Source organism: Chrysoperla carnea, chromosome 3, assembly GCF_905475395.1.
Source record: "Chrysoperla carnea chromosome 3, inChrCarn1.1, whole genome shotgun sequence".
Lineage (NCBI taxonomy): Eukaryota > Metazoa > Arthropoda > Insecta > Neuroptera > Chrysopidae > Chrysoperla > Chrysoperla carnea.
In genome coordinates, this window is record NC_058339.1 from 85603043 (window position 1) to 86034143 (window position 431101).

The 431101-nt window shown below is 28.8% G+C and overlaps 4 protein-coding genes and 2 non-coding genes across 15 annotated transcripts in view; 3 read left to right on the forward strand and 3 right to left on the reverse strand.

Annotated features, from left to right (window-relative positions):
- The window catches only part of LOC123296559 (lanC-like protein 2), a 2642-nt gene extending 2242 nt beyond the window's left edge, over positions 1 to 400 (reverse strand). Inside the window, exon 1 of the mRNA XM_044878084.1 lies at positions 22 to 400. Within this exon, the coding sequence (XP_044734019.1) occupies positions 22 to 123 (102 nt within the window). The 5' untranslated portion in view covers positions 124 to 400. The remainder of the gene's footprint in view (positions 1 to 21) is intronic.
- On the forward strand, positions 386 to 5984 carry LOC123296558 (late secretory pathway protein AVL9 homolog). Its single transcript, XM_044878083.1, has 7 exons — positions 386 to 558; positions 653 to 850; positions 2422 to 2647; positions 3280 to 3469; positions 3921 to 4882; positions 5153 to 5324; positions 5383 to 5984. Exons 1-7 carry the CDS (start codon positions 490 to 492, stop codon positions 5858 to 5860), a joined length of 2295 nt encoding a protein of 764 aa, XP_044734018.1. The 5' UTR covers positions 386 to 489; the 3' UTR covers positions 5861 to 5984.
- Positions 5985 to 12885: 6901 nt separating this feature from the next.
- On the forward strand, positions 12886 to 284485 carry LOC123297011 (serine/threonine-protein kinase tousled-like 2). Of its 10 annotated transcripts, none has more exons than XM_044878764.1 (13): positions 12886 to 13255; positions 23780 to 23843; positions 145782 to 145867; positions 267890 to 267980; positions 277317 to 277588; positions 277660 to 277785; positions 278341 to 278681; positions 278756 to 278978; positions 279044 to 279339; positions 279991 to 280138; positions 280211 to 280461; positions 281019 to 281238; positions 281441 to 284485. In XM_044878764.1, the coding sequence occupies exons 2-13, from the start codon at positions 23813 to 23815 to the stop codon at positions 281666 to 281668; spliced, it is 2313 nt and encodes a 770-aa protein (XP_044734699.1). In that variant the 5' UTR covers positions 12886 to 13255; positions 23780 to 23812; the 3' UTR covers positions 281669 to 284485. The 10 variants fall into 10 exon arrangements, with proteins under 10 accessions (XP_044734699.1, XP_044734701.1, XP_044734698.1 ...); XM_044878766.1 differs by lacking the exon at positions 12886 to 13255 and adding an exon at positions 13973 to 14042; XM_044878763.1 differs by lacking the exon at positions 12886 to 13255 and adding an exon at positions 110877 to 110937 and having other exon boundaries at positions 23788 to 23843.
- Trnaq-uug lies at positions 63696 to 63767 on the reverse strand. The gene has a single exon. It is a non-coding gene; the product is annotated as a tRNA-Gln (tRNA).
- Trnaq-uug lies at positions 63948 to 64019 on the forward strand. The gene has a single exon. It is a non-coding gene; the product is annotated as a tRNA-Gln (tRNA).
- Positions 284486 to 289327: 4842 nt separating the features above from the next.
- On the reverse strand, positions 289328 to 292240 carry LOC123295502. The gene is made up of 2 exons (XM_044876875.1): positions 291939 to 292240; positions 289328 to 291234 (listed from the first exon to the last, which is right to left on the reverse strand). The coding sequence occupies exons 1-2, from the start codon at positions 292072 to 292074 to the stop codon at positions 290372 to 290374; spliced, it is 999 nt and encodes a 332-aa protein (XP_044732810.1). The 5' UTR covers positions 292075 to 292240; the 3' UTR covers positions 289328 to 290371.
- Between the last annotated feature and the right edge of the window lie 138861 nt (positions 292241 to 431101).

A 431101-nucleotide genomic window follows, 5' to 3' on the forward strand; every position in this document is an offset into this window, starting at 1 on the left:
TAATACAATTTATTTCTTTACCTTTTTGTTCATCAATAGACTATCACCAATTTCTACATAATCTTCAAATGTATTCTCAAATGAGACTTGATTCATCTTGGCTGTCGAATATGACCTTTTCATTTGCCGGTGAAAATAAATCACACACTTAGTTCTCTTTGTTGAAATATTTATTCCTCTACTAGTTGTATCAATAAAAAATGTTTAAAATTGCACCACAATTTTATTTTACACATAAAATACGACCATTTTAATGAAAACATACCATTGTGTTACTTTGTTTATCAATAATTCAACGACACTACAGAAATTCTACCAACAGAATGGATTAAAACTCCGATTGTTGAACGTCAAAAGATACCTGATTGAACAATGCATTTGAACTACGGTCATTTCAGTTCAATTACAAATGGCGGTAAGTGAACTGTCAAATAATGCAAATAATTTCATAAATCTATTTATGACATGTTAAAAGTGTAAATATTTACGATGAGTGAGTCAGAAAATCCGATTTTACATGTGATCGTTGTGGGATTTCATCACAAAAAAGGATGTCAGGTATTTAAAGACAATTTTAATTTATATGTTGGCAAAATTTCTATCGATAATGATTTTTCGATGTATAATATTTTGAAAAATTTATAATTTTTAGGTCGAATACTCATATCCACCATTGGTACCGGAATCACCTAATGAATGTCCACCAGGATGGAAATATTTACCTACATTAGCCTTACCTGATGGTTCACACAATTTTGAAAATGACACGGCTTATTTTCACCTTTCAAGTTTAACTGATCCAAGAAAAACTGTTTTTGGTATATCTTGTTATCGGCAAATTCCCGTGGAGGTAATTATTTAATTATTTTGTGTTTACTGTCACAATATTGTTAGATATAATTATGTACAGTGACTTGATAACAAACTAATTATGTCGTGGCATTTAATTAATAAGTGCGGTTACCTTTTCATGATGTTTCCCATATTTGAATAACGCTATTTTTTCATTTAGCACAATATTTCGCTAATATTATTTGCAATCAATTGAAATGGAATTTCAATGTCAACAATTCACATGCGTGAATTTGGTTAATTGCAATCGATTGTGTTTCTAGAAATAATTGTATGTTTTCTAATTTCTATAAATACATTTGCATAATTATCAAAAACTATTATTTAAACGTGCCAATAAATCAGGAAATGACAAAATATTACATCATAATACAAAAATAGATTTAAGTAAACTGATAAATATATCGAATAACTTTCACGAAGGATTTGTAATTTCGTAAAAAATCTGTTCACTGTATAGGCTTTTTTAGGCATTAATAAGTTACAAAATTTTGAGTAAACAAGTTTTCTACTTAACGAAAACATGGAGATTAATGCTATGATTTTGGGGAATTCCAAATAATAATCATTATACATATATACGTATTTTACTAAATTCAACTTACGTAATCTTTCTTTTTTTTTTTTAAATTTGAGTTAACGTGTACAAATGCACTATAAATAGTTCCTAGGGAAACAATATTTTGTACAAGTTATTGATAACTCTTGAGTTGCAACTCCCTAACTGGCGATAATAAATCGTAATAATTAAAATTAGAAGAGGACCCGAATTCAGTAGCTACAATTTCGGCTACCAGATGACAATAGTTGTACAAACCATTTTTTAAGGTCAATAAAAATATTCAAACTCAAATCAGATAAATCTCGCCAACTGGCGATAAAAGTTTGTACTTTTAAACAAGAAGTGGACCGCTTTCTTAGTAGTTCCAATTTAGACCACCTGATTACTTGCTATTTATTAATAGACCCTTACATATTCGACAAATCGCGTATTTGATCAATCAGCGGAAGGGTATGGCATTTTTTTCGACTTATCGAAGATTTCGACTTAACGAGGTTCGAGTTATCGAGATTCACTGTAATAACATGCCATGAAAGTTTATGGCTCACCGTTTAACTTTTTAAAACCTCAAGTTTTTTTCAAATATAAATTAACATTTACGCGGACCTCAAACAAAGTTTAAATTAAAATTATCAATATCGAATTCACAGAAAGCTTGTTCGCGTTAGGAACCTTTTAAGATTAAAAACTAGGAGTTATTATTATCAATATTAATAATTATATAGTTTAACTTTTAAATCTACAAATTTCCTACAACTTTTACTTTGCAATTTTCCAAAATTAATATTTATGAAGTTATAACACGTTCAATGTTGCAATACCGAGTGTTCAAAGTCATTTTAGACCATTTTGGCCTAAAATACACGATTGCGAAAACATAAGGCGAAATTGTTTTCTACAAAATGGAGGCAAAAAATTTAAATCCCGATATGTTCATAAAGTTTTATTTACGATTTATTCATACCTGAAGAATTCTTAAACCTAAATTATAATTTTTAATATTTTAGAAATTAAAAATAAAAACTGATGATATTACTCGAAGTACTGTACAAAAGGCAGTATGCGTTTTAAGTACATTATCATTATACGGACATATTCAAGTCAAAATGTCTTTAATCACACATGCATACTTTGAAGAAGGTGATTTTAGTAAGGTTACACTACTTGAGGACACCTATCACCATCTAAACTCTTGTCTATCTCAAACTCAAATACCTTCACAAATCTTTGTTGGTAAGTTTCTTGAAATTTGTTGATTTTCGATTCCTTAGAACTTATAATAAATGTGAAAGTAGAATAGTTTATTTCAACAGCAGCAATTTTTAAATCTTGTCATGCGGTCGCAAGTTACAATTTCTGGCATATTTAGTCAAAAATATAATAAATAATTAAAATAATAAATTAAAACATTGTAAATGTACTCTCACATGTAAGGTTATAGAAATAATACTTAGAATGTTTTAACTTCAAGACTATACTTAGAAATGACGACTATAGGTATATCAACTGCCTAATAGAAAATACATTGAGTTTATAATGATTTACCCTCAACGGTAATTTTATTAGAATAGAAATTCTAAGCACTTCTGAAAAGAAAAAAAGTTGTCCACAAAGAAGATAGAGGAAGGTATTTTCGACCAATTTCTGTGTTAGGACCAAATATGGCTATTGCAATTTGATTGCGTTACGATATAAATAAGGCCTATAAAATTCAGTTTGAATATACCGACCATGGACATTTGAATAAAAAACGAAACATTGCAAAAGGGAATCGAAGTTTCTAATACTAGATTTCTTTTTTTTTCACATGGGTTATAAGTTCTGAGGTTTTTTAATGTGAATACTAACAAAATTTACTACTTTAGGTTTGTCAGCTAGAGATTTAATATTACAATGGCGTCACAAAGCCGTACTACTTTTTAAGTTACTTTTATTGGAAAAACGTCTTATATTTTACAAATCTCCAGTGCAACCGTTATGCTCAACTATTTTGACATTACTCTCATTACATCCTGGCATGATCGAACGTGGACTTGATCAATCTGCATGTGTTAAGTAAGCTTTTGTTTAATATTTCGCTAAATTTTAAATATCTTAAGTCATTTTTCTGTAAATCTAACTATTAATATTACGAAACAAAAATGGCAGAGAAACGTCAGACAAAAAGTTTCATTGCTTAATTTTCATATAGATGATATCGCTTAAAGCTAAGCAAAACTTGACTGCTCTTTTCAACATTATTTTTACGAAGTCAGTAATAGATTTGAAAATGTTTGGAACATAAGAAATTCCAGAAAACTCAAGGATTTTAGTTTGAAGCATGTTCTTCTGTCGATATCTCAAAATATACACTCAGCTCCAAATTTTCTAGATAATTTTGCTTTTCTTTATTAAATGGTAAGCCAAATAGTCAGTAGAATTTGAAAATTTCCTTAGCCAATCTCTAGACTGTTTAGTTTACTGTTTATAATGTAAAATAAAAATGTTATTTCTTATCAATAAACAGGCCATCTAGACCTATGTCACCGATACCTGATTTCGAAGAATCAGCAGATGAAGACGGACCTAATAAGACTAATCCACAAAATGAAATTCAAAACACGAATCCACAAAATGAAGTTAAAAAGATTAACTCACAAACAGAACTAGAAAAAACAAATTCAAAATCTGAGATTGGTGATATCAATACAAAAGCTGAAATTACAAAAGCAAATTCAAAAACTGAAATTGATAATTCGAATATAAAAACCGAAGTGGATAATGTTTCAATTACTGAACAAAAAGTTGAATCCATTTCTCAAAATGTTACCGCACCTGTTAATTTAAACCAAAATAAAATGCATTTACCTTCAACGACAAGTAAATCGAATAAAGAGGCTTCTTCTTTAGCCGAAAATATGTTGCCAAATAACACTACAGACGCAGAAAAAACCGATGCGGAAAAAATGTTTGTTGAAGGGTCTGGTATTTTAGGAGTACGGGATGAAAGACCCACTTTACCTCGTGATACAAGCATAGATACACTTGTTGATGTTACCGCACAAAATACAATGACTTCGATTGCACACATAAATGCCGAAGAGTGTGGAGCACCTTTAGAAATATTTACGCATGGTTACTTATGTTTTCCTTACCTTTCCTTGCCATATATGGATCTATTAAGTGATTGTAATGTTCGAGGCTATGTAGTGGGGGCAACAAATGTTTTATTCAAACAAAAACGGCAGTTATCGGATGTTTTAATTGAAGTAGATGGTACTCGTATTGAATCATTGGATCCCGAACTTAGACGACAATTACATTTAACTACGGAGGATTTAAGATTTGCCGATTTTGTCGTAAAACATGTTTCTGAAGAAAGGCATGATGTCTTTTTGGATGGAGTCGGTTGGGAAGGTGGGGATGAATGGATTCGTTCACAGTTTAGAGTTTATTTGTTATGTTTGCTGCGGACATCACTTTTACAAGGTAATTTAACACAAAATGGATTTAGAACAAATTTTTATACTTCTTGAAAACAGATGTAATTTCGTTTTCTCTCTCACAACCTCCCAATTTTATTGGATCGAATGACCATGAAAATAGGACCAATTAAATACAACTAGCAAATGACCTTTTTTTATCTTAATCGAACATACAGTTTTTGTAAAGATTTATTTTCTCTATTTTCAAATTTTAAGTTTTGAAATCAATAACCCCCAAAAATAATCAAGAAATTAAAATAAATTTTAATTTTAGATAATTCGAGAGAAATTGAGCATTTTAATTCGAGCTTTATATCTGCATGGAAAGATACGCATAATTATAAAACCTGGATAAGTGGAGAACATTCAAACATTTTAGAATTAAACCCGGGACATCCATTTGCTGGACAACTTTCAGTCGCTGATATGAAACTTCGATTGGCTCAGTAAGTTTCCGAATTTAAATAAACACATTTTGGAATTTAATATAAAATTCGTTTACAGTACGATGCAGAATACTGAGAGCGGACGAAAGATAAATCAGGCAATGGTCTCAACTGGTCGAGCAGTTGCCACAACAGGTCGAGCAGTTGGTGGCGCTTTTACACAGGCAAAAGGAGCACTATCAAATTGGTGGAGTAATTTAACTACAGTAAGTCCTGAAAACGATCAAATGGTTGACAATGAACAAAATATGGAGAACGAAAATAATTTACCTGAACTAGGAGAAGATGTTGTTTACAATGAAAATCAACAAAATGTTTTACAGGATGAACAAATTGATATGAAACAAGGTATTGAAACAATTGCACAAAATCAAAGAATAATTGAATCTTCAGATATTACAAAAAAATCTGAAAATTTTGAGGTAACACAAAAAAATGAAGTAAATGTTCAAAATAATTTAGATGATAAAAATAGCAGGGTTCATGACGAATTAAAGGATAATGTATATAAACCAGGTGAAATAAATACTGTTTAGTTCGAAAATATCACAAATTTGTAACTATCCATATTTTACTTGGTTTAATATGTATTTATAGGGTAGTTGACTCAAACTCAAACTGTTCCTAAATTTTTTTATCAGTATTTTTAAAAACAGGAAAACAAAAGATGTAATAAATAAAATAGATTAAGTTTGTTAAACAAAAATTGTTTTTGCATTTTTATATTTGAATTTTTCTTCTGTCTCTAACTGTTACACTTTAATTCAAGGTATAAAAACTGCCATTTTAAGGTATTTTCAAATTATATCGGCTGATCGATTTTAAAAAGAAAAATGAAACTGAACGTGTAGCATAAAATGCACTGCTTAACGCATATTTTATCAAAAATATTTCTATGGAATTGAGGAAAGTATGTGTTGACCTTCAGAACAACCGTGACTATATTGAGATAATTCGAAGTAAAAAAAATCGAAATCGTGCATTTTATTTTCACCATGTTTATGAAGAGACATGTTAAATTTCTTTACGACTTACTTAACGATTTTTTCAAAAACGCCATGGGGATTAATTCTCAAAAAAATTCAGCTGATTTCTGAGGATTTATTTTACCAATATTGTGTATTTCGTGAGGTTCTTAGCAACCTAATATTGGTTTGGAAATACCTTAAAATGAATACATTCTTTGTATCTATTAATAAATCCATATAGTCTATTTAAAAATTCCAGGAAATTTAAGAAAGTGAAGTGGAATTCTTGTTCTTATAACAAAGCCAACCGAAGGTATTTCGATTTTTACCTATTCTTGAAAATAGGAAATTCAAAGATGCCACAAAATATGTGCCATTTCAAGAAACAATCTAAGTCCATTTTCGGTTAAATCGAAAGTGTAAAAAACTATTTTAAAGTGCCACCAAAAGATACATATACTCCTAAACAAATGAACATTTTTTTGTCAAGGTAAATTAATTATTGAGTATTCCTTTTTTTGTTTGATAATTCTATATCGAAATTTCAGAAGTTCGAATATCTCAGAAGTGGCGCAAGATTTTTGTTGTCTAAATAAATTTATCTACACTTTTAAGGTATGGATAAAATACTCATTCGCTCGAGATCCACACTAACTGCTTTCAAGGCAAAGACATTGAAAGCAGTCATTATTGTATGTGTTAAAGTCAACTACCCTATTTGAAAATTATTTTTAATTCAGTAATTATTTTATTCTATAATAAATATTAACACTAGTGTTTCATAGATTCTTAAAAAATTTTCTCAAATAATTAGTTGAAAACTCGAACTGATTAGTTTTATTATTCACAAAAATAATTACTGCTTTAAAAATATTTTTTTATTTGGCTGTAAAAATAATATTAATTTTAAAAAAATCATTTTTTATTTAGCATTAGTAGAGACACAAAATGAATGTTTTTCTTAATTAGCAGAGCACATCTTATCAAAAATATTACACGAAATACCCCTAAAACGTAAAAGTAGTGTTTACGTTTTTAAGATATAATCCTCAAGTGCGTTTCGAAAGTTTCGTATTTCCAAGAAAACGAACGAGGTATAAAATTCAGTTTGCTCAATAATTCATGATATGTTGGAGTCTTCCACACCAACTTTTCACCGGATATCTCTTTGGTTTTTTAGGGTTGTCCTGACATGAATTTAGTTTTATAATGATGTTACTATTAAGTCTTTGGCCGAGGTATTGCTTTACAAAAACAACGCCAATTGTGTCCAATGAAATTTCGCAGTAAAATTTATTCAATTTTGAATAAATTTACAACGATTAATTTTCCATCGTTATTATACAAAAATATTGCTCCATTTGTTCTGTCCAATTGTCACGCTCTGAGTTTATTTTATTTTTTGTTGAACAATCTTACAATTTGCCGAGAGAATCACTACAATCTTTGAAAATTGAAAATCTGAAGGTTCTCCGTGAAATTCTGCATTTTTATTCAACATTAAATTTTTTTCGATTCGAAGTAACAAGAATTTTTTTTCAAACTTCCGTCGAGTTTATAAACAAACTTTCTTCGCTTAGATTTCGTGTCAGAACAACTTTATTTTTTTTTTCCTCGAAATGCACTTTACATTTAAAATCACCTATTGAGTCTTAGCCTAAAAAATATTTAAAAATAGTTTTTTTTTTCGCCTCTTTTGATAATGATTTGGAATTGCGTGTGTATTAGTCAATGTTAATGTTGTTATCAGTGCCGGATTAACCATGTCGGGGCCCATAAGCCATGCAATTCTCAATACCCCTTGCCATCCGTTTGAAGATCATCAGCTCTTTTCAAGTTGATGAAGAGACGTGAGTAAAATACCTATCCAGAGGATCCAAATTTTCCAATTAATTTTGTTCTCTATGAAACATTTTAAATATATTTTGTGCGCGCGCAGGGCCTCTAGCTGATGCAGGGAACTTAGACAGTTGTCTACTTTGTCTAGTGGGTAATTCGGCCCTACTTGTTATCACGAATTTTTACCTTAACAAAAGAAATAGCGAAAAAAAAATTTAGTACCGAATATATAACGAATTAGTATTTAAAGAAATAGAAAAACTATTTTGATGACATTTGTATACTTTAATAAAAATGATAATGTAAGATACCTTGTACTATAGAATTAGTTAATTTTCTTTTAAACTTTTTTTTTTTAAAAAAAAAGCAAATTATATTTTTTATTAATTATTATTGAAATTTTAAATTAAAATTTATATTAATATATTTATTTTATATTTATGTTAAGTTGAAACTCAAAATAAATTCACTCAAAATTTTATGTTTTTTAAATGTTACTTTATGCTTTAACAATTTAGTTCCCATATCACCAAAGTTTATAAAAAGTACTTAAAGATCGATATCTAGTCCGAAAAAGGGTTATACGACTTCGATTTATGTGTCACTTTAAAATTGTTTAGTTTCCTTCAAATGATAATTATAAATATTATAAATAAACGTGATAAAATTATCGAATTACGCTAAAATTTATCCTGTGGCACATTAGTCAGAATGAGTATTTTCGGAATAGATTTTCTGATTTCTTTTCATTGACTTTCTGGAAATTTGTGTTATATTTTTGTTGTATTTCGCAAATTTATGCAAATTTGTTATACGATTAAAAATGAAGTTGTATTTCGAATCTTCAAGCTTTCAATTAAATTCTAAAAGGAAGAAATTTTTATACAAGTTCAGTCAAAATTGTAATAGCAGTTTTTGCTTTTGTATCAGTTTTATTGGAGGAGAAATCACGCTTTTCAGCGATTTTCTTTCCAGTGAAACTTTCTAATTCTAAACGCTCTAATCTCAGGAATAAACAGACTGTTATTATAAATACGAATAATAATTTGCTGATATTACATATGTCCGCTGAAAATATTTCGAATTCATTAATTAATATTTTTTCGAGATTTAATTCCCTTCGGAAATTTTTCTACAATATTTTCAAACGTTAATATGATTGTGACTGATGCGATAGTTCAGATTTTGATCAATTTATTTTTGCATAAGTTGAGTTTTTATGACCTAAAACCTGTATTTTTAACTCGCGGCGCAAAAATAGGGCTGATATAAGTTTAACTGCTATGTGTGTTTGTCTATCTGTGGCATCGTAGCCCCTAAACGGATGAACCGATTTTGATTGTTATGCTTTTGTTTGAAACATAATTTGAACGAAAGTGATCTAAGCCGTTCGGTTCAGTTTGAAGAGAGCAAGCATCAAGGAAAAAACAGCATTTATTGGATTTTTTCACTTGTATACTAATGTTCCTTCTAGAATTTAATATAAATTTCAAAATCTAAGAATTATGGTACTAAGATAAAATTTATTTACTAATATGAATTATATAAACATCTTCAAGATTTCAAAAAATGTAAGGAGAAACTAATCTTCAAAATTGTGCCAATTGTGTGGTTTAATTGAAATTCGTGTCCCTTAAATTTTGAAATATTTTAATTCTGTTTCATTACAAAATACTGAAAAAAACTTTTCCAAGTTGAAGAGTTTATTGTAATATATCAAGAGTTCAAACACTTAAGTGCATGAAAAGTAAATCGAACTTTTGGTTATTAAGCTATCCTTATATTTAAAGAAGTCCGATGGTTTCAAGAAGATTTTCATATACAAAATATCATTGGACAGATTATTTTGAACAGCGAATTTTTTAAGTGGTGTCCGGTAGTGGATTGAAACTTGAAGGTATTTCCGAAGTATCTGAGCTATTTTTATGTATATTAAAAGGTTGCCATCTCAAACTTTCCGGAAGTTGGGAGATAGTGAAATTAATCTAATACTGTTATAATACTGATACTATTAATAATTAACAATATCAGTATTCTGATATTATTTATGTTTTATATACTTAGTTTTTCCATAATTAAAGTTTTAAATATGCTTCAAGTGCTCAGAATTGTCAAATTTGCGCAAATAAGAAACAAGTAATAAAAAAATATCTTATTTTACTGAACTCTGGAGAATTTATGTTGATATCGGGGAGACGGGAAAGACTACAAAATTTCAAGAATCATCCGATCAAATATGGAGAGGAACCCGATGGTCATTCTCCCAAAGCTATAAGGAAAAATAATTCTAAGGAATTTAGGAAAATATGTGTCGAATTTCAGAACAACCGTCAATATATTGAGAGAGTTCGAAGTAAAAACAATCAGAGCCGTCCTTTTTATTTCACCACGTTTATGGATATGCATGTTAATTTTCTCCAACTTACGTAACGATTTTCTCAAAAATGGTGATAAATTTTCAAAAAAAAATCAGCTGATTTCTGGAAATTTATTATTTTACTAATATTATGAATTTCGTGAAGTTCTTGACAATCTAATAATAGTTTGGAAGAACAAAAATAACACCTCAAAATTAAGTCGAAACCTATATTATTTACATTTACTGTTTAAAATAATGCGACCAATGATATTTTAAAGACATAATGTAATTGAAATTCTTAAAAAGAAAGCATGGCTTCGTGCATCTCATCGATTTATTCGACATCAAAAACCGAGACACGACGAAAAGTTGGAAAACTTGGCTCTTGGTATATCTTTGTGCATTATAAAAATATCATTGACTTGGAAGTTTAGCTGATAAGATGTGAAAAAGTACTTATTGTGTTTCGATCACACTAAATTTTTAATAATTTCCTACACATTCCTTTTCGCTGCCTTAAACTAACGTTGATTGATTATGTGTGTGTTTTTTTAAGTGTTAGTACTGATTTATTTTCCTTGTCGCAGGTTCGACAAGAAATCACTCTTAATTTTTTTATTTATTTTATTTAAGTATACAGTACACTACAAATTAAGTCATGCAATTTTCTTAGTGTTTTTCTTGTTTTTTTTTTCTAGAATTAGGGCAGCAGAGAAAATTTTTTTATAAACATTTTTTTGTGATAAGTATTATTATTTATTGTAAAAATAGAAAATATTTCTTGAAAATTGGTTTTATCTTTATTCACTACCTGGACCAAAAGCTGGAAGTTCGCCCAACTTTGAAGAATTCCTCATGTGACAAATTGCATCCCATGCTTTATAATTTCGTTATCTAGGGGCACCAGGTCATCATTTGGGGGCCATTAAATAGTTAAACAACTATTAAATCCTTACCTTATCAAAAGTTTGAGGATAATTTCTCACTAAAATTACATCGATAACATCAAATTTACGTAATGATTAAACATTTGGTGGAGCCGCTGATATTTATAATTTATTTTAAATGTATTACAATTGATTACAAAACCTTGTAATATTTTTAATCCTCGACGACAAAATAGGGAAGCATTCGGCAGCACGAATTATATCCTGATTGTGTAGAAATCTGGAAATGTGGACGACTAGGGAAAAGTAAAAGATCTAAATTCCTACTATGGCAATTTTAAAACCAATCATGTCCCTGCGCTGCCATAATCAATATAAATTATAAATGTGAAAGTAGTTTGTTTGTTTGTCACGCAAAAACTACTGAATGGATTTGAATGAAACTTTACAATAATATAGCTTGTACATGAGACTATCACAGGAGCTACAATTTATAAAGACAGCAGTTACCCGCTCGCTCCACAGGAAGATTTCGAAAATTGCTAAATGGGTTTTAATGAAACTTTGCAATAATACAGCTCATACATCAGAATAAAACAGGTTATAATTAATAAAGATACTGTTAGTTAACCGCCGGCTTCACCAGAAAATTTCTATTTTAAAAGCAAGAACTAAATAGTTTTGATTCATAATAAAAATTATTTCGATTGTTATGGAAGGGAGATAAGTGAGAACCCAGGGAGGTGGAGACTAATGCGGTGCTCTTTAATTTTGAAATAAAAATTACTTAGCGAAGCGGGCGGTTATAATACTAGTAAAAATATAATTTTTAACAATCGGATCAAAAAATTTTACGAGTTTTTTTAAATTGCATATATAATTTTCTGGGTTAACCAAATTTAGCATAAATTTATTTATACTCTTCATTGTTATACTATTCATTGTTTAAATTACATTTCTCAAATTTGGATATTAATTACAATAAATCAATAAAATGATTCTATTAAAAAAAAATTTGATTATTAATTAAAATTTAATGATTGGATAATTATTCAAAATTAGTTCGAGTAAATTGATACAAATATTTACTACACTAAACTTGAATGAAATGAGATAGCGCAACACAATACAAATTATGTCTATTAACCTCCAAAATTACTTTAAAAAAGTACCGCATTGAATACAAAATTATCCTAAATAAAAATTTTTACATAATCATAAATTTACGGTTGGAAAATTTGAAAATAAATCACAAGAAAGCTCGAAAAAAAGCTCATGTACATATTGTATATAAAATACATGTGTAGTAAAAAAAAAGTTGAAATGTTGTCTATAAATATTATCTATATATCATTTAAAATGAGATAACTGCGCGCCCATTCACCGACCTCTGTTTATTGTATGTGGTGTCAACCCTGCCTGCACTGACATCGGTCTCGTCACCTATGCAAAACAAATTGTACATTCATGTACATCTGAGTGATTCTTAAAAAAAATACACCAAATGATATGGCGAGTTTTAATTATAATTTTAAGTTCTAGTGCGTTCATCAATCGTTAAAACCGCTCAATTATCTTCAACTTATTCATACCATGAAGTAATCTGTTTTTGTTTATGTTATAATTATTTTATGACATGATTAATTAACAACAAAAAAAAAAAAAAACTAAGCATGAAACAAATTAATAAATCGGAAACTGGCGGGCGGTCGCCATCTTCCGAATAGAAACTAATCTTGTGTGTTTTAACACAAGATTACTTGAAAAATATCTACCCTAATCAGTTTGACATTCAATAAACAATTAAATTGTGTGATTATTTTGATGTGATAAAAGTTTGATTTTGTGTTTACAACATTTTTGTGATGTTTGGCAAAGGTAAGGTTATACGCATGTCTCATGTTGATTTCGATACATCTTTCAACTTGTAAATCTTGAAGAGCCATTATGACAACCTCCTTAATATCTAATTCATACAAAAGTTAAAAATTAAATAGATTTTTCATAAAGATTGCGTTATTCATAAATAGGGTGTAACATTTCAAATCGAATTTACAAAGTGATAACGAAGAACACCATGTGCTTTTCATAAAAGAAAACCATCGTGTTTTTCCGTGAACAAATTTTCCCCAAAATAGGGGGATGCAATTTTTTTTTTTGAAAATTTTCGAAAATTTTTTATGAAACAAAAATAATTTTGATTTATCAATGTTGCTACTTGAAATCAGGTGTGTTTCAACTTGGGATGTGTGAAATGTGGAAATTGAATTAGACAGCTGATTGGATAATAAGTAAACTGTCTTGAACTAAACCGATTTATTTATTATTTTATTTTATTTATTTTCAAATTAAAAAGATGGCTGATTAATGTGACCTTACAATATTCGCATATAAAGTGCATATGTAAAAATGATTCGTGAATGTGATTATTATATATAGAATATTTATTATAATTCTGGACTCGGATTCTCGAAGTAAATATTTTTGTTTAAAAAAAAAACTTTGCGCTCAAGTGATTATGACCAAAAAGTTTAAAGTGATTTAAGTTTAAAAAAGTATAAAAAAAAGTAAGACGTTTGTATAAAAAATTATTTAAAAAAAATGTTATTATTTTATACTCCAATTTGGTAATAATTGTGAAGAATTATGTAGGCATGTTTGATAGGTATGTGATAAGAAAACTGCTTTGATAAAATTAATAAACATGGCTGGCGATTGTAGGTTTTAAATTGTTATTTAAAACTTTTTGATATATTTACATACGTTTCTATTTTTTTAATCGAATTTATAAATAAGAAAGATATTTAAAAAAAAGAATCATTTTTATAGGTTATGAATGAAAATCTTTTTTTTGTAAATAAACATTTAAAAATCTTGTTGAAATTTGTTGTCTTTAGAATTTTGGTCAAATTTTTTGGAAATTTAAATTTTTCAAGTTCGACATTTTAAAGGGTCATAAGAGGAATAAGATCAAATGTTAGCGCAAGGCTAAAAGATGCTTCATGTAATGTTTTTTGAACACAGGTATTATAAACTTCCCTATATTTTGTTATATGTATTGGGGTTTTTGTAATATGTGAGAATAGCTCTTGTTGAAGTGTTTAACTCCGTGCGGTATTATGTCAGTTTTTGTATGTGCATTCCAGACACTTTTTTTGTATCGTATTCCTGGTTGGTATGTCGTTATTCTCAACGATATAGCCAGGATGTTATTTGCAGAAGTAAAAACATGAAACTATTGATGAAGTTGTAAAACTTTAAACTGAATAAGGAAACGTTTGTGGTTTATGGAGCTAAGAATTCATGTACGTGAACTGGATTTTTGTAATTGTTCTTTGCTATTTGAAATTTATTGGGGTGGCTCTGTTTTGAAATGATTGGGATAGACATAAAATATCCGGAAAAAAGTATCGATAGTGGAAAAGCTCGAAAACAGCACAGATTTTAATGAAATTTTTTGTAACGTTTTATAGGACCCTAAGGAACATTCAGTCAACTTAACCTAGCGATAAAGAGGCAAAAGGCCCCAGTGGGGGGGGGGCATAAACAGGACAAAAACCTGTATGCGACTAACAAATTTTTTTGGATTTATTTTTTGGCTTAAAATTATCATCTAGTAGGTATTTTTGGTCGCTGAATACGAATTCGATGTCAGATTACACTGATTATGTCATGTATTTCGAAAATCGTGCCATTTTTTCCAAGAATTTAACTTTTTGGCACAAAAATCGGAAACTAAATATTTACCGTCTAATCTGTGTTGTAGGGGGTATTTATGGTCGCTGATAACGAATCCGATGTTAGATTATACAGGGAGCGCTTTCTATTATGTTGGTATGTAAAAATTGAAGAACTTTGAAATTTGTCAGCCGGCTGAGTTGGTTATACATGTTTTTGATACTAAAATTTAGTAAAATTTTAACTATTGATCGCTTCACATCGAAACAATGTGCCGAAATTGTGACGCTGTATATTGAAAATAATATTTTACTTGTGTTAATTCAACGTATAAATCGTAGCAATATCATGGCCAACAGACCTTTAGGCTTTCTTAGAACACTATTCGTCGTTTAGTATCTAATTTGTTTGATCGCGGGATAGTGACAGATCGTCTACATTCCGTTCATTGACAATCAAAACGTTCCAATGAATTGGTTGAATCGGTCAGATAGAGCGTAGCCCAGGACCCAAAAGTATCGTATCGTCATCCAAAATTCGCTTGAATGGTTGATATTAAACCTGATTTTTGGAAGCAAATTTTTATGATCGGCGAGGCCCATTTCACACTTTCTTCGTCCCTCCGTCTGTGGACACGATAACTCAAAAACGAAAAAAGATATCTAGCTGAAAGTTTTACAGCGTACTCAGGACGTAAAAAGTGACGTCAAGTTCGAAAATGAGCATCATAGGTCAATTGGGTCTTGGGTCCGTAGCACCCATCTTGTAAACCGTTGGAGATAGAACAAAAGTTTAAATGTAAAAAATGTTCCTTATCAAAAATTAAACAACTCTTGTTTGAAACATTTTTTCGTAAACATCACTGTTTACCCGTGAGTGCGCCAATTAGGCAGAAATTTTATAATATGTACTATACTTGATTATCAGTTATGTATGTGTCACATGTTTGTATGTGTAATGTGATAAAGAAATCAACACTGACTATGCATGGTATTTCAACAATTAACTCAGTCAATTGTTTGTTTTCACTTGTTTTAATTAAATTAGCAACTTCGATCTAGTTAATATTATCTTATGGAACATTGTTAGTTTAGATTACCAGTAATTTTGTAGCTCCAAAAACTAGATAATAATCAAAATTATATAAAATGTTTGCGGAAAAACAGGTTGTACCGCATTTTTCTTCCATTTTGATTAATTATTTTACACGTATAATTTAGATCAATTTGTACGGTACTGTTCAATAAAAAGAAGTCAAACTTTATTAAAATGATTCCTATTTTCAAGCTTTGTCTATGAGTCTGGTTAGCAAATCGTCTCTATATGTCACAGTCATTAGTGCAACTGTCAAAATAAATTTTGTTGATGACTTAATATCGAATTTACCACATTATCCATAAAAATGTAAAGCAAGACTAAAAATTTGAAAGTTAAATTGAAATTGATTAAAATCGAAGAAGATACTAGCATTCAAATATTGTTGCCCGTTTCTTTCTTGCAAAATAAAGTTTTATATGTAACCTCTATGGCGATACTCAACAATGACGTAATTTTTAAGGTATCTTCCTCTTTGTTTAGTTAAAAGTTTTAACCTGAAATGATAAAAAAATTTGGTCATCATCCCAATTAACCCAATTGAGTTGGTTTTGATAGACTACGGGTCGATGTATGTGTGATTGACTTATATCTGAAGCCAGTTAGGGTCTCAATAAATGACTTAATTTATATTGTGAGGGTAGTATTGATTCCTTAAGGCAGCTGTCTTGCTGCAATATTGTCATATGAATGGTAAGAGTATATAAGTTTGTGGTGAAATGTGGTATAATTTTTCTCTAATACTGTACCATACAACTGCTTCTCATACAACATACTGTGTACAATGATTTGTTTAAAATTTTGCTATTAAAGTTGTTTCTGTTACAATCGCAATATACTAACTATAGTTGTTTCTGTTAAGTAAATAATTTTTCTCTGCTGCTTTGGTTATATGATTGAGCTTTTTTTAAGCAAAATAATGATTGAGCTTTTTTTAAGCGCTATTTTCTAGAACTCTTAGCTCTCGAAAAAGACTAGATAACTTTGAAATATCTACAATTTTTTAACTCGTTTTACACAAATGCTTAAAATAAATAAATGTTAAACTATGGCTAAACTTTTGGTGAAATATTATTTTAGAAAAAAATAAAGTATGCCAGTAATGAAGTGGCCATAGACATAGAAAATGGTATAAGTCCTCAATTTAGCCTGTTAATTCAAGTTTTATAAAAAAATGTTATCTACACCAGGGTGCCGTGATACTTACGCGCGCAGGGCCTCCCAAAGTTAAAGATGGTTTCTGCTAGCCTAAAATTTAATAGGGGATCGGAAAAATTTTTTTTTTATCACTTAAGAATTCTCATTTCATGGATAGAAAAGTGAAGTTGGTGTTCAACAATCTTTACTAGTATGCAAGATATGAACGTTTAAAATTCCTAATTAAACAAAGAGGAAGATACTCACAGGAAGATAGTGACGTCATACGTGGGTACCGCCATAGAGGTTACATGTAAAACTTTGTTTTGCTAAAAGGTGATGGACAACCTTTGAATGCAATCTTTGATTGCTTATAACAGTTGCCATATGCTTGATACCATAGCTTTTCATGGTATCAAGTCTAGTTTTACACTTTATGGGTGAGCGTTGAAGTTACTGCAAAAGTTAGAGAAAAGTAGGTTCATAAACTTTTGAATTGTAGTGTACATTAAAAACTATAAAGAATGATAATAATAATTTCATACAAAAAGAATTACGTATTGTTTAAAAAATCTAATTACATTTAAATGAATCTAAAATGTCTATGTATGAATAGTACACAAACTCTTCATCCATTTTGATTGTAACTTCCTAGTAGTTTTCCATGGCAAATTAATCATCAAACTATATGGCTTTTACTATACTCTCATATTAAATGTATTATCTATCCATCTACTACCCACCTGACTGATACAAAATGTCCCAAAAATTGTATGCACACTTTTTTATGCCTGTAACACTTATGATACGGAAAATTGGATGATGAAAATTGGAATTATGCTACGGAGATAGTTGGGCAGCGTGATCTAGGCACAGGCTGACGTGCTAACACTGACCAATCAATTTGAGTTTTCAAACATGAATTTAAATTTTTTTCAAACACAAAATTTAATAAATATTATCTTAGATTTTTTTAAACAAATATCAAGTATACTTCAGTAAATATGAAAAATGATGTTGGCAAAATGACTGCCTTTAAACCTTCTGCAGCTGTTTATTCGTTCGAGGTAGTTTTCTAATACTTTCGCAAATTTTGAGGGATTTTGGCTCTAACTTGGCGAATGTTCGAATGTTAGCTGATTGTAGATTTGTTTATATAGACGTGAGTCTGAAGAAATATCCAAACGCATGCTACGCAGATACACACGCCTTACCATGCCCCTGAAACTACCAGCGGCTGATATTCTACCAGCCAAAGTAGTAAAAGGAAATAAAGGTCGAGTTCGCCTAATCAAACACCTGGGTCTCTTCTATACACTTCGAGAAACAAGTACGTACCAAGTTCCCACCAAATGGAAAATTAAAAAAAAGTTGAATTTCACCGGTTTATGCAAGGTCAAAAGACTCCAGACCTTTCTTAAAGGTCAAGCCCGCCTGTCACGATCGAGCTAGAGATCCAATCACTTGGGTCTCTTCTGTATACTTCGAAGAATAAATAAATATCAAGAAAACCAGAAGAAAAAAAATGGGAATTTTTTTCTTCTTAAAAGGTAGAAAAGTCGAATTTTACCGGTTTATTCAAGGGCAAGAGGCGTTAGATCTTTCTTATAGGTCGAGCCCGTCTGTCAAATCACCTTGGTCTCTTCTGTGCACTTCGAAAAACAAGTACTACACACCAAGAAAACCAGAAGAAATAAATTCCCATTAACTTGAAAGGCAGAAAAGTCGAATTTCACCGGTTTATTCAAGGGCAAGAGGCGTTAGAACTTTCTTATAGGTCAAGTTCGTCTGTCCAATCATCTGTTACTTCGAGAAACAAGTAAATATCAAGAAAATCAAATGAAAAAAATTCACATCAACTCGACAGGTTAAAAAGTTCTTGGCACCTTCAATCAGTTGATGACACTACAGACCTTTTTTTATGATCGAGCCTGCTTCTCGAATTACCCAGGCTTCTTCTGTCTATTTCGGAAAACAAGTACACAAGAAGAAAACTAGAAGAAAAAAATTTGATCTATGCTACTTCGGTTGGTAGCTTCAGGGGCATCTCCTTACCCTATCTCCAATGCTTAAAGTTTCCTTTTTTGCACAATGTGATCTTCCGAAATGATTCTTCAAAACATTCTAAACAGTTCCTTCTTTCTCAAATTTATCCTAGTGAGTCGCGTTGATTTTTTTTTGAACATTCTGTAATTTTAACGTTATAATAAATAAAAATAGTCCTATATTCATAAATGGTGTGATAATTTGTTAAATGTGTTCAGCTCATTTTTTATTTTACATCGCTCTTTTTAACCTACCTAATAAAAAAAATATTATCGAAAATGGTAGTAAAAAAAATAATTTGACCGACATTGTCTAGAATTCGAACGAATTAATTGATTTTATTTTCTAAATTGTTTTTTTATTACTGAAAATGTAAAATTTTTTATTTTTAATATACGTTAAAAGTTTTTATGGTTTTAGTTTTGGAATATTATGGTTTAGTTTTATTTTAGGATTCCGCTTATTTTTTACTTTTGGTTCTTGTCGGAGATCATAATTTTGCAACTTGATTTTGTAGAAAATATATTGAACAAATATCTTCTAAGATATCGCTTGAAATCGATTCATGAAAGCGAACCTTATGTTGTACTATATTTCGGAAACCATTCGCCCAATTGTAAAGTTTTTGAGCCGCGATAGGGAATTCCGAAATAAAAATTTTGTTTTGATTTTTCCAATTTTCACTAAAGAGGCATCCTTAAGAAAATTGTAACAAAATCGGGGAAAAATTTGTTGTTCTCAATTTCGCCAAAACTTGGTAAATAATTTAATATTGACCCAAAAAAATACAAAAATCTGGTTCATTTAATGAGTGGATTCGTAGTTTCTGATATATCGCCCAAAAACTTATACGAGGTGCAATATCACGAATAGATGATATCTTAAAAGTTATTTGCTAGGCAACTTTAAATAACCCTGTGAAAATTTCGGTTTTTTTCTGATTTTGGTGATTTTAACCATAAATAGGTAGTTTTTGAAGTAACTTTTCAAGATGTTTTTAAAGTAAACTAAATATGAGACAATACAATATGAGACTAGAATCGTCTCTGTAAACCCAATTGTTTCCGAGATAAATCCTTTCAAAGTTTATCATTTTTTCTTACTTCGCAATTTTTTGCAATATTATGTCGTTTTGAATGAATTTTGACCTTGAACAACACTAGCAGACGACGTCGGAGGTAAGTGGAACAACTTTCCACTAGAATAGTTTGAAATACTACTGAAATATTGCAAACTGACGTCAGCTGAAATTTTCTCGCGTTTTTTTATTTTTGACAAAGTGGCGTTCGTCGCTCGAGGTCACAAACTTGGATTATTCATTGGGACAACATCATAAACAAGTCTGCAAAAAATCAAAGCTACCGGATTTGACGCAGACTGTTATGTATAAAGTTACTGTAATACTGAACCTTTAATCTACAGTTCTGATAACCACTTAATAATGTTTTTGTTTATAGCTACTAAACGTTAAAAGTTTTGCAAAAAAAAAAAATTGATTTAACCTTTCATGTATTCAAGATGTGATCTCATCGACGTAAGTGCCATATTAAGGTATTCATGGCCAAAAATTTATTTTCATAACCAAACAAATATTTTATTCAAAAATAAATTTTATATTAAAAAATTAATTCTTTAAATGGCCTGCTGTTTATGTTTGTTACGTTGAAATGTATATTGCTTGCTAAATTTCTTGTTAATCATGAATCAGCGTCTATTTTGGTCTGATTGTCATTTTCTTTTCACTTATTTGTTGATTTTGGAAAAATATTCAGGTTCATTGTAGGTATAATGATTATGGTAAGATGTAAACATTGATATTTGGCCCTTTGGTCTTTTTCATTTTTGAAACAAATTTAAAATAAAAATAAAATTTGGTTATGCTTTGATATTAAATGAAGGATTTGTATAATTCTGGAGAAAATTTTGAGATGTAACGCGGTAAAGAAAATCCTTGAAAAATTAAGGAGATTGCGAACCAGTTAAAATTGTCGAAATATAAACTGCTCTATTAGGCACTTTTTCGTATTTTTGGATCGTATTTTCTTTGTACAAAGAGCATTAGGTATACTTAAATCAGTTATCATATTTTGTACATATTTTGTATGTGATATTTTTTGATTTTTCTAGAAGAAATCTTTCGGAAAAGTTTTACTCTAATATAATTAATGAAATGATTCCATGAAATTGTATTAATATGCTGTGTGTATTGAACTACAAGAGCACGAAAATTGAAACCTCCTTTTCCAAAATTTTTGCTAGATTCTTTTATCCAGTTTTAGCCTGACTAGAAAGTAGGGTCTTAATTTTTACAGGACATTAGATGATGCTTGTAAATCAAGGGGTTATGAAGCCGACGAATTTGCTAGAAATAGCACAAGGCTGTTGGGCACAGGCACCACTAGGCATCCAGGAGAACCCTTTGCGAATTGCAAGCTTTTCTTGATTGAAAAAACCTTAAAAATGTCTCATCTTCTCTGGTACCATCGAGTTTTTGCCATGAGAAGATTGACACTTTTGGATAATTCTTTCTTTGACGACGTCTCCTACTTGAACCCCTTTGACTTTGTTCTTAAACCTCTACAAATGGTTCATGGAGTGCTGGGGGTAGTGCAACCTACTGTTTAGGTATCACAACGGAATCTATGATATAAGCGTTTTGTTACCTAAGGAGTGTTTAAAAATCAATAAAATTGCATAAAAAGTATGTCTCATCTGATTATTAGATGGGTGAAGATCGACCTTATACCGTCTCTTAGACCATTATAATACACAAACCTTAAAAATTTGTTCCAAAAAATCTAAAATCAAAACTTGTTTCCCAAAAAAAAAAAAGTGTTAAAATAAAGAAGTAGGTAAAATAAACAAATAAAGTAATTGATGATTATTTAACTAAATCAATATAACCAATAATAATAATAATAATAATAAAACAATGTTTAAATAATATTATCTTTCATATAAAGTAAAATATTATGATAAAACAAAAAAACTTTGAACGGATTGGTATGATATGCTATGATGGTGTAACGAACGTTAGATAAATGATTATGTATATACTTGTATGTATGTAGGTATAAATGTATGTAAAAAGTTTTCCATTAAGATTGTCTGAGCTCCAATTAAAGAGATGGCTTTGAGTTTTTTTTTTCATAGAGTATATCAATACAATTTGTCGCCCTATTAGCTCAGTTGTTAAGGCGTAACCAATTCCATCCGCGGTATGCTTAGGGGGTAGCGGGTTCGATTCCCGCCGTTACAACAAAATTAATTTAATTAATAGTTGTGATGGACTGGTGTAATACATGGTATATACATGAAGGAGGTGCACTCAGCCTCTGATGTTGTGGAGCTGATAAATGAAATTAGCGGAAATGTGGTAAAACACATATATGTAATCACAATGGGCTCTATAGCCTAAGTGTGTCCTAATGTTCAGAGCTGATTCAAAGAACATTCAAGGGTAAGGTAGATAAAGAATCACAGAAACCCGTTTTTATACCATGCATATATGTAATATGCAAGATATACTAAGTTTAGTCCCAAGTTTGTAACGCTTAAAAATATTGATGCTATGAACAAACTTTTGGTATAGGTGTTTATAAAATCACCTAATTAGTCCATTTTCGGTTGTCTGTCCGTCTGTCTGCCAACACGATAACTCAAAAACGAAAAAATATATCAAGCTGAAATTCTTACAGCGTATTCAGGGCGTAAAAAGTGAGGAAAGTCGAGTTTGTAAATGAGTAACATAGGTCAATTGGGTCTTTACCTATCTTGTAAACCGTTAGAGATAGAACAAAAGTTTAAATGTAAAAAATCTTCCTTATCAAAAAGTAAACAACTTTTGTTTGAAACATTTTTTCGTAAACATTACTGTTTACCCGTGAGGGCGCAAATTAGGCGTAAATTGAATAGTATGTATTATATGGGGATATCAGTTATATATGTGTGACATGTATGCATGTGTAATGTGATAGAGTAATCAACACTGTCTTTGCATGGTATTTCATCAATTAACTCAGTCAATTGTTTGTTTTCACTTGTCTTATCTTATATTGTGAAATACTTTCTTAATCAGCACCTTTTTTTTGAACAGCCGTTTTAGCACAAATTTCAACACCCTATAGCTAGAAAAGAAAAAATTTTCTACACTCTGTATTTAGAAAAGAATGCTTTCTCGGCAATAAATGTGCTGAAAAATTATTTTAATATTATCTATATTTGATGGAATGCTGTTATTTTAAGTAGAACCATTCTGTCTCTTAATGGAAAACCTTTTATATACTTACACGTATATATGAGAATACACTTGTATGTATGTATGTATGTATTGTATGTATAGTGTTATGTTTGTGATTTGATCTTTCGTTATTGAGATAGGTCAATAACAACGAACATTCTCTGTAGTTTCTATGTTATAAATGTTTGTGTTATTTCTTTGCGCAGGTTTCGAATGGGGCGTTGCGTGGAGCCACGGGGATGACTGAGAACCGATGTTATTCTGGAGGCGGTAAGATATTCATACTATTATTATTATATTATAACATTCTACTTTTATTTATTATATTGTCAGGGTTTTTATATAAAAAAAGGGAATCTTAAAAAATGTCGTTTCAATTTTTATTCAAACATAATATTATTTGCTCTATTTGTTTGTTATCCACAAAAATTTCTATTTTATATAAAGGATTTTTATATTGAAATTTTTTACTTGGTTAAGGTATTTGATTCGTAAACTGTTTTTCTTTTAAAATTGATGAAATTGATATGAGGGATGGCTTTAAGATGGAGAACAGACAATAATTTGATATTGGCGCCCACTATCTCCAGCGTCATGAAGATTAAAAAATAATAAAAAATATTTTTATAGCCTTTTTTCATATGATTTTTGTTGTTGTAATTTTAAAAGATACAAGAAAAAAATCAAAAATTTGAATTGAGGCCGGTGAAGTGGGAGTTACAAAAAAAATAAACGGTGCTCCTGATTGACACGATTCCAGCCTTTGTAGTGGTTTGAAACAAACAAATTTTACTAAAGATGTTGCTTTCGTCTGAACCTAAGCCAAAACAATTGAAAAAATGAAAAAAACAATTCTTAAAATAGCGTCGACATTAAACAAAAATTTTTTCACTCCTGTTTGTTATCGAATTATTACCTTATCGAGTTTATTTTTAAAATAAGTACCCAAAATTGAAATTTTGTAAAATCCATGGTACAGTCGAAAGATAAAAAATATTTCCACCAAATTTCAAAGGAATCGGTCGAATAGAACTTGAGATATGTCAATCACCTCGAAAAATGTAGTTTCAAGAAAAACACGTTTTAAGAGACAATTCCTACAGAGTAACTCGGATAATAATATTACTCACTTTGGATTAATCGGCGATCCCAGATCCATACATTGAGTCTTCTTCTACTTATATGCAATGTCTTGCAAAGTTATTTCTGCTATTTCAGCAGAAGCTCGCAGCTCAGAGCAATTAATTCGAACTTCGCTACCAGAAAATCCACTGTGTCTCCACAGAATAATTCGAATTTTGGAAAATCCGTTTAAGGACATATTTTTAAAAGTCTAACCTTTAATTTTTAAAAAACACCAAAAAATTGATTTATTCAAATTTCTAGACCAGAATACTGCTTTAATTCTTAAGGCCGACATTTTTTTCTGTGTAATCTTTACTAAAGCCTTGCACGACATACTTTTGTCTCTCCGAAAGAATCTATTAGCTCATTAAAATTTCGTTTCAAAGGTAGTCAACTTTATTCATAGTATTTTGAATATTTTCGTGCTAGATCAACTCTATTTATCTGCATATCCTTGGATCCAACATGAGATATTTTAATAAATCAACTTTGGATGTGTTCAAAAATTAACTGGGTGTTAATTTTTCCAACACATTCATTATATTATGACCTCCTGGTAAGCGTTCTGGTTTGTAACCCCCCACCCTATTAAATCCGAGGCTGTAAAAGTGGTTATTTAACACTAAAAAACTACATATGTAAAGTTGCTACCCCGAAAGACTCTGGAAATCGTGTAGTTTCTCCTAATTCCTGATATCAATATAAATCCTCCATCGTTCAGTAAATAAACAGATTTTCTGATTATTTGTTTCATATTCATTTAAATCTAACAGTTCTGAGAATCTTTTAATTTAAATTATTTGAAGAAAAATTATTAAAATGTTTGATTTTGAAAAAAACTCCCGGCTTCTCGGAATTTTCAGGAAGATAAATAGAAGTAACCATTTTGAAATTTAAGTAGTGTTATGTCAAAGAAAGTAAACACTATTGATATCATTGCCTGAAATGAAGAATAATTCATTTGACCACAATTCGAAACCACGGTACTCTGATCAGTGCTCTGCCCTCTTACCTTTAAAAATTTTCCGCATTTACAAGGATTTAAAAAAAATTAATATTTTGTATGTCAAAAAACATAGACTTATAAAATATAATATGTCCAAATAAATGAAGATTAAACACACTTAAATAAGTGTTAATGGTACGTGCGTCGGTCGTTCGTACCATTTTATTATTTGATATTTGTGTTACAAAAGTTATTTTGATTGCCTTCACGTTCACTTCAACATAATATAGAAAAACATTTTATTGAGATGACTTTAATGTTCTATTTTTGTAACATCTCAATCTGTTTTAAAAGTGTATCTGTATCTGTATGGGAGCATAATAAATATAGTCATTGCTGAAACATTATTTGTACAAAACATGCGGAAAACTATTTACAAAAGAAAAAAATTTAAGGATGTGGTGTCGTCGACTGTCATGGATTTTATTTGTTTGTCTATATTTTTATACTTTGTATGTATGAAATATACATAGTATATTAAGTTTAGTCCCAAGTTTGTAACGCTTAAAAATAATGATGCTATAAAAAAAATTTTGTAATAGGTGTTCACTAAATCACCTAATTAGTCCATTTCCGGTTTTCCGTCCGTCCGTCCGTCTGTGGACACGATAACTTAAAAACGAAAAAAGATATCGAGCTGAAATTTTTACAGCGTACTCAGGACGTAAAAAGTGAGATCAAGTTCGTAAATGAGCATCATAGGTCAATTGGGTCTTGGGTCCGTAGGATCCATCTTGTAAACCGTTATAGATAAAACAAAAGTTTAAATGTAAAAAATGTTCCTTATCAAAAACTAAACAACTTTTGCTTGAAACATTTTTTCGTAAACATCACTGTTTACCCGTGAGGGCGCCAATTAGGCCGAAATTTTATAGTATGTACCATACTTGAATATCATTTATGTATGTGTCACATGTATGTATGTGTTATGTGATAAAGAAATGAACACTGACTATGCATGGTATTTCAACAATTAACTCAGCCAATTGTTTGTTTTCACTTGTTTATTTATTATTATTTATTACATATGGTAAAAATTATTTATCGATATTGATGTATCATAAACCAATAAACAAATGTAATTCAATCCAAATTGTAATTGGAAAGAATCAGCCATATCAAAGTTTTTACATAATCAGATTTTTAAATTATTTTAATTCATTTTATTTTAACAAATATTGATGTATTGGCGCGCGAGTGTAACTTGAGAATGATTGTAATCTATAAAAAACATTTTAAATCATTTTTCAGTGTTTTTTAACCGATTATTACTATTGGATGTCTCCTTATTTCAAAAATATATATTACATTGGCTTTGTGGTGTATCTTGTTTGTAAGTCCTAGATGAAAAATTTTAATTCTGACTGATTTTTGTATTCCCGCATTTACTCTGTGAGTTGACGATTTCCGTAAAAATGGTTTAGATGAAAAATGTTAGTTATTTTATGAGGTTCAACTTTCTAATTTAAAGTGTATTTCTATCTCCTTCCGCTTAGAACCCCGAAGAACTAGGTCCAATCTGATGTCAGGTCATGATGTCCTCCCATCAACCTCTGCAACTCTTAAGTTATTTTTTTACTGTTTAACTACAACACGAGATTTTTAGGTGTATAGATTAAAATGGCCCACCCAGTATAATCAAAAGTACCTGGATGACGAAGCTTTGCTCGGTATTTTTTGAACCGTTTAAAATGTCACCATGCAAATGTCAATTTGGATGTCCCGGTAATGACTTTATTTTGTTAACTACGATATACACCCATAGATGTCAGGAAGAGTCATATTTTGCAGTGTATGTTTGAGTTTTTCCTGAAAACACAGATGAATTTAGAGAATTTCGAAAAAGACTAAGCGATCTACACTAATGGCTCATTAAATTCCAGAAATATCTTTAATTTACAATGTTAGATAATTTGATTTTTTTTTTATTAAAACTATAATTTTTCTCAACAATTTAACTGAATATATTTACAGTTAAAACAAACAAATACTAAATAGAGATTATTCTATGAAATAATTAATAGTCATATTACAAATTATAATTATATTTAATAAAACAACTAATAGCAAAATATATGCCGGAAGCAATTAATAAATAACAATTTATTGTTCTATCATCAAACTTCAAAACTAATAATTAGACAAATACATGTTTATTCAAAACGATTTTCATTTTCATGCAAAAACAATTTGATGTTGGTTGATTTGATCCCTTATAAAACTTTCACCGTAGGATATCATTTTATAATCAACAGATTAAAATCTTTTTTAATTCAGATTCAAATGACTTTATTAATAATAAATTTATTTACATTAAGGTGCTTGGTACAATGCCAAAGTTTAAAATTGACTTTTTGAATACGTTATCTTTTGTGTTTAATATATAGGGTGTTTTTTAGAGGTTCTTATCTTTGAACCCGCAACACTCTTGTTTGATAACCCATTGGGACAGCAGACACTTGTTTTCTGTTTAATTTGGGTTGCCATTTCATAATTAATATGCCATCTAACCCAATTAGAATGTTTCCTTTTGGAGATATGTAAAGTCTCTTGTCTACGCCGATAAACCAGAGACACGGTTAGTTCGATAACTCAAAAACGAAAAGCGATATCAAGATGAAGTTATAAGTTAAACGAGCAGCATAGGTTAAATGTGTCTTGGGTCAGTTAGACTCATCTTGTAAACCGTTAGAGATAGAACAAAAATTTAAATATAAAAAATGTTCCTTACAAAAAAATTAACAACTTTTGTTTGAAATATTTTTTCGTAAACATTACTTTTTACCACTAAGGACGTAAATTGGGACAAAAATATGTTGTCCTATTCTCTCTAAAACTATAAAAGATAGGGAGTTGACAATTTGTAGGTAGCTTGAAATAGAAAAAAAATTCTATAAAATATTTTCAAAAATTTTGGATATTTTCGAAAACCTAATAAAAGGCCGCCATAATTGTGTTGGTCTCTTCTAATTTATAAAAAAATAATGCAAGCACCAACATTCAACACTTTCTATAAATGGCATTTCAACAATTAACTCAGTCAATTGTTTGTTTTCACTTGTCTAATGTTCTGGTTTTCTCAATAACTCATGACAAATTTTATAAAATAATTATTGTTTATATTAAGTTTTGCACGATGTAGGAGTGATAATGCATTATTAACATATTTCTGTGATTGCCCAACTCGTGCAACGCACTCTGTGCAATTTTCTCATACGTACGTTAATAATGCTCTTGGCCCACTTGCATTGTAAATAACTACTAAAAAATTTTTGTGATATTTTGAATTTTGTGGATAGGATCGTCTGTATATCTTTTAGACGATCAACCTTAACGTAGATATTATGATAAATGCATTTGATTAAGATGGATGATGGTGTGCTTAAAAATATCGTTGGAGGATTAAATTTGGCATCCATGTTTATGTTTGTGTATTGTGGATGTCGTTTAGGATGTTGCTCGATGTTCGGTTGAATCATTATATTATTGTATTTCTGCTGTAGATATAATACTATACTATACTATACTATACTCTATACTACACAGTAAATTGTTGTGTTATCTGACAAGCTTGCTTTCTTTCTAAGGCTGTGTTTGTATGTTTGTATGTATGTATTATATAGGTATGTTTTGTGTATGTATATGTGTGGTATATATTGCTTATGAAATTATATTATAAATACTACTTTAGTATGTATGTACCACCCGATTATTCTAAAGGTTTAAATACACAGATGTGAAATTCTATTTTAATTTTTAAGGTAGTATACTCGCGAAAAATCAATGTTAAAAATATAATAGATATCATTTTGGTAGATGTTTTCTCATGCCTGAAAAACCACATTTTTCGTCGATGAACATGAAGAGATTTACGATTTTATAGAAATGGATAAATATAATTGTAGAGTTCATTTTTTATACATCAAAGTATTGTTATAAATGCCAGAATAATTGACGTAATTCAGTTCTAATTCTCACGTTTACTTCAAACCATCTTGATTTTTCTACCACAGTGTTTAATTCACACTCAAACTGCACCGCTAGTGCTGTGACAGACTTTTTAATAAATTTATAAATATGAAACCTATTTGGCTGAAAATGGCGACATTGTCTTACGTCTTCCTTGAACAACTAATAAACATAAAATTTTGTTGGTCATCACAAATTTTAGAATTTAAATCGAATATTTTTATTTATTTATTTTTTAAAATAAAAATAATACTTTTTATTGGCTCTATAAGTATCATCGGAAAATCGAAACCAGTCAAGTACCCTATTTATTACAATTTTTTGTTATCAATACTGTACTTTATACTTTCATTCTTTCTCTTTTTATCTCCTGTCGTCGATGCTTGGTCGATACTGAAACTATTTATCCGATTTGGTAAAATCTAGGTTTAATAATACACTAAATATCTCTGAAGAAATCCATACAATCGTTAATTGAAATTCATTCAAATTTGAATTTAAGAAGAACATAATGTTAACTTGTTTTTAAAGCTCGAAGGCGTGAGTTTTGAGCTTTATACGTAACGTCTGCTCATTTTGAGATATTATCTATTTTATATTGTTTGCAAATCGATATTTAAAATTATTCTGAGACTAGCTTGATACCCGCGCTTCGCTTGGCTTAAACGTAAATACCACTGCGTTATAGCCTACATCTTGCTTTCGCTCATCCCCCTTTCATAACACTCGAAATAGGGGTAGATATTGTTTTGCAATTTAAAAATGTGTACAGAATTCAATTTTTTAAAATGTTATATAGCCTTGATTCATTGAGTGTATCAGAACAGGTGATCATGAATTGTATCTCGTCCACAATTTTACAGAAATCTTTAATTTATGGTTCAAAATGCTGCTTATAGATGGCGTAGTGAAATAACAGACTAAATTTAAATTTGTCTATAAATTATAGCTTATGTGATAGTCTGATGTATGAGCTATATTCTTGTCCAGTTTCATTCAAATCCATTCGGTAATTTTTGCGTGAAAGCGTAACAAACAAAGGAACATAGAATAGAAATAGGAATGTAAAAATGAAGGAAAATATTAAAAAATGGATATATGAGTAAAAAATATTAATTAGCTTCTAAAAAGAGTTGAAAAAGTGAAATAAACAGCAAAAAAGGTGAAAAAAATATATAAGGCATCACAATAGGTCTCTAGCCTCCGAGAAAATACCGGCACTGACGACTCGACCATTTAACCTACTTATTATTTATAATATCCATACTTGGGTAAAAATGAAGGTTCTTAAGTATGTGTTAAGGAATATAGAGGTCCAACAGCCAGAGACAATGCATGTTTTAAAATACGGTCTCAGAAATTTAGGGACGAAAACTGACTTGTGAATGTTTCTATTAATCTCTAAAAAATTTTTTTACTATAAAAGCGACGGGACTTAGTTATACTTTTTAAGTTGTCTCGTTAATTTAGCTCGCCTATATAAGCGTTTTGAAACCTCCTTGACGTGCGTTACCCATTTTATTTATTCAGTATCTCATTGATAATGTTTATTGTTTTACGTTAATTTGGAACATACATATACTAGACTATAGAAATTAAAAGAATTAATCTGTATCGTAAAACCATAAAAAAAGAATCCTAAAACAATTAAAGGTATTCGTAAAATGAATAATAAATGAAAATAAAAATTTATGTAAGAGCATTACATGTACTATTAATAACATAACACATTTATGGTAGTATTATAGAGTTGACCGTGACCTCGGTTCATGTACACATAGTATAGTATAGTTAGTACACAATGTGCACCGAGTCCGTGTAGTGTGCACGGTATATAGTGTATGCTTGTCTTAATGATGATGATAAATACACCGTGCCGTGATCGTTGTTTTTGTTGTTGGATTCCCTACACCAGCAGTCAGTCAGAGTCACATGTGTATAAGTATTAACTATTAACTGAAATCAAGTAATCGTTGTTGAAGACTGGCGCTGTGTACATAGTTAACAACTTGACATGCGTAAACTATCCAAATCGGAAGTATAATATGTACAACGGATGCATTTCATTGGCCACATATGTGACTCAAAGGCATTCTGGGTAATTGTGTTGTATATTTTAAAGTTCGAGGCGCCAAGGTCACAGCCGGCCATTTATTTTTATGTATATGTACATATCTCATATATACTTACACTTAACGTTCCTATGTATTTGTTTGTATCTTTTTTTAAAATCTTTTTTCAGAATGCACAATTTAAATATGTTTTTTTTTTTTATTGTTTCTTTTAAATAGCGATTATTCCTCATCATTTTGTAATATGGCGTGTCTCGTTTGTTTGTATGTGTGTTTTGGTATAAATATTTCATTACATAATAAATACTTTAACGATAATTACTTTTTATTGTATTTGTTAATTAGTTAATCAATTTTTAAATATCATCATTTTTAATTTAATTATTATTTAGTTGTTTTTAATTATAGATATTAAAGTTTGAATTATTTTACACATTTTATTTTATAAATTCCTTTGGACTTGTGGGAGTATATTATTATTTTTGTTGTTCGAGATGATAAGACGAATACAGTCGAACTTATTGTGTATCTTTCGTTAAATTTCGTTATTAAGATATTCTTCATTTATAAGCTTCTGCTATTTTGTGTTTTGCAATAATTTTCATTTATGCTTCCATAATGGAAATAACACAAAATAGCAATTTTATTTTTCTGGTTAAAAAGATCGTAAAACCAAAATTTCTTTTTTCATATTCCAGGTGTTTCGGGAAGATATCAAATTTATTTATACTCTTAAAAATCTGTGAAATACTCTTCTTCAAATGAAGAAAAGTATTAGTTCACAACACAGACCGAGAAACATTTCGAATTCCTCTTTTCAATTATTTGATGAAGTTCGAAAAATACGTCGTGGGAAAAAATTCGATACATAAATAAATATAAGATTTAAATAATTTTTTTTTTTTTTTTTTTTTGAAATTCGAAAAGAAAATTTTCAAGATTTACGTGAAATTAAAGACTATTTATTCTTCTTTAGTATTTTGCCTGTTAATTGAGTGAATTTTACGAAAATTTTCTGTCCTATTCGACCAAAGAATTTATTTCAATTTTAACAAAATTGTAATGAAAGCTAATTTAGGAGTAGAAATTGTTTATTTTTCTGTCTGAAATGCAATAGCTCCAAAACTAATCTTGCGATTTTTTCAATTTGAATGTTGGTTTAATCTTGATAATGTCAGTCAAGTCTGATTAAGGTTACTAGTTTAAAAATCTAGCTTTTTCCTATTTGTGTTAAAACTTTCAAAGTGCTTGTAAGAGTCACTTCCATATTTCGTAAATTTTCAAAATTTTGATCATTCGACGTAAAACAGTTTTTGGTAGTTTTACATCGATGAGTTTAAACAAATTCAGTATAAAGGTTTATTGAAGCGTGTTTCATGTGCCTATTTGTCATGGAACATCTTGTAAATTAATTAATATTATTAATTTCATAGACGAATAAACATCGTAAAATCAGTTATTTAAAAATAAATATAAAAAATAATAATTTTCATTTGCATTCTCAATAAATATAGAATAGTTTAGTATGATAAACAAAACATAAAATTCAATGATGTGAAACATATAAATGGCGTACTTGTGAGTTGAGCTCTTCTAGCCTAGCTGACGATCATCATTGCGGTGGCGTGTGTTTGTTTTATAAAATGATACGGCCATGATGTATACCGCTTGTTCACTGAAAACTGTGTTTTGTTGGTATATTTCATGGTTTTTCCTTCCATAAATTTTCCTATGAGTACAAAAAGATCACAAAGGGGAAAATTGAAATATATACATTGAGACAAGAAAATTTTTACTTTTCTTATAAAATTAAAAGATATTTTTGACCCAAGATAACAATTTTTTCTGTGTATTTACTTGCTTTGACATGAAAAATAATATTTATGGAGACAATTATAACTTCTGATTTTATAAAAAAAGATAAATTAAAAAAAAAAAAACCCACACTTAATTCAAGTATTTTTGGTATATTAAAAATCATTAATTTTACGACTAGTTATTATTTTTTTTTTCTTCATTTGAGTGTTGAACTGAGGAATCCGTACATAGCTTTCTCCTGATTTTGTTTTTCGCTACTGTTCGAATTTAGCGAATAGTTCTAAAGGCGTATATTTTTAGAATTATTTGTCTGCAAAAATACTGCAAATTTTTGCCGGGTGTTGATATGATCTTCAATTGTTTGGAATTTTGATAAAACTAACAATTTAATTGTTTCAAATAATTCTGAAATACACAAAATTTGAGGAGTTCGCTCATTCCTTATAAAATCAATAAAATAGACAATCAATGGTCTTGACTATGTTGTCCGGTTTTTGAAAGACTTCTGCCTAGAAATCATTATATGGTCTCCGAAAACATTCCGTGAGTGAGTTTTTATGTTATTAATCATTAAAAATTGAAATTTTAACAGGTGTGAACAGCAAATATTTAATGAAAGCATACATTTTCGATAATGTTGCACCCCCCCCCCCACCTTCCATAAATTAAAAAGTTAAAAACTTATACTTTTATTATGTTTTTCACTGGTACTGTGTGACTACTACTTTCAACCACAATACATAGAATGAATACACATATATAGTAAGGATGAATACACACATATACATATACCCCTCTATTAAAAATAATATTCGAAATGATATGCATCAAGATCGACTCGAGAGATTGATGATTTTGTCGTTTTGATTTTTGGGTGCTTGCTCTTCTAGGAAAACCCTAGAGTCATTTTATGGAGGCATGCTTTGCTAAATTTATATCAACTTAGCAAACCACTCAAAAAAAACAAAAAAAATTGATTTTGGAAATAATTCCTTCGCAACTAATTAGCGACTAATTGGCGGCAAAATTTTATTCTATTTCCATTCCTCTACGAAAATCCTAAAATCATTCTATGGAGACGTGACAGGTGCTTAGTCAAGTTGATACACATGTAATATTAAATGTCGAAATGTAATATTAAATTTAATATTTTAGGGAAACTAAATGGTGAATTATTTTTCTTTTTTTCGAACTATAATATTCTTCCAAATATTAGTTTTTTGTTAAAACGGTAATCCTGCTTCACTAAAATTAAAAAAAATTACCATGTTCGCATGCTTCTCCCATGCTAGGTGTGTTAAATATGTGTACTATCCGATCAAACTTAAAATAATACTTTTTAATTAGTTTAGTTTATAAAAAATTATTATAGGTTAAAAAAATTATTTTAACCTATATTTTTTTTAAAATATTTACATAGCTTCCCCATACCTTTAAAGTGCATAGGAAGCAATAAATTAAACAAATCTGTACCACTTTTTTACATAAAAATTGTACAATATTTGACAGGACCAATTAAATTGTGTGTTTATTACATGGTTATTCTATACTCTGTAATTACATTTGGTTTTTTTTTTCATTTTCCTATTTACATACATAAATATTATGTATTGTTGTTTGTTGTGTGTGGTTGGCATTAATTTTGTGAAATCAATATAGGAATAAAAAAAAAAAAACTATACAAAATATAATAACTAGACTAACTAGTGATAGTAAACTATACTAAGTACGCTCGAATTCAATATATTCGTAACAGCATTCGCATTCCGGCTGTTGAAATCGAATCAATTTCAACACCAATCTATTTATGGAAAACGTCCTAAGCTAAGCGCAAGAAAATTTTCTCTCAGTGTGGGATTTGCAGATGCACACCCATATTTCTACCGTAAATAATCGTAATTTATCACCGTAAAATCATGTAAAAAGCAGATACTTTGCCAGTACAGTAGTGTCTCGATAATCAGAAATGTCCAGTAACTCAAACATTATTCGTCTGCCCTTTCCACCCTGCTCCCTACGCCTGCGATAGAACAATGACATTAAAGTAATCTTTCTACACATATAAAATCACCGTAATTCAAACAAATCCAGTAATTCGAACAACCCTAGTATTTATTGAGTCCCGATTATCGAGCGAGAATGTACTCCCCCCAATTTCAACATCCTCTGTATCTGTAAAAGGACGTTCTCCCTACCATAACTGCATTGAGAAATTTGCATTATTTTAACGTATAAAGGGAAAATATTATCAAAATAACGTAAAAATAATGAAAATTTATCAATACGTTTGTATCCGGAAAAACGTTTCTGGATACAGAGTGTTGAAATTTATAAAAGAAATGGATATTATTGTAAATATTGCCAAAAAAGCTGTTTAGAAAAAATTGAAATTTGGTACTCAAAGTATTGTGCAACGTTTTGAATTTTTAACCCTCGAATTAAAAAATGGGTGTTATAAGTTTGACGGCTAAGTGTGTGTATCTGCCTGTGGCATCGTAAAGCTTAAATTGATCTACCGAAATTTTTTTGTTTTTTGCTACGTTTGAAAGGAAATTTAATGAAGAGTCGTTTTAGCTACGTTTCAAGGGTGATTTTAGGGCTCCGTAACCGAAAAATTTGTCGGGTTTTTTTTTTTTAAATTTTGTAAATTTTACTTGTCAATAAAGTTACTGGAGTTTAGGATTTTTTTTTCGAAATGGGGTAATTGTAAACGAAGGTCTTTATCGTCTATTTTCGTAATAAGCCTTAAATTATGAATATTAATATTCATAAATTTAGCTCAAAATCATAAATATTCTCTTTCTACACTCCGAATCTATAAAAGGTGGCTTTCCAGACTATAAATCAACCATTTAATAAAATCATGTAGCTATAACTTGGACGACTCTGTATTTAACGATTTGTATAGAACTCCAGTATATATATATTCTTAAGCCTCCCGTTCTCCCCACTATCAAATCTATTGCTAGCGGAGGTAGTAAAGCCACGGCTAAAAAAATAAGCTGTAATAAGTACTTTTAAACATTTCAACTGGCTCGATTTTTTTGCATTTAAATGTCTAATATTTTTATTTTAATCATACCATTTGTTTATATATTGATTTTCCATTTTTTAAAATTATTGTGTTCAATTATATGAATATGATACCTAAAGGTGGGGTTTTTATTACTGAACATCAATATTTAATTAAAAATAAATTTTATATAAGTTTATTATTGTTATAAAACTGGCCAACATGTGCTTTTATTCATATATTTAGTATTAGTTAAGAAAAAAGTTTTAAACGTAAATAATATTACATAAAGTCTTTTTCTGTATCCATAGAAATGAATCTAAAAAGCTTTGAATCGGATTTTAATTGGGATACTTATTATATTTGAAAGGTATTAAAGTTTTGTGTTTATATTTCTTTATATCGATACCAATTTTGATTATTAAATAAGTTAATATCACCATCTTTTGTATTTCTAGTTTATGCATAGTTTAGCCGAAAAAAAAGGGTTATATTATTGAACGAAAATAATAATTTCTTCGTCGAAGTCAATAATTTCTTGGTTGCTTCGAAATGACAATAGTTTCTTTTCTGTAAGTATTGAAGAGTTAAGATATACAAGAAATGGTGGATTTGGTGTAAAAGTACTTGGGACTAGTAAATGAAATAACCCAAACTAACTAATTTTTATTACTTCATTACAATAACGAAGTTTTTGTTTCGAGGAAATCTACAATAACCAAATTTTTGTTTCAAGGAAATGAAATTTGATAAACAAAGTTTAAACAGTCTCATGTATTTTCTTCAGTTTGAGATCGTTGTCTGAAAGTTATAAAAAGTTTTTTTGTTATAAAAATGTCAATAGCCATGCCAAGTAAACGCGTTTATTTCAATCCAGTAATTTTTGTTGACAGTGTATGGTGTTTGTCATCTAACACCTTGAAAATGTCCGCTGAAAGAGATACTCCTGGCTATAAGAGTTTTCGTAGAGGAAAATTTTGTAAAATGTGACCTTGAAAAGAGTCTCTCAAATTCAGTGGAAAAAAATTGCAAAAATGTTCCCTTGCCCAAGGTTTTTAAAGTTTGAGTGTGTGAAAGTCTGATAATTGTATTCAATTATATATTTTCTGAAATGCATTTTCTATGTCCATAATAAATTTTCCGTATATTTAATTTTAACTAATTTAACCTACCGTTATTTACAAAAATAACCAGACACAATTATTCAAATCCATTAAAAAAATTTGTATATATCGTGTCAGCTTTACTTTGGACTTGTTAATTTTTTTTTATTTCATGTAAATTTAAATATTTTGAAGGTTAAATTAATCATTTGAAAAAATCAACTCTTAAAATTTTTTGTAGGTTGCAAATTTGTGTTTTTTTTTTATATTATTTTATTTTGTTAAACATAATTAATTCTTTCAACGACTTAAAAATAAATGGATTGACATAATAGAAGTCAACACACACCATAGAGTAGAGTATGCGATGTGTATAAATATTATGATGACGTATTAGTCTAGAAGCTGAGAGTTTGAAATACGGAGATATCGGTATGAAATACAAAGGCGCATACTTAGCTGCCCCCCCCCGCTGGAATTTCCCCGCTAGTAGGGGAACTGGTCAAATCTCTGCACTTGATAACACTGTACTCTGAGATGTTCTTTTCCCCTTGTTTCTTCAAAGTAGAGGCCTTTACTGAGCTACCAAGTGCTCACCTCCTGATCCTGTGAATAGATGATATCATTGATTTTTCAATTAACAATATCTCGAAAATTACGCGTCAGATCTAAAATTGGTAAGAAGCTTTTCCGTTCGTCTTGATGATGTTTATTTCGTAGGATATATATATTTTGCAGGGTCAATGAAAGAACACCCTATATATTAGCTTGGTTTTATTTTATGTTATTAATAACAAATTTGAAAAATTCTCGCCGAAATACTTGAAGCACAAGGCTCTGAAACTAGAATTACAGGTCAAAGTCATAGACACATGCAAATATCCTGTATTGCCCTTGATAACTTTAAAGTATTTTTATGTTGCTAGCTTGTTTTATTTCAATTAAATGCAATAATGACAAATTTTTAAGTCGCATTTCCTCCGAAAGCTAACGATTATTGAAAAAAAAGTTTCCAATAGAAAATGTTAGTTTTTTTATGAGGATCAACTTTCTAAATTAAAGTGTTATTCTATCTCTTACTTTTTAGGATCTAAATTGACTATTAAAGCAACCCGAAGAACTAAGCCCAATCTGATATCAGAATAAAATATACTCTATCAAACTCCGCAACTTTTTTTAAAATTATTTTTTTTATAAAAACGGTTGACTACAAAACGAGCTACTAGCCATAATGGGCTAAAACGACTCTCTGTATATAACAGTGGTTGTACCGTTGATAATCGTACAATCAGTTTTTTCTACCATCAACTTGGAAAGTTATTTTTTCGTTGGTGTTTGGCCTTCAGCTTCTGGTCTAATGGGGAGAAGTAGTATACTATGTGTATAAATATTATGACGATATAATACGCGCATGGTGAATAGCTATGTATTGTAGTATATAGGTGGGTTTTACATACACACTACTAGAATTCATTCACTACTCCTAGCTAGCTAGACATCGACAACCGATTGTATACATGGTATGTATGTGTGCGTTACTCGCAAATCTAACATATTTTTATGTGCCGCGAGCGATTAAACCAGACCACAAACGCACACTGTTGTGATTTCCTAATCAGACAATACACATAATATTATAAGAATATTCACTACTAAGTATAATCTCTTGCCATTTATTTTTTGAAAAATATTTTATAACTTTTTTTAAATATTCAAGTGTTGGTACTTCTGTCTTTGTGTACTGTCGACAAATTGTTTTAATCTGTTTTGTTTAATCTATGATATTCATTAAATAATAATCGTCTTATAATACACTTGATTTTTTTTTTGATGGGTTATTGTAAATAAGATTATAAGTCTTGTGTTTGTTGAGGGTTCAGTAACTGAAAAGCTGGTGCATAAAGGACTATAGTCGATTAAATCTTTGGTTGTCTTGTAATCTCGAATACATTCTCTTTGTTGCGTCATTTGTGCTCAAAAAGATTTACAGACCTTGCGATTAGTAACGCCTAAATGGGTGAACCAACTTTTTTGAAAGGTAATTTAATGAAAAGGCTCTTAGATATGTTTCAAGTCCGAGTTTTAGGGTTTCGCACTCGAAAAATTTGTCTGTGGTTTTTTAAATTTTGTAAATTTCACTTGTTAATTGAAATTTATTTCCGAATGTGTAGTTTTGTTTTTGCTAACAATGAATGGTTTGCTGTTTTAGGTCATGCTCTTTATAAATTTTGAAAATTGTATAATATAAAACTCTAAACAGTATTTTTGTAAAGCGGATATTTTTTAATAGAATTAGGTATCAAATTGAAGAAATTCGACAGATATTTGGTGGGTAGTGTTTATATGTACCTGATCTCTCATACATTCTGTGATCGACACTCTTGACTACAATTTTGTTGTATTTAAAATAAAAAAACTAAATATACACCTCTCTATTTGTTATGTAGCAGTCAGTAAATGTGTAAATATAAACTGAATATGGTATATGGTATATAGATGAAGGTAACTAGAAATATTTATAGTTCTGCATTATCGACTTTTATTTTAATGTACATTAAAAAAAAAAAAAAAGCAAAAAAGAAGAATGAAGAGAACGAGAACCATACAAATCTATAATATGTGTTTGTTTGTTGCTTCCGTATAAATAAATTTGATGGCAGCACTGTTGTTGCACAATTTTTTCATCTCTGAATCTTACCACTAAAATTCAAATCGAATTTAGTTGAGTGGAATGAGTTATCTTAAGTTTACAATCGAATTGAATAGGTATATACCGCATTTCTTTCATAATGATTCTTTGACAGACAATCTTCTATCGCTAAAATTTAAAAAATATTGATGCTTGTAGATATTTTTTTTAATGTAGAAAATCTTCCTGCTCAGAATCATAGGAATTTTGTTTTTCATTAAAAATATAACTATAAGTGATACACACATAAGTGATAACTAGCGAAAAACTGACATCCTAGCTGAAAAGAATGACCTAAAATTAGTGGGTTTCAAAAAAAATTCCAATATGATCGAATCAAAATTGCCTGTGTTATTTAAAAAAATCGAATTTTTGAACTTGATGACGTCATCAAAATTCAAAATATTTAATTTTGCTCTATTACATCGAAATTTAATCCAATTTTGATAAACAAAGTATGTAATCCTACTAAATTTGGGCCATACTTTTCAAATTTGTGGTCAAAATTAACCTAGCACTAATAGGTTTCAAGAATGTGGAGGTCTGGTCTCGAAATTAGGCACATAAGTGATAACTAGCGAAAAACTGACATCACAGCTGAAAAGAATGACCTAAAATTAGTAGGTTTCAAAAAAAGTTCCAATAAGATCGGATCAAAATTGCCTGTGTTATTTAAAAAAATCGAATTTTTGAACTTGATGACGTCATCAAAATTCAAAATATTTAATTTTGCTCTATTACATCAAAATTTTATCCAATTTTGATAAACAAAGTATGTAATCCTACTAAATTTGGGCCATACTTTTCAAATTTTTGGTCAAAATTAACCTAGCACTAATAGGTTTCAAGAATGTGGAGGTCTGGTTTCGGAATTAAGCACATAAGTGATAACTAGCGAAAAACTGACATCACAGCTGAAAAGAATGACCCAAAATTAGTGGGTTTAAAAAAAAAATCCAATAAGATCGGATCAAAATTGCCTGTGTTATTTAAAAAAAGCGAATTTTTTTTTTTTTTAAATATATTTATTATACTGTATTTTCAACAGATAATGTTATTTATACAGTAAACTAAAAGCGAATTTATATACCGAAATTATATATTTTTTAACTGTTGGGTTGGGTTGGGTTTATGACGTCATCAAAATCCAAAAAAATTAATTTTCCTCTATTACATCGAAATTTTATCCAATTTTTATTAAAATTTTTTATCAAAATTATTGAAACATAATTTAGACGAATATTTTGGTACTTATAACATGTTTATTTTCCGTCTTAATTCCACTGAGGCTACATGAGGCTAGATATTTGTGGTCAAGTGTTACTTGAATTGTAAAAATTTTTCCTAAAAAATAAAAATTATTGCAATACGAATAAAGTTAGTATAGTATAAATCGCTATACAAGACAGCAGCGCAGTTATGTGAGCCCCTTATGCGATTAAAAATGTGTAGATTTAAATTTATAATACGTTCGTAATCAAAGATATTGTAATAGTATTTTATTTTTTTGTAAGGATTTATATTCCTTAAATATTTGACTTCTCAGTTGAATTGATAATAATGAGTACATTGTAATTTAAATTATATTGGTTTCATTTTAAAAGAGATGAATTTTTTTTTTTTGTTAAATGTAATTTACAGCTTAATTTTTTTTATGTACTTCATCTAGATACCACTTGTATTTCAAATCCCAAACCGAATCACACTATGAGTGATACTCTTTCGGCATTTGATCTTTTTGAATCAGGTGCCGGCTATCCTACTTTTGTTTTCTATGGTTTTCCAATAGGTTTGCACGAGGTTATTACCGGGATAGTTCCTAACAAAGTCAGCCATAGCTGCATTACATTCCATTCTTTTTCCCTATCCCTTTTAATGACCTGTTCGTTACAATATTGTATTGTTTAAAAAGAATGAATAAATTGAATTGAATTGAAAACAAGTAAAAAAAAAAATCGGTATATTATTATTAAATTGATGTGGTTTACTTGACAGTAATAATTCCTTTCTCTAATTTGTCCTACAAAAAACAACTGCACATATTTTTGAAAATATTATTTATGTTAGAAGTGAAAACAATTATTTTTATATGGTTATTTATATTTATTTATTATGAAATATTATGATAAATGTGCATTTTTTACAACAAATTATCGGATTTAACTAATACACATGTATTATTAATTGAATTTATGACTTAAAAACTGTCATTTTAATAAAAATGTATGTATCTGCAGGAGTTAATAGTTCGTTAACATGGAAAATGATTATCAATGTAATTATTTTTAAAGATTGCTTAAAAATTCTCGATGGGAAGAACTTTGCTAAAAATATAGTTTTTATAATAATTCGATAAAATATCAGATATTATTTTTAATTTTTAAAGAACATATCTTCTGCTTTTACTTGGAATTTTTACAACAATTTGATAGTACATAAAAAGAAAGAAATTTCCTTTTTATCTGAATATCACTTGACAAAGAAAACCTACATGATATGAAAACGTGGAAATTATTTTGAAATTTTAGGAAAATATAGGGAATAATAAGTATTCAAGAGTTCTGTTAAAAATAGTTTTATTTCTTTACACATAACTAGCTGTTTCTCGCAATAATAATTCGCTTTGGCTTCGCCCGCGATAATAATTCATTTCAACTAATTTACTAAATAATTCATTTAGTTAATCATTGATTCATTTGAAGAATCATTGATTCAATTAGAGAATGTACCTTGGTCTCACTTATCCCCTCTATACACACCACTCGTACTAGAGGACACAGATCCAGAAGCTTAACTCTTCGGGTGGCCAACGTTTTTCGGGAGGAGGGATTATGGGGTTTTCAGTGAACATTTTAAAGTTTTCGGGGAGTTATAATTTAGATATACAATGCGTTTAGTTTACATCTAGGCATAGACGTCTTTCACGAGTACGACAGAGTACATACGTTATGTATAAGCTATAATACTGTGAATAACTTAAGAAATGATTCTTTCACCATGCAAACAAACTTTCATTTCCTATTTCATTCCTTCAAGTTTTATTTTCGTGACAAAAATACTTTACGTTCTCTTCTTTCTAATTGAAAATCAACAAAATTGGTTTAGCGGTCTATGCGTTAAAACGTAACAGACAAACAGACAGAGTTACTTTCACATTTATAATATTAGTTAGGATTAAGTGAATAAAGAAGGTCATGATCATTGAACGTTTCCCGTGACCTAGAAAATCGTTTAAATATTGAAAATCTACTGAATTTAGAAAAAAACGTTTCTAATAAAAACGTTATTTGTATTTAAAAAGAGATTTGTTTTTTGTTAGTTTAGATTAAATAATTAAAAATGAATACCGAATCATTATTAGAATAAAATTTCAAAAACCACATCTCGATATCTTAAGTAATTTTAGAACGATTTATGATTTTTTTTATATGGATATAAAAAGTATAAAAATAAGAAGTTTTAATTTATAATAGATCTACCTGAAATAAACCACAGAACAAACGATTAACTTAATTAAAATCACTGTTGTAATACATATTTATTGAATAATATGGCTTAGTTCACAGTGAGATTAAAATATCGTATGATATTTTATTGATAATAAGTAACGCAAAACGTAAATACATAAAAAATAATTGTAATAATATAATTATTGAACAATTCTAATTAAGGTAAAATAATAATATGTTCATACTCTTGTGCACTGGCACTGTACTAGTATGGGAGAGTGTTGCACCTTGAATCATAATTAATTTATATATTTTTTGTTCTAGAGGTTAGGTGCTCAAGCAGATAGATTAAGGACGGTGGCTTGATACCATTTTGTCAAAAAGTTTTGTTTTATATTTGCGTTAAGAGTATATGAGCTTTTAGTGAAATAATGTATAATGTTTGTCTAATACTATACCACACGATTGCGTCACACACAATACTCAGTGTGTGTTAAGCTATTTACAATAATTTTACTATAGTTGTTTCTGTTAGAACCACAATGCTCTACTACAATTGTTTCTGTTCAACAAAAAATTTATTTAGCTTTCCGTTTTTATATATCAACATAATGTAAAAAATGGTCAGTAATTTCTTTCTTTTTTTTTAAACTCAGAATTCATATAAGTTTAGCTCAAATTAGAGACGGTCAATTAACTTCAATGATGGTAATTAGTTTTAATATAATGTCCCTAATAAGTATACAAACATTTATAATTTTCTGACACTGAAAAAACAAAGAGCTATATTGGGTTTGGGCAAAATCAGGACAGATTAATGTGTAGTTTACAAGGGCCCTAAAATTGAAAACTTTAAAACGGTGAGAGCTTCAGTCAATCAATAAGAAAAAATGTTTATTTTAGAAAGACAAAAACTTTTATTTGAAAGTTTTATTCATAAAATCAAATCAATTTTATGCAATATTTGACAGAATCGTTTTTTTTTATTCCTTTCGCATGCAGTATGTTAACATCCATCTTATAATATTCAGGCGAAGATAGTTTTCATCATGAAATTTTAGATTTAGTTTTTGTGTTCGACTGGTAGTCGACTGTTACTTTATGTCTACAACTATCCGTTATTTTCTAATTTGTGATTAAATAAATAAACCTTAAAACTTTACTTGAAATCAAAAGCAAATGGACAAAAGTTCTGTTGATTGCTTTGTTCTTGGAATTAAATTTTGTTTTCATATAGACTACAATGCCTTTCTAGAAATTCAAAGATGATTCAAGGTACATTTTCGTCAAGGCACACCATCTTATCCTACGTGATGTATGCATGTGTGTAATTGAACGTAATCAGATATCAACTTTCGCGTACATATTTAATACTTATAAATATTAGTTACTTATTACCCATATTCATAACATTATTATGTTTGTATTGAAGTGTGTTACATATATTTATATATTTATGGTGACATGCCACGTTCAAATCTAATGAGGTCATATTCAAAACATTATTGCCAACTGTTTAGTTTTAAAGATATATTTATTTAACACTAACTTACACTAATGAAGCACCTGTATATTGTTTTCTTGTATTGTTTCTTGAAAGTATATTTTTAGTAGTAGCGAAGAAATTATTATTATACATAGGTACTTCTTGTATAAAGTAAGTGGAAAAAAATGTATCTAATTTGTAGTCCAGGAAATGTATGAAATACGAAACAAAACGTAGATAATCCATGATAGCGAGAAAATTTCTAAAAAAAATAGTGTTTTATGCATTTTTTCAGTTTGCGCAGAAAATAACCTAAAAAATCGGAAACTCCCAAAAATCGCTTTTTGCATTTATAAAAAAAACAAAAACACATTTCTAGTTTTCTTTTGAAGTCAGTTTTCTTTTTGTTAAAAGTTTTATTTTTTATTTTTAGTGAATCTAAAGTACACAAACTAATTTGTCACTTAAAAAATAATCATTGAAAACGGTTGGCGTGATATTGAGTTATCCGTCTTCTTGTCGTGCAAACTTAATGCAAATTTAAGGTTTTTATGGTCTAATGGATGTCGTTGTCAGAACTGGAACAAAATGAAATGGGACCACACAGGAAGCCCCAGCTTTCAAATAGATAAAGAATCATCCAAATCGGTTCACCCAGTCGAAAGCTGTGAGGTTACACACTTAAAAAACATACAGTCGAATTGATAACATCCTCCTTTTTTGTTTGTAGTCGGTTAAAAAGAAGAGATAATGTAATTAATTGAACCACTCTCTACGTCCCCGAAGTTCGTGTAGGGTAAGAATGCATCGTATACCTTATCGATAGTAAGAATGTCTTAGAGATAGAGTCTCAAAGACTTAACAAATTAGATAAAATTAACGGTATTCCAAGAAATCAACTCGAAACGAAAATTGTTATTCTCACTTGTTTAAAATAAATTCAATCGGAATTTTGCTTGTGAATACGATACTAACTACTAATTTTTATTAAAATAAACGTGAAAATAAGTCATTGCACTTAGAAGCTGATATTATTAATGATTAATATTCATTATAATTGACATTTAAAATCATAAAAATTTTATTTTATAATAATTTTATAATATTAATATATGTGTAGCCTAAAACAATTTCATTTTAAATTTACAGAGAAAAAAATATTTTTTTCTTAATATTTTTGTATCGATTTTAAAAAGAAAGAATAAAATAAGTAGTTTTACTTTGGTATTTAAAATATGATTATTGAAATTATTGATTTTTTTTTGTTCATGTATAAATAGACCATTATTAAAATTGGTTAGAAATAGTTATGTAACAGTACAGAAAGTCTTTTGGTTAAGAGGGTACGATGCACAAAAAGAACCTATTGTAAAAAAGGTAAAAATGTTAATGGCACGTTTCTTACGCATTGCGTGACTGAACCAGATAAATATTCGACTTGAAAATGATGCGTAAAGTTTTGAATCGAAAGAATAGAAGCAAATTTGCACATTTTATTTAGTTTAGATATTAATACAAACTGTGTCACGTGGCTTTGTGGTAAATTAAATTTACTAGAAAAACGATATTTACAAAATGTGTTATATTTTTCTGACATCACAGCTGAAAAGAATGACCCAAAATTAGTGGGTTTCAAAAAAAATTTGAATAAGATCGGATCAAATTTGCCGGTGTTATCAAAAAATCGAATTTTTGAACTTTATGACGTCATCAGAATCCAAAAAATTTAATTTTACTCTATCACATCCAAATTTTATCCAATTTCGATAAACCAAGTATGTAATCCTACTAAATTTGGGTCGTATTTTTCAAATTTGTGATCAAAATTAACCTAGCTCTAATAGGTTTCAAGAATGTGGAGTCTTGGTCCCAGAATCAAGCACATAAATGTTAGCTAGGGAAAAACTGACATTACAGCTGAAAAGAAGGACCCAAAATTAGTGGGTTTCAAAAAAAATTCCAATAAGATCGGATCAAATTTGCCGGTGTTATCAAAAAAATCGAATTTTTGAACTTTATGACGTCATGAGAATCCAAAAAATTTGATTTTGCTCTATCACATCCAAATTTTATCCAATTTCGATAAACCAAGTATGTAATCCTACTAAATTTGGGTCGTATTTTTCAAATTTGTGATCAAAATTAACCTTGCTCTAATAGGTTTCAAGAATGTGGAGTCTTGGTCCCGGAATCAAGCACATAAATGTTAGCTAGGGAAAAACTGACATTACAGCTGAAAAGAAGGACCCAAAATTAGTGGGTTTCAAAAAAAATTCCAATAAGATCGGATCAAATTTGCCGGTGTTATCAAAAAAATCGAATTTTTGAACTTTATGACGTCATCAGAATCCAAAAAATTTGATTTTGCTCTATCACATCCAAATTTTATCCAATTTCGATAAACCAAGTATGTAATCCTACTAAATTTGGGTCGTATTTTTCAAATTTGTGATCAAAATTAACCTAGCTCTAATAGGTTTCAAGAATGTGGAGTCTTGGTCCCGGAATCAAGCACATAAATGTTAGCTAGGGAAAAACTGACATTACAGCTGAAAAGAAGGACCCAAAATTAGTGGGTTTCAAAAAAAATTCCAATAAGATCGGATCAAATTTGCCGGTGTTATCAAAAAAATCGAATTTTTGAACTTTATGACGTCATCAGAATCCAAAAAATTTGATTTTGCTCTATCACATCCAAATTTTATCCAATTTCGATAAACCAAGTATGTAATCCTACTAAATTTAGGTCGTATTTTTCAAATTTGTGATCAAAATTAACCTAGCTCTAATAGGTTTCAAGAATGTGGAGTCCTGGTCCCGGAATCAAGCACATAAATGTTAGCTAGGGAAAAACTGACATTACAGCTGAAAAGAAGGACCCAAAATTAGTGGGTTTCAAAAAAAATTCCAATAAGATCGGATCAAATTTGCCGGTGTTATCAAAAAAATCGAATTTTTGAACTTTATGACGTCATCAGAATCCAAAAAATTTGATTTTGCTCTATCACATCCAAATTTTATCCAATTTCGATAAACCAAGTATGTAATCCTACTAAATTTGGGTCGTATTTTTCAAATTTGTGATCAAAATTAACCTAGCTCTAATAGGTTTCAAGAATGTGGAGTCCTGGTCCCGGAATCAAGCACATAAATGTTAGCTAGGGAAAAACTGACATTACAGCTGAAAAGAAGGACCCAAAATTAGTGGGTTTCAAAAAAAATTCCAATAAGATCGGATCAAATTTGCCGGTGTTATCAAAAAAATCGAATTTTTGAACTTTATGACGTCATCAGAATCCAAAAAATTTGATTTTGCTCTATCACATCCAAATTTTATCCAATTTCGATAAACCAAGTATGTAATCCTACTAAATTTAGGTCGTATTTTTCAAATTTGTGATCAAAATTAACCTAGCTCTAATAGGTTTCAAGAATGTGGAGTCCTGGTCCCGGAATCAAGCACATAAATGTTAGCTAGGGAAAAACTGACATTACAGCTGAAAAGAAGGACCCAAAATTAGTGGGTTTCAAAAAAAATTCCAATAAGATCGGATCAAATTTGCCGGTGTTATCAAAAAAATCGAATTTTTGAACTTTATGACGTCATCAGAATCCAAAAAATTTGATTTTGCTCTATCACATCCAAATTTTATCCAATTTCGATAAACCAAGTATGTAATCCTACTAAATTTAGGTCGTATTTTTCAAATTTGTGATCAAAATTAACCTAGCTCTAATAGGTTTCAAGAATGTGGAGTCCTGGTCCCGGAATCAAGCACATAAATGTTAGCTAGGGAAAAACTGACATTACAGCTGAAAAGAAGGACCCAAAATTAGTGGGTTTCAAAAAAAATTCCAATAAGATCGGATCAAATTTGCCGGTGTTATCAAAAAAATCGAATTTTTGAACTTTATGACGTCATCAGAATCCAAAAAATTTGATTTTGCTCTATCACATCCAAATTTTATCCAATTTCGATAAACCAAGTATGTAATCCTACTAAATTTGGGTCGTATTTTTCAAATTTGTGATCAAAATTAACCTAGCTCTAATAGGTTTCAAGAATGTGGAGTCTTGGTCCCAGAATCAAGCACATAAATGTTAGCTAGGGAAAAACTGACATTACAGCTGAAAAGAATGACCCAAAATTAGTGGGTTTCAAAAAAAATTCCAATAAGATCGGATCAAATTTGCCGGTGTTATCAAAAAAATCGAATTTTTGAACTTTATGACGTCATCAGAATCCAAAAAATTTGATTTTGCTCTATCACATCCAAATTTTATCCAATTTCGATAAACCAAGTATGTAATCCTACTAAATTTGGGTCGTATTTTTCAAATTTGTGATCAAAATTAACCTAGCTCTAATAGGTTTCAAGAATGTGGAGTCCTGGTCCCGGAATCAAGCACATAAATGTTAGCTAGGGAAAAACTGACATTACAGCTGAAAAGAAGGACCCAAAATTAGTGGGTTTCAAAAAAAATTCCAATAAGATCGGATCAAATTTGCCGGTGTTATCAAAAAAATCGAATTTTTGAACTTTATGACGTCATCAGAATCCAAAAAATTTGATTTTGCTCTATCACATCCAAATTTTATCCAATTTCGATAAACCAAGTATGTAATCCTACTAAATTTGGGTCGTATTTTTCAAATTTGTGATCAAAATTAACCTAGCTCTAATAGGTTTCAAGAATGTGGAGTCCTGGTCCCGGAATCAAGCACATAAATGTTAGCTAGGGAAAAACTGACATTACAGCTGAAAAGAAGGACCCAAAATTAGTGGGTTTCAAAAAAAATTCCAATAAGATCGGATCAAATTTGCCGGTGTTATCAAAAAAATCGAATTTTTGAACTTTATGACGTCATCAGAATCCAAAAAATTTGATTTTGCTCTATCACATCCAAATTTTATCCAATTTCGATAAACCAAGTATGTAATCCTACTAAATTTAGGTCGTATTTTTCAAATTTGTGATCAAAATTAACCTAGCTCTAATAGGTTTCAAGAATGTGGAGTCCTGGTCCCGGAATCAAGCACATAAATGTTAGCTAGGGAAAAACTGACATTACAGCTGAAAAGAAGGACCCAAAATTAGTGGGTTTCAAAAAAAATTCCAATAAGATCGGATCAAATTTGCCGGTGTTATCAAAAAAATCGAATTTTTGAACTTTATGACGTCATCAGAATCCAAAAAATTTGATTTTGCTCTATCACATCCAAATTTTATCCAATTTCGATAAACCAAGTATGTAATCCTACTAAATTTAGGTCGTATTTTTCAAATTTGTGATCAAAATTAACCTAGCTCTAATAGGTTTCAAGAATGTGGAGTCCTGGTCCCGGAATCAAGCACATAAATGTTAGCTAGGGAAAAACTGACATTACAGCTGAAAAGAAGGACCCAAAATTAGTGGGTTTCAAAAAAAATTCCAATAAGATCGGATCAAATTTGCCGGTGTTATCAAAAAAATCGAATTTTTGAACTTTATGACGTCATCAGAATCCAAAAAATTTGATTTTGCTCTATCACATCCAAATTTTATCCAATTTCGATAAACCAAGTATGTAATCCTACTAAATTTGGGTCGTATTTTTCAAATTTGTGATCAAAATTAACCTAGCTCTAATAGGTTTCAAGAATGTGGAGTCTTGGTCCCAGAATCAAGCACATAAATGTTAGCTAGGGAAAAACTGACATTACAGCTGAAAAGAATGACCCAAAATTAGTGGGTTTCAAAAAAAATTCCAATAAGATCGGATCAAATTTGCCGGTGTTATCAAAAAAATCGAATTTTTGAACTTTATGACGTCATCAGAATCCAAAAAATTTGATTTTGCTCTATCACATCCAAATTTTATCCAATTTCGATAAACCAAGTATGTAATCCTACTAAATTTGGGTCGTATTTTTCAAATTTGTGATCAAAATTAACCTAGCTCTAATAGGTTTCAAGAATGTGGAGTCCTGGTCCCGGAATCAAGCACATAAATGTTAGCTAGGGAAAAACTGACATTACAGCTGAAAAGAAGGACCCAAAATTAGTGGGTTTCAAAAAAAATTCCAATAAGATCGGATCAAATTTGCCGGTGTTATCAAAAAAATCGAATTTTTGAACTTTATGACGTCATCAGAATCCAAAAAATTTGATTTTGCTCTATCACATCCAAATTTTATCCAATTTCGATAAACCAAGTATGTAATCCTACTAAATTTAGGTCGTATTTTTCAAATTTGTGATCAAAATTAACCTAGCTCTAATAGGTTTCAAGAATGTGGAGTCCTGGTCCCGGAATCAAGCACATAAATGTTAGCTAGGGAAAAACTGACATTACAGCTGAAAAGAAGGACCCAAAATTAGTGGGTTTCAAAAAAAATTCCAATAAGATCGGATCAAATTTGCCGGTGTTATCAAAAAAATCGAATTTTTGAACTTTATGACGTCATCAGAATCCAAAAAATTTGATTTTGCTCTATCACATCCAAATTTTATCCAATTTCGATAAACCAAGTATGTAATCCTACTAAATTTAGGTCGTATTTTTCAAATTTGTGATCAAAATTAACCTAGCTCTAATAGGTTTCAAGAATGTGGAGTCCTGGTCCCGGAATCAAGCACATAAATGTTAGCTAGGGAAAAACTGACATTACAGCTGAAAAGAAGGACCCAAAATTAGTGGGTTTCAAAAAAAATTCCAATAAGATCGGATCAAATTTGCCGGTGTTATCAAAAAAATCGAATTTTTGAACTTTATGACGTCATCAGAATCCAAAAAATTTGATTTTGCTCTATCACATCCAAATTTTATCCAATTTCGATAAACCAAGTATGTAATCCTACTAAATTTGGGTCGTATTTTTCAAATTTGTGATCAAAATTAACCTAGCTCTAATAGGTTTCAAGAATGTGGAGTCCTGGTCCCGGAATCAAGCACATAAATGTTAGCTAGGGAAAAACTGACATTACAGCTGAAAAGAAGGACCCAAAATTAGTGGGTTTCAAAAAAAATTCCAATAAGATCGGATCAAATTTGCCGGTGTTATCAAAAAAATCGAATTTTTGAACTTTATGACGTCATCAGAATCCAAAAAATTTGATTTTGCTCTATCACATCCAAATTTTATCCAATTTCGATAAACCAAGTATGTAATCCTACTAAATTTAGGTCGTATTTTTCAAATTTGTGATCAAAATTAACCTAGCTCTAATAGGTTTCAAGAATGTGGAGTCCTGGTCCCGGAATCAAGCACATAAATGTTAGCTAGGGAAAAACTGACATTACAGCTGAAAAGAAGGACCCAAAATTAGTGGGTTTCAAAAAAAATTCCAATAAGATCGGATCAAATTTGCCGGTGTTATCAAAAAAATCGAATTTTTGAACTTTATGACGTCATCAGAATCCAAAAAATTTGATTTTGCTCTATCACATCCAAATTTTATCCAATTTCGATAAACCAAGTATGTAATCCTACTAAATTTAGGTCGTATTTTTCAAATTTGTGATCAAAATTAACCTAGCTCTAATAGGTTTCAAGAATGTGGAGTCCTGGTCCCGGAATCAAGCACATAAATGTTAGCTAGGGAAAAACTGACATTACAGCTGAAAAGAAGGACCCAAAATTAGTGGGTTTCAAAAAAAATTCCAATAAGATCGGATCAAATTTGCCGGTGTTATCAAAAAAATCGAATTTTTGAACTTTATGACGTCATCAGAATCCAAAAAATTTGATTTTGCTCTATCACATCCAAATTTTATCCAATTTCGATAAACCAAGTATGTAATCCTACTAAATTTGGGTCGTATTTTTCAAATTTGTGATCAAAATTAACCTAGCTCTAATAGGTTTCAAGAATGTGGAGTCTTGGTCCCAGAATCAAGCACATAAATGTTAGCTAGGGAAAAACTGACATTACAGCTGAAAAGAATGACCCAAAATTAGTGGGTTTCAAAAAAAATTCCAATAAGATCGGATCAAATTTGCCGGTGTTATCAAATAGATCGAATTTTTGAACTTTATGACGTCATCAGTCAATTGGGGAGGATTGATAATCTTACCTGAACAGGTTTTTGTCAAATAACTATATCTCTTCCGTTGACGGGCCCTTAAAAAGCTTTATACTCTATAAGATTGGCACTATTTGACTCAAAATTGCAAAAAAGAACTGTTGAGAATTATTTATACTTTTTGAAGGTTTTATTGTTTATTTCGGTTCATAAGTTTACAATGTAATGTAAGTAATGTAATAAGAAATACTTTTAAATATGGTTTCTCTGTCAAAAGGTATTTTAACCGTATGAAGTATTCAATTAATTTTATAGAAAATGTCAAATGTTATACATAAAATTGAAAGAAATTTGTCAAAACTTATATAAATGTCGAGTAAAGAATTTGCGGTAAACACTCTGTATAATAAATATGTTACACTTAACTTCGTTTCCGTTCAAGGAAAGTAAATAAAATTTATGGAAACGCGATATGTTTATGCTATTTATATTATTTTCTGCATTTCCTATAATTGATTTTCCAATGTTTTTTATTTTTTAATTTATGTTAAAATTGTGAAAATTTATATTTAGGTTTTTTTTGTGAAATTAAAAGCTTAATTGAAATTGGTATCAGAAAAGAAAATGGTTTAGGCTTGCCTGCAAAAAAAGCGTTTTTGGAAAAAATTTACTATACCATGTATATATGAAATATACATAATATATTAAGTTTAGTCCAAAGTTTGTAACGCTTAAAAATAATGAAGCTAGGAAAAAAATTTTGTCATAGGTGTTCATAAAATCACCTAATTAGTCCATTTCCGGTTGTCCGTCCGTCCGTCCCTCTGTGGACACGATAACTCAAAAACGAAAAAGATATCGAGCTGAAATTTTTACAGCGTACTCGGGACGTAAAAAGTGAGGTCAAGTTCGTAAATGAGCATCATAGGTCAATTGGGTCTTGGGTCCGTAGGACTCATCTTGTAAACCTTTAGAGATAGAACAAAAGTTTAAATGTAAAAAATGTTCCTTATCAAAAATTAAACAACTTTTGTTTGAAACATTTTTTCGTAAACATCACTGTTTACCCGTGAGGGAGCCAATTATGCGGAAATTTTATAATATGTACACATGTCAAAAAAACGCTCGTTTTAAAACATTCTATGTGTTACTATTATAACATAACATATGATTAGTACACCTGTACACTTAGAATGTTTTAACTGTGGCGATTTGTATGGAATCAAGTATACTATACTTGATTATCAGTTATGTATGTGTCACATGTATGTATGTGTAATGTGATAAAGAAATCAACACTGACTATGCATGGTATTTCAACAATTAACTCAGTCAATTGTTTGTTTTCACTTGTTAAAATTAATTTTATTAAAGAGGTGATGTATTATATTTAAAGTTTAGGTTAGACACTATGAAAGTAAATAATTTTATACTCTGTTTCAATACAATCTTCTATATATATATAGGAGACTTTCTATAGATCTATATAGATAGTCACTCATCACGATATCTCTGGAACTATAAGACCTAGAGACTTGAAGTTTGGCAGGAATATTCCTTTTGCCAAGTAGAGGTCAGCTAAGAACGGATTTTACGAAATTCCACCCACAAGGGGGGTTGCGGGGGTGTTCATGAATAAAAAATTCATATTTTTAAATTATGACTTTTAATATGTAGTTCAAAACTTGGTCAGAATGTTTTAAATTACATTTAGAAATTTTTTTAACCTTCGGAGGGTAGAAAGGTGTAGCGAGAAAGTGGGAAGGAAATATAGAATATTTACAAATATACCTAAGTGGGGTATCAAATAAAAGAGCATGACGTGTACATTACAAAACTGTTATCCAACGCAAGGAAATGTGGAGGGAGGGGTGCAAGTGGGGATGTTGCCTTTACGCCACGCAAAGCGGGCGGGTAACAGCTAGTAGTTCATATTGAAGTGTTTTAAAATGTTTTTATCATCTGTGAAATTGAATGTAAAATTTGCCCGCAGTTTACTTGTGTAAATCTTTATAAATGTTATTCGATGTAATAATTTTATGAAACTAGAACAAATAATTTTCAACTGTAAGTTTTAAGATTTAATTATAAATAGAAGAGATAATAGTCCTTAGTCCAGTAATAATTTGTTTTGAAAATAGTAACAAGTAAAAAGCATCTGTGTTTGCCTTTTATGGAATGTAATTTCTTGTTGTATTATATCTATATAACAAATATGTATGTATGTATGTTTTGTATATCCTTGACTTGGTAATAACACTGAGAACAGGCGAAGTAATCGTAGCAAGCAAGCGAGCACATCGGAATTCCTGATGATAAAAGAGTTTTGGTTGGTCGGTAATATGGTGGTGGAGTAGGACAACAGGATAAAAAGGACTGTTGATGTAGTAGGTGGGCTAGAATAATAAAGTGAGACATACCGAGAGTATCACACGGGTTGGTAGGGGGAGAGAGGATAACGGGTGGTGAAATGGAGGTGAAAAAAAGTAGTAGTTTGAGAATGATGATGGTATGATTGTATGCCGCTGTTTCCGACATTCAGCTCATGAAAATCAATGTTTATGTATATATACAGGACGTTACGGATATGATGAACTAATGATTTAATCACAATGTTTAAAAATAATTTTCTGAAAATTTGTTGTGTACTATTCTAGGATGTAGCATGTAAAAAAAGCCATAAACTCTATTTTCTGCCGCGTAGTAAATAAGCTCGTGAGTCGATGTGGAGCATTTTTTCTCATAGGATATATATATGTGGCAGATTCGCCATTTTAGAGGGGGTGTAGAAATTTGGGGGGGGGGGTGAGCCCTAACCGTCTGGAAGCAACGGTAAGTCGAAGCATCCTTTTTTTATAATCCAGGAAAAATTAAGGCCTCTCAAAACTTTGGCGGTTTCGGATGGGAGTGGGGTTGCTGTAAACTCAGAAAATGTGGCTCCTAACAGGATAAACTGAGGTGCTATTTTTTTGTTACAACATGTACATTATGGAAAAATAGAATACTGCTGTAAAACAAAGTACCTAATTTAAAATTTAAAAAATTTCTGCCGCTTGCCAAATAACTTTCATAACGATCGCACAAACTTTACAACAACAGTGGCAGACATTGGCCCCTACACCCTCTCCCCCCAAAACCTAGGGATATAAGTGAAAACAAATTTTGATAAAAATTTGATATGTTCGACATTAACGATTATTGCACGATTTATGTTAAATATTTGATTAAAAATGTTTAGAATCTCATCTTTTCGACGGTTATAAACTATTTTTGTCTGTTGACTTTTTTTGCCTCAACGTTTTGAGACTAAAATTTTGTTATTAAGTTAAAAGTTATTAGTGTACTTGCAACTCTTAGCCTTTATGCGGCTTCATTTCTTAAATTACGGGACGTGCAAAATTATTTTTTTGTGCTGCATTAACATGGATGGCAACCAAATTTTTGGCAGACACTCTTTAACATCCGATCTCAGTGGTGCATTCTTCAGACATAAGATGGAATTTTTGTCATGCTTTCTGAGTGACAAAAACCTGGTTTATCGACGTGTTAAGAATTTTACATTGTGGGTAGTGGTTCGATTCACTATTCTTAGAACATCCTATACATGTATATGTATATTATATGTATGTGTGTGCTAACACACTTCTCTCCCTATTATTGATTTGTACACTCCACTTCATCTGTGACCAGAGACGAGTATACGAGGTTGAAATTATTTTGCTATGTTACTAGCTCTCAGTTCGAGGTTTTCGCAAGCGATTTCGTATATATCGTGTATAATAATAACTATATATATGTGTTATGTTCCCTTAGTTTTGATCTGTTGTATATATGCACAAATCATCTATATCTGTTCACTGTTCGATGATATCACATGTATTGAGTATTGCCTATATCATCGAACGTACATACAATCATTTTCAAGCTCTCATATTATTATCCTTCCAAACGTGTATCCCATATTCAAATCAAGAAAAATATATATATATATATATATATTTTTTTTTTCTTTTTTTTTTGTGTACCACCTATATTACACGATTTTTGTCGAAGTATAATTCGATATTTTTCAACATTCCTAGAATGTGTAGGTACTCTGACAAAACCTATATTTAAACTTCGTCGTGTAAAATTATCTAAATGTTAGAGCCTAGGTAACTGTACAATGTATTTCGAGAAATTATGAATAAAAACAAGCGAAAAAAACAATTGACTGAATTATCTGTTGAAATATATCCTATAAAGGCTGTCTTGTTTAACTTCACATTTGCAAAAAAGTCTGAAAGTAATTCGAAAAAATTCTCAATAATTTCGTGTTTATAAGTATAGAGTTTCATTTGTAAAAATGAAATTGACCACCATTTAAAATACCATTTATCCAGCTAAAAATGAACAAGCATTTGGAATTGATCGAGGCTTTCAAATGATCAACCTTTTGTTTGAAAATGAACATACGTTGCTCAATTTCAACTCGATATTATTCACTTTTCAGTTATCTTACTCACGGACGGACTAACAGATGGACAAATGAATATGAACTAATTAGGTGATTTTATAAACTCCTGTACCAAAAATTTGACTTACCTAGAAAAATTGTGAAATTAAAAATTTGAACACCCTCAAATTAACATTCTACGTATAATTCAAGTCATTGGTGTAGTTGAAAATTTTCTACATCTTTAATCAGGCCTGCAAACAAGTTGGGAAATCTAAGCTACAAAATAAAGCACGATTTATTTTGAAACGTTTTTGTTTTTATTGTATTAAAATATCTCATAAAAAAGAATCTTTTCTTAAAGAGGCAATGTACGAATCATCGATTTTCGAGTTAAGAGTAAATTTAAATCACGAAAATAATGAATAATTCTCTATTAAAATAAATGCACTTGTTTTTCAACAAGTATGTTCTACTTATTTTTTATGAGACTTTCAGTTAAATCAATTCTGTGGACTTGACAAGACGGAAACTATTATATCCTTTATTATATTGTACGCTTAGGATAAACATTAAAGGATAGAAAATGACTGTTCGCAGGTGGGTCTACTGTCCACCCTACCAACATTTTGATTTAATAACTAAAGATAATTAATCAACAATTAATAACAAATCAATTGTTGTTCCTAGCTTTCAGCTCAAACAATGATTGACTGCAGTTCAATGAGTAAGTTGATGTTTAATAGTCAATTAATTTTTGTAACTTGATAACTATTAGTGGGTAAATCTGAAAAATAAAGTCGAGGATACACAGAGTAGATAGGATACACTGAAAGGCAATTGACTATTAACATGAATCATTTTTACTGTTTGTTAAAAGTTTGGTCCTTGCTTTGGTTAAAGTTAGGTTCGAATTTTAATTATGTCATTAAAAATTTCATCTATTCAAATGTATAACTTTTTATGAGTGATCTTAATTTAATGTATTCCATAAAATTAAGGATAATTGAAGTTATATTTTTTATCATGGAAATTAATTTTTAGGTTTCCGTCGTTATATCAAAATGAAAATGTATCTTCTACCCTGAATCATTCAGTGCTAATAATAATCTCTATCTAAGCAAGTAATCTGCGATCTACCAAAAAATCCCGTACGGATATTTTCTTCACTGAGAGAATGTCAATTTTTTCATTAATTAATTAACTTTCAAAAAACCTTTTGAAAGTTTTGCTTTGAAACGTCTTTAATAAGATCAATTTATAAAACTTGATATTAAGTAAACTTTTTATTCCGTAATAGAATATTTCCCAACGGATTCAAATTTTCATCCTTGAATTTTTGTAATTTTGGTAACACGTGTATTATTTAAATTTTTTAATATTATTTTCGTTACAGAAAATCATTTTACTTACCCCGAAAATCGAAAATGTAAATTATATTGAGTAAGGTGTTGCGAATAATCGATTTTTCAAATGGGAATCGCTATTTTTTTATTGTGGATTTGGAAAGACCAGAATATTTTACGTTCAAATATGACTTTCGCCATGATCTTCGAGGTCATAACAAGGTCAACGATCTTTTTTCTTAAGAAACTCTAAGGCAAGAGGGACCATAATTCTCCTTTGCGTCTACTTTTTATGACCGTGGGACTTCTCTCTATAAATTAAGCACTCCCATACATTGTTAACCAGTCTTTTTATTAAGAAACAAGAGAAAACAAACAATTGACTGAGTTAATTGTCGAAATACCATGTATGGACAGTGTTGATTACTCTGTCTGATACTATAACTGATATAACCATAACATACATACTATACAATTTTGTGCTCTCACGGGTAAACAGAAATGTTTACGAAAAAATGTTGTTTAATATTTTATAAGGAACATTTTTTAAATTTAAATTTTTGTTCCATCTCTAACGGTTTACAAGATAGGTCCTACGCAGCAAAGAACCAAATGACCTTATGACTTATGATTAGAAAAATTCGAAAAAATCGTAAAAAATTATTTGTTTCGGAATTTGATGAAAATCAGTTAAGAAGGTAATTATGACCCAAGAAATTCAAAAATCGAGTTTATTTGGCGATTGGCCGAGTAATTTTCGAAAAAAACGATATTTCGGATCAATTTCCGATATTATCTCGAGAATTATTCGGCCAATCGTTAAATCCCTCAACCCCTTAGAAAAATTCGAAAAAATCGTATAAAATTATTTGTTTCGGAATTTGATGAAACTCAGTTTATAAGGTAATTTTGACCCAAGAAATTCAAAAATCGAGTTTATTTGGCGATTGGCCGAGAAATTTTCGAAAAAAACGACATTTTGGATCGATTTCCGGTATTATCTCGAGAATTATTCGGCCAATCGTTAAATGAAACCGATTTTTGTATTTTTTGGGTCAAAATTAAATTATATACAGAGTTTTATCGAAATTGGAGACGATAAATTTGTATCGATTTTTTGCAATTTTTTCAAGGGGTACCCCTTAGAAAAATTCGAAAAAATCGTATAAAATTATTTGTTTCGGAATTTGATGAAACTCAGTTTATAAGGTAATTTTGACCCAAGAAATTCAAAAATCGAGTTTATTTGGCGATTGGCCGAGAAATTTTCGAAAAAAACGACATTTTGGATCGATTTCCGGTATTATCTCGAGAATTATTCGGCCAATCGTTAAATGAAACCGATTTTTGTATTTTTTGGGTCAAAATTAAATTATATACAGAGTTTTATCGAAATTGGAGACGATAAATTTGTATCGATTTTTTGCAATTTTTTCAAGGGGTACCCCTTAGAAAAATTCGAAAAAATCGTATAAAATTATATGTTTCGGAATTTGATGAAACTCAGTTTACAAGGTAATTTTGACCCAAGAAATTCAAAAATCGAGTTTATTTGGCGATTGGCCGAGAAATTTTCGAAAAAAACGACATTTTGGATCGATTTCCGGTATTATCTCGAGAATTATTCGGCCAATCGTTAAATGAAACCGATTTTTGTATTTTTTGGGTCAAAATTACCTTATATACAGAGTTTTATCGAAATTGGAGACGATAAATTTGTATCGATTTTTTGCAATTTTTTCAAGGGGTACCCCTTAGAAAAATTCGAAAAAATCGTATAAAATTATATGTTTCGGAATTTGATGAAACTCAGTTTACAAGGTAATTTTGACCCAAGAAATTCAAAAATCGAGTTTATTTGGCGATTGGCCGAGTAATTTTCGAAAAAAACGATATTTCGGATCGATTTCTGGTATTATCTCGAGAATTATTCGGCCAATCGTTAAATGAAACCGATTTTTCGATTTTTTGCAATTTTTTCAAGGGGTACTACCCCTTAGAAAAATTCGAAAAAATCGTAAAAAATTATTTGGCCGAGTAATTTTCGAAAAAAACGATATTTTGGATCGATTTCCGATCGATTTACCTATACCAAAATTTTTTTCGTAGCGTCAATATTTTTAAGCGTTACAAACTTGGGACTAAACTTAATATATATATGTATATTTCATATATACATGGTATAAAAGTACTCAACGGATGCTCAATATACAGAAAAAGTGTTTGAATGTCAGATGAACATACTACTTAAATAATTATTATACAATAACTTGATACCCGCCCGCTTTGCCGGATTTAAAATTAAAGACTGGTAAAAACTACCGCTATCATTTGTACAGAAATCTTTAAATTAAGGTTCAAAATGATGCTCTAGATGATACAGTGAAATGTCAGATTAATTTTTTTTTTTTAAATTTTCTTTTAAATATATCCTTATAAATTGTTCCTTGTGTATTGCTCATGTCAAATCCGTTCAGTAGTTTTTGCCTGAAAGCGGCAAAAACAAACAAACATACAACTTTTCTTTCACATTTATAATATATGGGGATTTACTCAGGAAGCTACTAGTCTCACAACTAAGAATCGTTCGCACCAGGACTTCTTTAAGTCTTGGTATATTTTTTCTTGAATAAATAATATGATACATATCTGTATCCGTGTACTACAGCTACGGTAGGTAAGGTTATTCGAGGTTATAGAATCAGTTTCAGTTGTAATTACGGACGTCACCCATAATAATATTCCTAGTTGTTTTGCTTGCTATTCATAGTAAATGGTAATGATTGTTATAATATACACATATACACCTATAGCCTACCCAGGAGTTACTATACCAAATAGTACACAGTATGAAAAAGGGGTGTACAGGCACAGAAGTGGGAGAGAAAATGAGCGCTTTTGTGGCAGTACCTAATTATTGATTAAACCGACGTCCTGATGTCTTCGTGATAACACAACGACCATGAATATAACGAGAACCACCATTGCAGAACGCAGTAGTTACGCCAACAACTCTTCAAGTTCGTTTTGTTACTATAAACCTCCCAATGTATGTAGAGTATGTATGGGTGTACAATTTATATATATATTTATATATATTATGTTTAATCATTTAGGGGTGGTAAATATTTACTTTTATCCTGTTAGATCCTGTTGTCAACAAATAATCATAATATTATTATATTATATTAAATAAATTCAATTGAGTGAAATGATTTTCATTTTAGCTGCGTAATTGTAGTTTGACGTGTATTTTATTTTATTTTATAAATATATGTTTGTATCTGTGGCAACTAAATTTAGGTAATTGTAGTTAAATTGGGGTTGAAAAATCTTTTAGACAATCATTAAAACCCGTTGAAAATCAATGTTAGCTACTTGATCTAAATTGTAAACACAGGTAGTAAATAATATGGAATTTATTTAAGACATTTCGATACCAAAACGAAAAAGTTAGCAAACAAATTGAAATTTTGTATGTCAATCAATTAGTAGTTAATACGCCTTCTGTATATTGTTTCTCTGTACGTTTAAGGATAAATCAAATATCAAAAATTTTCATGGTGAATATATGAAGAAGTCATAATGAATGTTGGTTCTTAAGTCAATAAGTGCTTTTAAAAATGTTATCACTTACATTAAAACCTTTTATCGATATTCCTCAAATTTGAAGCTTTAAAATCATACCAATATTATGAACTGTGCCCAAAAAACTTTCTTAGGTAAAAACACTGACTTTGATAATAATTTCTCATAAACCATTCAGAGAATCGATATTAATTTTTCACAAAAAACGTAGAAAAGTATGATTAATTAACAAATAAAATTTCTAAATCATTTTCAGAAATCATCGCAAGTTATTGTGGAAATCGAAGAAAATTGACAAAGTTTAGAAACTGTATATTTCTTATTTTTGCTCGGTTTATGAAATCCAAAGTTTTTAGTGTCTATTATTTTGAATATACACTACTACATACTCCCATAACGAGGAGACCAATAGATCTTAAGATACCGCTGAGAATATCTCCAAAATTCCAAAATATTAGCCTTCATATATTTCAAAATCAGTTCGAATACCGAGTTTTGTCAAATTCTGAATTCATAATTTGTTGATGATTACTTCAATTTTTTTTGAAGAACTTTTAAGACAATTGCAAAATAATAAATTTTAACACGTAAAATTAAAATTCGCTTTCGTTGGTTTCTGTGATATTGTTTGAAATTCCATCCAAAGAACGATTTTTCGGATCGATTTCAGGTAATTTTTTAAGAAATTTTTTGTGTAATAGTCAAGTGAACTACTCCAATTTTCGTTACTTTAGTACCACACTATTCACAAAACGTTTTTTTAATAAAAAAAAGGTTGTAATCGTAACAATAACAATTTTTAATTAGAATAAAATCACTGATATATGGATCATTTTGGAAAAATTAACACTTTACAATGATGACGTCATTATAACGTTTAACGTTAAACTGTAGTATGTCTTCAATGTATGTGTACTTCTAAAACAATTAAGAAAAAGTATAGTGGAAAACACTTTATCATCTTGAAATTAAATAGCCAGGAAAACCAATTTTAAAATTTACCTTAAAAATTTAGGTTCTACCGAGATTTGAACTCGGATCGCTGGATTCAAAGTCCAGAGTGCTAACCATTACACCATAGAACCGTTGAGTAGAAACTTCATAAACTGCTTGTAATTTAATTTAGTAAATTGTTTACAAACTTAAAATTTTGATAAAGAATAAATGCTTAATTGCAAAATTTCTTTTTTAATTAAAGCATACAAACAGAATATGAACATCAAATACATGTCAAGTCTTACAAGAAGTGTAATATTTTGAACATCGGTTCTATGGTGTAATGGTTAGCACTCTGGACTTTGAATCCAGCGATCCGAGTTCAAATCTCGGTAGAACCTTAGTAGTATTTTTTTTATAAAATTGTTTAAACTGATTTACTACTGATAGACTTTTAATAAATTAAGATAAAATTTATACTACTTTCAAGTGAAATTTTTTTTTTTTTTTTTTTTTTTTTAAGAAGTATAAGAATTCAGTAGTACTTTATAGGAAAACCAAATTTTTTGTGCACTTGAAATTCTGTATACAATCGTTTATCACAAGATCAAGTTTTCATATTCAGGGCTATACAAAAAATTCTAATTTTATTAAAGTTAACTTAGGCAGCAAATTTCAAGAAAAACGATTAGGGTGATTTACTTTCAAGCTTTTTCACTAATATCACACACGCTAATTTTTTTATGCCACCCACATATATGAAAATAGTCTTTACAAATCTCGCTTCGTTGAAAACTGTAGAGATTAAAATAAGATATAATTTAAATTTTCGACGAACTATCGAAAGGTACGTTTTACTTTTTTTAAGCCTAAAATCATTCACTTTCACATATTTCCATTTGGTTCGAAGAAATTATTTTGTAATCAAAAATTTCACTCATTTGGGGGGGGGGGCTTTAATAACCAGGCTTTTATTCCAACCATTCTGTCACCTACAACTATATCTGTTTTTTTTTTTTTTTTTTTTTTTTTTTTTTTTTTTTTTTTTGTAAGGTTTTATTAAGTCATTCAGTAAGTACAGAAATATCCTGGAAATTCATTGATATGTTAGCCACATCAAAACTTACAAACATAAAAAATGACGGATATCGGTTTCATAAGAGGATCCTTCATAAATTTGCCCGTTTTATGTTTGTTATAGAAAAAAGTAATTTTTATGTTCACAGAAGTTTATATTATTTAACATCCGTCATTTTATACCCTGTGAATATTAAATATATATCGAGGTATACTAATTTAAGTCCCAAGTATGTTTCGAGTAGAAATATTGATGATACGAACAAAATTTTTTTATAGGTGTTAAATATAATTTTATAAAATCACCTAATTTGCTTTAATTTCCGTCCTTAAGTTATCACGATAACTCAACAACAAAAGGAGATATCAAGCAAATTTGTATAGCGTGCTCATGACGTAAAGAGTGAGTGTGTTTGAATTCGTAAATTAAAACATAAGTCAATCATTACATAAGTCTTGACTACGCAAGATCCATCTTGTAAACCGTACGGGATAGAACAAAAGTTTAATGTAAAACATTTTCGTTATTAAAAAAAAACTTTTGTTTGAAACATTTTTTCGTAAACATGTTTCTTTATCATTGAATGTGCAAATTAGGCTAGAACATTACGAGTAAGTTTTCTCCAAAAACAAGGTAGAAGATTGATAACTTCTAGATAGCTTCGAACAATTAGTATTTTGATTATAGTCTCATACCATCTATTACAATAATAATACCAACCCTGCCGGATAGTATAAATGGGTGCAAATAGAAATTGTTTAGAAATTGCTAAAAGGCGGCCAGAATGTTTTTATTTGACATAAATGTTTTTTGTTTTTATATTCATCTCATTTTTAAAACAAATCAAGTTTTCAAGTTTAGTATTCGTCACTGTCTATGCAGAGTATTTCAATAATTATTTCATTCAATTGTTTATTTTCACTTGTAAATAATCGTGTGACCTTGACCTTAAGTTTTAAATTCAAAAACAATAAACTTCATGAAGATAATATTAATTAAATAGAAATGAAAATGAATTAAAATAATAATAAAGAAGAATTATGAAGAAATAATAATTATTTTTTTTGAATCAGTTGATTAATTAAAATAGATTTTTATTTGATTATAATGATACAAATTAAAAGGGAATGAAGTAATAGGAGAGTAACACCTACCAGAAGAACGGCAACGGCAACGGCACTCGGCAGTCAACAATAATTCCTTATTTATATAAAGTTAGTAGTGAACATATTATATACCTTATTATAACAGGTAGACTGGGTATGGGCACCCCTGGTATCGTCGGGACTATATCGTGTTACAATAAGCGAGCCGACGTAGAGAGCTATGTATGTATTTGTGTAGTCATGCTCACTTGAGCTGCGTTACGGCGCGCCGTCACCCTCACAGACGTCGACAACACAACAACACACAAACAACTACCACAAAACTATCTCACTTTATTTAATATATGGATATTGTGTGTATTTCCTTCTTTTTTTTTCGTATCTCGTGCTAGTAGAGTAGATTGTACTTGTCGAGGATGTTTTCAATATAGGTCGCCAACTTTTTGGCATCTCTGAGGGCAATCGGGATTACATTGCATTGATCAAATTTGTTATGTTGAAAATATGTTTTATATATAACTTTGTTTTTCTTTTTAATTAAGTTTATTTGGGGTATAAGTAAAAGTTTTTTTTTCTGTCATTTTGTTTTTTATATTGTTTTTATTGAAATATTATTTTCTTTTACGAACTACTTTAGTGTTTTTTTTTTTAATTACTCAGGATATATCTGGCGTAATTTATTTATTATGAGTTGGTATTTAAGATTGTGTTTTATTGTTAATGAAGTATTTTCGTATACTTACGGTTTACGAAGTATATAAACATATATCGTCTCTAATCTCGTAGTTTTTGTACCCGTGTTTCATAATTGTACAGGGAGTCTCGAAAAAAATGCATTGATGGTTTTTTTTTCTTTTCTGTCAAGAATATAATCAAATATGATGAAATTCGCTTCATTAATCATATGTAAATATACTGTGCCAAGTTAAGTTGGAATAGCCTTTGTGGTATTGTGGTAATTTATAGAACTTTCTATTGTTTGCATTTTAAGATGCAAATCCTTCAATGCCGTGTTAGAAGATATATTTTATAAAAATGTTAGATTTCGTATGAGTAATGTAGAAAATAAACTTGAATTCATAATTTTTAATTGGAAATAGGACGATCTCTAACCATTCTATACTAGTATTACATTTTTTGATACAATGAATGCCATTAGTACCAGCTTAAATTTATTTTTAGCCTTCGATTAAAGAATTCTAAATCTTACTTATATATCCATTTCTTCACAGATTCGAAAGCTTCTAATTTTTCCTCAATTATATTTGATTGTCTAGAAACCTTTTCTGGTTCTCCGATTATTTAGTATGCTTTAAGTCTTCAGCAAATATTCCGATGGCATTGAATCTTTTCACGTCGGTTTTCTAATACGGACAGAAGGAACATTTTTCTGGTTCACTTGACGATTTACGAGTTTTATTCCTCGTAAAAATGTATCTGCGGATGTCCCGCCTATGAATTTGACTCATATAACAACCAATTAAAATAGGAAAAAATATTTTCCATATAATTTAGCTCCGTAGAATCATTCATGACTTGAAAATTTGACGAATTGTTTGAAAGTAATGAGGGCCGATACGATTAATAACGATTTTAATTTGATATCAAATTCAGAGGTTGTGAGAAGATTATTTCAAAGGTTTTTTACGTAAAGTTCTGTATCGATCAGAAAAGATTAAAATGAAAACTAAAATGAAGCAATCTTAACAGAAACGTAATTTAGTACCACAACAAAATAACTTAATTGGAATAAAATTTTGTAGCAACAAAGCTTTCTAAGAATTAATTTAAGCTTTTATACGATTAATAATATATTTTACAGGGAGTTTCATTTTAGTTTTGTGATTTTGTGTCTGGAATTCAAAGATTTAGGCGGTTTTTTACGTAAAGTTCTATATCGATCAGAAAATATTTAAATGAAGCAATCTCAACAGAAAGAGAATTTAGTACCACAAAATGTGCAATACTTATCTGAATGCTTTTTAGAATTGAAATATAATTTCATAGCAACAAAGCTTTCTATAAAACTAATTTAAGCTTTTAGTTTTAAGTTATAATATTATGGCGGATATAACAATCTTATCGAATGAATTACGGAAAAAAACAGTTTTTATTTTTTATAATAAAAAGTATGAAATAAAATAAAACTTGACTAAAATAATAGTTGCTGGTTAAATTGAGACAAAATGAAATCAATACAATTCCAGTTGTTGGCGTTGTTTAGTATGGCAAACAAACCAGCAGATGGGTCTCTTTAGTAGCAGGAGGTGGATGGGAAAATATACGACATTAACGGGTATGAGTTACACTGTGTAGTTACAGAAACTAAAGTGAACATAATATATACTACATAATATATATATTTACAAAATGTAACAGACTAATTTTTCCTAATTTTCAGGATTATTTAATTTTATTCCCGGAAAAGCTTCTTTGCCGTAAAATAACAATCTGGAAAATGGTTAATAATCAAGTACATACTCAGATTTTACATGAATCTTTCTCAACAGTAATTCATCTACGCGGTATGATAGTCTGTCCTTTCTCTTCGTTTGTAGGTCTATTGAACTGCTTCTTATGAGTAATAGATATGTGCTACAACATTTTTGTTTACATGCCCATTCTTTAAGGTCAAATTTGAAAATTGGAGTTTCGTGGCTGTACCTAGCCATGCCAAATTCTCCATCCAATAATCAGATATTTGGGATTTCGGCTTTATATTCACTTCTAGGGCTATTATTCTAAAAATTGGAATTATGAAATAATAAAAGCCTTATAAGCCTCAGGCCACTTGTTGCGCAAAGGTCTTTGATTTATTGACAAGTATGCAAGATATGAACGTTTAAAATTTGTAATTAAACAAAGAAGAAGAAGAAGAAGATTCCCTCTAGTGACGTAATTGATTGCTTATAACTTCTTCGTTTTTTAATCAATTTTAATTTCACTTTAAAATTTTGTCATGGTATCAAGTTTAGTTTTCCATTTTTATGAGTAATATGGCGGCATTGCTCTAACTTTCCCTTAAATACTTGCATAAGTATCTGTTAAAAATAACGTTTTCTCCCCTCGGGGCGTAATGTCAATTTCCGTCTCGCTGTTGCCTACAAAGTTGCTGGTTTGCGCCTCTGTCGTGCAGAAAAATAGTATTCACACCACGGAAGCAAGTAAAGAATGCCTCAATTGTCATGATTGTCATCCTCGGATTCTTTACTTTTGCTTCCTAGATATTTTTCCTTTTTTTTTTTTATTAAATAAAACAACTATATGTAATAAGCACTGTTTATGGGCTCTATAAATCTGTATCTCATCTATTAATCTAACATGGTTTCCAGAAATCAGGCAAACACTTTATTAGGAAGCGTTAATTCTGAAACATTGTGTACTATTATACACATATTATATAGAATCATATAGAAGGTTCTATATTTGAAATTGAGGTGCTAGATATAGAATTGTATGGATGTCATTTTTCGCTGTGAGCTTTGTGTATGCTCTAGGATCAAGCGGGCATACAACACACAGCATAATGGGTGTTTTGAGTGAGGTGGCTTCTATGTACGACGAGAGACAGTGACGAACACTGAACATTGCTCAACGGCATATTATGAGAGACCTCACACATAAAAGGAGTCGAACCCATTCCACTAACGGGGTGTGATCGTTAACCAACCTATTCCACCCAGTTACAAAACCCAACCATTCTCTATATACAACGTTAGCGGATCAATGACGACAGAATGCAGCTGAGTATGTGTGTGTATGTATAATGTGCAATTCACACAATTTTTTTTTCCATTTTACATAAATAATATGGAAACAACCATAACGTTGTTGGGAAATATTTAAAAAAATATATGCTATAATAAGAATACTATATTGTAGGGATGTTCGTTATGTTGGCTTATTCGTAATTGGGGTAGATTACTTTTATAGAAATACATTTATTCTTAAAAGGAAAACTCTAAAATTATGAAGTTAACTTTTTAATTTTTTAAAAGCAACCACACTAAAAAGTCCTAGTTGCAAGAAAATAGGTTCTTAACAAGGTAGCAAAGAAATAGTTACTTGATTCAAGAATATTTTTAAATATTTATTGTCTTGAATTTAGTATTGAAATTGTTGGCTCAAGAATTATTTATTTGTTTTAAAAACATCAACAACCAAGGAATAAATCCCTACTAGAAAACCTGTGAGGCATACAAAAAGATCAGTTCGGACATAACGAGGCTTTAAAAATGAGGCAATCCTAATGCAGACTTTATTTATGTTTATATGAGGAAAAACGAACCATGGCATGCCGCAAGGATTCCAAACTAGGGCGTCATTAGAAACTCATAGGATAACCCAACTTGGGCATATATTTGGAATTTCAGACTCGTGTCGGACGCTGATAACCAAAGACTTAGAGCAAAGTTGGGCTTGCCGAATTTGGCTGCTTGGAGTGCTCGAGGAACAGCCTCATTTAGGCGTATCTTTAAAATTTCTAATACGAGTCTTACATTGATAGCCAATACTTACTAAAAATTTTGAAAGTCGAAGTTTTTTACATTTTCATCTACAGAACGAAGGTGCAACATTTTGGAAATTCTATGCAATCGTTCAACAAATAGTAAATTCACATCATTTTAAAAATTCCAATTTTTCGTTTGATTTTAAAAAAAATTTTGTTAAAAAAAATTTTTTTGTTATCAGTTAGCAAATAATTTCAAAAATTCAGATTTTTATGTACACATTATCTGAATGTCCGATCAACCTTAATATATATTGTTTCAACAAAAAATTAGCTTGTTCAAAGGCTTTAAGTTTCATTTTTTTGTTCAAAGGGTAATCCATAATTCGTTGGTTACATGTAAATGAAAAAGAAGTCTAAAGGTACTTAAGTATTAAAATAAAAAATTTTATAATTCTGATTATAATCAGAATGAACTCAAAAAATATTCAAAATCTTATTTTTGAGTGAAAAATTACTTTAGAAATTTGAATTTTAAGTATGTTGTACGATTTTTTAGGGCTCTTGAAAAATTGCAGAAAATGAATGAGGAGACTTATTTTTGAAAATATTATATTTACCTAAAATTTTAGTTTCAAAATATTCAAAATTTAAATTTATATATTAAGTTCTAAATTCTTATAATTTTAATAGTAAAACTAAGTAAGCTGGGTCCCCTTGTTGAAAATCTATTCTTTGTTTCGAGTGAATTGTACTGTTCTGTGAAGGTCGAAAACTGATATAAACATTGACACTTTAATTAAAGATTCTTTAACTATCCTTTCTCTAATTACTTTATTATTTTGATGACTTTCTCTTATTACTTTATGATATTTTGAAACTAAATTTTTTTTCTTTTTGTTTCAGGTATGTATTTCTCAAGTAAATTCAACATTTTCGACTTTCTCTAACGATACGTAATCGTGTAAGTACAAATTTCGAAAACAGAACTACAATTAACACTGCTTTGGTAACTATCGAGTTTCTCAAATATGTTTCTTAACCTGCAAGTTTTCATTTATTTGAATACAATTAAAATAGTTAATCCAGCGTTTTTCAACCTTTTTGAACCAAATCAAGAAACGGGCTGTGTATTTGGCCAGGAAGACGCGATTAAGAGAGAGATGATTAAGAATTCATAATGTTCCCTAAAATGTGAAAAGTGGTTTAGATGAAGTACATTTTTTAAGCAAAACTCTCTGTTTAATGTTGCCGCTAGAAACGTAATTTTTTTTTTTTGGAATATTAACGTGACAGCCTTGAATAGATACGACGAATTTTGCCTGGCTTCTCGAAGTAAGCGAATACATTTTTTCTGATCTTAACGTTTTTTTTCATCAAACTTTCGACAAATTAGCTTCATCTCGCCATCCAATTATTGAAAATAACGTTCGGCGAGGATCAAATTTTCTATTACAATGCGTAAACTTTTGTGTAGTTGGTGATTTTTTACTTTATAAGACATCTTTTTACATCAAAGTCTGTCAGCATAAAAAAACAATACGAAAATTGTACTTAATTTTTCTTTTTTTTAAAGAGAAATCACCTCTGATTGTTATCAAAGTCTTACGTAAAAAAGTACAAAAGTTAAAAAAAAAATAATAATAAAATGTTTCGTAATCCCATAATACATATAAAAAAAGGGAAGGTAAAAAAAAGAATTAAATATGAAAGCAAAAACACAAGAAAAACGAACGCATGGAATGCGTATAAATACGTTCGTTGTGATAAAGTTACGTTGTCGTCTGGAGAGAACACGAGAAACATTTGAAATAGTCGATCGTCGCAAATCGAGTCACGATAATAAATATGTGTTGTTTAGTATAGTGGTTGTACTACTGTGACTGAGAGATGATCCAACACACAACCGATGCGATGTATATAGTAACCAAGCAAGGCAGCCAGCTGTAAGCGGCGCACTATTGTGGCGTTTCAACAGACAGCACAGGCACTCGTGACCCTGATTAAACTCGGCATGCCGTCCCCGATCGACCGCCGATCGACGCTCGACGTCACCACTACCACTAATTCTCTATGTATGTTATTATTCTGTTCGCTGTACATTCAACTACTCTGTTGCATTATCATTACAAACTGTACCACGTAATGAACGATATCGTGTGCCACATTCCTCTTCTGCCATACATAACGTAACGTATAACGTATACGAACGACTAACGTTATACGTACGCGTTCTTTTTTTTGTGTTTTTGTTAGTCTTAATACTTTAGAGTGAATTTTAAAACACATTTTACCGTCAATTACTTATTCATTTTATCACTCTCCGTTTTTTCTCTTCCTGATGTCTGTTTTTTTTTCTCACATTATTAATTGTCGATAATTTTATGGAATTTGATTTTTATGTTATGAATTTTTTATCAGTTTGTTTTCCTGACTTTTTTTTAAAGTAATTTTTATTGAAACGTATTTTGACGAGGGTTCACTTGACGCGATGTTTTCACGACATAAGAGCTGAATTAATTTTTAGGATAATTTGTTTCCAGAAATCAGACAAGAAGGTATTTGTCCTTGCAAGAATGCATTACTGTTATTTCTAAAAGAATACCATATAACTGGTGTACTTACACAAGATTCTTAAAAATATTTTTCTTGTTCTTTTCAAAGTCTATGCTTAGTACAATTTTTAATTGCTCGATATAAAAAAAAAAATAAACACCGAAGCGTGAATCGAACCCCTATTATTTCGAGGCAGTGAACTGCGTCTGATTCTTTGTGTTTTTAAAAAATTTAAGTATATTTCTTCAATATTTTCACGTCTTGTTGACTTTTTGTTTGTAAAGATTCCTACAGGATTTTTTTTTATTGAAGGAGGTAGCGACAAAATTTTAATTGACCTTTTGAAATAGCAAAATTGAAATTTTGATTATTTGGATACTTTCTAATAAAACCTGAATTTAAATAAAATTCATGTCAAAAGTTTTGGGAAATAACTTTCTTCAACATAAGATTTTTGAGGTCTAGGAATATAAAATTCCTGCTAACTTTCGGAAGTCTAAAGTTCTTGCTAAAATAACTTCTTGGTCCAACGGAAGTTGTCGGGTGATATTTTAATCGACGTTTAAAATGGCCGAAAAAGCTATGATTGCACTAAAAACCCCGGGATAAGGTTTATTACCCAATAGAATATATAATAAAATCTGGTAATATTGTACGATAAGTGATTCTCATTGATTTGATGCCCTTCCATCTAATAATATCCTGTAAGGTCAAGAATATATAAGGTAAAAATAAATCCTTTGTTATTTTCTAAATACATAGAAAGTAAACATGTCTTTGAATGTTTTCTATTGATCCAATAATAATTTCTAATCTAAAATTAGATTTCTAAGAAAACAAGATAAGTTCTCTTTTTTAAATCTTCTATGTTTTACGGAAAAATATTTTTATTTTTCGAGCCACGCTTTTTTATATTGAAATTTTTCCTAATCTAACAAATTCTTCGAAATTTAGTACAAATAAAATCATGTTTCTTAGAAGGTTATTTTAGAAAGTTTTTCTATACTATCTAAAAAAGCTTCTGCTACTATATATTAAAAAAATTTAGCATTACCATTAGATATTACATTTTTGAATACCAAAAATATTGATCATAACAATAAATTGCTGACTTGTTTTAGCAATGTTCTTAGTTTTTTTAATTCGTCATTTTTTAAATTTTATTAACGTGGTAGATATCTACCATAAAAATACGGGAAATTTTTGAAATATGTTACTAACTTTTAATTGATTTCAAGAAAAAGTGGAGATTTTTCCAACTGTTTTGATATGATATGAAAATTTATACTTCAAAATTATTAACAGGTTTAGAAAATTAAAACTTGAAAATTACTATAAAATAGGAATATGGTGAAGGCGCACTTTCATTGATTTTTTTGTTTGCTTGGAAGTTTTTGATTGCAATTTTTCGATAATAGATTTTATTCTTTTTTTTTTCAAAATCGATTCTATCTTTTTATACTTTGGAAATTTCAATGATTTTTTCAGAAACAAGTGAATTGACTTTGCAAATTTTTCACAGTTTATAATATTGCTTTCTTATAAATTTTCGGAAAAATGTATAGTTTCTGATAAATTCACAGTTTTCGAGATAAATACCCAATTGTAATTTTAAAGAAAAAACTATGTGAATTGAGTTTTGGTGGGGATAGTAGCTGAAGGGGGAATTTTGCAATCATGCGTTGTATTTAAAAAATGACTAATTTTCCAATTTCATAGCATTATATGCCTATCCATAAAATTATGTTGTTAAAGTAGTGTGTCGTTACTATGGTAAAACTCGCTGAAATAAAACTCATGCACGGAGTAAATATCCATTCTATTACACTTTGTGTATTCTTTTTGTATCCCTAGTATGTGCTTTTTTACACATTTTTTAGTGTGCTGTGTACAATTTTCAGTGTATTTATTTTACACTCAGTATATTACACAAAAGAAAAAATGTTTAAATAATTTTTGAAATATAAAAAGCATTCTTTCTCTAACATCATAATCGCTTATAAATATGATATAAAAATGTATTACCAACCCTGATCGACACATAAAATAATTCCAATGACCATGTCACATTCATTCCACATTTCATACACACAATGATATTGCAGGCAGCAGTGATTAACTTATATCATTGATTTCAATATTATCCACACACAGACAAACATTCAATATTTTTAATCATATTTCCCTCGAAGATATAGACTTATGCTCTATATCGCAGGGCAGCGGAGAGGAGAGGATGTTTTAAAGATTCCTAGAACACCAATTTTTAGGTTTTTGAATTTTTGAGCTGAATTCAGCTGAAATATGTATGATTGTATATAGGTGGATTAATGTTACTAAAACGGGGATTTATTTCAGCAAATATGAGGAAATTTCCAGAAGAAAAGAAGATTTTTTCGACATTTTTAATGTTGTGTACATCTGGACAGCCTCTCTAAATTGAGCTTGAGGGTTCAACATCGGTTTGTATGTTGAGTTCATGTCAATGATAAACCTTTTGGAAGTATTAACTTTTCAGCCCTTTGAGTGGTGATTTGTTCCTCAGTCTCTATATGTATGTTTGGTTCTCTCTGGCACTCTAGAGAGAACCCATTTTTATAATTCTACTGCCAATCGATTTGTCCTAATCTTGAAAATCTCACTGAAGATATGGCATTGAGGTATCATTGAATAGGTATCTGAAAATTCTAACTAAAAAGTATAATATAAAAATAATAATTAAAAAGAACCCGCCTTCGTTCAATTAAAACTTGAAAGAAAAAAACAAGTCCAGTAGTTTACATAGCGACTTTAACAAATTGGACCCATTATAATTGAGACGGGCTCAAATCTTCCCAATAATGAACCCCAACTTAAGTCTGTATGGTAACTACTGGACATGTTTTTTCTTTTAAGTTTTTATTTAACGCACTTGAGTTTTTTGATTTTTAATCCCCGAACTAGAAAAAGGGGTGTAATAAGTTTGATCGCTATATGTATGTGTCGACCTGTTTGTGGCATCGTAGCGATAGTTAATTTAATGGAAAGTGTTCTTAGCTATCTTTCAAGTGGGACTTAAGGATTCCGTAACCGAAAAAAAATAAAATATAGGCGATGATCTTCAAAATCGGTTCAGTTAGGAAAAAGCTTTAAGAATAAAGGTAATTTAATGCAAAATGTTCTTAGATATGTTTAAAATGCAAGTTTGGAGTTACGCACCCGAAAAATTTTTCGGTTTTTTTTTTTTTAAATATCACTTGTTTAAATTATTTTTTGTATTTACGTCGGTATTTATACCATATTTTTTCGCGATTTTATTTCAATACAAAACATTTTACAATAAGAAGCATTAAATGAGGGGGAAATATGACTTTATCGATAGAGCTTTTCTGCTTACCAATTTTTTTTCATTATATTATTAAATAAAATATATTGATAATGGCGTTATAATATATATATATATAAAGTGGGGTGCTTGTTGGTTTTGTGTTGTAAACGAGTACATGTTAAAGAGGTATGGGGTTTTATTTGATCGATTTTCAGGTGCATCTGCAGCTTCCTTTTGGAGTTGCGTCGACACATTCGTTCCCATGGCCTGTGTGTGTATTATATCAGTGTATGTATGAGTGTTTAGTATATTCTCTTGTATTCCTATATCTATCCCAACACATATACACTACACAAGCATCCACATATTACAGTTACTTATATACCAATTTCCATGTGCAACTCTATATTTTAGTTTATACACACATATATATAAATGTATAACAGAAGCTCAAACTGAGTTTAGTTATTGATTACTCTATACCTCATACCTTCTGGTATCAAAAACCCTCTCTCAAAACCCCATTACATCACATCTGATTCAATTCTATTTAGAGCCGCAGCACTCATTTTATCATTATCAGAGGTATCATCATCATTCTATTCTGGCAAATATTAGCTATGTGTGTGTGTGTGTGTGTGTGTGTATGTATCTGTGCCTCTACGATTCTGTATATGAGGTGTTGTTTAACATAAAGTGTAGAGAGGTGCCTACTATACCAACCTAGGTGTATCATCTAGTATTCTCAGTACACACTGAAAACTAGTATCACATCAATTCATTTATTATTTCACTAACGAAATATGTTGAGTGTGCTGGGATTTGGGGGAGTATAGATGGAGATACAATAATATTGTTACAAACTGCAATCTACATCGATAATGAAGGAACCAAAAAATTTCGTCAATATAACCGATATTCGTTATAAGCTATATAATGCTGGATACATTAAGTGGACCAAAAACCTCGATATATTATGGAATTCAAACTCTGATACAAAACTAAGGGAAATGTCAAAGATTTCCATGACAAAAGAGAAAAGTTAGGTTTTATTAACAGGATTCGTCAGGATTCGTGTTCAGCGACCCCAAAAACCCTTTAGTAACTATTTTCAGTCCATTTGGTATATTTGACGAGATAATAATTGTTTTCCAATTGTTTACAATAGTGCATCACAAAAAATGCATTTTTTAATGCACAAGCAATGAAAATTATCTCCACATAATTTGCAATATTCACAAAGTTTATAAATACCTTCTTGAACCGAATGCAAAAAACTGCATCTCGATCCATCTTACTTTAGAAATTTTCGCGGTTTTGATGCTTTTTGGGTTAATTTTCCTCGTCTATTAGTAAGAAATTCTCAATAAATGTATGAAATGGTTTGAGATTTTCGTTTCAATAGATGAGGATGGATTCTGTTAGAACTTGGGACTGTTAAAACTTTAGACGAAAATTAAGAGTAAAATTTTTCGATACCATAGTTTTTGAAATATTGATGCCTAAAGCTTTAGAGAAAATCACTTATAAAAAACATTATACACAAATGCCTTTTATTTCATCACTGTTAATGTATTTTATGGAAAAACGAGTACCACTTGCTATTATTTTCTTTATTTATATCTGCCAGATTTTTAACTAAGTATTGAATATTTGTTTTTCAAATTAATCTTTAGAAGATTGGCCTTGTTGCATAATATATAATGATAATATAGGATGATTTACATTCAAAAACTTGAACAGCTCAAATCTAATTCTTTAGCACCGTAAGGTGTATTAAAAAATTTACCACCTTAAAGAAAGGACATTTATTAAAATGTACACGATTTATAGATGATCCTTAGAAAACCTGATTTTTGGTCCTTCCCGAGGAACGACCTTAAGCCCCACTTCCTACAAAGCAATTGTAAAGTAACAATTACAAACTTGGTCACCATAAGTATGTACCCCAATGATGTGACGTCACAAAGTTTTTGGCCCATCTGTCCCTTACCCAATATCACTTTCTACTTATGGTGAGACATATTTTTACCAACTGAGTTGACTGGATCTGATGTTAATCTCAAAAAAATAATCAATTAATTTTGTTTCATTTCGATAACCTCACTGATCTTGCGACACGATGTACACCAATCGTATATTAGGGAACGTACTGTGGATAGATGATAGATACCTATTCAATCGACCGATTGGTTCATTGATGTATGATAGTTGTTCTATTTATTTATTTGTATTTAGTTTGTTTGTGCGCTGATAGACATGAAAATTGTACCAAAATGATGAATTTATATACAACTATGTAAATAGAATGATCGTTGCATAAACCTACAGGAGCCCATTTATCATTTCTAATTGTAGGCGGATAAAGAAATTTTTGAAGCACAAATATCCTAAACTAACCCGTCATATAATTATACCGTCACGGCAAAAGCTTGATGGTGTTTAAGCACAGCAGGAGAGCTTTGTCGTCGATGGACTTTAGGTCGGAGCGGAGAGGTCGTCAAAGAGAGGCTGGCTCAAGTAAGTCCATCTCCTCATGGCAAGAGCTGGAACCCCGTTTTTCTGAATGTCGAACAAAATGATTATTCCAATTTTATTCGAAAATTTTTCTGTCAGAACAGATAACAGAACTAATATAATAACTTGCGGGTGCTATCATACATTTTTCGAGCCCCTTGGAAAAGAGCGCCTTGTCGCGAGAAGTTTTTTATGTAAGAAGTTTTGAAAAGGACACCAGGAACACGTACAAGCCTCAATAGTAATGTAATCAGTAAGTAATTTTGCGTAAAACTCTTCCCAGACCAATTAGTATTAAACTTTCATTTATTTTTTTGTGTTTGCTTTTGAAACTCAATTGAAGACAAAAATAAACAGATTTGTTTCAATTATAGTGTACCCATATATATTTCTGTTTATCTTCTGACGCAGGTATTCATCTTCAATTGTACCATGCTTGAGTGGAATAATGACTTGCATTTGTCTAATACACTTGCGGTATTTTCATAGATTCATTTAAATTTAAGGTAGTTGGGATGCGTAAGTAAAATCTTAAGAAATCTTCTGAAGAAGTTATTAAAAGCTTAATGCACACGCTTTTAAAATTTGATGGCAATTTATCACGTCTAACATGAGAAAATTGCTAAACACTCACACTTCTATTCAGTGTCTTAGTATTGTCCATTGTTGTCACAAATAGTGCACGAATATAATAGCATTTTTTTATGGACTTGAGTATTACGATTGAACTACCTTAATATTTGTTTTCTTTCTTATGTTGATAAGTATCAATTTTAAGTTTTTGTTTGTTTTAGTACCTATGCTGCATTTATGCAACAAAAAATTATGTTTATATCACCGACAATAAAATACATTATCAATACCAGTTTATTATCGAAAATTAATACAGTATTTTTCTTATTAATATAACACTTCCCGACGTTTCTGCTAATAAAGTTGATTTTGAATTTTTCGACGACATGATCAAATAGTTTTCAGTTTACGGGTAACACTTTCGAAATATATCCGCAATTACAGTAAAAAATATGAAAAGTGAAAAGATTTATCATTTTATAGATGATACTATGATCGGACTTTTAAAACTGATTTCTATAATTGGTAAAATTACGAAGAAGATTTTTACCAAATAATCACTTCAAATCAAATTAAAAATTAACATGATTTGATTCCTTAATAAAACATAAGAGATAAAAACATGACAAATGAGACAATGAGAGACAAAAACTTTTATATTAAAACTCGCAAACTTATCACACTCGTCGTTCGGACGGAGAATGAATCATATGCGTTATTAGCTTTTTCAATAACTGACAAATTGATCGAAAAGTTAATTTATTTAAACTTAGATTTATAAAACTCTTAATTTGATAACCTTTACGTAAAATTATGTCTTCAATATAGCACCAACATTATAATGTGACCCCGTATTTTGTGGGAAGAGCTTGGAAATATAATATCATTTGTAAGCTTAATTAAAATTGTTCAATGTCTAATCTTCGAGAATGCGAAAGTAATTAATATATCTTTACAATTTTTCCAAAAAAATTATTTTGAAATATCAATTTCATCAAATTCCTTAAAACATTTAAGAATGAATTTCTTTGATGTATAGATATAAAACCTTGACTATTTTCTACAGTATGGGCCAGAAAGAACGCTTACAACACTAGACTTTCACAAAAACATAAGCATAATAGTAGAAGGGCTGTATCATACACAATCCTTCGTAGATATACACGGTGTCCAAAAATAAATTTTCTTCAAGGAAATTTTAAACTGCCAACTCTGTCCGTCAGCCCGTCTGTCTGGAAATACGATACGATTTTATGACGTGATCAGAGCGTAAAAATGACTTTGAATTCGTAAATTAGCAACATAGGTCAATTGGATCTTGGGTCTGTAAGACCCATCTTGTAAGCCGTTAGAAATAGAACAAAAGTTTAAATGTAAAAAATCCTTAAATTTTTAAAACTTCCTTATAAAAATATAAATAACTTTTGTTTTGTAAATTCAGATAAAATTTTGGTGTTCTATTTTCTCCAAAACTATAAAATTTAGGTAGTTGAAAATTTGCAGGTAGCTTCCTTCAACTAGTGTACTAGTGAAACATTCTCGAAAAACGAAAACAAAATTCTAGACAAAATTTAATCAACCGATAATTTTTGAAAACCAAATATTGTGTATTTTTTATTGTGTTGAAACTTTTCTAATTTATAAAAGAATAATGTAAGCACTAACATTCGATACTTTTTATACAGGCTATTTCAAAAAATAAATCAGTCAAATGTTTGCTTTCACTTGTTTGATAGTGAAGCGTTTAAGTCAACTTATCTTAAAAAATTTCAAAATTACATAAACAAATTACAATATTTATAAGATAAGTTTTAACTTTTTGGATAATAACTTGAATGTAAAATTTATAAATTATTTATTTACTTTATCCCGTATTAAAATTATTCGCTATGACAATTTCTTGGAATCCATTTACTGAAATAATTTTTTGCATAATAATTATGAATGAATTGCGATAGTATTAGAGATTGATATTCAAATAGTAAGTCTGAGATGATTGTCAGATTTCATGAAAAATTTGAATGAGAAAATGTCAACTAGTTATTGATAAGTTTTCAATTTATGAACGTTAAGTAATTGCTTTGTAGGTTTGAAAATTGGTAGGAAACAATTTTTATGTTGACTGATATAAGTAAGGGAGAATGTTGACAAACATTTTCAATAATTTCTGCGGAAAAGGGTTAATTTATGCTAGCAAGTAACACATAATTTACAAGAAAATAAACACTGAATCAAATGCTATAGCTTAATTTACTTGCTCAAATTTTGGAGACTAAATATTTTAACCTTTTCTTAAACCACGCACGAATAATAATTCGATTTACTATTTTTATTAAGCTCCCGACTAACAACCTCCCGCCTGTGTATCTATGTGTAACTCCTAAATGGATTAATCGATTTTGATTTTTGTTTTGGTAATTTGATGGAGAGTGTTTCTTAGTTATGTTTCAAGTGCGAGTCTAGGGTTCCGTAATCCAAAACAACTAGAAAAGAGATGTTATGACTTTCAGGCGGCTGAGTATATTTTCTTAAAACATAACTAAAAACACGCTCGATTAAATTACTTTACAAAAAATAAAAATCGGTTCATTCGCTTAAGAGTTACGATGTTAAAAACGAATTGATCTATCTGATTTTGTGTCCGGGATTTCTTTCAATTTTTAACTTAAGGTGCTTGTTTACATATAAATAAACCAAATATATGCTATGTAATCAAATAATGTGTTACTTTTAGCTTTACAATACCGCGCAACTACAAAAATATATAATATATTGTGTGCAAGTGCTGCTTATAAATTTGATAATATAGATATCTATCTTCAATCATCTCTACTCGAACTATAGTCTTCTCTATTCATCAAATGATGAACTCATAACTAAATTAAAATTTTGTTTTTATATCATCGACATATATTTTTATGGTATTATTATATAATACAAGATTGTCTAAATACATTCTAGATATATAATTATTATGAATGTTACTCTTTGCTAGTCTGCCACCAAATTAACAAAGAGTAACATTCATAATAAGAGTAATCACGACTAGCTAATTCTTACTGATGATGACTACTTGGTAGTCGAAATACGTATTTATAAAATACAAAAAACTGATCTAGGAAATTGAAATGGATAACCTATTAGATAATTCATCATTTTTTCAGCCAACTTTGTACGATAAATAATAAAAAGCTCGAATACCTTGGGGTTTTTTGTGATTTTTGGAAACTTTGTTAATCAAAAAATGTATTTATAAAGTTTTATTGAAAACCCTAGTATTATTCAATCCTTGCATATCTCCTTAAGTGTTATTAAATGGCCAATATATATTTGAGTTCAGTTTATTCAGAATGTCTTTTATGGATACCACCCTGTATCGTGTAGTAGTTGGTAGGTTGAACGGACGGGACGAACTTATTTATATATACCTATAGTGTGTAGTATATACAGTCATATAAATTTAATTTTGAGGTGGTGGATGAATGTAAGCGTAGGATGATTCTACAGGCAGATGGGCGGTTGGAATCGGGTAGTTATAGTCTTTTCTATGAACATATTACATTCTCTTCCATATAATATACATACATATACAGTTCAGATATATGTATTCTGTGTATACCATTTATACAACACATGCATTCAAGTACTTGCTAGAATTACGCTACTGTAAGTTTGACGCAGAGAGAATTGGGCGTGGCACTCGTTTTTTTTTAACAATTTGATAGAAAATTATTTTATTTGGCCCCAAAAATCGAAATCAAAAATTTAATGAAATATTAAAGTTTTGAGGTATCCATAAATATTTTGAGATATGTATTCATCGGTCTGAGATAAAAATCATGTTCCGAGAAGAATGGATCACAAAATAATTAGCAGCCAAATGTAATAGTCGGGTTTTAAAAATCATCAATCCATTTTTAATCCCTGAACCGAAAAGAGTAGTGTTAAGTTTGATCGCTATGTGTGTGTCTGTCTGTCTGTCAGTCTGTGGTATGGTATCTAAAGGTTAGATAATGGAGAGTGTTCTTAGCTATGTTTTAAGTGAGAGTTGAGGGTTCCGTACTCAAAACTTTTATCGGGAGCTTTTTAAATTTTATAAATTTCACTTGTTTTACTCTGTGGTAATAAGTTTTTAAAAATCAACATTTTTAATATCTGAACCAAAAAGAGGGATGTTAAGTTTTATCGCTCTGTCTGTCTGTGGCATCGTATCTCCTAAGTGAATAAATCGATTTTGATTTTTTTGGTTTTGTTTGGAAGGTAATTTAATGTAGAGTGTTCTTAGCTATGTTTTAAGTCAGACTTGAGGGTTTCGTACCCGAAACCTTTATCGGAGCCTTTTTATATTTTGTAAATTTCATTTGCTGTACTCTGTGATAATTAATTTTAAAAATCATCCAACCATTTTTAACCCCTGAACGAAAACAGAGGATATTATAATTTGACCGCTATGTATTTCTGTCTGTCTATCTGTCTGTGGCATCGTAACTCCTTTATTTGAAAGATAATTTAATGGAGAGTGTTCTTAGCTGTGTTTTAAATGTGAGTTCAGGGTTCCGTATCCGAAGCTTTGTCGAGGGCTTTTTTAATTTTATTTCACATTTCATATATCAGAGTATATTAAATTTGTAACGCTTAGAAATATTGATGCTGCAAACAAAATTTTGCTATAGTTGTTCATAAAATCACCTAATGAGGCTTTTTTGGTTTGCCGTCAGTCTGTCCCTGAACGAGCTAAATCAAAAAGAGTAATCGATCTGAAATTTTTATAACATGTTCAGGACTTAATATGATAAATATATTTCTTCCTCTAGATATGGAAAATACATCTTGAATTTCCACCATTTAATTTAATTTTTCCCATAATCAAGGGACGTATTTATCAGAAAATTGTTGATTCTATTTTTGAAAGTAATAAACCTTACGGTTTATTTTTTGTTTGATATCTTTTTAATAAAAAACCGAAATAATTTTTGTATATACAATTTTATCCCAAAACCCATATATCAGTGAAAAGAATACCTATGTGTGTAACTACGCGAGCTATTATAATAATAACATGATGGTTGTACCCTTACCGCGTGTCCTTGGCCCATTTTTTGTGATTTTTTGTCTTTGGCAGCATAAGTTGATATTATGAAAGTAAAAAATGACGCATTTTATATTAACTATTTTTCCATCATGATTTTATCTACTGTGTATCAAGTAAATTAAGAAACAATATTTTACGTCTTAAAAATGTAAGGGGTGTCGTCATAATACGAACACAGACGAATGTGTTCCTTTGTTTGAATATTCGTTGAAAATAATCGATTCATCCTTTTTAGTCTTCTTAGTTCCTTAATAAAACTATTTTATATAATTTGCTATTATTTTGAAGTCAAATTTATTTATTCAATCGTAAAATGATGATAATAATGTTTATTTTATAAAAATTATATTTTTTACCGATTCAAGCGAAATATTTATAAGAAATTAACATGTATTAAAACAGACATTCTCAAACTTATTTCGTCTACCGCCCACCTAGAGTATCAATTATTTATCAGTGCCCTCAAAGTGTTTTATATCAATCTTATTCTATTACATTTTTGCACCATGTATATAATAATAATAATAAGTATATTAAGTTTAGTCCCCAGTTTGTAACGCTTAAAAATATTGATACTATGAACAAAATTTTGGTATAGGTGTTCATAAAATCACTTAATTAGTCCATTTCCGGTTGTCTGCCTGTCTGTCTGTCGTCTGTCTGTCCGTCTGTCATTACGATTACTCAAAAACGAAAAGAGATATCAAGCTGAAATTTTTATAGTGTGCTTAGGACGTAAAAAGTGAGGACAAATTCGTAAATGAGCAATATAAGTCAATTGGGTCTTGGATCCGTAGGACCCATCTTGTAAACCGTTAGAGATAGGACAAAAGTTTAAATGTAAAAAATGTTCCTTATAAAAAAATAAACAGTACTTTTGTTTGAAAAATTTTTTTGTAAACATCACTGTTTACCCGTGAGAGCAAATTATGCGCAAATTGTATTATATGTATTATATAGAAATACCAGTTAAATGTGTGGCATGTATGTATGTATAATGTGACAAGGTAATCAACAGAATCTATACATGGTATTTCAACAGTTAATTCAGTCAATTGTTTGTTTTGACTTGTTTCTTTATAAATTAGCCTTACCGCTCACTTTGGATACCTTCGATACTTCGAATTTTATCGCTCACTTTCGATACTTTCAAATGTTCTGAAAATTAAAATAATTTATTCTTATTGGTCTAACAATCGGTGGCGGACGACCTTACGGAATTTTAACAAATCCTACATTTCCGTCATTTTCTTGTTCCTACTGTGGATAAAAGGTGGAAACTGTCAGTTTGATCAGGTGATTAATATAGTCAATCTAATAAGAGATCAAAAAGATCTCATTTTTTGGAGTCGTAACGATCAAACCGTTAGAATCAGAAATTTTTATTGAATTATTCATATATATATATATTGAGCATTGTTTAGGAAACACCTTTTCGAAAGTTCTTCTTTTATATAAAGATGGAAATTTGTGTATATATACTGTTCAAATCAAATAAAAAATTCATATTCAAATTGTTATTGTTTTAACTTTATCTACCATTTGATATAATCCTGCTCCTATATCTTGGAACAACCTGTGTAGGCTTTGAAGACCCTGTACAGATCCAGAAAAGTAGGAGGACGACAGTTATCTTTATATATACCTTTATATGAAAATATAAACATTGCGTAGAAATTTATAGACGTAATTGGAAAAAAAATTAGATATTTTATGAAAATTCATAAAAATGAGAACTTTTCTTACAAAAAAAAAAATGGTTCAAAAGAAAATACGAATGAAAATACAACGAAACAAAAATTTTATTACAAAATTACAAAACTTTATAGAAATGTTGATTACACTTTAAATATAAGGGGATTGGTATTATTTACTACATGGGTTATTTAGTGAAATGACTTGCACAGTATGCTGAGGATATATTTTCGGGTCAATAAAAGTGAATCTTGGTGGTGTTGCTCCGTTGCAGATATTATAGCTATTCACATGTCGGAGTTTTTACCTCCATATACGTGGTACTATAACAAAGACAAAACTTTCCACCCTAAAAATTTGATGAAAAGTTTTACACTGGTTTACGTTTGACGGTCATTTGATTCTTGCTGGCAGATACAGAGTAATCAAAAATCAGAAATAAAATACAAGTTTTTCGATTTAATCGATTTAAAAAATACCTAGATATTTAAAATTTTTACCTTCACTGATTTAAGAATATATAGAAAATCCAAAATGATGAAATATCACCATATTTCAAATTACTTGACAATTACATGAATTGTTCGTTCCTGATAAATCGATAAAAGTCTGCCCAAGGTAGGGCTCTCCAACTAGATTTTTGAAAGATAACAGAGAAAATATCTGACCAATCGTCAAGTGAACTCCATTTTTGTATTTTTTGGGTCAAAATTACTCTACGAACCGAGTTTTATCAAATTCCGAAGCAAAAAATTGTTTCTAAAATGTCGATAAAACTCAGATCGCAAGATAAATATGACCCTAAAAGTATAAAAATCGAATTCATTTTACGAATAGATGTACTTTCTGAGATCTCTTTCGAAGAGTCATTTCTCGGATCAATTTCCTGCGATGTCTTGCGAATTATTTATCCAAAGATAAAATAAAATTTCGTGATTTTTAGACCCTAATTACTCGAATAAAATCAAAAAATAAAAACGAAATTTTTGTTAAGATTTTTTGTAATTTTTAATATGATTTTATAAGCTTTATACATATGCTTGTATGTAATGGAAACTTTGAACTTGATTTTGACCCCCCTTTAAAACGTCGAATTATCTCGTTTGGCATACTTATCGAGGACTGATGACAAGACAATTATTTAATAAGTTTATTTGATTATCATGATCTGGATTTTCAGTATTAACGATTTCCATATCTGAAAATATATACATTTATTTGCGCTTCTACAATAAATAATAGTTTAAAAAAACTAAAATCACGCTTTTGTAACTAGCTGACCTAAAAGAGTGGGGTGCTTTTTAAGATATTTTACAATGACTTTAGTTTTACCAATGCGTGCCTTTAAAATATTTACAATAGTTGAAATTTAGCACCCCACGCTTTTTTACGACGAAATTTTTTTTTTTTATTTAAAGAAATTATTTTTTATCTTTTAGTTCGGCTTACAAAAGCGTGTTTTTTGTTTTTTTGAACTATTATTTATTTAAAATATACCAATTCTATCACATAGTGTCTGTATTGTTGGCAATACATGGAGGTTGCGTGGAGCTCACACCAGATTTTTTCCTAAGATATATTGCATTTCGTATAAAGAGATCGTTGCATTTAAACACACGCCCCTTAAAGTTTACTATTCTTGTTACGTTGGTTGTGTCATCAACCGTGTAGTCTTGAAATTATTATTGGGGTGCTAACATTTTACAAACAATGTTTCTTAAAAGAATATTAGATTGTTTTATGCTTTAACATCTCATTTTGATGCTTTTACGATACTATACACTTTATTGATTTTATTATCCTATCACTTTTCCTGTTTTCTTATTTGGACAGATTTTTCAGATTTGTTTTCAGGATATAATTTGCTAAAGCTTATTAACGTTATATACTTTGCTCAGGTTTATTATAAGAACAACGTCACGAAAAATTTGATTTCAAGACGGCTAGATTTTGGACATTTTTTTTTCTTGTTGTAATCATGTTTAGATTAAATATATTTCAAGAAATCTACTGAAATGGAAAGACCGATTTTCATTTTTGTTATTTTTTTTTCTTGTTGGAAAGTTAATTTGGTCGAGAGTATTCTTAGCTAGGCTTAAAGAAAATCTGCTCATCCCTTAGAATATTATCATCTCTTTTCTAGTTGTTATCGGATACGGAACCATAATCTCGCCTTTGAAATAGCTAAAAACACACTCGATCAAATTACCTTTCAAACAAACAAACAAACAAAAAAATCGATTCATCCGTGTGTAGGAGCTATGATGCCAGAGACAGAAACACAGATATACGCGTTAAGCTTATAACACCCGTCTTTTTAGTCGGGGGTTAAAAAAACAAAAAATAATAATTTTTACTGCCAATTTTAGAGGCGTCTTTCTTTGTACCATCAAAATGTGTATTTCATAAAACTATCACAGACTTGTTAAAAACTTTTCCAACGTAAATTGAATATCGTGACTCAGCAATTGAAAAAAAACTACAATGTAAGGAAATTATCCTAGTTAACAGAAGGGATGTGATGTATATACACGAACTAAAAACTCACCTGTAGATAGAAAAACACTCGAAAAAAGTTGTCTGTAAAGCTTATGAAGTTCGATTTAACCTACTTCCAAAAGCCATTGAACTTGTACATGATTTCAACACTCTTAAGTGTCGTTAAATTTAAACGACTTCTCGACAAAAGGTATTTTGTCTGAAAATCTTATGAAGTTTAAATTTCACCTACTTCGAAGAGCCATTCAACTTGTATGAATTCAACATAATTTTAGGGTCGTTTTAATAAACATAAAATTGTTTTTAAATTCACCGATTCATATTCTAATTTGATTAGGTTGGTTATACGACTTTAAAACGATACCCTATTTAACATCCAAATGATTTTGGATGTTTGGTTTTCACAAACATGTAAGATATGATCGTAATGCTATTTGTGCAACATAGAAATATCGAGTTTCGAGTATACTAGATTGTTACTACTTAATTTGAACTATATAGTTAAACATTATCCAAACATAACATATTCAACCAAATATAATATATATAATATGATTGAATCTCTTTGTCAGATGAATATTGGTTTGCCGCGAGTTAGACAAAGATTAGACGAACGACTCTAACATTTACAAATATATTTAGAATTCGCTATATATATAGATATGTTTGTATGTATGTATGTATGTATGTATGTATTATTAGGGGGGTTTTTGTATTGTAGTAGTGTAATAGTGTAGTAGTCACAGGGAGAGCATAGCAGATTTCCGCGAGTGAGTGAGTGGTGCATACATCTGCGTGGTACTGCAGCTTCCGCCCCTCGTCTCACCTCACTTCACCTCATCGACGACCATCATCATCCCTTGGTATACCTTATACCATGTGTTTATTTAAAATAAATTATCTTCCAATTGTTTTTTTTTTCAATAATGTACACGTATTCCTCAATTTTTAATCCCCGACTAACAAAGAGGGGTGTTTTTATTTTACGCGTTTGTGTGTCTGTCTGTAGCATTGTAGCTCTTAAACGAATACACCTCTTTTCTAGTTCTTCCACATAGAAGATTGGCGATGATCTTTAAATGAATGATCACATTTTCTTGAAACATAGTTAAGAACACTTTTGATCAAATTACCTCAAACAAGAAATCAATTCACCCGTTTTTCGAGAAATCAATTCAATGTCAATGAATCGACCAGACGTGTGGAAGTTGTTTATATTATAAACTTCTTGTATAAAATCAGATTAGAAGATTTATATAATATCAGACAGTCTAGATTATATATTTGCCTGAACTTGAGGAATTTCCATCGAGCTAATTGGTTATCAAAGCTTGATAATATTGTATTTAGTAAAACATTAGCAAATTTTAAAAATATCATAAAGTTTTAACTCGATTATATGCAAATTTTCGTTGCTATAAACTAGGTGGTCCAGCAAGATTTTTATGTTTTTCATGCTTTTTATCGGTGTGGTATTATTTGTTCATGATTTACGTGATTTTCAATGTCGTCTCCAAAACACACTGCTTTGACACTAATATTCAAACTATATGTAAATTTTTCAACCTCTAGATCAATTTAGATAGGCTTTCAATGTACGCAATATCTTCAAACGGCGAAACTCCATGATATTTCAATAAAAAAAAGGCAAGGAGTTGGTAGCTTAATATCCCCCAAAAGGTTCTCTCTGTATGTCAATTCAATTTAGGGTTGTACAATTACACAAAAACCCTATAAACTTAAAAAAACCGTTTTTCCCTGGAAATCCTTTCACAATCAATTGAAAGCAATTCCTGCTTTAGTTACGTCGATTCACAAAGTATACACCCCTACATACCGATTTCAGCTCATTAACACAATAGCGCTCCAATAAAGTTCTTTGACATTGGTAAAGAACATATAATAGTTTCTCCCGCACCCTTTACTCTTTCTCTTTGACCTTCGATGTGGTGCATTAGTTACTTTCAGAGAAAATTAGATTAAAAATTAGAATTTCAGATTTAGTCCGTGGTACAGCTCCTTCTGACGAGTCAACCATACCATGCTAACATCATATTTCAGCTATCGGTCTTAAAAAACGAAGCAGGGAATTTGTCGAACACTTGGTCCACTTGATAACATTAATAATTATTACACAATTTAGCAAAAGTGAACTATGAATGTATTGAAAAACAAAAGTACGGCTTGTTAGAAGTGATTGACAAGCTCATCGTTTTATAAGTGGTCATAGTATCCGACAAATTCCTTGCTGAGTTTTTTGCTGATCGATAGCTTAAATATGATATTGCCATGCTCATTTGAAAAAAGGGGAAGAGAGAAAGTTTGATAGTCTCGTCAAAAAGAAGACACTCACGAAGTTTCTAATATGTATTGATATTTAACAAAAACAAGGTGCTATCCCGCGGACTAATAGACAAGAAGTATAATCATTACCATATATTAGTACATGGGCGTTGGTTTGCTTCCCATCGGGATGTGTATTCTTATCAGTATGTATGTATAAGTGATTTATGATAATGATAAAAAAGATTTTCCCATTAGGAAATTCTAAAATGATCACAATGTATAAATATCGTATACATACTACATACTTTGCTGTCACTCTGATACCAAAGTATACACACATATACATTGATATACCACCTATTCTAACCAACACGAAACTACCCAAAACCATTCAACCACTCTGTTAGAGTAGTCGTTACTCAGATCTCAACAACTTACCTTCTATATATTATTATTCTACATATTATTCGTGTATACGTATATCGCATCGCGACTCTCAGTTACATCGAAACAATATTATCATCATCACGCTTTACTCTTCTTGTTGTTGACTCTACTTTACTATCGTATGTAACGATAAACGTAACGTAACGTAACGTACTGTTGTTATACGAACGAAACAACATCGCATTTCGAATCGTCTCTAGTCTCTAGTTGCATGCATGTTATGTGGCTGGAGTTTTGGAGTGTCACTTCGAATCATGTTATATAACATGTATCTGATTCCTTGTACTTGTATTACGTGTAGGGTACTTTGTTACAGGTAAAATTCAACACATGCATGACCCCGTGTTACATAGTGTGCACCAAGAGACTTCAGATAATGAGATCAAATTAATAATGCTGGCAACAGCAGCATTATTTGGACTAGTTATCTTTAAATCATTCCATAATGTGGCTGCCACAAAAACTTATAATAATACCAACGTGTAAATTTGTTTGTAGTGGTGAATTATTATTATTGTTATTCAACATATATTGGTGTCGAAAGTTTACGAACGTGTCCGATTATCCACGAACGATTTATTATTATTGTGATCAAACAAAATAATGTGTACAATATGGGTTTTGGTGAGTTTTATTTAAATGAAGTAATGATTTTTATTAAAATTTCTGTGATTTTTGAAATCTTTGCAAATTTGGATTTACAGTGAAAGTGAAATCATATGTTTTATAGAATGATTGTCATGTATGCATTGTTAAGTCGATTTGTCTTTGTTTTTTTTAGGAAGGGGGATGATTGAGGGTAGTAGGTGTTGATGCGCATTAATATGATATTATGTGATGGTCAATAAATAAACAAGGTCAAAAGTTGTCAACATTCATTTGTTTTAAATTTTTACTTCAAATCGATATTTGTTTATGAAATTGTTTTTTTTTTTGAATGGGAAAAGTTTGTTTTTATTGAAGAAGTTGGTTTTATTGAAGTATTTGGTTTACCAATTTCATTCATGTGAAGTGTGGTACATATCTTTTCTGCTAAGTCACACTCTAGTTTGTTCATATTTTATTCCTCAAACGCGAACTTACATGATAAATGTTACAAAATAATAACAGATGATAGATTCGAATGAACAAAGATTCGGCCAATTTATTTTTGTTTACGATATACGAATTTAAAATGAAAGTAATTTTACTTTTTATAATCGAATATTTTGGCTAAAATCTTTCTTATTTTGATCTACGATTATACCTTGAAAGCATTATGTCTCCTATGAGCTTCCTTTTTACAGTTTTGATGGTCATCTGATTTTCCCGCTACTTTGTTTTCTAAATCTTTATCTAATTTTTACAACAATGTACCTGACCTAAGGATATCACTATTTGAGTTTTAAAAGAACACAAATTGATGTTCGTTTAGATTTTAATGTACATATAATATTTAGCGTGAATGAATTAAAAGGAGTTATCAGACAAGCGTGTGATTAGACACAGCGTTGTAATACTGTTTAAAATATTTCATAAAAATTAAAACGAAATTTCAATAGATTATCTTAATATTATCTCTATGATTGATAAAATAAACCTTGAATTTTTATAGACATTAAAAAAAATGTTTTTCTAAGTAAAATTAATGAAAATTTGGTTAAAGTAAATGTGTGTTTACTTTTTCATTCTAATACTAATGTTCATTTTTCTCAAATGGTGGTAATTCTTTGTCATTTCTATTGATTTTTAGAGAATACTCATCCATGTTATCTCTGTGTGTATATTATGGGTGTATATGTAGTGTTTTTTACTTTGGTATTCTGCTGCTGTGAATGTTTTATTTGTGAAAAATTATTTCTTTTTTTTTTTGTCTACTATATCCATATTCTCGTTCTATAGCTCTTTCAAGCACTCAAGATAAAAATTCTATATTCGAAATCCTTTTTTTTCTAACTCTTTGTTTAATAATCTCCCGTTATATTATAAATGTGAAAGTAAGGTTGTTTGTTTGTATGTTACACTTACGCAAAAACTACAGAATGGATTTGAATGAAACTGTACAATAATATAGCTCATATATCAGAATAAACCATATATAAAATTAAAAAAAAAATTAAATTTAGTCAATGACATTTCACTACTGTATCTATGAACATCATTTTGAACCGTAAGTTAAAAATTTCTGTAAAAATGGTGTACGAGTTACAATTCATGGCCACCTGTTCTTATACACACAATGAACCAAACTATATAAGATATAGAAATCATGTATTTTACCAGTGTAAAACAATCCCTACCCCTATTTTGAGTGTTATGGAAGATGGATAAGTGCGAGCAAGATAAGTGGAGACTATATAACGCGGTTCTGAGGATTCACTTACATTTAGCGAAGTAGAAAATTTAGGATTGTGTAGAATTTTTTGCTATAAAAGCAATTGATCTCTAAGGAAAATAAATTGAACTTAAAAAAATAGATCTTGATCCGAATGATATTAGCATAAATGTCGAGATATTTTTATTAAATATATCATGCTAAAAAGTTCTATTTTTATGACAAATTGCTTTAAATGATCGTGAGACGATAACGATTTCGATAAATGCTACAAATTTTGATAATAAACCAGATTTCGAAAAAATGTGACGAAATTAATTAATCAAATTATTTGTTTTTCGGATTGTAAAATTGAAAATTAAATAATTGTATATTATAATTGATTAAGGATACAAATCGCATGGAAATGATCTACAGGTGTATAAACAATTCTATACTTCTGAATAAAAAGAAAATTTATGCTAGTATAAAATAGTCATTATCATACCTACAATTTTTGGTCTATTTCTTTTGTTCCAAATGACCTACATACAAAAATATTGAAATTCTCAAAAAATTTTATGGTCTAGATATTCAAGCAGACAAGGTTATTTCAAATTTATGACAAATTAAAAGCTTACAACAGAAAATTAAGTTTGATTTAATCTTTGCAGATGTTTTAAATTTAGGTTTTAATTAAGTTTTGTATATTATAAATATTTGTACATCACTGTAATGATAGACAACATTGATTGTGGCCTTCTTTGTCAGTTTACGCCCAGGTAGTCGCGCATCTAGGTAATACACATAAGTTCAGTTAGTATTGTTACATTATATTATTTCTCTTGCATATTTTATCAATTTTCAGGGCTGGAATGTATTTACTTTTTAAGTTTGTTTACATACAATCACTAGTTCGACTGAGAGTTATCTATTATATACCAAACTGAAAAAAATTTTTCCAAAGGTAATGGTAAAATTATCGTGAAAAAATTTGTCTCACTGATTTTAAAATTAGATTTGTAGTATAATATTGTCTAACAATAAGACGAATCTCTTTTGATCATGTGATCTCATTTGAGCGAGTAATTTACGTAATTGTGAAGAATTTTATTTTCGAAACTGTTTATTATTCAAATTTGACTATTAGTCCAGTAACTTTATACATTAGAGCTTGCATCCAATCTGATAGTTCTGAATTTTTACAGACTTGTTTACGGTGTTGGGCTAATGAATCATCCAAATTTGTAACTTAGAGTGCCGAACGCAACTTTGTCAAAAAATCGAAAAAATCGTGGAAATTTCGGTTAAAGAGCTAGTTTTTGGCAGTGCCTTTTCAGGCTGTTTTGACTAAATTTGCTACAATTTGAGATTAGAATTGTAGAATTGTCTTTGATGACTAAATAGTTTCCTAGAAAAACCCTTTCCAGTTTATCATTTTTCGAACTTTTTGCAATATTATGTATAAATTGCGAAAAAATAATCAACTTTCAAAGACTTTATCTCGAAAACTATTGGGTCTACAAAACCAATTATGATGTCATTGCAGCAAATTTAGTTTGCTTTAAAAAAATCCTGGAAAAGTACTATCAAAAACTAGTCCTAGAAAAGGAAAAGAAAGGAAAAATTGCTGTTATCGAAGTAATTTCGTTGAATTTAACGTTTAAAAAGTGACAAAAAGCAAGGTTATAAATGAGATTGAATTGATAATATAAATCGATACTTCTCAAAAATAATAGCGATAACTATACTTGAAAATTTTACCGGTTAATGATTATTTAAAATCAAACAGAATTTCACAAATTTTTCTTCAAAAAAAGGAGGAAGTTATCAATTTGACTGTATTTTTATTTTATTTTATTTTTTTTTTAAATTTTCATAATGTTTCCCTATGAACGCACATAGCAAAACAGGTTGGAAAATGAACGTCGTTAAAATGAATAAAATTAAACACCTTCATGGACTATTTTATGGATAAATACCATCTTTATTATTATCTAAGAAATTACTGAAACCAGTCAAACCTTGTTATTTTTAGTAAAAAAATATTCTGTAAGATACTCCTGTTATATAAGGATCTATATTTCTTCTCAATTCTGAACCGAGCAGTATAGATGTGCTAAATTTGGTCAGGTGGTGGAAAATTCTGTTTTCTTTTAAATAAAATCTCTGTGATGTTCTCAAAAATTTATAAAAATTAATATACTATCCAAAACAAGGATTTGGTGTAAAAATAACAAGAGTTGAAATGTGAAATAATTAAATTAACAACAATTTTAACCAAACAAAAAAAAACCCCAACTAACCTCTTAAAAAACCATGTTACAATATATCTAAATTAAAATATTTATAAAAACGGTAGAATAATCATGATAATGGTATAAAATTGGGTAAAAAATTGTTATAAAAACGTGTAGAGTGCGGTACTGCTCTTTTTATTACATAGCTCTGTAGTGTAGTAAGAGTATTATAATACACAACAAGTATTTGGTGAATAAGGGTAGTACATATATAGCTCTGTATGTATGGTATGGTCGCGTCGCGTACTACTACATATTACAACTACATCGAGAACATTGGTACATACCGCCGTCACTATCATCCCAGCATCACCTCTAGAACAACTTGTGTTCCCACATGACGGCTGACTACTAGAATATGGATGGACGGACGGGGATATACTAAATATTACACACATTGAATGTGGTGGTGCACATGCATAGCATCGCGGCTATATCATCCTCACCGGAGTTACTAACTCTGTGATCTCATAGTGTACAGACGGATGTTATTTATACATTATCTAGTTATGAATGTCATTTACATTCTTAACACTGTTTTGTTTTTTGCTTGTTTTTTTTTTGATATTTCTTTTGTTTTTTCATGTTTATATATTTTTTTGTTATCAAAAATTAGTAATCAATAATTAAATGTATTGTGTTTTTGCATATATAGGTCAAGTTTAAGTAATCGATACATTTAGAGATATGGGAATACTTTATCGTTTAAACTTTTGGTTTGACATGTTTTTGCAATTTTTAATTTTCATGCATTACTAAGATTCTTTTATCGAGATCTTCGCTCTCACACGAGACTTTCAATCGTTCCTGACATAATTCTACGTAAATTAGATTTGTAACCGTTCAGTGAGGATTATTCTTGTGTTAACAGTTCACTTCAGATAAGGCTCGATTAGTGTTGCATGCGTTCATCTTCAATTGTAAGGAATCAACAGTTTATGATTCAAGTGAACTTTTGGCAGTTTCGCTCTACTCTTCTAAGTTTATTTAAGGCTTTATTATTATCTAGAGAAAGTCTAACCTTGACATAAGACTCCGTTAAGTGTAAAAGATTCAAATTTCGACTGTTTCGTACTGTATTTCTTAAAATGGACAGGCCGTTGAAAACATGATTCATCAGCTATTTCTTGATAATTCAAACTTAATTTTTTTTTCCTTCGAATCCAATTTTTTGGTTTCTTCACTACTTTTCCATTCCTATAGATCATTTTGTGCTCAATTTGTCTCAAAAATTTAAATAAAACTGTTCTGACTAAAAATTGATAAAGCAATGTTTCTTAATAGTGTTTACAGATGATAGTCTTTATGTGTTTCCAAAATTAATTGAATTGGAATGCGTTCACAAATTAGAAATTGGGGAAACGATTTAATATGTGTACAAGCAGTTCAAAGGGGATTATATCTCTTCAATCATACAACTCTTTAATCACTTTTTATTCGACTCTTGTGAAAAATACGAATATTTCAATAAGAATTGTATTTGTAGATAATTTTACGTTCTTCAAATTCCTCAAATCACCAGCCCCGGCCGTGAAATTTACTCTTTTATCGAAAAATTTCATTTAATAAACATTAATATTAAATTTCGTTGCGTTACCCCAAAATGCAAAGTGATATCTTCAGACTTCGTGAAAATAGTGAAAAATTTTTTAGTTTTGAGATACTCACATTAGAACGTGAAAGATCGACATCATAGATAAATGTCGTTTCAAAATCATATTATTCTAATAATTTTATCGAATTGTTTATCGTACAAACTATAATAGTCTTGTTATTGTACATAGCCCAATGTAAATTGAAACATCTGGGGAAAAAATCATTTTGTCTGGTTCATAATTTTTTATCTTTTTAACAATATTTTGGGCTTCAATTCAAACGGTAGTAATAGAAATAATATCAGGCTTTTTATAAACTTTTGTTTCAATATGAAAAATTGTTATTTTCAAATAAATTGCTCCTAGTATATTATTTCAAAATTGTTTCGTTAAGGTTGATCAGATAGTACACTGCAATTTTATAGTACTAAAAATTTTAATCTCTAAATTAATTATTTAAATTTAGGTAGCATTTAACATATCTAGCAAAGGGATTTATGTTATTATTAAATTATTAAAAATAGCAAATATTCGCCTGTTGACTCTGGTCGTCTTGGCGGACGGAAATTTTCTTGAATTTTTTATCTTTTTAATTAAAATATTCACTAAATTCTTCCTTAGACTATTTTTTTAAATTTTAGCGTAATGTACGTGACTTAATTATTAAAAATAGAAGGCTTTTACTTTTTAATCTAGAGATGGATCAACATTATCGAAAATACATGCGTTTGATATAATTTTTTATAATAAATTACATGAAAATCTTTTGTCAGATTTTTATGTATTAATAATTAATAACATCAAAAAATTCAGTTTTTTATCTATACATTACCTTAATGTACGATCAACCTTAATTGTGTTTTTTGAAAAATTGGTAAACGAGAAATTACCAGTGTATATAAATATAAAAAAATCTATATTTTCTCCATTTTTTAGAACTGTTTATATGAAAATTAATTCACGTTATGGCAACAAATGGACTTTTGAAACATTCTGTATATTTCTCCAAGAATGAATAGTTAGAATCTTCTCCAATTCATATCCTCATTTCATATTACTTCTACTATTACCGAATCTGAACAAAACGCAAAGGACAAATTAAAATATGACGATGTGTACGTACATTCGTACATCCATGGCCATAATATTATGTGTAAATTGTTGGAAGTGTATCTGAGGTAATATTTGTTGTATATAGACTTATACGTATGTAATGCTACATAATATATTGCTTCTTGTTGCGTATTGATTTCCGTGGTCGCCAAGATCGGGGTCAAAAAGCATCATCATCATATACATAGTAGTTTGTATAGAATAGAAATCATATATAGTAAACTACTATATCTGTGTATAAACCCCTTCAAATCTAACCATTCCATAGCGCCCTTTAGTGTAAGTCGATAGACGACTTGGTGCTATCTTCCTTACTTCCATAATGTTACCAGTGAATGTGATGATTTTGAGATAGTATATTACAACTTGTGTTATTCAACCGAATCAACCACCATAAAACTATCTCTACCTCCCACCTTCCTTCACTTAAACCACCCACTTTATATGAATGTGTTGGTGTAGATATTCTACCTACTAGATGTATGTATTTACCACCACTAAGAAAATATATTTTCATAGATACAGAATGTCCTAACGAAAATGTCGTAATATATACAGATGTTTATATCATACCTGAAATCGACGTCCACATTTTTTAATGCTCGTTGTAATGCGAACGTTAAAAACGAACGCGCGTTGTAATGAGATATCGTCTTAAATCCCATACACAGCCTACCTTAAAGAAACAACTTACTGAGAAATTGAGGTGCAGTTCTACAGGCCTTGTGTGCAACTCTACAGTTCTATCTCCGATTTTTGCTTTGAAAAAAATGGTATTTTATTTCAACGTAATAGCACTATATCACCTTGTAGTTTTACACTTACCTACACTGATTGTCAGTAATGTATAAAATTTTCTGTTCTTTTAACAACAATTTTATCTCATTTTTCTTCTAAAAAAAACACTTTTTTCCATTTTAAATTTTATCAATGCCGGCAAGTTTTTTTCATTTCTGGAATACTCGAATTATAATAACACACAGATGTTTTTATAACACCTATGTGTAGACACTTCCTCAATTTTGTTGAGCATCCTGTAAAATGTGTGTAGGAGTTACGTATATTCCTGCTACATTCTTGTTAAGTCTTTTACCTAGAGCAGCGATATATCTAGCGATACAACAACATATACATACAAAACGTAGTAGATATACGAATAACATGATCGTGTGTATCTTAAATTATGGATTTCTCAACCCTGGAAATAAGTTTTGTTGTACATTGCTTTTAAACATAAGATGGTTTGGTTGTATGGTCGTAGGTATGAAATTGTATAAGCTAAAATAGAAATGTCTCTAAACATACGGGAAAGTGTAGTACCTCGACTCCAAATCTACATTAGGCTATTCATTATAATATTATAATTGAAATTGTCTCTGTTTATGCACGATAAGAATTTTTTGTGGATATCTCTGTCAGTATCGATGCGAATGCCATACTGTGTACTGTATTGAGGGAATAGTAACATTAACAATTGTTATAGCGGGCGAATCAATGTAGTATAGGCGTCAGGACCCTACTGATTGACGAGACCCACAATACTTCTGGTGGATAGCCTATTCAATTCTGTAATATTATTTATGCTAACATAGATATTAGTGTATGTTTCTATATCATACCAGCATTTTAATAAACGACATGCATTTCTTTACGTGTAGAACTGATATTTTTCTATACCATGTTTTTTTTTTCTCGAGAAATTAAATATTAAACAACTATCGATAATAACTGATCCATTGTACATGAAATGTGTTCCATGCATTAATGTATGTAATATTTCAGAGTTTATCTCGTCGATTGTACCTATAGTTAACTCTAGGGAACAGTATCGTTGAATGTAAGTGATTTAATCATCCAAAGGTCAGCACGTATCCACAACTCGGAGTGATTGAGATTTCTTTTTCCCAATTTATTCTTCGCTTAAATACAAGAATGGCACTATTTAGGTTGTCGCTGTCTTGCTCGTTATTTAGTTACAGAAGTGTAAGGGACTGCTCTAAGTGGCATTTGCCCATGCCTAGTCTAGGTACTAAATTTTACCCTACAATATAATAACGTATACACATACATAGATATTCAGATACACACAGATATTACAGATACTTGGATACAATATAAACATACCATCTACATATCCTTCGACTACGACTATAACCAAACAAAGACGCCATTTTTCTTTTATTGTGTGAATTTTCATATTTTTTTTTATATTTGTGATAAAAATACACAACATTTAATGTAGAAATGTTTGTCATAAATACATAATTTTGTGTAACCTCGAATTTACACAAAAGAATTTTTCTGGAATTTATCTTGATAAACTTATGCAAAAATTTTTTAACAAAATGTAACTGAGATATTTTCGTGTCCAAACTTAGTTTCGTTATGAATGAATGCTCCTTAAAAGTTAATTAAATCATGGTAGATATTTAGAATACTCAAACATTTCACTGCATACGTTAGGAAACGTTACACGTTGGAATTCACTTTAATTCTGCCCTATAAAAAAAATATATATTTTTTCCAAATACTTTTTGTTAGCGGTTTCAAATCTGTCTAAAAAATATCCTTTCTATGATACTAGAAAGCCCAATATGCTTTACAGTGATGAGCTATGTTGAAACTTATGTTAGTCCTAATTCAAGTTTGAAATCAGTTTTTATAGGCGTAACCATTTGTATTTCTTCTTTCCTCAAAATTTGTTTTAAATATCAGTTTGCTTCCCTACGTTCGGGATTGGGACACAAGGACAGAGACATTGCACGGAACTTGTTAAAAATGGCACAACACTATCGAATACAAGCATCAATTAGCATCTAGGAATTTCCATTGCGAACTGCAAGCTGAATGTGGAAATCCTAAGAAAGGCCAATCTTAAACGGTTGGAGCACAACGTACTTGTGGTATTGCAAGACAGATACAGCTCAATTGCACAAAAAATGCATCAAATTACATATAATATTAAAAAGTGCATTTTTTGTGCAATTAAGTATACATTCGTTGCAGAAATTATCGTAAATGAAGAAGAGGACTGTCCCACCACTTCGATCTAAAATCCATTGCCGTCAAAGCACTGTTGCTGTTCTTAAATAGCACCAAATGATTCATGAATAGTTGCCGCATATTCACCAACATTCATTTCGATAACACAACCGAATCTATGGTTTTAGTGTGTCTCACTTCAAGACAGGCACACTAACGTAATCTTATCTATCAGTTTGTGGATGACGGACATCATCAAAACGGAAGGTTGTTCTCGAAATATACAAAAATCTACGTATTTCATGACGCCTTTTAAGGTACAGATTTTTGGCTATTCATTTATGTTATTTCTCAAAAATTTACTCAAAAAAACAACTTACTTTTTAATAAAAATCGAATTAAATCTTTATGAAAATTATAAAATACTATTTAATATATCCTTCAAAGCAATGATGTTTTTTTTAAACTTTACTCAAAATTTATAAAAGCCATGTAATAATAAAATTGTAAACTTTCTATGTAGCATTTTTCTATTTTAGAAAATGCGCATTGCGTATCAAATGAAAACAACAAGAAATGATGCTAAAGAGTAGTGCAATAATACTTTTCCTTGCATATATTAAAGAAGGAACTCTAATAATTATGTTAAAATTAATTTGCATCATTATCTTTTTAATTATCAATTTAACTCGACGATCGAAGATAAAAATACATTTTGTTCATAATAAAGTACTTGCATTATTAACAACTCGTAACAATTTCATTTATAATAAAGTATCTCAGTATATTGTCAATACGTGAATTAATTTAACAATTCTTGAAATATACACAAATGAATATTTTTATACTTCTTAGGGCATACTCACATTATGCTAATTTTGTAAATTGGTCGTATTAACAATCATTATAAAAGTTATAGTGGATAAAATTTTCTACAAATTTTTTCCTGAAATTTTTTTTTGTATGTTGAATTGTTTTCGAAATAGAGGGCGCAGTTGCCCTCAGCTTAACGTACTTCAGTGCTGGGTCAATATCAGTGCGAGATATTCACAAAAAACTGATTTCCTAGACCTTTGACCTTGAATATCTAAGGACGCGCACGCGTGATCATATGTGACTTTTGAGATAACATTTGTACTATCAAAATAAAGGTTTGTACAAAAGTTCAGCTTATTACTTTAGATACCGAGGTGAAATCCTAAGATGATTGGAGTATTAATTGCTCATGCGTATAAAATAATTTTAAAAAAAATCTAAGGAGTTTTACCATTGTGTGAATAGCAAATATTGAATGAATGCATACATTTTCGAAAATGTTGATCCTCTTTCTATAGATTAAATAGTCAAGAACTTCTACTTATTCCTACTAATTATGCTAGATGCTATCTAAATTTCAATAATTAACTGACAGAATAAAATTTTTAACTTCTGTTTAAAACAAATTTAAGTGATCAACCTTAACACTTAATTTCATATTTCATGTGAGTTTAATTACGAGTGAACTACCTTAATAGATATTTTAATTAAAATTATTTAAATTGTATCGAAATTTCCTAGAAATTGGAATTGATTTAAATTTAAATTGTTTTATTATGAATCATTACTAAAATTAATAAACAATTGACGTCAATACGCACGTTCTGCTGTAGTCATTATTACTTTTCCTAAAATTCAATATTACGTACTTGGTGTCTAAATTTACTCGTAAGCATTCCGCTGGAATAGATTTTCTACGTTTTTCCTATATAGCTTTTCAAAGCTATTCTCATACCGCGCAAATAAACTTTTTAACAAAATTGTATGAAGACAACATTGTTAAACTACAAATAATAAGTTTAAAGAACTTAATACACTAGACAAAAGCCAGCCAGCCACAATATATCATCGTCATCTTTACCCCTTGAAGAACAAACGGATACAAACCATATGGAAAATGATTCTATGATATTTTATACATATTTTCATTTCCATTAATGGTATAGTTTTACTAGTTATAATTAAAAGTGCATTATTTTTTAAAAAATAGTAAAATACTTGAAACGAATAATAATAGAGTTCAGTGTACTGAAGTTAGCATAGCAATAGCCAAGTTGAGGCAAGCAGCATTGACTACTACTACGCTATCCTATACTACACATTTTATAGTACAGAAGTGCTTCTCTCTGACTGGTGTGTATTTAGGTACTATATGATAAAGCTATCTATCTATATGCATATTATAGTTAAGTTTTTGTATAATAATTTCACAGTACTATGTAGTGTTGCTGTTATACAAGATGTCCAAAAATTCTGATACTCCAATTAGATTTTAGTTAAAAAGATATTAAAAGATTCGAAAAGTTTTACCGCGACGATCTTGAACTTGATAGTAAAATTGATTTTTGTACCTTAAAAGTTTGAAAATCGATTTTTGTTTCAAAATTATCACTTTAAGTAAAATTCTTTTATTTTTAAAAGAATTATACTACGTGATGGATGATTTTGAAATATATTTCGAGGTGGATTTTCTTCATTTTTAAGGTTCCTGAGTCGATTTTCAGGACCTAAGGTACAATATTACCCCCGGTCTTGTATACATGGGTACCTTTTTTATATCAATATAAAGTATGCTCTGCTCCTCCTTGTGGAGGTATCCAAAATAAAAATTTTTGAATGTTAACGGATACACTCTGATAAAAAATCTAAACGGAACTGCCAACAGTTACAATCACAACACGAATCAACCAATCAGGCATTGATTCAAGCTTGGGGGAAGATTTTCGAGCTTTGGATGCAGCTTGGAACCCATGAGTGGCTCAGTCTTGAATTAACATGGAATGATATCAAACTTGGAATTTATTAGATATTGGTCCAAGCCGGCAACCTCGATCTTCGCCTAAGCCTGGCTGCAAGTAAACAAAAATCTAGCGGATAATTATAATGATGATTTTTGTGTTTAGTATGACGTAATGTCATATAATTTTACGAGAACCAATCAGTTTTAAGTCTTCTTGATGGGTCGGTCATTATTTCTGTTACCATAACAACAAAAAATAATGTATTAACAAAGAACTTGATTCATTATTCTTAATCAAGGCTTAAGGAAAGATTGGCAAACCAAGACTTAATTTATTAGCCAAGGCCAAATTTCCAATGCTGAGACAATCTTGCGTTTATTATCAAGCTTGACATTTTCCTACTTGAGTGGTATTTTCTCTGAAATTCACTATGGAGCGATTTATACTCGGGTTATTTTAGAAAGGCTTACATTGAAAATACAAAGTAGCTTTTAAAGCACACACTTTTAAAGCACAGTTTAATTTAACTGGTTCGAGCTTTAAATTATTATTTAAAGTATTTAGCTAAATTAATATATAGATAAATTAGAATCAATTAAATTGTACTACTAGGCTCGAAAACCCACTTTAAAAGTTCAAGTTGGCCTTTCTAAAATAATCCGGGTATAGCATACTGATTGGCATTGGTATATCAACTATAGTTACCTTACTCAAATATTCCGCGTCATCTATGTAAGGGATGAATGAACTAATTCTAGTTTGGGACACATTTTTCCCCAGAGCGTTGGCACAATTGCATAATTTAGTTCGTTCAAATTGAGAGATAAAAAAAATTCGCTAAAATGCCTAAGACATCGAACAATCTTATAGTAGCAAAAATGTAGCAATAATACATCCCATTAAGTAATATTAAAAAAAATTCAATACAATAGAAAAAATATATTTATAAAAAAAATATGATAAAATGGGAAAAAAAATTCATCTTTTAAATCACTCAATTTTTCCCGGATAAGAGATGCTTTCGCGTTAATTACTGTGTACAGAGCAACAATAGGCTCAGTTTCTATATAAGCAAAGTACCAAGCAGTAAAGAGGTTGTATACCGTTCATCTTCATATCGGGGATAGATACGTGGGTAGGCTACGTATGACATGGTTAGATGTTTGGGGGTGTTTTATTTGAAAAGAATAAGTGACAGTATTGATCATTCAACCCGAAGTAAAGGCACCAACTGGGATACAACACAACATACATACACAAATACGTATTACTATGATGGCGACGCAGAGAGTAGCCATCATATCTTGTATAATAGGAATCGTAGAAAGTTTAGTAATAATGTATGTGAATATAGTGTAGAGGAAAATTACATCGTTTGATCTCTTTCTAGCATACGAGAATTTGCTTGCAAAATTATATTTTTCAATAAGATAAAACATACCTTCTCTTGTTCATTTTTATTACAGGATAGTATTTCAAATCAGTTGAACTGTATTATAGCGAATTTTTAACACTATCATCGAAGTACTTATAATTCGGATTTTTATCGGATTCCGGATATACACTGAGGCAAAACAGTGTAAGGAGTTTAATGAGGCAACAAATTTTGTTTTTAGGATAAAGATCCCAGCTCTAATTTCATATAGTATGCGTTGGATAAATCATCCAAATTGACTGGACGCTTTGCCACCACTTCAATCGGCAGTCACTAACAACATTTCTATTATGTTTAGTATAATACATACGTCTTATCTCGAGCCCAAATGGGTTAACGTATTTTCAAACCATTCCTTAGACTCTAATTGTGAAGGAAACAAATTAAATACTTTTTTTATAACTTTAAGCTCTTCAATCTTGAAAAGGCTTTTCTTAGTTATTCAATAAAATTGAAATATAAGATTAATAAAATTTTTCATTTATTATATTAATTGTTAAAATACACTGTATAGAAGTGTAATGCCTTAGGAATTGCATTATTTTTAATAAATTAGAAGGATTTAAAATTCCGTAAATTTTCGAACGAATTTTTTAGAACAAATTATTTCGAAAATCTTTCACAAAACTACTAGTTGAAGCTATCAGCAAATTTTCAACTCCCTATATTTTATAATTTTTTAGAAAATTATATAGACACCAAGGTTTTGTTCTAATTTGCGCCTTCAAGGGTAAACCATGAAGTTTACGAAAAAATGTTTCGAACAAAAGTTGCTTATTTTTTTAAGGAATTTAAACTTTTGTTCTATCTACAGTTAAACTATTATTCTATCTCTAATGGTTTACAAGATGGGTTGCATGTTTCAGCTTGTTATCGGACAGACAGACAACCGGAAATGGACTTTGTGATTTTATGAACACATATACCCAAATTTTTTCCGTACCATCAATATTTCTAAGCGTTACAAACTTGGAACTTAAATTAGTATACCTTGATATATATATTTCATCAGATAAAAAAAGGAAATTTTTCCAGAAATAAGAAATTGATATTAACAATCAAAAAATACATCATTAATATGCTGGAAGTATACCTAGTATAAAACAAATAGATTATTTTCTATATGTTTCGAAAATAACGTCTTGAAACCTTAATTTATGACGAATTTTTTCATACAAAGAAAACGATTTTTGCCTGATTTGTTGAAAGAAGAAAAGATATTTATAAATTTGGAGCGGTGTGTATTTGGTATATGTATATAGATACATTGTCTTAGTATTGAACACGTTGTCAAAAATAGAATATTAAAGCTTGTTTTTATAGACTTGACTATAACGAGTGAAGTAACTTAAACGTTTCAAAATATAAATTTTCCATTAATAATAATACACATTTTTAAAGTGTGATAAAATTATGATTTTTTTTTTTTTGATCCGAAACATGAAAACATGAAAATACCCTCTTAATAAAAAGGTGTGGTATAACTAACAAACCCTTTAAATAATAAATATATCAGTAGTAAAAATCATATCACAGCAAGTTCATGTTTGTTATAATCTCTACAAAGTTAGACCCTACACCTCAATTGAAAATTCACACTTCTGAATTTCTCGGTATTTTCAATTGTGCAAGCGATTTTTGAGATTACACAGCCTAGTTAAACGAAGATTAAGTGGTGAAATCAAAAGTAACGGAACCTTATTTTTTTTTGAAAATAAAATACAGCCTATGTTATTAGCTAATAATTTTGCATTCTATAGGTGAAGGAATTTTTAATATCGGTTAAGTAGTGAACTTTAAAATGAAGATTTGTGTACATTTTCTTACTAACTCTGATTCCCTATTTCACCCTTTTAGGGGATACATTTCGAAAAATCCTTTCTTATATGACACTTACAGTATAAAATCAATATCCTCTTGAAATTTTAAACTTCTATATTTAGCGACTTAGGCTGGGCGTTGATAACCCAGTCGAGACATTAACTTTCCCAGCTCCAGATAATTTCCCCCTCTGAAATATTTCTGATTTTAAACAATATATAAAAAGAAACATTTTTTTAAAAAATCATCCAGATCGGAGCGGTTATTGAGGACTTGAGGACTAAGAATGGCTATTTTATGTATTCCGCTATGCGACTATAGAAGAAAACAAGTCTAGCGGAGTTTTGGTGTTGAGAGAAAATTTGTATAGTCACCTTACTCACAAAAGTAATATTAATTTTTCAATGGGAGTAGAAATTATCTAGTAAATGATAGAAATTAATTGTATATTATCCTCTGACTCTACTCATGCTTTTGGTAAGAAAGAAGATCTTTTATTAATTCAAGATGTTTGATAGATAGCAATTTCTGTGCTTGATTGAGAATGGTTAAAAAAATTGTACAAATAGAGTGCTGTTGAATCGAACTATATTACGTTCCAAAAACCCGGTCTGGTATCATCCTTAGTACATAATACTAAGTACTACTGAATTGTTGTCTTGCTGCCTGAACTGAACGTATTTTTTAGGATTCCGTACCCTAAGGTTAATATCATTAACGAAACTTTACTAAAAGTTAGCAATGCGTCTGTCAGCGGACTGAATCTCATAAACTGCAATAGTTAGACATCTGAAATTTTGAGAGTGTGCTATATTCCAAAATTTAAAAAATCAAACATATAATGCATACTTGTAGCGTGTGTTGCATAAGTAAACACATACAATAACATGCTATAGCGCCTCTTTGGTTTCTTACTTGTACGATGGTACGGAACCGTATATTTGCACTGGACTGGTTCTTTACTGTATATGTTCTTTTCTGTATATGTTCTTTTCTGGAAAAGTAGAGCATCGCTGGAATGCTTTAGAGTCATGTTTATAAATTTAATGCAGAAGTTATAGGATGTTTACGTTGATAAACACTAATGTAAAATTGTAACGGGCTGTAAAGCCAGCATGGACTTTTCAGAATTGAATAGGCCCGGCTGGGACTAACATCCCAGAGGTAAACCACCTTCAGTGGTCATCAAACAAACGTATAACACATAACAGGTTTTAAAAAGCTTATTTAATAATATCCAACTAAAAAAATAAAAAATAAAAAGAACACATAATACATTTAACTAAACAACAAACACTCTCAACTGATTACAGTACACTATAATATAACAAATGACTAATATAATAATATACATGAATTTTCTTAAATATATTTATTTATTACCTTTTTTTCTACAGTTAGTATTACATATCTGTGTGTATAGATGGCTCGCATCGCCTCGCGTTCTGTTTACATTTCGCTTGAATACATTATTTCATTGAATTTGTCCTCAAGATGTCAGTAAGAACAATAAAAAATATACATATCGTCGTTTTTTTTGTTATTTATAAAATGTTTCATTTGAATAAAAGTAAAATAATATAAATATTATTATAATTTATATCTACATTGGATTGTAGTGTTGGATTTGTCTACTCTGATTCAAGAGTTGAATCATTTGTGTTCATGAGAACAAGCCAGTTTGATTTATGTGATTTCTTTTGAAAAATTATCTCAATAACCCTTAAAGTAGAAGATAGATTCTATTACGAACCGGTGCTTAAATCGTACCAAGCAGTTTTCACATAATTAATTCACAAACTAAGTGATTAGCCGGTTAACTAGACAAAAAATTGTAGTTTTATATAGCGCTTAAATGTAAAAAATAAAGGCGTGAAAAAATAAGATTGGTTAGTTATACACTTTTTATTTAACTATCAAGAATACCACACTGATAGCCCAGTCTAATTAGGGATCCACCTCGGAATGAGAGATAATAAACTGAATTTTCGTATATAGCGTATTTTGATGTTTTAAATGTTGTCTCAAGGTCAAAGGTCATAAAATCAGTTTTTTGTGATTATCTCGGTTTCCATTGCTCCAATGATGTTAACATCTGCAATAATAGTTATAAATCATAAAATTTGCGGCAAATTTTATTTGAATCATTTTTTCATACACTTAACCGTTTTTTAGATAGAGGACGTAACTGAAGCTGACTCAGTACAAATTCTGAGGTATTTATAGATATACTAGGAAGATGAGCATTCTAAGTGGATGAAATTGCTTGAAAATTGCGGGAAAAAAAGAAAACTTCAAGTTTTCATTGCAACCCCTCTTTAAAAAACCTAGGTTTTACAATTTTTTTGGGGGGAAGGGCCAAAGTATTCTGTTAAGTTGGCTTTATTTTGGGTCGATTGGTGAACCTTTATCTTTCATGTACAGAACAGAAAAAGGAACGTAATTTTGAGGGTGTTTTTTCGACTTTGTGGGAGGTTTCAATGAAAAAATTAAGTTTAATAATTTTCCTCGCAGGTTTCAAGCAATTCTGCGTTGAATGTCGAAAACCGCATCTTTCTAGCATGTAGCACTCCTTAAAATTTGTATTGATTAGTCAGTGAGTTAGCTGTCTAGATCATTCAAAGCTTCAGTTATGGCGCACACCGCCCTCTATCTCAAAAACAGTTGAGCGCTTGAAAAAATATTTCAAATAAAATTTGTCGCAAATATTATGTTCTACAATTTTTACAACATATTTAACACCATTGGAGAAATAAAAAAAGAAATAATCACGAAAAGTGATGCTTTTTACGTTTGGCCTTGAATAACTTACGACATAGACGAAAAAATGAAGCTACTTACGAAAAATCAGCTTATCACTGATTCCAAGGTTGACCCCATTTTTATGCTAAAGACTGTATGTATCATTGTACCAAGTTTCCCAAAAGGCACCAATACATTTCTTTACTACTTTACTATTTTTTGTGCAATTTTTATCAAATAAACAATCAAATTATGTTAAATTGTGTATTATAAACTTTATTTTATTATCAACAAGAAATAATTTCTAGATTTTAGAAATCAATTATGAAATTAGAATAAATCTTTCTTAGAATACTTCATGGAATTAAAGAATCATGGATATCTCAATTCAACACCACACTTGACACATACTTTCATTCATTTGTCTATTCTGTTTGTACAATAAATGTTCTGTAATATTTTTGTTGACATACTCGGCGACGCTGACAGTTAACGGTGACGAAGAATATTTCTAAGTTACACTATTATTAGATTTTTGTTAATAAAAATAATATAATTATTAATTTCTGTTTGTTATTTTTTTGTGTTGTTTAGATTATGATACAAATTGTTGCGGGATCTCCCAATGATGAAGTGATTTATGATATTAAACAATGTAAGTCTGATTTTGATTATGAAACGTATCTCGAATACTTAGTGTTTAAATGTTTATTTATTTAATCTATAATATATCTGTTCTTTTTAGTTCGGTGTAATACACTAAGCCTAAGTAAACAATGATGGTCTTATTACAGTGTAATAAAGCTCTCTTTTTATACTTACACTTAGTTCGTACGCAGAGCTTAAAAGAACAGACTTGGTACTTAAATTAATGTCTTTTAAATATTATAAATACATGGCAGTCGAATTGAATGTTCTGTCTAAATTTGTTCACATACCTTCCTGTCAGCTTAGTTTATTAGTTTGAATTAAGTTGTGTCTAGTAATCGATAGAAAACTAGTAAAATCATTGCAATGTTATTGAAAAGTGACGAAATTGTGAAAATTGGCAAGGTTTGCTAATAATTATAATTCAAAATATTTCTGTTGAAACGCACAAAATTTTTCGTTCCAAAGCTCAAACCTTCGTTTCTTAAGCTCAAATTAAATTCATCAAATGATTCATAATCTTAAAACAAACCAAACTATGTTTCACTAACAGTATCAGTAATGAGCTCTGTCATTACTGGTTATTACTTAGTTTTATCATTTTTTTACGGTTATTATACAAATTATCGAAAGTTTCATCAATGTTCATTCAATTTATAAAACATTGATAAAATTATTAATAATAAACTGAGACATGATGTATAAATAAAACACAAGAAAATCATAAAAGATTTCGATAATCCAGACACCATTTAGTCAATTAATTATAGTGTTAGTAAGTTTACATTTATGAGGCTTTTTCAAAAACTGATGAATGTCAAAATATCCGATTGCACTTATATTGATTTATAAAAAATTTCCTTCGTTTACTAGTACTATCGAAATTTTCAAATAACAACTGTACTTTTTGGTTAAAAAATGAACAAAATCCGGATACGAAAGATTATAATTATTACGTTTTGAAGCAAAAGCTTAAACTGTTATTTGAAAACTGAAATAACATAGAAGCACTTTCCAAAAAGATGTCCCATCAGTCACTCGAAACGTTCTTACTCGGTACTTTTATAGTTTCCATTTACAGAGGGATTAAATTAAAATGAACCCACAACAGAATAGTAGAATGCTATTCGTAATGATAAAACGACGTTATACATAATGTTCGAAAATTCGAGACTGCCTCCGTCAGTCTTCAATTTTAGAAATTAATAACTACAAAAAGACCAAGACAAAATTTGTAAGATTTCTCTCGTACAATTTAATGGTGGCCTTCGATTTGACCTTAAACTTGAAGGTCATTTCTATTTTTTTTTTAAATGAGACTCTTAAATGATTTTGTTACGTCCGTGAAGTAAAAACTACTCATTTTGCGTGCGAAAAATAGTTCATTACCGCATCATTTCAACAAATCAAATTAACCCAATTTCTGTAAAAATCTAAACAATTTACATAGTCTCACTCTAATGCTCTTATCTTACATGTATCGTAAAAAAGAGGTAAATACATTTATCATAATCAGAGATTTTCACGTACGGGATTTTTCATTGAGGATAATGAATATGCTTAGAGCAATTTTTAAAACAAAATACCAAGGAATCAATAGAAAATTGCATTTAATAGACATTAAAATTTTCCAAAACATTAATTAGCGAGAGAGTTATTACCACCACTTATAGTCGGAGTGTTTCCAAATAAATATAATCGAATCATTCCTTGAATATCATTCATTTTCGCTCACCACAAATAAAACCGTTATTACCATGTCTATATCTTACCATCAGTGTAACCAGTATCCTCGCATGAATTTCATGTTCCAATGCATGTTTGTGTTTTAATACATTAATAATAAATCGTATCAGAAATATTCTTTATTTACAGATTCTTTTCAGGAATAAAATTTTATTAGTCCGTCTTTTACACTATCAGTTGTTGAAAATACAAATTGATTGCAAATTAAAGGTCAAACATTTGGACAGTTTTTTTGAGCCAATCTAATAAAATTCCAATCACAATTACGTAATTGAAAAAACATTTAAAATAAAAATTGCTTTCAATAGAATGTCCATTTTTAATACAAGATGTATCTTAAAAACGTGGAACCATTTTAAGAATAAAAGTCATTTAAATTAGAAAAAAATTGCATACAATTATTTTTTCGATTTAATATTAACTTTAAACAATAGAATATGGAAAAGTCAAAGCACATATGCAAATAAAATGCAAATGCTTTGTAAAATCCAAATTTTTAAAGAAAAAAAATGTTTCACCATTTTTCAACATTTTATATTTTGTGAAGAGCAAGGAGCACACAGTTCGGGGGAAGGAAACTAAAATTTTCCAACGATAGAATGATAAAACTCAATTATCTTGAAATGAATACTCCCATCCCTTCTTTATGAACGTGAGACCTCACTGCTGCCAAAGATATAGCGGTTTCGCATCACTGACACTATTTTGCAATATTTCTTCCTTTTTTTGAGGATTATTATTGATCCTTTTTTAAATTTTCTTGAGATAAAAATTATTCTTCCTGAATTAAACTCAATCAATGTTAATGTCTCTTTTTGATAAAATATGTCAGTTTTTCTGCACAATAAGTACACACCCCGTATATTCTTCATCCGAAACTATTTGGAACATTTCCATAAAGAAAAATCTATTTTTATACGTTTGAAATTATTGTTATTAAATACAAATTGTTGGTTACAATTTAACTTCAAATAGTTATAGTTGGTATCACGTGTAAAAGATACGACCATATTATTAATTCTTAAATACTGCCACAAAGGTAACATTAAACAAGACACAATACTTATGAAACGACTGTATTTGTATATTTTTTTAATCGACTATCCGTACAATTATTGTTATATTGAACTTCTCTTCTCTAAAAGACATACAACCATCTTCATACTCGCTGCTTGTGTTTTAAATATCGCGCTTTTTTTCACATACCAATAATGTGACGTCACACATATAGAAGTTGATCGGCTGTTGTTTTTTAATAGAGAATATATGTTCATATTATTATTATTATTATTAACTTTATCGATAGAAGGTGATTGCTTCCTCTTCGAAAAACGAAGAATTCCCCCGTATTAACTTCTTTCTAGAAACAATATTAAGTACTGTAACTGCGATAATTCAGTGTTTTCTTCAAGGTATCTTTCGTATCTATTTTGCAGCCCCGGATCTACGCTTTTTTTAGCGGGAGAGGAACTTGGTAATAGAGCCTGTTTCTTCATCGTGTTTCTTCATGTTTGAGATAGACGTTCCTGACTCATTGTGTTAAACGCAGATACCTTCTAATTGTTTTCAGTTTGTTGAAGCTTGGCTCACAGCTTGAAGATGTCGTTGGTAATGTGCAGTATATTCTTAAAGCTATACTTACTTTAGGAAAAGCTTCTCAATTAATATACTTGATTTGAATATGGCAAGTTCTTGGCAAAATACAACTGCAATTGTTTTTGTGTAAGGTTTGCTTTATTAATGTACTGGTCCTTGGATCCAACATGAGATACGTTCATAAACCAACTGGGCGTTTTAAAATCAGTTTTTCAAACATATTATGATTTCCGAGGCCGCGATTTACCCCTCTCCCGATGCTGCTTTTTTCAGTATTCTTGAATCTATTTCGACTACTTTTGTTATGACGTCTGTAGGTATAAGCATCACGTATACTCCTTCCTTTACACATCGATATGGTAAATTTGAGATATCTTGCATAATTCAGAAAATATTGGTAGCAAACAAGTTTAACGATTTAGGATCCTTTCGATAAAGGCTCCAAAGTTGAAACAAAACTGGTAGTGTCAGGATTTTTTCATATAACGCGAGATTCACTATATTATGTATAGACAATTCTCAATCCTTTTTCGATTCGGTCTTAAATTTAAGTAAACTATCTAATACATTTGCGATTTATCAAGCACTTTCAATTTTGTGTTAAAGGGTACTCAGGATTGACATAACAAATTTTGAATCGTTATATATTTGGAAGTTAACGTAAATGAGTATTTTGGGAATAGATTAGAAATGTTTTTTGGAGAGATTGTAACAAATTATGGGAGTGGCGTTCCGGTCCATTTTTCGGGCTAGAGGCCAAGTTAATCTTCAATAATCAATAATTTATGTTTGAATATAATATTAATTTTTTTTATCAGAAATTTATTGATCTGGTTCCTAAAAGCTTAAAATCCGCCACGATTTGTTATTATGGTTTTTGTACAAAGTTAAGTGTATGGATAAATAAATATGTTTGGATACAGAACTCTGGCGAGTGAGGAGGAGCGAGGGTGGTCAAACATATTATAAAGGTTCTTGTTTGTTGGTGTTCTTATTTTATTGTCGTATTCTTCTTTTATTCTGTTTGTATTCGTGCAACGGATCGTTAATAAGCTGCCAACTACAGTCATCACACAAAACATAGTGCGCTTCTCGTCTATATAATATCCACTTCTTAGAGTGTGTGCAGCTCTAAGAATGTCGAGGTATTTCTTTTTATTCCACCATAGCTCAAATAAATAAATTTTTACAGATCTGTATTTATTTTTGTTAAAAACGAGTTGAAAATAGATTTCAATCTGAAAACATATCGTTTTATCCTAAAAGAGGATAATCCACTTCCCGTGATATACACTACATAATGTCTCAATGTCTTTTTGAAGACGAGGAAGGAGGTTTAGAAACTGATTATTAGGGCATTCACTTTCATTTGATAATTCTATGGAAAATGGTTTAATGTCTTGCTTTGAATTAACGTTGCTTCAGCTAACAACTGATTTACTATTACTTCACTGGAATTTCCAAAAAATGTATCCAGCCCATATTATTTAGCTGTTGAATAACAAGTATAGTATGTATTATATGAGAATATCAGTTATATGTATTGGTGTGACATGTATTTATGTTTAATGTGACAGAGTAATTAACACTGCCTATACATGGTATTTCAACAATTGACTTAGTCAACTGTTTGTTTTCACTTGTTTTCTGTGTGTTATTTAATGAAAAATTGTTCAAAATATTTATGTTTATAGAAATTTTTGTAATACATTTGAATAAATGCGAGTTTAAAGTAGGTTGATTTTTCAACGGGTTAAATCTACTGACAAATAATTGAAACAAACCCCTTTAAAATAATTATGTAGTTAATCATTCAAGATGATTTCATTCCTATGTCATTTATGTTTTGTAAATGACTCACCTAAACACTTCTATTTACCACGGTTTGTTGTCCACTTTTTGGAATTTTTGTCGTTAATATTTAAATTTAAATATTGTGTATAGAAAAATGTATGCAACACGATATTATTATCAACAGAAATTATTGCACTACATCGGACTTGATTGTTTCACGCAGGATCAGTTTTTGTTTTAATCCTTATTAGGCAAACAATAATGCAGATCTTACAATACACATTTGCGACTTGCGAGTAAAATCGATCGTTTATTGGCTGATTATCAACAAATGTACAAGTTTTTACTTTTTTGTTTTTAATATATGCATAACAATTGTATTCAAAGTACATTTGATGATTGCGAAGTGTACACTCTTTTATCGCCATTAGATCCAGCAAATCTTATATTTTATGTAAGGTTCACTTGTTTGATATCTTGTATTTAAACTTAAAACTTGTGTGGTTTATCCGCTTAATATTTGTAAATGTGATAAAATGCGGTTTATTGAAAACCATTTACTAAATCCCAAAGTTTTATTTCATTTCTTTCTTATTTTATCATACACATTTTTACCTTAATGGAAAATAATTCGGTGTTATATTTTCAACAGGGATATTGTACATCTTCTCTGCTATTGATCGAACCTATACCAAAAATTTTTAACCATCCATTTAAATTAGTTTATTAATCCAATTAATCTACGAAGGCCAAATGTTTTTGAAATTTGACAAATTTGGTATCACAAAACAAAAAATACGTTGTTATAGAAGAAAACAAGCCAAGAAACATAGTGGTTTATGTTTACGGCTAATCAATAGCAAAGTTAACCAAAAGAAGTTGACGTCCAATGCAAAAAAAAATTAAATAGAAAAGTTATAGGTCTCAAAAAAACATATTGATTGGCATCTAGTAAGATCGATTTGAATACGTAGTTACCAAGAAAATTTGAAAAAAAAATAGGCGAAAATAGTCGTCTTTAAATTTGTTTATAATTTTTTTTTCTTTTTCGATTTTAAAGTTGCTTTTTGGTGAACCTATGAGTAGTAGGTTCAAAAACATTCAGATTTTTTTTAGCAAAAGTATCCTTTAAGTGATAAATATCAAGAATTTTGAAATTTTCGAAGCTAACTTGTCAATGTTCCTGAAATTTTCTTTACAGCTTTATGTCGTTGAAAACAACATATTTTGAACATGGTATATTATCTGATTAGATGGATCATATGATTAACCCGTTCAATTCGTGATCGCACTAATAATTATTTTTGTACAGAACAAAAAATATTTAAAAATAAAATTTTTTCGAAAAAAAAAAAACATCTTTCGAAAAAAATTTCCTCTTGGTCGAGGGATTTTAACAGAGCAGTTTCTCGGGGCTTAATATCTTCGCCTAGACTTTTTCTATCATGATACTTTGGCAGCAAGTGAAATTTTTTAATTTTTGCATGAAAAAATGCAGTACTTAGATGGTAGCTACACCACTGTCCGAGAAGTCGAGAGATAAACCAGGAAGGCGGAACTTCGGTATTTTTTGATGCCTCGTATACCTAGTTTTTTTCTTAATTAAAAATTTAAATAAATATCCTTCAAATAATTTAAATTAAAAACTTCTCAAAAGTGTCGAATTTAACTGAATATGAAACAAATAATTAAAACTTTATTTACTGAAATCTGGAAAATTTATGTTGATTGCGAAATTTCACAGAAACTACACAACTGGAGTCCCTCTATAAAATCAGGCGAGGTAACAATCAACCCTACATACTAAATATTAAGAAATCATATAAACCATATTAGTTTGCATCTTTAAACTAAAATATAATTTTTGCAATCAGTTATTTCTAATATTAGGACCGAGACACTATATTAAGCTTTATGAATGTTTCTACTAAAACATACTATGCGGTATCCAAATATTCAAGTCTATGGTTTTTTCATCTGTTAATATTACGTTATAATAAAATTTGTTATGTATTTCAAAAAAATATTTCAGTTACATGAATCTGGTCGAAAAATGATTCAACCTTGACAAAGTTACAGAATCGGTTAACAAAAGCAGTCACAAACAACCTATATTTTTGTCTGGATGGATGTGATAAGTTCAAAGAACTCTTCCACATACATATGAAGATCGCGCGGCGTATTTAAAAAGAAAAAGACTCCAAAATGGACAATGGTTTATTACTAAAATGCGATAATGCTTAGTAGCATTTATTAAAACTAACAATGGCATCAACAAATCAAGGTCAATGATTCTCACTCAACATAATATTAACATGTTGGATCGTTGGATCGGTGTGTTGCGGAGGTGAGGTCTAGTCAATTCAACTCAGTTCTGTCTACATTTATATGATGATGTCAGATTTGAACAGACGCATTTTTTCCTATGTAACCTGTTGCCTTCTTCTGAATCTCTGACCATAATAATATAAATATTAACACCCAGTTAAAGTAAATGATTATTAATTATACTATTTATATAATCTTCAACTTTAAGGTTCTAGAAGAATCATTCACTAATAATAGGTTACAATTTTATTAGATAACAACAAAATTTAAGACCTTGTACCAGTTTTTATAAAAATTGATTTTTTCATTAACATCACTCCTAATAAGCTGATTTTTACATTTTAAGGTATTCTACATATTTCAAATCCTTGAACAATTTTATTTTTAAATATTTTTTGCTCTGTACAAAAATAATTATTAGTGAGATCAAGAATTGAACGGGTTAATCATATGATCCATTAACCAGATTATGGACCATATTCAAAAGATGTAGTTTTCAACGACATAAAGCTGTAAAGAAAATTTCAAGAAAATTGGCAAGTCTCTGTTAGCTTCGAAAATTTCAAAATTCTTGATATTTATCACTTAAAGGATAGGAATTCGTACTATTTCAAAGACACATTTGGACATCTATAATTCTCGATTTTGCTCTAGACAGTAACTTAAAAACAAAACTTGATATATGTAAGCAAATTAAAGCTAATATAATAATGTAATTGTCCGTTTCGTTATTTACCGCACCAATACAACTTCTTTTTAGAGAATTTTATTTTTTCTCTTTCTATCGTGATCTCCCTCAAACTGATAGAAATACATTAAGAGTTGCATGTAGTAAAAGATTTCGAATAAGGATCTGATTACGGACTCGAAGAATGAAAGTTTTCCAATACGTTGTTTTTCCGACGAGTTTTCTAATATGTGTTATCTTCCGGCCATTATTCATTTATCATTTAGCAGCAACAGCAACAGTGCTTTGACGGATCGGAAAGGTCGTCAAAGAAAGGCTGGCTCAAATGAGTTTGTGATCTCATGACAATAGCTCCTCACTGTGGCAATTCCAGCACTCGTAGTCGACTGAATGTCGTAATGCATTCGTAGGTTCAGTCGTTCAGCGTGCCTACCGCCTAACCAGTGTCGTGTCCGTTTGACCCTGATCTGCGGAACACATACGATTGTACTACGACCATATCTGTCTTGTAGTGCCTCAAATGCGTTTCTTTCTTTATCTAAGGTTAGATATCCTCTTTTAGAAGCAGCTGGCAGTTCTCGGTTGCCTATTGATGCCTATATCAGCTTTACATTCATTTGCCCCGCTAGCTCATTTAAGTACGTTCGACATTACATTGCTTCCTTTGAGATCTTAATTCTACAACAATTTGAGAAATTTTCAGAAAGAAATTATAATCGTAAGAAATGAGATTTAACTAAGAAAATTGTTAATTAGACTCAACTAGCTATTTCTCGTATGTCCCGTATGTGCTTAATGTATATAAAATATGCCCGTCACGGTGTCACTTTAAAATTGTTTGTGAACACACAATCGGGTTTATAAAATAAAATCGTTTGTGTTTTGATATACAACTACGTTTTGAAAAGCATTCAAAATTGATTATAAATCCCCATTTTGAATATTTTAACACTAAAAAAATACAATAAGAGTTGTACACGATTCATATTATTTTGTTTAAACTATATTTTTTTTACAACAAAAAGTACGCATTTAAATATTTTTTTTATAATAGGTGATATTATTTTATTTATGCACATTAATACGAGAGTAATTGAAGGTCACACAACTAAGTACAATTTATAAATGCAAATTGATATTATGGAAAAGTACCGACTACCGAGTACAAAATTTAAAACAAAAATTTTTATATGAAATTTTTAGTATGTACAGGACGAATCAAAAAATAATGGCACAGTTATCATTTCCTTGGAGATTAATTTTGGTGATCGATTTCTCGATTTGGCGAAATTTGTGACTGAAATGTGAAAATTATAAAATTCCTTTTTCATTTTTAGGGCCCTTAATCCTACGTGAGCAAGCCCTATCCAATATGATTATGATTTCTTAGCCTCATGATACCTGCGTTTTAAACTTTCGGTTAGTAGAAATTTATAACAAGCGGAAGACACTGTTTTCGTTAAAAATCATGTCTTTATATCAACCCTTTTGACACTTCTTAATACTTATGGTCTATCATACAGATAGCAAGACGCATATATCGTGGTAGACGCTAAAGCAAAGGAAACTTGACTATTGACAGAGAAAGAAAGTTCCCGAGAAGGGAAACAAAGTAACAGGGAAAGAAAGTTCCACAAATTCATTTAATAGACTAAGGTTACTGATTCTAATTTTCACTTTTTCTATATTGTGCTAACATTCACATTACCTTAAGAATGGTTTCAAAGACTATAAATTTTCATTACTCGATTTCACAGAAAATAAATTATGTGATCAGTACATAATTCGTGGAACATTCTGTAATTGTTATAAGATAATAATATTAATACTGAACGATATGACGTCGATTTGTCAATCGACACATTTCGTTTCCATTCGACTTACATTATTTTTATAAAATGTACAAATAACAATAGTAGCATAGGCCGACACCATCTTTCTTTTTTTTTAAGTTTAAATGTTAATGCTAAAAATAAAAATTTTTATGTCATGATAATTTAGTCACGTCTTAATTAATTGATTTTAAGTCAATTATTGTCTAGATGATTTATTATTAATTATGTTTTGTATCTAAGAAGGAAGTTATGTCCATAAATTAGCAATTTGTAATTACTTAGAACAAACCTCAGCTACCAAATTGGCAATAAAGGTACAGCTTCGCCTTTTAAAAAATTTGCTTTTATATTTAACTATTAATTAACAACATAATAAAAAATATTTTTATTTCACGATCGGGCGGGCGTCTTAATAGATTACGGTCAATTACGGTCGCCCGCTACCGCAAAGTTCTGGGAAGACGGAATATAAACCAAAAAGTCGGGAGATTAAAGGCCGGGTTAAATTAATTTAATTATATCTATATTGAATTTGTCTGAAAATGAAACAAATAATTATCAAAATATCGGGAATCGGAATTAATTTGGTCTCTCCCGATCAAATTTGGAAAAGTAGTAACGATAAATCCGAGATTATAACTATTCAGGATAATCATTACTCTAAGAAAATCTTTTCACAAAAGTTGTTCTCAGGTTACTTTTAAATTGAACTTCAGAATCTTCGTTTTTCGAAAAATTGTTCCCCACAAATACTCCATATGACTTTAATCAAAGTTACCAAGTAGTACCCCCCTCTCCAAAACATAAAAATTTTATATACAAGTTTTCATTAGATAATACTTTACTTATAAGTTATTCCCATGTGTCGGTTAAACCTTCTGATATTTGTCGGTAGTGTTTTTATAGCCTTAATCTGACCTCTTATTGTAAAATAGGTTTATCTAAACAATTTTTAATTAAATATATTTTCAATAATTTTTGTTTACGTTGGAAGATTGAAACACGTGAAAATTGTGGGAGTTAACCATTGGCGTCTGGCCCATACTGGTTCGCGATATCCACAATACTTCTGGTGGATAGTTCTGTTTAATACTGTAATATTACTTATGTTAACATAGATACTGTAGTACCTGTCTCTATACCATACAAGCATTGCTATAAACGCCATGCATTTTTTTCCATGCATATGCTTATTATTTGTGTTTTAATTGATGCGTTGTAAATTTTCTAATGAAGATCAATCAGGTGATGTATGATTTGACCAATCAGTGTTAATCCGCTGATTATGGCATTTTTAAAAGAAGAAATGTCAAAGCGTGATTAACACTTATTGGTCACATAATATCAATTGAGCGATTCCAATTGATTAATACTACTTAGTTGAAAAGGCACTGATCAATACACGGAAAATATCCTAATCTGAAAAATACATCAAATGAAGTTCGTATTTTTAGTCTATAACAAATTGATGACGATTAACATAATTATCTGGAGCTCAAAACACAGGAGATTGAGTAATTATTATTTTAAGGATCATCGCCTATTTTTTAGTTGTTCCGGTTACGGAACCCCAAACTCTCACTTGAAACATAGCTAAGAACACTCCTCATTAAATTACCTTTCAAACGAAACAAAAAAAATCCAAATTGGTTTACCCGTTTATTCGCTACGATGCCCTTATAACACCTCTTTTTTGGTTCAGAGGTTAAAAATAAGAATTTTTAATGATTTAAAAAAATTAGTAAAAGGAGAAAAATTAGTAAAAGCAGATTGCATTGCTTGATACGCGAAAGAGGTACAAAAAAGGATTATACATCCTAGAAGATTCAAAAAAATTAGGAAGATCCTTGCTGCGAAGAAAGATGTAATGCATCATCTTTATCGAAATATAGTCGAAAACTGGAAGTATAGAGCAGTAAAGACCCTAGAACCAGGACCTTTTCATAGGTATATGTATAATCTTCCTTGAAAATTTAAATTTATTGCGGTTTCAATCCTTATTGGCCTCTTAAATGTTCTAAGATAATAATAATACACAACTATAAATGAAATAAAAATAAATTTTTCTGAAGTCAATTATCAAATAATAAATAACTTGTTTAATTTAGTTACCACCAGAGGCGTACCACTCATTATGTGTTGTAAAACTAAATCATACAAATTAATGTTTTATATAAATAAAATCGCGGGTAAATTTGTATTTGTAAGTAGATAAGAGGGCGTGGTAGAACATTATAGTTTTCATAGACTGTGTGTTGTTTTGTTTTGTGTGTTATGTTCGGTTGTTTCTTGTCGCGTCGCGTGAATCTCTACTGTTTTCTCTCCTATCTATTATACTTCTAGCTTGACTTCGATCGACAATGTGTAAAGAGACGAACGGATAGAATGACGGACATAAATAAAAAAAAAAAAGGTGGTACAGTGTGTGTATTCAACCATCATGCTCCATAGTGAGTCAAAATCTAGTAAGTATCTGAGCTGCGTTCAACGAAGTAAACTTTTATGTATTTAGTTTGTTGGTTTGTATAAGTAAGCGGCAGTCTGTGTTGAACATCGCGATCGTTTGATGGCGTGTGCTAGGCTGCTTACTTATTTCTCCTATGTATGTAAGTTTTATGTTTAGATGAGATGATACGTTTGAATTCGTCGGGAAAATTTTCACATTCAATTTTTATACCATGTATATATGAAATATACATAGTATATTAAGTTTAGTGCCAAGTTTGTAACGCTTAAAAATAATGATGCTAGGAAAAAAATTTTGTCATAGGTGTTCATAAAATCACCTAATTAGTCCATTTCCGGTTGTCCGTCCGTCTGTGGACACGATAACTCAAAAACGAAAAAAGATATCGAGCTGAAATTTTTACAGCGTACTCAGGACGTAAAAAGTGAGGTCAAGTTCGTAAATGAGCATCATAGGTCAATTGGGTCTTGGGTCCGTAGGACCCATCTTGTAAACCGTTAGAGATAGAACAAAAGTTAAAAAGAAAAAAAAGTTCCTTATCAAAAATTAAACAACTTTTGTTTGAAACATTTTTTCGTAAACATCACTGTTTACCCGTGAGGGCGCCAATTAGGCGGAAATTTTATAATATGTACTATACTTGATTATCAGTTATGTATGTGTCACAAGTTTGTATGTGTAATGTGATAAAGAAAGCAACACTGACTATGCATGGTATTTCAACAATTAACTCAGTCAATTGTTTGTTTTCACTTGTTACCTCTATATATAGTCGCAGAAACTAAACACTAAAAACGGTCAAAGGTGTAATCAAAATTGATTTATAAGAAATGAAAAATATGCAATTTGCATAAATATTAAACCGTAAATATATATTTAAATTAACCGTAAATATACTAAGTTCAAAATTCGGTTAATAATGATGAAAAGGATTTCAAACTTGTTACTCGAGAACTTTTGGAGTCGGTGAGCACGAATATCGCTTCAGAGTTGGTCTACGAGATACATGGTGCTCAGGGTAAACGATATTCCCATTGTCTTCGGGAGTTTTCGAGAAATTGGTTATATAATCGATCCAAACTCGTTACTCGGGGGTTTTTGAGGTCGCTGAACACGAATATCGCAACAAAATATTACGAGAGAGCCAGGCACCGCGGAGATCGCTTTTGTCGCGATATTCGCGAAAAAACCAAATGGGAAAATTTCCCAATGAATGCAAATTTATTGTCTTACCTAATTATTTCCTAAATTCATGTAACGAACGATAGCGTACCGACGACGTTTCACACATTTCTCTTAAAACCGACATTGTCGTCGATCTCAACATTTTACTATATACTACATCACAACCGAATGAATGACATTTATTTTATACATTTTGGTTAAAATTTTGTGAAACATGTGTGCGGTTTTGACTTTGTGGTTAAAGTTGTTTTAATTTAATATAATTACTTTTGAATGGTGGTTGATTATTTCTTTTTTTAAATATTGGTAGCAATTTACCGATCTATAATCATTTTAATCTCTTTGATGTGGTCTTTTCTATGGTTTCTACTAACCATATGATAATGGGCATTCAATCAGGTGTTTCATATTTCCATATTTTAAGAAAAAGGAAAAAATTTATTTGATTGCAATCCAATAGTCCTATAAATTGACATTTGCTTTAAATTGAAGTATAGTCATATTTTATTGGAAATAGGAAATCATCGGAAACACTACCTAAAATATAATTAAATCATTCTTTGCGAAAAGTGAATATTCTTTTTCTACCATTTCAATTTTGCTACATATTTGTTTGAACCTTAGTATTGATGACTAATGGTTCATTCCCGGGTTAGGTCAATTGTCATTAACGACTGATTCGAAAAGTTTGCCCAAAGAAACAAGAAACGAAAATTCCGCATCCATTTATATCGGAAACACAACCGGGAAGTCCATTGGCAGAAGCTTGAAATAAATTAACTTTTTGGCTGTGCTGCCTTCCCACTAGAACGACAGATATTCCTTACAAGTCATAGAGTCGGAAGAACAAATGAATCTGTTTTGGATTCTTATAACATCTTGGCTCACAATTCCCTTTGATTTTACCGAAAGTCTAGGAAATCTTCCTAGAAATAGTTTAACAATCTTGTTAAAAGTTTAAGCTACGTTTTCTTTGTCGAAATTCCTTCCTTCAGGAAATTTTTAGTTTCATATAAATCAATCCTTATCCACATTGGAACAATGATTTTCTACTGGTTCATTTTCTTAAATGTTTCTATTTCATCAGAAATCTATTATCATTGATTTTTTAATTATTCCTACTAATTATGAAAAAATGACAGTTTGGAAAATATTAAATCTTATTATACCTATTAAACTAGGTTTACGGAAACATCCGATTATAAACAGCGAACAACCCCGATTTCAATGATAAATATCCGTTATATATAAAAATTATTACCCGTAACTGTGTATATTCAGTTATATTTTTAACTTCCATTCAAGACATTTATTACCAAAAATAAACCACACAAAAATTTATAGCTTTCATAACCAACATCTTATAAATATGCATGAGAACTTGACTAAAATTTTTATGTAATTGAAGGATTTATGATGTAAAACATAGTTTTTTTCACGGAAATACATCAACAAGTAAATGAAAATTTGCATTTTGATGATAGATGATGCATTTATTATGGCATCATGTTATGAATAAAACAATTATTAAAAAAAATTAGGTCACGTTTGTCAATTATATTTATAGGATTTATAATGCATGCACTTGTAGAGTCGAGCTTTTATTTAACACGTTGATAAAGCAATCAACAGAAAACGTTTTTTGCAAGGTGATATAAATTATAACATAGTGGTAAACCAATGAAAATAATTGACTGAGTTAATTGTTGAAACACCATGCAAAGACTGTGATGATTACACTATCACATTACACATACATACATGTCACACATACATAACTAATATAACTAATATTTCCATATAATACATACTATACAATTTACGCCTAATTTGCGCCCTCACGGCTAAACAGTATGTTTACGAAAAAAAGTTTCAAACAAAAGTTGTTTATTTTTTAATAAGGAACATTTTTACGTTTAAACTTTTGTTCAATCTCTAACGGTTTTCAAGATGGATCCAAAACCCAATTGACCTATGTTGCTCATTTACGAACTCGACCTCACTTTTTACGTCCTGAGTATGCTGTAAAAATTTCAGCTTGATATCTTCTTTTGTTTTTGAGTTATCGGGTTGACAGACTGACGAACGGACGGACGACCGGAAATAGACTAATTAGGAACCTCCAAATTAAAACTGTATGGTGCGAATAATCGTTCACGTTTACAAGTGTATATTTCTCATGCAATCAAGTCATATCATTCGCGTTAAACAAGACGTAATTTAATAATCGTAAAAACGAAATCTAATAAAAATTTAATGATTCTTATCAAAATAAATTCTTTTATTTCAGTTGTTGAGAACGATGGTAGTAATGCAAAGCACCTTACTGCTTTAAAAAGGGTTGATGGACCTTAAATAATGAGCACTACAAACACAAAAATTGTTGATAATAATCTGACAAATTAAATGATAATAATAATGATAATGTTTATAATGTGCATCATTTATGTAATAAAAAAAACCTGTATTTGTGAAAGATATATACACTGTGTTCACTTTGGAAATGATAAAAAAATAAAAATGATAGAGTAGTGATGATGATCGGGTCGGGTCGCACCGTCCGCGTCCGTGCACCGTACACGAAGCAAAACACAACAACTAAACAATATGTTTACTTGAAATGACTACGTTTAAAATAAAATGACCCATAGTTTTTAGTTAGCTTTTATAAGCGATGATTTTTATATATTCAAGTATATGTATTTATAATAAATACTGGAAGTCACTCTCTAAGCGACAATAGTTCCGCCAACATAACAGCCAGTAGCTGTATGGGATTCACACACAAACTAAAAAAATCCTGGCGATTATTGAAATCTTGAAACTGAAAAGGAAAAGGTAAACTTAAACTGCGACCAATTTAATCAATTGTACCTCTATCGCTTTAAAGGTGCTACCAGAGGTGCTACAGATTTAATGAATTTTAGAATATTATTGGACGACATTTCATTTATTTGTCTTGAGTAGAGATCAGTCCATCCCAAGTGATGGTGTCGTTTCAGAAAGAAAATCTCACACAGAATGTGTATTCCACAGTTCTCCGTTTCATGACAAAGTATACAGAGACCGTTCTCTGAGATTGTGCTAGTAAGTTATAATAATTTTTCGCTAAAACTTTTTTCCCATGAAAATTTGTTTATAAGAGTTTTTGAATGATTTCGTCCATGAATGTTTGCCAAAGAGAAGTTAGACCGAATTATCTCCTTATCCATGTTGACTGACTTTGTTTTATCACTTCAGGTGAAGAATTCTCACTGCACGGACAGAAAAGTGAAGTTGTTTTTTCAATATGTTTAGAAGTACGCAAAATGTGAACGTTTCAAATTCCTAATAAAACAAAGCGAAGGATATAGGTTAGTGACGTCATTGTCCGATATCATCATAGCGATAAATACGAAACTTTGTTTTGCTAAAAGGAGACGGACAACAACTTCTTCGTTTTTTAATCAATTTTAATTTCCCTTTCAAATTTTGTCAAGGTATCAAGTCTAATTTTATATTTTTATGCGTAATGTGGCAAATTCGCCATCAGGCACTACCGTAGTTATCGATTTTGGAAAAACATAAAATTTCTCTTTACGATTCTAATACTCTACCGTCTAGACGTAAAATAGGTACGGCAAAGTTATATTAATATCCAAATTTTTATTAATATACAGCTCCAAAGCTCCAATGTTTTGTTTGATAAGTTTTTCCTCCTTATATCTTAAAAATCACTGAAATTGTATAAAGTATTATTGTATTGTATTGTATAAATTATTTCAGTTCCTCATTTTCTCTTTTAAGCCTTGAATGGGCCTGAAACAAATTCGTCGAATCACTTATCCTTATTTCAACCCTCTTCCCATTTGCAAACCTTATACTTATCATTTTCCAATTCTAGGTTTTTCCATAGAATTCTTGGCGTGGTCGACAAAACTCTGGCTGTTTCGGAGAAATGGAAAACGAATTGTTCGATATGATAGCTACAAATCTTGGAAAGTTTAGCCTGTTCCCGTCTAAAGCAAAAACAGGAAAATATTACAACTTGTCCTGAGATTTTCACGGTCTATAATGAGTTATAAGCATGTCAATTTAATGTTTGTTTATTTTTTGCGTTCGATTGGGATTTGAGGAAGGACAACCCGTATTTATTTATATATAATATATATAAATGTATGTATTTATTTATATAAAACAGTCAGTACATATAATGGTTATTTTACCTCTAGTAGTGCCCTTGTCGTTGTCAGTATATATAATGCCTCATACTATACTCCCTTTCCCTCCCACCGTTCCCATGTACATATACTCTCATAGCTCCTTTTATGTATTATTGTATGTATTTGTATATGAGTGTATGTATGTATTATACAAATACATATCATGGCGGACGAGGGCCGAGGACGATACAAATGTACTGACGAGTCTTACTGAATCGATTTCATCCCAGTAGGTTCTTGCCCGCGTTTTGCTAACTGGTTGGTTTTTTTAGATGACCAGAGCAAAGAATCACAGTTTAATGTGAATTATATTTATTATTATTATGTATTATTATATTCATTGTGCGCGATATAAAATCCAAAGTATTCGATTGATTTGAGTATCGATATAATCATCGCGAATCGTGTGATGAAGACCCGAAAATATTATACGAGAGTGTTATGTAAGTGTAACAGGTTCATAATATTTAAGTTTAGTTGTAAGAAAGAACAACATTTGATCTTATCTAAAACAATTCTCTATAGACTTCCATCTATTCACCCTAGCTTGAAAACCTTTTTTGACATATTTAATCCAATCGCTCTGCTCTCTGCTTGTAAAGCTTATAACAAATACAATATATGCTGTTCTTCTAAATCAATTCACCTGCAGCTCAGAATATGCCTTCATTCAGTCTCTTAATTGACGCCTTAGGATCTACAATTAGGGCCTAAATATATATGGATGAGAAATCTTCAATATTAAATATGCTTAAAATGTTAGATAATCCTCAGAATAACCAAGACTATAACATTGGCTCTTATAATCAACTAAGAGGTCTAATCAATATACCTGTAGTACCGATAAATATTTGGTTAAATTATTCATTTAAAGGATTAGAAAAAAGCGACAAATTACTCAGAAGTTGGGACTCGAACTCGGGTTCTCTAAATATCCAGTATTGAAAGTTACCAACTCCGCCACAAAACAGAAGTGTGTTAAGTGTGCGTTAACTTATTAAAGTGTATGGCCTCATATGTTAAGTAGTAAAATGTGTTGAGATGGAAAAAGCTATTAAAAGTGTCATTCATGAATGAGGGACTTTAGTCCACAAAAATTTGACAAAAATTTAAAAATTTGGTTTCATAATACAAATACATAAGATTGTATTAATATTGTATTCATGGCGATTATACGAATTAATCCGAATCAAGGTATAATCTTTATTTAGAAATATACCTACAGTTGGTATTGATCCATTTTTTACCCAAATGAAATTGGACAAAAAATGGATAACCTAGAAATATTTATACGCGATTGGTATAAGACAGAATTTAATGATTGTAAAACTAGAAACTAAAGAAGTTACTAGAAGTGTCCACGATCTACTTTATAATCAATATATTATTTCTTGAACATCTTGTCTTTCGAAGAATTTCTATTATCGTGGATATATTTCTCTCGAAAAGGTTTTACCGCTTTATTAGTAATTGGTAAATCTGGAATAATTTAACTATCCAATAAATATAATTCTTGTGAAGATTTTGGAAATACAGTGGAGTCTCGATAATGCCGCCCTTAATAACTGGAAAAAAGTTATTCTTAAGAGAACAGGTTTTCGTCAAAAAACCCATTCCGTTTGAGAGCTAGGATACCAAAGGCAGGCATTAAAATGAATAGCTAGTCGACTTTTTCTTTATTTCGTGAAAGGTTCCAATATTAAAAATTAAGAATTTGTACAAAAGATTAATACAAAACAATAAGGCGGAAAATATATCCGTTCATAATGGATTTACGAGAACCCATATCATGATATTAATATGAATTTCTAACAGTTTTGAATTTTCATTCACATAAAAACTTATCTTGAAAAAAAGCACTGATTTTGATCATTTAAAAACAAAAATCGTGCGTTACAAAAACAATTTTCACTATCATAACAACCATGTGTTAAACTAAACGTGAAATTTCATTTGCCATGCCATATTTTAAAACCTATTATTATTCACATGAAGAGAAATTGTGTTATATGAAAGTATAAAAGCAGCCGGGATCGATGCGGCGGCAGTTACACTTTACTTCCGCCATCGATGCCGGAGACGGTCATGACAAGTGACGTCATAACAATCTACCCTTGTGTGTTGCCGCCGGTTCTGTAGTCACCGTTGTGTGTTCATCAACTAACTGCTTGCTTAATGTTTTTAGATTTATATTCTTTCTATTCAATTATAATAGAATGAAAATTTTATTATTTGGTTTTTTTGTAATTGTGTTATCCCATTTATTGTTTATTGAATTTATTGGTTTATCACTGTCAAATTCGATTGAATGGATTTTATTTTCGTTGACGCCAATTTTTTTTAAGCATTTCCACGTTTCATAATATCGTTTGTTGTAAAATTTAAAGTTTGTTTTTGCAGCTTCTGAGTTATAACAGCACAACTTCATTAAATGGGAGATAACATTAAAATAATGACAATTTGTCAATATACGGGGAAAGGGTCCTTTTCTAGGTAAAGAATTTCTTATTGTAAATATTGCCAAAACGCCTGCTTAGAAAAATTGGCAATTTGACAGCTGAGGGTTAAGGATTCTTCATGATTAAAAATTTATGGTGAAAAATTACTATAACCAGCGCTAGATTTATGGGCGTGCCGTCATCCCGTTTCGAGGAAAAAATATCTAGAACCACTGACTTTATTGCAACTACAATAATCCTATTTTTATCGAAAAAAAGACTTTCCTGCTATGAGTGTATTGAAAAATTATAAAAACTGCCATAACTTTAACATTCTACCATTCAATAACTTTCTGGCGTTAAAAATTACACCATCTTGACTTTTAAAATAATTCTTAAATAACTTAAGGAAGTGAAAACAAACAATTGACTGAATTAGTTGTTGATATATCTTGTATAGAAAGTGTTGAGTGTCAGTGCTTGCAATGTCAGTTGAATGTCATTTCTTAAAAATTAGAAAAGTTTGAAAAACCAACACAATTTTCGCGGCTGGTAGTTGAAGCTACCTGTAAATTTTCAACTCCCTATTTTTTTTATAGTTTTGGAGAAAATGGACACCAAATGCTTTGATAAATATTTCATGTACAGGGTATAAAAAGATAAAACATTTTGAAAATCACTGACATAAAATACGTTCTTTTAGCATAGGTACTCGAATACAACAATTATTTGTGTGAATATTAAAATATTTATCCCCACCATTTTAAAATAAATATAAATTGAAGTATTAAAACATTATAAGACTTTTGTTTTACACAAATAATAATATCTAGGGTGAAATTCATCATTTACTTATACTTGCCCATGTACATGTACGTATAAATAATAAGGACGCCATATTTGAAATACAAAATATTGTGTAGCTAAGGTATAATAATAATAATAATAACTCCTTTTACTCAAATACTACTCAACTTTGTCGTAATAACATCTACAACAAGTATCTCTACATTACCACCATCATGTAACACCCATATACACATATGTGTCATTCTCCACGAGCTTTTCATCGCATTGCTGCAACACCAGAGCTCACACGCAAATAATCACTAAACAGAGCATGCAAGTATAGTAGAGATACCTTCAAATATGCAACCGAGTTAGTTAGTTCGTGTAAATAAGGTTGTGATATGCATGTGTACAGTTTTGTTCAATTAAACAGAAGTTAACTGTGTCAAAATGTGGGTCGAAAAAAATGTCATTCCCTTCAGTTGAATCCCTAAATACGTGGTATCTTGAATTATTTAGACTTATGTTATTTTTTAGACTGCGTAAGTCGTAGCTAGTAAAATATAATGATGTCGTAGTTAGTAAAATCCAATCGCGCTTTTCTACGTCGACATTTTAGTAATTAAATCCTCTGTATCACGAACTACTTGTTAAGTCAAAGTTCACTGTATTTGAAAGTTAAGTTTTTTATTCATATATGTAATAACATACAGCTTTAAATCGCAAAACCGGTGCATATCCGAGGAATTCGAAAATATTATGACAAAAAATAACGTAAATATGGTTAAGTATCATAGAAGCTTCCCCTTGAATTGAAAAATAAACCAGATTTAAGTGTGTATGGATTATTTAAAGTAATTAGATTAGAACCCAGAATCATAAAATTGAATATTTTTCAGAATATCTAAAAACGATTTGGAATAAAAACTGTTCGTACGAATTTTGTGCCGAAATTCAAAAACTACTTCCTCAATTAAGGTAGTACCAGCATGAAATCACTTTTCGACAGATTTGGCCGAATTTTTTTTCTCGGGTTTATAATAGCTTTATTTATGAATTCCTAAAATTTCATAATTTTTGACCGTTTAGATCGCGAGATATTTAAAGACAAAGTTCGCGATTTTGAGGGTCATGTCCCATTTAAATCATGTAAAATGTCCGGTCTCTCCAACTATTTTTTATGATATTATTATATATTGAAGAAAAAGTAGAAAAAAATGTTTATACAATACAATTCTAAAAAAAAAATTTAGAAATTAATTTTCACTTTCGAGATATTAATTTTGACGTAAATTGATCGAAATTGGGACGTTGGCATAATTATTTCCCATTTTAAACGGTCAAAATTTCTGAAACTTTGGGAATTAATAGTAAGCATTATTAAATTCTTAAATTTAATTTTTCGTTAAATTCTGTCGAAAAAAAAATTGTACCATTGCTTTAACATAGAAACTGCAAATACCATGCTGGAACATCGTTAAACAAAGATGTTTTTACATTTTTTAAGTATCCATCATTTCCGTAAACTTTGATCATGGCGAGTCGAATAAGATCATTCCTGAGCGTTTTTAGTGAATATTGACCTTTGATGAAATGGTACACGAATACCTCAATCATCACGAAGGAATAAAATCATCCCTATCACATCTGTCACGTAAATTTGATATGGGGCATATAAACCCGACATATATCATCAACCATTGATAGTCGAATTAAAAATTCCCTACTAGATTGTTCTGTTTTTGTTACAATGGAGCCCTAATGTCAAACATGTTCATGTCTCGTCTAGCGGATGTTGGATTATTTCCACTTTAAGATTATTCTAATTTTAAGATCACGACCAAAATGGGCAGAAATGAAATTTCGATCGAATTTGGCGACCATTTATGTATCACGTCTTTTGAAATTTTTTTTAGTTTCTGAAAACTGGTTTTTGTGTACAAAGTTTCAGATTTATACCCAAATGAATAGAACAGTATCAGTACTAATCGCATTGCTGGGGTATAACACGATTCTCGTAAAACTCTTCACATTTTTTTTGGAACATAAGTGTACAAAAATAGTCCAACAATTTCTATATCTTTAGCTCTATAAATGTTATATTACATTCAACCGTCTATTAACTAAATGCACCCCCTTTTATAATAAATACTGTGTTTACGTTATCACATGATGATGACGGCAATGAACGGACTACGGACTCCGTACTTGGTTGGACTGGACGTGGTTGTGGACGACGGCATCGACCATCGCATGTTAACCATCCATGTAGTGGGCCATTTAATTACTTATATTTTATATGTTTATTTGCATATTATTTCATAATTATTAACTAGTAAATCATTGTATAATTTTCTACCATGATATTATTGTTTGAGTGTATTCCATATCCACTACAATGAAGCGCCATTTTAAGCCAACTTTCAAATTATAATATGCTTTATAAATGCATGTTACTCAATTTTGAATGAAACTAGAAATTCATAGGTTTTCATTACAAATGTATTTTAGAATTCCAAGAATAAGTAATTATTTTTAACGGGTGTGTTTTAGAGATTCATAATTGTAAATTAAAGTAGAACAAATATTATAAGAATATAGCAGGGTAGCAACTTTTAGTAAAAGCCATAAATTAAAAAAAAATAAATACATATATTTCAAACTTTGATAATGAATTAAAAAACGAAAAGTAATAATAAAATTTGTCAACATCTGGCAATAATTTTCCATGTGGAGTTCTCAAAAAGCTATAAAAAAATTTCCACCATCATAAATTCTATTTACGGATCCTGTACTAGATTGGTCGAGTTTATAATTGAGGTTGATAACCAAGCGACCTGAAAAGCCTCAAAAAAAGAAGGTTTAATATTGTGGGAATGTCGAATAATATCATATCATCTTTTCTGAGTCTCTCAAATTCCACACTGATCTGATTATGGGTACATTTAGCATAAAAATTCTTCATAAAATCTTGATTATGCTCTATTTACGGCAGTTAATTAATGATATTTAAAAAGAGAATTTGGGAAAAATACAGTATTAGTGGATTTTTTGAAAAAGAATTGTAGACAATATTTTCTAGGTTTTTGTTTTTCTAGAAAACTTAATTATTTGTGAAAATCACTTCCTTTTATTCAAATTTTTTAGTGAAAAGAAAGTTTGCACAAGTCTGTGAAAATATCTGCAAATAATTACGAAAGCAGAATAAAATATTGATAATGAACCAAACACAATAAATTTTGAAACATGCGTGTTTACGTGTGGGAGTCATATTCATTTGCTGAGAGTGTGTAACTAATTTTAATTATTCGAACGTTATACAACGTAAACAATATATTTATTGTTGTTTAATTGCTAATCAATAAATAAATAGGCTAGTTTTTCCAGTATTATACCTATACTTTATGCCTATTTATTTTACATAGTTAAATTGATTTATGTTTTGATTAAAAATATAAAATAGTTAACCCATTTTGATTCATGTATTTTTTTAATTTAAAAAATTTTTCAACATTAATTTAATTTGTCAACAGAAAACTTTAATTTGGTTCAAATTTTAATCCGCTCTAATAAATGTGAAAAATATTGCAATTGAATTTTGAATTATTTTCTCATCCACCTTACATCAATCAAAATCACGAACAAAATTTCCCCTCAATTGTATGCGTTATTTTAAAGTAAAAATTATTTTAAAGGTAGGTAAATTGTAGAGCTGGTTCGGCAGTGCCGATACTGATTCGGAAGCCGAAGACACATTGTGATACACTTTAAATCGACCCATCACAACTATTAAATTATTTTTTTTGTGACGACGGGAATCGAACCTAAGTCACTAAACATATCCACAGTGCAGCCAAAATTTAAGTAATTCACTTCATAATTTAATTGTAGGGATTTTTGGGTTCGCTCGTTACAAATTTTATATCAAATTTACGGAAATTTACCACTGCAGCCCTTTTAATTTCTTAGAGGATCCGTGTAGCAAATTTAATGATGAAAAAGCCCTATCTAGAAACTTTTTTTTCGAATTTTTGACACATTTTTGGCTTTTGATCGCACTGTGCCGCGTACGGAATTGATTATGCTTCAACAACCGAAACCCACAAGGTTTGACTAGTAAAAGTAAAAATATTTCTAAAAATACACATTTTTTAACTTACGATTTTTCTTACTCGATTTTTGAATTTCTTGGGTCAAAATTACCTTATAAACTGAGTTTCATCAAATTCCGAAACAAATAATTTTTTACGATTTTTTCGAATTTTTCTAAGGGATACCCCTTGAAAAAATTGCAAAAAATCGATACAAATTTATCGTCTCCAATTTCGATAAATCTCTGTATATAAGGTAATTTTGACCCAAAAAATACAAAAATCGGTTTCATTTAACGATTGGGCGAATAATTCTCGAGATAATACCGGAAATCGATCCGAAATATCGTTTTTTTTCGAAAATTACACGGCCAATCGGCAAATAAACTCGATTTTTGAATTTCTTGGGTCAAAATTACCTTATGAACTGAGTTTCCTCAAATTTCGATACAAATAATTTTTTACGATTTTTTCGAATTTTTCTAAGGGGCACCCCTTGAAAAAATTGCAAAAAATCGATACAAATTTATCGTCTCCAATTTCGATAAAACTCTGTATATAAGGTAATTTTGACCCAAAAAATACAAAAATCGGTTTCATTTAACGATTGGGCGAATAATTCTCGAGATAATACCGGAAATCGATCCGAAATATCGTTTTTTTCGAAAATTACACGGCCAATCGGCAAATAAACTCGATTTTTGAATTTCTTGGTTCAAAATTACCTTATAAACTGAGTTTCATCAAATTCCGAAACAAATAATTTTTTACGATTTTTTCGAATTTTTCTAAGGGGTACCCCTTGAAAAAATTGCAAAAAATCGATACAAATTTATCGTCTCCAATTTCGATAAAACTCTGTATATAAGGTAATTTTGACCCAAAAAATACAAAAATCGGTTTCATTTAACGATTGGGCGAATAATTCTCGAGATAATACCGGAAATCGATCCGAAATATCGTTTTTTTCGAAAATTACACGGCCAATCGGCAAATAAACTCGATTTTTGAATTTCTTGGTTCAAAATTACCTTATAAACTGAGTTTCATCAAATTCCGAAACAAATAATTTTTTACGATTTTTTCGAATTTTTCTAAGGGGTACCCCTTGAAAAAATTGCAAAAAATCGATACAAATTTATCGTCTCCAATTTCGATAAAACTCTGTATATAAGGTAATTTTGACCCAAAAAATACAAAAATCGGTTTCATTTAACGATTGGGCGAATAATTCTCGAGATAATACCGGAAATCGATCCGAAATATCGTTTTTTTCGAAAATTACACGGCCAATCGGCAAATAAACTCGATTTTTGAATTTCTTGGGTCAAAATTACCTTATAAACTGAGTTTCATCAAATTCCGAAACAAATAATTTTTTACGATTTTTTCGAATTTTTTAAGGGGTCATAAGGTCATTTGGGTCTTTGCTGCGTAGGACCTATCTTGTAAACCGTTAGAGATAGAACAAAAATTTAAATGTAAAAAATGTTCCTTATAAAATATTAAACAACATTTTTTCTTAAACATCACTGTTTACCCGTGAGAGCACAAAATTGTATAGTATGTATGTTATGGTTACATCAGTTATAGTATCAGACAGAGTAATCAACACTGTCCATACATGGTATTTCGACAATTAACTCAGTCAATTGTTTGTTTTCTCTTGTTTAACTTATTATAATAAAAGTTTGAATTGTCGATGAAAAATAAATAAAACTTTTGATTTTTCAAAAAAAAGAAATATAATTCTTTTATAAGACTATTAGTTTGATCTTTTCGAAACAATATATTTAATAGTTCTACAAGTTGAACGTTGGAACGTTACAAATGAAGTACAAGTAACCCTTATGTACATTTTATGTCAATGATAAATTGTTTTAAGTTAAATACGACATTAATGATGATACTACGCATCAATGTCAACTTGTCTACAAGGCTGTAGCTCGATAGTTAGTTTTAGTAGGTACTGTATATAACATAATAAGCCCGAATAATATACCCTTCTATAAATCTTAGTTGTTCACAGTTTATATTAATATTGATATATTGTTTTGAAATTATTTTGAAAATCATTACAAATTGAAAATTATTTTGACATTTACAATGCACAGATTTTATTATCGTATTTAATTTGTACAAAATTGGTTGGAAAATCTTGTTGATAAAATAATAAAAAGCCATTTTATGTTACTTTTTGACAGGTTAAACAAATTTTTTAGCACTCGAATAACAGAAATTTTCCGATCTAAAATCCGTATAATATTAACGACAAAAGTCAAATGAGGCAACCACGTAACTATGAATGTCAAAAACTATTATAATAAACTGAAAAAACAAGATTAATCTGTTTTAAAAAGCACTTACATAATCAGAAAAAAAGAACGAGAGGTGTCGTGGGATACCTGGTAGGAACTATGTTCCTTTCGTACAAATAACATTATTAGTAATTAATTATAAATATTAATTTTGTGGTACGCTACCTTGTAGGCTTAATGTAATTAGTTTCTTTTAATATTTTTTTTATTTATTTTTCTCTGTCGATACTTATTGCATTTCTGTACTTTGGTAATTTTAGGTTTAATTTTATTTTTTGCACAATTCTGTTTGCATATCTGTGCATTGGAATTATTGGCAAGTCGAAGCGATTAAAAAAGTTTGAGTTTCGTAGGTAACCTATTTGTCGGATTTTGGGATCTGTTGCACTTTTTGTGGTTTTACCTCCTAATCAGCAAATAAATCATAACGCACGATAAGGAACATAGTTCCAATATACAACCAAACATTCTCCTACTTTCTGTGGAATTGTAGCGCATGTCAGGTACAGGCTGTTTACAGCTAGTATTTAATAAAATTTATGTTACTGCCTACAGTTTTACTAAATAATAAAACTGTTTATTTACTACAAATTTCCTGCTATTTAACTATACAAATATAAATCAAGTGCATATACTTGATTTATTAATTTCCATGCCACACAATGCTTTTAAATGCAAGTCATCATCGTAATTTAGTTATCTAGGTCTGTTTTATTACAAATAGTCCAATCATCATAGGGTTTCACCTCGGAATCTAACGGAATAATCTGAAAACTTGTGCAAACCTTTATTTTGAGAGTACAAATGTGTCTCAAAAGTCAGATCGCAAAAATAGGTTTTTTGAGAATTTCTCGTTTTCTTTTGCTTCAAAATCGTATTTACATTTTTTATTATAAAAGTTGTAAATGATAAAATTCTCTACAAATTTCGTTAGAAATTTTTTTATATACGTTGAACCGTTTGTGAAATAGAGGCCGTAGAAGATACTACATGTACCTTAGTGCAAGATCAATCGTAAATCCTAATCTTTTATACTTACGATCTTCTATATACCTTTAAAATTCTTTCATTGCTTGTATGACGTTTTCGGCCTAGTGAACTTTTCTTATTGGAAATGGCTTTAAAAAATTGCTGTAGCAAACGGTGTGGTACTACCAAAATATCGTTTCATTCTTCAGCTCTATTTCAAATTTGTAGAGAACTTTATCCTCTACAGCTCTTATAATAAATTTTTAAACCTGACTTTTGCTTCCTTTGACTTTGAATATCGAAAGACGCTGACACGTTACCTACCATATGTGACTTTTGAGACAACATTTATATTATCAAAATTAAGATTTGTACAAATATTCAGTTTATTTTATTAGATTCCGAGGTTGAATTCTTTTTTTTTTCTGGGCTAAGATTAGTGGATTATAGCAAATCAAAAATTAGCATTTTAATTTCTAAATAAACAGATATCTGTTTCTTTACGGAAAATTCACGTTTAACGATGCAATGTGCAATGTAAATTACTAATAAAATTACTAAGCTGTTCAAAGGTTAAAATCACACTCAATTCACATTTCTCAATTTATCTAGTAATTAATAACAGGAGTAATAATCATCCATACAAAAATGTTCATAATTTGGTGGATTCTTTTACCAAGTTCTTGGAGACCCAAGTCCTCAATGATTAGTCAAATCAAGAAATGCCTTCTGCTAAGAAAACCAATATCTCAGTTTATAGTGTACTGTTCGGGACCCACTTATATTTTGAGGGACCCACTTGCGGTACCCCTCTTATATTTTTTATTATTCGCATTTGGAGAGTGGTATAGATAACAAAATTCTGAGAAGATTTCTTAGTAATTTCGATGTATTAAATATTATTAGATATTTATTATTAATTTTGTATAATTAAACAGACAGCTTTGTTAAATATCGTTTTTAATGTTGAAATTCCTAGATTTTTACCTGATTAAAAGCTTTTCCCAATAATTTGCTTAAGCTTTTTCGTAGTATTACTCATACTCAAATTCTAAATTAATTAATTAGTATTTTATTATGTTTGATGCACTTTTGGCTATAAAAATGATATTATAACTATCATAAATTATCCAACTGTTATTTTAATGAACAATAAAATTATTTTTATACTTACCTATAAAAATAGTATGTTAATTTGTGATGTTTAGATCGTTCTTAAACTAAAACAAGTGAAATCAAACAATTGATTGAATTAATTGTTGAAATACCATGTATAGACAGTGTTGATTACGCAATCGTTTGTTTTTTACATCATGTAAGTAAAAAACGATAGTCACTCAGACATACATGTCACACACATATAACTGATATTCTTATATAACACGAACTATATAATTTATGCCTGATTTGCTACCTCACGAGTAAACAGTGATGTTTTCGAAAAAATATTTCAAACAAAAGTTGTTTAATTTTTTTAAAAGGAACATTTTTTATATTCAATCTTTTAACGGTTAACGAGATGGCCATATTAGCCTATGTTGCTCATTATTGTTGAACATGACGTCGCTTTTTACATCCTAAGCACGCTAAAAAAAAATTTCATCTTGATATCTCTTTTCGTTTATGAGTTATCGTGTTGACAGACAGACAGACAGGCAACCGGAAATGGACTGATTTTTAGGACACTTATAGCAAAACCTTGTTGGTACGATCAATATTTTATCAAGCGTTACAAACTTGGGACTAAACTTAGTATACTTTGATATATTTGATATATACATGGTATAAAAATAAACATTCGTTGCATTTTTTTACCTCTTATACTATAAATTAACCTTTTCCAAAGAAGATTCATATGCTTACGTATTGCTACTCAATTTTTCAGCTAGACAACAGGTTGCTTAGTTTACTTACTTATGCCCTTTTTTGGTATTTAAAGGTGTTTAAACAATTAATCTAGTTAATTGTTATAATTGTTTTTGGTTAAATATAATTATTAACTATTGGATTTTAAGAACGCAAAAGGGGAATTTTTACTAATATAATTCGTGGAAAAATTGATATCAATTGATAAAATATAATGATTACATGCGCTGTGTATAGAGGTTATATGAAGTTTTCAATATAAAAAAAAAGTATATTTAATTATGCAATAATTTAAATTAAATATTTATGAACAAATAATGGAAGAATTTATCATAATTTTACTGAATGAAAACTAATATAAAAATTTCACTTGTCTTGCTGTGTCAAATCTGTCGAATGTGTGTTATATCGAGGCACTCCACACATAACAACTTGTATAAATAAATAATACATTATTATAAAAATAGAATAATAAAAAAAATTTTCCATTCACTTAGCATTGTAGTTGTAAACACCATACAAAAAATTATTGCATACGTTTGACTAAATCAATTTGAATATTCTTTTAAAAATTGTTCCAAAAATTTTCTATTTAAATCAAAATTTTCTACTCATCAAATCACTGTGTGTGAAACCATAAAATAATTATTAAATTTTTATCACGACACCGTAGTTTTGAATGGAGTGACCTTGAATACATAGATGTGAATTAGTGAATCAAAATTTTATGAAAATGTGAAATAGCGTTCAAAGTGTGCGATTATGATGTTGCCAAGGCAATTTTCATCGACAGGTATATAACTTGTTTATTTTAAATTAAACTGTTTTATAATATTGGGTGGCCTAAAAAATCATCACTTTGTTTAAAATGGATGAACTTTCTCATTTCCTTAAAAATAACAAAGCGTGATGGGCATAGAAGCGAGTGCGATGTTTTTTCGTTCATTTTCTGCAATTGATTCAATAAATGTCCCGGTATATTCTATTCTACTTTTCAAATACCTTCATAGCATAAACTACAAAAGTTATTAGGAGTCACTTGTCGATTATCGCATTAAATTTTTCTAACAATTTGTTTTAAGGATCCCATTGTAGAACAGCATCGTGCTACTAGCATCCAATTTCTGGCATTTGCTCGGTTGCGATTGTATCGACATTCTGAAGTATTTTTAGATCATCCAAAGTTCTAAAAATCTACCAATTGCTGCATCTTCACAGCATGAACTGAGCGATTCCGATAAACTGTTGGCTTCGATTTTTTCACTAGAATGAGATTCAAAACACTTTGCTGGGCCCATCTTAAAGTTGCCATTCAAAAGAGTGCTTCTAAGAATATATCTTGTGACTTGAACTTCACCCCCTAGATTGTGATAAATCACTACAGATCTCTGGATTTGAAAATTTTGTTATGAGCTTTGATTCTCTTGGTGATTTGAAAAGCTTTGGTTCTCTTAGTGATTTGCTAAGCTCGCAACACATATATTATTTACGTAACCACAATTCTTCATTACTTTCCTATATGTAATTAGAATATATTTTATTTATAAGTCACAAGTAGTTTTAAAACAATTTTACAAAAGAGAAAAAAACGCTCGACAAATAAAATGTAAAAGATCGTGAAACGTCATAATGTTAATTAATAATCGTATACCTTGTATACTATTCAATTAACATTATTACGTCACAACGATGTTTTACGACCATTTTTTTTGTCGGCCGTTTTCGTTACTTTTTGAAAAGTTGTTTTAAAACTGCCTGTTACTTTAAAATTATCATGAAAAAATAAAAATAGTTTTGTCAAAAAAAAAATTTGGGTCCAAATGCCAATTCGATGCCGAATACATTTTAGAAGCTGTCTTGACCTGAATTTAAAAAAATAAAATCGCTTAAAGTTTTTTCAGTTTCCTACAGCTTGGTGTCTTTTGATTCAACCTGTATATTTATATTAATTGATAAACACAATGTTGCCATATGTATTTGTTTCCACGCACAAGAAGCTACTCAGTGTTGTCATATTTGTAAGTGTATAATGATTGTTTTTCCTTTTTTATTATAAAGAATGTGTACAGTGTTTTATTAATTTCACTTCCACGTTCACAGACTAAAATGTAACTAAACTCTATGTTGCCATATTTTTTTCGTGATTATGTGATTACGATGTTGTATGATTGTATTTTCAAAAAAAATAATTATGAACAATATTCTCTCGATTTAAAGGTCATTTGTATTTGTGTAATATTTTTATGTATTTTTTTTAAATATAAATTAAAATCAATTTTGAAGATCATGTTATGAATATAATCAACACGTTTCAGTCATTATTATAAATGATTTGTCACTTATATACTTAATTTGGCTAATTTAATTCAATTATTATCGATAATTGGTTTAGTATTTTTTAGTAAGTATTACAAATAACGTTTTGCATTCTTTTATCGTTATTTCAAAAATGTTAAGATGATATTTAATGTTTTAATCTTAATTCGCATCTAATTTGACATTGTTCATGCTAAAAATAAATGCCCTAAACTATTATAAATTCAATAGTGAGTTGAACCGAATTTAAGGAAATGTGGAAGATAGTTATATCTTAAGGATGGATGGAGGTTTATAAATTAATTGATCCCTTAGGGAAAATATGAAACTACACGTTCAGATCATCATTAAAAAATTTTCTATATGAAAATCTGTGTTAATCTCCCTGTGTTTTTTTTTTTTATAAAGAAACAAGTTGTTCTCTCTTTCTGTCTCTTTTTTTCTGAAATGTTAAACTACGATCAAATTCAAATTTCCCGTGGAATTCTTCAAAAACCGTTTTAAAAAAAAGTAAGGTAAACACTTCGTCACCATGTAGGATGAGTTCGAAATGTTATCAAGAATTGGGAATCGAAACAGTCTTTTTTGGCGGGTTTTTTTGAAAATTTTGGAAAAAAAGCCGGTTTTTTGGGATTAATTTTCACTGATAACATTAAATGGGAAAGTTGAAGATAATTCAAAAATACGTAAAAATACTCGACCCTATATCTTTATCCATTCTCTAGCTATAAAGAATTGAAGTTTCGAAATTGACAAATTTTCTTCTCGGAAATGGCGGGGGTGGGGGTATAAAAATAGTATGAAAAGATAATACTTTTTATTATATTTTTTTCGAATTTGTATTAATAATAGAAACGGATCTATACCTTTTTGTTTTTGAAAATTGATGGACCGCCGCTGACAATTAAGGAGGTTAAGGACCAAAATGAACTCCCCGGGTACTAAATATCTACAAAACTTAAGGCATTTTTCAAAAATTAACTAAAATTAGATTTTTAGTAAATAATTAATTTTTTTTTTTAATTTTTTTAAATAAAACTATTAAAATTATTTTTAAAAAATTGCACTGGAGAGTCCCCTACTCATTGGGGTTACTCCATACCTCCAAGGCTGTTTGAATAATTGTAGCAATTTTCTGCGTCTTGAATTCCAATGTTGCAATGGTTTGGCAAGTGAAATATATAAGTATTTGCATACAAAAAAGTATTTGTCGTCACTTTTTTTTTGTCGATATAAATATCTAAAAATAATATCGTATATATTTTGTGATTAATAAAATTCTATATTTTTGTTTTATCTCAACCTAATAAACATGCGTCATTAAAATGTTATTAGTCATACTGGATATTGTATTTCTGTGTTTATTGGTTGCTTGACAATACTTTTCAGTAGTACCAACAGTTTTTTTTTTTTTCTAGTTGATTGAATTATTATATTTATAGATAATAAAATTATAAAAATTACCGCCGAAATACGTAAAATTTCCAATTACTGTTAAATACTATTTTATAAATATTGGCGGAATTAATTCATTCGATTTGAATTTGTCAAAATGAGAATTTATAGCTTCCAACGGATTTCAAAATTATCATTCATTTTTTAAATTCAAAGTTAATTTGTTTGAAAGATATTTTGATAGAGAGTTTTCTTAGCTATAATTCAAAAACAAGTTTGGGGTTCCGTACCCGATAACAATTACAAAAGAGGTGACAACGAAGAATAAATTAAAATCGGTCCATCTGTTTAGGATTTCTTTAAATTTTTAATTTAATATTGTATTTAATTTGTAATTCCCATTCATCCTTCAGGATGGAAGTAGATATATTACTAGTCTATTAACATGAATTTTGATACAAATCAATATTGACAAATTTAAATTAATAGCTGAAATAATGTTGTTAATATCCGGAAATGACATACCTTATTATAATACTGAACACACCCTAATATTCCATACATCAAATTGTACAAATTATGAATTAGCAAAACATATATACAACATTCATTTCGACAGCCATATTTTACTACTTAAATTAATATAATAAATTAATATTCATTCATTTTGATTTATTTAAAATCAATCATTTATAAAAATAAATAAAAAGATTATGAAGGGCATCAATAAATTTAGAGTTAAGGTATTACATAAGATAAACATTGTTGTATATCAACAAAACTTTATTAGGACTATGAAAATGGTGACACACACCATATTTGTTACAGGCGCTGGCGTGAAGATGGAACATTTCCCGGCCGCGCTGGATCCACGAAAGCAGGAGCTGTTGGAAGCCAGATTTCTTGGTGCCAGGGTGAGTTATCCTTCATTCCTAGCACAATCACTAACTAACGGATCCAAATTTTGATTCTACTAACAATTTTGTCGATTTAATTTTTTAATGTAAAGTTACGACAAGACACGAAAGCGGTCGTCATACAACAAGGAAGGAAGGCAGATCAATATCCAAAATGTAGCATCCTCAAATGTATACAATCTATTTCATTTTGCGATATATTGCCTACCTTCGTTGTTGTGTAATGTCCGGCGAGACATCTTCGTGTCTGGCCGCATCTTTACATTTACTTACCTATTATAACTGAATCAAGAGACAAATTATTCAGATCTTTTTCTATGTATCCGAATTTAAATAGAAGGAATTAACCAACGAATAAAGAGCCGTTTTTGCCCTTTCCCCAAATAGTTAAGTAATGTTGGTACTCGTATATTACAAAAAATCCAGTTTCTGAATTTGGGGATCTAAAAGAATATTTTTCATTCGTATAATTTTTTATTCTATGCAAATTTTTCTGGAGAAAGAGGCAGCAGTTTCTTTTAACCCCTGTTTTGGAATTAAGCAATCAAAATGGTTTTGTTTACCTTTCTGAATAATATCTGTTAGTATTGAGCAGAATTTTTGAATTTTTCCTTCATCAAAAGTTCTTACATTGGAGGCAGTCACATATATTTTATATGGCCTCGAATCTAGACCAGCGTTTCTCAACCTTTTTTAAAATGTGGACTGAAAAATGCTTGGAAAAAATTTTATTGGCCGGTAATTTTTTTAACAAAAAATTTTTAGGATGTATTATGAAAAGATACTACATAAAATTAACAATAAATTTTTTTGAAATTCTTCTTTGTATGCTATCGATTTAATTTTTTAATTTTTATTTTAATCGATTTAATTTTATCAGCACCTGCGGCTCCAAATATCTCTGATTTTAGCAATGCGAAGTGCAACTGGATATGAGCATTTTAGTAGTGACTTATGAACAGCAAAATTTTATTCAAATGCTTTTGTCTGTAATTATATTCTTGTCTCAAAATATTCACTCGGTTTATTTATCGGAATGTTAGGCATTAATTAAATGTCTTAAAATTTTCGATGATATCTTGCTGTTGTTTCCCACAACATCGTGACAAATGACAAACAAATAATAGTTTTATTTCATAATACGGTAGTTGCCTGATGTCGAATTTGCCATATTACGGATAAAAATGTAAAGCTAGACTTGATACTATTATATAAGCATTCAAAGATTGTTGTCCATCTCCTTTAAGCAAAACAATTTTTTATATGTATCTCTATGGTGATTTCGGACAATGGCGTCACTAACCTATTCTTCCGCTTTGTAATTTTAAACGTTCATTTTTTGCATTCTTCTAAAGATTTTCAAAAACCAACTTCACTTTTCCGCCTGTGCAAATTCTTTTCTTGAAGTGGTAGAAAATTTTAGCCAAAAAGTCTATTGAATGAATTAAAATTTTATTATTAAATTATTATTTTTCAGACATGTGTTTTCCCCAGATACTGCTCAAGTAGACTTCAGTTAAGAGCATCCAACTGATTGCCATGGAGTAGAACACTTCGTTTTTGACACTGCAGTTTCTTGGGTGCTTGCTTATCTCTCATGAGTTGTCATAAATCGGCTTGAATAACAATTCTGGCTAGAACATTTTTTTCTATTGCCCACTTACTTACCAACGTAGATAATAATATATAAGAAGCCTACGCCTCGTGTTAACTAAAATCTTAAAATAAAAGTTCAATCCTTAAAGAATGAATGATCATCCACTGTTTAACATTAATTTTATGGCTCATCAAAAAAATCACAAATTGTGGATAATACATGAGATGATATTTAATGGTCTTTAGAGGTTACATATCAAGCCACAGCAAAAGTTAACGCACACCACACCAACCATGAACCATTTGGCATCTACAAATGGGCATTATCAACGATCAATAACATAAAAATAATATTTATATCTTTGTGTGTACATACAAACATACCACATTTTTTTTTATTTCGTTTGGTACATTCAATTAGTAGAATAGCAAAACAAGTTAACTGTCAACAGTTATAATCGGCGGGTACTACTATGTGTGTTTTGTAAAAATATTGTGTAAGTTATTCGTTTATTCGCAGTACGATATTTATTTGTGTAAGAAGGTATTATGTACAGAGAGGACTGCTCGCTAAATCTGAAAAAGATAATTAATATCCTAACAAAAGCTTTTTAATAAAAAATCTCTTTTCATCCGACCAGTGCTGCATTTACAAACTGTTGTTGCGCGTAGGCGGATTTTTGGTGGAGGCCCACTTAAGGGGATTTAAATCCTTATAAGTTTAAAAAGGGGGAAATTTGTAAGTTACCATCAAAGGGCCGCCTAGGCCATCTAGCTGCCTAGATGGTACCCACTGTATCTGATGAAAGGAGATGATTTATGTGTTTTAAATGTTATTGACTGACTTTATTTGTTCCACTGTGGATAAAAAATGTCTGAGCAATTCTGGTATCGTTAGACAGTCGGGAAGATATAGGACACTTCACAATTATCATTATGACGGCCGTCTTCCCAAGATTTTCCGAGGCCATAAAAATTGTCTAAGGTTTTCCTTATAATCCAAGAAATTCTTTTCACGGATATTCCAAGAATATATACTTTTATGTACATTGTTGATCGACTTTAGCTAAAAAATGAGCAAATAGTCAATATTTCCGATTCCCTCCCAAGATAACAAAGCAAAAAGAGTTAACTTCTCAGAAAAAACGAATAATTATTATAAAATGTGAAAAAAATTTTAACGATCAAACTTTTTAGATATCCATATCACTGAAGAGCTTTTGGAAAATCGCTCAGTTGAAAAAAACTTTAAAAATGTAAAAATCGTTTAATAAAAAAATTTAAATAACCCGATTTCAGGTAGTATTTGACTTGTTTTTTAAAAACCGTCAAGTAACTTTGCGAAAAGTACAAATTTGAATTTATTCAAAATAAAAAAGTTAATCAATTTTAAGCAAAAAAGTACTTTTGTGATTTTTTCTCTAGGCGCATTGTTTAGAAAAAAAATTCTTGAAAACTACAAATGCAATATTCGATTTTAAGAAAAATGTGTTATTTTTTCAATCTCTAAGGGAATACGCTTAGTTGACGCAGCTCCTTCGATACGAATTTTTTGTGTTTCCCAAAGAGTAAGCATAAGCGTACTACATTTTAGTGCAATAAATCGTGTATTTTTAGTTTTTTAAACATTAATTATTTTCGGCATTTCCTAAAAAATAAATTTCAAAAAAATGAGAAATATTTCTTATTTAAAAACAAGTATATTTCCTTCAATAATTCCAGTTTGACATTTAAAACTGTAATTTTATCCACTAGGAGGTCGTAAATTATAATGAACCATACATTCTCCGAATTTTGGCGTGAATTTTTCTTCAAAGAAATCATTCTTGAATCGTACAAATTTTTGTGGATTTGATTTTTTGAATAGTTGTGGTTAGTCCATTCTGTATAGTAATGCTCTGTTTATTGGAAGTGTAACTACTGGTTAGCCATCTCAAATAAGGTAAAATACCAGTTTTCTTGTAATCATGTTATCTTCTTTGCTATAGTTGTGTATATATTTTATTTACATGCATCTCTTCTCTTCATATAAAATATCTCTGCAGTGTCCATGTTGTCCGTGTTATGTCGTCCGTCCAACCGTCCAAGTATCTCTCTTCTGCGTTGTAATAGATTTATTTTTGTTTTGTGAGTATAGAGGACCAATTTCGCTTTTTATATTATTTAATCGAATTCATTTTGCTTTCTATATACAATTTATATATGAATTTTTATATCAAATAAAAGTTGCCATTTTGGAAAAAATGAATTTTTAAGCGCTTGCTTCTTGTTCCATTTTATTTATTATTTATTACCTGAGTTAAATATCTCATATTATACCATGTATATGAATATATATCAAGGTATACTAAGTTTAGTCCCAAGTTTGTAACGATAAAAAATATTCACGCTACGAACAGAATTTTGGTATAGTTGTTCATAAAATCACCTAATTAGTCCATTTTCAAAAATGAAAATAGATATCAAGCTGAAATTTTCATAGCGTGCTCGGGACATAAAAAGTGAGATGTAGGGCCCATTTTGTAAACCGTTAGAGGTAGAACAAAAGTTTAAATGTAATAAATGTTTCTTATAAAAAATTAAACAACTTTTGTTTGATACATTTTTTCGTAAACATCAGTGTTTACCTGTGAGAGCGCAAATTATATAGTATGTTTTAAATGAGAATACCAGTTAAGTGTGTGTGACATGTATGTATGTATATTTGCCTATCTTTACTTATATGACGTAAAAAAACAAACGATTGCATAATCAACATTGTCTTTACATGGTATTTGAACAGTAACTCAGTCAATTGTTTGTTTTCACTTGTTTTCAGTTAAATTTTTGTTAGTCAGCATTCCTTATATTTCGATTTGAAGTCATAGAGTTTCATAAGAAATCAGGGGTTTATCCACCATTCAAATTTGGTTGGGGTCAACGAGGCGTTATAGCCTACCATAGCTGGAAACAACTGCAAAGATAACCCCTGGTCTGAAGAATAAGATCTGCTTTATATCTGTTAAGTGAATTCCTGTTTTTGAATTTTCTAGTCATTAGGATTAGGATTAGAAAAAGTCAAAAATCTCGTTTATTTGTTATCTTAGAAAATATTCGCCCAATTGTCAAACCCGATTTCTTTTTGAGTCAAAGTTACTTTAAATACTGAGTTTTAACAAATTCGGAAACATAAAATTGTTCGCGAGTTTTCTTAGGACTCCCATTAAAAAAATTGCAAAATCGAATAAATTTTAAATTTCAATAAAATAGCCTCAAAAATAAAAAATTTGCATTCATTTGACGATTGGAAAAAGAATTTTCGAAATATCACCTGAAATCATATACAACAGCGATATTTTGGATAGATTTTAGACGATGTTTCAAAAAGTATTAATCTAATCGTTGAATGTATCAAATTTTGAGATATTTTTGAGACAAAATATCGAAAGTACATTTTACGCTGGAACATAGAAATACCTCGAATATTCCCGAAATTTATAATTTATTAATCATTTGAGTGATATTAGAATATCCAAGACAATCTAAAACAAATATTTACCACAGGTAATCAAGACAATATAAGGTAACGTCTTTGCTAATGTTGTGTATTTTAATTTAATATCAAGTCGCATAAAATATTTATAAATACATTACTCCATAGTGGTCTTATTTTTTTTATACACACAAATAAAAATAAATATCGATGTAATGTTATTGTCGATTCCACCCTGACTCCTCTGTTGAGTTTAGTATCGTGAAGTTCGCTTACTTTACTAGTAACTAGTGTTTTGTTATAAATATTTTATACCTCTGAGAGTGAACCGGAGCCGGTCACTAATATTATTACATAGTTAGTGTCGTGTGTTTGTTTCATTCAGATAGACTCACATAACTACACCATCATAGGTTATCATGCTACAAGCTACACCATTTATATTTTATTAATAATTAACAAAAAAATATATTAATTTTATTAAATGGATTTACCACCTTCGTGTTTCACTTTTCCCCCGTCAATAAAGTGATTGATGATGGCGCTATTTTAAATATTGTGGTTAAATCACATGTGAGTTAAACGTCAAATCAATGTGTGAAGTGTGAACTCTGTGAAGTGTTATGGTTGGAAGTAAAGGAATTATATTGGGAGTAATTGTGATAAATAATAATTTTTGTTATTGGTATGTTTGTATTTTTATTAATTTTTTTTTTGTTTAAATAAAAAGAAAGTCTTCTTATTAAGTTAGCAGCCAATAAGTGCCATAGAACTCTCACGCGGTTTTTATTATGAATCGTTTTTGATATTAGTCGTGAGCCACGATGTTGTAATTATATTTTGTTCTGTCTAAAATAATTATTATGTTTTTGTGTGTTAGAAATTTTTTGCCTACTTTTGTTTTGATATTTAAATTTCCTTTAACAAGTGAAAAATAATGATGTTGCTTGTCGATTTCAATCTCCGTGATAATTGGTTCTGTTGATTAATCAGATTGGTGACAAGGTCATTGGATGATTTAATATAATTGCATTGTTTTGTCTCTTTAATTCTAGGTAGATTAGAATTGATCAGAAAATTTCCTTCAAAATATTTTATGGTCTTTAGTTGTAAGCAAAAATGACATTTTAAAAATATTTTTGATAAATGTTTGGGAATTTTTATTGAGAAGTGGCAACAATTTGATTATAGATAAACCAATTTTCTAATTTGATGCTAAATTTTCTAATTAAGTGCAAACGGAGATAGCCGTTCAGCGTCACCAAAATCTTTGACTTATGCTAAAAAATATTGAAGATTTGTTTTTTGGTGAATTTTTACCAAGTTTTATCAAAAAACGGTAGTGATGAGCGAAGCCAAGACCATATTTACCTTGGTTATATGTCTTGATCTTGCATAAAAATATGTCTTGGTCTTGCAGAATCAAGGCTTGGTCTTGCAGAGTTCAGTCTTGTTTTGCAAAAATAATCTCAGCCTTGGTCTTGGTCAATCGAGTCTTGTTTTTGATCTTTAACTTTTTTAAGTTTCAATTGATTCTTTATATTAATAATCATTAAAAAATTAATCAATTATTTACATATATATCTTATATATACAGCCTGTGTTTGAAGCATCTTGGGATATAAATATGTCTGTAGTAAGACTGAATACAGAATACATTCGTTTAGTAATGCATCTAAAAGAGAGGTATTATTCATGTATTGTAACACTACAGATACGATAAACAGATACGATAGGACAAGCTGTTGCGTTGTATGCATGCAGAGAGTGGGAGATTTGTTGCATACTAACTTACTAGTTATCTGTAACTAAAAAACTCCCACCTCCAAGTGTCTTCCAAGTAATTCAATGCATGTATATAATACCTCTCTTTTAGATGCATTACTAAACGAATGTATTCTGTATTCAGTCTTACTACAGACATATTTATATCCCAAGATGCTTCAAACACACACTGTATAGGAGACTTTCTATAGATATAGATAGATAGTCACTCATCACGATATCTCTGGAACTATAAGACCTAGAGACTTGAAATTTGGCAGGAATATTTCTTTTGCCAAGTAGAGGTCAGCTAAGAACGGATTTTACGAAATTCCACCCACAAGAGGGGTTGCGGGGGTTTTCATGACTAAAAAATTCATATTTTTAAATTATGGCTTTTAATAGTTCAAAACTTGGTCAGAATGTTTTAAATTACATTTAGAAATTTTTTTTACCTTCGGAGAGTAGAAAGTTGTAGCGAGAAAGTGGGAAGGAAATATCGAATATTTACAAATATACCTAAGTGGGGTATCAAATAAAAGAGCATGACGTGTACATTACAAAACTGTTATCCAACGCAAGGAAATGTGGAGGGAGGGGTGCAAGTGGGGATGTTGCCCAGCAAAGCGGGTATATTTTACGCCACGCAAAGCGGGCGGGTAACAGCTAGTTATTAATATAAAATGGTGAGAACAGATAATTAAAGCCCGTCACTCAAATTGTTTTATAATGAAAGTTATTAGATTAGTTTTTTTTTTTTATTTCTCTGGTTTTACTTAAAATGCGAAAGTAAAGTTTACTCAGATATAAAAAAAGCATATTGAAAAATACTCTAGGGGGTTCATTAATTGTTTTCAACAATAAGCTTGGTTGAAGTATTGTTATGAGTTTTGGTCTTGCGCAAATAAGTCTTGATTTTGCAGAATTGAATCTTGGCTTTGATCTTAATTCATAAAGATATAGGATCGTTAAATTTGCAAGACCAAGGCCAAGACTGCAAGACTTTGACATATTTTGCCCAATTCTCATCAATTCTTTTTTGTTAAAAAAGCATCAATTTTTTATAAACCAGCAAAAATAGTACCAGGCAAAACTTGTTGGCGGTTTCGGAGTTAGTCTGTATTGTTTGTAGGTTTTGAAAAAAATGTTCAACTTCATAGGTCTTAGTTAAATGTTTAATAGCATATTGAGCTGAATTATATGTAAGATAACCATTACCTTCTTAATCTTAAACATAAAAAGGTTCTTTTGAAATTACACCTGGTTAAAGACTTCATCTGTCGTTTGTCAAAAAATTCTAAGAATCCTTTTTTTTTCGTCATTCATAAGCTGTAAATATTCGTTGATAATTTATATTAAACAATAATATATTCTTTTGGTAACATCTTGAAGGAGCTACTAAAATTAACAATTCGTCTGTTAATTTTTCAACTATTTAGACTAACGAATAGAATACCAAAACTATCAAGTGTTGTCTCATGATGAGATAACCTCATTACATAAGTAGATAAGACACTTTTGATGTTGTCAAAAGAATACGCTTTTAAATTATTGCTATCGAGTCACGGGGGACACCCTATGAATCAAGAATATAAGAATATTTTCGTTAATAGGGCGTTCTCTTTCACGAGACTAAAATCGAAAATGTATAAAGACAGAAATGCTTTTAAAAGTACAAACTTTTGTTGTACTAAAAAGTAAAAAATAATTGTTCTGTTTGGATTACCCACATATGACTGGGTATTTTTAAAAGCTTGAGGCGCTCAATTTGAATTGCAATAAAAGCTTGTATCTTAAAGTGTTTTTGCTAAAAATTGTTGTTGTTGGTATATTAATTTGAGTAATATGAACAAATTTGCAATTGATTTTGAATATACAATAAATCAAATTCATTTTATTAGAAATTTACAATACAAATTATAAATGTGTATAATGTATATGAATTTAAAAAACGCTTTAATTATATATGAATTTATTTATTATTTGCATCTGTATAAATATAAATTTAGTTTTACTTTATGTTTGAGTTTGATTGTATTATTTCGTAATATTTTGTTTTTTCTAGAATATGTATTTTCATGAATTCAATTAATAAGTCAGATTAGAAAGTTCAACATTTTTGGACTTACTTTATCTTGTGAAATATATCGTTGCTATAAATGCAATTTTTTTTTATTTATTATAAATAAATTGTAATTTTATTTCACTATTCGATGGGTAAAAGTATTTTCTTAAAACAAATGGTATTTACAAAATTTTAAATTTACAAAAAAAACCTTGATGTAGCGAGCAAGTAACTTGGAAAAAACTTATACAGACAAATGACAATCGCGTCAATCTTAAATTCGTTTTTGGTAGAGAGTTAATTTATAGTCCAACCAAAATTTTCATTTTAAATCGCTGTTTTTCTTTTATCTTTGCAGCTGTCACTGTTTGATGTGCGGGGCGGGGCGGTTGTACAATGCAAAGAAATATCGGAAAATCATTACAATTGAAGGCCCTTCTTGAATTGTGTAATTATGAATTTGTGGCATCGAAGGTCCTAAACAAATGATCCGATTTTGATAATTTTATCTCATTTTAAAGATAAGTTGATCGAGAGTGTATTCTTTTCTATGTTTCAAGAAAATCTGCTATGCAAGTTTTAAAATTTTGTAAATTTCACGTGTCATATTATATTAATCTCTTAATTCATATTTATCTCAGAAGATTTCTCATTCAGTAATGAGTTTTCCAATTGAAATGCACATTTAATTAATCGCATAATTAACAGCAGTTAATTTTGATAATTCTGTTTTCAGTATTAACGTTAATCACAATTTAATCTAATGGCGAATACACTTGTATTATTGACCCTGATATTATAAGAAAGCTTAAGTCAATTTTTTCAAGTAATCAACTAATTTTTTTGGAAAACAGAAATTTAGTCATTTTCTTCCAATTCTGTGTTTGTAAAAAACTAAATTCTTTTTAGTATTATGCGTTTGATACGAAACATGCGCTTTCTATATGTTAGCTACTGCTTACCCGATATTGTTTACGATTAATTTAGAAAAATGATCAGTAAATTGTTTCAAAAATGTCTCTTTCAATTATCTAATTATAATTAAATGATTCATTAGATTTTAAGAACAATTTCGAAAAGGTTTTACGAACGCCATACTGTGTACTGTATTGAGGGAATAGTAACACTAGCAATAGTTATGGCGGACGAGTCAGTATGGACGTCAGGCCCAATCTGGTTGTCTATACTCAAAATACTTCTGGTGAATAGCCCTATTTAATACTGTAATATTACTTATGCTAACATAGATACTATGGTATCTGATTTTGTACCATACCAGCATTGTAGTAAACGTCATGCATTTCTTACCGTGTAGTTCACACGTGAAATAGGACCATATTATATTTTGATGTCAGGGGTTCCAAAAATTTAACATCGTCTTTGGTCATTGAACCTTTTACTTACAAACCATGTTATGTTCTGTATACAGAGGTAAAACCGAGGTATAAATATTTGTGCGTATTTAAAAAAAAATATAATCGAATAGAATCTTTTCGCTCACAAGATTCAATTTATTAGTTTTGCAAATATGAAAACAACACTAAACTCTTTCTGTCTCTATCTCTTTCCATTTCAAAGTAGTATGGTCAGTGTTAAGCCAATCACAAGTGATTTTATGTACAGACAATATTATTTCAAATTGGAGGAGAACTGAGAACTCTCAATATAATAGCTTACATTTAAATATTATGGTAACTAACTAACGTATAATACTACACACATACATACATACATAAATACATACATGCACATACATACACTTAAACATGTAACGATTTATAAATATTTTATAATAATTGTGTAAAAACTGTACCTGTGTACACTGTGCTGCCTACCAAACAAACGAACTTTATAATCTTAAAAACGCATTGCCATCCCATTCACCACAACAAAAACAAACCGTCAAAGATTTAGCCCTTAGGAGTCGGATCAATAACCTGCAGCTTATTGTATTTGCAAAATTATATTTACTCCATTGCATTTAGGCACCCAAAGTTGTTCAGAACGAATCAATCTTCAATCTATAAGCAGTGTGATTTTTTCAACTTGACGTATGCGTAAAACTTGAAAAATAAGTTAAATCGAGGAAAATGCTTCAAACGAAAAATGTCAATTTCAAAGGCACACGGATATTAAATTCAATGTAAGTTTTCCGATTCAATTAAAACCTCACTCTAATTTATAACTGGCAAACATAAAGCGAACAATTTAAATTAGAAAGTTGTTCTTTATAAAAAGACAAACATAATTTGCTTTTGTTCAGAACGAATCAATCTTCAATCTATATGCAGAGTGATTTTTTTTAACTTGACGTATGCGTAAAACTAAGTTAAATCGAGGAAAATGCTTCAAACGAAAAATGTCAATTTCAAAGGCACACGGATATTAAATTCAATCTAAGTTTTCCGGTTCAATTAAAACCTCACTCTAATTTATAATTGGCAAACATAAGGCGAACAATTTAAATTAGAAAGTTGTTCTTTATAAAAAACATAATTTGCTTAAAATATTTGTTTGTAAACTAATTAGACAGTAATTAATATCAAAAATATTCTAAATGAAACTACATATCATAGCTTTTTGCGCGTTTCTGTATTCAATTTGGACAAAAATGGTCTTTATAGAAAAATAAACCACTTTTATTGGAAATTTTTTTTCGAAGAGTGTCTAGATTTCGCAGAAGACATGCGAAAAAACCATTTTTCAAACCGAAATCTTTAAAACTTGAAATATATAAGTAATGAAAAGCTTAATGCGCACGCTGTTAAAATTTAAACGCAATTTTTCTTCTCACGCCTTACATGAGAACTGCAATTAAAAATGATATTTTTAACACAATTATCATAGGAAAAGCGTGTGAAAATGGCAACTTTTTTTAAAATTTTTGCCAGGGAAGAAAAATTGCAGTTTATTGTATTTCGAATCATTAAAAAATATGCAAATTATTCACGTTTTACTTTCCACAAAAAATTAAATTAAATTTTAGAGTATTATTTTTAATGGAAGGGTGTATGTGTGTATTCATCCTACTATATATGTGCATATCTGACTTGTATTGTATTCATTAGTAGTAGTAATACTACAGAAAGCAGTAAAAAATTTGTTTATAACCTTTACTTGTGTATATCCGTACAGTATGGGTAAAAAGCCAATAATTTTTGACTGGAATGCTTGGATTGAAATGCCTTAAGTATACTCCATTTAATATGAAAAATGATGCCTGCCAAATATCCGCATATGGATCTTATGCAGCGGGTTTGTGATATAGACGTGACTCTTAAAAAACCGCCACAAAAAGAAATTCACTAGCGTATTCTTGACTGAACGCAAGTGGCGATGATATATACGCCTTATCCTTTCTCCAATTTTTACAGTTTCCAAGATCTTTTGCACAATGAAAGTTGAGGAACTACTACTATTAGTGGTTATTTATACAATATACTAACATAAACATCATAGGATTTTCTGAATTTCTAGGTAAAATAAAAGCTTTTGAGGTTAGTTGGAAATTTTTTTCACACTCGATTCCTCTCTTTCAGAAATCGAGTTTTACTTCAAAATATTCGACTAAATTTAATAAAAGTCACAATTTCATTACTCGGGATGAAGCCAATAATTTTCGATCAGAAAATTAATAAATTGTGTAATATCTTGTGAGGTATACACAATATATAAGTTGGTATTTACTATAATGTAGAATATAGACTACATAAGTAAGCATTTATAATAAAACAAATAAAACAAACACCTGGTTTGAGACTACTAGAGTAGAGAATATACAAAACTGACTTAAGTCGTGTTATAACCTGACTTTAACGAAAATACTATATACTCGCTTAACTGATACAACGCAGCAATCATCAACGTTGTATATGTATTTGCAAATCTTATTTGAACAGTAAAATCGTTAGTAAAATAAAACTTTATTTGAAATTTCATTGGAAGCTTCATTACAAGGAGTCGTAAGCGTTATTTTATTTCAATACTTATTGAAAACGCGGTATGTTCCGTATTTGGCATTACGAAAATAGCAATTTGGAGCGAAAAATTTTGATGGTGGAAACGCAGATAACATTTCAGAATATTAATAAATATTAGTTTAAAAATTTTAAAAACACGCTTTGGCAGCTAGCTGAACTTAAAAAAAGAAAATAATTGCTATAAGTTAAAAAAAAAAAGAAAAAAAAAAAAGAAAAAAAAAAGTGATTAAAGAAAAAATTATTTATGGCAAAAAGGCGTGGGATGCTTTTAAAGATATTTTATAATGACTTTACGTTTACCAATATCTGTCAAAAAAATATTTACAGTAATTGAAATCTAATACCTCACGCTTTTTTATGATAAGATAATTTTTTTGAATTACCCTGTAAATTTTTTTATAATTTTCAGCTAGTTACAAAAGTGTGGTTTTTTTGGACTATTTTAGTTTTTTTAAACTATTATTTATTAGGCTTGTTTTTATTATTATAAACACCGCATTTTAATGAATTTACGATTAAAGAATGTCATAAAGACAGACCTGTTTTAATGAGTTTGAATTATGTAAAAAAAATACGTTAAAAAGACACGATATTGATATCGGTTGTGATACGGCTGCAACGAAAAATAGCTAATTATCTAGTGTATAAAATTTACTTGAAAAATTCAAATTAACAACTACATTTTGAATTTGTCTAACTGCGCGAACCCTATCGTAAACATCACAATAATGTTTATGAAAAATCGTTTCAAACAAAAGTTTTTTACTTAAGAACATTTTTACATTTAAACTTTTGTTCTATATTTCTAACCGTTTTACATAAGCAAAATTCAAAATTTTGAGCATTTCTGAAAACAATGTTAATTTTTCAAGCATCTTATCTCAAGAACTATTAAAAATGTGGAGCTGTGGGTTGGCTTCAATTGTTTCTTTAATATACTTTCAAAGTGATATTAGCAACTAATGTCAAAAAACTCATAGTTTTTCAATTGAACTGCAAGAACTGAAAAAAGTCCGAAAATTTTGCAGTTTTACAAATATTACTCAAGTAGCACAATTTTTTTACTTGTAAAACGTAGTTTCACACCACCCTTAGAGGTCCAAATAACATACCAAAAAAAGCAGCTTTACATTGTAAGATTTTACTGGCGTTTAATATTTTGGAACCCACTCGATTATATTCATGATGAAGGCTAAAATTGTAGAGTACGCCACTGAACCTAATACAAATATTATATAAATAATCACTAGATGTCACTAAAACTGCAACACAATATTGAATGTCAATAACAAGGCGAACTAAATCGATGTCACATTTATTTAAACTCAGATAGCATCAATCAACATTACATGAATACTAAATAAGGGTGTTCGATATGCTCTGACTTAGTTTTACAAGGAGGGTGCCACATATTATTCAAATTCATTGCATAATATTAATAAAAAGTTTTAATATTGCAAATATGTCTTTTCTACTTATTTTTAATTTTTTTTAAATGTTATTCGAGAGTAGGTAGTAGTAAGAAGAGTTGTAAGTAGGATTGCCCTCTGAAGTGGACGCACTTGATTTTAATTCTATTTTCAATACTTTTATTTATGTACAATTATCTGTGTAAAGATTCTCTGACTCTTAATAAACAACTAACTCGTATGTCATTTTAAAAAATCATGTTGTTTTTATTAAGACTGTCTGAGTTGATATTTTGTTATTCTTACGTCTGGTAACAGAAACCATTCGTTTTCCCTAGTTTATTAAATTCTGTTTAAGATACTGAACTTTTTAAAAGTATTACCTCCGCTTTCGTACGTTCGTAGATATCCATGTCTGTTAACAGACGCCCCCACAGCACTTATGATTTAACAATAAAAATAATAATTGCAAAAAATGAAATCAAAGGTTTTGTTTCACTGTTTGAATTTTCTAGAGTAATAACAGTTCAAAAATTACGGAAATCCAGCTGATTAGACTGTAAAAAAACTATTTTCTATTGGAAAATGTGAGGTCGATGAGATAAGTGGCTCTTAGAATGAAATTTTGGAGGATAACTCAGAAAATAGTCCTCCAGTCATTCAATAAATCCGATTTTTGTATTTTTTGGGCAAACTTACCATATTTACCGAGTTCCGCCGAAATGGGAGGCAAAATTTTTTTCTCGATTATCAATTTATTCCAAAAAATCGCCAACAACGTAAGGTATCGTTAGAAATCGATTCGAGAAATAGCTCTTGAAAAAACGCACATTCAATCATTAAATGAACTTAATTTTTGTATTTTTTCGGTCAAATTTACTTTATATACTGAATTTTGTCGAAATGGGGGACGAAAATTTTTTCTCAATTTTTTTAAAGGTTCTAACAATCAAAAAAACAACCAATTTTTTTTATCCGAATTGGTTAAACTCGTTATACATGGTAATTTTGACCCAAAAAATTCAAAAAACGGTTTTATTCAACGATTGGTCAAATATTTCACAGAATAGCCCAAAATCTTCATTTAATTATATCTTTTAAATAAATTTTCAGCATAATACACTCATGAAATTGACAAATTTAGAAAATCTGTATAGAAGGAGCTAAATTCACAGAAATACATTTTATTTTTATGTACACTCTAAGTACAATATTTATGTTAAAAGTCTTTTTATACACATTCGTCGATTTGAAGTACTACTCCCATTTGCATTAATACTTTCAATTTGTTGAATCAATAAATGTGTAGTACATTTTATACATAATACGCCTTTTTTTTTATCCATTTTGTAAATTGTCTGGCTATGAAAACTGTGTTGATTTGCAAAAAGATAAATAAAAATAAGCTAAAAGGACATTTAAAACATAAAGCTCTGAGATTAAAATCGTGCTGTTAAAACTTTAAAGCTACAGCAAACTAAAAATCGATCCCTATTTTTATTGCTGATTTGAAAAGAGCAGAATATTATATGTCCAAATATAAGTTTGACCATGGCCTCCAAGGTCATTCCAATGTCAAAGATTTTATTTCATATTAAACTCTTAAGGCAAGAGGAACAATCGCGAGATCTTCAGAACTTTTCATACTTTTGGTACACTCTGTATAAGATTATTTACTTTTTTCTGCAAGAAAGCGTGTTTTTTTAGTTTTTTAAAATATAGTTTATTAATTCAGAATTAATAAAAAATGATTTAGAACAGTAAATCATAAATCCCCACCTTGATTGGAGTGTAGGTACTAACTGCCAGATAAAAATGTGATCTCATCTGATATGACATTATTTACCATATTTAGATCGCCTGCATCATTTATAAATTATTTGAACTGTTTATAATAAATTTGCAGGTGTGTACGGCACCCAAAGTTTCGGTTATAAATAAAAAGGCGTTGTTTTTTTTTTTCTACCATAAACAAAAATCAAAATTTTTGTATACCGTGTGTTAAAAGTTGTGTATTGCAAACAAAAAACTAAAAGGGGTGGTGATGATTATTCTGAAATCTATAATCATTTATAAGGTCCGGAAATATGTTTATAATAATATGTGGGGAATGTTCATGAAAGGGTAGTTTAACTCGTTTTGTGTATTTAGGTCATATAAAATCAGTAAGAAATTTGTCGAAATACATTATGGAATTAATTTGACGAATTGTTAATTTCTGGGTTATTTGATATACGCAATAAAAATCGCATAATCGACAAATAATTTTCTCCCCCGAATTGAATTGCATTATGTAGTACAGTACATAACTAAAATTTGTATTTGATGATTTGGTTTTTGTTTACTAGAAATTTTTTTGTTCAAGGTCCGATTATTATTGAAAATGGCTTTCTGTCAAATAAAAATATGGATTGTATAAGGTTATGAGTAGATCTACAGGATGCGCCATATTTGAAGTCGGTATGTAAACAATGAATAACTGGAAAAAAATCGATTTCTGTATATGTGGTATTTTTATCCAATTTGGTCCTTTGCAATTTATTTGGACTAGACTTTTTTATACAACATCAATCAAATGGTCACCTCTATTAGCCAAAACAAAATATACTCTTTTTCCTAAGCTTGGATCCAACGGCCACTTTTTGGGCATGTAATGGCGTTACATGGATCTTGTGTGGATTCTCCGTTCCCTAAATACGACAATTTTGATTATTTAAGCAGCCAGAGAGTTTGGAATGGGGGCTCTTAGGTTATCATAATTTGGTTTTATGTCAACCATGTGGGCGGCTGTTTGGTGATGATACGACACTTTTGGATTCTGGGCAACACTCTGTCTGACCCCTTTAACCAGATCTTTAAAACGTCTCGGTCGTTGATAAACAGAATGTTGACTCCCCACTGTCCCGTGCTCAACAAAATTTGACGCCAAACGACGAATAGTTTTATATCAGAAGGCACCGTCTGGCGTTACTATTTTGCCGCGTTGTTTCGTTGTAAAGCAATTCGTGGCCAAAAGTTTACTAAATTGACGTTTCAAAAACATGTCTAATCAACTCAATCGATTGGCAAAAGCCAAAGTCATTAAATGTTTGCATACCGACATAAAAAATGGCGTATCTTGTAATGTTTCTGTTGGCACAATCTTCTTAAAAAGTCCCAAAATATATAAACTCCTCAGACAAAAATTATGCCAGATTACTTCGGGAGTGTAGGATAATTTCTTGGCTCTATGATTTCCACATACCACCAAAATTTTTTAAAGTCTGCTCATCAAGGAGGAATAAAAGTTTCCGAAAAATTAATGGAAATTGATTTTTCGTAAGGATTATGCAAAGTCCTTTAATGTCCTAAATTAAAATAATCAACAAAACTTATAAAAAATGACCAAATTTAAACGAAACGTTTTAAATCGATTAATGCGAGTCCTTAATTCTTGAAATTTCACTTGAGAAAAGGATGCAAACACAAGTACGTGCTAAAGAAATTGTATAAAGGAGTTTTTAACCCAAAGTAGCATGACTTCATTTTATAAGTAAGAAAAGGATAAACATCTTATTATAATGGTCGATGAAAAATTAAAACTAAAAAAAAAAGGGTGTGGTGTCATTGATAAAAATTTCGTTACACTTGGATAAATTACTTAACGGAGGGATAGAGGACATACAATTACAATATTACGTTTCAACTGTGAAACATCTACGCCTCAATTAAATTCCATGCTGTGTGTTTATTTTTTTTATAGTATTCATTAGATTTAATAAGAAAGTACAACTAATTAAAATTATTTTTTGCTTTTTTTTATTTAAAAAAACAACGATGTATAACAATAAATTTATTGAACATAAAATGATTATCAGGACGCCATATTGGTTTTGTTTACACAAATATAATTTATCAACCATTTAAAAATAATTTACGTAATCATTATACATACTCACACACATACAAAAGAAAATTTTAAAAAAATACACAGACTGACAGACCGTTTGAACCTTTGTTTGGTTTGGTCAAGGGCATCTCATATTTATGACAAAGTAACACTGTTCATCTGAAAAATAAAGTATGTTTTAAAAAAAAAATCTAGTGTGAACGCCACATAACTTCTGTATACAGAATGAAATACCAGGTTAAGGGTTGCGTTGCCTTCATTCCAGCGAAAATCGCCATAAAGAGCTAGGCTATTTATTATTCTATGGCTCAGGGTTTTAATTGCATTCTCAAGATTCAATGCTAATGCTAATTGATTTGAGCTGTAAGCAGCTCTGTAGGGTTGAGCCAGTTTTTCTTTAACGACCTCTTCGATCTGAAGTTGACGTAAAAGCACTCTTGTTGTTCTAAACCATTTCCGAATGGTTTATGATTTTGTTAGCACAACGGACCTTTGGTCCAAGTATCTCTCATCCCATGACATCTGAATCATTTAGGGCTGCCTTCCATCTCTCCGCAAATATCTACTGGCTTATTATCCTTATTCCTTACTTAAATAATATTATACAAGCGAAAATATCTCTGTCTGTCTGTCTGCTTGTCTGTATGTTACGTAAACACGCCTAAACTACTGAACCGATTTGAATGAAATTTTTTTGTCTAGAACCTTAGAAAGGACTACTTTTTAATGCAAAAAAAGGGCTGTAAGGAGTTGAAATAGAGAATACAAGTTTAAGGGGTTGCTACTAAAAAGTGTTAATAACCAATTTAAATGAAATTTGGCACAGAGACAGTCTAGAGCCCGAGAAAGGACATAGGCTACTTTTTAATGCGAAAAAAGAGCTGTAAGGGATTGGAAAAGAGGATAAACGTTTGTATGAAAATCATTTTTATCAGAAAATCTGTCATTTTTAAAGCTGTTAAAAACAAGATTCAATTTAAATTTTGAAACTTGTGAGTTACGTCATCGTCTGAAATTGAAACGCTTGTCATATTCTTGAATTTAATATTTAGTAGTTTTAGGATACATGAACGGTCTATTATATATATTTAATGGTTGTGAGTCTTCGCCTTAGTCAATATATGGAGGAAACACAATAGTATTAAAATTAAATAAATAAAGGTAATTGATGATTCCCACGATTCACCCAACATCCAAACCAATAGCTTCAAAAAAATTATGAAAGGATTTCAAATGTAAAAATTTTGATGAAAATTTCTTAATCACATATCATTATAAATCTGTGTATACATAGAGGTAAACAATATTTATTTTTTTTAATAAAATTCAAATAAATTTTATATTAAAAAATTGTTAAAAAAAGAACGATGATTATGTAAAAGTATATTTTTGTTCTTTGTTTGACAAATGCCAAAACATTGCAAATTCACAATGGAAAATTACCACAGAACAGCACAGAATCTGCTTTACTACCGAGAACAGTTCAGTTTTCAGTTCAGAAGAGTATGGAGTGCTCTTGTGCTATTGATGTTGAGACATAGTTCAAAACAAAATGGCTATTTCTCATTTTATATGCTGTATATTTACTTTTATTGATCTCATCTGGTATTTCATTTTACTAGTTATTTTATACTTTGTGTCTTCAACCAGAGAATATACCACTCATATGTATTATATTGTGTATAAAACATACATACATACATACATGCTTACATACTTATTCATACATATCACACACATACATGTATAAATTTCAAATAGTAAATTGGCTTTAGTGAGCATGCGTTTCAAATATTCTATTTGTGTCAATTAATGGTAAGCAAAATTAATCAAAATTTGTAATAATAAGTTTTGTACATGAATAATAATTATCATTTATATTCAATGTATGTATAATATGTATATGTAGTTGGTTGGTGTATTCATCACTAATCAAAGCATTCATATTACAGCTACTGAGTTTAGGTTAGTTTATTATCATAATTAATAATCAGAGAAATACTTTATTGCTATTGTTAGAATAAAATAATTGTTTATTTTTTACTTTGAGAATAAAGTTACTTTCGTTACCTCCATAATGCAAAAAGGCTCGACGTATAATCGAATCTCGATTTGCGAGAAAATTAAATGAACTTGTAATGTCTGATAGATTCAACTTCTACAACTGAGTTGCAGATTTTGAAATGAAAAGGAGGAAACTGGAATATACATTCTGTATGAATACCAAAGTCTGTCTTTCTCAAACCGGACTATTACTTGAGATGTACTGATCTCCACTTAAGTGAAATAAATGAAGTATTGCCCAGAAATACTCTTAGTTTATTAAAGTGGTCGAACTACTGAATCAAAGGAGGTACAATCAAACTGGTCGAAGTAGAAAAGACTTATTCCTAACTAATCAAATGTTCAACTGAAATGATTATATTATGTTATTGTTTCTGTATCTTGATGACTCTGTAGATATGATTACCTCCGGTAATGAGCAAAATCACTCTTGGTTGCAAGAACTGCAAGAACAATATCGACGGTAGCAAGAACAAACCCAGCCTCGCAAGTAATCCCTAGACCAAAATTTTGGTCTTTCCTCTTCACTAAATTCTTCTCGGTGTACATCTCTTTAACCCTTTCTTGTAACTTTATTTTTACAAAATAACAAAAGTCACAAGAAAGTGCGAAAGAAAAGGTGCTTACTGGAAAAGTAAATATTTGAAGAAATAAATTAAATTTCAACATTCTGTCATAAATAATACCTAAGATACTTAAGAATTGTGATGTATCAATCCCTGGAAATTATGTTACGTTTGTTTGATAACTTGGACGTGTCAACTTTTTAAAAGAAGGTGTATTACCAGCGCAATTTATCGAAAGGTTGAAGTTGGATTAGTTTTCGAAAACATAGTTAAGCACATTATCAAATTCCGCGTCTTTATTATATGACACGGAATTAACAGTATTTTTGCTGTAAATAGCTAAAACTCTAAGAGACGAAATACGATCGATAATGTTATAAGCTTGCCTGAAGAAAACCGTTCATAGAAAAATTGATTAAAATTAATTTAATTAAAAACTGCCATGAACACTATTCGATAGAAAAGCTATGATTGATGTGTTTAAAAATGAATAAAATTTCATAAAAAATATGTCGCATCCGGTTATCAGATAGGTAAAGATCGTCCTTATATCGTCTCTTGTACCTACTATTTCGAATGATATCCTTTCTTGAATTCTTTCTTAAGTTTGTTCGGAAGCTAGGAATTTTTATCGTTTTGTTTCGTCTCAATGTCTTTTGCTTAGAAAGTAATAGAAATTATTTCTTGTTTTGCAATCTTGTAAGTACTGCTTGGTTATCTTGAAAGAAAAGTATTAAGTGAATGCAACAACCTATTGTGAAAATGAATGGGAAAAGTGCAAAATATAAATGGCTTCTTAATTTTAATTAGTTGTAGTCAAGCTTTAAATTTCACCCCACTTTCAAATTGAAGCACATACCACAAAAAATTGGCGTCTCAAAGTAGTTGAAATATTGAAATCTTTTCCACTTTATAAGGGAATTGTTTAATGAGTAATTCAAGATCGTTAAAAAGATCTCTTGCAGATTTAGACATTGTCACACTTGGATTTTGTCAAATTCTTAATAGAAACACAATTTATGAGTAAATTACCTTAAATGATGGAAGTATCTTTTTAGTTAATGTTACTTTAAAAAAACATCCAATTTCTTTCTTTTCCTAGAAATACAAGCAGAACATTTGAACATTATAACACAATTTTACTAGAAAATTTCATATAATTTCATACAACAATTGTATAAGAGGATGGATAATATGGCAGCATCGACCTACATAGATTGTTCTTGATACGGATGAAAATGAACACAAAATACGTTTAACAGTGATGTTGAGGCTTGAGGGATAGAGAAGAGATGTTATCCTACTGTTTATGTACATATCTGGTAACATGGACGAAAGCTGCCACAACACAACACAGGGAGTTTCTATGTATATTGCTGTTGCCTGCTCCTACCACCCCCTAAAATTGTATGTAAGACTATTTTTACCCCGCTCTTGTATGGCAGGTTGTGAACACAGCAACCCAACAAACTTATTCTTACCACACCCTTTAAAAATATTGCTTTTCAGAGAACTTTCTCAGAGTAAACACACTGAACTATGAAATTAATTGTCAGGTATTCAGTTGAGACAATTATTGTATTCGTGATTTGTTGATTAGCAGTATTTAATTCGATTAGATTGGGTATTCATGAAATTTTCGAATAGTGAATGTTTCGTCTACTGTTTATCGTGTTTGAAATTTTAGATACACATTTGAAACAGCTTCATTTACGAATAATTTTAACATCATTAACAATCGACAAAAAACACGCAAACACGAATGACGAAAAAGAAGTTAATGTACAAGTTTTCTGTGTCTACTTTCTTAGAATGTTTTAGGCTATCACTTCTGCAATCTTTTGTATATTACCTACCAAATCTTAGTTGTATCTTGAAGAAGTCGCATGATAAGCAAAAACAAAAAGGAAGATAAACAAATAGGTTAGTGACTTCATTTTCCGATATTATCATAGAAATACATATAAAATATTTTTTGCTAAAAGAGATTGGCAACAATCTTCGAATGCTTATAACTTCTTCGTTTTTTAATCAATATTAATTTCACTTTTAAATTTTGTCATGGTATCAAGTCATGGCAGATTATCCCGCAAATGTTTTCAAGTTACATTTATATTATTCTAAGAGGATTCGATGGAAATTTAAGTAACATAGTCAAGCTTATATGACAGGAAAGTCTGATTTCGGTTAACTTCATAATGTTTTAAGTAAGAGTTGATTGCAATAAATTCATTAAGATTTGTACAAGTGAAGACTTAAATTGTGCATTAGCTTAAATAGATCATTCGTTGTGCTTGAAGATAATTAGGGACCTGTCGACCAAAATAGATTATGAATTCTTTACCCATTACTGAAGGATTCATCATCTCCAATGAAGTAGATTCTTGAAAGTCTGCAACAAATCAAGTACAAGATGTTTGGAAAAGTGATTCCTACAAGATTTTGTACGGATTATACAAATGCAGAGCGTTCTGCGCGCTCCACTGTTTTCTTCCGTTTTAACGAGTCAGGTTCAGGTTTTTTATATTTTTAGCGGTTTTAACAGAAATTTTGGACCATTCATCTTTCGAGAAATTCAGACATAAATTTTAGGCAGATCTGCCTCCCCTTGGTGGAAGCCCGAAGTAACAGATTTATCTGCTGTACCTAAAAGAGCTTCAAACTAAACGCTTTCCTGAAATTGTCCTACTAGGTTTGAAATAACTAGACTCAACTTCTTGAAAAATGGAAAAGAATCTGAAACACAATCGGGATAAATTACAAAAAATAGGTTGTGAAAGTTGCATAAAACTGAGAAGCTTTACATGTGTACAAGTGAGGGTCAAGATTAGTCACTCAGCATGAATCATAAATATGACGTAATAATTCAACCCCTGTTAAATAAAACCCTTTGTAACCAAAGTGTATCATACAATTCTTTACTAATTAACAATAATTTCAATAAAATTTGGCACTATATAAAGCTCTACACCAAAGTTGATACAGATGAATGAGATGAGTTTATAATAAGCTTTGATTTAATCAAAAACTGTTTGTCATTTAAAGGTCAAGTATGGATACTCTTGTGAAGTGAAGAAGTGGAACCATAGAACAAACATCAGTTCAGTGGTTTTCTCATATAAATACTGTGTAGTCCGCAGGCCCACGCTCAAATAACTGATTGACAGCACCACCGTTGAGACTTTGTATATGTTTTCTCTAAAACCTTGCGGTCGTCAACGTCTTACCTAAAAAAATTGTATGTAGTGAGCCGTTCGTTTTCATGGGCCTCTCGACCTTCTTTTTAATAAGGTGGTAGTTAAGGCTGTACGAACCCAGGGAATTTTGGATAAAAGGCTTACTTTTTTTTATATTACTAAGTTGGACTAAGTCTAAATCAACTCTGAAAATTTAAGGGGGAATTGTCTGATTATTTAAATAAATAAATGACTTCAAAAGTAGGCATATTTAATATTGGTTTAAACAGTAGATAGATGAAATGTTTTTATAGATTTCTCCAAATCTAATCGGTGGAAATTAAAAAAAAACTAGTTAAATTACACTTAAAATCTTTATAAATTATTGAAATCAAAAAAAAAAATCCCATTGTGCCCGACTAATAAAGGATGTATGAGCACGGTAGTGGCTACACAAATTTGAAAAAATATATTTTTTCAATTTTGTTAATGAATTATGTTAACTTGACAATAAGTTAGAATTAGAGAAAAGTAATAATACAATTTTTCGGTATCTGGAATAAATTTCAAAATTTCAAAATATCGAAAATTGAAAATTTTGTTTAATTATTTAGCTTCCGATATTTCGAAAACCAAGGCAGATAAAGAAAAATTTTCTTCTTATTTTTTGTCTACATTCATGCAGTTATAACAAAATTCATCATCAAAGGTGAAAATAAGGTACAAATACTGACACTCAGAAAATTGCAAATTTTTAGGTGTCGGTCAACATTTCGTTTTCTTGAAGATTGGGCAATATCATTTTTCATTTGTTATTCGATTGACATTCTGTTAGAATAATTAAAACAGATCATTCAATTTGAAGCATGGAGGTGCAATAAAAAATTTTGCGAACCCCATAATAAGATCTACTCTTTACTGCGAGTTTTTTTTTTAATTCAAGACGTTTAACACATGATAAATCTCAATAGTAGTGATATGAGCATGATTCTTGGCGTAGGTTTGCGGACTAATAGGAAATACTACTAAAAGTAAGACTAAAATTATTATGGTTGACCCAATGAATATAAACTGTAGGGAATATTTCACACACTGCGGTGATAGCGGTGTACGTGGTGATTATGTTATGTTATGTTATTTGTGAGATGATGATGGTGGGCCAATCACAATACAGGAATCTTCCTGATATTTATTCGTATTACCTAATATGGTTTGTGTGTGTATTATATTCATTCCTATGCATCTATTCTGTATTCGCATTGTTAGTGTATCACAGATGTCGCGATTCGTCTCTTTTCTTCCACAAACAAAATTCTTTCAATATTCAAATATTTAGGCGCGTTTATTTGAAATCGAATATTTTGTAAATATGAAGCCTGTCAAATTTTGTTTGTAAACTGTATACCAGACATTAGTATACACCAATTGAGTAATTTGAGATATCTATTCTACGCTTAAATAAATGCCCGTAATGGTGGCTTTCGCTGGTGTCTTCAAAATACCTTATTTCAGATAGCGTTCAAGATCCCAGAAGTTTTCAGGGATGGGCTCGAATTTTACGGAGAAAAAACAATTACCAAAAATTTAATTAATTTTTCAGAATTGATTTAGACTTGGTTAAACTTCACGTAAAAAAAATCAAGCCTTTTACCCAAAATTGTCCTGGAGCTCGTACATCCTTAAAGATTACCTAAGGGATTTATAGATAAAATTTGTAAGAAATGATTTCAAAATATTTAAAATTAATTTTACTCGGATACTACTAATTTCAACTAATCTAACTAAAATATGACTTTGTCATATTCAAATCATATTTCGATTCTTGGGAAAATGGGCAAAAATTAATTTTCTGATCATTTTCAATATTCAGATAGAATTTACAAATTTTATGTCATATTCAAATCATATTTTGACTCTTTAAATTTTTGTACGGTAAAGTTAAATGTTGTTAATATTATTTATATTTATATATGAATAATTAATTATTGATATCAAATGGGGAAAAGATTGTTGTATAACCAGTTTTTGAAATGTTATCACAGCGGAAACTCCCTAATGTGACTGTCTACTGTTTGTTGTTTCTGATATCAAATGAACGTAAATGTTCATATGAAATTTCTGACAAAACAGGTGAACATTTTTTCTGTGATAATTTTATTTTGGATTATTTAAGTCTACTTGAGGTACAATTATATTGCGCTTAAAAATGTGAAGTTACTTCCGTTTCGATATTTGATTATTTTTATATATACCGCATTTTTCGATACATCCAAGCCTGAATATTTGAAGAAAATCAATTCTTGTTTGATATTCATTTTATTTCAAAAATGTCAAGCTTATCAAGATGGTGGAAGCGAAAACCGCATAAAACACGCCTTATTTTTGTAAAATAAGATGAAAATGGTCACCTTTAAGTAGTAGAATCCCAAGTCCATAAAATTATGTTTTTATATCCGTGAAGTATTTGTGGCAAAAGTGTACAATACTAAGACATTGTATCTGTACATAAGACAAATTATACACATACGGTTTCATGTTTATAATTTGTATTTTTGCTTCTTTCTCTCTTTTTGAGGAGGCAGGCAAGAATCATTTTCTTAGTACCTACCAAAAATTCTGCAACTTCCGGTTCTCACAGCTGCCATTATTCTGAATCTGTGAAAAAAATAGACCAAATCTGTTAACAAGTGCATTCATTCTAGAAATACCATAATACAGAATATTTATATTTCAATTTTATTGAATTCCTAAGAAAAGCCACGATTGAACTGCCTTAAACAAATTTAATGGAAAAACGAGTTCCGCTTACCATAATTTTTTGCATAAGAAAACATTTGTTTTGTTTGTAACTAATAGGTCACCCCTATTAGCTCAATTGGTCAAGGTGTAGCCAATTCCGTTCGCGGTATGCCTAGGGTAGCGGATTCGATTCCCGCCGTCACAACAAAAAATAATTTAATTAATAGTTATCATGGGCTAGTGTAGTGCGTGGTATATGCATGAAGGAGGTGCACTCAGCCTCTGAAAATAATTGAGGAGCTGATGAATGAAATTATCAGCGGAAAAGTTGGTAAAGCATATATGGTATCACAATGGGCTCTCTAGCCTAAGTGTGTCCTTTGTGCACAGGCAATATAACTAATAGATATTAGTTTTCCAAATTAGAAAATTACCTTTGTTGCATAATAAATCATCATCTATTTAAAAATAGTTCAAATACACAAACTTCAACTGCTCCCCCGTGAGGGTTTTTAAAAAAATTTAGCTGCTTATAAGGCCTTTCACAAGAATATGTAAATACAATTTAAAAATTTTCCTAAGTCAAGTAATTTGAAGAGACAATCGGATTATATAGAAAAGAGGAACGTTCGAGAATAAAGATTGTTTTTCTGACTTTTAAATAGTACACTATCAGACAGGTCTATAATTACAGTTATATCAAGGCTAGGAACATACAAATCAAGAATTTATTGACTAATTAATTAAAGTCGTGTCGGAAAAACCAACAAACTTCAGGTTACCTACAATATTCTAATTTAGCTTATTAAAGCTTTGAAGGTTGTTGCAAATAATGATAAGTTCACGACGAAGTGAGAAATACTCATTTTGAGACATTCTGTACAATAAAACAAATTAAAACTAAAGAGCGTTAAAAATGTACAACTATAAACAATATCTCCTCAGTATTAATAAAAATTTCAAAGCTTAACATATAAAATTTATATTTAAAAGAATAATTTATAAACTTGTCGTTAGTTCTATGTTATTACGGGATAAACAGTGCAGACAGAGGGGGTGTATAGGAGGTAATATTTTATAATTTGAAATGATTCAATATGAAAACATTCACAGTAAATAATTAATGATAAATCAATAAACAAATCATGATTGGTTGGATCAAGGATAGAATAATTTAATTCGTAAGTACTTTTATAATATTTAATTATAATAATTGTTAACAATATTATATTTGTTATTTGCATAATTTTGTCATATTAACATGTTATAATCGTATTAAATATCATTTGTTAATACTGTTCACATTTTAAAATAAAAAATTAACACTTCAATGTGATAAATCTTTATAACAATTCATTTGCATATCTAGTTTCTGTAATAAGTTTTTTACTTATCTACCATCTATTTATTTATAAAACATAAATACAAATTATATTCAGTATCAGAATTCGAAAATGAAAGTGAGAAAGGATTGAGATGAATATCATACCAGAAAAACAGCAAACTTCGTAATCTTTATTAACATGATTCAAGTACATGTCGGTGATTTCAAAATTGTGATTTTATTTAAATGAAAAACAACTTAAATTATTTTAATTTTTATCCGTTTCAACTGATTAATTTCGGAAACGGCAAGAGACGGTTCTCGAGTTCGAAGAGATTTTTTTCGTAAAGAATTAATATTTTTGTAGACATGGCACATTTTACTTTTTTCACTATCAGCTTTCTTTCTTTGGACTCGAAAATTTATTCAAAAAAAAAAAAAAATATATAACGGTACTAGAAATGTTCCTTGTTATTATTCTTTATTTCGAGAATTGGTTATCAGGTAGTTTATTTTTGGCTCCTTCGGTCGTAATCAGCAAATTTATATTGATGCACACGACAATTAAAATAATAAAAAACCAAGGAGTGTTTAATTTTCAAACAACTGAACAATTTGACTATGATTTTTTTCAAAATCATAAAATACAGTAACGTATTTTTAAAGTATTTTCTAGAATTCCGTTTTTCGAGAAGGCCACTGGTTAAAGCTACATACAAATTTTCAACTTTCTATCTTGTATAGTTTTGTAGAAAATAGACACCAAAATTTTGTCCTAATTTGTGTTTAAAACAAAAGTTGTTTATTTTTTTATAAGGAATATCTTTTACATTTATACTTTTGTTCTCTATCGGTTTACAACATGAGTCCTTATCATTTGATTGAATGTTAAAAAAATTCACCATTTTAAAATTGGAATACCTCGGTCAACTTTGAATCGAACTAGAAATTTTACTAGAAAATTTTTTTCTGTCGATGCACAGTTTTTTTTTTTTTTTGTAATTTGTAAAACACTAATCTATTTTTTTAACCTCCAAAAAAGGAGGTTAGCAAACTTCCCCCTCTCCGAGAAGTCGATTTTTGGGTTCGCTGTCGTTGTGACAAAATTAAAAATTATTAAATATTAGTGTTCTTTCAGAGAGAGTTCACAATTTAATTTTTAATTCATCATATACGGCGTGGTCTTAAGTTTACGATTGGTTAAAGCTTCGATACTACTATAGATACCAAACCTTTTATGCTGAAAATGGCGGCATTGTCTTAAATCTCCTTTGAATAACCTCACTAAATATAAGCAATTTTATTTATGTTATCAAAAATTTCAGTGTAAGGGACCTATATTACAATTATCGTTTTGATGGGTTATTTTATTTTAATCTTATTTGTTAATTTTTTGAAAAAAATATGTAAAATAATCAAACGTGAACACGTTTTATGGGCTCTATAAAAACCATTTAATGGGATGGTTTCCAGAAACCACTCATATTTCCTATTTAAAGAAATATCTTGAATATGATTGATTTTTTAATGAGTTTCATTTTCTCGAATTTATACATTATTGAACACAACTGCTTGGTACATAAATAATGTTAAACCGGGTATTCAAATAATGATTACTTCTTCTCTCATATTTAAACTAAGAGTGATTTTATTCTTAGTTATGACTGTCTTACAAACTATTGTTATACATTTTTCCTAGAATATGAAACAATTTTAACTAACATGATAAAACCCAGGCACTTGATGATAAAGTTATAAAGAGAGGAATATTGTAAGGAAGACTTAGTTACACACAGCTTGCAAATAAGAAGCACTCTTATTGATCATGAACCATACATACAAAACCCCGTTCATACCTTCAGCTCGCCCCCCTTCCCTCTCAACCTCCCTAACAAACACCAACCTCCTCTTCCCATCATCATCAAAGTTGATTGTAGTAGTATGTGTTTGAGATATGTATTTGTATAGCCCAACAAACATATCCTACTTCCGAGAGGAACGGTATCAGAGAGAGCTACACTAGCCTAACACTAACTCAAGATACTAGATATAGGTAGAATTTAGTATAGTATTCGTCAGTCACACCAATGTTAGGTCTAGGATCAAGTATGGTATTTGACAATCATTTCAGGAAAGTTAAAGATGTTGCCAAGATTGTGTTTAACAATTTTTTTTTCTAAAATTTTTATAGTCAAAAACTTTTTTTTCAGGAGACCTAGAAAATTAATAGGCTTCTTGACCTTGACATTATGAATAATACATATTATCGTACTGACTTTTGCAAAAACAAATTTGAGACATTAAATAAGTTACCATAGCAACTTGTTGTTAGTTTACATTTTGACAGTAATTTGGAGTGTGATAATGAATTCATTACGATACAAGTGCGTAATAAACTATTTTTCCCACGCATACTGAGCGAGAAAAGTAGTTCTTAGCTCACAGGCGTAGATAAAATAATTAAAATTACACTTTTTAAGGGCTCTATAAATACCATTTAATAATGTGAGTTGATTTTTTGAAATCTGTCAACTAACCATATCGTTCTGAATGGAAATTCATAATTTTTAAGCTTTTCAATTAATTAATCTCACAGTCTTAGATAAAATAATTAAAATTAAACTTTTTAAGGTCTCTATAAATGCTATCTAATAATATGAGTTGATGTTCAGACACCAGTCAACTAATCATACCGTTTTCAATGGAAATTGATAATTTTTAAGCTTTCCAATTAATTAAAAAAATTTTAGCTGTCTGAAAGAGTAGTCTTCGGTTAGAAAAATTTCCATAACGAAAAAAGTCGTTAGGTGCGATAAAGATCACAGTCTGTAATTTCCAGCCATTCTGACTTACGGTGACTATAGGTTCTAGACTGATATAGTGAATTCTCATACACAGACAAACACATACATTCATAAGTATTAGTATTATAATAATAATATTCCTGAATCCGTATTATTTTATATATGTTGGTTGCATTTTCATTTAACATTACTGTACAGAGTATCCATTCAAGTAAATTATTGATCAAGATAATTGGATCCATTGCATTGCAAAAAATTACATAGAAATTCTTCAGTTTTGTTTGACATACTTTACTTACATTTAATACGCAAATTAAATGTATTTATTCTTTTAAGGTAAAATTTTTCCAAATTTTTTAATTTTTAGAATAAAAAGAATTCAAAAGTCACGAAAATAAAGTTCAGCTATCAGATAAATTTTTTCTAAGAAATCGCCTTAAATCATTCCGAAAAATATCTCTTCGTTATCAGATTTTGGTCGATATTTCAGTAACTATTCATCTAACCATTAAATTAAAGCTATTTTTACATTTTTTGGGTCAAAATAACATCATATACTTTTAGCAAAATGGGAGACGAAAATTGTTCTTGATTTTTTGGTATTTCCATTTCCAATAAAGCGGTATTTCCAAAAAATCACAAACAATTTTTTGTTTACGAATTTCAAAAAACTCGGTATATTGAGTAATTTTTACTAAAAACAAAAAACAAGAATCCTGTTCGTTGGACACTTGGTCGGAATTCTATGGTATCGGTCGAAATATCGGAAAGTCATAGAAAATATTTTTTGGATAGAGAGGTAGGTAATTTTGGATATAGTTTTCGTGAAATCTTGACAAAACTATTCATTTTAGATGACAAATAAGTTTGTGTTTCGATTTTTTACTTTTGCCGGGTGATTAAATCTCAAAAGCTACGAAAATCTAGTTTATTGGATTATTAAACAAATATTTTGAAAAATTACCTGAAATCGAAAGGAGAAATCGCTCTTAGATATTTCAGAAACTAAGCACAAAATTACTGTATGTTTTTGGATTAATATTAAACTATGTGTTAAAGGAAGGGGCTCTGAAAAAATTGAAAAAGTCACATATACCTTGCTGTTTCGAAATTTGATACAACTTAATAGTATTTGTAATATTTTTTTAGCCAAAATTGGATCCATCTCGAAACAGAAGTGAACAAAAATTTTGACTTTTTTGGTATTTTTTAAGCGAATCGATAATTTCTGAAAAGTCAAGTATACCAGAGAAAAGCTGTATTTTGTTACTAACTGTTATCAGTCGAACTTATAGCTTTAAATTAAGTGGACTTCTGATTTTCGTAGTTTACAATTTGATTCTGTTCTCACAAATTCATAAATCATTTCAGATCAGTTCAAATAAAACCAATTATTGTGTACTCACATAATGTAAATGTGTATATATTTGTAAAATATATATGCATGTATGTGTATGTGTGATATCACAACGACTGGGCATGTCTCCTCCCGAGTAATACACATATAATATTTATTTGTGTATGTTTTGTTTGATATGATTGTAGGTATTCTAAACTAAACTTACTATGAAAATGTATTTAATGTTATGGAGTTACTAAAGCAGTGGTATATATTCAACTAACAAGCATTTTACCTTTAATAATAATAATGGCGACGTTTTTATATTGAACAACAACTTATTATTATAAGCAAGGAATCAACAACATTAGATCAGTGACATTATTCAATGTTTTGTATTATTAAGAGGTATTTTATTTATATAGGTACTGTATTTTGTATCATGTGATATGGATGTTTGATGATACACCAATAGCGCAGGCTTCTTTAGGTTGATCGGGACTGCACACATTACGAAAATATTTTCGGAAAATTTTAATTTCAATCTGTAAAGTATTATGTGATTAAATAATTTAAAAAAAAAAATAAATAATCGTCTTTTGACTCTGTCCGTCTTGGTGGACGAGAGTTTTTTATCCTTTTAATTAAGATTTTTACAAAATTTTTCGTCCTCTTCCTTTATGAATGGGCTCATACATGAAATTTAATAATACCCGAGAAATTTTTCGGTTACGGAACCCTAAACTAGCACTGGAAACGCATCTAAGAACACTCTCTATTAAATTACTTTTTTCCTTAGAGCCTTGTCCAAACTGAACCGATTTTGAGGATCATCGCCTATTTTTTTGTTGTCCCGTTTACGGAACCCTAAACTCGCACTTGAAACATAGCTAAGAACACTCCCCATTAAATTATCTTTCAAACGAAACAAAAAAATCCATATCGGTTCATCCGTTTAGGCGCTTCGATGCCACAGACAGACAGAAGGACACACATAGCGGTCAAACTTTTTTGGCTTTTTTGGCTCGGGTGTTAATGATATAAAAATAATATGATATTATGATATTAAAATGTATGGTATTCATGTTATAAAAAATATTCATGTATGAGTGGTACAAAGAAATAATTATTTTCTACTTTTTAGTACAATAAAAGCTTGTTTTAAAAAAAAAAAATTTATTTTAATTTTTTTACTATATCTATCCATGGTAATAATAAAGAAATTTACGCAAGATTTAAATTTGTGGGTAAATCCTTCTCTTTGGTATTTTATAATCTTCCCTGTGATGTCATGACACCGAATTTCTTATTGTAAATTCAGGATAATGAGAATGCATTTGTATCCCCTTCTAACTTACGATTTTTCTGATTAACGTTTTTATGGACTATCCAAAAATATACTTTTTAACAAATAGAATTTTTTTATATCTAACAAATTTCTAAGATTCTTTTGAAGGGGGTTATTATTTTAGATTTACGAAATTGTAAAAAATATTGTAAAGATAAAAATACATGAAAAATTCAAACTAATCGAATATACCATAAAAAAACTTTTTTCAAAAGTTTTGTTTAAATTTAAAGAATGATTTGTTCGAATTTTCTTAGTACTTTTTATTTTTAATAAAAATATTGAATCTTAATAGATTTTATTTTGATTTTTGAACTAAATGCATCCACTGGACCCAAAATCGTTAAATCTAGGCTGTGTACCATAAAATTTTGTAATATTTCCCCTTACTTTTAAAAAAAGAACAATTATTGATTTCTTATATTGTGTGTTTATCTGTTAAAATTATCTATTTTTATAACATGAAATGTTCAATGAAAATTTTCCATAGTGTATTAGTTTTAAGAATTTATTTAAATCTATACATAATAAAGTGATGTATGGTATTACAAATATATAAAAGCCTTCAATTTATGTTATATTTCCATGAAATTTGCATGACGACAAACTTGAAAATACAAATAAAATCAATTATACCTATTCTTATTTATCATATTTCATTTTCTTCAAATATCTTCAAAATAATCCATTAAATTATTTATCATATTTCATTTTCTTCAAATATCTATTCTTATTTATCATGAAATATACATATTATATTAAGTTTAGTCCCAAGTTTGTAACGCTTAAAAATATTGATGCTACGAACAAAATTTTGGTATAGGTGTTCATAGAATCATCTTATAATTAGTGCATTTTCGGTTGTCCGTCCGTCCGTCCGTCCATCTGCTAACACGATAACTGAAAAACGAAAAAAAGATATCAAGCTAAATTACGTAAAAAATGAGGTCGAGTTCGTAAATGAGGAATATAGGTCAATTGGGTTTTGGGTTCGTAGGACCCATTTTGTAAACCGTAGAGGAAGAACAAAAGTTCAAATGTAAAACATGTTCCTTACAAAAAAATAAACAACTTTTGTTGCCACATTTTTTTGTAAACATCACTGTTTACCCACGAGGGCGCTAATTAGGTGCAAATTTTATACCATGTATTAATATGGGAATATCAGTTATGTGTGTATGGCTATTTAAAAGTGGATATCTTTTTTTGATTTACGTGACGTCAAAAAACAAACGATTGCTTCATCAACACTGTCTATACATGGTATTTCAACAATTAACTCAGTCAATTGTTTGTTTCACTTGTTTTTATTAAAAACCTGCTAAATTTTACTTTAATGAAAACTGTGGGCACTAAAAGTTTTGTATAAAAAAGAGAGTACGACCATAGAACAAATAGAAGTTCTGATATATCATAGTAGTTAAAATTAACGGAAGCTCATCTCGTAAATGATAAGTCTATTCGAAAAACTTCTCAGAACTTTTCTGCTTGAAATATTTTTGTATATACCGATTTATTCAACTCATTATGGTTCCAATACGGTCATTATGCGATGCTCTATATATAGAGTATAAATCTGAGTTGTCTTCTCCAAGAAATTTTTTTGGACTTAATTTTTTTTCTTAAACAAAGAATTTTTACCCTTAAAATTCAAAAATATTGTTGGTTCAAGAAATTATTAATGTCTCTGTATTAACATTTGCTGCACCAAAAGGTATTTGGCAAAGCAAAAGATCTTTCGGCCGGCAAATAATCGTATTGTCCCTTTTCTTCGTTGCATTGCTTGCGGTAGTTGTTTATGATTCTTCAAAAACTAAGGTCTTAAGATTCTATTAGGTACAAATATTTAGTCCTTTTGCGAGCTTTGCAGCAAACAAATTCTTATCTATCTTACCATGTTGGAAAGTGGACGGTTCACTTTTAAGTCTTGAACTCATACAATTTTCTAATGTCTTGCAAATTTTTACGAAAATGTCTTTTAAAGATTAGCAGATTTTTTCTACAATTATTTAAAATTTACATGATCCTATTTCCAGTCATTTTGTATGATAACTTTATTTCTAGGGAAATTTTATTAATTCTAATTTAAATTAATTATTAAATATAATAATTTTTTAGTAGATGTAGAATATTTTAAACAATTTTGAAATTGTTTTTAGTTTTCAAGCAATGGGGAATTTTGATGGAAATTGTAATAAAATTCTTCTAAATAATAAATGAATATTTATTATTTAACTAAAAAATTAATTAGCTAATTTCAATCATGCATAGTAAATAATATTATATAGGATATTAAAACTATTATTCATCAATGATGATGATAAAGTTTTTTGCGCATGCTAATTGAACATCAACTAATATGCTCACACACACATACATAAAAATACATATACAAACATAAAATGCATTCTTTGGATGAATTGTTATAAAAACAAAAACAGTTTACTTTGGATATGACTACTATTTTACGTCGTTTTTACGTTGTTGTGTCCGTTGTTCTGTTCATGTTGTTATATTGTTATTGGGTTGCCTTCTTCTGTGCCATTTCATATCATTAGTAAGTCCTGTTGAATACAAATATTTTTAGTACAGTGCAATTAAGACAGCATACTTGTAATCTTAGAGAAATTTTTATAACAGATAACTTTGCGTATAGAATGATTACAGCGCCAATTTAATGGTAGCGGTCTAACTATTACCAACTGGCTTGCAGGTTTGTACGGCGACGCATTTGTTGATTTATTTTGTTATTATAAATTCTGTGTCAAAGTTTACTATAAAAAATGACGGTCATGGCATGTTGAAATTAAGACCCGTTTGTTGTTACGTAAATTGACAGCATCTACACAAATGCAAGTTATCTAGAATTACAGTTAGCGAGTTTAAACTTGTTTATCATCTTTCCATTTTTCGTTAAGTTGAAAAAAATGTATCGTTTCTATTGTGACTTTCTTTCTATGCTCTCTAAAAGCGAAATTGTGAAAAGTATAAAAAATCACTATTTTGCAGTGTCTATTCACTATTTGAAATAGTGGTATACTTCTCACTAGCAAATAGTGAATAGTCACTATTTTCACTATTTGAAACTTAAAAGAGTGGCTTTCAAAATTTTTATCGTTTTTTAATAGGATTTTCTTAATTATTTAATTACTTTTTAAAATACTTTAATAAGGGATAGTTGTATTTTTTTTTATTATTCTTAGTAGGAAATAAATCGGTCTTATGCAATTCTTACGTTACAAATTTCTTCTATTTCTTGACATATACTAGCTTGATATCACCCACTTCGAAGGCTTAAAGGACTACCGTATTATAGTATTAACCAGCCTTCATAACCTTCACCTCTCGTACTCTCACTTATCCCCCATCCATAATACTGGAAATAGGGATAGAGATTGTTTTACAGAGGTAAAATACATGAATAGCTTTTAATTTATATTTTAAAATGTAAAATGGTCATAATAAGTATATCAAAACAGATAGCCATAAATTGTGTGTCGTTCACCGTTTTACACAAATCCTTAAGTTTGCTTTAAGATGATTCTTATAGATGGCGCAGTGAAATGTCAAAGACAAATTTATTTTATTTTTTAAATATATTTTTATAAATTATAGCTCATATATTATTCTGATGTATTAGCTATATTATTAATTTTTTGGAATAATTTGCACACTGAGGTGACAAGTCCTTTCTCCCGATAAATCAAAATTCGGTCAACACAGCAATTTTTCCTCAAATGAAGCAAATTCTGCACAAATATTAATTACACTGTACTACTTGTTCGTATTTTAGAGTTTAGTTTTGTAGTTTGTCAGTGTTCATAGGTACAATATACACCTAAACCAATGGTGTATCCTTCGTTTCATTATATTATTCGACATACCAGTTGAGTTGAGTCGGCCCAAACAGCAAAGCACATATTATTCGATTTATCTCGCTCTTACTCGTTTTACCCATAGCACCATAATATTCTATAGTAAGTAGTATGTTGTATGTAGTGTGTATACTACATTGATTAAACTTGTTCTTGTATGTATGTGGGAATAAACACAACTAACTTAAATATTATTCTCTTATCAGACATGTATAGTTGGTTTTACTAATCAATGCGTATTATCTACATTGTCAGAAACTATTTCATTTTGGTGTTGTGAAAATGTGATTTGGTTTTTATTCACTGCGTTTAAATGGATTTACCTGGACTAAAGCGAAAATATTAAAATTGGATGATTTAATATAGGTATAAGAATCAGTATAACTCATTTCTCAAATTTTTGCCCGACTTTAGTCTGAAATCGTATTAAGATGAATTGTAATCTTAAATTTAAGTTTTTTTTGTAAACAATTGGGTAGGAAAGATTACGAATTCATCACATTACACAGCAATTTGTAAAACTAGACTTGATACTATAACAAAACTTGAAAATTATATTAAAATTGATTAAAAAACGAAGAAGTAAGATTTCTACTTTTTTATATGGCCTCTCTTTGACGATACGTAGAAATGGCGTCACTTCCCTCTCTTTGTTTCATTAGAAGTTTTAAACGTTAATATTTTGAGTATTTCTATTTTGCAATTTTTAAAATCAACTTTTCGGTACTTGCAATAAAGGAGCATCCATAAACCCTATGGTCCAGTCAAGAGGGCGGTGGGGGGGGGTTATTAATTCAAAAGTTAAGTCGAGCTTGTGAGAGTGGCAACAAAGTCAAGCTACGTAATTTTGTTAAATAATTATTATTTAAATTTGTTAACAGAAAAAAAAAAAATATGTTGTTGACTTTATAATAAAACTACATTCCGTCCGACGGAGGGGGTCATAATAAATGCTACGGTAGGAGAAGCGAAGGGTTCTAAAGAGTCTGGAATTTCCATCTATTTTAAGCATCCTTCGCTCACTAAGAATACTTCACCCGAAGTGATAAGAAATTTAAGTCAACATCAGTATTTTTTGCTTCTCTGATTTTTATTTTGGTTATTTAATGTTCAGAGTAATAAAAATGCATCTGTCTCTACCTTTATATTGATAATTGCTTCCATAAGTTGTTCCTGCTCTGATTGTTGTTTCAAAGAACTCATTTTCATTATGGCAAGTGCCTTACGTTCGAAATTATCCTCACTTAAACTAAACTTGCTGGAGTGTATCTAGCGGATCAAAATACAGATTTATTTCCTCCTACTTGTTTGATGAAAGTGTACGAAAAGACATACCCAAAGACACGTGAGAACAGTTTCAAGGACAGAATAAATCCTATTGTTTTGTGAAGTACTTTAGATTTTGTATCATATAATAAACAACTTGTTGACAATAAAAATTAGGTATTATATTTGTGTTCTATCAAGCTTTTATTCAAGGCCATCTGCTTTATTTAAAAATAAATATGCGATAATGTATTCTTATTTTTAAAAAGTGATTAATTTAAACTAATTTTCACTATTATTAATTTCTTCGAATCATTTGGCAAGAAAATAATGTATAACCATATAACCACTTGTTCAAAATTTATGGGTGATTTACAGTTGGTATCAAATATTTTATTGGAAAAACCTACATATGAATTTTCCTTGTCAAAAAAAAAAATTGTATTTATACAAAAATATGTAGATTGACATTGTTTCCGATCATGTATCTTTTTTTTTTATTGTAACTCAATACAACATTAAAATACCCTAAAACATGAAATTCATAGCCGCAGCATTTGTCATAAGGGTCTCTTGTGTTCAATAATTTTACAGAACTAAAACGTTTGCATTCGGTTTTCTAAACTTTTCTTACTGCTAATCCTTTTTAATTTGAAAAGTTCAATATTTAAATGCAATTATTTTTTAATTCAAAAATATTTACTTCTTGCAAGTAATAAAAGAAATTAGTGATTTATTTTCCATTTTAATAATTCAATTAATTTTTAAAGAAAATTAATCATTTCTTCATACATTTATTGGATAATAAAAAGACAAATTAATTTTAATGTTATGTTGGCATATTTAAAATTTCGCATAAAGAAATTCAATCTTATTTTAAAGTGGTGTAAACTGCAAACCACATTTTTGAAGAGTATTTAGTTATTGTTTGTTGAAAAGGCATTTATTATAAAAATAAACTTGGCAATAGTTAAAGTATGTATATATGTATATACTATGTGATATATATATATATATATATACATTATATACATTATATATAATATATATTACATATATATACACGTACAATGTTGCGCAATCATACAGAATCATGTATTTGTTGATGCTGATTTTTTTTCTTTATAATCTGACAACACTGTATTTTTAATACATATTATTATGGAGACGAAATATCTTTTTAGTCAATAAAAGAATTATACGGTTCAAGATAAAACACTCAAAATGTAGATAATTTGTGAACTATAAAAGTGAGAAATCATTAATTCTGCTGTTCCAGCGATATTGTGGAAAATGATGTTTTTTAAGAAATGGATCTAAAATGGAACGCGATCTGTTCGATCGGATAGATTACGCGATTACCTATCTGCTATACATATAAAAATCTTTGTCTTGATTGACTGATGGATCAACGCACAGCCTAAAGCGCTGATCTTAGAGACCTGAAATTTGAAGGGGGTGTTCTTTGTATGATGTAGGCATCCGATAACAAAGGCTTTTAAACTTTATGTATGTATTCGAAATTCAAGTTACCCAGTGGAGCGGGTGTATAACTGCTATCACACATAAAAAAGACGTTAAACCTAAGAAAATTAACGAACGTCATAGCCATAATATTTAATCTCAGCTATATAATCGAGCATAAAGATAAGAGGTTATTTTCTCCTTGAGTTGGGAAGGGGAAAACCATGTTTTTGACTCAGCAAGACAAATTACCACTGCATTTGCAAATTAATTTCAATTTGTAAATTTTCGAATAGAATCATATAAAAGTTAAAAATTCCTTTCTTGAATCAAAAATATTCAACCTAGTACAGTCCAAAATGGGTGGGATCTTAAATAAATATGTGTTTGCAGTAATTTAACGTCATGACTTATTTATAAACTGAAAGTAAAGCAATTATTTAGCTCCGATTAAAAATAAATAAATTTTCTTATCTATTCAATAAATTTAATATTCCATTTTAAGTACATTTTTCAAGACATTTTTATTCAAAGAGTAGGTGCTATCTGGTTTTGATTACGCGCAAATTGGCGAGCGTATTTTATTTTATATTTCTCCTGTCTTCCGGCTAGATAGAATTTTCTAATAAAATACTCGAATCTGTGTTGTTAGTTCACTTAAAACGTTTTTTTTTTTTAGATATGCATTTCATTGGCCGACCAAATTATCTGTCTTATCTGATGTTTCTAACCTTATGAAGTCTCGAGATAAATCTTCTTTTAAACGGAAAGATGTGTCCGTTACAACCTAAATAAAATCATTTAATACGTTAATTAATTGAAGGCCTATAACTCCTATCACTAGCAAAGGCGAACTATCATTCTTTAACAGAAACAATTCTTGCCAAATTCAGTGGTCCCCGGCTAATCCGGTGCGCCTTGTAATCTGAACTATTTTGTTTTTATTAAAAGATGGTAAATAGATTCATATTCTTGAATATAACATAGTATAATTGGATTTGTGATTTGTCGGGTTACAAGGTACTCTTTAGGTACTCTTTTCGGACTATAGAGGATTTTAGGCAGTACTCTATAATCCTACAAATACGATAGTCCGAGACTTCCTTGCAAAACGCTTGCCGAATTACCGGAGGTTTACTGTAGTTCAATTTCTTTACTGACTTATCCATTGAGGGAATTGTAATATTAGCAATAGTTATGGTCTACGAGTCAATGCAATATTGGCGTCAGAGTCATACTTCTGAGAAATAGCCCCATTCAATACTATAATATTACTTATGCCTGTCGTAGATACTCTAATATCTGTTTCTATACCATACCAGCATTGCATTAAACACCATGCATTTCTTACCGTGTTTTTTTATAATTTTTTGTCTAGGTCTGTTTTGTTTTCTTATAACCTGGGAGTTTCATTATTCTAGCAGAGAAACAAATTCTACGTCGTCCAAATGATAATTATTTTTTGTATACTTCATTGAGCCTTTTAGACAAATCGATAGAAATGAAAGAGAATATACTCAGCAACCTTTGTAAACTCATAATCGTCTAGATTTATCTATTAAAAATAATAATAAAAATATTCTGTCTGATAAAATTAAATTTTAAAATTTTTGTAAAAATTTTTCAAATAATAAAATAATTTTTGTATTTTTATTTTCAGGTGAGTGTTTGTGTCTTTATCTTTTCCACGTCAAATTCCACAAAAATGGTTGTTAGTCTACTCAATTTGAAATAATTCAGAGCGTAAGTTTCAACTTTTTTTTCCATTATTTATGTGTGTAATTAGGGTAAGGGTCTATTTTTAGACAATTTTTTTGTCGAACACAATTAGTCATATTGTCACTTCATCATCGTTGTCTGTCTACCAGGCGTTATTTATAAATTCATAATTGTTGCTACCTAATTTGAAATCATTTAAACTGAAAGTACCATTTCAATTTGAAAAGGTTGGATGACCTTCAAAATATCTTAAAAAATTTACAACATTTTGTCTTTTATAACATCAAATTTTTGGACATTAGAGAGAAAGGACTACATATATTTCGGTTATAGAGGCTGTTTCAATTTAGCTTTTATCTTCCTGTCCATATAGAAAATAATTCGATAGAAATTTTGCGTTGGTTATTGATTTCAGAGATTAGTCTTTATTATAGTACAGTATATGAGGATTACACATCTAAATTATTTCTTATATAACTCCGATTGAGCGAACTAAAACATAAAAAAACGAGCAACTTTCTTTTCATTATAACTCCGTTAATTTTCGTGGAAATGACTTGAAAATTTTTTTGCAATTATTTGATGTTAAATACACCAATAGTTGTTTCCGGTACAAAGGCTGTTATCTTCAACCAGCTGTATCTCAACAAATATTGTACACACCAAATAAAATAGTACACTCATTTTTTCCTTTTTTTATAAGTTAAATTTTCTGTATAAAGCTTTTTTATTATTTGAACGAAAAACGGCGAATTTCAATCAGTAATAACTCGGAAAATATTGACTTTACAAAATATGTTTTAATGATTCCCTAGAAAAGGGGTACCACCCCCTGCACCACTCGACACCATATAACTTTTGATCTAAAGGGTGATTTAAGCTAAATCCCAAATTTTCATCGAAATCGGTGCTATAGATCAAAATTTAGAGATTTTACCTTTTTTACTCCTATGCTGAAGTATTAACAAGAGGTGGAATCAATAAATATCTCTTAAAAATTCTCGTTTATCGCTTCCATTTTTTATTTGGAAAAACTCGAAAATGTGATGGTAATGTTTTACCATTAGTAATAATATAACTTCTAATATTCTGTGCTATTTAATAATTTATCTCACTAAATTGCACTATTACTAGATTTTGGCATTTTACATCGAATAACGTCTGTAGGTGAAAGATTTTAATCGTATATAATTTCTTCGGAAATTAAGCAGACATTATTTTTGCTTTGTGGAATTCTCCAAAACGTAAATATTTTCATATTTTCAATTTTGTTTTGAGGTTGAAACAATATATTTCTATCAGGATATTAAAAATCACAAATTATTAAGAGAATTACAAAAAGAAACTCGAATATAAATTATAAAAATAAAATGCAAAAACATTTTACAATACATACAAATTTGAAAATAAATATCTTCAAATATAAACTAAACAAACACATACATATTGAAGTTGATTAAATCTACCGCATATGTATTTCAAATTTCCGTATAATATTTGAAATATATTGATTATTATTATGTTGGCAATTGTGAGACGAGAACAAACTAAGTGGTCTACAATACAATATTTTAATAATAAAATATTATGTTCTACTTCATAAAATAAACTTGGATTCATATTTATTAATTCGTGTTTATGAGAACATGGGACTTTTTATTCAACTTTATAAAAACATCACCCTTAAAAACGGAGAGACGACGAGTCAGTAGTCGCTTCGTCATATTTTTAATACAAATTGTGAAGTAAGGGGGCGAGAACGACATATTTTTTTTACTTAAATAAAAAAAGTTCTGTTGTAATATGAAAGTGATTTTTTTTTAAAAAGATGGTACCTGAAAATAATAAATAAGACTTCGCCTGCGGGCGTTAATAATCTGGTTTTTGAAAAAGTAACTTATATGTGTGTGAGTGTGTTTGAAAATATTTTTGAATTGAAGAAGATTTTTAAACTTCAGGTACGATTTAAAATATTTATTTTGTTTGTTCACAATATATTCACTATTTAAAATGGTCGAAAATTTGAATAACTTCCGTTTCCACTAAAAAAACCATCCGTCATAATTCGAATGCATTTTCAACTTCAAAAAATCGGGGGGCGCTCTCAGTTCGAATCTAATTACGTTAAGCGTTTCACATTTAACTGTTAAAGATTGAAAATATCATATCGAAAATTCGTGTTGAAACATCACTATCTCTTTATGGCAGATTTTGAAAAATGTTCAAAGTCTTCTTTGTAAAGTTGATGCGAATTTTCATTTAATTAAAAAATATCCGAACAGATTTGTAGATATCGCCGAAGAAAGCATGCGTCGAAATTAGTTATACACAATTTTCGACTTTATTATCATTGAAAAGTTCAATTTTACGAAAACGGTAAAGCTTTCTAATTCAAAATCGGTAAAAAAATCTAACAAAAAATCACATAAATCTCTTGGTCTGATTCCAGCAAAAAATCTAAATCTAAATTCACTTAGAAATAGTAGTAGTGCCTATGCCAAACACAAATTATGAGCCGAAATGAGCAGTTAAAAAATCCTAAATCCAAACTATAAATTTTTTTTTTTAATCGTAAAAACACTAAAAAAATTGATTCACTTAAAGAAATAAATTCACTAAATTATAGCAAAAAACACAAAACAGTTAAAAAATAATAAAAATTAAACAAAAATTTTACGTAAATAAATACGTCAATTGTTGAATATATTTAGAGCGCAACAATGAAACACATCTATTCATGACAACATGTAATCCCATACTGAAAAACATATAGTATGTGAGCCACTGACCGAGGACCGCGTGTATAAAACGAGTATACACGGAAGACTGGCAACATTGTACGACTGCCAGCTGATATTTGTTGATAGGCGGGCGGTGTAACAAGGGGAACAATGTTGCCAAGCAAAGCAGTGCGATGTCCGCAGTGAATGGCATTGCAAGGTCTGCACTAGGCCGAGCAGGATCGTTGTGTCTCGCACTGATCCATGCACATACTAAACAGTTTTAAAAATATATAATATTTATATATTATAAATACTTCGAGACATTTTATAACGTATTTTCTACCTAAACAATTTTTATAATTTTTTTTTAAAAATCTTGTATTGTTTTTTTAAATTATTATTAAATAAATTTATTGTTAACTCGGTTTATTCCGTCTATTCTCGATTCAAAATAAGTTTTGTTAAATATTTTTCTTACTGTGATATCCATTTTTGTTTAAATTTATTTAATTTTACGCCATGTTTTTATTAAAGATTATGGTGTCAAAAAGTGTTCTGTATTTAAGTTCATCGTTAAGGATTATTATCAACCGTTACACAGTTTTTTAACAATGAGAGATCCTTAAAAACCGGGTGGTTTTATGCGCTTCCATTTGAATTGTGGTTGCGCTTAACCACGAAATTTTCTCTCTCAAGTGTGTGAAAAAGTGTAATTAGTGTGAATTTTTTTTTGTGTGAAGTGGTGAAGTTTTCTAAACAATTCAGAGATGTTTTTCATTGTAAAGGGGGATATGTCTGAAGGTATTTGTGTTCTTTCTTCAATGTGCAACCATTGTGCTGTCTTATTAACGTCATCTTGTAAATCGAATAAAAGTGCAGGAAACAAAAGCAAATTTTTCATCCTCCAGTGCTGTAAATCGCACCATGGATGGAATGTTACGGGCTATATTACTACAATATTCTTATTGGCATTTTCAGAAGGTAAAAATATTTTTCTATCTAGTTTTTCCATAGTTTTTTTTTTATTATTCGCACGGTTAATTATTTCATGAATTAAACAGTGAGTGTTTTATTATAATAAAGTTCAGTGTTTTTGATTCAGTTCAGTGGAATTTTATTCATTCAATTAAATGTGTAAACTAATAATAAAAATATTTTAACGTCTTTTTTTACAACTTAGAAATTTGTGGAGAAAAACCCATCGAAATAAAAAAAAATGTGATTTGAATAATTATTATGGGGAACTGTTTTTATTATTCAGTGACCTAATTTACATGGATTTAAATGAATTTGAATTTGTGTGTATGTGTGTGATACGCCATATTGGTTTTTAACTAAAGTGCTATGATATTGTTGATTTGATAAATGGTTCATTTACTTCGACGCCTGCCGTCGGATGTCGACAATACTGACAAGTTAGTTTTGTTAGGGGGTGGTGTTATCGACGACGTCGCGAGTAAATGATTATGAGAATATACGCATGCGTTTGTGTGTGTCAAGTTTTTTCAAACAAACGCACGTGGGTTATTTTGTGGTTTTTTAAATAATGTTGATTTATGAAATTTGTGTTTTTAGAGTGATTGATGTATATGATATGAATTTTATTATGTGAGCTTTTTAGAAAGTGTTTTAATCATTATTAAAGTTTATTTGAATTTTATCACAATTTTTAATTGTTTAATAAAATAAGCCTGTTTTTTAACCAAAATAATTTTGTTTTATTCATCAAATTCTTCTAAGTGCCGAAGAGATATTTGATAAAAACTTTGATTTTGATGAATTTTTATTTTTCCAATTTTTGAATGATCCATTCTATTATATAAAAAAGGTGGGTTGGAACAAATCTCGTACTTGTATAACAATGACATTTATCCTTATATGGGTATATCTTCAGAAGATCTTTCGTTTTTACGTTCATCTGTTTTATCAGTTATGTTAAAAAGAGTATATATGCTTAAAAATATCATATCCTCTATTTATTATCCAATTTTTTTTTTTTTTTGTTCAACTTTATTTTATTCCTTGTGGAGTTTTCAGTCGATATTTTACTCGATTTTTAGGATTCAGTTTTAATTTATTTTGTAAACGACCATTTACTTTTGATTACTTCTTACTGAAAGATATTCCTATTTTATAACAACTGCCTATTTTTGATTTTAAAATGAGCATTGTTTGATACATTTGCTCTACTCAGAATAATTTCAAGCGTGCAAAACAAGCTTTATCTCAATCCTAAAAGTCGACCATGAAAGTGATTTTTGTGGCATTTATCCAGTATTTATTCATTTATTGTATGTTTTCGATAACCTTTTTTTGTTATTAATATGAAAGCCAGAACATGTCACTTGTGTGAGATTGAAATGTTGAATCTATTTAAATTTTTTACATAATTTCTTAGGCCAGATAAATTTTCAAGATCATTTGAAGGTCAAGGTCAAATGACCTTGAAACTAGCATTTCAGATCCAGGTCATGGAAACTGGTGAATGCTCTCTATTACCCTTGACAACTTTCGGCTAAAGAATTTTCTTTCGATTAAATGCCATAATTTTTTAAGAGCATCTACTTTCTTATTTAAAGTCTATTAAAGCAACCCGGAGAACTAGGGCCAATATTATGTCAAAACATGATGCCCTCACCAAATTCTGCAACATTTGTTATAGTTATTTTATGATAAGTTAATTATAAAACATGCTATTAGCCATAATAGATTAAAATGATCGACCCTGTATATCCTGTATTCATTGGAGGCTTTCGATAACTTTTTCTTCTTATAAATATTAAAGGCTGAACCACTTGTGTGAGATCGAAATCTATATATACAAATTAATCATTATTTTGTATTTTGATTAGAATTAAACCATTCTCCAAGTCATGCTTCAATGTTTTTTAGTTGAGAACTTCATTTTTAATTTTTTTTTTTAATAAAATCATTTTAAACGTTATAAAAACAAATAAAGATAGTGATATTTTGCAAGCACCTTTTAATGAATTGTATAATATATAATATGTTGATTCTTTAATGGTATTGGCTGTTTTGTTTGTTTCATTCAATCACATCTTCTACAGCAATCTACTAGTTTGTGAAGTTATATTTTTATGCATTGAGCTAATTGCACCTCTAGTAATGAATGCTATTTAATAGTGTAATGACCTAAGAATTGCTTATATGTATGTGAAGTTAGCCGTATACAAAAACTAACTTACTGTTAATATATACAACACTTTTTAATCACAATTTTTTTTCAAACAAAATTTTTGTTTAATATTATTATTTCTAAGAGTTACACTTGTAAAATTCTTTGTGATATGTTTGGTGATAGTTATTTATGTAATATGGGATGCAGCTTGTAAGCTTATTTGTTTGTATTTGGTGAGAAAATTTTAATTTTTCTTTATTTTCATTGTTTTGGCCAAGGATATCAAATTTTATTAAGCTGTTAATTAAAACATTATCCTTAAACATTTGTAAACAATTGTTTGTTTTTGCTGTTTTAAAATTTGATAATGTGAAAACCTTTTTGACTATTTGGAGCTGATTAAGCAGCTCCAAATAGTCCAAAACATAGTGATATGACCCTTTAATACTTGTCAACCCTATAGATACCATAATGACCCTAATGGCCTTTCAGTTTAAGTTACATAAATGTAACCTAACTTAATCTCCTACCATAATTATCTTTTTTTGAAAAGATACGGTTAAATAGTTACTACTTTGTAATACAGTATGTGAGAAGTAAATTGATTGGCAGATAAGAATTTCAAAAATTTCAATTTTAGCTTCTATTTATAAACGTACAAACGATTTTAAAAGATTCAATTTGCAGATGTTGCAATTTTATTGCGTAATAAATTTTTAATTTAATTATTGTATTAATTCCAAGGAAATGCAACTTAAATTATATATTTACGACTCGTTACTGAAGCTTGTTGAAATAATAATACAAAAACTTTTTTACTTGATAAACTGATATGGTTTAATTATTTTTTGTATCATTTGCTAAATATCAAGAAAATACTAGCCATGTAATATTTGAGAGCCCTCCGCAAGAGATGAAAAAGAAAAGTGGGCAAATTGAAGAAAAATAGAGCATCGTAGACTCATTTTTGGCCAAAGAAATAGAATAGAATTTGCTACAAGCCTCGCGATGGTTTATTCCGGCACTTTTATAATTCGGGAATTTCGGAGAGAAAAACACCAGGGTATTGTTTAGGTCTAACATAAAGAAAATGAAGAAATTTGAAGCATTGTTTGAGTGTGATTGGATTCGGAGATAGAGAAATGAAATATATATATTTTTTAATTTTCTTTTATAGATGGACAAAAGCCGATTATTCATGTGTCTACAGTTAAAAAATCTAATTTTTATCAATTTCTCAAAATGTAGATAGTGCTTGTTCATTTTATATCTTCATAGTACGGTTTTTAGAAAAATCCGAGGCAACTTGTCAAAAAGTTTGTAGATCAAAATTTAATGTTCAGAAAATATTCAGAGAATCTTGTGAGATAACTTTGATTTGAGAAATATGCTGAGGATAATTTAAAACACCAACCCAATTTCAAAAACTAGCCAATAAAAGTTATTTTTAATCTCTAAACATGGTTGATATAATTCCTTGGAATAAATTGAATTATAAAAACAATTATTTAAAAAAATCTCTAGTTATTTCTATAAATAAATAATGGCTTCCTTATTATTCAAAACTATTCAACTATATTATATATTAAACAAATATTAAAACGTAAGCAACATCTAATATAAGACAACGCCACCTTTCCCTTCACCATGTTTGAAATATATATAAAATAAATGTATTCTGAAGTAAATAATAAAAATTACTAAAAATAGAAAAAAAAAGATATATAAATAAATTATAAATATAAAAGATGAAGATATTATAAAAGAAATAATTCATTTAGAAAAAAACAACAGACGAGAATTAATCATATAAAAATTGTTGTTTGAAAAGAATTAAAAATATTTGTATGAAACACTAAATGGCGGATTTGTGTATGTTTTTTAAAAAATAATTGTGATTAGGGTTTAAATAAAAATGGTTATAAAAAATTATTCAATATGTACACACTTTGACAGAACGTTTTTTTAATGTTGAAGGTATATTAACTTCTGCCTGTTCTTTATTTCTGTGAATATAATTATTTTTTTATCTCGATTTTGTATTACATACAAACTCTTTGCGGGTACGTTAAGGGATAATGTTTGTTTCTTTAACCCCGTTGGTATAACTGGGTAGATACGCTTTGTGATTATAGATAAATATGTTGGCTACAAAGCTTCTAAATATCTTTGAAAGTTTTATTTATTCGGAGACATATTATTATAAAATTAGATGAGAGATATGCCAAGGTTGGCCTCTGAATCATAAGTCGATTAGGAGAGCAAAAAATTCCAATGCTCTCGTTTAAACTATTTCCGATCCCAAGATAGATCCGCCATTAATTATCCAAGTTTCTCAGTTATTCGAAATGTCATTATGCTTAAAAATGTAAAACTCGACTTGATACCATGACAAATTTAAAATTGATAAAATAACGAAGAATTACACCATTCAAAGACTGTTGCCCTTCTCCTTTTAACAAAACAAAGTTTTATATGTATTAGGAATTTTAAACGTTCCTATTTTGCGTAATTCTCAAGATTTTGAAATACTAACTTTACTTTTCTGGTCGTGCAGTGATAATTCTTCTGAAGTGAATAAAAAATTTAGTCAACATGACTTTTATGGTAAATGCGTCGACATTTAGCTTAAGTTTCCAGAAATTACTGACTTGTAATTTGAAGATTTTATCGAATTTCTTTATTGCTTCACTCGATGATCTGCAACATTTTCCATTTTAATTATTTTTCCAGCAACAGTTTCAGAAAAATAAATACTTCTATTAAACACATAATTGTTTTGATAACTGTTTGGGCTAAGACTGAAAAAACAATATTTTATAACTGAAAATCGAGAAATCTCGTTGTAATTTAAAACTAATTCTCTTAAAAAATAATTTTAAATAGACCGTATTCAGTTAAAATGGTCGTGTAAACTCCACCTTCAAAATTTTCCAAATTCTGTTTAGTAAAATACATCGTATTTATTGTCACAAAAACTAATATCAAGTATATAATAGCAATAGAGAGGTATACATGCAGTCATACTTGTATAGTCAGTCATCAGTTACTACACATAAAACTATACACATGCTTATAATATAGTATAGTTGACTATACAGTATACAATACAGCCAGCGAGGCGGCCGGCATATATCCATGTAGTGGAAGTGGAACTGCGCGCAGAGATGACCCAGTAGTAGTAGAGCAAAGAAAGTGAGTGCTGTTGTGAGTTTGTATGCCGCACACTAATACCAATACCAATACCACCACCCGTCCACCAACCGTGCCGTGGTCGTCATCAATGTTGATGTTGAATGTGTATGTATGTCTATCTATATGTATATGTGGAATTCGCAACATTGTTTTTACACGCGAGTATTTTATTATATTTTTGTATATTTGTTACTCTGTCTAATCAATCTATCTTTATTTATTACATTAAATAATAATTAGACTAGCCAAAAACGGTGTATCACTTCTGAAAGCTATGCAATTTTTTTGTGTATTTCTCTACTAGTACATAAGTCAGCATCGATCTGCTGTAAGATACTCTCCTGCTTATCTTGGGAATTGATTAATTTTAGTTTTGTTTCTTCTTTCTTGGTTTACCCTTGAGTGTATTCCCTTGAGCTTTAGAATTTGTTTTAGCAACTCACGATCCTCAATTTTAATGTTTGTTTATAAGAGCTGCAATAACTATGAACTGTGAGAATTCGGGCTATTTGTTGTCTTTTTATTAGAGATAAAGGAGAAAAATAGTCATATGATGGACCGCCTGATTGTCTTTCAATTTACGAAGATCTTCTGATTATCGTGTGCAGTAGTTGGTTGCATGACCCTTTACAAGACCTATTTATTTTGGTGTAAAATATTTGTCGCAGAAACGAAGCAATGAATTTCAAAAAATCTGAACAGTAAGTCGGATTTGAATACGGTTTTTGGAATTCGATTCGCTTGAGGGCCATTAAATTTTGTGACCTAAATTGATTTATAAGAAATTAAAAATATGCAATTTGCATAAATAATATGCATTTTAAATTAATCATAAATATACTAAATTCACAATTCGGTTAATAGTAACGAAAATGATTCCAAACTTGTTACTCGGGAGTTTTTGGAATCGCTGAGCACGAATATTTGACAGAATCGGACAACAGGTACCTCGAAGATCAATTCTGTCGTGATATGCGTGCTCAACGATTCCAAAAACTCCCGAATAACAAGTTTGGAATCATTTTCATCACTAGTAACCGAATTGTGAATTTGTGAACGGTTAATTTAAAATGCAATTATAATGCATATTATTTATGCAAATTTTCTGACGCTGACGCTTCGTTTCTTCGACTATCTGCCATCTTGAATGATCAAATAAAGGCAAAAAACTTGGTCGGTATTTTTCAAAAGCTCATACACCAGTAGTCTCCTAGACTAGAATGTACTTGATCTGATCGACTAGTGAGTTCACCGCACACACTACACAACACAATACACATACTCACAGTCACATAACACGTTATGTTGTTTGATATGATGACTGAGTGTAAAGTACAATTGAGACTGACTGAGAATGTTTTAGCAGTGCTAACTGCTTACTTACTTACTTTTTTTTATTATTATTTTATTTTCATAATATTTAAATTTGGTGTGTGTGTACACTGTGTACTGATACTGACTCCGTTGTGTATGTATGTAATATGTAGTGTACTAAAGATAGCTAATATTTAATATTAGTATACTTGCTGATTGAAGTACACACATATAATACGTTATTATAGCATTCAATCACACAATCATTTATTATTATTATACCAGTGATTCTCAAACATTTTTAATTATTATTATTTTTTTTTTTAAATTTTTTTTAAATTTTATTTGTATGTTAATTATTTTTAATATATATTAGCAATTAGTTTGAAAAATATTAATTTGATTGTCATTTAAAATGTATTAAGATCATTTTATTTCAGCTTTTAAGGTTCTAGTAATTTAAATGATACGTTTTAAAACGTGACTAAATTCATCATTAAGGTTTAGGAAACTATTTCCTCTTATTTTAGTTAAATAATATTCTGTTCCGGATCTTAATGTTGAGGTTCCTCCAAGAAACTGAATCTAATCAATATAGATACATCACGCAGATGTTGCGTTGTGTTAAATTCAAAGCTAAAATTACATGATATTTTAAATTTTAAGTTGTGTAAGTTTCGATTTCAAAAAAACTTGTTTGTACGAGTGCCTTAGACTTTCAGGAACATTCAGCCGCACTTTCCTCTGCTTTCCTGTGAAAAATCAGAAAATGAGGGTAATTTCCCCACCTCCATAGCACTCCAAATAACAATAAAAGAAAAATTAAAAAAATTTTAAGTTTTATCTCTAAAATGTGGTTTTAAGGTGGTTTCAACCATGCTTTTTGACCTTGGACTTGTGAATAGGGATTTCGAAGTGAAACTTTTTGGAAATTATCACTATCCAAAACTCATTGTCTCTGTAACACAATGATTATGTCTGTAAACAATCTGTAGCAAGGAAAATTAACGTTCAAGTAAAGGTGTATTTCCGACTCTGTTGGTTATACCACTCCCCTATTCCATTTGTTTGAAAGCTATAAGTTTTTCATATGAACGACTGACAACTTCCCGTCCGATTTCACCACGTGATATGTTGGTACATTTTAAATTTCTTCTCAATGAAGTCAATAATAAATATAATAAAATATGTAAAATAAAAAATTATCTAGTTTAATTTAAAATAACTGTTTAAAATTTTTCCATAACAATTCTATTAGTTCATTAAATTGACACCTTGATTATAATCGGTTCGCCCCTCCCAACCTCTCTACAACAAATTGATTTGAACAGAAAAAATTGCGATCAATTTCAGAGTAGTATAATAGTAATAGTAAAATGGATGTTGGTGTACCTTCTGCCTACCAAATAAAATACATATAATTTCTACTTATATTTATATTGTTCATTTCACTTACATGTACATGTACACCATTATTAAATATGGAATGGAATGTTTCACTTAACAATATTATTATTTGTCGCCTATCTCAATCATTTATCTAAGTGATACTCCATTCTAAATATATCCATCTCACTTGTATTGTTTCGAGACATCCATGAGTGAGACAGCAATTACATATATATTAAAATAATATGAACGCATTATGATCCTCATCTAACACATAACCTCTAATATACCAGGTGTCAATTCAAGCAATACACTGTCTGTGAATCATACATGCTATTACAATAAGCCCTCAAATTTTGGAATTTGAAGATTTTATAGGAACCTAAACAAAACAAGGAATTCAAAAATTATAGTCTACAGAAGGTTAGAAAAACTTAAAAATTCAGTTCATTCGACTATATAATTAATTTCTTAGAAATTATCTGAAATCGATCCGAGAGATTGCTCTTTGGTTAAGATTTTGAACATTATGCACTATTTGAATCTCAATTTATGCACCCAATCAGCAAATAAATCGATTTTTGTATACCAAGTTTTATAAATTTTGGCATTTTTTATTGTTAATGTGTACAATCAAGCCTTCTTGAGAAAAATGCGCTAAAATTTATTTCACGAACTTTTAAAAAATCCTTTAAAAGGCACGGTTCCTGTGTGCTATGCCATAGGAGCCGTGACTTTTCGGGATAAAAATTAGCCTATATCATGTTTTGACCCTTAAAATATCCATAGTTATGCAAAAAATCATGCCGGTGGAATATACATTAGATACCGGAACCATACATTTTACCGGGATAAAAAGTAGCTTATATAATGTTCCAGACTATAATCTTTCTCTGTGCAAATTTCATCCAAATCCGGTATGTTTTGCGTGAAAGAGTAATAAACGTCCATTCATCTAAACTTTTACGATTATAGTATATATCAGATGTTCATTAAAACAGTAAAGGTAAACAAATTTCATTGACACCTGGTATAATACAATCGAGAGAAGAGACAACTCTGAAAAACACGAATCATAACACAACAAACGGACTGAAATACGAATAGCAGTCCGTCCATACACGAGAGAACACACTCAGGCCCCCACACACATATACATATACTCACTCACATGAGTAGCGTATACGACTTCGTTCATACATACATCTCATTACATTATTAGAGTGTATCCATACGGTATGTAAGTGGTAATAGTCGGAGAATACCATTCACTATAAACACAACACAACACAGGTCTCTTCTTTTTAACTATTATTATTGTTATATTTTGTGTTTGTTACGAGCTTACTAAACTAAACTGTGTTCTGTTCGTTCAGTTTTTAATTGAATCAAACCGTACGATTATTGTTACAAGTTTTTAAGTTCTTTTTATTAAAGGTGTATTTTTATTAAATATTTATTATTGATTCGTAATCAACAAGTGATTTCAGGTGTTTCTAAGGTGCTAATTAAAGTGTGTGTTATTTATTTTTAAAGTGTTTCTAAGGTTTTTCTTCATTCATGACGTTGGATTAAGTGTTTCAAGTGTATTTGGAAATTTCAACCAAAAAACTCATCCAAGAAATGATATATTTCGTTGAGTTGTTACAGTTGGTATTATCATCATACTCACGTTTTGAGTCCGGCGCATGTGACGACCATGGCTTGCCTCAAGGTTGTCGATGCGCCGATATGTTATGTTGAATCTGAATACCCTTACATATTATGTGATTTGATCAAGTCTAAGGTATAGTTTTTGTATTTATTTTTATTTTACTTTTTTTAATTTTGTTATTTCTTGTTAGTCTGTTAGGCACGAGATTGCCCAGAGCTGATCAAGCTGCTTATGTTGTTTTCTTGTTTTACACATAATATATCTGATGACTGATTTTATTATAAAAATATGCGAATGCACAAAACTGCAACTTAGAGGTGCATTTTCTATCTTTTTTTAATTATTTTTTACTTTTTTTTTTTTTTAATATGGTGGTCAACAACAATTGTTTACTATCCTTATTTATTATTATTTGTCTTTATTTGGTTGTTCTAGCCAATTTTTCTTATTTGAAATAAAAAAACAAGAATTTATTAAATTGTTTATATTTTATTATAAACTTTTTCTCCATTTTATATGTTTTAAAATTGAAATATTTGAAAATAATTTATCAATTTTTATCAGCGATTGTCATTACTTAATCGTTTGTTTTGATAAATTTTCAAATTTTTTTTTTTTGTTTTCAACTGGTTGATTAATTATTATCATAATATTTTTATGATAAATTTTTTGTTTATCTTCGATATTTTTCGAGTTAGGCGAATTTACACGAATGTTGATGCAGTGATTCGTTTTTATCAATCATATGTTATATTATTTTTTTTTGAAAGAAAATTTAATTGGTCATCAGTTTTATTCAAAATTTTAAAACGTGTTGCCAACTTATTAAAATCATTTTAACACAACATAAAATTTACAGATTAAAGTACTGACCCTGATTTTTAATCATTGTAAAATGTTTTTATTTATGGTTGTATTAATTAATAAATAATCAATTCCTTCAATTTTTAGACATCACAATGATTATTAACTTAAATTAAACGTTAAAATTTTCATGATTAGGGTCGCGATTAGGGAATTGTATGTAATTTACGAATTAGCAACTGTAATTGACTTTTTGATACCCATGAAGTGGAAACTTTAGGAAACCTTTTACCGAGTGGATACTTGCAATTACCAATTACTTGCTCCTTTAACTATAATCTACAAGAAGCTGGTGACAGAATTCGAATTCACAGTTAGTTCCAAGAATGTTGTCTTTGACACAATTTACTTGACTGGCTTAAATAAATACAATTTTTAGTCGATTTGCATTTTTGGTATACCTGTGATTTTCTTACAAATGACAGCACAACTGACTATCTTTATGAAGACTAAATAACTAGGATTTTTCTTACAAAACTCGCATTATTCGTTAATTTGATGGATCGTTGATTCAGGGTTGCTCAAAACGCATCAACGTTATTAACGAGAGCAAGCAATGATTTTTCAGTTTAATCCAACTCATTTGAAAAAATAAAAAAAATTAACAACTTTTATTCAAAAATATATTTCTGCATTCCCGTTCAAAACCGAAAACAATCTAGGAGGCAAACAAGTAAAAAAAAAACTATTTTTAGTCGTACAATCAATACATGAATATCAAACAGCATCTTAACATCCTGTAGGATTATAAAAATAATAAAAATTTGACCATATTTAGAAAAACAAATATGAAAAGAAAATAATAATTTTAACATAAATGGCGATCATAACACAAAATTATTCAAGTAAATATTATTATTCAAATTATTATTCACAATAACAAATATAATACATGAATAGAAAAAAAAAATTTATAACTCATCAAATATTCAACTATGTAAATTCAGTTTGAAATCTGACAGTATTATAATAAAAAAAGTGTATGTATGTATATACGAGTTTTTAATAAAAATATATATAATACACTTCTATATACATGAGTATAAAATATATGACAAACTGGCAACGTTGCATTTGAATCGATTATTCAGAGTTTCCTACACACATACTCATGTACAAACACACACACACACACACACACACACATACATACATATACATTAAATACATCGACTCTAATAATAACTCAACAAAACATTCACAATAATAAGAAGTAAGATAAAATGAAAAAGTTAAATAATAAATTAATCCAGTATAATTATCACTATAAATAAAAAAAGGGTTCGCAATGTTAGGGGTGTAGGAGAAGTTTTGATTTTGCACATATGTTGTAAAGTATCAACGCCTGCCTTGGCTAAATATTCGAATATTTAAATTATGCCACTATTAAAAAAAAATTTTTTTCTCTAGTAGTCCATCGAAATGAAAAAACATTTGCCACAAAACATCAGTTTTCCAATACGTTTTCAATAAACCTTGTTAAGTCTTTCATATCCGTTGTGTGTGTGCATAGTACAGTGCAACCTTAATATAACGAACCTCAATATAACGAATTCCTCGATTTAACAAATTTTTCGCAATCCCCTTGAATTGTCCATAAGAGTCAATATAAAATATACCTCTACATTACGAATATTTTTTGCGAACAGTCTCGATATAACGAATTTTCAACTACATAAAAAATTTAAACACCTCTAAATAACGAAATTCGTCAATTCAAAACCTTTATATAACGTATAAAGTCCCACCAATATATGACAGTTAGTATGCTCCATAGTATGTAATTCATGTCGCGAGAGGTTCCGACACTTTTTTCCTCTTTATAACGAATTTTAGACCAACTTAACCTCAATATAACAAACCTCAGTTTAACGAATTACTTGATATAACGAATATTTACTGGTTCCCTTCAGATTCGTTATATCGAGGTTGCACTGTATTTGCAATAAATCATTCGTTTTAAATATGACAATTTTTCAATTGTTTACATGTAATTAATATATAGTTAATATCAAATATAAATTATTGTCAAATAACAACGAATTAAACTTGTTGCCTTAAATATTATGAAAACAAGAGACGAAATAGCATAAATAATATTTGTATACCCTGTAAATATCAAATATACCAAGGTATACTAAATTTATTCCCAAGTTTGTAACGCTTAAAAATATTGTTACTACGAACAAAATTTTGGTATAAGTGTTCATACAATCCATTTCCGGTTGTACGTCGGAATATCTGTCCGTCTGTGGACACGATAACTAAACGAAAAGAGATATCAAGCTGACATTTTTATAGCTTAATCAGAACGTAAACAGTCAGTTCGTAAATGAGCAACATAGATAAAGGTCTTGGGTGTGTAGGGCTCATCTTGTAAACCGTTAGAGATAGAACAAAAGTTTAAATACAAAAAATGTTCCTTAAAGGAAATAAATAACTTTTGTCTGAAACACTTTTTCGAAAACATCACTGTTTACTAGTGAGGGAGCAAATTATGACAAAACTTAAGTGTTCATTTTCTCCAAAACTACAAATAATAGGCAATTGAAAATTTTGCAGATAGCTACTGGAAAAACGAAAAAAATTCTAATAAATATTTTCGAAAATTTTCGAAATCCAAATCAAATGGCATATTTACCTACTAACTTTTTTAATTTGTTCGAAAATAGTATTAAATTTTCAATGTAAACCAATTATACAATCTACAGATTATAATATCTACATTCACCCATAAAATTTTATTAGTAAAGTAGTGTGTCGTTACCACGGAAACTTTTAATAAAACTCATTTACGATGTGAGTCCTTCAAATAATACTTCAGGTTTTAAATAATAAATCGATAAAAAAATGATTTTCATTTCTAAAGAATTTTCCAAATTCTCTGTTTTATTAAAAATCAGCGTTTATAGATCATTCCTAAAAACGGTTTACCCGAAACCATGTCTTTTTTATACTTGATATTAATTAAATGCAATTTACTTATAAATGTCTTGTTTCACATAAATTAGATACATCTATATTAATTAACACTATATTTAAATTTCATCAAATTCTTTAACAAAGTGGGTTTACGATCAAACTATCTTAATAACTCAATTAACATCACCTTTTGCAAGGTATAAAAACCATAACTACCGGACTAAACATGTCTTAATTAAATATTATAACTATGTATTATTATTCAATTAATATTCATTTGAATTAAAATTAGTTGATTGGTAGAGTTCGCTTTTGTACACTATGTGTTCAGTGTTGTTACTTATGAGTTTGACCTCGATCAAGTAGATTGGATCGCTAGTGGATCGGTATTTGATCCTGAATTAAAATAATATATATTATATATTATTGATATAAACAATAAAAATAATTTAAAAGTATTTTTAATAATTTATAATATTGATAACATATTGAATGAAATTTTATTTTATCTAACAAAATAATATTTTTAATAATAACATTGTAATGTTTTTGAAATTATTATTATTAGTTTTTATGCAAATATTAATTTAAATTCATATTTTTATATTAATTGATTTGAAATTATTAGTTTGTATGTTTTTTACGTCTATATACAGACTAAAACATGTATCTTTAAGAACATAGAGATCTTAGAATACCTGAATTGGAAGTGTGTTTGTATATGGAAGGTATCTAAGTTCAAATCTCGCTGGAAACTTTTTATTTTTTAATCTTTCAATATTTTGTCGAATGAAAATCTTTTGAAGATTTAATTTTCTTTTATGTGATATTAATAATGTGATCTACCATATCTCAAAATCGATTTTTTCTGTGCCTGAATCTATTTATTATGCGTACAGAAGTTTCGGAGCGCTTATAAAAAATTTCTTTTAAAAATAATATGGCCAAATTTTTAAAATTATATTTAGTATTTTAACAGTAAAATATTGGAATTATTAATTTTTTTTTTAGCAAATTGATTTTATTTACTCGTGCATTCTATAAATTGTACATGCATTTAAGTGCTCATCAATTCTTAGTATTTAAAATATTAAATGTGTTCATTTTCGTTGAAATAGAAATAAATAAAAATTAATCAATCGTATGTCAAAAATTCCGTAGTTAAAAAACAACATAGGTGTGAAATTTTAAAAATTTTCTTTAATTTTTCTGACATTCGTTTATACTGAAAATAAAGCATTATGATTTTCTCAGATGATTGATGATGTAAAATTTTCGATAACCTCACCAATAGGCTTTTGGCCACTAAGAATACATCGATTGGATAAAAGTTTCTAATGATTATTAATCATGACATGTAGATAACAAAACACAAAAATAATTTTTTATAAAATATAAGGATTATTATTTTTAAATAAATGCTTTAAAATTATACATTCGGTCACGTGACAACAAACGCCAATCAGATGTATTTTGAAGTTACAACGTCACGCCATATGAAAGGCTTTATAAACTTGCAATTACTTGTAAACTTCCGATTGTATGTCACGGTTTGATGACATTCAAGTCGCCATGGCACTCTACACTGTTTTAGAAGTAAGGAATTGGTTTTGTAAAATGCAAAATACATAAGATAAATAGTTTTTTTTAAACCAATTTTTCAAATTTAGGACAAAAGCCTATCATTATTGAAACTTGATTTCTCTAAAACGAATCTTACGATTATGTTGCATTAAAGTTGGACCATTTTAGTTCTATTGAGGAACAGGTTTAAATTGACTTCGAACTGGGAGTGCATGCGAATATCTAAAATTACGATTACGGACCACTAAATGTAAATTTTTGTTTCACACTTAATCATCATTGTATTATTTTTAAATCGAAAATGTCTTACTCCCACGTATTTAGACATAACTATGTTAAAATAAATTCATTTAAATTTTTAATATTTAAAATAAAAAAATCTATTTTTAAAAATAATATATTATTTGATTTCACGTGAATCACAACAAGAGATTGAAGATGTAGAGGATGTAATAACAAACAGACTAACCAGAGGCGCAAGCTAATTAAATCTTTAGCCCTTGAATATAATTTTTATGTAGTGTATTCAAAGTGACACGTATTGTATTTCTTTTATTGAATTATTATGACGCAGTATTAAAAATGTTTTTAATCTGATATTGTGTGTGTTACTAGTACTCTCAAAAGAGTGATCGAGCAAGTAAGTGGGGACGTGCGGTATGAGGTAGGTTTCCACTTAGATACTGTATAAAAACTAAATTGTATTCAAAAATGTATTAAAAATATTTTTATGTTTAATAATTTTTGGTGTTTTGTTTTAAAATGGTAGGCGAACGTAGTAATATTTTTGTAATTATAAAATGGAGAACAGTCGCGATGTATTCTAAACAGTGCTCTATTTTTCTTGCGTCATGTATATATGTTTGATATTGACGTCAGAGATTTTTTTTTGTTATTGTATTAGTTTAATTCGAGTTATTTTGTATGTACATAACTTTTAATTCATTTGTTTTGTACGAAATTTTCCGAAAATTTACTCGATATTGATATTTTAGCATAATTTTTAATGTGAAGGACAAATTTTTATCTATATTAAATAATTTGTACAGTGTCAACCAAATGAAAAGAGGAAAAAAATTAATTGAAATTACAACATTGTTTTTATGGTTTTCTAATAATGGAAAAATTTCATTGTGTTTGGTGATTCTAATTGCAATTTCTTTTAAGTCATCTTTTTGAAAAATTTTGGGCTGTTAACACATTTATGAAATCACAGAAAAACCACTAAACCGAACATGTTAAAGTTTAAGTGTGTTCGTTCTAAGTTTCCTAAAAAATAAATTATTTTAAAATTTCATCGAGTCTATAAAAGTAGGATCTTATAATTTGTGACAACAGAGTACAATACTTAGACATTGTATCTATGCATATACTCAATATACACATAATTGCAAATTCAAGTTTTCTTGGTACCAAAAAGTTCGTTATAAATTAATGTTTTGTTTTTCCATTACCTACGTTGTTTTTGGAAAAAATGGTTAGAATCGTTTTCGAGATATTCAGAAAAGTATCTATTTTTTACTTTTTTACTCAGTATATCTCCAGCATTGTTAATATAGTATTTCACAAACGGAGAAAAAATTTCCATTAAATGCAAAATACTTTTATTATTAATCTTATATTTCAATTTTATTGACTTAGAAAACATATTTCAAGATTGAACTGCCTTAATATTTATTATTGGTTTACGCATATATTTTCAGAATAATTATCTTTTCAAAGCGAACTCTCATAACTATTAAAATTATGTGTGACTGCCCCAAAACATAAAATTTAATTGAGTCGTATACTCAGACAACGTGTATAGATGTTTGATATGTCGATGGAGAATTTTATTTTTAACTTTTGCCATAAAAATTTTAAGGTGCATAAATTATTTATTTTTAAATAAGTGTAAAATTTTTCTTCAATAATAAATGGTGATCCAAGTTCAGTTTTCCTATGTTTACAACTCTAAATTAAAATGCTATGAATAATGTCGCTTGTTTCAATCGTTAAACGATTTGAATCATTTAACTAACGCTGAACGACAATTCTATTTTTTACTTGAAGCTTATGATCAATTTAATCGTCTAAATGAGCAGCCAATAAACGCCATTGGATTTTTATTATAGGGCTTTCTTAACAAACGGGTTTATATCAACAAACTTCTATAACGTTGGAGCACCTTAAAGCAACATCGGAAGTATGACTTTTCGGTTGCGAAAAGTCATAGAAAATTACCTCGAACGATTAAACTGCTGTAGAAGGACTAGAATCGTTCATTTGGCAGACATCTTCTTTTATATTAAATGGAGCATACTTAAGGTAGTATGAGCGCCAAGGAAAGTTTAGATCTGTTGTTGAAATTATTTGTATCTTATTTTCAACTTTAATGATGAATTTTGTTATAACATCATGAATGTAGACGATAAATAAGAATACAATCTTTCGATATCTCTCTTGGTTTTCGAAATATCGAAATCTAAACCATTAAACAAAATTTTCAATTTTTGATATTTTGAAAATTAATCCAGATATTGAAAAATTATTGTATGCTTACTTTTGGTCTTATATTGGTCTTATATCAAGTTGTAACATAATTCACCATCAAAATTGAAAGTATATTTTTTTGTTAATTTGTGTCCCTACTTCCGTGCTTATAGATCCTTAAATAGTCGGACACAACAGATATGTTTGTTTTCAAGAACTTATTAAGGTTTTAACTTTAATTTTAAGTTTTTTATAATTTCCACCGACTAGTTTTGGAGAAATCTATGAAAACATATCATCTATCCACCGTTTTTCCATAAGACCAATGTTAAATATTCCTAAAATAAAATATAAGTCCAACTTCATAAAAAAAAACAAGCCGTTTATCCAAAACTGCCCTGGCGCTTGTACATCCTTAATACAAATTTAATGTAGATAATAATATATTTTGTGTTTTAAAAAAAGTTAAGAAGCTCAACTTGTATCACCCTTTGTTCGAAGTTTATTCACAGGCGAAGAATTGTAACCATCTGTTTGGGCCTAATATTTTGCTACATTTACCATAAAGCAAGTGATTTCGCGAGGAGTATTATAAGTAATTTTATGTACATTTAAAATAAATTCAATTGTAAATCCAATTATAATCGTTGATTTTAAAGATTAGAAATTACAAAATTCATTAATTTCATTTATAAGTTAATAATTTTATAATTATTATTAATTAAATTTTTGAATAGAATACAAAAAGCAAAAAAAAAAAAAATGACCTACTTAATTAAAATTTAATTTACTCATAAGAAATAAGAAAAAAAAACAATTTTAATTTATTTAATGTTTGCACAATCTCATATATTTTATTGAAGAGTTTAATCTTGGAGAAAAGAAGCACATCATAAACAGAAAAGTCTGCCTATCTTGATGTTGATTGGATCATTCTAATGCTTTTGTTCACAAAATAATCAGTTTATTTTGAAATACTTTCCATTATTTATCACTGTGTATATATAATTAACACTTACGTCCGATGACCTTCGTTTGAATGTCCATGTAAAAATTCTTTAAAAGTTAAACTTTTTTAATTTTTAACGAATCTCAAAGCAAATAGAATTTATTCGTTCACTTTTGAATAATGGTTAAACTAGTGTCCGGCCGAAACTGGAATTTCTACCAAACCGAATCTTCGATATCTGTCTCAGTTTCGGCTGAAATCAAAGCTAAAACTTTTTTAGACATGCTAAAAACTGACTGTTTACTGAAATATGACTTATTTTTTTACACTTCTATAAATATTAATTTCGTCTTGGAAAAAAATTAAAAAAACGATATATTATTCGACTACTAATTAACTTTACCATTCGTAATTAAAAAATCGAATATTGTAAGATAAAAAAATCAAAAATTTTCACCAAGCAGGTTGTTTTGACGATCTGCGTATATTTGTCAGGATCGTATATATTTAAACTAAAAAGCTGCTCGCTACTTGAAGGTATCTTAAGGTACTTTAAAGTATAGGATAACACCGGACTGGCCTGCAAAATCAGCAGGCATGAGCTCACTCAAAAATAGAAAAGTTAGCCGAACGACGCGCGATAATCCACGAACGCAGAGTTTCGGTGTGACCGAAAGTTGTGTTTAAAAATATGTTATATATTATAAAAATGATAAGTAAGTTTATTTCAAACTCTCTGTAAATATAAGTAACAATCTTCATGTAGTTGACTCAACCGCACATTGGCTAGACATGGCTGGTATGTATTCGTAGTAACCAAATCCTTTATTTAAAGCAAACGCAAAGAAATTTTCTTTTAATTCGTCTATTCGTTTTATTTACTCGAATATATATGCCAACTTAGTACAATTGTATTTATATAGATAAAAAGAATGACTTTAAACTCAATCTCTTTCATAGAAGCAATGATTTTGTTTATTTAACTTTAGTGATTTTGTATCAACGAATTCATATTTTAAATTCAATTCTATTATAAATACAATTGTTTGAAAGTATTTTTATTTTATTTCAATATGAAACAACAATTTAAGGATTGTTTTAACTAATATTTTATCTAATTAGATTATTTAAAATATCAATGATTTCAATAGTCCGATTGAATAATATTCAACGTGTTTCAACTAGTTAATAAAATAAAATTGGATTATTTTTATAAAAGAACTTGTAAAGTATACATTACTTACGTTTGGCTAAAAATAGTGATTAGATCACTTTTTATACACTGATTTACTTTAATGATGTGTATATTTGTTGCTAGTGTCATATTTATAAGAATAAAAATTACTTATCATCTGTGTAGGTATATTTATTACAATTAAATTGATTAAAAATCATTTAAAAAAATTTATATCATTTGTTATAATATTTATTTATTATATCGGATATATTTAATAAAAAAATTTATGCAAATAGGATTTATAAAAGGTGAATAACTAATGTATTACGAAAATGGAATATTTTATTTAAAAGTATAAAAAAATGTAATGAATTTAATGGAAAATATTGAAAAATCTACTTTATAATTATAATTATCTTCCAGGATAGAAAAAGTACTCGTGATTTTAATGTAGTTATTAAAAATTAAATTTTTGATGTTGGCTCAGTAAATAAGTTAATTTTTAATAGAGTGAAAGATTTTTAATTGGAAATCTGAACGCTTATTTATATAAGTACGAAATTGAAAGGACTAAAATCACATATGAATTACTTATTGAAACTGAAAATATAAATATTATTTTTAAATAATAATAATCTAGTTTAAATTCTACTCCTCAAACATATACGTCTATAACAGAGGCCACCCACATAATTATTTTTTAAGTAGTTAACCGATTAAAGCGCTTTAACTCGTTCGGCCACTTAGCCTCTAGTCTCGATCTAAAGAAGGTATCTAAAAGTCCTGATTTCATTTACCAGTTTTGCATCTTTCATCGATATTATTAACGGCATCAAGATCCAAGTTGCATAGAAATAAAAAACAATCGTAAATCTTTCTTTTTTTTTTTCGAAGTAAACGAGATTAACAGGTGCGAATGTCGTCCAAATTTTTTGGCCTATATTAAGAGAAAATCTAATATCTTTATGAAAAATTTGTGTCATGTTAGTAAGATAATTAACATTTGTTTAAAATGAGTTAAGGCTTTCTTTTTGAGGCTATTATTATTTTCGTTGAGTTAATCTGAAAAGTAAACTGTATGAAAATATGATAAAACCAATGATCAGCTTGCTTGTGTGTTGAAAATTTGTTGCGAATAAAATTCATACAAAATTGTATTGTGTTGAAATATTTCAGGAAATGAAAAAAAAGATACAGAGACACCAACAAAGCCCCTAACTATAAATAGAAACTTTTGTACATGAGAAATTCCACGGAGGTAATTGACAAAATAATTTTTTTTAAGATGTACACACGTTTAGTTTAATTTGATTCGTTGAGGTGGTATCCCTGAATGTTTCTATTTATAAAAATTTATGAAATTCTATACAAATTTTCCATTTTATTCATGTGAATTATCTATGTCGATTTATTTTTATAAATGATGATTTTTATTATTTCGAAATAACAACGTTGTGTTTTTTTTTGTGTTGCCACCTATTAATAATTTTCACTAATGACTAGTTACAATATTTTAATATTTTAACGTTAAGATTGTCTTAAAATAGTTATTGGATTCGTTGTGAGTTCAAAGTACTGCGACTCATTAGAATATTGAAAGGTTTTAGGTGTGTCATTCCAGGAAGTCGTTTTTACTGCTCCTTTTTATAATATCATCAGTTTATTAATAACTGCAAAATATGATGATTCTATTGACCATTATTAGTTCATAAAATTACCATAAAGAAATGACACAGAGATGAAATAATGGAAAAATTATTAGAAACAAACGCGACAAGTTTAAACCAGGAACTAATAAAGCGGAGGAATACATCAAACATATTTGATTGTTTAGCAATGTTTGATGGTATAACTAAACAATTTTTACTAATTTTTTGATAGTTCTTCAAATAAATTAATCAAACATTTCTTGAATGAAATTGATGAAACAATTGATTGTGTATACACTGACAGGTGTCAGATAACTGGGATTGCTCGCAGGTGTATGGAAGTGTGTGAAAAACGTGGAGGATATCGGATTACTAGACTTGTCGAACTACTTAATGCCAGGAGGAACGTATTGTCAAATAAATTTATCATGTACGTTTGTCAAATGCGTTTGGCAAATGTTTGGTGAATTTGTTTGCCAGTGTTTAATATTTGATAATGTATTAAAATATCTATATATTATAAATGTGAAAGCAAGGATGTTTGTTTGTTACCCTTTCACGCAAAAACTAGCGAATGGATTTGAATGAAACTTCAACAATATATCAGACCAGAAAAACAAATGAGCTATAATTAAAGGTATTTAAAAAAAAATTGAATAAAATAAATATATTCTGACATTTTACTGCTCCATCTATGATCATTTTTTTGAAGATTAATGATTTCTGTAAAAATTTAAAATAGTAAATGTAAAACATTTCATGGCCATCTTTTCTTAAAAACTCATTGAATCGGGAGAATCTACAATTCAATTGAAGATCATGTTCATACGACTTGCTTTTTTGTTTTATTTAAGGCAATAAAATGTTCGTTTTTTTTCAATGTGTGTTTTAGCAAAAAGTGCAAATTTAACACTGTACAAACCTGCGTTTAAATTATAGTTTTTTTTTCGTATGTAAATCCCAAGCTACCCACGAACAATTATTATAAACCGATCACTTTTAATTTCAAAATGGCGTTTAAAATTAAAAACAATAAGAAATTTATTGAACTGGTTAAACATTGCAAAATAATAATTAAAAAAATTTATTCAAATCAAAAGTACCTTATATTGTAATTATTTGTTTTTTTATATCCACACTTGATTTTTTTTTTAATCAATCAAATGTGTCGTAACTAAACCGAACACAATACATAAAAAAATTATAACAAATAATTACTAAATAAAATATTAATATTTTAAGTATTAGGTCATTTGGTTACAAATTGTAAAAATTATAAACTATTGTTGTCTAGTGTGTATAACTTATGTTTTGAAAATTTAAAACCGGTATTTAAAAAGTAGATTTGCTATTTTTTTTTAAATTTTAATATACCAGGTGGATCAGTATGTATTACCACCTTAAACGTTTAGAATCTTAATATTTCTATTCCGTTTAAGCATCTTCAATTAAACGGAAATTATCATTCTTTTGTGCGAGTTCTCATCGTGTCGTTAAATTTAAAATTACACTGGCTTTTCTCTGAAACTTCTAATTTGAAGGAGACGTTCATTGAAATTTAAGGTGGTTATAGTTACTGATCCACTTGGTATACTGTAAAAAAACTTGTAAAATCAACTAAAAATGTTGTTTTAAAAAATTATTTATTAACTCGATCAGAATCAATTATTTCAAATAAATCTCTACATACTTCCAATATACCAGTTGTCAGTGAATAAATTATGTTATTTTTTTTATCAGAAGTGACGGCGAATCAAAAACAGTTACTACTGTTTGATTAGCAGACTAAAAATTATGATGAACAAAAAATAAAATATTACGTCATTTGGGGCCCAAAAAATATGCTAACATCTTTTAAGTTGTGCTTAACGATATGGATAGAATCGGTTGTTATTTTTCTTGACATTCTTAAATCAATTCGGAAATGATAACAGAAAGGTAATGTGTTTACCAAATATAATATTGTTTTTTTTTTTTTCATTTCTTTGCGATCAACTTTTGTGTAAAATTTGTCTGTAGTCGATATATTTTTTGTTTTAAGTGCAATTGATGTTGACTAGGTCATGGTTGTTCAAAAATGAGTAATCATACGATATTTTAAGTCCATTTTCAGCGAATTCAATGAATGAGAGAGTATTTTTTTTGTCAGTCAATTTTTTCATTAGTAAAATAAAATCAAATGTATGTCTAATTAACATTTTGAACAGCTTTTCAGCACTAAATCATGCCAGGAATTATTTAATTATGAATTGATACATACATTCCAAATGCACCTGAGAAGATAAATTTAGACAGGTGTTGGCGTTTTATTAAAATATATCGTTTCTTTTAAATATTATTTACTGATATTTTAAACTTATTTCATAAATATTATAATTTTTTTATTATATGTTGGAAAATTAATTATTTTTTCAAATATAATATAAATAATTGTGTTTTTTTTAAAGTAATAAAATTAATGACATGAGACTGATATTGATTCTCGACGTAAAAATATATCTACAAATATAACAATAATATTGTCACCAAGGCCAGAGAATTGTGGCACCAAACAAGCAGCAGAAGCAAGGTTAAATTGAATATAATATTATAAATATAAGTATTATGAATTTTATATATGAAAATCATTTTTATTTTATTCTATACAACTAAATCAACTTTAACTTGGAATATGTATATTAATTACAGGGTGATTTAACCAAATGGTCTGAATACCGGTCAGTTATTATACATATACTGTCATTGAGAAATACCCTTCAAGAAATTCTTTTTTGACTCAATTATGCTTAGATCAAATAATTAATCAATCACAAATAATATTTATGAAAATTAAAATATTTTTTATCTTCAGCCTTGAAAACAATTCTCATTGGGCTCAAATCAAAGTTAATAATATTTTTATTATGAAATCAAATTTTTACATTTGTAAGTCCAAGTCCCTCATATAAGATACTTTTAACAGCTTTTGCTATCTCAACACATTAATACCATTTAAGATAAGAGGGTGGGACTGTACACTTGAATAGATTAACACGTATTTTCATTTGACGTAATTACGGCCTAGAACGGATATCTAAAGGATCCGGGTTCGAGTCCTGTCTTCTTTGGAATTTTTTCGTTTCTTTCCACATTGAAAGTAAATTCTTTTATAGCATGAAGTCAAAAATTTAACTGTATTCATAAGAAACCTCTTGAATTTGGTTTATATATCATTCCTGTGCTATTTTTCGTTTCCAAGATGTGTATACCAAGTAAACTTTATTTATATTTATTACTGTTTTTCTTTCTTAAGAGATGTATGATTTTGATGAATGACACTGTAAAATATAAAACATATTTAGTGAGTTAAATGTCATTTTAAACAAAGAGGGACTGATAATATATTAATTGAATTTATTTAGATACATTACATTCATACCCACTCTAAAATCAATAACTAACTTGATTTGTGTAAATGCGACATTTTCTTCTGTTGTATGTTTGGCTTGCTTGCTTGCTTGCTATGAATATTAGCATAAGATTTCTATATTTGTTGCAATAATAATATTAAAATAAAGCAGACATGTGTATTATTAAATTTGTGATACCAACTTATTATATTCACCATGTAAATTGAAATAAAATATTTTTGCCTAAAAGTGTAATTTTAAACACCTTTTAACTAACTATACCCTGCATATATGTAATATACCTAGAGTTCGGTTTACATCTAGACATAGACCTACCACGAGTATGACAGAATACATGCATTTAAAAAAGAGGTGTTATAGACATGTGTTCAAGGTTCGATACGTGTTGAGTTAGTCGTAAGACGCTTGGAGTTGTAAGACATACATTTGCAATTTCATATAACATCTATTATACCTCTTACTTAGATGCATTGCTTAACGCATGTACTCTGTCATACTCGTGGTACACCTGTGCCTAGATGTAAACAGAACGATTAGTATATCAAGGATACTTAGTTTAGTCCCAAGTTTGTAAATATTGATGCTATGAACAAAATTTGGTAAAGGTGGTCATAAAATCAAAGAATTCGTCCATTTCCGGTTGTCTGCCTGTCCGTCATGACGATAACTCAAAACCAAAAGATATTTCAAGCTAAAATTTTTGTAGCGTGTTCAGGACGTAAAAAGTGATGTTGAGTTCGTAAATGAGCTACATAAGCCAAGGTAATTCTCGAAAAAACGAAAAAAATTCTAGAAATATTTTTCGAAAACCAAATAGATTTCTGCCCATTATAAGAAAAACATAAGGCAAGACATTCAACACTTTCTATACAGGACATTTCAACAATTAATTCAATCTATTGTTTGTTTTTACTAGTTTTTCTCTAAAAACAATGCAATAGGCTATTTTATGTATGGAAAACATTATTGTCATAATTAATGATATCTGCATAGATTGACTATTGATTTAGGATTTTAGATTTTAAAATCTAAGAGCTGCAATCTGACAAAATATAATGGATTATTTATTAAGAAAATCCCGAACAAAATTTGGTATGTTTCAAGAAAATCTGCTCAGTCTTTTAAAGATTGTTTTCTAGTTGTGATCGAGTAGAGAATCCTTAACTCGAACTTGAATTATAGCTGGCACTCGATCAAATTACCTTTCAAATGAATAGAAATTGATTCATCCAGATACAACGATACATTAAATTTATAATACCACTGAGGTTAAAAATTAGCACAATTCGAAAGTTATTGATCTGTATAACTAAGGTCGCCATCTCCACGGTTTGTATATCATTGGGAGTGAACTGAACCCAACCACCAATGTGGAGAAAGGACTACTTTAATATATTAACCGGAATATATAATATTTACTATTATGAAAATATGTATATGTTATTTCGATGTTGTATGAGCTTGTTGTTATTAGACGACTTTACACACTGACTCACCCCCTCCCTCCGTTTCTATACACCCTTTCATTATTCTATTCATAGTAATTATTCGCCATGAAGGTTTCAATATATTTATTGATTTTGTTTTACGTAATTTTGACTGTATATGTTGCCTGTCTGTCTGTTCTCTGTGTTGGACCTTCTTCTTGGTGGGAATGTTTTAAGATTCTTCTCTATATTCCCTTATTTCTTACATTATTGAAATATTCAGTAGAATTATTTATTTTAGGTATAATATTACTAAACTCAGACATCTTTTGAATAAATATATTCAGCAAAAATCGTATAAAAATGTTAATCTTAATCGCATTTATCAATGATTAAAACTGATTTGAACTGAATAAATATAATACAGAAAACACTGGAAAACTGAAGGAAATCTAAGAAGGATCAAAAAATCTTGGAAATTTTCCAACTATGTAATAGATTTTTATGTTTTTTTAATTACCGACTTTTTATTTCTTTTAAGAATATATAAGAGAAGCAAGGTCTAGAATTTTCGAAAATCTAGTTCATTTGATTATTATCGATAGAATCTATGCAGGAAATTATTCATCGAAAAAAAATTTTGGATGGTATTTCAAATACTTTGCTTCCAAACAGCAAATAAACTTCGAAGCAATAAAATTTATAGTGATTTTTTCTCAGGGTAACTTCTTAAGTAATGTTGCACCAAAAAGTAAAAAAGTCGGGTTTATTTGATGATTTTGCCTAATTTTTGACATATCATCTAAATTCCATATTGGAAACAATATCTTGGATCGATCTTAGATAATTCCTCAGAAAAAGTTTGGCTTATTGTCAGATAAACCACATTTTCGTTGTTTTTTTTAGAAGGAGACAAATTTTTTTTTAGAATTTTTTCCAAATAACATGAAAAAACGGATGCAATATAATAAAGTAAGAATCACATTAATTTTTTTTTCTATATGGATCGAATTAAATTTTTACTTAAGACTCCATTAACGTAAAATTTTTTGGCATATGCATGATTTAGACAATTTTCTTGGTAACATAGTAATGAAAAAAGAAATCACCTTCCAAAAGTTACAATTTCCACTGTTGGTAGATAAACGCATAGGAGACATTAAGATCATTGCATTTTTATAAACGAATTTAACGGGTAAAAGTTGTTTGCTAACTGAATATATTTCATTTAACTTGTGTGGTGATGTATAGTGACTTGCATTTTTGTCTCAGACATATAACGATCCACTTATTTTGCATATTTTTTTTATATAAACACGTACAGACCATTCATGATACGACAAAAATTACTGCAAATAGTTTAATGACTGGTGCTAATTAATTAATCTTCGTTATTGATATTAATTAAAGGTTACAAAAAAAATCATTTATTCATGATACAAAGTCAATTCTTGAAAATATTCATGAATCAAGTTTATTTTTGCAAAATAAAATGCTTTGTTTGTTTTGGATGTGTAAAAATTTAAATATTGTTATTTTTGATGGATTTTGACGAGTAAAAAATTGAACCAAATTTTGACCTCTCACAATTATTATGTTCTGGCTTGCATATTATTTATAATAAGATCCTACTTATGCTTAATATATGACGTACGGTTTTTGCAATTATTTTTTTCTATATTTGAAAAAATATTTTCTCATTAATGTTCACATTGTTTTAAAAAAAAGTCTAACAGAATGACAGATGGGTGTAGGAAAATTTAGATTCTTCAACCTGATATAAAAAAAGGGGGTAACATGAAATATACGTTTATATATTGTATATTCGAAATCCTGCGTGTTAATTGAAAATTCTACCCATACAATGACGAGACCCGAATTTTTTCAATATACTATTTTGTTCCCACATATTAATACAAAGTTGAAAACCTGTTGTAGTAAGCAATAGCATAGAGCCAACATATTGGTTTATATACTGACATACAACACAAATCGTGGTAAATATGACATTTTGCTGGCCAGATTAATATTTTTCTGATTTAGTACCTTATTATCTTCGTTAATCAATAATTATAGTATTTAATTTTTTCCCACAACTTGATAAATTCCATATTTTGAAAATATGTTCTTCAAAACTATTTCCTCTATGCTAATAGAAGATTCCTGATAGAATCTCACCATCAATGAAAATTTCTAATAGTTCGGGGTAATTTCTTCGAGAATTATATCGTGCGAAAAAAAATTTTGTATCTGCGAAAAATCAATTTATTGTGTGGGGCTAATTTAATAATTTTCATTCGAAAGTAGCAGTTTCGATTCCCAACCAAGATACTTTTATTTCTTTGTATCTCGTTTTAATGTCATACGTGTTTATCACCTCCGTATAACAAACTTGTTTGATATTTTCATAACAATGGAATGAATATATGTTAGCCTACAAAAATAATTAAATAACTTTGGATATTTTTTAAGTTACAAAACTTATCATACTCTTTTTCGGAGTAAAAACAATGAACTTTCAGTCAGACTAGTGAAAAACACATAGAATCGAATACCTTGGTACATATCACGTACCAACGACTCGACGTATACATATATAAAAGCAATTGTATAAACCCAGGAACTTGATTTAGCTTGTGATGCAACTGAACTAACATCAGTAACGATTTTTCCACTATAGGGCGGTTCTATCACTATACTAATGTGTTGATATAGATTTTTCGTAATGCAGCCTGAAATAAGCAGTAAAGGCGGTCGTTTATGGGTTGATATTTTGTTTAGAGTATGAGTACAATACTCATATATTAAAGGGGGGGTTTATTTTACTAGAGTATAGTATTATATAGTATATTCAAAGCTTTTCTGTATAGTACGGTAGGCTATTGAACCTTGAGTCAAATGTACCTTAAATTTTCTCTACTCATTTGTATTAATATGATAGTATTTTATGAGAATGAAGGTAGGCTTAAGACTGATTATCAATGTGGTTTCGTTTTCAAATAAACTACAACTTCAAATTAGCAACGAGTAACATACACAATAAGAGTAAAAACGATCAGCTAATTCATACTGATGGTGACTCCTTGGTAGTCGAAATACGTATTTATATAATACAAAAAATTGATATAGGAAATTAAGGCGTAAATCGAAATTTATTTCGAAATATCCTCCTCATTTATTACCTTTAATAATATTTATTATATCTTAAGGACTAGTTTTTGATGGTATCTTTTTAAGTTTTTAAGTAGACTAAATTTCCAACAATGTGAGACTAAAATTTTCTCTGTAGACCCAATAGTTTCCGAGATAAAGCTTTTTAAAGTTCAACCACTAAAGGCATGTGTGAAGAGGAAAAGCTCTGTCAAAGATTATCTCTGGTGATGAGTGTGATCTTGCTCTTCGAAGACGTACAGAGCTCTTTGCGTTTTCTGAAAAATTGTTATGATCTTGTAACAAGGTTCACACTGTTTTTATCGATTGTTGTATCATATTTAATTTTAATTCTTAAAGAATAGCTTGTGTTGAGGAATGAAAGTAGCATACACCAAGAAAATATGAACTGGGATACTTTAATGCATGCCTGTAAACACTTGAATGTTAATTTGCAAATTTTGATTCTAGGTACTATACCTTCCCGTATATAGTAGCAAATAATATAATACTCGTGGAAAACTGCTGCTATGATGTGTATTTTCCATACAAATACGGGAGCTCTGTAGTGAAATCGATTGCAAAAAAGTTGGAATATTTAACTTTGACATTTATATTCTAATATAATAATAGTTATCGTAATCATTGGAAAATTTATTTTTCCCATCTTCGTGAATGTAATATTTTTCTTTCTTTATTACTTAAAAATTTTTTTATATTAAATTTTTCTGTTATACATCAAAGTTAACCTTTAATCTTGAATGTGAAGTCAGTATGTAGTCCGGGTGACTAATGGCAGTCATATGGTGTTCGATAGAAAATTGAAAAACTTCATCTTTATTATATGTCATCTACCATGAGGATTCGATAGATATAAACACGTAGAACACTAAAACAATTTTCTAACTCTTGAATCAAAGCATATAATGAAGAAAATGATTTTCTTGGGACATTGCATTATTTTCAGTTTGGTTTCTTTGATAAAATATCCCATGCAACGCGGTTACATAAGCTCCAACGAGATATAAAAATATACACTGACCAGAAAAATTTTTCGTTACAAAGTTTGAGATAATCAATGCAAATTTTAAAAAATTTTAATAATAATATTGTAAGAGGCAAACACATACGTAGCAAAATTTGGTTATTTTCCCACAAATTGATATATCCACGGGACAAATAGATTCCAATTTTATTTCTTATGTAAAAATTGTAACAACTTCCACAAAATTTTTGAGAACGTTTATATACAATCAGTGTTCGTTACATCTAGGCATATAAATATCACTAGTATGACAGAATACATACGTTAAGCAATGCATCTAAGTGAGAGGTGTTATATACATGTGTTGACCCCCACTCTCTGCAGCCATACAACAGAACAACTTTCGTATAGCTTAAAGGACATCGAAGCCACGGTAAATCACTTTTGCAATTTCATATAACACCTATAATACCTCTTACTTAGATGGATTGCTTTACGCATGTACTCTGTCATACTCGTGATATTTATATGCCCTAGATAACGAACACAATTTGTATATTTTTATTTATAGTCAAGTTTCAAGCAATTTAAATACAAGATATTATAAAAGAAAATATTTACAAAACGAAGTTATTATTTTCAAAAATATTATTTCAAGCAATTTTTTTAATGCTTTTAATTTAAATATTAAAATTTGCAATTTTTCAAAAAATAATTTTAGCAAATACTGCTAAAATTTATCATCGTTACTTAAATATTATATTATAAATGATTAATAATCAATATTAATTTTTAATGTTTTGTTTATAATTCTACACGAAAATTCAGAGACATAAATTACATAAAAATTATTTAATTACAATAATGGATAACTCGTTTTAAGAGAATTCATGATTGCTGGTTATATCATAATTTTTGTTATTTTAAATATTAATAATTATTTTAAATATTAACAAATAAAAATTTTGAAAATTGAAATATTTAGATGAAATGTTTTAAAATATATTAATATTATCAATTTTAATTTGAAAATTATGTACACAAATGAAATAAGAATTTACTTACAAATTAGTGATTCTTTCTATGCCATTACAGTTACATTTCGATTGATACAAAATAAAATTGGTTATATTTAATCACAAAAAGGGTCCTTGAAGCAATATAGAAATCTTTCCGCTTTAAAATTTAAACTGCTATGACGTTTTGAGTCATATCTCATTTAAAACTATTATCCAACGATCTTTAACGTCAAAAAAATATTTCGAATAAGGCAATGACCTCTTCACAGAAAACAACATTTTAATGGGTTTTTATTCCTTCGTTCGTAAATATAATCTATAAGAAAGAATTTATTTTTGTCCATTCCCTTTTTGCTCGTAATTTTATGTTGTTTCGCCTGTATACGAAATCAGCTACAGTTTTATTTATATAGGCTGATTTTTTAGTTCAACGTAAGTAAACAATCGAATTTAGTGCAAAATGTTTCAAAACTATATTTGATTTAAAAAATAGTCGATCCTTAAGGTGAGATTTTTAATTTGACCTTGTCCTTTAAGGTCTACCTGAGTTCATAACTGATAAGAGAATGCTTTAAATTAGAAAATTGTCCCTTGCGCTTTTTTATCATATTTTCCATCACGTATAGAAATAGTGAAAATTCAAATTAGTATAAAATTCTGTTTTGGAATGCAATTTGTGTTAATAGTAAATGAGGAAATCTGTAAATTACGAAAATGGCCCTCATTTAAAGTAGCCATGAACTTGCTTGGATTATTTTTTTGATGCAGCTTTTTTTCAGCTTATATGCTTATGTAAAGTTTCTGTTCTAAATTATTAGTCCCAATTGTCTCGACGAGTTATTCTGCATGTAATCCGATCTTAATCATAATCGCATTCTAACTGGAATGCGGTAAATTTATTAATTATGACATCACGAATGAAACAAGTTAAATAAAATTGTATAAAACGTAAAAAAAAGACAATCAATAATCAATTAATTTAAGAAATTGATTGATTATATTGACAATATTTATTCAGTTGAAAACAATATTATTATTATAAAGCTAAGTGAATAATTTCAGTTTGATTAACCGCAGATTTGTACATAATAATAATAATAATAATAATACAAGCAGCTATATAACAGCTATGGGCAGTAATAGTCAGTCGTCCAACATCATTCAACACGATCAAAGATAATTTAATCGGATACGTTCGGTTTAAGATTAGGGTTGTCTTCATCATACACATACATCGCGGACAAATGTAGAATCTACTATTTCACAAACTGTCTAGCCACTTTCTGAAATATTTATTTTAAGGATTACTTCAAAAATCATTGGTTACAAAAAGTGACAACCGGATCAGCGGATCTTGAACAAATAAAAAGAAACCATAGTAATTTTCCAAATACTGTTCAATTGTATGCACGAACTGTCTAGTAGCGCCTAAACGGATGAATCGATTTTGATTTTTTTGGTTTTGTGTGAAAGGTAGACGCAGCTTGGAAAAGGTTTTAAGGTTTAATACTATTTAATGGAGATTGTTCTTGTTTCAAATGCGATTTTAGGGTTCCTTATTCAAAAAATTTGTCTGTGGTTTTTTAAGTTTTGTAAATTTCACTTGTATTAATTTTAATGTTTTATTTAAAAATTATTTCTTCACGTTACCCGTATTGTGTGGTTCTATTTTCTTTAACAAAATAATTGATTGAAACGGAAATCGTAGGTCGTGGTTGCCTGCAACTCATATCAGTATGTGACAAACTAAATATTGCAACCTATTTCACGAAATATTGAGCCCGACGATAATATGTCTGATTCTATATTCGACTTTGATATACACACAGAACTGTATAAATGTACATATCTGACTCTGATCATGTCTGACACTTACCGTTTTTGTGTATACTGGATATAGTATAGTATGGAGCATGACGTCGACAATATTATATACCATATGAGAATTTTAGTATGATACCACGTATAAACATAGCAGTCAGCCACTTTACTATATAACCATACTATCTCTCATATCTTTTCTATGCTATAATGTTCGTTTATTATCGTCAACAACACTTCGGTACCGAAACCGTTTGTATGTTCGAATGAAAGTTATGTTGTATTCAAAAAAACAACATATCGAACTTCTTCTAATACTTTCGTGTGTTTTTATATATTTACCCACTTGAAACATTGTTGTATTTTTGTACACAAATATTTATTTATTTATATGGGTCAATTTTTTTAAATTGTTTGTAATCCCGATAACATTTTTTTTTAAAGGGGATACCTTTGAAAGTATGTGATTTACAATTGAATAAAAAATACGTTTGAAACTTTTTTTATGAATATCTTTTATTAACTTGCTTATTACGTTTGTACATAATCTTAGGAAGTCGTTTTTTTATCCGCTCCTGTTGTGACATTTCAAACGTTATACAATTTTGAGAATGAATAAAATTCATCGTAATATTGAGAGATTATAATTATACATTTAGAACTGCGAGACTATGTGTATGAGGTCGCTGTATGGCTAAGGTCTGTGGCTAGATTAGGTTAGGTTAGGTTATATTGGCTGTCCACGAAGGACACACTTAGGCTATAGATACCATATGTGTTTTAACACCTTTTCCGCTGATAATTTCACTTATCAGATCCTCAATTATTTTCAAAGGATGAATGCACCTCCTTCATGCGTATACCATGCACTAAACCAACCCATCACAAGTTTTAATTAAATTAATTTTTGTTGTGACGGCGGGAATCGAACCCGCTAACCAAGGAATACCGCGAACTTAATTGGTTACGCCTTAACCAACTGAGCTACTAGGGTTGACAAGGTTGTGGCTAAGACCATCGGCTATTTTTCTGAAGAATTTCTATAAATTCGCCCTTCAAACAAATTTCGGTAAAAAGGTGAAATAAGTAAATTTTTTTATCTTCGATTTTCTGCTATCAAAGAATTTGACATGTTTAAATTATTTTGATTGAAAAGTTAGCTAAGGAATCTGCAGAGATCATTTTGTTAACCATGATATAATTACAATTATTCTTAATGAGGCAATCACTCATCAATACATAGTATAAAACAAAGCCACTTTCCGCTGTCTGTCCCATGTATGCTTAGATCGTTAAAACTACGCAACGGATTTTGATGCGATTTTTTTAATAGACAGAGTGATTCAAGAGGAAGGTTTATACGTGTAATACATGCATAATATAAAAGTGAACCACTGATAATTTTAGAGGTTTATAATGTGATGTCGTAAATAAACACATTTTTGTATATAAAGACATTAGTATATATAGTATCAGCATTGTACTCGTGCGAAGCCGGAGCGAGTCGCTAGTAATTTATAAACACAAATTGCATGAAGATAAACTTCTAAAGAAAATACTGGCTTAAAAAAGCAGTAAATATGAACTTAATAATTGTATTGGAATATTTTACTATGTACTTTTTGACACACAATGTCCCAAGCATAGGGCACTGCAACGTTATTGTTTTTGAGAAAAAAAACTAACGGTGCTAGGGGTTTTTTATCGGAATGGGTGATGAAATACCCGTATTTCTTCCGCTGGTTTTTGTAATTTTTTATCATTAATCTCAAATCAAAAAGAATCCTTAGCTCGTATTGTCAAAATGTAATTTTTCGAATACAGACGTTTTGGCAATTTTCAAAATTATCGTTTTTTAAAAGGATGCTTTCTCGGCTGTAAGAATATGAAGAAATTGTCATTAGTTTTACGTTATCTTCTATTCGATGAAGTGCCAAGTAGGACGACTATATCCAGTTGGCTATAATTATTATGAAAGTCATTTAGAAAATTACATAAAATTAAGACATTTATACTGAATTAACACTAATTCTCCTAAGTATTTCAGGTGTTATAATTGAACAAAAATTTGGTGAAAACAAAAAAGGGTGTTGTCTGCGATGATGATTATATATTTTGAAACCATAGTTGTTGCCAACAAATATGTAGCTAGTTGACTGCGTCGAATGTTGGTATTATGTTTGTGGATGTAGTGATGGTCGTTTACTATTCTGCGTTGGGTGAGACTATACTAGTGGGCTCCCACATTCATGATTTTCGGATGGTATGAGGTCGATTCAAAGAGGAACAAGAATGCTATATAACTCCACTCACTACACAGAGGTGTTATATAGAACTGTGTGTGTATATACCAGAGATGTGGAATAATCAATATAACCATCCAATCTGGTGTTCCCATGACGGCATACACAGAGTATATATTTCTCATTCCTTTTTCAAGGGTGGCATACCTACCTACACTACTATTATATGAATGTTACTTTCCGCCCTCCGGTGGCAGTAGTGGTCTAACAAGCTCCGGCTGCTTATGCTGGCCTATTTAAAATCTGTACTCTTCCAATGATATTATAACAACTATACCGTACAAAAGTTGTATATTATATGGGAAGGATGTATACGTATGTATATATGCATATATTTACCAATTTTCTCGTTACAAAATAGATACCAGAGCTTAGCGTACAAACTTATGTGGAGAAAATATAAAGGGTACAAGGAAAGAACATACTAAGTCACCTTTTTTGTGTGTTTATTTTTTGTTATAAGGTAATTAAATGCTACGGCGAAATTTTTTTGCGCTAACAAGCATAATCACGAAGGAATCGGGTTTTAAAAGTTCTTATACAGTGCAAAAAAAGTGTAGATCAGATAGGCTAAAGATAGTTAAAAAGATGATGTTATATATTATTAAGGATGTATGAGCGTATATAATCGAATAATTTCAGCTAAACAAATACAAAAAATTAAAATAATCGGACAAGCCTCCCCTCTCTCTAAAATTTTCAGAATTTTTTAGACTTAGTCCAACTTCATATAAAAAAAATAATCAAGCCTATTATCCAAAATTGCCCTGGCGTTCGTACAAAACATATCAAAAGGCTTTTTTTGTGTAAAATTACGCAAAATGCAGTTTTTTAAGCTTTTGAATTCGACAGTCGACTTAAAAACGTCATAACTTTTTTTTCATGCGAATACGAAACTTGTATATTGTTCCATATTTTTTGCGGGTTAAAAAGGATTGCATAGGTATATATCAGTTTAATGACTTCTTGTTCTTTCACTGTACCCTTTATATTTTATATGTTCAATTTTGGTGAATATGTTTATTCTAGGTATGTGCATGTAGCTTTTAAATAGACATACAGCTCAGCTCTGTGGTATTCTTTAAATAATCAATATGTTTATTTTTTTTGTACACCTAAAATCTTATCTACCAAAAAAAAAGAAGATTCTTTATAACCACAAATTTATCATACCACAAGACTTGTTTATACAGAGAGAAGTGGAATATTCTAGCATTGATTAAATTTTTTCTTGTTACGTCTTTATCAAGTATTCATAACTTTATACAACTGTACATTTTGTGGAAAATTTCTAAAAAAATTACGTGTCAAAAATTCTAGCCCGTATTTCAGTATTATTATATCATAAAATTTAATGAATTTGCCTGTTGCACGTTTATTACAAGATGCCTGTAGCAAAAAAAAATACTAAAAGCGTGAATATCTATGTCAGAAAGTAGTCTAATCCTGGAAATGTAGAGGAACTTAAGAGTCGGACAGGGGAATGATATAATTATTTTCTAAATGCCCAAAATAGAAATATTTAATTGTTTATTCATTTCTCGCAATATCTTGATTTTTAATTCTGTAGTCTAGTCCATACTTAGACATTGTATGTATACATATACTTCAATAAACACACACAACTACAAATTTATCAACTAGAATTTTTGGGGTTATCTTTTCAACAAATCGAGAAAACATTTCATACCGATCTCTGCTATATGTTCTTCAATATTTGATCTCATTCAAATGGTCGCATAATCTTAAATAATCGAAAAACTAAATAAATAATTCTTGTTATTTTTTTCAGTCTGGCAACATTGGTGTTATTCGATTTCAGAATTCTAATCATTATTTATACAATAGAAAACCTTTTGCTACGAAAAAATACGAATTTATATTTTCTATTTTGTGAAAAAACTATTAATCTGATTGAATCAGTGTTAAATTTATGTTCTGAGGTCATGACCTGTTATCTGTCAAGTTTAGTTAACAAACTATATAGACTGTGAAAATTACTTTTAAAAGATTATTTTCTAAAAGTTCTGTATTTGTTTTCTTAAAAAATTTGTCATGGAATATTTTCGTGAAGGTTAAACAATAGATTTCTTATTGTAATAAAATGAGCAAGTGTAATTTATTTTTACACATTTCAATGGAAAAATTAATCAATTTATTTCAAATTTAAATTTAGGAACTAGAATTTTCCAAATATTTTAATTTTATGGTCTGAAACGAAACAAATGTGGCGTTTGTTACCCATTGTAATCCTGACTTTTATAAAAGTACATTTAAGATTATTTATCAGATTAAATTTCAGGGTAAAATTTAAATATCGTCATCGTTCAAAAATTTTTTGTCTCGTATTACTTTTTCCTTAAATTCGAAATATGCATCTGAGAATCGATCCCATAAAATCTAAAATTCTGTATTGATGTCTAAAATCTTAATCTTAGCTCAATTTTGAAACGTAATAGGTTTTCGGATTTCCTGAAGGATTGATTCGATTGTTACTCATTTTTAGAACAAGTTTTATCAACGAACATCTAAATTAACATTTGGTTTTTTGTACGAACTGCTATTCCAAATATGTGAAATATTAGCTAAATCATCGTTCCATTACTAAGAACACTTTCCGTTATAAACAATCGTCTGTGAAGAGGTACCATAAAATTTAAGTAAATATGTAACCTTAAACCTAAAGACCTCACTGCTTTTTAAATACATTCACTTCTGTTAAAGAACTGCATCACCATTATTTATCTTGCATGTTCGATGTGCGGTTATCGATTCTCTATCATCGAAGATCCGAAAATGTTAGAAATATAAGTTTTAGAAAAACAGTTTTAAGGAATACAATTTTTGCTAATAATTTTTTTAATTTTTTTCCTTGCTTGTCATTGTTTGCGATCATCTTCGGAACCATTTTTATTGGCGGTCTGAGAGAGATTTTGATTTTGAGATCTTTTAATTACATATACTTCGTGTTGTCCGGTTTCAAGCTCTTTTGCTGAGAATTTCGCACAATTGCGACATAAAAGCCAGAGTTTTCATACAGGCATATGCTGGAAATAATGCAAAAAATCAATTCAAACCATCACTTATTTGTTTAAGAAAGTATTGATTTCGTTGAAACTCACCGCATTTGGTTCAAATTTCTTGAATGTGAGAAACTTACGCAAAAATCTGAGCAGCAACTTTTTTTTTTTTTTAATTAACACAAAGTATATTGTTAATTTTTCAACGGGGTTTTCCTTCTTCCGTTCTAAGATAATAATTCTACTTAAATATAAAAAGAGTATCATAAACACTTTATTATGTGTTAACAAATCTTGAAGAAGTCACTTATGATTATAAATATTCTTCTCAATCATAAAATTTTTTTATTAATAAATAATTTTATTGTCAACATTTTATTATAATAAATAAATAAATCAATTAGTTTTTTTAAACATCTATATATTTTAATATTTATTGTTAAATAGAAAGTTTTTATAATTAATTTTTTATTTTATTTAAATATAAATAAGTTGACATTAACGCCTTTAATAACATTCATGTCAATTGTAATAACATCATATTAATACATTGTACTTTATTTAAACAGTTGTCTGCCAGAAATACTTGTAATGTCTTCTTATTTGTCAAGTGTTAGCTATGTAATGGGATAATTTGCCAAATAAATCGTTCTTAAAGATATATTTTTAATAATTCATTTTATTTGATAATTTGTTGCACATTCACAAAAATGTATCATAAATTTTCTTCAACTGTTTTTATGAACGAAACGAGACACGATAAATAATTATTTTTAGGGATATGCAAAAATTTATTAGCTATGAGCTTGGAAACGGTTATTGTTGTTTTGAGCAGAAGTTCTCAAACTCATTTAGACAACTCATTTCGAGAATCAATTATTTTTCTGCGACTCCAAAGTTGGTATAGATTTTAATTATAGGTTACTTTTTTTAATATTTCAAGAAAATTTCAAATTAGTCTTACCGCCCTCTTGTAGGCTTCTAGCGCCTATTAGGGGGCATAATCATCACGGAACCAAAAAAGGGATTTTTTAAGATTGATCGCCATGTGCGTGTGTCTGTTTGTCTGCCTGTTTGTGGCATCGTAGCCCCTAAACGAATGAGCCGATTTTTATTTTATTTTACGTTTGAATGGTAATTAATTTAATGGTGAGTTCTTAGCTGTATTTCAAGTGCGAGTTTAGGGTTCCGTACCCGAAAATGTGTTGGGGTTTTTTAAATATTGTAAATTTCACTTGTTCAAATTTCTACCCTTGATAAAGTGGGTTACGAACATGAACATTAGCCTTAGACCTAACAGGATTCATTGAGAAAACTAATGTTCATTAAGCTATAACAAAAATGGTCTCGTAAGGGTTTTCCATAAAATATTTTTAAAGTGATTTTGGTTTTTGAGGCTTTCTTTTTCTGGACTATTGTATAGGATGGTATTTTTAATAAAATATTATCTGCGCAATCTAATAATGTGCGTTGAAATTGTGGTTCGTGTGAACAGCTTTATACTTAACACAATATATTGCTTAAACGTGCGTCATTTTTAACGTAATTGTGACCGAAAGCTTAATAGTCATCATTAATCGCAATTAGAGAACCTCCAATGTGGTTTTGAATTCAATCACAGTGATAAAAGTGTTGAAATAGAAGTTCAATTCAACTCAGTAAGTAGAAACTAAATGAAGCATTAAGAATCAAATTATTATACATTGATCAAACGTGTAATAAGTGTTTATATATAAATAAATTGAAGGGGTTATTACCTTAACTGTACTTTAATACCTTTAGCTATGAGTTTTTTTATAACCTTTATAAATGAAATATACAGGATGGCTTTTTACATATGCTTGAAAATCGATAAATAAATTTAATTCAAATGTCAAAGGCATACATTTTATACCAGCATCAAATTCGATCTAAGTTTTCAAATTCAACTAAAACTCCACTCTGATACATAACTGACAAAAATAAAATGAACGCTAAAGTTAGAAAGTTGTTCTTTATAAATACACAAACATTTTTGGCTTGTAATATTTTTTTTTGTAAACCGAATAGTTAAGACAGTAATCGATATCAAAAATCTAGCTTTTTGTGCGTTTGTTCATTCAATTTGAACAAAATTGGTCTTTATATGAAAACAAAAACCACTTTTATTGGATTTATTATTTCGTGGAAACAATTATACGAAATAACAATTTTGGGTCAAACTTTTCAGTCCATTTTTGCTTAAACTGTACGATTTGCGGAAAAATCTTTCGAATAAAAAATGTTACTTTTTTTAACCTAACTATGAGCTTTTCATTGAGCTTGAATACCTTGGTAAAGTTTTATATTTGCGTAATATGTGCGCCTACACGTTCAACATTTTTCCCTTGAAGCAGTTAAGTTATTTTTCGATGTTCAAGCATATGTTAACTAAAAAAAGGAACTTGTGTATCAAGGATTATTGATTTTAAGTCCCAAGTTTGCATCTCTTAGAAGTATTGATGATACGAACAAAAGTCTGGTATAGGTGTTCATAAAATCACCTCATTAGTCCATTTACGTTCGTCTGTATTTGTCACTACAATAACTCAAAAACGCAAAACCCATTGTATTATTCCAATCTAGCTGAAATTTCTGTAGCGTGCTTAGGGCGGAGAGAGTGAGTTAAAGTTTGTAAATGAGCAATATAGGTCAATTTTGTCTTGGGTCCGTAAAACCCATCTTGTAACCAGTAAGAGATAGAACAAAAGTGTAAATGTTAAAAAAATATTTCGTATAAAGAAAAAAACAGCTTTTGTTGAATATGTGGACCATAAGGAACGTAATCACATGACCAGCTTGTTTTATTTTATATCAAATATTATAATTTTAAGCAATTTTCCTAAAATTTTTTATAAAATCCATTTCTCAAAAAAAGATTTTACACATCAACAAATTTTAAAAGATTTTTTTAAAAGTTCTACAAAAAAAACATATATTTTTTCCTGATAACAAACTAAAATGAATTATTTGTCATGCAATATTTAATTTCATAAATCGAGATTAAATAATTATTATATTAAATACCAATATTTAAAAAACATACATACACGTACTTTAATACATAAGTACCAACTTAACTGTTGATAATAAATTGATTACCAGCAATTACAATAATACCAACATGAAAAAATCAAACATTTTTTTGTTGTCGTACAGGGAGTCCTCCTCTCTTAGTTAAATTGTTTTTTGTTATATATTGCGGAATTTAAAAGCCATCGTCATTAATAAAATTACAATCGACCATTTATTTAATGCTAAGTATTTTTAGAAGCAGATAATAAAAGTTTATGAGTGCGACTCGAAGTCTATGTATTTCTCTGTATATAATAATAATTCCCCCCTCTGCCTCTTCGTCCCTTATATATTATATATATATATATGATTGTGTTGTATATACACTCTTCACCTCACCTCTAAACATTGTCTCGGTTCGATCACAGACAGGCATAATTGAAATGTGTGTTGCTTGTTTGAATAAATGCTGTACTCTGACGACTTGCTTTTTGCTAGAGCTGCTAGTCAACACAATTTTATTATTATTAATAATAATTTTTGTTTGATTACTGAAAAAAAAAAAAGATACACAATCAAGCCACTAATAGACTAGTATTTTAGCTTGTTTGTGCCTCGGATTTAAAATTCAGCAATTATTTATAAATATTTATTGTGTGATGGCCCTGAAAGGTAAGTTCACAAATCAACTTTATGTAAAAATTTCAATACAACAACAAATTATTCATTTTTATAAAATGTTTCCATTTTTAATTGGATGTGGGTACAGTTACAGTATGAAAGAAAGTTTATATAAAGATTGTATTTTTTTTTTTTTTTTTTTTTGCAAATTAATTAGATAAGGAGGCACATTCAAGGGAATTCATTCAAGTAAGATGCAAATTTTATTTAACAATAACTAATAGTGATCTTACTAGATTATTTAAATTTGACGCCCTCAACTAAGCTAAATTGAAATGCTGTTTAGGTGAATAGAAGTTGATTAAGGCTGGTAGAAACAACTTGAATCAAAGGCAACTTCGTATTTTTTATTATTAAAGACCAAGTTTTTTTTTTTCAAAATCTGAAAAAAATTCTAAATTTTCAATTTTTGTACTTTATAATAATCAAAACTGGATATTTTTTTTGAGTTTTTTGCATTTTTCTTTTGTAATATTTCGACTCTATCCGAAATTACAGAAGAAACCTACAAATCCGATGATTTGCCTGAACTGTAAGAGTTGTTACAAGAAAAATCTCTCAAAATGGAATCAGCCTAAAATTTACCAACCTTTTTTATGGCCATAAGTTACATCTTTTTCAAGAATTGCAACTTAATTCCTTCATTTTTCGAAATGTTATCAGAGAAAGTTAAAAATTTCATCTTACTTGGTTTTTCTTGAGATTTTGGGGTTATTGCTATGTTTAGGGTTCGAAAACAGGCAAGGTCGATGCAAAAATTCATAACAAATAATTGTTTTTTTTTATTCATCTCAATCCGATCAATATAAGCAGAGATATCCAAGGAAACTTCACCAAAAAAAAAACCAATGTAGAGATAATCGTTCCGTAACCGGAAAACTCCTTTTCTGTATTTTTAACAACAAAAGAAACCTATTTTAAAAAATTTTTCGAATTCATTATCAAAATCCGGTACTTTTATCCTACTATAAAGAGTAACTTTCAAGGTATTCTCTTTCTCTAAAGTAGGTATACACCTTTAAAGATCCGACCATGTAACAAGTAGACATATACCTAAAAAATTTTCTCTTATGATGGAGGTTAAATAAGAAATTTTCAGAAGTTAAACTCGATTTAGGAGAAACAGATATAATAATTATTCCAACAAAGTTTATTTTTCACCTATTTATAAAAAATTTATGAATATCCTATAACGAAATTTTGATCAACATTTTAAGTTACTGAAAAATTAAGTTAATTTAAAAGAATAACTTGTTTCAAGACATTAAATTAAAAATTTAGTAATCTATTTATATTTTTTTGAGTACCTAATTTTTATCGAATTATTTATTATTGTCTCTTCGAACGAGTGAGTGGATTTTTTTTATATACATGAGTTAGGTGAAACAATTGTGGAAATATAACTATTGTTAAATTATAACTCAACCGTAGACGCATTTTATAAATTTTGTTTTGAATAGTACCTACTTATTATGTTATTAGTTAATCTTTAAAAAATGTGTTATTCTAAAGAAAATATACCAAAATAATTTTTAAAATTCGGCAATTTCTTTTAAGATTTAACCAGATATGGTTTATGATCAAACCAATTTATGTCTTTTCGAAATGGATCAACAAATCTTGTGTTTTAAGTATCACAAATTAAATATTATAAAAAGACATTAAAGACATTAATTGTATTTTAAATATTATTTTATTATAAATTAATTTAAATAAATATACAACATGTGAACTCATTTTCATGTTGGAAAAATAAATAACTGTGACAAGTTTATGAGATTTCTACGAAAAATTTGTTTGGAATAGTTCATATTTTAATTCAATTATTTGTGTTAAGTTATTTATGCATCCAAAATTGATTAGCTCATGCACAAACAAATCCTTCACCCAATAATTATTCAAAATGTTTTGAAATTTGTTTTCTGTCAGATATGTTTAATCTGAACTAATTATTATGAGACTTATTATATTGGCCCCACACAATTTCTCTAATCAAACTGGATATTTCTATTGAAGTCTGAAAATAGAAAATTTCTGTACGTTGATACAGAAGGGAAAACAATAAATATTAATTTCAAAGTAATAACTGTTCCCTCAACATTTAATTCAGATTAATAAAGAATAAAGAACCTGGAAACCTACAATACACTTTTGAAGTGTAAAATCGTTTCACGATACTGAAATGAAGCAACATTGGACACTTGAAAGGCAGAAACGCTTGACAAAACTTTGTGCTGTTGCCTATTTATTATTGATAATAGTTTTTTATACCCATTATACATAGCTTCTGTATGTTTATGGCTACAAAGCTCGAAAAGTGGTCACTGGATTCACTTGAAATTTTGACAGGTCGTTGCATCTATACCCAAGAGTATTTATACATACTTTGCATACCGAAGTTCACACGGTATCGAATATTTTAAAATAACTGAAAAGAGGGATGAAAGTCATATAAAAATCACAAATGTGTTTCTAGATTATTTTTATTTACTCCCTTGATAATTAATATCAAACAAAGTCACAGAGAAGCGTGGCTGAGATTGGCTAGTTTTAAAAATTTTAATTATTCATGCTATAATTAAGTTAAAAATTCAAAAAAAAAACACAGTTATTCCAAAGTTTTCACTTGTCGGCAGTGCCCATGACTGCATATCTTCTTTTTTTTTTTTTTTTTTTAATATCTTACGTGTATATATCACATTCTTCTTTAGTGAGAGGTAATCAATTTCAAAATCACTCAATTTAATCTATGTAATTATCATATTATCGAATAATTAAAGAAATTAATATATTTTTTCAATTGTTTTAATTGAAGGAGGAAGAATAATTACATTTAACATGAACTTTCTTTTTACTGGTGGTATTTATTTCAAATACAGTTCAAAAGAGAAAAAAATATATACATTAATTTTTTTTATATGTATTACAAGTTTACAACTGATTTGTTTTATAAAAATTCTACTAACAAAATTATTTCTAATGAAAACCGTGAAATTATTTTTTTTACGTTGTAGATTTTTTTTTTTTTTTTGTCGTTCTCTCGAAATAATTAACTACTTTTATTTTATAAGATAATATATTTTAAATAAAAGACTACCCGTTATAAGAGTAAACAAACTCATTTGATTCAAACATTTCAGAATGTTAAAAATGATCACAGAATTTGATTGACTGGGAATTATTTTGTAAGGAAGGAAAATCATAAAATATATTCAAAATTATCCAACAGTAAATGTATTTTTATGTTTCTTAGGGTTTTACTTACCTTCACGGCTTCACTATTTATGATTTTTTCGATTTTACCAAAACCAGGTTTTTGGAATTTTATCTGCATTCTTAAACAAATGTCGAAATGTTCAAAATTTAATGTTTTTGTGATGTTTAGAGTAAAAACGACTCAAATGAAAAATCTAGTTTATTTGATGACTAGGTAAGTTATTCTCAAGCTACAGTCGAAATATCTCCAAAAGGTTTGTTTTATATAGGATTTCGAGTGATAACATAAAAAATACTCGTCTAATCGTTAAATTAACTCAATTTTCAGATTCGGAAGCTTATACAAGAGTGCATCGCACATAGAATATTTAACACAATTATTTATTTACGATGAAGAAAGTGTAATAAAGCTGTAAAAACACTAAAAAGATGATAAATTAATATTATGAAATATTACCGCAAATACGTTTAGATTTTTTTTAATTTTACAATTAATTTAAAATAAACTTTTAATATACACAAATCTATTATTTACTTTCTTTCCATATGCAAAAAGATATATTTCTGTAATCTAAAAAGAACTTATTACTATTGTTTAGTTATTTTATTATATTTGTTGTTTTATGTTGGTAGCAATTATGTTTTTTAGATATATATATTTTTAATATTCAGGAAATTAAGAAGTTAGTTTTGTATATTACGAAGCGATTTTTTTGAAAGTTAAGTATTTATTTATTTATTTTCCCTAAGCCATTTGAAATTCACGCTAATTTACGTGTTTTTGAACCTGACCTCCTCTTTGCCACCTGCGGTCTGCACCACCTTTTACATTTTGAAATACAATTTCCAGGCGCTCCCCTCGCCCGCAATAAATAATCCAAAATTTAATAAAACTAAGTTAAGTTAAATTTAAGTAAAATTTGCAATGAACTGCGAAAATCATGTTTGCTAGGATATTCGTCTGCTCCTTTGTCGGATTTCGTCACAACACCTCTGTTTTGCATGACGTATTTAATGAATAGCTCTTAGTCTCTAGGTCAATCATCGTAAGCGTTATTATTCTCCTGTTTTTTGTAAAGAAAAATGAAAATTTTAAACTATTTTCTCTTTTTGATTACCTCGCGTTTCTCCTTAACCAATCAAAATCGATCAACTGATGTTCCTTGACCAATCAGTGTTAATCTTTTCACTGTTATTCAATTCTGATTTTGAAGTTTCTAGAGGCAGAAAAATAGGTAAGGAAATGTAAAGATGCGCATTTATTGAGACCTTGTCACTCCATTTCTGTCATTGTGGCTATATCAATCAGCTAGGCAGCACTAATTAGTAAAAATATATACTAGTCGATTCTGGTTGGTTAACGAAAGTGTATTCAACAACGCAAATTTCGGCAATAATAACAATTGAAAATTGAGCTACTTATTTGAGGAGTGAATCGAATGAAGTCAAGAAGAAATCAGTGTTTTTTATTTCAATTTCACAATTCAAAAAATTTTTGTTTTTACCCGGTTAAAAAAAAAGTAATAATTATTATTAAGTGGAAAAAATAGTGAATCTCCGAGGTCATCAGAATTTAATTACCAATATAGAGATAAATCCATAATATTATACTTGTTGAAACACGTAATTGAAGCTATTATGAAAAACGATTATGAAACATTAAAAAAACACGACATGACATAAGATAAAAACAAGGTACACCTTTAAAAACATTTATTGTTTAAATAATACAAATAATGAAACTATAGTCAATAAATAAATAGTCGTCCGATTACCTCTGTCATGTTGTCGTATCGACAATAAATTAAACCATAATAATACGATTATTACCACAAATGACACATACGTGCGACGGATTTTTTTTGTAGCTAAGTGTTAAGTATTTATAAGTATTGGATGTAATTTGAATATCATGAAGTAATTTTGCATGATTTTGTGATGATATCATGTTTCATTTCTATATTAGGACTTAATTTATAACATTTATTTTAAATACTATCATTATTATTATTATTTCAATTCAAAAATTAATTATTATTTGATGATTTATCATATTATAGACGTGAAACTTGTTGAAAAGTTAATGATAGACGAAAAACCAATAATTATATACAACCCAAGTGTAAAAAATGATTGAAAAAAACTTAAAGATTTTCGTAGATATTTCATAATGAATTCATTTGTTGACTGGCAGTGATACAATTCTTACAAGTTTCAAACCCAAACAAAAATAATCGGAATCGGCACTTGATCCAATTGATCTGATATAAAACAAATTATTTTATTCTTTGAAAAAAAATAATTTTGTTTTGATTGAAAATAAAAACAAATTTAATGGAAATATTATTTTAAATTGTTTAAAATGTTGGAGAAAATTATTTCATGAATATATTAAGTTTTATTTTAAAAAAGAATCAGTTGATTGAGAGACAAAGATAATCCATGCACCCCCACCACATGAGCACAATTACTAATAAATATTTTGCAATTCTCATTACATTTTCAATCTATTTTTATACAAAATTCAAGGTTATATTCACATTTTAAAATAATATTCAATCAATATTATTTGTTACTATTCTGTTGATTTTTTAATTAAGGTACTTCGAGTACTAACACCTTGGGTAGAAAAAAAATGGAGTAATTCAGATTTTATATTGTACATGGATGTGGAATTATTAGTTCATAATAAGTATTCAATCCAATTCAATCTGATGTGTGCACTTTAACACTTAATAAGGACATCACTACCTTCACAAATTCTAAAAATAAATTAATTAAAAACAAGTGAAAACAAACAATTGACTGAGATAATTGTTCAAATACCATGTATAGTCAGTGTTGATTTCTTTATCACATTACACATACAAACATGTGACACATACATAACTGATAATCAAGTATAGTACATATTATAAAATTTCCGCCTAATTGGCGCCCTCACGGGTAAACAGTGATGTTTACGAAAAAATGTTTCAAACAAAAGTTGTTTAATTTTACATAAGGAACATTTTTTGCATTTAAACTTTTGTTCTATCTCTAACGGTTTACAAGATGGGTCCTTATCTTTGCCAAAATAAGTAAACCAGTTCTTCCATCATTGGTTTATCTTATATATTATTACTCTAGCAAGTTTTTTTCTGTTGCCCTACTCTTTCCTTATTCTTTTATCAAAGTCTCCATGATTTATCCCTCATTTTCAAGCTTATTAGGTTTGACGAACAATATACTCATAGTCTAAAAATATACCGTTTAGGAAAAAGGACGCGAGACAAATAATTTGAACGAAAAAATATAAATTTAAATAATAAGTTTAATAGGCAAACATGTTAGTTTTAACAGATGTTCTTCTAGTACTCTTGATATATAATTACTATTTATAATACATGTTCTCCTAACATTAATTTAAGAACTTTTGATTTTTTTCACCACTTGTCTACGAAATTTGTTTGTTGTTTTTAGCCACGGGTACAGGATATCCAAAACGGGTTACGGTAACTACGGGAGCATGGGTCGAGCTAGTGTTTAAATAATAAAAAATTACATAAGATAAATTCAGCAACAATCATAAAAAAGTTAAAAAAAAGCAATATATAATTCGAATAACCTTAATTTCAATTTGTTACTATTATTTTTTTAATTTATTGAATTTTTTGTATTTGAAACCTATACATGGCAATTATAAAAACGAGTTTCTTTTCATTTTTGGTGGCATACTTGAAAATTAAACAAATAAAAAATTCTTTATGATTTTGATCACCGATTTTATTTTACAAAACATAAAACAAATTTCATTTGCATATTCATGAAGTAAAAACAAGTTGTGTTTAATTAAATTATAAATTAATAAAAAAATACACTCAAGTTTGAATGAATTCGCGTACACATTTAATTCTCTAAATATTTAAATTAATGGGTATCGATTTATCAAAAGAGATGATTTGATTTATAATTTTTTAACAAATTTCTGTCTTTAAAGTGGTTTTAAATAATTTGAATTTATTTAAATTCAATCTATAAAGCTGACATGTCAATTAATCATTCATTTTTAAATTTTTTTCGATTTTATTTTTAATTTAATTTTTGTCCATAATTATAATACCTGAAAAAATACAATTTTTAGAAAGAGTAATTTATGTAACTGGAAGGTTTTAATTTTTCAAGTGTCTACAAAATTATTATGTTTTTATGCTATTAAGAAAACATGGTAATTTACAACCAATCTGGTTTATGAATTAAATATCTAATAAAAAAGACTACACTTTTAGTGGTCTACGCATATCATAGACCACTGCTGTTAGCCTATTTCTGAAATGTAAGCCTATTTCTGAATTCCATATTCTATATTTGCTTTGAAGAGACAACATTTTTAAAAAATAAACACACAAAAAACCAGAGGTATCGTGTTACGCACGGTAGGAACTATATTCGTTTCGTATCTTGGTATATTGTAAATGTAGCGCTTACTATTTTTTTTAGTTTTTCTGAAAATTTAAAGTATTAATTTTAGAAAAGATATTTTTCTGAAAATTTAAAGTATTAATTTTAGAAGTCAAATACTTGTTTGATTTAAAGAATTTAATTTTATAGCTACTTTTAGTTTAAACTGTTTGAAATAATTGTAGTATTAGTTTAAAAAAGACATACTTCTGATTTAGTAGTCAATCCAATATGTGAGTACAAACCGTTTGGTTTGATTAGGATATTAATTATGACATAACATAAAAATTGCATTGTACTAACTTTAAATTATCATTGTGTTCTTTAACTTCTGACAACTTTCACAACTCAATTTTTTTAAATGATAAAACATAAAAATTGGCAACTTGAATCGATTGAAAAAGTTTTAAGTTTCCTAGGTAACCTAGATGTCGATAGTAGTTTTTTTGATTTTAACTCCCATCCAGCAAACAAATATCGTGCGATAAAGAACATACTTCCAAAAACAATTTATAAATATGCAGCTGTGTGTTTATAATTTGTATATGTATACATGCGATGTATGTGATGTACACGACTGTTGTCACAAGTATTGTGTATATACCACCAAGTTTTTATTAACTTACTAAAATGGACAGTCTACCTTAAAGTCCCAATGTTTTTATACACAACCTGTATATAAATAAAACCTTTTATAAAAAATTGATTAAATATAAATTATAGTTGTAGTATAATATTTGCAAACACATATTACGTTTATAAATACATATTATACAAAAAATAATACAATATTCTAGAATTAGAGTGTACATATATACAAAAATTTTAGTACCACCACGTTCCATAGCTCTACTCTAAATTTAATATTAATACACAGTTCAGTTCAGTTTTGTCCTAGATCTTTCTCCTACACTTGTAAGTATTTAAAGTTCAACAAACTAATTACACTTTATATACAATAAATATATAATACTATTGTTCAAATCAAAACAAGCGGTGGTAATTATGACACTTGGAAGTCAAATCAGTGACCTTCTGACCAAGTTATTTATTGTATTTGTTAATAGAATATATAGAAATCAAATTTGTTCAGTTTTTTGTAAATTTTAACATTGTGCTAATATTGATTAAGTTTTTTGTTTTAGAACATTAAAATCGTAAATATCTGACTCACAAATAATACAATCAATTAATTATTTGTTGTAAAATTTATTTTCTACAATTTTGAAACGGTACAGAAAACTGATAGCCATAGTTTCTTGCAGATTTCTACTGTAGCTACTGCTGCCAATCCTTTAGCAGCTATAAGATCAGTAACTTTTCTTAGGTTCTTTGGGTCGTTGAATTGAAATTTTGAAGCTGTTAAGCGATCATCTCGACCAGTTTTATGTTATTAAGAAATTCTTCCAACAACTTTTGTTCCTAAACTTTTTGCTTCCATTTCTCGTGGCTTTTATTCAAAATATTTTTACAGATATAAGATGAGGCAAGAATTGAATTGTCTATTTTTGAAAACACACACCATTTTGTACAAGATATCGTTGTATAAAGTTTTTAAAAATAGAGTCAAACCATTTCAGTTATTTTTCTCTGCTTTCACATTTTTTACCAGAAACAAAACTCAATTTTTAACGTACGAAAAGGAGGAGGCCATCACATCACTTCGACTGAAATAGTATACTCGCAAGGATGTGTCATACATATTTCATCAAAATCAGTTTACTAGTTTTTAAGAAAACTCCTGAAAAAAATATTTTCAATTTAGAGGTGTTTTCTTCACGGTAGTTTGAATCGCATAGAGACATATATGTGTAACTTTTATTCCCCACGACGGAAGGTCTATGTGAGCAATTGGGCTTTGAAGTCAACGCTAAGCATATTTTTAGCTAAAAATCATTTCATTTGCGTCGATACCAAAGCGTGATTGCTAACAAGAATTGAAAGATTGATTGAATTCGGTAGGAAAATTATTTTTTACATTTTTGTGTTCTACGAACTTTTTATATTTTGTCTTGATAAGCTTGAACTTTCAATTTAGCGACCTTAAAAACATTGAAATTCGGGAGTTGTCAAGGGTATTTTGTAACTATATAGTTATTTTCTTCAGGTTTACTTTGATAGGATCGGAAGATCATACTTAATATTTCAATTTTTTTAATTTTAATCGTAAAATTTCAAATTTTGCATTTTTGCAAGATAATTACATTCATCCGGCATTTCTTCACTTTTATCTTCTTGATTTCTGATAAAAACCTGAATGAATTTTTATCGGTAGTCGAAATTATATATTGTTTTTATCGCTTATTTTGATAAGGCACGTAAAATTTAATTCCCACTCGGATTGAGAAAAGTAACTGTATATCAGACACTTAATAAGTATATATATTGAATACAAAAAAATTATATATGTACATTATTATTGTTGTTACATCACAAAATAATTAGCTAAGATATTATAAGCCTGGCTTAGCTTAGCTTAACTCTAAAGTTTGTTGTTACTATTCTTGTAAAATAATTCATACTTCATCGTCGTGTCAATTTGTATATGTGTTTAAATGTAATTACAATTTTTATATATTTTATTTAATGAAAACTTGTCTATGTATTGCAATATGTAATTGTAAATAAGATTTTATTTTTGTTGTAAAGTATATAATTTATTAATCATGCGCATTTCCTACTACGCAAGTAATTTTATTTATCATAGTTTTGTGTTGTTGAATTGAATATACTGTTTTAGATAAATTGAAATTTTACTTGTTATTGTATTAGGTGATTCAAAAGATTCTAATCTTTTAAACTGTTATTAGCGAAAAATATTTAATTTTAATGTACAGAGTGGGGCAGAGAAATGTGTGTTTTGGAAAAGCTGTAGAACCAAAACTCATAGCCTTTTCCAAGTTATTTTTTTTAAATCATAAAATACTTAAAATATTTAGGATATATGGAATTAATTTATGTAACTTTTTATAAAAAGTTTTTTGTGCAAGTTTAGGACGTACGAGCGCCAGGGCAATTTTGAATGAAAATCTTGATTTTGCTTTATCTGTAGTTGGACTAAGTCTAAATCAATTCTGAAAATTTTAAGGGAGGTTGTTGATTATATACATAAATAAATTAAAAAATAGCATATTTAACATTGGTCTAATGAGAAAACGGTAGATGAATGATGGTTTTCATAGATTTCTCCAAAACTAGACGGTGGAAATTATAAAAAAAATACTATTTAAATTAGAATTAAAATCTAGACATATTAATGTAAAAAAAAAAACCGCTGTGCCCGACTTATTAAAGATGCAATAAAGATGCGGTAAAGAGAACACAAATTAAAAAAAATGTTTTTTTTCTTCAATTCTTATAGTAAATTATATTTTTATAGTAAGTTATAACTTGACAATATAAGACGAAAAGTAATAATTATACCTTTCTAAATCCGGAGTAATTTTCAAAATACCGAAAATTGAATTTTTTTAAAATTATTTAGCTTTTGATATTTCGAAAACCAAGGCAGATATAAGGAAAAAAATTTTTTTCTTCGTCTACATTCATGAAGTTATAACAAAATTCATCATCAGAGTTGAAAATAAGGTACAAATAATTGAATCTATAACTTCTGTTGTTACTCGTACTACCATAATGTGATAAACTAATGGATTTTCAAAATCGCATATTTTTAATGTATATAAACTTAAACTTTATAAGTCTCAACACGAAAGAGATTCTTTAAAAAAACCGTTTTAATCCAACTTTATGATGAATAAGGAAGAGCTATATGCTTCCGGATATCAATTAATTACTAATAAGAGCTATAAAAAAATAAATAGCTCTATATAATTCATTAAAATTTTATTTTACTCAGCCAATAAAATAAAATTGTATAATAAATAAAATATTTAGAGGTGAAATGATGGTATTATTGAATTTTTCTCTCACATATTTAATAAATTTGTTTCTAATTTATTAAACCAGTAAATATTTAGTTATGGTTTATGAAACTGTAATAAAATCAGTACTGTGATTATGATTACTATTAACAACGATTTTATGAGCATTCAAAATAACACACAACCAAACCAACAGACTCACACACAATTGCATTTACGGCCGTTATAAACTCACATCAACATCCAACATCATACAATATTATTATATATATTAAGGTAGTACGAGCGCCAAGGCAAGTTTGAAATTATTTGTACCTTATTTTCAACTCTGATGATGAATTTTGTTAACTTCGTGAATGTAAACGAAAAATAAGAACAAAATTTTAGATATTTTAAAAATTAGTCCAGATATCAAAAATTTTATTCTTACTTTTTGTCAAAAAATTATAACATAAAAATATATAAAATAAAGTATATAAAATCCACACTGCCGTGCGCATACATCCTTAATTAGTCGGACACAACGACCTTTTTCTGTTTTCAATAATTTATTAAGGTTTAAACTTTGATTTAAATTGTTGAGAGAGTAGTAATTGCCAGGTCTTGTCATTGTAACCCTCTAAAACCGCGTTTCTAAAGTTTAAGATAACCCAACCCCCCCCCCCCCCCATGTGTAAGAATATGACATTCATAAAATACAAAAATGCCTAATATATGTTTGAAATTAAATATTACAACTTATACTGCAAATTATTTGTTTGTGTCAAAAGAAATATATAAAGAAAATTACTTAGCTTGCGACCACCCCCCCCCATAGTTAGGGTAGCTTTTAAACTGATACCCTCCCCAAATCAATCAATGATACCCACTCAAATATTAAATAAAATGAAAAAAATGCCCTCTCCCCATTATGTTTTAAACCTAACCAATTTAATGTAACTATTTTATTTTTGCCCTGTCTTATGGAATATCAATGCTTTTTTATGATGTTTCAGATATTGTGCGCTATCATTTTCATTAATAGTTTAAACATTTGTATTTTTCTTTGGCGGGAATATAAGAATATTAAAAGTGGTGTATGTTAATAAAACCGCCAGGAGCTAAGGGGTTAAATACGCATTTGTAATAAAATATATATGAAAATACAAGCTGTATAATAAAATATAATACAACATACAGTGGTGATTCTGCACACATTATTATTATATTATTGCCTTGCCATTGAATATTATTGATATTAAAATTTATAAACACGTATAGTTATAGCGCTCATGTCTAGGCTACTGTACTGACTGTACATAATGGTTTGTTTGAACCACATTCATAAAACTATATTTCTATGTAATTTTATCATTTTAAATTTGTGACATTATGAATATGATTAGAGGTGTAATCTGCAACATTTATTGCGTGGAAATCGTTTAATATTTATTAAATACAAGTGAATACCAGATAAGCTTAGAATTGATAAATATTTTGTGAGGAAGACTTTCAAATAAGAAAATAATTGAAAAGAAATGCGAAAAAATGTCTCTTTCTCAAATAACTGAAATAACACGACCGGTTTCAGATCTTACAAATATCTTTTGCTTTGTAATAAAATGAGAATATGTGTAGAGTAAAATGAGTAATATGTTTTCTAAGGCGCAAGTATTGTTAGACATACATAAGTTTATAAAAAGTAGAACAATTGAGTAATAATTAATTAGTATGAAATATTTTATTTGCTATATCACTGATTATTTTTATTCTGTGTAAATATTATCCTCCAGATAAAAAAAAAAGCAACACAAATATCATATTTTAATAGTGTTTTAAACTGACACAAGAGAAACATTATTAAATTTTTCAATTAAATTTTAATGAAATAAATAAAAATTTATTTCAATTTCAGAAACAAATACACGATTTATGTCAGTACCCCATATAAATATGAAAAAAATTTGTTCTCTATTCGAATAATTGGTTAATTATTATTTTTATAATCTTTTTTTCTTTTTTTTTTTTTTTGTATCGAATTATGATTAATGAAAATTAATAATTCAGCTTTTAGATTAGAATTATTTAATTTCTTAGTAAACAGAAAAAGGATCTGAGTGAGATTTATATAACCAAAAATGACTTAATGATCATGTGTCCATGACTTTCCCTGTACCCGTGACCTTAAATTTTAGTTTTAAGGTCATTTAACTTTGATCTTCAAATGATCTTGAAAATTTACCGGAGTTTTAAAGTTATTAATACAGACGAATAACTTCTATTGTCCTTTTATCAAAACAATTTTTCTGATTCTAGCGAATTTGTTCTGAATCTTTTGTTTAAGTCATTTTAATTTGATCCTGTATATTGATTCTCAACTATTAGACTCAAAATCTTACAATCACCCGGTAATATAATGTATTTTTTATATTCAGTAGTAAGTAAATACTTCATACTTATTTTAATGTAATTTTAATGAGAAATTTATATTAACGCATAAAATAATGATATATGGTTAGAAAAATTGTACGGTACTAAGTTGCTTATCTCTATAATAATAGTAATATACTAATATCTACATAAGAAACCAACATGTAATTATTGTAATTATTGGGAAAATAATATTATTAATTATATTTTTCATACATTTAAGAGATCTTCATAATCATATTTCATTTTTTACGTTAGTTACTGCGTTGTGTTGTGTTAATTTTTTAATGGATTAACTAACCTTAAGATAATAAGTAAGCTTAAAGAAAAGCAATGAAAGGAGATAGCGATTTGAAATTTTTATGAGATGTTGATGGAACCCATCTGTGAAACCGTTAGAGATAGAAATTTCTATTGAATATTTTGTGTAATTTAATAATTATAAATAATTTTAACAAGGTTACTCAAAAAAGATTATAAAATTTATAAATATTTATCTTGTTAGAAGAAAATTAAAAAAGTCTGAGATAACATATCCGAATTTCAAGGCAATAGAGTAAAATTTATAATCGTAGTGCTTTTAGAAAAGTGAAAATTTCATATTTTAGCATTTTATTCAGCCTTGAAAGTGGCCATATGTGCATTTTTCAATTTTTACTCATTTTATTTCCACTTTTACCTATGTCTCGCAATGATCGTCTAATGAGAGAAAATGCTCTACATCGACTCAGGATTCTATTTACCACGCCAGAAAGTTAGTTTTCATTAATTTTTTTACGTGCCTTATCCTAGAATATGGTCTTTTAAACAAATTTTAAAAAAAATTAGTTAACTTTGAACGTCAACACTGCTATACACTCTTAATTCAAAAACAAAAGATAAAAATAACATAGATTCCATCTTGAATGATTCGTATATCATTAACATAAAGCATGTCATTTAAAAAGTATTCATTTAAAAATACGAAGCGAACAAACAAGCACCTCCGTGAACTTGGCATACGACTTGGGAATATCATGAAAATTTTAACATGAAAAAATTGTACCAAAATAGTACCTAATTGTACCACCAAGCAAAAAAATTGTACCTTTCTAATAACCCCGAAAATTGAGTTCGAAAAAATGAGCCGCACCCCACTTTTTCGGAGGTGAAATTTGAATGTGCCAAAAAATTGTACCCACAATGGAAATAATTGTACCACAAAAAAAAATTTTCCGACTCTCCGAATAACCTAGAAAATTGATATCGAAAATTTTTATATCATATTCACAATCGTAGAGATTATTCTGGAGGGCATATGTAAGGTCAATATATAATACTCATACAGTATTTTTGATTGATATACACGTAGCAAATTAAACATCTCAAATTATCCCGAAAATCGACTTCGAAAATGAGCCCCAAGCACTTGTTCGGAAGTTCAATTCGAATGTGCCAAAAAATTGTACCCAAAACGAAAATAATTGTGCCATACGAAATAATTTCTCAACTCTTCGAATAACCTAGAAAATTGGTATCGAAACTTGTTATATAATATTAACAATGGCTGACACTTTTCCATGTTTTTTTTAAAGGTCAAAATTTTACACCTGAAACAAAAAGAACATAAACAACAAACATTGTACCAATCACATAAGGCTGAAAACTAAGTTTTTCTATTGCTGACACTACACTTCTCGACTTTCCCAAGGCTCGGGGAAAATTCCGTTACAGCCAAAATATTGCGTCTAAAGAAAACTATTGCTTGGTATCAATAACAAAAATTGTACCTCCTAAATAAGGGAGAAAACTAAGTTTTTCTATTCCTGACACTACACTACTCAACTTTCCCAAGGCTCCGGGAAAATTCTGTTGTAGCCAAAATATTGTGTCTATAAAGTACCATTGCTTGGTATCAATAACAAAAATTGTACCTCTTAAATAAGGGAGAAACCTAAGATTTTCTATTCCTGACACTACAGTTCTTGTTTTTCCCAAGGCTCCGGAAAAATTCTGTTATGGCCAAAATATTGCGTCTATAGAGTACTATTGCTTGGTATCAATAACAAAAATTGTACCTCTTTAATAAGGGAGAAAACTAAGATTTTCTATTGCTGACACTACACTTCTCGACTTTCCCAAGGAATTTTCCCGGAGACTTGGGAAAGTCGAGATCTGCAGTGTCAGAAATGAAAAATAAGTTTTCTTGAGAATCTTTTGGCTAAAACAGAATTTTTCCGCAGCCCTAGGAAAGTCGAGATCTGCAGTGTCAGAAATGAAAAATAACAGTTTTCTCGCTAATTAAAGGGTAAAATTTTTGTTATTTATACCAGGCAATAGTACTCTATAGATATAATATTTTGGCTACAACAGAATGTTCCCGGAACCTTTGGAAAGTCGAGAAGTGTAGTGTCAGAAATAGAAAATCTTAGTTTTCTCACTTATTTGAGGGGTTCAATTTTAGCTATTAAAATCAAGCAATAGAACTCTATAGACATAATATTTTGGCAACAACAGAATTTTCTTGGAGAGTTTGGAAAGTCGAGAAGTGTAGTGTCAATCTCAGAAATAGAAAATCTCAGTTTTCTCACTTATTTGAGAAGTACCATTTTTGTTATTGACACCAAGCACCAGTACTCTATAGATTTAATATTTTGGCCAAAACAGAATATTCCGGAGCTTTGGGAAAGTCGAGAAGTGTAGTGTCAGAAACATAAAATCTTTCGTTTTCTTCCTTATTAGGGAAGTACAATTTTTGTTATTGATACCAAGCAATAGTACTCTATAGACGCAATATTTTGGCCATAACAGAATTTTTCCGGAGCCTTGGGAAAAACAAGAACTGTAGTGTCAGGAATAGAAAATTTTAGTTTTCTCCCTTATTTAAGGAGGTACAATTTTTGTTATTGATACCAAGCAATAGGACTCTATAGACGCAATATTTTGGCCATAACAGAATTTTTCCGGAGCCTTGGGAAAAACAAGAACTGAAGTGTCAGGAATAGAAAATCTTAGTTTTCTCCCTTATTTAAGAGGTATAATTTTTGTTATTGATACCAAGCAATAGTACTCTATAGGCGCAATATTTTGGCCATAACAGAATTTTTCCGGAGCCTTGGGAAAAACAATAACTGTAGTGTCAGGAATAGAAAATCTTAGTTTTCTCCCTTATTTAAGAGGTACAATTTTTGTTATTGATACCAAGCAATAGTACTCTATAGACGCAATATTTTGGCTACAACAGAATTTTCCCGGAGCCTTGGGAAAGTTGAGAAGTGTAGTGTCAGGAATAGAAAATCTTAGTTTTCTCCCTTATTTAAGAGGTACAATTTTTGTTATTGATACCAAGCAATAGTACTCTATAGACGCAATATTTTGGCCATAACAGAATTTTCCTGAAGCCTTGGGAAAGTCGAGAAGTGTAATGTCAGGAATAGAAATCTTAGTTTTCTCCCTTAGTAAAGAGGTACAATTTTTGTTATTGATATCAAGCAATAGTACTCTATAGACGCAATATTTTGGCTATAACAGAATTTTCCCAGATCCTTGGGAAAGTCGAGATGTGTAGTGTTAGGAATAGAAAATCTTAGTTTTCTCCCTTATTAAGGAGTAAAATTTTTGTTATTGATATCCAGCAATAGTACTTTATAGACATAATATTTTGGCCATAACAGAATTTTTCTGGAGCCTTGGGAAAGTCGAGAAGTATAGTGTCAGGAATAGAAAATCTTAGTTTTCTCCCTTATTTAAGAGGTAAAATTTTTGTTATTGATACCAAGCAATAGTACTCTATAGACGCAATATTTTGGCTACAACAGAATTTTCCCGGAGCCTTGGGAAAGTTGAGAAGTGTATTGTCAGGAATAGAAAATCTTAGTTTTCTCCCTTATTAAGGAGGTACAATTTTGTTATTGATACCGAGCAATAGTACTCTATAGATGTAATATTTTGGCTACAACAGAATTTTCCCGGAGTCTTGGAAAAGTCGAGAAGTGTAGTGTTAGAAATAGAAAATCTTTGTTTTCTCCCTTATTAAGGAGGTACAATTTTTGTTATTGATACCCAGCAATAGAACTTTATAGAGATAATATTTTGGCCATAACTGAATTTTTCCGGAGCCTTGGGAAGTCGAGAAGTATAGTGTCAGGAATAGAAAATCTTAGTTTTCTCCCTTATTTAAGAGGTACAATTATTGTTATCGATACCAAGCAATAGTACTCTATAGACGCAATATTTTGGCTTTAACAAAATTTTCCCGGAGCCTTGGGAAAGTTGAGAAGTGTAGTGTCAGGAATAGAAAATCTTAGTTTTCTCCCTTATTAAGAAGGTACAATTTTTGTTATTGATATCCAGCAATAGTACTTTATAGACATAATATTTTGGCCATAACAGAATTTTTCTGGAGCCTTGGGAAAGTCGAGAAGTATAGTGTCAGGAATAGAAAATCTTAGTTTTCTCCCTTATTTAAGAGGTACAATTTTTGTTATTGATACCAAGCAATAGTACTCTATAGACGCAATATTTTGGCTACAACAGAATTTTCCCGGAGTCTTGGAAAAGTCGAGAAGTGTAGTGTTAGAAATAGAAAATCTTTGTTTTCTCCCTTATTAAGGAGGTACAATTTTTGTTATTGATACCCAGCAATAGAACTTTATAGAGATAATATTTTGGCCATAACAGAATTTTTCCGGAGCCTTGGGAAAGTCGAGAATTATAGTGTCAGGAATAGAAAACCTTAGTTTTCTCCCTTATTTAAGAGGTACAATTATTGTTATCGATACCAAGCAATAGTACTCTATAGACGCAATATTTTGGCTTTAACAGAATTTTCCCGGAGCCTTGGGAAAGTTGAGAAGTGTAGTGTCAGGAATAGAAAATCTTAGTTTTTTCCCTTATTAAGCAGGTACACTTTTTGTTATTGATACCAAGCAATAGTACTCTATAGACGCAATATTTTGGCCATAACATAATTTTCCCGAAGCCTTGGGAAAGTCAAGAACTGTAGTGTCAGAAATAGAAAATCTTAATTTTCTCCCTTATTTAAGAGGTACAATTTTTGTTATTGATACCAAGCAATAGTACTCTATAGAAGCAATATTTTGGCTACAACAGAATTTTTCCGGAGCCTTGGGAAAGTCAAGAACTGTAGTGTCAGAAATAGAAAATCTTAGTTTTCTCCCTTATTAAGGAGGTACAATTTTCGTTATTGATACCAAACAATAGAACTCTATAGACATAATATTTTGGCTATAACAGAATATTCCCACCGCATGGGGAAAGTCGAGAATGGCAGTGTCAGCAATAGAAAAACTTAGTTTTCTGCCTTATTTGAGGGGTACAATGTTGGATGTTTATTTTCTTTTTGTTTCGGGTGTAATATTTTGACCCTTTAAAAAAACATGGAACAGTGTCAGCAATTGTTAATATTATAAAAAAGTTTCGATATCAATTTTCTGGGTTATTCGAAAAGTTGAAAAATTTTTTCTTGTGGCACAATTATTTTTGTTTTGGGTACAATTTTTTGGCACATTCGAATTGAACTTCCGAACAAGTGCTTGGGGCTCCTTTTCGAAGTCGATTTTCGGGATAATTTGAGATGTTTAATTTGCTACGTGTATATCAATCAAAAATACTGTATGAGTATTATATATTGACCTTACATATGCCCTCCAGAATAATCTCTACGATTGTGAATATGATATAAAAATTTTCGATATCAATTTTCTAGGTTATTCGGAGAGTCGGAAAATTTTTTTTTGTGGTACGATTATTTCCATTGTGGGTACAATTTTTTGGCACATTCAAATTTCACCTCCGAAAAAGTGGGGTGCGGCTCATTTTTTCGAACTCAATTTTCGGGGTTATTAGAAAGGTACAATTTTTTTGCTTGGTGGTACAATTAGGTACTATTTTGGTACAATTTTTTCATGTTAAAATTTTCATGATATTCCCAAGTCGTATGCCAAGTTCACGGAGGTCAAACAAGCAAATAGTAAGTAAAGTAAGAATGTATAATGTATATAAAATAATTGAATTTCAGTATTACCAACATTTCAATAATATAAATATTATAATAATAAATAATACAATATTTAATAATATTATATGTATTATAAACATAGGGTATTGACCCTAATTCTTGCATATTATAATTTTTTACCTTATTTATAAAGTTCAGTTCATTTAGCAGGGCAGTTCACTTTGTAAGTTAGTTCGTCTTCGTCTTCGTCTCTTCTTGAGGTCAATAGATCAACAACCAACAAAGTGAATACTATTATATTTTATATATGTATATATATATGTATTTATACAAAACAATCTGAATGGTGATCTATCCTAATAATAAATACGCCCCGCGAATCAACTTATCACATCTTCATTTCGCATATTATATGAGAAAGAAGAAACTTAACTCTTTTTAGAGTTATCATCATGTCATGTCGTGTATGAAGAATTATTTATTTCAAGTATAAAATATGTACATTACTCGTTTTTAATATAATATAATAATAATGAATCGTTTTATTTGCTTGCGATTTTTTGCTACACGAAAAAAGAGTATTCATATTATATTTATGGATAGATTTATAAAGAAAATTCTCATAAAATTTCAAAGGAATCGGTCGAATAGAACTGGTGATCTCGAAAAATGTAGTTTCAAGAACAACGCGTTTTGAGTTTGAGAGACAATTTCGGTAGAGTAACTCGAATAATAATATTACTCACTTCTTCTACTCCATATTCAATGTCTTGCAAAGTTATTTCTGTTAACTCGAGCTCTTTTATCTTCTTTTGAAGCAACAGTTCAGAGAGATCAACTCGAAATTCATTACCTGAAAATCAGCTGTATCTCCGAAAATAACTGGAATTTTAGAAAATTCGTTTAAGGACATATTCTTTAAGGATCTAACCATTAAAAATATGGTTAGATCCTTAATGCATGACAAGTGAATTCTTATATGAAAATTGGCAATAGGTTTGTTTTTCTTCAAAATCTTTTTTTACTTTTAAATTTAAAATTTGGCGCAAAATTGATACCAAACTTTTTGATCATAAGTGTTACTCCATTTCATATGTTTAAAGTAAATAATTTTTTTTTTGTTTCAGGTATGTATTCCTAATACAACTATTTCGACTTCTTTTATAACGATTCGTAATCATGTAAGTACAAATTTCGAAAACCACCTTTCACGTTTCTAAACACTCATTATTATAAGATTTGTTTAAACAACAAATTTTCAACTACAGTGGAACCGCGGTAATCCGGCAATGAACGTTTTGCAAAGCTTGTCGAATTATCAAATTTGTCTTGACTAATATCTACTACCACATAGCCCTCGTATTCTGGAAATTTTTGCCAAAGAGTACCTTTTAATCCGATAATTTACATCTCAAAGTGAAAATTTTTCTATACTTTTCTAGCTTCAGACACGAAACATTCATGTATTTATAATAAATCTGCATTGTATTGACTGTTAAAGGTGTGTCGGATTTTAAAAGGGCACCGGATTACCGCGATTCAACTGCATTGATAACATTGGCATTCAGACTAGACTGTGAATTTTTTGAGATTAAAACCTATCTATTTATATGAATGTCTTCGTTTATTTCCGTAATCGATTTTTCTCTCCATCCAACAATCCATTAAACTCGTATTTTAACATTCCATCAAACATTTTTAATATATTTTTTAGTAAAAAATGGTTTTTTTTTCTAGAGTTTTTACAATAAATTGTGTAAATTAATTAACTTAAACGATAAAAATACTCTCTTAAACTGAAGGTTAAATAAAATTATGAAATAATGTATTTTTTTAATACCGTTACTTGATTTTTATTTTTACCGTACGTTGACTGTGTGTAAGTGTATGTGTGTGATATCAATTCCATAAATTTTGATAGATATTTTTTTATTTGTTGTTTTAAAACAAATAGCTTAGCTTTTTAAAACCTATTTGAAAGTATATCAGTTAATTTTTTAAGTATTTGCGCACACTCAAACAGAGGAAATTAATGAATATTTACACTGGTAAATGTTCATTTATTCAAATAATACAATACTGCTTCATATAATAGAGTATAACGCGAAATCCACGTTGAAATATCAAATATTATATTACACATCTAGGAAGCGAAGTCCAGATATTCTTTACTTGCCCTCGTGGTGTGTATACTTTCTTTCTGCTCGACGGAGTCGGGAAGCGGCAACGTCCTTTGCCACAGCGAGACGAAAGTTGACACTTTCCGCCTGTAGGGAAGTAGGGAAGACAAAGATACTTTTTAATTTTTCCAATAATACACAATGTGTTCAATTAAGTAGGCGCCATATGGAAAACTTTTTTCAGTAAATAATAAAAAATTCCCATATGGTACCATATGGTACCATATGGTACCGTTTTAGTTTAGACACACTGTATATAAAATTAGACCAGATAAAGATCAATTGAAACGAATAATAATAATGTACCAGTGTTTTACAATATAATTTTAAAATATTGAGAATTGAACCTGAATTTGGCTTGGAGCCTTTAATAGAAGAGAAAAACATTGATCTCAAATGATAACAGAACTTTAAGACTCCTGGTTGAACCAAACCACTTAATTTCATTATATGAAGCATATGCAAAGAAAATATATTCGTCATTTTCAAGTTGTCGGACCTTGGGTTACTTTCATGCTCAAAAATACGTATTAGTATCTGTTCCTTATTTTTAAGATCAAATGAATCGTTTCGAAAAAAAAGCGTTTTTTTTTTTGAGCCTACGTTTGTCAATTTTTCCGAATCCGATTCTGACCCTTCATTAAAATACGAGTTCAAAGTAAACAGAGTCGCACTATTTCCAATTAAAAAAACATATTGATATATGGTAAGTAATCAGGTGGTCTAAATTGGAACTACTTAAAAAGCGATTCACTTCCTGTTAATACTACAAATTTTTATCGCCATTTGACGGTGGGATTTATCTGATTTTAATTTAGATATTCTTATTGGCCTTAAAAAATGATAATTATAAGTATTGCCATCTGGTGGTAGAAAATTGTAACTACTGAATTCGGGTCTTTTTCTGATTTTGACTAGTACGAATTATTATCGCCAGTTGGCGAGTTGCAACTCTCAGTTATCAGTAGTAGTATTCGTGAAATTCAAAATGTCTTTTTGACTGATTAGTTTGAGAATTTCTCACTTCAATAATAGTATTATTTCAAGACAGAGGAGAAACTATTATAAAAATTCAACCTTGGCCAAAAATAACAGATAATATGTCATTTAAAGATTAAAATTTTATCCGTACTTCAAACAACAACTAAATTTAAATTTTCTAAAGATTTTTTTTTTTTTTTTTTGTTTCACGAACGTAAATTTGCCACTATAGGTATCTTTAATCAATTTCAAACTATTCAATGAAATAATGAAATTTTCCCAATTTAATACCATCATGGTATGTTTTAACAAAACGAGATTATCCCAATGGATTGATAGTTTATCAATTTGCATTATATCCTGCCTAAAAACAATATAATTTCAAAAAATGAAATAAATATTACATTAAAACATTATATTATCAGTTTATTAATTATAAAAACACGGGTAACTCTAACTAACTAATATTGTAATTAGATAATAAATTAAATGTTTTAAAAATAACTTAAATATTTCAAAATTTATTTGTAATAATTTCCATTTTAATCATTAAATTACATTAACATTTCATAATTAACATTAAATAATAAATTTAAAAAAAAAATAATAATATGGTTGATATGATGTTGTTTGTTGATGATGTGAATGATGTGTACAGACCTACAGACAGACAAACAACAACTTAACAGCCAATGATAGAGATAGATATTACTTCCTGAATAAAGAAATATGCTGCTTGCTACCATGATACCACGTCACAATCACATATTTATTATTATACTTAAAATGGTGCCATTTTATGAAATAATAGTCATAATAAATAATAATATTGGTTTTTAAAAATTTTTTTTAATGTATTACCATTTTTTTGCCGAAATTACAAAAATTAAGAGCATATCTGTTTTGTTTGAAAGTATAACAAGGTGTTTGAGTTTCAAAACTTAATAGCCTTGGTTTCCGTATGGCAAAAAATATTGATCTCCGTGTAGGAATATAATTAGAGCTATCTTTAAAATAAAAGTAAGGCTTTTTGGATTTCGTAGGATACCCTGCAAAATATTCATGAGCAAATGTCAAATGAATGCAAAATTTTATTCATACAGTGCAACCTTAATATAACGAACCTCAATATAACGAATTCCTCGATTTAACAAATTTTTCGCAATCCCCTTGAATTGCCCATAAGAGTCAATATAAAATATACCTCTACATTTCGAATATTTTTTGCGAATATCTCTTTATAACGAATTTTCAACTATAATAAAAAATTTAAATACCTCTAAATAACGAAATTCGTCAATTCAAAACCTTTATATAACGTATAAAGTCCCACCAATATATGACAGTTAGTATGCTCCATAGTATGTAATTCATGTCGCGAGAGGTTCCGACACTTTTTTCCTCTTTATAACGAATTTTAGACCAACTTAACCTCAATATTACAAACCTCAGTTTAATGAATTACTTGATATAACGAATATTTACTGGTTCCCTTCAGATTTGTTATATCGAGGTTGCACTGTATTTAACATTGATCTTATGGGAAACCGGTAGATGGATGATATGTTTTCATAGATTTCTAAAACACTAGTCGAAGTAACCTATAAGAAAACTATTTAAATTAAAGATAAAACCTTAACAAATTATTTTTAAAAAAATCCTTGTGGCCGATTAATTAGGGTAATGTATGAGCACGTTAGTGGGGACACAAATTTAAAAATTATCTTTTTTCAATTTTGTTAATTATGTTATAACTTGACAATATTAGACGAAAAGTAAGAATAAAATTTTTCGATATCTGGAGTAATTTTAAAAATATCACAAATTGAAAATTCTTTATTTATTTAACAATTGTTGTACGAAACTTCCATTCTGCGTCCACTGACCTGACTCTTCTGAAATTTTCTATTAACTTGTAATCTATACAGATAACTGAATATTTAATTAATTTTGAAAATGGTCGAACTCGAGTTTTACAATAATGACTTCGAGCAGTCGCACGTTTTTAAAAATTCTCGCATTACGTGAGTTGGATCTTGATTTGTATGCTTTTTTCTAACAAATTAGAGAAAAGTTTAATAAATTACATTGGAAAATAAGGAAAATTGGGAATTGAAAGAATATTCTTGTGGAAACCATAAATAAATAGAATTTTGGCAGTGTAAAAATAATTCTCAGAAGCCCAGTTTTAGAAAACACAATTTATTACTGAATTCAATAATTTATTTAATAAAAAAATAATGACCTCTGATCTCTATGATGCATTCTGATCAAAGACGCCTTAATATTTACGAAGTAAATTGTGCATATTAAGATCAGATAAACACCCGTTGAATAAAATAAGGGTTTATAATAAAAACAATTATAAATAAATGTTTTCTTGATGATTTGAACAGAAATCAATTGAATATTATTAAAAAAAAATAAATAAATAAATATCCATCACAACTATTCACTCACACACAATAGTTTTGAGTTTTTCAACATATCAAAATAAAATATCATTTACAATAATTTTATACATAAAACAATAAAAATATACAAACAATTCTTATTAACGAGTTACTTTCAAAACATGATTTATTTATGAATTCTTATGAAACAATAGATGCTATATATATTTTTATTTTAGAATAAGTTTTTAAAAACAAATATATTCATTATTATTATTATTATTATTAATAATATAGCATTAATACTATTATAAAATGGTGCCATTTTAAGTAAAAATATGACGTAGCATCATGCTAACAGAAAAAGGAAGTCATATTTATTTTAAAACTTTAAACAGTACCGACAATTCATGGCCGACCGAAAATAAAATAAAAAAATTAAAGAAATAATTTCGATAATATGAATTTTGAGTCGAACAAAGCTCTGTATAGTTTTTGAGTTTCAATGGTGGTTCAACCGCAAGCGCAGTCTCACGATGATAATTCATGCAAAATTGTTTGGAACTCGTTGAAATTACTGACTTTTATCGACATCCAAAAATTTGTTAATAAAAAAATACTGTTGTAATATTCAACAGCCAATAAAAGTCGAATGAAATTTGAGCATCATACCGTATTAATACAGTGTATCGCATTTAAGATGAAGACATCCTCATATTTTCGTTGTTTATTGGAATATCGATTTGAAATTTTGCACAGTCATACAGGATGATGGGTCATATTTTTTAAGATACTGAACCGAAATCAATTTAAACTCAATCAACTACAAATTGACAAACGGAGCCAATTCTTAATATTTTTCCTAGCGTCAGAGATTGTTAGAGATGTCAAAAAACAATATTCTTAAAAAAAGTTGCTCAGAAAATTTTTTTAAGAACTTGATAATCAAAAGTTAAATTTCTTATTTGGGTAAGTTTGAATACCAAATTGTGAAATATAAGAAAATTTAGAGTCATGGAGAAAATAATATGATTAATTAACTAAATATTAAATTATAAACATTAAATTAATCAAAAATATTGATTTTGTTGACATCCATAAGTAACCAAATAACCAAAAAAAAATAGACCAAATATGAATGAATTAATTTTTTTTTTGATAAAACTGTATAACCTAATTGTTTGATTTACTACCTGGCCTTTTCATTATTTATTACTACCCCACAATGGTATAATTCCAACCCTATTCATTATATTAAAAACATTTTTTTTTAAATGGTACAAAAACTAGTCTTTGTTACCACCAAATACCAAGAACACAAGTTCTTTTCTCATATCATAACTGTGTTTGTAAAAAATTATAAAATACATAAATGTTACAAACATCATCATATATTCTTCAATTTCACTACAGTAAGTTCATTTTAACGGTTATTGAACGAACCGACATCATCCATCGACCATTTTGAAATGTTGAAATTACTTATTATTTCATTACGATTATGATTGTTTTTTCTTCTTTTTTATTAGTTATACTTACTGAAGTAATGTTCATTATTTTGCTGTAAATTGGTAAGATTAATATAATTATTATTTTTATTCAATTTATACCAAAGGCGAGAGTCTGGCAATTTTTTTAAGAGTTCGAATATTTCTTTCCTTATTGAACTTAAGTAGGAATGAAATACGTCTTACATCTGAGGGTGGGTGGGGTTAACTAACGCTAGGTAAAACAATCCGGTCCAGTAAAACAATCTAATTTCTGTCAGCCACACTAAAATTATTTGAAAATTTGTTTTACCATAGTATCTGATGATTTATTTACAATTATTAGAATAGTATCTGACGCAGTGGTAACAAATTTATATTTCCAAGAGGACACGGAAAAAGATTTTCTAAAAGTTATCTTAAATTGATTTTAAAATCAACAACATTCGCAACTTTTTTCGGAAATAAATACAATCTAGTAGGGACAAACGCTTTCAGATGCTGCAGACGTACTTCTTCAACCCTATGTGAGTTCACTATAAAAAAAATACATAAATCCTACTGTTGTACCAGTTGGGCTACAATTTTTATCCAAATATAAGTTTTCTGAGTATCTGTTTTATTTTTTTAATTTTACTGTCTTTGTTTCTACAAAATATATAGTAAAAAAATATTCAGAAATTCTATTTATTGGCTGAGAGAATAATTCTCAGGGTGACGATGGAACAAATCTGTGTCTGATTTTTCAATAATCTTCAGTAATATGCACCTAATTGTTACAGAAATTTAATTATTTCCTCTATTAAAAAATATTTTCTGAGAAATTTGCTGAAACAGATTCAAGAAATCGCACTTTGGATTAGATTTTGCACGATATTTCAAAATCTAAATATCCCACCATCAAGTGTAATTAATTTTTATATTTTTTTCGTCAGAATTATCCTCAGTTTTATCGAAAATGTTAGACTCGAATAATAATCTCTAGGATCAATTTTTGGCAATTTCTAAGAAAATTTGTCTAGTCAAATTATATGAAAAATGGAAAATCTTTTTTCCCAATATATTTAAAAAATATGTGTCTTTTATTAAACTCTTTAAACGCATCAATAAAATACTAAAGTGTATTGATAAAAATTCCTTTTGAAAAATTCGTAAACAAATTGAGAAAAATTATTTGTTTCCAATTTCAATAAAATTCAACTATGTATAAACTATGTATACTTTTGACTCAAAAAAAAATAAATAATAAACGATTTTATTTAGTGGTTGGATGCATAGTTTTTAAGATAATATCTTCAAAAAACCCATGCGCGGATAACCGATTTCTCGAATCAATTTAAGACAACTTCTCAAGAATTTTTTTCTGATGGTTAAATGAACTTAACTTTCTGTAATCTTTTGGTTTCAATTACTGTAGAAAATTCAATTTTAAACGATTACTGAACGAATCAATATATCATCCTCCGATCATTTTGTAGTTAAAATTTCTTATTATTTCATTACAATTACTCGTTACTTCAGTTAATGTTCATTATTTTACTGTGAATGGGTAAGATCAATAATAATAATTATTTTTATTCAATTTATATCAAAGGTTACTTTTTTAAATACGTTCTAATTTTTTTTTCTTTATAAAATGTTGGTAAAACGCCATATTTGATTGGTGTGGTATTATGTAATTTCATGTTTATTTTTAATCAATTGTTTTTACTAATGTCCAATTTGTTTCACCTTGAGAATCGAAACTGACTTCCGACCATACTTAAAATTCATAATTTTATACACACCTAGCGCCACAGTATGTGGTCTTAGTACTAAAATCTTTACTTACTTAGGTCTTAGAATTAAAATTGATATAAACCTAATTTATATTTAAGGAGTACACTGTACCATATTTTAATTGCTAACCTTCCCTAATCGTATTTTCTACTCGGTTTGATGCACTTTTTATCTTTTAATTTTCGTTTTATTGCCCCAACTTTTAACAGAATCCATCCACCCTCAAGTTTTGAAAATTCTTAAATATTTTCATGCTCTCATATTTTGGGAACGTCGTTAATAGAAAAAAAATTGCGAAAATTTATAAAATTTTAAAGAGAAAGCTTTTCCCGACCCCTTTCATCAGCATATTTCCTATATTTTTTACGTACAAACCGATTCCTATAATTAACGTTTTATGGATGACTTTCATAATTGATAAATAATTTTTAAAATTGAGAATCCTTATAAAAATACAATTATGAACAAGAGTGAAATAAAAATAAAAGCATTTTGTAAATAAAAATAAGTATTTTTTATGACTAGGTCAAGGTACAAAACACTTCTCCGCTCCGCTCCTCGCCTCTCTCTAATTAAAACATGTATTTTTCACGTGAATAATATGAATTCATGTTGACCAGTGAATTAAGAGAGTTGTTGGTAGGTAAGTGTAAATTAAGTAAAGTCGAGCAGAACACATATTTCATGTGTTTATTGTTCGTTTTATGTTACATTCATTCTAACGTAAGACCAAATTATATTATTTTTATGTACAAATGATAATACCAATTGATAATAATTATTTGTACCTTATTTCAACTTTGATGATGAAATTTTGGGAAGGTCTTTAAGTGTTTGTTTGACATGCTATTATACAGTTAAAATTTCCCCGATTTAACTAAAATTGAATCGGTTTTCTTAGACGATACTACCGCATTTATATCTAACAAGAGTATTTTCCAATCTAATCTAATGAAATTACCTATTATAATGTGAATAACTTTTTTTTACCCATCAATAGAAAAATTGCAGTTTGGTTAACTAATGGGTTTTTCCTGCTGATAATCACAAGACAAGCAATCATTGTTTCATGAATAGTTAATTTATGATATATGATTTTTAATTAGGAAACAATATTCGAGGGTAAAACTATAAAAAATATTTGAAGTATTAATATCAAATTAGTCATTCCATAATAATGTCCTAAAAATTGTCTCTAACCTTGACAACTAAAAATGAATTCTTTTGTTATAAATATTGCGATATATTGATTTATTTTCGTTATCATTTATTTATCTAAACTGATAAAGAAGTTGAAAAAATATCCATTAAAAAAATTGTCTTTATTATTCTAGGAATTTCAAATAATTACACAATTTAAATTTTTTTATTTTCATAAGTCACGTTTTTCAAAATATTAGGATTCAAACATTTTTAGAAATATATAAAAAATTATTTATTGCCGCTAAATTTAGATAGTAGGCAAATTTTTCTATTCAAAATTATTCTGCTTATGTAATAGACAGTTTTAATTAGGCATCTTTGACTTTTTTTGGGAACATATTTTTTGCTACAACAATGCATGGTTAGGTCTTCTTAAGTGCTTAAAAAGAATCCCATTTTCCTGACTTAAGCTAGATTTACTCTGTCGATTTAAAACCAACAAATTTTTTTACGAATTTGTTGAAATCATACTGAAACCACTGATTGCTTACATCATATTGATACGTCATCAAATTGATTACATCATACTAAACATCGATCAGATTAAGATCGTTCCAAATAGCTATCGACTGGCATTTTCGTATACAAAATTTGTATGTTTGCAAAATAACGGTTTCAAAAAAGTGACGAAATTATTAGGTTGCATACTTACTTAAAAAAATAATTACCATGTGTGCTGATCGAATATTATTAAAATTAATAAAAATAGTCTAGAGCCAACTTTAGTATTTGACAGACACTTCCCAACAGCTGAAAATTTTATTGAATATTGATAATTTTGTGTCTATAAATGTTTTTCTTTATGAAAATTTGCATAGCTAGAAATTTCTATTTCACATTCCTTGGAAGATCTTGAATTGTGAAGTACTCATTAAATGGGTGAACATTCTGAAATAACTGTAAAATACCACACCTGACCCTAGACCTAATATTATAGCATGAACTGAACAAAAAAAAAAATAAAATAAAATAAAACGCGCGATTAATATAACAGTCTAATATAAAAATATATGTATTTACCACTGATAAGAAATTCAATAAAAATTCTAAATTTAGACGAACCATTTCTTTGCCAAGCTAATATAATTGTTATTACTTTCAAATATTTAATTAATACATATTTACTACAAAGTATAAGTGTAATATTTTTATAATAAAATATAATACAATAAATGAATGGAAAATAGTAAATGTTAAAATTCAATATTTAATCAAATAGTAATTTAAAATAGGTATCAAGCGTTTTTTGTGTTCTATTTAATATTATTATTAATATAATTAATTACTAATTATTTTATAATTAATGTCTGTGATTTAGATTCAGAGTACAATATTCCTAGTCTGAAATTATTACGGTAGTATTTCTAATACATTTTACATGAATGATATAACTTTGTTGTGTTTTAAAATTTAAACAGTCAAATAAATGTTTTATCACTTACCTTGTATTCTTCACGCTAGACATTTTTGACATTCTAATAAAAATTAACGTCAAAAATCTAACATTTAATGATATTTTTTTGTTTTGAAGTAGCTGAAATATTGTAATAAGGGGAGGTTTTTGAAGGAGAATGAATTTTAAATCGAATTTAAGTTCATTGGAAAGATAATTCTATGGCATTTGAGATATGATTTTATTCTTAAGCATACCGGAAGCGTAATCTGGAAGTCGTATTTTCAATCTTTTTATCGATCAGATAATGGGATATGCCGGCAAAATCGCGGAAAAAGTTAAATTCCAATTATTTTTCTGTTTTTGGTTTATAATCACAATCTAGCGATTTCACATACCACCCTCCCTCCCTATGTGGGAGAGCACACAAATGATTCAATTTTTAACCCAAATTATGGAATAACAAAAAATATTGGGCACAAGTCATCTATTAGCTATCAAATTAACTTCCACTACCAACACGGACATTTTAACTAACTTCCAACATACACATTTTACGCTTTATTCGAATCAGACACGGTGCCATAAGGTCCAAAATCTTATTTTTAAATTAGTTATCCAATGAACTATTGATTTTATTTTTATGATCTTAATTTCGATTTAAGTTTTATCCTCTTAAAAACACCTTTTATTTTACACTTGTTGTACTACATCAATGAAAAACAGAACAAAAATTAGGAAAAATGGGGATTATACACCAAATTGTGGCTGCATACAATAATTACAATGCTAATTGAAAGTATTTTTTTTAATAAAATAATGAATAGAAAATAATATCACTTTAAAGAGATGTTAATATTAAATATTTAATATAATTTAAATAGGTAATAATGTTTTTGTTCTATTTAATTTGTTATTAATAATTACTAATTATTTATATATAAATTATTATTAATATCCATGATTTTATAATAAATCAATGTACTGAATTGAATACATGTAACAAATAACAGCCATTTTATTAATTAGATTTTAATTAATATATTTATTTTAAATCTTTTGTATACTTTCAATTAAATCAAATAATATTGTTAAGGTACTTAAATTAACACTATATTTTAATTTCTTCAAATAGGGCATCGAATTTTATTTTTTTATCACTTCACATGAAGAATTACCACTTCACGAATAGAAAAGTGAAGTTTGTTTTTAAAAATCTTTAATAGTATGAACGTTTAAAATTCCTAATTAAACAAAGAACATATCCACTGATGACGTCATACGTGGATATCGCCATAGAGATTACATATAAAACTTTGTTTTGCTAAAACGAGATGGACAACCTTTGAATGCAATCTTTGATTGTTAATAACTTCTTCGTTTTTCAATCAATTTCACTGTCAAATTTTGGTTATCAAGTCTAATTTTATTTTTATGGGTAATATGGCCAATTCAACATTACGTGTTAGAGCTTCATTTAATATGATGCAATTTAATAATGTGCAAACTTGCGTTGAAAACGGCGCTCGTGTATCCTCAACCTATATAAAACAAATGAAACCTATGCGCTCTATCCTCTTATAATGTTTAATTCTAGAAGAATCAAAGTATACGATTTGAAGAAAATTACACTGTTTAAATTTCCATCATTGGGATTTTTTTTTCAATGAACATTTTTATAATTTGAGGTCAAAATTCTGGTTATTTGAAGAAATAATTTTTTCTATTTTAAACTTGTTATCAAGTAATTGGGATTGTGATACTGTGATATTGACCTTCAAGCTTCGAAATATTCAAGTTTTGGTATGAAAATAATTTGGAATTATCAGAAAATGAACCACATTCTGGCAATACAGCGATAAAGAATACGTTTAATAGAGATATCGTGTAAATATGCCTTTTGAAATCACCTTATTTTTTGCTATCACTATGCTTAGATAGACTCGCTCAAAGAATCGGAAGTATAAGTGATAGGTCCGAACCTTTACTCTAAACGAAATGCAGCCACTGCAACGTTTTTTTTTTGTGTCTAAACGAAAAAACAGTTTTGGGAATCCCCATGATGCAAACTTGTGATTTTATTTATTATAAAAAATTATTTCCAAATTATTTTGTTGCTTTTTTTTTTGTACTCAAAAATTTATTTTTATATAACTCATTATGAATAACAAAATTTAGTCCAAAGTCCTATTTTGTGCCTAAAAACATTTCGGGAAGTTCGTAGAAATAATATCTAAAGTTGAAATAAAAATTTAAAAATAACTTTATGGTTTTATTTTATCCATTCATTTAAAAATGTTAAAGCTAAAAAAATGTTAGATTTCTGTTATTTCGAGTACTCGATAAAAAACGGTTAATTATTATAATGAATAAAGGGTTGATCAAAATTTTAAAAGATTATATTTAATAATCGAAATTCTTTCATATCAGTATCATTTTTTTAGAAACTGATTTTCCCACCAAAATTTATTTACTATACAATATTTGTACTTAACACATTTAATGCGCAAGTATTGAAAAAATGATGCAAGACAAAAATTTCAAAAAAAAAAAGTTAAAATATAATAAAATATTGGCTTTATGTACGCGACAACGATATTAAAATATGTATTTTTAATGGTGTTGTATACGTTTTAAACTGAATTGGTTACATAAACAATTACTGTTGAATTCATTCTCATATTAACTTGGAGTAAATAAAATTGTCTTGAACAACATGGAATTTTGATGAAATTTTTATATGGAATTTATGTGATAATCAAGTTATTTTTAATATATATATACCTAATGAGAAATGTAGATAAGATATTAAAAGCTAACACCAGTTCATTTTGAAATCATAGTACATTATTTTTGAAAATTGTATACTTTTTAATTTTTATTTTACCTAGGTATTAATTTTATTTTTAGTTTGTGTGTCATCAATATTCAATAATATTTATTTGTTTCGTTACAGATGTCAGCTGGTTCCCAAATACAGATGGCACCACAAACGACCGTCAATTCTACCCAGTCAGTTCATAGTCAAGACTCCAATATGAGTACAGGTAAATATGCATATTATATTTCGTCTTTTATTACTCTTACAGATTGCCATATACAATTTACCGGATATAAAAATAGCTATAAGGCAACACATTGATGATAGGACTTTTAATTTTTATTTTAAATATGTCAAAAATTACTGTGGTTTTCCATAATGTTAATTATTTTAAACAGAAGAAGTGTTCCCAAAAAAAAAAAATTTATAAAAATATTTAAGACTTACGTTTCAAATTTTAAGAGTGTAAAGAGAATCTATTAGAACTTTGGGAAAATTAGACGAAAATTTAAAGTAAAATTTTTCGATAAATACCATAGTTTTGAAATATTGATGCTTAAAGATTTAGAGAAAATCACTTAAAGAAGAAATAACACCCAAATGCCATTCATTGCATCTCTTTTAATAATACATTTTTTGGAAAAACGAGTGCCGCTTATTATAATTTTCTTTATAGGAAAATATTTGTCTTGATTTTAACTAATGAATATTAGTTTTCCAAATTAATCTTAAGAAAATTAGCCTTGTTACATAAGTAGAAACGCAAACTTTAACAACTCAAATCTATAAATTTAGCACCGTAAGGGGTTATTAAAAAATTTACCTGCTTATAAAGGGCATTAATGAGAATGTTAAGTTAAACGTGATTTTTTGGTAAAGTCTTTAAAATAATTCAGACAAATATAAAATTAGTTTGGATTCTTCAGCCAATTCAACCAATAAGATTCGATCAGCTAATTTTGACAATTTGAAGTCAATTGTTATTTATGAAGTTTTGTCTAAAATTTGAAATAAACAATTCTAAATGCTTGATTTCAAAGATTGAATTTCCGGTCGTATGTAATGTAATTCTATAATTGTGTAGGCTTAATGCATTTATTTGGGCGATATGTTACTAAAACAGGAAATAAGATAAAATATGAACAAAATTAAACGAGTTATGGGGTCAATAGTATTTCTATTTGATAAACTTAATTTTTTGCAACATCGCAATACTTTTGTTTTAAATAGGCTGCTAATCCTGAAAAATTTAATTGATTTTATAAAGATTTAACTTAAAATTAATTTCGTTAACTTGGCAAATCTAACAACCAAAAAATTGAAAACGAAACTTAAGAAATAGCCACAGAGAATTTTACCTCATTCCAGTCAAAACTGAAATATTTTTCGGTCATTATCGAAATAGATGCGTGAAAATGGGACACCTTAATATAATCTATCACTGGAGCACAGCTAAGAAGAGTGCTTTGACTCTTAACAGGACACTGTCGATTGATCCTGTATGGTGGACGATGAAACTGCCATTCATGTCAGGTTTAGAATGTTTGGGTCCGAAACCTTGGATCTATCAATCCTGGAAGAAATCCCGTTGGAGAAGCTATGGCCTTTCTGCATCGTCTTGCCTCGAGAGAATCCTATAGTTTCATCTGATTTTAATAGCATCTCTTACTCGAAGACGTCTAGACACCGGGTGACAGGGTGTCCTCAAGGAAGGCACAGAGAGGACCTCTTAATCTAGGTTTTAGGAACCCACTTGCAGTACTCGGCTTATATTATTATTAATATAAGCTATCATGTTTGTGGCTTTTGAACGTTTATAATATTCCTGACAAAAAATAATAACCCATCATCAGCTTTGAACTGACGTTCTTTATACGTCAATGTGATTAATTGGTTGCACTAAACATGCCATTGAAACAAGCGTCATCTCACAAGGTACGGGAGATTAAATAGGTCACATCGAACGATGGAAATATGTTTGATCTTATTTTCAAAAAAAAAAAAAAAGTTAAGTCAATAAACACTTGATCATCTATCTATACGTACAAATAATAAAAAATAAAAGTTTGTAAAATTGGTTTGTCGATGATTATTTGTTTGATATTTTTGAACTATCGCCAAAATAAAATCGCCAAAGATTTATATATTTTACTGACATTATTATTAAACTTGTGTAATTATTTTTGTGTGTGATTCATATTCCAAAATATTTTTACATAAATGTGTTGAATTTATCAGTTATTATAAATATATTTAATATTCAATATTCATTTATAATTATAAACAATCTATCACTTACCAATTTATTTTAGAAAAATTTTTGGATTTTTCTATTTTAGAAATTCGTACCAAAATTATAATGTGGTATATTTTGAGTAGCAATTAGTCTAAATAGCCTAGAAGCCATTTGTGATATTTTTACGGTCAAGCGTCAAAAATTGTAACGTAACTGCCAACAGAACTTAATGTTTAAATACCCTGCAAAAATTTAAAATTAGTCCTTGCCTATGATTTAATGAATTGTCTATGATTTAAAATATAGATTTTTGTGAAATTTCCTTACCACGGACGAATTTAACGAATTCAATTAATTTTCGATTTTCTATTTTTGAAATTCAAAATCAAAACAGAAGTTTACAATTTTTTTAATCAATTACATCGGATAGTCGTTTAAATATTTTAGTTAGTGCTCTTTGCTTACGATTTTAGATGTTATTCGACTTTAATCGCCCAAACTGAGATTTAGATTAAGAACTTTACAACTAAAATTAATACCTCGAATATTATTCTCAAATTTTCAAATCAATTATGAGGCGTTAAGAGATTTTAATTAGCAAAAATTCTCTTCTGCAGGGAACATTTAGAATAGGACGTTAATTTTCGGAGTCTAATTTCAAAGTGAAGTCTATAATTAAGTCTAACTGTGTTTTTTATATTAAGAATGAATGGCTGTAAAGCTAAGCTAACAGATATTTGTTGTTTCTAACGCCGACCCTTTTTTTGTTTATGGAAAAATTTTGGTCAGTTTGATGAATCATTGAAAAAAAATTATTTGCTTTGAAATGAATATTTTTGTTTAACCATTTAGGTTTTTTGAAATATTTTTATTTTGCGGTGTTTTATTATTTAATTTTGATTAATATGTAAGAATTATTTTGTTAAATCAGCAAAAAAATATGACAAATTATCAGGTTGAAATTAAACTGTTGTTTTTTAATCTTAACAAAAATATTGTACTTAATTATAGATTTCTCGCATTTGTTTTGATATTTAAGAATAAATATCTAATCATTCCCGGATAAATATCATACAAAATTTCAATAAAATACAAACAAATTTTCACCTGCTCTTAAATTTATCGTTTTAAAACTCTAAAATTCTCATGAAATTCTGATTGTAATTTAATATTATAAAAAAAACTGCTGCATTGTGAAAAATTTCTCAATGCAGGAAAAATTGTAATCCACGAAATGAAAATTTGATGTAATAGACGAATTTCCTTTAAAATATCTCAGTAAATTTATATTTTCACAATAAATAATTAGTAAAACGTATCATTTAAAAAAAAATGAAACTTGATGTGAAAACAATTATTAAATTTCAAAAATTACATTGAAATTATAATGAAAAATATTTGCATACGTAGACAGAACTAAATAATTAAATAATGACTTTATACGGTAGGCATTTGCATATAATAAAATTTATTGAAAATCATACAAATTATTAATAACAATATATTAAAAGTATACAAATAAATAATATATTAATTTTGTGATAAAATTAATAACTTGTGTGTTATCAACACAAAAACAGCGAGCTCTAAATATTGAGTTATTTTTAAAATATTACACCATATTTTTAAGATGAATAATTAATAAATAACAAACATCTTTCTTTGTCAATTAATTTTATTATTTTGTGTATTTTTTATTTAAATTCAATCAAAAGTATTTTAATTGTTTATTTTGTAATTCATATTTTAATTAAAATTTTAAAGAATGATTTTATTATATTTTTATAAGCATCTTTTATGGAATTTTCTCGAAAATATTCCAAAATCGAGGCTACTCGATGTGTGTCTTCCAAAATCATAGGCGGAGAATGATTTCGCGTATCGATTTCAAGCAGTATTTAGAAATCATTTAATACAAATATAAGCGGGGAGTCCGTGACAGTAAAACTGCACTTAATTTTTTTAATAATTATAAGTATTTTACACCTTCATGGAAATTAGCTTGTAAGAGACTATTTTATTGCAAATTTTATCTATTTTCATGAAAATGTGGTGTGATAGCTCTTATCGTGGCAGAAAGGTCTGTTCTGTTTGTATCGTGGCCAAAATTTTACCTTTATCGCGGAATTTTATTTTTTTAATTGGTTCGATTTGAGTTCTACTTTCGAAATATCTCGATGTAACAGCTCAAAATTTGACGAAATATCTAAGTAGTAAAACATAAAAAAATCTTGGCAAAAAATGGTTCAGCCAGGATAAACCCTGGCAAACCTAGTCCATATTGTAATAATCGTTAAATAATTCATATGCAAAATTTCGAAGTCCGTGTGAGTGCAGTTTTACTGTCACGAGATACAGGGCTAATATACATTATGATTTACTCCTATTTACTCCAGAAAATCTCAAAACCGGAACCTACTATTTTTTTTTACAAATTTACCGATTAAAACACAAAAAAAACTGAAAATATCGATCATTTTTATTGCAATTATGTAGCGTTGAGGTAAAAATTTTTAAATAAAATCACACACAATCTGCAAAAAGAGTACCAACATAATACAAATAAGTATATAAATGTTATTTGATTATCAAAATGTGAATTTTAAATTTAGAATTGTACTTTCTATTAATAGTTTTAGTATGTTTCGCGCATTCATTAGTCCGCCATTATTATTATAATAAACATAACATGATAGATATAGTATGAGATATAATATTATTTAGTTTAGTTTAGTTACTTTATTTGTAAAGGTTGTACAAACTTTACACCAGCACTAGTTACTTACATACTTATTTATTAATTATTTATTATTTTATATTTTTTATTAATATTTATTGGTTATATCCTGACTACACGATCAATTTACTATGCTAATATGTTAATTAAATTGAAGGTTTTAGTTATGTCTGTCTGTCTGATCTGGCCATCTATTCTCATATTATAGAACAAACTAACAAATAAAATTTAGTTATTTTTGAATGTATCTAGGTGCAGAAATTCATTTAAAAAAATCATAAATTGTAAATTACCTAAGGATGTTTCCCAAAATCGTGCTTTCCTAGGATCATCTTTCAATTGTCAATTCTTATTAAGGTTGTTGTCTCGTTATAGGAATGGGATCAGAAAATTCCAAATTTTTGTATACTTATAAAAGATATCATAATTACCATAAAAATTTGAAATCGATTAACTGTCTCTATCTCGGGATAAATTAAATTAAAATTCGGACAATGAGCATAGAGGACATAAGAGAGGCTGTGTTTTTAACAAGTTTTTTAATTAAAGAAAAAAAAAACTAGATTTAAAATATTTTCAAAAAAATAACTGAATATTGATGACTCTCAACATTTTTAACTGGACATTTTGTTCTCAGTTTAAAAAAATTCAAAATTATTGATAGTTTCTTTATTGAGTTATAATAACGCAAAGTTAATCAATTTTATTGTTGAACAGAAACGACTATAGCTAGAGTATTGGTAGTTGAAGAGAGACATCTATTTTAACACAGATTTTATCACGAGAATATCCCGCGTTGTAGTTAAAAACATTTTTACAATAATGTGCGGAGACAACACACTCTTAATGTCCTTAAAAAACATTTCCTTCAAATCTTCCGGTATCGATATTTTGAAAACTATGGTATATATAAAAAAAATGTCGAAATGACACTCACTTTTTGAGAAGCACTACCTAAAGTTTCCAATAAACAATAGGGTTGTTCAATTAGATTTTGCCACTTAAATTGTAAAATGATGGTTACAATGATGATCGGCGGCACTCAATTATGGGACAATCAAACAAAAAAAAACGCTGTTAACAATTTCGTTACAAACTAATTTTATTAAACTAATCTTTTTCAAATATCATACCGTATCATGATGTTGTTTGAAACCGTTTAAAAAGTATGATGGCATAATGATTTTTGTGAATGTCCGTTCAAAAATTATTATATAAAAAGAAAACTTGGTGTTGAGGAAATAAAATAAAGTAACACTAATCTGTGATAACGCCCAGACCACCAATTCTAAATAAATAAATTGAAATGTAACTACAAAGGAAAAAATGACCACAAAATCTGCCCTATGACAAAATACGATGATTTAAACTATTAAAAATATAAATATACGGATAAAACGGGAAAATTTTCTGTATAAAACCACAATCATATTTATTTCATAACATTTTTAATAGATCGGCGCGGGAATTTAAATTATTTACCACATCCTTGGTCAATTATGTGACAAATTAACGATAAGACATTTATACATGACATTCTCTTAAAAAATTTACGAGAAAAATTCGAACTCGAATTCTTGTTAGAAAACAATTTTTTCAAATTTGTTTTTTATATGTTTGTGTTGATACATCGTTTATGCTTAAGAGGGGTTATAAAGTACAAATTATTCTTAAAGTATTTAATCAAATTTCGTTGGAGAAACAATTATTATCTTCCAAGAAAATTTTGATTTCCTTAAAATTAACACAAAATCTTTCATAAATGAAAGATTATTTTCTTTATTATTAAAAAATTTGCGCATGCCTTGACATAATTTGTTTATAAAATATTTATTTGACCATCTGGTAGTGTATTTTTTTCAAATTTTGCCATAAATATAATAAACTTTAATTCTTTAAATTTTCAATCTGTTAGTCGAACGAAAAATTTTTTTTTTTAATAATTATATAGCATTTTAGTTTATTCATTTTTAAATTCACGATTATTTCAAGCATCCATTTTGGAATTAGTTGTCAATAGCTTCTCAAGCTCCATAGAAACAAAAGACTGTGTTTATCTAAAGTTACTCATTTGTTTTTTGTTTTTTTTAATATTTAATATTTTGTGCTTAGAATTTATGAAAGGTAGATTTTTTATTTTATTATTGAAACTTTTCTTACTTAAATTTGTTTATAAATAAATTTAGATAGAAAATATCTTGAGAAAGAAAAACTTCTAAGAAATTAATTAATACAAAAAACAATAAAAATTATTATTCATTGTGTTTGCTTGCGATAAAAAAAAACCATTTTGCAATCAGAGATAACATACATAAATTCACAAAAATATTGATTAAAATTTTCAACGTGGAAAAATGCTGGAAAACGTAGACGATACTCGGTGATGTTGATAATAATGCCATACCAAAGAAAACTATATATGAAGTACAAAATCTGCTGCCAGCTCCCTTCTAGTACTGCATACCCCTTTTGTGTCGACATATTTCGTTTCAACTACTTTCCTGTATAAGTGTGTATATTGTTTGTGTATGTGTGTGTAATGTTTGTATGTATGTATGTATGTATGTGTGTGTATTATATTTTCAATGAGAAAGAAAGCTCTGGAAAGAATATTTTACATTATTGATTCATGAGTCGACATGGTTGACCAAACATATCGTTATCACAAAACCAACGAATATACTTAATAAAATTCTATGTATATCCGAGTAAATCTAGCTTCAAAAAATGTCATTCTTACCTTTTGATCGATTTTGTTGAAATCTTAAGCGTTATTATCATTATATTCATAATCTAGACCATAAAAGTAAGCTTTGTCTGCCATTTTAAAATTTAGGAGATTATAAATCGAAAACTAAGATTATTGAACGAAGTTTTTATTCAAATATGGAGAAAATTAGGACATTTATTAAAGAAAATTGTACGCCCGCCACTTTTTGTCATGGCAGTATCGAGTAAAATTATAAAAAAGCTCTATTTGAATCATACCTCATTATACAAAAATATTGACCCCCGTTTCTGTTACTCAATTGATTTGATTTTGTAAATTAAGTGAGAACTTTCCAAATTTGTACTCTTATATCTATTTTATTTCTTAAATTTGATTTAAGAAATGGGAATGGAAAATTGTATAATTTTCAATTTCACTAAAGATTCCTTATATTAAATTGATTTAAAATATTAGTGTTAAATGCAAAACATTTCCTTTTTTGAATCCGAATGAGTTCGAAACATTTGACTCGCCTATCTAGAGAGTAATCCTAGTCGAGAAGGTTTGGACGTTCTGCATTTAAACTCTTGCATGGTCTTGATAGAATTCTGGTTCGTAATATGTTTCTTCTACCAGAATTTTTCTCCAAAAGATGGGCTCCATTCAAGAAGATCAATATCTGCTCTTATTATTTGTAATTATTTCTAACAGGGGAGGTCGAATGTCATCAAAGTCTTTGAGCGTTAAATGATTAAACTAGCAAATGATGTTAAGGTGGTAATAATATGCGGAAGTTTATAAGGTGGTCGAAAATCTAAGGTTTCTCGATACTCCAAAGACTTATACAAGTTAATGAAATATTGGGCCGACGTATGGAATTCCTTATGCCAAAAATTTGACGTGGAGAGCATTTATTGCAAAGCACGCGTTTTATGGCAATCAAAAAATTTGCATCAAAATGAATCGAATGAGAAAAAAGTGTGAAGAATTTTGCTAAATTTACTCGAGTATTAAATAGTACAAGCAACCACACTCTAATATAAATAATTTCATTATAATATACAATCATCAATGTTAATAATAATGCCGAACCAAACACAGACTACAAAAACACCACACATATCAGCTACATAATATGTACAATCTAGGTAGTCAACAACACAGCAGCCATGTTGTTTTCTCTTTATTTACAATAAATATTTATTTTAATAAAAATGTCTTCAAATTTTATTTTCAAAAAAAAATTCAAATCGTCAATTTTAAAACAACAGACAAAATTACGAGGACAAATTCATTTACTTCGTTATCTTATCTTCAGATTTGTAATTCCCGTAAATTTTGTAATAATTTAAATTTAAAAAAATTTTAAAACTTAAAAAAAAATGAATATCGTAGGCGTCAATAATTTATTACAAAAAACACGGAAAAAAAACGTGTATCGAAATAATTTAGAAACATGTTCTTAGCTTTGGTTAAAGTAGCTGATATGGTCTATTGTAAGTACCTGGTAAAAAAGGAGGAATTTATTATCTCTTTCTTTGTTCCCATGTTTCTCTTCAAAGAGAAAAACTTCATGAAAATTTTTATTTTATACTTTGTAATTTTCATCACATTCTGTGTTGATTCAGTTTCCATGCAAACCGTAAATTTTTTTTGACAATTTTTCTACAATTTTTTTCAAAAAAAGATTTTTTCAAAAAATAATTAACAACCAATACGGAACAATTTGTTAGCCAATGCTATCGATTACAAAGGTATATTTTCCGTTCTCACAATGCTTCTTAGACTATGACTGAAAGGCGTGTCCTTCGTAATATGAACATATTCAAAGCAGACATAAACGAACATTATTAATTTGGTTTTTTTCTAATTGTTTCAGGTTCGTCTCACAGTGATAAAGAGGTGGACCCAAACACTCCGGAGAAAATTCCTCGAACACCATCGGAGCGAACCAAACGAAAACGTAAAGTTGATGATGGGGGAGGTTTGCCACCTGTGGGAGGAAAAGGTATACGTACTGCTACAAGCACAGTGGCTGGAGTGGTTGATACCAAAAAAACTGTTGATATCTTTACAAAACATCCTGGTAGTAGTCCTATCCGACATGGTGGTGCAAAAAGTCCTTCCCCTCAACAGGGCTATACTGCTTTGGTAAGTTATCTTGTCTTGAATTCCAATAGGAAATGTTTTTTTAAATTAATAACTTTGTATTTTCTTTGTAGTATCCACCTTCAACCCAACAGGTAGCATTGCCATCACCGCAAGTTCCGGTTACTAGTGTACCATTCGATTTTTTCAATAAACAAAATCCTAGGCCATTGCCAATAATGCCATCGAAATCAGTACAGGTAACTGTCACGGAACACGAATTAGTTAGGAAGAATTATAACTCCTTGACACCAATATTTGACAATGAATTTTTTTATTAGCATAGAACATCAATTCAACTTTTCAAGGATTTAGACTTTTTATGTTAAGGAGCGAGATTTCATGCTTGGAACTTGAATGTTTTGAGCTCGAATCATAGTACCGGTCGTTTGTCAATTTTAATTGATGAGACGGTTAATTAATAAATTGTCATTGCATGTTTTCCCCAGTTTACTTTTTTGTATTCCAAGAAATCTAAAGATTACGTGCAGCTTTATAGAAAATCTGTTGGTGAAAGGGATACTATATAGCCTCTTACAGGGCCTACGTCAGATGTTGTGCAACTGCAAAACTTTCCATTTTCTTGCCTTTTTTCTCTCCATTTCTTCTCTCTTGCTTACATAATAATTTTAAGTGATACAAATGGAACTAAATTTTTTTTTTTTCTTATCGATCTTCATTGTCAAACCTTGGTATTCAAAGAATAATAATCTGTGTCAATGAATTTAATTTAAAACAAATTTTTATAATTTCAGACTGAGCTAACGTGTCAAAAAATAACAGAATTTGAGACGCAGGCATCCTCTGATTTAGAGGTTCGTAATAATAAAATAGATGAACTAAATAGACAGGTTGAAGACCTTAGGCATCAAGCTGCCGCACAGCAAAAAGTCTTGGATCAACACAAGCAACATATTAATAAGTGCATAGATGTAGTTAAAAAATTGCTCAAAGAAAAGAGCAACATAGAAAAGAAAGAAGCGAGACAGAGGTGTATGCAAAATAGGTTAAGATTAGGACAGTTTGTAACGCAAAGAGTAGGTGCAACGTTTCAAGAAAATTGGACTGATGGATATGCTTTTCAAGAATTAGCAAGGTATGTTTCAACCAACATACATAATTTCATTCAAGTTCGTTTTCTAAATTTCTAAATTTGAATTTATTTTATAGGCGGCAGGATGAAATTACTTCAGAGAGAGAAGAAATAGATCGTCAAAAGAAATTATTATTAAAGAAAAGACCTTCGAATAGTGAAACAGGACGTAAAAGAAATAGTACGGCTACGTCTACAACTTTACATAATGGCACGGAAGCAACGTTCCTCAAACCAGACGCTGTTCCTTCGGCCAGTTTTTCATGGCAAGAATATTATGAATCTGATGAAATTTTAAAGGTACAAAATGTCAAAAAAAACCAGCCCTTTGAATGTTGAATTAATCATAAAATTCTTATTTACAGTTAAGGCAAAGCGCGCTTAAGAAAGAAGATGCGGATTTACAATTAGAAATGGAAAAATTAGAAAGGGAAAGAAATTTACATATTCGAGAGTTGAAACGTATTCACAATGAAGATCAATCTAGGTTTAATAATCATCCTGTATTAAATGACCGATATTTGTTATTAATGTTATTAGGAAAAGGTGGATTTAGTGAGGTACATAAAGCGTTTGATTTAAAAGAACAGCGATATGTTGCCTGTAAAGTACACCAACTTAATAAAGACTGGAAGGAGGATAAGAAGGCAAATTACATTAAGTAAGTTATCATTTTTATTTTCATTTATTTTTTATCATCCAGTTGAGTTTTAGATAAAGCCGAATCAAGCAATAGTATACTTTCAGTAAGCTACCATGACTGAAAATATTACAGAAGATCCTCGTTTGTTTATTCGTAGGCGACCTTCTGTACTTAAGGCGCTAGTATATAATATGCTATAAAAAAATTAAATTATTGTGAAAATAGCTGTGAAATTTCTCAAAAGATCAGAAAATTCTAATTACAAATACTCTGAAGTGCTATAATTTGCAAGATGGATCGACAATTGTTCGAAATGCTGGAAATTTTTATTCATAACTTAAAAATTACAATATTAATCAATAAGTTGTTGGCGAAAATGGCACCCTAATTCCAGCTTGCTATCTGGTTATCATACTCTCTAAACACAGGCTTGTTTCCAAATTTGGTGCATTTGTAATGTCACGTTACGATTTATTAAGCTATTTTCTTAAAACACCTCCATAAAAATGATTTGAAAATTTGATGATGATAAAACCGTTCCCTGAACATAACACCATGTGGGTGAACAAAAATGTTTCAAGACGGGACTGAGAAATGCAAATAATAAACCATTCTTAAACTTTTATTCTTGAAACAGCTTACTAACATTTGATAAATTTATTTTTTCAGGCATGCTTTACGGGAATATAATATTCACAAAGCGTTAGATCATCCCCGAGTTGTTAAGTTATTTGATGTTTTTGAAATAGATGCCAATTCATTTTGTACTGTTTTGGAATATTGTGATGGACACGATTTAGATTTTTATTTAAAGCAGGTAAGGTCCAAATAACTTTAAATTCATTTAAAGTAAAGAATTGCAAATATTAAAGTTAAATTTATTTTGTAGCACAAAACGATACCAGAAAGAGAAGCTAGATCGATTGTGATGCAGGTAGTATCTGCATTGAAGTACCTGAATGAGATTAAGCCACCTGTGATTCATTATGATTTGAAGCCTGGAAATATTTTACTAACTGAAGGAAATGTTTGTGGTGAAATAAAAATCACTGATTTTGGCCTCAGTAAAGTAATGGATGAGGAGAATTATAACCCCGATCACGGTATGGATCTTACATCTCAAGGAGCTGGAACGTATTGGTAAGTATAATATCATTATTTATTAGAGCGACTAGGTCTGCTGTCTCAATACCAAACTAGTCTTGGCGAACTAGTCTCTACTTATCATTTATTTCCAACTGGCATTGTGTTGACAGCTAATTAAAACCACTTAAAATATCCCTATGTCTATATCATACGAACTAAATGAAATCAGAAATTGGATGACGATTACTGACTATTATTACAAACTTCTGAAGTTAACTTCCACTTGCTTTACTTGAAAAAGTCTTACTTTCACTCCGAAATTAAAAGGTATCAACACATACTTTATTCCGCATTTGGGCCAGTTTTAATGTTCTTACTTAGCCAGTCAAATCGTAGAATCAAATCGCGTTGTATCGAACTTTGTTCATAAAATATATTGCCATAAAATCAGAAAATTTAAAAATTGATGATGATACAACCGTTCCCTGAACATAAAACCATGTGGGTGAACAAAAATGTTTCAAGACGGGACTGAGAAATCAAAATTCCCTTTTCTAAAAAACTTTATTGCTTGGAAACTTTTTCTTTAATGAATTTTTGTTTTTTTACAGGTATTTGCCACCGGAATGTTTTGTTGTTGGAAAAAATCCACCAAAAATATCTTCCAAAGTTGATGTATGGAGTGTAGGTGTAATTTTTTATCAATGTTTATATGGCAAAAAACCTTTTGGACATAATCAATCTCAAGCAACAATATTAGAAGAAAATACGATACTCAAAGCGACAGAGGTACAATTTGCAAATAAACCAACAGTTAGTAATGAAGCAAAGGTAATTATCAAACTGCAAAGTATTTTTTAACATTCTTGATTTCCAATTAGAAGAAATATATACACCCAAAAACCCGGCAAAACGGGCGACAGCCTTGCTTCTAAATCTCTAAGTGATGCTGTGCATATCTCTTCATTATTTTGAAATCATATTCTTATTTATTAAATTTAATTACTAATTTGATTTTTATTTTGTTATTTAGAGTTTTATAAAAAGCTGTTTGGCATATCGGAAAGAGGAGCGTATAGATGTATTTTCATTAGCCCGACATGAATATTTACAACCCCCAATTCCTAAACACGGTCGATTGACGAGCTCTCAACAGCAAGCAGCTGCCGTACAACAACAAGCTCATCACCAGGTACAGCAACAACAGAATAGTTTCACCGCTGGCATGTTTGGTGGGATGAACGCGTCTAGTTCCTCGTAGCTGACAGTCTCTGGCAAACGACGAAAGTGTTCTCGTATAGTTAAAAATAAAACATTTACTATTTAATTAATTATTAATAACAAAATATACATTTTATGTAGCAATAATTGCTATATTTAAATCAAAGTCATAATATTTAAATAAATAAAACAAATGAAGTTTGGAAACAAAAAATGGCCACCAACTTACAAATGGCAGCACAATAGATAGTGTGAAGTTATTTGTGTGTATAAGTGAAAACAAATTGTGTGAAAAACTTTAAAAAAATAATTTAAAACAATTTAAACATTTAAAATTAGTGCGAACGAACGTTGACTGGATGATAGTTCCTCGTTAGCGGCGCGGCGGTGTGTACATAGTTTATTCGGAGGCCGTTGTTTGTGCAGTGCCCGCCTCCACCGGCTCAGTGGACCATATACTCTGGGAGTATTCTGTGAATACAAACCCTTATTAATTAAAACAAAAAAACTACCCCTCTCTTTATCCATCCCCTCCCCCCCTACACTCTCTCTATCTCTCTTCTTACTACTATTCTATTACATTAATTATAACCACGTTATAACGTCTTATTCGAGCTCTATTTACTGCTTTACCGCTTCCAGACACAACTGGTTCACAGTGTTGTACAGTTATTATGTGGATGTTTTACGACACAGTTCCACAACAGCAATCCCTCTATCATTTAAAACAAAAACAAAACGTACCAAATCTTCCCTCCGTTTTTAAACTTTCATTCAAAAATATAGATAAACATAAATAATAAACATAGTACTATATAATCTCGTGTTGTAATATATGTTTGATGTATTGTCCAAGTTTCATTTGTTTTTGTTTTGGTTTTCCTACATATGATGTATTATAATTACACAGTGTAATTAAATTCGAACGAAAATGTGATCCCCCACCTATATTTAATATATTAAAAATTGATATATGCTCAAAAAGGGTGTTAGACGAATTTCAATTGGACAATATAATTGTCACCGAATTATGAAAAATTTGTACTATATATTTTTGCTAGTATTCGAAGTATTATTTTAAGGAAATCGCTAGTCATTTTCATTAAAAAAAGAACATTTTAATTTAAAAAAAAAAACCATCTTCAATTTAAATTCGTCTTTAATTTATTTAATCATCGTACTGTATTTACAAAACCATCAAATTTCTTTTTTTATAATTTTAAATGTAATATTTTTTTTTTAAAGAAAAAAAGTAAGCAATAAAGAAGTGTTGTAATTTTGTTTTTTTTTTATAAACAATTTTGTATATCTTTGTATGAAAATGTATGAAACTTGGAGTTTGCTCGGCATATAATATGATTCTCGTGGTAGAGTTACAAATAGATAAGATAGAGGGCCTGTTATGACTGTGCTGATTCATCAATCAATTAAAAAAAATATTGTTAACATGAATTTTAATAAAATGGAGTATGTTGTAAAAAAAAAAACGAAATCATAAAAAAACTCTGGAGACTGATCAAAATGGCATAATATGAAGATTGACGGTGTTTATATTTCTCTCATAAAATGGCATTGTAAAATTTGTGGTTTAATTTTCTTTTCTTCTGTTTTGGTTATATATTATTATATATACAATTCCTTTATATGGAATATCTCCTAATATATATCTTTAGATTTTCGAAGTAATAAACCTCGTCGAAATAAACAATTTTTAATTATAAACTTGTATCGTATCCAAACTTTCTTCAAGGCGCCATAAGATTGAGCAAGAAGAAATCTTAACCCTTCAGACTGGTCGTTTTTCGTACAACTATCTTTACCTTTGTGATGAGAGAAAATCTCACACCCAAGCGTTAAGAGCGAAATTTCAAACTTTGTTTAAAACATTTACATGTGAAAATACATTAATTCATACAAAAGAGTAGTATATTATTAAATTTACTTATTTATTAAATGTTCTCGATAGACGGTAATATCACTTGTAAAATATATTATAATAATTATCGCATTTTATTTATCTGTCATCTGTCATTGAAAATACAGTGTATCTACGGAGATAGCCGAAGTATAACGAATTAATTCGAATTTCTATTTTTTTGTAACCGATTTTACTGAAGTGGTGAGAAAAACTCTCACAGCTCTTGATTTTTTTTTCTCTATATTTTGAGTTAAGTGGTCATTTACATTTGAAATTTTGAAAAAGCATATGTCTTAAAATAAGCGTGAGAGAATCTATTTACGCAACCGTTCTGATAGACTAAAGCAATATTAATACTGTGGTGCAAAACTTAGTATTCGTGTTAAGTGTCAAGAGTGTTGATTCTCTTTCGTTGGTCTTGGAGGTTTTAGAAATACAACTTTGTAAAAATTGTTTGGAGAAATATTAGTGAGGCCGATCCATAAACACAATTTCTGTCTATCATGCTCGGAAAAAATAATTGCTTTGTTACTCATGGGGCAAATCGCGGAAGCGTACGGAAAAAGAATACCTTTTTCGGGATTAAAATATTTTTATGTTACATTTCTAACATCTCCTAGGCTAGCAACAAGAGTAACAGACAATATGATCGTTTCTGCTGTATTGATGAGTCAGCGTAATGTTAAGAAGGATATCACGAAAGCATTTGAACACGGGAGCCACGTTTGTGAGATTGCGGGCATTTATAGTTAAAATTTGTTTGTTTTGAAGATTTATCACTCCCAAAACTTAGAAATAAATATTTTTGTTGAGATATTCCGTGTATCTTATATATATATATATATATAAATATATATATTAGTATGTATTGAAGCCGATAAGTTATTTTTATGAAGTGACCTTGCTTTGTAACATAGGAGTGTGTATTGTTATTTTATTTTTTATTTTTATTTTTCTCTTCTATTTCTTTTTTTGTTTTCCTGCAGTGGACAGAAAAAAAAGTCTGTGAACAATATAATTATATTATAATATGATGAAATTAATAAGAGTGGTACTTGATATGTTGATTTTTATTATTTTTTATTTTAAAAATTTGTATTATTCATGTAGATTTTCAATTTAAATAACAAATTTCCTATCTTTCATTTTTATATGCATTTATTAAGTAGATTTGCATTTCATTACACTATATCTGTCTCATGAAAAATTTAATCATTCCATGGGTATTTCAAGTAAAGGGTGATCCAATTTGAGTTTCATTTATTCGAGATAATTTTGGATTAATTATGGTGGGCTTAGGTTCAAATTCTCATGGAAAATGCGCCGAAGGAAGTCATAAGTAAGGCTCAAAACTTGCGAACGACGGTGAACTGATAATTTCGGATATTACGCTACTAATTTCGGGTCTTGTTTCAAACAAAGGGTTGTTTCAAACTTACATTTTATGTTTGAAAAAAGCGACAATATTTACAGCTTTTTAACCAACAGAGTTTCAAATATATGAAACTGGAATTGGATCGCCCTCTACTTCAGCCTAAATTACTGAAAAATTGACTATTATATTGAATTATAAAGGAAATTTTGCATTTAGAAAAACCTTGTTTTATGATTAGAAGCCTTTTTTATCAAATTCAGATTTCAAGTTACTTTGGTAATTTTGCGTAATACCTTACTACGTCAAAAAACTTTAGTTTATATAGAGTACGTACGTAGAAGAATGAAACATGCAATTGCCATGACATCCATCTAGCTGTTGTATGTATAACTTCAGTAATAGTATATATATGCCAGTTTTGCCGATATTCATAACTTGCTGAATCTAAATTATTTAAATATTGTGTTAAATAACAACGTACATTTAGAATTTCACCTTAGAATCGAAAAATATTAATCAGAGTGAGATATTGAAATGCAAATAATCGTAAATATTGTTTCCATTCTCTTTTCTCAATTTAAATACTGTTTTGAAAATTTGTATAATTAATTTTAAAATCTACATGAGCAATATTCTTTAAACATAACATAGTAACACTTTTATAATAAAAAAAATAGAAGCGATATTTCAAAAAATTTTATCTAACGTTTATTCTACAAGTCAGGCAAATGGAATTTTATCAAAATATAAAGAGTTCAATAAAAAAATAGTTTATTGTATTTTTTACGAAATATTTTTATCTGTAAATAAATTTAAAGAAAAAACTATATACAAAAATTATAAATTGCATGTGCTATATAGCTTTCGAATAAATAATAAAACTTTCGTTCCGTTTAGTCTCGAAACGTGGATAGCGATATTTAAAATTATTTGAAATGTTAAAAGTTGATGTTGAATTGAATAAAACTAATTCAGAGGATTGCTTTATTTAATTTGATTTGTTTAAATAAACCATTCTTTTGAAAACCTTTGTTTGGTATCGGATAATTTTAACTCAGTACGTTTTTAAATTCATCTTTAGTCTTTTTTTAAAAATTAGTAAGACATTTAAATTTAAGTGTCAACATATTCAAAAAATTGTATGTTACGAGGCGTTCACATCACTCTCAGATCCTTTTATACACTCTAACTTTTATATCTTTGGATAAAAGGTCTTGAAAGATTCAGGATAAAAATAATGTTTTTTGAACTAAAATCAATCATTTATTTACTTGATACAACAAATCGTTTGATTATGTAGTGTAAAACAATTATTTTACAGGTTTTTTAATTTTACCTAAGACTTATAATGTATCTCCTCATGCCTCCTAAACCTGCCTGCGTAATATTTTAACGTCCTTTTTATTTATTAAATTATTTTAAAACGATTTTCATATTTCATACTCTGCATCGATATAAATTTTACAGATAAAGATATGAAGAAATTAATTTATGATTGCTCTGTTTTTATGATTAATTTGAAATAATTTTCGTGCATGTTTCAACCAATATGGACATTTTCAATCTGTGCAGCTTTAACATCTAATTTGAGATTGTAAAAAAGGCTAATTAAATGAATAAAAAATGTAAATAAATATTAATGTAAAATACTTTAAAATGATGAAAGAAATGGCTCATTTTAATAGTGTTAAGTAAATGAATCAATTTTTTGTATCAGAATTATTCATTCCAACATCAATTCTTCAAATATTTTGGCAAATAATTGTCTTGTCATTCAAAAAATAAAACATTGTTTATGATTATATATATACATAAAATAATTAATTATTATTATTATTATATAAAAAATGAAGTGAACGTTGACGCATTCATTAATAAAAATTGTTGTATGCGCTTCACTTTCATAAAAAAAAAAATCAAAAAATATAATAATACCAAGTCTGATAAAATAGAAAAGTGAAGTGTCGTAAATAACTTATCTAGTTTTTTTTTTGTTTTCGCCTTCCTTTGCCATTTTTTTAAAAACTTCTATTCCAAAAATTTAAACAAAAAAGTATGATCATTTCAAGAGACATTCCTGTGAAATTATCGGTTGTTCCATTTTATTTCACAATTTTTATTACTTCGGAAATGGTAATTTAGGGAGTTTGATTAATAATGGAAGTTTTCATAGACATGCGTAAGAATTTTTTGTTTGTTAATTTTATTAATACGTTAAAATTGTGATTGATGGAAACATTTCATGTTTCCAAAATTTTAATAATAAATTAGAAACTTGTGTATTTAAAGAAATGTACTGTAAAATTTTCAAAGCGATACAAAATAGTTAAAATTTACAATGTGTTTTATTCGAAATGAAAGTTAGTAATTTTAAATTCCTCAAATGAGGGAGGTTTTTAGGATTACGAGTTAGGGGGGATAGTCAATATTCTTAGGTTCCTTTTATTATTGGTGTGATTTGTAAAAAAGAAATAAGCAATTCTTAATATCTCTTAAATTAATATAAAAATTAATAATACAAATTACCACCCATTTGTCTACTGTCTTTTATACTTCTTCTTCTCGTGCTCAAAATTTCTCCTTTAACGAGGTATAATATATCAATCAGAGATAAGTCGGAAAAGAATAAGTAACAACTTTTACCTCCCTATTTATATATTGGATAATATGACGACAAACATGAGTAAAAAAAATATACAAACGTTTGTATTGTAATTATCATAGGCTTCTAGCAAATTTCTCGGATGAAGAATTTTAAACTGACACATGAATCATATTTTTAAATAATTTTTATTTAAGAATTCTGAAAAAGTATATAGAAGAAAAATTCTGTGTTGATGAAATGTTATTTCGAAAGTGCTAAGCTGGATTTTTATTAATATTTTATAACTTATTGACTTTTAACAACTCGGAGACATCTAAAAATTATAATTCTTAAAGAATCTATATTTTGAAATTTTTAGAGTACATTTTTAAAACTTAAACTTGATTTGTGAGCTTTTTTATTGTCGAGATTCTTGAAATGTTCATAATTTAATAATCTCCATTGTCACTTCACGTTATTCCTCCAAAGCTATAAAGTTAACAGGCCACACTTTTAAAAACAAGTATAAATGTGGGAAAACAATATTTCCGTGAGCTATGTAACTCTTAAAAAACAGACTGACTGTTTCCTTGACGATATAAAAAATTAGACAAAATAATCGCAATCGATTATATTATACTGTGCTGCAATAAAGGTTACTTGTTGGAATGCCAAAATCATGTCCAATTAATAAGGAAAAAATTTAAAAAAATGAATAACTCGCAAATAAAAAAAATATATGTTGATTATTTATAAAAGAAAAAACAAAAAAATTTGTATAAAAACATAGATTTCTTGCTTTCAATACTGTCAATTGTCTAGCAGTTTGAGCCAGAACAGATCGAAACAATTCTTAGATTATTCAACAAAAAATATTGTTTTTAAAAATTCACGCCCACATAAAACTGTTAATTTTTCAATTTTCTTCCAATTTTATATTTACCACTGTGATTATTTTGGGGTGGGATATAATTTTTCCTATAAACTTTCCAAACTTTCCAAAAAAAAAATTTCGATATTTTTCTTTGATATAATCTAAGTCACACAAGGTCACCCATCAATAAATAACTTTCGTAATAACGTGTATAATTAATGGAAAAAAGTGAGAAAAATTTCAACCCTTGTTTTAAAAAATTACGCTTAAATTGTGTTTTAAGAGAAATAATATGTATTTAAGGGTTAAAAAAATCAGCTGTGTAAATTTCTATAAAAAAAATACTTGTAATTATTTAATTCGTCTTTAGCTGCTAGACTAAACTGTGTGTGTTGATAGCATTTTCCCCCCATTTTTCCAATTTTATTGTTTCTTATAATACATTTAACATAAAAATATGAAGAAAAAAAAAAGTGAAAAAAAAAACGTTCATATATATAATGTATCATAATAATAATAATTAATAAATAAAAAATAAATAATAAAAATAATAAATAAATAAAAAAAAAAGAATGTCATATTTTAAAAATGTATTATTTGAAACGGTTTAATATTATTATTGTTTGGCTCAATTAAAAAAAAATTAAACTGAGCTGAATTTATTAAGTTCAATATATATTTACAACACTATGTGATTTTCATACATCATCGATAATTCAGTTGTTTTTAAATTAAAAAAATCATTCATTTAAAGAAATTACTTTTTTTTGTTTTTTTTCAATAATCATTTTTTTCACCTAAACAATTTCCGTGAAGCAGTTCGACATTACGAGAAAAACAGCATTAAACGATACGTATAACAAGTTAGTAAATCCCAACGTTTCGTGTCTATTTAGAATTCCTCAGTTTCTATTAAATAAATAATAACTATTATTTTATTAAGCGCCTTACGAAGTCTTAAAAAAAGACGAAACACTGCAATTAAGTAATTTTGTTTTTAAATTTATTCATTATTGTGAAGTATTTCTACATGATGTGGAAAAATCGAATCAAACGATATGTATTACTAAATTGCAACATTTCGCTTTTTTCACTTTGTCTCGATCTCTGATTTATAAATGAAAACTAGTATCTATTTAACAAAGCCTGAAGAAGTCTTAAATGAAGTCGACTTTGGTAAGAATTAGTTTTTATTTCACTTATCCAGTTTTTCGATAGAAGTAGGATTGAATTGAATCACGGACATGATATCGAATTCCAAGTTAAATATAATTTTAATTATGAACAAAAATATACATAAATAGCCGTTATGAGCGAAATGATGAAGAATTTCCACTAGAAATGGTTCAAATAGAAGTTGAGGTACGTATTTTAATAAAAAATGGCGTTATTTGTCTCTTCACGTATGGGGAGACAAAAGTATTTTTATTCCGTCACATTTAATGTAGACGCGATATTGCTCAGAGGATCGTCTCAAACTCAATAAAGCTATTTCACCACTTCATGTTCAAAGGTACTGAAGTTACGTCTAAAGGTAAGTATATATCAGTATTCAGCAATATAATGAGACACTTATTGAAATAAATGGGTTTGTATCTACACAAAGGTAGTTCCAGTATGGCATACAATAAAAATAATTGTGTTAAGAATAAAAACGAAGCCTACAATTTTTCTTACTTTGCCATTGATTTTCTCGAATTTCTAAACCATCTGAAATCCTCAAAGTTGGGAACTAATTAGAAAATGTTTTTGCTAGTTATTTTTCAAGTAACTTAGCTAATCAATAAAGACATAATGCTAATCTAATTATCTCTTTGAAAATTGCTCCTTTTTTCAGTTAATTATTGATACAAACACTAAAGCATATCATGAGTCCACCCTGAATTATGAGTAAAGTTTAAACCAAATTGTATATTTTCTAAGCATTAAATTATACATTTTATAAATAGTAAAATTCATCTCATTATATAGTGAACTCAAACAAACAGACCATCAAGAGGGGAAGTCGTCAATATAGGTCACGATGTCGGGTAATATTGGTTTGGAATCCGATGTTTCTTCGGGTGAATTGGAAGTAGCAGCAGGAGAATGTGCTTGTCCATTTGGAGAAATGGTAGACCAATCCGAATGATTAACGTACGAGTTCGTATTAAGATCTTGTGAAAATTGCTGGTGTGAAGAATAGGTTGGTACAGAAATGTTAAGCAGGCGTGCCTCCTCTTCTGATACTGCGTGGAAAATGTTCCTTTTCACAATATGCTGAGATGTTGGAGGCATTTTTTTTGTAAGTTCATACATTGATATAAAAAATAAATATAGATCGTCCGTTGGTGCGACGATTTTTTCTAACAATTTTTGTCTGTCTTCATCCCGTTTTTTCGACTGTTCACGTTCATCAAGATTTTTTTGAATCAAGTTACCGATATCACTCTTTTTCACTTTCTTTTTTGGGATAGGAGATTTTGTAGACTCCATTACAAGTGAATCCATTGAGTTTTCCTCTCCTTCGCTAGGAGTATTCAGTGAGCCCAATTCATCATTTTCTTCGGCAATCTGGTCCTCAGAATATTTTATATCAGATTCTGTAACCTCGTCTTGCGTTGGTTCTTGCTCTTCATCATTAGTAAAATTCATTTCACGATATTCGTGAATGATGTATCTCTCTTCATCATTAGTAAAATTCATTTCGCGATAATCATGGATCATGTATCGCAATAAAAATTCCATTTGTGATTGGAACTTCCATAGTTTTATTTCTGTTGCAGCTGCACCATTTTTTATCATGGCTCTTTGTCGTCGTAGAGCATCTCTATGATTATTCCTTAATTTTGTCCATACATCTTTGGCCTTTTCACCTGACGAAGAGATAAAAATAAATCAATTACTCAATTTAAAAAAAAAAATGATGTAGGTCTCTATAAGGTGATTAAAATAAAAGCCAAAAAAGCATCAGACCTTCCACATTAAACATGGGGAAATGTGCATCAGAGTTTGGTTTTATTTGTGTCACCTTAAAATCGTAAACGAAACTTGTTTTTTGAATGGAAAGTATTTGTATTGAATTTAGAATGTGGTAGTGTTGGAACGAGTTATATTCGTATTCATATTCACAAACAATCGTGCGAGTATTTTACCAAGGAAAAAGGTAAAATCATTTTTTATGAAATGAAATGGCGATGCATATTTAAGATTTATAATATTTGTTTTTGAGTAAGTTTTTCAGTCTTGATTTTCTTAAAATTGGATCTAGATTAGCCTGCCTCACCGGTATTAGTTTCATTCATCATTTATTTAATATTACTTATTAAGTATATTTCTCAATGGTTATTTATTTCGTTTTCATTTTACGTAATGTGTAATTAAACTTCTAGAAATTATGGCAATGTTAGAGCAAAAACTAAACTTCGTCCATCATCGATTACCTTCGGTTCACTTGACAATCATCTTCGAATTCTAATACGAATACCATATTCAGGAATAAAGAATATAAAATATTCGAATTCGCGAATATAAGCAGTACGATATTCGTCCCTACATTATTAATAAAATTTAGACTTACCATCGATTCCTAAGTCATTCCCGATAATTCTCCAAATTTCTGTCTTATGTTTAGTTTTCATGTAATTGCAATTGCTTGTATCATACATTTCAGGATATTTCCTGACAATCTCGATAAGTTTTTCTTCAAGTTTCATATTTAATTCTATTAAATAATTTCGATCGATACAAACAGTACTATTATTAATAATATTTAAAGCTTGAAATTCTCCTAGGTAATGTATGTAAATAAACTTTATTCAATATGTTAACTGTGCGACGCATTTTTTTTGACACGTGAAACAGTTTTGTACTGCGTCTCATTGCCCTGTCTACGCTGTGTCACCTGCGTCTGAATGTGCGCCTAGTTTTATACATTGAGATGCCATCTAACAGATATTCAATTGTTTCGGAAACAATTGAAAGCTTGTAAGCCTAGTGAACAAGTATAGAACTAAACAAAAACAAAATCTATTTACACATATCTCATACAGATAGCGGTACACACCAGCTGTAATATTGAATTTTACACATACCGACACACCAACCAAAACATTGATGGAGAGAAAGAGATACACTCTGTAGTCGATTTCATAAGCCGATAGAGCTATTCTACTGTGTTATGAGTGTGTAGTGTTTACTTCAGTTAGTTTGCGGTTGTGCGAGGTAGTTGAATGTACTATATCTAAAACAAGAAACATTGTCACATAAATAATTATTAAATATAAATAATAAATGTTTAGTGAAAAATGTATTCAGTTATAAGTTTTGTATTATACAAATATCTATGAAAAATAATCATAAATTAGTGTTTTCATCTAAATTTGTTTAAATATTTTTAAAAAATTGACAAAAAATATATTTTATATAAAACGAATTGTATAACACCGTGCATATCCTATTTATTTATGTGTATATATATGTATTGTATAATGCGGCTATCGTGTCGGCTAAGACAAAGGGGTGTACCTAGACTACAACAGTGAGGGTTTTTTTTTGAGTTCAAAGTGTATTGTTTTTTTTTTCATCTTATGTGTTTTTTTGTGATTTTATTAAAATATTAAAACACTAGAAAATTTGTGTAGTTTTGTTTACAAGCTTGTGGTAAGTATTTATCTCCAACACTTTTTGACCAAAAAAATAATATAAAAATGTACCTGCTCTCTAAAATTTTACACCTGTTTGCTTATTGTATTCATTTTTTAAAAAATAAAGTTTGTATGACTCTGATTTGTTTATGTTTACTATTTTGACAAATTTTTTAAAATGATGTAATTGATTATTATTGAATGAGTTTGTTTTTAAAATTAAACCGGCTTCATAAATTTTTTTACTAGCTTTAAAAGGTGACTGGTGTTACAAAAGCATTTTAAAAATTAATATTTTTTAAAAAATATTTCTGGATTGTTTAGTTAAAGATTCTAAATTTGAATTAGTTTAGATGAACAGTTTTGTGTAATTATTGAAAACATGCAAACAATGAGGTTATGCCTTAAATTAAATCGAATATCCAGTTTTATCCTTATCGAATTGAAATAACTCTAATGGATAAAATTTTCACGTTTTATCTCAATACCTTTTCAATTCAATTCAGAAGTTTATTCTTCAGTTTTCTATTATTTGAACTCTTTTTCACGAACGACCTTAAGATTTTGAACAGTAGTGAACCTTAGCATAATAGCATAATATAAATAGTGCAAAAATTATATTTAATTTGTTATTATTCATTCAGAGGTGTTTTTTAATTTGCTGATGTAATATTTAAAATAGAAAAAAATAGTCGTATTTTTGGAATTACTTAAACTAATCAATTGTACTTTGTTTTCTTGATTAGTATTAACTACTAATCTCATTATGCTTATGTTTGTTTATACCCTGTATATTTGTAAAATATATCAAGGTATACTAAGTTTAGTCTCAAGTTTGTAACGGTGTTCATAATAAGCCCATTTTCGTCTGTGGGCACGATTACTCAAAAACGAAAAGAGATATCAAGCTGAAATTTTTATAGCGTGCTTAGGATGTAAAAAATGAGGCTGTTCTTAAATAAGCAACATAGGTCAGTTAGGTCTTGGATCCGTATGATCCAGCTTACAAAGCGATAGAGATATGACAAAAGAGTACATGTAAAAAATGTTCCTAATAGAAAAATAAACAAATTTTGTAAGAAACATTTTTTACCCGTGAGGGCGCAAATTAGGACAAAATTATGGTGTCCATTTTCTCCAAAACTATAAAAGATAGGTCTTTTCCATAAGATAAGAAATAAATGTGTTTGTTTTTTAAACTCTTGAAATTTTATAAAAACATAATGAAAGTACATATATTCAACATTTTTATATAGGGTATTTCAACAATTAACTCAGTCATTTGTTTGCTTTTCCTTGTTATTAACTACTATCAGTACCGGCTCAAGGGCAATTTGCACTCTGCGAGGCTTCCAGAACACCCACCTGCATATTGAGTTCCCATGTATCTTTCTCGACTGTAAACGTGACTATTGAAGTAAAATGCGATTGAAAAAATTGTTTAACATAAATGCATTATTATTTTGCGCACTTTTCCGTAGCTCTTCGTGTGGTTGTACGGGTCCGTACCTACATATCTAGAGCCGGCATTACTATTAAAAGTCCCAAGTTTGTAACGCTTAGAAATATTGATGATACGAACAAAATTTTATGTAAGTGTTCATAAAATCACCTTATTAGTCCATTTCCTATCCCCTCAACTCCAAACAAGCTCCAAAAAGAAAAGAGATTTCAAGCTGAAACTTTTTTAGCATGCTCAGGGCGTAAAAAGTTAATTTGAGTTCGTAAATGGTCCTTTTTTCTCAAAAGCTTTGCTTGTACCATTAAATGAGCTTCTTAAATGAACTTTAAGCAATTGTTTCTTTTAGCATTTTAAAAATAAATGTCCATAAAAACTATTGAACTCACCAAACCGTAAAAGAATATAATATATCGAAAATGAGAAAAGAAAATTAATGAACTTTTTTTAGAATGAAAGGAAACCTATATTTTGAAGAAAATTAATGAATATGAAACAGCATAAAATAACATAATAAGAAATACGTTTTAAGTTAATAAGATAAATTATATTATTTCCTTTTTTGAGGAAAATCTACATCCTCTTCACTCTCCGCATTTAATTTTTTTTATTCAAACGACTTCTTCTTTTAGAAAGAACTTCTTTTTCTTCTTCATCAATAATATTCCATAGATGATTTTAATTTATGGTCATATTTTTTATTGTATTTTATTTCTTACCAACTTTTATAATTTATTTAATTCGTTTCATTAAAGTTAATATTTTATGTAACAAAAATAAATTCGTATTAAGAAAAACTCTTACATACTTAGTTGAGAAAATTAACTTACTTTTTTATAAAGGACTCTGAACACAATACATTGATTTTTGGTTTCAGTTAAATTTTTTTGAAAACCGTGGGTTAATGTAGTTTTGATAATTTTGATCAAAAGTTCTTATGAACTCTTCTCTTAAAAACCCTCCCCTTCTGAGCTACGACCGTTCAAAGGTGGTGCCTACTTGAAGGGATCGGAAGGGAAGGGTTTTTGGGAGTTGAGCCCATAAGAACTTTTGATCAGCATGGTCAAAACTATCTTAATCCATAGTTTCCAATTATTTACACCAGAACCAAAAATCAATATCTCATGTAGGCATAACCTTTGAAAGGCCGTTCGGAAAAGAATGTTTTTGAGAGTTGAGCCCATTAGAACTTTTGACCAGCATGGTCAAAACTACCTTAATCACTATAGTTAAATTTTAACAGAAATCGAAAATCAATATTTCTTTGCTATAGTAAAATATTTCTGTAGAAAACACAACCCTTGCCAAAAAAATTGCTGTTTAAAAATTAATCCAAACTATTTTGGCCTGTCGGCTAAATTGTAAACTGTTTTATTCCATATTTTTGGAATATTTCAGGTTAATCCGAGAAATTAAATCTTTTTGGTATGGGATTTTGGATAATATCTAAACTTTGCATCTAATCATCGAATGGGCTCGATTTTTGTATTTTGGATCGAAATTAAAGACAAACAAGTGAAAACAAACAATTGACTGAGTTAAATGTTAAATTACCTGTATAGAAAGTGCTGAATGTCAGTTCTTGCATTATTTTTAATAAATTAGAAGATTTGAAAAAATCAGCACAATTATGGTGACTTTTCGGGCGCCGTTTGTTTTGAAAATTTTGAAAGTATATATATATGATATCTCCTTTCGTTTTTTAGTTATTGTGATGACGGACGAACAGATAACAGACAATGAACTGATACAATGAATTAGGTGCGATTTTATGAAGATCTATACCAAAATTTTGTTCGTAGCATCAATATTTTTAAGCGTTACAAATTTGGAGTACCTAAATCTATTATACCTTGATATATATTTCATATCTACGTTTTCGGACCAGATTAAATCGAGCCTATATATGAAAAGATATTTGCGTTTGTTGTAAGTGTTCAAATTTTGAATCTAAATTGTCGTTAACAGCTTTAATATCATTTTTAATTTCCGAACGAAGCATGTTTATTGCTTCTAAAATATCTTTCGTTGCCATTATTGTGTAAAATTTCGGCTACTGACTGTGATAGTGGCTCTGTGAGCAATTATAATTAATGGGGTGGTAAAATTGATCACACTGTCGTCGCTTGAATAAGAACGAAGTAACCAACTCCACCCACATCGTAAAAATTAAATTGTATATTGAATGTAGTCTAAAATAAAAATAACGAATGATTAAAAGAATAATGATGTGGCCAGCCTCTGTTATAGATAGATATCTGAAAAACGGAGGTTAAACTCCATTATTATTATTATATGAAAAAAGATATAGAATTAACTTGGTAATTTAAATAAAGATACTTTTGATTGAAGGTGAATTAAAGCGAATACGTATATATTTATCAAAATTTGTCCTTAATAAAATTATAAGTATAATTATTGATTGTAAGTAATAATGAAAGTCGTAATACAACAATCTATGCCCACAGCCTACAGTAGTAATTAATTAATACGTGTAAGTGCAAGTCAGTGCATATATCATTTTGATAACAACAGAAAAAAAAAATTATTGTATGTAATTTTAAGACAACGAAAAAAAAAAAAAGATTATGACATCAAACAAAAAGTAACATAAGTTTGTACTTTTAAAAATTACATAACATGAAATTACAAAAATGTGATGTGGACAACTCATAACACCCTTGTCCGCTTACAAACTAGCCAAAAAGATATTTGTATTAAGGTCGTTCCCAAAAAAATGAGTGTATGGAAATATTTGAGACTTACCTTTCAAATTTTGAGGGTTAATTCTGTTAGAACTTAAGAAAATTTGACGAAAATTAAGAGTAATATAATATAAATCAATATAAATATTGATATAAGACATACAGACAACAAAATATTATAAGAATTAAATTTTGAAAAAAAATTCTTAAAGCCGATTAAAAACGATAAAACAAAATTACATTTTTAAAAATCAGAATCAGTATCATTTTTTGTTTTTTCATCCGAATCCCAAGTGTCTATGGGAAATTCGGTACAATCTTCAATGGATGGTCGCCGATTTTTAGTAGTTTTTATCGCTGACTGTGCAGCTCTTCGATTAACTGAAGAAACATGATAATATGAAGTTTTTGTATTTATTCGGGTAAAGATTTAGAGAAAATCACTTATGGAAGAAATTAACACAAATGCCATTTATTTCACCACTTTAAGTGTGTTTTATGGAAAAACGAATACCGCTTGTTATAATTTTCTTTATATGAAAATATTTGCCATGCTTTTAACCAATGAATATTAGTTTTTCAAATTAATCTTGAGAAAATTAGCTTTGTTACATAATAAAGCATACCTTTAAAAATCATTCAATATAGGAATTAAATGTTAAAAATCCAAACTTGAACAATTCAAATCTAAAAATTATTATATAAATAATAATTATTATTAAACCATAAGGGGTATTAAAAAATTTTAAAGGACATGATTTAAAGATGATACTAAGAAAATGTGCTTTTTGGGAAAGATCTTAAATAAAAGGATATCTGAAAATCGTAAATATTCGATATAAGAGGGGGACTAAATGTTACCGTTCTAAACCCAAAGTTATAATTCTATGGCTAATAGACTTTGAGTTATGCGAGATAACGCAAATTTTCTATATCGATATGCATCAGGAAGTATACAAGTGAAGATGTATACTTGTGGACAAAAAAATGTGACATTTTATTACTGTACATCAGATATATTTAATGATTGAAAAATACATATTGATTAATATGTGTTTTAATGCCACCAAATATATATGATGACAGCCAAGTGTCGCAAGTTTTTGTCCACAAGTTTACATATAGATGATATAAAAATCCTAAATCCAAAATTTAATTATTCTACAGCTAATAATTTTTCAGTTATGCGAACCGTATGATACGTTCTGACTCAAAATTGTATATTTACTATTGTTATGTTTACTATACTTCCTTTATTTAGTACAAGGAAGTAAAAAAATTATATCCAATTAAAAATAAATATTGATGGCAATAAGTAATACCACAAAAACATGCAATTAATAAACATTTTATCAATGGTTTTATTTATATGTTCTGAAATAATGCATTTCGTTTAGTCAGAGCGTCTGTGTAAGTAAAGTAAACATTGCTATCAAAATATTTTCTCCATTGAAATGGAGTTTGGCCCAGTGAAGAACTTTCTATTCTCCAATCTTGGTTATTTTTAAATATTTTCTTTTTAACACTTATCCTTCCTTCCTGTTCTTCCCTTCCAACCACGAAAATAATACTCTCCCAATTCAAATCGAGTTGATTATTGTACCATGTATATGAAATATACCAAGGAGTTTAGTCCCAAGTTTGTAACGCTTAAAAATATTGATACTATGAACATAATTTTGGTATAGGTGTTCATAAAATCACCTAATTAGTTCATTTCCGGTTGTCTGTCAGTCTGTCGCCTGTCCCTCTGTCATCACGATAACTCAAAAACGAAAAGAGATACTAGGCTGAAATTCTTATAGCGTGCTTAGGACGTAAAAAGTGAGATCGATGCGTAAATGAGAAACATTGGTCAATTGGGTCTTGGGTTCGTAGAACCATCTTGTAAACCGTTAGGGATAGAACAAAAGTAAAAAAAATGTTCCTTATAAAAAAATAAACAATTTTTGTTTGAAATATTTTTTCGTAAACATCACTGTTTACCTGTGAAAGCGCAAATTATGTGCAAATTATATAGTATGTATGTAATATTATAGTATGTATTATATATATACATATTATATGGGAATATCAGCTATATTTGTGGGACATGTATGTATGTGTAATGTGGCAGAGTAATTAACACTGTCAACACATGGTATTTCAACAAATATCTCAGTCAATTGTTTGTTTTCACTTGTTTTTCAGTTAGGATCGTTGAAAATTCTTGAGTTTAAGTAATCTAATACTTTTATGTATAACAACCATAAACTGGCTAAATATTTTCGAAACAAAGATAGAGTATGTCGTTAATTGACTGGCTGTACGTGGTCACGATGTTTACCTATCTACAAATAGTTTGACACTTTTATATTAGGAATGTTTTGCTTTGAACTCTTCGACTATAAATAATGCATTTCGTATTGATGTATGTGGTTTTGTATTATATATCGTCTCAATTCAGATTATGGTGGCGGTCGGTCAACTTTTAATTAGTGTTGCATAATATACAGGGCTGTTCAAAATGTTCTTGCTCACTTAAATAGATAAGACGTGTGTTTTTAAAGCATAATATAACAGTAATATACAGTTTAAAATAACTTTTATTTAATAGTCTTAGTGTCGATTCTCAAACAGACGAGAAAAAGGTACTATTTTGTCTTTGCCTACAATTTTATTAGCTAATTTCGGATGGAAATAGAGCAAGGTTCAAAATTTTGAAAATATTTTGTATTTTTTGATCAGTTTTAAACAAAAATATACTCTTGTGGTTTTTTCTCTTAGTTTTCGAAGTGAAAATTCTTGAAAAACTAAAAATGCAATATTATATTTTTAGAAAAATGTGTATTTTTTTTAATCTCTGGAGGAATTCGCTTAGATAACTCGGCTCCTGCGCTTCAAAATTTTTAATATATAGATATTACTTCTATATTATGTTCTTAAAATACATATCTCACGAATTTAAATGGTAATATCGTTTTGGACAAAATGCCTTTCATTTACGTGGTAACATCTTATTGAACAATCCTATCTGATTCAAAATTTGTTTCGTTTGAATTAGTTTCTTCCACATCTTCTGTTATAAACTACGAATAGAACTGTAAATAACCAGGGTTTCCACGATTCTGAAAAATTAAAAACTTCTATTGGGTGTTTTGAATTCTTGAAACTTTTAATTCTAATTTTCTTGCATGCCAAAGCCGGTTGGGATATTTTATTAAGTAGTAAGGGTATGCACAAACAAATTTCTTACGTAATTATTTTCTATATATTGCGTTTTCCATAGACTGAACACCAAATATAAAATTTCAAATTTGATTAATTATTTGTGTATTGATTTACAGAAAAAAATGGCATATCAAAAAAATTCAATAAATAAAGAATTGTGTTTATAAAATATTTTTATATTAATTTGATTACAATTAGCTAAATTCGATATTTTCAATCTTATACAAGTTTAAATTATCCATAGTAAATTTATTAACCGATAAGCAAATTTTGAACATCGATAAGCAAATTTTTAACAAATTGATAATAGGCACTCTATTTGATACAAACAATACACAATTTTATTTATTTGATTTTATTTGAAAAGAAATTTAAGGTTTAAAAAAAATTATATAAGGAAATACCTTATCAACGTCTTATCATTAAGTAACATAAATTTCATTTTTCAGAAATAAATGTATGTTTAATGCATTTTTAGTGTCTTAATCATAAAGATAAGCGGCTTTATGATTATGAATTCTCATATAATAAATTCATAAAATTTTTTTGAAAAGATTAAGTTAAAATTTAAAATGCCTTTAGAATTCAAAAGTATTTTATAAAAATCTGGTCTGAATGCTATGTACATCCTTTAGATAAATACATAGTTTCTAATTACTTGGAAAAACGAGAATTATTTGAGAATATCGATTAGAAAATATGAAAATATCAAAAAAATCTGAGAGGTATTAGTGAATTTTAATTGCAGGTAAATCTGTAAAAGTTCAATTTGTTAATTTTTAATAATAAGATTCAAATAAATTTTTAATAAATTCGAGCGATTACTACGTGATATCAAAGGACACGTAATGGGAGAATATTTTAAAAACTGTTTGATTTAATCCTCAACAGTGAAAAAATTGGTATTTCAGACAATTTTATGCAACTATAGGAGTATATCTAGCTGTGGCCATTGTGGAATAAAGGGTTTTCACAGAAACGGAGAGGGAATTTTAGTCTTGGTAAGAAATAGGAAGCAGAATGATTTTTATCACAACCTGAAGGAACTAAAGTATTTCTATATATTTTTCACATAATTATGCTTCAGAAGTAAGAGAAATTTTTGTTAGAATGCTCAAGATAGTCTAGAAAAAGTAAAATTAACAAGATTTAAAAAATCTCCGATAAATTTTTCGGGCACGAAACACTGAACATGCACTTAAAACATATCTAAGAACATTCTCCATTAAATTATCTTTTTCCTTAGAGCCTTCTCCAAATTGAACCGATTTTGAGGATCATCGCCTATTTTATAGTTGCTCCGGGGACGGAACTCTAAACTCGTACTTAAAACATAGCTATAAGAACACTTCCCATTAAATTACGCTTCAAACGAAAAAAACCAAATCGGTTCATCCGTTTAGTCGCTACGATGCCACAGACAGACAGACACACATAGCGGTCAAACTTATAACATCCATGGTTTTTGATTCGGGGGTTAATAAAAAGGCAGAGAATATTATTAGAGAGTATTATGTAATTTTGTTGGAATTTTTCGTTAGAAATTTTAAGAATAATATATTCACACTTCTATTTTAATTTCATGTAAAAATTTAAATTTTTAGTGTTAATTTTATTGTTGTTCAATTCAATTGAATTCTAACGGATGATTTTAAATATTTATATTGTCAATAAAAATTTATTTGTAGACAGACTGTTTATATCGTTGGAGAGTTAGTTAAAATAACTGTTTTTATTACAAAATTACATAAATATTGCCAATTTTATTTATTTTTTATTGTGAATTTTAAATTAAGATTTGTGTTGAATTTTAAAATTTCGATATTTTTATATTATGTTTCGGGTCAATAATTTTATAACTTTTGTTTTATAGCTTATCAAAAAAAAAAATGGTGATGCAAGTTTTAAATTTGATCATAGTATAGAGTCTTGGTTTAAATTAATAACTAACTAACCATAATAGTCAATTTAACGTACACTGTGTCATAATAAACGCGCGCATTTATATAAAGACTCTAAACAGAAATACTAGGAAATTGATTTATTTATAGAGCAACCCTAATTCTCAAAAGTATCATCTTAGTGTTTCACCTAGGAATCTAACAGAATAAGCTGAATTTTTGTACAAACCATTTTGATAGTACAAATTTTATCTCAAAAGTCACATATCGTAACGTGTGCTCGTTCAATTTCAAAATTGATTGCAAAAATCAGTTTTTTGATAATATTTCGTTTCTTTTTCCCTCATTCGTATTTACATTTATTGTAAAAGGTGTAGACGATAAAATTTTCTACAAATGGCTGAAACTGTTTTTTGTATATTAAACAGTTTTTGAAATAAAGGGCGTAGAAGATGGAGCGCTCGGCTTAATTTACATCAGTGCTCGGCTAATATTTATAAATATAAGGTATTAATTAATTATTTAAGTAGTCTTTAATATTTAATTATGTAAAACAACTGTATAATAGACAGGGTCAATAATGAATCCCGGTTTATTATGCGGTTTTTCTACTTAATTACTTATTAAATAATTATTTAATACCTTATATTTATAAACATTGACCCTAAACTAAGAGACGTATATTTGAGCGCTCCATCTTCTGTGCCCTCTGATTCAAAAACGGTCCAACATATAAAATAAAGTTTCATACAAAATTTGTAGGGAATTTTATCTTCTACAACTTTTATAATAAATGTTTATACGATTGAAGGCAAAGGAAATGAGATATTCTCAAAAAACTGGTTTTGTTGACCTTTGTCCTTGAATATCTAAGGACGCGCACAAGTGACCATATATGACTTTTGATACAACATGTGTAATATCAAAATAAACGTTTGTTTAAAAATTCCGTTAGATTCCGGGGTGGATCGTTTTTTTTTTTGACTAAGATGATCGGGTTATAGCCCTGGAGCCCGTGACAGTAAAACTGCTCTTACACGGATTTCGAAATTTCGCATATGAATCTAATACTATTTAACGATAGGTACAATATGAGCTAGGTATGCCTGGATTTATCTTGCCAGAAATATTTCTAGTTCGTAAATGAGCAACATAGGCCAATTGGGTCTTGGGTCCGTAGGACCCACCTTGTAAATCGTTAGAGATAAAACAAAAGTTTAAATGTTAAAAATGTTCCTTATCAAAAAATAAACAACTTTTGTTTGAAACAATTTCGTAAACATCACTGTTTACCCGTGAGTGCGCAAATTAGGCGTATATTGTATAGTATGTATTATATTTGAATATCAGTTATATATGTGTGACATGTATAGGTATATGTGTAATGTGATAGAGTAATCAACACTGTCTATGCATGGTATTTCAACAATTAACTCAGCCAATTGTTTGTGTTCACTTATTTTTAGTTACGGAATGCTAAATTCATAACAATAGCATTAATTAATAAAACTCGTTACACAGTGATTTATTTACAGTTGATAATATCATAAAATCAAATAAAAACATCAGCATCCATGTAATTATTTTCTAAATTAGTGTAGTGTGGGATATTTATTTATTGTGTCACACATGTTTAGTGTTTAAATACGATCATTATTAGAAAGATGAGTGCTAGTGCTAATAATGCTAATACTGCTAATAAATATTTGCAATATTACGATTTCATATTCAATGAGTGTTGTGTATAAAATGGGTCCATTGACCTTATTTTGTTTTTTTGTTCATCATCTGTTCAATCTCTGAATTTTTTGTTGTTGCAATAATTTTTTTTATATTGTTTTTATTTTTACACTTTTTTTTTTGTATGAAAATGTTTTTTAATTGGTTTCACTCGTATCCGTTTTAATGTTTAGTTTTGTAGCTTTATGTTTTTATAGCTTGTATACAAGTTGTCCCGTAATGATCAAATTTGGTCGATACAGTGATATTAACGGGCCTAAACAAATTTTTTTTCCCATCATCTGACTTAAATTCATTACAATTGAGCTAAATGAAGTTTCATTAATCTCATCGGAGAAAACGCTATTTCTATGCAAATATATTTAAAGAAAAAATAAGTTAAATAACCTAAGTTAAAAAATAGTAGAAACACCCGATATAAAACCAGATCTGATCAATTTGTTTGTGGCATCGTAGCTACTAAACGGATAAATCGATTTTGTTTTGTTTTTAAAGTAATTTGATTTATAATACAATTACCATCAAAAGATAAGTTTGATTGACTCGAGATAAATTTAATTAAAGTTTGGATTATTGAGTCACCCTATTAGCTCAGTTGGTGAAGGCGTAAAAAATTTCTTCCGCGGCATGCTGAGGGTAGCGGGCTCGATTCCCGCTGTCGAAAGAAAATTAATTTCATTAATAGTTGTGATGGGCTGGTGTAGTGCATGGTATATGCATGAAGGATGTGCATGCACTCAGCCTTTGAAATTGAGCCTCTAAAACACATATATGGTATCACAATGGGCTCTATAGCCTGATTGTGTCCTTCGTGGACACAACCTGACCTAACCTAACCTAGCCTTGGATCATTAACATGGTAAGCATAGAAGATGTTGTGTTTGCAACAAATTTTTTATACTAAAAAAGAACTGTCAGAAATTTTCCAAAAATGATGTAGTAAAACTAAAATTATTGACCCATTGTTTATAATCATATACAATTATTATAACAAAAATTAAAATAAAACATTATCTGTCTAAAAGTACATTATATTATTGTGTCGACGAAGTAGTGGCAGTCATTCCAGTTTTAATTTTATATATATGAGTTGCAACCTCAGCTTCTGATAATGAAACGACAAAAAAAAAATTTTACCCTCGATCCAACAAAAAAGTATGCGATAAGTTAACCGTTGTGTGTCTGTCTGTGGAAAGATAATTTAATAGGGAGTGTTCTTAGCTATGTTTCAAGTGCGAAGTTAAGGTTCCGTACCCGGAACAACTAAAAAATAGGCAATGAGCTTCAAAACCGATTCAGTTTCGAGAAGGCTCTAAGGAAAAAGGTAATTTAATGGAGAGTGTTCTTGGATACGTTTCAAGTCCGAGTTTTTCCAAACTCAAACAATTTCTCGGGAGTTTTTTGAATTGTGTAAATTTCACTTGTTAATTCGGTTTAATCTCGTCTAGAACATTGAGTTAAAAATCTTCAAAGAATCTCTCAAAATAAAAATATTTTCTGTATCTTTTATAAGTATAACTATATGATTTAAAATTGACAATAAATAAAATAAACTGAGTGAAACTATTTAATAATAAAAAAAATAAATAATTGTAATTATAAAAATAAATATGTAAAGTTAAATTAAAAAGAAAAGCGTTAATTGAATACTAAGCACAACACTCAAGTAGTGAAGTTAATCATAATAATTAGTGATTAGACAAGTAGTGTGAACAGTCACAAGTGATTTGATTTAATAAATAAAATAAAAAAATACAATATTGAAAAGTGATTGGTATTAATAAATAGTTAAGGCAGCTATATGTTCATACGTGACAATTTTTAAATCAAATGATTAATGACGTATTTTAACTACCTAAGTGTCTATTTAACTTTAAACATCCATTTATTATTAATTTAACGTTAATAATAGACCTTTTCATCGATTTGCTTTTACTCGGACAGTTGTCAAAAAACTATTCAACTAAAAAAAAATTTAATAAATTTTATCTTTATTATACAGCGTTTTTTGACTAGGGTAGAAGATATGTGATATGTCTTTACTTGATTGAAATCTGTCCGAAATGAAAAGCGCTATTCGCCATGGGAACTGATTCTAGCGCTGTCTGGTGGTAGAAAATAGAAGCTGTCTGTGACAAGTCAAATTTCAACAGAAATAAGAGTACGAACGTGTCAAAAGTTTAAATAATTTATTTTTTTTATTTCCCTTATCAAAATATAAATAAACAATTCAATCATAGCCATGCATAAATTTGACTTATCATAGACAGCTTCTATTTTCTACCACTAGACTGCGCTAGAATCTGTTCCCATGGCGAATATGTATTAGTTTGTTTCCGTAGGAAATGCTGTAATCGATTATTTAAATCATAAAAGTGCCCAGATTTTCAGCCTTAAGTAATTTTCTAATTATTATAATGATGAAGTAATTTGAAAATGTAGAATTTATTTTATAATCGTGTTAAATTAAATGATTAATGACGTATTTTAACTACCTGTGTATGTCTATTTAACTTAAATCATTCATCTATTATTAATTTAACATAATATTTGTTTGTTTTAATAGAAAATAGTGTGATAAATTATTTAGGTCAGATAAATGTGGGCATAATGCCCAGATTACCACTTTTGAGAGTAACAAAATGCAATTGTATTTGTTAATTATATAATCTGATGAAATAATTAATTATTAATATAGAATTTATCTGTATATATATATCATTTAATATCAAGAAAAAACAAGTGAAAACAAACAATTGCCTGAGTTAATTGTTCAAATACCATGTATAGACAGTGTTGATTAAACTGTCACATTACAAATACATACATGTCATACATTATATAACTGATACTATCATATAATACATATTATACAATTTGCTCCCTCACGGGTAAACGGTGATGTTTACGAAAAAAATATTTCAAACAAAAGTTGTTTATTTTTTTATAAGGAACATTTTTTACATTTAATTACATTATCTTTTGTTCTATCTCTATAACGATTTACAAGATTGACCCAATTGACCTATGCTGCTCATTTACGAACTCGATCTCACTTTTTACGTCCTGAGTACGCTGTAAGTTTCAGCTTGATATCTTTTTTCGTTTTTGAGTAATCGTGTTCACAGACAGACGGACAACCGGAAATGAACTAATTTGGTGATTTTATGAACTCGTATACCAAATTTTTGTTGGTAGCATCAATATTTTTAAGCGTTACAAACTTGGGACAAACTTAGTGTATCATGATATATATATAACATATACATGGTATAAAATTGTATATCAACTCGTATGTGTTTGTGATATAATGTTTTGAATAAGTGTTTATTAAAAAGCTTGACATATATTATTGAACTGCAAATAAAATCAACTGGCCAGTTTAAACTGGAGAAATTCAATATCCAAACATCGTCAAATACAGTTAAACCTAATTAAACGCCAGCAAACAGTTCTACCAGACAAATTTGAATAAACCAAAATATTATTGAAATTAATAAATTTTCATGAGTCAATACTTTAATAATAATAAGTTTTAAAAAATTTCAAGTTTCTAAAGTAGTGTAAACTCCGCTTATAAGGATACAAAGTTTGGAATTCGAGATTCGTCATTCGAGATGGGGGTCAAAAAACAAATTTTAAGATTTTAATAATTGAATTAGGTTTTTGGTAGTACATACTATATTATAATAAATAATTAAAATAATAAAAAATTTTATTAAGTGTATGACTACAAGTTTTTAAGATTTTTTTCCCTAAAAATTTTAATTTTATTTGATTAATTATATACTGCAAGATTTAGGTTGAAGATGAAGCTAGGAGACAATTTGAAAAATTCGTTAAAAGTTAATTTTGTTTTCCTTCCTCACAATTGTTATTAAAATTGATTAATTATATACTAAAAAAGATTTACTGAACGTTTCAGCTTTCTACAGTCGTGCAAACAACTTTTATCAGAACTCTAAGTATGGAATATCGGGATGCGTGGGGTTGGGCCCGAAAAACCAACATAATGAGTTTCCTGCCTAACGATTTTGAAGAAAGAAAGTTTTCTGAGCCTATCAACATTTTAAAGTGATGATGCAAAGACTTTTTTCGGTGCCCTTTAAATTGGGATTGTAGTTAGCAAGACAAATTGAAAACTCGTAAAAGGCTTTTATAGTTTTTACTCTCTCACAATTCTTATTCGAAATTTTGAATTTTTTACATCTTATTTTTTATCTTTCGGAAAAGTTGTTTTCGCACCTAAGTGGAGAAAGAATCTTTTTCTTTCATTTTTTTAAATGAGGAACTCTCGGTTAAACCTCATTTCGCTTTGACTTACCAGATTTTCGGTTTTATCATTATCTTTACGTACAAAAAGAAATAAATACATTTAACGAATTACCTAAAACATTTAATAATTACTGATTAAATATTTACAAAAAACTAAAAAAAACGACACAAAACCAACATTTGTGTACAATTTAAATTGAAGGTTACTTAAATCAACTTTTAAAATGCAATCTAAACATGATGATGAATCATCATACAGTTAGATTTATTTAAATAGGAAATAAGTTTATATATATACTTTTTTTTAACCAGTGAAAACAAACAATTGACTGAGTTAATTGTTGAAATACCATACATAGTCAAAGTTGATTTCTTTATCACATTACACATACAAACATGTGACACATACATAACTGATCAAGTATAGTACATATTATAAAATTTCCGCCTAATTGGCGCCCTCACGGATAAACAGTGATGTTTACGAAAAATTGTTTGAAACAAAAGTTGTTTAGTTTTTGATAAGGAACATTTTTTATATTTAAACTTTTGCTCTATCTCTAAAGGTTTACAAGATGGGTCCTACGGACCCAAGACTCAATTGACCTATGATGCTCATTTACGAACTTGACCTCACTTTTTACGTCCTGAGTACGCTGTAAATTTCATCTCGATATCTTTTTTCGTTTTTGAGTTATCGTGTCCACAGACGGGCGGACGGACGGACAATCGGAAATGGACTAATTAAGTGATTTTATGAACACCTATGACAAAATTTTTTTCGTAGCATCATTATTTTTAAGCGTTACAAACTTGGGACTAAACTTAATATACTATGCATATTTCATATATACATGGTATAAAAACATTTTATAATGTATTAAATCACCCACAATAATTAGAAAATATTAATTTTAATAAAAGAGTGGATTAAGCTGTATTTCTGGTTTATTTAATCTTGGCAGGGTGCTTAGTTTTATAAATCATACGCTTAACAAATTGTTATTTGAATGACTGAAGGTAATTGTAACATATAAATTTAAAAATTGCATATAAAACGTGGGTTAGATTTAAAGATCAAACTTGATAATCAATCAAATTAGAATTTTATTTTTATTAGAACAGTAGAAGTTAAAAATCTAATCTAATAAAATTGCGGTAATAAGGCCAAAAAAATTTTTTTTTTTTGAAATTGGATAGATGACTGATACGGAATTTCCCACATTATACTGTAAAAGTAAATTTCATGCTACAAAAAAAAAAGACTTGAAAATTAAGGTAGTATAGCAGTAACGAGGTTCATAGTTAACTACTATTTAAAAAAAATTTATTTCAAAAGATCATAGTTTCATAAGTTAAGGTAGTACTATCGTTAATAGACTTTGCATTCAGAATTTATTGAAACTTGGCATAGTTGTCCATTATTATATCATAAATAAACCAGTTTAATTTTTAGGGGCCTTCAGAGAACTGAAAATCTGAACGTCCAGTTTTATGAAATAAAATAAAATCTGTGATTTCCCATAAGGATCAATGTTAAAATATCTTTAAAATATCTTTTTTTCAGTTTTCTGATGGCCCCTAAAAATTTAACTGGTTAATTATGATGATCATTAATTATGATATAATAATGGACAACTAGGCCAAGCTTCATTAAATTCTGAATGCAAAGTCTATTACCGATAGTACTATCTTAAGAGAAAAAAAATCAAATATTTTTACCGCACCTTTTAAGAGATTTAATTATATTAAATAAAATTAATTAAAATTATTGGCTCTAACGAGTATATTTATTCAATAACGACGAAAATTGATGGCTGGTAAAAAAAAATGCACAGTTGATGAAAAAAAACTTCATTTTCACTTTCATGATAACTAAAAAGTACACTGAACAAAATTTTACCGTTCAGTTTTAATTTAATGTAATTTTTACTGTCATAGTTTAACTTCTTATAACGATCATATATAATGCCTTTATGAATGGTATCATAATTTTAAAAGCTAATAAATATTAAGAAATATAAATAATATATAAGTTTTATTATATATATAATCAAAGTAATTTATTAATTAAAATTATGTTGGCTTTTGTAATAAAATTGGAAATTTTGTGGTTATGTTTATGAATTTAAACAACAGCTGATCATTAAATTTGACATTTAAATTTAAGTCAACTCAGTTTTTATTAATTTTTGTATTACTATTTATTTTTAATACATGTTAAATTTGATCAATAAAATATTATATTATGTTATTTTAATTTATTAGAAATTTCTTTGCATCATTAATTGTAAAAAGCACTTTGACTCTGTGCTACACTACTTTAAATTAAAGTTGATTTAAGGATGTATGAGCATGGTAGTGGGGGCACAAATTATTACTTGACGATATAAGACGAAAAGTAAGAATAAAATATTTCGATATCTGGCTTAATTTTCAAAATATCGAAAATTGAAAATTTGGTTTAATTACTTAGCTTTCGATATTTCGAAAACTAAGACACATATCGAAAAATTTTATTCTTATTTTTAAAGTTGAAAATAAGATAAAAAATAATTTCAACCCTTAATCTACCCTGCTCTTACATCCCTTATATGGACGGTGACACTTAGTTTTTTTCTTTTCTAATTCATTGCTAATATGTTTACTTTCTATTAAAAAGTTTTTTTAAAATTTGTTTTCATTCATTCTAAATGAAAATTATCAAAAACTTCCAAAATATGTCGTTTTTTTAGATTCCTCCATAAGAGCCAATGTATTTTATATCGATTTTTAATGACTTTTTTCTTAAAAATTTGCACGGATACCTAAGCTGAAATTTTAACCACATATATTCTTTGAGTAAAAGACTACCTACAAACAAATTTTGAGCCTTTAAATCAAACATTGTTGTCATGCTCATACATCCTTAAAAACGATAAAGCTCTAAACTTTCGAAGATTATTGTCTGTTTCTTTCTTGCGAAATGAAATTTTATATGAAGTTTTTATTCGGATACAGAGTTGTGACTTCTTAAGCTGAAGTGATTCAAAAATAAAATCGTCATTCCTATAAGTTTCATAATTCTATGGTTCTATGGTCCATGTGATTCTAAATAACACATGTTGTGCCAAAGGTTTGTTTTCGCTATTCATAAAAATTATACAAAGTATTTAATGTACATTGTTGCTTAATCGATTTAAATTTCAAAACAGTAATGGAATTAATCAATTTTAAAAATATTAATGGCTTTATTACTATTGACTGAAGGTTTTTTTTCCATATTAATTTAGACAAGTGCGCGTTTTTAAATATAATTAATGATAAATTATAGAAATTTTATCCTTCAATTGAAAATTTTCCTAAATAAAGTGAATAAATTCACACAATGAAAGAAGTATCTTTTAATTATATTAAAAATAATAATAAGTTCATTACCATACTGTATAATTATTATAATTAATAAAAAAAATTACCCGTTGAAAAATCTACGGTGTAACTAGGTATACTCATTCTCACAAAATGTACACGGTTTTTATCATTCTAATTGATATTACTGTAACAGTACATATAGCTATATCACTTAGAATGGTAAAACATGTGCACATTTTATCCGAGAAACTGTAGAACTTAGTAATTTGTATTCAGTTTGTAATATACAGGTGATTTTTCATTCTCCTTGTAATCTTTCAGTTTTCGTATTCTCTAAGATTTCTAGATATTTCTGGGTAAGTCAAACACATTGGACAGTCAAGGAAATTTTTTGTATATGATATTTTTTAAATCATTAGTCAGTCATGTGATGTTTATGACCAAAATTAACGTTTTAATTGTTTTGTATGATGTAATTTAATTCAATTTTTATTAATTCTAGAATAAAATTTTGACATAATATTTTTATGTTGTTCAGATTATTGGAAAATTTAAAACAGACGTATGAATCATCCATCATTGCATATTTTTATATCTCTTTTCCTTTAATTAATTCCAAACGTTGTTATAAGCAACACAATTTTGTAATTTAATATTTGATGCTAGATCTTAACTTCTCGAAATGAAAAAAATTAATAGCACAGGAGCTGCGTTAGCTAAGCGGATTTCCACAGAGATTGGAAAAATAAAAAATTTCTACGCCAATTGATTTTGAATGTTTTCTTCTTTGCAGTTTACTTTTTGAAGACACTGTTTTAAATAAAACAAAAAAAAAAAAGTATTTCTCATGACAATAAAATTTCATTTTTAAACCATAAATTACATTAGTTTGATTTTTATCTTTTTAAAGTCGTCACGCACGCTATGTTCGCAATATTTGAGACATTGAACTTAATGAATTTTTTATGCCTTCTCTGCGTTAAAGGTCTGCGTTAAAGGTTTGATTACTTATTGAAGATAATGTTTTACCAAAATTAATAGACAAACAATTTTTCTCTTAAAAACATATAGTTATGTGATTTTCGATGTTTTCTGCTGAAGCATTTTGTTTACATTTCATTTAATTCAAATTCTTGTATTTAGTAATTAACACAAAATTCCTTTTTAAGGTACTCCGATTGTTGTGACGTCAACTGTGTAGTCAACTAGGCAATTTGAATGACGTACATGAAATAAAATGCTCTATAAATATCGTAAACTAGGCAATTTGTATGCTCTAAAAATGCTCTAAAAATAAAAAATAAAAAGTTTTTTGATGTTTTCCTTTTGGAAAACCGTAATGTAATGTTTTTTTTGTTGTTGCATAAACAGAATCTGTGATAAATTTTCTTCACGATGAAAACTTTTTTGAAGCTCAATCACCGATTAATTTTTTTTATAATTAACATTCTTGAGTTCTTCCATAAGGTATTTCCATAAGGTATTTTAAAATGAACTTTTTTGAAAAAGCCCCAAAAATGTGTTTATTGTGATCAAGGAACTTTAAATTATCATTTACCGCAAAAAAAAAAAATTCACCGTACTTGCTCAAACAGCCAGACTAATTTAACAGAAAGTTTGAGGTGGTGTAGAAAATTTAAGCTGGTCTGAGTAAACCGCTTAGAATTTCAATAACATGTGTAGCGTAAAGAAGGATGTTTTAGAGACATACAAAAGTAGGATGTCTTCATCTTTTGCTAAAGTTCTTCCTAAATCGCTACTATTTGCCAGGTATGTATATCATTTTTCTAAAATTATTAGGAAGTTTCTTTTTTTTAGATAAATCGATCTTTAAAAATTGTGATCGATTAAATTCTCGGATATCACACTTTTACGAAAGTGGTTGAAAATAAAAAATTATTCACGAATAGTTTAATTAAATGTGCAGACTAAATTGACAGACGAAGGTAATAATAGTTTAGCAAGCAGATCCGCTTTCCGTTACTTCTTTGTCTTATAGTTCCGCTATCCGTGTATTTATAGACAAACCAAGACGCCAAAGAGTTGTTATGATTCAGCATACAGAAAAAATTATTAACACTTTCTATTGTTAAAAAAATTACCAGTTATTAAGTATGCAAATGTAAAATTTATTAATAATAAAGTAAAATATAATTATTCATTGGAGATTTGAACAATAAGTAACAAATAGATGTGGGCTGTGGGCAGCCATCTATATTTAATTCGAATAATAACTCACTGAGTCAATATAAACATTAATAATAATTATTGTTATTCAACAATTATATAACTCATATTTAATATTGCTTCAAGGTAAGTTAGACAAGTATTGAAAACTGATGCTGGACTAAAGTTATTATCGATACGAAAGAGATACTATTACGTGTTTCTCATGTTTCGCATTTCACTTTTATTTGGATAGAAGTGTAACCATGAAATCTAGAAAATTATATCTATTTCTAAATATGCCTTTATTTATAGCTTGATACATTTTGTGCAGATGTTCAGTCTCTTTGAAATTTTTTTTATACAGGAAGCCGTCGCGTTTCTCAAAACAAATGACATTGTGACCATTATTGCCTAAACTTTAAACACCTGACTAGTTTTTCAAATTTAGAAAGAGGAAATAGTTCTTCTCTCTCGCCTTTTGTTTCATTGTTCTTTGTTTTTCAAAAATTTATAGAATTTACGAGAAAAAAGTCATTGTTTTTTAACGCCAAACATCCAAGAATGGAGACCTATTCTATTGGAGATAAGAACTCTAGGTAACCGTTATTTTGACGTAATATTACTTAATTGACTTGTGATGTATACTACGCAGTCGTACTGTATAAGATGAAAAATCAAGATGAGCTGTCCAGTTGGTGGTGTCTTTGAGAGGTACAATAATAATAATAATTCAGATAAGATCAGTACCGCAAATCAGTCCCTAACATCTAGACCAAAGAATCCCCTGTGCTCTTTTTGAGAACAACTTGTCACCTGGAAGGGAAACATCTCAGGATTAGAAGTATTATTTTAAGCAGATGCAGCTAAATGATTCTGACTAGATCAGACGGCGCGCAGAATGTCCTTAGTTTCTCCGCCGGGCTGGAAGGTACAAATGCAAGATTATATACTGAAATGAAGCCGACTGAATCACTTGCTGGACGATTCGAATATTTTACCGCACGATTACTTTTTCAAACCGCTCCCAAAATATTCCTCGGACCTTTCTTATCAACAGCTGTCACGGCCACAAAATTTTTAACTTGAAGTTTTCGATCTACGGGTGATTAAAGCTATTCGATTTGCAAAAGTTTCACAGAAAGTGATTTTCCTATCTAACCGTGCGTGGCTTTTTCTGGAATTAGAAGGGATATTTTGAACACAACTTAAATACTTTCATCTGATATTCTAACATTTGAAGTAACGAAGTAGCTGACTGCTCCGGATTCGAGTCTAATTTTAGTGTTTACATAATGTTGATTTGATGGAAATGTAATAATTTTTTGAATCAAATGCATTCATACCAACACTAATTACTGTTATTCAACAATTATTATATAACTCATCATTGGTACAGCATTACAGCTTCAAGCTAAACTAGATGGTATTGTACATACAGTATTGTATGCACATAGAATAAGAAAGGGAATAATGTACCGCAGAATCATCATCTTCTTCAAATCATTCCCTTCATCTGTTATACAGATATTATGGTAGGGTATATTGTTACAACAAATTCCAATGTAATGATGTTAATATTATTTGTATTATTTTGTTTATGTCAGCAAGTGAATGTTTGCTTTTATAATATACAGCCTGTGTTAGATATCAGGCTCAATACCAATTCAACGTTAAGTATATTATTTTCTATAAGACTCCGTGTGCGTGTGTCTGCTACATGCTTGAAAATATAAGATTGGTATTCGATCAGTTATACTGATGATATACTATAAATTGATGTACCTTTTGTGATAAAAAAACACAAAATTAATTTTTATAAAATATAAGGATTATTATTATTTAAAAAGAAATAAATTCTTTAAAATCATATATCCGATCACGTGACAATAAACACCTACCAGATACTTTGAAGGTACTACGTCACGCCATATAAAAGGCTATGTAAGCTTACAAATACAAAAACTTGTAAACTTGCAAATACTTGTAAATTTGCTTATACAAATATGATTGTATGTCACGATTTGATGTCATTGAGGACGCTATGATACTCTATACTGGTTTACTTATATTTTTTTGGTGTAAATCTAATGTAACGTATAAACCAATTTTTCAAATAAAAGACAAAAGCCATTTTAGCAGCTACATTTAGACGGAATCTTTTAGTTATTCATACTTAACGTTGAATTCATACTGTGCATGATATTTAACACAAGCTGTATAAAAATTCTGATACAGAATAATATCTTTGAAAATAAACGATAAAAAATAAGTACAATTTAAAAAAGTGTTTCTTGTTATTTTTAGTTTAAATGTAGCGCCAACTCAGTAATTTTCCATATAATCGATAATTTATACGATAAAATTTTCGATCAAGTTTCGGGCGTAAAACAATGTGGTTTTCGAATAGATATAGAAAATTTTGATATCGTGACCGAAAGTGTTTATTTTTCGACAATTTTGGCTCTGGATTAATTTATTTTTGAACAATACGTTGTTACAATTTGAAATAGCTTTAATATAGTATTGGAGCAGATATTCAAAAACTAGAACCATAACTTCGAGAAAATTTGAATGGAAATTATATTTTTTACAAAAATAACATATTCGGTTAAAAGAGTCAAGGTCTTTTGAAACTATTTCAGATATTTCGTTGTTAATCGCGTAGGTTGTACTTAAATAATCCCAGAAAAGTTCATTTATAAATTAAAGTAAAATGTCTTATTGAAACAGTTTTATAGTTGCAGTGCCTAGCAATGCAGTTCCGTCTCAAATTAATTCCATATCGAATCAATTGTAAATTCCAGAAAGCAGCTAAATATACAATTCACTGTATACAATCATTACTCCAATCATCTTAGGATTTCACCTCGGAATATAACGGAGTAAGCCGAATTTTTGTACAAACCTTTATTTTGATAGTAAAAATTTTGTCTCAAAAGTCACATATGATCACGCGTTCGCGTCGTTAGATATTCAAGGTCAAAGGTCTCGAAAGTCAGTTAATCTCGTTTCTTTTTCCTTCCATCGTATTAACATTTATTATAAAAGTTGTAGAGGATAAAACTTTCTACAAATTTTGCCTGAAATGATGTTGAACCGTTTTTGAAATAGAGGACGCAGAAGGTGTAGCGTTCAGCTTAACGTACTTCAGTGCTGGATCACTATTTATAAATATAAGATATTCAATAATTAATTAAGTATTTAATGAATTATTATTGAAAAAAACGGCATAGTAGACTGTGATTCACGATTGACCTTGTCTATTATACAGTTTTTTAACTTAATTATTCATTAAATACTACTTAAATAATTAGTTAATACCTTATATTTATAAATATTGACCCAACACTGAAGTACATTAAGTTGAACGCTACACTTTCTGCGCCCTCTATTTCAAAAACGGTTCAACATACAAAAAAAACTTTCAGGCAAAATTTGTAGCAATTTTTATTTTCTACAACAATAATACATATGATAATAAATGTTAATACGATGGCAGGAAAAAGAAACGAGATATTCATAAAAAAAACTGATTTTCGAGACCTTTGATCTTGAATATCTAACGACGCGAACGCGTGATCATCTGTGAATTTTGATGCAACATTTGTACTATCAAAATAAAGGTTTGTACAAAAATTGAGCTTCTTCCGTTAGATTCCGAGGTTGATCACTTATTTTGACTAAGATGATCGGGTAACATTACAAATTGCATCGAATAATAACAATAATTAGATTGAATATTATAATAATAATTTTAAAATTCGAAATGCTCAATGCATGTAAATTAGCCAAGACTCATTATTATTATTTGTACCTACTTAATGTGGTGGACACAAAGCCATTGTATAATAAACATATACGAGAGACCTTGAAACTTCACCAACAAACGAACGCAACATAGCAAAAAAAAAAAAAAACGCCCCCCTTACAAACACAACAAATAACAATGTCCTATTGTTTTCCATTATATCACACAAAAAAATAACATTATTAGCAGTCAAATGAATTTTATATTGTTAAAATGGCTATTAATAAAACTTAACAACGAATTGTCTTCCATGTTATTAAATGTTAAGTGTAATGGGTATTGTATGTGTGATTTTTTGTCGAGGATATTCAAGAAGTTTTTTTTTTTGTAGTGTACTCGTAGACAAAGAAATCGGGTCGTTGCGGCTAGGATTGCATTTCAGAGAATGGAGGTGTTATATAGTTGTTGATATATGTTCTTCATATATTCATGAAAATTCGAAATATGTATATGGAATAAGCCTTTGCCCTGATGTCGATTTTAATGTATCTTTTGTTAAGGATGTATGAGCATGGTAGTGGGCACACAAATTTAAAAATAGATATTTTCAATTTGGATGATAAACTTATATTATTACTTGACGATATAAGACGAAAAATAAGAATAAAATTTTTCGATATCTGGCTTAATTTTCAAAATATCGAAAATTGAAAATTTTGTTTAATTATTTAGCTTTCGATATTTCGAAAACGTAGACACATATCGAAAAATTTTATTCTTATTTTTCGTCTACATTCATGAAGTTATAACAAAATTCATCGTCAAAGTTGAAAATAAGATTAAAATAATTTCAACCCTTAATCTACTATGCTCTTACATCCCTTATATGGACGGTGACACTTAGTTTTTCTTTTCTAATTCATTGCTAATATGTTTACTTTCTATTAAAAAGTTTTTTTTTAATTTGTTTTCATTCATTCCAAATGAAAATTATCAAAAACTTCCAAAATATGTCGTTTTTTGAGATTCCTCCACAAGAGCCAATGTATTTTATATCGATTTTTAATGACTTTTTTCTTAAAAATTTGCACGAATACCTAAGCTGAAAATTTAACCACATATTCTTTGAGTAAAGACTACCTACAAACAAATTTTGAGCCTTTAAATCAAACATTGTTGTCATGCTCATATATCCTTAATATCACGCAAATCACGAAAAATCAGCCGACAGTAAAATCTCCGATTCTTGAAATTAAATTTGAAAGATTTAAATATTAATGTGCATTTAACCTAAAGTGTTACTTTTGGTAACCGCATTTCTTTGCCTACAAGTGTATATTTTAAAATATTATTTATGTGTGTGCTTAGGTGTACTTATACTTGTGTAAGCAATAAGAACGGCCCGATGCCCGATGTAGTGACTTTGAACTTGTTATAACACTCTTATAAAACTCATCGCATCGCGCCATAAAATTATATTTGATTGACCTTGTAATTTTTATATTCTAGTAATAATATTAGAAATGGATAGAATTAAATAAAAAGTATAAATTCATTGTTTAAATTTTTCTTGAATTTGTATAACCATTTGCTGGAAGATTTCAGATAAAATTTTTGTATGGTGTGACTGAATCTTTAGAATTGGGTCATATTTAGATATATTCCAAAAAAGAGATGCACGTTTCCACTTATATCTGTATGTACCAGAACCAGAACTCTAACCAATTGAGCCACATGATGCCACGATTTTAGCCGAATATTTGAAATTTCGAGTAACTGATATCGTAATTTGAAATTTAGAAGATCTCATTGTTGAAGAGCTCATTCGAAACAAGTTAATAGAGTCAAAATGCAAACATTTACAGCCAGGAAAGCGTCCATTTCTAGACACGAGAAAATTTTGGAAGGAAAATGATATTTTTGTGAATATTTTAAAATGGCTGCTTAGTAAAATTATAAATTTTGCACTCACATTGCATAACGTTGTTATATTTGCAGTTTGCAATAAAGTCAGTAAGGATGTTTTTCTTGGAACGGGGTGATAACACATCCATTTCTTCCGTTGGTTATCGTAATTTATCAACATAAATTTTAAATTATGAAGGATTCTTACCTCACCTTCAAAATTGTAAATTTTCAAAGCAGGCTTTTTGAAAGTATTCTTAAAACTATCCTTTTATTTTCAAAATTCAACATCCAATATTTAGAAAAAGACGCTTTCCTTGCTATAAGTTTTACTTACGATTTGATGAAATCTTACTGGTTTGAACCATCTGTTGTATATTATGGAAAAACTAATTCCGCTTGCTATAATTTCACCTACAAGAAAATTTGAAAAAAAAACATAAAACTTTCTGCCTATGAAGATGCATGTCCGAGTGTAAAAACGTTTTCGATTGAATATAAATTGTTTTAGCCGTGATAACTTAATTGATTCGAATGTTTATCGTTATTGCTACAGTTTATAGAAAAGATTAGTATCACTATCACGATTTAAACCTAAATAGATAATGATTGAAATTTAATCTTGAATAATGTATTTTATCACGTTTCTGATTATATTTCTGTATTAATAAATTTCTAAGATATATATCGAGATAGAATAAATTTCACACACGATACACTTTTTTTTGGGTACATTTAAAGCTACGTTCTCAGTTAAGGCTTTTGTACAAAATCAACATTTGTCTATACTTTGGTATTCAAACTAAAAAACCACCAAAAGCTCGGAATTTAAAATTTTTTATGGCACCAGGTAAAAACTGTTCGTATTATAAAATGTCCCGTGAACGCGCTTACAAGTTCGTAATAGCCAATCACACTAAAAAATCATGAAAAAAAACTATTGGATCTCATATTTTGAACTATTTTTAGCATTTTTTGTCCTTTGAAATTTTTTTGTTAACCGCGCCGTTTCCAAAACATTCATTTCGAAAAAGAATTTTAAACAGTACGCCTACACCAACGTTCTTTGGATAGCAATTTTGTTAAACGTAGCTCAATGGAAATCTATCTGAAAATTAGCTAGCTTTTGTAAAACAACTAAAGCTTTAAAAAATTGATTCGGCAATCCATCTGCAACATATACATTTTGTCTCATTCATTTAGTAACACTGTTGCAAACTTTCGCTTTGTTGAGAAGCTTTCTTGAGTTGCATGTTTTATTAATTTTGAACAAAAGTAAACTCGCCAGCTTTCATATGTTTTATTGAGCTGTTTTATTTTTAATCAAGGTATATAATAATGGAGTTTAATCTCCGTTTTTCAGATATCTGTCGATAACAGAGACCACTTATATTATTATTTTTTAATCGTTGTTTATTTTACTTTAAACGACATCGAATATACAATTAAATTTTACGATGTGGGTGGAGTGGGTTTTCCGAAGCCGTAGAGAAATTAAGCCTGTTTTAAAAATAAGGCAATAGCGTAAAAATGTATAACCGTGTGAATGTAGCTTCATAAATTAAAGTTATAATATTTACAATTTATTTAGTGCAATAATTTTTATTTGAAAATATAAAACATAAATTAATTGTAGATAAATAAATAAATTTACACATTCAATTTGTTTATGAAAATCCTGTTGTTTAAATGATCGTTTATTATGAGTTATTTCTTTATTTTTATTTTCCACGACTTTTGTTTATTGAAAACAAAAGAATTGCACGTTACAAGTATAGAAAACCTTCAAATTTCAAAAACGATTTGATCGAAAATCAATATCTAAGTTTGTTTTGTGTCTTATTTTGATTTTATGTTTTAAACTAATAATTTTTTTCAAAACATAAACTTGCAAATTTTAATTTAAAATTTCTTTCGCAATAATTCATATTTTTATACCGTTAATATAAGAGATATACTAATTTTAATCTCAAGTTTGTAACTCTTAGAAATATTGATAATATGAACAAATTTTTGGTATAAGTGTTCAGAAAATCACATAATTAGTCCACTTCCAATTGTCCGCTGGAAGAGTCCATAAATTACCGGTACTGGAAGAGTCCACTACTTCCGGTAATGGACTTTTCATGAAAGCTTGTGTATTTTATAATGGTAAAACAATTGACAAAATCGATGAATTTTTGTACCGTTTTCAAAATCGCAATTTTGTCTGCACATCTCCTGTATGTAGGCGACAATATTAAATTCAAAAAAAAATATTATTACTCTTTCAAAACTGTAAAGAGCTAAGTAATATGTAAAAATAAAGAACTATATTTTTAGTAAAAATAAACTTTGAATTTTGCACAAAGTCATTTTTAGAGTAAATAAAACCGTCTGAGCTATGATGTTACACGTGTTTTTAGACTATATTAAATACTCAAATATAAAATTTTGTTTAACAACTAAATGGTAGGTAGCTATTTTACTGTTAGCTATATTTTATTACAAGTAAAATTACTTTTATGTTTAAAGACTGAAGAGTATAATAATATACATATATGAGCGAAGTCAACTTATGTTTTGTTACTTTGAAACATCATACAGAACAAAGTCAAGAGATCTCTTTTTCATTTAATTTAGAAATTATTTCTAAGAAAAAAGATTTTCAATCTACGTAGAAATTATTTAAAACTCTTTTAGTGTCGAATAACGGATGTATGAGTATATTTTGCTATACAAGTGCCAACGGCCTTGTATCTTTATATGAAATTTAATACTTGTTCTAGGCATGTTTTAAGGTACTTTGTTCTCTACTTTTGCAAATAATTCAGGGCGGGCGGCACTAGCATGTTTTAAAGGTGATGTGAGATTTCATTGTGTCGTTTTGCCTTTCAATATACATTAAAGACGTATAGCACCTTTTTCTTGTTCAAAGGTAGCACAAAACTGCAGAACTGCCGCACGTCCTTAAATGAGTTGACGGTAATAGCAAAATGCTTACTGCAAATAGCAAAATGCTACCGGACACAAGCATCAATAGACATCCGGGAGCTTAATTTGCGAACTGCGAGTTGTTCCTCAAAGAGGATATCTAAAAAAAGGAACAATTTTAGATGGAGGCAGGAACGTACTTGTGGTACAACAAGACATATATGGTCTGAGTACAATCGGTCCGAAGAACGATCATTCCAAGGCATTCCGAAGAACGCTGAACGTTGGGCCTGACAATGTATCATGAGGAGAAGACAGTGTCTCATCTTCTCTGTCACTGTCCAGTTCTTGCCATGAGAAAATGAACTTACTTGAATCAGCCTTTCTTTGAATATCTCTTCGACCTAAAGTCCGTTCATGTCAAAGTGCTCCTGCTGTTCCTAAACAGCTCCAAATAGTTCACAACGGATCCTATGGTCGTCTAAGTGTGTACCACCCCAAGACAACCACTCGAACTTAACCTAACCTAACTTCCTTGCTCAAAAATGAAATAATTCAATAGCGCCCTTTATGGCGACGATTTGTGCGGAGTAACAATATTTATTCCTTTAGACCGCCAAAGGGGAAAATCAAACTTGCATATCCATAAACAGGTGATGGAAATTTAAACCTTTTTAATCATATTTCTATTAATTTTTTTTGCGCGTTTTTTTAACTTTAAAAGTAAATTTGACTTGACACTGTTTGGAAATCTACATTTTCTTTTGTATCTCGGAAATATTCCCGAATTTTACTTTGTATTGTCGTTCATATTTCACTTGTATTGAAGATCCTATTTTAGATTATTTTTTTCTTGAACGAGTTTCATTTTATTTATAACCTCGTAAAATTGTATGTCATTAACAAAATGGGAAGCTTAGATTCGAATTTTATGATTTCTGTGATTAATACGACTCTCATGAGTTACGTTATACATACAAATATTTTCGTTTAAAACAAATATGCTATATAACCCACAAGTAAGTTTTTAGTATCCATCCCTTTTACGATTTCCTTAGAAAGTTGACAAATTTTACTTCAGTAATTGGTTGAAATTAAGTCAAATTACATGTATTTTATACCACAAATTCTATTAGATTAGAAACATTTGTTGGGAGTATTTTAAGAACCATAAAACCTTACTACACACATGCAATCAAAATCGCTTATTATGACGAAAGAGAAAAGTTCTTTGTCGAGCCATAGGCATCCGTGGCTGAATTTACGGCGCCTATCTGGGCGAGATCTGGTTATTGGTCTTTGTGTACTTTGTGTACTGCGCACCAGGCTATCTTTCTCTCGAACGAGAGAGAAAGTTATGTATACACAATTGAAACAATTGAAATTTTGTTTATTTTTTAACCCACGACGTAAAAAGAAGGGTGTTATAACTTTATAAGTTTGCCTGTCTGATGTTCTGTGTGCCTGTCTGTAGCATCATAGCTCCTCAACCGATGAACCTATTTTAATTTTGTGTTTGCTTAAGATAATTTAATGGAGAGAGTTCTTAGCTATGTTTTAAGAAAATCGGTTCAGTTTGGAGAGCGCTACAAGGAAAAAACTCCCTCAAATGTCGTTACAATAAATTTTGACTCTATTTCATTTTACATACAAATTACTATTACATTCAACCTAGAAAATCAAACAAAAGAGGTTTATTTTGTACATAGAACACAGTCAGACGACAACGACAACGGCCAATGATACCTTTGCCACAGCACACAGTTACATTTGATAACTGCTACATATGTTTTGTAACGTATTATATACTTGTTTCAAGGCTATTGTGCGGAAATATTAATTATTTAAGACGGCTAAACTGTAAGTACTGTACACACGAGTTGCAAGTAAACTGGACACTTTTAGAGGAAAGTAATCAAGAAAGGAATAGCTTTAATATGAAACAAATAGTTGAAGAGGCAATTTAAGCTCATTTTTTGTCTTATTGAATCTTAACCATCCGGCGAGCGCTGTTGTTATGGTAAGATTTTTTTTTTTATTTCGGCGGTATAAACCTTTTGAGACACTGACACCGACTCCAAAAAAAAAAAACAATAATTTTTACTACATTATATTATCATTATTTTTTTACTTTTTAGTGCATATTCATTTGTTTTACAAAAAGATTTTCTTTTGAAGTCGGTTTTCTTTTTGTTAAAAGTTTTTTTTATTTCGTGATTTTTAGTGAATCTGAAGTACACTAACTAATTTTTCACTAAAAAAGAATCATCGAAATCGGTTGACGTGATATTGAGTAATTCGTCCTCTTGTCGTGCATAATGAATGCAAATTTAAGTCTTTTATGGTTTTCTCATGGATGACGTTGTCAGAAATAGACCAAAATGAAACGGGACCACACGAGAAGTACCAGCTTTCCAGCTTTCAAATGGATAAAGAATCATCAAAATCTGTTCACCCAGTCAAAAGTTCTGAGGTAACAAACATAAAAAAAAAAATACAGTCGAATTGAGAACCTCCTTTTTTTGGTTTGAAGTCGGTTAAAAATGTGCTCAGTTTACTGTCTACTACGATATGTACTATTCATGTAACATGTACTAATACCACACGTTGTGTACATTTACTACGTGCTTTGACCTCTTATCATTAAATATTTTACGAAACCAAGGAGGTGAAATTAAACAATGATAATGCAAATTTTAAAATAGACAAAATGTATGTATAATAAAAGTAACATGGTTGTTTGCGTTTTAATAAAATTTAAAAATATTACTGGTTTGGGAATATTTGATGTAAAAAATTCTTTGTTTTTTATTGTGGTATAAACAAAGTTTTCTGTTATCTATTCCTTGTTATAAAAGTTGATAAGGGTTTTCACAAATTTATCTTTACAAAACTTCAAAAGATTTTATCAAATCCCATATGGTCAAACTAGTATGTTAAGTTTTAAACTCACTGCTTGATTGGATTGAAAATATCTTTATTAAGAAACTATCAAGTTTTAAAATGTGTCAGGAAACCAATTATGGATTTTATATCTCTTAGGTATCATTACTGATTTTTCTACTTAAAAATTATTTTCTAGATCATTATTTTCAAAGTTTTAAATTAATGTTTCTTTATGAAACAATTTTAACATAAGTTTTTGCAAGAGTTTCACATTTTCTATCAAACATACACTATTTAGGATAATAAATTAACAATTATACGGGAAAAGTTGTCAATATGGTTTCTGATAAACCCAAAACGTCTTCAAAATATTATTACAAAGAATTAGGGATACCTAATGAAATCTTGATATTCAATCAGGAAAGCATTATTTTTACATGAATGTTAGATACGAAGTCCACAATCTTTCCTAAACTCCTATCTTAAGAAAGATTCTAAGAAAGTTGATCCTTATAAAAGAAACTAACAATTTTTGTTTAAAACATTTTTTCGAAAAGCGTTTACTTTCGGAGGAAATGCGACTTAAAAATATATTTTCATATTGTAAGTCAAAGTCATGGACAAAGGCAAATGTCCCCTATTGCCCTTGATAACTTTTAGTTAAAGCTTTTTTCCGCAGATAGTTTATTTTTGAATGCAATAATGACATATTTTTATAAGTCGCATTCCTTCCGAAAGCTAACGCTTTTCGAAAAAAAAAAATTGTTTTAAACAACCGTTGTTAGTTTTTTTGCAAGGATCAACTTTCTATTTTAAAATGTTCTTCTTCTTCTATCTCTTACCGTTTAGGATTTGAATTAACTATTAAAAAACCCGAAGAATTAGGTCCAATTTGATGTATGAACATGATGTCCTCCATCAAACTTTGCAACTCTTATTTAAGTTATTTTTTGATTGGTTAAGGTGATTGTAAACCTACATTATTGTAAAAAAGTTTTGGTTTATTGTACGGTTCATACATATAAACCAAAAACATTCTATGCTGGTAGTCTGATAATGAGTTATTTTTAAGCTTTTCAATACCACGCAACTACAAAAATATATAATATGTTGTGTGTGTGCAAGTGCTGCTTATAAATTTGATAATATAGTTATCGCTCTTGAATCATCAATACTCTAATTATAGTCGTCTCTGTTTATCAAATGATGAATCTTCTATGAACTCATAATTAAATTAAAATTTTGTTTTTTTACCATCGACAGCCTTATATTTTTATGGTATTATTATAAACTACAAGATTGTCTAAATATTTTAGATAGTTTTTTATCACACTTTCTAGATTTTTTGATATAGAAATATCCAATTGAAATGGATAACCTATATGATGACTTAGGAATTTTTTGTGATTTTTGGAAACTTTTTATAAAGTTTTATTGAAATCCCTAGTATTATTCAATCCTTGCATATCTTCTTAATTACAAAACGAAATATTTAGGTGTGTAGATTGAAATGGCCAACTCAGTATACATAATTTGTTGAGTCCAATTGTTAACCTTTTTAAAAGGAACAGAACTTCACATACACCGGGAAATTATAAATATTGAAATACCTGCATAAAAAAAATTGGGCTATTGAGGCTTACTTAGAAAACCTCGAAAAATTTATACCAAAATATTTATACCAAAAATAAAAGCACAATCAAAAGAAATTTTGGATGCCGTAGAAATATTTATAATCGCCTTTCTTTTCATTAATTTATTTAGACGATTTAAATAAGGATTAAAATTATAAATAGTTGCTTTTTCGGCCATGAACTTTTAAATTTGCTTTGATAGGATTAAGTATTAGATAACAAATACATTGTACAAAATTATTCAATTTACCCATAGCTGAAAACTATTATAATGTACACATATTCATAGAACTACAACAGATTATAAAAAGTCATATGAGCAAGCAGTCCTAGTCAGTGTATAATTTGTATTTGTTTGATTACGTTTTAAAAATTTGTTTTTGCTTGTTATCTTATTTGCACACTCGTTCATCGTTCACAACGGAAACATATCCTAACAATATATTATTTCATACAATATGTGTATACCAGCTGGTGCATAAGTTGATATACAGTTATTAATTGTGTTTATTTCTTTTTATTGTTATTACAAAGCTGCACTCATATAGTGCAAATAGTTTGTATTTTCTGATGTTATATCTTGCATTTTTTTATATTCTAAATTCTTTTATTTTTGTATATAATGTTAAATAAATTATTATCTATTATACTAGATTCTTTACTGTATATGTAGTTATGCACCCAGCTGTATCTTCTAGACTATGAAACTGAATCAATACTATTAAGAATTTTATATTTTATGTTATGCTCTAAATATTCAGATAGTATTTTTCCGGACTGTAAGGAGCAAATAATAAATTTTTTTTAGTTTTAGACAAATTTTTCTTCTCACCTGTATGTAGCTGAAAAAAATCTGGTGGCTCTCAAGCTGAACAAATTGCCATTAAAATTAAAGCTGCGTGTGAAACTTGAAGCTTATTTATTGCTTCACAAAATTTGGATTGGATGAAAATGATTTAATCAATTAGTTCTCCGACATAATAGATTTTATGTTGCCATACTTCCTCATTGCTTATATAAAGTAAAGTATCTGGATGACCTAGCCTTGCTTGTTAATTTTGTTTTTGGTAAATCCGAGATTAAAATTTTCGAAATAAAACGACTTTTCGAAAAATGAAACCAATCTACATCGATTTTTCGCCTCCTTAATCCCCTGCATACTAAATTTCATGAAAATCGTTGCAGCCGTTTCCGTAATATATATATATATTTAATACATATACAAGAATTGCTCGTTGTATGTATAAAATAGGTTTCACAACTATTTAATAAGGCGTATATGCAATTTAAAAGAATACATACCGTAAAATGTATGTAAGGATGTACGTAAGTTTACATATGTATGTGTCCCTTGTGATATTTAGTTCCTTTCACACACAAAGCGGTGTGTAACATTTGTATAATATTTATGTATATCTATACAGGGTATCACTAGCTATCACACAATTCACTAGCTCAAAATTTGCTTACACCAAAAACCAAGCCAAATCCATTGTTAGATATTCGTTTGGTTAAAATCAGATCGACAGGTCAAACGAGACAGTTGGATATTATATAAGGTAGTCTTTAGGGGGATTATATGACCTGATTTAATGATCTTATTATGCTGAAGTACCTGACACAATAGGCATGGCCTTTAGCGTTTGTATCGTCAGGTTTTGTGAAAGGTATAAATAAGGAGACCAGATTACATTTAACCTCTGTTAAATTTCGGTTAAGATTAACTAGGGAAGAGCTTAGAAAGGCGATGAGTCGTTCCTTAAGCTAGTACGAGCGCCAAGGCAAGTTAAGACTTGTGGTTGAAATTATTTGTACCTTATTTTCAACTTTGATTATGAATTTTGTTATAACATGAATGTAGACGAAAAATAAGAATACTATTTTTTTTATATTTTCCTTGGTTTTAAAAATATTGAATGCTAAATAATTAAACAAAATTTTCCATATTTTGAAAATTACTCCAGATATCGAAAAATTGTATTATTACTTTTTGTCTTATATTGTCAAGTTATACCATAATTCACCATCAAAATTTAAAATATATTACTTTTTGTTTTTGTTGTTTACTTTTAATCATGCATACGATATTTACATCATGGTCTATTCGATTATTTTGATGTAGTATGATATACATACAGGCGTAAACTAAATATTGACAAATATATATTTTTTAAATTTTTGTTCCCACTACCGTGTTCATACATCGTTAATTAGTGTAACGGTTTTATTTTCAATAATTTATTAAGGCTTTTACTTTACTTTAAAATTTTGTTTTTTAGTTTCCACCGGCTTGTTTCGGACATATACTCCATATACCGTTTTCCCATAAGACCAATGTTAAATATGACTACTTTTGAAGTTATTTATGTATTTAAATGGCAACCCCTTCTAAAATTTTCAGAATTGATTTAGACTTAGTCCAACTTCATACAAAAAAAAAAAAAAAAAAAATCAAGCGTTTTATCCAAAATTGCACAATCAACTTATTACGACCAAGATTTGAAAAGCAATGATGAGTTCATGTTCCTAGCCTATCCGGTTGCTGGTTGCATAAAAATATCGCTAACCGGTGAGACATCGTAGAAAAAAACTGTGAATGTTTCACGTAAGTATTCGGTTTTTGATGCGCCGTCCTGTACATCGTAACGTTCATTATTTGTAGTTTTACAACGTAACTCAGTCAGTTAGAGTAGTAAATATATATCTGTCTACATTATTCATTTTCATTGTTCTTGACATCTTGTTAGGAATCCGTATCCATATATGGAGGATGAACATTCATTGAGAAAAGAGATCTTGTTACTATCAAACAACGATCTTATTATTGTCAGCTTTTATAGACTTAACTTACAACGTGTTATAAACTCATTCAAGACCTACATCAAGGTTTCCCATGCTTGTTTATCACTTAAGATATAACTTAAACAACAACCAAATAAATCTAGAGATATCACTTTAAAGACAGTTAGAGTAACTAAGAGTCGTTAGTGATATTGAAGAAATCGCATTCATTACCTCTGTACAGATATACGAAAAATTGTTTCATGTTTCTGGAATTCTGGTGAACGACCTTGTTAGCAAATTTCCGAAGAAAATGAAGCTATTGCTTTTGTACTGATTATGGAATTTAAAAAAAATTCTCCAAATGTTCATCAATTTGAATAAAATTTGATATAAAGATTATTCTATTATTTAAAAGGTATTGGTATTTGAATGGTCCAGTTCGTTAATGAGAAAATCGATTGATTAACAAAGGGGGGTACAAGTAAAAAGTACAAAATTTGGAATTTTTCAAAATACAAAATATTTTTGTATTTTTTGATTAGTTTTAAGCAAAAAAAGTACTGGAGTGATTTCTCTCTAGGCGCTTAGATTTCAAAATAAAAATTTTTGAAAAATTAAAAATGCAATATTCGATTTTAAGAAAAATGTGTTATTTTTTTCAATCTCTGAGGAAATTCGCTTTGCTCCTGCGCTACGAATTATTATTAATTTTTTCGACAAACCTCATAAACAGAAAGAGATTAAATTTTGATAATGAATTTCCAAATTGTTAAATCAGAGCCGGTACTTCAACGGATATTGGACCTTGTGAAATGACAGAGTAATTTTAAGGGGGTGATATAAGAAAAGACAGCTTGTGTTCAGAACCAATTATTTTTCAATTTAATGTTTGGTTATTCACAGTATTATAGCCTATAAATAAGAAAATAGGACGTTATTTTCATATAATTACACATATGAAAATCCAATATTCTTCAAATATATAGAAAATAAAAAAAAATTATAGTAGTTCTTGAAATGCGCCATAGTAAGAAAACTGAAAATTTCTCAAAAAGCGCAATGTCTGAAAGATTACAAATCTTATAATTTTAACAAAAAAAAAAAGAAAATTTGTCAGTCAAGCGTGTTGGTGGTTTTGACAACTTTCCATAGAAAAAGAATACAAATAAAGGGAAGTTCAGTCGAAGAGAATATTACATTTCTAGAAGAACCATTAATTATTTAATTAAACGATTTCTTCGAAGTAAGGTTATAACGTACGAGTCCATGTACATGTGATATTGCGTGATACACACTTGATCATTTATTAAGAAATGTATCGTCTATTTATTTTATATTGAAAGGTTACGTGTTAGTCCGATATTTAGCCTGAAAGATAGGTTGGAAGTCTAATTATGACGCCATTCACCAATTGTTGCAATTTATCCCAAAAAACCCTTTTATCCTAATAAGTATCATTCGAATTCAATTTGAAATTTTTCATATTTTCTTATATCATTAAAAAACGGAAAGTGATTCGTGAGATCTCGTTGAGTAACAAACTGAAAAAAAAAATTAAATTGCAGGGGTTTCGATCCCACAACCTTCTGCGTGTCGGGATACTAAGATAATATGAAATTATTTAATTGTCATCGGTCCTTGAAAAGAGTGCAAATTTTCTAATCAATCAGACGTCTACAAGTAGGGAAAAATTACGTTGAAAGATTCCGTTAGCTTTAAATACAAGTAAAGCGATTTTGTAGGGTAAAGCGGTAATTAAAAAATATATAATTCGGTTAAATAATCAATATTTATTTGCTACCTTGTTAAGAACATATTTTCTTCAAACTTATGTGGTTTTTTTGTGCATTTATCGATTCTATCGCAGTTATGTATTTCTTGTCAATAATAGTGAAATCCTTTTTTCTTTTTTGGAAGTAAGCGTGAATCAGAATTATTAGTGTCGGCTTTTTAGAGGGACCTATTATAAAAATTCAGTGAATAAGTGTCTCGACCCATTTTGCAGACTAAATATCGGTCTATATGTAGAGTATTATTACTAAAACAAATTGTATTTTCATATAGTAAGCAGGTTTCACGTAGAATGAATGTTGATCTTCCTTCTCTTTCCTGATATTGATAAATTTTCATGGTTGATTTCATGCACAGACATTTGTTATACCAATTATTTGAACGTATTTGATGTATGTTTTACAATTTGTTTTAATAATAAAACATATGCACAGAGTCTTACAGGGAAATCAATCAATCAAGACTTTTATTTCAAAATGAATTTGCTGTGTAATATGAAAGTGATGAAAAGGTCAAATGTGTTAAGTTAATTGTCTCAAAATTAAAGCTTTGAAACAATGCAAGGAAGAACAATAATTTCAAGTAATTTTTACCGGCGTGGCCAGATACCGGTTAAATCGAAAATCGTCCGGGAATATGATTGGTCGGGGAATTATTTTAAAAATCAGGGAAAAGAAATTCCAACATGTCTTGGGAACTATACAATAAAAAGAGTTTTACTTATTTAGTTATCCTAGACAATGAGTTTTTTAATCAAATAAAATAAAACTTTGTATTTTTTTTCGATTTTACCGATATTTGTGATTTTTGGGATATAAAGTGTATTCTGAAAAAGTAGTCAAAAAATTTTTTGTTTCTTGTTTAAAAATATTTAAGTAAAGAAAAACCAAAAAAGTATAGAAATCTAGATATTTATCAACTAAATGAGTAGTTCTCGAGTTACCGTTGAAAATCTCTATAAAATATAGGGATTCATACAAGATTGTAAAATAAACCCGATTTTCGTTTTTATGAGTCAATATACTTTATATGTCGAGGCTTATCAAATTTCGAAACAAAAAATTGTTTAGGAATTTGCGATTTTTTCAATATCATATATCATGCTATGTTATTTAGTGTATTTTTAATTAATTAATTACTCTCTTAATTGAACGATAAGATACCCAAATTTTTTTTTTTTTACTTAATAATATGTATCGTTAACTGCAATATACTAAAAATTTGGATCATTTTCTACTAATTTATTTTTTTCTATTACTGGTGAGGGATCCTCCTTAATAAGCTTTTCTAACATCCTTTCACAGTTTTTTATTCATCAGATATTAGGGTTTCACACCAAAACTACTAATGTAGACTATAGCACAAATGGAGACAGTGCTTTTCAACAATTGATGTATTCGATTATAAACACGAATAAATTTTGTAGACCAGGAGCCTGACTTGTCAAATTTGGATTATACGATAGACTGTTTGAATTGGTATATATAACGATAAAAAACAAATTACCAGCGAAATACTACAACTTTTGGTGTTGGTCATTTTTGTAGACATTATTTTCTAAAATTCAGGGGAGGAGTGTTGAACTTTTTGAAGACTGTATAATAATGTAAGAAGGCCATTGTAGGATCATCAAAATTTAACAGGCCTGGCTCTTGGTATATTCCTACCCTACCTTTACAACAAAACACTTAAAATGTATTTATTAACTTGAATGATAGCACACACAAAAGTGCTTATACAAAATAGTAGACATTTTGTTTGAATGGTTTTTTGATGATAAGTGCTTCAGTTAAAAGCATAAAATGTACTACGATATTATGTATATTTATTATTTGTCTGTGTCTGTTATAATAGAGAAGAGCCTAGGCTGACTTTGGCTTGGCTGATGGGCTGGCGATGACTATTGAGTTGATAAACCTTAATGTGTTTTTAATTTACATCCATCAGCAATCATTATCTTTCATATATTTTTTACTATTCAAATCAAATATACGCTGCGGTTTATTCACATGCTAGTGAAATATTTGTTTTGCATGTTTCATACACGCCAGGGCTTAAAATTTTAATAACTGATTTGGAGAAGATATTCAAAGTCAAATATAGAAATTTAAACACTTTGTTGGTCAAGATGTTGTGGACCAGTCGTAAGTGATTTCACTCAAAATTTCATCGTTTTGGATTTCCCTTCCCCCTTTCCTTGCGCTGCCTCACACATTATACAAATCCCCCTGCAAAAATAACGCCAACATTAAAATAAAAAAAGGAAATAAAATTGAGTATGAACGTGAAATTATCCTATAGACCTCTTCCTGCATGTCACATTTCGTCACGCTAAGTATTATTTCTTTATGTTTCCGGTTGCGTGAGGTTTGTCGAAGACCCTAGGGTAATGATGATGCTAGTAGGAAGGATCTAAAGGGTATTTCAGTGTCTAAAATGGGAGGCAATTTGCGATAAAACTGCATAATCTGGCCATTCGTAGACTTTGAAAATATTTATCAAAAACCTTTTGTTTTTTAATTTCCTACTTTAGATTTGAAAATACATACATAATAAATATTCCTGTCGTACATACATAATAAATCTTCCTTAAAAATTGTCAAGCTTTCTAACAAAGTCAGATCCTTATTTCACACTTTTTGCTCTAATTGTTTTTTCGCTGTTAGATTTGATCACAAAATTTACTGTTCAGTAACTCCAGAACCACCAAAATCAATAAAAAGGGAATTTTCGATACGCTAGTCATGTCTATTTTCCTTTATCCTGTTCAATATTGATTGACTTTCGACTCCCGATCTGTCCTAATATTTCCACCTATTATTGTTATGTGGAGTAAAGTATTTTCAATTAACGCAACAGAATGAGCAATCTTTTTCAGTTATTCGGTTTAAGTTTTTAAACAATAAATACGGGTGTAGCTTCATGCTTTTGCTTGAATAGACAGACTCTGCGGTTTTGTTGTATTCAAATATAAATATGATCTTTAATTTATAAACATTTTATTATGTGTTTGATTGTTTGAACTTTATAATCAAAAAAATTTATTCGTGCGAAATATGTTTGACATTTTAATAGCAATGATTAATTGAACAATTTAAACATTCTGCAAAAACTTTTTTTATTGTTTTTTTATATCATTTTAATTCATGGTAAGTGGTTTCATAAAGCAGATGCCATATTTCAATGTTTTAAAACTCAGACATAATTTCTAAGTCTGAACAAGAGTTTTTTATAAAGTGGATAAAGGTTTGGAAAATCTAAAAACATCATTTATTGGGAAACCATTTATTCATGCGACAACATTTGTCTTAAAATAGACACAGGTTTAAATTGGATTTCAGCGGTCGTTAAATAAATAGAAGAATTATAGAAACCATAGTAATTTATTACAATACTATTCAAATGTATGAATGAATTGTATAATAAAAAATAGCCCACTCTTTAAATGGTCTAGCCATTCCATAAATCAGGGCAGTTTTTTTAAAAATTGACTTTGCTTCTGACTACCACTTTGACTGCTCTGAAAAATTCAAAGAAAACTGAAAGTTTTTAGAATCATTGATTTGTTTAATTTATTCAATTTATTCGGTTGCAGAAAAACGGATTCTTCTATGTATGGTTCTTTTTGATCTGAAAGAGTGTTGGAATTCTTCATTTACGAAGAGGGTGGAAGATTTAGGTTTTTTGGATACATTGAAACTAAAGTTAATCTGACTTTGACAGAAGAGTAAAAAAACATTACTTGACAAATATATTCTCTCTTATTTTGACTAAAGTGTATCTTTAATATTTATATAAAAAATTCGTTTTTCATGTAATATAAAATTACATTTTTTTCAATATCGATGTGAATAAATTGATATTTTTTTTATTCGATATCAGTTTCGATAACATCCATAAAAAACAAAACGGAAATGATATATATTTCATCTTTTATCAAATTCGATCTTATGTTTTTGTTACCTCTATGTACCGAGTATGCAGAAGGTAATTTAGAAGAGGTGCTTAGGTCGAAATTTGAGTGTTCATATTTACATTTTGAGGCCCGATACCTAGGAATTTTTTGGAAAAAATTGTATTTATAAAGTTTTATTGAAATCTCTAGTATTATTCAATCCTTGTACTTTCTCCTTAAACTTTTTTTAATGATACATTCTTGTATGAAAACATGGCTGCAATATAAACGGAGTATATATAGAGGTGTGCGAGCCGTCACAAAACATTATTTCTTAAAATGGTACTACTTTAACGCAAATTGAATGTATGGTATATTCTTAGAAAAACAATTTTGCTTCTTTCTTTTAAATTGTACCATATTAATTTACTTCTTTGAGTTCGTATTTTTTCCTCAATATTTATTTTTAGATATTGTATTTTGTATTTGTCAGTTAACATTTGTCTTTGATCTCATACAAAAAAAAAGTAAAGAATTTTTTGTATTCAATTAGATTTTTCTATGTATTTAAATATTGAGAGTCAATTAACGATGATCAATTGATATATATTTCATATGGTTAATTAAATTTTAAATTGATTGGTTGCTTTTTTAATTTCGACTTTTTTGTTTGATCGATCGTTTGTGTTAAAAATATACGCAACAAATCTTTTACATTGAAATGTGTTTGTTGGTAATTTAATGAGATAAATGATTATTTTCAATCTGAAAGATCTTTTTAAAATATTCTTTATCTTTTTAATTTGATAAAATAAAATAACGAATACAAGCAATAGGAGCTAAATCATTCTGATTTGGTAAATTACTGAAAGTCGAAAGGCAAAATACGAGGCGAGGCATCCACGAGAACACTAGCGAATATCATCTCCACATGCTTGTGATTCATTGTGAAGTTATTTTCAAAAGTATTATTATGGCGCAAAGAGACCAGAGAGCCACCGCAACAACCACTTCGATGTCTTCGAGTCTACTCAACGAGGATACTCCGTGGGAGTGTGTGTAGGGGATAATAAAATATAATATCGTAGAATATAATATCGTAATAAATATTAAAATTATTGGAACAATGCAGATACAACTTTGCTTAGACTAAATATTTCTTAGCATTTTATTTATATTAAACGAGAAATTTGAAATTTCGATTTACTCTTTCGTTACGACCTCATTTTCTATCCGTCAATCTGGAAATCTAATCAAGATAATACAGTTCTGTAATCGAATTTGTCCATGAGTAGACACATTGACTTAAGTGGTGTAAAAAAATTCGAAACATCTCAAAATCTTTGTTTATTTGGGGGAAGGGGGATAAAAATAATAACTTTCTTTTAAAATTTTTCAGGTAGAATCTTCTGGAGACTTACAATTTAGAAGGTGTGGTGTGTGTGCAAATTGTCACTGCTCCCTTGTGCTCCCTCGTGAGTAAACAGTGATGTTAAAAAAAATGTTTCAAAATAAAGTTGTTTATTTTTTGTTATAAGGAACACCTTTTACATTTGTTCTATCTCTAATGGTTTAAAAGATGGGTCCTACGGGCCCAAGACTCCATTGACCTATGTTGCTCATTTACGAACTCGACCTTACTTTTTACGTCCTGAGTACGCTAGAAAAATTTCATCTTGATATCTCTTTTCGTTTTTCAGTTATCGTATTGGCAGACAGACGCACGGACAACCGAAAATGGACTAATTAGATGATTGATTCTATGAACACCTATATCAAAATTTTGTTCGTAGTATCAATATTTTTAAGCGTTTCATATTTGGGACTAAACTTAATATACCTTGTATATTACATATATATACAAGGTATAAAAAGAATAAAAAGCTTACTAGAAATATTCAAGTGTTTTTTATTTATAGAAAGTTTCTTTCTCTACAACTCTACAAGTATATTGTAATAGTCATTTAATACATTTTTTTTTATAAAACTAACGATAAAAATAAACACACTTATAGATATGGAGTAAAGTACTAGATACGAGTATGCGTGTATATGTAATGTTTTGATAAATATTTTATTAGAAAAATATATCAATCAAACAAAACAAGAATCTGATATATAAATTAGTTTTTATTCATCACAAATACATACACTTAACAGTTATATTAAATTGTTGTTGTATGCCATTAAAATAGATATTTATTTACAAAACATGTGAAAAATATTTGGCGAATCACTTTTATCAATAGATATTTAATATATTTTGTTTTTATTGACTTCAATAGCAAGGTGTTTGGGAAAATATTGTAAAAATTGTTAACACATAATTAATAAGAAGCTGTTTATGTGAGAAAGTGTTCACACCATCAATTTTTCAGATATCGAAAATATTTGTCTCAGAAATTTCTTAGGCAATATAATAAATCCTGGATGAGTTTTTTTTTTTTTTTTTTTTGTAAATCGTGCTTTTTGGAAATTATATTTAGACTAGCTTGATACACGCCCACTTCACTGGGCTTAAAAGTAAAAACCACCGCTTTGCAGCCTCCACCTCTCTTGATCTCACCCCCCTTTATCTTATCCTCCTTCCATGAAACTGGAAGGGATTGTTTTACGCAGCTAAAAGATATGCACAGCTCAATTTTTTTAATTGTAAAATATTAATTTGTTTGACATTTACTGTATTAAATTTTTACAGAAATCTTTAATTTATGGTTCAAAACGATGATCATTCAAGTTTATCAAGTTTCCTAGATAAAATGACGTTTTCTAAAAACGAAATTAATTTCGATTTGGGTTTTCCGACCCATTACTGGATAGTTATAAAGAACTTTCATATATGATCAATAATGGGAAAGGATTTGTTGTATACATCTAAACTTCAAAATACTAATTAATACAATTTGATACAAATCGATTTGATGACGAGATAATTATGCGATAAAATAAAATTTTTCATGAAAAAACTATAAGCAGTAAAAACAGTCTACCCGTATTTAAATTTTTTGCATGACCAGAGTTAGTTCAAATTTTGGACGAAAGTATAGGACAACAAAGCTCTTTGCGAATTATATTCGATAAATAACAAAAGTAGTTTAATTCTGTTATCTCCTAAATTTGTTTGCATTGCTTTACCGAACACTTGGTAGGTATATAGTAAATAAAGTAAATACGTTTATTTTTTGTTTTCTATGTTATAAAAAAGAAATTTTGTGTAATTTTATGTGAGTTTTATTTGATATCGTCTTCATAGCTATTAGATGTATGTTTTTGATAAAGAAATTTCGCTATAAAACGTCGAAATGTTTAATATTGTTTCAAGATTACATCAATATTTATTTGTGAATATTTCAGACATTTATATTGCTATAATTTATATTATTTATAAATTTCTTGAAATGATAGTAAGATAAATTTTAATACATTTTCGCAGCTAAAAAAATGAATTTTCCTATCAACCAAATTTTTAAACTGGTGGCAAGTCATTATTTTACATATAAGAGACAAACATACAAAACTTCATGTAAACATTGTAGTGAATACTTAATTTTATGTCAGTTCTTTCTACATTCAAAGGATAGTAGTATATTGGAGTACTTTGAGTGACTGTGACAATACACATAACATATGATACATATGATACAAATATAGTAAAAGACATTATGAATGAATGTGTTAATTGAATATAAAACAATGGTACTAAGTAATATTATATACAAGTAACTACAAGTATATACATAGTCGAGGAAACGATGCAAGGAAGTTCGAAAAATTTGATTAGTAAGGCGGATTTGAATACGGTTTTCGACATTCCATTCGTTAGAGCAGCAGGAAATTTTGTAAACTTAATTGATTTATAAGAAATTAAAAATTTGTAATTTTTTGCATAAATAATATACATTTTGTAATAGGGAATATTCATGTATTTTTATACCATGCACATATTTCATATGCAAGGTGTACTAAGTTTAGTCCCAAGTTTGTAATGCTTAAAAATATTGATGCTAAGCAAAAAATTTGGGTATAGGTGTTCATAAAATCACCCAATTAGTCCATTTCCGGTTGTCTGTCTGTCCGTCTGTCATCAGGATTAGTCAAAAAAAAAAGATATCAAGCTTAAAATTTTATAGCGTGCTTAGGACGTAAAAAGTGAGGTCGAGTTTGTAAATGAGCAACATAGGTCAATTGGGTCTTGGGTCCGTAGAACCCATCTTGTAAACCGTTAGAGATAGAACAAAAATTCAATGGTAAAAAATATTCCTTATAAAAAAATATCCAACTTTTGTTTGAAACATTTTTTCGTAAATATCACTGTTTATCCGTGAGAGCGCAAATTAGGCGTAAATTGTATGGAATGTATATAAATTATGGGAATATCAGTTATGTATGTGTGTGTAATGTGATAGAATCATCAATACTGTCTATGCATGGTATTTTAATAATTAACTCAGTCAATTGTTTATTTTCACTTGTTTTAATTATAAGTGTAAAAAAATATTTAAGATACAGAACAATTTTGAGATGTTTCAATGCGGTCTTTTGGCACTCTCTGTTGATGATGTATTAATATGTGCTCTGTCAATTGGTAACAGTGCAATGTATAATTTACACTTAAAAAAAATGAATTTACAACACAGAATTTACACTCGTTATTATTAAGTTTTCTAATAAAAAGTCGTAGAATAATATAACTCAATGTAATATCATACAAAATATAAGTAATTAATATCATACAGTATGTTAACGAATTTGACAAGCCAATACTACGACGTTATGTCCGTTTTAAAATTTGAAATTTGAATTCGTATTCAAACTCGACTTATTGTACAAATTTTTCGAACTTTGACCGTTTTTAGTGTTTCATTTCTGCGACTATATATTCAAGTGATGTATGTGTTATGTGGAGTCTTTTATAAAGACAATAATAATCTTTTATAATGAGATTTATATATAATATCGTCTTTAACGGTCACTGACTTCATTATATATGATATGAAATAATATATATATTACATTCATAATCACATATAAGAGATAAATAACAGACGTTCTGAAACTGTTTTATATGCATCATTATGAATTGAAGATTAAACAGATATCCGATTAAATTATTCGCTTCATACTCAATAGGGATAAATTAGGGACGGTAGAACCATAGTGATTCAAGGAATATCTTTATATTTTTATTTATTTAATTTTAAACATTCCTATTTTCACCTTGTTTGATTGACACTTATAACACCATTTATTGAGTCGGGTTGGTATACTGTGTACACCTATCTCCTCAAATTCGGTTGTCAGCAAAAAGCACCTAATTTTACAGTTATATGAGCAAATGGAAATACAATCCATTGCACGTCTTTGTGCACGATGGTGTTTTATATTCTCCTTCTTTAAGGTTGATCGGATAGTACACTACAATTTCAGTAAATAAATTTTAAATTTTTTTAAACAGAAATTTTAAATTTTATTCTGTGAATTAATTATTTAAATTTACTATGTTACTTATTGCTCGTTATCTTTCTGATTTGTTTGCTGATTCCATTGATTCAACTTACCATGAATTTTGAGAAAATGCTATTTTTATAACTGTCTTTTTGTATTTTTGTCAAAATTTTATGTTTTATCATTTTAAAAATTGAGTTGTGAAAGTTATCAGAAGTTAAAACAAACAGACATAATTTCAAGTAAGTACAAAAATTTTTATGTTATGTCATAATAAATATCGTGATCAAAACAAACGTAATGTATGCACATGTTGGGTTGACTACTAAAGCAGAAGTATGTCTTTTTTAAGCTAATACTACAAGTAATTCATACACTAAAAACTAAAAGTATCTATAAAATTAAGTTCCTTAAAAAATTAAACAAATATTTGAACAAAATTTTCAGAAAAATATCTTGGAAATAAAAAAGTAAGCGCTACATTTATAATGTACCAAGGGTACGAAAAGAATATAGTTCCTACCGGGTGTCCCACTATACCTTTCGTTCTTTTTTTTCTTTTTAATTAAGATATTTTCTGCTGTTCACACATGTTAAAATTTCAATTTTACTGATTAATTACATAAAAAGCTTTCACCAGATTTAAAAAAAAAAATTATTTTATTCGTATGAGTTAGCAATTAATTACATATCGAAAATTTAGAACTATACATTGCCTTCATGTCCGATCAACCTTAAAAGACGTAAACGAGAATTACAATAATCAATACTTTAGGACAATCTTGAAAACGAGACACCATTAAGATAAAAAAAAACTACAAACCACATCTAAATTTTTTTTCTTTCTTTATTTAAACACATTATTTCTGGGGAAACATTAGTAAAATATTTAGCATAGTGTTTATTACATTCATATTTTAGTTTTCAGTTCATATAAAGTATTAAAAATATTTGGATTCATTCCAAACGTTCTTTTATTTTCTTGTATCTACAGTCACTACGAACTCAGTCTGTTCCTATTCATTATAAAAGTAGTTAAAAAGTTTGAATTTAAAATTCAAAAGATTGTTTGTATTATCAACAAAATGTATATGATTCCGGGGAATATTCGATATACGATGTGTTCTGGACAAAACTTGAAAACTGTAAAACATAAAACTTTCTTTTTGTTTAAATGAAGTGTACAGTGCATCACACTTTTTTGTGTTTTTCAAAAGACGGTTTTTTAACATCAAAATATACTATTAATTAGAGACAGGTTAGACAACAAAAAATACAATCAATGCTATTGATCTCTCAAAACAATCCAAGAAATAAAATAAAACTGTTGTAATTTTTATAGGACTCTATTCTTTGTACTGACCTTAATTAATGATTTTAAATCTTTTTTTAATAAATCAAAGAAGGAAGTCTTATTTTCTTAATAAATCAAAGAAGGTCTATTAAATGAATACCATCAGGCCTTTATTTCAAAGAATAACAATCATTAAAATTAATATAGACAATATTCAAAATCAAAGTAAACATATGTAAATATTTAAAAGTCTAGCTTATCGTCGTTTATGCATCACTGAATTTTATGTATTTGTCATGCTTAATGTGTATTGACTGTTTCTACCTCCGTATACTCACTAAAATCTATACATATATTCTTGATATACAAATTGGTATTTTTGTCTAGAGACTTAAAATATTCAAATAAGCAAATAAAGACAGTAATCATGATACCTTTTGACCCAGATTTGGAAACTGAAATGAGAATTTAAAGAAAATGATTTGAAATTTAGAGTCAAAATACGAGTTCATAACTCATTCTTTTTATCGTTACACATTCTTTTTGAATTTTTCCAAATTTATAACCCTTCTAAACCGTTCATAAGCTTTCCTTTCTCGCAGGTGTGTCAAATTTTGAATTTATCATCAAATTCATGGGCATTTAGAAGGCAACGATCTGAAAAAGCTGTTGTGCCAATTATTTTTTACACTTATACCGACAGTTAACACGTTTTAAATAAAATAAAAAACAATAATTGAAGTAACTGAAAAATAAATATTTATTTTTTTTAAATGCAGTTTGAATTAAATGATTATTGTTTTACATACTGTATTTTCTCACAGTTAAAATCAACAAACAAGTATCTGAAGATCACACACAATTAAATCATAGTGATAGCAGGCAGTTGTTTAAATGTTTGGGTGGTTAAAATTAATAAAATAAGTCACAACAAAATTAGGCCGGACAGGCCAGCAAGCTCAACAGACACGATCTCATTCAAAGATAGCCGATCGGCGCGCGATAATTCACGAACGCAGGATTTTCTGCCGAAACCGAAACTGATGCCGAACTAGATTTTTTGGCCAAAACTTGCCGAAACCGAAATCGAACCTTCGGTCGGACATTATAATATACTTTACATATGGATAATGTTAACCTTTGCACATAAGTTTAAAACATTACATGGAGATTATGTGGCGCTAATATTACTATTTTTTTTTTTGAAATTACATTATATAAAATATAAACATTATTTTAAGGTAACATGTGCGTAACGCAATAAATGTTAATGAATATTTTATTCCGAATTTATGTGTAGTAGCAGGTAGGTAATTATTTAAAACATGCTCTTTAAAGTTTTTAAATTTTTTATGAACTACTGGTATATGTTCATTTATATCAAAGAGAAATATTATTTATTTTTAAACAAAAATTTTAACATTAATATTGATAAAATAATCAATAATCGTTTATATTTATAAAGAATTTTCATAATAATAATTTTATCATTTACACCAATTTGAAAGTTATAGTACGCGGCATAAAAACAAAGGTTTTATTAATAAAAACATAAATAATTTAAATTCGAAATATTTTTTCGGGACATTTAAGTAAGTTCGAGGATAAAAATTCTTACTCTTTTTAAAATTTTCAATATATTAGTCTTCATATTTTAAACAGGAAAGGTTTTGGATTCGTTGTGCCAAATTATTCTCGTTATAATTTTTATCATTCACGGAAACTTTTCAGAATGGAAAGGGGGGAGGTGGTTAATCTCAAACAAACTTCATATTGCAATTATTGCTGTAAATAATTAAAATAAACGAATTATTGCCTTCTTAACTATACTCAGGCAAAAGGGTATTTGTTTCTTAAGAAATATTTGCTTGTATTAAGAATATTTTTTCTTGAAATACAAATTTAAAATAAGGCAAAACAAGTAAAAATAGGTTCTCAAGATTCACTTGACCTATGTTGCTCATTTAAGAGCAACATAGGTCAAAACATAGGTAAACTCATTGTTTACGTCCTGAATACCCTATACAAATTCGAAAATGGACTAATATTCGATTTTATGAACATCTATTTTGTTTGTAGCATCAATATTTCTAAGCGTTACAAACTTTAACTACATACTGGCTAAATACATTTCTATATTTCATGTATAGAGTATAAAAATGTTATTGGAGTGGCAAAAAATTTACTTGTGGCAAAAGAAAAAATTTTTTTTGACATAAACTGTCAAACAAATTTTCGTTTTTCTTCAATATTCTTGATCCAAGAAAATCATTTTTCTGTAAATGTCGCATAAAAAATTTTGAGTTCGTTTGATTGAAAATTTATTACGATTATCATAATTCTCTAATATGGGACACTATGTAGTAAATAACGCCAGACATAATCTAGTTTAACTTATTAATCATGCTGATCTTAATCTCGATCTTTGTGTAATAATAATACGTATTATAAACTTATATTTTGATGAAGAATACTTATTACACACCACAGAAAGATGATATTTATTTTCAACATCCAGATCTATTTTATATATTTTGATTACGTAATTAGTTAAATAAGAATATTTTGTTTAATTTCAATAATCATATTTGTTTTTATTTCTTACAGATAACAAAATTCTTGAAGAATTCTCAGATAAAATAATACATACAAGGTTAGTTTTCAAATTGTTAATTATTATAAAAATAACTTTTTTAATGATAAAATGCTTGAAGCATACACAATTACGTGTGCAATTGTAGAAACTCTTTAAAAATGTTGAATATGTAATGCTAAAGCACTCGCAGTTCTTTGACTGATAATTTTTGAAATAATACAGTGCAAGTACTTTGATTTTACTTTAAAATAAATAATGATTTGACAGATATCGATCACTCTACGCTTTGAATTTTACATTTAAATTCAAATTATTCCTCCTCTCCATTTCATATTTAAATCAAGAGAGGTCATTATTCTGGAGTCCAACTCATTCACTTTAGAGTATACATAGACTAAACATCGCCTATCTTTATATACAGTGAAAATCGTGCCAACATCTGAGATAATTGCTTAGGTCAGCTAAGGACATTTATCCAAAAAATACATTTATCAACAGAATAGGGACATTTATCAAAAAAGTATGCATTGAATTAGGGTCGTTTGACATTCAGGCTGTGTAATGTAACGTCAATGGTCCAACTATTCAATATACATAGCATATAAAAAGCGGGTATTTTAAAATTGAACATTTATTTATTGCCAAATAAAAATAAAATAAATATTTGATATTTAGAACAGCAAGATGAATTAAATGTATATTGTATGTATATAATTATGATTTGTTGTCATATTTAAAATATAGTATAAGTGTTGAAATATGAATACTAATAAAATAGATACCATTATTATTACATATTATTAAATCATAATACCACCATTATATGTACACTACAGTAAATTGTATGCAATGTAATAAATAAATATTATTTAGATTTAGATACGCACTAATGCTTCTCTTCTTTAGTTCTAACATTTTATATGTAGATATTATAAAATACATTATACAGTGATCAAGACAAATGTACTAGATCGTTAAAGGTTCAGTTGAAATTCATACAAGTTGGGTTGTTACGATATTTACTCGTATATGTAAAAATCTCATTTCTTTTGTTATTTGAAATATCAATGTTTTCACGACTTCAATTCCATTCATAAAATTTCATTCTTTTCAACATATTCGGTTTTGACGCAATGGAGAAAAGACACGAATTTAATTTTTAATTACAAGTAAATAATTTGTAAGAAATTCTAAATTGTTAATTTGATTTATTTCCCAGCAAAAGTTAATATTGTAATAAAAATTAAATTCCAATCTCTTTGGAACCTTTCATAGCCTTTGCAGTCTAGCGTAGCCTTAAACACTCTCCCCGGATGGAACGTAGGTTTTTAATTATGAAGTCAATAAAACATTTTGTATTTTCTGAAACACTGGCATTGGTTACTGGCTATCGAATGATAGTCAGTGAATGAACAAATTTATCAATTTTTGCCATACCCGTATCTCCCAAATTAGGCTTCAGATCCAAATTTGGAAAATAGTTTTTTTGTTTCTCTTGATGAGCTTATTTTGGGAAATTAGGTTTCTGCAGTCAATAACAGAACACGTTGTATGTAAATTGACTTTTTCTTCGATATAAAACCCTAACCAAAACTAATGATCGCGTATTATAATATAATGTTTTATTATTATTATTATTATTATTTGATAAACTGAATGTATAAACAGTGTAATTCTTTATAATATAAAATATTTTAAATTTAATATTTATTTATTTATATCGTACTAATTGTAGAATTTATTTAAATCAATGAATTATTTGTTCAGTTTTATTATTATTAAATACAATAATATACAAGTTTTTGTGATTGTTATTGTTTATTATGATTATAATGCATATTGTTGAATTGAAAAGTGGGATGGATAAAAAAATTTATTTTATTATTTACTTCAGTGTTTCACAGTTACAGTTTTCTGTTCAGTCCCAAAACGTGTCAACCATATTAAATGTAAATTAGCGATTAAAAAATTACAGGAGGCTGGCTTAGTTTTTACAATTGTAAAAAAATTTCTTGAAATAAAATCACGCCTCTTTCTTTGTTTAAACTTTTTGCGTTATTGTTTTGTAACAAATTACTAAAAATTATTTTTTTCGTTAAAATACAGTACAGTGTTTGGGGGATGGGGGCAAACTAAATGGCTATCTTTAAAATAACGGATCAATTTCAAATTTACGTATATGAGTAGCATAAATACCTATTTATTAAATTATATTTTTTGTAAGCATTGAGCGTTCATAATTCATGTTTAGAACATCAATGAAGCTTAAGTGTTTTTTCATCTTTAATACATTGTTTTATACATTCTCAAAAAATAAACTAAACGATTTTATAAAAAAAAAGTCTACATTTTTTTTCCCACCCAGTATATTTTTAAAAAAACTTCATTAATGTTTCTATTTTATAGTATAAAGTAAACAATAATCAAATTTTGATGAATAAAAAAGTTTTATTTCCTTTATATTAAATAAATAGATAATAAAAAATGATCAAACAAAATAGAAAAAAAATAGTCATAAAATTATAAAATAAATATTAAAAAATATTTTTAAAAAAATAATTAACATACAATATGTAGATATGTATTATGTTTTATTTATTTATTAACTAATACATGTCGTTTTTGAATCATCTATTTTAATTTATTTACATAAATATATATTTTATGTTTTAATAAATTAATATTTGTTTTAATTTGAATTTTTTGTGATTTTCCCCTTGAAATTACTGTCTGAGAATAGTCTGAGAACATGAAAAAAGTATTTGCAAATTTGTTTAGATTTAAAAAGTATAAAAATAAATCTTTAACAAATAGACGATATTTCTCAAGTTATTTTAGTAATCGCTGTTGAAAAATTTGTACTTGCAATCAGGTCTTAAGGTCTACATGTTTTTCTAGAGCTATGATTTGATCTCTTGATTTTCTTGAGTATTTTCTTTTTTTTAACTTTATTACCTTGAATTTCGACCATCGCTTTTTTGCTTAAAAAAAAAAAATTAATTGTTTCTAAATATAAAACAAAATAATTAAAAATATATATATTAATTATTTTTAAAATGTAAATAAAAAGTATAAATTAAATTAAAATAAAAAGCTGAAACAAAGGCGAATCATAGTTTTTTCATACCGACTTCAAATTAAGAGAAAATGTCTTCAATTTTATACATCCATATTAAGTTTCTTAATATTATTAATATTGTGACGACATTGTATTGTATTGTATGTAATTAACTGAACAGAAATAATTCAAAAAATACCAAATTCCCACCATTTAAAAAAAAAAAGTTCACTCTAAGTGCCTTACTCCAGGGGTCTTTTTGAACAACATTTCATGTTCAGTAGAGTAGCCTATCTATTTATGTAATAAACTATAATCTATGTGTACCAAATAAAAATAATATATACCTTAATTTCAAAATTTGACAACTTGACTTATTTATTGATCTTTGAAGTTAGTTTAATTTTTTTGCTAAAAATTTGCATTAAATTCTTTTTGCTATTCATATCATAAAATCAAATAGTATACGATAATTGTATTATATTAAAAATTGTAGATGAAATGAAACAATTGTATGTATTCATATAAAAAGTGTTTTGCCTCTAGTCTATATTTGTTTGTTTGTTTGAACTAACAATAGTTTCATTTTTTTATCTTCTTTTCACAATTATATCTACGTTAGTGAATTTTTTTTTTGTTCTTCCACAAATAAATTTTTACAATCTGTGTTAGTAGGTCTGTCATGAGATGATGATGCACTGCACAAAATAAAATGATGATGTGAAAAGGTTAAACAATATTATTTTTTATTCTTTTTAATAATGACTGAAATGTAGAGTTTGGTGTTACAACACACCAAAGAAATAAATACTCTTGTAATGTTTTCATGTCCTGTTAAGAAGATTGTAATTAATGATAATGTGATTAATGATAGGTTTTAAAATTGTTTTCTGATCATGATTTTCATGTCATTGTAAATATAAAAACAAAAAAATATAAAAACATTTCAAGCTTATAGAGATAATTGCTTTAATATCATGGTGAATGCGCGGGGTAAACGGGCAGATATGTGATCAATGCTAATACAGAGAAAAGAAGAGCTTCCAATAATAACAAAATATGTTTGAATATACATCGAATATTTGACTTTGCAAAACAGGCTTAATTTATTTTCTTTGAACTGATGTTGGTAAGTTTGATGTGGCTGATTCTCGGTCTATTCTATTAATAATTTTTATTTAATATTCATGATGTGTTTTTATACGTCTGTTTTGTCTTTTTAATGTCAGTCATTTTTATTTTTGTTTTTTAATTCAATATTAATCAATATGTGTTTTATGAATTAACTCAATATAGTTAATCACTCAAAACAAAATTGAAAGTGGATACTAGTTGGCGGTAAATATGTCAAACTCGGCGAGTCAATATCATCTCTGCAAGCCAGTATTATCCTAACATCCTTATAATTATCAGTCACTTAATCACAACTATCACCTTCACTAAATGTTCCTTACTTTGTGTTTTATTGAAATGGGATTTTTTTTTTTAGTTTTTTGAAAACACCAATGACCATAAAACAGCGGAAAGGTGGGCTGGGGAGTTACATCAATCAAACGGCACTTCCTTAATATGAACTCAATACACGTGCAAAATTTAAATCGAAGTGCGCAAATCCTTAAAACCACAAAAAAGATTCTATTTTGGCATTAAAAAAGAGGGAAAGAGGTGTGCTGTGAAACTGGTATCCGCAAAAATGAACATCTTTGACACTAAACACATCTCATATCAATTTTTAACTCTCTCGCCCTATTTGGAAGGGCTTTACAAAGCCATAAAAGCATCGAAAAAATCAGTTTTTCTCCTTGGAAAATCTTATATATTATTCCTCTTGCCTGTTTTTTCTTGCGTACGCGATATCTTCCTTATTCCTTCATTAATTTCCATGATATACCCCTCATTTTCAAGCTTATCGTGCTGGCTAATGACGCAAAACAGACTCATGATTTCGCATATTCGGAAAATTAACCCTTTCGCCGCCATCTTGGAAAATGACTATATTTTACATTTAAACTTTTGTTATATCTCCAACGGTTTACAAGATGAGTCCTACGGATTCAAGACCTAATTGATCTATGTTGTTCATTTACGAACTCGACGTTACTTTTTTCGTCCTAAGCGTGCTATAAAATTCAGCTTGTTATCTCTTGAAGAAGAAGGTGCACTATTAAAAAGCAATTTTCAAAAAACAATTACAAAAAGAAATTCAAAAAATTTTTTTTGGCTTTGAGCACGAATAACTTTTTTCTATCAATCGTTGCGTGTACTTTGACATCAAAATCATCAAACTTTAATTGATAGAACGTAAAATATGGGCCAAAACGCAAAAAAAGACCCTATTGAGTGTATGAATAAAAAAAATTAGTGTCAAAACTTTTGAGTTACTCCTCTACGATTACTTAAGATTTACTTAAGTGCACTGGACTATTTACTTAAAATCCCTTTGGGATGTTATAAACATAAATAATGCAGAATATATGTAAGTCTCATTATTTCTTTACTTATTCAATTCCGCTTATTTATTATTTCTCAATAGTCTAATGTGTATGTGACTTATGTTATTGAACAGTTAACAAATACATCATCATGTTTTGAATATTTCTTTGTGTTATTTTAAAGTTTTTTTTTGTTTTTTTATATTTTTATTTATTCAGTGAGAAAGAACGTTACGACAGCTAGACATTCATTACCAGCTAGCTATAGCTTCAGTCAGCTACTTATCTTATAGCTTATTTTTATAAAAGAAAATGTGTGATATAACAAATGTGTTATGTTTGTTACTGCATGCAACGCTATGTTGTCACACATGTGTGTTATTGTGTGTGGCACACGCTTATTTATCATACAAATTTGTCATAATACAAATTCATTCGTTCCCGTCTGCTTGTCTCCTAAATCCATTTTAAAATATTAAAATTTATAATTCAATAATCTTATACGTTTGTAAACTTATTGAATTCTTCGATAGTTTATTGACTATTTGTTTACTAGTATTCGAACTGTTAAATAATTCGTTATAAACCGGGAAATTCGGGGATTATTCAGGAATAGCTTGAAATTATCAAACAAATAGAGTTGCCAAAATTTTAATCCGGAGACTATAATTTATATTTTCGGTTCTATTGAAGATGTGAAATGCAAAGAAAAGTTAAAAATTATTATTTTTTTAATGAAATTTTATCAAAAAACAGAAGTGTTACCTAGAAATTCTATCAATACATAGTAACTAACGTAGAAATAGTAACTTATAATATATCAATAATATTTACTATTTAGCATTAGCTTATGATTTAGATCCAAAAACTTTGTATGCTTGCGATTGTACTAATCTTTCTATAATTGAATTCATGTTATAATGTTTGAGGCGCCCAAATGTCGACATATTTATACACTTTTTTGTCGAATATAATATAAAAAATATGTTTTCAGTATAATAGTTTGATATGAGTGTTGAATTTTGAAATGTTTTGTTAATTAATTAATGATCTCGATTTCATTTCACTCTTTCTTCTAAAACTATCTGTCTGTTAATAAAAACAATATTTTGACAATAAAAGTCATTTTTATTAAATTTTTTTATATAAGAAGATTCCATCCATTAAAGCCTACGCGGATTTAAGATTATACGACTTATAGACATTTTTTTAAATGTTTTTTGAGGAATTTTAATCTGTTTCATGATTATTCTAATTCTTTCTTTCACAAGAGTTTAAACTTTCTTTATTTGATGGCATAAACGGTGTGATAAATCGCCTTCAAATTTTAACATGGTGTGTATTTTGCATTTAATTATTTATTTTCCAGGTTTTGTAAATTTCTTAAAATAATGCAATCGCGGAGAAGTAGCTTTAAGCAAAAGTACATAGAAAAATTTTGAATGAGAGAAGAGGTTACGATATACATCCCAAATCACACAGAAAAGTGGTATTGGTGGTATCAAAGGATTTAAAAACATGAAGATTCTTTCTAAAAATAACATCGACTTTAATAATAAATATTATATTATTTCGTGTATTTTAGAAATAAACTAGATAAAATGTTAAAGAAGAACTTATCTAATCTCATTGAAAAGCATTTTCTTTTAAATAGTTGTGCATCGTTAGTTTATAAAACACTATAAAACCCACTAAAATTTTAATCACATTTTCATGGTGGAAATCTCTCACGTACAATCTGTAATTATCATCTATATAATATGTATAAATTTTACAAAATACAGTGCTTTGAAATTATAGCACGCTAGAAATCGTCAGGAAAATCTAAAATCTTTAGAAACTAAATCAGAAAGTCGGCAGATAGTGAATCATATAAATTTTCGTTATTTTTGATGTTTTGCATAACTAGCTTTTCCATAATAAAAAATTTTAATAAACATCCTTCAAATAATAATAAAAACTTCTCAGAACTGTTGAATTTATACCTACCTGAATATGAAATAAATTATCAAAAAATCTTGTAGCCGGGAAAAACTGCGAGATTTCTGGAATTTCCTAATAATACCTGGAAAGATACAGTAATACATTATTGAAAAGTATGACAGTATGAAAACTATTGTCATCATTACTATTGGGTTTTAATATCTATTTACCGTAATCTGACAAAACAAATTATGAAAAAAAAAACAAAAACAAAATTAATTTGTCGCTAATGACCTAGACGTTAAAAGCGACCTTAAACGTGAGTCTTTTCAGGTTTTTTATAGCTATAGCTTTGATATTACCACTGATACCAAATCTGTATCGCTCAAAATGGCGACATTTTAACAAACAAAAGTTAAGCTTCCATTTTCTTAAGAACTATTGTAGTTTCAAATTGCGAGTTGAATTTTGTACTAAATTCGTCGGATAACAATTAACAGGGTCCTAGGGAACAACTTTCGAGGGGAATTTTTTTTTTGTTTATGCTTGATGATAGATTTCAAAACAACAAAATTTTTGGGGGAAAATTGGCCGCAATTTTATTCAACACTGTCTATAAAAGGTATTTCAACTCAGTCAATTGGCTATTTTCACTTGTTCACTCAACAGGCTTTTGGCGATTCGCCCTCCCTCGTAGCTGGTCCATGCCTTTATTTGTTGGTTTTTCATATAATCTCCTAATCTGTTTAGACTTTCTTGGTATGGCATCCTCGCAAGCTTTTCTTGAGTGGGAGACATGGTGGTTCCCAGGAAACTCGCTCGGTAACAGAGCCGAGGAGATTTTGAAACTAAACAGAGCTGATATTAGAGTCATCGTAGAGTTACTCATAGGGCATGATAACCTGAACAAGTTCCAACATCAGATTGGAAAAAGACAATCTCCCGCGTGAATTATATATTCCCTATTACTTATATTTTTTTTTTACTTAAAACCAAAATATAATGCAACATGTGCATAATACGAAAAGGTTTATTAGTTAACATAAATTAGAAGAGTTATTTTAGAAAGTTTATTTTAAATATTGCTATACTCAAATATTTCTCAGAAAACTGTCCTTTAAATATAACGAGAAAGTTGACCTTTAATAATATTAATGTTAAAACATCTGGACGGTCTAAAGTGATGTACAAAGGATCATATACAAAAAGGATCTTTTAAAATACATCTCTTAAGTACTAAGCAGTATTTTAAAAGCATATATAAAGTAAACTATCTAATGTAAAATAATACTTAGTATCCAAACTTTTTGACGTATGTTCGGGTTCGGATATCTTTGTTTCAATAATACTTATTATTACAATCGTTTGACATACGTTCGGATTGTTAAATAATTCGTTTCATTAAAATATTTATTTTTAATTGTTGTTACTTTAATTTTGTACAAGTGTAAATTAAATTGTAAATTTAATTAAATAAATAAATTTTTATTTAAATATCTGGTCTACAAGATATTAATGGCGCAGCCGATAGGATAATTTGAGAAAAAAATTAATTTCGAAAATTATCGCGTCCATCGTAAATTTGTGTAAATTCTACGAGTGGCTCTTAAGTCTTTGGGACGTATCTACACTCCAAATAAATTTTTAATATCAACCAGAGTACAAAATAAAATTTACTGGATTGGAAGCAACATTGGAACTGGTTAAATCCATTTCGACGGCATATCGAAGATTTATGGTATTCTTTTTTGGAATTATCTGGAATTTAAACGTAACAATGTGGTTGGTGTTCATATTTCAAATGTAAGTAAATTTTTCTTTGTTGAATATTCGAATACCTACACCTTAATGCCTAAACATCCTACTAAATTTAAAGTAAAGAATAAGCTAAAAGTTAGATTATTCAAAAAAATCTTAGCTCCGATTCAAATACGGACGAAGATTTATCAACAATTATGAAATAAAATATAGCTTAATTATAATTTAGAAAATTCAAATTTAAATAATACTAACAAAATTTTTTAAATATTTTTTTAATAATACCAAATACATAATAACTCAAAATTAAAATTAGAAAATAACAAAGCTAATATGGCTACTAGTATAACAGTAATTGATATATTAAAAAATATGGACACCTACGAAGGTTGTCCAGGAATGTTAAATACATTCATTGAAATGGGAGATTTCGTTCTCCAAGGAGAAAATGCGAACAACTCTTTATTGATTAATTGGTTAAAACAAAAAATAAGAGGACCAGCTCGAAATGCTCTCATTGCATGTGGGACCCCTTCTAACTGGGAAACTATCAAAGAAATATTAATAACACATTTCTCAGACAAACGAACTATAGAATCAATTCTTCATAAATTAAATACTATTTATCAAGGAAATAAACATTTAAAACATTACTATACAGAAGTAGTTGATTTACAAACCGTTTTGTTAAACTCAGTAGATCGAACAAAATCTCAAGAATTCATAAACGGACAAAACGAAGTATACTTGAATATTGTTTTAAAATCCTTTATAGCAGGATTAGATCAAAATTTAGGGTATATCGTGAGATCTAACCGACCAAAAACAATCAAGGAAGCGTATGATATTTGTGTAAATGAAATTTCAATGCAACAGTCTAATCAAGATAGATATAGAATCTCTCGATCAAATGTAAATTTTGAACCGAGGCAAATACAAAATAATTATCCGTATAACAATAGTGTTCTTACACACAATTTTGTAAATGACTATCAAATACCCAACTTTTCAACGAAATGTATGCAATTACGACCAGAACAATCATTTCAAAATAACACATTTAATAATTCGATTCATTACCGCCCCTTACAGTATAATCAACCGACTTGGTATCAAAACCATTTTCCACCCCAACAAAGTCGATTTAAAAGTTCACCAACTTATAGATCACAACTACCAAGTACTGAACCTATGGATATTTCGAGTGGAAATACCAAACAATCATTTAATCAAATTAATAATATTACCGCTTATGATAACGTCGAAAATTCTCGAAGTAACCCATATGACAGTTATCTAAGTGACCAATATTATTTACATGATACTAATGCCTACAACTCTATTTCATTTGATACAACTACTAAAATTCCTGAAAAAGAACAGTCAGAAACTTTAGATGTACCTGTTGATGATCAAAATTTTACAAGGTGGAAAATAAAGTTACTCGGTAATAACTTTAATATAGACCATGAAACTAATGAAACTGTTAAGAGAAAAACTAACGTAGACACAATATCTAGAGTTCAAATAAACAGTTTAAATAGCAATAGTATTGAACATTCAGCCGAAGAAAACCTTAATCGCGATATAAAAGCATCCAAACGAGCATTAAATAACTTTCCACAGCAAATAATAATTAAATTAGGAACAAAATATGAAAGAAAACTAACTAAATTATTTCAAACAAAAAAACGTATTATATTAGCAATACCAAAAATAGATGAATCCACAGCCATTAAAATTTTAAAGACAGAAATTGTTAACGATAAACAAAATGCTATCTATACAGAAGATAAGATTTTCAACGTTATTCAAAGCACATATGTAAAATATTTTTCAAAATTAAATATCGTTCGGTGCACTAAATTCTTAGAGGATGTTGAAAAATCTGATGAACAAACAAAACTTATAAAAAACTATCATGAATTATCAATCCATCGTGAGATTGATGAAACACTAACCCATCTTAAAAGGCTATACTATTTTGACAATATGAAGTCAAAAATTCAAAAATATATAAATAATTGCGATATCTGTAAATTAAATAAAAATGAAAGGCATCCACTAAAGATCAAATTGACACAAACACAACAGGCAAACAAACCATTTGAAATTTTACACATAAATTTATTTTATTTAGATAATACAAATATTCTAACTATCGTAGATAAATTTAGTTCATATGGAGAAGCTACGGTTATGAAAGCTAGAAATTCTAAATATGCTCTAGATGCGCTTAAAAATTATTTATCAAGACACGGCATACCTGATCTCATAATTCATGATCCCGGCATGGAATTCGAAGGCAGTGATTTTAAAGATTTTCTGAATCTATATAAAATTAGTACTCACACTACTTGTGCTAAAAACTCAACCGGAAACTCACCAATTAAACGATTTCATTCAACCTTAGTAGAATTAATAACTAAATTTAAAACTACTCATAAAAACCTTACAATAGTCGAGCAATTAGATATGGCTTTATTAACTTATAATAATGCAATGCCACATTCAAGTACCAAGCTTACACCTTTCGAAGTTATAAGAGGATTCCGAGATAATCAGATTTTAAAACCTAACACAAATAATATACATTCTACTTGTGCTAATCAATATACAGAGGAAAAACAAATTATGGAAGATTTAATTACTAAACAGAACAATAAATTAAAGCAAAAATTAGTCCGAAACAAAGACCGAATTGATCTCCCACTTTTGGCAGTAGGTGAAAATGTTTTTGTAACAAAGAATAGACGAAATAAAATAGTACCCAAGTATACAGAAAACAAAGTAATAAATAGTAAACGTAAAACCCTTAAAATTAAAAACGCCCAGAAAGTACAAAAATATCATAAAGCAAAAATTAAAGTGAGAAAAAAATAATCGATTTGAATTATGTGAAACAACAGATAACGACATATAAAGATATTAGCACTGCTAAAGGACTATTCGTATTGAATTTAAGAAAAAAATAAAATAAATAAATAAATAACAAATCTTACAATCATAATTTTTTAATTCGGTTTCAAGCTAGATATTTTGGTCAACAGCACATAGACAACATAATTACTTGTATTCGAGTAGCTACAGAAAACGTTATTTCTAGACAAATTTTGAGTTATAACGAATTGAAATTAATTAAAATTAGTTAGATAAACATAATATTCTAATCAACTTAGAACATGTATATGAGTTATTAAAATAGAAAGCATTAAATTCAGCTAACTTTACCTTAACGATTATATATCCTATCCCTACAAATTATAGTAATAAAATCCCGAAACTAATTTAATCCTACATAATCCCAACGAATATTCATTTATAAGAAATAATAATTACAAAAGAATAGAACTAGACTCTACATTTGTTACCCAACACAACTTCATAACAGAAAACTTAATACATGTGAAATGGAAATACTGGAAAATCGTATTGGACACTGCATTTGTTAGCAGACAGAAATGAATATTATATTAGAACTAATTACTAATCATTTTATAATTTTTACAAATACCGGTTTAAATATTAGTTCGTCATGTGAAAAAAACATTACCAATTTTGTTGGTAAACTTCATATTACCCTGAAACAATGTTATATGGATATGAATGGTATACTATATGGAACATTGGAAACTACATATACTAATATCGAAGTGGAACAAATATTATTCAATAAAAATAAACATCTACACCTAGAAAATATAGAAGATTTGGAAAATACAACAGATTTGGAACTGGCATAATTTATATTTTCTAAAGTATGGTCCAAGGATTTTCATAAAACACAAACTGTGCCAATACCTGCAATTTATCGAACTCAATTAGAAATGGTTGGAATATCAATACCAATGCTTTATGTTGATCGAACTACCTTGTAAACAACGGAAGTTCATTCTAAGAAGGGAGGAATTATATATTCCCTATTACTTATATTTTTTTTTTACTTAAAACCAAAATATAATGCAACATGTGCATAATACGAAAAGGTTTATTAGTTAACATAAATTAGAAGAGTTATTTTAGAAAGTTTATTTTAAATATTGCTATACTCAAATATTTCTCAGAAAACTGTCCTTTAAATATAACGAGAAAGTTGACCTTTAATAATATTAATGTTAAAACATCTGGACGGTCTAAAGTGATGTACAAAGGATCATATACAAAAAGGATCTTTTAAAATACATCTCTTAAGTACTAAGCAGTATTTTAAAAGCATATATAAAGTAAACTATCTAATGTAAAATAATACTTAGTATCCAAACTTTTTGACGTATGTTCGGGTTCGGATATCTTTGTTTCAATAATACTTATTATTACAATCGTTTGACATACGTTCGGATTGTTAAATAATTCGTTTCATTAAAATATTTATTTTTAATTGTTGTTACTTTAATTTTGTACAAGTGTAAATTAAATTGTAAATTTAATTAAATAAATAAATTTTTATTTAAATATCTGGTCTACAAGATATTAATCGTGTGACAGATGCGGAGAAAATTCAGAAGAAACATCGATCCTCTTTCTCTGTTACTGCCCGGCGCTCATACAGCAGCGAAGGAAATGGTTTGGTTCGGCCATAGTCGAACAAGAAAAAATTAGGAAACTCAGCGCTAGGCAAATCCTGTTTTTCAGTACCTCAGTTGGCTATAATAGGCACTGTAAAGCGTAGCGGGGATAGAGTACAAGAGTCTACTTGTCTAGGTGCTCTGAACCATTGCTTCGAGGCGCGATCCTCGAGCATGGCCCGCTAACCTCCATACACATAACCATACCATTTTCACTTGTTTGTTGATGCATTTTGATTTTGTGAATTTCACTAAGCTGGTTAGTTATGGTGTAACTATACATCTATATGACTCGTTGATATAGCATGTAATTTGTAGATTAAAGAGAAGAAAAAAGCATATAATATGTAACTAAATTAAAGCTAGTGCTACATTTACTCTACGAATGGATATAAAACTATTTGATATAATAAATTTCTAGTTCTGTTTATGTATGTATAAGTCTAGGACCAGGAGAGTATTTTCATAGCCTGGAAAGTTTTTATTGAGAATTATTTACTTACCTTTTGTAAAAATAATTTTGTCTAAAACTCATTGTGGCCGTTGTCTGATACATTCAAAATAGCATTGTGATAAAAATATTGTTACGATACATAATACTCAGACGTAGCTTGTATACATATACTCAATACACACACAATTGCGTATTTATGAATTGTTTTCCTTAAAAAAGATTTTCATTCATTTGCAAAATTTTCTTAATTTTTGTTTAAACAAGTTTTTTTTTAGAGCTTCACAGCTTTAAAAAAAAAGTAAAAAGAAAGAAAAATATTTTTAATTTTAATGAAACTGGCTTTATTGGAAAGATAACGTTATGCCATTATTCCTTGAATATGATTTCGGACATGCGGTGATTGCGGTTGGCGTGTAGGATGTCTATAATAATCTGGGTGTCCATTTTTCACTTACTTTTCGCAGCAATGGGTTTTTGTCCTAACATTGTTTCATTGGTCCAAAAGGCGTTCATTATCGAGCCAAAATATCGTGTGAAATCAACATCAAAAACTACGAAAATATGAAGGATTTAAAATTTGATTTCAGATATTGTCATCTATTCTCGCACTTTTTCAAAATTTACCGAAAGTGCATTGAAATGGACATCAGGACAAAGGCCTATTGCGATCGTATTTCGCCAATAACTCGCCGTAATTTGTATTTCAAGTGTTCATTATCAAAGTGACTTTCCATTTCGAAAAAAATAATAATCTAATGGTGTTAAATCTATATGGTTGCTTTGGCGTTAATCTATTCATTAAGAAATGGCAAACTTAACTAAACATAAAGCAACTGTTTACTGTCAAATCGGTTATCAACAATCAAAAAAGTGTGACCAACTCAAAATATCAATCTCGCTTCACAATCGTTTAAAAAATTACACAATCGATTTACAAATTATATATACCTAGATTCCTAAGCCAAATGATGGCCTAAACTACCTTGATTGTGCCGCAATTAAAAATTTTCGAGATAACAGTCTTTAAAATTTCCATCCCTTTTGAAATGTTTGCCAAATACCACGTCTAGCTCCATACTTATGTTCCATCCTCTTTTATATGACCCAATTAACTGTAGTAATCCATTAACATACCCAATATACCAGTTACCCATCAACCTCCCGCCCATTTTACTTATTTCCTTCAATAAATTGAGAGTGGAATGGATATATTTGAAATTTAATAGAGTAAAATTTAATTTTGTTGTCCAACTATGTTATTAAAGCATACTGAATATTTTCCCCGTATTTTGTATGTGACGTTCGTTGTGTATATAAATGTTGATTTCAGAATCATTTTATGTGCATTTGAAATGAGGTCAAGTTTGTGCAAATTTCGTAGAATTATAATCGATATTCAGTTTAATTAATCAACTCAACTTTTAAAAGTTACATTTTGAGTTTGCGAGTGTTGAGTATTATTAATTTATTCGTAATTTGTTATAAACCATATATAAACCATTGTTATCAAAATACAGGGTTATATTTCACCCATTTTCATAAAGTTTCGGTATATATATAAAGTTATAGTATACCTCAAATATCTCCTTGTTCTTAAAAGTATGCAGTAAAGTAGAATTTTTGGATACTTAAGGTATGATTCCTATGCTGCGGTCCTTTAAAGTGAAGTTAATTATACTGTTAAAGTAAAATCAGTGACCGCGATATTCTATTACCCATATAGGGGTAACCATTCATTTATTATAATGATTGAGGAAATTGAAAAAAAATTCTATTGGAACAAATGATGCTTGAGAGTATTGCTGAAGTTCATACTTATATAACATAAGGAAAGTTGAATATTTCATTGCAAAACATATCTTTGCAGCTATCCGTACCCTATCACCCTTGAAGAAATTTTTCTTCAGCAACACTTGAAACCATTGCTTTGGAAGTTATTTTTGTTAGCGCAGTGACACGCCTAAGACAACGTTGGCATTTAGATTTCACAGTAACATTATACTGCGCCAAACGCTCAGTGTAAGACACATCAGCTTTTCATCAGACCAAGAACTTTTTTTTATCTCCCATCGTTTTGTATAGTAGGGTAAGGTAGGCTTACCAGATGGGCGATTTATACGAATTGGGAGATTTTTATTATTCATACGCACCTAAATTTTAATTTGGGCGACAACTTGCAGATCTAAAAGTATTATACCTAAGCTAAAATGTTTACATGCCTACAACTTTTTGATTCATATACTAAAAAAAACATTTGACAAAAAAAAACCGACTTCAAAAGAAAAACTTTTCCAAAACAAATTAAATACGCACTAAAAAGTAAGAAAATAACGATAATATAATGTAGTTAAAATTATTGTTATTTGTGGAGTCGGTGTCAGCCAAGCAAACAACTCTGACAGAACGTTTTGTTACATTAGCTTGGCTGACACTCAGCCAACAGTAATTTATCGTTATTTTTTTACTTTTTAGTGCATATTAATTTGCTTTTTAGAAGTTTGAAGTCGGTTTTCTTTTTTTGATAAAATTTTTTTTTATTTTGTGATTTTTAGTGACTCCAACAAAAATTATGTTGAGTAAGGTGTTATACCATATGCATTTTTAAACATAACGCTAAATTTGGAGGGTAAAGTTTCAAATACGCAAAGTGTTGTACCTTCAATTTAATAACACTATAAAAAAAACATGGATAATAACTCAAAATTAATGATGATAAGTGACAAAAATTTTAAGTTTAGTGAGTTAATTAACTGAACAAAATGTTGAAGGAACGGATGGACATGCTAGTTATTTATTCCCTGTGAGAATAACAAATGAGAACGATATTTTATTTGCAATAACAGTTATCAAAGTTGTAACGTAAGTAAGTACAAGAAGTGATAATCAACAGGAAAGCAGAATTTAATATGATGACATGACATTGAATGGTAATGCCGTGCCATCAAATACCCATCCCAGTGTGGGCAATATAATCTCATCATTTATCAAGTTGACTTGGTCAATTTATGGTTAATGGCTATTTATTTAGTACTGGCTGATAAAAAATGTCTGATTATAATGCAAAACCAACCATAATTGAACTATACTAAATTGACTTTTGACTTACGGAGTTGCTTTTGAAACCTTGTTTAGGCTCTCCGGTCTATATCGTAATAGTTAAAATATGTACTATAAATCGAGTCATTTTTAATATTTATTTCGGCTTTAGCGATGTCTAATTTCGGTAATATTGACTGAAAAAAATTCGTAGCGCAGAAACTGCGTGCTGCATTAGCCGAATTTCCTCAGAGATTGAAAAAAATTATCTATTTTTAAAATCGAATATTGCAACTAAGCGTTTTTTTTTTTTTTGCTTAGAACTGATCAAAAAATACAAAAATATTTTTTATTCAAAATTTTGTACTTTTTCTTCGGAAATTTGCTATAAATGCATCATAATTAGAGTCAACTGATAATGAGATATCAAAAATTTCAACCGAAGAAGGATTTCATGAATTTGTTTCAAACAATTTGTCAATGAGAATTTTCTAATCTTTAATTAACTATTCTAGGAAATTTAGAAACCGAGACAATTGTATTGTAAAAATTTGGAGTCAATTAAAATCAGAATCAGAAAATTTTTGTTTTCGCTTTAGATGAAAATCAAAATTAAGATTTTAAGGTTAGTCTTTTTTGGTCCTCAATTCTACTTTTTAATATTGTTAAATTGCAATGTGATTTCAATTTATATGAATTTATTAACGATTCGGGAAAAGTATGATTAATTTTATTTGAAAATCTGGAATTGTCTGGGAGTTTTAAATAAAATATCTTTTAGTAAATCACCCAATTCTGCGAAGTAACTATCCTTTTTATATATCCATGAAAAATTCACATCACTCGGTACATCTTACTATCAAATGCAATATATTTAACACTAGTGTCTCTATATGTCATCTAAGTTTAGACAGATAGTCAAACGTAAACTCAATATGACATCTCAAATAGCTTAAATTCATTAATGAAATTTATCTTGATTGAAGATGTGTGTTGGTTCACGTTCATATTCCCTAAAACTGTTTTATTCATAACCGGTGTTATTACCATATTTGATAGATTTCAGTTTAAAAGCAAATACTTTAATGGATTTATTTCTTACCGACCATAAATATTCCGTCAAATCTGAGTGTAAATATTATATGATTTTTCACAGCAAATAACGATTGAGGAAATAAAATCGAATGAAAGGCTTATGTTTAAGAAAAAATTTATGCAGGAAAATTGCTGTAAAACAAAACATTTTTTTAATATTCTATTCGTCTAGACGCTTTAGACCTATGATGCTGTAACTTGAGCTTGCCAACTTAAGGTTGCGTTTAACAGCTTTTATCATCACGAAAATTTTCATAATCTAGAACTGCACTTTATTCGACCAAATGAATTTTACATTTGTTATTCAAATTTCTATCTTCTTATTTGAATATTCAACCAAGCAGCCCATAAATCCTTCAGCTCAGTCTATCTAACCTCAAAGGTAGAACAGGACTGCCGTACGTCCTTAAATGAGCTGGCGGAACAAATGAATGTGAACCTGGTATGGGTACAGGGACATTCCAGGAAATTATGAAGCCGATGAGCTTCAGAGAAATGACACAATGCTACCGGAAACAAGCATCAATAAATATCCAGGAGTTTCAATTGCTAACTGCAAGTTGCTCCTCAAAGAGGATATCTTAAAAAATTTAGATGGCTTAATTTCAGCCTCTCTGCCCCCCCCCTTTTCTCTATATAGCTTCCAGTTGGTTTATTATGTTGGTTTACAATTACTTTTATGGACCGAAAGGCCGTTTTATGGACCTATTAATGAAAATCAAAACAATAATAATTCCATTTTACTGAAAGTGGTGCGAGAAAAATGTTCTGTTTACGTATCTAAATACATATAAACAGAATAGAATGAAATTAAGTAAGATCTTATATTATTGGATAATATTTAATGTGTCTTTTTAATCGCATTTCATAATATAAATTATAATTTGTGTGTATAATTAAAATTATAACTGTCAAGTTAAGATTATTAATAATATAAAATTTATTCATTTTAATCACATTAATAAGACTGTGACTGAACCGTCGATGTCGGTCGTTTATAGTGTGCACCATGCAAGAATGATAATCATTTCCTTTTTATATCATTTTAGTCTAGACATTTTGGGAAAAAAATTCATTTAGTTAAAGCAAATATCATGCTCATTACTTGTTTATAAATGATATCTTTTTAAAGTAAAAAATAAAAAATTTGTGAGGTAAGAATAATAATTTTTAGCTGAATGTATCAATCCACTCATGGCCTAACTGGACTTCTCTCGAATGACAAATGCCACGGTGTCAAGTTTGGCATACACCTTTTACAGTTCTTCCATTTTATGTTTTTTCTTTGTTCACGGAGCTTAATATTTCTGGAAAATCCTCCGTTTTCAATAGTTTCTGACATTCTTATACTGCAAATAAAGTTTTTAGAACTATGTTCTTTATCGCACGTTCGATGGATCGAGGTTACGTCCATACTTTTTTTCTTCAAATTAATCTTTCTTATTCCAAGAGTACACAATTTTTAACTTAGCGAGGGTAAAAAATAAGATAATAAAATATAATTTAAAAAACTAATTTATGCTAATCATTCAATAATTATTTCAATTTATTAATTACAATTTTAAAATCATTCCTTGTGCTTCTTATTCAATAATACATAATTTATAGCGAAAGGAACATAGTTTTCACCGAGTGTTCCACGACACCTCTCGCTTTTTTTTTTTTTTTAATTCGGAAATGCTGAAAGAAAAATTAAATGGCATGTAAAATTTTAACTTGATTCATCGAGAAACATGTATCACTTCTAATTACTTCTTCGAATCCTACCACTTCTTGTTTGGATAAAATTGACTAGGGTTCCTTTCATGGGCTAAAAACTGGAGATAAATACATAAAATTTAATTATATAACTTTAGAGACATCGTTTTAGGATGTCATACTAAAAATTTAAGAAGCAAAAATTTGTAATGATATGTAATGGTATATGTTTCTCCACTCCTTAATATCGTTTTGAAATGAATAAGGCGACACCTGACATAAATCCGTCACTGAACTTTTTTGGTTTTCAAAGACTAAAGGCAGGATATGTTTTATAAATATTGTCAAGATATTATTTTTAAACATATCACTCACTCATATGTTAAAAATAAACCAACTAGATTGCCTGGTTTATAAATGCAAATAAATAATGTCGTTTCAAAAACAATTTATATATTATTATTCATGTTTGTAGCGCCATCTTCTTCTTTTTCTTATTCTCAACATGATGGTAATATTCTTACAAGTTTTTTATTTCTTGCAACACCACATTTTTAATATCCGCCGCTGTTTTCATGGATTCATTCAATCACTCATATACCATATATAGAAGAGACTGTAGTACCACGGATCAAAAATAATTTTGTTGTGTTTCTTTAAATTATTTATTGGAGCTATGTTCCTTATCGTGCGTTATGAGGATTGAGGCTTGGTAAAAAAGTGTCCGACATCAATCGACACTTTTTTATAGTTTATGATCGTGATAAATTTTAATATGAATTCTCAACGAGGCCATGGTCTTGTGGTTTGGACCTTCCTACGGAAGGTAATCAGATCAAAAGCAACTCAATAGTTTTAAAAAAATGTTTTAAAATATAATTTTAATATACATTTTCATTTAAACATATATAATTCATAGGGAAAATAACATACTTCCTGCCGGGTGCCCACGAACCCTATCCTTTAAAAAAAATATAATAATGGAAACACACTCTGTTTATAGAACTATTATTCATCCACACTATGCATTTCTTTGAATTATTAAACAGTTATCAATAAAAACTCAAGATCCATGGTGCAATACTTGTAAACCGTTTTACAAGGTCATAATATATTCATGATCACGCCCTCAACTTTAAAACTAAAAGATGACAAAACAAATTCGAGTTTTAATGCATGGCTCTTATGGAAAAATTTCAAAACGGCATATTTTGAAAGTTTTTGATCATTTTCACTTGGAATAAAATAAAGCGACTAAAAAACTCTTTAGTAGAAAAGAATGGAAAAGAAAAATATCTAGTATATGTATAAGGGATGTACGAGCAGGATAAATTTAATTTCGAGATTTTTTTAATCCTATTTTTAAGATGATGTATTTTGTTATAACTTCTTGAATCTAGACAAAAATAATCGATATCTGCCTTGTTTTCGAATTATCGAAAGTTGAATATTTAAACAAAATTTTCAATATTCTATATTTAAAAAATTTCGACAATTTTTGAAAAATTTTACTCTTACTTTTCGTCTTATATCGCTAAGGTACAATTCATCATCAGAATTCAAAAAATATATTTTTTTAATTTGTGGTTCTCACTGAAAGCTATCCTGCTCCTACATCCTTAAAACATTATGATCAACTTGTAAATGAACGAACTACAATAAAAGAAAATTACTTTACTTTGAAACACTAAAAATTGTCTTTTCTATTTTACATGAAAACAAATGCATATGTATTATCAATCATTCTCTCGTTTGTTTATAGTAAGTAAATTTAGTCGACGTATAATTGCTATCTCATAGACAGCAGTATTTGTCGAAAAACTATACAGTCAAGGTACATTGTATCCAAGGTACTACTTATTACCCTACACCGCCATCCCCTTGTGCGTTCGTCGTTCGTTTGATATGTATTTATAAAATTATTGACAAGCTTTAAAGAATAATAAATTTATTTTGTACACATTACATGAAAATATTGAATGCTTCATTTAAATTATAATCACAAGATTCTTTGTTCGTCATTTACATATTTAAAGAACAACTTGGGCGTTGAGGTTCAATGTGACTAAAGGTTTTGTGTGTATGTACCGTTTTCAGGATTCCATACCAACGAATGTTCAAGGAGTGAAATTGTTTTGACAAGAAGCTGGGAATTGGAAAAACCATAGCTGGCTTTAATACATAAGTTATTTTTTGAACAATGTTCCTTATCGCGTGTTTGGTGGATGTGGGCCAGTCAAAAAAAGGTTCGCCACCAACCGACCGACCGACAAAAATTCTCAATGAAGTCATGGTCTATTTGTAACGGTGCTGGTTTCTCATGCGGAACGTCGCCTGGTGAAAACCCATCTACGTGACTAATTACTTTTAATTAAATTTTTCCTTCTTCTAAAAATACATAAATTTGAGCGAAATAACATAGTTCCTACCGGGTATTTCACGATACTTCTTGCTCTTTTCATGTACTCATTAGGCGATAAACACATCTAAAGAAATTCTTGCAAGGTTGTAATATGCTTAACTACACACAAAACTTTGGTAAGTCTGGCGATCTATTATTTCCCAGGCCCCAGAATGCAAGCTTAAAATCCACGAATAGTGCTTCTCTTTCGATATTTCTTTATGTTTTTGTTTTATTTTTCTAAAACGAAGGTTTTATTTTTCGAAAACATCCTTTTTATTCGAGCGTCAAACATTTTTGAATTATGATCAAAATTTGAACTTAACTTAATTATGATTTTTTAAATTCAATCAATGTGTAAATTGTTCTTCAGTATGTTGTACAAGAATAACATGACATAGTATGCTTAAAATTAACTAATGTTTTGATTTTGTTCTGTTATTTGATTTCCTGATACAAAATAAACATTATTTATTTAAATTGATTAAAATTTTAAACTTCCTGGTTTAAAAATTATTGCCGGAAAGTTTAATTAGTTATAAGTATTGATCGGATTGAATTGAATTTCTTATGGAAATTTAGAATTTCTTGACTAAAATTAGTAAAATCGAAATACGTCATCAAAGGTAAAGTTACAAAAATAAATTGTATTATAATTAACGCAAATTTTAATGAATTTCAAAGTTGTTTGAAGAATTTTTAACAATTTGACTAATCATTAACATATTTTGACTACATTCCTTATTTTTGGTCGATAGTAATATCCGTAAAAAATAACCGTTATTTAGCAGTTTAAAAATACCTAAACACGAGAAAGCGTTTGTTATTGATGGATTCTACAAAGTCATTTTTCAATTCAACGAAATAAAAAATAAAAATATCTTCTCCAAAACTCACCACACCTGTCATAATTAAAATTAACTATCACGTTTTGCATAACTAAACATATATATTTTTATTCTGAAAAAATTGTTAAATTAACCTTGAAAAAACTATTAGGCATGCATTTTTAAATATATGTTTCGATTTCGTATGTGCAAACGAATATTTTTTTTATATATCAATCTTATTATTCGAAAAAGGCACATCTTTAGGTGCTTTACCCAAACAAATCATTTGCCCAAAATTTAACAATTTATAAAATTTATGGGTATGCACGACTAAACAATTTGATGATGTATTGATGAAACTACTGCATGCGAAAAAAATGAAAAATGGTAACTTTCTCTACTTCTTCATTCTTTTCTTCGTCTCTTTTTCATTTAGGTTACTAAAATGAGAATGCTATAACGTTGCGATCCATTGACATCATTTATTAAATACCATTAATTTGGGTAAAATTAATGAAAGGGAACAATTCTTTGGAAGTATAATATGATGGATTCAAAAATGGTTAAAAATAATTTATATTATTTTGAAAGGTTGTGATTATCTAATTTCTCTTCAATAGCCAGAAGGCAAAAAAATGATAGACAGTCTTGAGGATTGCCGACAAAATTGGAACAGTTTTTTTTTTTTTTTAAATTTTTTTAATCAATAATATTGATACAAATTATCAATGTACTAGCTAAACCCAACCACGTTTTGCTGTGACTTTATTTATCTTAATTATTATAAGGATAGTTAATAAAAATAATCTAGAAAAGCATTTAATATTTATATGACTCATTTCTTTTTTCAGTTATTTTTAAACTATGTATAAACACACGTGGATATAAATGCAACGATCCGTTAAAATTGTATGCCAATCTATCGATTATTTTTATAGTTTTGTGGCCATAAACGTACGGAAACTAATGTTTAATAAAAAAAACAGTTTCAGTTTTAGTTATCAATCGTGAGCCTGTGTTTTCAACGTTGTATAGGGTAACCACTAAACTAAAATTTTTACCTACTTACTTTTATCTACTTAAAAAAATTCGCTCAATTTGGCTAAAGAAGTTTTGACTGAAAAAAATTTCCTCAGTGTATTTCCCACCAAGTTTTTTTAAATGACTTATTGTCTTTTTGAATGAACAAAAAATAGTGTAAAAATTTTTTTTTTCTTTATTAACTTCATTAATTTTAAGAAAAATATTAAAAATTTTAATGGAATCTCCACATTTCAAATCTGTTAATTTTTTATATAATAATTTCATTTTGAATTAAATAATTCTTGGTACACTTTGACATCAATATGATGTACATATTATCATAAAACTTTGAACATTGACGTCAAATATTTCATATATTCGATTCTAGTACACTTTAAATGTGATTGTACAACACCTTTATCTATTTTCAGACAATTTTTAAACGAAAATAAAATTTAAAAAAATGATGTACTGAAAATAATTAGTGTGCCAAAATTTATTTTCAGACATAAAATGTTATTTATAATTATTATTGAAATGTATTCACGTAATATTTTATTTTAAAACGTAAACATAGTTAAAAGTGTAATACATAGTTAATAATGTTTTGAATTTAAAAAGATCTAATCAACAGATTTGTACGTTTAAATCAAACATTTGTCTAATAATCCTTCGTATTTTTCGTCGCTTTCTATTGTATGTTTATAAAACTCCCTTTTAAACGAAATGGTCTATTTCAAAAGAGCATGCGAAAATCAGCATAACAAAACAAACAAAAAATCAAAAACGGTTCACCCGCTTTGAAGCTACGAGCTACACATCTCTGTTACAATATTCTGTTTGTAAACCATACCGTTAGCCATTTATTTTAAAATGCAATTATAAAATGCATATTATTTATGCAAATTACACATTTTTAATTTCTTATAAATCAATTTAGGTCACAATTTAGGTCACAATTCCCTGACGCTCTAACGAATCAAATGCCGAAAACCGCATTCAAATCCGATATACTGTTCAAACTTTTCGAGCTTTGATCGTTTTTAGTGTTTCGTTTGTGCGACTATTTGGGAAGTTGAATGTGTGGACCATAAGGAGCGGACTGTCATGAACAGCTTGTATGTAAATGTTTTCATAAATGTTTACATTATGCTGTTACAAGTTCACTTTGATTGAAATCAAACACAACAATTATTCTCAAATAACTTCGCTCTGTTTCAATTTATTTATTGCTATTGCTTGCATCAAACATATGTACAACAATGTATGTAATTGTTTTTTAGTAAATAATTGGTAGTGATTGAATCAATTTGAATCAATTTTAATTAATGTAGAAATATTTTATGTTTTCAATTCAATATATTTTTTTTATTCAATTAAAAAACAACTATAGATCAATTATTATTGAAAAAAATCTAATTACGGAAATGTAATTGAAATCTTTGTGTTTATTTATTTGTTTGTCTAAATTATTTTGCCACGTTTTATTCATTGAAATAAAAGGTATTGAACAAAAATTATCTAGTCAATTCATAAAATTAGCAACAAATTATTGGACCACAAAGACAAAAATTACTTGAATCAAGAAAACATTATCTTGCATCAAACATATATTAAGTTGTATAAATTAAAATTTGTTCCAGGGTAGATTAAAAAAATTAGAAATAGTAGATTGAGTATTCAGTATGAAATTTCTAGGAATGCTCGTTTCCTACACTGAAAAAAATTCTTAATACCAACCGATATGAGATTGTCTCAACCTCATCGCGAGATCAAATATGGCGAATGGGCCACGAATATGATACTACCGTATGGAGTTGAATGGTGAAGTTGACACAAACGCATGAGTTTTTTGTATGAAAGTAATAAACTGTCAAATTTCAAATATTGTTGTTTTGAAATGCAACATAGTTTTACACAATTTTTTTTTTCATTGGTTCTACCACTTATAAATATTATAACAAAATACTTATGTGATTGTCACAACTACATGAGCAGGTAAAAAAAATAAAGGGTTGATACCTGTTTATAGGTTTATAAAAATAATTAGATTTCTTCGAATTGGATTTGAGCCAGAAATATATGGATTACTATTGATTTTTAGTGTCCTAAGTCTACAACTTAACCAACTGCGCTACCGATGTTTGTTATATAGATACCAAAAAATATGGTTTATATTATAAAATGATTAATAAGTTTATTTCAAACTTTCTGTAAGTTAGTAACAACAAGCTTCGTATAGTTGGCTCAATCACATATGGGCTAGACATGATAGATATGCGATCATAGTATCCAAATCCTCTATTTAAAGCAAACGCAAACGCTAAAATCGTTTTCATAGAAATAATAATTTTGTATATTTAACTTCAGTGATTTTGTATCAATAAATTGATATTTTAATTTCAATCCCATTCGATACAAAATATTTACAATCCAATACAAATATTTAGCTGTACTTGTTTCAATCATTAACAAATTGTTTGAAAGTATTTTTACTTTATTTCAATATGAAACGGCCAACTTCGGGATGAGATTGTCATTATTTTCATTTTTTTCAGTGCACGGAATGTACACTATTATTTTGAAATTGTTAAGCAATAACAACCAACTTCGGATAAATGCAACAAATTAATAAGCAAATGGCTTGAAACGGTACCGAAATTTTTTTCAGGTCTAGGACTTATTTCATTGCCCGATAACCATTTGAAATACTAGAAAAACTGGTTTTTTCGCATCAAAAGGCTACTTTTAAGTCCTTATTATTTAACATTTTCCGAAAAATTTATTTTTTATTCTTATACTTTTTGATATTGAGACGATTTTTTTTCTATAGTGTTTGATTTTTATACAGACAGTGTTTCGTTGCAGTTGGATAAAACTTTAAACAATGATATTTTATTTCAATCTTGCTTGTGCATAAAGAAGTATATTTATTTATAATATAAAAAATATGTTGTTTTTAAAAATTATAATGAATTCAGTTCTCGTCTAAGTTGTTTACAACATTAGAGTTATAAATTGGTGCTGCATAATAAACAAAACTTACTCTATCTCTATGAACTTTATACAAAACACAAGGATAACGCAAACAGTTACTTTTAAAAGTTATCTTAAAGTTAAAAATAGTCGAGTTTATGTTGTGTTAGGTTTAGTTGCATTTATAAAGTGTTGGATACTCTACTTTAGTAAACTTTATCAAAATAAGCCATGGTAAATGTGACCTTTGAGAACAAGACCATTAAAGTTTTTCTTAAGATCAATGATTCTGGGTTATCCAACGTATCGTGATTTTCAAAGCAGACGTAAAATTTTGTGAATTATTACTAATTCTTCAAATGTAAAATGAATCTTCAATACAAGTTCAATACAACTTAAAATTATAATATCATATGTGAATCACATCTAATATTATAGTAATAGTACTTAGAATGTTTTAACTTTTGGGTTTTTTATTAAGAAAAATTTCTGGATTGAATTAAATGCGTTTACTTGGATATTGATGTTCTTATAACAAGTTGAACTTTCTTGAATCTGTGTACTTACCTCAAGAAAATAATTATTTGATTTCTTAGAAATTAAAGCAGGTGCAATAGAGCCGAGATAATCGGGACTTATTAAAACCCAGAGATGTTCCGATTACTGGATTTTAAAGAAAAATTCACGAAAAATAAAATACAGCATTGGAATGTATTTACTTAAGCGAGACTATAAACACAGCATTAAAGACGTATTATAATATTAGATGTATATACAAATAAATAATATCATTTTTGAGTGATTGAAAGAAAACGGACTGGACATTTCCATTTATCAAGTTCTAATCATGTTAAAACCTATTTTCTTGCAACCAGCTATTTTCTCTTTATGAAAAGATAAAATATTTCGTTTTTCGAGATGAAATAATAAGTTTCTGTAAAATGTTTGTGACTTGTTGGTGTGGTAGTGTGATAGTGTTTTAAATGGGTATATATTGTAAGTCATTCCCATGTGTAAATATCATTAGTTTCAATATTCAACAGTAGAATACCAGTAAAGTAAGAAGGATAAAACGGATCTAAAACTAGAAACTGAACATTGAACACACTGAACATTAGGTATTTACTACATTCATAAACTTATGTTACTAATGTTTAAAGTTTTATTTACTTTTTTATTTTATATAAACTTGTTATTGTTATTCATTCCCTGGATATCAAAATAGATCTCGATTCTAGTCTTCCTCCTTCTACTTCTTTCTTCTGCTTCTCACTGATTATTTAAAATATCCTTGGAGGAAAATAAAATTTTAAATTATTATTTTATTGTATAATAAACTTTACCGTGTACCTATAACTTGTTTACCAATTAAATTTATTGAGAATCAGCTTTTACCTGCGACTTCGTTCACGTGGTTACACGGAAAAATATGGATTTTTTTGTCGGTAGACTTAAAACTGTATTGTTTATCTTTTGGCTTGGATCAGTGCACTAGATCTTACTATTCTTTTGGCGGCATTTAACGATGAAAAAATTTACACAAATTTTTAAAACTATTGTAAATGCTTCTTGATTATTTTGTAAAAGTTTATATTTATCCATCCACTTTGGGTTACCAGATCACCTCACTCGAAAATACGGACACTTGAAAATCGTTAAGCCAACCTAAACTAACTTTACCTGATACAACCCATAACTATGTATATAGTTCATAGAAACGCAAGGAGTGAATTATTATCTCTATTGTCGATGTTTTGCATATAAGAGAGATGAATCAAGCTATGCGCGCATGTCTTATCTGGTCTCTCTTAGAGAGACAGCTTGGGCGGAGACTTTGCAGCTCTATCGTATTATCTCTATGGTATAGTTAGAATTTGATTATACAACACGAGAGAATATATTTAGACAATTTTTGAGGTTATATTGACCAAGATTATCATGAATTGCTCATTGCATGAATCCATTAAAATTTAAAACGTACGTAAAATTTTTAAAGAACATATTTCATAATTTACTAATAGTATGTTTTCTTGTTTTCAGGTTAGCAGAATTCAATCAATATCCACTAAGTAAGTGTACATGGCTTTTATACAAAACTGAAAATTACGTAGATTTGGCGGCCAAGCAATTGTTTCTATTAAAAAGTTTTTTTAAATTTGTTTTCATTCATTTCAAGTGAAAATTATCAAGAACTTTCAAAATATGTCGTTTTTGAGATTTTTTCATATGAGCAATGTATTTTATTTGTCGATTTTCAATGATTTTTTCTTAAAAATTTGCATGGATACCTAAGCTGATTTTTTAACCACATATTCTTTGAGAAAAAGTCTACCTATAAAAAAATTAATCAATCATGCTCATTGCTCATACATCCTTAAGAAACTAAGAAACCGCAATTTTATTAAATGTGATAAAATTTAAATTCAAAAGTCCGAGAGTGTGTTTTAAAAAATTTATTCTCAATGAATGATATGGAATTTGGGATGTGAAGAAAAAACTTTCAATTTTTTTTGCTTAGTCCTCTTGTATTTTATTTTAATAGTCTGTGAGTCAGTTTGAAAATGTCTACATTAGACGAATAGACGAAACATGTCATGTTTTAAATTATTAAAATAAAATACAAGTAGACAAAGCAGAGAAAATTTGAAGTTTTTTCTTTAAAACCTAAATTATGAAGTTCCACAAAGTAAAGCTCTCTGCAATTAATGATATGGTGCTGAACATTTTTACTTTTTAGTTCACATTCTTATTATAATCTTAATTGTTTAGTTTTTTGAAAACTAAACGGATTGTAAGTTTTTTTTCGTTAATGTTTTTAACACAATTTAGAATTCTGTTGAATTAATTTAATTATAATTTTAGGGGGTTATTTTATGAATATGTGACCCTAATTTATGGTAGTTATTACACACTACACCAAAATGTGTTCTGAGTTCTGACTAATCATTATAATATTATCTATAAAAAATTATTTTATTATTATTGAAACACACGTAAATTGACTTGACTTCACCAAATTGTATTAGTCACATATTATAATGTAATAAACACCGGAAAAATACATCATATACTTATATATTATTTTTTTTTACTTCAAAATAAAAACAATTTTCATTTTAAAATTAATTAAAAATATAATCACTATTTGACTACTCGTATTATTATTATTGTTTTTATAAATAACATTTTGTTATGTAATATGTATGTACTTAGACTTACTAATTTATTTAGTATTATTACAATATTGAAAATAATCTGGTGAAAGCTCCACACAACCTCTATATCAAGAGTAAAACGATGTATATACTGTTTATCTATAAATATATAGGAGACTTTCTATAGATATAGATAGATAGATAGATAGATAGTCACTCATCACGATATCTCTGGAACTATAAGACCTAGAGACTTGAAATTTGGCAGGAATATTTTTTTTGCCAAGTAGGGGTCAGCTAAGAACGGATTTTACGAAATTCCACCCACAAGGGGGGTTGCGGGGGTGTTCATGAATAAAAAATTCATATTTTTCAATTATGGCTTTTAATAGTTCAAAACTTGGTCAGAATGTTTTAAATTACATTTAGAAATTTTTTTAACCTTCGGAGGGTAGAAAGGTGTAGTGAGAAAGTGGGAAGGAAATATCGAATATTTACAAATATACCTAAGTGGGGTATCAAATAAAAGAGCATGACGTGTACATTACAAAAATGTTATCCAACGCAAGGAAATGTGGAGGGAGGGGTGCAAGTGGGGATGTTGCCCAGCAAAGCGGGCGGGTAACAGCTAGTCCCATATAAAGGTGTCCCAATTAATTTGTTTTTAATTAAAAGTTGTAAATTTTTTTCATTGAGAAAGGAAATTGATGAAGGAACTTTATAAAGGTAAGAAAAGAACATTACCTTAGAGATTTTGACTGTTATCCAAATGTAGCCGAATTAGAAGAAATCTAGTTTTTCGGTTTTGTGAAAGTCTCTTGCCATTTCTCACGTTTGTTTCTAATGACTATCTTGAAAATTTTACGGTTAAATTTTTTCATTCCCCCAACGCCTAAATAACGCAACGATTAGCGGAAATCCAACATTGATATAACCTTTTATTCAAGAGAAATCGTGAACCTAAAAATATCCCCGGACACGCACACACACACACGCACATGTGTACAGACAAGCATCAATCTTAAAGTGGTGTACATTTTCTTGACCATGAAACGTAAAGATATGTCTCCGGATTACAGGTGCATTAAGCAAATGAAGCTAAAGGACTCTGTCGAGGCTAGACGCCACAAAGAAAAAGCCGCCAGCATCTCCGCCGGAGAACATCCCTATACTGGGAAGTTAAAGGGCATTACATTATCGATTCCGCATAATATGCCCCATGAAAATACTTGTTTTGATATTAAAATTAATGGTTTGTATTATTTATACCGATTATAGTAGTTTTGTAGTCTGTATATAGATGTAAAAATTCTCTCTGCATATAATTCCAGTAACGTATAACCATCAAAGTATAAGTTCTGATTTAAATGTGTTTGAAATGAATATAATATGTAGAGAAAGAAGTCAATGGTAGAGTAACACGCTAATGATTTATTCTCACGCAATTACAATTAAAGCATGTCTTCCTTTAACTTCATAGTGTACTTATACTGAAGTTAACTACATTTTGTACTTACTCTTACGGTAATTCTATTTTTATAAACAAATAAGTTATATTTATGTAGATGAAAGAGTTCAATAACAACATACATGCGGTAAAACAGTTTTTTGAATTTTTTTTCTTTTCCTGTAATCGAAAAATTTATTACGAGAATTAGTTGGTTTGACTTTTTTTTCATCTTCATAAAAATGTCGGTGTTATAAATTTAAAGCGTTGGATATCACAAACAGCCGTAGCCTCAAAATGAATGGTTCATAGAAAATACTTGTCATATTAAACCCCTTTTAATCGACTTACGCAATTGCACCCCTCTTTAATTCAAATGAGCTGAGCATAATTAAATGCCATTTCGTTTTATAAGTTTTTTTCTAAGTTAGCAATTTCTATAAAAAACAAAACAAAAATTTGCGTGCTATTTGCTATTTAAAACTACATTTTACGTCAGAAACAGAACGATTTATTTTTAAACAGTAATTACCATCTATAAAATTTTCTATATCAATGAATTTTTTTTCTTCGAGTTCAATGCTAATACTACATAAAACAATGAATGTTTTGTGATTATTATAATATGTGTATAAATATGCATAAAATTAATACGTTGAAAATACCTTGGAAGTAAAAGTCATGAAAGTTTTTTAATTTATAACTTACGTTCAAATAGTAACATTGCAATTATTTTAACAAATGGTTTCAAAACTATTATACAGGTGATTAATATCAACTAAAGGTGATTCAAATGAGTTTACCTTCTTTAATTTTAATAAAAACAAAAATTTAAAAAGTATTTATAAGTTTAGTGTACCAAATTTCTGGTCAAAATATAATGAAATGATTTTTAAGCTCCAAATTGATTAAAAAGACTACTTAGATGTAAAAACACATTTTATTTGGTAATAATTAAAAAAAAAAAACTTTTTTAGTTATATTTGTCTTCATCATCTGCGTTTTCAAACCAAATTAATTAATTTTTTTTCAATTTTTTTAATTTCTTCTTTTTTTGAGTCATTTTTTATCTTACCTATGCTAGCTTTTGTTTCCACGTAACGTGCTTTTTGACTGGAAAAATGCTTGTTTCTTGTTTTGATATTTGCCTTATCTTAAAAGAAAATTATAGAAAGAAATTTATATATAATTAAATTATTTATAAGCATATTAAAGAATGCTTAAACTTTGCCTTGTTCAAAAAATTTTAGGTAAATGTGTAATGTGATAGATTAATGAACACTATCTATACATGGTATTTCAACAATCAACTCAGTCAATTGTTTGTTTTCATTTGTTTTTAATAATTTTTTTCGATATCTCTAACCATCTCTGAAAGAATCGGTCCTATTTGCCAATCCATAGTAGGCTGATTTTAAATTTCCGATTTCGGTTAAGTATCTTAAAAAAAGTGACCCATTACCTTGTATGACTGTGCAAAATTTCAAATCGATATTCCTATAAATAACGAAAATTGGAGGGTGTCTTCATCTTAAATGCCCATATTTTATAAGAATGAACAAATTTTAAATAAAAATTATAAATTCATGTTTTTCACCACTTTTTATTACAGTAAATTAATTAAAAAAATTAAAATAAAGTGTGTGCTTTGATGATAATTTTTAACAAAAATATGAAAAAATAATAAAAATTTCTCTCCCATGACATAAAAAACAAGAGACGAGAGTGAATGATTATCATAACAGTGGCTATAAAACTATATACATAATTGTATAATATATGTACGTACGCTCTTTAGGTATGCTTCGTTGCGCTTACAACAATACATTAAATGTTTATGAAATAATAATCATTTTAGATCAAGAGCCAGCACGAAAAAATTGTTATTTGTGTTATCCTCCCACAAAATCGTGACCTTTTAACCTCTTAATGAAGAAAAAGCATCGCCTGCAACATGCCCGTTCATCAACATTCAAGGCGTCTAGGTCTCAATGAACTGGTTTAAGCGGTCAAAGAGAGCGTTACCCAGAACCCAAAAATATCGTATCGTCACCAAATTATGATGACCAACGAGGCCCATTTCACGAGGTTCAGACGTTTAAAAGTTGTGAACTCTTTTATTGGGATCTTACAAAATTCCATAAAATTTATTAGATACTTCTCATTTATTTCCATGCAACTATAATGTCCCACAGCGAAGTGTAGCGGGGTACGGCTAAAAATATCTGACTGGATGATAATTACCGATTTTAACACTTCAGTCCTCTTTTGAATATTTCTGATGTATATCAAAATGTAGATATTTGAAGAAAAAAAAAAATTTAATGAGCTAAATGCTTTAACCAGTTCTTAGGACTTGTTTACCAAGTGCATTTTTTTGTGCAAAAAATATCAAATAAATCTTTGTTGATGGCTCGTGGTTCAATTATTTTATATATATACCTAGGTAAAAACATTATTATGATATTATTAGGAATGGAGGATTTTCTAAAGGGAAATCCATGTTAAGCTTCTTATAAATATTTTATATATATATTTATAATAATTTATAATAATATACAGATTTCCTACTTTTTTTTGGAATAATTTTATCACAAAATTACATATTATCTACTACTAAAATGCGTAAATTTGTATCTTAATATTTCATGGAGCTAAAAATTATATTAAATATTCTCTTTTATGGATTAAAAACAATTACAGGACTTGATGGCCAAATTGCCTCGAGAGTGTTATACATGGTGAAAGCAATTTGAAAAAAGTATTTTTCCATTATAGAAGAGATGTGCTTGCTTGTCATACCAAATTTGTCGGAAATTAAAATTGAAATGAATTACCGATTCTTGTAAAATAGATATCGATATAACATCTGAGAAAATCTTAGGACAACGAAACTAGGTGAAAGAGAATTTCTGGAAATCCTTAATATTTGATTGTTTTTTCCGTTTTTCATCTTTAACTGTTACAAGGAAAACTCATATAATTCAATCTTTTTTATAACTTTTTGGTTTTCAGCGTAAAATTTAAAAAACTTGTTTCATATTTCAAAGAAAAATGAAAAGAGAGAATTTAAATCCACGCCTCCTGCGAACAAATTACGTAGATAAAATACATTATTAAACTGTTATCTTCAAAAACCATTTATTAATCAATATATTATTCCCAATTTAATTTAAAAATCTGTACTTGTATATTAATAACTTTTTGATAAAACTTTTAAAAGTAAACACAGTGTGAAATTATTTAATTTTCACAAAAAAACTTTTACATTTTGTATAATAAACGGTAAAGTGTTGTACCTAGGAGTTAATAATGCTTAAAGATCACTTTTCAGTTTTTTAAAATATATTGAGCAGCTATGTGAAAAAAAATTTTTTTAACCAGAATAAAATCAATCGAGAAAATGATTGTCCATGTGCTATTGCTTTCAAGTAAAATAATCTTGTACAAAAAGTAAAAACTTGTCTATGAGTATTACTAAAATACTAAAATAAGTTGATTTTGCGTGTTCATATTTTACCTGAATCATTGTTTATCGATGGGTATTTTGTTATGTCATATTTCAGCTTTAAACATTTTGTAATTTTTGTAGAACGTAGAATGTTGAAGAGGTAAAGTTTAAAAAAATTGTACATCCTATCAAAACAACATATTTTACCATTGGTCTATCGTTATAGGTATGCATATTTACTTAATTTTATATTTATTTGTTCCAATTTTAGAGAATTAATTAATAGTAATCATTAAAGACTGCTCAGAGAAGAGGATGGCTATCAGAGACACATGTAAATTCTCAATAGTTTTTTCATTTCCCTTCTTCCTTAGATTGGACTATAAAGGTTGCATGTTGTAGAGAGCACTTTTAAGTACACTCAGTTAAGATTATAGGGCCATTCAAGGTACACTTTAATGTGATTCATGGTACATTATATACTTGAACTATAGATCACATGAAAAATAAAATTTGTGCGAATTGCGAATATATATATTCACAAACAAGTATACTGTATAATAATAGTGCTATAAAAAGACTATTTGTTATATTTGAAAAAAAATGACTATTTGAAAAAAAAAATTACTACACTATAATACAGAAACTGATCGAGGAAATTGGAGATAAAATTGAAATTTATTAGAAATATCCAAAAGTTCTCATTTATTATTACTATGATACTATTTATACGAAAATATAAATTTTTATCTAAGGTACGCTCCTTTTCCATATCTATTTATTATTAAATAAAAATCTTTGAAGTAAAATTACAAAATGGTGTTGAAGTTGGTTGGTATTATTATTATATTTACTCTGGGGGTAAACTAATTAAAATAATTTTAATTAATTAACAATTGACATTTTTATAAAACATTTTATTTGAAATATAGAAATAATCAACTGTTAAGCAACTACTAATTAAAATATAAAAAGTTTAAAGTCAACTATAGTTTGGAAAAATAAAACTGTTTTTTTTTTTTAAATAAACTAAAATTATACAAGGAATATGTTTTTTTAAATGGCGTTAAACACTTACCTATGCTTAATTAGTATCCGGAGTTTTATAAGGTTAGGTTAGGTTAGGTTATACTGGCTGTCCACAAAGGACACACTTAGGCTATAGATAATTTCATTTATCAGCTCTTCAATTTCAGAGACTGAGTGCACTTCCTTCATGCATGTACCATGCACTGCACCAGTCCATTACAACTATCTATTAAATTAAATTTGTTACGACGCCGGGAATCGAACCCGCTACCTTAAGCATGCCGCGCACGGAATTGGTTACGCCTTAACCAACTCATCTCAATTGGCGATGATTAACTCATAAACTAAATGTTAAATTGGTGATAAACGATAATTTGGTAAAAATTGCAGTATTATATGGCAGTTCTTTTTCTGTCTAACTGATTTTACCTTAATTTAAAGTTGTACCATGTATGGGTCCTACGGACCCAAGACCCAATTGACCTATGATGCTCATTTACGAACTTGACCTCACTTTTTACGTCCTGAGTACGCTGTAAAAATTTCAGCTCGATATATTTTTTCGTTTTTGAGTTATCGTGTCCACAGACGGACGGACAGCCGGAAATGGATCAATTAGGTGATTCTATGAACACCTATACCAAAATTTTGTTCGTAGCATCAATATTTTTAAGCGTTACAAACTTGGGACGAAACTTACTATACTATGTATATTTCATATATACATGGTATAATAAATAATCTTTAAGTTTGTTCCACAATTTTTTTTATAATGTCCTGTCCTTTTGATCTTTATATATAATTTACTTTTGATGGCGTTAAATACTACCGGATGTTTGATATAAAATGTATATTTATAAAGAGTTTTATTATTATTTATCTATGCATGCTTAAAGTCAAGGTCTTAATATTCATTTTTTATTTATAAATATAATTATGAAAGTTTTTTTATTATTGTATGCTAAGTTTATTATAATTTATTTTTATGTAATACATCAACTAATCGAAAGCATACAAATTTTTTTTTTACGATGAGGTTATTATTTAAATTCTTTGTTTTAATATCCGCTCGTTAAGCGCTAAATTTGATTGACCTTCTTGGAAAATATAAATCCACAAATCTCCAAGCTTTTTATTACATTTTTATAATAATTTTTTTATGGTTAGTCATTCGAAACAGCTATTAGAGAAAATGCTTAGAAGTTCTTTGTTTATAATAGTTTTATGTTAAACAAATATTCTTATAATACAAAAAACAGTATAAGGCCGAACTTAACCCATCTGATAGCCAGATGATATTTTTATACCATGTATATATGAAATATACATAGTATATTAAGTTTAGTCCCAAGTTTGTAACGCTTAAAAATACTGATGCTACGATAAAAATTTTGGTATAGGTAAATCGATCGGAAATCGATCCGAAATATAATTTTTTTCGAAAATTACTCGGCCAATCGCTAAATAAACACGATTTTTGAATTTCTTGGGTCAAAATTACCTTATAAACTGAGTTTCATCAAATTCCGAAGCAAATAATTTTTTACGATTTTTTCGAATTTTTCTAAGGGGTACCCCTTGAAAAAATTGCAAAAAATCGATACAAATTTATCGTCTCCAATTTCGATAAAACTCTGTATATAAGGTAATTTTGACCCAAAAAATACAAAAATCGATTTCATTTAACGATTGGGCGAATAATTCTCGAGATAATACCGGAAATTGATCCGAAATATCGTTTTTTTCGAATATTTCTCGGCCAATCGCCAAATAAACTCGATTTTTGAATTTCTTGGGTCAAAATTACCTTATAAACTGAGTTTCATCAAATTCCGAAACAAATAATTTTTTACGATTTTTTCGAATTTTTCAAGGGGTACCCCTTGAAAAAATTGCAAAAAATCGATACAAATTTATCGTCTCCAATTTCGATAAAACTCTGTATAAAAGGTAATTTTGACCCAAAAAATACAAAAATCGATTTCATTTAACGATTGGGCGAATAATTCTCGAGATAATACCGGAAATCGATCCGAAATATGGTTTTTTTCGAATATTTCTCGGCCAATCGCCAAATAAACTCGATTTTTGAATTTCTTGGGTCAAAATTACCTTATAAACTGAGTTTCATCAAATTCCGAAGCAAATAATTTTTTACGATTTTTTCGAATTTTTCTAAGGGGTACCCCTTGAAAAAATTGCAAAAAATCGATACAAATTTATCGTCTCCAATTTCGATAAAACTCTGTATATAAGGTAATTTTGACCGAAAAAATACAAAAATCGATTTCATTTAACGATTGGGCGAATAATTCTCGAGATAATACCGGAAATCGATCCGAAATATCGTTTTTTTCGAATATTTCTCGGCCAATCGCCAAATAAACTCGATTTTTGAATTTCTTGGGTCAAAATTACCTTATAAACTGAGTTTCATCAAATTCCGAAACAAATAATTTTTTACGATTTTTTCGAATTTTTCTAAGGGGTACCCTTGAAAAAATTGCAAAAAATCGATACAAATTTATCGTCTCCAATTTCGATAAAACTCTGTATATAAGGTATTTTGGACCCAAAAAATACAAAAATCGATTTCATTTAACGATTGGGCGAATAATTCTCGAGATAATACCGGAAATCGATCCGAAATTGCGTTTTTTTCGAAAATTACCCGGCCAAAAGCCAAATAAACTCGATTTTTGAATTTCTTGGGTCAAAATTACCTTATAAACTGAGTTTCATCAAATTCCGAAACAAATAATTTTTTACGATTTTTTCGAATTTTTCTAAGGGGTACCCCTTGAAAAAATTGCAAAAAATCGATACAAATTTATCGTCTCCAATTTCGATAAAACTCTGTATATAAGGTAATATAACACACTTATTTACAATAAAATAAACAATACCTAATATTGTTCATAATACATTTCTTCTATAAAGTACTTTCACTATTTAAAATAAATTGTATATAAATATTGTATTTAAAATAATAATATATTTTAATTAATAATATATTAAATATGAATATTTTACACAAAGTAGTGTAAAAATAATCATCATGTTACTGAAAATTTATACGAATTTTTGATGTTAATCAAAAACGAGGATCACAAGGATCCAAAAACTCGCTATACATTGAATTTTATTTATTGTTAATAATACGTGTTATAACTTTAGGAATTTATTCTTGACATCACAAAAAAATCATATGAACATGGATTTGAAAAAGATTCCCCTCGACGTTACAGCCGTTACAAAAGTAGTTTCAACTCCATTGAATATTCGGAGTTACATCTTCTAACATACCAACAACTATTGAAAGAAAAAAAATATTAAAAATAATAATAAAGCCCTGTGGCATCTTTCTAGAGCAGGGGCCTCCCTCTGTAAATATTGGGATATTGGTTTCAAGTTCCTAATTGTGATCCCGATATCCTTTGGCTTGTTTCCTCATATTATCATGAGATATACCATTCCTAGATTTTTTTCAACCTTTTCTTTCCATTTGATTTTGTTCTTCGCATCTCTTGTCCAAAGGCTATCCCATATCTTCCTTATTTTGTCTACCCACCTTTTCTTTTGCCTTCCTTGGTTTCTCTTCCTGTCTATAAGAGTGTCCATTATTTTAGTCTTCTTCTCCACTTGCTTTCAGCTTTTCTTATAACATGGCCAGCCCATTTGAATTTTATCTTCTTTATGGACCATCTCAACCCGTTTTATTCTTAGTTTACAAGTTATATCTATATTTTTTATTCTTTCTTGTTTTCGTATTTAAGGATCTTTGCATTTTATTTTGGGTACTAGATACTTTATTTACGTTTGCTTGGCGTAAAAAGTAGTATTATACCGTAAAAAGTAGTTAATTTTTATAACAAAATGTCATATAAAAAAAAATGTGCAAAGTTACGGCATCTAAAACCTGCGTTTGAAGCTTTTTTTTTTTTTAAATTTAGTGATTTGAATGAAAGTTATATCGTAAGATTCCCTACGGAGGAGAGCACACTTCTCTTATCGTCAGGTGGGCCTTCGTGGCAACCGGGCTGCATTAAACTTAGGGATTTTGGTTTATAAGCTTGACCAATATGATAATAGGCAAATATCATACAATGATATTTGTAAGTACGGTCCTTTATAATTGAGTGATAGCTTTTGTGATACCTTGTATTTAAATAAGCATTTTGGTATTTAAATATATACTTTATTGTAGCGTACTTATCTTATAAATGATTTATTGACAATCAATCTTTTTCTAAAACTATTTAATAAAATTTCTCATATGTTATAAATATTATTTATTTTCTATTATTAAAATAATGCTTAAAATAACGCATCTCTCTTTTCATACATATTACATGTAGATAGAAAATATGATTGATTTATGAGAAATATAATAAATATTAACTTGATTATCATTTATAATATGCGATGCGGTTTTTATCAAATGAAAAATTAAAGATTTTTATACCTAATTTTCTATTATAATAAACAATGCATACATCGTACTGTTTCTTTTGATACATTTTCAATTTTTATTGCGATGTTATACTTGATGATATAAGATGAAAAGTAAGAATACAATTTTTTCTATATCTGGCGTAATTTTCAAAATATTGAAAATTGAACACCTTTTTTAATTATTAAGCTTTCGATATTTCGAAAACCAAGGCTGATTTCGAAAAATTTTATTCTTATTTTTCGTGTAGGTACATTTATAAAATTATAATAAAATTCACCATAAAAGTTGAAAATAAGTTAAAAATAATTTTCACCCTAAATCTACCCTGCTCTTACATCTCTTATATGGATGGAGACACTATTTTTGTTCTTTTCTATGTCATTGCTAATATATTTTATTTTCTATTAAAAAGTTTTCTTTTGTTCCAAGTGAAAATTAAAACAAAAACTTTCAAATTATGTCGTTTTTTGAAATTTCTTCATAAGAGGAAATCATTTTATAACGATTTTCAATGATTTACTTCTTAAAAATTTGCATGGATACCTACTCAAGTTTACCTGTAAAAAAATTTTGAGGCTTGTAATCAAACATTGATGTCATGCTCATACATCCTTTTTAACCCCCAAACCAAAAAAAAGGGTCTTTCAAATGCGAGTTGAGGTTTCCGTACCCGGAAAAACGAAAAAAATAGGCGATCATCCCCAAAATTGGTTCAATTTGGAGAAGGCACTAAGAAAAAAGGTAATAGAATGGAGAGTGTTCTTAAATGTATTTCAAGTACGAGTCTAGGGCTCCATACCCGAAAAATTTGTCAGATGTTTCTTAAATTTTGCAAATTTAACTTGTTAGTTATAATATTATCATCAAATATAGAATTATTTTTCAAGCAGTGTAATATGTATGTTTATGGCAAAATTTATGCGAGAAATCGTAAGATAAATGAGAACACATTTTAGAATGTAAAACAAGTAAAATTTTAAAAGTTTTTAATCCTCCCGACAAATGGGTTTTGGGTTTTTTTAACTTTCTTTTCGTAACTCAATTCCGAACTGAAGTGATGTTCTTGAAACCTATCTAGAAAAAACTATCCATCAAATTACCTTTAAAAACAAAAGAAAACAAACAATTGACTGAGTTAATTGTTGAAATACCATGTATAAACAGTGTGGATTACTCATGCCGGACAACCGAAAATGGAATAATTAGATGATTTTATGAACGCCCATACCAAAACTTTGTTCGTAGCATCAATATTTTTAAGCGTTACAAATTTGTGACTAAAAATATGCTATGTATATTTCATATATACATGCTATAAAAATTTAAATGGCCGTGACCATAATTTAATACAAATTCTATAAAAAATATAATTACTTTGTATGTACAAGTATCTCCCACATAGGTCACCCATAATCAATCAATTAATTCATTAAATCACATTACGTCAAAACATATAAAGAGTACAGTTAGTTTATTTACATTTTGAATATAATAATTTTTTATTATATTCGATCAATCATTAATAAATAAAATTACACTCAATACAAATCACCATTTCTCAATTTATTCACCTATATAGGTATTTGTATGTTTACTAATCGTTAATCAATTGACATTCACAGCATAATCAAAATTTATAATGAATTATTATTATTAATATTAATAATGTTTTTAAAATGAAATTTCGAAATAATATTCCTGAATGATAAAGACAAATATATGATTGTTTACCTTGTGTGTAAGTTAAGTAACATATTCAATACCCACAAAAAATTGTTTAGGCCCGAGCAATTTTAAAAAAATTGAGTGCTTTTCTTGTCCTATGATGTCAAATTAGACCGGAGGAGTGCGGGGGTAAAATATTTTTATTTACTTTTTTGTTAAAATTAACCATTTACGAGAAATTTGAATTTTACGAAATAAATTTATACTCTTTTCTAATAATCTCTGATCAAAAGCTATAATCAAATAAATAGTAGGTAAAACGCAGTTTACCGGGTCGTTTAGTATCTTAAATTGATTCCAGTTGGGCAAACCTGCTACCAAATTGTTAATAAATAATGTTGGATTTTCCCGAAAAAATCCCATTTAAACAAAATAAATGTCAGGTTGTTTATTTTACTTTGTTATACTAATGAGTTCCAAGATAGATCCCAATTGGGATAAAAATAAAAATAATTTATCAATTTTTATATTGAGCAACTGCTTTTTATTACAAAAGCAGTAGCTAAAAACCATATTTGAAAAAATATACACAATTTCATTAAAGTTTTTCTATTTAAACTTCTTATTCTAGTTATATTACTAATAAACATTTTATTTTTTGTTACAGATATGCTGAAAAATTGTTAAAACTTAAAAAGTAAGTGACTAAATATGTTCAAATAACTTTTTATTTATAAACACTCATGAACAAAGAAAGTAAATTACTTAAAGAAATTTTTGAAACCACCAATAGTACAGAACTTTTGAAAAAGTATCTTACAAAAGTCCATTGAGATTTATATTCATGTCAAGTTTTCTCAAACTTTAGCAAAAAGTATTTTAGATCATTTTGATCACAAGTTTCCTGAATAAATTGTTTGTTTGTTTGTTTGTTACGCTTTCACGCTAAAACTAGCGAATGGTTTTTAATGAAACTGTACAGCAATATTGCTCATACTTCAGAATAACACATGAGATATAATTTATAAAGATATATATTAATTTAAAAAAAAACTTTTTTTTTAAATTAATTTAATTTGACATTACCATAAATTACAGATTTCTGTAAAAATAGTCAATATAAAATATTTCACGGCCATCTGTTCTGATAGACTCAATGAATAATTACGACTATTATACATTTAAAAAATAGAAAACCATGCATATATTTATTTACCTGTGTAAAATCATTACTTTATGTCGAGTGTTATATAAAGGGGATAAGCGAGAGCAATCTTTATCAATCTTTACTTTTAAACCCAGCGAAGCGGGTGGGTATCACTCTAGTATATTATAATGGTGAAAGTTTGGATGGATGGATGGATGTTTGTTACTCTTTCACGCAAAAACTACCGAACAGATTTGGATGAAATTTGGCACAGAGATAGATTATAGCAGAAAGACTACTTTTATCCCGGTAAAATGTATGGTTCCCGTGGGATAGATTGGTTTTCATTTTCCATAGAACAAAGAATTGACATGATTTTTTGCATAGGTAGTGGTTGTTTAGCGGTCAGCGGCTCCTATGAGATAGTAATACAGGAACCGTGTTTTTCAAGGGGTTTTATTAAAGTTCGTCAAATAGATTTTTAGCGCATTTTTCTGAAGGAGGCTTGATTAATTTACACAGTAACGATAAAAACTGTCAAAATCTCTTATTTAAAACTTATTATTCTAGTGAAACTTATGAACAAATTCTAGCCTGATTAATTTTGTTCACATTTATCAATCGACTTCAATCGGAAGTTTAGTTTATATTTTTTCGCAACTGTTATGCAAGAGCTTTATACCTACGTGAATACTATTTTTGGATTTACCCGATGATCCAGTTTCACTGTTCACGAGTATAAGTTGAATAACGAATAACCAAATTTTGATTAAAATTCAAGTTATAACTTTGTCATCGACCGTGTAGGAGTTTAGAAATGTATATAATAAATATACATAGCTAAGACATTTATTTATTCATTTTGAATACGTAATCTGACAGTTTAATACGATTACCGTGTCAAAAATGTATAAATCTTTGTATATTTATTGTCAATGAAATGTTATTTTCACATCAATTGTTGTATTTCTTCCATTTTAAATTTCTTCCATGTTTTTAGGTCGAGCATTTTATCAAATAAGAATATTTATTTAATAGCATATAATATTTGATATGTAGACAATTAACTATATCTTCGACAAATTATTATTAATTTGCAACTTTTTTTATATTTGGAGTATCATACATTCGATTACTGAAAATAGCATCGAAATATGAAGCCGCTGGGTTATAAAGTCTTTTGTATACGTAGAAACGAAGTAATAAAAATATTTCTAAAGTCAGTTGATTGGTGCAGAAAATTAAATTACATGTTTTTGTTATTGTATTTCACGTTTTCACACGTTTTTTGTAAAAATTTGTAAAAAGCTAAAAACTGCTGTCTGAAGAGAAAAAAACCCATTGGACAAAAAATAGCCCATATTATTTCAGAAGGGGTTTGTACATATGAAATAACTAGCTGATTTCCGCCCGCTTCGCTGGGCGCACTAACCATTTGGTTGTGAATCTATACTTCTTGTATTAACGAAATGTTTAAAAAATTTTCCAATTTTAAATAGGAAAATAAAGTGTCAGTCAGTGAATACACAGATTTCCACATCACCCATGAGGTACTGTGTATTGGGATGCGCTTCCGTTATTATTTGGTTAAACAGTGATGTTTACGAGAAAATGTTTCAAACAAAAGTTGTTTATTTTTTTATGTTCCTTATAAGGAACAATTTTTACATTTAAACTTTTGTTCTATCTCTAATGATTTACAAGACCCAATTGACCTCACATGTTGCTCATTTACGAACTCGACCTCACTTTTTGTGTCTTAAGTACGCCATAAAAATTTCAGCTTGACATCTTTTTTCGTTATGAGCTATCATGGTGACAGACGAACGGGCAAATAGGCAGACAGGCAGACAACCGGAAATGGACTGCTTTATGAATACCGATATTAGTTAGTATACCTTGATATATATTTCATATATACAGGGTATAAAATATTTTATAAGGCAGTTCATGTATACAATAGTATTGTTGTAAATTACTTTGGTTTCTTAATATATATCGCTTTTTGAGCATTTTACATATAAAGACATAAATCTTGGGGTTAGTTAAAATGGTTGCATGATAGAGGGGCTTTAATTTCAGTAATCCAATACAGTTTAAAACTTCAGTTAAATCTTACCCCTAAGAATGTCAATATTACATAAATAGAGAATGTAATACAGGGTGAGGCAGGTGTTTCAATTTCTCCAAATTATTTTGTTTTTTCACTTTCCACTGCATAAAAAATTATGTACTGAAGAAATTAAATTTGTTTTTAAGCAAATTGTAACAAAGTTGGTTATAAAGCAATATTTTTATTTAACATATTGTGTTGAAAATAAATTGTTCCTTTTTTCCTTTCGTCATTTATCAGGTTGAATACTCTAGCACCAGTTTAGGCTGTGAAATCGTTTTATGAATACAATATTGAAACACTAAAAGAGCGCATGTGTCAAGAAGTGCTTCAAATTCGACAAGCAATGCTGCCGCCTTAGATTGTGGTAAATAACTGCAAGATTTATTTGCAACAAAGATCACGCCTAGGCGGACGTCATCTTATTTGAGTAAAAACTTTTAAGGAATTAAAATTCATTTTCTAAATTACCTGACATAATTATTTTTTTTAAATGCTTTTTCTTGTAGTTTACCGTGATAAAAAGATAATTTGGAAATGAAAATTTGATGGGATTTCTATTTACAGTGTTTTTAAAATCACTTCTTTCTTTCATCTTATATATTATATAAAATAATTATACGAGTATTACACAAATTCTTAGTATTTTATGATGTACATCATTAAAAATTATCTGAAAATATTATGAATGTAAAATATAAGTAATTCATATACAGAGAACTTATTTTTGTGAGAAGAAAAACATTATTTGTTCAGACACAGGTGTGGTGTGTCATATTTATATTTTGTGAAAATAAATTTTAATAAATAGGAGATAGCCAGCCAAGGTTATCAGTAAAAATAATTTTACAAAATATTCTAAATACTTATATACAACAACATCTTCCTGTTATAACATATTTTACGATTAAAATTTATTTCTTTCTATGAAAATATATTACAGTAAAATAATGACTTAGTAAACAACGTATTTACATGAAAAAATAATATTAAGTTCAAAATTAAAGAAACTCTAGACATAAAATAAGGTCTGAGTGATTCGTTTGTCTCATCGTCAATCCGAAACGGATGAACCAATTTTGGCTCTTATGGAGGAATTACAAAAAACGACATATTTTGGAAGTTTTTGATAATTTTCATTTGGAATGAATGAAAACAAATTAAAAAAAAACTTTTTAATAGAAAGTAAATATATTAGCAATGAATTAGAAAAGAAAAAAACTAAGTGTCACCGTCCATATAAGGGATGTAAGAGCAGGGTAGATTAAGGGTTGAAATTATTTTTATCTTATTTTCAACTTTGATGATGAATTTTGTTATAACTTCATGAATGTAGACGAAAAATAAGAATAAAATTTTTCGATATGTGTCTTGGTTTTCGAAATATCGAAAGCTAAATAATTAAACAAAATTTTCAATTTTCGATATTTTGAAAATTAAGCCAGATATCGAAAAATCGTCTTATATCGTCAAGTAATAATATAAATTTATCATCAAAATTGAAAATATCTTTTTTTTAAATTTGTGCCCCCACTACCATGCTCATACATCCTTAACTCATTCATTCTTAACAATCTTGTCTATAAAGTATTCATTTTTCAAAATATTTATGGGTTTGGAATCAAAAACAATATCTTAGAAATTTTGACCTATTACCAAATGGCTTATCGTTTTTTCATTGTGTATTTTAGTTAAAAAGTTCAATTTTTATTAGAACATGCTATATATATCAACTTAGCTTGCTTTTTTCATATCATTATAAACTTCTCGGTACATTCATTAATTTTATCTTTACTAATTTTACAAAAAAAACATGTATTTTAAAAAAACATAAATATGACTTTTTATATTTAAACGAAGCGAAATATTTATGTGGGTGTTTGGTTTTTATAATGTAAAAAAATAATCTGATTTTTTTTTGTATATTGTAATTCTGCAATGTAAAATGGATCCTAGTGCGAATGGAGTATACAATGCTGGTGAGTGCATTTTTCTGATATGCCATCCGGAGAGCTACTTTTGTATTTAATTTGCTGATTGCATTTTTTCTCCTTAATCATTACCCAAAAACGGAATATGTAGGAGCGATTTATTAAGCGGCAAAAAAAAAATTATAGTGCTGCCGTGATTTTATTTGAGGAATACTCAAAAACGATAATGACCCACTTACGTTAAAAATATATATATTATGTTATTACATATTTATTATATATAATTTTTTTTTATGTTTACTGGTTTTTTGACTTTTACAAAACATAAACTCTCAGAAAATGTAACTGTATCTTCATGATATTTCGAGAATCAATTTCTAAGAAAATGGTTTTCTGTGGAATAAATAAATATCTAGCCTCTATTATATTTGTAATTTATGAAGGTATGATTTATTACAATTCACATCTTAAATACCGCTAATAGAAAATCTTTTAATAATAGTTATTGGGCTTATATTATAAGAATCACCTACTCTAATTTCTGTATACATACATAAACTGAAAATAAATGCAATTGTAGTGGAGAATCCATAACCGTAAACGCCCAGTTATCGGAACATTTATCGCCTGTCCTCACTTTCCATACCACTCTTTGCCAATTACTCAAAAATGGCATTTTCTATATTTGCATATTCATCTAATAAGCAGGTATCTGTAATTACGATAATTTTTTATACGAAATTTTGGCTTTAAAAAACACAATAATGTAAGTTTTAATTTTAGGTACTACTCCTTCCCGTACGATTAAACTTAATTTAATAAACCTTGCAGTCTGTTTTATTTGTAAACCTTGAAATTACGTACGAACAATTAACTTTTTTATATTTTATAGTTTTTATATTCTTATCGACATATTCCTTCGATAGAGAGAGACAGTAAATTGATGCGAATACATGTAGGTAAACAAGAGATAAAGTTGAAAGTATATTCAAGAATACGTATGTATATATGTATAGGTCAAATCATGATTGTAGAAGAATTGTTAGTTTATGATAAAGCTAGTTAGATTGTAAACTGACGATAGATTATGAGCAAACAATATAATTTACAAAATATCCATTTTATTTCCATAGATTTAATAACTGACGATGGCTAACTCTCAGCTTGCAATCTTACGATCTTCAGCGGTTAGTTTTACGAACAAAGATTATAAACTTTATTGATTGTTCACAATTTAACGACAGTATACAATCTTACTAGATTTTTATAAACTATCGATTTTTACCAAAGTCTGGTGACATACACAATATTTTACTCTCTTTATCCGCACACGCAATATTTAAACTCTATAATGTTTGTTTGGTAGTGGATTGCAGTAATCAATTGACTGATTATGATTTTTTTTATTGTATTTTCTCAATTGACAATAAAATTTTTTCTACTTTTAAAGTAATTTAGGTATTTAATAAGAAATTACTGGAAATAACATGCTCATTCAATTAAAGTTAATTACGTCAATTCAATGATTTATTTGAAAAAAATATATAATTGGGGACGGTAGAACCATAATGATCTTAGTCACATTTTTACATATGTGAGAAAAAAGGAAAATATATGTAAAATGTTTTTAGGAAATTATTGATTTTAACTCGTTAATATTTATATATTAAATAAATATTGATGACAAACGGCACTTGGGTGATTGTGCCATGGAAGAATAATGAAGAATTAAGTTCTTTTTGTGCTCACATGTCAAAATATTTGCTTGGCGCACTATGGTTCTACCATCGTCAATTTACTATTCTTTTTTATAAATTGACGTTAACTTTTTTGAGTACGATATAGAGTGAATAAATTGCCATAAGTCCATAATTTTAAAGTCATTTTGATAATCATTTTGGGGTAAGGAACAGAACAGAAGCGCTTGAAAGTTGCTTTTCCAGACCTAAAAGGTTTCAAGAACTACACGCATCGGGAACAACATTTTGAATCAGGAAGCGGGAAAAAGCTAAAATGGCGTCGACTGGGTACATGCACCTACTGAACCAAAACTCGTTCTACATTGAGCATACCTCAAGGAAATATTCAAAATCTAGACAGCTTGCAATTAATCTTTTCGTGACGTTGCCACATCTTACACTATAATATTGTAGAACTTTTTGTTGCATTTAAAATAAAACGAAATAAATATAAAATACGAGTTGATGTGTAGTTTTAATGATTGCAAGGTTATATTAAAATCAGAAGCATAACTGTTGATCATATCAATTTAATCCCCCTATAATATTAATATTTACCTTTTCGTACTGGTAAAATATAATTAATTTTCATAAGTGATATAATTTCTATATAATTAATCAACATAATTGCTATTTATATCTATTTCTCTCTGTATATAATGCCCTTATAGCTAACACAGGATATATTCATCTAATTGATATTAATCCAAACGTATGAATACATCATTTAATCTATGCTAGTAAAGTTGAGTTTAGGCTATTAAAGGTTCTGTTAAGGAGATTTCTTAGCCAGTAGAAAATTGTTCTGGCTGATTTTGTGGAAAGAAAGTAGTTTTGTTTGAAAATAAAGTCCATGATTGTTATATAGAATTCGAATACTTTTTAACTTTTTATATTAACCTGCCTAATCAATTCATGTTTCCAGCTTTTGTTTTTATTAATCGTCAAAATAAAATCGACAAAACAGCCTAAGTTAGCCTAACCTCGATCTTGTCAGTAGATTTCTTTGGTAGCTGGTGGAAAATGTTTGTCTGAGTGAGCTTAACAAAGTTATATTCAAAGCGAACTTGTGCTTTTTCGATTTAGACCTATAGGGTGGGGCAGAAGTACTCTACTTCCGGACATCACAATCTCTTTCTTTTACATTTAATAAATAATTTATTTTACATTTGGATATTCGACGAAAACTCGTTATTGAGGAAATAAAGATTATTTTGTGGTTCCGGTCAAAAACTTAATTTGAAAGTTATTATTTTCACCAAACCTTCCCTTTAATAAATTTTTATAGGCGTAAAGAAGGAGCAAATGCGACTTAAAAATATGCTATTATTGCATTCAATCGGAAGAAAGCACGCTAACTACGGAAAAATGCTTAAGCAAAAGTTGTCAAGGGCAATAGAAGACATTCGTCTGTGTCCATTACTTTGCCTTACAATTATCGATAAACTTTAAGCATATTTCCTTTCGATTAAATGCAATAATGATGTATTTTTAGGTCGTATTTCCTCAGAAAGCTAACATTTTTCGAAAAAAGTTTTAAACAAAATTTTTTAAATTAAAGTGTTATTCTATCTCTTACCTTTTAGGATCTAAATTGGCGATTTAAAAACCCCGAAGAACTAGGTCCAATCTGATGTCAGAATATGATATCCACCATCTTGTCTTGTAATTTTTTTTAATAGAACTACAAAACGAGACATATAGGTGTAATTAATTTCCCAATTAAATTATGCTAAGTAAATTAAACCCATTAAATTTTATATACAATTAATGGGAGAAAAAGCTTGTATTTATTATTTTGCAGAGCCCTGCTTTTTCTGTAGGTATAGATATACCATTTTATTCTATAACTCTTTTTTGCTATTCATTTTAAAAAAAATAAATGCATCTTGAATGATAAATATATGTAAAATGTATGCATAACGCTTTTCCATAGTTAAAGAATATATAATGTATATGTTTATAGAACTTATATAATGTTATACAGGGATTTTGTAAAACTATGATGATGATGATGAAAGACTCATCAGTGCCATTCGACTAATTCAGCAATCCCAGTTTTCGTAATTTCTTTTCCCATATTTATTCCTTATATTTGGCGAAAAAGGCCTGGTGAAAAATGCCCTTTTTTAAAGCATATTTAGAGCTATCGATTCCTATATGATCTGACACTACTGCCAGCGTATTTTTTTCTTCTTTAAAATGTAGATCAATTTCAGGACTTTACATGACCAAACGGTCTTCCCTTTGATTACTTACTTTTGTAGAATGTTTTCTACCATTTGGTGAAGATTTTTATAGCTACACCTAGCTATTAATTTTTCCTTAATTTTCAACAACATGTAATCAGTCTGCCGTATATTTGTTTTCACACAAACCGTCTGCCATTGACACATCAAGCTGCTTTTGACTACTATAGAAACTTCTACTAAACCTAGTTTTTCTTGTTTTCTTAAAATTAATTATTGTTCGGGATCGGATCAAATTTTTCACTTCAGGTGAAGAATTTTCACTTCACGAATAGAAAAGTGAAGTTGGTTTTCAATAATCTTTACTAGTATGCAAGATATAAACGTTTAAAATGACTAATTAAACAAAGAGAAAGCTATTCACTAGTAGCGTTATGCGTGGGTATCGTCATAGAGATTAGATATAAAACTTTGTTTTTCTGGAAGGAGATGGGCAATCCTTGACTGCAATCTTTGATTGCTTATTATAACTTCTTCGTTTTTTTATCAATTTTAAATTTAGTTTCAATTTGGCATCAGGATTATCCCTAATTGAATAACTTATTAGAGATATTATTTTCGTAAGAACATTAGTTATTAGAAAATTGTCTGTAAAAAATCGTATTTTCCAGGGCCGATTTTCAAAATCAATCAATACAGATTTTAATTGCCGATTTCATTTTCAATATTGGACAAACCCTTTATGTAATATATCTGTGCATCACGTAACAACGCAAATAAACTTCCAGAACATTCGTTTCTTCTTAAAGTTAGTTTATATTATACATTATATTATTCCTGACGTCGCGTATCACAGTAAATGACGCTTGGTTGCTATACCTATGTCTGTAGTCTGTACTGTGAAAGACTGCCTGCAGCTTTCTTTCTACCTTCTAGAAGGTATATTATACCTTTTTTACGTTCAACAGCATGCAAGTAACCAGTTCACTTATTGCTTACTTGTGCTTGATGTTTTGTGTGTGTTTGATTATAGTAGGGGAAGGTGTAGTACATACAATCAAAATTTATATTTTTTGGAACATGTTTTTTATCGCACGTTATTGTTCTGATTTTGGGAGATTTGCTGGTTGGGAGGTTAAACCAAAAAAGTGCAGCAATAAAAAGCGACACCAATATCCGTCATGTAAGCGGCTATCTAGGAAACTAAAACTTTTTCAATCGATTCAGCTTGCCATGAATTTTGAGAAAAAGCAAAAATATTTTTATTACAGTTAATTTGTATTTTTTATCAAAATTTTTTGTTTTATCATTTAAAAAAATTAAGCCGTGAAAGTTATCAGAAGTTAAAGAGAACAGAGATAGTTTAAAGTAAGTACAATGCAATTTTTATGTTTTATCATAATAAATATCCTGATCAAACTAAACTTAATGTACGTACACTCACTGTCAGAAAAAGTGCCACAGTTAAAACCATTCTAAGCGTACGCATCATATGTTATGTTATAATAGTAACACTTAGAATGTTTTAAAACGAGCATTTTTTGTGACATTGAGTACACATATTGGGTTGACTACTATATAAGGGTTGACTAATTTTTAAACTAATACTACAGTTAATTCATACAGTTAAAACTAAAAGTAGGTATAAAATTAAATTCTTTAAAGAATCAAACAAGTATTTGACTTTTAAAATTAATACCTTAAATTTTCAGAAAAATATCTTGTAAATAAAAAAAATAAGTGCTACATTTATAATGTATCAAGGTACGAAAAGAATATAGTTCTTACCAGGTGTCCCGCGACACCTTTCGTTCTTTGTTTTTTAGACACGCATTGTAGTTTCGCGATGAAAACTATCTTTGTTTATAATTGTTTTATTCCATCAACACTATTTTTTGTAAAAAATTTATATATTTAACAACTATCGATAGAAACGTGTGAACCATGGTGCATGATGTGTGAACCATGGTATAACATCATGTTTACCATGGGTTATATATCATTTACCTAAATTTATCCCCATCGATTTTACCTGAAGACGCTTTCTTCAACAGGTAATTGTTACAGTTCACTTTTAGAAATGGCATCATAAATTCTATGTGATTAATAGACGGAAACCCCAACTTGTTGTTTCTAACAGGAATCAATTACTCGCGAGTGTCCAACTTCAACTGATATTTTGAATGACTCGGGTTGTTTAAGAGACATTTTCTCACTTATACTTCGCTTATCTATACTTGTAGACTCATAAAACAAAAGAATTTAATTGTAAAACAAACAAACTTCATTTATTTGTGTATTTGAAATTACAGGAACTGAAATATGGTTTAACTAACTCACCAAATACCAATGATTTACGTTGGGTATAATTTATAAAAAAATTTGCAATTCTCATCTTGTAAATAGACAATCGGAATTTTCAAAAATTTTTACTTTTTCCGCAAATAAATTTTTATTTTGAATTTATTTGAATATAAAACTACATTGACAATCTATCTTCAGTTTACAGAAAATTCATGGTACATATGAGTCTAGGTACTATATCTTACCCTATATGACGCTTACTTACAGTAAATAAGATTTCACATCAGGAAATCTGTATGAAAGAAAAAAATACTGTCTGTAACCATCATGATTAGCAATTCACCGCGATGTAATTACTACGAATATTTATTCATAAAAACGATAATCTATAACGGTTTTAATTAACTTCTATCAAACTTTGCAAACAATTATTTACAAGAAACTTGAAAAAGAAGCACTAATATCGGACCATTAGTTTGGATTAGTCGTACAAATTATCTTCTGTCCATCCGGAGGTCTAGGTTATTCATATTTGAAAGTAACTGCATTTAAAGTGACAATTTCGAATGGCTAGTCTTGGTAGTAACAGGTTATAGATATACTATAGAATTATATACGTGAACTAATTTTAAATGTATCTTACTTCGATGTATTATGATTTCGAATCATGATATTAAAAAATTGATTAATTAATTTTTCTTGGAGTATTTGTAATTTTATTTACTGGATGTACGATTCTATTTTTGCTAATAAAATTAATAAATACTCTACTGGGTGCAAAACAAGCTACAAAATAAAATATATAATCTTTTTAGAAAAATTGGGTAAAAGTGGCATACAAAAACTAAAACTTCCAGTCATCTAAAAAGCAATCCTTGTTATATAAATTATACGATAACGTATCAATGAAAGAACTGAAACTGTTCTTGAAGAAAGTATATTGAGTGGAATTTACTTTTCAAAAGAGTTGAGTTTTCAAAAAAAATCAAGCTTTTTATTTAAAATTACCTTGGTTATCGTACATCCTTAAGATATGTGTTTTATAGAAATATTCCTACAAATTATTCTGCTCTATGTTTAGCCATTTTTCTATGCGTTTAAACTGAGATCGAGACGTTTTATTAATAAAACGGGTAATAAGTAGTTTAGTAACACAATAATCGCCAAGTCTTACAATCTCATAAGTATTTAATGATAGCTTACCAATATGATTAATTGAAACATTCTGTATTAGTACTATGGCTGTGAATTATTCATTTAATAACGAAATAACTGTTATTAATCGTCTATAGTTTTTAATAAATAATTTTATTCTCTAAATAACACTATATTTATTGATGGAAAAATTTATTTATAAGTATAAATTATTAGGTATTAGAATAATGAACTTTTAATTATAATTTATATATGAAATTATATATATATTATAAAATCAAGATTTTATATTTAGACAAAACAAGCTTACCTCGACTATTTCCGAATTAAATGTTACTTCACATTGAGTTTTATTGAAATCAATAATTTTGTTTTTACTTATTAAAAATTCTGGAACGTGATTCGTGTGAACCAAAATGGTAGCACCAGACCTACTTCACGTCTTGTTCTCGAAATGACATGATGTTAATTTTAAAAAACTTTATTTTTGACAACTAAATTTATTATATGCAAGGCTGTCCAATAACATATTATCAAGTAAGTGGAAAACATTTTAAAGAAAGGCTGCCACTGAAAGAGATGCATATTTTAAGAATTTAATAACTTTATAAATTATTTTTTATTATTATAAATAAAAAAATATTACTATTATATTATATTTAGTCCAATGAAATATTACATTTTTAGGACCCTTACCTTGCGTTTCTCAGAGGACGCAATTGTATTGATGTATGTGTAGGGGGGGGGGTCAGTGAGAGCTTAACTTCAAGTTTGTGGGGTTGCAACCCTTCCCCCGGTCACCTTCCTAAATATAGAGGGCAAACTATTGATTGTATGAAAAATTTGTAAAGACATAATTTGTGGCATATCGCTTTGTCTACAATTTTTTTTTTTTGTTTATTGGACTTTTTGTCGTAAGTCGCAAATTTAAATAGTTAGGAGCTAAAAAGTGAAATATTTTGCCAAAAATTTCCTTTTTTGCTCTATAACTTTTTTTCTTTTTATTTTACAACAAAATTACCTCAGAACAATCTTTTAAATCGTCTTTTGAGTATTAATCATACCTATGAGCTGTTTTAATTTTCACATTGCGGCAAAAACGAAGTACTTGCTTCAATTTAATTTTTTTTTAAACATTTTCACAAATGTTTTTTAACATTCCTATATTTTTTAAAGGAGATTAAATTCCTCAGGAACGTACGGTCATTGAAATATTAAAGGCAAAATATCAAGATGACAATATATTTTTAATGAAAATGGTCAAGATTGCATTGTTTGCTTTAAAGGTTTTGTTTATAAAGTGGTATCTAAAAAATCATCTCATAAAAAAAAAAAATCATCGTGAAGAGAGACTACAGAGAGTCAGAGATGCAGCTTCAATTATTCTGGAAGATATTCGTTCATAGCGTTATGTAACGAACCTATCAGATGATTTTTTAAAGGACGTTGATACTTTAATTCCAGAAAGTCTATCTGTTTTACATCAGGCATCATATGGTCAATCCAAACGTCCTTGATTGCAGCACAAAGAAAATATACAGCAATTGCTCAATTCCATTATTGCTACAACTCGACCTCCTTCGTTTATTTCACCCTTGCTACTTGGTGTTGGATCTTATAGAACAAAAAAGTAAATTCTTAAAAAAGCAAAAATTATATCGATTTGCCAAAAATTATGTCTTTACGAATTTTTCATACAATCAATAATTGGCGAGATATAACCCCTGACCTCCCCCACACTTCGATAAAAAATTGCGTCCCCTGAGAAACGTAATGTGGTCCAAGGTAACATTTCAATGGACTAATTCTAAAAATACTTATCTATTCAAGTGGTAACATGGATCAATTTTCTTCCATATAGGACTGCTCCCTTAAAATTTTGGAAAGTCGGAAGATAAACAAGAAATACGGGATATAGAGAAATTCATCAATTCTATCAACAAATCATAATATGGTACGATAATTTTTACGTTATACATAACCAATTCTATATAATTTTGATTAACAATATACTAAATTTATGTTGATATTGAGAGGCGGGGGGACACTTCATTGATTTCTGGAATCTTCCGATCAAATCTGAAGGAGCGACAACCCCAATCCCATTTATGTGGCATTAACACCTTATTGAACAACCCTGTATAGGTAATTTCCTTTTTTTTAATCACAAAAATCAAAGTTAATAAAAATATAAAATTTATTAAAAAGCTTTTTTGATGTTTTATTATTTATAAACGATTTGATTACCTTTATAGAACCATTATCGGTACTAAATATATTTAAACTGATTTGAAGATAGTTCACTCGCTATAGTCAAGTCCATGAGAATAATCTTATATTCGTGCATTATTTGTGACAATAGTGTACAATACTAAGACATTGTATTTAAACGTATACTCTAAACACACACACAAGTGCAAATTAAGTTTGTTATTTGCCTGTCTTTTCAACAAATTGAGCAAATCGCGTTTTCCATTAACGATTTTTTATGCTCGGTATTCCTCTATGTTAATTATACGCATTTTCATTGTTAATATCTCATTCCACATACGGCGACAAAATTTTCTAAGAAAAACCATTTCACGAGTAAACTACCTTGAATGGAATTAGAATTATTTTTCGATATACACAATACATATTAAATTAAATTAAATAGAGTGTATTTCGAAAGTAGTTTTAAATAATAAAATACTCTACTTTTGAAACAAAACAAAACAAAAAAAAAATATTTCATTACATTATCAATAAAAATTATAAAAATAAAAATTTGTCAAATAATTTATTAAAGCTAATAAAATATTGTAATAAATATTTAATATATTTATCTATTTATAAAAAAAAAATACTTGAAAATTAATTCGTTAAAAAATATAAATTAACAATTTTTATAACTTTATTATTAAATTTTTTTGTACACTAATGGAGGAGAGAGTGTTAGTTTTTTGTTTGTATCTATTAAAAAAGTGGCTATTAAATAACTTTTGAATATAAACAAGTTTTTATTACAATACGTACGTATTGAACGTACGAAGTTTCTTTCTTGATATACGTTCGATTTAAGTACCATATAGAATGAATGAATGAATACATATGAAATATTTATGTATTTATTATCAATAATTATTTTATTTAACAAGTATATTAAATGATTTCTATTATAGATTAATTTTATATTATATACCTAAAGGGTATCCCAAAATGAACGCAATATTTGAGGTAAAGTATCTGGAATCAAAAATTCATATTATTCTTAGTTTCCACACACTTTTCTTTTCTGGTCCGTGGAGGTAATGTAACGACATTGCAATTGCGTTTCTATCGAATGTATGTACATACGACTTTGCTTTGTAGACAAATATTACCAAAGCAACGCCTGTTGTTTGTACTCCATATAATTGTGGAATAAATTCTCAGTTCTTTTAGTTTTATTTCGTATTTTAGTCTTCACCATTTTCAGATGTAAGAGCAAACTCTGACAAATGTTTGGCCACTTGCGTGGTAAAGTGTGACAGCTAGCAGTTGAGGAAGAAAATTTAGATATGTATCACTTTCAGCTACATGTTTGCAAAATGGCCAAGGAAAATTAGGACAAAAAACTTCTATATGCCATCAACATCTTGGAATTTTACCTAACATGCTATGAATTTGACCGGATATGCTATTCTCCATATAGCCCTATACTGCTATGAAATAATAAAAAATTGATTCTTTTTATTTTTAATGAAAAAACTGTTTTATATCAAAATTACTTTTTACGTTAATTTTGGGATACCCTTTATTATAATATATTTATCTGTTACTATACAGTGTTATTCATTCATGTTTTTACAGTTTTTTTTTGTAAAAATCTTTCCAGGCTAAAGTCATGTGGCAACATGTATTCTAACCTACAAAGAATTTTAAAATATCATAAAATTTTGACTTCTTACGATCCAACGGCTTCCATACAAGGGCTGTAATGTTTAAGTATTCAGTTTTTGATTTTTATAATTGTTAAATTATTTTTATGTACGATTAAGGAAAAATTATGTATCAAATTATGTAGTATGTTCATTTTAATTTGCTTTAATTATTTGTTGTCAAAATTAGTTTGGAATTGTTTCTTGGATTAATCAAGTGACAGGAAAATCTCGATTAAGCTAATAATTAATCTTAGCATGAAGCTGTGCTTTTTACATCTGGAGACGTAGCGCCTTCACTTTCAATTTTGCGGTATCGAAATGAAATTTGGTACACATATTCTTACATCCTGTTAGACTTTGATGAATTATCTTCGAAAATATTGGGAAAAAAGTTTATGGATAGTAAAAAATAATGCACACAAAGGTAAGTATATAAAACTTGTAGAAAACCTCTGATAGTAAGTTGCAAATATTGATCAACTTTGCATTATGGGTTCAAGTAATGGAAATTGATACACCCAAATTAAATCTTTAAACTACTATGTTCCTTGAATTTTCTAAAAACGACCCTGGATTTTTTATCGATTTTTTAATGAACTTGTCCAAATCGAAATGGAAATGTGGGTGGCTTAGTTGTATTTTTAATTAAATCGTTTTTTAAGTGGAATCTCTTAAAAATGTCTTAATTTATTAATAGTTTATGATTTTTTTTCTGTTTATCGTTACTCTAAAATATGTACTATAATTACAAGCAAATATGTTCTTAATGTGGTAGCAAGTAAATCTTTTCTTTCTTTTTTTGCGAATCACTCAGTACAAATATTTTATAAAAGTAATATCATTTATGCTTGCACCTCATAAAATAATCATTTTTAATATTTATTTAAAGTTATTGCACCTGGTATTAGTAATAAATCATAAATTTATTAAATATTCATTAATAAAATGAATTGTACGTTTTTTTATGTATACAATTTACATTCGATAAGTTTATAAGATAAAGTAGACAAATTAATCACGTACCTACTTGACGGGGGCACCATACTGTTTATTTATAAATAAGTTTTATTTTATACTTATAAAATAAAATTTCAATTAAAATTAAAGAGTTAAACATCAGCTTTGGTAGTCTGCAAAAAATATACAATTAAATCACTGTAGTGGGAAATATTAATTTAAGAAGATTCGGTTAGGTTAGGTTATACTAGGCTGTCCACGAAAGGCACACTTAGGCTATAGAGCCCATTGTGATAGCATATATGTGTTTTACCACCTTTCCGCTTCATGCATATGTCATGCATTACATCAGCCTATCACATCTATTAATTAAATTAATTTTTGTTGTGACGGTGGGAATCGAACACGCTACCCTAGGCATACCGCGTACGGAATTGATTACGCCTTGATCTACTGACTTACAAGGGTTGATGAGGGGTAAGAAGATTCAGTTTTATTAAAGTTTTAAACAAAAGTATATGAGTTGCAGACGAAAATTAAATGATTATGTACTGTACATTCATAGAAGAAAAACTGATAAAAAATAGGTAGAAATTAGAGTATGGTAGAAAACTTAATTCAGAATATCTTACAGAACGAAATAAATGAAGTGTTCTATTCTAGGCATGCTTAATTTATATCTGAAATATACAGACTTAACTTTACTAGAGTTGCAAAGATAGTTTATTTCCTTATACTTTTTTTAGAGTTGCGTTAATTTTAACAAATTCAATTCTAAACACTTCAGTATTTTTTTTACTTCCGTACGAATTTTTTAACAATTTGTAATCAAAAATAACAATATCAATTTATAATAAAAAATGGCATTGTAAATTTTTAAGAGTTCAAGAAAATATGAGAATGGCAAATCATTTTTCAACTTTTAAAACACTTGATTTCTTATTTCTCTACCTGCTTGTTTTTGCCTTGAAATGAGAGTAGAACCTGATTTCCTTATGAAGCAAGGCAATGCGTTTTAAAAAACTGTGTTCTTGTAGTATTTAAAAAATTTTATTTCCGATCGATAGTATGAAAATGGATAACGATAATACCCACAAAAAATATTTCCATAAAGTCTCTAAATTGTCGTATAATACAAAGAGTCAGAAAAATGAACAAAGATAAGTAAATCAAGCAGATTACTCGCAAATTTCACCTTATTTTGTCTAAACTAAAGTACTTTCCACCCGAGACGACTCTGCGAAATAAAATAAAATATGTATATGATTAGAAGTGCAACGCTCATTTAACACTATGCTGCCTATTAAAAATCCGCCAGAGTACAGGCAACGAAAACTTTTCCTGTTTTTCACACAACTAATAATCACTTTAATTAATTGCCTTGTATCATGTTACAGAATTTTAACGAATCACTCTGTACTAAATAATTATTTTATGCCGACAACATTAGTTGTAAGTTTAGCTACTGATAATACAATGATCAGTTGATTATGTCATTTAGAGAGAGACTGTATAAAAGATCATTTCTGCCTCAAAGTCGATGTAGACCTGAAGCCTATAATAAAGTTTATATGATTCTTTTAGGCTGTCAAGTTTTGAGTCTTATATATAATCAATGTTGAAAAATTAACTAAATAATTTAAATTAATTATTTAGTTATTTTAAATAAATTTATGCTAACAAATTATCTTGTGAAATCAGGAATCATATTTATTTCAGGGTAAAAGTATCCACAGATATATTTGCTGTTTACAGGAAAAAGATTGCTTAAATAATGAATGCATCACTTATACCCTTTTAAATCATTTTGAAGATACATTTTTATAGAAAACTAGCAAGCGGTTACCACATGTTAAAAGTATCATAAAATGGACAATATTATTTATTAAAATTTCCACACCATATCCCAACAATAAGTTTACTAATAAAGAAAAATGAAGCTTTGACCATGGCTACAGTGTCGAATTTATGGAAATTGCCTATCTATTTTTTAATAAAAAAACAATTTTTAACAAAAAGAAAACCGACTACAAAAGAAAAACTTTTCCAAAACAAAATTAATATGCACAAAAAAGTAAAAAATAACGATAATATAATGTAGTTATAATTATTGTTATTTTTGGAGTCGGTGTCAGCCAAGGAACAACTCTGACAGAACAGTTTGCAACATTAGCTTGGCTGACACCGACTCCAAAAATAACAATACTTGTAACTACATTATATTATCGTCATTTGTTTACTTTTTTGTGCATATAAATTGGTTTTGGAAAAGTTTTTCTTTTGAAGTCGGTTTTCTTTTTGTTGAAAGTTTTTTTTTTATTAAGTGTTTTTTGTGAATCTAAAGTACACTAACTAATTTATCACTAAAAAAAGAATCATCGAATCGTTTTGCACGATATTGAGTTATTCGTGGTCTTGTCGTGCATACTCAATGCAAATTTTATGGTTTTCTCATGGATATAGTTGTCAGAACTGAATCATCAAAATCGGCTCACCCAGTCGTAAGTTCTGAGGTAACAAAAATACAGTCGAATAGATAACTTCCTCCATTTTTTGTTTGAAATCGGGTAAAAATAATAGTCATTGAACGCATAATATGGTGATACAAAATGCAAGATGTTTGCGAATAGCGAAGGGTTGAAAATAAACTTTTATTTTTCGATTATTAGAAATCATTTGACGTTAAATGCATCCTGTTATGTTATTAACGAATTTCTTTAAACATAAACGGTAGATAAAAAAACATCGTCGAAATATAAATCGAAACACTTGATTTCCATAAATTCAACTTCTGAGCCTCGATAAAAATTCATTTTATGTTATTACTAAACTACTAGATCTTTATTTTATCGTTTCTTTATTAGCTCACGGTCTATTATACGCTTATACTTCATATCAATATGAGTAATCATTACAATATATTATATTATCCCGTAGGGTATGCTTAGTGATTCCGTTAAATAAACTATCTCCGTCTATGTGGACGGATTCTAGATTATGAATTATTAGTATTTTGTACACAATATTAATTATGAATATCTTTTAGTCTGTAGAGCTTAATTAGGAGACGAAATAACAACATAGTTTATATTAAAATTTTAGTTTATTCCAACTTTATATTGATTATAGCGGCCCAAGGCAAGCTTGTGTCAAAATTAGTTTACAATTATTTATTATTGCTTGATTTCAATATGGTAGGTCGTCCTATGATTTAAAAAACAAATGATTCATGTTAAGCTAACAATATTTCGAAAATGGAAAGTAATCTGCTCATTTTTAGAGGGAATTAAAATATCGGGTGTTTTTAACGGGGAAGTTTTCGAGATCAAACGGAGGTTTATTATATTTTTAATGATGTAGGTACGATTGTCATTGCAATTTTGGATAAAAGGCTTGATTTTTTTTATATGAAGTTGGACGAAGTCTTAATCAATTCAAAAGTAAGCATATTTAACATTGGCCTTATGGAAAAACGGTAGATGCTTTCACAGATTTCTCCAAAACTAGTCGGTGGAAATTAAAAAAAATTATTTAAATTAAAGTTAAAATCTGTTAAAGTTCAATATATTTATTTTTTTATTTTGAAGGTGATTATTTAGCTTTTGTTTAATTATTTAGGCAGGTATCGAAAAATTTTATTCTAATTTTCGTGAAGTTATAACAAAACCCATCATCAAAGTTGAAAATAAAGTGGAAATTATTTCAATCACATGTCTAAACTTGTCTTGGCTCATACTACCCTAATAACGTTGTATAAACGCTGTTTAAAAACTTGTTGGGTTTTTCAGTGCGATTCTCGTGGTATACACATCATCAACTTCCCAGACGATGCAAAAAAGTTTATTTTTGCGCTTATTTTTGAAATGATAAAAACTTTAATTGCAATGTAAAGTCCAAAACGTGGAGTGGTTAATGTGTTTTAAATCAGTTAATCTATAGAATCAATGTAAAGGCCACCCCACGCTTTACATTAAGTTTACACCAACTTTATATTACAATTATGATCAACTTTTTAGTGCAATATTAAGGCATGTTTTTTGAGTTTTTTAGGCGAAGTCTCATAGCATCCAAATCCACAAAATTTCCAAGCCTCTATTTTACAACTATTATGCTCTGACTAATATCTCGTGTTTTATTAACGATGTGTGAAAAATCTAGGATTCTCAATTTACTATAAAACAAACATAGCCATTGAAAATAATATGGTGTAAAGTGTTAAAATTATTTTAGTATAAAATTTTATTCACTATCGGTCAATCGTTATGATATAATTAAAGTAGTAATTTAATGTTATCCTGAGGGAAATATTAAAATTATAATTGGATAAAATCTGTTTTATATACATGCTATTATACTCTAATAATGTGTAGGTTATTTCTATAGCAAAAATTATTACATCGTGATACTCATTTTATCAGCTTTCATCAAATAATTTTCAAATCTCTCCAAGGAAACAAAATTCTATGGAACAATCTTTGAAAATTGATACCACAAAAAATTCGTAGGCAATATTTCTTGCTAAAATTTTAGTATTTCATGCGGGAATTGAGTTAAACAGGATTGAGAAATGTATGTTATTGTACGTAAAAGATTGCCGTTTTAGAGCTTTTACTGTGATTTTGTACCCCACTGACAAAACCACTGGCATCTTAAAAGTGAAAAATCATACGGTTGTAAACTGTGTATTAAATTTGAGTAGGAAAATAGAGACTAGACGAATATAACCGCTTTTCTATTTTTTGCCGTTCCTTGAATGTTTCTGAATGATCTTTTAAAAAAATAATAAGTAAATATAATTCAATTAAAAGCTTCGAAAGTATTCCGAAATTAATATTATTGGTTAGAACAATTTTGAGGTTCATTATACAAACACAAGGTCAACCTGTTCTAGAAAAAAAGTTCAAAAATGCCTCGTGCCATTTTTCGATATTCATCAGTTTAATTCTACGTAGACGCAGCCAAAGGGTACATCAATGCGTACTTACATATTTATAAAAATAATAATTATCATTAAAACTGTCTACGAATTTATTAAAAAAAATTATTAAAGTTTTCCATTAAAAATGACAGAACTTTAAACTTAAGCATCTTGTGTTGAGACATCATAATTTTTTTTATTGATACAGTATTTTATTACAATTTTTGTGAAATAGTAACCAAATGACAATCACAGCTTTGTTGAGCATAGTACAGCGACCAGGAGCGGTTCTCTCATAATTCGTTGAAACTATTTCGATCCAAGCGTTTTCTTAGTAATTTGACCGGCGTAATCCGATTTTGAAATGCTACACTTTCAAAAGCCGCAGCATCAGTTCGGGAAACAATTTTTTTTTATAAAAAAAATGAAAATATTTTTATAATTGTTAGGCAATTTTTGAATTAAAAATATTGATAGATATATCAGTTATGAACCAGATGCATTTCGTATTTGTTAAAAGTCTTTGAAGTAAGACGTTATCGTTGGAAAGTGGAATATGATCGAGTCCTCTGAAAAGTAAGAATAAACAATGCAAATGATTGTTATATTGAATCGAGAAATTTCACACACCTCTCAGTAAAGTTGCGGGTTACTTTGGCTAGTATAATATATGACAAAAATTTCCATTAAAAAATATGATTTCATACGGTAAGTTCTTTTTTTATTTCAGAACTAACATAAGTTTTTCCTTATTTCAGAGTTCTATCACTCTTAATGGGAAACTCTTTATCTCTTCAGTATTTAAAATAAAATAACAAGTATAATTATAATATTTTTTTATATTTAACCTTCGTATTAAAATATATATAATTAAAATTATTTTTAATAAAATAATAATAATTATAATAAAAATAACAAAAAACTATGCATACAATTTATTATAATAGTTAGCGCTTAAACATATACATATTCTCAACAACTTAATATAATAAAAATAAAATTTCATAATATTTATGAAAAGAAAAATCTGTGAGTGAAAACGCCACATGACATCTATATACAAAATTTAAAATTACTCTGGAAAAAAGCGAATAACTTGTAACTTTCGAGACCAGATATCATAGACAGATACTTCAATGTTATAAGAATCCTGTTTTTGTCGATGATTAAAGAGGAACAAGCCTTAAAAAGGAACGATTATACTGTAAAGCAGATCTGCCTATAATCTATCCCTTGATTGAAAGTAATTTAAAGGGCCCATCTTGTAAACCGTTAGAGATAGAACAAAAGTTTAAATATAAAAAATGTTCCTTATAAAAAATAAAACAACTTTTGTTTAAAACATTTTTTCGTAAAAATCATTGTTTACCCGTGAGAGCGCAAATTATATAGTATGCATTATATGGGAATATCAGTTGTATGTGTGACATGTATGTATGTGTAATGTAACAGAGTAATCAACACTGTCTATACATGGTATTTCAACAATTAACTCAGTCAATTGTTTGTTATGAATATAATCTTTTATATAATGATAGATTTTTAATGAAGTTCGATTCTAAACTAAACTTAAATAGTTAATTTATTGATTAAAATTTTTAATTTCTATTTTAAAAAATTCAATGTGTATCAAAATTGTATTGTACTGCTCGATCAACCTTAAGCTGAGATCATTTCAAAAAAAATAATGATATGACAAAATTCGGTGAACTGTGAAGGTACGGAATTCGGTGAAGGTACGGACTACAGGTAAAAATTATTGTTATTTCAGTTGAAACTATATTCACATTATGAATACAGAAATTATTCCAGACTTAAATATTATTATTTGAAATATTAAAATTAGTACCGAAGAGGGCATTGTTGAATTGCAGAAGGTAAAGTAAAAATAATAATTATACAATATTATACATATTTAATTATATTCGTAAAGATAGTGAGAGTTTTATATACAAAAACAAAACTTTATTAAACTACTAGACTATGAATATTTAGTCTTTTGTATGTTTAAATCTTTAATTACAATTATTTTTGCATCTGAATACAAATATAATATAAATATTTTATTTGAATTATTTTTATTTATTTTAATTATTTTATTCACTGATGAAAACTCTAACAATTGATGAAAAACTACGGATAAAATATAAGGTGTCCAGAAAATTATTCAATTTTTAAGGTTTATGCAAATTTTTTAATTTTAAAAGCAGCATTTAAAAAGTTTAATAATTTGAGATCAATTTCTAATAAATTATTCTCGTTGCATTTTCTCAGTGAGGATTAAGTATTGTTATGACAAAACGCGGTCACGATGTAAAGGCAAAGCTAAAGTATTTATTGTTCGCTCATTAGGACTGAAAAATTGACAGGAAAAGCGTGATAGACGAAAAGAAAACATGGTCTACTGATTTTCAATACTAACTTTTATTAATTAAATGACTTAAAAACACACATATAATTGAGTTAAAAATACTCTTAATTTTCTTCATTTATTAATTTTCATAATCCCTTTTTATGTACTTTAAGGTGGTAAAAAGAGAATTTGGAAAAATTGATTGGGTTTGTTTTTGCTTCACTACAAATAACAATTTTATTAGCAATTAGACCAGTCAAAAATCATAGGCTTATTAACTATGCTAATCGTATATGCATAGCAGTAGCAGAAGGTTTTAAACCAAGTTTTTGTACTATTACTGTCTCACACAACACTAAGAATGATTACACATGTATACTAGGATGTATACACATATATAGTCCTCTCCATTAAAAATAATTATCTAAATGTAATATTTAATTATGTTTATAAGAATAATTTTCATTTTTTTGGGATGATTCGCAATTGAATTAGTAAATCTCCTTCACTGGAAAAAATTTAAAAGATTGTCATGTTCCCACTCTTCTCTTTACGTGTGTTAAAAATGTAATTTTTATTTACAACTATATCATGTTAGCCGTGGTAAATTGTCTTCCAATTTTAGTATTGAGTAAATTAGACTTTTAGTTACTTATATTCGCAATTTTGAAGATTTTGTTTGCGTGGCCCAACTACCTTACACCAAATTAATTTAAAATTTATACCTGGCACGTTCCATCCATTGATAGAATAAACTGCTTCTCGGTAGAAACGTAAAAAGGTCGAGTTCGATTGGGAGTAACTATAAACTCGTTTTGCAAACGTGACAATAAATTCCCTTATTTCGTTAGTTACAAAAAGAAAATAATCCTTCAGGTAACCACAGGCAAAAGTGGGGGTTATTGAATTGCCCTTTCCATTGGCAAAATTCGTCCCGTGACACTTTTGAATATGGATCCATTGTAAAATATAAATGAATCATTGTTTAAAAATTTAAAAGAAATTTTCCAGTCTACAACAAATAAGCGTTCGTTCACGTCGTTCTGATTGCAAAGAGTGTATCAAAACTTTTGGGACATACTGTATATTCTAATACGCTATGATCAGTTATTTTACGTTACGTTATACTTTTACGGTTTTCCAATATGCTATTAAAATAATAGTAATATAACGGCTTCATATCTGTGTATATAGATTCTTATAGTATAGCAGTATTGGTGTATCTATAGCAGCAAATCAGCCTAGTAATGAACTCAATCAATGTTTCATTTGGTTCGTGTTCGTGGTAGCCTCTACGTACTCTACGTACTCTAGTGATTCATAATATTCTATAACTATCTTACAAAGTAGACAATCCAGTTAATATATAATATATGTACAGTGCTATAGAAAATGGTTTAATATCATTTTCTTCATTTCTTAAAACTCTTAGAACGAGCTTGTAGGTACTTAGTTTGCTTGAAGTTTGATAAAATCAAGGCAAATTCCAACAGAAATAGTTTGCTGGGTTTTAGTCACATCTGTTATTAGTTATCTGAGGGAGGCCACTTTCGGCGCATTCCCTGTTTTTCTCAGAACATAACCTATTTTTGATTAGGTTATTTCCGGCTATTCGTAGAGGGTAAGCTATTTTAAATGATAATCATAATTTTTTTTCCCGGATAAAATAGATTATAGTAGAAAATTGTGATTGTAACAGAAGCAACTATAGTTGAAATATTGTAAACAACTGATCATTGTGTGTGTTAAGTTTCCACCTGTACAGTTTTAGACAAAAATTTTACCTCATTTGTACTACAAGGTCATTACTCATACCGTGCACAAATAAGCCAAATTTTTTTTACAATATTGTACTGAATCAAAATTCCTAATGATTGAATTATTTAGTTTCCAGAATATTAAAGCATTTTCTCACACATTATATAATCATTATCAATACAACAGTAATAATATTATATAATATATTGTATGGTATGTATTATATTGGAAATAGTTTTATAATATGATATATAGTTAGTATATAATATGGTTAGAACCCAGGTTATTTAATAATATATAATAATGCTTGTAATATGTGTAACATCTATCTATCATTAATATACGCATTGCTGCATATTATATGTGATACTAGCCATTACTATACTGCTTCGATGGACATTTTAAACTGTATAAACAAATATCATCACAGAATATTATTCGATATTAAAGACACAACATAGACTTTCAACGTGACAGAGAGAGGAGTCAAAGACTAAAAAACAGAGGGAATCTTTTGCTTAACAAAGGCCAAAAAGAGGGGAGGAAATGGTAATCTTTGGCATTTTGGTTTTCAGACTCAAATTTCGTTTAGAATATGGCGTTTACACCTCGATAAAGATACTTCACTCCTCGTTTACACTCCCGAAGAAAGGCCAAGGGAGGAGGTGGTTGAATAAGGAAGACTTTCGCCTTGCTTCAATCTTTGACTTTGAACTCGTTAGCTTACACTGAGGATGCAGGAACGTGACAGAGAGGTGAAAAGCTAACAGAAGGGGGTGTAATGTTAAAGACATGTCTATTTTCGTCACTTGCCTGTGCCCTTTTCCAAGATTCCATCTATCTCTATACTAAAAGTTATCAATATAGGTTGAATAATTTAGGAGTGAAAACGTAACAGACAAACAGAAAAAAATTGTTACTATTGCATTTATAATATTTCTGGGATAATGCACTATATAGTTATAATATTGATACATTATATAGTTTGAGCAATAGTTTATTATACGGGCTTCCAATAATTGTAGATATGGCCTTGTTTAATATTGACCGCTGCTACCAAAGTATATATGATGTATACAGTTTAGAATAGTATTTTGGATTGAAATTAGCCAAATGCTTTGAAGATCAACTTTTAGAGATAGAAAAACTTCATACTTTTCAACTTGAAAATGAAATTTGAATTTCAAATTGAAAATGTTATGTTTCTTCGATAAATAATGTTTTGAGAATCAAACTCGTTATAAAATATCCAAAATGTTAACTCTGCAATGACTGCCATGCAAGTTAATGCAAAAACTTTAATTTTTTGATATTTAGTCATACTTCGACCTAAGGGGGCTCCGTTTGGTAGCTAACCCTCTCAATTGTCAACGGCGGTTCATCAATTTTCAAAAACAAACAGGTATATGTTAGGCCCGTTTCTATTACTGTTAATACAAATTCGAAAAAAATATCATAAATACTACATAAAAATTACTACCTTTTCGTACTATTATTATCCCCCCAACCCTCGTCGTTCCCTAGAAAAAAATTCAATCAGTCGATTTCAAAATTCAATTGCTAATAGCTAGAGAACGGATAAAGATAACTTTTCCATTTAATGTTATCAGCGAAAATCAAAAGAATAACTGAATCTGAAATAGAATAAAATCAAAAACATTAAATCCAAAGTATCAAATTTCTTCTTTAGCTACGATATAAACACTTGATAAAATAATTACAATTTAAATAGTTGCAAATATTATGCACAGAATTTTAAAATGTAAATTACCTTGCTATGGTAGTAGTATCTCTAAGTATTAAGTCCTGTAAAAGTATATGTGGTACATTAACTTATATATTCATGTAAAGAGAGTGAATATTGTATTAAACTAAGAGCCAGACCTGCCAAATTTCGATCATCCGATGCACAGTGGAGTATTTACACCAAATTTTCGGACAAAAGTTTGAAAACTCAAAAATCTTTTGTTTTGCATTGAAAGTTGTTTCTTGGTGTTGTTAGATAACCACTCCATCACAAACACTTAACCTCGCCCCCGCCTGTTTTGTAAGCCACAATCTACCTGCTCTTACGGATGTTATTATTGATGTTGCTCTTGATTTACCATGTCATTCAATTTACGTTTACTGTGTTTTTAAGTGCAATTAAGTAAGAATTTTTGTTTTCGTATTGAATTTCGAAGGTTTGTGCTTTATTTATTAGTATTTAATGTTAATGTTTCTATTAATATAATAAATTAATTGTGATTCATATTTGCTCTTTATAAAGGTTACTTTTTTCCATTAAATATATCAAACTCAAAGCTTTTTGTTTATGTGCCCTTTTTTGCCGGGTAAAATTTTTTGTGACAGGGCCAAGTTTAGGGGAGCGTTGGGTAATTGGCATTATCTAAGGAATATTTTTATTAAAACTCATAAATTCTAATATTTAAATTTTTATTTATTATAAACGTAAGTAAATCACAGAGAAAGATTAAATTAAAGTAAAAAAAGTTTGCGAAAATTAAAAAAAATTCTTAATTGTGTCTTTCGCTCCAATTACCCGAACGTTCGGGAAATAGGAGCCAATAAATGTCACATTATTCGACATGTAAATCTTTCATTAAATTTTTCATTAAATTTTGTTCGGAATTTTGGTATCAATCTTTCACTGTGCGCTGGACCTATAAGTTTGCTTAAACCAAAATTACTGATAGTAAAAGACCACTGAACTAATTGTGATAATTTTTAACTTGCTTTTATTTACTTGACCTACCCTGTATCTCGAATAAACAAATTTTGTGTGTTGTTTTCAGGAAAATCAGACTGCATTATTAATCAATATCTGAATACCAGTACTCGGTCAAAATTTTGTAGATCTGGCGCGTGGTTTATACACAGAAATTATACTACTTCTTTTTGTCTTTTGTGTTGTGTTGTATGAGATCACATATTAGGAAATGGTAAATAAATTTAACACAAACTACTATGTTAATGACTGTTGTATACTGTTTTTATTCATTATGGCTTTTTTTTTTTTGTTCTTTTTATTTTTAATTTACAAGTTTTTAAAAAAAAATTCTAAAGACGCGTGTGTTTGTAATTTTTTAATTTAAACATCAATGTATTTTATTTGTATAATAAAATTTTAGTGTCGCTTTTTTTTTGTTTTCAAGCTGAATATTATTTACTGTTTTTAGAAATTTTATGTCTTTGTATCTATTTTCCTTATGAGTAGTTAAGAATACAAATAAAACTGATTTTATCTCTTTATTGATTTTTTGCAGTTTTGTACTTTCTCTACATCTAAGCAAAGCCTAAGGTGCAAAATTCGTAAGTATATGTAATACTGTCGGCGAAAATTATCGATTAAAATTAATTAAATAGTAAATTAATTAAATTGTCGTTTCGATAAATATGCATCGGAAATTTAACGGAGTTTTTGTCGGATTTTCCCCTGATTTTTCATGATTTTCATTATTTGATTGGATTTGATAAATGATTAGGGTATATTGGATCGTATCGTCTTCGATTTACGAATTGAAATGCATTTTAGTGCACGCCATTTAAATATTTTGTAAATATAAAAAATACAAATTATTGGCAGAATTATAGAGTGGGTCCTTCTGGATGAAATCGACCATTTAATTTTTTTGGAATGCGTATATTTGAGAAGTTTTTCGAAAAATAAGATTGTAATGTTTCTTATCTTATTCGTTTCAACAGTTAGCAGCTACCGACTTACTGAATGAATGTTAAGAGTTTCAGGGATTATAAGCATAGAAGTAAAATATTTTTTATTTCTCGTCATAATCAACAGTCCACGAATAACTTTGTTTAAAAAAAAATTATAATTAAAAGTTTAAACATACATTTTAAAACTCCTTCTGTTTATTAAATAACATAAAAAAGAATTTCATGATGAAGAAATAAGGTGGTAAGTACAAAATGATTTATAAGCTTAATGGCAAACGATGGTAAGGCGCACATTAAAAAATTAGGGAGCAACTTATTAGGAAGTCTGATTATTCGTATATTATTATGGAAATCAAGAAAAACTAAGAAGCATAGAAACATTTTAGAAACGGCCCAGTATCTAATAAAATGGATTTTTGTTTTCAGCTACCATTTCAGTCAACAAAGTTTTTATTTTGGGTAAAAATCGAAATTATATCGTATATCTGAAAAAGGTGTGATCTTTAGGAAAATCGAGAATCATTAACGAATTAAAAGTTGATTCTAGTAGTCAGTCTGAAACAAGATATCTACCAAATCTTAGCAATCATCCTGTGTTGAAAACATTTCATATAAAATAATTTTCTTTCAACAAACGTATAAGAGTCTACTCTTTTTAAAGAAGAAAGATGACGTGAAGGTATAGTAAAAACGACGAAACATCAGCGCCACAATCATTCATGTTTCTTCTTCTTCTATACCTACTCTACTGAATATAGTTACATAAAAGTGAGTGAAGTGAAGTCAGTTAGTAAAGTAAAGCTCTAGTTTACTATGTACGAACAGTATTCAATCATTTTATGTAAATGAAGAAGATGCCACGAGTCACGAGGTCGAAAAACTTTTATAAATTGCATTATTTACGTCTGGTTTATTTATTTATTTTTATTTCCATTCATAAAACAAAACTTGGTTGAATTTTTTTTAATAAATCAAAGATAGTCAAGTTTTTGTTTTGTGTTTATTTGACCAATATTTCTTGGAAATTTATATTCAACTGACATTCCATTTTGATGTTATTTTGGTTACAAATAGCTAGTCAGTAAATCCGAGAAAAGATTTTGAAACGTTGACACAAATTGAACTATTCGAAAGAATATTTACTTGACCCAATTGACTTTTCTGATATTGACTAAACAGTCACGTCAATATTGAATTAGTACGTAATTACTTTAAACAAGCAGATTTTGTCTGAAAATACTTTTTAACTTGTCTAGAGTTGGATAAAAGTCAACTGAAAACACAAATTTCATTAAACTAAAAGAGTAGCCATTTTATTGTATTATATAGAAAATTATGGTAATGTAGAATCCATTATATATTTAATGTTTGAACGAAACATTTATGTGATGAATGATACGAAGTTCGAATAGAAAGTTCTACGTTATAGCAAATATATCGAGGAGAACGATAAATGTATTCTGATTGCTTATAAATATATTTTACCTGTAAGCTATTTTACATTTTCGGTAGACATTGTTTGATAGTTTCAGTATTTATACCAATATTCTATTAAAACTTTGTTCATATACCATAAACAACAATAATTTAATAATAGTTTTTAATTAATTTGTTATTTTTACAGGGAGTTTGTATAATATTAAAAGTCTACACTTTTAAAAATGTACCTATATTGTAATTTTAAAACACACCTTCGTTATTAAAAAATAAAATTAGTATTAATATGTTTTCTCTGGGAAGTTGATGATGTGGACTAGAAGGGTCGTACTCACATGAACAGCTTATTTTCAACAGTTTATTATGTGATTTACAAAAGTGTATTTAATGATTATGTTTGACATTTATTTCAATTTCTTTAATCAAAAAATTGAACCAGACAGGATAAAATATTCTAAACGTTACTTTTGCTTGCTTTTACACTTCCCGCAGTATTCCTTTGAAAATAAATATTTAAACAAAATTTCCAGAAAAAAAAGTAATTTAAACGTCTGTAAAAGTTTTTTCTATAATACATTTCCATTACCTACATGGTAGAAGAAAAACAAAATTTTTCATATTTTGTTAAAATAAATAGATTACATTGAAAATCCTGGGAAAATGGATATACTTATCCCATTACTCTATATCTAGTATCCAACTATATCCAACCAAGTGAGTACATTGAAACAAAAAAAAAAAAATTACTCCTACGTACTATACCATACAGGGTGTAACGGTGGAAAAAGTTTTGTCTTTTTGTTTATAAAATAAAAAATTGATTAAATCTATTAACATTTATTGAAAAATCCTACAACAGAAGGCACTTTTGCTTCAAATTGCAAATTAATTGGATAAGAAATCCAGAACACTTTTGTTTGGAAAACTTTCGCTCAACACTTTGGTGATTTGTGCGTTTGCTAACGCAGTTGCAGAAAATTATTTAGAATGTGTTTTTTTTTTCACGCAATTTTTTGAGTAATTAATAATTTTGTACTTATCTTTTTTTTTTTCATTTTGAAATTGCCTCGAGAATCGTGCTTCGTATACGATTTTAGTCGATATCTACTTATTGTATCGGTCAAAATTGCCATAATTTAAATGATGTTTTGCAATTTTCTTACGGGACTTCTTTAAAATAATTGAGAAAATCACAAAAAAAAAATTTATTGAGATGTTTTGAAAAATATCCGTATAATCGAAAAAAGTTTTTACATATTTATGTTTATCGGGAACAAATAACCGCAACCATAAAACTGGGTTTTTGACTAAAAAAACTACTCCAGGTTACCGTTCGACTTGAGTTTAGCTATGTGATATATCCGTTGGTATTTCCCCAGGGTTTGTAAGTTAGCTCCTTGACATCGGTTACTGACAATCCTGGGTGAAATGCCACACTTGACAATATTTTCTTGGTCTTTTACCACAGCAGCTATTTTCCAAAATCAATAATAACCGGCAAATTTTTTGTGAGCAGCTTCATTTTACCGAATCGCGAATGTTCTTGTGGTATCTTGTCTTCCCACTCGCGCACTGTAATAGTATTCGTACATCAAAAGTAGGTCGTTTTGGTCAAATGAATCTGTTCACATAAAATTAACCGGGAATTAAATACACAACTTCATGGTACTTTCTGTACATTGCTACAAATATAACTAACACGTAGATATCGTCATGTTGTACATACGAGAAGTCTGGAGTATTCATAAATAATTCGTGATTTGACACAAAAATCATGTATTCGTGTTGTTTTTAGGGATTGCTTTATTAAAAATTTAACAATTTGTGTATTTTTTTGTTTTTTTTTATGTTGCAAAAAGTTATAAGGCAGAAAGTGGAACAAAAAATATTTATTACTTCCTATTAATATTTCATTTGTTGAACTCTATGTAAATAGGTCTAAAAAAATAAACAAACATAAAGCGCGTTAAATACAAGAAATTGTTGATGATAATGATCTTTATAAGTCAGGCCAATAACTTTCATAATTAACAATTTTTATGGTACTATATTGTACATAAATACTATAAGCATTCATTACTAATACAACGCTGTTCGAAAGATGTTATCAAGTAACTGGGAAGCAATTTGTTCAAAAAAATGTTCAAACTTAATGAGACAAACATTCGCGAAAAATTACTAGTTTAAGGATGTTCGAGCACCAAGACAATTTTGGGTAAAAGGTTTGCATTTTTTATATGAAGTTGGACTTTGTGTAAATCAATACTGAAAATTTGGGAAGGGGGAGGGTTGTTAGCCTCGATATTTCGAAAATCAAGGCTGATTTCGAAAAATTTCATTCTTATTTTTCGTCTACATTCATGAAGTTATAACAAAATTCATCATCAAAGTTGAAAATAAGGTAGAAATAATTTCAACCACAAGTCTAAACTTGACGCTCGTACTACTTTGAGGAACACTTGTATTTTAAGAACATAACATAAGAGGTATACAGTTTGTCCAATTAAGTCGAACCACAAGGAAAATTTTTTATGAAAAAAATTATGCTTGACGAAGTCCTGCTGGCCTGTACCTCACGTCTTTTTGAGCAAAATGCCTCCCATTTACGTGGTAACATCTTATTAAACATTTCTGTATTATTATATACATAAGCCTATAATGAAGTGAAAATTCAAACGTTTCTAATGTCTCAACCAAAGAATATGTAAATCGGGGTTTTCAGATTAATTAGGACTCTATGTCTTTTTCGATTCCAAGAAAAATGCAGCTGCGTTACGAATATACATTTACGGTTTAACCCCTTATAAGAAGCAGAGTAGAAAATTTTTTTTGGTAGTTTTTCTAATTATCAAACTTCTCGTTTATATCAAGTTCCTAAAAAAAGTTGTATTTTACTAACATGAAGAAATTTAAAATTTTTGTTTTTACCTAAAATTAAAACATCTCTAAATATTAGACTTCCATTTTACTGATAAACATTTCCATTTGACTGATAACCACAAAAATTTCCGTTTTACCTTTGAACACAATGAGTTCCTATCAGGATATCAATATGTTGGAAAACACAAATATAAAACGCGTTACAAAAAAAAAACACCCATTTTTTATGGGTTAAAACGTTCATTTAATAAAATGGAAGAACTTTTTTTTTACTTACCTGCTGAAGGAGTCGTAATATCACATCGGTGTAGAAACTCAAAGACGACTTATTATTACAAATACCAGACGTGTTATGTGAGATGGATCATAAAAATTTCTTTGCTTTACATTTAAATTGGTCCCGAATGGAATGATGCAAAGGTAAATACAGTGTATATATACAGTGCGATCATTTCAAAAGTATCCACCCTTAATAACTCTTGACGTGATGTGATTATTGTTTTGAGTGACACACGCCGATTTAGATATCGAGGGGGAATTTCAAAAATGGTAACTAGAGAATTTTAAGTTTCGCCTTCAGCCACCCCAACTATGAAATTTCAAATGACACTTCCTACTTTGTGATACCTCATTTGAAACTGTATAATAAAATTATTACTTTAACCATGATAAAAAAAATGAAATCGATCGATTGGTTCTTAAAATAGACAACCCAGAAGATTGAACTCATATCCTCCATCTTCTGCGTAGTCTATCTTAAGAATCAATCGATCGAATTCATTTTTTTTCTCATGGTTAAAGAGAGAATTTTATGGTCTTTCAAATGAAGCATCACAAAAAATGAAATGCTTTTTGAAATTCAAAGTTGCGGAGGGTGGGGGTGAAGGCATGAAACCTAAAATTTTCTTGATACCATTTTTGAACTTCCTCCTCGATATATAAAATTTTCACTCAAAACAATAATCACATCAGGTCAAGAGTTGTTAAAGGTGGATACTTTTGAAATGATCACATTGTATAGTTTGTTGTGGTTGAGGTGAAACGAATTGTAATGTGAATGTAATGCCAGGAGTTGATGACTCATCGAGTCTATTCGACTGTGTTTCCTAACATATCATAGAATATGAAAAAAGAAAGAAATTAAATAGTTGTGAATATGGTTTAGATTTTATTAACTTTCCGTTCGAAGTTGAAAATGACTTTAGACAAATATTTTGTAATGATGTATTATCATGCATTCTATCATGTAATACATATACACATAGAGGTGGAGAAATTTGAATGCCTCATTTTCTCTTTATTTCTTCGAAGATAGCTGAAAAATGTTTTGTTTTTGTATTTGTGAACTATGAACTATGAGTGAACAAAGTGAACTATGATAGTTACAAATTTGTGAGTTAGTATATATGAATAACATATCGAAAAAAATGTTTACATTTCTCTTCTCCTTCAGCTCTTAATCCTTCAGCTCTTACGTCAACCGTTCGGTTATCTTTAATCCCGTAATAAGAGATTTTCTCTTACATCTTGCTTACATCTTTAATCTCGTGATGAGAGAAATTCACACAATTTCTGAAGGGCTTAAAAAAATATTTTTCAAAACTGTAGATAGATTGAAAAAATCTAAATAATTCATAATTCGAAAATAGATAAAATTATATGAAGATAGAAAAAGTTTCAAGCACGTACACCATTTGAAAAATACCAATTATTTATGTTTTAAATAGAGCGCGGGCAAAATACTCATAACAGAAGTTCTGACGGATTAATCATACAAACCGTTCCGTCAATATTTTTTGTAAGAATTCTTCTTGTGAGAACAAATCGATATGACAATCTGTGAAATCATCAATCTTTTGGAAAAAATGAAGTTTGGTAGTAATGTTTTAAGAGATAATGGATACTACTCGGTCAACATGTGACATGGTGATTCGTATAAAATTGAGACAAATTGCAATTATTTAACAGTTGAAATTTCAGCAATAAAAGAAACTATCTCTATTAATTAAAAAGTGCGAATACTATTGGCTTTGTCTAGATTAAAATTGTCTTTAATTGGGCAATTAAAATCACAGAATCGATATTGTTGATGACTCTATTGTAGTCGAAATATACACGTACAATAATTGATATAATTTTTATAGATTAAATTCCTTCAATTTATTTTTCACAAGTACGTCAAATGTCCAAACTTTTCACATCTATGTTTGTACTTCTCATATGAACTTAATAATATACTCAAGTACTGTATGTTTAGACTACGCCTAAAGGCGCCATTATATTGAAAGTTTTTCCTGGAAAAATTCTTATATATATTTAGTAAAAATAGTATAAAAGTTTTGTCAAGAAATATGTGGTGATAGTTTTTCTTATCTGTGATATTTTCTAAACTTGAACATAATAAATTTGTATTTTTATGAGGAAGGTAAGTATAATCTTGTCAACTACTTTAACCAATATAAAATGAAAGGTTCTTTCACCCTTTTTTTTATCAATATATGGACGTTATCCATGGATAAACAACGTTCATAAAGTATTGGTTTTTATGAACGTATGGACACTTCTAATGTGCTTGTCCTGCATTGTGGTTTATAATTTAAGTCTGTTATATGTTTGCTACATGTCTCGTCAAAAGATTAGTCTTTCGTTTCAAATATTTGGTTTTTTTTTTTTTAAATTTTCTTCTAGAAAGTGATTTGATAGGTACAGATTTATAAATAATAATCAGAATTCACGATAAAGTTTATATAAAGTCAGTTGGATTTTTGATATTTCTTTTTGAAAGGTTCAAATTTATAAATAATAACCAGAATTCACGATAAAGTTTATATAAAGTCAGTTGGATTTTTGATATTTCTTTTTGAAAGTAGGTAAGAATGAATTATGTCTGACTGAGAGTAGTTGAGCTAGGAGTAAGTTCTTGAAAATCTATTGCGCCGTTTGGAAGATTCGAAGTAAAATAACTACTCCTTGGCATTCGGGAAAAACAAGTATATGCAAAATTTTTCTTATCACAATAATTACAATTTTCACCTCACTCTACTCGCAGGTGTTTCAGCTTATAACAAATTTATAATTTTTCAGCTTATAACATGCTGTTTCAGCTTATAACAAGTTTTACATTTTGAGAATTGATCATTTTCCTTGGCTTCTTTATTATAAGAACCTTACCCTAAGAATTTCAGGGAGTTGATTACATGAATACCTTCGATCTATCAACTGGGAAATTGTTTATTCTTGCTCTTAGGCTTAACGTACGTTGTTGGCTCTTAATTGATTAAGCGCCAACTTATATATATCTTGATCGATAATAAAATAAGTCTATAGTCTCTTAAAAAGTTCGTCCAAAGAAATGTTTGCTTAAAGCATTTCAACAAATTTTAATCTTCATCACCATGAAAATTATTTCGTATACAAAAGTAACGTAATAAATTGTAAAGATAATTTTGTCTAGGTTTTTGTCTAAAAACTCTAACACTTCAATATAACACATCACCTCTAACAACTCTATATTATAATCATCATAATGAAAGTATGGTAGAATTTTAGTTACTGATTACTTGCTTGTCGACAGACAGTTTTAGTTCTTGATGTTTCCTTGATATGTGTGAAATGTGAATAGTAGAAAACATTTCTATTTTAATAATAACATTACACATACACAGTTGATTATTTTTATATCTTTCATATTTTAAAAAGAAATTATTTCCTGGATCCAAGACGGTTGGATTTTGGATATTTCTTTTCTAATTAAAATTGAGTTATGATAAAGTACGTCTAGCACCTGTGAGTGGTTGCGTTAGCTGGTTCGTATTCTCGACAAGAGTTGCGAAAATTACCAATTTTAAAATCATTTTTCATTTCTTTATTTATGTAATTTTTCTGTCCGTGTGACAGAACCTTCTAAGCAGCTAGAACGATTTTGCTTTAAAATTTTATGAATTGTTTATTGAATTAAAAATTTTTTATTTTTTTAAACTAAAAAAAAAAGGGTGTTATAAGTTTGACCGCTATATTTGTGTGCCTGCTATGTGTCTGTCTATCTGTCTGTGGCATTCTAGCGCGCCCAAACAGATGAACCGATTTTGATTTTTTTGTTTTTGTTTGGAATTTAATTTAATGGTTCGTAGCTACGTTTCAAGTACGAATTTAGGGTACCGTACCCGAAAAACTAAAAATAATCTTCCAAATTAATTTAATGGAGAGTGTTCTTAGATATGTTACAAATGCGAGTTTAGAGTGACCCGTGCTAAAAAATTTGTCGGTGGTTTTTTTAATTTTGTAAATTTCTGGTGGTTTGAGTAGAATCCTGGGTAGTTATGATTTACAATTGCATCCAGTACATGGCGCTGCAATCGGGTTTTAGTAATTTTTTTAAGAAACTTTGAGTATAGAAAAGACGTTTGCTAAACTTTAACGGATTGCGCAAACATTCGGGTAGGACAATGATTTCTGGGTTCGATTGTAGAAATGTAAATTATAATTGACAGAGAATTTTGCCGTTGTTAACACTACCTGATTGATATGTAAATAATTAAAACGAAACAATCAAATCATTTTAGTGTTGACTGTAATGTGAATATGAGTTATTTTATAATGAATGTAATTTAGACTGTCAGACAGAAATTCATTTGTCGGATATATTTCATCCCTGCCTAAATTCGATAAGGAAAAACTTCTTCGTTTATTAATCAATTTTAAATATACTTTCAAATTTTGTTGTGGTATGAAATCCAGTTTTAAATTTTTATGTGTAATTTTTTTAATTCGACATCAGGATTATCCCCTATTTCTTTTTTATTTGTTTATTTTCAATTTTTAAGTTTTACATTTTAGCAGACTGTTTACGATATTTTTTATTACCTGTATTCAAAATGATTCACTTTTTGATGCAAAATATTATTTTATGATTAACAAATTTTTAAGTTAACAAAAAAAAAAGTCGTTTGGCCATTTATAAACCATACTGTTTAAGATAATGCGTCATCATTCATCGTATATCATATCTCATATTCTTTATGAAATAGATGATGACATAGTTTGCTAAAATTATACAAACTAGAAAATCACTATGATTTTAATGCACACACAGAACGAAGAAGTCTCATATGTCTTTATTATTACAATCTTTGATTATAATCTACAAAATTGCTAACATTTCATGTTGTTATAAAATTACAGTTCATATCCGAAAAATGTTTAAATTTATGATTTATAGTGGACGTTTTTTTGCTAACAACTGTAATTTATATATGGCGGTTTGCGTTGATATATCTTTGAAATTTAATAATTTTTGGTAAACAATTTAGAGCCGAATAAACTTTTTTTACATCAGAAAATTACAGGAAGCCAGCTTTGACTATCTGTATGTAAAAAAATTCGATGAATACGATGGCGACTAAAACTTGTTAACCCTGAGCTGCATTGCTAAAAATTATTATTTTGATATTGTTAGAAAATTTAAGTGGCAATTTTCATTGTTTTGAAGTTTTCCGACGTTTTAAAGACAACGATGCGACCTTTTATGCTTGACAGTTCAATTGTTATTAAAAAACTCAAAATACACAAGGGTCAAAATGGTCAATTTTTTTCTGCGCAATAAGAAGCTCAAAAAAATATTTTATTTCAGTCGAAATGTTTTATTTTGTTCATAGAAAATCGGCTTCGACTGTAATTGTTGCTTATATAGATACGCAAAGGGTTGGAACACAAAAAATTTTTCATTTTACAAAGAAATGTTTCAGTCAAAATTTATTGAGACATTTAATGGGAACAGAATTTGAAAATCATCTTCAGGATTATTTGTGTCTAGTTTATTGGAACTTAAATTAATACTCGATCGATTTTAGTCCTCGACCAAGAACAAAAGTAAGTCAAAATATATTAAATATATTTATTCAAAGTCCTTTTTCGAATTTCTGCCAAATCGTGTCGAAAGTTAAAAACAGCTAAAATAGTAGTGTTTTCCTGTTTCTTATCGCTTTGAATATGACATAATTTTCCAAAATCAAGTTTTCATAAGTTCACATTTTTGTACCATTAGTCACGGACTAAGAAAAAATAGAGCCGCAAAACATTTCTGTAATAGTTTCCCGTTTTTAAACGCAAGGGCTAAAAACTTCAAAACCCAGCCAACTCCTCTTTAGTCAAAAAACTAAACCCAACCAATTCGTAATTACAATCAAATTTGTTGTCTATAAAATTTTCGATCTATTTTTTGGTCTTTATTTTCCGGGTCTATTTTTACCGATTGCCAGTACCTAGTCACACCCAGTTTGGCCAGAAAAACAAAGATTATACATCATTAATGGTTTTCGATCACGTTTTCAATCAATTGAGGTAGTTTTGATAAATTGAATATTTTTCGGGCTTCTATTGTAAAAAATATAATTCTAATTGGGTTTCTATTATTATAATTTATAATACTAGTTATTACTTGCATGTTTAACGTTTTGGTGGAACATGAAATGGTAATTTTAGAAAATTGTAGGAATTACTTTTTAATTTGAGAATTACCTCTTTGATTTTACGTCAAATAAAAGAGCTATACAAAATCATAAAATTGGTGTAACGTACTTTTGGATGGCCCTTAAAATTTCGATTTAAAGAGTAACATTTCGATTTTTAATTTCGTTGTAAAGTAAAAGAAATTATCTAGATTAATGATATTAAAAAAGAACGCTTTAATGAGACATAACACTAATTAAATTTAGATTATTAGACTAACAATGAACAAGCTAATGGTGTATTTATTATTCAATAGATAAGACTTCTTCTATTGTTAGCTAATATAATTAATGATTCCATTAGAATAAATTAAAATTAATGAATTTAAAACAAAAAATTGTTCAATGTCATGTTTACAAAATAGTTTTTTTTTTAATTTATTTTTATATTTAAATGACATTTTTACTTCTACAACAAGTTAAAAAGTAGGTTGGGAATATTCAAATTTAAGTGTATTAGCATCAATTTCCTACAATTTTTTCCATCCTAGATGGCATTGTGCCAGAATTTATATCCCTGAATGATTAATGTATGGCATGTGAATCGCTTTCGTTCCAGTATTACTATCTACCAATCGAATAAAAAATTCATGCAAATGATTTATACGAGAGTTTATTATAGTTAAATTGACATGCATGTGCACAAATTATTTGCAACTTCCTTTTACACGTTTCAATCAACCAATATTTTATCACCATTATTTGAAGATGGTAGGTGAATCCTGTCTGCATCTTCTTAAATATTTAAACTAAGTTGCCAAAAAACTGTGGAAAACTAGATTATATTAGTTGACTGTGAGTTTTTGTTAAGTGTTTCCACGAACCGGTTAAATATGGCACTTAAACTACAGCATTACGTCTTCAAGAGCAATATCGACAAGAATCAATAAGCTTGTTCTTAGAGGACTCACACAGGACTAGAGAAAACGAGATTGGCGAAGGGAAAGGTGATTAATAAATGATTGATAATAAAAAGGCGTAGATGAGTTTACTTGCTAGGTTTCTACTAATTCCGACACTACTATCTCTGGAACGCGTATTCTTGCATTCTTGGTGCACTTTTGTTGTATCTGACCAAGTAAATAATTTTTATCGAATTCATTTGATTTAAGATCAAAAAAACATATTTTTTGTCAAAATATATTTTAACACGATAGAAACAAAATAACAAAAATTGAAAAATATTATTATTTTGTGTTAAATAATTGAGCATTGATAATTATTTTTTTCGAATTATAGTGGAGTGTATACCGCGTAAGGGTCTAAAAACTACCGATGTGTGTAGATTTTGTGAGAACAACAGTTTGTTTGACGAGTTCTTATTAAAAACGCTATATAGAGTATCTATTAGAGAAAATATCCAATACTCGTACAAAATACTAAAACTTGAATTCCTTTCTTTTTTAAACCCGTTAAAAATACATAAATATGTTTTGAATTTGTTATCGAAGACATAAAAACTAAGGAATAGATGACCTTAGCTTTTTTCTTAACTTTTTTTTGTGAAATTTACAAAATTTAAAAATTCCGACTAATTTTTCGGGTAAGGAACTCTAAACTCGCATTTGAAACATATCTAATAACACTCTCCATTACCTTTTTCCTTAGAGCCTTCTCCAAACTGAACCGATTTTGAGGATCATTATCTATTTTTTATTTGTTTCGAATACGGAACCCCAAACTAATACACACACACACACACACTTTAAACACCCCTTTATTGGTTCTTGGGGTTTCAAATGAACCTAAATTTCGAGGTGTATTGTGAAGAAGATTGATAGGTTAGGTTACATTGGCTGTCCACAAAGGACACACTTAGGCTATAGAACCCATTGTGATACCATATATGTGTTTTACCACCTTTCCGCTGATAATTTCATTTATCAGCTCCTCAATTTCAGAGGCTGAATGCTCCTCTTTCATGCATATACCATGCACTACACCAGCCCATCACAACTATTAAAGAAGATTGATAAGATTGATTAAATTTCTTTAATTTGATTTCAATAGTTTGTTATTTTTTCTAATATTTAACCAAATAATAAACCAGAATGAACCTCTAAATTGTGAATTTAAATTCTCTGGGTAGCTTGAATGCAGTGTGTACGTAAAATACATATTAGTTGTTAAACGAATAGGCGGATAAAATATACGGTGAGGTGGGAGCCAGTCGTATATATTTCTAATGAAATAATAGTAACATTTACTTTAGAAAACCAGTCAAGTTAGTTAATAAAATTAGTTAAGAATATTAATACCGAGTAAAATAAAATTAGAAAAAAAAAGAAGTTTATTTATGTAAAATATTTTATGTTGTTTTATAAATAAAACAGAAAAACTATTTTTAGAATATCGTTTACATAATAATATTATTGGGTATTTTTTCTGGATACTGTGTGTCGTAAAACGTGATGTTATTTCTATTTGATGGAAGACATGTTTCGTATTTTATTGAAACTCATCGAATAACTTAACGCCTTTATTTTGGGAATGATTTGAGAAAATTTTTAAGTCAAACGAAAATAATTTATAATGCCTTAAATACAAGTCAATAATTGCATGATTAGCAAAAAAAAGAAAGGAAAACCCAGCGAAGTGGGTGTTTGCACCAAGTCATGAAATAAATTCGATATTCGTGTTTTTTGTGTCAAATTCTGGCACTCTATGATTTTATTCATACAGAAATGTTTTATCGTTGCCTTGTTATCTCTACAAAGGTTTCCTTGTAACACCTTGTAAATATTTCCCTTTTTGATTTTTTTTTCTGTTTTGTTGATGCATAATTTATTTTTTCAGCTGTTTTATAATTTATTTTCATATTTTTTTCTTCCAATATAAAAAAAAACCTCTGACGTTTTATACACAAAACACGAAAACCTTTAATGTAAATAAAATGATGTATTTTCTTTATATAAATGAGATTCATCATCATACAACGCTTATTTTATGTTCATATAATAGCATGAGAGAGTTAATTATG

Bases quoted from the DNA above. Each gene is read 5' to 3' on its own strand.
- LOC123295502 (XM_044876875.1), bottom strand. From the start codon at position 292,074: ATGAAACTTGAAGAAAAACTTATCGAGATTGTCAGGAAATATCCTGAA. The intron at 291,235-291,938 runs GTAAGTCTAAAT...TCTCTTCGTCAG, and splicing joins GAATGACTTAGGAATCGATG to GTGAAAAGGCCAAAGATGTA.
- LOC123297011 (XM_044878763.1), top strand. From the start codon at position 110,880: ATGATACAAATTGTTGCGGGATCTCCCAATGATGAAGTGATTTATGAT. The intron at 145,868-267,889 runs GTGAGTTATCCT...GTTTCGTTACAG, and splicing joins CCAGATTTCTTGGTGCCAGG to ATGTCAGCTGGTTCCCAAAT. The intron at 277,786-278,340 runs GTAACTGTCACG...TTATAATTTCAG, and splicing joins TGCCATCGAAATCAGTACAG to ACTGAGCTAACGTGTCAAAA.
- LOC123296558 (XM_044878083.1), top strand. From the start codon at position 490: ATGAGTGAGTCAGAAAATCCGATTTTACATGTGATCGTTGTGGGATTT. The intron at 2,648-3,279 runs GTAAGTTTCTTG...TTACTACTTTAG, and splicing joins ACCTTCACAAATCTTTGTTG to GTTTGTCAGCTAGAGATTTA. The intron at 4,883-5,152 runs GTAATTTAACAC...TTTTAATTTTAG, and splicing joins GCGGACATCACTTTTACAAG to ATAATTCGAGAGAAATTGAG.